Source organism: Vidua macroura, chromosome 5, assembly GCF_024509145.1.
Source record: "Vidua macroura isolate BioBank_ID:100142 chromosome 5, ASM2450914v1, whole genome shotgun sequence".
NCBI lineage: Eukaryota > Metazoa > Chordata > Aves > Passeriformes > Viduidae > Vidua > Vidua macroura.
The window spans coordinates 39,801,749-40,294,235 of record NC_071575.1 but is presented as its reverse complement, the minus strand read 5'-3'; the positions used below and the strand labels follow the sequence as shown (position 1 = coordinate 40,294,235).

General features: G+C 38.7%; 5 protein-coding genes across 6 annotated transcripts; 2 read left to right on the top strand and 3 right to left on the bottom strand.

Moving 5' to 3' along the window:
• Nucleotides 1–46,272: 46,272 nt before the first annotated feature.
• LLPH (LLP homolog, long-term synaptic facilitation factor) lies at nt 46,273–49,130 on the bottom strand. Its single transcript, XM_053977985.1, has 3 exons — nt 49,085–49,130; nt 48,834–49,017; nt 46,273–46,499 (listed from the first exon to the last, which is right to left on the bottom strand). Exons 2-3 carry the CDS (start codon nt 49,012–49,014, stop codon nt 46,336–46,338), a joined length of 345 nt encoding a protein of 114 aa, XP_053833960.1. The 5' UTR covers nt 49,015–49,017; nt 49,085–49,130; the 3' UTR covers nt 46,273–46,335.
• A 555-nt stretch (nt 49,131–49,685) lies between these two features.
• TMBIM4 (transmembrane BAX inhibitor motif containing 4) lies at nt 49,686–56,615 on the bottom strand. Its single transcript, XM_053977984.1, has 7 exons — nt 56,494–56,615; nt 55,336–55,444; nt 53,965–54,070; nt 52,858–52,891; nt 51,790–51,907; nt 51,229–51,274; nt 49,686–50,561 (listed from the first exon to the last, which is right to left on the bottom strand). Exons 1-7 carry the CDS (start codon nt 56,585–56,587, stop codon nt 50,355–50,357), a joined length of 714 nt encoding a protein of 237 aa, XP_053833959.1. The 5' UTR covers nt 56,588–56,615; the 3' UTR covers nt 49,686–50,354.
• A 32,476-nt stretch (nt 56,616–89,091) lies between these two features.
• On the top strand, nt 89,092–105,062 carry HELB (DNA helicase B). The gene is made up of 13 exons (XM_053978038.1): nt 89,092–89,896; nt 91,037–91,411; nt 93,704–93,912; nt 95,200–96,063; nt 97,098–97,269; nt 98,007–98,148; nt 99,101–99,231; nt 100,275–100,359; nt 101,251–101,310; nt 101,831–102,038; nt 102,679–102,813; nt 103,024–103,461; nt 103,948–105,062. The coding sequence occupies exons 1-13, from the start codon at nt 89,611–89,613 to the stop codon at nt 104,035–104,037; spliced, it is 3,195 nt and encodes a 1,064-aa protein (XP_053834013.1). The 5' UTR covers nt 89,092–89,610; the 3' UTR covers nt 104,038–105,062.
• Nucleotides 105,063–105,156: 94 nt separating this feature from the next.
• On the bottom strand, nt 105,157–414,139 carry GRIP1 (glutamate receptor interacting protein 1). Of its 2 annotated transcripts, none has more exons than XM_053978037.1 (25): nt 413,997–414,139; nt 207,036–207,116; nt 183,363–183,498; nt 182,285–182,430; nt 178,697–178,780; nt 177,789–177,864; nt 176,305–176,450; nt 153,630–153,777; nt 151,857–152,026; nt 146,467–146,622; nt 141,196–141,382; nt 139,702–139,847; nt 138,607–138,687; nt 131,097–131,166; nt 130,684–130,829; nt 125,883–126,027; nt 124,739–124,878; nt 124,383–124,571; nt 121,582–121,735; nt 119,619–119,819; nt 117,123–117,234; nt 116,934–116,978; nt 114,324–114,557; nt 107,794–107,940; nt 105,157–106,737 (listed from the first exon to the last, which is right to left on the bottom strand). In XM_053978037.1, the coding sequence occupies exons 1-25, from the start codon at nt 414,049–414,051 to the stop codon at nt 106,501–106,503; spliced, it is 3,432 nt and encodes a 1,143-aa protein (XP_053834012.1). In that variant the 5' UTR covers nt 414,052–414,139; the 3' UTR covers nt 105,157–106,500. The 2 variants fall into 2 exon arrangements, with proteins under 2 accessions (XP_053834012.1, XP_053834011.1); XM_053978036.1 differs by lacking the exons at nt 119,619–119,819; nt 413,997–414,139 and adding exons at nt 147,354–147,509; nt 319,916–320,048 and having other exon boundaries at nt 124,730–124,878.
• Nucleotides 414,140–458,286: 44,147 nt separating this feature from the next.
• Nucleotides 458,287–484,263, top strand: CAND1 (cullin associated and neddylation dissociated 1). The gene is made up of 15 exons (XM_053977408.1): nt 458,287–458,432; nt 462,608–462,751; nt 468,717–468,871; nt 470,695–470,818; nt 471,237–471,493; nt 471,576–471,681; nt 472,181–472,326; nt 473,382–473,674; nt 474,321–474,462; nt 475,088–476,581; nt 477,353–477,448; nt 479,157–479,326; nt 479,416–479,580; nt 479,809–479,916; nt 480,987–484,263. Exons 1-15 carry the CDS (start codon nt 458,365–458,367, stop codon nt 481,209–481,211), a joined length of 3,693 nt encoding a protein of 1,230 aa, XP_053833383.1. The 5' UTR covers nt 458,287–458,364; the 3' UTR covers nt 481,212–484,263.
• The last annotated feature ends 8,224 nt before the right edge of the window (nt 484,264–492,487 follow it).

The window sequence follows — 492,487 nt, the reverse complement described above, 5'->3', positions numbered from 1 at the left end:
TTAATTTCCAGACAAAGATTACGTAACTGCAGGGAACTCCAAAAACAGAGCTCTTTGTTTCATCCTATGGAGCCATTGCATGAGAAAGAGAAATATTTATTTTTAAAGGTTGTTTCCTTTCTTTCTTCATCCTCCTTTTGATGGTGCACCTTTCCTAGAATAGGTGCTTGTTTCTAGGCCAAGAGGACTTGTTTAGCACCTATATCCCCTAACCTGCATTAGGTATTGCAATCAAATGAAAACCTCACATCAGTTTCTCTAGTCAGCAGGAGCAGCCAAAGCCACAAGTGGGCAAGTGGGGAAGGCTGAGAACCAGCTTGCATAGCACCTGGTGAGATCCTCCCTGGACATACTGTGCCTCAGCTTTGAGACACCCGGGTCAAACCTTCATTCAAAGGCTCTAGTATAGGATAAAACTGAAGAAGTAAACACCCTCCTTGACTGAGTTCTCCTGTGGCCTTCCACACTGTCCAGTCTCTCTTTCTCCTGCATCTACAAAGAGAATTATCCCTCATGAAGCTTAAGTGTTAGAATACAAAAAGCACTTCAGATCTGTGCTGTAATGCACTGTGTTTTCATTATTGTTTTTATTCTATTTGCTTCTAGCAGAAAAAAAAGAGAAATTTTAAGGAAAATTATTAAAACAGCAGGGGGGAGAGAGAAAAAATATAAATACAGTGAACTTCTTCCAAGAATTTTATTTAGAAATTACAGTAACAGCAATTGAAGTGCTAATTATTGAGAAACAATCATTTTACTCTTAATTTTGTACCCCTGAGCACAGCACAAATCAGCACTGAAGAAAACCATTAGTTCCACATCAATCTGTGATTTGTGGAGACATGCAATAAAACTGTATTAATCTTAGATTACAGCTAATTGCTAACTCTCGCCCTCCCGTTCCATGGCTGGTTCCTGCCCTGGAATTACAGCAGCTGGGAACTTGTTTGTAGCCACAGGGTTCGTGCTTGTCTGAGCTGGGTTAGCGTTCAGAAAGACTTGCATAGACTTGCTGAAGCATTCCTGAAAGCTTTATAAGAATTGAACTAAATGAAATCACATTCATACTTCAAAAGGTCACAGTTTATAAAGTGTGGTACAAATGTAACCAAAATCAGAATAGACTCCTCTGTGTTAGAAAACATTGGGGGAGTGAATTTTTTTGTTCTAGTACTCGGCAAGTAAACTTCTCTTCTCAAGTGCTCCTAAAAGAGTTTTGCTACAGATCCACCGTATTTATTGATAAAGCTATAAGCCAAAAGTGTCTTTTTGTGAAGGTTTATGAGCTTTTTTTCAGAGAAGCACAAATCACAAAACAAAGACCAAAGCAACACACTGAAGAGAAAAATAAGTTAGTGGGGAAAGAAGAACAGCATGTTTTATGTGAGAAACCTTTTGAAAGCATTTTAGAAAAATGCTTTAATAAAAAATTAATTACTTTATCCCAATAGGCAGTGTGCATAAATATAAAAATTTCAGTTTCATTATAAATGCTGGTCTCTTAGTACTTTAGCAGTCACATCACAGAGCAGTTTGAAAGGAGGTGTAGGACTTCATACTAATGGTGAAACCCATCAATCAAGTGCTTTTAGAATAAAGAGTAAGTCTCTGAGTTTTGCCTGCCTGTAAATTCACTGGACCCAGGATTTTCTCCTTCCCTGCAGAGAATAGGGTACATATTACACCAGTGGGTTCTGAGTACTGACTGGATACAGAGTGAGTGGGGGAGCCTTTTTCATGGACGGAAGCAAGAGACATTGGGGAGTGCTGTAAGAAAGGGTGCTGGGATGAGTTGTTTTCCTAGGCTCCTTCCTGCTTCTATGCTAACAAACGCAGGAGAGGATTATCTGCTGCCCATCCCCAAAACACAGCCCCTCCACTCTGGCTGTGTATTGTTGCAACCATCCAGGTGATGGGAGCACATGTTAGTGGGGTCACCTGATTCTTCATGCCCATGGAGGGACCAGCTGGAGGCGGATCCACGCTGCTGGACCAAAGCACGAGGGCAGCAAGAATGGTCATGACAGCAGCAAGGTCCAAAGGGGGCAGTCATAGAAGCACAGAGTAGGATCGATGTTTTCTGATTTGCATTTCCCATAAAACACTAGTTCAGGAAACACATACAGTATCTCACATGTGGTGGGTTAGGATAAAGCTGTTGGATGCCTCCCCCAGATGATTTAGGTGCCCTGACTGCAGGAGAAAGGACTGATCTTTGTAATTTCCAGTCACTGCCAGTCTCTCACACAGCTCACACGCCCCGTCATAAGTCTTCTGCTGAGGATGAGTGGTGAGCTCAGTGACACTTAATCTTTCAGGGCAGGAGAAAAATCTTCCCTTTTCTCCTCACTCTCTGCAGGGTATCTGTCTCTACCCTGGGTCTGTTCTGGTGTGTCCTTGTGGATCTGCAGCAATGGATCACGCTGGAGGGACTTGAATCCACATCAGCAGGATTGTGGTGTGCGGGTTGTCACAGCTCAAGTGACAAGTACAGGTCTAAATAGATATGTCTAAAGACGACTGGGGTACCAAAGTTATGGTACTCACCTGTGTGGGGTAGGTTTGCATTCAGGTCCCTAGATGATTTCTGTTTTTTCTCTCATGACTCAGTACTTGGCACCTGTTCTGGACACTTTGCAAATCCTAATCTCGATATGCCTAAGCACTCACGCACCTTCCTGACATCATCTTCTGGGAGGGACCAGGGATGGACACTGAAAGAGTGGTGGTCTGACTCTCTTATGCCATTGGAATGGCACCACAAATGTGATTCATAAAGCAATTTCATATACAACTGTTTGATTGCTGAGTGTATCTGGACTGAATACATATTGAAACAGCTAGACCCATACCAAATATGGCCAAGAAATGCTTGATCATAAACAGATAAGTTGGGGAATAGTTTCATAACTGTGTGTGATCTTAAAGTTTTGAGGAGAGGAAGGCTATAGATGGGAAATTTAATCAGTTGTAAAGGAACTTCATTTCAACTAGTAATCAGAAAAATAAATCATGTTTCTGGTACTATAAAATTAAGATTTTAAAACAAAAATGGAGATGAGTATATTATGGGATGAGAAGAGGATGAGAAAACTTTTTTTTTTAAAAACTGGTTTTAAAACTTTTCTAACTGAAGCCACATATCACTGTCTTAACTTGGCAATATGTGCAGAAAATGGCTCCCACCAAGGACTAAAGGCTGGTTACAGTCTGCCAGCAAGCATGCTTGAAAGGATGTCAAGGTCTGGATAGTCACAGTTAATAACAGTTCATTCCAGCAGGGCTCAGAGATGCACCCAAACATGCCCCATATATCTTGGTCTCCATAAACCACTAAACTCCTGTGTCAGCCCTTTGGACTAGACAGCCCAAGGGTAGACGTTCATTGCCATAAGCCATCAGCATGATCATCGTGTGGCCCCTTAGCTCCAGTCCACAGAGTCTTTCTGGTGTTGCCTATGAGCTGAGCTAGTGGGACTACCCCTTGCAACCAGTGTCTTTACTGGAGACCACTATTTTTTAACATATTGTAACACTTGTAAAGCACTTTGCAACAATAAATCTTTTCATTATTTGTGACATTTCCCCCACCTGCTCTCACAGTGTGATAATGCACTTTAAAAATAAATATTATCAGTTTATACCTTTATTAAAACTCCATATATGCTCTTCTATGTCCCCAAGGCATTTGCTGAAGTCATGATTGCTACCAGTGCGTGATGTGAGAATTCAAGCTCATAAAACCCATTCATAGACACTTTGCAGCATATGCCATTTATTTGGGCTTCCATTAAAAGTATTATGTTGCCATACTTTGCAATCATAAAACAGTAAATAATTTCAAGGCATTTCTTGATAGGTGGTTTGTGTTTAAATGGACTTGGACTATGTGGGAAATTGCTGGGAAAAAATGTACCTAATTGAGCTATTGCTGTGCCTGTCCTCTTCACTCTTGCTTCAGCTCTGCAGGTACACTGCTCCCCTGCAGGGTGGTTTGACTGGGGTGGAGAAGGAAGCTCTTGGAGATGACAGTTGTCAATCCAGTCATCAGCAGAAGGCTGTCTACGTCCAAGGGTTTTCCACCAGACCCAGACTAGGGAAACAACAAGCCATGGGGAATGCTTGACTCACCATGCTAAGCACTAAAAAGACACAGGGCATACTGTTTCATTATTCTGACAGTTTTAGTTTTATTCATCATTATATTGCGACCAGAGATAAGCAGAAAACAGGTAGACCCACATGTAAGCACCAAACTATGTCCCTGATAAAAAGCAGAGCACGTTTACTATGACTTGGTCCATTTGCCATTTTTAGTCTGAGTATTTCTGAATATTATAAACCAGGAGTTTGATCTTGCCTTTCTGCTTCCTACCAAAGAAAGTCACAACACTGCAGACATTGAACTGAATAACAGAATGCATATGGATAATTCCACTGAATTCAATAGGATATGCACTTCTGGAGACTAATGTGTATTAAAAAAGCTTGCAAATGGAGGCTTACACTAACAGACTTATCTTTCAACAAGATTTAATAAATAGTATTGCTAATACTGTCACATAAAATCACATAATTTTTTCCCCTTCCCTGTTTTGGAATGAAAGTATGCATAGTAGAAACCAAACAGAATTGTGGTGCATCACTGCCCTTCTTTTGCCAGATTGCAGAAATGTTTATTGTAAGCCAACATTTTCCTCATTTGCCTTTGTTGCAAAGTGTAACAGATGAATTTTGTGGCACTAAATCATAAGAGAAAACAAACAGCATTGAATTAGAAACCCAACACTTATTGCTGGCACCAAACCCAGCATTTCAGCAGACAATTAGTACATTTGGTGTTTGCAGCTCCAGATATATTCTCACTAGAAACTGGCTCCAAACCAGCATGCCGCTCCAACAAAGGCAAGTTAGATACAAAGAGGACACAATTCTAGTCCTGTTGTAACTGCTGGCAAACTCCCACAGATTTCAATAATCAACTAGATTGAGTCCAAAATGCAGACATTAGATATACCATGAAAGAATGACTGTCTGGAATTTATTATGCAGCAGATATGCCACCAAACTGGAAATTTCACAGGAAGGAAAAAAAAAAAATCACATTGTGTATTTAGCTCGGATAGGTTGGAAATGATGTAATAGAAGCATTATGATTTATAACAAATTTATGAGCCATGCAGGCAAGCTGTTCTCTGGGGATATATGTGGTAAATGAAGAATACCAGTGGCAAATAGAATTTACATCAAAGCAGTCCTGCAAACCTCAAACACTTATTACTCTATTCATAACCTTTGTTAGTACACAGAAGTAGAATACAGCTTAGCATAATGTTAACATTTACATAAAATGAAACATTTCTGTTTAGACAATTACTGAAAATGCGATTAAAACTTTATGTAAGCTACACAACATGTATTTTTGACATTGTGCACCATTGTTTGAAAGCAAGTTGCTTTTAAAGGAAGATATAAGCTTATTGAATTGCTACACTTCAATGCAAGGTGTTGCTTATCTGATAAAATGTCTGTGGTGCACCTCACAGGGTACTAAGTGAAACATGTGTAATGTGATTGCAGGCTCAGGCACGTCTTCACCCCTGTTTTGCGGATGTTAGCCCACTTAGTAGAGAGTATCATGTCATTCCCAGCTAATGGCAAACTCCTGCAGAGACATGGATTTCTCTGTGCTGCTCCTGAAATTAAATAACTCCATGCCCCTAAAAGGGGAACAGCAGCAGTCTCAGGGTAGTTTCCAGGGAATTCTTTCCTGATATTCTGCAGGTTTTGTATCACCAGAACTGGTTTATGAAGAAATCTGTGTAGTAGAAAATACCGACAATCTCCAGGGTAACTCCCTGCACAGCACAGGCACACGAGGCAATAAGGATTTTGTACTGGTACTCAGCAATGAGGAGTGTGAAGGGAGAAAGAGGACTAGAGGGGTAAGGAGGCCTTGGCAGGGCCATGCAGAAGGTCACTCTCTCCTTTGGCTTGCACAGCTTTTCTGTGAGATAACCAGCAAAAATATTTATCACCTCACCTCTTTTCAGCAGGGCTAATTTATTAAAGTTCTCTGGGTGTTGCACCAACCCAGAGTGTCCAGGAGACCATGTCAGCTGCCAGGCTGGAGCGGTCCTGGCTGTGCTCCACCAACAGAAGTTTTGACCTTGTGCTGAACAATCAAAGGCCCTTCTTTTGCAGGTGATCGGTACTGCCCATCTTGTTTGCGCGGGCCAAGCTTTCCTCAGAAAATTCTAGGAATTCTGTTTTTTTTTCCCCTCCCTGATTAAGTATTCTAGATTAAGAGGTATGTCTTGCCAGCGATGCACTAGTTTGTCCAACTATCACTGGATCCAGGATATGCTCTTTTTCTAGGTATGATCAGGAGTTCGAAGTAGAAAACTGGATGCCTTTGAGAACACTAAAACACTGCAAACCCTGTAGATGATAAACTATGTCAAAAGGAACATGGTTGCAATAAATGCTTCCTTGTAATAAATGCACCCAGCATGATGCCAGCCAGCTGAGGCACTTCCCTTAGCACAGTGAGGTCACACGTGAAGCATTGGGTCAAGATCTGGGCTCCCAGTAAAAGACAGACGTGGACATACAGAAGAGAAGTTCAGCCAAGGGCCACAAAGATGATGAAGTGATAGGATCTTCTCTGTGGAAAGGCTCTGAGATGGGACTGTTCAGCCTAGGGAAGAGAAGGCTCCGAGGGGGGATATTATCAGTGTGTATAAACACCTGAAGAGAGGGTGATAAGGAAGACACCGTCAAGCTCTTTTCAGTGGCCCAGTTATGGGACCAAATTGAAACACAGGAGATTTCTCCCAAAAATTAGGAAACACTTATTCATTTTGAGGTTGACTGAACACTGGTATAGGTTATTCAGAGAGATTATGGAGTCTCCTCCCATCCTTTAAGATATTCAAAAGACACCTGGACACAGTTTTTGGCCACTCCTCTATGTGGCCCTGCTTGGGCAGGGGGTGGGTGGATAAGGTGTCATTCAGAGACCTTTCCAACCACAGCCATTCTGTGATTCAGTGATAAGCCCTAACAGTGTACCTCATTCAGTGACCCTGTCAGCATCTTGAGATTCTCAGTCTCTTTGAAAGCCCCTGGGGACTCACTGAGCTTCTAAAACACTGAGTCCTTTACATACCTACATATCTTAATGTCTCTTTCTCTTTATATTTGTGCATTGTATCTCTTTAAGCATAAGAAAAGCACTGTTGTATTCACTTTTAATTTTCACATTGAGAAGAGTGAATTGGAGTTGTGTCAAGTGATCCCAGACTTTTGATAGAAGTGAATATATTTTAAAAATATGGTTAGGTGTGATATTTCATAGAATCATAGAATGGTTGGAGTTGGAAGGCACTTTAAAATTAATCACCGAGTTCCAACACCATTGTCATAGGCAGGGACAACTTTCACTAAAACCAGGTTGCTCAGAGCCCCATCCAACCTGACTGTAGTAGGTTTTTCTCCTCCCTCACCAAAAATCAAGCTATTTAAAACCACCACATTGACCTTGAACACTTCCAGGGATGGGGCACTTGTGTCCATTGACATCAGAACTCAACTGTTTCTCAGCAGCTGGAACATAGTAAAGGATGTCTGCTAACTTACTGCAGCTGTTTTCCATGGAATAAAACTCTGACCTGCTGTGCCTTTCACATGGAAGTGGCAATATATGGTCAGAAAATCAGATGTTCCAACACAAAAAAGCAAGCAAAAACCAATGTATGTATTCCGTATTCTAAACTTCAAGTATTCCCCTGAAAACCATAAAAATGGAACATTGAAAACTACCTCATATCCATGTTTCTCTAAAACTTGAAATACATTCTGAGAGAGACTCACACATTTTTTAGCAGAACCTCCTTGATCACCTTTCACAGGAGACCAACGATTCATTTTGACCACACAAGTCAAATGAAACCAACTGTAGGAAGTTTTATTCATCTCAAAGTCCTACAGACCTGCTTCAGGCTGCAAATTCCTCCTCAGAGGAAGAGTTGGGTAGCAGTGAGAGTCATACAGTCAGCCAGTGTCTTCAGGAGCTGTGTGCACCACCCTAGGGCAAAGAAATGGAAGGAAACTAGATCCAAGCATTAAACCATGGTCCCTTAGTCCAAAGAGAAACTGTCCAAGTGTGTTATTCCACTAAGATCACTCCTGTCATTCTTTTAATATTCAGTCACCCAGCAGGAGACTGAATAGTTTTTATACACCATGAAAACAATGGTGTATTTATCTCTGACTTAATCAGCAAAGGCAAGGAAGGATGCTACAAGGGCAAGCTATTCAAACACAAGTGTAATGCTGGATGTCAAACAATAGCAATACTTTGAGCAATACCAAAAAGGGTTTAGTCCTATAGCAACATTTAGGAAAAACATATGATAACAATAAAAATTATTTCCACAACCTTTTCACCACTCATTCCATGTGGGAATGATAAGTGATACTCCTGCTTTACATTTTTAAAGAAATATTCCTTGCAAATTATACATTACAAGCTTTGTTCACTGAGCCTCTATTATGCGTGTGTTCTCAGTTATTACTTTTCTGAAACATGAATTGTATTATGAACATCAACGTGTAAACTCCACTCAGATTCATTTAAAGCCATTTCAAGGGCCTGCTTCTAGCCCTGAGATCTACCAGAACCAAGGGAACAGCTCACTTTTAGCCATCTTCTTCTAGTTGCCATTTGAGCACAAATATTCCAATGTGCTCTTTTCTAAATCAACACCGGATGGATCATTAAATAACATACATTCATTAAACAGATCGTGGTCATCTGCACCAAGGCACTGCCAAGAACATATATATGTGTAGTATTGCTCAGTTCTGTGCTCTGGCTTAGATTTTTAAGCCTGCGTCAATTCACAGCAATAGTTTTGCAGCCAGAAAAAAGTGGATGAGCAATGGATTTTGTTTTATTAAAGGATTCTTCCAGCAGCAAGACACATGGCTGTACCAGTAGGTTCAATAAGCAGAAATATTACAGCATCTTTCATTTCTATGCTTTTCATCAGTAGACCACAAAAGCTTTTGCAAACTTGGATTACGTCAGTCTTTGCTACAGCCTTTAAAAGAGGTAAAAGTGTATGATGGCTCTGGTACAGATGGCTAAACTGATACAAAGAATGCTCAAGGGCACGAATATATGAGCTGCAATCACACCTTTGATGGCAGCATGGACATAAAGACTTGCTCCAGCTCACCCAGTCAAACTATGGCAAAGCTTGACACAAAATCAACAGCAACTCCTTTGTTCTAGTCTGGCCTATTTGGGTTGGGTTTCATTATGCTGCTTTCCTCTCTTAAATACTGGACTAGATCAGGCAAGGAGATTTTTATGAAATATAAAGTCTTTTTCTCAACTCCCTAAATCATATTTAAAAGATGGCATGATGGTATCCTCTGTTACTAGCTTGCCCTCACATTTCAGTTGACAAGGCTGCTGTTTCCTTTTGCTTGTCCCTGTATTTCATGTTGCTGAAAATAGCTTTTAAATATCAGATTTTTGCTTGCACAAAAAGCAGCAATTTTAGAAGAGCAGAAAAGCATGGAGCAAAGAGGCATTTTTCTTCCTCTACTTTTCTCTTTACTGCTCTCAGTGTTAGACCCAAGTTTATCTGGATCTGGGAAGTGTAAGGGAGACGAGGCTTCATTGTTGTAACATTGCTTTCTATGTTCCCCTTTTTATTTAAGATTTTGAGCTTTAAATCAAAGCCATACATTTTCAAGTGGCCAAACCTAATTGCCGCTTAACCTTCCTAGCCTGAAGTAATCTGGCAAAAGGATCTTCTTCACACTATTTTTTTATGGTTTACATTTAAATTCAGAGTTGATAAGGTATCAATTTTTTTCTACTGTAAATCAAGATATCCTTGAATTTGGAATTAACTCCAAATTGTTGGTCTGAATGTGAACTTCACACTGATTCCCTCCTCTATCCTGGCTGACATTTTCCTATTAATTTCTTTTTCCATTTCATCATTCATTGGCTGATGAACTTATAAATACACTTCATCTGCTTTTACTTTGCTTTTAAAGCATAAACCAATACTGAACATGTTGACTTGATTATGTCCAGAGGCAAAAGAGTTGCATGCTTCTTAAGTCACAGCAATAGCTTGAAACTTGACTTTCTGCTCCTTTGGCCCATCAGGATAATCAGTGGGTCACCTCCTCCTACATGCAGAGTAAACAGTGTCATGCAGAAGAAATGCCATCTTTGAAAACCGATTAACACCATCACTGCTCATAGCCAAGTGGAACAGAGGGCAGAAGAGTGCAGGAAAGTGGTAAATAGTGACCAGGTGCTCCCTTGATCCCTTCCCTCCTGCATTTCACATGCTGAAGGATTTTCCCTCCCTGCCCTTCCCCAAAGACCTCTGCCCTCCCTGATTTCTACTGCTGTATAGCAATGTATTCTTTCTGGGAGGTGCTGTCAGTTTCACCCATAGCCTGTCTATGCACTGACACCCCCTACCTAAATTAACACTTCTTTCCTCTAACCTTATTTCCAGGTACCTTTCTTGAATAGAGCCACTTGGCTCAGCTCATGCAGAGGTTTAGAACCCCTGCAAGGATCTCAAGAGGATTTTTCACATCTAACTTTTCTCTGGTGGCAGAGGTTAGCCTTCTCAGTGATTTTTAAAAGGTGCACTTTGTCAGCATCTTTGACCTTTGCCTGGTGAAACCACCATGGGCTCAGCTTGAGCAACAGTCCTTGCACTGTCTACAGCTGTAGAGGCTTGCCAGTGAGCTCCAGAATGGACAGTGCTCTGTGTGGGCAACCCATGGCCAAGGGGCTCGGGGGGGTGCAAAGCATAAGGATGCGGCACTAAGGTCATTATCACTTGCAGGAAGAAGCTCCTACTTGGGCAGCATTCCCAAAACTGCTCCAGACAAAAACTCATACCAGCCAGCACCTGCAACTCAAAATTGCTCAATATGCTGAGCTAAGAAAAAGCTGCGTACCTCGGTCTGTTGAAGCTTCCCTCTGCAGGAGGGCAGCAATGAGCTGCAGGGGTCAGGCTGGAGAGGTAATTCCTTCTCCAGCCCAGCTACAGCCACACTAGAATGGCACACAGAGGTAAGCTGAATGTGGCAGGCTATGGGAACATAACACGTGTCCTGCAGTGTGTTATGACAAGGGCTTCTTCTTGCCTCTCTCCTGAAGCCTTTTTAAAAGGAGAATAATTTGAAAGTAGCTGTCCTAAAAGAAGAGTAGAATAATTTGAAAGTAGCTGTCCTAAAAGCTGTGGTACATTATTCTTAAGAATCTCGGATAAGAATCAGATTGTCAAAAGTGGTTCACTTCTGACATTGATTAAAATTACCTTTTGCATTTCACTTACATACGTTAAAATTACATTTTGCATTATCTTTACTTTCCCAGATCATTTAGAGAAGTTGTGTTAGCAAACATATAGCAAACATATTGCAACAACCTTGATTAAATGATAACTCCATATTAATGCAAGTGCCACAGCAAAAATAACATTCCTCCTATATCAGCAATTACAGACAGAGAAATTGATCCAAACCCCAGAGGAAGCACAGAAACTTTACCATTGGTGACAGGGTTTTGGATTAGGCACTCATTTTGTATCAATGCTGTGCAATGTATCTATCAGAACATATGATTATAGCTCTTTTCCAAATGATGTTTCTCAGGAAAAGCATCAATTCAGCCTCCATGATAACAGCAGTGCTGCGTCCTGCTCGAACAATCGGATGCAAAACATCCTCTTGAAAGCGTATGATTGCTCCTTCTCTGCTGTGAGTTTGGCAATGTATGTTGAAGCTGCTGCTGAGAGCTTTCCTGCAACTTTCATCAAAGAGGACACTGAGTCCTAGTTCAAGGAAAAAATCTAAATCAAGCCCCTTTTCAGATTAGAAAACTGTAGTTTGTTTAACTTAGTTTATATTTAGTTACATGATCGGTTGTATTCTGGTCATGAATGGTATTAAAATAATCTACCAGTAACAATATGCAAATAAATCAAAAGAGTGCAGAAAAATGAAAAATGGATCCAAACTTCTAGAATTCCCAGATGAAATGACAAATAAATCCCTTGTCCTGCCTTACAAGATTTTGCAGATTTCAACACAAAAGGCTGAGGCTCTGATAGGGAGCTTGTCCCCTCTTCCCACTGGCCTTCCCAGTACTGGAAGTTGTTTTTTTCCAGCTGCTTGTAAGTATCTGTAGCATAGTGGCTTCCTTGAAAAAAACTTTCAAAGGGAAGACGAATTAGATTTGTGCTATTTATCTATATTTTATTGTGTGTGAAGATTATTTAGAAAGCTCCATAGCTTCCATTGTTCCCTCCCATTCATGTGATCAATAAAAGTCAATACTTAACCCAATCCCAACAAAATGAAAGGGGCATTGATGTCTTTCCTAGATAACAACAGACCGGATGATTTGTCGTACCAAATGTTCACTCCCAGATTTCCACTCTGGCACCCTCTTCGCACAGCAAGGAAAACATGCTTTCACCATCACACTTGGGCATAGCTGCACCCCCACCCCCATCACCATGTAGGCAGTTCCTCAGTGAGAGGTCCCAAAAGGGACGTTCAGCTGTTTCTAGGACATTACTTTCATACAGTTGTTGTTTTCTACCCTCTTGCTCCTCTTCTTCCTCCTTCCCTATATATCCCTTCTGCACCTGCCCTCTTTTTCCTGCCCTATTCCCCAAAGCACTCTTTCTTTTCCACTCCCTTCCAAAGGGCAGACACCAGTGTGGCTTTTGCCATCATCCTTATCTGAGTAGATGGTGCTTGCAGATTGCACTGCATCTTGCTAGCCTGGGTGAGGTGTCAGTGTGAGTGCAATGCCTTGATGTGGTGGCACAGGGCTCTCTGAAACATGGGCTCTGATATCTCAACCACAGGCAGGGCTCTGGCTGCCAAGACAACCCATCAGCAACAGGGTGTAACGCTGGCTGCTGGTAGTACCATGGCCATGTCATGGCAGCAGGTTCTTGGACTTCCAAAAATGCATGATCGGAACAGGACTGTGCATGTGAAAGCAGATCAGCTTTGATTGCAGCACTCAAACAGCAACACAATTATGGCCACATGGTCCAGGATGCAACAGAGCATCCCCCTGGAAGAGCTCAGCTTGTGATTTAAGAGCATGTGTCTTACCCAACCCTATGGTTACCACTGTGTCCTCAAGGGAGACTTTTTGGCTTTAGTATATCTATAAAGCACTTGCATGCCAATACTGTGGCTTTACAACAGGGCTGCTCTCCAGCCATGCAATCCCAGGTTGTGAAATAGCATTAAAATCCTGTGCAGAGAGAGGGGCTGAGTGCATTCTCACAGTGACCAGAATGCAGCTGGCCTTGGAGGGTGGGTGGATGCCAACTCTGTGGAAAGATTAAAAACACAATGTACCCAGTATTGGTATGTTCTTTCAATATAAAAAGTGCAGCAGTATGTCACCCAGCCTGGCTGCTTCACGTTATTTATATCTGCCTACGTGGCTGATTCATGTCTCCTGTAAACTTATTGCCACAACCTGGTTTTGAAAGGAATGCAGTGTCCCACTCTCCCAGCAGCTCCTGCCGGACCTCTCCTTGTCTCATTTATTAATTCATTCCTTGCCAAGAACAGCATGGTGATGTAATAACGAAATGTGCTTTGAAATCAACATGATATAAAGGACTTCTGCAAGGCTTCAGGCCGGCAAAGCACTTAAACACACGCGTGACTTTAAGCATGTGAGCGGTAGTCCCGTTGATTTCAACAACACTACACATGTGCTTAAGTGCTTTGCTGGATTGGGGCCCACATCTGACAGACAACTCAGGTTATGCCTTAAACAAAGAACCTCTTTGACATAAGATTTTTCACAGAAAAACTTGGAGTTTTGTGCAACCCTTGGAAGAGTCAACACTGAGCCCACAGGAGCTGATAGAGGAACTTCTATCAGTTTTGGTAAGGTAGGGCTTTTGCTCTGTGATCTGGAGCTGGGTGGATGTTGGCTGTTCTGCCCTTCTGACTAGGTAAAAAAAAAAAAAATTACACCATTAGTTTTTGTCAAAAGATCACAAATAAAAATAGCTGACTTTTACTGTTTACAGGCCATGTATGTGGTAGCAGTGCAGATTTTAGACATGTTATTCTTGCAGGAAAGTCTAAAGAAATGATTATCTTGTCTACAAATATAGACCTGTCAAGGTTGAACAGTTATGTTCAATGTCATCGTAAGCAAAACTGACATTTTATTTACTCATTTGTACCACCAGAATGTCAGCTCAGCAGTGATTAAAGCTGTCAGTAGAATCAACAAATAGTGTAAAAACAGAGAGCTGCCAGTCCAAGTTTCTGTTTCACTGAACATGTTAGTTTGAGTGAAGTTTTGCCTGAATGTTTTGATGGTTTTGTAGCTTATTTTCACTAATTAATTTGCTTGTCTATTATCCTCTGGAGGAAAACAACATAACTGACAAATAAAATGGCTCTCAGTCAGTCAGTCAGTCAGTCAGTCAGTTAGTTCTCCAGAGGAAATCCTGTGCGACTGCTTGTGAATTTCCAGCTGATCTGTAATTTTGACCAGAGCAATTTTTTATGCTGTTCAGATTTCTGTCAAGGAGTGGAAAGTCACCTGTCTAAAGAAGAAATTAATCCAGGTTTAATCTCAGAAGATGACATGTTTGAAAGAAATGACCAGCACTGTTTACCTGTAGAGAGAGATATACACTGCAGAGTCTGTTGGAAGATTTGTCTTGTCTGTTTATTAAAAAGAAAGAGGAAAAAGGAGAAAAAACTACCCTGGCTTTTCAGATTTGTTTCAAAATCTCAAAGCTTAACTCAGGTTTTTATTGGTGTTTTTACACACAAAATTTAGTGCTGGAAGCCCTTAAAGTCAGGTTCATATATATTGTTCTTGTTGCCAATGAGAGAGAAGATTTTTCCTTTGATTGCCTGGACACAAAATGTAATACCAATAAATCCAAGATGCATGAAAAGGCAGATATGGGGACTATTGCTCAAAACCAGTTGCCAGTGTGGTGTTCCTAGACAAAGAAACATTGCATTCTATGCACTGTAACACAATAGCTGTGTGACGGGTTTTAGTTCACTCCTATGACAGACATTGACTTTTTGAGGAAGGTCTCCATTAATAGAACTAAAGCTATATGTGCTTTTTAATAGAATAAAAGGAAGGCACTTGCTGCACTAGGTTTATTGCAAAGTTATTCAGGCAGGCATCAAAGCAAGCAGCAAAGCGATTCCACATGCGTGCAGACAGGCCTGATCCTGCAGGAGAGTACCTGTGCCCAGAGGCACGGCTCAGTGGAACTGGCCTGGAAGGAGAGCTGCAGGACTGCTCTGGGACACCCCTGGCTGTTGGCAATTGTATTTCACTTCATGTGCCAACTTGTTGGCAGGACCTGCCCTTTTATCACAATGCTTACATTAGATCTGGTCAAAAATAGATCATGTAAGTATGTCACTGAATGTCTGATGTTCACAGGCTGGTTTCCACCATGGTAGCAGATAAGATTTTTGTGGCTTCAAGCAGTCATACCATAAGTACATAATGGCATTCAGAGTCAAAAGTTTATCTCATTCTTCTTAAAAACTCCAGAAGCCAGGGAGAACTTAATTTCTTTTAAAAAGTCATCTTAATGCTTTTTACTGTATAAAATCACTTGCAGTTATTACTTGACATGTTTATAAAATCTCCTGGAAAAAAAAAAACAAAAAACAAAACATCTGCACATCCTAAAACACCAGAAACGTCTCCTTTTACTTACAGAATTTTACATAAAATTACTGAAGAAGATTAAGTCTAAAAATTATTTCAAGTCTTCCAATTATGGAGCACTGTTTTAATTTTAATTTCTGTCCACAATCCTGCCTCACTTTTATTCTTGGACCACAAAAGTTGCAATAACATTTACAACATGTAAGCCACGTTTTTGTGTTTACAGCTGAGTATGTAAAAAACACCAAGGCGGGGTCACCCAAACTGTTTCCAAAGAAAATTTGGGTGAAGGTTGAGTATATTTTTTTCATTTAAGCTTCTCTTTTCCATGCAAAGTTTAAACCTTTTTCTCTGGGAAATTTTTTTTTACCGATAACAAAGATGACTTTTGCTGACCTGGTAAAATCTGATAACAGTCTGATAGTAGTACGCATTTGTACCAGATATCTACATGCTAATAAAATGCCAGGGGATGATGCCAGCAGTATATTTTATTCTCATTTGGGCGACTCTTCTATTTGGTTACAGGAACATTTCTAATTTTAACAAAAGAATGTCTTCTGAAGTTGCCTTTCAAAGCATACTGCAATCTCCTGTTCTCTTCATTTTGTCTGTCTCATGATTTTGTGTTACTGTTGCACTTATGGTCCAGCATGGTCTGTAGTGACATCGTTCAGCAGAAATCAAGTCTTCAACAGACTCCTTTGTGCCTCTATGCCTTCTCTCTTCAAGAGATCATGAGCACGGCCCTGCATTCCTCTCAGAAAACAACAGGATCCCATTCATAGTAAACAGCATTTCCCAGCACAGCTTTTTAAAATATTTTACTGCTATTTTTCTTAAAAAAAAAAAAAAATAAAAAAAAAAAAAAAAAAAAAAAAAGAGAGAGAAAAAAAACTCAAGAAATTATTTCGTCTGACAAATGCTCTAACAGGGCACACTTGGCTTTACCCTAGGTGACCACCTACTCGGTAGGTATGTAAGTATGGGAGGACAACATCTGGCAAAGGCTTGTGAATTACAATTTTCTTTTGCAAGTGGAAAACCATATCCTGCACAAAGTCTCAGTGGGGTTTAATGCTGTCAGAGCATACAAAGTTTGTTTTGATCTGTTATGGAGTAACACACATAGCTTTCAGTTCACACTAATAACATCCCCGTGTCTGGGGTATACACCAATCCAGGGGCTACTAATTAAAGGTTAGAATTAACCAAACACAGTTCCTCTACAAAACATATGAAACTTATTAAAAGTTAAAAGTGACGGCTGGTTCTCTGTATAAGCGAAGCAAAGAATGAAAGACTATTGGGGAGTGTTACTTAAGCACATTTTATTTCAGCATATTAAAAATTTCCTCTGTCTGTCAGTTCAGCACATAACATTTTAATGTTTCATGTGAAAACACAGCAAACTTTTAAAGAACTAATTATCAGTTCTGCATAACATAAAATAAACCCCATTTTCAGTATTATCCATAAAGCTTTTTACATTATTGTGATCTGAAAGAGGTTTTTTTGGAAGTTCACCCTTTTAAAGGCAGAACAGCACAGCAGTGTGCTGAGACACCTTATATTTATTTCACTTAATAGTTTGGCATTTTGGGACTAACCTCATCAAAAGGGGTACACAGGCAAATGTGGTGTGTGGCAGCTATTTCAAGTTTGTGATACAATTCCAATTATTAAGGCACTCCTGCACTGATAGGAATCGATCTACAAGCAGAACACCCCCTTGAAATAGGAGTGATGTACGTAACTTGTTAGCTTTTACTCTCTTTACTTCCATAAGCAAGAGCAGAGGGTGTGCTATGAGTGTTATGCAATTTATGTGCCCACTAGATCCTCCTATTTACATTTTAAAAATACTCTCTCATTAAGCCCTCCAACGTTATCTATGATCTTTGAAGTAAAAGCTTTTGTTGCAGATAGGCTAATCTCTGTTGGCAGAGCCTCCTTTCCTCAGCAGCGAGTGTCTTCAACATGTTGCAGCCTGTACCCTCAGCCTGGAAATGTCTTCGTGCAATGCTTAATGAACTCATTACCCTTAATGCTGCCGTAATAAGATAGCTTGTAAATGTATTTATTTTTAATTAGGTCTATTCAGCTGTGTGAGTTGATTTATATAAAACTAATTAACTAATGTAATTGAAAACCCTATAAGGATAGGGGTTTACAAACTTCTGTCAAATATTTCAGTTACCAGAATTAATTAAAAGAGATCGGGAAACAGCAACTGTGAAGCTGGTAGAAAAACTTAAAACCTGTTGAGTAAGAATAGTTTCTGTAAGAGTTTTTTCCATAACAGTGATTTTTCTCACTACTTAACTCAGTACAAAGAAAACAAAAGGTAAGACTTAAAATCTGCACTTGTAAGCTGTTTAAAATTGGGTTAGGGTCCTATAGCTTCTGATTAAAAGATAAGAGCTGAAATCACTGAATGTAGATGTATGTTATTAAACTGTGCATATGTTGGTTTACAGCCAACTCAAATCTTGCTCCCACAGGTTCCTTTTTTTTTTTTTTCCTCTTTTTACATTTAATCAAGCTGAAGTATTACAAAGACAACACCACCACATACTCATGCACCTCTGAGAACATCCAGGCTCTGCAGCAGAACCAAGCCTTTTGGGTGCTATTGGAAAACTACTAATCCCAGTTACAAATGCTCTGAAAACAGCAGCGAGTGCTACACCTCTGTTACCAGTGCTGACTTCTGGAGTACACAGCTATGGAGTCCTGAGACCACTGCACGAGGTTAAACAGAGCTTTATTTTACCAATTTGGCACAATTTAGGTGGTATTGAGTATGTACAATAATGCAGGCTGTGAGTTATCCTTGCTGTACTCCTTAAGAACATCTGTGTTTTTTTTTTTAAAGGTAATTATTTTGTTTGAAAACAAACCAACTATGATTAGTTACTGTGTGTTAACAAGAGAAGGAAAGGAGATCCATAGTTATATCTCTCCCCAATCCCACTACCACTTCAGCCTACAAGCACCTCATCACCTAAACTGATGTCATCTAGCTCTTCAGATCGAGCCCCTGGTCTCACCCTGGGTTATGGAATCAGTCAGACAATGGTATGCTCTATGCTCACACAGTCCCTTTGTTACCCAGAAGTAAATAGGGCCTGCATTGCCAGCTAATTCCTTGAGAATTCGGGATAGCTATCTGCCAGCTGGACCACAGGCAAATTGCTGTGCTATGAGGAGCAAGTTTCACCAATAAAAAGAAAGTGACAGTGTAAGAACCCATTTCCTTTAGGAACGTCCTTTAGGAATAAGCAGAGTGCTGAAGCTTTCTGCTTCTGCCTTTCACAGGGACACCCGTAGTGTATGCATCACATACCTACCATAAATATACTTCTATGCTATTATAGCTATTACCTATCACGCATTAGTATTGCCTGTAAGTACAGAAATGAATGCAGAGCTTTGATGGAAGAATTAATGTCTCCTGAGTCCATTCAACCTCTGAGATCCATGACTTCTTCAACCAGACAACAGACACTTCTTTAGGTTAGGAGCTATCAGGAGCTACCCATGACTACTGCAGCCTGGAGTACCACAGGGAGGAAAGCCTGGTTCCAGGATGAGCTGCTGCAGAGTGCTCACATTTAGCATGCTCTAAACCTGTAACAAAGTATTTGGCACGGGAATTTCTTGGGCATTGTGTGATAATGGTAGCTTTTGGTGGCTTTTCTGACCCACATGTCCAAATTAACAAAAATGATATATTGCAACCTGTCAGATTTATTTTTGTGGCATAGCATAAGGATGTATCCTATCACATCCTGTGAAGTTTGGTGGGAGTGTGCATCAAACACATTTGAGGGTTTGAGGTTCCTTTGATACCATTCATGTGGAGGAAGCTTTGGCTAAATAAATTCATCAAGGCTTGGATGGTTGAGAGCCTGACACAAAGTACGCACTAGAATTCAGCTCTGTATTCTGCCACTTTCCCACTTAATGATTTGTTATTCCTTTCCATATTAAAAACTGTCTTTGTGGGCCTTAGTATAGAATGTAAGGTTTGCTTTCTTTTCTGTCCTCAGCAAGGCAAAGACATGTTTAAAGCTGATGTCTTAGTTATTATATTGACATGTTTTTTCAATTCAGCAAATTTACCTCATAGAGGATAAACACTGTAATGCGTACTAAAACCTAAATGCCCAGTCAAGGTCTTTCTGGTGAAGAATCAGCCGACTTAATGTTCAGTGAGTTTCAGGGGGTTTTCTCCTTTTGAGATGTCAGTTATATATTGGGAAACAAGCAGAGGTGTGTGGTGATACATATGGGGTTTTTTGCGCCAAAAAACTAAACAAAGCAAAAAACCAACAAAACCAAACAACCCAAACTAAAGCATCTGGCCTCCTAGCCTAAAAGAAAAACAATTAAAAATCATTATGCAACAGCATTCCTAGACACCATAACACAAAGCAAACTACAAGGAAAGGTAACACTGCTTTGCTCATTTTCAATCAACGCTTTGTCTCTGCCAAGTATTCTAAATGTCGCAGGAATGTAGTTCATGTGTTTCACAGATTATGAGCTACTTTTCTCATTGCTTTGACCACCAGACACAGCAGCATCCAAACATAACACAAGAGTAATTCAAATAAGAATGCAGTTCCTATTACTTTATAGGTATAACACTAGAGTGGGAGAAAAAATAGATCCTGTACAGGTCCAAAATATGCCATAATTATTTCTACCATGCAGAAGAAAAGGTAGCAGAAATAAAGTGGTAAGATAAAGAGGTACACAGGGCTGAGCTGCAAATCCCTTTGATAGGTATTGCTTATCTTCAGGAAGAGCTCTACATGTCCAGCTGAGCACACAGTCTTCAGGTTGTCTATAATTTTGATTATTTTGCAAATGAGTATGCTAAAACCTTGCACAAAGTGCGTCTACAGAAAGGACGCTTCCAGCTGAAGCTGGCTTTACAGCACAAACTTTGTGCTATATCCTCTAAAAAAAAAAAACGAAAAGGGAAGAAAGTAGGCTACAGACACAGTTTTCCTGAAGACCTGAAGTACTCCACTTCTCCGGCTCTTCTAGCCACAGCCTTGGAAGAGCACACACATGAAGGCATACCTTATCATCACAGATAGTTCCAAAGATGTGAATTTCTTGCCTTTCTGTTTTCTTTGAAGAGAACTTCCAACCAGACCCTGAACTGCAAATACATAAAACTGTTTTTGTCAGAAAGCGCTTACCCAAATGTCTCTGGATTTACTGTAATCTTGCCTGCTTAACCCCTCAGAGGTCACGATGTTTTGTCATAACTAGATTTCACCACAAAGAGGACATCAGGTGGAATGGTGAGGACTTTGGGATAAATTCTGGAGGAAACCTGTGTAATGCCCAAGGGATTGGGAGAAAGAATTGAAAGAAGAGCCTGAGCATTTCCAGGATGAATTCTAAACTGGGCAGCACAATGACTCATACAATCTATATTCGAAACAATACTATAATAGCAGCTACTGGGAAGCACTGGATAATATCCAAATGCCTAAAAAAAGCTAAATTAAAGTCATGGAATGGAAAGCTCTTGCGGTCATTTTTCATAGGAAAGAGCTCCCATTTCAGTCTGTCTGAATTGCTGAGGTAACTGATACTGTGCAGAATATGTACCTGCTGACACACAGGGTTCAGGTGCTGCCCTTTGCTCACCCTGGACTGCTCCACACACTCCCACCATCCCCAGCTCACTGATGGTTCCATGCCAGAGCAATACCACTAAAGCCTTCGCGGACTCCTCTTCATTAATTTTTATTTTCTTTCATGTTTTCTTTTGCCTGCGTTTAATAGACATTGGGAAAATCTTTTCCAGCTGATTGTGTTCTTGAGAGATACTACACTGACCTATGCAGCAGAGCTGATGACACTTTCCACCTCTGATGACAAGCCAGAGATGAAGGTGAGAAATTAATCTCCATTTGAATTCAATACCTACCCCTCTGAGGTGCCCACAGTTAATATTTCACCATGATCTTTGCATGCTGTTACAGAGGTGAGCAAAGACCTTTTCTCCATTCCCAGGGAGACTGTATCGAGAGGAATTCTTCCTGAAGTATTCAAGGTAGTGCTGAACCCACTGTGAAGGTATTTCTCTCCTCACTGAGGTTGTCTGTGCCTCCTGTACCAATAGATGTTTTTTTGCTCAGTGGCTAGGGGCCAGTGCCAGGCTCAGATAAGTGGATGGGGTGCAGTGGGAGAGGTGGATGAAAGATGGTGTGTCCCAGGCACTGCATCCTGTGTGGGTTTTTTGTCTTTATCTACAGATTAAAATAAATTTATAAACAGGCTGGGAAACAGGGACCAGACCAAAAAGTTCCATTGCTCCCAGTAAAGGCCCTTCACTGTACAATTAGATATTAGGGCAATCCAGATTCCATGAGGTTTGCATATCTCTGTGCAGCTTCAGTGGGGTGCTTTCTTCTAGACTAGCCTAAGCCTGGTGGTCAAAGCACTCAGTTGGCTACAAAAGCTAAAGTTTCCAATCTCTTGAATCAAAGAGCACCTAGAGCACACATCTCCCTCCTTCCCAGGCAGGTCACCAGGCCACTTGGTCATTTGCAACAAGCAGCACCAATGTTCCAAGAGAAACCTATGGTTATTATGGTGCTTACCTCTAAAAATTGCTTTTATCAGCTGAACCTCACTTTTGCAGATGTAGTGTTCCCGACATCCATGATCAGCAGGTTCCTTGCTGAAGATCTGGCCTGGGCAGCCACAGCCTTCCTCTAACTCCTGCCTTATGTGGTGTTCACCCAGGGCTTCACCTACACTACTGCACTAACCTTCCAGCGTGATGCAAAACTGGCACCATCTCCAGCCATGTGCTGAAATCCCCAAACTAAGAGCATGCCAGAAAAATCTGGGTTCTTCAGTGTTCAATGGAGCTGATGAGGAGGGGGAGGAACTTCTTAAGTTGCTGACAGAGGTGTAATCTGCACTTCAGTTCGCAGACTCATCCCTTCTAACTTGAGGTGCTTACCTAAAATAAGTTATTAAAAGCCTGGTCACTTCATGGTCCCTTGACAGGCCCTGAAAGAAAGCAGGAGAAAGAGAACAGGGGGTTGTGGGGCTTGCGCTCCTTCTCCCAGCTGTTAAGGGAGCCATTCTGCTTCCAATTTTGGGGACTGCCACAGCCCCATTTAGGGAGGAGCATGACTCTGGCACTGAAACCCCTCCTAAGCCTGGCATCACTGATCCCAACCTCCTCCAGTACTACAGGCCCACAGACTCTTACCACAAAAATAATTTTTCTTTCTTCAAAAGAGGCCTTTCTTTGACATAACAGATGTCTCAATATAAGTAAAGTTGATCAAATTAAATTCCAGCAAGTAAGGGTCTGTCCTTGCTTGAGGAGCACAGGACTGTGTTCTTCCTGCCAACTCAAAGGTGCACAAACAGGCTTTCCTGCAAAACCCTGCTGCTCTGCAAAACCCTCCCTGAAGAGGACACAAACTTCCATCACCCACAACATTCAGATAATTATTCAGCGTTTTCACCAAGGCCCTACAGGGTGGTGGCCCACCACAATTTCATTTTTTACCCCTGCACATTTCCTTCCCAGGAAGCCTCCACCCACCATTAACTTCATTTTAGATAATGCCAAAAGAAACAAAGTTGTCTTTTTTATATATATATATATATAGAACATTCAAGCTTCCACCGCAGAAACAACCTGATGGCTCAATTTTCACTCTCCTTTAAAAAGCCAACAGATAACTCATGATAAATACAAAGGCAAAAAATACTGATTGCTACACTCAACAGGTGCAGAACCTGCAACTTTGCCTTAAATCGACTGGTTTCTGTCACTCTTATTTCCCAAAGAAAACATCACAGCACAGAGTAAACAGTTTTAAACAAGGGAGTTTTTGAGGGTGATAAAAATGTCAAGTGGAGGATGAGCCAGCTCCTCATGTCCTACCAGCTACTGGAAATAAGAAGAGCTTTCTCTGCTCCAGATTTGTGTGGGGAACGGATGTAGGTGTCAAACTGGGAGGGGAAGGAGTGTAATAACACGGAATGTATTAGTAATATGTACTTAGAAATCATAGTAAGGCTGAATCACAAGTTACTCAGCACTTTCCCCATTTATAATTTTGAAAGCTTGTTATGACTAATGCAACAGGCACTAACGTGGCTCAGCATATAGCTCTTTAAACAAACACAGACACTGCCGGGCCAAATCCCTGCGTGCCAGGACTTGCACTACCTAATTTGAGATGCCTGTTACAAGAACAGGAGTCTAGACTTTTTCCCTGGGTGCTGAGGTCCAGAAAATGGGGAGAGCTAGCGGTCTTTGGAGATGCTCCAAAACACCCACAGTGAGGAGAAAGATGGTTTAAGACGTGCATGCCACCACTCCCTCTCCTCTGAGCTCAGAGGCTAACCTCTTCCCTTCAAAAGCAGACCAAGCCTGCTTTTTAATGCCCTTAATACTAGCTGGGAGGGGCACCAATTTTTTTTTTTATACAGCAATGCAGGAGTGCTCATCTAGCATGTGGGAGACTGGAATTCATCTTCCCTGTTTGCTGCAGCGGCCTAGGCCACTGTCCTTCATGCAGGATAGAGAAGCCAGCAAGATGTGTAAGAAGATGCTGGAGCCTGTATTCCTCCCTCTTGAGGAGCACAAAGATGTACCAGCTCATTCTTCCTGATCAAGTATTTTCTATTTTTTTTTAAGCAACGGGATTTGCCCTGGCAAGGGCAGAGTACATGGAAAACTGGTCAGGGGATTGATTAGTCCCATCTCACATGCATGGCATACCCACAGGACAGGCAGCACACAGCAGCACATCACTCCCCCATCCTGCTGCTGCTGTTAGGCATAAAAGAGCTGTTTCTGGGTTAGTGAGCAACCTGGTTTTTTAGGCACATTATGCCTAAAAAGAAGGCATAAGAAAGGAGAAATGCCTCCTACAAAGGTTCCAGAAGACCTTCAACCCAAGGCAGATGCTGGCATGCCCAGGCCTCTCAGAGGCCACCTTCCCTGTGATCAGGGAGCTGAGCTACCCCTGCCCAGGGTTTGGAAATGGAAAACTAAAGAGCTTCCAGAGTTTCATCCCCTCTGGAGTGGAAGATTTTAGGCTCTCAGCCTTAGAATACCTTCCAAAATTCTTCCTGATTTCTGTTGGAAGTGCTTGGACTCCTCATGAACCTGAGCTTTAACAATTTACTGCTGCTTATGTCCATTACATGTTTGAACTCTTCCTGTGAAAATGAACAGTCACCACTCTATACATATACTAAGCAAATGAGTGAAGGTATTTTCCTCTTTGTCTTTGCAAATGGAGAAACCAAAGTTCATCAATTGGTGAAAAATTATTATTGAAAACTGGCAAAACTATAATTCTGTAATATAATATCCTCAGATTTTTTAACAAAGCTAAAGTTTTCCATTATCTGATCTATAGAAAAAAAAAAGGAAAGATAAGAAAAACACAGCATCCTCAATGGATTAGAAAGGGACTTTAGTATCTTTAGTATTTATCTGTCTGACTGATGAAGGTTAAGTGTTTTTTAAAAGTGTGGTATTCTGACATTAGTCTGACAACACTACACCTCTGAACTGTACTTAAAAAAAATAAATCCTTTCTTCTTTCATTATTCCATCATGATAACGTGACTAATGTGAACTACAAAAGCATTCTTCATGTTACAGGCTGCTTAGGAATGATGGAAATGAAGGGACTACATTTTAGCCTCTATTAATGGGCCTGTACTTTTTTTTTACCTTACCTAAAACGCAACCAAAATAAACCAGACACTAATACAGGTCTGCACAGCAGTGACAAACTTGCTTTGTCCCAGTGAGCAGATCGTGCTTACAGCACATTAGCTGCTCTGCTGCCCTGGTCAACATAAAATATACCCTAGAATATAAAGTATGGTCATTTTGGGTCCTCATGAAGCTCCATTCTCAAGGTGGCATTCTGCATTTTCTGCTAAAGATAGCTAAAAATTAGGTGCTCTCTTTTTTACTTGAATCCAAATTTACCCTGATAGAAAAGAGAGAAAAGTAAGAGGCTTTGAAGAAGGATATTATAGGCTATAAACTGGGAAATAGTGCAAGTCTAATTTGTAAATATGTGGGAAGATGTTCTAAAATTGCTAAGCACTTGCTTAAACTAAGTGAGAACTTAAATAGTTTGTGTTTATGGAAAAAACCCAACTTCTTACATTTTTCCATATTATAATATAATAAAGTACTGTAATTTTCATCTGGTTTAAAGCAATTTGCCCATATTTGCTCAGAAACTATTCTCTTCTAGTTGGGGGTCTCGGAGAAAATTTCAATGTTTAAATTTTACTTTGTATATATTTAAGAGCTAAAATGAATTTCAGTAGTCAACAAAGGAAGTAGAGTCTCAACTTGTTAGAACATATTAAGTGCAAACAAACAATACTTTAAAATATTCAATTTTTTTTCCAATTGGAACTGACCCATTCTATTTTATGTGATGATTCAATTATAGCTCAACAAAACATACAGGCAAATTGAGATTTTATTTTGAAATAGAATGGTCTCCACACCATACATTTAATAGCTTGATTTGAACTTTTTTCCTTCCCTTTCTTTGGCAATTCACTTGGAGTTTCTTAAAAAAACCTATTTAAACTCTTCACTGCATGAAAAGAAATAACCCAAAAGAATTGGTTATATCTTTAACATCAGGAAATGCGTGTAGTAAGAACATAAGAAGTAATAAAATCAGTGTTGATGGTAAAATAAATATAGCACTTTTGCTTGGGTAAAATGTCAGATGTAAGGAAGTGCTGAGCATCCTTATTTCCTATAGAATCACTCATCCTTCCTCTAGTGAGGCTGTTTCCAAAAAGGCTGCTATTAAGTCTGGGAAAGGATGTGGCAACAAAAGATGGTAAAACACTTGAACACATGTGCATTATAGACCTTTCTAGCATGAAAATAATTTAATTCACAAAGAGAGCAAATGCAATGTCCAATGAAGAAAACTAACTCACTGGTTTCCATAACTGTAGGAGGCCTTAGGTAATGCAGTATGCAGTGTTTGATTTAAAATTTTAAAATATTAAAAGAAGTTTTCTATAGCAGAGTGTTCCTATCAAAGTGGAATGACTCATAAGAATGCTAAATTCAAACCAGATGGGCATAAACATTCACTGAAAAAAATCAGATATTTAGAGGTCAGTATGGGTCTTCATAAAAATGAAGACATTGTCTGCATTACTGAAAAATGAACTTCAGTGATAATAAAAAAAACCAAGAGAAAGTATTAGTGATTTTATTTTAATTATACAAGCCACTGCCAATTAGGAGAACTAACATTTACAAAATTTACATTGCCATTTTAATTTGAAAAAGATGGCTGTGGCAGCCTTTAGACTTCAGACAAACAGCAGTGTGGTATCTCCCGCGCAGGGAGGGAATGAGGGACGGGGGAGTTCAGAAATGCCATGTTAACATTCTGAACAATCCCTGTGCTTCCCACCAAGAAGTAACCCCGGTAATGTATTTGTTTGGGACAGAAATCTTCTGACCCAGCTCAGTGGCATGATGCCTGTCTGCTGCCCCCTTTGAACCAGAGAACAGAAATGGGGGAAAAAAACTCTGGTTCCTGCCATCATACCAAAAAAGTTCATAACACCCAACATTGCTGCTGCTCTGTTGTTATTATGTGCATGTTGTTTTGTTTTTCTTTCTTTGTCTCATCCATTGCACTCTACCATTTACAGATTATCTGGAGAGTGTACTTATTTTAAACTTTTATGCCCTACCAGAAGAAAAATATGTGGGCTTAAAATTAATATTGTTTCTGAGTCATGGTTAAATTCCAGTAATGTTTAACTTGGATCACTAGACCTGTGCATTTTAGAGAGAGAAGAAAAGAATACTATTGGAGCTGAAATGGGTAATGGGAGTTTCCTACTGTTTTGTTGCTGAGATCTTGGACAAGAAAAAATATGAACATTTAACTTATTCCTTTTAAAACATACACACTAAGTGGAGAAAATAAGGGTGCTACCCATGCCATAAGCTATAAAGGCATATGTTTGTATCCCTCTTCCCTGATTAATTTGTTAACCGCCACCATTCAACATCCCGATAAAAAGTGATTGTTCAATATATATTACTGTCAATGATTTAACATTGCAAACCATAATCTCTTGGGCCGCAAGTCAGCAAAAGATGTGTGTGGCTTCCATCATGCAGAAGCCCATACAGTGCCACAAATAATGAGTTTTTCTGGGCTTCTGAGGCCTCTTGCAAGAGGGCCATAATTTTATTTTGCAGAAAATATTGCCTGTAATTTTGGCCTATGTGTTACTGCCATTAGTGGCACCCTAAGACTAAAGCCAAGGGGTGAAACTTGGCCCCCAGCAGTGCCACTCAAAGCTTTGCTGGTGGGGTTAGAGAAGCGAGCAGTGTGCAGCACGATGCTTTGCAGGGCAAGCTCCAGAGCTGTCATTACTGAAAGCTGCATAAGGCAAATATTATGCAACTTTCCTTTGGTGGCCCTTCATGATTGATTATTTGACTTGTTATAACTCAAAATATTGCTTGGCAATCAGACTCCTTTACCAGACAGTGCTGCACACATCTAATTATGGCATTCAGCTTTGAAATGCTTTGGGTCCCAACAGATCTCTTCAGACTGTAGACATGACTGTCACAGGTGGGATAATTGGAGCATTCTTTCTTTTAAAATGTTTCACTTTTTAAGACACTGAATACTGTTTGCATTCTCTCACTACAAAATTAGAGACAGTCCTTGTCCACCAACCTACACCACTACTATTACTCATTTATTTCCTATGGCTTGCTTTATCCTCATGCCGCTTAGATTTGAACATATTAGCCATTTATTATTATTATTATTATTATTATTATTATTATTATTATTATTATTATTATTATTATTATTTCTGTGGGTTAGAACAATTATTAGAAAATGCTTTCCTAGCCTCCAATCCAAAATTTCTTCTTTGTGCGCTCATGTCCAAACTATTGAAACCTCTACTTGTTAAAGGGTATAAAGTGTCAAAAAGACAACAAAAAAATGCCCATGCTGTGAGCAGCCATAGTGCTAAATGAAACCATAGCACTTCCAAAAAATCAAGCAGTGCATTCACTGTACCCCATTGCTGGCACCTGATCTAGCACAAGGAGCCCACATACACACATATACACATCTATATACATATGCACACATACATATGCACTCTTCTGTGATGAGCACTTCTCCTTCTGGACCCTCATGGATGGGCCCAAATATTTTAGAGAAAGCTCAGAAGAAAACGTGATGCTCAGGACCCTAATTTCTGCTTCCTTGAAAGAGCCCAGAGGTTTTTCAAAACACACAGGATAACCCAGGACAGGCATCACATGTAACTTTACAAAATTTGTACTTGGCTCTCTCTGAAGGGCAAGGAGGTGAGACTTCAAGTGCAGGGAAGTAGCTGCATGGGCAAAGAAAGATCTGAGATGATGGGGCAAGGACTCAGTGTGACAGCCAGGAAGAAAAGGCAACAACAGTGAGAGTTGGGGGAGAAATGCTAAAAACTTCTGGAGAAATAAAGAACCACTCTCAAGTTAACCTCAAAGTGAGTCTGCTCACCAGGTGTGACAGGGAGTTCGCACAGCACAGTGAGAAGTTTTCAGTGCATACAGTGACCAACAGCTATGGGAAAGTCCACTGCACCATGAAATCCCAAACCAGCCATGGGAAAAGGCTGGAAGAGCAGTCCCTGGTCATCAGGGAATATTTCTTCCATTTCTCTATGGAGGGAAGACAGGGGAGGGCATTCAGACAAGCACTGTGAGATGGAAGTTAAGGAATATTTTGTGTGATATGACATACTGGGCATTGCCAAGGATATGACATAATTGTTGCCCCAAATGAGAATCTGAGCCCACAAGGCAAAGTCTCCAAGGCACCCTAAAAGCCAGTGGAGTTAATCAAAGCAAAGCTGATCATAAACACATTCAAAAGCCTGAGGGTGAGGGAAGAGCATGATAGGGAAGAGGTGTCAAGCCCACCACAGCCTGGCCTTGCAGAACTGTCAGGAGATGTCAAGCACAGGCTCTGATAGACTGAAAAACCAAAGCACAACCCTCAAGGAGGGCAGGTCATGGGAGCAGTTGGAAAGACACAAAACTCAACAGTCAGACAAAGGAGTACTGAGATCATTGCACACTGAGGGGCTGCCAGGGGGCTGCTGGGGCAAGATGTGGGGAGACATACACCCATCCTTTCTGCCCCCAGAAATGACACAACAAAACAAACACCAACAAAGGAAAGATGCAACAATCTGGCAGAAAAAGGAAGGCTGTGGCAAGGAGGAGACATCAGGAAATCAGTCTTGCAGGTCAGCTGCACTGGCAGGATCTTCATAAATATTTCTGTTAATGCTGAAACAGGTTCATTTTATAAGCATGCAATCCTCTCATGTGGTTACTGAGCATGAATCAAAGACGTTGTGGCTCAGCACTGCTCTAATTTTAATTGTGCTTGCTTGAAATATCCTGGGATTGTACAGCCCCACCAAACACAGCAGGACTGGAGGCTGGGACCATTCCCCTCCTGCCCATGGGTGAAGGGGACCTGGGGGATGGGCAGCCTGGGGTCACAGAAATTCCTCAGAAAGGGAGATTTGAGGAGAAGTGTGAGGCCAGACCACTGAGGCGGGGGGTGCTGGTGGTAGAAATGGGCAGGAAAAGGTGCTGGAAAGCCACAGAACCTCCCTGAGCTGTGGTAACTCAGGAGCAGCAGCTGCTTTTCCATCCCCCTCTTCACCCAGCTGGTCCGGCACTGAGGTACAAGCCTTCTGCCTCACCTCAGTTGTCCTCTCATTTCTCTACTCCTTATGATCCCAAACCTCAGAAGCATCACTGCAGAAGGAAAGATAGCCAGAAGTAAAAGGCCAGCAAGGGCAGAGCATCCTCACAGGACAGTGGTAACAAAGTCTGAGCAAAGAGTGTCGACTGGGAAAAGCTGAGAACAGACAACATCTGCTCTGTCTGAAAATGAAGGAAAAATAATGAAAGCAGACCACTCATCTTTCTTATATATCTGTCTTGTTTCACTTTCTAGATTTTCTGCCACAATTTTTGAGCTACATCTAGTGGGTATTTTCCAATCCAAACTAAACAAGCAAACCAAACAGAGCAGCCCTGCAGGATTACTGGGATGGTGAGGGGGAGAGGCAGGTTTGTGAGCAGGGAAGAGGGAGACTGGAAGTGCAATGCTTTTATCTACTCTTTTGCTAGATGATTTTTCTTCTTTCTTGTCTTGTTTTGGTTTTTTTTGTTTGTTTGTTTTCTTTTGGTTTTTTTGCTTGTTTTTTTTTGTTTGTTTTTTGTTTTGTTTTTTTTTTTTTTTTGTGAGGATGAAAAATTAGTTAAAGTGTTTTGACTGGGGGTTATTATTTCTCAGTTCTGATTGATCAAATGAACCAAACCCTGGTTTCCCAATTACTCCAACCTGGCCCTGCTGAAACTAGTGGTAGGATTCCACTGGATATCAATCAGCCTAAGATTTCACCTAGCAGCTGAATATCAACACATTTTGCAAAACCAGACTTGCATAATGTCTTTGGGTGATTTCAGATCGCTTTTTCTCTGTTTTAGGAAAGTGATTTGCTTGCTTGCTGAAAAATGCCTGCACAAGTTTCACACTTTTTTTTTTTTTTAAATCATCTGTTGTTATTCATGGACTCTACAGATGGAAAAGACCCATTAAGTCCCCCAGCACTCCCTGCCAGCACAGGATTGTTCTCCAGCAAGCATTTATTATGGCCTTATTTATACTAGCTTCACATGCTCCAAACAACAAAGTTTCTGCCACTTCCCCAGGGATAGCAGCCAGCCAAGTTCATATTACTGACCGGCAGGAAGGCTTCTCCTCATTTTCTTCAGCCCCTATCTTCCCTCTTCATGTATGCTGGCTGGGTATGCTGCCAGTGTGGCCCCTAAACCACCCCCTATGAGTCCCCCACTACATGAATAAGCATCACTTCCCCCCAAGCTGTTCCCAAGCTGGTGCTCTCTCCAGTTTGTGCAATACTTTCTGTCAATCCCTACCCTGAGGTACAAAAATGACATTGCCTGTTCAGTTGTACAAGACAGAATTACTTTCTGCACTCCTCTGTATGCTGCGTCTTGAAACAAACCCAAATTGCAAAGAGAGGTAAGCCAACAGAAGGCACAAGAGATTCACATCCCATTTACTGCCAGTTACCTCCACAAAGTGTCCTCATCATGGTCTTGTTTCTGTACTTCTCCGGCCAGTGGAGTTTTTCCAACTCACTGCAATTTATAACTTTTACAGTTTCAAAATAAAAAGCAGGTTGTCTTGTAATTGTTTTCTCTTTTTGTTTCTCTTTAATTGTTTCACAAACAGTGAACTGGGAAGCAAATGTGCCCTACATAGATAAAACACATGGCATTATATATATTTATATTAATGGCAGGCACAACAGAGTAACTTCCTCTTTGGAAGAATATTTGGGGTTTGCCAACAGTAACAAATCAGACTGTAATAATAAAGTCATTCCAAGTCTCAAATTGTAGAGTTAGCCTTCTTCATTTATGTTATGGAAAGCAGCATGAGCTGTTGCATGAGAAAATTAAGTAGAAATAAGACTGTTAAGCGTTAAGCATTTCTCATCAAATCAAAATAAAAGTACAGAGTCAGTGCTAAATTATACATTGATTTGCATGAAACATATGTTCATACAAGAAAAACAAACAGAAAAATAACATAAAGAAATGGTCTTCTTTCTGTTTCACAACTGAGTGTGCAGAGCTCCCCAGTTTGCTAGCACCATTTATAAAGGAAAATGACACAAAGCCAAAGCCAGCAAATTCAAAATACAGGAAATCAAGACAAAGCTAGCTCAATAACCACAAATGGAAGGGATCATCTTGTCAATTGAGAAGAAACATGAGGAATATAAATACCATTTCTTTCCTTAAACTCTGGATGCTGATGGCTCCATCGTGCTTTAATTTTCTACCCCTACACGTCCTGCTCTGCAAACTTCCCACATACTTCCACTCAGTTTCAAAGTGGAGTCCCTCTCTGAAATGGCACTGTAAACATTTCATTGTGGGGTCTCATGTTTGACGTCTGTCAGCGATTTTCAAATCAAAACTGCTCAGCTAACAAGTAAAAAACAGATTTCTTTTTGTTTATTTCTCAGCATTGTAGTCTGTAGGCATTGTAATCTGTGGGCATGAAAACTAAACTCAGTTCTTTCCGATTCATGTATCAACCTCAATAAAAACAGGCATTTGCGGGAGAACACACCAATGGAAGAAGAGCTGGATTAGGCTAGAGCTGGTCTGTTTGTCTGCAACAGAGCTGGCATGGTTGAGAAGGGTAAAACACTTCCAGGGCAACCTCAGACAGTTGTTTGCAGTCTCTTTCCATGAGGTTATCATCTATGGAGCTTTGCTGGCAAAGCAGTGCTTTCAGCACTTGCTAATCCACTTTCCTGCAAAATCTACCAGGTTAGATTAAATGGTTTAAATTGAATTAGCCCTGCTGCTGTTGCCTAAAGTAAATTAGGAACTGAAAGACCTAGAAATCAGCCTGCAGTCTTAGCCTCTGGCATGTCAGAATGCAATATCCAGCTGAATGGCCCATCTCAACTTGTCTCCTTTTCTGCTTAACGCCACTGCTCTCCTTCACCTGGCCATTTAATAGCAACTGATAATGAGATACTGTGTAATGTGAAGCAGAAATTAAACATGAGGAACTGAAAAATGTACCTCTCTAAATAAGGAGTTTTGCTAGTAGTATTAAGGTAGATGCTTCCACCTAGTGACTTAGAGAAGTAGCTTATAGATTTTTACTTTAGAGGGCTGGATGGCAGCTGCAGCAGAAAACGAAACTACAGAAATTACAGAAAAACATCATTCACCATCTGTAGTTAAGAAGAGACACAGCATCTGCAGTCAAGAAGAGACACAAAAACTTACCTTACAAAGCAGGTCTATACATTCAGGCATCAGCAATACCCAGGGCACCCCTTCCACAGACAATGCTGGCCCAGTGCATGCACTCTGATTCACCTCTGGATAATCAGCCACCCCTCTGGATCTGGCTGTGCTGCTGATAATCCTGGCCCCTCCAAACCAACATATGGCAGAGCAGGAAGGACAACTCCCAGTGAGAGGGGGTGTTCCTGACATCCTTGCAGTAGGGAGGTCACCAGAATGGTGATTCCATCAAAGGTGTTGCCAGACTTGTCCTTCATCTTTAAAATTTGAAAGCTGTATTTATTTTTTTTTCTTTTGGTGCTCCTTAGTAGTGCAAAAGCACATGTGCTAGGTCTGGCCTGCTAGTTCATTTTAGCATCAGCCTCAGAGCCCAGTAGTGTCATCCTTCTCCTCTACACTATATTCCTTCTCTCAAACTCTTGAGAATTTATACACACCTGCACATGTGCAAAAGTTACTGATTTAAGCCCCTACAGCAACACTCAGCAAAACACATAAATGCAAAAAAAAGAGAAGTATTAAGCTCGGTATTAAGCTTCAAGATCACAGACTTCAGTTGAGATCCATAAACTTCCAAGCCTAATGTTTCTTTTTATGGGGAGCAATAAGTGGTTTTGCAGAAGGCTCAAGTGTGTTGAATGGGCAGCTGTCTAAAATCAATCTCATCCACTTCAAGATGTATTCTGAATTATGTTCCTCTCTGAAAGTGCCACATCCAGGCCTAACAGGAGATGTCTGCTCACAATCAATTCATAGAGAAGCTCTCTAGTGTGTTGGATGCTACTTACATCTTTCTACCCAAAATCTCAATAGTTTTGTTTTCTCAGATACTGCCCCACAAATGAAACAGTTTACAAGGCTGATGCAAGGCACAAATTCTGCTTGCAAGGAGTTAAGTTCTTCCTTCCTGTCACCCTGGGGCTTGAGCCACGAGATTGTGGGTTCTATTGGCTGGGAAGGCAGTGTGGGAGGAAAAGAGGAAATTTGGGAGAAAGATACTATGCATAGCATTGCTATGCTAAAGGTCTAATCCATGTAACTCACCCAAAGCTTTCACTTTGTAGTGAGTGGACAGAAGCAGGTAGAGGAAAACAGATTAGTATATGCAGAAATAGTAAAAAAAAAAAAAAATTGAGTTAAATATTCCCTTGAGCTGTCCCTTATTTCCTCCCATGATGGAAAATGTGGCTAAGGATAACCAGCTCTGATTAAAGTCTCTAAATAAAGAGAGTAAAGCTGGAGTAAATGAATGCTGCTCTGATTTCCCAACTGTGCTTAAGGATGCACTGTCAGTCTGCAACAGTTTTGGACATGATCAGAGATGCAATTATAGGCACTTAGTGAATGTGTGAACCCACATTGAACTCATGCAAATATAGGCACTGAGAGAAGAGCAGAGGAAGCTTTGGGATCAGCTCATGGCTCTTTTTGCTTCACAGTTTTAAAGTTAGGAGTCCTGTTTCTGCACATTTCCTCCTCTGTGTTCCTGGTTTCCACTGAATCTCATTTTTCCTTGTCTCTGGCTTTAATCCCTGTGGCATTAAGGAGTGACCTGCAAGGCAGTAAGCTATCTACTGTGAGCAGTTAAGTACCAAAATTATCTTGAATCCCATCGTTTATCCTTTTGAAGCAACTATCTGTCTGTTTAGCTGACTCGGGACTTGAGCCAGTAAATGCACAGCATTGACAGCAGAACTCAAGGACCTCAACTTCCCTGGGCAAGGAATCAGGAGACAGTGGCAAGAAAAACCACTTGAAAATTGTTAAAAAAATAAAATAACTGAAGATCAAATTTAGGGGTGTGCCCAAAAATATGACAATTCTTAAGAAAGAGATTTACTCCATTTGGTAGATGCTGTGTAAACTGCATGTAGCTTCACTTCTCATAAAATCATACAACAAACCTAATTCCCTTGTTAAAAGGCTTGGTGCTCTCCCATCATTTCAATGTGTCCCTATTTTCTTACTGTACAGCTGTGGCATTGTAGTGTTAATGGTTTGCTAGTGTGTTCTCTCTCATTTATGCTTTACTGAATGGACATGTATATATTAATCTTTCTCTAGTTAATGAACTCTTGTAGCTAGGATATGGCTCTAGATCCAGCTGTGGTCAGAAAGGAGGAAAAGTACATTATCACCTGGCAACTTCTAGCTATTTCTAGCTATTTCATGTAAAGGAATTGTTAACTGTACTCCAATAAGTGTGTAAAGGCATCTCAAAATGTAAAACATCCAAACACAGCACCATCAAGCGCAGGGAATTTGTCAAAATGGTATGTCATTAAAACCCTGGCTGATAATTTTAATTACAGCAGGGAAACATATGAAACAACCTTCTTCTATCAACTGTGTAGGCAAACAAGGGCTTTGGTAATCACATCCTCATCACCTTTAAAGGTCATGACCTTTAATAATCATAACCCTCTCAGCTGCTCACCAGTTGCAAAACCAAGCAGAACTGCACTGTTCATCCAATTAAAAGTGCATCAGGCCATTGAGTCAATTCTTGAAGAAAACATAAGGCACTTCTTGAACCTCTTGTTTTGATTTATACTGTACTCTACTTTTAACTACAGTCACTGAATTCTCTGTATTTTATTAAAGTAAAATATTTGGATTTAAAACATTTGAATATTTAAATGAATATTACCAAGTTAGTATACACACGTACATGCACTCACACATATGTAGGCATACGTATGTTAAGTTTTAATTTTTTTTCTATAATCTATAAAAGTACCATATAATTTATTTAAGTGCAGAAGATCTATTTTCCTTTCCCTTCTTCTGACAGTTTCTCTCTCGCCCACATGGTTTATATGAATGATATTTAAAACAGAGCTGTTTTGATCTGATAGAGCCTCAGTGAATTTACTGCTGTTTCTATACCACTGTAACTGAACCTGACAAGAACCAGAAGAACCCGCAGTTTTATTTTGGGCTTTATAGGTTTTTCCTCACTCCCTTTTCTCATGCCTGGATGGGGTCGGCAGCTAAAGGCGACCCACACATTCTGCAACAACAGATAGCTGTTAGGCTGCAGGAATTGCAGGATGAGATAAATTGCTCCTTTGATCAAAACCAGGGTCAATTTGCCCTGGCTAATAATTGGTTTGTTAAGGGAGAAAAAAAGAAAAAAAAAAAAAAAAGAAAAAAAAAAAAGAAAAAAAAAAAAGAAAAAAGAAAAAAGAAAAAAGTGAATTGAACAACAGGATTTTTACTTTATAAAAAGAAATGCAGTATTTCCCTGCATGTAATTAATAGTTGTAGTGTTCACAAATAACATAAGATGCATTCAACAATCAGCCTTACTATTCTAAACACACTACTGTATTTTCAAAGAATTTATAGGATTTTAAAAACGGATATGCATTTCCTCTTTGTTGAGACAAACATTTTTTTCTGGTCCTCTTCAGATTTTCTCCCTAACACTGCATATAAAAATGAAACTTGCCTAAGTGTTCTGGATGGTGCATAGGAAAGATAAATATGACTTAGATTTCATCCTACTATGGAGGAAAGGTATTCAAGCACTCACTCAATAATTAAAGTTTTATTTTTTGGTAAGCGTTTGGTAGCTACAACCAAATATAAAATTGCTTTTAATGGATGGTTTTATTTTGGATTTTGTCATAAGTGTTCTTACATAATAATAAATTTTTGCTGATCTCAAACGTAATTCTATTGCCAAAAACTTGCTGTAGAATAAAAAAAAAATACAAGAAGTCTTATGTCATGTTCTTTTTGTCAAGTTTTAAAGTACTTCAGCTTCCCTGAAGCGCATGAATGAAACTTCAAGAAACTGCACTCCCAGTAATTCATACTACAATCCAATACAAGCTTTTTTTCTTTTTTTTCAGAATGTATCCACATTTATTAGCAGTCACCAGATGGGATCCCAGTGTAACCTCAGGGAAAAAAAACTAATGGCTTTCCCATCAAGTCATATTTGGATATAATCCAGTCACTGTTAGCATATCCAAATTCATTAGGAACCACTGAATCCAAAACCTGTTTAATGCAAAAAGATACTTGGGAAAGATAATTTTGGAAATTATTTAATTTCCTTCCACAGCAAAACAATCTCTAAAGATGTCAGGGCAGACCAGAAGTTGAATTCATTGGTTTATACTTTTGTGTTAGTGGAGTTTCTGACAGAAATAAGACTTCAAAATGTAGAGTCTGTGAATGAAAGATAATGTAATAATTAAAAAAAAAAATTAAGTGTATTTAGAAGGTCAATTAATATTTGAAAAAATTTTGCAAAAACTTTTTTGTTTATTTTATTTTCAATGAAAGCTGAAATTTGAGCTCTGTTTTTTTGTTAGGTTTTTTTTTTTCCCAAGCTTTAACATTTGTTTCCCGACCAATGAATGGCAAAATTCTCATTCACTGGAATTAGTAGGTTTAGTTACAACATAAATTTATTTTACTTGTATAGATTTATGCAAATTAAATATATTTCAAACTTACTTTTTTTTTTCCCCAAGTATGACTTTATTTATACAAATTAAGCAACATTTATTTTCTGGCAATTTGAAAAATATTTTTCAGTGTAAAATATTATTCCATAAATTTGTTCAACTGTATCATTGTGTGTCTCTCTTAAATTTCTGTTTAGATAAAGAAACTTTGCTTTCTGTGTTTTTCTTACAGAGTGGATCTTGTATTCCCAAAATACTTTTCCCCTCTAATTTTATATTAATTTATATTGTTTTACATTTACTCCTGAAATGCTTAAGATTATTTATTCTCAGCTTCAATTATAATCGCAGGAATGGATACATTTGTTGTAACGGTGTTGTTGGTATAAAAACAAATATTTTTCCTGAGCATTCCTAAAAATAAAAACACTTTTTATTTTGTGAATGCATAGAAAATAGTTTTTGTAGTCTCAAAACTAATGCTACCCTAACACAAATTGTTATCCTTTTTGGTGTGTCTGAGGTTACTTTTAGAATTTTATAAATCTAATTCATTTTTAACCACGTGAAACTGCTGGTTTAAATCATTGCACATCATTACATTTGGACAATGAAAACAACACAGGCATTTTTACTTGTCTCTGGTCAACTTCACTTCTGGATTTCCCTGACACAGGACCTTAGCTGAAATCACCACGTGGAGATTTTAAAATACAAATAAAACAAGCAGAAATAAAACAACTCTCTTTCCACTGAGTTTCTGAAATTGTCATTAAAATGCTTCAGTTGATTGATAAGAGGCTTTTAAAGAGCCTTCCTTTTAAACACAAAACACTATGTATCAGAAAAAGTAATGGATCCCTTTGTACACTTCCCTGGAAAAAATGACATGTTTAAGGAGAAAAAAAAAATAGATTGGGGAAGCATTTTCATGAAGTAGCATTTTCAGTATAGTTTTAGAGAATAACTGCACTAAGTTATAAACATATCACCAGTAAAAACACCAGGTGGTTTTAGACATTTAAATGCCACTCCTTACTAGGACAGGGAATGTGACTATATTTCCAGCAGCTTTTCAGGCAGTTAGGAAAGCGTGGAGCCCAGGAGCACGGGGAATACCCACGGCAGAGCGAGCCCCCAGGCTACGGCACTGCTCTGTGACACACGGCACGACGCCTTTTCCCGGAATTACTGCATGCCCCGTGGGAAACGCAGCACAGTTCCTAAACGAAAGAATATGGCACAGGGTGTTGGCGCTGCGATTCCTCACAGGGCCCGTGAGCCCTGGCCGCTCCGGGAACACTCCCGGGCTGCTCCGGGGACACCCCGGGGCTGGCGCCCTTTGCCGGGCGGCCGCGCTCCCGCCGCCGCCGGCGCCGCCTGCCGGGCAGCGGCTGCCCCGGCAAAGGGCGGCTCCTGCCCGCCCAGCAGGGTCGCGCCGGGATCGCTCCTGCGGGAAGGCGCTTCCGCCTTTCTCCCAGCCCCCCAGAGGTGGGGCCGCTTAGCCGTGCCACCGATACACCTAGGGGGAAACGGACTGAAGCCACCAACTCATGGCACCAGTGCCACTGCTGAATCGGAGTGAAGACATGACATGGTAGAAGTTGTTGCCACTGAGCACGATGATGGATAACCCAGTCTCATCACCAGTGAATTTGGGTGATGTTGTGGACAGTGAAATGCTGAGATGGAAATACATTGTGTGACAGACTTTGCCCTTTGTCCTCCTCCCATCGCTGTTACAGGGAAATCACCAGTTGTGGAAATCCAGATTCACTTCCCACTGCTAAAGGTTTCTGTCAGGAGCTGGTTAAGGAGTTCAACAAAAACTTTTCTTCCATGGGGGGAAGGAACCCAAAAAATCTAAAACCCTACAATTTCCTTGAATTCCAATCTCTACAATTAGCAGGGGATGATATTTTGAAGTTTGATAGCATGTGTTAGGGACATGCATTGCCTGTCAAGATCTTTCCGGTTGCCTAAGAAAACAGAAATGCAAATTTTGATTTTTGGTTTTAAATTTTATAACAATATTTCTAAAATACTGGACACACAGAGGGTGTGTGTTTAGGGTGTGTGTATTCATTTTAAACAGCAAGCAAAATAACAAAAAACTCCACATGCAATCTTCTTCCCCAAGAGAAAAAGAGAAAGCCTAGTGCTTGACACTTTACCTATTTAAAAGCGATAGATAAAATCACAGACGCCTGTATATAAACACTCTGTACCTTACATTGAAGCAATAGTTCCTAAAGTTATTACATCAACAGACCAAACTGTAACCTCTCCCATGGATGATCTTACACCCTGGTCTTACACTCAAGGAATTAAACATTTTTTCTCTTCAACACAGTAGCAGCCAAGACACAGATGAGCAGTTCCAGCAGCCACAAGTATATGGATCACACTATAGCTGCATTTGCTCTAAAGTGTTGCCAATTTTTTGTTTTTTCCACAAGAATTCAGGCAGACTTAAAGACATTTAGGAGATAAAAAACAATCAAAGTGTCTGAGGGCGCCCGGCTGTGCTTTGGATGGGTCACTTTGTAGCTCCACCATCAGCTTTGCACATAACCTGGTGCACTTCAGTTCCCGGCTTCTTCCTGTACATCCTCTAACAATACCACATTTCAAGGGGGTACAACAACTTTAGAAAAAGCAATGTATCTTACCTTTCTTAGTTCTCACAAACAATTTAGTTTCAAATATCTTTTTGCACATATTAAGAGAACTAACTCAAATTTTGCATTTGCAGTGAGGCTATTCAATAGCAGCAGTGGTGATGAACTAAACCCAGGAGACTACAATCAAGATGGTGTTGTCACTGAGCCCTTCTAAGCTTTCATAGAAATGTTTTGTGTTCTGTTGCGAGACAAACTGCAGCTCTGATCTGCACCAAGTTCTGTCATATTTTGCAGAAGCAAGATGAGCAGAAGCACAACTGGTAGATCAAAAAAGTTCTTGTTTCAAACACAGACATGAGAATCCACCAAAGCTAAATTTACAGGACATCTATTGTCAAAGTAATTTAAAGACTCAAGGTAGCAAGCTGTACCATGAAATAGCTGTTGCACCTATACATTATGATTTGTCACCTTTCAAAAGAGAGATATGATACGTTTCACATAAAGTGAGTGTATGAATGGACCAGGTGGGCTGAGTCAGATAAGCCAGCCATCCTGAGACAACAAATGCACCTTTACTTCCTGAAATACTATCCACAAACCCAACTTCTGGTTAAAGGCAAAAGGTTAGAAATGCTGTGAAATCTGCATTCAGACTTTAAAATCCTTGCAAGAAAATTAACTGTAGTTAGAGAGAAAAATATACTAGGTAACAGTTTACCACACAAGAATGTAACTAACTTTCACAGCCTCATAATAGTTGACTAGATTGAAAACAGAGGAAGTCAGTTTACTCTGAATATACAAGTACTTCATAAGCAGTCCTCATGCTGCCTTGCACAGGGCCCTTGATACACAACCCTCTTCTGCCACACCAGGTACTGTCCCTAACATTTCAGACATTTTATATTGAATATGAGCATGAGAAAGATTAGAGACCTGAGGGAGCAGTGTTTAAATGACTGCAAATATCCCCTTCCCATTCTGCCTTCTCTTTTCTTTTAAATTCTGTCACTAATGATTAAGTAGAGATGAGAAAAATGTAGTAGTGTAGGAAGAATAAAATGACAGTGAAAATGGTGGGCTTGTCACAACTGTGCAGTGTTTATTAACAGAAGGAAGTTGTTAGTTCTTTTTCACTTTTAACTTGGAAAAAAAAAATCCCAATGACTGTTTCTTCTGAAGTAGGAAATTGTGAGTTGGACAATGCAGCTGGAGAAGGGAAAGGAAAAAGCTGAGAAGAACCTCTCCTGGCAGCAGTGAGCTCTCAGATGGCTCAGTCAGTCCTGCCCTGAAACTTCACTCCTAGGCAAGTTAAAATTGATGGCAAAACCATGGCCTTAAGAGAGTGATGCATAGCTCTTGCTTCAGCTTCTCATCCTCCCCACAAATGCTGCAGCTCAATTCAGACTCTGCTACCCTGAGCAGCAGATTGTTTTGCACCACTCAGATTTCTGCACACTACGGCTACAGTCTCGTAATGTCTGACACCAGACGTGCTCACACTACAGATCAGATATCCAGCTTCCATCAAAGTCAGAACCCACACAGCTGTTCAGGCAGCAGGAGGGAAAGGTAGAATAATAGAAACAGACATACTCTATAAAGCCTTTGTACAGGACTCCTGTTGTTTATGAAGTTGGGACCACTTATCAGGAAACCATTGTGTACCATGTGGCCATGACATTCTTCCTCCAGTACTAAGCAGCCCCAAACTATATTTAGCATCCTCTATAAGCAGTGTCAGCTTTAGGTAAGACTCCAATACTATGCCCTTCATTGAGAAAGACTTTCAAAACTCCCAATTCAATGCACTTGCTTGACCTGTCTCCAGAACTTCTCTCCATCTTCACAACGCTGTACTGCACAGTGGCCTCACCAAGAGGCACTAATGCCACAGGAGGAGATGTGACTCATGAACCAGAACAGCCTGACACAGTCGTGCCTTCACCAGCCTGGTCTTTCTTCCTGGTCTGGTACTGCCTCCTGCTGACGCTGCTTTTTGTACAATAAGGCTGTAAGACAATCCAGCTGAAAAAAAATGGGGAAAATAAGAATATTTTCAGTGTATCTTAGCTAACTGGTCCCCTAACAGACTTGACTACACAGTGCAGAAGTGCCCCAGGACAGGAATGAGTTACTAGAAAAGCCCAGGAACTGAACCATCAGTGCTGCCAGTTTTTTTAGGTATCTGAAATAATTCACTTTAAAAATCAAGTCCTACCCACTAGGTCAAAAAGGGCAGAAGACCTTGTCATCTTCCTAAAAAGTGCCAACAATCTGCAGACATTTAGCAATTTGCTAATGTAATTTTTATACTACATGAGTACATGCACATCTTATGCACATAAACATTTCAATAAAATTATAGAATTTAATTCTTTCAGTGCTGGCTTTTCTGCATGTAGTTCAAAAGTACCTGCATTATTTCCTCTGCCTTCTGTATGTAGGTCCAGGAAGTACAGTTACCAGAGCACTTTGCAGGTAGGTGGCAGAAAGCTGCAACTAAGCAGTTTCATAATAACACAATTATAGAATTAAAAAAACCCCAACCACCACAACTTTGACAATGCCATTTAAGTTATACAATTATAGACTTCTATCAGTTTGTTTAATCAACTATAACCTTTTCTCCCTCAGTCCCAACCTAAAGAACATTTTTTATGTAAAGACCAATGAATTATGATATTATTAGAATGCTGTTTAGAAGCAGATCAATTACTTCTTTGAAAATCCCTTTGTAGACTTTTAAAATAGGTATTTCAGTCAAAACCAATTATGTTTAAATTCATTTCTATTGGAAGGAAACATGGCTTTTTCCATCACCTCAAACAGAAACATGTTTCAGATTCAGCAGTATGAACCATATACTCAAAGGCAACTAAATAATTTGGTATTTCCATTCAAAAATTAGAGTTGGTCCAAACAAATTCCAAATACAAAATTACAGTATCCACATGCAGTATATACTCAGAGCCCAGAAAGAATATCCCTTCTGTATCCATGCATGACTCCACCTCTGGTTACATCCATGCTGCATGTTTAACCAGGTTCCTGCTGTCTGTCTACAAGCAAGCTTTTAAAGCCTGGATTACAGATCCCAAAACAGCTCTCAAAAATGTTTCCTGGCCCATAGAGACTCTGCCTTACCCGAGTGAGGTATGACATTGTACACAATACACTGGTACTAGACTAAGCTATATTCCAGTAAAGACCGCATTTATTCCTTCCTTATCCTCCATTTCACCTCAAAAATCAAACAGGATGTCTTAAAATATCTGTCGTTTAAGTGAACATGTTTGACTTTATCCTGGACACCATGAAGGAAATACCTCACACAGCCACTATTGTTATAGGAAGGAAGCAACTTCTAAATAAAACATCAGTGCAGCATCTGCTGTCTTTAACTTAAGATTCAAACTATTAATCTGGTGGCAAAAGCAGTTGACTAATAAATCTATACAACAAAGCTCAGGGTTAGGTCATAAAAGCACAAACAAGCAAGACTATTCAGTTATAAAGGTAATTTTCTCTTATAGAGGAAGCAGCAGAGGCAGCAGTGAAACAGCTCTGGAGAGATGACAGCGTAAGGCCAGCGCAGCAGTGGCAGGCTTGATGAAGATGAGGCAGATGATGGCTGTGCACCTAAAGAATAAACTGACTCTGAAGCTGTACATCTAAACAGGGGTACTTTGCCACTTTAATCATCTCCACTCAGGAAAAGCAGCCTGCTTTCCCATCGGGAGCTCCTTGAAAGTCATCTGATTTACAAACAACATGTCAAAAATAGCACTGTGCTTACTCTATAGAAAAAAACAATTATTTTTTCACACTTAAGCCGGAGAAGCTCCCCTCCTCAATTCCCCAAAGCATGTATTAAACAAAATAAAGCCTATGTCGTAACAATAGTAAATAAATACAATCTGACTGTTCATTGCATTCCATTCCTAGTTAAAGACATTCATAAACAGTTTCCTCCACATTAATCAAATTTAAAGTAGTCCTAATCTACATGCTAACATTTAGATAAATTTGATACCAAAATCTAGATCCATTTATCTAGTAAGACAAAAAAAAATTGATAGCAGCAGCTGTTTTTATCAACTAGCAGGGCTTTTATCAACTTAATGGAAATATTTTTGAAGTACAAATTTATTAATAGCATATAATTTGGTAATATGTGATCTATATCTTACCAAGCGATTAACTGTCAATTTATGTGAAAATAGAAGACACATTGGTTTTTTCTTTAACGTCGTCGTCGTTTTTTATGTACCTTTCCCCTAATAATACTAATAAACACATAGTATTTTTCTAGAAAAACTTAATTTTCTATCACACTGAGCTCTTCTTACCAGATTTTAGCATACTACAACCTAGTGTAATTAAAAAATAGACCTTCTTTCCTATGCCCAAGTTATAACAGATACAAATCATAATTTGTGTGTAATTACAGAACACCGATCTCATCTTGCATGAAGCTGGACAAAGGTTATGCCCTGTATCCATGCCTGGTACTTGAAAAGGCAACATACTGCCAGGGTTGGTACTGTAATTATTTCCATCCTTGAAATGAGAGACATTTTAAAAACACAAGCTTTCAGGGCAACTAACTCTTGCATCTGTCATCACATGTTATTGCCAAGTAATATGCACCCAAATGCAGCTAATCACATAAATGGCATCTGTTACACAATCATGCAATATTTTATCCTATGCACACATTGTAAAGCAGGATAGCTAAGTACCATTTTAAAAGGCATAAGAGGCTACTGAAAAGAACATACATATGGAAAGCAAAATTCTCATTTACTTTACTAAAACTTGGAAAAGATCTTAAATAAGACTATTTTATTTCCATTCTGTGCATTTGCATTCTCTCATTTTAATAATAAAAGAATCGGTTGTACTTTCACTTATTTAGTTCCTACAATATTTCTGTTGCAGACAGCAATGAAATATTTTGTTCTCTTTGTGAACTTATGCCAGGCTGACACTTTCTCTTTTTACTTGCAGAATTTTCATGAGGCCCTGGTGTTGTTTCAGCATAAAAATTTTTGAGTTACATATAAAAATGTACTTTTGTTAATTATCAGATGTTAAAAGCAACACAAGTCAGTGCAATAAATTTTACAGAAAGATTTAAAGGATACAGCGTGTTTACAGAATCCTTTGGTTATATTTACTAAAAGACAAGTTACACTGACAAAGACCACAGTACAAAAACATTTGGTTTAATTACTTTTAGGATTTCCTTTACTGTTTTTGGTGTTCACAGTATAAAAGATGAAGACCCTCACCCCCCAAGAAAACAGATAACCACAGGCAATTAGTCTATTCAAAGGCACTCAGCTTTTTAAGTTTGGCAGCTATTTCTGTCAACATTTGCTCGCCAAATAATCTCTTCAAAAATTCATTCAGCACAATAAATTATACTCAGTGACGAAGCACAAAATCTCATGAACTTATGTGGAAAATTTATTGTTAAATAAAATATTCATGATTTTTACAAAACTGATTTTACCAAACGAGGCCTTTGGCCAATTTTGATTTTTTTTTCCCTTTAACACGCTGAGCCTTAAGCTTCTTTTTTTGCCTGGAATTCATCCATATTGGGTACTGTCCATGCTGGTCTAGAAGAGTTTTTTTGTTTCGTTTATTATCCAGCTCCATTTTGCAGTCATCTGAAAATTAAAGGTATTTTTAGTAAGTAAAGTATCTGAATCAGCTTCATAGAAGCTCTTTTGTAACTAGATTCCCCCAAATGATAAAAATATCCCTAGACACAACACTATTTGCACATAGAGAACTGAAGGGTTTAAAAACTGAAAGCACTTTCCAAACCAATGCAACTGCAACCCAGGGATTTCAACAGTTGATAGTCAATGTGCAATATTTTTCCTAAAGGTCATGTCTGGTCAAAGCATCTTATTCTTTCATCTGCAATCTGTTCCAATCCTGTGTCTAAGAACATTGTATATTCCATCACAGAAACATGCATGAAGCCATAGGCTTACTGAAACATATGCACAATTACACACTTTTTAGGATGTAATGTTTAAGATCTGCTCTAAAAATTTATTCTGAATGGAAGATGAAGGCAAGTAAAAAGAATAGTATGGAGAAAAGGTGAAATACAATGACAGTAGGAAGTATCAGCCAGTGATGCCACACTTGCCTCAAGGAGTGAGCATGACATCAGGTCTAACACATTTACAGGCAGGAAGAGAGGATTAATCTTCAGGATGACGAAGACTGTCCATGACATGGTCAGTCCCAAGAACAGCATCCGCAGCTGCCTAACACCCCACAAACGTCATGTCTTGGTGACATAACAAAGTGCAAGAGGAACACCTTGCTAAGTACTGACTAGAAGTGTGCTCTGTGATTTCATCCCAACCTTGTTCCCAAACCATATGTGTGCAACTCAAGCCTTTACCAAAAGTTTTATAGAGAGGAAAAAAAGACTTGTAAGTTTGTGCTTGTCTGATGTTGGGAGACAAAGCTCACGAGGAAAAGGCCAACATGCTGCTTCAATAGTCGAGGCTGATAGTCTACAGGAATCTGCACCAGAGATGGGCTTATAGAGCCCTAAATTGGGGGGCTTACAAATGCTTGCAATCAGCAGATAATCAGCACGGGGGCCTGGTGGCAGAACCAAAAGCCTATCTAGCATGGCAGACCTTACATTTTTTTCTTAAGAGGCTGAAAAAAAAATCACAGTATGCTGTAAACAATACCCTAAGGTAACACAGTAAGATGTCTGTAATATATACCTATATACTTCCTTTGGCTGGAAAATTATTTATCTGTCTGCAGGAAGTACATATTATGGGTGAAGTTTTTATCTATTTCAGTTCTTGTAACACTTGGTGATGTGAACTCCTTTGTGTTCACAGTTAGTCCTGAAATGTCCTCTCAAAGAAGACACCATTATTTTCACAAAGCTTGTAACTGTTTTGTGAAATATATATATTTTCTTAGGTATTTCTGAGGCTGCTATCTCTCTGCAAAGCCAAGTGAAACTGGCCACCTGTAGAGAAGTTGCCAGCAGAGTTGGAAGGAGGTGCAAGAATGACAGCCATGCATTTACTTCAGAAACTAGGTTTAAGGCAATGATTTCTCCTTCAGCTTCAGCATCAGGAGTCTGACAACATTTCAAAACATTTTGGTAATTCAATTCTACCTATACCTTAGAGAGTAACTTTAACACGTGGTTTGTGGGACAAATCTGAACCATGGATAAAATTACAGATTATACTTGAAGCTAACCTTAATTGGTTAGCTTAAGTATTTTTTTATATACCATTCTATTTCCCTTTCCAGTATCAGAACTTTGTGCCATCTTAAGTGGCACAAATTAGAGAATCAAAATAAGACTATGATTTAGTTTGGATATCAGTTTTGGAAAGAGAAGCTGTCTTTCTGACTCCCATCTAGTATGCAGCTACTTAAAACCTTTGTTTCCTCTTCCTGGGTTACTTCCTTCACAGTTTACATTCGATTCCAGAAACAAGGAGGAAGATGGCATTATCTGTACACACCTAACACCACCCACTCCTGCACCATGTGCAATACAGCGCTAATTAGTATTCAGAAACTGGGCCCGTACTACTCCTACCCCAACTTCTGTACGTTTAGTAGCCTCCTCAAATTAGGACAGTTTGGCAGCAAACATAATGCTGTGATTGGAACACCTGCTAAGTTGTGAATCCGCATTCACCCGATGTCGTCAGAGATATCTCGCTACAAAATGCATGACATACTTTACATACTAAAAGCAAACGCTAATAACCTTGTTCCGCAAGTGACCGGATGCAATATGGATGGCAGCATTGCAAAACGACCAGATTCAGCGTTTTAGCTTTAAAACACAGGCTTTCCTACTTACTGTTCTCCGCCTGTAACAACCATACGGCTGATCCTGGCGGTGAAAGTCACAGGATCAGGAACAACACCGCAGGACATCCCGCACCTGGGTGACTGCAGCAGGGAAAACCAGCCAGAGCCCCACTCACCTCTCTGCTCCAGGACTTTCTCGGGGGGCAGCACGGTCGCCACCTCCTTGACCTCCTCCATGATGACATCTGCTTTGGTTCCCAGGATCTTCTTCAGCCTCTCCAGCTCCTTAGGCGCGTTCTTCTTCCTCTTCTCCGCCCGCATCTTCCTCCTCCATTTGCTCCTCAGGCTCTTCGCCATGTCCTGCGGGGAGGGAAGCGGGAGCGGTTGAGGGGGGGCTGCGCGCGCTCGGGGGCCCCGCCACGCTCACCTGCCGCGTGCGAGGCCGCCGCACACACTCGCTCAAGGCCGCGCTGCCCGCCCGCGCATGCGCTAACTGAGGCGCCCGGCCTCCCGCGGGGGTAGATGGGCTCTACCGTAACTCTCCGAGAGAGCGCGCAGCCGCCTTCCTGCTTCGCGCCCCGGCGGGGTTGTGCCCAGACGCCTCTGCGCGGCCGGGGCGAAGGGCAGGCATGAAAGGATAAACATGTGTTCCACCACAACATGAAACGCAAAGATTTATTCTTAGCTCCTGCCCCGCTGTTCTGAATGAAATCCTAAAGCAAAGGGAGAGATTACCACACTCGCTCAAACCCATTCGCAGTGGTACCTGGCCAGCCTCACGGAAAGCGCGCCCGGTCCCAGCGTGGGGCGGGCAGGACGCGCACCTTTCCCAAGCAGTGCATTCCTCGTCTCTCAGTAACAATCCCTTACTGAATAGGAAGGAAGCCTTTCAAAATCGATTTTACGCTCCCTGTTCCTCCAGCATCTCCACAGCGTGGGAAGCAGCCAGAGCCGAAGCACGTCTACCCTGCCAGCACCGACCCGTCTGCAGCGTTCATTCTCAGCATCCTGAAATTCTCCAGTCTCAGTTCCAAGAACAGTTCCAATTTTTATTGATATACACTGAGTTTTATTATACATAAGTTGATAAAATGCCATAATCAATCTCCAAATGATTTTTCAGAACAATGAAAGATAGGCAATAATACTAAAATGAAGAATATTCCCTTTAATTGTTTCAACACCCTCACAGCTTTCATAGCAACAGCCCTTAACTAGGACAGAGTATCTGTCAGAGACAGCATTTCATTTTACCAGACAAAAACAAAAAGAAAAAAACCAAACCAAACCAAAGCAAAAAATTTATCTTAGTAAAACATTGAACAATGGTAAACTCATGCTACCTGTATGTGATACATAAACAAATGATCAATCCCGAAGGAAACATTTTCAGCAGCTACAGAACAGCAGGGAAGCTTACTCTGAAGCAAACAGGAGTTGGCAAAATTTTAATCATTAATTACATTGCAAATGAAGTGATTAAAAAAGTGACTGTAATGATGACAGCATGTTACCTACATAATATACATGGTCTGGAGAAGAACTATAGCTATGTAAAAAGCCATTTTTCCCCCTAAGGAGAGACCAATATTCATGGAATGCAAACATAATAAAGATTCAGTCTTTAGAAGGCAGAACTACTGAGTTTGCAGACCATCCATAAACTTAACTTTAATTGTGCTGTAGTCCACTTTTGACTATTTTTTATTAAATGCCTCCAGAAAACGCAGCAGGTGTAAGAACAGATTTATGATGTCCAAGTAGAGATTGATTGCAGCCAGTATGTACTCTTCAGGGGACAACTTGTGCATCAGCAAATGAGTGTCATAAATAATAAATCCACAGAACAGAAGAGCTCCAGCAGCAGCAAACACCAACTCTATCGTCTCACTATAGAAAAACAGCTGAAGGCAGATAAAATATGAAAAAGATACTTGTGAATTTCATTTAAAAAAATATTAAAATCCCTGCATAATGATATGCCACACAGTCTTTCTAGTGTTATGTACACAAAACCACAGTATTATGGTGATATTTCAATGCTCTTATTCCATATACTCTCCAGTCACACAATCTCTGACTGAGTAAAAGTGCCTCCACTTAAGAGGGAGGAAGCTCTGGTCTCCAGAATACTAACAGCAGAACAACTAGGAAACCAAAATACAATTAAATCTCAAATCTGCTTCACATTCTCTTCATCAAGTAGTGCATCTCAATTGACAAATTTTGTCAATCAACCCAAATACCCCTTTTATGTTGGCAAGAACAGCAGCCAACAAACATCTAAATTGAAAATGTGTGGTTAAAAGATCACCACATGATGTAGAACAGCATGATCTAGAACAGTAATGGATCTGGTTAGGAATTTTCTTTCATTAAGCTATATTGGCTGATCCAAACCTTTCAGTTATACTAGAAGTTAGTAAAAGGTCTGAGCGACCTGATCTTAGTGGAAGGTGTCTCTGCTCATAGCAGGGAGGCTGGAACTAGATGATCTTTAAGGTCCCTCCCAACCCACACCATTTTGTGATTCTGTGATTATCTTTTAACTGTGAACACGAAGTATCTTACCCTCAAGAAACTTGAGAAGATTAAAATCCACAAACAAGCAAAGAGGCTGAAAGAAAAAAAATTACACTGTGACCAACAATATACTTTCTTTTAGACTTAACTTAAAATATCCTCCTTTCTTCTAAAACCTCTTCACAATATATTTGGCAAGTAAATGTCTGGAATTTTTAGATGCCAACTGGTCTCAGATGTTCACTCAGATGTTCATTTAGATGTTCACTGGTCTCAGCAGTAAAAGTTCACAAAGCTGTCAAAAGTTATGTTCTAACTTTAATTTTTTTAAAGATTTGACACATCTGCCTTCTCTCTCAGTGAAAAATCCAGGTAAACTATCTTTCTAATTATTTTAAGATTTTTTACCACTTAAAAGAATTTACCAAGGATCAGAACTGGGTAAAATGAATAATTTAAAATAAATAACCCTCACCATTTCCTTGAAGCAGGTTCTATTGCCCTGTATTCCTTATTATTCCTGCAAAGCTTGCTTTAAGAAAGAAAAAAACCCAAAGCCTTAACAGCAACAAAAAAATGTTTTAAAAAATCATCAGTATGGCAACATACCCTGCTCCAAATTTGCTGAAGTCTCTCTTTGACTGCAAGGTATATGCAGTCAATCCAAGGAATACAGCAGTAGTAAGAATAAAGGCTTGCAAGATGATGGAGACATCATAGAAACTCACTATAAACAGAAAAAGCAATCTGTCAATTAAAGAACTCTACACTATGTATTTGCTGAGTTATCTTTTGAGGAAACAGAAATTTAAACTTAACTGTGAACAAAATTAAGTAAATTATGCCTGAACTTGTCTTTGCATTTCAAATTCATGATCATAGCACTCAGGGATCTTGTACTAGCTAAGTTTGTCAGTTACTTTATATCTGTAGCTTCTTAAAAGGAAATAACAGGTTTTGCCTAGTCAGAATTATGAAAATACCAACAAAACAGAAGATTTTTAAGCACAGATAATAGAGATATTAAGGAAAAAAAACTATATTAATTTTTCACTATACTGAAACAAGGGGAAAAAATAAAAGAGTCCCCTATAAAGGCTCAAAGTTTTGATTAGGGGACAGGAGGGGAAAGATAGCAGAAACATGTACAACCTTTTTCATCCCTTCTTCCTGCTTTATCTTTCCTTTCCCAAATCAGGATGTCATAAGCCACAATGAAGAGGTTTCATCTTATGCTGTAAGGTATAGTTCAAGGTGATGCCATGATGTGACTGCATACTGCCTCATTTCAACCCTGACCATGAAGCACAGAATTCTCCAAACTCAGATTCCCTTTGAGGAAATTGAGGGGGCAGGTAGGACTATTTCAACTTGAAGATCAGCTCATCTGAGAGCTGAACATTATGAAATAAAACATTTTTAGCTATACTGAAAGAATGGATTCCCCAACTAATTTCTCACTTCAAGTTTATACAGTTTCATTTCTGAATCAGAATTCAGTTTTCTCCCTTGATTTCCTGGTTTTGCTAAACTCCTACCACTGTCATTGAAATTTACAAACAGGATTCATTATCATTTTAGTCACATCTAGAAAACCCTAATGGCAATTAGTACAATATAATGGATTAATTTTCCAAATTCTTTATAGAATCAAACAATAGGATGGCTACTATTTACCTGTAATGGCAACTGTCAGTGCTTCCAGTAGTGTCTACAAAAAGCAAACCCAAAAATACAGAAGGATAAGAAAAAATATCAAACCGTTAAACATTAGGGCTCCTGTTAAATCTTTGTGTATGAAAACATGTTGAATTTCCAACAAGAGAATGACAATCACACTTTCTTACTGGGCTGGAAGTTGTGTTGCATAAAAAGAGTACAATACAAAGTGAAAATGAGTGAGAGACCATCCCTATAGAAAAATGTCACTTACATTTTCTAATGTAAGTGCACGGCATTTATATGACACTTCTTACAAACTATTCAAGGGGCTATAAAAGTAATATATTTGTAGTATCTTGTTGGACAGCTGTCTAACATAGTGTCTGCATCAGTTTCCTTTCCACTCTTATCCTTTAAACAATCTGTTCACTTACACAGCAAAACTGTCTTTCTGTTTTATCACAAATACAATTTAGGCAACTCTTAAAACATCAAATTTTAATTGAGCTATTGTGACTTCTTTTCAGAAGACTGATTTGCTACATAACCCAAAATATCCAAGAGCAACTGTTAGCCTGGATCTACATATTCACAGCATCAGGCAGAAGACTGAAATTTGAGGACAGCTCTGACTGATCTGCCTGTGCTGGAAACATGTTGGGAATTCAGCATCAAAAAGACAACAGCTGGACGAATATATAACATGGCTGGTTTGGGTCTCTGCTGGAGGCCATCCGTTAAACAATTCAGGTAACAGGATTACTTCCTCCTTTCCTACTGAGCAGTTCCATACAAAAAATCCCTGACATCAACAGAACAATGAAAACAGATAGATTTCTACACACACACAAAAACCCTTGCTCAAACTGGTTCCAAGTTCTAACATTCTTTCTAAAAAGATGCTGAAAGAAACCTGAAGTGCCTGCTATCTGGGAACAACCTGTGGACAGAATCTCCAAAGAGTAACTCAGACCTTCATAAATATTAAGGATGTCTTTCAAGGAATACAAGAAAAACAAATGACATACCTCTAGTTTCAAGGAATTAATTACAATGCATGATATTCTAGGGACTATTACACTGAATTAATTAATTAATAATTTAACTTAACTAAACACTTACAAATCCAAACAGCAGGTATAAATTAACAGGGTGCTGGTGTCTGTAGAGGGTCAGTGCCACGATTACAGCCAGAGATCCAAACGCAGAAATTAAAAGCAAGGCAGGTCTGTAAAATTTCAAATTAAAAAAAAAAAAAAAAAGCAATAAAAATTAAATACCTGTAAGACTACAGAACAATTTATATAAAACTAAAATTTTAAGTGATCATCTAGGAAAAGATATCCATATAAACATATTACTACAGATAATCCATTAAAAATAGTACAGTCACAAGTAAAGGCAACTTTTTCATACTAAAGCTGAAGACTGCCCAGGAATCCATTACCTGGGAACGAACACATACAAAGAAGAAAATCCATCCATACAAAGTAAGAGTACATACATACATACATAAAAGTAAAAGTATATGTACTGTTTTGCCTCTTCTGAACTCCATATTCAGAGAGCTATTTTTCAAAAGCACCTGAGTGCAACAAACATGGGCACTAACTGCACCAAAGAAAATCAGTACTGACCAGTAAGTATTGATAAATCATTCAAGTAGTCCTCAGAGGAAAAACAAGACCAACGGGAAACAAAATCACAACAGTTTTAAGTGAGCATGACAATTTTAAATTATCAGATTTAAGCAGAAAACTGTAGTTTTACAACCACTGTTGTATACACTATAGGTTATACAGAAACTGAAAATTTCATGCGGTGTTTAATCCTCCTTTTTCATTTGGGCTTTAAAGTGAAAGTAAAAGTCCAAAAGTGCACTTGGAGGAAAACAGAAACTACACTCAGTGCTTTCCTCCTTTCCCAGCTGTTCTTTTCCCTGGCCTGTTCACCACAGCTTGCATTTTGAGACTTATTTTATCACGAAAATCTGAGAGGTAGAATGAAGCATGCCCACAGGAATTTAAGCAGACTAATTCTTTTGGGGGAGTGGGGAGGGGGTAAGGAGAAAAAGAAGATGGGAGAGGAAGGAAGAGGAATAAGACATGATTCTGCTTTTTGGGACAGGCACCTATAAACAACATCATTCTAAAGAGATTCTAAAGGTATTTAGATGGTAAAACAAGAAATTTCAGTAACTGAGATGTTCTGCAACTTATGTAAAAGTTTGCATAGCATAAATATTGAAATAAGCACTATTAATTAAGCACTGACTGAAATAAACAATATCACAACAAAAAAAAACCGTTTTCATAGAAAACCAAGAAGAAAAATGTCACAGAAAAAAAGTTACTCCCTAATCAAGGTAAAAGTATCTATTACAGCAATGAAACACAGGTTATAAAAAATATTAGGAAGATTGAAGTGTAGCAAAAAGTTACATAATTTATACCTAACACATGCTAAACAGCTGCATTTCACCTTAGAATTTACCTCTCATGAACAAATGCCTGCAATCCAGTAGAGTATAGGAAAATTGCAGATGTGACTGTGGTCAATAGAACTTGAACAGAAAGAATGCTGTAGACCTTTCGCAGAAACGCTGGAATAAGACAAATAAGAATGAAACCACTTTTGACTTACACTTTCAAAGTTCCACAGTAAATCAGATACAAGTTTTCATTTTCATAAGGAGCCATTATAATGTCATAGTGAAAAAGCACAGAACAAAGTTGTAAAAAGCCATTTTACTTAACCTGACACAGTATTACAGCAAAATTACATTTATTCCTGGACATCATTATTTAACTATTAACAATGATGACAAAAGAAAAATAAAAAACACTTGCAGGGAATTTAATTTGGACTAGTTTAAGACGTCTGTACACCCACTCTCACTATACTAACAGCATACCTTCTCCAGCCTGTTACTGGTGCCTAATGGACCTAACTGACAGGGGATTAACATGGAAGGCATGCCAAATGCTTCGGTGGAAGAAACAAAAGTTTTAACACCTCACAGAAGAAATTCAAATCCTTCAGTCTCATGGTTACACTACTGTAATTACGGTCACTAATTCTAGTATTTATGAATCACAGAACGAATACGTTGGAAAAGACCTGTCAGAGCACTGAGTCCAACCTATGGCCGAACAGCGCCGTGTCAGACAGACCACGGCACCAACTGCCACGTCCCGGCTCTCCTTCAACACCTCCGGGGAGGCGCGTCTCTGCAGGGACTACGCATCTCATGTGTCACGTCTGGACTTCATCACTGAACAAAATCAAGTCTGAATCTACACAGGGTACCTACCGGGTACACGGGGTAACTCCTCTCAGGAGAAGACCTACCACCTTCACGGCTAAACGACAAAGCCTTTGCCGGCCGCAGCCCCTCACCCTTGATGCCTAATCCGGACTAAATAGCGCCCTGGCTCCGCACTCACAACCTTTAGCCAGGTTAAAACACTGCGCGGAACCCGACTGCAGCTCAAGGCCAGAGGTGACCGGGGTATCACAGAAGCACCTGTCGGGAGCGAAGCGCAGCGTCCCATCACCGCCCCGCCAGGGGGGGCAACGGGGACCTCTCCGCAAGTGCCTGGGGGCCTGAGGCGAGGCCGTGCGGCTCTCCCACTCATCCGCAGTCCTTACCCATGCGGATGTGGACGCTGGCCGAGGCCACGTTGCTGCCATAGTTGAAGTCATCCTCGATGGAGCTCCGCGGGTAGCGCTGCTCCGCCGCCATGGCCGCCGCCCGCCGCCGCTTCCGGGGGGCGCGGCCGCGCTGCGCAGCGCCGAGCAGGGCGCCCCGCCGAGCCGCCGAGCGCGTCGATCGCGGGCGCCGCCTCGGTTGCGAACGCTGCGCGCTGCCCGTGTGTAACTGAGCTCTGAAGGGCCTGGGGAGGAACTTCCAGGGACTGGAAAAATCCAGCCCTTTGGGTGGTTTTCACCTCGGCTTCTCTCCGCCTGCTCTCCGGACGGTGCTGCAGCAGGCAGCGGCTGTGCACAGCTGCAGACACGTGCTGCATTCAGCGGTGCCTGATGGCAGCGGTGTCGGGGCTGATGCTCCGGTCCGCGTGTGTCCCACGGGGACGAGCTTCACTTCACCTTTAACGCAAAGCAGAATTTTACCTCGGCCTTATCCAGTTTCGTGTCCTGTCCTTCAAACTCAGTGTAATTGAACAGAAAGCAAAGATGCCCGGCGTTTCTCAGGCGTCACAAAGCACTTGGTGCAGTCGGACTTGATTGTAGCTCACATTGAGCAATCACAAAAGCTATGATTTCGGAATGTGGATGGGGGGAGCGCAGCACGTTATTTTTTTAACTGGTGAATATTATCTAAAGTGTGCCGAGAAACTGAAGCGACAGACACTTTAGAAATATATGTAATAGATTTGACTAGAAGTGCTTTTCAAAATCGGAAAATAGTGGCCTGAACTGTATTTCGCTTCTCAAGGGAGAAGCAAATCAATTCTATGATTTCGTGATGAAATAATCTTGAGCAGCTTTTCTACCGAGGTGACTTAAGATACTACATTTCACTTGCAGAGGCAAGAATTATGAGCATGACTTTATATTCTGGGAAGTATTTATTATTTTCTTATCATCATTTTGCATTTTTTAGTTGCTGCAGAGTAGGATCTTTCCATTTAAATCCTGAATTTGGAGCTTTTCGCGTTGTTCGCACTGCTGAATGGTAACTGTTTTGAAACAGTTGTGCTGTGTGCTTTCTTGCATCTGCCTCTGCAGAAGAACAACACTGATGTTCTCCCAGAAGAAGTATTTAGAGTTCTGGTAAAGCATCTGGTGTTGCCTTCTCCAAATTCATGCAGTGCTATTTTCTTTAAAATACCTGTTAGAGGCATTCTGTGTGAGAAACAGAAAATTTCAGAGCATTGCCGCAGAGTTGACTCCTGAAAATAGTTTGAGGCTTGAGATGATTGAAGGACAGATATAATAGTAGTCTTCAAATATTCTTTATAAGGCTGTCACAGTCCTCCAGCTGTGGAGAAAGTGTTACATAAGAGGTAGCATGGCTTAAACTGCACTAGGGAATATTCAGGGTGAAAACTTGAGTACTTTTAATTTTAAGAGTAATCAGGATAAAGCTGTGGAATAGTTAGCCTGGAGCTTAGGCACAGGCTGGGAGATAGGAGATGGTAGGAAGCAGGCATGCAGGACTTTGCACTCACACAGCCACCTCCTGTGTGGAAGATGTTGGTCTGATGGAAGCCACCAAGAATCATTAATCAGCTTATTTGGCAAGGCAAGAGACGAAGCAGCAAAATTGCCCAGTGACGCCACCGAGAAGCACAATCTGCCAAAGTTGCTGCAGATGGGAATGGAAAATTATTTACATCTGCAATGCTGATAAAGGCTGTGTTTTTCATGTCAAAAGACAGCATCATTCTTGTCTTAAGATCTTTCTTGTTACTTGCAGGCGCATACAGAATGTAGTTCTTTGGAGTGACTGTACTGAATGAACATTTAATGACAGTGAGTCTGCCTGAGCGCTTTCAATGTCTTAGCAATTTTCCATTCCTCACTTGGGAAAGTATACCTTATAAAATGCTAAATATGCCTTATAAAAAGGAAAGTGTGTTTTACATTGACTTTCTTTTCTGTATTTGATGTTTTCATAAACATACCTCCATCACACTATTTTTATTTGAAACCACGGCAGTCCCACAGTGATTCGCTCAGGGCTGGCTAGACGCTCGCACTCCGTGTGCGTGCAGGGGTGAAAGAGCTTTCTGTTCTCCCAGGTTCTGCTCTGGGCTCCGCTATGGGGAGAGGAAGCTCGCTGTCACTGGAGGCCTGGGTAAGGACCATGAACTCCTCTGTGCCTTTTGTCTGCGTTATGCATAATCGGTGGCTTTGCTGGAAAAAGTCCATCTGTTGCTCAGAGGTACTTGGGAAAGGTACTTGGAGTGTTGCCAGGATTCTGCTTCTTTCCAGCGGTTTGTTTTTAAATCATTGTGCCAGAGGCCCTTCGTTTGCTTTGAGCAGTGTTCCCAGAGTGACCCCTCTCAGCATTGCTTTGATATACATCTGTGTATCTTCACATCATCACGGCTGTTGTTGAGGCAGGACTAAATGGTCTCCTCTTCCCAGACTGCCAAGTCCATGACCTCTGCGTGGCTCCGTACAAATGCATAAGGCACAACTGCTGTAGTATTGCTGGAGTGTGGTTCCAGGAGTACAGGGTCACACATGGGGCCCTGTGGCTGCCTGCCAGCCTTTCCACAAGGAGGTAACATCCAGGCAATTTGTGCTCAGGACAGCACAGCACACATGGATACAAAGCAATGTGGGAAAAGAGAGAAGTTAGATTATGTAGGTGCATCCACATGGCCATTAACCATTAATTTATTCCCGGGTGAGCTTTGGTCTCTCAGTTTCAAAATAGCTGGCTAAGTTAAAGGAAACATTTAATCGTGTGATCCTGAGGAACCCTAATTTGAAGAAATGTGAGTTGTAGAAGCTTTCCAGTATTTAAGGGGGACCTACAAGAGAGCCAGAGATGTACTTTTTTTACAAGGCTGTGTAGTGATAGGGGTGACAGCTTTGAAAGGAAAGAGAGCAGTTTTTAATTAGATATTAAAAAGAAATTCTTTACTGTGAGGGTGGTGAGGTACTGGAACAGCTTGCCCAGAGAAGTTGTGGATGCCTCACCCCTGGAAATGTTCAAGGCCAGGCTGGATGGGGCTTTGAGCAACCTGGTCTAGTGGGTGGCATTGCTGCCCATGGCAGGGGGATTGGAACTAGATAATCTTTAAGGTCCCTTCCAACCCAACCCATTTCATGATTCCATGAGTTACTGTGAAATTATCCTCAGACTCAAAATTACAAGGTTTTCCATGGGAAGTGGAGACAATCACATAATTGTAAAGCTATTCCAAATTATATTTCAATGTGTACAATATGTAGGTGCAAAACCATCATGATGTTCTTACAGGGCAGGAAAATAACAAGGAAACTCAGAGACAGATGTGCCATCTGTTGCTGTAAAATCCCTGATGGTGAATTTTCAAATCCACTGATCAAGGGAAGAGTTTATCCCCTTTAGTACTTACAGTTTCATGAGAAAGACTCTGCCCTTTAGCAAGCAGGTCACAAAGCCAAGCCGTTCCAGGATGAAAAGCGTCTCTCAATGTTTCTTTGGTTTCCTACAGCCCACATCTTTGCCTAATGATGATATATTCTTTTTTCCTGTTAAATCCCATCTGCATTATATTTTTTTTCATTATATCTCACCCTATTGTAAATCAATTAGCTCCTTTTAAACATTTTTTTTAAACCATGTACATTTCTGGTAAGATATGACAGGTTAGTTTTGGATCTTATTCTCAGTGGAGTTCTAGCTGCAATAAGAAATGGGTTGTGCCTAGGAACAGAGCTATCTGGTGGCACTAAGCAGGAGTCAATCAGTGTGAGAGGTACAAGCTTACCTGCCAGAGAGCACAATGTGAAAGCCTGGACCTTTATTTTAAGGATTGTGAACAGCTCTTGAACAGAAGTGTTGGTTTGTTTCATCTGATTGGGTGAGACATTTTGAATGGGCTCAGGGTGAGTACAATTCCTTCTGAGAACAGGACTTCAGGATAAATATACCTCTGCAGTTAATAGGGTAGTACTGGTAGTTAATAATCCTAGCATTAAAAGTCTTCTTTCAAGGTTTTTGCCCATTTATACAAATCTCATGTCTTTCAGGGATGCCATCTTATTTTGACAAGCGGACAGATTTTATATTTTAAGGTCAGGATCAAACTGGAATCTATCTTTACTTATAATCACACCTTTGTTATTTCAGTAGCTGCTGAAGTTTTTAAAAAGAGCATTACCATTTTATTCCATGTGTAAGACTGAATCCTAGGAAAATATGAAATGCTACACTGACAGCCCAGATATAGGCAATTTTTCCTTTTTTTATGTAAAAAGGGGATTTTTTTCTTTTTCATGGAAGTAATGTTACAAACGAAACCAATTTAATAACTGTTACTACCTTGTGAAACAGAAGGCGGATTATTCTTCAGTTTGTTTCTCTGAACAAAACATCAAAGCATACTCTGCTCTGAATTTGCTATTATTTTTTCAGTTTCAATTTAGCAGTAAGAGCTGATTGAATATTGGGAGTGCAATATGGACTGTTTATAAAACCCTTAAGTACTCTTTCTGTACAAATTCCAGTGTGCTTTAATTGTCTTCAGTTTTCCTCATTGAACAGCCTACATCACCTGTAATGGCTAGTCATTCTGTCATCTAAAACCTGAGTGTACTCATATAAATTAGTTTATCTCAACATTTGAACTTAGTTTGTTATGATCAATTTTAATTCTGAATCTTTTATTTACTTGCATTTTGAAAAGTTGAGGTCAGATATGCTTATTTCTGTTTGAGTGTCTAATTCAATCCAATCCTGGTAAGAACTCCCATGTGTAACAACGTTAATAGCATGTATGCTACTAAAAGAAAAAAAATCCCAAATACTTAAAATAGCAGTGACTTTTCAAGTCATGGTAAGGTCTATCCTGAAGAGATTGAAGAGCAGGATTCAGCTCTAGATGAAAATAACTGCACTTAAGTGTCTATAAATAGGTATCTATATGTGTACAAAGTGCTTAAGCAACCATTACTGTCAGAGGAAATAAGGGTGGCGTGCAGATGCCTAAAGATGTCTGGTGCCATTTTATGGCTCTTAGGGTATCAATCTCAATTCCATTTGCTCCTCTGTGAAGACACTGAGCTTCTTTAAATTTTCTGTTATATCTGCAAAGCCAAGCAATACCTCGGGTACCTTGGAGCATCCTGAAAGGCACCAGATTCCAATGCGTAAGCAATGGCACCCTGCATATATGGAACATATGTCACATCTGGGCACATAGCAAGGGCAGGATAGAGGGAGGAGGAGCTGGCAGAAAACCCTGAAGGCATTGATTATTTCTGTGAAAGAAGAGACATGTGCGTGAAGGCTCATCCATAAAACCAAGCCAGCAAACCTGCTTCGATGTCGATGCAGTCTTGTCTCTGCTGGGAGAGCTTCATCAGCACAGAAGTGCCCACACAGATATGGCCCTCTTTATTTTGGGAGCGTACTGGTGCTAACAGAACTGGAAGGAGAGGAGGACACACTTCACCCTCAGGCACTGCTTGCGCCCAGGTTTTGTCTAGAGTGGCTTCAAAAGTTAAAAGGCATGGCTGAAATCACCTCATTTCCCCATGCTGCCATTACACACATGCTGACTCCAACATGCAGAGGCTGCATGCAATTCCTGCAATGTCCTGCACAGGGGCTGGGACAAGAAACTTGAGGTAACTGGTGTCTTTCACCATCTTCAGACAAAAATACCAAGGCCACTAAGGGGCCTCTGGGCCATAAAGTGCTGCACAGCCCTTAGTTTTCCCAGCTGAGTAGCTTTCAAGACACTTCCTGGAGCTTCACAGCACTGAAAAATATGGAGGGAAGGACGAAAGTGGTGTGAGATGTTTGTTGTGGTGCTGATGGAACAAGGCTGTAGTCAGCCTCAAGCAGGCTCTTTGGGAGGTGGGTCAGCAGCAAATCCTTTGCTTATTCATAAGGTTAATTATTTAGCTGTCTGAAGTCAGCTTCTTCAGCATTAAGTCTCAGGAGATATGTCAGATATGTTGTTGCTGCTCACTTTGCATAAGGCAGAAACGAAGCTCATGGCTCCAGACATAGCAAAGTACTTCCATGTCACTTCAAGGCACCTCTCTGGAACAGCAGTGAGAAAAGACTGCCACAGCTCCCTAAATACTACACTTAGTCCAGCAACAGAGAAAAGAGTTGAAGACAGAGCCTTCAACTGAGTGTTCTTAGTGTTAATAATTAAATACCATTCTTAAAACATTAATGAATCTTGTGTAATCTTGACATTCTCAGATACTAGCAGGAAGAACAGTGGTTCATTAGTAAGACAGAGATTTGGATAATCACAATTGAATTTTTAGCTAGATGTTCCTTTTAAAACTTGATTTTTACTTTGACAAGGAGAAGTATTATTTGGTGTGTGATACCTGTACAGAGACTATGAGCTGGACAATCATCTTTGTTGTATTCAGGATTTTTTTCCACACTGTTGTCAGCATCATCTGTGTTGAAAATGTTTGGAAAAACCTAAAAATGGCTCCTTTTAAATTTTTTTAAAGTGGATTTTGTTTAGAGGTTTTCATTGCTTTTAGAATTGAAAACTGGCAGCCTACTACCACTTGGGAAGAGAATACCCACCCACCTTGGTAATAACAGGGAGCTTTAGGATATGTGCTGGCTGAGTGGGCTGTAGCATATAGGGCCTGTCTTGGTCTTGTGTAAAGGTTCTCTGCTGAGACACCAGCTGTGCTGGAGCTCTTGCCCTCCAAAGAGTGACATACCTAAATTATGTAAACAAAGGGAAGGGGAAAATCCATGTTGAGACATAACCTTTTGCTTTTCAGGAAAGCAAAGCCATATCAAATTGATAGGTCAAATCCACTGATTAAATTTAAAGGATGCTGTTTTAACAGCAGTGTTTGCTTTTAAGGCTGTTTCAGAGATAGTTAATACTGAGCATGCAGAAAGGCAACCAGAATTACACAGTAATATTAGTTATGCTAAGAAATTGAATTTCTACTGTAAATCACTGCACTTGGCCTACTGTCATGTGTGAGATCTTGTTGAGCATTCTGCAGCATGCATCATTTGGAGCACACCTGCATTTGTTTGCATCTTAATCCAGTTATTCAATACTGATTTTGGTTTTTAGAGCTCCTTGCCTGAGAAAAATAGATTTTAAAATTATTTTCATAGATAGTTGACTCTGTATCTTAATGAATCAGCCATTAAAGTGATTGATTCTTTAAATCTAATACTTGGTGTTAGACATCTAATCTAATTAGAAACCTAATATCTCCACTAAAATATTAAACACATTCATTAATACCTGCCAAGAAAATAACTGTAATTGCAATTGAACCCTTTTAATGGTGTTTTTTGATTACTGGCCAAAACCCATAATTGTTCACCAACTGTTCTGCTGTTTCCTCAAAACACTGTGTCCAAAGATAGCAGCCATGTTTTAGATGCTACCACTTTGCTGAAAATCACAGCTGGGACAAGATTCTGTTTAATCATCTCTGTGAGGCTTCTGAAGAAAACAACAAATGTGACAAAGTATTAACATAGTTTTCTTTATGAGACTTCAACTTTATGATTTTTGGGAAACCTATCCCTTTATTAATTTATCCTTTTTTCAAGAATAACGGTCAAAAGGAGAGAGAAATCTGTCAACTAGTTTTTGGAGCAGCACTTCCAAAGTATTTTCTAGGTACTGGATCTCAGTCTGCGGACTCCTCTGCCCTAGTATAAAGCAAGACTGAGATACCTGATTTTACATGGCTGGGATGCAAGTAATTTCAGGTAAAGAGCCCAGAAAATCCTCCAAACTCAGAGTAAGCTTTTCTCACAAATTAAGGAAAAAAAAAATGAAATGCCCTACACCATGCCTCAGGATCTGTTTCTTCAATATGAGCAAATGCACACAGTAGAGGCTTTAACTCCTAGGGTTACTGAGGCAAACTGAATTTTCCAGGTCAGTGGAGAGCTCCTCCGTGGAAGTCTTCCTTGCCTAGCATGTGTCTCTTGCATTATAGCAGGGGAAATGTACCTCCCTTGCCCAGTAGTCACACTGCTGTTTTTCTGGAGTGCTTTGCAATACACATGGCTGCACCAATTATTTTGAAGATTTGTGTACTTTTTTGAGGGTGTGGAATAGGGCAGTATTTGAGATTGCTTGAGCTGGAAGTTCTTCCTCAAAAGGTGGGATTCACCGTCCCACTTTGATAGCCAACTTTAAGCAGTAATTTTAGCAGCTTGCATGGACTTGGGACTGACTTAGAACTTTAATATTGCCTAAATTGGTTTGCTTGTTTGATTTTTCTACAAAAAATTGTATAAAAACTGCATATTATCCTATATTGGAAGGAACGTGGATGGAAGTGCCGCAGCTCATGCTGAAGAATTTGAGGAGCAAACATTCCTAAAGATAAACTTTCACAGACAGTCGCATTTTCATATAACTCCATATATACTCCATTGAATAACTCAGTGTGTAGATCATAACCAGTATGAGCTGAACTCTGCGTGGGCTGCTGTTTGTGCTCACAAGAGGAAGGCAACGGGCACACGAGGGTGGTGGCAGCCTGCATTCCAGCAGCTTCAGCTAATTATGGAATCACAGTTTTAGTTAACATTTGACCCAACTATTTCCTTGTGGCTATCACATTCAAATGTTACTTGGAGCATAAATTAGTCCTTCAGTAGTGTTAAGGCTTGGGACAATATGATAAAATAACAGCAGGCTGGAGCTCTGTTACATATGAGGTACCGGTATAAAAGTGTGTGGCTCAATGTATGTGCCAGGACCAGCTGATGCCCAGCCATATTGTGGTGCCAAAAGTTTGAATATTTCTCTGCTAGTCTCAGAAATACATGTCTGGAATGATATTTCATATTGAGCTTCTTAGGACTTTTGCCCAGAGATGGAAATGCACCCTCAATCTCAAAATACTTTGAAAATTGCCATATCTGCATCTATGTCCTGAGTGGAATGGATGACAGAAGTTGTGTTATCTGTATGGTGAATGCTTCCTTAAACTTTTTTCAAAATCACATTGCTCATCTTTTCACATTTCTGTGAAATTTGTATGTTGCTGAGAGGTGCACTGCTGTGGTTACACTGTGGAAGCAGTGTAAGTTAAGAAGCAGCTGAAGGTGTCAGTCCTGTCAGATTTTATTATTTTTGGGGAATAAATCCCAAGCAGAGCTCATCCATCTAAAATGCACATCTGGAACATTTTCAAATGATATGATTTTATTGATGAGCTAAGAGGAACATAAATTTCTGACTTCATGGTGGTTTTATCTTTCTCGTACAAAACGGGTGTAAAATTTGCAGTGCTAGAAAATGTTACGTAGACATTCTTTGTATCCTGTGTTCCTAGGAAGTAGAGGGTATCATTCATCTAATTGAAGTTTGTGCTAATGGCATTTTAGGGCAATATTAGGGAACACTGTTGTGTCTGTTAAGCACTCTAGAAATAAAGTAACTGCATAAATGACCCAAATATTTTGTAGCTTTTTTTAAGAGAAATGTGTAGAAGCCGGACTTTGAGCACATAGACATTATGTTTGAGAGACCAGTTGTAGCAATTGTTGTGATGATCTGGCTGATGGTAGACAAGAGTTTTCCAGAGGTCAATTTGCAATGTAAATAAATATTCATCAGCTCATGTTTTTAATTGGCTGTGCTATGCTGAATTTTTCATAGACATTAATACACTAAGGTAAGCAATGAAATATATAAAACTCAGCAATTTCTTTCTTTCTTTCTTTCTTTCTTTCTTTCTTTCTTTCTTTCTTTCTTTCTTTCTTTCTTTCTTTCTTTCTTTCTTTCTTTCTTTCTTTCTTTCTTTCTTTCTTTCTTTCTTTCTTTCTTTCTTTCTTTCTTTCTTTCTTTCTTTCTTTCTTTCTTTCTTTCTTTCTTTCTTTCTTTCTTTCTTTCTTTCTTTCTTTCTTTCTTTCTTTCTTTCTTTCTTTCTTTCTTTCTTTCTTTCTTTCTTTCTTTCTTTCTTTCTTTCTTTCTTTCTTTCTTTCTTTCTTTCTTTCTTTCTTTCTTTCTTTCTTTCTTTCTTTCTTTCTTACTTTTTGGAAACAATTAGTGTATATGCATTCCTGAACCTCATCATTAAGACAGAAAATACTGAAATATGCTTTGATTGGCAGTTTCTAGCAGCACCGATGTGGGAAAAGATGCTTTTCATCAGCCCCATATATAATTGTAATTCTCATTGAAATTCTTTCTGTAAATAGGTTGATGCTGGGAATATAGTTTGGGAAACTCACAGGCTTTCCTGAAAGTTATGATTCCCATGATGGCAATAAATTACAAAACTCATGTTAAGTGCCTTTGAGTTCTCAGAATACAAATGCAGATTTTTCCTTCAGATGCTTAATTACAATCTGCATCTGCAAAGTTTGTTATTTCTGCACAGAACAGAAAGCAAATATAAAATTGCTGCATTTTTGTGATTTTATACATGTTTTAATTCAACAATCTACCAATATGTAGACATAATTTATAGTACATCGATGGTATTTCTGTATAACATCTATATGTACTTCTATATAGACTGACTTTAGCACAGTTCTATTTTGGAGTGAAACTGTAGTTTAATCTCTTTGGTTACATCAGCCTAAGCACTAGAATGCATACCACTATGCATACCAACTGACAGGACACAGCTTCCACCCTCCTGAGGTAACAAAGGATAAATCTTCTACTTTAGTTAGTAAAAATTAACTCTGGGACTATGTTTTCCTGTGACACTATTGTGTTTTATATGAAAAGCTCTTGATGACCAAAACCCCAATTAGGTTTCTGACAATATAGAAAGTGGGTTAATGTATCAAAATATGTATTGCTTTCAAATGTAAAATGTTTTAAAATTAATATTTTAAAATCACATTAATTTTAAATATCAAAAAAGGTAAATTTTTGTTTTTCCTGATAAGTCTATTACCAACTCAGCAACATCACTCGTGTGACACAAATGAAAAAGTAGGCTTTGTGAAGTACCATGGTTAAACACACAAAGGACAGAGAATCTGTCAGGTAATCTGCTGTACCTCTGTTGATATAAAAAAAATGAACATCAATAATGCTGGATTTCCATTGCTTTATTGCTTAGCATTTGGTTCTTCCTAAGAAATGCATTGCCACTGCATTCTTCTTATTACTAACTTTTATTACAAACCTTGTTTGGAGAGATTGAAGGAGTGGAGATACTGAAGAGCACCAAAATGTGGAGAATACAGAAGAGAAAGTTTCTCCAGCTACGTGTCTCCAGCTGGTTTCCTGCCTTCAGCAAAGGCACAGATGGTGTGTCCTTAGCACCTGCCAGCAGTGCTGGTGCTCCATCATGGCATCACTGCTCTGAGCTGTGGTATCTGGAGAGAGGGAAAATCCCATGGGAGAGAGGCACACTTTTCTCTCTGCTTCATAATTCCCGAGTTCACCTTCAGCATCCTTGTACCATTCCCTTTCATTTACTAGTTTTAATTCTGTGGACACAGCAGTGGAAAAAATACGTAATATTGGTGACAAAAAGGGGAAAAGAACCATGAAGCTGTTACTATTCTATTAATGGATGATAAATAATGCTCAGCTTTCTATATAAACCCCAACATGCCCAATATCTACTTAAATTCCACTCTCTGGGATAAATGTTTAGAATGGAACAATAGAAGGCAAAAATTACATTGCCTCTTGCTGTCAAGAATGTTATGAATAACTCATTGGCTAGTGTTATTGAGATATAAGAGGATAGGAAGTATCTGCACATGTTTTTATTTACTTTATGTACATAGAGAAATCCTGTAATAATTTCCTTGGGCTTTGTTAGGTGCTGTTGCCTTGCAATTTTACAGCCACGACTGAGAATCCAAGCTCCCTGCCATTGCAGCTGAAGAGGCAGGGGCTTTTTTGTGTGCTTGTTTTGGGGGGACTTGCTATCAGTCTTATTTCTGTTAAAGGTTGTTTAATTAAAATATAATTGCAGAGGAAAGTGTGCTAATTAGCATATATGTACTCCCACAAAGTGTAGCTTATTCCCATTCATTATGGACAAGAGTGTGAACTGGATCTCTTACAGCCGTCCTGGAAACACTCCCAGTGCAAGAGCTCTCCTGGGACCTTGTGCCCATCTGCAAGCAAAGGAAAAGAAAAAGTCTTTGTATCTTCTGTGGTATAGGTTTATTCTTATCTTTTAATCTGGCAAGCACACACGGTTCTTGCATGTTCCCTGTGGCCCAAGTATTGGGTGTCGGTGAGGTAAATGACTTTGCATTTTCCTTTTATGATAGAGGAGTTGCATCCCACATTAACATGACTTAAGTACATCTGTGCACTGTAAGTCACAGATTATATATGTTTCCTATTTATATATAGGCAAAACATATGAAGAAACAGTGGAAACTCTTTCATTCAGAAGTCAAAGCTTTGCAGTTGTAAGCTGATTTTGTTTTGGCTTTTCCTTTTCACATTAACTTCTTGCCAAGCTGCATGTAAAACTTCTTTGTCTAGAAAAATGCAACCTTTTCAAGAGTAAAATATTTCAGGGGTTAGCTGAAACCAGTCTTAACAGTGCTATTCTTCTGGCTTCGTGCCTATGGAAGTGATTAATGGTTGGAATTTATGTCACAGAGCACATAATAATTTCTTAGAAGAAACTGGATTCAGTCACAGCACAGGCATTTTTCTCTTCCTGTCATTATATTTTGTGAGGACTTACTTATTTCCTGCAGTCTCAGCCCATGTGAAGAAGAGAATGATAAAATTCCTGCATAATTTTTCTGAGAATACATTTATACTCCAGATGACCTTTGGAGTAAATTTGAACTATTAGATTTTCCCACATATTTATAGCTCTGACCATGCATCTTTGCCAGCAGATCTTATAGGCTTTATCCACCAAACATTTATTTATGGTTAAAAACCAATTTGCACTGGGTATGCTACAAAAAACGTTCAAAGCCATTACATTTGAATTTAAGTTTTCATTTATAGTATTTTTTTCCTGTATTGTCACCAGGCAGTGTTACATTCAAATTCATAACACATTCACTTAAGTGACTCTTTACTTCATTCAGTGCCTTTCCTGAGACCATGCTGGCAGATATAAAATACTGGTCCTTTCCTTCCTACTGAGCAATCAAGGATTCTAGAGGTAGCCAGTGCCTCAGTTTCTTCACCTAAGCTTACTTGAAATGGATGGATATTCTGATGGAATGAGCTGTTCTACTTTATATTAAGAAAAATAGCGCAGAAGCCTTAATTGGCAAATAAATATCAGCACTCCCATTTTGTGTCAGACTTTATAAAAATGTTTGCTCACATAATACGACGTATCCTAATGTTGAAATAGATTTCCAAAGACAAGAATGTTTGCTGGAGAGTGATTTTGGTTTGAGAATTTAATCTGGTTTTGTGTTTAGGATTTTCTGTTTCCATGTGTGGCTACGCAGTGCTCTGTGCATCTCGCCACCCCCGTGGACCAATGCCTGGATGTAGAGAGTCCTGGGACAGAGTACGCTGGGCAATGCAGCTGTGCTGCTGGTGTGAGGTGTGGAAGAAGTGCTGCTCCCCAAAGATTTACATTAACTCATGGTTTCCTGGAGCAATGACCATGAAAGCCTGTTAAGGCCCTAATTCACCAGTGCCATTAAGAAATGTTTCTTTTTAAACATACCTTTAAATCGGGTCTCAAAATATACATTATATACAATACAATATACATTGAGTGCTCTGCTGAACTGGGGATTAAGTGCAATACTTGTGTTATCTTATAGGTTGGATTTATATACCACAGGCATTGAAGAGGGTCAAATGGGAATTCTGATGTAAGAGAAGCAGCAGAGGCCAGACAGACAAAAAATTATTTAATTCTGCCATGTACAGAACAAAAGCATTTTCAGCACCTTTTCAATACATGTGATGGCACATAATCTCCCATGTCTCTGCCAATACTTTTATAATTGCACTGAAAATGGATTTTCCCTGTCAACATTAGCTGAGAAACCCTTGTTTCCAATAATTGAAACCTGCAATAGCAATAATTTTTTCTTAGGATTAAATGGAGTTTGAAAGCTTCCAGCGCAACTTGATGTAAAACACCTTATTACTGTTTGTGTTTATACCAATGAAAGCTCTTCAATGTGTGTTTTAAGCATTTCTATTTTGTAAAGGTAAGAAAAGAAGATATTAAGGGTCTTGATATGGCAAATACTTCTATATTTCTTTAGGAATAGTGTCATTATTTTCTACCGAAAAAGAGTAATATTATCTTCAACCCCTCTGAAAATGTTGAAAAGTTATTTCTTAATTTTGATGACAAAACTCAACTGGATGGCATTTAGTGAAGAAAAACAAATGGGACCATTCAGGTGGAGGTAATGTAGATTAATCTGTATATCAAAGCCCTTCAGTGAATATCCAGTCTACATTCAAAAGCAGAAGGATAGCAATTATCATATGGTGGGTTTTTTTCAGACTGCCATATTGTTGTGCTTTTCAAAGTGGAATTTTTGTCTTATACAGAGTACCTGCTTAGTTAATGCCTCTGGTTTTGCAATTATTATTTCTCTCTATACTGGCAAATTTGTTTGAATATATTAATAGGAGCAGCCAAAGTTTTTCAGCATTTGCATACTATCCAGATCTGCACTGTGATTTGTGACAGAACTGCAAGGTATGTCATAGAAATGACATTTTCATACATGCTGTGTATCATTCATACACAGACAGAGCAATAGGAACCAGCGTGGCATGACATGTATTTAGAAAGGAAAGGTTCTAAAGAACATAGCCATTTCATTCTCTTAAAAACTTTCTGGTTTAAAATGTTTGGATAATAAACTGCCTGACTGTTGTCCAGTTGCCTAGTTTTATGAAGAGCTCTTTGCAGAATGGAAGACATTCAAGTGGACCCCATTTCAGCTCAGCCTTTGGGACTGTCCCCATCGAAGTTGTAGGTGACCCTGTCCCCAGCCTTGTCCCATCCCTGCCTGGCTGTGGATCCTGTTCAGCCAGACTTTCAGACTTGCAAACTTTCCAGCTGGGCCCCAGACCTGTGTGTCACCACGAACACATCTGGCAGTGGGGCTGAAGGGTGCTCTGGCTGCTCCCCAGCCTGTCTGCTCCCCTGCCGGGCTGGTGGGATGGGCCCAGGCCTGTCCACCCTCATGGACATCCCTGGCTGGCAGTTCCGCATGGCTCCTTGTCCCTGGCAGGGACTGTGTGCACTCAGTCCTTCCCTAAACACCAGACAAGTGAAACTTTAATCCTCCTCAAATTTTTGTTGAGTTCAATGAACTCATGAGTGTGAGTGATGGTGCATCTGCAGAAGATCTGTTGTAAAATGAGAGGCTGAATTTTGCAATTTCAACCATGCTTGAAAATTCAAGGCTATTATCAGTTATATGAAAAAAAATGAGGTAGTGTTCATGGTAATCACTTCTGTCTTATCCACATAATGTGAATTCAGATAGATGGATTTTACAGGAACTAATATACAAAGATTGTCTTTTGCATGAGGCCAAGTATTTAGAATTTAAGGTTTAAAAGGAATTTGGTTTGGGAAGTTATGAACAGCTGAAGAGAGAATTTAAAATGGAAGTAACTATTACATTAGCCACGCACTACTACTAATAAATACCAAGCAGTGCAGTTGGGCTCTGGCCCAGTGTATGCTTATTTCAAACATCTGCTCATCTTGAAAATATTTAAGGAATCTCACTAGAAGTGATAGACTTCTTCTTCCAGCACATACATAAACAGAATTACTTCATTGGAGCTATAATCAACAATAAAATACTAATATAAGAAACAGGAAGAATTTGATGCATTAAGAAAATACAAGCATTGAATTTCCTTTGCCTGATTTTTCACCCTCCATCTCTTCTCTTCCTTCCCATATTTTTTTCATATGTAAATGATACATATACATCTATATACAATTCCAGTACAAACATAATTGTGGTTAACCCCATTCAAGCAAAATTGTCAGGTTTTTCTGTGTCATGCTTGAGATTCCAAGTGGTAGTTCATATTTGCACTGACAGTACAAATACAAATAAATTCTGGAGATAAACAGAAGTTATTGAAAAGGGCAAACCTTCTATAAAATGACATCTAAAGCTATGGAACTGCAAGTATCAACCTTTGTAAAGTCATAAAATCGTTTTCATTTCCTGAATTATCTGATCGCTAGGGGAGATGATCTTAATTTTTTTTTGCTTTATTTGATTTGACATTAAATGTTATGCAATGATTTTATCATTACAAGGAATTTAAGCAAGCAATAAATAATAAAATAATTAAAACACTATTAAAATATACTTAATAGCTATAGTTGGTTATTCAAAGTTTATTAATATTTTACAATTTCAAAAGTAATGTAGCTTTATTTTATACTATTTTAGGCCACAATGGAAGTTTTGTTCAGAACAGTATCTTGGTGAGACTCACAATTCAAAATGGCCCGCTATGTTTCTAATTTTTTTATTTTAAATGTAACTAGGTTATACTTTTTTCTAGCCAGAAAGATGTAATGGTGAACATGATGGAGAAAACTAGCTTTAAAATTCATGCCTTGCAAATGTCTGGTCAAGTAGGTCAATGTACTTCATGTGCAAAGCTGAGATCCACCATGGGAGAAGTTTTATGATCAAAATGGTGTTTTACAACAAATAGGAGAAATTCAGGAACAGGATCAAAAGCTGGGCACAAATGACAGTATGGTCTTTCCCAATTAAAATCAGATACCAACAACAGAAGTTGAGAAGATGATTAAATGTTTATAATTAATTTTTAATTTTTAAAAAAATATTTACTGGGCTTTTCAAAAACTCCACTCATTTTCTCTGTAACATGCTATATCAGGACTATATGGATTTGAGCACCAGTGCTGCTAACGTGCTGCTCAACACAGATGTCCATGTGTGGAGCGGGAAGAGGTCCCAGCCATGGTATAATACTCTGGAGCACTGCATGTGGACCCTGGCCTGTGCATGAATCGTCCAGGATGCTGGTTTTAAAGATTGCCAGTACCATAAAGGTGAAATGCCTTCACTTTTTCTGGTTACATTGTAATCCTTATAGGTCAAGGTAGCAGCAGATAAAAATATTTTTTGCATAGGAAGAAGTTGAAACATCGCACAGTTTAAAAAATCGTATGAAAACACAACTGTCTTAACGATCGTAGGATCACAGGACAAATCATCTGGCAGGGACCTCTGGAGATCACTAGTCCTTCTGCCCAGGCTGGCAAGGGCAGTGAGGAGGGCAGAGGCTGCCTCTTCTACCCCAATTTTTGTGCAACCCCTTCCACATAAGAGTTGTATTTCCAGAAGAAAACCTCAGGTGGCAGTAGCACCATAGCTTTTGGAACCAGTCCTGATCTTCAGCAGTTCTTCCCTCTTCCTGTCAGTCATTAGGGCTCGTTAACGCTTGTGCTTAACACCATTCGCCAGTCGTCAGCCGCTGGCAAAATGAGTCTTTTTTTCCTGACTGATTTAGGATGTGCAGATCTCATCTGGAGATCCATGTTTCATATATTCATACAAACGATGCATATTTTTATATACTCGTGTAAGCTGAATTTGGGTCACTTAGGGTTGATAATGTGTTTGATTTGATTTAAATCTCTCAGAGCACTCTCTGAAAGATTTCCTGTCTCCTTTAAGTTAGGTTGTCATCCACTTTCTATTTTCTTGTACATGACCACATGTGACCAAAAAGGAGGGAAGAAAGTAATAAAAGATCACTAAAAGGGCAGTAGGAAATATAGATGGGAGGAATCTGGGAGCAGAACAAGCAACAAGAAGTTGAAAGAAAACATGGTGAGGGAGGAAAAAGCTTGAGCCTGCTTGGAATAGAAGCTGTAGCTGACAACTCTGTTTTTGTGGGTCTTGAATACCTGCTTACTTGCTTGAACCCTTACTTACACTGATTCAAGACACAGTGTCACAGAGATCAGCTTTGGGATTTCCTGGTAGTCCCACTTGCAATGACTCTGTCTCTCCTTTTAATTGGGTTTTTTAGGCATTGGACACTAGAAAATTCTCCCTAGACTCTTAGATTCACTGCCAGTCAGCCATGATCTTTGAAGTCTTTCATACTGTTTAATCTTTCAGGCTCCTGCTCTCAAAACATACCTGCAGAAAACAGGAAACATCAGAACTTTCTGTTGCCTCCTCACAAAACAGAAAAGTGAACCAAGAGCATTCCTCTTGAGCACAGTGGTTCTGAAGTCACATTACTGCAACTGAACAGAAAAAGAAGACAGTTAGAGAATCAGCAGAAAAATTGCCACTAAAAGGATTGTGGTGATAGGCCATTTCTCCATTCTAACCCCTCAAAACTCCATGCTTCCTGATATCTCTGGGAGCATACAACCTTCTTTTACCTGGCTGCAGCACTAGAACAAGATCTTCACGGTCTTATGGGAGTGAATAATGGACACCAAATGGTACTACCTCCTTCTGCACTGGAAAATAATAGTCATTTTATTCAGTTTTAATGGACTCTGATGTATTTTTGATAAATCCACTACGTCTGACAGTTATTACAGCAGGGTCTTTGATACTAGAGTGACCTTCTGTTTATGTCACCTTGGCCTGGTTTTGACACAGGTTAAGTCATTATGTGGAGAACCACATGGTTGTGAAGGGAATGCTGCCAAGTGGGGATAATGCCACTAACCACTATAGTTTGCAAAATGCCTCCAGGAAGCATTGTTGGATTTTATTGATATTTGCGAGGAAAATGGTGAGAGTTCCCTGGATAACCTAATGAATATTTTGCATAAACTGATTGTCTGCCATTTTAAGGTTGCGTAACTTCTTCTAGTTTTGGAAGAAATAATTGTAAAGTTTCCAGTACAGCATGCATTCATTACTTGTCCATTTGTACATTTTAAAATTTGGGTTTCTTACAAGGTGGCCTGTCCTCCCATACAATATCTCTTGTCCTTGCATATTTTGAGGGAAGTTTCCATGAAGCATCAATGAAGTCACTGTAAAATAAAGCCATCTACATGGGCTTGAAGATAAGAAAGATGAACTAATTAGAAAGTAGAAAGGAGAAATATTTGAATTAATCTGGAATGTACAAAGTGACTAAAATTGGGATCTGGCATGTGTGTGGGGTTTTTCAGTTGCAGTGGGAGGACACTACAGAGTCATAAATGGATGTAAAAATAGGAGCCCCAGGCAAGCTCAGGCAGCCCCTTTGTTTCTCTGCAAAGTGTGATAGGGAAAATGAATGAGGAAGTCCAATGTAACCTGCATCCTCTGCAGTGAGAAGTTTTAGAGCTGTTTTAGCAATGTGTAAATAGTGTTGGTGCTCAAAATGGAGCAAACAGTGCTGCAGACAGGCTTTGGGTGCTTTTATGAGGTGATACTGAAACCTGTCCAAAACAGGTTCCCATGTTCAAGCACTTGCTCTGCTGCTGGGCTCTGCTGGGCAGGTGCAACAGTGGGAACTTCAAACAGGAAACATCAGAGCAAATTCTTGATGTCTGCTGCTGGGATCATGGGCCTTGAGACACTGAAGGAACTGCCAGGAATCTGTATATGATCAGCATACGTTTAAAACCACAACTGTGGTTCAAAGGTACCTTCAGACTAGTATGCTCCCAGGAACCATGTAGACAAGTCCAGGTATGTAATTACTTTCTCCAGCTTCAGCAAGACTTCTTAAATCCATGATATTTTGAACATGTTTAAAGCGTGAACCAGCATCACAAAACTGTGACAGCTTGACATCTCATGCATGAGTGGCTTGTGACAGAGGTGTCAGAATGGCCAAGGGCTTAAAAAGGCTCTGTTTTCCCATCATCTCTTCCCTGGTGAAAGAGGAAACTTCATTCTCCAGAAAGACCTTACCCCTACAACAAAATCTTCCCTCCAACAAAACCTCTCCATGAACGTGGCAGTTGGGATACATCGATCCCGACAGCCCCAAGAAAGAAGCTGGAGTAATTTTCTTTCTTGTGGCATCTTACACAAAACAAGATAAACAGGCATATATATTATTAAGAGACTGGAAGGCAGACATGGTGTTTGCCATGTTCCAGGGAGCTGATGCCTATTTAGCTTTGCCCAGCTGAGAGGGATTTCTATGGATTTGCTAATTGCCCAGAATAGTGATCATGCTGGGAGGGACAGAAAGGTGCCATTTCTAGTAACACTAATATAAATATTCCCTAGCTGAGGCTGGCTCACCACACAAGAGGGCAGTCCATGCTTCCCTTCCCCCTACCTTCTCCCCTCCCTCCTCGCATCTCTTCTAGCACAGCAGATTCCAATAATAAACCCATCACTGTGAAAGACAGGTGTCATCCAAAATCATTTGCTGCAGCATTTGATCTATCCTCTGCTTCAAGATATAGGTTTCAGAGTATTTTATGAGATGCACTTCACAGCTTTATCCCATACAAGACACTCTGCAGGATTTTATGAGCTGCATTTTATAAAATTTTATCAAACGTTACGTGGAATATTTTAGCCGTAAGCCCTTTTTTAGGGTATCAATTCCAACACAAGCTTGCATACATATGAAAGTGCACAGAGAAAATGTGAACATCCTCAAAACACTGTTAACATGTAACTTTCCAGAACATCTTTGCTGGGCTATTTATTTTGTAATGGAGCTTGCACACTTCACAGGGAAACTAAAATGGGATATAAAGCACAGCAACTGCTTTACAGTTTAGCTTTACAAAGCAGAGATGCCTCAGTTCTTTCACTGCAGAGGAGAGATGATGGGCTGAATAGCATCACCTTATTCCTCACGGAGCTCCCCTTGGCTTCCTAGAACAAGCAACATCTTTGTTTCCAGGTCTCATCAACAACTGACACAGCCTCTGTTTGGTGGTCTGACTGCTCAGGTGCATTTGCAGCTCTGACTCTTCTCACTGTGATTATTTGTCTCCTCCAGTGCTAGGCAGAGCATATCCTGTGCTGCCAGCCCCTGCACATCTGCGATCCACAGCCACCCCTCCATCTTTCAGACACACCGAAAGTACCACAGGAGCTCATTGCATCAGAGGTCTGGCCATCAACCAGTTAGTGTCACCCAGTGCTGGGAAGAAATTAAGTGGCACCTGAAAACTGTGGGAATCTCTTTTTTGTCATGGAAATGGAACACAAAACCCAGTCATTATCTGTTAATTTTCTCAGCTTGTATATAAACTCATGCACAGGTAAGATCCATCTCGGATTCTCTGCAGCCTAAGGAGGGAAGGGGAGGATATCTGAAGATCTTGCAGTTGCACAGACAGGGCCAGGTGCTTAGGAACAGCAGCACTTCTCCGGGCTTTTCCAAAGTCTGGGTTTCAGATCTTTGGTCCCCTGGTTTGGCCAGCTGAAAAAAGCCTTGCCTGGGACGTGTTGTGGTGCAGGACTTCCCGCACACCTGCAGATGGACATCTTGGACATGCACCTGCCACAAGGGGTCACTTTCTGTAGAGTTCTCTGGAAGAGACAGACCAGTCCCATTTAGCAAAGTCACTATGAAATATTCAACTTTGTGTTTAATTTTTTAAGTCTTTTCCCATTTGTTTAATGGAAGCTGAAACACTGCCATCACTGTCAAGCCCAGGAGCGGTGTTGCTTTGCCAGAGATTTTTGGGTTTACAGAAAATGGCAATATTCATACTTGCATTACAGCAGCACAAAGTAAAATTGAACATGGCATTTACATTTACAGCATGAAAATTCAGATCACTGAGTGCAACATGAGAGTTATTTAAGGTCCTGATATTCTATACATGCACACTGCTGGTCTTGTGTAATGCCAGTTGTTTTGAAGGATGTGCACTCTTTAGAGTTTCTGGAAAGGAAAGAAATGGTGACAAATAAAATCAACACACTCTGAAAGAAAACCAAACAAATCCAATGTTGAATAAGAAGATATTTGCAGTAAAATTTTCCTCCATCAATCAAGGAAAAAAAAAAAAAAACCTAAACAAAAAAATTCAGGGCTAGTTTTTGATAATTTATTCCCAAATTGCTTTCTGTCTGTTATTTTAAAAATCTCTGCATTAGTAACTTTCTTCCCAGACATTAATTGCTATTCATTACTTGCTCATGTCAATGAAAAAAATTCTTCTGTTGGAAGACGATAATGAATTTGATTGTCTTTAAAAATACTGTAGCAGAAGATCATGAAATATTTAAGAAGCACCTTATAATACAAATTGCACTACGTTAAATGTATAGTTTAAGTGGTTGTCTTGTTTCAAGCTGAGATCCGCTATGCTTACAGAGAATTGAGCCATTGTGAGCTTTCTTCATCATCACAAGCACTGTAAATTTTGGGAGAAATTGTTTCTAAGCTGGCAGAAATCTGAGAAAAGCATTTTGAAGAAAAGGGTCTCTCATTTATTGATATAACAAAGTGAATCAGATGGCTTAAATAAAAGCATAACTCTGGCAGCTGCTAAGCTCTTATAACTGCTGTTTTAAATCAAAGGGAAAGAAAAAACCCTATTTATAAACTATGTGACAAGCAGGAATCAGTAAAGTCAAGAAAGAGAAGAGAGTAAAAGAGGGACATGCAGCTATTGCAAAGGCAAGCAAGCAGGAACATGCTAGTAAGGCTTTTGCTGTTGATACTGTTCTCTATTTTATATGAATATTTAAGCCCAATTAGGCTTTTTGATTCTGTGCCAGTAGTCGCTGATGTAAAATGCAAGCACAGTATACTTCAGAAACATACCCTGATAGATCTGTTGATTAGTTAAGGGACTTAGGGAGGAACATGAGGGTTGGTCATCGAAAAAGTCAAACCCCTCAAAATTAGCAAGGTATTGAATTCTGTTCTGGACCTGGGTAATATTCCAGAGCTATGGGAAGTAAAAAAATGTAACTGTCATTCAGCGATTCAAAGATGAAAAACACATCTTAATCTTTTAAAAATGTTACATACAATAATTGGTTTAGACAGCTTTGAAGAGCCCTCTTGGCACACTACTACAGTTTTTGGCTTTCCAGACTCTGGTTTCAGCTCAGGAGAGACTCAGCTGCAGATGGAAGGCTTTGAGAACCCCAGACTCTTCTCCCACTCCAGGGACCAGACTGATGAGAGCTGGAGCTAGGCTCTGACACTCCAGATTTTGGGCACTGAAACTGACCTCAGAGCCCTGCCCTCGTTTCAAGGCAGATGGTGCTGCCAGGAATTGTATCAGGGCCATGTGTGTGGCTGAGAGCTCGAGGAGGGGGCCAGCAAGGAGCATCCAGCATGGTGCTTCGAGGTTTATGTGTGATCCAAAATCCTGACCATCTTGGGAGATGGGCACATACATCTTCTTGGAGCCTGCAGCTCAGGAGAGAGGCTTGAGGAGCTTATCTGGCATGAAAGAGCCACTGTAAATGTCCACAGAGACCCTGGGACCTCCCTGCCCTGGATCAGTGCTCAACATCTGGCTTTCATCTTGCTCCTTTTTTTTTACTTTCCACCCATGAATCTTTGATTTTACTAAGGCATTAGGCATCCAGGAGGGCTGCTGAAGCAGACCCCATGGGAAAGTTAGGAGGAAAAACACCCCAGCTCTGAATCCTCCCTGAGCTTTGGGCAGAGACATGGAAAGCTTTGAAGTAAATAAGCTGGGTATCCAGGGTGGTTCAATAATTCCAGAATGAGGGAATTACAGAATGAGGGGGCTCGAGTTGTAATTTTGGTTTTATGTGGCTGAGCTTTGCTTAAATTCAGGTGCCTTTGAAGACTTTAAATCTGACTCTAAATTGAAACACACTGCTACAGGTTCTTTCCGTGCTGTCAGCTGAAAAGCAACGGCTCTGGGAGGTTGTCTGGGGAAAGGTAAATCTATTCTATCACACTGAGCTACTGTGGATGCCAAATAGAATGAGGCAGCTTTAAAGGATTTTCCCAAGTCAGCTCAGAAAAAGTGATTATATAGGATTTATGAAGCAGCTTCTCATACATTTAATAATGACTCACCCTTTCCTCCACTTGCTAGATTGCTTAGCACTGACTTGGATGCTCTGATAGAGCAGCATGAGTAGGAAACCACATGATTTATCTTGAGATGGTATTTCATTCTCTGAAGATATTTCACATCTTTGATATCAGAATGAAGGAAAATAATGCTTGTGTATTAGAAGGTATATATATATGGTATGTTCAAGAAATACTTTTAACTGCTGTTCTCAGAGCTGTTTCAGACAAATCTGGATTTCTCCCCTTAACCCTGTGACAAGTCAAGAACAGAGCCAAAATGCCCTGAGCATAGGTAACTGATCAGAGAGTCTCTTTAAGGTACAAGAATTTAGGTAACGCTTCTAAACTCTCCTGTCTGCTTGCCTCATCGTGTTTAGCATGAATGCCCTTCACCCATGTAATTGGCAAAACTGGCCAGTTTAGGTTAAAATGCTTTGCAAGCTGCTAAAATAAACTGACCAGTACGGTGCAGGAGCAGATGAGTGCTGGGAGAGCTGGGTGTGTGGCTTCACCTGCGTGGAGGCTGGCAGAGCAGGAGAAACAAATGGGCTGTGATAACATCTGGTCCATCTGACCACAGCTTAGTCTCAGCTCCAACATTTACTTTCATGGCGACTGGCCAAAAGAGCGGCTCATCAGGAAGTAGAATAGCTAGATAAGCAATAAATCCACATATCAAGGTATTGATGGGAATAATCAAAAAATAGACTCATGATTGCTAGGAGAGAAGAAAAAACTTGTTCTGTTCCTGACCAGTGCTATGTTGGAAGGTGAATGTCCTGACTCTCATTAGGCTGGTCTTACAACCATTAAAAAACCCTTTTCCATAAAGACCTTCTTCTTTCAAGCTTGGTAGCAGTGGAGTACGTTGTCACAATTCAAAATGCACACATAAAATTTGAGTTCTATTGTGAAACACATTGTGGAAGAATGACCTGGCATATTTGCATACATGCTGTCTTTCATTAATTCAATATCAGATTCAATACATGCAGTCACTGACTGTCTTCATTAGTAATAAAAATACAGTCTGAATATAAGTGTCTGTTGGTATTGTGTTAAAAAATTCAGGGGGTCTCCTTCAAGAACTCTCAGCTGTGAACAAAATGAGTCAGAATGCAGCAAAATTCATTTTGTTAGAAACAAAATGACAAGTATGTTATCATGCAAGTATGCTTCATAGGAACAGCTCTCTTAAATTAAGAGCAAATATGTGAGAAGAGTTAAATTTCAAAATCTATCCCATTAATATAAACAAATTTGTATTATTTTCTGAATAGCTGTTACATGAGTAGACATACACAAAGGAGTAGAAAGACATTTATGTGTTAGAAAACCTTTGCCACGTGTCATGTCAAGAAATAATTTTCTCTGCTTTACATCTTAAAAGTAAGTTTTCAGGGATCATCTTATTATTAAACGCCTAATTTCTGATGCAGTTAGCTCACTGTATGGAACCTGTTCATTACCGCTGTTTGGGGCATTATGAACGATGTGTGAGTAGTGCTAATACAAAAGAGAAATCAGTGGATTCAGTCAATGTTTTGTCTCTCTCCCTGGAAAGCTGTAGGTGAAAGGAAACATGTTCATAATTACTAATCAAAATTCTAGCCAGGATCTGGTTTCTAAATAAGTTTAGTGGAGACAGCACTGCTTATTAAGTATTGGGCTTTTTCCTTGAGAAACACCTATGGAAAGTCTGCCTTTCTTTATTTTACATTAATTTTCTACTTTTTCCTCCTGCATCCTCAGAAAGGACCTCTTTTTCTTTTCCATGTTCACATCTTCCCCCATTCCTCCATAATCCAGCATTGTCTAAAATTTTTCAGCCTACAGTTCAAGGTAGCCCCCACATTTTCCTGTGTTTGCCCTCCACCCTTCCTCTCTGTGTGCTCTGTTGGCACTACTGCAGAGCGTTGCACAACTGGAGATGTGGGGAGAGACTCCTACACACCATGGCTACCACTGCAAACTCTTCCATCACTCATGAGAGAAATCTTGGCAAAATTGCAAATGTTAGAAGTCCACAATAGACTTGCCTTTCTAATTTATCTATTTGCTGTGTATTGTGTCAAATTTTATGCTTCAGAATAAATGAAAAGTTCATTGCAAAAACTGCACCAAACAAAAAAACTATGAAACTACAAAACCCAGACAACCCACACAACCCACTACCTGCTAAAACTGTCGTATATCAACAAAAGGGGAGCAAACATGTCAGTGAAGAAAACAGGTTCTGGTTTCACGGTCACAAAACAATTGCTATGTGCAATCAAGACTGAAAAATCTTTTTAAGTTTTGAAAAAAATCATCCTGTAATTTCTGAGAAATAACAAAGTCCTGGCCTGCAGTGATCACTTAAGGCCTAATACATTTCCAAAGGAAAAACATAATAGCTGCAGCACTTTATCAATCCCAAAACACAATGCGTTTCTATCAGCATCTGGCATTTTGGTCTGGAAAACTTAAATTTCACTCTATCTGAGGACCCCAAAGGGAGCTTTATTCTTTTTTTTACTATCCCTGCTATGCTAAAAAAGCCACATGGATCGGGCAATTCAGCTTTCACTGTGCATTTACTTTCCATGAGTGTCTTCTGATCCATACTAGATGTGTGACCCAGCACTGTGTTATGTGAGCATTTTAATTTTTTATTAAGTTCAGAGCTGCCATATCCCTCTTGTCATAACTACTTTCATTCTCCAGGTGGTTTATTTAGGATGGAAGCCATCCCAGAGTAAAGTGCATAGTGACATTAAATCACAGTGGATTTTAAATCCTCCCATCCTCTATACCCATTGCTGCTTGACAGCATCAATCAACAAGACACCACCACTCTTCCCAGTTTTTCTATTAACCACAAGTTCTTTGTATTAGAATGCCTTACACAAAAACAAAAGGCAGGGTTTACAGTCTGATACACTCTGTCCAGACCTGGAAGTAGTTGGGATGAATGGGAGGATTGTAAAGTTCTTTCCTGTAACACTCAACTCTACTAGTATCTCTCATCTGCTTCTTCTCCATCCCTTCTCCTCTGTAAATCCTTCTTGGAACCTTGCTTTTTCCAGCAGAACACCTATTGGGAGTGGCTGTTTGAGGAAAAAGAGACAAATCAAACTTAGTCAGATATTAATCTTTGTATTCATTGATTTTGTTACAAAAGAAGATGAACAGTTGCATTTAAGCTGGTTTTAGCTCTAATGCGAGCACTTCCACCTGCTCATTATGCTTATAAGACCACATGAAGAAAATTGCGTTAAATTCGTTACCAGAAAAGTATAGAAAATTGGGGGGAACAGCAACAAAGGAGGGTTAGTGCACAGACATGATTTATTTATGAAGAAAGATTAATAGCTAAACTCAGGAGCCCAACTGAAGGCAAATAATTGGAAGGGCTCTCAAAGGAACCTCTAGAAACAGGCTCAGACCTTAGACTGTGAAAGTGCTTACTCATTTTTATTTAGATCTTTTCAAGGAAAGCTCCAGATAAAAATTAAAGAGGGAGAAAGTGTCTACATATGTTTTCCAGATCTGGGTATCACAAAAAGCTTTATAGAGCTAATGGGAGCAGTGACCTTTAGTGGCAAACAGCTGCAAAGTAGAACTGGTAAATGACTTCTCTTGGGAAGCTTTAGTGGCTACCTCTGAACCAGAAAAGAAAATAGGATCTGTTCTTTGGTCCTGATTCTGACCTGTGAGAAGGGGAAGAAAAGCTCTCAGGGCCTGGGCATCATCTGAGACGGTGTTTGTTGACACAGGGCAAAATGTGCCAGAGTGCCTCAGCTGCCTCAGACAGTGTGGATGGTGGCACACCTCCACTTCAGGCCCTGCTCTGGCTCAGATTAGTTTGCAAATATAGACAAAAATTTGGCCCAGAATCACACCCCGACAATCACACAGTATGATACTGCTGGCAGCAGGGTGATCTTCTGCTTAGGAAAATTAAAAAACCCGTTCCATTAACCATAGAAAATACTAGTCTTCAGTCAAATCCTGAGGGAAATGTACACCCCACCTTCTTACCCCCCTCTGCCCCCTTTTTAGTCCTCCCTGTTATCAGAAAAATATTCTCAAAAAGCAAAGATGAGCGACTGCACAACAATACTTAAAACATATTTACTAATATCCTATTGTTTGACAATCTCAAAAGACAGAGAACTTTCCTTGTCTGAGACTTCTTTCTATTTAATTTTGAGTTTATTAACCAGATCTGTGCTGTGTGGTTCACCAGGAAGGTAGAGATGACACCATTACAGAACAGCATAGCTCTGTAAATTATAAACATAAAGAACAAGTCTTGGATTCTCTTGCAAAAATGCAGACGTATGCAGTTCATTTCTCCTCCAAACCATTAATTATGACAGGATGTTGGGGAAGAGGCTGAAGAAGGGCAGCCAGGGACAAGTGAACCAAAATATTATCACGGACAAGTGAACCAAAATATTATCACATGGTCATTAAAGTTACTCATACTTTCATTTACAAATAGAACTGGAGAATTTCAGGCATTTCTTAAGAAGGCTGCCTTTCAATTTCTGGGGGTTTGAGCTTTGGTTTGGTTGTTGTTGTTTCTGTTTTCTGTAGCCTTTTCATTACTGGAAGACATTGGGATAAACATAGGAGATTTTTTCTATAAGCCACCAAGATACAGACTGTTTCAGAAAAAGTCCTTCCAAGTATTACCTACTACGAAACAGTGTTAAGAGAGATTTTATGTGTTCCTGACGAATCAGATAACACTACTGGATTTCTCTCCTGAGATATACAAACCCACAAGTATGACATGAAGCCTGGTGAGTGAATGTAATATATTCCAGCAGAAATCTTTGTACACATACATCTAATTATAAAAATAGTAATTTGGGTGGGTTTTTGTTTTAGGCTGTAACAGCAGCCATTTTATCCAGATTTTTTCCCCCCTTGGATTTGCTTTTTCCTTCCTCAGGCACAGAAAATAATAACTTGTAAACCATTTTTAAAATGTCCTGCAACAGTATGGTTAAGTTCAAGTGACCCTGATCCCACATCTTGATGAGGTCACCATTCTGTAAGGGGAAATCCATGCCAGACGCTGCAAACATTCTGTGGGCTTGGGAAGAAAGGAGAATGAAAAGGTTGGCTTGGTTTTCTTCTGAAGCTTTTAATAAGGAGCAGTCCTGGGCCAGAACTTTGAATTAAATGCAAAGAATCTGCCTTGACTCCTTAAGCCCTGACAATACCAAGCATGTTTTTTAAGCAGACTTCAACATTATTGGTAATGTGCTGGTTTACATTGGCAGAGTTCCAAGTTAAATCACTATATCTGTCCTAACCAGGGGGCTCTATCTTACACCTATCAAGTTTTCAGAAAGCCCCTCTTCTAGACTATGATTAAGCATGCTGCTTATATGATGCTCTTATAACAACACTCACTTTAAAAAAAAATTCAATGTTTTAAGTCTCAAGTTCTATCAGTTTGATTTGTAATGAAGACTGTGAGATACATTTATCTCATTCATGGCATGTTTGACATTTTCTGAAATCTACTGTCTAGGGAAAAAGCAATGTCAGTGGAATTACCACTTTTCCCTCATCTATAGGAATGTCACCCAGCTGTGAAGAGATTGCACATGAGAAACTCTGGTAAGTAAAAGTGCTAATTAATCTGCAGTCATTTTACAACCCCTTTTCGCTAGCCACCACCCTCTGAAAGCTTCCATATGTTGACACCTGTTTATGGGATCCCTAGATCTCGAAAATGCCCACGCTCCACTATTAAGTCATGCTGGTGGTAGCTGACAACTTGTGGACCTTGTGCTCCAGCAGGCTCGTGGCTAGCAGTAAGGACAGCTCACTGCTGTTTGGGTCCAGCACTTCAGTGTAACATCTCAAAAGGCAGTTAGGCTGCATTGCTGCTGTCCAGAACTTCACTTCCTGAAAAGTATTTCTGTGGACGTGATTGCTCTATGACACCCTGAAAGACCACAGGGTAAAACCAAAACCTTTCCATCTCAAGAATGACAGTTTAACCCTTTCTCTGCCACTCCTGCCTCCTACTATAGATACATCACCTAATTTCACACTCTGAGGACTTCCAGTTGATGCTCAGAGATGGCAAACTCAGACTTACTGTTGGTTTTGGCAGACAGGGATGTCTTAAATCCCAGCACAGATCAGGAAGCAGTGAATATGCAGGCAAATTTGAGACTAGGGAATCCTCCCCTACTCCCAGTCCTACTCAGATTTGAATATGAACTGCTAATCATCCTGTGAAAGAGGGTGTCTGGTGTGGGGAAACACTAAAAAATGTAGCAAGTCTTATTCAAATCTGGAGGCTGACATCAATATGTCAGCCCTTCAGTGTTTAAATGGTACTTGTCAGAATGTTCTGAAAATTGTTTCAGGATTTCACACACCTATTTAAAAGAGGGAGATTTATATGGGCATACTTCTTATTAGATGAAAACTTGCTACTGTGGGACAAGACACAAAGCAGTAAGAGACAGCAAATTATCTCTCCTTGTTCACCATGACTTTGCTTTTCAGGGATTTGCATTTTTTTTTTCACTGAATGCACCAATATTTCGTTCAAATTTATAAACAGATTTTTTTTCTCCACAGACAGAAGAGTAACTAACTTCTGTAGTGGCACAACGGATTATACTTTAAGAATCATGAATTATCATGACAGCGATATCATGGTGCACTGGAAGGTAAAATCAAAGGACTATCAAAGTATGTTTCTGTTTACTGTACATTTTTGGATTTTAGGGTGGTATTTGAAGTGAGACATGATGGAGAATAAGCTAGTCCCCAAAGGCTATCTAAGATTTCCAAGTATTTTTCAAAGTATGATTTAAAATCTTCGTGACAGGAAAGGAAATGAAACCTTGAAATCAGAGAACAAAGTGTAATAAATACTCTAGAAAGGAGATATGATAAAATAAAATGCAATTAAAAAAAAAAAAAAAGAAAATTTGGAAATGGAGTGACTACAATAAAATGTACTGAGATTAAATGAGGTGCCGTGAACAGGACCAAAAGTCGCCAAAATTCTTCACACTGAAATCCCAAAATCAGGGAAGAAAGGTAAACAAAGACACGGGAGAAGAAATTGAAGAAACGAAATGCTATTAAAAAAAGGAAAAAATTCTGAAATTAAGTGAGAACAATAAAAGCGAATGGGATGACATGAAGTGCAAGGAAAAGGACTGAAGCTTGACCAGCTGATCCTCATTAAAATCACAAGCTTTCATTTCCTTTCCTGAAAGGAGCAAAACATTTAGTCTAAAGTATTCAAAAAAATAATCTAATCCTCACCTATCTCTAGAAAACCAATCTGACTTCACAAGAGTGGCAAATAGTCATATTTTTGAAAATCAAGCCTTACCTAATAAAGCTGGGCATGCATAAAGCCATTCATAATCAGGATGCATCCTACTGGATGATAAGGAGAAATGTAAATGTAAGGCATCATACAGAAATTCAGCATGTATGGTATGGATTGTAGAAAGACTAAGACATTCCAGTCAGCCTTGCTGAATATAGTATTAAATTTGTATTTTCAGAATAGACTGAGGCAGTCAGATATCCAGTTTCACTTAGACAAATACACAGTTAAATGTGAAATGATGTTTCATAAGGAAAAAAAGTATCTTAAAGCACTGATTGAAATGTATGACTGCCTAACACCATTAAACACTTCAGTAAGCTAATGCTTTAAATTTTTTAAATTAACATCAATCTTTCCATCCCCTCTTGTGTCTCCCTTTTATAGGCCATGTGTTTTCAGCCTGCCATGTAAAGCAGTTACTTTATTATCTGTGAATTAAGCTGGAGAAAGAACACCGATATTTATCACATAAGAACTGAAAACAACTATTTCAATATCCTTTTGTGTGCATGAGACTTGCAGCTGGGTTTTAACACAGTACGGCAGTATTTACAGGTCCCTGTCGTGTTATAGGTATTACTTTGACACAGTGATGTAGGTATTCCCAGAGATGGAGAAGTGGCACAGAACTGTGCCAGGACGGAGGGAGAGTCCCATGCTTCTGTGTGAGAGAGCCGAAGGCCCTTCAGTTTTGTAAAGAGGAAGGTGACAAAGAGGGGGACATTCTCTGTAGGGTAGTCCTGTGGCTGGAAGGCCTCTTGGATTATGCATGGGAAGGAGTCATGAAACAATGTGGAAAAGAATTGTGTTTCTTTTAGGTTAGACCAAAAGTAATTGTTGTATATTGATCTATTTTATTATACATCACTTGCTCTAAACACACATACCAACAACCTATGCTACTGTTCTGAAGAGTATGTCTGTGCGCTGACAGCTTTTCAGAAGCTGGGCAAATTATTTGCTGCATTCTATTTAGTGTAGTATTGGTGGAATTTCTGTGTTGCACTTTGGTCTTTTGGGGTGCAAAACCACCCAGTTATTTAATCTCAATTAGAAGAATCCACCAGCATCTGCTGCTTTTGCATCTCCTTTAATTTTCTTGCCAGTACTCTGATGCAGCAGTGGGACATCCACAGTGGCCTCCAGTGTACTGTGTGACAGTATAAAGCAAAACAAATAAGAAATTGGAAGAAAATAGTTAAAAAAAATAAAGACAGGACAAATAAAAATACAGGAGTCAGCAAAATGATTATTTTTTTAGAAAAATAAATCTCATGACTTTGATGAAAACATATGCTTGCTAGTGGTGTGAACATGCAAAAATACAACTGCAAAATTTTGCTGAAAAAACAGAGATATGTAACAACATGGCAAATATTAACCTGCTAACTACTAATCAGTAAAAATCAGTTTAAAACAGGTTATAGAAAGACTTGCTTTCATGACTGAATAGCAGGATTTCTGGGGGACTTCAGTGAGAGATCAATACTGAACATGAGAAGGCTTGGTGTATTTCATCAATGAGTTTACTTCATCAATAACGTTTCGGGAAAGGCAAGGATCCGGTGTTGAGCCAAAGTGAAGACGAAGCAGCAACTGCCAGGGTTACAGTGTAAGGAAGGAAAGGTGGTTTTCAATGAGGGCCTTCCGGAGAACAGTTTGCCAGTTATCCATTACATTAAACTACTCTGGGGGCAGCTGGGTGAAACATATCGGATATACTGGCAGTGCGATGTTATGATCTGATGGTTTTGTGGTAGGGGTCATGTAAAGACAGAGAATTATGTCCCGAAGTGTTAAAAATAAATAAATAAATAAAAAATGGACTCGTCGCTCCTGACTACCCCGGCCCTGCCGCGCCGCTCCGGGCCCGCCGTCCCGCCCTTCCGCGAGGGCGGGCAGATCTACGGCGGGGGCGGCATGGCGGAGGTCGGCGGGCAGCGGTGCGCGCCCCTGGAGCTGTGGGGCCACCTGCGGTCGCCGCGGTGGGAGGCGGCGGACGACGAGGAGGAGAGCGACGAGGACTTCGAGGAGCTGCTGGCGGAGGATGCGCTCCTGGAGGCCGCCGGGCGGGAGCTGTCGGCCGCGCTGCCCCCGCGCCGCGCCGGTGAGGGTCGGCGGGAGCGGGCCGGGCCGGGCGGGCTGCGGTGCCCTCCCTGCACGGGGGTCGGGCTCCGGGTAGGGCGCGGGGGAGGCGGGCGGGGGCCGGCGCTGCGGGAATGGCGGCGAGGGAGGCGGCGCTGGCCCCGGCCCGCCGGCCCGGCTCGGCCTTTGCCCGCTGCCGGAGTTGGTCACAAGAGAAGGGACCGGGAACTGAAGTTGGTGATGAATAGGTGGTGGAAGGGAAGCGTGATCTCTGCTTTTCTACGGGCACAGCATTGCAGCAGTAAGAAAACATAAGATTTTCCCATTCAAATTAACTTTACACAAAAAAAGCGCATTTTTTTTTTTATAACATATGAGAGCGTTGATGCTTGATGTTAATGATTTCCAACTTTCTGCTTAGAGCTTAGAAACGTACATGAAGTTGGTGCAACCTCTGCCTAAAAGGTATTTTATCTGCAAGTTGTTTTTAAAATAGCTGAACTGAGCTAAATAACCAGGGAGAAATGAATAAGTTATTACAGACCTAAGAGCTGTCCTGGTGAGGAAGAGGCCCTGCTAAAAATAGGTACCCACTTTGTTCTGATCATAGCAATCCGCAGTTGTTGATCAGGGAATATTGTGTTATTTTTTTTGAAGGCAAAGAGGAGTCAAACCAGGTCATACAAAATGTTAAGAATTTATTATATTGATTCCTTATAACTTTGGTGGTTCCAGTCACAGGAAATATTTGGTATACAAAGGTATCTGAAGATTATGCAGGCATTGTGATAGAATATTTTGTAATAAAACTGTTTAAAATTCAGTTGTAAACTTGAGGTGGAATAAATAGTAAACCATCATATTAAATCATAATATTATATTATATTATGTGTATTTAAGTAGCTTAATAAATTCATTATTAAGGCAAGATTTATTTCTCATGCTCCGAGAAGAAGTTTTAGTGCTTGTTTCTGAGTTTGGTTTCACTTTTTAAAAAATATTAGTGGAGAGACAGTCATCAGGAGTTTATGACTATTACTACTGCAACTTACAGAAAAGACAAAAAAAAGCATTGGACCAACAGTATTCCTAATCAACACAAACTTTTAATTTTTATGACTGTCAATTAACACTGGATTTGTTTTTCTTTTTAATGATCCAGTTATTATACAGGAATGTAGCACCAAAAAGGAGTATGAAGTGGTTGGACGTTTTCCATTAGTTGACCCTTGGTGGAAAGTTAATGTTAACGCTAAAAAAATGGGGTCAAAGTACTTTGTGCAAGGATATCCATCGTATTTTCTGCAGACTGATGTAGAAGAAAACAACCGACAAGTATTTTCACTCTTTCTTACGGAATGTCGTGTTCCTGAAGATTGGAAAGAAAAATTTTTTGCTTGGCTTCCTATGGAGTCTGTGCTGAGTTTTAGCAACCTTGAAGAAAAACTAAAACAGTTCCAAGTTTCACAGCTACAGACAAGAGGGATCCAAAGAGATACCAAGGATTATGACATCTTCTATTATGTCTCAAAATCATGTAGGTATATCCTGTGCTGTTCCAATTGTTTTATAAGCTAAGGAGTTCTATCTTACATACAACATTCAAAGTAACATATATTCATTTGAAATGTATATTAAAATGGTTCTTTTATTTCAAAATCTGTCAGGACAGTAGGACAGTTGATCAGTTAAAGATCTGAATACAGAAGGACTTTGCTGAATTCTGTAGGCTAAGTAGAATTGTCTGTGTTAGGGATGCTCCATCCCTGGAAGTGCCATGTTGGATGGGGCTCTGAGCAACCTGGTCTAGTGGAAGGTGTCCCTGCCAGTGGCAGGTGTTTGGAACTAGTTGATCTTTAAGGTCCAACCCAAACCATTTTATGCTTCTGTGATTCTACCATGCAAACACATTGGTGCCTCCTATAGTTTATTCAGCTGTAACAAGGCATATTGAAAAATGGGTTAATCGCTTAAAGCACTTAAGCACCGTGGCGATGGCTTTTTAGGGTTGGCACATGTTCAAAAGTTGTATAGGTAATACAGGGATCAGTGAAGGGAGTTCAGCCTAGTCCTAAGCAGCTGCACTAAATAGACTGTCTAGGTGTGTTTGAATCCTGCTTGTCAGCAGATTGGTATGGCTGGGAGCAGACTGTGGAAGCACTGGTGTGTCTCCACATGGAGATAGTTCAGACTTCTGAGGATGCTGTTGTGGGCAATGTTGGTGTGATTTACATGAGTGTGACTACCTGAGTGTTAGAGATTGGATCAGGAGTGTGCTTTTGAAGCAGACATGCCCCTTGTCCCTGCTGTGATGCAGTCTCTGAGAGTACTGACTGAGTATCCCTGCTGGGTGAAACCCAAACAATGTGTTCCACTTGCATTCCTAAGGTACTCCAGTCAATAAAGGGCATTCAGTCTGTGGGACCAGACTTAGCTGGTCTGAAGCAAAACACTGAAATACAGAGAAAGTCAGGATGTCTGAGGTGTGCCCTCAGCGTTAGAGCTCTTGTTTTGCTCTGATCTGTTTACATAACCTGTACAGACAGGTTGAGTCTATCTACTGTTATGTGTAAGCAAGCAAAGTTTTCCACTACCTGGCTTACTGGGCAGTGTCAGGTCAGATGATGGAGGTGATGCTTTTGGATGTCAAATTGTGTGTAACAGGAGAGTTCAGAGCCTCTGCTAGACTTGAACTAACTGTACTTCAAATCCCGTTTGTAAGGGGAGGAAAATGTTCTGTAGGGTTCCGGGCTTTTTGTTCTCATTTTGTAATGACAGAAAAGATTGCACAGTGTGCCTACGTACTCTCTTCACCTTTCTTGTAGTTGGTGATTTTTTTTCTAGTATCTACCTTAAATTAATTTGCTACATTTTAAGCTTTAATCTTTATCATTCAGTAATATAGACCGTTCCCCTCCCCCAGTTGCTACTATTAGGATTGTAAATTTTTTTAGTTGTCATTAATTGTTATGGGCTTGAGTAGTTTGTTCTTCAAGCCTTCATGGTATTTTTTTGTGTGTAGAAATAGTATGTATTGATGATTTACGTGTAAATTAAGTACTTGCTTAAAAGGGAAAAGGTTTTATCTTTGGCTTTATGAGGGTAAGAAAAAGTACTTAAGTGAGAAAAATTAGTGCTTTAAATTTTCCTTAACACTTAATTAAAAATAGCCTATTTTTTTTTCCAAGAGCTAAAGATTCTGAAAGTCTTTTTAAATTTGTTTAAATTTAAAAGATTCTTTTAAAATTTGTTTTTCTTTCTTCTGAAATTACTTTTTTAAAGCAAAATATAGAGCAAATCAGTTTCATTATTCCTCAGTCTCAGCCCATGACAGGTAAACAGGGAAAGTGATAGCTTATTTTTGGGGTCATTGAGAAAGCCAGTGGAGAGCACTTTTTTGGTAAGTTCCTTTACTGATCTTATACTACAAATTTAGAAGCCTCTTTTCTTGTTTTGCATTTGAAATGTTTTTCTGTACATCCGTATGAAAATTACTTTTAGGTAAGAGGCAGGCGTGGTGAGGGCTGAACTGACTTTCTACAAAATGCTGTTGAGTATGCATTTTAAACCAAGTGAATGATACATAATTTCCAAGTAAACACATTTCATTGCTGCTTTTATGTCATCTGTTTACATTGTTTATTTCTTAAAGCAGGGAAAACAGACTTTAAAAAATTTTGAAAAGGGTGATAAAAAGTAAGAAAATGAGAGAAATTTGTAATGTCTTGCATATAAGGGAGGCAGAAGGATGAAGCCAGAGTCAGTGTAAATTGCTTTGCAACAGTCTTTGTATATCACATAAAAATTCCTGTGTTTATGGTGTGTACAGTTGCAGGAAAGGCGGTATTGGGAGCGCTGGCTTTTCCAAGGATACTGGAGTACTTGCCAATTCTTCTGCCACGCCACTTTTGCTGTCTGTTAGATAAGATGTGTTGGGAAAGAAAGGCTGATCTGGATGGTGAGGAGGTAGCTGACGAGATGGCAACAAAACTGGATGAGATACTGAAGGATGAGCCATGGAAACTTGGATTCAGCAGGGTAACTAATGTTATGTATGGTAAAAATATGGTGTTTGCTGCATTTGAAGTGCATTAGACTACTGTTATAGTTGGGTTTGCTTGATTAAATGGGCATTTGTAGGGGCTAAGCATAGCTTATTTGGAAATGGATGATGTACTGGACTCAGTTTTAGCAAAGGGTTTTGTTTTTCCAGTTGGTATAGAATTAATTAATCTCAGAAGATTTTTGAAAGTGGTTTTGTTACAACCATTTGTTTAGTATTTTCCACAAGAGACAGAAAATAAAATGCTTGAGGTAATTGGGCCAAAATCCTCAACTGTTCACTTCAATTTTATACCAGTAAGTGAGACTTTTCTTCCAGATATATAGAACAATATCTATGCTTTCATAGTAAGGTTAAGTTTCTCTGTAAGAGATCATCTGGTCCAGTAGTTTGTTTTTTGCAATGGAATTTGCAGAGGTTGCTTACCTTCCTGTTTTCCTTTGCTGCGCTTGTCGTGAGCTTTGCTGCTGCGCCTCACCTTAGCACTCCTGTACCTCACATGAGAGATATAACTTTAGGTGTTCACAAATGTGGTTGGTTTTCCCTCTTCTTTAGGCCCCCAGTGCTTTTACTGATAGATGTTCTGACTTGCCTTTAAGAGCTCTAATTTCAGAGATTCAGCAGGGTAGCCAATATATTCCGGTGTTTCACATAATTTCCTTTAAAAAGATTTTCCTGGTGTCCAATTTGACTGTTCTTTATGCAGTATGGACTTGCTGCTCTCTTGCTTCAAGGACCTGCATTCTCACTGCAGTTTTTTATTGCTTGAAGACTCTCTTTAGCTCTTTCTCTTACGACTGAGCAAGTGTAATTAATTTTTCTTGCTCTCAATAGTTCATCTGTTTTGCACATCTTGATCTTTCACTGTTTTGTGGTAGTGTCTGTACAAGTGGTATATTTCTTGAACACGTTCAAAATTGGGTACAGTATTCTGGCTAATGGCTTTCCTGTGCTCTGTTTCTACAGTTTGTGTACCTTTACATGAAAATGTGTTACTTGGTGTGCACGAGTTCTCCCTAATACCCAATTTCTGTGCCAGGTTTTTTATTTTTAAAGTATCTGTTTCATACAGAAGGCTTACTAAGAGGAATTATCATTACAGCTTACTTTTAAGTACTTTGCTTTATGAAAAATAAGTAAATTTTTGCAAACTTCCACCTTCTGAATTGCAATTTGTATTTACTAGGAGGAATGTTGTTCAGCAAGAGGCTAACATCTTCTGAAATAAATCTATGTTTGCTTTTACTCTTTTTGGGGAGAAGATTATGTATAAGGAGATGAACATTCCTTACTGTGAGGCAACATGGGCTGCCTTCTGTCAGTGTGAACATCTCCTCTGGAAGATTCCTGACTTGCAGAAGAATGCATTAATTCTGTATGATCAGCTCAAGTCACGCTGTAGACAAATGGGACACACATACGAAGATCAAGATGAATTAGCTCGTTTGGTATCCAAACACATGTCCATTGAGCATGTTTGGCAATCTCTTGAATTTTTGAAAGATCAAAATGTAGTGATTAGGGAGAAAACGCTGGTGTTTCTGCCTCATCTTTACAGATCTGAAAAAGATATTGCAATGTATGTAGGTGACCTTCTGTCAAACCACACATGGAAACTGGATGTGGATGTGAAAAAGATACTTAACATTTCTGAGGCACCAAGAGAAAGTGCAGATAACAAAATGAATATTACCCAGGCACATGAAATAGAGGAAAATAATCCGGACAATCATAATGGTGAAAATCACTTCCCTGAAAAGGAGGTGGGCTCTGTGTCTGGTATCCAAAGTAAAGCAGAGGTAGACAAAGATCAGGTGATTGCTGTAAAAAAAATTTGTTCTAATCCTGTCACAATCATAAGTGGAAAAGGAGGCTGTGGGAAGAGTACAATAGTTAGCTGCCTTTTTCGTCATTTAAAGCAAATGGAAAAAGAAGTGGAAGCTGCTTCTAAGGACTTTGAAGGAGACTTGGATGCATCTGAGGAATGGAATACATTTGATCACCACTGGGAATCAGAGAATATGTGTGCAAAAAAATATTTGAATGTACTATTCACTGCACCTACAGGGAGGGCAACAAGTCTTTTGAGAGAAAAAACACAGCTTCCTGCATATACACTGCATCAGGTAAGGTTTGTTTTGGGTTTTGCTTCTTGGTGTTTTTTGTTTTTTTTTTTTATTAGGTTCTGAAACACCTTTTGGTACTGTCCATTCTTCTTTTGGAAAAAAAAAAGCAGCTTGTTATTGAACTTCCCTTAAGAAATGTGTAGCCTATTGTTATTAATGTTAATGCTTGGGTACAGCTTATCAGCATCTGAAAGTCAGCATTATGTTTTGGGGGAATCATAAACCAGTCATTTGAAATACATTTGAAACTTTGGTTTCTTTACTATTTATATAGATCTGAAACTTGTGCTTCTCTAGGGCATCTGTTTTTTTCAGCTTCTCAGTTCTGCATTTTATTTTAATGAAGACAAAAATAATTTCTAGGTGGTAGAGCTGTTTTCTAGGATCCTGTTGCCTAGCAATCATAGCAGCACATTCATGAAAAGATCAGTAGCCTGGAGTTGAATAATGAGAGAAATTTCATTTGCACAGAGTTTCCTTAATTAATGTTAGGTATTGTGAATTTTTTTTTTAGAAAAAAGTAGAAAGCAAACTCTGTTAATAAACTTAGGCCAAGTCTTGCCTTGTTCTAGGTAGCAAAGGAGCCAAGAAGACATTGGAGTTACAGAATAGCCCATATAAATAGAAATCATAATAACATAAAAAGTACTGTTGCCTTATTTTATCTTTGGGGACCGGATAGTTAGTTGCCTGTTCCCCTTCCCCATGCAATTTTGGGTATTATTAATGACAGCAGGTTGTAGTAGGAGGTGTTCTGTTACTGAGCAACCTTATTACTGACCTAGTGTCTTTAACAGTTCCTGCAGGAAAAAAGAGACTGTGCTTCTATGTAAGTCAGTGTTGCTAATCTTAGCTAGAAATGCGTTCACTGAGGAGGAAAATAAGACTGAATGGTTGAGTCTTCTGGGTCTTTACAGGTGTAAGTTGAGAATTTCGGATAATAGCTCTACATGCATTAGATGATACTGCACTGTCTACTTTTATAACATAGCTTGGAGTTGATTAGTGTCAGAGCTTGCTTTATTTGTTTCTAGATTATCTATAGTTTTAAATCATGGAGGCGGAGTGTCCAAGAACAGCCATGGAAATTTTCTGCAGTTACGGTTCTCATTGTGGATGAAGGAAGTTTGGTGTCTGTACACATTCTTAGTTTAGTTTTGAAACTCTTGTGTGAGCATGCTCAGCTTGCAAAACTTATTATTCTAGGTAAGTGAAACAGCAAATTTAGCATTGTACAATGTTTAATAATGCCCAATATACAGTGTAAGTATCAGAGCTCCCACTGAGTCTTTTAAAATGTTCAATTGTTCTGTACTTGGATACTTCTGCTATTTCTTAAGGTCAGATGAGGTAGACAATTTTCAAATTTGTTGGTATGAAAGTATCAGTATCTCCATTATCTGCTTAGCAGTGTTTTGTCTTATTCTGACTTCCAAGTGGTAGGTTATTACATCTTGCAAATGGAAAACTTTTCTGATTTCCTTAAATTGTTAGCATATGAATTGTATGTTAGAACGGACTTTTCAAGCCATTCTTAATGCTAGGATCATCTTGTTTTAATATAAAAAGGAAAGCAAAGAAATGTAAAGTCAATTTTTTATGCTTTCTTAGAGGTTTCCTTTTTGACAGGCCATTTATGGCATTTGTTTTAAAATACGTAGCTTTCAAAGTGTGTTTGAGTAAGATGTGATCACTGTCAGTGCTCATCAGGCAGAAGGATTTGCACTTGCTAGTAAAGCATTACTGGGTGAAGAGTATAAAAAAACTACACTACAACTTTATTCCCAAAGTTTTTCAGATTCTTGAAAGTTTGATTTCATGTGAATTGTATTAAGGATGGATGTTACTATGTAGAGGCTTGAGTGTATTTGTTTTTTTTAAGACAATTTTCAAGAGATGATATGTTATTCCTTCTCACAAAAACCAACATGCATTCTGTTTAGGTGATACTAGACAGCTACCAAGCATAGACCCAGGAAACATGTTAGCTGATATCTTTGAGGGTCTAAAACCGAGAGGCTTTTCAGTGGAACTGCGAACTAACCACAGAGCTGAATCGCAACTAATTGTAGATAATGCGTCAAGGTAGGATATCCTGATGTGTGTGTGAAAAATTCTTGTAATTCTTGTCTGGCCTTTTACCTGCAAATAGCAGTGCATCCAGATTTGACTCTGTAGTATTGCTTCTGTTAGTTTTTTTAGTCCAAATCCGTAACATTGGTTTTAAAAACAAACAAACCCCCAAAACAACAGCAGCAAAACCCTACAGATTTTTTCAGATGTATGTATTGGACAAAAAAATGTGTGCTGGAATGTTTTTGAATTTTATGGGATGTATTTCACTATTATGCTATCAGCTACTCTGTTGTTTTCAAATGAGTTGTAAATGCACAACTGACTTTATGCCTTCTAAAATGGCTTACAATTGCTCCTCCAAAAAGGAAGCTTTAAAGACATTGCTGATAAGTGTGACAAGAACTACAACAGACTGAATTGCTTGGAGTTTAGATGTCAAGGGCCATTACATCACAGGTTCTTTCTATTTTTTTCTCTATCAATATGTAAAGAGTCTAAATGTTTCCAGCATTTGCATTACTTTTGTTTTGGAAATTATCCTGTTTCCTATCAGTGCTTGATTTCTTTTTTAAACCTCTAAGAAGAAAATCTAGGTTTTGATGTTAATTGAATATGAGAATATTCTAAACATTTGCAAGATGTCCAGAACTACTAAGTGTTTTACCAACATTCTTACTTCTTTTTTGATAACACTTCCTGTTTCAGTCCATTTTGCTCCCATGGGAAGAACTATATGAGTAATACTAAGTATCTGCTGCAGTGATGGAGGGTTTAGAGAATAAACTACCATTTTTTTTCAGTGTGAAATCAAATTATGCTCTGAGAAAAGAGTTTTCAGGGCATGTAGTGTAGATGATAAAAGACTTCTAAGTGCTGAACTTCAGGCTGATGCAGATGATGATATGCTGGAATTCTTTAACTGAAAATAACTTTTCGGTTTCCCTCCAATACTCTGGTCCAGAATCTCTCACCGGCAGCTTCCTGAATTTGATGAGGTGCTGAAAGTTTCTGCTTGGAATGAGGAAATAACAATGCCAGTCCCGGAGAAGAAATTTATTTTTATTGCTTTGCCTGCTGGCGGGAATTGTGAGAGTATGTCAGTTTCTGATCTTGATTTTCCCTTTGGTAAAGCATAGACTATTGTCTGGAACAAAAATTTTGGAAAATTTTAGTCTGGCTGTTTGTGGCATAAATTTAAATGCTACATGCATAGTTTGTCTTTTGCCTTCTAAGTAAGTGCACACAGCAAGACCTCTAAGTGCAAAGAACGAGCCGTAGAGCTCCAGCTCACCAGTTAGACTTTGAAATGGGGGACAGCTTCCACCACTGTAATCGAATGTGGTTGTCTTTTTCTATTGTAGCTGGAGCTGTCAAACCTTAAGAGATTTTCAGAACTGATTCAGAGGTGAATCATTTGAGTAAAAAGTGACTGTAACAATATGGTGTGCTGGACAGGAATGTGTTCCCAGCTGTAGAATTGAGTTAGGGAAATTCTAAGAAGGGATGCCAGTATTTCTTTTAAAATGTATGGGGTCAGGGCTAGAGCCATTGTTTACCGAGGTTTTTTGACATTTATTGGGTATAAGTGGATTGAGTGGCCTCTCTTTTATATGCATCAAAACGCTTCAAGGGAAATGCAGAAAAAAAATAGTACAAACATTATCACCTTATCTTACTCTAGCAAAATGCTCAGCAAAGAGAATACTAAAAGTAGATTTCTTTTGTGAAATCCATGTGTATAGGTCTGTGGCTTGAAAATATTTATCTTTACCTCTTCAATGAGCTGTATCAAAACTTTATTTTGCATGAAATTTGCTTCATGCAGCTTTTGTTTAACACAGAAATAAGAATTTGTTTCTTTCCATCATACTCTTGTTGCTCAGATTTTAATAGTGGATTATTAGTGCATGATGTTTTCTTGAGTGTTTTATGGTGTATTTCTGTTTCTTTTAGGAGTGTGTCATTTTGTGTGGGAGTTTTTTGGGGTGGGTTTTGTTTCTTTTTTGTTTTGTTTTAAACAAGTTGAGATGTCATTAAAGCAAGAAATAAGCAAAGGCAATTTCATATTGAATTATATTTTTCTTTTTAAAATTATGAATATTTTAATGTCTTACTTTTTACATCTTTTAAAACAGATTTACAAACTGCAATAAAGATATTACTTAAAAAAGGGCCGGGATTGGAGGATGCCAAACAATCGCAATTCATTGCTTTCAGAAGGTAATGGAGTGTACAGGCAGACATTGAAAAAATCCTTGCCAGCAGCCACAATCTAAAAATAGATGAGTTGGAGAGATAGTGTTGAGTTGGAGAGACGAGTGGCAATAGTATAAAACTACTAGACACTTGAAATAGTCATCACTTAAGAAGGGTGGGATTTAGGGCTCTAACACACTTTGAAGAAAGATTGGAAGTTAGTAATCACAGGAGCATGAATAGTACGCATGGCTTTGCAGAAACACTGAAGGGATAAAAGGGATAATGTGCACTAGTACCAATAGTCCATAACCTTGAGTTCTGCACAAAAGGCTACTTAGGAAAAATCTCCTCCACCTTTAATGGTGAAGAACATTTTCTCAGTAAGTAAAAAACACCCACTATTTACAGGTTCCCAGTGAGCTAATAAGTGATTTGTGAATGCTGAGTAACTCTGGTATCAATTTTTTTCTCCAGTCTGCATTCAGGTACAATCCTGTTGTTAGTGATTTTTGTGTATGATTCTTCTAGACTATATTTATAGGTACTTAAGCTGAATTTAAATGTTAAAATTCCAAGTCTTTAAAAAGCAAATAGATCTTCTTGCTATTTTTAATATATCCACGGACAGAAAATAATCTGTCCAGGTTTTAGCTTTAGTTTTCTTCTTTATCTTAAAAACAAATCTAGCTAATCTAGGTGTACAGTGCAGAAACTTTCTGTGGTATTTAGACAAATACTGCTCTCTCTTCTAAACTCTGAATAAGTAATTGTTCTTAATAGGTGGTGGAAGATCATCAGAGACGAAAAAGGGCTTTTTCCATTATTTATAAATTAATGCTAATATGACATTGCTTGTAATTGTATGTTTTGTATATCATGACTTTGTTCATGTTCTTGTTTTGTGTGATTTAGGCAAGATTGTGATCTAATAAATGAACTTTGTTGCCAACACTATTCAAATCATTTAACAAGGTAAATGTTAAAAGTGTTTCGCATTTTTCCTGTGACCAATTTAATTTTGTTTTTAAAAGTGTTACAGCTGGGCCAATACCGTAAAATATTCCAATGTTCCATCTAGATCTGATTATGTTATAAATCATTCATATAATAAACTTTATTTGATGGATTCTTTAATCTCATTTTGAATAGTGGTAAACTGCTTTTAATTTAAATTCACTATGTGAATTCTGAGATTTTAAGTTACTATTGAATATTCAAAATTGATATAAAAAGCCCTCAAGGTTAATTTTTATTTTTGCTACTATATGATTTCTGAATAGATTCTGAAATATTTTTGTACTTCTCTATATTTCTGTTTTTTACCAAACTGTTTTACAAAAGTTCAAGACATAAATGCATTACCCTAACTATTTTAAATATTCTTAAAAGTTTTTAATCTGGGTCAAGTATAGAGAGTGGAAAGAGAAAAAATACTGAGATGGTAAATGTACACTTTGCAAATACATTTCCCCTTTTTCTTTCTCTGACCTAGAGACCATAAGAACAGACTTCTGTTTCAAACTGGGGACAAGATTGCCAGCACGCGCAATGTTTATCTCAAGGATCTGTTGGCAGCCTGTGGTGTCAGAGAGGGTTCTAATGGCCAGGAATGCAGAAGTGAAGAAGAAACCACACTCACTGCAGAGTCTGATGAGGAGGGCAAACGACTCTGCAATGGAGATATATTTTTCATAACAGAGGTAAATCCTTGCAGCAAGAACTTGCACAAAGAAAACCTGGTGGGAAATGATTCAGTGCTTGCTGAATCCCCATAACAACACAATTCACACTTTTAAAATTTGATCCATAATACATACTTAGTTCTGCTAAACAGTTGTGTAAAAGGCATGGAAGAGGCAAGGTACGGTAGAAAATTAACTTCAATTCTGGGCTTTTTCGTACAATGTGTTTTAGTTGGTCTGATTGTGTTCAGTGTAAATACAGTCTGTAAATACTCAAATGTATTGTAATTGAAAAAGATAACGTTTAATGTAGTCTGAAGTAATGTTACAGCTTAAGTTTTCCCTGGCAGAAAACCAAGCTGGCCTAAAAGTAACAGGTAACAAAACAAAAACCAGTAACAAAACTGGTTTTCTTGCTGGGTTCAGTGAGTTGAGCAGTGAAAGTATGAGTAGTTAGGGTAGGCTTTGAACAGTGAAAACTCTTTTCCTTCAAGGTGGTCAGTGAGACAGCAATTTATTTGGTTTACTGTCTTCTGAAACTTTGAGCTGGTTGACGTTGCAGCCGTTGTAATTTCAGGGCAAGCTAGAATGGGGAAGTATAGACATTGCTCCCGCTGCTGATCCAGGCTCACTGCTGAGTGTTGTGCTATTCCTTTAGGATGCAGAAATTGATAAGCAGCGCTTGCTGACCATCAGCAGCACGTACGGCTCCACGTACACTGTGAACTACAAGGCACTGAGGAAGCTGTGTCACATAAAGCATGCCTGGGCCAGAACTATTCACACGTTCCAGGTAAAAACACAGCAGCTCTGAGCTGAGCTAATGTACTCTATTCTCTCATGAAAGAACCAGAAACTTTTCTTGAAACTAGAATTCCTTGAATACAGGATAGAAAACATTCTCAGGAGTGTCCCCAGTTGCCTCCAACTTCATCACTCTTGTCTTTTTTTTTAACTATTTCCTGGAGATCAGCTTTTGAATTAGAGTTCTCCCACGTTTCAGGGCTCGGAGGAAAGGACCGTGGTGTATGTGGTTGGCAACGCCGGCCGGCAGCACTGGCAGCATGTGTACACAGCTGTGACCAGGGGACGCTGCCGTGTCTATGTCATAGCTGAGGAACTGCACCTCAGGAGAGCGGTAAAGAGCAAGCAGATCACCAGAAAAACGCGTTTGCAGAGATTTTTGAGAGAGGCAATTGCAGAAACAAACAACTGTCCCAAACAAACGCTCTCTCCCCTGACGAAGTGCTGGCAAAGTCAAGAGCTCGAGACTCTGTCTGTTTCTGTTACTCAAGGTGCTCCTGACCCACCTGAACTTCAAAGTGACCTCATGATACAGGAAGGGTCATCAGTTCTCAGTAAAGAGAAGATTGGCAGTTTGCAGCAAAGTCCATGTAAAAGACAAATCCCTGCATCTGAGGATGCTACAAAAATACCCCCGGTAAGTATCTCCATACTGAGGAAGTTTAAAACAAACTTCTGCACTCTCTTTCACCACTGCAAGTCACCAGGGCACTGTTACAATTGTTTTACTAACATTTATTTAATAATTTTCAAGTTGACCAGTAATTGGTGAAGCAGTCAAATTTGGCAGATGTTTTTGCAGAGTAATATATGACTAATACAGAAAAAAAAGATCAATAGTAGTAAGCGTATACATTTTTTACTCTCAGAGTGATCCGTTGGGCAGCTTAGCCTGTATCAGCTTATAGTGCACAAATGTCAGTGTTTAGGGGACATGCTGTGAGAGATGTATATAAAATTTAATAATTGAAATTGATTTTTATAAAGTCAAACCTGATAACAAATGCTTTTTTTTTCATTACGTCTAATTTCTGAGCTCATGGAGAAAGAGCCTGTTTTGAAGAAGCGAATGTGTTTTAGGTCAGTTTCAAACTTGGGTAATGTTTTTGTTTTGTTTTGACAGACAACAGTAGAAGAATCCCCACTTGGATCTTCCAGACTTAAGAATCTAACATTGGGACAGCAAATTCCTAGGAAGCTTTTCAAAAGCTAACAGACAATTATTAATTGGTCAAGGTATGAACCTTTACTGAACCTGTTGAAGATTTTTGGGATGGAGACGCTGAATATGGAAGTGCCTTTCAAAGGCTTTCTTGGTTTTGCATGTTCTATGAAGAAGAGTTTGTTTTATGCTGAACCTCTTAAATTTTCAGTGATCCATTTCTAGTAGATTCACTGGTGTACTGGTCATCAAAAATCATGTAATTCTTTTGTTTTGCTGAAGAATGAATTTACAGGTGTTTGAGGTTCCAGATGTTCCTTTTAAAAATACACAAGGATGTATTTTGGTTTAAAGACTCCTAGCTGTCCATACCACGATTTATCCATCTCCAAATGCTGCAGTATTGATGAGAAGCTCTTACCGATGTGCCAAAACGATAGATTCTTTGAGTAAAAAAAACAGTTTGCAAAGGGGTCTAGGTGTTTCTGATGTGACAGATTTGTGGCCATGAAGCTTTGATGGGATTATGGATTTTAATCTTGTTATAGACATAACAAGAAAGTTGCAATCAGTGACATAGAAAACTTTTTCTATGATGTAGAACTTGCCATTGCTGCTTTAGCTAATAATTGTATGCTGATGATGATCTTGGTAAGGAAAGCAAAACTCCAAATCAGAGTTCAAATAACATTCCACTTTCAGCTTTCTCATGCTCATGTATACTGTGGGACTTGCTGCATTACAATTTTGAGATTAATAAATCAAATGTTAAATCAAACATCAGACACATTGCACTAAAATGTGGACAACCTGCTTACCTTTAACAATCTTTTCATATAGGGTAGGAAAAAGTATATCACAAACATAAAAATGGTATTTTTTCTAAAACCATGGGGGAAAATCTGGGAAAAATACGAAGTAGAAAAACTCTACCTCATTTTTAATGTCTTCAAATCACTGTTTATTTCAATTTATACAGTTTTTCCATACAAATATTTGCAACAGTTTTAATTTCAAAAAACATAACATAGACGATAAATATCATGCTATTAAAGTATTAAATTTGTACAAAAATACTTTACAGTTTAATACTTATTTGTTACAAATAAAAATACATATTTAAGTGACTCATGAACCTTTTTGTTTTGTTTTGTTTTTATTTTTTTACATGATTCAGCCTGTAATGTCATTCTGACCTTTTCTGGCAGTGCTGAAATAGAAATCAGAGATACTTTGTGTGTGCAGGGCAAGTGAGCTTGTTTATGTATTGGAAACAGCAAGAGGGATACATTAAACAGTTTAAATAGACCAGAAACAACTCTGTAAGGTGATTGCTTAGATATGGAGACTCTACAAATGTACAAATCCAGTATCTTTATATTCACCAATAAGAATAATTACTAATAACAACTTGAATACCAGAATAAACCACTGCAGCTGCTGGTGAGCATGTAAAGCAACTGGCAGTATTTTATTGCTTGGGGGGAGAGGGGAGAGGAGACAATTTGTGTGATGTGTTTGCAAAATATATTTACAATTTTATATTCTAAAAATTTGTTGCAGGGGGTAATGTTTATTGTAAAGAAGGCTGAAAACAAAGCATATTAAATAGGACCTTTCTTCCTTCAAGAAACTGATTGACTTAAAAAGCTCATGTGTGACTATAAGTTTACAGGTTTACGGATCATTAAAGAGCTTTTGTATCAATCTCCACTGACATATTTTAAAAAAGCCATTTTCTTTTAAAAAGACATTTCTAATTTGTCTGAACTCATTTCAGTTTCGCTCTTTTCAGTAATCCCTTGTCAGAGGTTTTATCCCACTAAAAAAAAGTCTCTGCTTAAAAATCCCCACAGATTGCAGGACATACCATTAAATATTTATTTCATTGCATAGGGAATAACATATGGTTTGCTGAAGTGGTGAGCAATGTTCAATGCAAACTGCAACTTCCTGTAAGCATTTTGTTATAGCATCTAAACTCTGCTTTGTGTAATATGTGTACCCTTCTCGCCAGCGAATAAAGGTTTCCAAAATCAGAGATGTAGCCATTTCCCAGGAAAACCCAGTGCAGGAAACCACTCTGCCTTGTCCATCACACAGCAGCACCTTCCTCATAAAAGGATTTTTAAAAACAGCATAACCTGGACACTACTGTTTGTTAGCAGAGGTTAACTCCATGTTTTTCCCTCAAACAGCTGCTGTTGCTGAAGGGAGAAGAACATTTAGATCATGTTTAAAACATCTCCCCAGTTTCTTATTTGGGGAAAAAAAAGGCCCTTATGTATTTTTTTGTAACTAATCCTAGATTGTTTAGAATGGAAAATGACTTAATGAAGAATGAAACTATTTCCAAAGTAACTGTGGATTAAGAGAAGCCTTGAGACAGACCAACTGACCTCCTGTGCTTTTCAGTGCTGTACAACATCTGAGCCTCAATCTCAGAGAAATCTTGAATGGATTTAGCACCATAATTGTCTTTTGTTACCGAATGTCCTGCTCCAGTGGTTTCTGCTATAAGGTATTTGTAGGATCCCGTGTCTCCGTGCTAACATTGGTGTGTCCGCTCTGCTGAAGGAAGGCAGCATTCGGGTCGCTCCACTCCCCACTCCCTGAAGTGTGTTGTTCTGAGCTTCCTTTCTGAGATGCCAGTGGGTTTCTGCTAATGACCAGTTCCAGCTTATTGCCAGATTCTGCGATGAGGGGCACAACCAAACAGCAGTCAAAGTCTCTGGTGCGAACGTGGTTTACCTGATTGATGAGAAGATTGATTTTTGTTACTGTTTTATGGGAGAAAAAAAAAAAAAAGAGATCACAAGACAATCTGAAGCTTCATTTAGCTATTCCAAGTGCCCAGCATAAGACTGTTTAACTGTGATGTTTGGTCTGAAGACATCAATTAAGTTTTCTACTCACTTTTAAAGAGAATGAAGCAAAAGTGGGGATATTTACGCTGGTGCTGGCTGTTGCCAGCTTTCACAATGCTCACTCCAATAATGACATTTAACAGCACATAGATTTTCTGTCTTTCATGGTGTTTGTCAATTTAAATACAGAACACATCTGAAATTTCAATTCAGTTCAAGTCTTCTCTGGTTTTATCTAATATATAAAAATTTATGTAAAGTATTTTATTAGGCTAGTTGAGAAGTAATTTGGCTTTTCCATCATAGTCCAACTTGGCACTGTGGTAAGTGTGGTGCTGAGTAAGTATTACATTATTCCAACTCTGTCAGTCAATACTTGGATTAAACGCAGAAATAATTCTCAGGTCTGCATCAAGAAAAGCAAAAAATAAACACCTGTCTGAAAACGCTGTGGGAAATTGCAGCTTCCTAGTGACCATTTGTATGTCTCCTTTGGAGTTCAAAAATACCTAGCATTCTGAAAGGATTTGTTGCTATAAACCTGACTGCACAGAAAATCCAGTTTTAGTGCCACTGCATAAAAGTCCAAAGCTCCACGAAGTGCTGCCTTTTCTTGCCAAGAAAAGAAATCTAAGAAATCTACACAGCACAGCCTGTGGTGCAGAGCAATTATGGTCATTTGTCCTTCCTGGTCCCCCTACACACATCCCTTCCCAGCAGAAATACAGACAAACAGTGGTGCTCATTACTTAAAATATAATAAGCAATGTAGATTACAGGGCTGTTCCAAGTAACAAAACTGCAAAATTGTGGTTTTCTACAATTCCATCTCCAAAGACACATTCCCAAATACCACAAAGTGTGGTTAAAAACCTTTTTACAAAGTAATCTGTATGTCATGTCTCTTCTTGCTAAATCTGCACAGTGCCAGAAACATTACCTGCAGAAGTCTGTCATATGGTTTTAAACCTCCCAGATCACCAGGGCCTGCTGGTCGAATGTTTTTAACATACACTCCTTTTTCCAATAAACCATCTGAGACACTGAACCCAAAGTCCTCTCCATCAGAGTCTTTGTATAAAGTTACCTGTGGAGGAGAGGTGATGTGATGAGAAAGAAAAAAAAACTTTGTCCCCATTTCTACAAGCATGAGACAGGTTTTCTTCCTAGGATGGTTTTGGTGATTTTTTTTTTCACATTGAGAGATCACTTACCTACTATTTAGTACTTACAGTATTAAAGTTGTTGCCATTTTGACATTATGTTAATATTCTCAGAAGCCACCTTATTCTTCTGTAAATAAACACCCCTTTTCACTTCTACTTGTCAGCTGGAAATTTGTGGTATTTAGCCCACCTTTTCTGGTGTCACTTTTTCATTCTTAGTGTTTTGTCTCTCTATTCTCTAGCTGCCAGGATCTGAGTACAAGATAAGGCTTAGTTTGGCTTCAAGTATGAAGACCTGGCCTCACACAATTGGTGTTGTGTCTTGCAATCAAGGGAATAAAAACCATTGTCAGTTTAAGCTCTAGACTGCCTGGTTTTGGGCAGGCAGCAGTCCACCCTGTAAAGCCTAACCTCAGAAGTGCTCAGTATAAGAGTTATAATGCAATCTTTTAAGGAAGTACAAATAAGGCTCCTTCTGAAAGAGCTTGCAGGCAGTGTTCTTACAGTTACATAACCATAAGGTTATTAAAAAGCAGGAAACAGAAGGTAGTAAAACAGTTAGGAGAAGGTTTTTCAGGTATTCAGAAGACAAGTCCTCACAGATAGTTTTGTGAATTCAGCTATTTGACAGATAGAGACTTCTTTGTGGGTAAGTGGCATGCTTAGGTTTTTATTTTTTCTTGGTCCTCCCTCACACCAGGGGTGCTGACGCATGCAAGTAAATTGTGTGAGTGGTCTGCCACAGTGCACAGATACAGTTGCACAGTCAAACCTGTGTTTTTAGTGCTGTATATCATACCTTGGCTCATAAAAATGACATTAACTTTCCAAAATTTTATAGTGGCTTGGTACAAATAATGTTCCAAGGATGTGTTGCATCCTTGTGTGTGCACCAGCCATTGAATTCCTTCCTGATGTTTCTGAATTACAGAATCATTTGAATTGAAAGGGACTTTGGAAAGTCTCTAGTCCAGTGTCCTGTTCAAAGCAGGCTGAGGACTTGGTCAGTGTTTCACAGAAGGATGCCAAGGCACAGCAGTACTGTGGCACAGCACTGGTTGGTGCTGCCTTCAGAAAGCTGCTGAGCTCCTGTTTAAATTGCCAGTGTGAAAAGGTATGCCAGAAGGTTTTGAGACCAGGCTGTCTCGAAACAGGAATAAAGGATTTGGGTTTCTTTCCTGCTCTCTGCATTTTTCTTGACTTGGTTTTAGGGGTGTATCAGCCCTGCTTTGACCAGAATGAAATCACACACCCTAGTAGGTTTGGTAGCTGTCCTGGGCAGCAGCTGAGAGCAATTGGATACAAGGGCAGCGGCTGCAGCAGTAGCACCATTTTCTCTGTAGATGTGGCTGGTGCATTGTGGGGCTGCTGTGAAAACATCAGAGTCTTGTGCCATGGGGAGCACAAACACCCCGAAGTGGTGTTCGTCCCTTACTTTACCCCAGCTCATTCTCTTCCCTTGTTTTTCTCCCCCTGAACAGCACTGCAAAGCAGAAAGCCACACCTAAAGTCCCCTTAAGCTAAAGGTTTTCTTCCTGCCAGTGACTTTTTTGGGTGTGAGCTGTCATTTCATACTTTGCAGGGACTGTGGTGTTTTAAGTTTTTTGCCCTCTTTTCCTCCATCCTCCTCCAAGATAAATTCTAGCTGAACCTGTCATATGTCCTCCATCCCTGCATGAACTTTAGGAGTCAATAGTCATTTCAGCTACTGAAAAGCCTATCTACAAATTCACAATAATTAATCAAAAAATGATTTTAATTTGTATCAACAGAAGCTATTATCAGCAGGACTCTAGGGAAATTCTAGTAATTTGCTATGAACAGAGGCTTTTGTTTGTGATATCACAGCGTGTTTAACATGGCTTTAATGAAAAGTGTGTATGAAGCTGCTACAAAAGTGCTGTAAGACCACCATTCTGAAGACTAAAAAAAAAAAAACAAAACAGGGAGATATATTTTACTGACAGATTTTTGTGCACTTCCTGGCAGAAATGAAAAATAACTAGCTCTGGACCAAGACCCAAATTCTCTTCTAGCAAAGTAACTTTTTTATCCTCAGCATCACAAAGGACAGAAGTTCTTCAAGTTAACTGCTTCTTAAAGAAGCCTTGAAAAGTTTATGTAAAAATGGGTTATAATGCCTAAGAGAAGAAGACTTGAAATACTCTGTCCTGTTCTAGCATAGGTGGCACAATTTTTAAAAGGAACTTCCATTTTCCACTTACTCCTTTTCTTTTCCCCCTCTTCAGGCACTGGAATCAAATGGAACTGGATCCAGCCCCAGATGAACTACAAAAGCACATGAAACAGGGGACTCTCTGAAGTCATCTAGACTTTATTCTTGTCCTGAGACAGGATCAGCTGCACCTAAGCCATTTCAGAGATACATTTATCTACCCCACATTTTCAAATCTCTAGTAATCAAGATTCCATAGTCTATTAAAGTAATCCCTTCTAGTCCTTCAGATGTTTCCCTTGGGTCTAAACTAAATCACCCTTGCTGAGGCTTAAGCCTGTTGCTATCCACAGAGAACAAGATCACTTTATTCTGTCTTTCTCTGCAGTGATGTGAAATAAGGCTTGTTTTTCTCGGGACCCTGTCCATATGGTCAACATCTTTCTTTAAGTTTCAGATCCCAAACTGGACACTGTTACAGTCAAGACCTTCTCAAAGCCAAACTGGAGTGTAGAATAGCTCACCAGGGACAGTGTCCCATTCATATGTTCAATGACAGTGTTGCTTTTTCCCCTGTTTTCACTGAGCGATCTATCAGCAAACAGAACACGCACAAATTCGGCTCTAGACACCTACAGGAAGAGCCATTACACATTAGCGCACCTAAACCCGGATCTTGTCTGTAATAATGCACATGCTACTTCATGCCCACCTTGTGAGACAAAAAATGGAGCATTTCGAATTACAAAGGGCATGAAAGAGGCGTTTTGCTGTAGAGGAAAGTGGGAAGTTAGTGCAATGGAGGACACAGGGGACAGGGAGGGGCACAGACCTTGGGAATGATCATCCCAAGTCTGTTATCAATCACAACTTACACATTTCAAAGTATTTTCTGATGGTTGTGGTTCTTCAGATCTACAGATCCTAGATTTTTACAACCTGCTTCCCTTACGGCTATCTTCTCTTGACTTTTGCGGTGCTTAACAGGAGCTTGGAACTTAAAGAAACTGATGCTTACTTCAGGGATGAGGTAGCAATTTAACTTTGTTGCATGTTTGACAGCTGTCACATTTTTCAGATGGAAGTCAACTGCAGACAACTTTCTTTTGTATTAGAGGTTATAATTTTGGGGCTAATTCTTCCCGGGGCAACATATATTCTTCAAAGATAAAAAAGCCTTGCTACCTGAAATTTCTATTTAATAATGGGTATGGAAAAAGCCCTACCACAGGTTCCTCATCTTGACTTGCAGCAATCCTCTCTGAAAGGAATAAAACTGCAGACAATTCACATAACACCTAAATCATGCTGGTTTATCTACTGCTGATCACAACTCTTTAGAAGGTCTGATCTCAATAGCAAAATCTCCATTTGGGTGATTTGTTAGACTTTTAAATTTACATCAGGAGCCTAAGGGAAAAAGAAAGTGGATTTGGAAATTTAATTCCTATTTCATAAGCAATTAAATAGTTACAAATTTAAAACACAAGCTTATACATTTTGAGTCTGTGCCTATGCCTCTTCTCCCTCTCAAGTCTATGGGAAAATGCTTAATTTAAATTCATGCATCTTGCACAGATCAGCTATTGAGATATTTTAACTGACTGTAATTTTAGGTTAATGACTACTTGCAATAATAATATTGAAAAATTATCTGATCCTAGTGCATATTTTTGCTCTCAGAGGAAAGTGTGCTCTATGATACTTCTAAAAATGGTCTGCTATGATTTTTAGAAAAATATTAATCTGTATTATTACCTAAGTAGATAAAATCATTAAAGGCCTTCATTAAATTGGGGTACTGATATAGCAATACACTATCCAGCTAAATTAAATGTTATTAAACCATCTAGAACAAATGTTTGAAGAGATTTGTAGGACACTTATCTCAATCCTAGTTTCCTCAGGACACAAGACAGTTCAGGTGCACAACTGGTGAATGCAATGCAGAGAGAAGGAGCAGTGAAGAATTCAGGTTACTTTGCTAAAAAATTGAACTCTGACCTGTGGGCACACAGGCCCTGCCTCAGCAGGGATGCAGACTCATCACACTGACATAGGACAAAGGCACCTGCCCTGCCCTGCCCGTGAGGCTGGGAAAGCTCAGCAGCACGTAGCCAAGTACATGCTTGACAATCTGCCGAGGGGGGTCTTAGACAAGCTATGCCTTAGCTTGTATCTCAAAATGGCCCATACCATCACAGTTTTCCAAGTCTTCCTGTTTTTCAGTGGCCCATCTAATTAAGACATTTACCTCCAGAGGGCAGAACACATTGCCAGCAAGAGGATACATGAAAACTACTTCAACCAAGGTGTTTCCCTTACAGTCATTCCTGTGGCATTGCAGATCTTTTGGAAAACTCTGACTGAACAAGCTGTCCAAAGGAACAGGTTACTAGTGTTAAACTAGAAGTCTAATACAAAAATGAACATGAATACATGACAGAAAGTAGCAGGCACACTACTACACAAGAACCAGCAGGAAAACTAACAAGTAAGAACTTGCTCAGATAAAAAGCAGTCCATGCTGCCTCTGCTAACCTGCATGTGTCATAGGGGTACACCCTTACTTTGGGGAATCAGAGCATAAGATCCAGTCACTAGTTTCTATTTTTCTTGAATGACTGTAAGGATTTGGAAAATCCTCTGTACAGGTTAAATGTTTAGCTTTTTAGAGAGGAAATGACTCACTTTTCTGGATGACAGAACAGACAGTAAAAGCAAACTCAGCATTGCTTCAACAGACAGGGGAAACCTGCGTATATTGTCTGAACAAAATCTGGAAATTACTCCAAGGGAAGGTCAAAGCAATCTTAAAAATGGTCAGTGAAGCAAAAGAAAGCTCATGGACAGGTTATTTGTACTGCCCAGGACTCTAACAGCTAGTTACTATCACAGAATACCGCTGACTTATTAACAGAAGTCTCAGGACTCCTTTCCAGGTAACAATTTTTTTTAACATGGAAGGCTGGTTTTGTAATCCAGAACTGTGCCTTTGTTGAATGTGAGCACATCGTGAAATGCCTACTGGCATATTTTGGTTTTATATTTCATATTTTCACCACTCAGAAAAACTGAGCACAGTACCTAACTCCACTGATGACATCAAGCTGGAAACAGGAATAGCTTAAAACTATGACAACACATCCTTATTGATCATATACACTGGCAATGATTTAATTTACCATATACGAGATCAATTCTCTTCTACCTTCTATAAACATTCATTTAGCCCACACGCAGCAAGTCCTTACGTTACTGAACTCAACTGAACTACAGACTAAACTCAGGCAAATCCACAGGGATTAGAAACCAACCCAAATATCCTGAGAATGACCAGGTGACATATTAATGAAATTTCCCTGTATTCTGCCTCCTTTCTGGAAAGATCTCAGACCTTTAGAGGAAGATGGGTGCAGGAAATGGGATGCTCATTCCCATCAGGGAGAACAACATTATCATGTCCCTCAAACTGGTTGCTCTTATGGCCTCACTGGACTTGAGACCTGAAGTGGTGTTTGCTGTGCAAATCCAAACAAACTTTATCCAGTGCTACCTCCATATCACGGAGTGATTTCAACCATCTTGAGCAGTGAGAAGTTGCATAGTCTGAAGATTATTTATCCTTTTCAGAGCAAAGGAATTTTAAAGGGAAAAGAAGCAATACCTAATTTGAAATAACATTCTATATTATGTACATCCAATCTCTTGTATTTGATTCAAAATGAGTGCTAATTTAAAAAAGGACTTATGGGAGCCCCAAACCCTCCTGAGTAATTTCCTGAAGAAATCTGTTTTCTAGAAATTAAACTTTGCTTTCTTAATGAACACATTTTGCAGAAAAGAGTTATTGGTCCTGTCAATTCAAATTACCAGTGGATGCTCCTGTCAAAAGAGCAGTGCCTTTTGAGGATTTATTGTAAAATGAAATAGTAGACAAGGATGCATCTTATTCATTTGTTTTCCCCCACAAGGATCTATCATTAATGTGTTTGTAAGAACTAATATGCATGGCCCCCAAATTATGTCTGTGGAGTCATTATAAAAAGTGCTTACTGTGTTGCCATATAATTAGAGTTCCTGTGCTGAATATATTATTTCAAAGCTGTCAGAAGAAAAATTACAGACCTTGTGTAACTCCACAGGAGTTGGTGACATTATTTCTTTCATTTCTTGCTTAAATTTTCTCAGAACCATGGACTTTCTCCCCACATCTGATGGCAATGTGTTGCTACGAGTAGCTTGACTGTAATGTGGCCTTACAGAACTTCTTTCCTGGAAGCTGGCTTGTCTTCCCAGCTGGTTACGAGGTTGTGGGTTCTCATGATTCAAACTCATTGTACTTCCTGACATGATTGTGGCCTAGAGCATTAATGAACAGGTTAATTTGTAACAGAGAATGTGGGTTAAGTAAGTGGTTAATTCATAGCAGTCGGAAAAAACACCTCTATTCTTTGTTAGAACACAATCACTCAGGGCACAGCAAAAGGCAAGAGGATAGATGTTCAATCTGCTTGCAAGTCACTATAAAATAAAGGACCACAACAAAACACAATAACAATATATGAACCCTATGGGCAAAAGCTTTCAGATGGCATTTCAAACTAAAATACTGAGCACCAGAACTGCTGTGCTTGTAAGCCAGTCCCCTGGCAGACTGAAGAGTATGTAGTGTAATTGCTTATTTTAAAAATATTTTACACATAAATAAAACAACATCTAAGTTATGGCATAATTGCATTTGTTGGAACTGGAACTACAGGAAGGCATTTACAATTCAGACTGTGTGTGCAAGGTAAAAATATGTGAGCCAGCAGAATATGTAGGTAGCTCTAGAGCCAGCATGGGCAGAGTGCCTGGATACTACCCCAAGCTCAGGAAAAACTCAATGCAGGTGAGCTCACTGCCTGGAAAGAAACTTTGCATGACACGCACACTGCAGGAGTGGCTGCCTTAGCTCAGCACTAATACTGGCCCTGGTTTCATTGCTGGTTTTAATCTCAGTAAAAGCCTTTTGTTTTAGATGAAAGAATACATGAAATCATGAAAGATGATGATGGGGGTCACCTCACCCACTGGGTGGAACAGACTGAACCTGAAAAGCATCCATGCACAACAAGGAGCCTTCACCCTTAGGAAAGATTTTCTGCTCTGGGGAATGGGAGGCATATGCACTTTGGCACAGCCACTGCAGGGACAGGGTGTGCTGAATTTCCTATTTATTATCTCTTCTGATGGACAACTAGAAAGGGAAATTTAAAAACCATAACCTGAACTCTGACAGGTACTGGATGCAGACAGCCTGTTTGAATGGGAGAAGTAAAAAATAAGGGCAAAACAGACAAATAAATGTTTGCCTATAACTCTGGTGAGCATGTCTGTCACCCTTCCTTCTCACAGCTCCAGCACTACTTTCACTATAAGATAATGGATTGTAGCCATAACACTCTTTTGTGCTCAGTAATGACTGATACTATTGTCTGATGGAGCAAAAGCAGCCAGAGGACTTGGCAAACAACAGCCTTCTTTGCTCTTTGACTGAAGACCTTGAAATGAAAAATGATTAAGAAGTCCTTGACTATACCATGGCACTTCATAAAGTAGAGGCATGGCCACTCTCAGCATCCTGTCACACTGAATGAGTCTGGCTTTCTTTTCAGAGCTGGAGGTTGTGCAACGAGGCGGTGCTATAAATGGTACGTCTACAGTTCTGAATTTCACTTTTGTGAAAGGCTGAGGAAAATTCAGTGTGTTGAAGTAACTGAATTCTGGTCAGCATGGATGACCAATTTCCCTTTTGGAATTATCTATTTCCATATCCTTTTATTATGCTCTGAATACTGAAAACTGCAAGAGAAGCCTGGAGTATGAAACCATATCTAACTATAACATTTTCTCCTAATTTCTCTGGTTTTCAATAACAAATATATGAGAATCACATTTTTCTACCCAAACATGCAATACAAAAGCCATAAATCTGAGGAAGTAAATTAATCTGAACTGAAAAACTTTTACCCAGTTATGCCTCCTGGCTGCTAAAGGACTTTATATAACATAAAAATGAAAATGAGATTCTGCCAGTTTTGCAGCTCCAGGAATTTAAAAGAACATAAAAGAAAATATTTTAGGACCTTTCATTCTGTAGCTTTAACTGGCAGTATAGTGGCAATTGTTCTGATCAGATAACTTACAGAAAAGGTGATTAGACAATTAAAGATTCCTAAGTTACTCTGTCTCTGTTTTCTTCCCCCAGTGCCCTCAGCACAATCTAACACAAAGCATGGTTAGATTTGTAATAAACTTAAGGATGAAATACAAAAATTTGTGAAGAAATTTCTGTATAATGAACATTTCTCACAGTGGCAGCTTCTTTTCTTTCAGAGTGGTGTGATTATAGGTAAACATTTTGAGAAGCTGATTTTCTTTTATGTTCATTTTAATCAAAATAAGTTTCAATTTAAAAGACAACCTACAACATGCTAAGAAAAGCTGCATGAAGCATCTGTCAGTGAATGGAATGTATTGCTGCAGGAAGGTTATGCCCACTTAGAAGTTCTGTGCCATTGGCTGCCTGTACAGACAGCATCGATGGTTATGCACAGCAGAAGCTGCAAGTCAAAAGCACTGGGGTGAACATGTTTATAGAATTTTGGTTGCATTGCACAAAAGAAAACAGCTCTGGTTAGGGGCAGGGGAGGCAGCTGCACAAGCAAAAATATAAAGGTAAAGGGTAGGTACCAAGAGAGTCATGTTTCTCAAACACAGACGCCTGTCAGCCTTGTCCTGTGGAGAAGGGTTAAAGCTTTTAAATGAATTGGTGTGATTAGTGCAACTTAAAAGAAAAAAGGAGAAAATAAAATGAATGTAAACTAAACCAAAACCATTATATTTCTCTATAATTGGAAAGAAAGGTTAAGATTTTTCTACCTCTAGTTCCCTCAGAATTCCTGACTGGCCACAGGTCTCTAAATCCTCCAGAGCCTGAGACCAGAAATTTTCCTCCTGGTCAGCCTCGGTGTTATCATGGGTACCTGTGAAGCTAGATTTACAATGAAAAGTTAAAAAAATGTGGACTTTTTCCCCCCCTCTAAAAATATATATTACACACGTGCCTTGCCACAGACTGCAACTTGAATGACAGAACGTTATGCAGGAGAGTGGGGAAGAGTCGCTGACCAGGAGAGGCCGGATGGACATGCAGAGCACATGACAGACAAGCCTTCTCATAACCTGGCAGTCACTAGCAGCTGGCAGGATCTGAGCAGCGAGTTGTTCAGTAAGGAGATAAATGGATTCCAAGAACAATTCAATACACATTTTTACTGGATTGAAACCAGGACCTCCCTGTGAAAATTAATGAATCAACCAGTAGCTGTGTTCAGAGCTGCTCCGTGCAACAAATATTTGCAATAAAACCTTTCAACCTCACAGACTTCTCCCAGGCAATATGAAAAGAGTCCTCTTTTTTTGCAAAGATTTTGCAGAAGAGGCTTGGTGGTGCTTGTTACCTGATTCCTTCAGCCTAAACTGCTTTTATCAATTTAAGTCCAGCTGATCGCAATAATATAAACTGCTCCAATCATTTCATACATAAACACAGAGAAACTTTCAGGGATGCCACTGTCTTGCATGGAAAGTTAGGTCTCTGGTGTTTCATAAATGCACCAAAGCCTTATTAAAAGCACTCTTGAGCAGATGTTGGTGACAGTGATGCTTAGGGTAGTTGCTCAGCAAGTGAGGCCTGATAAAAACCACAACTCTGGGCTGCGGTGACACAGCACAAAGCAACATCTTTACAGTGTATGTGTGTATACAGGGAGGGAAGCAGGAGGTTTTTCTACCTTAGCAAGGGGAAGCAGCTCAGTAAAGGTTCACATAAGCATCAGAGCTGCTGCATGGGAGAGGGCTGATTATGTGAAAGGCACAGGGGAAGAAGGATGAGGAAGGAAAGTGACAATTCACCCTTTTGGTGGCAGCAAGCTGTTACTTTGGAGCAGCTGCCCATGGACTGCAGCTAGTGGTGCTTAACAGCACATAAACAGAGCAAACACTATTATGGAAGCATCTGAGGCCTTGCTTGACAAACAATGTATTACTGAGAATAGCATGAATGTAATTCTGTTTACAGAATGGCCTTTAAATAGGAGAATTGCCCAGCACAAGGGAGGACAGCTTGAATGCTTCACACACATGATACTCTGCCTCAGAGATGCTTTCTTACAGCTACAATCAGTCAAGCAGACAATGGTCAGCCATTTCAATCTCTTATTGCAATGATTCTCCACCTAGCATCAGTGTCTCTTCTAAGATATTGCAATAGATACAGCAATGGCAAGAATACCTACTCAGATCACAGATGCAATTCCTCCCAGGCAAGACAAGAAAGTATTTAAAACATGATTTTAGAAAGATCCTTGACTTCTGAAATGAGCTTTTTTCAATAATTCTATGTAGTTCTTTCAATAGCCAATGTTGAATGTAGATTAATTTATCCATTACAATATCTCTTGTTATATTGCATATTAATGATATCAAATGGATCTTAAGCTAATGAACAGGATAATTTGAGGCAATTGTCTGCGACAGAAAAACCTGGATTTCCTAGAACTGGAGGTCCATGTCTTCTCTGACTTCTGTGAAATAGAAAATCATGATACCTCTTTGTCTGGACTTCTTAGTGAAAACAATTTCTTTTTCAGCTCTCCTCTCCTCTTTTGCTCTTTCTCTGAGTCACGTCTCTTGGTGTGTGAAATCTCAACTTTTGCATCTTCATTATAGCCACATGAGTAATTTGTAGCTGAGCTACTACACCAAAAAAACAGAAGAGGTACCAAAATAATTTATCTAGACGTCTTTTTTATCTAAAACCTGAGGAACTGATTTTAAGTCATGAAATATTGTTTGATCCATAATGAACATATTTGGTTTTCTGATGCTTTTTTAAAGAGCCATCAGAAATTCAGATGCATAAAAAGTCTGAAGAAAAGGCAGTAGGACAGATAACGAAGACATGGGTATCTATGATTTGGTTCTTATTGCCATATGAGAGACAAAAATCTTTGTGTTTTTTAGTTTTTTTTAATGAGGAGGTTCTTGGATCTGGCAGACTCATTCCTGTAAGCATTGATGTTTTAATGTGTTAAACATTTTCTCAGGAGCAGGAACTATAACAGGCTTGTCCTACCTGCCAGTGACAGGTAGACACCAGGCTAGAGAGTGGTTTAAGCTCTCCGGTTTCATTTGCCTGCCCACTGAAACTTCTCTGTCAATCAACAGCAAGTTAATGCAGTGTTTTCTGCTTTTACCCTGTTTTTCTCATTTCAACTGTTTTTCCTTTCTTCCCTTGTCTTCTCACACCCCCTGCCCCTCACCTCTGCCTCAGCCCAGCTGGATCTCACTTTTGTGAACTTTTTGGTTTCCTACCTGGAAGTATTCCACTCTTCCAGCTGTCCCCCACCTTTCCTTTGCCCTCCAGAGGCACCTTTCCACATCTTTCCCTCTTTCTTGAGGCTCCTGATGCTCTCTCCACCTGATCTTTCTAGAGATGTTTGCTTTAAATGGTTTTCTTGATTCTCTCCCAATGTCTCAGTCTCCTTCTGTTGCCACATATTCTTGGAAGCTGTGCTACACAAAACAAAGGCAAGAAAAATTACTTTCTACAGCTAGAGAAGAAGAGAAGTTGTTTAGCTAGAACTACAAGAGAAGAGGTGCTTTTCTGAGGATTCCTGTAACAGGCTTGAAGAACAGACATAGCCTTCTCAAATCCTCCAGCACTAGGGATAGCAACACCATCAGATGTGGCACCATCCATTTTACAGATATAGCATTAAAGTAATCATTATTTTAATCTGTACTGTATCTCTCAGGTGTTAAGTCACATTGACAAGCAGAACAAGACTCTTTAACGTGTATACTTTCTGCTGGACAGTGCTTTAAAATGGTAATAGAACACATGCTTTTCATTTAGAAGATTCTTTATTTTACAATCCAGTTCCCTGATTCACTGCTCATCAACTTTTTCAGCCCATTACTTACATAGCTGCAAAACAGTAGGTGTTCTGGAATCCATGGCTGCATCTCATTTGAGAACAAAATATGGGCTGTAACTGTGGATAAAGACCCTATTAAACTAAAATACTAGGCTACCAAGAATGGGCAATATGAAGAAAATGATCTTATTTCCTTTATTAAACACCATCCACTACTAGCCTATGAAAACTGCCAGTGTGCTTCTGCAGTAGGGACCAAAGGAGCTGGACATGGACTGAGAATTCACACTTGCTCATATCTTAGCTGTCATCTTGCCAGGCTTGTCTCCAGACAAAATGCCACAAAGCCATGGGCTGTATCAGAGGGTTTGTCATTCGAATTCTGAAAGCAGCATCTAAACTTTGCCTTGATTTGTATTTCAAAGGTTACAGACTGGACCTCATGGATTGCCTTACCCAGTATGTTTATACAGGCACCAGGAAGGTTTTTTTTAACACTAAACTTGAATTTTTCACAAACTGAGATTTCAGGCTCACTGTGCTGGCACACCAAGAAAGTGTATTTCTCATGAAGGACATGCATGTCTGCAGGTCCTGAGGGTGGCTGCAAAGAGCACAGAAATCTCTTTTACTGTGATGCCTGTCTTGCCACGTCTGAGGGAGAACTGTTCATCGGCAGAAACTACCCAAGTCTCTGCAATGGATCCACTAACAAATCCAAAAGAAAAGAAACTTAGAATAGAAGATAGATTTTTAGGTCTTTCACTATGTCCAGGAATTGTGAAGTAATTTTTTTTTCCCTCAGGAAGTGCTTTTGTCTGCAAAGAAATTAACTGAAAATGAGATTTACTTCTCAGGAGAGGAGGAATAAATGCATGGCAAAATACCAATAGTTTGGACAAGACATTTGTACCTGGATCACTTTTTACTCCTACTGAATGTGAATGTCTCAAGCATTTATGGAAGAAGACTGTAATTTGTGCTTCTTGCCCAAACCAAAATGAATTTTCATAGAAGACAAAAGATTAACATACCAGTTGTCTTCAGCCACATTATCTCTAGGTTTATTTTTGTGGACTGAAAAACAGATCAGATTTTTTTCTGAAACTTGCCCAGGGAAATGCCCTAATTTTTTCATTTGTTTATTCCTAAGGGATAAATGCTGTGTTTTATAGGCAGAAGTAACTTGAAATAAATATATGTCTTGGTTTGGGCATCATAATCATCCATAAAGTTGTCCCAGTAAGTTTCATTAAATATACTGTGTATCATATTTAAAGGAAGAGCTGCTATAACTTCATTAGAAAAACATAATTTTGTTCAAGACAGCTAGTGTTCATTTTTGAGGCACTGCTGCAGCTGCAAACCAGAGAACAGAAACTTGTCTGGGAACTTACATGCTGGCTGCAGGTCGATCCCACTCGTCGTCACTCAGCCCTGGATCATGAAATGGGTGGTTCCGTGCTTTGCCTGGAGGGGACAAACTGCCCTGCTTGGGGCTCCTCCAGTCATAGGCATTGAAGTTGTATCCTGAAGCCTGATAGGTGTGTCCTAAAAAGATGAATTACTAATTTACAGCAATGCATATGCTGAAATGACAGGAAAGCACACCTCTAAAACTGGGTTGTCAAGAACTGTGGAATTTGTCATTGTTACCTAATTTTTTCCTGTAGCCGGATTATTTGACCTAGAATTATGTCTGGAATTAAGTATGTTGTAGAGTTTCTCTTGTGAAAGTCCACTGAAAGCAAAATCTTAAATATATCTAACACTGTTCTTGTACTGTTTAGTCCCAGCTGCTTCTATATTTAAGTTCTAGATACTGCCACAATTTATCAATTACCAATTTGACATCCTAGAGTGAACACAGTAAATAAATCACACATTATGGATGTGTTAAACATGGTCATATGCAACATGCCCAAAATTAAAGCTAAGTTATTAAGGAAAACTGCTTCAGATGTATTGAAAAAACTTTCCAAAGATGCAATAGAAATCCCATGAACTTGGCTTTTTCATGTGCCCTTTTCCTAGGGCTCTGAGAGCTCAGGAAAGGCCTGTCTCACAATGGGCACACATTCCCAAGACCAATGTACACCATCTCTATCACCCATTTCTAAGTGTCTCAATGCTGTGTAAGTGGCATCAGATGGCTTTTAGACCTGCAGAGTTTATATCTGTGTGTTTTTATCATATTAGCAAAGCAGGCATTACTTCATCAGTACTTCTTGTGGTACTGAAACCACATGTAATTTGAATTCCAAGTAGGAAGCAGTTTCCAAGTGATGTATCAAGAAGAACACACGGATCAATGTGTCACAAGCTGATGCTGATCTAGTAAGCAAAATCCATTATGGTAGAACTGATATATATAATATATACATATTTTACATATATATATATATGTGTGTGTGTGTGTGTGCAGGTATGTACATATATATATATATACACACACACCCCCACATATATATGTAATATACTGCACCTTGATATATTACTTTTTTAGCTCTATTGTTGGTGGTTTTTGATGTGCATATTGGGTTAGGAAGTGCCATTTTGTTGATGACTGTTACCACTGCTGCCACCCCTCTAAAGAGGGTAATTTGCTTCCATAAATCAGTTTAGACCTGTCTCCCTCAAATGCTGTGTACCTACAGAGCTGTGAGCATTTTCCAGCAAACTGGCAGATATTAACATAGCCCCAGATTCCAGGAAAGGTATTGGCTGGGAAATGTGACTACTGTGTGGTGAAGGCTCTGGGTTAGTAAAACAGACACATAAGACAAAGGTACAAAATGGGGTATTAATTCAAGGAGAGAAAAGACAGCTCACCAGCATTAAATTGGTAATTAATAGGATAAAGCATTATCTGGTGCTCCAGAAACATCCCCCAAACTCCTCAACTTGCTTAGTCTGTGCTTATTGCCAAGAAGGGTTTGGAGCAAAGCCAAACTCAGCTTGATGGGTCAAGACAGAATAAACTTTAATAGAAATGGGGGCCACCACGACACCAAGGGATAAAGGCACAAATCTGTTTGCACTCAGGCTGTTTAGCAGAGGTGCCATGTATCCAACCAAGTTTGGGCTGATTTCTTCAAGGGAGCTAAAAAAAAATCCGCCTTGAGATACTGGTTCAGCTTTGGCACAGAATCCAACTCATCAGGACTTTGGAAAGCATTCTGGGCCTCAATCCTTTCCACAGCTGAACAATTTGCTCCAAATACATTCAATTCATCCAGAAAATGAGAATTACCATTCCGGCACTTTTTCAGCAATACTTCTTCTTAGAACTTAAAAATATCAGAAGAAAATCTAATACAACTTATTTTGATAAACTGACCAACACAGTTAAGGAAAGGGGTCAAATTCATCCAAATTCCAACTCTAGCGAAAAAGTTATTTGAGGTAAGGATCTATCTGTCCAAATACCTGCCAGGTAATGGGAATACATGCTTCACTGTGGAAAGAAATATTTTTAAAAGAGTTAAATAAAACACTGAAGTTGGGTGTATGTTATTTTTCTTGTTACCTAGAATATTACAAGATGTAATATCCTGTACGATCCTTCACTGCCTAAATAAACATATGTTATAAGATGAAATTATTTGAAAATCCTATATAAAACAATAGTCAGAGAGAGGTGAAAAAATTATCATTATGGAAAATCATGTCTTTAAATGAAATGATTGTTTTTGACAGCTGAGAGTTAGGTGTTAGTACTGCAGGAATGCGAAAGAAGCAAAAGATTTACAAATCATAGGCAATGACTAATGTTGCCCTTGAGCAGTTTATAATAAATCTGTTGTCATTTAAAAATTAATGCATATGGGCATCAAACTCATGAACATCTCCAGAATGTTCTGTGCCTTGCATTGATCTTTATTTGAAGGATAAACTCATTTAGTTGTGGATGAGCTATGGACCAAACTATTCAGATGTCAGTAAAGCTAACAAAAGCCTGTTAATATATTGATAAATGCTTTGTAACACATCACTCCTCATGAAAGAATGAATCTGAGGCCAGCCAAGTGCAAGAAATCATGCTGCCTGCCGAGGTGTGTGGTCATAATGAGACAGCAGCACATTATAAAGTACAGGGTTAAAAAGTACAGATAGAAAGTTCTACTTAGGGCAACGGAAAGTCAACCATGAAGGCAATAATTCCTGCCTTAAATGTTGATTGTATTTTTGACAGTACCTTGATTTCCAAAGCTGGTATCAATACCGGAACCATCCCATGACTCTACTGCGCTGTCGACACTTGGGACAGTAGTGGAATAGATGTCCGAGAGCTTGCCAGATTTCTGTGCAGTAGAACTTTCATCTTCAGCATCGCTCAGCTCACTCACGTGACCCACAGGCACAGAAAATTTCTTGGGACTGGTAGCTGAATAGGATTATATAAAAAAAGCAGATGATCCTTGCTTTACTGCAGTTCTGAGAATCTGGTTTTTACTCCTGACACCAAGCTTTTCCATGGATGGGCTAAATGCTTGTTAATCTGCAGTAACACGTGCATTAAGGACCATGGACCGTACCCTTAGCCACACTCACCATCTGTTTGCTTCTTGATTTTTAAGGTGACAGTTTCTCCTGCCATCTGTAACAAATGAATGGCTTCACTCAGAGGTTTTCCTTTCAGACTGCTACTATTTATTGCTAGGATTCTGTCTCCTATGTGAATTGCCCCAGTCCTAAAATAAGAGAGAAGTAAAACATTGAGAAGAGAATGAAAAAGGCAAAAAAGGCAATTTCTTTGCATTTTGGAGCATTAAAGTCTCGTCTCCCTGTCTTTCTTTTATTTCGCTTTTATTGCCGTGTCACAGAGTAATTCTTTTGTAAGAAACACTTAAAGCAAGTCACCTTTGTTGTAGTGACAATAGCAGAGCTGAGGCATGATGTGGATTTCTGTGTTACTGTGACAGTTGAATTAATCACCTGTGGATGATATTCACTGCAGCCCACCTGCTCAAGAGCAATCTCAGACAGCTTGATAAGTTCTAAAATGAAGGACTCACAACATAAAAAAAAGCAGTGTAAGCAAGCAACCAGCTATTTCACAAACCTGGCCTTCAGGATGGGTCAATCAAGAAAAGAAAATAAATTATTTTTGTGCAAATGGTTCTGGCTGTGCACAGTATCATGTTTTGTGTGCTCTCTGAAACCACCACCAAAGGTGAAACCACCAATGACTCAGCCAATCTGAGAAGTAACAGATGACAAAAATCCTTGTAATTTCCATTATTTTCTATCACTTACCATGAGGAGCATTTCTGCTCCTCTGATAATGCTTCCTATGGTGTATGTAAGTGCACATACAGATGCAGTGGCAGAGAAGTGTATGATGAGTTCAGATAAACTTTACTTATTTACTTTCTTTACTTATTTGACTATACAATGCTATTGGTTTTAAAAGACTGCTGAAACGTTTCTGTGACTGAGCAGTTTGACTGATTAGGTTTTCCTTGGTGATCTATAATAAGGACCACAATCCTCTGCCTTTTATAGTATGTACATCCTGCTCATGCTCCTGGAGCTGGCAATGATCAAAAACAACAGCAAAAAGATTATGAACTCAGATTTGGAGAATTATAAAAAAATCAGTTGCTAACCCATGAAAATTAGGGTTTTTAGGTAAACAAAACTAATCTCTATCTTGACAGAGAGAACATTAAAAATAATTTTCTTTCCAACTTACCTTTCAGCTAATCCTCCTTTCGTAAGGCTGGAAATGATTATGGGATCAAAGGGCTCTTCAGTACCAGAGATTGTAATTCCAAGAGGCCCACCATAGCGCTTGAGCTCAACAGTATAAATAATTGCTCCAGAGCTCTCCTGTTCATCTGCAATAAATGCCAAGGGGATGCAATTGGTTTCTTACGAAAGAAGCAATGAAAAAAATAGCATATTCAGTCTAGTGACTGGTAATCAAACAACATTATCAAAGGATCACATTTCAGATACAATTCTTAATCATATTCTACCGGATTATTTTCTAAAAAAATTAATTACCTATTATGCAAAATTTTATTGCCAAAACCTGGACACAAGTTTGACAGAAAACTCCTCTCATTCTGTTAAGACTAAATTTTACTCTCTTTAAAATCTTAGATCTCCTTTCCTATTAAACTAAAACTTAAGGCTATTTTGTTACAGAATCACAGATTGATTGAAGTTGAAAAGGATCTCTGGATGCCACCTTGTCCAACCTCCTTGGACGAGCAAGGACAACTACAGCTGGTTTCCCAGGGTTGTGCCCAGCTGGCTCTTGAATATCTCCATGGGTAGAAACTCCACAACCTCTCTGTAGAACCTGTGCCAGCGTTTGGTCACTCTCAAAGTAGTGTTTGCTGACACTAACAGAACCTCATGTGTTTCAGTTTGTGTTCATTCCCTCAGGTCCTGACACTGGGCACCACTGAGGAGAGCCTGGCTCTGTCTGCTTTACACCCTAATAAGATTCCCCCTTTGAGCCTTCTCTTCTCCAGGCTGAATGGTCCTATCTCCCCCAGCCTTTTCTCAGAAGAGAGATGCTCTGGCCTCTTCATTACCTTTGTGACCCTTTGCTGGACCTCATCCACTGTATGTCCATGTCTGTCTTGTACTGGGGAGCCCATGGACTGGGCCCATGGAGCACTCCAGAAATCTTTCTCCAGTGCAGAGCAGGGGAGAAGGATTACCTCCTTTGACCTGCTGGGCAAGCTCTGCCTTTTGCAGACCAGGAGGCTGTTGTCCTTATTTGCCACAGTGTCACATTACTAGAGAAAAGGCAAGTTACTACTATGGTATAAATACTGATACTCATCTGTTTCTTGAACTGAATGGAAGATATTTAAAATTAAAGGTAATCCGAAAGTTCTGAACCCAAACGTTCTTAAAAGAATTCTGGGAAAAGTCAGAAGTCATTATAAGATGAGCAGCTGTATTCATAAAATAGTCCATGTTTTTGATGGACATGTTTTGAGCTTTTTGTAACAGAATCAAAAATGTCTTCTGTATACTGAATTATCAACTAAACTGAATAGTAAGTCCATTAGATATTATTACATTACGTAATTCGCATTATTTTGAAGTTTTATCTCACCAAACAACAATCAGAACTGTAAAAGAATCCATCACCTGAGTAAATTTAAATACAATGTATTTCCTTAAATAACACTCAATAGGTATTGTACCAACAAGAAATGTGCTTGTATTTATACAATGCTCTCTACATATTATTATAAATACCCCAACCGCAGCAAGAGAGCAATCAACTGCAGTATCTTTGAGTTGTAAAGTAATATTTTAAAATTTAAAATGCCAGAATTCTCCTCAAATCAAAATAAAAAATGCTTTATAGCTCATGTTCTGATATTGGAATTCAGCCAGGACGACTGGTCTGGTGGGCAAATTTTCTTAGATCTGTGGGTAATGACATTTTGAGCAGTTCAGTGAATGTGGAAAATGTAGTCTAGGATGCACATTCCATAAATGTTACTAAAACTAACCAAACCAACTTAGAAAATTCAAATGTTATAATTTCTGTTCCTGTAGATAGAAAACCTTAAAAAGGGAAAAAACCCCCAAACCTACACCACTAGTTGCCTCCTTCTAAGAGTTGCCTCCTTCTAATACTAAACATGGTACTTTAGGCAGAACTGGAGGAACACTGATATCTTTGAAGCTACTTTGTTTCTTCCCAATTTTCAGAAAATTTGCATCTTCAGCCCCTCACCTTCCCCTTCCACTCTCTTCTATTTCCTCCTTGCTATCCATGTACAGAAAATGCTACACACCGAGAATCAAAGGAGAGAAGAATTAGTGGTGTTCATTCAGCAAAGAATACAGGGGTTTTAGTGCCTACTTGGGGCATTGCCATCAGTGTTTTGGTACAGTTCACATCAACTGCACTTTATTTGACATGCTCTTTCCAGAAGCACCCAGCTCCCCAGACGCCACTGGAAGCCCCTGTCTGGCACACAGTGGGCTAGCATGCAAGCTGCCACTGCACAGCAGAACCCTGGCAGCTTTGCTTGCTTAAAGCATTTATGGAACAGCCACAAATCCCCTGGGATCTAATGCTGGTACTGTTCATGCAGCTGCGGCATGGCCATGGTACAAGACTTCAACTGAAAGGTGGAAAGTAATGCGCCAAGCTAACTGAAAATTAATAGCCAGCACTTGCTAAAGGGTGACACAACACTAACATTTCTCTGCTATAAACACAAAGTGAATAAAAAGTTACTAACAATCAGCAGCCCTTCCACATGAGAGCTGGAAGTCTATAGATCTCAGTGAATGACTGTAAAGAAGACTGGTCCATTATGTCTGTTTTCTGGTTAGCTGTAGGTCAGAAAACTATTGGCAGAATGTTATGCTGAGCAGAATGTTGGAGCTATTCAAGAAGAGGGCATACATGTGGCCTGAATTCACCAGGAAGGCCAGTTCTGCCATGTGAAAGCAAATAATGGTGATATTCAAGAAAGGGAGCTAGCCATTAGGGTAATCAGGATTTAAGATTGTCCTCAGTTTGGGAAGCTGGCAAGAAGAAAAGGAAAGAGAAAAATTGCTGGAAACATACCTCCATCTGGGTAGAAGACATAACTGAGGTTAGTACCTCATGGTTATGGGTCTCATGTTTTTGAGATTTTCCATCTTTCTTTTCTTGTGATGCAATTGTGGGTAATTCTTGGAAACCAGATTTAATGAAAGTAGATCCTCTGTGCTGCAGTGCCTCTGCTCTGCCCACTGGCCTCTTGCTCATCAAAATAACATCTGACCAATAAGTGACAAGGGCAAAGAGCAGCAGGATCTATATTGGGGAGCACCTGATATGCATCATCCTGCTGTGGCCTCAGCTGCACAGTGGCTCGGAGGAACACAGATCTGAGACCCCCACTCCCTGTCTCACCTTCCTCAAAAAAGCATGCAGTGAAAAATAAAAAGAAGTTTAAATCATAATCTTATTCTGTGTTTTACAAAACATTTTGGAGTGCTCCATGCCTACTTATCAATCAGCATCAGGCTTTTATTTTCTCAGGGAATTTATTATTTTCCTCTGTTGAGTTTGAGCAGCATGTTTTTCCTTTGTGAGAAAAAAAAAAAACTTCCATAAGTAAATTAATGGCAAATGCACAAAGAATTATTTTAACTGAGATATGCTTATAACACCTTTGCTACTGTTATGCCACTAAATATTTTTTCTTTAACACTTGAGGAGACACGCATTTTAAATTTCAAAGTACCTGAAATCTGCTATAAATACTTTCATTTACGCTTTGACACTTAGTCAGCTCTTACAAGAACAAGTTGAACAAAGAATTTTTTTTTCAGTAGCTTTCTGAGTAGCTGTCCAGTTACATTTGAATCTGTTCAGTTACACCAATAATGTCTGGAAAAAACATGGTAGTTGTGCGAGAATCTTGATATAGATATATATCAAGCAATGTGAGTGTGTAAAAGAAAACTGTGGTATAAGAATCCCACTGAGACTAAAATCTGTACCAGATATCATGGTGTGCAATACCTAAGAGAGCAAAGATCTTATTTTCCATGAGTGGAGACTGAAATCTCCATTTCAGTTACAACAACAATTTGCACAAGGTACTAAATGCAGCTGCCTTTGCTTTGTACGATAATACTGAGAAGATATTTTGCTTTCAAAATCGATTAGGAGGGGGAAAGAAAAAGGAAAAGAGTCTTCTAGTGCAATTCTAAACACCACTTCAACAGCTGCACTTAATTTCAAATAATCAAGTGTGGCAGCTTGTGCCTTTTTGCTGTGAGATTGTAAAGAGCTGAAGAGAAGTGAATCTCCAATTTGTGCTTTTGTGTAACACTGTAATATAAACACCAGTAGTAATAGTAGTTATAACTGTCTTACTTCCTTTGCACTGCAATGCATAACAACCCACCTGTTGTCTCTAGGTAGAAATTCTGTTGTCTCTAGGTAGAATCCACAGCGGGGAAAACACAAGACTATTAATAGGTGTAGGTGTAGAAAATTATGGCAGGTCCATTATTCCACTGGGCTGATCAGACATAGTTCCTCCATCAGATATCCAGCACAGTACTACTCACCTTTGAGCATGTGTACAGTTGTACCAAAGTCAAATTTTTAAGTTTATGGACAAAGCACACATTACACCACTTTGCTGGAGAATTGAAGCCTAGGGATTCATGTTTTACTAACCATGATTCCAATTTTAAAAGCAGAGAAAATTCCAATACTCTGGTAAGAAACAGATCAATTTTATATGGCTGCACCTGAGGGCCAACTGTCTTTTCAGTGGACTGAAGACCTAATTTTGCAGTGCAGCTCCTGGAAGCAACATAGGCAGTGAAAAAATTCAACACTTTATATACCATTAAAATTCTTTTTAGGTGGCATTTTCTGATTATCATTAGCATAAACCAGACATGTTCAGAAAAAACATTTCACTAAAATTTAAAAGACATCCCCTATGCTCTAGAAATCCTGAAAATACACACGAATCTGCAATAGTCATTGCTAATACCGGAATTATCTTCGTCTTTGCGGATCTTTAACTTTACAAGGTCCTCACAGTGCTGAAGGATCTGGACAGCATCTTCCATTGAGCAGTTGTCAAGTCGAATATTATCTATTGCCAGCAACTTATCACCCAGTTCGAGTGTCCCAGTTCTGCAAACAAGCAAACAAGCTTACATGAAACTCAAGTAACATTAAAAGAAAGGTATCTCGAAAGGTCTAAACATTATTATAGAAACAAGATAGATTTTTAGGACAATTATTTCTTAATATGCCTTCTATTTTCTAACTTTTCACAAAAGTTTTTAATAAAAAAAAAAAGCGCACAGTCTCTTCACAGTCTCTTACAAGCTCTCTGTTTAACTTGAATTTGGCTGGCTACACATAAACAGATTTTTATTGGGAGCTCTAATGTCTTACCTGTGAGCAACACTTCCTTTCTTGATATCAGAAATAACCAGAGGGTCCCCTGGTTTTCTACTTGATGGAGCTGTAATAAAGAATATATACAGACATTTGGTTTTGTTTCTAGATATGCAGATGGACTAATTTTGACCATAAACCAAAACTTCATACACATTCTTTACTTGCATTATATTCCTCTCCTACCCCTAAATTATCTGAACTTCAGGTAAAAACAAACACCAGCAGCATATTGGCAAGACTGAATACTCCTCAAACAGTAGAAAATTTCAGAATTGCAGCGACTGGTACAAGTGAACTTAGCCTGATATGTCTCAGTTCTGGTTTAGACCAGGACTGAGCCATGTGAAGACAGACATCACAGTACAGCTCCAGTGATCTGTCATAAAATTCTGTGGAGCTGCAACACATAAGGAAGACTTTCTATCATTACAATCTTTCAATGCAACTACTAATGATGATTTTTGCCAGAATAAATCCTGTAATACTGTATCCCTGACCAACAGAGCTGCTCTGAAAAAATACCTAGAGTGGGCTGGTCCACATTCTTTTCATCCACTTCTGTCCCATATAGTGCTTAAGGCAGAGAGGCATCCTGGGGGAGAAGGAGGAATCCACTTCCCGATAAAGGAGATGCTGTGGACAGTGGCCACACACCCCACTGGGCTGATACACTATTATCATGTTTGCACAGGTGTAGCTTACATCACACTGATGTTTGCTTCACTGTAACTCACTGCTTCCTCTGAAGCAACCTGGGCCTCTTTCAATGAGTAACCCTGCCCTTCTGTACTGCTGCTGGACCTTAAGAATTGTGGACTTTTCCCAACTTTGTACTGGGGATACCTACTAGAAGCCCTGCAATTCCAGTCAGTTTAGTAAAACTCCCACCACTCCTCTCCTTGCACACTTAATCTCTTTTTGGAAGAATCTGACATTAATGGTCAATTTTTCTATCTGTCCATCATGGTTAAAAATATGCTCTGCTCTTCAACACCAGGCATTGCAATTCTTTACCAACTTCTGCAAAAGTATTTGACAAGTTTCCCTTAGCCAGGAAATTTGCTCTGCAATTTTACTTGACCTTTAGTTGGCTAGGAAGCAGTTAAATACACCAGAGGAAGACAACAGTGATCACTATCTACTTCCAGATGACTGTTTCTTGAAGTGGCTTCACTGAATGCATTACTTTGGAGGGTTCATCCATTTGCTGACAGAAGACTGCACTGAAGATCTGATATGGCAAGCAGTTAGAATTTGAGGGTGATGAAGACACATTGTTAGACACCTGTGTGGCACATGCTGTCTACCTTTGGGAAGAATATCACCTACAGCTGCTCTGATGTGAACACAGACAGACTTTTGGGACTGTTGACAAGGAGTATGCTGATAATAAAAGATTGCCATGTGGTATAATGCTCTCAGCTCTCCTGAAAGCACTACTTAGTTTTACACATTTAGTGCTCTTCAACAGCCCCATACCATTCCTGCTCTGTGAACTGAGCCCTCTGCATTCTTTCACAGAAGGTACGTTTCCATCAGGCTCCCGTACCTGAACTGACAATCACCCAAAAAGCTGCCCATATTGGAGGATCACCTACAAAATCCTGATGTCAGTTACTTTAGCAGCTCATGAATCTTCTCTTTGATGCAAAATGACAGATCGTCACCTACAGCAACCACATGGTAAATTAGTAATGACATTCCCAACACAATATGCTAACAGGTCTTGTTAACCTTAGCTGCCCTGGCTGAGACAGCCTTTGAATGTCCAAAGGAACTGTTCAGAACTGCTAAACAGCCATATTTCAAATGCAGTGTGAAAGTCCAGAAGACAGACATACAAGGACTTTGAAGAATTTTTAGAAATTTGTCTAAACCAGCATGCTTTCAGGAAATGATTATGTTGCAATTTAGAGAATAGTAATTAACTTTTTGCAGGATATGTAATTTTCATAGCTTGTTTCTCACTTTTATGTCATGGGTCAAATATATTACAATTCCATAATGTACTTGAATCCTTTGGATTTGTTTTACCAATTAGTATCTTGTTAAAATTTTAGAGTATCACTTCAGTGATTTTTTTAATTCTATGTTTTTATTCTCTGGGTTACCTTACTCTGAGGTTATATGCTACCCACTGCAGGCTAGGATTTGAGTCTTGAAATACTTTTTATGAAAGTCTTACAAAATTACCTGAACTTAAGAAAACAGTCCATTATTGTTGTAAAAAGAAGAGAGGAGCAACCAAAATGAGGGAAAGAGCACAGCTCAAAGAGCAGAGCCACAAAGTACATGTGGATGCAAAGATTATGATGCTGCACACAGTTATCACTGTTTCAAACTGAGGAGGTGTGAACCAGCAGTATTTTAAGAGTTCTCCTGGGCTATTACTTGGTCTGCAGAATGAAAGCCTTTTTGTAGGCACCAAACACAGCTCTGTGTGAAATGAATCCCCCCACAATGAAAAGCAGATACACCACACTTTTTTGTTATTGTTCAATGCTCATGGCGTATTTCCTACAAATTATTCGTGTTGCAGAGATAAAATCATTAATTTCCTCCCGAACCTTTGTACCATTTTGTACCAATCTTACCATAGGCTAAGATTGCCTCCCAAGCACTGGTGAACAGATGCTGTCTCCAGCAAGAAGACTGAGGTCTATTACTCTGATTTTACAGATAAGTAAAGGAAATATAGGAAAATTTTGGTCAATGCATGACAATTTTCAGTGAGCAATTTGAGATATCCATGTCGTTACATCTCACAATAGTTTGTAGAATGTAACAGCTTCTATGTCTGAAATATAACTACTGGCATTTTCAGCAACAGCTGCAGATGAGTAGCATTTCCGTGAGTGCAACCCCATGATCTCAATATTTCTGCATAAAACCAAGCAGCCACCTGTGGAAAATCTCCACCCCAACTCCCAGAATGACATGTCTCAGCACAAGTATTTTGCAGAGAAAAGAAAAACCACCCTAATTTCTTCAGGGTAGCATTAAACCAGCTTGACCATGAGACTGCCGCCTTTGTCTTTCTGCAATCCTCCATCTCATTCATTATGCAGCCTCCATCCCCTTTTTTTACACACCGTTTCATCTCTCCCCAGAGAGCAGAGAAACCAGAGATCCAGAGGGAAAGCAGTATTTGACCAGTTAATATATCCACATCAAGCAATGCAAGCTTGAAGTGACACTGTACAGCTTCCAGTCTCCAGAATTATTTCTGGTTTTAAGAGGCCGTTAAAAATGAAATGAGTGTCTACCACTCACCCATCTCCAGCCTTCTTGTTCAAGTCCCAGCTGCTCCTAATCCTGATCACAGCTCAGTCTCTCCCCTCATTTGCTGCCTCTCTGTTACAGCTTTACACTTGTTTCCTCTCCTTGTCCAGTGAAGATCTCATCTTTTCTCCTCCCTGTTCCAGCTGTTAGTCTACCTAATGTTCAGCTTTTGTAGAGACCTTAGAGTCTGTATGAATAGCTACAAGTGGACTGAAGAGTGCATAAATTTGTACAGGTACTAAATTTAGTGTTGCAGCTAAACGTCTCCTCTTAAGCAAGTTGTTGCTTGTCTCTCTTTAAATTAATCTTTGATCCTGGGTCTCCATCTCTGGTCTCTATTCTACTACACTTACCCAGTTACTTGAAAGTAAGTTCAATGAAGTGTTGTCAGTTGTGTGTATCAGCTGTTCCATTACGTTTTAAAAAACCCTCAAACAATGCTCCTTTCTTATTTCACTGCTAACTCAAGCAAACCGCCCCCCCGCCAAGTGACTTCAACAGATTTTGGGGCGGACATCTCACTCACCACCCAGACAAAACTCACTACTTTCAGCCTGGCTTCAAACTTTGGAGTTTGATCAAGCTCTGAACAAACTGAACAAAGAAAGGAAAATGCTCATGTGGAAAAATACTTTTTATACAAAGTCAGTCCATTTATCCACAATGCTGGTTTTACAGCTACTAGACATTTTTAAGAATAGCATGATTAATAAATAGATGAAGGAGGTTTTTAAAACTGCACTGATGCAGCTCTTTTGTTCCTTAAGTATTGGTTCCTGTAGAGCAGCTGAGAAATCTGTTGATATTTTTCTGTCTTGAAAAGAACTGTAATGTTTCAAAATTAAGTAGAGCTTGCCAGGTGAAATACCAAAATATACAGAAGCATGCTTTAGAAAATAAATTCTCATAGTCAATGTATCTATAGGTATTTACAAAGCTTGTTTCTGATGAAATACAAAAACAATAAAGCAGACTACAGTATAGTTGCTAGTCAAAGTGACTCAGAGAAACTGATGATAGTTTGGGTGAGATTCTGATATTCTTACCAGTTTTACAGATTCTTATTCCTTGAGTAATCCCATTAGCTTCGGAGAGATTATTTATGAAGCAAGGTGCTGCAGTTCATTACCAATAAGGATATCAGAATCTTACATAAGACAAAAAAAAAGAAAAGGAAAGGAAAAGAAAGCTGTTAACTACAATTACCAGAATCCACTAGTAAGTCATTTTACTGGACATCATTCAATGTTCTTGACAAAAAAAAATAATTAGTCTATGATAAAGTAGCCAGTTGCCTCAAAACCTTTAAAAAGAACATCTGTATTCATTACACAGTTTAAAGTCAATGTCAATGTCAAATAAATTGAAAAAGCTTTGAGTACTACTAGCACTACTTGTAAATGTTCCTTCTTCTAGGGAATGATTCTGTCATAAAAGCATAATCACATGCATAGGAACACTCCTGTGTTTTATTTGGATTATATAATTTTAAGAACTGAGACCTTCTATTTGCTCTCATCAGGTAACTGGGTATGAAACTAGTGATATGTGAAGCATTAAATATATAGTCACGTGTAGTTCCAAAATATGAGAATATGAAATAAGGTCTTTATCGAATGTCATTGGTAATGTCTGTCATTGGTAAAATTAGACAGATATTGCAGAGGTAAGGGAGAAATGACAGGACTGCAGTGTGTGTATGAAGGCAACAATGGGCAAGACCACGATACTGGGAGATAACTGACACGAACTATCCAAAACTCAGAGCCCTGGATTAACATTAACAATGATGCTCATGAAACTAACTTTCTTCTGTCCTGCTTTTAAGGGGTTTTGTTACCTAAAGGGATTTTTAATGTTTTCTGTTATTTTTCTCTTGCATTAATAAATCTGAAACTAAGGAAAGTCTCTTCTCCTATTACAAGTCTTGTTTTTCAAAGACCATGAATTAGCTTAATTGTCTTTAGTGTTGTGTGTCACCTCAGACATACCTTCAATAAAGCACTTGGTTGTAACTCCATGCAAGCACTCTTGGTGTTCATTACCATGGAAAACAATTCCAAGAAAGAGAAAAAAATTCCTCTTCTATGATCTCTGACTCCTAACAACTGACCTAGAAGAGCTCTTGGACTTAAAAATAGACAAATGATTACAACCAGCCCAAAGTGAAGTTGTACTTCCCGTCTGACAACAAATGTCTGTCTTGTCTGTCAGATTAGGTAATTTCCTGACTTTCTCATACAAATCCCAAACTAAATGGGGGGATATGGAAAGCAAGAAAGGTGTTTCTCTGTAATGTTTTAATAGCACTTTCTCATTTATCATTAACTCCACTAACTTAAGAACGAAGAGGATGAAAGAGGTCTCTAGCACTTTTAAGAGATCAAGCCCACAAATGAATGAATCTGATTACTTCCATCCCCCCTGCTTAAGACATACCAACTCTGCCAAGTTTCCCTTAGTATTTGTTTCTTAAAAGAAATCATATAGCTTTCTGAAAATAACACTAATAAATGGCATGCTAATGTGCTAAAGTGTCCTGACAGAAATTTGACAAAATGAATACAAAATGCTTATATTCTTCAAATCATACTGCCTTATCTAGCAGGTAATTAGGTAAAACAGAGCACAACACTGAAAAGCAAGCGTGACATGCAGCAATTCAAGACTTCTACCAGTTATTAATATAAACCCTTTAAAACCATGTAAATAATTTATCCTAGAAAAATTTTATATGAATTAAATACTATTAATGAGATAACTATATATAAGAGATTATTTAAATTCAATATTAAAGATAATGCAGTATATTCACAAGAGCAGAGCTAAGACTAATCACATGTTACTCTAATTATATATAGCACTAATTTTATAAAGCACTAATTTTTGGAATTAAATTCCAGATCAGTAAGGCATGCAAAGTTTGGAAGAGGAGTGCTAAAAACTAAATTCCAAGAACATTAGCTTTCCATTAAAAGTTTATTCCTACAGACAAAAAAAAAGTAGATGTCTACATTCCAGAAAACAAAACAAATAAAATTACTAGGAAGATCATATTTTTTCAATAACCTTACAAACCTTTATCAATCTTATGAAAAACATTTAAATAGAACAGCTTTCGCTCCAGGTTTTCTCATTTCTCAATATTTTCATTTGCACAGATACATGTAGACCTATGATTTTGCTTCAAATACCACATCACATCTTACAGAGTCTAACAGTTACTCACTGAAGTGTGCAACACAAGCAAACAGGCCTGCAGTGTCTCCCATTTGCTCCTCAGATGTAATCCTTAGCACTGAGATCCCCGCTGTATGTTTTATTAACCAGATTCTACTGTGCTGGTAAAAGCTTCGAGAATACAAGGCAAAGCACAATCTTCCCCCAAGACACATGAAAAACTCCAAAGGAAGACTAATAGCCTAAGAAAGGCCACAGCCATAAAAGAATGTTAATTCTGATGACACCAGATTCTGCAGTGTCAAGCCCATTAACTTTGATATGGATTGTTTTTCCTTCCATCAAGAGCTGAATTCAGTATGCCGGAGTTTACCTGGTCAAAATCCAGTTCTAACACATTGTTTTACTGTCTCCTCACAAAGTAAGTATAGGAACACTTTTAATTTCAAACCACAGCAACAAATACTTTTTGAGCAACAGACTGATGCAGGCTCTTGTGGCCTTCTTCACCAATCTCCACAATCCCCAGTGAAAGGGGATTTCGCTGCGACCCACACATTCAGGACTGCCCAAAAGTTCTAGAGACTGAGGATGTACCTGGGTTCTGAAGCAGAAAATAACCCTATGTATGTGGATCCTCATGTCTGTGAGACCCTTCAGTGGGGTTCTGTCCAGAAGCCTGTGAGGGACCATGACAGACTTTGCTATAAACTTCACAGCTATGAAAATACTTTTGCATGGACCTAATTCTGCTGATTTATTTATTTTTTTTTAATAAATAACTTTATAAGAGTTAAATATGTACTCTGTATGAAGGAGTAAGTCAAACATTAGATTTGGCAAAATTCTGGCTTTGTTAACTACTTGAAGGGGAGTATAAATATATTACAGAACAGTATTTCAAAAGAGAAAAAGCAGTTAAAGAAGGTAGAAAAAGGAAAAATAAGTTTATACCAAAAGAAATGTTAGTCTGTAGCTACAAGATCTACTATCTGCAGATTATTCCATACACATGGTCTGAAAAATAAGCCCTTGCACTTACAACTTATGGTGATGCCAAGTTCCACATTATGCTTCTTTGGTAGTTTCACATGAAATGTTCCACTGCTTGGTATAACTGATTCTATAAAAAAATATTTAAAATGTTAGATAATTTATAAGGCACAGCAATTCCATGAGCATGGAACTATACATGTAAGTTGATGAAAGCACATCATAGTCACAAGGCAGGGATGAAACATGGGTGCTAAAATGAAGGAGGTATGATTTATAACTCTACTGGTAATTTCACGGTAACTCAATTTTTTTTAAGGTTTAACTGAATTTGTAGAGATTGCATGGGCCAGCAGCCAGCTGAGACTGCAGGTTTTTAGCTCATATGCAAATTCTGTGAGCACACGGGAAAATTTTACTGCTGGCAGACAGCTTTTAATTAAAAGCACAGGAGATTGAGTTGTAAGGATTTCTGACCTTTGTTGCTGCAGGACTAACACTTATTTTTAACTGTCCACTAAGGTAACTGCCATGAGTTTAACATCTAGTGGGAAGAAAATGAATCCAGTGGTGCACACACATAATGTGTACTTGATATACACAGTTTGTGATTTCATGGGTATATTCTATATGCTTAAACACATTACAGAATAAAGGAATGCCATTAGTAATACTCACCAGAAAAATTAACAATGATTCTTCTCGCCTTTACTAATTAATTTTCTATTATTTTATTTAGAGATACTGTAAGTGAAATACCTCAAGAGTTTTTTTGTTTATCCACCCTTTTTAATACTTTTCTGTCTTGTGAAACATTTCATTATTTGGCCTGCAGAGGATTTGTCTCTGTTTAGCAGAACATTTTTATCTCAGGCCAGAAAAACCTCTGGAAGTAATTCAGAGGAGAGACAGTTACCAGATCTTACTACAGGACATGTAATTTCTATGTGCTTTCAGAAGTAGACTGCAGGGTTGTGTGACATGAGAAAGCTGTACAAGAAACCACGTTTCAAATAAGTCACTTGAAAACTGAATGGTGTAGATGTGAGAAGAAAACCTCTATCTCAGATGCCTAACACTTACAATGTACTTGGGATTTATTCCTTCATTTTTCTTGCAAGACAGAATAACAGGACATTCATACCTGCAACATCAAATTCTATTTCCAAAGTGACCTTGTTGGTGATAGAGGAATCTCTGAGCAGTTGATTGGCCTCATCAAACGTGCTGTCTTCTGTTGGGATACCATTTATTGACACTATTCTGTCTCCTATTTGCAGCACCCCACACCTTGGTACAAAACGATACAAAACAATCATCAGATGTGCATGTTACCAGAACCAGCAGTATTATAGAATCACAGAATCATTTAGGTTGGGAAAATGCTTTAAGATCACTGAGTCCTACCATTAACCCAGCACTGACAAATCCACCCTTTCCATGTGGAATTGCCATATTTACATGTCTTTTAAATACCACTAGGAATTGAGTCTGAACTACTTCCCTGGGCAGTCTGGTCCAGTCCTTGACAACCTTTTTCACTGAAGAAATGTTTCCTAATATTCAATCTAAACCTCCCCTGGCACAACTTGAGGCCATTTCCTCTTGTCCTGTTGCGTGTTATCTGAGAGAAAAGACCAATCCCCACCTGGCTACATCCTGTTTTCAGATAGTTGTGCGGAGCTATAAGGTTCCCCTCGAGCTTTCTTTTCTCCAGATTAAACACGCCCAGCTCCCTCAGCTGCTTCTTGTTAAGAGTTGTTCTACTTCACCAGCTCCATTGCCTTTCTCTGGACACACTCCAGCAACTCAATGTCTTTCATATAAAGAGGGGCCCAGAACTGAACACAGCACTTGAGGTGTGGCCTTACCAGTGCCAAGTACAGGGAATTGATCACTGCCCTGGTCTGGCTGGCTATGCAGTTTCTGATATAACCCACCTGATCAAACACCTTCAACCAGACCTTGAAGGATAATTATGGCATAGCAGCTCAACAAGCTACCTAGGCACAGAAGCTGCTGCCCCTTTGCACCACTACACTATCTGGCACTCCCAGTATGGGTTGTGCCCTCTAAGTGCTGGGACCCAGGAAGAGGGGTCTTCATGCTTCTACCCCACCCACGGACATCATCTGTGCCTCTGACCCTGGGCTGCAGGTGAAATGGCATCTGGTGCTTGTCTGTGCAGCTGCTATCATTCTCATGACATGATTAAATACATATATAAGTGGGAAAATGTAATTGAAATAATTAGTAAGTCAAAATTCTGGTACTCCCTAAAATTTGATTCTGTACCAAAACTGAACAGAGCTGGATATAGCTTTCCCCCTGGCACATTCAATTATCACTATTTTGACTTCACTGATTTTTCTGATTGCTTTGTTTTGTTTTGTTTTGCATGAATATAGCTTCCAGTCTCCTTCTGGAGGACTCTGTATGGTCAGAACACTGGTGCTTGTCATTCTTTTATAGCTGATCAAGTGCATGAAACACCATTGTCAGAACAGAAAGTGTATTTCTTGCCCCAGTCCTTTGAGCAAAGCCCTGCAATTTGTCACAAACTGAAAGAAAGCAACAAGCCCGAAGTACCCGAGGAACGCTCACCAAATGTATTTAGCAGTTGATTAAAGAGCCTCACCTTTCCGCCGGACTGTCAGCCTCAATATAGGAAATGAGAGGTGGAGAGGACAAGGTCTCAGTAGCGAACACGCTACCCTGGAGCTGTATCCCAAACCCCACTATGGGGTCAGCTGTCAGCACTACTTCTGTGGTTTCTGTGTGGACGACCTGCCCAGCCAAACCAACAGTGCTAGAGGCTAAAGACACTATAAAACAGAGCAGACCAGGAGGAAAGACATTCATATACAGCAGAAGTTCCATTGCTTTTTGAGAAAATTGATCTTTACAATAAATCTAGTCAATGAAACGTCTCTTTAAAAGTCAATTTAGGCTAAAGTTTATAAATTACGTATAAACAGTTCTGGCATATAAGATAATAGAAAACAACTGGTTGTATGCTGGAATGCAAAAAGATAGTTCTTGTTCTGAGTAAAATAAGTGTGTTTGATAGCCCCACTCCAAAAATCTCAGGACATCCTTGAATTCTGTTTGCATTAGGTTGGAGACATGGATAAGCACAACTTTTAATAGGAACTAAGGCAATTGGAGGCATAAGCCCAGCTGTTATTCAGGCAGATTCCTCTTTTGAACATCTCACAGCAATTCATTGTTGTTAGCAACAAAGCACATGGATCAGGCTTGCTTGCAAGAAGTAAGGATGCCTTCTTCTTACATGTTTACTGTAAGAAAACTTACATGTTTACTGTAAGTCAGCAATTTGTCAGGCTAACTGGGTAATGTGAGGAAGTTGAACAAACCACTCTGTTTTGGCAACCAGTATATCTCAAGGGATTGTGAGAAAAAAAATTTCTGTGGGGTCTCTCAAAGCCACTGGGAGACCCTTCTAGGAGAAACTCAGGCAGCTACTTCAGTTCCCCTGCTTTATTCACACTTTTTCTGAAAGGCTGCAGTACAGAACAAATCAAGACAAAAACAACACTGGTATTCAATACAATTACCTGTGAAAGGAGAGGACTGCACCTTTGCCTCCCTGATCTCTGTCTAAACATCTATTGTATTATGGTTTGACTTCCCCCAGCGACAAATTTTGCCTTTCATTATGTCATACACAGAAAGCTGGAGTTTTTCAATTCCTGTTCAGTAATAATAATCCCTTCAATGACAAGGATTTGGAATGGTTTTGTGTTATAAATCTATGTCATTACCTCTTCACCTCTAATTTCCTTCAAAACCCTTTTCTGACTGCAGCAGCTGCTAAGAATTAGGTAAAATTTCACTGTTTATTTGAGGGATAGTTTACCTGTGCTTTTTATTTTTTTCTCTTAGATGTGGGAAAAAATTTTGACATTATAGATAATATTAGCACAACTGTAAAAAGATGTCAGAGGCTATATAAGTATTTTCCCACACTATGGGGCTACAAGCATTAGACTTGCTCTATATCAGTTAGTATAAATCTGATTGATGTGGCACAATTGGCAATGACAGTTCTTTGCAAAATTTTCACTTCCCAAAAACCTCACAAGTTTGTTTTCTCCCAGCAAAGCTCCTTCCCACTCTAAAACTGTCTCTTCCAAATAACTGTGAATTTTTCCTCATATCTTAAGTTTTCTTTCTAAGAATTGTGCATTATTTCAGATATTCAATAGCTTCCTTCTTACTGTTTCTTTTATCTGCACTCAATAAGATATGCTTATACACAAATGCAAATACTAAAAATCTGTTCTTAGAAACTTCCATCAGCTTTAGCATTTGCTGCATGTGAGAAATAGGTTTCTCCAGCCCTCATTGCTTCAAAGGCTAAAATATAATGAAAACAAATAAATTAATATAATACCTAAGACACCTTCCAGAAACATCTTAATTTAGGGCATCCAATCTCAGGAAAGTTCAATTTTCCCTTTCTTAAATGCCATATAACAACTACTTGTTAACTTCATCTCTATTTCTCATCACTTATATCTCTATTCCCTCCATGCAGCAGGTATCTAGTTGACTCTGTAACCTTCTTACTCTTTTTATAATTTCCTACCAGGAAATATAAATATCTCATAAAATTTATTTCAACTTTCAGGACAGTAAAAGTTTTAATTCACATTGGGAAATAAAGTCACTGGCTGTGGGATTTAAAACTCACTCTGATAAACATTTTGATGATGTCGACGCTTAAGTATGACAATTAGGAACTCCTTTCACTCCGAAAGAAAAGGAAAGAGAAACAGGAACAAAAAAGACCTTCAGAGATGAAAATTATCCTTTCCTAATCATGTAATAATAGCTATCTCCTAAGACTCTGTAAAATGTCACAGGTACCTAAATCCATGACTTAGAGCAGGTTGAGGTTTGTAATTCAACAGTAACTGTAGCAAGAAACACTGACATTTTTTGGCTCCTTGAGGAATTAGAATTTTTACAGGCCAGGAAGCAGCGCTGTTGATTTAAAAAGGGGACATGGATGTGTTTGTAGTTCCAGTGAACACTGGTTGCTATTGCTAGGGGTACATTCCAGCATAGTTGTAGAGTTCTCGTCTAACTCTTAGCAACATTCCTGGGGGCTGGTTTGCTATATGCTCTGCAGTTATGTAAATAATGATTGTGAATTTGAAGATTATGTACTTGGAACTTTTATGCCTGCAGTTATACAAGAAGCAGAACAAGATGTGCTTCAAGGTACATCTGTGGATTATTATGCCTCGAGTCTCCCACTCTGACCCACAAGAAATTGAAAAATATTTGCAATTCCTCCTGATAGCTGTTGAGAAAAGAGCACCCATGCATGTTTAAAACCTTCTCCAATTTCTACCAGATATGCAACCCTAGTAATATAAATTGGTATAAATGATGTCTTGTTTACAACAACTAATAGGGACCTATTACAAAAAACTTCAGGATTTAAACTTAAACAAAATAATAATCTAAGTGTTTCCACAATGAATCCCACACCTTAAACAGTTAAACAAACAAACAAAAGCAGAGGAAGAACAAAACCTGAAAACAAGTGGCATAAAAAAAGCTTGAGGCAGCAGGGCATGCCCTCAATTTTTACAGCCACATATTTAGAAAGATCTGCATAACTAATGCAATGATTGTTAAATCATGACCATAAAAGTCTTGTAACCCCTTGTACCATCACACTTCATCTTCATGAATTATGCCATGATCACATTATGTTGTGCAAGTATTCTTAAATAACTGGCAATGTAAACTTTCTAGCAACCTACATATTTTTATTCCCAAGTAACATTCTAAAAGATTTATTAAAATTTACCTTAATAAAATTCTCAAATGATCCAATTGGATTAAAGAAAAAAAAATCCTACTAAAATGGAGAGTGTGCTACTCCTTTCCATGAAAAGCACAGCAGTCAATCTACCTGGTTCTCATGAGTCTCCCACAAAGGGAGAGGTGTCCCAAGTCTTGTTGATGGATAGTGGAAAGGTACAGGACTGGACATTCTCTATCCTGGTCCATTGTAGGACATTCAGAGCAGTGTGGGTCTCTTAAGTTGGCTGTTACTGCTGTCACAAGTATGGCTATAATTCTACTAACAGAGTAAGGAACTCTGCATGGGCTGATAAGCAAACTCACAAAGAGAGCAAACAAGTCTGGCTGGCCAGCCAATTCCTCTGAAGCCAGTTCCAGTTCAGGGTTGTTGATGTAGTCACAGGTTGTAATGAGGCAGTGACTACTCAGTGATGGGGCCAGTTTCACATATTTTGTAATGCTCTGTATCAAGACCTCACAATGCGAATGGGTAATAAACTACTGCACAATGAAGCCTCGTCCTAACTTCTTCAATATAGAGATTTGTTTACTCATAGCAGCTTGTCATCCCCAGGGCCTTCTGACTTTAAAAATCTTTTAGGTGGGCTGCAGTACTTATCTGACTGTTCCACTTAAATGCCACATCACTGGCCTTGTTTTGAGTCTTTGCAAGACACCACAGACAGGGCTTCCTTGAAGGAAAAATATCTGAAAAATTTAATGAAGTTACAGCTGCGTCCAAGATCCATAACAGGATTAGCTTTGAGGATTTCATCTTTTGTTGAACAGCTAAAATGTAGCACAATTGATGAACGATTTTTTGCATTGATTTTACTATTCAAATCAATTACTACTAGTGTAACACTACTACTGTTTCTCATGTACAGAGAAGAACATGTAAGAGATGGACCTCTATTGATACCGTAGCATGACAGACACAGTATCCCCCTGTGACCCAAAAGAATGCATTAGAAGCTAACATGTCAATAGATGAACTGTGAAAAATGGCTGATCGGATTAAAAACAAAAAATGCACTTACAGGCAAATGTTATGCAAAAATATGTGCTTTACAGAAGAAATAAGAACAAGCAAGCAACAGAAACTGCAAGAAAGCAAAACCTCAGCTCCTCTCTAATGTATTCTCACAATTCCATAGTGACTGGCCTTGGAAGCTGCTGGTTTACTCTGGTTTTACTATGACCATGGGGAATCTTTAAAACACAGCAGCAGTGCTGTAATGTGCAGCAGCTCAGTTCTTTCAGAGTGGACTTCTGAGGATTGTTATCTAGAGCAAATGATTTACAGAGCAGTTCTCACCTCCCTGCTCTGAAGGAACTGAGCTGCTGTGGGGATCCCACAAAGATGGACAAGCCAAAAGAGAGGTGGTGCTCGCATGGAGTCTGGGAAAAAATGTACTGCCACAGCCACGCTCTTTCCAGCCCAGGGATGCTTAGCAATATGCAAAACAGAACAGCCTCAATAGATCTGTTCTGGCTTGGGAAATGACTGATGCACAGGCAATCCATGCTTTGAATCCCAAAGAGTGGTCAAATGAGGCTATTTAGTCTTCACTGTAACTTGTTGCTCTCCCTCCCCAAAATAACTGTACAGGTCATGGTGTAGATGTGAACATTAGAACTACCTAGGAGGTGCCGTGGTAAACTCTGCCTTCCCTAATGTGACAGCTGGTTGAGCTTACCAACAATCTGTTTTTGACCATTCAGCTATGAATTATATTCCCTAATGGACACTGGAAGAGTTAAAAAAGGAATTTGAAAATCACTTCATAATGGTATAACAAACTCTTCCAGCACTGTCTGAAGAAAACATTCCTTTATAAATTTCAGATGAGATAGTTATGCTGCATAGCATCTACTCATCTCATTTTAGCATTGAACAAATATTTTTACCCTTATGCTTCCCTACATCTACCAGAAACTCCCTCATCTGTTTAGAATATATGTGTATTAATTAAGCTACTGTGCAACTTTTTTTTCTGCATCTTCCCCCTCCTCCACCCGTTCATACACTGCACATTTTTGAGCAAATGCAGTTACCACCTACAGGAGCTTTTGAAGTCCTTCTTTTTCATCCTCCGCCTCATCATTGTCCCACGTGGGCTGGTGGAGTAGAGGCTGCGAGGCAAGGTCCCCATGTTCAGGGAACTCAGGCTGTATGCACTCATGGAGGTAGGAGAGAAGGATGAAGACACCAGAGCTGCTGTAAGAAATCAAACACTTGGCATACAGCACTCAGTCTTCACAGAAGAGCGCGGCACATGCCTGTAACTCATCAATGAATCAAACATTTTATGGATAGGCTGTGTATGATGCACAGGAATGGTTTGTGCATTTCCAATAACAAAGACATTAAACCACACAGGTGACCCTAAGAAAAAGTAAAGCCAGCATTTCATGACAACAGTTGCTGGAAGGTAACAAAGATAATGTAGACACAAAAGGTATATTCATAGTATACAACTTACTTTAAGCAAAGCATGTTAAATTAAATTTTTAAACACATATCCCCAAACTAATGCAAATTAATATATCTAGATACACTGATTTTAGAAATGCCTTTTTGTAGTAGGTAATTTTTGACAAAGATTTGCTAGCAATGCTTTGCATTCAAAAACCCTGCTTTATATACACTTCTCCAATCCAGTGGTCTACTCATACATAGAAGAAGAGATGATTCATTCAGAATTTTCAAGCCTTTTCCTGTCTACAAAGGCTGCTTTGTTACAGAGAGGAAAAGGTGTAAAATGTGAGAAATAACCTTGGCATGGCTATGAAAAAGTGTAGCATCCATAAACTGAAAAGGTTTTAGAGCCTGAAATGGGAAAAGTATGAGTGAAAGAAGAAGGAAGCGAGGAGGAGGAAGAGAGAGGAGGAGGAGGAAGTAGAAGAGGAAAAGAGAATATGTCAGCAGGAAAAGGTGTGGAACATTACGAAGGCTTTTTTGAGGAGGCGCTTTCTGGAATTTCAAGGCTGGCATCCTGCAATGGTCAGGGTGGTAGGTGTTATAATGGTGGTAGGTGAGGAGGCTGCTGTGGCTGTTGGCACACGAATCCCAGGTAAGTTGCCTGTTGCTTCTTTCAACCTTCACTGCCCGCATGAAGGGATGATGGAAAATCAGAAAACAAAAGGACCAGAGAAGAGGCAAAAGTAACTGAATTGCACAAACAAAACCAAAAGAACCCACAAATCAGAAGTGAAAGAAAGAAAACAAATTGAAAATAAAATTTAAAAAAACCAAAACCCCAAAAACAAACAAACAAACAAACAAAAACCTCAAAAAAAACCAACTTGGTCTTGTCTTCTTATCAGGTGGTTCTAACTTGAGGAGCAGAAATAATATTTTTTTCTCAGAAAAAAATGTTTCTGATTGAGTTTTTTTGCTTTTTTGTATTTGTTTCAAAAATTATGATTACTGAATCAATTTCTAATCTCTTTCTAGCTTAGGGGCTAAGACTGCAAACTTTCTCAGAAAATACTAAGAAACTACATATGACCAGGTTAATAACTCTCTGCTTGCATTAATCTATTTTAAAAAGACCAACCAGATACTTTACATGGCACTGCCTAAAATGGAGATGCTTCCCTGCCATTTCAATTTACTGTATTGACATTTTAATTTTGCCACAATCTATTGCTGGCATTATGCTATTCTGTGCAGTAAATGACTTCCCAATGTCAGCAGCAAGAAAACTCTAGAAACCTGGTTAATAAAGAAACGAGGTCTTATTGATTAGGTGGATTTGCAATTTTGTATTTTTGTTTTGTGGTTTTTGTTTTGTTTTGTTTTTTTTTAATTTGATCTTCAAAACTTTAAAATGATCCTTCACTGGATGAAATTTGAGACTATATTTGATTATTTAATTGTGGGTTCTGTGTGCCACAAGTGAAGACGGTATTTACTAAGAGAATAGGAAGCATTTTAGTTGTCAAATCTTAAAGGAAAGGGATTGAAGTCTCCCTTGATTAAATACAGTATATTCATCATTAAATTCAGCATGTCTGTATCCTTGCTGAACCATAAAGGCACAGTTCAAACTGGGAAATATTCACTGAATTTTTTGTCTTAATACACCAAGGGATTCACCCATACTACAGAATCATGAAATGGTTTGGGTTTGGAGGGACGTTAAAGACCATGTTGTTTGAACTCTGCTATCATGGGAAGGGACACCTTTCACTAGATCAGGTGGCTCAGGGTCCCATCCAACCTGGCCTTTAACACTTCCAGGGATGAGGCAGCCACAACTTCTCTGGGCAACCTGTCCCAGTGCCTCACCACCCTCACAGTGAAGAATTTTTTCCTAAAATCTAATCTAAACCTGTTTCTAAATCTGTTTATATAATATAATGTTTATATAATGGCTGCAGACTTGTCTGTCCCCATGCTGGCATTTAACAGGAGCCCAAAACCTTGAGCATTTAGGTTGGACCTACACCTTGTGTTCATATCTTATTCTATGAGATAAAATTAGGGGGGAAAAGGGCAGCCACCACAGCAAGCCCTGTGCCCTGGCAGAAGGAAAGCTGTCCTTTGGTTTCACTTTATATTACATGAGCCCTGATGTGCTGATTGCCTGATGGTACTACTCCTTCTGACTCAAAAGTGATGCCTCTCTCTACAGGGTGGATCTGTGGAATGCACACCAGGGAAGGGACAGGGAAAGGGGAGCACAGGGGCTCACCATGTCCCTGCAGCCTGGTGGAGTGGTGGAGACCCTGCAGGCCCTGGAGCTGCCTTATCTGGCTCTGTGTCTTCAGTCAGATTTCCCTGGAGTTGCATCCCTCCCTGAGAGCACACTCTGTGCCCTGGCATGTACTTGAATCAAAAGAATTATTTTTTTTCCCAAATAACAGATATCAAAAGTAAGGGAGAGGTGCAAAGTCAGCATCAGGCTGTGTCTGTGCCCCTGGGGTTCCTGACCCATTAGCACCACCACCCTCAGGGACTTTGGAAAATCTCATGTTAGACAGAAAAGTCCCAGAAACACCTGAAGCAGCCTGATATGGCCTTATGTGTCTTAGAGACTTAACATGTCTTCTCAGATGAAACCGTCTCTTCAATTACGTGCACAGACAGTGAGATTTCTTAACTATGGTGAAAAAATTAAAATCTGATAAGAACAATGTGGCCAGGTGGATTTTTATTATTTTCAAGCTACTGTGAGCCTTGTTTAATTAAAAAGACTGCTTCCAGCAGCAAATTATCTGTCAGTCCTTGAGATTTTTTCTTAATGTTTTATTTTCATGCTGAGAGTAGAGATAAAAATGTCCTACAAAGTGGGAAAGTACACAAATTCAGTTTGCTCAGCTTGTAGAAAGATAGTCCCAATTCAACAAAAGTTCTGTAAAAGAAAATCCTTTTGTGTGTAACCATAGTAATTTAGTGGTAATTTCAGCTTTTCCAGTACAGAGTTGTGTATAGTAAACATAAAACTAATGGGGCAGCAAGAGAAATGAATGTCAGCAGCACAGTATAAAGGAAAAAAAAAAACATGAAAAAGAATCCTATCTTTTATAGAGCTCTCCACTTTATTTTAGGGTTAAAATTTCAGTTTATTTTATATACTGACTTTCCTGCCTGTTTTAAATTCCTAACATATTCCCACAAGACTAATAACTGAGCTCAGCAGATACAGCCCTAATTACTCATCTTATTTCAGACATAGCAAGGGAGATTTTCACTCTCTGCAGCCTCTAGGTCATACCACACCTGATGAAAGGTTGTTTCTAAGAGGGAACTTGCTTCCATAAAGATTGTTATGTCTTAAATTGGTCATGATATTGTGGTAGCACCACCTGGTGAGGGGCTAGAACGGTCTGTAAACATCCTAGTTATTCTGCCTTACTGAAGAAAACAACTTTATTACTTTAGGGATACTTTCCCCCAAAAGATGCTCTTATATATCATCTTTTGTAGATCAGTTTGATATGATTTTGTAACAGACAGTTCTTAACTCTTGGCATAGCAAGAACATTGCTTTTTCCAAGCATCTACACTGGTTACTAGAACATTAACAGCATCAATCTGTTATAAATGTTGGTTAACAAACCGACTGCTTCAAGTAATACAATCATCTACACAAATCACTGCCCCCAGCATTTGTCTTCACCTAAAAAAACCAGTCTTCAAAATTCTTTCACCATTCAGAAATTAATTGCATGACATCTCTGCTTCCAAAATAGAGAACGATCTGTTTGCAATGTACTGTCACAACTGAAAGAAATGGAAGTACATTGCAAATTTGGCCTCCATCTCATTCTGCTTGTGCTAATGTTATCACCCTCTGCTCCTTGTGGCTCTAAGCGGCTTAAGTAGAAAAGGGAAAGAGCTGAGTACAGGGAGAACATGTAATTGCAAAGGTTACTTTTTGTTCACCCTGGTCTAGGAGAAACTAATGTCTCCTCTGTCACTAGTTCAGTATTCCCTACTCTGAGAAACTGTCTAGACCACCACTTATCAAGGGACAACCTGGATGTTGCATGATGTTCCAGAACATTTACCATCACTGACATTTCGAGACCTCAGAAATCTTGTCTTGGTCTAAAGGAGGCAGAAGCACAGTACCACAGGCTGAGAAAAACTATACCACTGGTTCATGCTGCAACACATGTACCTATTCTCTGTGTATTTGATAACCCTCGTTACTCTTTTGATGTCTATCAACATGTGCTATTTTAGACTGATTTTAGGGATTACTGTGAATTAGCCACTTTTTCACGATCAGTTAGTAGACAAGATAGGTGGCCTCCATCTTCAAATACTAAGACATTTTACAAACATTTGATTTGAGAACGGAAAGCCACTCTATTCAAGCATGTTGGTATGAAATAAATATCACAGTGAAAAGCTCTACAATCTAGGGAACTGTTTCCAAACAGTTTTCATAAGCACTGACAGTGAATCTGTGAAGCAATCACAGAAGCACTTTAAAAGAAGATGGCAATAAATAATAATGCCATTAACAAGAGAAAATACAGGAGGAATTTACATATTTAAGGGGAGAACATTTAAGGTTAACACCTGCTAACTACCTTAATTAAGTGACCATGACTATCAAGTCAATATGCTGAAAGTAAGTTGGCTGTGGTACTACTGCACTCTAAATTTAAGAATCAATGTAGAGATTAATTTACAGAAGTGTCTCGTAGCACCCCCAGCAATTGCAACAGTAGAGTCAACAGGTGTCTTTATGTGCATTTGCAAGTTTGTAGAGGTATTTCTTAGCAAAACATTTCCCTCTCTGGCCATAGAAATCTCAGACAGTTCATGAGACCAAGAAATCACAGAGCTGCTCAGACTGCAGAAACATAACATGGGGAGCTGAAACAACATTTACAGACAAAACTGCAGTGATAGCTTTGACCATTCAGCATGGGCAGGCAAAGCACAAGCAAGAAAGAGAAAGAGGTGTTTGGTGCTACAGATCCTCTTACCGTGCTCTGGGCCTTTCAGCGCTAGCCGTGTCTGGTGGTGGGGAAGGATCTCCAGTTTGACATTATCTGCTGCATTAGCCAAAAACTGCGTTGCTTCCGCCAGCGTACAGTACTCCATGCTGGTGCCATCAATGGACAGAATATGGTCTCCTACATGTAATGCACCACATCTATATAAAAGGGGAAAAACTTGGTATGATCAGGTGTGCTATTTGCTTGCACAATGAGTTTTTCTGCCTTCAAACTGGTCATGACAACTATGAACATGTTCTTTTTTTTCGAGAGACATTTGTGTTTTGTAGGCACTGTCACTGGTCAGACTTTATCTCTATTAGTACAAACCTTAAAAACAATTCCGTTAATACAGTATATGCCAAGACATCACTCACAGAACTGCAATGGGGTAGCTGACTCTAAAAATATGTGTGAATGGCAGCAGGATAAAATGAGAAGAGCTTAAGGAGACTCTAATAACTTGGTCACATATCCCTCACACAAGCACCCAGTTCATCATTTTTTGAGTTATAATTCAAACATTTATTAGAACAAAAGCTGTAAATGATGATGAAATTATGCAGTAGTCAAACAAATAATGAAACCAGGGCTAGCATGGTGACTCTAGGAGTGGGGTGGGAAGGGGCTATCTGCTAAATTTTGCTGCACTCAAGAGACTGGCTACTGGATGAGTTGAGAAATGCAAACACAGCAGTCAGCATCCCGACGTACCAGTCAAGTGGACAGCTCCTTTAATTGGTTACCCCCTGCGAAATGGGAAAAAACAGAGGGAGAAAATTAAAGCATCCTGCACCATTGAACTGGAGAACACCCCTGGATCAATGGCCGTCACTCTCAAAGTTTCTACTGTAGGGAAAAGCCCACAGAGGAGCTGTAGACTCACTGCTACAAGTGGGTGCTACCAGAAAGCACCGTTGCCAAAGAGGAGTTACAAGGTAGGGTGACTGGGGACATGCAGGAGGAGTTTGCTGCTGAAACATAATATTTAAAAAAAATTTAGATAGAGATATGAATATAAAAATATATTGTATATGTATAAACACACACATACACACACACACACGCACCCCAGAAAAGATCTGCAACAACTCTGTTGCAGAGGTTCAGACCACTGGGGAAGAATATCTAGCTATAATTTTAATGGTTTAAATGGTTTTATTTAAAGGTTTAAATGAAGTGGAAATATTACAGCAAAACAATTTAGAAATACAGAAGCCAGTCTTCCTTATACCTCACTTGTATTCTAAACTATCAGTAAAGAATCCAGACATAAGGAGTTCCATTTCACTGTGCCACAAGAATGAGTGATATATTCTAAAAGAACACTTTAAGGTTGCAAAGCCTCAAAATTTACTTCCCTTGACAGCTGTTCCAGATGGTGGGCTTACTTCAAGAATTCCAGTGGGTTACATTTCTTTTTTTTAAATACTGATCTCTGCCACAGTGTTACATTTAATAGCCAGAGCAGACCTTTTAACGGCTGTGTTGCATAGTGCAAGCAGCCAGTCACATATTACATGGGGGGTGGCTTATGTCACCAAATACTACCAGAATGAGCTAAAGTAGATGGAAGTCTTAGACTCGGCAGTCTGAAACAGCCATCTGACAAAGTGCTAATTTTAAGACATGCAACCTTGAGAGGACCTGGTTCTGTTGATTTTCTCAAAAAAGAGAAGGGTTCCTTTAAAACCAGACCAAACAGAAAAAGAAGTAAAATGGATGCATGGACCTGCAGTGTCAGTCCTCTATCACACTCACCTGTCTGCAATACTTGCAGATTTGATTTTGTCTATGACAATGACCTGTTTGTTGCAGCACATCGAGGTAGTTAGTGCAACCCCAAGAGCAGCACCAGGAGTTTTGGCAACTTCAACTAGCAGTGGCCCAGAAGCTGTTGCTACTGAATCTGTTAAAATTAGACAACAAAAGATCAGTATTATACCAATGTGGTATTCATGTCATTTTCATGTTTTCCCCACATAAAATCTCCATGGCTATTCTATTTCTCTGACCAGATAACATGCCACTTCAAGAAATACTGGAATAGCATCATTTAAGGTGTCAATAATCAGGACTTGATGCTGAAAATAATAAAAGCAAGAGGAAGTTTGTGAATCTGGGGTGTCCGAAAGTTTCAGAGTGTGTCAGAATCAGAGATGGACCAGATGAGGGAAACAGGATGTGTTAGTGAATCATTCTCTTGAACAACTGAAGATAAATATTACCTGGAATTTAAACAGACATGCTGAAAAAACAGAATTAATTTTACAAGTCGAAAATTATCTGAAAAAGATGAGTAAGTGAATAGGTTAGAGAAGGAAGCTAAATTAATTTTCACAAAAAAATATGAAGGTCTGTAGATAGCAGCTATAATAATCAAATGAAGAAGATAAAGAAAGGGTCTACAAGAAATCCTTCATAAAAGGAAGGACAAAATGGTGAAAGTGCAGGAGGTGTGACACCTAGAAGTAGTAGAAGTTAAAGCAAAATACATGTGAGGAGGTTCAGAAGATTCTTTTGACATCCTGCCACTGGATAAAATACTGCCTTACAACAGAACATAGACAGTAAATGATCAACACTGAATACAGAAAACAGAAAAGTAAGTTGGAGCAACAGTCATGATTGATGACTGTGGTGAGAAACTACCCCAGAGAACAACAAAGCAAAAAGAGCAGGCTTCTTCCTAAATGCCAATACAAAGCAGGCAATGATCAGGGTGAAGTATGTTCTGGAGACTGGCTGAGAACTCCTACTAACCAATATGCATTGATCAATAACTCAGTGCAGTAAGATACAGTAAGTGAAGATGTCCTTTAAGGCTATAAAAAGATTGAGACAAATAAAGTGCTATCAGAAGCCTTTGGAGGTGCTTACAATCAGAATAAGAAAAAACTGAATAAATGAAGACTTATGCTGGATCAAATTTACCAAATGTCCTACCAGCAAACAGGAGAGACTGGTATTCGTAATGTACTGGAACCAGCTGTGAGGAAACAAAGATCACATTCAATTGTGATGTGCCTCAGAAGACACTAAGATTGAAGCTGTGTAAGAACTGCAGCTGAGCTTCCAAGTATGGGGGAAAGGACAGATATAAGATACTCCACTCAGTCTTAAATCTAAAAAAATTAGTCAAAAAAAATGTAATACTGGCACAGAAGAGAGCAAAACTGTATTAGCATACAAAACTAACAATCTGTATAATAATACAAGAAATTGAAAGAGAGTGATGAGCACTCAATGAAGGTGCTCTTCCTCATTACAGTGTAATGTAGATAAACTGCATATGGAAATGGAGTGAAAAAAGGTTGGATGGAATAACATACAATACCAGAAAAGTGTCAGTTAATTATTATAGAACTCCTTTTCCCCCACAACTTGAAATAATTTTTAGATTCCTATGGATTTTCTTTTTTTATTCAAGTTCGAAATCTGAGGGTTTGAAGGCAAGATTCAGCAATTTTGAAAGTGGTTGTTAAATCTGAGTGAACAATTTCTGTACACAACTAGGGTTGAATTTTTAAAGGCTCAACCTTCATAGGCACTACAAAATAAGCTGCTCCACAAACCTGAACTGATCTTTAAATTCTGAGCCAAAAGAATAGAGTCCACCCAGTAGCATTTCTGCCTGGAGCTTCAAGCACTAAGTAAAGTAGCTTTAAAGCTGGATGAACTGCCCTCAGCAGCTACCTGTCTTTCTCTTAGTAACTAAAGAAGGAGTTTATCACAATGAAATTCCTGTCTTAGATGGCAGGTTAAAGGTCTAAGTAAGGCAGGATGCATGCAGTGCCTTGCAAACAGCCAAATAAGCATGTGCAGCAGAGCAAAATTTAAGTATTCCCTATTCCCATTCCTGCACTGAGAAATAATTATTTTCATCTTGAACATTCCAGTGGTTTCTGGAGCTACACACAAGTTTCACATTTACAAATATATGGGAAGAAGACTCAAACAATGTTTGTCATCAGTACCTTGACAAAGGTTTTAACTCATATTGATCCAGAAAATGGCAAAGCCCAACTTGCACAAGTTCTTTCTGCAATGGTTGCCTTGAGGAGAGGAAACTGAATGCAACTATCAGTTGAGAATGTGTAAATCTTTCAAGATGCTGGTCCTTTTTACTTGGGAAACTGCATAAGCACAAGCAGCTTATGCCTGAGTGTTATTTCCCAGGTGCCTGTTGAAATGCACTGGGAACACAAACCCAGGCAGACAGGATGAATAAATAAGATAACTACATTAGAGGAACCAGAAGAGAAGAAATGGAGTGTGTCTAACGGTGGAAAAAAAAGCACAAGGAAGAGAAAGAAGGCAATAATCAAGCACACATTCTCTGACAGAGAAGAATTAGTTTTTCATGTTGAAGTAAAGCGTGGATATGAAAAATGAATCATACAGGTATAAATTATTCATGTGTGAAGATGTTTCAGTCATTAAGATATTTACACCATGACTGAAGCACTTACACACTATGTTGATTTATTGACTATGTAATTACAAGATACACTGATGAATATTTGTGTGAAAGGCACTCTAGATTTTTGATTTTGTTAATAATTTTTCTTATTTTAGAGTATTGCATCTCAATCACTACAAGAGGCCTGATTAAAACCTCCCAGAGGAAGCAGCATTGCTTTCTGCATGCTAATATATTTCTTCAGCTAGATAGCAGCACATCTTTTTTATCTGACAGCCTAAATCACTGGAAACAAGGGGTTTTATTCTGGATATACTTTCATGAGATGTAAACATACTATTTTTAGTATAGTATAAATAGTATTTAGAATTTTTTTAAATAAAATGAGCAGTGCAACCTCCTTTGCCTCAAAAGATAATCACAAATTATTTTGAAAATTGAAAAATGTATTTTTAACCTGATAAAGACATCACATTATATGTGTTTCTTTATGTCCTCAAAAATGTATATATCTCTTAATCCTTACTGATCCTCATGGTATCTGAAATCCGGGTCAACAACTGGTGGGTGGTGGAGGACAAAAACCACTAGGATTCTCACAGTGGGGAAACCAAAAAGTGAGTTGCTTGTATTAGGCAGCAGAGGATCTACAGGTGAAACAGTACTTTTAAATGCCCTAGGTAGGGAAAAGCTTCAGTCATAGCTTGTGATCAATAATGACACTAAATCCACAGGAAATCAAACTTCTTTAGTCTATGATGTTTTTTTTTTTCCTTTCCACAGTCTTCCTATACTTAAAACTGGGAAGTACAGCTATTGAGCTTGTTCCTGTAGGAACACTGAGCTCTGTTGCTACTACCTGTGCTCTTCTCACTTCTCTAAATGCAAGGTTTGGGGTGCTCTTTTACTTTTTTCAAAGTCATGGCACAAGGGGTGGAACTGGATGATCTTTAAGGTCCTTTCCAACCTGAACCATTCTATGATTGACAGAATAATCAGTGGTGAGGACAGCACAGCAGATGTGGTTGTGCCAGTCCATTCAGAATCAGTGTGCTAGGGATTAGCCCCCCTGTTTTCTGTGTTAAGAGACAAGAGCTGAAATGTTAAAAGCTTTTTGCTTTTTGTAACAGAAATGGATCAATTTACCACAGACACCACCATGAGTTTTGAGTATTTGCCACTGCTTAGGGAAGCTAGATTGCTGAAATGCAAAAATCAAAGCTGACATATAGCTTACGTGGCACTTGATTTCCACAGCTAGCTGTACAAACTTGAGACCAGATAACCAACCCAAAGAATAGGCAGGACTTCTAACAGGCTTGATGAATTTAAATTCTAAATGTGTGGTTTTAGCAGTGACATTCTCCATTTTGCAAGATCCTTTACAGTACTGCTCAGCTGACAGCAGAGCAACGTAAAAGCACTCAGGGACTCCGTGTGCATTCACATCTGCTTTTCTTCATTCACCCACAGACTATTCATTACCGTCAGACAGTATCTTAAACTACACTTAATGAATCTTGTCATTCTCTGTGTGGTTTTTATATTCTTAAGGACTATTTCTTTTATGTGAATACCAGCCCAAACCCTGTATTTTTTTGGTGTCCATTTAAACATTTTCTCCTAAGACTGATACACTTAAAGTTGTCCCAGCTCCTCACAGTCCGGCACAAGATTGCATTCCTAGCTGTGCATTCATAGTCCTCTATCATGATGTGGCTCGCCTATTTCCCTTCTCACGTTTTTCTGAGATTGCCATAGAGATAGGCAGTCAACTTATCTGTCTTTTCCATGATCTCTTGCAAAACAAGAGCCACAACTAGAAATGTTTGTGCAAAAGAGAGATCTGCTGCAAGTAGGGAAGCTTTTATCTACTTTTCTCCTTCCTTTCTGCTTCAATTCATTTACACCTTTCTTTTATTTTTCCAGGTTTCACCAAGTCACAGATAAAAAGAGCTGACAAAACCCCACTTTCGCCCCTGTTCTTCATCTACATCATAAAGCACTTAGGCTACTTTGCTACAATTTAAAATTTCTTTTGTAGGGGCATTTTCCTTTACTCATTTTTTTACAGCAATTGGATGACCTACCAAGTCTCTCACAGAGAGCTGAGTGATGGCTATTTAAATACTGGCTTTTTTTGGGCAGAGGTGGGGCATGGGAGGTCGCTTATTTATGTAATACCCTTTCCCTGTACTGCAAAGATTATTTAATCTCTATTTTGCAAAGAAAGGATATAATTACATGTTTTTAAAGATGATATAATCAAGAAATTGAGATTGGGATCATGGGTCAATGGTTTCAAGAGGGAATGTAGCAGCAAAAGAGAGGCAGGAATAAGACTTCTGCAGTGTTTAAAGGGCACAGGAACAACATTAAAGATGCCCTACAGCTGGGTAGCACCATTATCACTCATTCAGAGTAATATTATTTAATTCCTCATACGTTTGTGACTAAAGGTCATAAATGAACCACACACAGAACATGATTCACGGTACTGGCTTTGGTATCCTGTTCTACTAATACTGCATAATGTTTGCACCCTGGCTTTGTTCATGCTTCATTTAGCAGAGTAACCTTTTACTCATCTCAGATCTTATGGGCAAAATAAAATCAATGACAGCTAGCAAGGGATTTCTGGAAAGCTAAGAAAGCTGTTAAACTCTTGGAGTAGGTCCAGTGGAGGGCCATGAAGCTGCTCAGAGTGCTGGAGCACCTTTCCTGAGAGGATGGGCTGAGAGAGCTGGGGAAGAGAAGGCTCTGGGAAGACCTCATTGCTGCTGCCTTTCAGTACTTGAAGGAAGCTTATAAAAAAGATGGAGAGTGACTTCTTACATGAGTAGATAGTGATAGGACAAGGGGAAACAGTTTTACACTGAAAGAGGAGAGATTTAGTTTAGCTGTTAGGAGGAAACTCTTTACCAGAAGGTGGTAAAGCATAGGTACAGGTTGCCTAGAGAAGCTGTGGATGCCCCATTCCTGGGGGCGTTCAAGGCCAGGTTTGATTGGGCCCTAGGCAACATGATCTAGTGGGTGGTATCCCTGCCCATGGGAGAGGGGTTGGAACTAGATGGTATTTAAGGTCTCTTCCAACCCAAACTATTCCATGATTCTATAAAATAGAGTACACTGACAATGTATTACAAATAATATTTGTAGAGAAAGGATAGCAGTTTTAATAATATAATCACTATTTAAAAATTAAATGTTGTTCTTGTTTGAAGTGTCAGTCTCCAAGGCTGGACTTACAATCTATCATACAATATATGTGGCTCCTTGCATTCCCTTGATTTTGGGGTATTGTGTGTTTCAGGCAGGCTGTAGAACGAGCAACAGCTGTTCTAATTTTACCTGAACTAGAATTAGAGGGGCAAAACCAGTACCAAATATAGATAAATAAAATAGTGTATTTTCCATTATCGCAAGTAACAGGACAACACCGGAACTGCTGGTCTACTGAAGGAAAGATCACAGAGTTCACAGGAAAAACCCATAAATTGCTGCTAAGGAAAAAAGACACCAATGGCTTTTTATACTCTCTCATCTTTAGAATAATCAAATTTCAAAAATGATAAAAAGGAATAATTCCAAGAGGATGCCAGCAGAATGAGTGATAGCAAAATCAGAGAGACCTCTCAACCTCAGAATGGAAAATGGAGACATTATTCTCTAAACAAATGTGCCACCTGTTATCCCCTCTAAACACAATCAATTTAATATTCTTGTCAACGGACTGGCACAGTCTTTCCATTTTCCTCTTGTTGCCTAATTCCTGCAGCTCATTTATACCTCTAATTTAGCCAAGTTCTTCAAATCAAAAGCTTAGGAGCTGCCTTTACCTAATTTCATACTTTGCAACCTTAGCCCCATCATCCTTCTCAGCTAAGAAATGTCACTAACTAGTTGAAGAACCATCTCTGCCTTCAAAATGCTCCCACAGTGTGCATGTGGATATATTCAAAATCAGTTTGGGACTTTCTCAGACTTTCTTTCATGTTCAAACCATAAAAACCTGCCTAAACAACTTCAGCTCAAAAGCCTTTCCCCAGTTCTCAGGATGCTGCTTCCTCCTATTAATTGTTTCAAGCTCACACCTTTAACTTTTACTAGGCCCCTTCCCTGCTCAAAAGCTGTATGAAATCACAATCTCTTAATTTATCTCTATTTTTCTTTTCATGTGCCTTGTTAATCTAAAACACAATCCGTCTACTGAACAATTTACAACACAAAAGCAACTTGGTAGATGATGCCTGTACAGAAAATCCTGTATCTCCTTCTCTGAGGATATTTTAAATATCTCTGAGTGCATTTTAAATAAGCCCAGGCCCTGCAACTTTATGCCTTTGTTACCTTGAGAAAGAATACCCCATATAAAATTCACCTGGCACTTAAAGAACTATTAAGAACTCAAAATCTCTACCCCTGATGGCAGCATATGGTTTCAGAACTTGGGAGTTTACAAGTACACCTTTATGCTTAGTTTGGCAATCTGAGCCTCAAATAGAACCTTTCCATTGAAGGATGGCTCCTGAAAACTGCCCTGAAACACTATATAGCATTAGTTTGATTGTGAAATGCTTGCAGAAGTCAGCAGCAATGGAATTCTTCCTGCATTTCATTCCAGGAATGGAACTTACAAATAATTATTTTTAAAAACTATCTTCCAAAATGAGACAGACCCCAAAAATGGTGCAAATAGTATGTCCTCTGCTGAGGCCCTGCAATACAAACCACTAATTTTTCTATGGCACTAAGCACAGATGAAATCAAAGAACCACTGAATCACAGAATTGTTTGAGTTGGGAGGGACCTTAAAAACCATTTAGTCCCAATCCCCTTCCATAAGCAGGGTCACTCTCCACTAGACCAAGTTGCTGAAAGCCCAATCCAATCTGGTCTTGCACACTTTCAGTTATGGAATATACGAAACTTCTCAGGGCCTGATAGACAGATACATGTGTCCAAAACAACTTCCCATACTTATTTTCTCCTCCAAGAAGGACAGAAAATAAAATGCACAAGAACTTTGGTATCTTCGAAACTCTCCATCTCTTGAATGATTCTGTGTCTGATTAATCACAACAAATAGAACAAATAAGGGCAACACAATCTGCATCTCAGCCTGCAAACTAAGATACAGCTGGTGTGCTGAATTTTACATCAGCCAACCTTGAAAGCATATCTGTAAATACACACTATAGATAATATAAAGAGCTGCAGTATCCATCAATTATTCCTATTTGACACAATTCCATCTAACAGGAACACTAATAATTAATATAGGATTGGATTATCTTTAAAAGTCTACAGAGAACAAAGCCCCTCACTGCTGTCACTTCAAGATGGGAACAAGCACTGCGAACACCCAAGCTCCCAAACTCTGCACTGAGCTGACAGTGCCCATCCGTCCAAGTCTCCACCAGACAGGACATCTCAGATAATGCCAAATGCTTCAGAGCAAAGGTGTGCCATGGATAGTTTGGACACCTGGATAAGAGAACAGTTAAGGCAAATAAGGACCAGTCAATGCTGTGTTAGTGAGACAGCTCAGCTTCCCCTGTCTCTCTATGCCACGGCGGTGGGAGCTGAGCAGCAGAGCCACATAAGCAAGATGCTGAGCCTGTGACAGCCACTCCTGCTTGTCAACAGGATGACTGACCCACGAACAGCCCCATTCCCACACGGCTGAGCTGCTTGGTGTACGCGAGCTGCACGACTGGACTTGCTCAGGGGTCCTCTGTACTGAAACATAACAACTTATACCTTCATGGTTACTTACTATTTACACGTGTTAGTGACCTCTGCACACAAGATAATTGCAGTCTCTGCCTTGGAAAGCTGACCTTGGGTGTGCTTCTGCTAACTTTGACATCAACTGATTTGGTTTGGTTGAACAGGCAGGAGTTTCAGACTAGTCTAAAACTCCTCTGCAAAGTCTATCAGGTAACTATGAACCAGAAGAAAAGAAAAATTAAACTGTACATTGTTGTTCAGAATGGATAATATGAATTTCTAATCCTACAAATGTGTACTATTGGTACCACTTTTCTCACCTGAAACTTTGGTCTCTTCAATAATCTGTGCTCTAGTACAGATAAAATTAAAAATAATTGATGCGTTGACACAGCCACATTATAAAAGGCTACCATGCAGAAGGTCGAGGCTGAGATCTGACCAGGAGGTTTTTGCACTGAGGTCAAGAGAGTTTTTCTGCTCTTAGAGGCTGCACAAACTTTGGCATGTTTGAGTCAGAAATAAATGAGTCAGAAAACAAGTTTATTAACTGCCTTCTCCTTCTGCTTTAGTACTGCCTCAGCAGCAGTTCAGCAAAAATATTTCAAAGAAACAGAGAAAGTAGTTTAGGTAAATTGCCCTTAAATCCAACACAGAAACCATGGTCCTAAACATAAACTCCTTCAACCCTCATTGCAAAAATAATCTAGGATTGCCTATATATTTCCAGCTTTTCCCTTCCCAGTACTTGTTCCAAAGAATACAGGAAGAGTACTTTAACAATACTAACAGTACTTAACAAAACTTAACAATAATACTGGGAGTATTCACACATTTAAAGCAAAAGAAAGCTTCTATATTCCCTGTTCTCTGCAGTATACATTTCCAGCAAAACCAGTTCCCCATATTTCTGCTCCCAAAATCCCAACTAAGCAATAACCTGTAGAAACTCAAGTGGCCCATAACTGTTATAGTCATAGCAATGAGAAGGGCATTCTATCATCTGCTACCTCAGCAGACAGCCTGCCAGCTTGCTGCCAGGGTCACCTTTGGCAAGGCTCCCATGTGGCTCCTCCTTTGCTGCAGGACAAGACATTTACCTCCTGCCAGAGCAGCTCCCACTGCCAGGTTTGGAGGGGCTCCAGATCCTCTCATGCCCCTGTCTGGTGACTTGTTTCTTTTTGAAGATGTTCCATTGCTCATATTTATAATTAAGCAATTAGTGAATTTATGTAAAGGAGAAACTGTGAAAAGCTTTTTTCATCTGTGTTTCTTTCCAGTCTGTTTGTTTGGTTTTTCTTTTTCTTTTACCAGTGAAATCCACACAAATTTACCTAAGGTCTTTGTAAAGACCTTGAAGAATTAGAGGTTATAGTGTTCAGAAAAAGGCTATTCCAAACAACACTGCAGAGCTGATAATAACAGAAAAACTGTGCTTATGCAAGGTGTAAAAAAACCCAAATGAGAAGTTGATTAAAATCTGCAGAATATCAGTATAAATCATCATTAAAATACATATACGCGAATAAAGATCAGAAGCGTCTGTTTACAAACAGAATGACATTAAAAGGAAAATATTACAGTCACCATGTGGGCACAAAGCACTTCAAACCTAATGATCCCCAGAATGAATATTGCCTAGATGTACTTATTTTTACCTTCCCTCTTTAATTAAATAAGTACATATACTTCCTTCTTCAAGAGCGTCATATGGAAGGTAGACAGTGAGTATTTAATGAGTAGGAACACTTCTCCTTTTTTTTTCCAAGCTCATGCCTTAATTACTAAACAGTATTCTCAATCTTCTCTGAGCATATGTGGTGTGGGAGAGCTGTTGTATGCTGCAGCCTCCGAGTATTCCCTACAACACATGTTTATTAATGATTTTCTCTTATAACCACACTTTAGAGCAGAGTGTTTTTTCCCCACTGTAGAGATAAACAAACATCAAAGAAATGAAGGCTGAAAGCATCCATTTGTCTGGAGAGGACATTTTAAGACACCTGTGTTGGGGTTCACTGCACCAAAATGCAGACCTCTGTAGGGCAGAACTGAAGTAGCTACACCTGAGCCTAAACTCTTTACAACCACCCAAGAAAACTGGCATTTGACAAATGTATTTCACCTGCCCCAGTTTAGGCATCTGCATCAAGATGAGATCAGCTTTTTTTAGAACATTTCTCTCACATGACTGTTTTTCAGATCATTTAGTACTATGCAGCAGGTAACTGTGGAAGGTAAAATGTATGCAATCATTCCAATTAAAATTTGTAATGTAACATATGCACCAAGGCATTTGAGTAAGGCTGCATGGGCATCTTAAATTCTTACATTTCTAATCCCTGAAGAGCTGAACTGAAAGGAACTTTGCAAAGACAAGAAAAACCTTCCCCCATATACACAATAAATCTTGAGTTTATCTTTAAAAATCTTTAAAATCTTGGGATCAACTGTGAGTCAGTTTATGAAAGTAGCCAAAAAGCCATTCCTCCAGCAAGGGAGATCTTAAAGAAGCACAGAAAGGACACACCCTTTCTTGTTTGCTTTCCCTTTGCAGCTGATTTCTAGTTTAAACATAGCAGCTGATGCTTCTCCCACATTCCATATCCAACTAAAGAATGACTGGAAGTACTGAGAAGACCAGCAGCATCAATACCTTGCCATGATTTATAAAATCAAATGCTGACATTTGAAATCTGGTCTGTTAGGTGAAAGACAAAAATTAAATAAAATTAAATGCAAGGTGACCGCTCATCCAACAGTTTCTCTGGCATGTTCAAGGGTACAGACTTCTGCTGTGATCTAGATCCAAAGTGAGATGACCTCTAAAACTTAGCACAGAATTGGCTATTTCATGTGTGTTCCCATGCTAATGCTAGGATACCAGAAGAGAAATACCTTAGCAAAGGGGTGAAGAGAAAATGGGCCTGGCATGTTCTTTTTTCATTAGTAGAAAGGAAAGGACTGAGTGGTAACTGGGTGTAATTAAACATTCTACACAGCGTAATTTTCAAGTAATCTGTATCAGTCAAGTCTTTGCAATACAAATCTTTTCTACACTTCAGATTTGAGTTGGCTGTAGAATCCCTAATCTTATGTTGACAAGAAAATACAACATTGACTTAGTGGTGTAAACAGTGCTTAATTAGCTTTTATGCTGGCAGAAGACATATTTGTTGGCATAAACCGGGTGTCCATTTGGTGAGAACTGGGGAGGGGAACAGAGAAACACAGGTTTTATTTCCCTTTAAGCAAAGCTTTTAAACATAGGACATGAGCTTTTTTTTTTGCCTTTAGTCCTATTTTAAATCCCAGCTGAAATCAGTTTAAGAAAGTCTTCTGACTGAGTCAAACACTCATTGTACAGATGAGCAACACCACTGGAAGTATAACGAGATCATGTTGTAAGATGTGGCAGTGGTGCAATTATCTTGAGGAACTATGCTGATTTCAAGATAAACCTGTTCACCTTTAATGTTGATTTTCCCCACTACCTACATTTACAGCTCATAGACCGTAGTAATGTCTTCTCTGAGCAGTATACATCTCCCAGGTGCTGAGTACTGGATGGTGTAGTCTCACAGGATGAGCTTCAGATCTCATTCACATGGGTTTTCCACTTCAACACCATTAACTGAGGTCATATTTAGGCAAAATATCTAAAAGTATTCATACTTTGAAATCCATCCCTTTTCAGCATAAATGTTCTGTGAAATGATTAATGAACCATTAACCTTACTGTAAAGGAACAAAAATCTGCATCCCATTTTAACCTCTTAGATTATGCCTGGTACAGGTGTTCAAGCAAATGACCTGAGGGACTCTTGGGTTTTTTTTCCCCTTGACCTAACCTGTCAGGCACAGTCTGGATGCATCAGACCCATGAAAAAAAGTCAAGAAGATTCCAGGTTTTTTAAAATGCCTCCCCTCAGGGAAAGTCTTGGGAGATATTTAGTGTATTCCTCTCCCTGGAATGGAGGCAGGATTGGTGCCTTTCTGCTGTTACTTCCTTAGAGATGGGCCCTTTTTAAAGACAGGTTCTGGGATTACAGCACAAATTCTCTCTAGTATAAAGAAAATCAGATCTGTCTCTTAGTCTCACAGATGACTGCAATGGCACTAACACAAATCTGGGGCTGTATTTTTTTTTAATTGGATTTTTTTTTCTGATTACAGAGTTTCTCTTGCTTTGAATTGCATGCCACATACAAAAGATCCTTTAATCTCCACAAAACTTAATTATCACCATTTCTGTAAAACTTTCACCTCTGCGCTCTGAATTTAAATACTGCAGCTACCTGCTTAATTTTTTTTCATACAAGCACAAGCCAGGATACCTCATTAGACTGTTATCATAGTCTCTGTTGAAAGGCATGCTAAGTAACTTACTGACCCACTTCCAGCTGACCAGAGCTATGAGCATGAGGTAGAGGTGCCAATTCTCTTTCACCCTGCATTTCATGGTGTACCTGGATAGCCCTCACGTGAAGTAGAAAGATTTGATCAATCCTTTATTTCCCATCTTTTACTAAGTGTCTGTGAGAGTTATTTGCTCCTTTGTTCTGCTTTCTTGAAGCCTGGATGGTGGACAGGAGAGATTACTACAAGAATCTTCTCCTTCCATCATTTGTCTTTAATTACTTATAAAAAGAAGCAAAATAGCATATTTTTAAGAGGTAGACACTGCTTCCATTTGAGGATCTAAGCCCCTGAATTAGCATCATGAGACCATGTGCTTTGTAAAGAGATACTAACACAGATTAGCAAGGGTCTTCTTTAATGAATGTCCATCATTAAATACATTTGATATTTCAGACTGATTTCTTGTAATTGTAGACTATTTACATTAACTGTGAACAAATACAGGTTTCACCTTCCTGACAAGTCTTCGAAGACAAATTTTTCCATTACTCTCAGAACTCAGTAAGTAAAACAGTATTTTCATACATGAAGTGGAACTCCTCCCCCTTCCTAGTTATTTATGACAATTAAATTGTACCCTTAATTTTCTGTTTCAGGGACATCTCATTTCACCTTTACAGTTTTTTTCCTCCCATACAAAGCAATGTTTATTAAGCTGCTTTTAATAAGGTCATAGCTTTAAAAGCACTTGAGATAAATTTTAATTAGACCTGTTAGAGTAATTTGTAACTTATATGGTTCAGCTAAACTCCTTTTATTTCTCTTTAAGGATGATCAAGAAGTTTGTAAAGAAAGAAATACCTGTAAGATTTATGAAATCCTTGTAAAAGATGACAACTCCTCCCTTCTGCAATCACCTACTAGCAAGATGGCTATTAAACTGCAGCAGCAAATCACAACCAGACAGAGAAAAGGTATCAGGCAAATAGACTTGAGAATCATGGAAATAATACTTTTCTGATTAAAACATCTTGGTTTTAACTGCTTGTAACTTACAACTTGACCACAGTACAAATATTTGTTGTGACTTTTTCTTATAATGGTTACTTTTCTCATACTGTACTTTTTTCTCTCCCCTTAGTTGTTTTAGCTGAAACAGTTCATTAGGAAACCCCAGAGTTTGCCTCACCTACCCTGCCCTTCCCCCTGAAAATTCTATAGGCTTTATATGGAAAATTCATGTTCCCTATATGTCTTCTCTACCTGACAGATCTGGCACTGAGAATCAAGAGCTAAGAGGAGAGAGAAGGACCTTTTGGGCAAGAAGGGGAGGAACTGATGTGAGCAGGTTATTGATCCATAAAGAAGCTGCAGAACAAGAAACTTGGGAATGGTTTGCTAAGAGATGGGGACAAGAGAAAGGGCTAAAGAAGGACAGGCATGTAAACTGCAAAAGGCCTTTAAAAGAGAGAAATCAGCAGTGTGAGAGAAATGTATTGGAAAATTACTTAAGCCTTACTTGGCAAAAGACAGCAGAAAAAACTGGGCTGTAAGGAGAGGGAATAGCATATTGGGGATTTAGGACCTTCTAGAAAAGACGACTCAAACTAGGTCAGTAGAGAAAGGAAAAATCAAGCAGCTCCTGGGAAAAAGACAATAAAGCCGCCCAGAACCAGGATAAGAACAAAGAATGGAGGAAAGAAGCATCATGCCTCCATTAAATAGATAGGAAGGAACGTGGGATCCAGAACTGTTGCGGTTGTTCTCCACTTTCAGCAAACGCCTTCGAAACTCTGTGGTCATGTGTGTGTATCAAGACTTTTCTGGTCTCCAGGAATCAATCACATGTGCACTGTGCTGGACAGCTGGTCTGATAATGCTCCTAACAAAGAGCAGGCTGGTGGGCTTAGTGACTCTCACTCTTTTCAGGAACTATTCTGGTATGGGCGTCAGAAACTTGAAGATTTTCTGACAGAGAAACCCAGGTAATGGTACATAAAAATGTGTCAACGCTGTTAAGGATGTAAGCTTACACAGGTACTGGTAAATGACAAACTGAGAGTTGCTTATGCAACCCAGAGGTACCATTCACTGGAAAGAAAAATCTCTTTTCTTACAAGGCCCTGTTCCACACCTCTTTCACTACTCAGCAGTCCTCACAATGAAATGTGAGCAGTCCTCACAAATGTGCTACCCATAGGTGAAAGCACCACAAGTTTTGAGGAGCTAACAGTGAATGAGTTGGGTAGGAGGTGTGCAAGGCATAACTAAAAGGTAAAGAAGGTTACTTAACATGGAGGGAACACCTGACTGCTGCTTTTAAGTATCAGATTATATCACAAATTCTGTAAACGCTGAAAGGTACCAACAGCATTGGTCAACAATTGCAAGCATTTTTTAATTTCTTTCTATTCTTGATCACACGAAAAACTGATCAATCAAGAACTGGTTTTTGAATTTCAATTTGAACTTGAATCCAGCCCCAAAAGGTGGATTTTTTAAACCATAATGCCTATTTACCTTAGGTTTCCATGTTACCCCATTTATCTCAAGAGGTGTTAAAAAAGGTATTTATATTTCCTTTAGAGAAGATAAGTAGATTGAAGCAGCTAAGGAAGCAGGAACTTAAAACAAACTGATCAGTATAAATCATCTTACAGGGTCATGATAAGACTAAGTGAAGTCTGCACAACATATTTAGCATGAGAGACAAAGGATTAAAAGGAATTCTTCCTATTGTAAAAGAGCAAAAAGTTCTGAAAGGCAGAAAACTGGATAGCAGAAAAAAATGACAAGCCTCGGGCTTCTCATGCCAAGGGTAAATGATATCCCACACTAGATGAAATCACAGGATCATAGAACGGCTTGGGTTGGAAAGGACTTTAAAGATCATCTAGTTCCAACCCACCTGCAGGAATTCCTTCCACTAGATCAGGTTGCTCAGAGTTCCATCCATCCCGGTCTTGGACACTTTCAGGGATGGAGCATCTACAACTTCTCGGGGCTACTTGTTCCAGTGCCTCAGGATTTCTTCCTTATATCCAAACCTACTTTCTTCCAATTTGAAGCCATTATGCTTTGTCCTGTCACTACAAGTCCTTGTAACAAGACTCTCTCCATCTTTCTTGTGGGCTCCCTTCAGGTACTGGAAGGCCACAATTAGGTCACCCCAAAACCTTCTCTTTTTCAGGCTGAACAAACCCAACTCTCTGAGCCTTCCCTCACAGGAGAGGTGCTCCATCCCTCTGTCATCTTGGTGGCCTCCTCTGCACTTGATCCAACATGTCCATGTCCTTCCTGTGCTGGGGACCCCAGAGCTGGATGCAGTACTCCAGGTTGGGTCTCACCAGAGCAGAGCAGAGGGGCAGAATCCCCCCCCGGCCCTGCTGCCCACGCTGCTTTGCATGCAGCCCAGGACACGTTTGGCTCTCTGTGCTGTGAGTGCCCATGGCTGGGTCATGTCCAGCCTCTCCTCCCCCTGCACCCCCGAGTCCTTCTCAGCAGGGCTGCCCTCGATCTGTTCATCCCCAGCCTGTGCTGATACCAGGGTTTGCCCCAGCCCAAGTGCAGCACCTCATACTTGATCTTGTTAAACCTCATGAAATTTCCTCAGGCCCATTTCTTGAGTTTGTCCAGGTCCCTCTTGATAGCATCCTGTCCTTCAGGTATGTCAACTGCACCACTCAGCTCAGCTCAGTGTTACCTGCCAGTTTACTGAGGATGCACTCAATCCCTTCATCTGTGTCATTAATGAAGATATTAAATAACACTGGTCCTCTGAGGGACACCACTTGTCACTGATGCCCATTGGGACTCTGAGCCAATAACCACTATCCTCTGGATGTGACTGTCCAATTTCTTATCCATCTAACAACAGTACACTCACTGAATCCATATCTCTCCAGTTTAGAGCTAAAGATGTTGTGGGAGACTGTATCAAAAGCTTTACAGAAGTCCAGAGATATGACATCTGCAGCCCTTCCCCTGTCCACTGATATAGTTACTTCATCATAGAAGCCAATAGTTTGGTCAGGCAGGACCTGCCCTCGGTGAAGCTGTGCTGGCTGTCTTGAACCACCTCCCTGTGCCTTAGCACAGCTTGCTAGCACTAGAGAGAGAAAAGGTATTTATTGTATATTTCCATGGCTGACTGTTAGTTTATACTGGTATCCCTGATGCAGGCATCTGGCACCAACAGCAGAACATATCATGTGTTTGATAAACAAGTAAACTGCACAGTAAGATGAGACTAATGTGCCATAGCATGCAGATTGAAGTATCTGCTCAGTGAATGTGAATCACTCGTTAGCCTCCACGAGAGACAGAAAAATCCCATGTGTTTTACCTAGTGACACATCTGTGAGTGGATATTTCTGGAACTGTTAGAGTTATGTCTGTGTTATCTTTTGCAGTAAGAAAGATCCAATACACATGGAATGACCTTGGGACTCAGTTTTTCTCCTTGAGATCTGCATATTGCCTGAAGCACTCAAACTGTGGCTGGATTAGGGCCTCAGGAAAAACACCAGGAAATTAATAACTTTGCATTTAGACAAGGATCTGGGCAGTGGCTTCTATAAGCCTGTGGTTACACACTGAAGACAGAAATAAAATTCAAAATGAATAGCTGCATAAAAAGGTTATTATCTCTCCTGTGGCTCTTGTGACTATACTGCATGCACACCTCTCTGGACAGTGGCTGAGCAGACAGTCTCACTTTTGACATTTCCCAAGTGGAACACTCAACATTTGACTTGCAGCATTGTCTTGTAACATAACTTGTGTATGTGTTTGTGTAGCAGTATTTAAAGTAATGTTTCAATTAACACAGCTATTATGACCTTTGTTTTGCACATTAATTTTCATTCTATCTGTCTCTGTCACAAGAAAACCTCTTCAAAGTTTTAAGCAACTAATTCATACTTAGAATTTCAAGGGATCTAAATCTATCACCCTGAGATAACCAGGAAACATGAAGTTGCAGTCAAATGCTAGAGTATGTTAACCTATCTGTTCCGTAAAAACCCAATATGAGACAAAAGAAATGTAAATTTTAAGTTTGTAAAGCAACAGAAAGAAAAAGGCAGTGTGGAATCCTACAGGGTTCCTGACTTTTACTTCAACTTTCAAGGTCTTGCAACATTTGTAAGACTTATGAAGACCTTAAGTCAGTCCTTGGAGTCTCTGGGGCTTCTGTTCCTTTGGGCTTGTAAAATCTCTAGCTTCTAAGGGTCTCCACAGCTCTGGATGCACTTGAGTGATATTGCTTTATGAAACTTAAGGGTCAGCCCATAAATTCTTTTTTCTCCTCTGTTTCTTGCCTTCTGCAAATTACTGAAAGTCTACACTAGACTGCAGATTATCTCACCTGATCTTTAAACTGTGCAAATTTTCTATCCCTAGTGCTCTTCAGGGAGAATTGCTAAAATGTGAGGCAGGTTTCTTTAAATACACATTCATAAGATCATTACAGTACTAATTAATTAATTAGGTTATTTTAATGGGTGACCTTGAAGAGGCAAAAGCCTTGGATGAGGCTAGCAAAATTATTTACTAGCAAATGTCTACATCAATAATCCCCTTTCTAGAAAGTTCTATCAGTGTTAAACATTGAGTTCAGAAAATAGAGTGCTTTGCTCTAGTTAAAATCAAGCAGTTCTGTGTTAGGGTGACTCTGGTAGATTTGCATCAGAAAACAAGCTGACTATTTCTGTTTGTAGAGAAAGTTTACAGGGTGCCACATTCCAGCAAATCTATTCTGGCTCAAATAAGAGCAAGAACTGTTAAAGAAGCCAGGGAAACATATAGAATTTGAAAGTGCAATATGTTCCCTGAACACCATAGAGTGGCTTGAACTCTATGAACAAACACCCATTGAAGAGATAAGAGAGAAAGATGTTGTGTCTCACAAGTACAAACAACTAAAAAAAAAACTTCTTTTGTGCCAAAGTTCTGGCAAAAGCTATTAGTTTTGTTTAACTACAGTATCCTTGATTCAAAGATTGACCCAGCATAAGCATCCAAGACTTAAAAAGTAGGTTGCTCAAAGGATCATCAACAGCCATTTATGAACTAGAGTTACATAAAAATTGCCAATATTTAAACTCAAGGTAGTCATTACCTTTGAACTTGTCTGATTGCTCCCTTTCAGAGAAAATATGGAAGGTTACCCAAGCAGATGCAACCCCAACTATAGAGACAACACAGAGCCCAGTGGCATCTTGGCAGATCTTTGAAAACCTGAAGGGAAACTGCATCTCCTCAGCTTCAATTTACTGATAAACTTTTATTTCTTGTTTCAGACAAAGGCACTGTGAATCTTTGTTTGTAGCTTGTTATTATTTTAACTCTCACTCTCACTGTAACTCTAGCTGTGAGCAGTTAATTATGATACTTCATCTGACCACTGCATAACAGTGAGAATTTCAGTCTCCCCAACCTAACTTTATAGCTTGGAATTAATATTTTTTATTTGATTGCCACAGGAGAGGATTCAGGTTGTAAAATTATCTTGACAGTGGCAGCAAGTCACTGCCAGCTATCATCTTGCCTCTACTTCTTCCTCCTCAAAATGTGGGCTCAGGTCTAATCATAGGGCACAGAGAGCTGCACTACACAGACCTCTCCCACCACTAGATGAAAATAGGTGATCCACATGACCAGAAAGTTTGGACACTTAAGGTGTAAGGATTACAGAGAAAACTAATAAAGCCCATAAAGATCATGTTAATTCTACACAGTTTTGTGTAGAGTGAGTCACCATATACATGTTCTTTGCAAACACCAAAGTGCAGCATTATTAAAGCATCACAAGTTAAAAAACACAGGCAGTTTCCTCTAAGATCAACAAGAAAGGTAAGCAATGATAGTGCTTCAACACTGGACAACGTGTTTTGGAAAAGACAAAGACATTTGGAAGACTGCATGCTCCACAACTTCAAATGTAACTTTTATCACATTATAAAATACTTTCTCAGAAATTAGGCAAATTTCCCAGTTTTCTTCAGGGATTATCTTGGTATTTTCAAACTCCTACTATGACAAAGTCTCTTTGAAACTACACAGCAGTACACTCCACATAACAACCTGGAAATATTTTCAGAAGAGTCTAAAAAAAAATTCTCTTCCAAGAAGCTGAATTGACAAGTTTATTTCCTAGGACCCAGCAGAGCACAAGACTTCAGGATGTACTTAAGCAAGCACAGGTATAACCCCAGAGTTCAACAGGAACAGCCACATGTCTTGCATTATATACACACTTGATTACCCTGCACAGAATCCCTTGATGCTTTTTTTACTCGTTTGTCTAGGGTCCAGAAACAATAAAATGTACAAGCTTCCCAAGTGACCTCTTGAAGACTTCAGCTGGGAGAACTAAACTTTGAGAAACACAGCACCTTTGAAACAGCTTATGCTTACAGGAGTAAGAAAAGTCAGTTACACACTACAGGACTGTAGTTGAAAAATAGTTCAGGATTATTTTCTTCATCTAGTAAAACCATTTCAAATCAACTTCCAATTTCATGCCATCAGAATGTATTTTGTGGCTCTTTCCAGTTCTGGCCACACAGAATGCTACTTTACAGGATATTACCATCACTAACAGAAGAGAAGATATTAAAGCAAAAACTGCTACAATTATATCTCTAGGAGTACTATATTCTACTGAAAGCTTATACCATGAGGACCCTACAGAATACACTAGACTTCTGTGTAACTTTTGGATTGTTTCTGCCCCCTTCAACAGGCTAACCTACTAATCAAGCATCAGTTATTGATAAGTCACCTTACCCAATACTCTTCCTTTGTTTTAGCCTATTTTCAAATTCTCATCAACCCTTAGACAGCATTACAAACAGTTTATGGGTAACGTAAGAGTTGAGAAAAAAGACTAACATTTCTATAATTTTAAAATTTCTCTTCATGACTCATGTTCTCCCCTTCACGTTACTCCCAACTTTGACTTTCCTGCTCTTGAGCAGAACTAAGAGAAAATTCAAATCAGAAAAGGTTTCCTGGGTCAGGATTCAATGGATTAGGATGAATGATTTTCATTGATTTTCCTGCCTTTGCACCATGGTCATAAAATAGCTGCACAAGAGAGCTTCCCAACAAAATTTTTTGTTCACACCACTGCTAAAATACTATGTAGGGCACGCAAACTGGAAAAAAATTCAAAATCTCCTGGGGGCTAGGTAATATCACAATGCATTAGAAGGCAGTCTACTGGTTCCCTCCTTATTTCTTCTTGCAGACTGTGCTGGACCACCAGTGTTTGATTTCCTTTTCCTTCTTTCCTTCTGACTCCACAAGTCTCAGGTTCTTCTACCTCCTTTAATTTCTGTTGGATAATACACTCATTGCCAGGAAGGCAGGAATGGTAAATCCAGATTTGGTGCTGAGAACAAAAAGGAGTTTATTCACAGAGAAAATGACACAAAGAGACTGATTGCTAGGTGCTGCCTATAGAGTTACAAGCCTGAAATTTCCATTAAGTTCTGTATCCTCCTGAACTGAGCTTTATCCGGATAGTACTGAAAAGAAGGTTTCTGCCTTGAACAAGCTGCAACTTAGGACACAACAGAGTATTTCATCATGTGGTCTCCTCCTTACACAAACCTCCAAAGATGTCCAAAAGATCCTCAGTGAAATGGAGGCTTACTCTCCCCCTGGGGTATACAAGGAAAATGGGCATGGGAGGTTTCTCTGAAATGAAAGTTTGCTGGGAACTTTGTCTACAGCCAAGGGTTCATTTTAGAAAAAGTGGAGTAGAAAGAATATTGATATAACTGTGATGATAGACAGGATTTGGTCATCTATCGTCTTTCGAAGAAAAAGAAGAAACAAATGAAAATACCTAAATTCTAGTTCTCCTCAGAAGATAGAGCTCATCTGAGCCGTCTCCAGCTTTCTGGACATGAATCTGTACAACTGTCCATCAGGCCTGCCAGACACTACAAAACCTGCCACTTCAATTCTTGACAGTTAAGTAAACAGAGACATATATTGTAATAAAAAAAGAGAAATCTGTTTCTCAGAGAAGAATAAAGAGGGCTGTTCCAGAATAAGCAAATATCCAACATTATTCTTTTCAGTATTAATCTTTTCCAAGGCTTTGAAGTTTGACAGTACTGTTTCACAAATCCCTAGGAGGCTACTTTACTGCTAGGCTAGAAACCTGACTGTGGAACTGAGCAGAAAAAGAAGTGAAAAATCTCCAAACAGACAAGAAATATTTCAGTCCGACTAGTGAGTATTTCTGTTTCTTGCTGCTATGAATTTTCTGTCTCTTGAAAAAAATTGAGGGGATGTGACAATTTCCAAAACAAATGGAAACAAATAAATTCAAAATATCTTGTTAAAAATCATCTGGTCTACTTGACTTCCCAAAAAAGCCTCCCATATTTTCAGTGAGTTCAATCAAAGTTTGTGTAACATGTAAGCTCATTTTTCAAGCCATGATTTGCCACCTCTGTATTTCTTAAGAAAATTTCTTTTCCCTATTCTTTTCTCTGTGGCAGTCTTGTGACTTTTTAATTATGTCTTGTCCAACTAGCAGCACTGGCAAAAGGCAAAAGAATTCTTGTTAGATCAAGTATTCTCCTCCTTCATGTGACAGAAATGCTTACACTTCATTAACCTTTATTATAAACTAGTCACTGGAAAAGTTACTTTGCTAGAATCCACACTATGGTTTCAGCCTACAAACCACGGAATTGTCAGAATGCTAAATTACAGTAAAATACTGCTCACCTCCTTATGAACCCAAGATTAATGATACAATGCAGAAGGGAATAGCAGTGCTATTAGGAGCATAACAGGTCACAATCATTTCTAAAATAGCTCATGGAGAACAGGCAGCAAAATATCACGGATGGCTCCCAGTATTACAGCCCCACTTCCTATCCCACAACCTACCCATCACTGAGACATCGTATTCAACCAGCAGAGTCGCCTCCTGCCCGCACTGTTTGAGAATACTCATGGCTTCAGCATGTGTTGTTCCCAGCAGTCGGATCCCATCAACACTCAGCAGCCTGTCCCCAGGTTTGATTGTGCCCTCTCTGAAGGGAGAAAAAAGGAGTGATCTTTGTCAGTGTAAGGTAAATTGATTTGGAGATAATACCATTTTTATGCAAAGCAATTCTCTTGAACCCTCCCTGACATCCATCCCTCTTGCCTTAACACTTAACATTTACTTTGACAGCGAGAATGATCAGAGGGCGCAGTGGAAAGGAAATTGCTTTAATTGGAAAGTCAGTGACTGGAAAACAGCTTACCACACAGTGAAATAATCAAGTCACGTTAAATTGCATCTAAGTATAGCTTCTGCTCAACATATGCTTTCTTTCTACCTTGTCCACACAACTCTGTTTTCATACATACATAAACACATCCTCCTCCAATATTTTCCTAAAAATAAACATAAGGTGCAAACACATGGGTGCTGAAACAGATTGCAAAATATGAATGTCCATTTATGGATTTTCTTTAAAAATATCTTTTACTTGCATAATTCCATTGTTCCTTTCTTCCTCCCTAGAGGTGATTCAGCTCTAAACCTAAAATGCTGTCTCCTAAGCATATCTCATAACCTATTCAGAATTATAATAGAAAATTAAATACTAACACTGTCAGCTTAAGAATCATGGAGAAAAAAAAAGGAAACCAGGGGATGAGGGAGAGAAAAAAGTGTGGGAACAGAAGAAACGCTCTCTTGAAACATTTTCTTCTTAGTTTCCAAGGTCAAAAATGTCAGCATAGGCCACAGGTATCAATTTGCTTTAAAGAAACTGCCCTTTGAGTTTCTTTAATGGTTTAAGGACACAAATGCCATTTTTGAAAATACAGTTTGTACATAAAAATAAAGTGAATATTCTTTCTTTATATATATATATATACGCAAAATAGTATTATATACAAAGATAGCCAAAACATAAATCTGTACTCAGAAGTTTTCTAGGTAAAGTTATGAGTGACCTCACAGATATGTACAAACATCTTAATAGAATAATACAACACTAAAACTGGTCACAGTATTATTCTGAACCACAAGAGAAAAAGACTGTGGTGTTAAGAGTATAAAAAGCATAATTAAGAGCTACATCAGATTGGAAAAAAAATGTGCCCTGACCTATTGCAGGAATTTATTCTAATTATTTTAGGTGCAAGATTCTAAATTAAAGTACACACACACCATAATGTGCCAAGCCTCTGTGGTTGCCCATTACTATTGCTGCAGTTGTTATTATTTCTATTACGACAATTAAAGACAAACCCATGAATTTCAAAAGACTGTATTTAAATGCATCTATTTCACTCAAAATCTTAACTTCTGTCCCAAATAGTTCACCTTTCTCTATTTCTCTTTCACATGAATTCCAGAGAAAGATGAATTGTACCTGTCAGCAGGCCCTCCAGGTCTGACACATGTTACTACTACAGGACGAGATTTATTTCTGTCATCATGTGCTCCACCTAGAAAGGAAAAAGTCAGAGAAACTGTACCTTCATTTTATGCTTTTTATGAAAGCTCATTTCCAAAAGGCAAGCCTACATCTTGTTGCATGCACCTTCACAGATGGGCTAAAAAAATCAAAAAATGGCCAAGCCATTAATATGACCCTCCACTGAATTTTACATAAATAAAATAAACTTACCCTATGTATAGATGAATCTTTAAAAAGATTTCTATGGGGGAATTCTTACTAAATGAATTTTTTTTTCTTAGAACCTTCACTCTGAAAATGTGATCTCAGTGTGAACACATTGTTCTGCAATGTTTGCAGCACAGAGAAAAAAAATCTGTACTTTATGTATACTCAGAATAATGAGTGACCACTAATAATTTATGTATTAAATAAAAAAGACATTTTCCCTGAAGAAAATAATAATTCATTATTGGAGTATATTAATTAATAGCCGCATCTTTTTTTCTGTTCTCCAAGTCAATGATATTTTAGTTGTACAATTCAGACTACCAGCAGTATTAATCAAATTTCACGCCTAATATATAAATTTTTTTTTTTAAGAACGATGAGCTTCCTGGTGATTTCAGTGGTAGCAAAATCTGGTGTTATGTGACCAGAGTTTGTCATGTTTCCTTGACTTTAAGTTGATTACTTAAAATTCTTCCATAAACAAAAATTAGAGCAGCTCATAAAAGCAACACATGAGGGTATGAAAAATGCAATGTATTGATTTTTACAAACTGTAAGCCATAAATCTTGACGTATTTCTGAGTGCTTCAAAAACTTATCACTTTTATTTAAACAAGAAAATACAGAGTTCAAACTCAGCAATAACTCACCTCTTATTACAAATCCAAAAGTGTTCCCCTCTTTATGTAAAGTAACTTCCACAGTTCTAAAGATGAGACCTGATCCTTGTACAGCTAAAAGAAAAAGAATCCAAACCGTAATGGTTATTATTTTTCTAATTATACACAAGATTCACACCTTTTCTAACTTTAGATAGATATTGAGTCACACAATTGGAAAGACTCAATTACAGAACACTCAGACTGAAAACCTGTAATTAAACAGAACTCATCCCCTTTTTGAGAGAATTCTGGGCTAGATATTTTGCAGAGTGACAATGGTTTGGAAAAAAGACACAGATGCATATAACAGTTGAGGAATTTGAGTCTTACTGTTTAAATTATGGCATAATTTTGCTTTTCTTATAGTTACAGAAGAGTGCTAGAAAACATGGAAATACACAGTGAGACAAAAATGACACTAAATTGTTAAGAGTACCTATTAAGCTTCTTGTTTAGCTATGAAAACATTTGTTTTTGTCACTTAGAGAGAAGACAATTGAGATTCTTAGGGTGTTTCTCTGATCTTAGGTTACTAGATTACAATGCATAATGCATTTTATTATCATAAGGACTTTTTATTCTTTTTTTTTAATGTAGCACGCTCCCTTATAATTGGTGAATTAGTAAAAAAGTTCTCTGGCTTCTAGTTGAGTCAGTATTTTCTCTGCAAGTACTGAAGAACTGGTGTACAGCTGGACTAGAAGGTGAGAAGCTTAATGCACAGACCAATGCATTTGGATGTGATAATCCACTTTACAGAATTTGAAACCACTGCTGTTAAGAGACCAGCAGACAGTTTGCTATTAGCTTTTGCAGGAAAAACTTTGGCAGGGTCTAAGAACTCTATTTTCCAATGGGAAAAGGACTCTGTGCAAAATCACATGCACTCACACTTTCCACCTTCCAGTCAAATACTGCAAACAGTACAAACATACATAAAATTAAAAAAAAATCAAAACCAAACCAGCCCAGCTCTATAAAATACATACTCTGTGAGCAGCGGAACTAATGAAAACTTGTGCCATTTAATGTTCCTGCCCGCAATAACCAGAGTTACCCTGTCAGGATACCCTGAGGGGGCAATGGATGCCACAGGCTACCCTGTGTGTGCTGCCAATCATGAGGCATCAGGAAGAGCAGAGGGCACTCAGTGCTCTGTGTCCCTGTCTCTGAGGACTCCCTGGCTCCCGACTCACTCAGGTGCTTATTTCCAGGAGATATACTGTATGTAATGTACTTTTTTGGGAGTTTTTCAGTCCCTATTAAAAAAGTTACTGTAGGGAACCAGGAGAACCACCCAGTGAAATTACGCAAATCTCATTTTTGTCAAGAAAACAGGTGAAAGACAGCCCTCCAGAGCACTGCTGTGTGCTGCAGTAATTCCTGCTACATCTTGAAGATCACCACTGTGTTATTGAGTCCATGTGGTTGTTTTCTTTTCAGTTAGAAACATTTTACTGAGTAAAAAAAAATTAATTATGAGGAGAAGACAACTGTTGTCTTCATTCCTCTTGACAGAAAGTGGCCTTGCATATAGTTCATGATGAATCCACACTTCCCCATTTGTTTGGTGTGTCCTGTAACTTCCACTGGGGAGAGGTGAAACTCACAGTTCAGCAGGGAGGAATGGCAGCAGTGTCCTTCCACTTGGGAACAGCCACTCAGGTGGCTGTCCTTGCACCCCAGCCTCAGCCTGCTCTGGGAAAAAACTCCCTAATCCTTAACCCTTGCCAAGAGTGAAAGGCAGCCGCAGGACAGGTACTGCTCACCTTCCAGTTTTAAACACTGAGGTGGCTCGTGCTGAAAATAGCAGCTGGATGCTCCTGCTGTGAACACTTCAGAAATGGAAGGAAGCACTACAGAGTGGGATTACCAGTGCTCAGCCAAATTTAATCCATCATTATTAAATGACTGACATTTTCTGGCTCTGAAACTATGACCATCCTCTCTCTGAGGGAACAAGCATGGGAACAACAGAATTTCATTATGTATGGGGCCGGGAAGGAAGTGCCAGGGCTTCTCCACATGACTTACTGGAAAACTTACATATTTAACAAAAGCAGCTTGCTCACAAGTAGTTCATGGAAACAACTAATTATCTCCATCTATGCTTGTATGAAGAGGCTGGAAATGGCAAGGACTTAAAGTTACAAATGCTGCTTTAATCTAGCTTGTCAAAATCCAGTCTCAGTGAACAAGAGTGGTTCTTGTTCTATGCTCTTCTATGCTAGAAGAGGATGAAAACCAAAGAAAGCCCAATTGAATAAATGCAATACAAATAATGCTGGTGAAACAACTACATTTGCAGCAAAGTAACTGAACGCAGCTGATTAATTCAGATACTGTGCTTCAGAACATAAAGTTCCCTCAGCACAAGCAAACACTAATCAACAGAGAACATTCAACATTTTTTAATGTGCTTGCCAGGAGGTCCTAAAAAAACCCAAATACATAACTAGACTAACCCTCCAGCTGTTAGAAAGCAGTGGGGAAGTTCATCAGCTTCTGAGCACTGAGGACAGTGATGGATTTTTTTTGGATTCTATTGCAAGTAAACTATTTAAGGAGACAAGAGCTTCCCAGTTGGTACCTGTGATTCTTCTGGCCAGACACCAGGAAACCATATCTGCCCTCCAGTGAGCAGTATGAATGAGCATACACTCTTTCAAGGGTGTACGTGGTGCAGCCCCTTGGTGGCAGTCAGCCACCAGACACTCCTTCACATTAGGTCCCAGGTGTTCAACTCACTGTTTTTCTGGCTTTCACTTCATACATGACAGACTCAATTCACACTGATTTGGTCCTACAGACACACCATTACAGACACAAGCACATAAAGACAGAGCAAAGGAGAGGCAAGGAAAACATTTAGTAGCACTCTGTAACTTTGATGTTAGCATAAACTTGTGTTTTGAAGAAAATCCTGCTCCGTGAAAGCCCTTGTTTCAATTACACATTTCTTGCAAGTTCATGTATCCTTATGGCCGACCCCACTGTGTCTTCTGCTCTAGAAATGAAATTTTGCCTAAATGTGGTGTCAGAAAAGACTAGAAGAATCCCAAAGGATGATGTTTTACCTAGGAGAAAGGGATGATGCTGCAAATGGAGAGAAGAAAGGAAAAAGCAGAGGCAGAACTAGCAAATACTCACTGGTCTCATCTCAGAGGATCTTACTGTAAAAAGGATTTACTTGCCCTGGAATCTACTTAATCTAGTTTCCAGTATTTAAAACTGCAAAAAAGCAAACAAAAAATCCCCAAACAAAACCAAACTAAGCAACCAAAACCAACCAACCCTCATCCCTAGAAAACAAATCAAGAAAAAGCAGAGATTGATAACTCTGCTCTGTTGGTGGTGCCATTTCTGCTTCTAAAACATCTGAAAGCATCCCTCTGTATTGCCAGTTCTTCTGTACTCCGTCAATGCCCTGTCATAAGCCACAGGAAAAAACAGAATTAAGACTAGAAAATTAAAAAACAACCACTACAATAATGACTATTACCAACCATTCCCATCTCACTGTTGGCTATGTCTGCTATTCTGCATAGGTTTTCAGTTTGCTCTGCAAATACTTACAGACTGGAGGCAGCTCATACTCCACTTCTAACACAACCCTTTCACCAACGTTCTTGAGCAGGCTGATGATCTCATCATGGCGAAATTTGGTCAGGTTGATTCCATTCACAGATTTGATGTAGTCCCCTATATCCAGCTGGTCACTCCTACGGAAAAGTACATGTTCCTTTTGTGAAAGACAGATCTGATGAACAAAACGAAATCCTTTAAATTACTGTTTAGTGATTGTAAGAATTTTTTTTCCCATGAATCTAGATTTAAATGAGTTGATTTTTGTAACAGAAAGTGGCATTTTAAGATCTTAATCTACTCTAGCTTGTTAAATATTAAAATAAGGACATTGTTGCATTATTCATTCCTGAGGTACAAAACCAGCTGTACAATAAAGGAGTTGGATGATTTGACTGGTTTGGGCATAGGATCTGGGAAGTCATCTTCTTCATGTCCCCATCCTTGTCTCTCTCTTTGGGAAATGTCCAAAATGAATTTGGACATTGCCTTCACAGCTTCACATCATATCAACAGGAGATGGTCAAGGCTAAAAGCATATGTTCTACTCAGTTACTTGGGATGATTTAGCTGAACCCTTATCTTTTGACTTGTCTCACTCATGACTGAAAGCTTGTTTTCTTTCCACTGTAGTAGTAATCAAGGTACCTATGATTTTAGAGTCTTTTCAATCTCTAAGCTATCTAATGAAGAATTTAAAAAAGAATAAAATTATGGTAGCACTATCATTCTTTTTTTTCCATTTTGTTGTTTTTTCCCCTCAGTATGTTATGCTAATTGTATTGAATTTTTGTTCAAAGACAAAAAAAATACAGAAATAGAACATATATAATTTAGAAGAAATACTATGAGTCTTATGACAACTTTGAAAGATTTCCAGTTTTTATCAAAGTAGCCTTGAGCAAAAAGAAGGACCAGCTGTTGCCATTTCCCTCGGAGGTTCTCCAGTGTGATAGGCTGCCATTATACATGCATCAATCACATATTTTTAGGTGACCTTTCTGATGCAGCATGTATTTCTGAAGCAATCACATATTATAATGCATTTTGTAGCTTGAGATGTGGTTACCTAGCAGCGATTCCTCCTTGACGAAGGTTAGATACTCTTGGTTTCCCATCCTTGTCGATACCACCCGATACTGTGAGCCCTAGGGTGGTGCCTTCTTTTTTCATTAATTCAACTATTGTTGAGCCCTTGAATTCCTCTGTTGAAAGAAAATTATTCACACTATTATCATTTAAGTAGTAACACAGATGTTGCCTTTCCAATATGTCACCTTCTTCCCAAGAAAATAATTCTGTGTTAGTAAGAAATAACATGCACATCTGGAGATTTTTTTATGTTAAAATTTACAAGTTCTGTCCACAAGGCTCTGCATATAGATAAATCTTGAGCCATATGTTCTGTAAAAGGTTATTAAAAACGACACCAACGTGCTAGTATACTACTATACAGAGCCCACAAATATGAAGTCTGGGAACACTTATAACTAAAGATAGTTGTTTCACATTTTAAAAAAGCTATCTTTTCTCATTTTCTGCTCTCTTCCTCTGAACTCTGTGTTTTATAATGCACTTCAACTGATTAAATAGAAGGGTAAACCACACAATGATATAACAGAACTATAATTTTAGGTTCAGACTCACTTTCAGGCCACTAGCAGATGTCAGTGTTAATAGAACAATTGAATATAGCAAAAACCCAGACAGAGATACATCACATCTTAACAGTTTTATTCCTTATTTTTACATAAATACAGTTCCACTGTAACTCTCTGCAATTTCTGCAGAACAGGTAAATAGTAAGTGAAGGGCTTTCATAGTGATTAAGTGTATATAAATTTTCCCTCACATACTCAAATACCTTCTTCTGCAGTTTCTTCATTCTTGGAAAATGGTAAGTTAATTCTACAGACAACAAAGGCAGGCCACATGCAGCAAAAAGCCTCAAACTTCAAAAAGAGATGTCCTTATTGCACAAGGGTGGACAAGGTAACCTACATATGCAGTTTCAGCAAGACTGCAACTCTTTGGAAAGCCACATGTCCACTATATGCAGTCAGGGAAGACCTAGTAAAACCACCAGCTGCCCAGGTATCCTGGAAAAATACATGAAATCCTAAAGAACCTGGAAGAATCCTGAGAGGATCATCCATCTTGGGATCATCCATCTCAGGATCCTCCTTTTCAGTACTAATACGCAGCTTTTAGGTGAATTGATCAGCTACAAACATCATATACTCACTGTAAACAAACAGTATGTCTGCACTGCATTTAATGATGAAAAGATTTAAAGATGAAAAGCCTCCCAAAAACCAAGCAAGGTCCTTGTATATATTCAAATGTTCACCAGTAAGTGTAGAAGTAGCACTATACAAATAGCAACAAGGCTCTATCAAGATCATTCCACATAACTGAGGAGATGACGTAACACATTCTCACCTTATGATGAAGAACTGCTGCCCTGAACAAGAATTGCCAAACCAGCACCGTTACCTCTGTATTTGAGGAAATGGTGGCAGATAGAGGAAGTCATTCAGAAGAGACTTCAGTCCTAGTGCAGAGGCTTGTAATCCTTGGTAGTACTTCTATTAGGATTACTGCTGAATCTTCTTCTGATGTGGCATCAGCCTGTGCTCCTGCTCATTTCTAGGTGGCTGACAGGCACTTCTATCTATTCCAACTGATGATGACCTCACTTCAGTTATTCACATTTTTACCATTATACAGCATGACTTACATGCTTAGACAAGAATTCCTCTGTACTTACAAAAGCTTCTACTACAACAAAATTCTGCAATGCATTCAGCAACACAGGTTGTCAGAAGCAGACAGTAGCATAGCTAACTGTGCATTCTCCAACTTGGCTGACACCAAACCACCATTTGGTACCATCTGGAAGCTGTTGAGCTTCCATAATGTTTGCTCACATCTGGCCTTTTTGACAGTTCAGAAAGAACAGATGTGACTACCTGCTTCTGAACATGTAGACATGTTGCATAGCTGTAGAGATGCTGTGGACCAAAATGCTGCTTTCACTTTTATAAAAACCTGTAAGTATTCATAATGAATACAAGAGTTAGTCATGGTACTAAGGGCAACTGGCCATTAGTGGTACTAATAACAACATTGGCACCCATGATGCAACCTCAAGTGCTCTGCCAGTGCGTGACACGTTTATTCAGGGTTTACTCAACCACGAGATCTGGAGTAAAAAGGAAAATTCCCCTCTCTTCCCACCTCCCAGACTGAATCCTTCCTTTTAATTCTCAGTAGTACAATCTGGATTTCAGCAACCATCAAAATTTTTTTTAAAAACAAATACTTTGCCACAATGCATATACAGGACATAAACAATGCACTGCACCGCAATGCAATACCTAATCTTTCGCCATAGCATAATACTGTCATGTGTTTTGATCTCTTACATAGGTTCTGAGTTTGCAATCCAATGCTGGGCAATACTCTGCTGCCCAAAGTACATGTGGAACAGATGATCCAAGCAGTATTTTAAGCAGGCTAACAATTATATAATTCCCTTCAACTACTGGCACAGAAAGTGATGACCAGGCTCGTTCCTTCTCACCATCTATTATGACAAATTTCTGTTTACCTCTGCCAACAGAACACTGACTTCTAGGCACTCTTCCTTGGTAGGCAGGAGGGAAAGATGCACCAGCACTGTAAGGGAGGGGTGGTGTGAAGTGTTCATTGCACACTGATAAATAAGGTCATCTAGGCGTGCACAGTAGTTTCATTAGGTTTGCTGCTCTGGAGGATTTTGTAGCTTTTGTTGTACATAATCATATCAAGAAGAAATTAAACTACCTAAGCTGGTTTTGCTTATAAGAGACTGTTATCCCTGCAAGTGCTCTGAACCAGGCCCATTTGATACTCTCATCATTCTATTTTTCATCTTCGCTTTCTTAAATCGCACATGATTACTGTTCTTATAATGCTATGTATGACATGCTTACTCATCTGCATTGCTTTGGCATTATTATTACAGACTAATCCCACTGGAGTATTATTGAAATGCTCAATATCAAAACAACCCTGGGACTTCATTTCCAATCCAACACGCAACTGGAATCTGTACATGCTATTCCCCAACTAATGCAAGGTCAGCCTCTGTTTCCTAGTTAAGACAATGCTATGTTACAATCTGAGGGTAAAAAATCAAACTACTTCATGCATACCTCACTCATAATTCATTACTTATGCCAACCAGCAAACTCCTAATTAGTTAGAAGTCTCTGGAGTCTGTTCTTTCCTACATGTACTCCCACACAGGTAATAATATTAGCATAGTCAGCATCCGAAGGGAAAGCACAGAAGTTAGTTCCAGACTTCTTATGAATTCACACTTGGACTTGCCTTCCCTCAGCCTATGGAGGGGAGGGTCTTGGGACTGGCTCAGGACTTCCATTGCTTCCTGCTGTTGCAATCCTGGGTACATGACTGTCCATGCTGCACCAGCCACTCTACAGCTTTCTTGGCATCCACCTACCTCTGGTAGGGGGTTCAGGAATCCCGCTGCATCATGGCAAGGGGAGCACAAACATGCACACTTTTATGCACAAGCGGATATAATATGAAAAAGAAAGGTTTCTGCTCCAAAGAGCTTCCTCTAGATCTCCAGTTTTGTAAGCAGGAGCATACACAGCAGCTGAATTCTAAAGAAAACATTACATTGCTGCTGTTTTCTCATTTGCTGGTCTGGATGCTTTTCTCAGGCTTGCTGTTCCAATACCATGACTGTGTGTGCCTGACTTGCAGCTGGATCAGATGGTGCATTAACACTGTGATCTGCCCTGCAGCCTGGAGGACTACAGGGATACTCAATGTAGCACAAGAAAGCTTCAAAGATAAAGCAGATACTCAAATTCAAGACTGGCTAAACCTTACTGTGAGAGAATGAATACATGAAACAACTTGCAGGTAAGTAAAATTGAAGAAATACCATGACCAATTTTTCTTCAAGAATAACAGAAACATAGTAAAGCTTCTAGTATTTTATACATTAGTAGACTCCTTGTCCTTTTCTACTCTTTGGTGTATATAAGTAATATCTTTCAATAAATAAGCAGCATGGAAAATAAATTCTAATGAGACTTATGAACCTGGAATATATTCACTTCTTCAAAAATAAAACAATACTAAATGATAGAAGAGATTTTTTCATAGAAAAATATTTGAAAGCTGAGTAAAAATATTGAACTCTTAGTCAAAATTTGTATCATTTTATCAATTTTTCTCATTTATTTTCTTAATTACTACAATTTTACATCTTAATGTACATATTAAAGTAAAACTCAAAAATATTTGCCTTCATTTCAGATATTGAGGCCCTTCTGTGAAAATTTCATTTTAAAACCCCAAAAAATGTCTAAAATCTACACAATCATGTCAAGTGCTTGCTTCTATTCTCCACCTAGTGAATGAGTTTGTTAAGTGCAGCTGGAACAGGGCATAAATAGGACTGAACATAAAAGTAAAAAAACAACAAACTTGCTGTTATTGACATTTTTCTACCAAAACCATATATAATTAAAGAGTAAGTAATTGGTGAGTTTGCTGAAAATATAGTGAATGCTGTCCTTGAATGGATTTTCCCTTGTATGTCAGCAGAAATTCTGCAGAGAAAACATTTGCTTTACATCCCAGTAGGCATCTCATAGCTTAATAAGAAATCACATAAAGATAAAGTCAATTCTTTGGGAACAGACAGCAGTTTGTTATAGTGGAGACATCACATTTATTCAGTGTTTCAAGTCCTGTGGGCATGTGTATTTCTCTTAGAGTTACAAGAGGGATGTCAAGAGATGATGAACAGTCCATTCCTTGTTGCCCTTTTCCTGACTGGCTGTCACTAACTTGTAAACCACCTAAATTTCTATCAAAAACAAACAAAACCACATCACTGAGGAGAGTCTGAAGACATGGAGCTGGTCACAACCTACCCTGTGGCCTTCCCTCCAGCCTGTGGAGGGAAATCCCCAAACCAGTCCTAGCTCAGAAGCAAGCAACCCACAGTGGAAGACAAACTGGTACAAGCTGTGGCAGAGCACATCTACGAGGCACAACACACCACAGTTACCAACAACACTGTGATTTAAAACACTGCCAGTGCAGGCTGCCTTGGGTCAGCAACCAGGTTAACATCTCTAAAAGTACAGGTGAAATGTTGTACCATTTTCAGTGAAAGCAAAGGATATAGGTAAGGCTAAGACACCTGCAAAAAACTGTCTAAAACATATTCAGTTTACACTGACACCTGTTCTGGTTGTGTACAAGGCATTAGATTATCTCCTTTTTATCTTTTTTTTTTTTTTTTTTTCCCAGCTATAAGAGCATCTACAAGATGACTTTGGCATTGCAAAAATATTACCTAAAATCCAAATACCTTCCACCAGAGCTTATAGACTAGAAAAAGTCTGCCTAGCCTAGGCATGATGCATAAAAGGAAATAAGGGTATTTTATGATCCATCACAAGCAGTGATATACAGGACATGATCACATAATTCACTGAAAACACCAGGCCTGCAGGACAGAGCAGCACAGTTCACACCTGGGTTCATTGGTTGCCTGTCTAAAATGAGCTTAGCTCTTGTGCTATTTGGTTTTGGGTACATTTTTCATATTCACTGAATCCTTGGCAGCCGACACTCTCTAAATCCCAACTGAGGCATTCAACGAAAGTGGTCTTCAATTTAACCACAAATGTAAGCATTATATTTGAAATTCTGTTTTTAACTAAAATATCAGAATTTAATACAAATATCTCAAGCCTGAAAACCAAATAACCACCAGAAAGCCAGCTGCAGACAAAAAAAAAAAAGGCTCTTAATTATTAATGAAAGAACCTCACCAATTTCTTAACAGAAGAGTACTGAAAGAAACATATATGACACAGTTATCAATGCACACTACAATAACTTCAGTAATTACATTACAGGAGTGAATAATGACTGGAGTAAACCATTATTACCTCCCCAGGACTTAACATTTGTATCCCACAGCCTACAGTGCAGCCCCAATGCTTCTCCAGCAGCAGCACAGCCATGCTACCAATGGCACGTGCTCCAAGTACCACATCCTGCTTGCTTGCATCTGATTCCACTCCTTGTAGACAGGAATAGTAGAGAACATTTGCCAGAAAATGAAAAAAAAGTGTGGCATGGCGTAAAATCAGTTTTCACAGTAAGCAGCTTCACACAGAAAAGACAAGAATTATCTCTGTGAAGTCAAATTACAAAGGATGGCTTCATATGAGAGTGCAAAAAAAAAAACAACTGCTTTGAACTTAGAGGAAAAGGTGGCCCAGGACAGCAGCTGTGTAAGAAGCAGAGAGGTTTCTCCAGGCTAACTGTGGCAGATATGGAGACTAAAACAAGAGATGGATGGCCACATGTCTAGATGCTTTGTCAAGCCAGATAAGTGCTGGTGAGGGAACAACAACAGGCTTTTTGGTCCACTGGATAGTGCTGCTTGCAAAAATTCCACACTGAAAGCGTTTTCAAGCATGTTTTTTCTGTTTTGCTTTTTTTCCTCTTGTATTCACAATTGAATTACACAATGGTGCAAGAAAACAAAATGAAAACAGATGTTGATACTCCAAATCCTCCCAAATATTCCAAGTACTATCAGCCTAAAATTATTCACGACATTACTTTGACAGATATTGTGCAAAGAGATCAACTTTATTTATCTTGATACAAATGATGGCATCTGATTCTTCTAAGAGCTGAGTCTATTAGGAATTTTTGTCAGTGAACACTTGGGAATTCTTGTCTCTGTATTTTTTCTTTTACTCTACATCAGAGATTGGAAAAATCAGGCTAAACACAATCATTCCCAATTTATAATGCCTGAGCAGAAAAATTCAACTGGAGGAAAAATTATTTTAAAAAATTATAAAACATTAAAACATTTAGCTTCAGCAAATACAAGACTATCCAGATTTAGTTAAGTCACAACAACAAAACCTCTTTGTTTATTATTATCTATAAGAAAAAAAAAAAAATTATCCCTACAACTTTCTCAGTGATGTAGTCTAGTGAAAGCACATTTATTCCTTAAGCTAGCTGGGAAGTTCTAGTGTTTTCATCAAGGGTTTTCTTTTAGAGTGTATCTACACTATCCATTGATCATTTGAAAATCTGCAACCATCAACTTCTTTATCTTCAGATGAGGACCAGTTCTACCTTGAGGCACTTGCTATGTTTCAGTAAGTTCAAGCATTTTTTTGCTTCCTCATTATCTATGATGGCAGTCAAATTCCTGAACATCTGCTGGGTCCAGAGCAGCTCACTAAACTGTGAAGGTGGAGCTTTATGAAGCAAAGACATTGGAAGGTAAAAATGAGCACAGTGATGAACGACTTGATGGTCTCAACCTTCACCTCTCCAGGAGATATTGCAGGGCTTTCCAGAGCTCAAACTTCCTTGCTTCCACACCATATCATTGCTAGCTTGGGTGGGGAAGGGGTAGTAGAAGGTACTTTTGAGCTGAAGGTTATACCCATAGTTATCTCAAATTTGTATCTCCCACATGAAACAAGCATCTCCTTTTGAAAATTTTGATCATGCGATAAGCAACAAAATCTTAAACTCAAGAATGGCTTGTGCATCAGCAGTGAGACCCTGATTTCCTCTGCTTGTCTCTGACAAGCAGTGATGAAGACAGGATAGAGATCCGTGACATTAGTCTTTTCTACATTTCTGTCTGAATGGGATAAAGGCTTCATTACCCCTCCTTTGCTAGTAGAAACCCTACTGTGCAGAACAGCACAGAACTCAGACACTAATTTAGATTTATAAAACTTCTTCCCATAATTCTAATGAATTCACCTCCAACTTCCTCTTAATTTCTTTTTAATGAGAAATTAACACCAAGAGAACTCTTGATAATTTGTGTTTCTTTACACTGATGTGTCACTGCTCACAAAAACACAGCCTAACTTGCAGTTTCTCTGCTTTCTACAGTTACCAAAATGGATCAGGCAGGATTGATTACAGGACTGATTGCATTTGTGCATTTCAAAGCAGGAAAGAACCACTGAAAACAATTCTCGCCCTCATCACCTGAGTGACACAAGCAGAGGAACTTGATATGGCGGTATCTCCACCTATAGATTACCTTTTAGAAAGATATCCAGCGTGGCTTTGAAAGCTTTGAAAGTGATGAAAACTCTGCTACGTGTGTAGATAATGTCTATCTGATTTGGGAGTAGAAAAGCCTTCAAGACAAAGATCTCATTACAGTACCATTATTACCTTCAGGATATCCCATCGATGCAGGACTGATCAAATTACCTCTTTATCTTTTTTCCCTTTCAGATTAAGAACTGTCTGAACTGCTTCAGTTTTTGTGATTTAAGATATAGTTTGCCACAATGTTTTAACATTCTGTTGCTACCAGGTAAATTTTAGCAAGAGTGTCATTAAATTACATATCTCCATTTGAGCTGTCATTTATTTTTCCTGACATACCTTGCATTGCCTCTCATGACCTACAGTTTCTATATAATGTAATGTTTTAATTAACACAGGACAGTGGTTTTCCTTTTTATGACATGGAGCTAGATCACTAGTGTCATGGCAAAACCAAAGCAGTAAGGATAAGAAAAGGATATAGTAATGGTGTCACTTCTTTTTAGAAAAACTATCGTTCATGTATTCAAATAGTGGGTAGTGAATTTTCAAATATTTGAAATTTGGAGGAATGGGACTGCGTAACTTTTCATAGTACATAGATTAAGGAATAGATATTTAAGTTTTTAGCGGTCATATACATAAATGATTGTAGAACGAATACACCTGAATTATATGCATACCCTGTCCTTCCACTTGGCAGTATTGAAGGAGACTCAGCATGACAAAAGGGTTTATCAAAGTCTTTGTGCAGAAGATTAGGCTATCCTTGAGAAAATGAGATATGGATGAGAAAAATGAGAAATATGGAAAATGCGAGTGAATGCTTCCCACATATTTTACCTTTTGTCCTTTGTGCTCAGTGACCGCTGATATCTTTATGGTTTGCTTACTCTTCACCTTTGTGGAAAACCCCAACCCAGAAATGCTGACCTCTGGAAGATGGTAGTTCAAAATCAGGCTGGATGAATGCATTGCTACAAATGGTTTAAAAAGTGATCTGTCAATGACTCATTCTTTTTGCATACTTCAATCTGATATAAAACTAAAGTTACAAGGATGGCTTAGGGGGCAATTTAATATGCAATCCAACAAACAGAATGTACTGATTTTTACTAGGTTTCTATAGGGGGAAAAAAAGTGCCTGTGACAAAAAGATCATTAACTTACTCAATATTCAAGATGAAGAAAAAACACAGTTAAAGCCAATGGAAAAGGAGGGTTAAAGACTGCAAAATAAGCTACAGGTTTATATTAAAATTTACCAAATCACAGAAATAGTGATGACTTTAGATATTAATTAGCATTTAAGATCCACAAGAATTTACTATTCCTGTCAAGTCAGCGTGCCAACATGGGGGGAAAAGGCGGAAAAAAAGAAAAGGAGTAATTCAGGCATTTCTGGGCTGCTAACCTGTGCTCTGGAACTCTCTAATCAATCTCTGTACTTATTCCCTGAAGTTTAATGTATGCATAATGAACTAATGGCAAAGAGGGATGAAGACAGATGCCTTCATTTGCATGAACTAGCTTATTAGATAGTCAAGCTTCCTGAACAAATCACTGCAGCAAAACAGTAAAATACCCAGCTGCAAGAATCTACCTACATGATTTCTTTTTTTCATCTAAATTGTCACCATATCCCATTAAATTAGCACAGAGACGGAGATGGCATCGTATCAGCACATAGTGACATTGCACACACTAGCCTGTGAGACAATAGGAACATTTCACATCTTCAGGTCACTTCAAGAAGGTGTTTGCAGGTTTTTGCAAAAATCTGAATGTGACAGCAACATAAGAGTCTTATATTATCCCAGAGCATCCTCATTATTATATATAGGAAGAAGACTTTCCTCTGTCAAACTTCAAAATATGAAGTTTTCATAGAAAAGATTTTGGCTTTTTTTTTTTTTCAACATTTACTCTTATTCTCCAGAAACTTTGCGTGAAAAGTAACAAAGATTACACTTACCTTCCTCTCCAAAAACATTAAGACCTGCTAACTGTATATTCTGGTTCACCTCTACTTCAAAAACACATCTTGTCTGTTGGGTCTATTGCAACGTCCTTCTCTTCTTTCAGTGACCAAGAAGTTAAAACAGACAGGAAAATGTTTATATGGATTGAAGAAATAGCTAAAATCTTCAAATAGACTGAAACAGATAAAGATTCAGCTAAATAGTATTACCTGGAGGCTTTAATGACATCTTTCATTCCAAGCACAGTGCATTGTACAGAATCTCAACAAGGATGCAAATGAGGAAACTGCTAACGCAACTCAAAGCATCTTGTTGAAAATACTTCTTTTAAAGTAAGATTGTCTGTGAAAAAGAGCTGACTCTTAATAAAGGCTGTGCTTAAACAGAAGGAAACTGCAGCATGAGAGCACTAAGAGTTGCTGACTCCATGCAAACAATTCACAAGATGTGTTTGTCTCTGTTTTTTTTTTCTCCTCTGCTTTTAAAGGATATACTGCTAGCATTTAAAAAAAAAAAAATCTAAATTATTTTAAATGTACAAAAATCACTTAAGGAACTTAGCAGGCCTTTCTCAATACAGAGGCTTCAGCACAGAGATCTTCCACTATCACTGAGAATAAAATTTGTTAATCAGACCTAGAGAAAAAGTTATGGAATTTTTACATTTCATATGGTTCCAGGTTGGTACAAAACTTTGCTAAGTTACACAAACAAGTGCATTCTTGGTTTTTTTCCTCTCCACATAAATTTTTTTCCTCTCCACATAAACCAATTATGTGGTGTTTTTGAAATAAACAAACTTCTGCTCCCCGTGGTCTTACAAAATGTCTGTAAGGGAGTCCTTGCTCCAGATTTTCTTTCCCTTCTTCATTTGCCTAAGGTTGTAACAGGTCAGCACATTCATAATATTTTCCTTAGTGAAGACCCAGAGCTTATGATGGAGACAGAGATAATTAGCCTAATGTTAGCTGCTACAATCTTATAAGAATGTTTGGTATGGATTTGAGTTCATAATGCTTAATTTTAAGTATATATGCATTTGAAAAATACAAGATGATGCCCTGACATCTTCTGATTCCCATGTTTTGACTACTGGTCAATGATATTTTTATAGAGTAGTAGATATATTAAAATTTGCAGTGGATCAGCAAATAAAATATTCTAGTCCCTACTCCAATTTTATACACAGAGAAAACTAGGACAATAAAATGTATTTACAACTTGACAAAAATACTCCAATTTCCCCAATACCCTTAACTCACGCGATGAAAAGCACATCTTACCACACATTATAATCATATCCAGCTACCATCCTCCTTGGCTAGCACTTAAACTAGACTGACTTAAACAGCTTTCCTCTTATTTTCTGTGGTGTGCGATTAAGTAAGTCAAGCTTTGAGATTGGATAGATGTTCCCATCCACTATATGCTCTCTATTGCACCATTACCTTTTGTTAGTGGCTAAGGAAAAAGCCCTTGGCTTTTAATGGCCTCATCAGTTATGCACCATCCTTATAATTAAATTGCATAAGTTCCTTACTAGGTATCTAGGTTTGTAGCTACAAGTTTGTAATGACTTTCAAATATATTTGCTAAACTTTCAATTCCAGAAATAAATCTGAAATCTTTCTGAAAGAGAACACTTTTAGTCCCATGTGAATATGTTAAATACAAGTTTTTTAGAAATTATTAACTGTACCGTAGCCTTTTTATTCTTGATAGATTTGGTCCATTTTGTTGCAGTCTTGGCATAATGGCATGATTTCCCTGTACAACCTCTATAAATTTTTACTCCTCACTTTCTTCTACAGGAGCAATATTTCGGGGTTCAACAGTCACATTGTGTTATCAGGTACGATCACTCATCATTCGGCAGTGATATCTAAAATTCAGCTCTAACACGTCTCATTTTTCTATGACATTGTGTCTTTAGTATCTCAAAGGTCAATGCTCATTTTCTATATCATTTATCCAAAAAGTATTCAGGGTCACAGTGTCATCTAATACAGGAAGAAGGTCTTGGCAGAATCTTGCCTCACAGTTATATATTAAGCTGGGCTCGTTTTGCTTCAATTAGCATTGAAAACTGACATTTGTTCCTGCTTGGATTGCTATTCACAGTGTCCTTCTACCAATGTTTTCTGTGAATAAAAGCAATGAAATCTCCTGACTTTGGCCTTGTTGCTATTTTCCCCTATTAAAATACTCATTGTTTTGATTCCTTGTACTCTTTTCAGGTTGGTAATAAGGGAGACTTTACTGAAGAGCCTTCTTTATGTGTTTATTCACATAACATCAGTGGATTCCCCAAACTACACTGACATAAAGTGAGACAGATACCTGCAATCTGGACAAGGACAATAAATTAAAAAAAAAATACTATCTGCATTCTCCTAGCCTGTATATCACCTACAAAGTTAAAAAAGTACCTTACTCTACCAATGTAAAAGATGTCAATGGATGTGTGTACCTATAAATGAAAAAACCCAACAGGTGCCCAGTAAATTAATTACAAAATTAAATTTGCCCAGAAGTTACTTGGGAACCCTTGCAGGTGATCAAACCTCTCACTGCCCAGGATAATTAATATAAACCATGAATAGATAAAGAAGACAGTTTAACACAGCAGTACTTAGCATACCTTTGTGTTAGTGGAGTAGTGACTGTCACTCAGATGCTTTTTCTCCTTCTTTTGACACAATTCCCCAAGATTATTAGTAACAAAAGAGAGGACAGGAAAGTCATGAAAGAGTTTTCACAGTAGTTAAAGAAAAATACCTGGGAGGAAAGACCCCTGAAGCACAACTTGATTACTTTAACAATGGGAAGATTAAATGGTGATTTTATAGTGAAGTGACTATAAAGGATGAGGTGAATTTTGATGAAAAACAACTCTTTCTTACAAATGAGGTGAACCTGAACCTGCACATACTCAAACTAAAAATAAATGCAGTGAGTCTAACCACAAAAGGTTGTGATGGGTTTTGCATCACTGGCAACCACAAATAGATTGAATGTCCTTCTAAAATATAATTCAAATACCAGCTGAGATACAAATAAATTCCAGGAAGCTGTATGTTTAGTTCAGACAGTCGCAAATACCTCTTTTGTCCCCATAAATTAATAATAAATACATCGAAACTTGAACAGACTTTGTTCTTACCATTGCACTTTTAAACAGCAAGGAAACAAAAGCTAGTTTGCACTGATGTTATAATAACTGATATTATAGAAACTTCTGGTCTTTCAGATCCTGCACAAATCAAACCACTTCTTTTATTCTGCACTATGAGGCATGCCATTACATCTCTGTCTGCCCCATGCACCACGAATGTGATGTGGAAGACAAACGAGCACCAGAATCTCTTTTCCTCTTTTGATTGTAAGAAATGAATAGAAAGCATGAAAATGCTGTAAGGCAAACAAGCAAAGAAACCTTTTCTCCATTCTCCATACAAAATACTTTGAGCCTTTTCATACTGGCAAAATGGACATAGAATTTTATAGCAACAAAAAAAAATTAAGATTTTTGTGTACAAATCAGAGTGTAGAGTGAGAATGAGCAGCTTTGATCCACTGATACAATTGAAAAGAAGAGGCGAACTACTATCCAGATCTGGGGTAGCATATTTTGGTGTTACCTTAGTAGATGGTATATTATTTCCTTACTATTTTCATGCCCTGAAATGATAATCACTGAAGAAACTGAAAGAGATATTAAAAAACCCCTGAACAGATGGAAATCATGCATTAAGTCCTTTAAAGAGGTATTAGAAAATATATTAGGAACATTAAAAACATCAAGTTAATTATCTATAAGATAAAAATATATTAAGTGCAAAAAGACTCAAGCAGGCAAATTATTAAAAAATTATCCCAAACTTCTCAGAGGAGCAAATTTCCCAGACCTTAAAGGAACGAGTCCAGGTTTTGTTTGCTAGTCATATGCTTCTGTCTACAGATTGTACAACACAAGACTTTTGAAAGAAAGCAATGCCCTCCTGAGTCAGATCAACACTCCATCTAATCCTCCTCCATCTTGGAAAGCAAGAAAATGAGGCTGAGTGACAGCATGAGAGCCAGTCTACTTTGCCCAGTCTGGTCCTGCCACAGTTCCTCGACATCCAGTAGCGTCACAATAGAGACTACAATGCTTCTCAGTCTTTTTAATATTTATATATGAAGCTCTTGGCAATTAACTTATCCAGTCTCTTCTGAATGCACTGACACAGTCTGTATACACAGATTTACTGCTTGGTCTTCCTCTCTAGAGATACTAGATCCATGAATATCTCAACATAATGATGCAGAAATAATTTTGCTGTTGAATACACATTTTTCCTCCAATACTGGACTGAAAGCAGTATAGAAAAGAACGTTGAAATAGATTTCAACTCAGAGAAAAATATATTGCTGGAAAAATTTGTAATACATTTCCTTACTTCTGAACAGACCAGGGAACCTGAGCATTCCCCGTGGGTCTTCTCAGGTACTATCTATTTTTCTGAAGATAGCCCCTCTTCTTGCCCCAAGAAAGCCCAGCTGTGCTATCCTGTGAAAATGCAGTCATTTTTCAAGAGGACAATACTAAACTTTAGCTTCTCAGTCACCCAGAAGAACCTCTAGTAGCTGTAATAGGTTGCTGTATTCCACAAGGGACAGTCAGTCCGATTCCACAAAGTTTTACAACTTGTAGACAGCAGTAACTGTTTGGATTGGCAAGTTTTATGTTCAGCCAGTTGCACAATCCCCAGGTTACAAATCTCCCTCTGCTTGGCACCTCCTTCCATGACTGTTTAGCAGCATACGGTTTTCCTCCCTCTTTCCAAGCTCACCCAGATAGTCCAGTGTCTCTTTCAGAGACTGTCTTCATGCTCCTATTTCAAGCCTAGTCTTGACCGTCTTTCTTTTTTTCCTTGTTTCCCTCTCCTCACATGTCCACTACACCATGCTACCTCTTCTAACTGAAACCTTTAAAGGAGAATAAATTTTTCAAAGACATCACCAATGCTTTGATAAAAACGAACAAAACCAACCATCACAAGGGTAACTTCCCTTTGTGGAGCTTAGAGAGCACGCCAGAATTGTAGAGGAAAACAATTGTCCTGGAAGATGGGACCCCCAACCTCAGGAGATGCACTGATGCTTCCCAGCCTATCTTCAGGTTCCAGGCTCCACTGAAAAATCCTGTGCTATCACCGTGACTGAAGGCAGGCGCTAGGGACTCGTGCTTCAAACTAGCAAATGACCAGAGGAGTACATGCACGTGTAACACACTGCAAGCACATTTGCTGAGTATACAACAATTTGCTCAGAACTGCCGATCCCTGCCCCAAAATGTGTATGCAACAGCTAAACTGCTGAGACAGTTTTTTTAATGATGTTATAGATGCTATATGGTATATCATCCTATACTACATATAGCTAAACTGATTTTTCTGGAAAAAAAAATGCAGCTGCAATAAATTAATACATTTTACTTTGAAAGACTAAAGGTAGGCAAAACTATATGCAATTAAATCCAAATACACATAAATGAAGGAGTTTGGTACCATCAGCAACAAAACCTGTTCCTGGCTGTGTGAACAGTGAAAATAATTTCAAGTCAGTTATATTTTCAGACCTTGAATCAGCTGGGTATTTGAAAAAGTGCATGTTCCTTGTGTATAGTATTGCCCTTAACACATTTCCTCCTTCATAGTAAAAGGAGTCAAATGAGATTGCTCTCTATTCTAATCCTTTTCAGTACTGAGAAACACCAGCATGTAGCAGACACGTAAAGAATATGTATAAATAATCAGCAATCTCAACTGGGTAAGAACTCAGTGACCTTTGTTAATTTCCTACAAGACACAAATTTCTTTCATGTTTATCTGTGTATGAAACATGAATGACATATGAAGTCCTTCCAACAAAGTTATTTTGATGAAAAGGAGGAAGGACAAGAAAGAAATCTTCAGTAATGAACATGAGAAAGCAAATTCAGACATTTTCAATGTCAGTGGGAAGGAAAAGACATATAGCTCTGCAGCTGCTTCACAGACCATTTGGTAAACCTCCAGCAGGTTAAACAAACACACAGGGAAGCCTGTAAATGATACAGCAACTGTAGCCTCTCATCAAACATGAAAATCAGCAAATGACTTTGCAGATATAATAAACACCTCAAGTGCAGAAAAGCTTACTAGCCTGTGATCTGCATTTCACAGGTCAGAACACTTGCTTCTGCTCAGAAATCACCCAAGATCGTAACCATAATAACTGTGACTGCAGAGGTTACAGCTAAATGCTTAAAATCTCTTCAGTGGCATTTTGTGCTGATTTTTAAAAGTACATAGTGAAAGTGTCTATGAGAAAAATGCAAATTGAGGGAAAGAAGTGCTTTTGCAGACACATACTTGAATTTCCTAACCCAGCTTTTACTAATACACGTTTTATTTTCAAGTCTTCTGTGATGAATTTTTTTTCTCACCATGAGAACTATGAAAAAGGTTGAGGATGATTTTGCAGGTTTTCTCAGGCAAATCATGCTCTTACTCTGCAAAACCAGTAAGTCAATGAAGTCTATTTCACATTTTGATGGGGGATGAAGGATTAGGTAACACAGTGCTGCATCTGTGACATCAGAGTGCTTCTGAAATCTGAGGGAAGCTGAAGTTAAAGGCAAAGCATGTTTCTTTTGACAAGGATGGAAAAAGTGACTGAGGACTGCACAAGTCAGGCAACATTGCTTGAGAAGGTGGCTCCACTGTGGCAAATAATGCAAGGGGGCCTGCTGATGTTAGGAGCACTGCCAAAAAATAATGGGATTGTTTAAATCTTCTGCAGTTTTATTCAGCAGAAGAGCCTGAAGGAATTCGACCAAGTTAACTGTGGCATGAGAACAGCTGCTTTTGAACACTCACTGTCCTGCCAATGCCATATTAATCACCAAGAAAAACAAAACTGGCTCTGGAGCTGTGTTTGCACATAGGCAAACACGCACCCACAGGGATGCATCGTCCGTCTGCCACGTCTGTCAGTCACCAGGAACCTAGCTCAGATGTTAAGAGCAGAGCTACAGGAATAACCTGGGAGGCATCTTCCCTCCTGAGCAGTGTCACTTAATGGAACTTAGATCCCAGGATCACTTCAGAAGTCTAATTTTTTTTCAATCAATGTGGACTTTTTTTTTTTAGAAACCCTTTTATCTCTCCATCTTACTTTCCAGATTTCTCATTTTTTTTCTGAGATTATCTTGCAACAGAAAATTAACGCGCTCCATCTATTCTACTATTACAATATGCAGTACAGAACTTTTCCTCGTTTAAATCGAGGCACAGCACACAGGATTCTAAATTCAGCTAATGCAATTCTATATTGGCAATTCAATGACATCGTAACTGGATCACATGTTCTGGCTTTAATTTAGATTGGATTCTGGAATTTTTGTATTTTTATATATATACACACATATGGAGATATATAAAAATTCAATTACTTTCATATTTCTTCAAAACCTATGCTTGCTTCCTGATAGTAATTTTCTGATAGTACTTTTATTTAAACAGACGTTTCCAGATGTTACAAAAGCCCAGGAATCATAGTGAAGAAAGAAGAAGGGTCTTGAAAATTCTTCAGCTTCCACCTGACCTACATTTGAGTTCATCAGCTGTGGGCAGTAGACAAACCCCTCAGGAAAGCCAGATTTGATGCAGCTTGAGAGAGAATATGAGCACTTGCTGCTGTGGGCCAGGGAAGGGAAAAAAAGGAATATCTCTGTATTTTTGTAAACAGCTCCTCTATGTGTTCAGAGCCAAAGACCAGATGAAAACTGCCTTACTGCCTTCTAATGACATTTACATTGTGTATTTAAATATTTCAGAGCCTGAAAATTCCCAGGATGTTAATTATTTGTTTTATTACAATAATTTAGTATTTCATAGCTTCTCTTAGGAATATTTTGTGTCCTAAGCAATTACTGATGACACTACATCATACAGCAATTACTTTTTTAGTATCAGCTCTGTAAATATTATCTTTTCAAGGCATTTTAAGCTTCTTTGATTTGCATGTGCTCCCTTCTAGCTAAGCAGTTCAAAATTCAGCCTACCCTAAAATTATGTTTGTTTAACATTTCATTTTTGCATTAAAATCCTGTTACCAAGCTCCCCCCAAACAAAGCTGCAAAACATCTACTAACAGCAATTCCAGATCTTGAGCCAATGCAGAGGATGTGCTCAGGGCTGTACATTCACTCTATTTTCTCTCCAGTTTGATGGCTACCCTTGTTTTTGAGATCAAACACTGTGCTGAAATACAAAACCTGTATTACAGCATGCTTCAAAGAATCAGGTAGTGTGGAAAGAAAGTGCAGTATTTACACATGTACAAAGGAATTGAAAAATCTAGTTGCTTTAATTTCAGACTTTAAAGTCGTGACAATTTTCCTTCAGAGCACAGTGACCTATTTTAATAACTGACCTGTTAGTACCTCCCTGCAGCTGGGTACAAAACTTGCAGATGACAAATAAAAAACTGGTTAGAGAGAAAAAGAGGCTCCTGTTGGTGGAGAAGACCTCAAAAGAATGATTTATCACATCTAGTTTGGTCTTTTCCTGCTTGTCTTTGCAAAGGTTGGCATGCACTCTCACCATAAATGCAGATACTTTGCCTGTTCAGCAGATCCGTTATCACTGTGGACTAGAAGGTGGCTGGAATGACACTTGGGAAGGCTCCTGTGGGTCCCAGAGGCAGACAGAGCTGGAGCACAAGGGTTCCATGGGAGGCGAAACAACAGTGGCTTGGACAACATGGTGAGGACAAGACTTCAAGAGCCTTCTGCTAGGTGTGTTGAGCAGGGCAGAAGGCAGGCAGCTATGTTATTCTTCTGTCCCAAACAACAGGAAGACGCCTCTCTTTTAGGGAATATTTCCACTACTCTTTGTTATTTGGTGTCCGTTTCTTGAACAAGAATTTACTTAGGAAAGAGACAGCTCACAACTGCAATTGTCCTAAGCTAAACAAAATCTCTGAATTCACAGATGCTTCAAATTGCTCTCCCAGTGTATAGTTCACACTACATTTCTTCTGAGTCCTTGACTACTTCAGGCAACAAGACTTTACATAGTCAGAAGTTTGAGACAGTGCACATGTCTCTCAGTAGACAGAAGAAGGAAGAAGTATGGATTTAATTTTTTTTTAAATTTAATGCCAACTAGATTGAGCACAGATTCACTTTTCCCAAAGACACAAATAAAAATGAAGCACTGAGAAGCTGAAACATTTCACCTCAAAAAAACTGTGGTGTTTTTTTACTATTTTTTTTTTTAGTAATGGTAAGTTTTAAGACTCAATAAAAAATATGGAGTAAAAGCAAAACAAAACTTTTGTTTCAGATTCTATGAAATATTTTAATCGGTCTTAAATTTATGGTGTCTTATTCTCACTTCACAAAGCAATAATTTTTATTCTTGTCTCAGGTCACTGCATTTCCCTCCATGCCCCCAGTTTTCAGTATGTGAATTGCAAACAAAGAAACAGATGTATAAAGTGAACAGTTTGCACATCATTACTGTTGACTGATTTACCCATGTTGTTTAAACAGATAAGGGGGCATTGGATTTTAGTTTGGAAATCATGGGAACAGCTATTCAGCCTGCCCATATTCAGGACGGCACAGGAACACGCTTATATTGAAGTAAATGTTAAGGTCTCCTTGACTTCAAAGTGCCTCTTGAACAGTGCCATCAGCTCTTGACATTGTATCAGTGCCACAGGAAGAGTTGATGTCCTTTTTAAAGCTCCTGCAGGAATAAGCAATCCCAGGAATTACACCTTTGGCTCACCTGCTACGGACCTAACACTTGCCCTTGAGCTGGGCATTGCCTGGACTCACGGCAAATCAGGAAACCTCAGTCCAGAACTCAAGGGAGCTATGTCCATCTAAACCTGGGGATTCAAGAGGCTGCCTATCAAATACCCTTATTTTAAATTACAGTTGTTTTTAACTGCATCTATGATTGTGAGGGAAGGGTCTAACCCACAACTTCTGAAACACATTGTTTTCACTGATGTGCCTTAACACTAGTCCTGACAGTTTTTTCAGTGGAGCACAAAATACTCACTCCCTTGGCTTCCATAAGGACAGGGTAGCAATAAGGGTTCATTATATTCTGCTTGACAGTCTAAATTTAAATATTTAGAGGGGAAAGTCTGTTTGTTTCTGACTGCAAGCTGCTTCTCATACTAGCATTACCTCAAGCCTTACTTTTAAGTTAAGAAATTCTGACTGTGAAGCTAAGTAACATTTAAAACAATCATGTATATATAACTGCAACTAAACACCTACACATATGCAAAATAAAGTCCATGTTTCAAACTGCATTATATTAATGCATATAATTTGAATTAACTATTATTTCAGCAATTCTGTAAATCCCTTTGAAAGGGTCCGTTGCTTGTTGATTTTGCACCATGTGAAGACACGGAAAATATGACATGTAGTTTCATTACATGAATAATGCATTCTGCATCTCAAATAAGCAGACTCTGCTCCAGGGAGATGCTTAATCCATTCCTTCCTTCTGGGGATGAAAGAAATTAAACTCAGTGCACTGATCTCACAGTATGTGCTCATCTGACTTTAATTATAATAATAATTTCAACATTTTTTCCTGTAAAATAAACCAAGCCTGAGCTCCATGTAACCTCTACAGAATTACACTACTTCTCTGTGCACTCAGTCAGTGCTCATCAATACTGCTCTTTCAATACAGTTTCACATGGAAGGATAAAACCCACCTCTAGAGGTTTGCAGCTGGTATAGTAGTTTGAGGCCTCACAGCAACAAAAACTTGCCTTTTTGATAGTTGCCAAGAGGATGGAGCAGTGAAATCCTTTAAAGTGAATTCAAATGTCATGAGAAGGGACTTTCACCAGACATGGCGAGATGCCGCAATCCCATTACCAAGCTGGAAGATTTACATCTCACATCCTGTGTATTTTTTTTCACAGACTGTTCAAACCTGTGCAAAACTCTGTATACAATCAATTATCTTGTTAAAACCCAGAAGTTTTCTCTTGGCTAATTCAATAGGCAGAGCATTCCTTGGGAATAGAACATCTGCTGTTCCATGTCTTAGGAATGACAGAGCATCAAGTGGAATAGACAGCTGTACTGTCAAAGGTACTCCCATGCTTGAAGCTTGAAAAACTAGCAGTTCAGAAATGTGATGTCTTATCAGGTATACCATCTGGGGGGGATAGAAATGAATGCTTCCCATATAGGATAAGATCTCCATGTGAGGATTACTGACAGTAACTCCAACTGACATGTTCCCAACCAGGTCCAGCAGAATTTACTGGGTTCACTGCACAACACCTTCCAATTCAAAAGCTATTTGGAGCTGACCTACATACTGTCAGAAGGGTGATCCTGCTCCCGAGCAAAAGCAGCTGTTCTGCTTCTGGTCTTGTACTAATTAACGTTACTACTTAATAGTGAACCTCCTATTGCCAAACGAAGCTGGCTAGCTGGGATGCTAATTCATAATGTGAATTAAATGCTCACAAACAAGCGAGAACAGAAGCTATTTACAAGGTACAAAACATTGTGTCAAGTGATATAAATGTTTATAGATCATTTTCAGAAACTTCAGTCAACTCCTAAATGTTCAAGTTAATTCTCAAAATAATGCTTAGTTTTGCAAAGCCTTTTATGTATATAAACCCATAACATCCATTATGCTACAATGTGAATTTGCTAGGGCATGAAGAATTTTAATTATGATTTTTTAAAATATCCAACCAGCTCAATCTTATTTATCCTTTGAGGCTCCTAAGGTCTGGAAATGGAACAAGGCATTCAGATAAATGCCATCACTATATTAAAAGATGAAGAATATATATAAGCTTAGATCAGCTGTTTTCAGAACACCTGAAATACAACAAAGCACATCTCACCGAATACTTGTATTATCTCTCCGAATAAACTGTGACTTATGCAGAACACACAGTAAAAATTTATCTGCAATGCTCTCAAAAAATCCAGAATGTGCATCAAAATTGTAAAAAAAAATCAAAATAAATGGTAATTAGTCATGATGACTATTACTCAACACTTGAAATTCCTAATCCTATTAGATGCTCAGAAAAAAAATTGTACTAGTACATTTTTATCCAACTTTCTCTTTAAAGAACGCAAATGAAAATCATCAGTTCTCAAAATGTCAAGTGAAACCACAAACTTCAGTCTGTTCTCAGACCTTAGCTTAAGTGTTTTATAAATACAGTAACAACACTATAAATGATAACTACGAAGATCACAGCAAAAAAAAATCAAAAGGTTGAATACTTTCAAGGCCATAAATATTTTTGACCTATGAGCTACAGCATTACCTGAAAAGTACCCTATAGAGGTTTTCCTTCACTCTGAAGAACAATGAATATCGATTTGTATTGACTTGGATAAAAAAGACCTAGTTGATGTTTGTATAATTAAAATTTTTCTTAGAAGATTAACTGCACACTGGATGCTGTACTTTGTCTTTTCACAATGGTTATGATCTTCATGATTCTACCATAAAAATAACAATTTTTAAATCACTACGATATTTTCAAGAATGAACATGAATGTTCATTATAAACAATACTAAGAGAGAGAGCAGCTCGCTCTCTCTCATGCATAGAAACGTGCACATGAAGCATCCACAAAATGTGCTTTGGCTATTCACCAAAGCTGTTGGGATGAAATCTGAGCCTAGCAGTGGCAAAGGTCTGAGCTCCATCCCCCACCCACAGACTCTGTGGGTTGTGCGTCTTTGTTCAATAATAAAGCCACTTAGCACAGGCACTATTAACCATTAGAAGGTGGGTGACATGACCTCACAGCTTCTGATTTCTATTGCAATGCAAACTCCCTTTGAGTCAGAGGTTACTGTGCTTGAGGTGAGAACGGCAACCTCAGTAATTCTACCAGAGTGCAACCTTTGTCAGTGTTCATTTGTTTCCATTAAAAGGTCTCCAAAATATTACTTGAGGTGAAAATCCCTTTAGATTGCTGCATAATATGTATGTCAAACTTGTACGTGTATCAGACTTCTCTGAAGTCATTAAAAGAGACACAGGTTGAAAGATCACTTATTTTAACTAACTATTGATCTAATGGTCCAGCTTTGTGAGATGCAATGAGACAAAAGACAAGGATGGACAAGTGATTCTGCATGTGGCAGAAAATGACATGAAGACAAGAACTCCGGCAGAGTGTTTCTCTGTTGGACTTCTGAGCCTGCCTGATGAGTAGTGGAAAATATGAGCCAATCTCCGTCTGTTATCAAAGAACATATTTCAGAGGGCCTGAAAATATATGAGCCTCTGATGAAGAGGTGGTTGTGTTCAGTATCTCAAATCTGCTGTGAAAGACAGAGATACAGAGGTTCTTCACAGCAAAAGCTTGAGGCAACCTAACTGTGGAAACTTCTTACAGCTCTCTTGGAACTCTCCTTATAAAGCTGCTTGATAGCAACTTTAATACATTTGCTTTTTATAACTAGTTGAATTTTGATTAGTATTACCTTGCTGTTCAAAAACAAGTTAGGTGTTACAAAAAGCGAAGCAAGTCTTACCTGGAATACTCTGTCTCCTCACAGACAGTGCTCCATCAGGTGCCTTTGCCTGGTTTGCAGATTTTGTATAAGGACTCTCATCTAAACAGAAACAAGCAACACCTTCAGTTACTGTTAAATATAATGCTTAAAACAACATTTTTTAAAATCCAGATACTGTATGAACTAGCAGAGCAGATCACAAGAGTGAGCCAGATGAGGATGGGTATTTCTAAATGCTAATTCAATGCTCAATGTCATGTTTAGACTTGATGACAAAGGCTCTGAATAGGAGAGCTGAAAAGGATGTGCTAGAACTCAAATTGGAGGCCTGATATACAAAGGCTTTTTCAAGTTTAACATACTGATAGAAATTGTCCTTTTTTCACGTTTAGAAGCTTCGTGTGTCAAAGACTTGAATGACAGAGGCACAGTCCCTGTTCAGGAGTAAAAGGCTTCCAGAGGCTTTTGAATATTCTGGCTGGGAAGATGCACTCCTTTTCCTTTAGGATCTGTCAGTGGGTGATTCCTTTTCCTTTGTAACGACTGATTGGGGAAAACATCAGAAAGCTGTTGCCAAACAGGCCAGGCACATTTGTGCCTCAAGAACAGCATTGTGCCTGTCTATGTCTAAATAGGAAGCTGTGTGGAATACCTACTGATCAACTTCAGTGCATAAAAGACCACTGATGGTGGGATGAGCAGATGAGTCACCAGTTAGAGGCAGCATTAGACAGAAAGGTAGTCCTCTACATCCCTCTTAAGAGCAGAACGATGGTAAGGAAAAAAATCAACTATATTGTAGCTTTGGAAAGGACAAGCTATGAGTGCAGGAAAGAAATGTGAATGAAAGAGAAGAAATAGTATATGCATTTTATTATTTCAATAAAAAGAAAGGAATCAGAAGAAATAAAGCTTCTCCCTTTAACTGAGTACTCAAAGACTTTGAAGTGTCACAAATCTTTCTGTTTGCATATTTTTCTTCAGATTGCAAATGACTGATGCATTTATAGTATGTGCATGAATACATGCTTAAATAGTAATCTGTTATAGCATCCTCAGATCAAACAGAACCATATAAACTTTTTCTGGAGGACCATCTTTTCAGCTGACATTCTTGACAGTATAATCCTTCTTTGCTGATTACACTCTTTACATCTGGCGAGGTCTCAAAACTCCTTTAGAAACTTGCATCAAAGACAGCAGTCCATTTTTATACCAGTGAGATAAGGATTTGGTCAGCATAATTTAATTTAAAATCAGGTCTCAAAGAAGTGACTGAAAGAGTTGGTTATCCTTTAGAACCAGAACTTCTGTAATGAAGTCTGCTGCTGTTAGGCAGTTGCAAAACCAAAAAACTTAAATTAATTAAAAAGGGAAAAAAGGAAAAGGCAAAATAATTATTTATAGCCATGAACCTTGATAAAAATACAGCAACTAGTGAAGAACATGTATTGGTAAAATAACACAACAGCCATTATAATTGTGTTTTCTACAGTAAAATGAACTGCAATTGTTTTAGGACTACAATGTTACAAGCAGAAGAGTAACAGGCTTGCTTATACTACACACTAGTACAAATGCCAAGAAAATAAAGCTGCCAGCTATAGGAAATAGAGAAGCATGGAAAAAATATTAACATGGATCTAGGTACATAATTTAAGAAAAAGATATGTAAAGCCTTATACTTCCATTTGAGGTAAGTCGATAAGCTAATATTATTGCATATGTAGAATATACACCCCCTCATTAAAGAAAAAAAAATACAGTAAGACTGAACTAAAGCATCTGAAAGAAGTAGCATTTATCTTTTATTCTTTCCCAGAAGAAGCACCACTGAGCTTGAACTCAAGGCTCAAGACAAAGAAACGGAACACGTGGCTTATATGTCCCATCCATTACTATTTAGTTGCAGTTGCTGAACAGAACGGCAGATAGTGTGAGACACACATTTTTCTATTAAAAAGTGGGCAGGAAACATCATACAATTTCTTTATTACTGATGGATAGCAATAACTTCTGGGGCCTATTTGACTGTATGCTCTACCTAGGAAAAATCTATCAATTTACAGAACAAAACAGTCCTCTCCAAGTCAGACTTCTTACATACAAATTATTGTCATCAGATTGAGGGAGAGGAAAAAAAGGAAAGAAGAATTTTTACAACTAGACCTTTTCCACTAAATCTTTGTCATGGACCAAATCAGTAAATCATCTCCACTCTCATGCTGGAAGAAGATTTTCCCAATATTGCACTGGACTAGGAGTACCTGTGGTTACTCTGAGTTCAGAACACAGGACAAGTCTGCAAACCTTTCTGGTTAACAACACCAGTGAGGGGAGGGGACTGCACATTCAAATACTTACTAGGGAGCTTGAGCAAAAATGTTTTCTACATAATAACTGGCAGATGTGAAAGTAACTAAGACTGCACAGGTGAGTAAGCTAGTATTTTAATTTAAGCCTTTTATAACTGAAAGCTTATATGGGTTGCGTACTGTAGGCATGAAATTGCATTACATTTCTTAATCAGTTCACAGATTCTCATAGCAAAACAAAGGGCCCAAAAAGTTTCTTCATAAACTTCTGAAACCCCATAAATGCAAAATATACCCTATTATTATTGGGAAAGAACAATGAACCATTGGTGGACTGGTAAGCTGTTCTCAGAACCGGAAAGAATTTTCTTCCAATGCCCTTTTAACAGTAAAATCAGACTGCAACATAACTAGAAATAGGTATGAAGGACTCCAAGCAGCAAAGGAAAACAAGCATGACCAACTGTACAAAGAGTTGCTATTGAGTCTTACGGAGATGCTTAACTGAGACAGGAAAGCAAAATAAAGATCAGACAGATGCAGATATGTCACCCTAAAGAAGCTAGAGAGACAAGGAAGTCCTGAGAGCCCTGAAATGTCAGACACCATTCATGGTGCCCCAAATGAAAAAAATCTGTTTGTACATACTAACAAAGTTGCATGAGCAGCCACAAGAATTTATCACCAAATTAAAATTTCTTGATGCCTTTATCCACTCTGTAGTTAGCAGGGAGGGTGTTAAAAATGCAAAAATGTCTTATGACAGCAGTGCCTAGGGGGATTTGTAGCAGAGTTTTGTATTATCAGCAATGATAGACTTGGAGATGAAACTCAATTCAGCAAGCCAACACAGAAAAAGCAAAGAAGCAAAAGGATATGAAGCATTCTCCCTCCAAACAGGACATATAATAACTGAGTATCAGGAAAAACTGTAATATATTTTAAGACGCTACACATACAAAGTAGAGAGAGAAACAGGCTAGATTCAGAAATATAAATTTCACCTGTTTACACCCCTAATAGTAGCATATCATCAGCAGGGAGTAAGCCACAGTCCATAAGGAACTCACAGGCCAAACTGCATGGCCCCAAAGCACAGAAATGCCTTCACCTGGACACACAGCTGCAAACCCTGCCACTCGGAGCACGGATTGCTCCACAGGTGGCCACATTCCCTACCAGCTTAGCTACAGCCATCCACTTGTGCAGCTGCTTTTGATAGACCACTGGCTTTTTCTCCTCTCATAATTCCCTCTGGCTAAAAAAATCAGACAGCTCAGAGTAAACAATTTCAGCTAGTCAGTAGGTCATATAAAGGTGTCAGCTATGCCAGCAGATCTCAGTGATTACAGGAAACTAACCCTCTCATGCTGTTAAGAGGCAGGGGTCATTTCCACCAAATTCACACTTTGCATGTTTCTTACAGTTGTAAATGCACAATAGTGAAAGATGTACACTGTGTTAAGTCACTCCTTCTTGGCAGAACACAAGTGATAATCTCAGAGTTGACACCTTGCAGATTATTTGGATTCTTAACCAGCAGAGCAAAATTACCTTTTTGTCTTCTCCTTTTACTTGTCCTCATGAAACAGCCCCGAACACCAGTAAAAGCAGCTTACAAATCATCTTTTCAAAGCCCTCCATACCATTAGAGACTACAAAGATAATAATCAAGTGGACAGGCAAGTACTCCTACTGCTTACAGCTATTACTGTAGGTTTATTGCCCTTTGCTTGTGTGGTAGATAAACAGCTTTTTTTGCACTTTCCTTCCTATTTTTAACCTGATGGCATCTCTATCCTCTAACTGAATGATTCATTCTTTGAGTTAGCGACCATGCTGTGACCCATTTATATCATTCTGCATTGCTCTTACTATACAGGTGTGGGGCATCTGTCCAAGACTAACAGCTCTAAAGACTGTAAGAAAGAATAGTAATGTAACCCCAGAAAGATTATACATGAGACAATGTGTACAGATACATATCTGAAGTGCCTGGTACTGTGTCAGCAAAATGACCATATGCAATCATTAGATATTTGCTGTATTTAGTTTAATATCCTTTGAAGGATATCAGCTGGGGGCATGTAAGTGGGAATAAAAGGAAGGCCTAAAGATACTTCCTCAACAGTCAAGTCTAGACATTGAATGTTTCAGGCAGTTTATGACACTGAACCATTCTCGTGTCTCTCTTGGGGGCTGTGAAAGCTATTGACACAAGAATGTTGTTTACAGATGTGGTAAAGGCTAAGGGCACTCCCTCCTTCAAGTCTTCAAAAGGGGTTAGAGGATGTTTCCTTCACTGCTGCTGCCACACATGCGCATGCGATAACTGCTGAACCCAGTAAATGCATCCAAATCCTGTGCAGCACCAGGTGGCCCCAGGAGGTGACTAAGCACAGCTACATCCTATTTCATAAGAAGGGGAAGCTTCTTCCTACCCCACTGGGAACAGCTCCTGAACAACTCTGTGACTGCCCGTCCTACATGGAGAGGAAATGTGAAGATGCTTCACTTGTTCTCAGCTCTATGTCAGCATTTGTACCTGCTTTTCTACTGCAAAACTTGCATTAGAGGGAGCAGGGGAATAATGTGGCATCAAATTTGTACATGAGGAATTTCAAACATAGGAATTTTCTAATATTTAGGAGCTTGAAAGCTGTACTAAATTTTTTCAACAGTAAATGTGAAAGTATTATGAAGGAGAACAGAGTTTCCATCTTTCAGTTCTTAATTTTCCATTATTTGATGGCTTTACTTATGTCTTACCACAGAACAAGCCATTCTTTGGCCAAAGAAAAACTGAATTTAAATAATTTTAGGGCTTAACCATGTAGGTCCCAAGTAGACTTCACAACCCAAACAAGTGAAATCTGAGGTGTTCTCAAATGTTTCCCACTGTGAAGAATCTCCAACCAGAGTCCCAAGACTCCTCAAAGAAGCACATTAAATTTTCAGCTGGCTAACCTCCAGCTGTCTCAGTGTACAGGAGTAAGATCAACTACACTGTTTGCACCATGTGGGACAGCATGCACCTCACACAAATAGAGAATCACATATCTCTACAGACAGAGAGACTGGCAACACCACAAATTGTCAAGAGGATTGGTTGCAACTGAGAGAACATCCCTAAAAACATTCCTCAAAAATTAAAAGCACCAGAGCCCCAGTTGTGACTTCACACATTCCTAGATCTGTAATATTCCATCCACTGAAATTTGTTGTTCCTTAACTTTATAAAGAAGAGCATTTTTCACTAAAAACATCAAATTTTTATGAATCCTGCCAGTACAGCACAAAATGCAATAGGTTCTTATACTTCCTATATCTGAAACTTCTCTTGAATTTTATCTTTAAATGGCATAAAGCTCAATATTATCTAAACGTCTATTTTCTTTGCACAATATCATACCAGTGATGGTAAATCCCAAGCTACAGCATTCTTCATTATCTCCGATGCTTGCAGCTAGAGGCTTTTACAGATAAAAATAAACATTTATCCACTGATGCCTGAGATTTATAGAAGCTCTGAAGTTGTGGAAGGCTTACAAAGAGTCTTGGTAGAACTTTTAGGATCATTCCTGCAGCAACTGACTCTCTTCTAAACTCAGACCTTTTTTTAAAGATCTTCCCTTCTGTGAGAAAGCTGAAACACTGTTTGGAGCAGGGACTTGAAGCCCAGTCTCACATTCACAGAGAGTACCCAAACTGCTAGCTACACAATCATTTAGTCTTGCTAGCTCACTCTAACAAAAGTAACGAAAAAATATCTCAAGAGAATGTACTTTTCCTGGGAAAGTAGATTATTTTTGTAAGATTTCCTTTTAAATAATGCAAAAGTCTAGAGAAAAATTAACATCCTGGAACATTCATAGTTACTACAATGTCACTACAGCTGTGTCAGAGCATAAGGGACTATAAACTATTGAAAAAGAGACAAAATTATCTTAGCCTTTTTCACCAGATGTATAATGTACAGATTTTGAATGTATATGATTCAGGAAACAACAGAATGTCAACAAGTTGCCCATATGCTAACCCTTTCAGATGTGTCATGGGAGCGCCAACCATGAAATAAAGCATTAATTTCTCCTACTGGTACAGAGGAATAATAACTTTTCAAGTTCATTTTAGAGCTGTGGCTTCAGTCACATCCAATGAGACTTGATTTTTGAAATGGCAGTGCTGCTCTTCGAAGTAGTGCTTAGCTATATCTAAAATTTTTAAGCTTTGCATATAAAGTAGTCATTAATGGACTACACTCCAAGTAGGACAAATATGGATGTATTTAATCTTAATCCTTTCTTATCAAATTGTGTGCTCAGTGCTCTCAAGAGCAGTCTTTGTTAAGAAAACATAGGGTTTCAAATGCTTCCATAAGTAACATTTGTTGGTGTGTGTGACATGGAAAAATTATGAGAAGAAAGAGTTAGAATAGCTCCTCTGGTAATTTTCTTTTCCACATTTAGCAGATATGTCTCTGTTTTTTTCAGAAACTTAATTTTAACAGTTATACTACCAATAAATTGCTGTGTTGTCTCTCTAAAGTGAAAATTTATTCAATTTTATTATACTTTATGTAAATTTAATTCTCTTTTTTCTGAATTATATGGTTACTTATTACAGTAGCAGCTCAGTTTTAATCTAGAAGCAAGAGAAGTAGGGTACTGTAATTATGCATAACTGTGAATCCATTTCATATTGATATTTACAATACCTCAGCAAGCTTGACTGTTTGAAAAATGATCTGAATATCCTCCAAGTTTGCTTGTGCAAAGTTAATTTCCTATGCCTGTGCTTAGGTACCTGAATGGCAATGCTTGGTTTCCTAAATGACTAAGTATGCTGATCTCCTCCCAAAGCTATTTTGCTCATGAAAATTCAGAATTTTCTATGACCATTTAAAACATGCAGGATCTGCAGAAAGCTCAAAATGTGTCTCGAGAGATATTAGCATATGGTGAAATTCACTTCAGTGGATTATCTAATAAAGAAGTAATCCTATTTAAATAATACCCCAACCACAAACTACTTCAAATCTGATAAATATGTCTTTTTGTTTATACAGCATCAAGCATTAGGCACTAATGCCATAAACCAGAATCATCACTGAATTGTTACATAATTTTAGAATTCAACTTGAGTTTCACTTTATTGTCTTGAGCTGCTGTTTATTATTTACGGAAATAATACAGGCATCACATAAGTGATATGTGTGAGGATTACCCAGAACAGCTAGAAACTGAAGAGGCTGGTGCATGAAAATGCTTGACGAAACTGGGGACGTAAACTATTTTCTGTGACAGTCTTAGGATTTTTCTGTACATACAACTTCTGCAGAAAGCCTTATCCTAGAGAATGGGGCTATAAGCCTTTCCACTTAAAAGGAAATTCCTAAGTGACACAGATATCACTAACAGGAAGCATTTCCAGATATTCAAGCTTCAATTTTATTCTGAACACCTTGGTCCATAGGAAGGTTTTGTTGTCCTCCTTGCATGCTGGCATTGTATGAAAGTGCCACACATTAGCTTTTGGGGGGAAAATATATTGAAAACTGTTTTCTTTACAAAGTTCTAATAATTAGTAAATTCAATTACTTTAACACTCATACATGCTAAATCAGCATCCCTCAAGAATATTTGAGCATTAATGCCACGCTTCATGGAAAAACATTTTTATGAATAGCTATTAACTTTGATACCTTAGCATTACCTTTAATTCTCAAGCCTTGCTTCAGCTACCCATTCCCAGATGGGCTGGGAAGACAGTGATAGCTGATAGGGAGAAAAGGGGCCAAGCCATATCCCTTGGCTCCTGGACGACGCCTGAAGCTACAGCACCACGTCCTGACTGCTGTGGCTGCCCATCACTGTGCCTCCTTTGGACAAAAGGCAATTGGCTTCCTGGCTAACAGCATTCCACTGTAAGGAATGTACTACACTGTACCACAATGTGTGGTATGGTCTGTTGTTACATTTGTGGTTAAAATGCAACAGCAGAAATATATGCCGGTCATCTGAGTTCTGCATTGGCACCTCTACTGTTCCAGCAGATCTTAACAGCCATGTCTTTGTGCATCAACTGCGCCTGTGCTCTTTCAGCCCAGTCTCAGTAGAGGTTTTCCCTACAGTCTGACTGCTTGAAAGTTAGGAAGTAGAAGAGAGGAAGAGACATACCATCTTCTACGAGTGCAGAGCACAACACAAAGCATATCAGGACCATCTGCCCAGGTTGCTGACATTACAGCTGGCAGGGACTGGGGGAAGAGAGGATGTCAACTAGGAACTTCTCTAGTGCATGTCAAGGAAAGCAGAAGCTAGTTGCATGTGTGCAGGGGGAAGCCAGTGATATAGGTTAATAACTCAGTCAGTGAGACTGTCATTCAAGTTGCATAAAAAATAAGTAAAACATGTTAAACTGTTTAGAAAACAGGTGTTTAGTTTGCTTCATGGAAAATAGCAATAAGCAAAGTCACACCACTATCTTCAAGGAAAAGAAGTTAGAAATGGTAATTTTTTCTTTAGTTTAGTTATCCCGTCTCAATTCTGGTGCCGTACTAATGGTATTTTCAGTCAATTATATAATGTGTTTTTCAGCCTATTTGTGTCTGTAAGTGTCTCTGGTGATGACATCTTCATCACCTTCTTCTGGAAGCTGCTCCACAGGATGCATCAGGTCTCACAGCTGGAAAATAGTTCCCTCCATCAATCTGCAATTTTCTTTCCTTGCTTTAACTGTCATTCTATTATTCCTAATAACATTCTTCCACTGTTCAGAAGACCTTATTAAGAATGTCTTTCATGTATTCTATTCGTTCCAGAAACCACACAGTTTACTGAGCCTACTGCTTTAGGCTCAGATCCCACCAGTTTTTCTTACTGGGCATGACCTAGCACAAACCCTGGCTGATTTTGTCACCAAAGCACAGTGTACACACTGACTAGGATATTCATTTGGTGGATGCCATTTAATTTTAAAGCAAGAATTTCCACAAGTTTAACTCTAGTGTGGACACCATTAAGAGAAAAGCATACTTTTCCATCTTTGTAATGTATACATTTGCAGCATTATAGTTTTTGCTTTTTTTTTTTAATCCCACTAACAAGCTTTATTTGACTCACAGAATAATTCTAACCTGCCACTAGGAGCTGCATAAACATTATACTAGTACCAGTGTATTTATCCTGGCATGCCAGTGGGATTGCCCCTCTTATTTATAGTCCAAATTGGCATGGCTCAGTCTTAGTGAAAAACAGACCTTTCAGACTGCTCTTCTTTCAAAAGTCAGGCCATAAACCTGGCACCTTCCTCATGGCCTTGTGAAATACTGTCCTACTTTCAGCCCCTACCCTGGAAGAGTTTACTCAATATATCCACAGAGACTGCGCAATAATTTAGACTAACTTTACTTGTCAGCAAAACTTCATTGTTTTTGGAAGATGTGACAAGTTTGAACACAGTGCAGAGTAAGATTCCTTCTAAATAAAGTGCTGTGTCCTTTTAGAAGAGGGAACAAAGCATAGCAACAAAAGAGACGTCAAGTTGACAAAAGAAGATATACATATTTGTCTTACTTAAAGCTCACATAAAGCCTAGGCCACCTTCTGTGCTCCAGACAGCATCTATCCATGCATGTAGTTCCTTATAGCAAGGCTTTTAACCTGTCAAACAATCTTTATTTGCCAGTGTCTCCTGGGTCCTATTTAATCTCAAAGCTTATTTAGGGCAAGCAGTTCACTGTCTGTAGTATTCCTGAAATTCTGCAAAATTATTAGATCTGCTTGCCCACATCTTTGCCTACATGAAACTTAGTCCATGTGTGGATCAGCTTTTTGCAATCCTGAGGAAAAGACAGCAATAAAGAAATAGATAAAAATGAATGTATGGCATACATGAAAAATTATACCCCCATAACCTTCAAGAATGCAGATAATAACTTTTAATCTTTCTATGCACAAATCTTCCAAGCCTTTCAAGTAGGATCCCTTCTCTTTCAGGAATTCACAGCTGTGCCTTCACAAAGCCTTTGGCTCTGAATCTCTGAGAAACAACAACAGCCTTAACTTATTGCTGGCCACAACTGCAGGAAGAATAAATATGGATTTAGTTTTTTCATACTGTGAAAATTCTATTTAAACTTTTTTCTCTCAACACTACAGTAATGGTGATGCAATTGTTACATCTTTCTCTGTATTACCAGCACATTGCCAGCAATTTCAGATCTATCACAATACGTGTATGTGTGTGTGCATGCACATTTCATTTTAACAATGCATTTACTAAATTCATAAAATAATTTCAAAATAGACATCAGAAAGCAACCAAAAATAACAATAAATATCACATATTAAAAATAAGTTAAATCAACCTGATGCTGCTAAAGGACTCATTCGGCATGATGTTTAAGGCAAAAGTTCAGACCTTCCAGACTGGCCATATAATGAAGGTCAAATAAGCCCTTGTTTTGGGAGACCAACAGCATGATGAATGCCAGAGTCCAGATCACTCTACCATGGCTAGCCTGTGCCTTGTCCAGGTTTTTATAATGAAAGACTGAGGGAAACCAAGCTGATTTTAGGAGCCAGAGTAGACTATAACTATTAATAAGACATTGTATGTAAGACTTCAGACCCAATGAAGTACTGAATATATTAACATCTGCACACTGTTCAGGCTGTGGAATACATCTGTACTAAACCTCTGAAAAAAAGAAAGCTGAGAAAAATAGATCACATCATTATTTCACAGAGACACTATTTCCTATTTCCTTCATGATCTGAATACAGTACACATTAATGTAAACTGCCACTGAGAAGGGAGAAACATTCCTATGCATGCAAGGAGCAAAACACTTTCAATTACTTGCTGCAGCTTAGCAATCCAGGCAACAACAATATCTTATTAACCACGCCAGGAAGCAGCACCACCCCTATCAAGCAGGAAATACAACCGCAGGCACAGCTGGAATTTTATTGACCAAATCAACAAGAAAACACAGAAGACAGTATCTATACCAGGGCACAATGTCTTACAGATGACAGCACAAGTTTGATCTTTCAGGTATTTCAAGAAATAACTGGTATTTAAAAAAAAAAATCAATTAATTCAAGCTATGATTTCCGTATTGCACAAAGCAAGTGGTTTGCTGCTAAGAGGTCAGTTGAACACACTCATTTAGACTGTGAGAAGAGCAAAAGCAAGCTACTGAGACTCATAAGAATTGTTGATTAAGGCAGTGGCTTTTAACCTTTGTCTGTCAAGCCCTAAAAGATCACACACTACTGTGACACATCTCTTGGAAGCCCTTAAGAATAAATTATTCCTTTACTGCAATCTAGTTCTTAAGGTGTACAACACAACTAAGTATCTAAAAAGAGAAAAATAAAGCCTTAAAGACTAAAAGGCACCATCATCTGCTCTGAGAGCATGAACCAAACAAGTTTCTGCCCTCCATAGCCAACACATTCTGACTTCCAACTTTTACAAAAGCTCAAAGATATGCATTGGTTTTAGCTGGCTAGAAATGTAAATGCTTCTGAAAACATTTCCAAACAGAGGTTAGGACTGCGGAACAAGTACTGTTAATTCCTCTGATGGACAGTGCCAGCTCAATGTGCTTTCAGCTTCTGTGGTACATTTCTTGAGAGGAAAGCATCGGGGAGAGAGGCAGACCCATGGAGGAGACTTCTGTCAGAGTGCATAAGTATTTAAGGGGGTGGCAGGGCAGGGTGTAGAGGATGGAAGACTACAGAAAGTACAGGCTGGTAACAAGAACCAGTGGTGAACATGCTGTATGAGCATCAAATAGAAGGAGGAGAAGCCGCATCAGAGTTTGCAATAAACAAATAAACAGAACCTGTTTTGTCCAAAATTCTTGCGGGGAGTGGGGGGCAGGGGTGGGAGGGAAAGAAGGGTGGGGTTGGGAGGAGGAGGGGAAGATTGCTTGCTCTAAGTTAAATGTCTAGCAGATGTACTTTAAAAATAACCTGGGTTCCCATCAATCACTCTGAAAAACAAACACATAAAAACCCACCTGAAGTGGTCTACCAGCAAAACCCCTGCCATTCACTATGCATAATACAGGAGTCAAATTGTCCTTTGTGAGGCTTATGAAACATCTTGCTAATACTTTCCCCTTGTCTCTCATACTCCACAAAAATTCCATAACTATTTCTGTCTTCTTGCCTTAAGAGAATAAATAATAATAGTCTCATTTTCTATGAGTTTTATGGGTGTTCAAAGCTGCCAGTCACCTGCCATTTCCATGTAAAGTACAAACACAACCAGACTTGTCATTGAGGGAGTTGTAGGGCAGCTGAGCTGGTGGTATTGACCCTAGGCTTTCTGAACCTTTCTGTCCCAGAGTTTATAATAAAAATGTTGTTTTCTCTCTGTCAAAAGACGCTTCCACCGAACAGCTCTGTGAAAGCAGCTCCCATGCTTCATATTTCCGTGTAAGGTCAGACCAGAGGCAAGGGATGCTGAACAAGGCCATGCTTTCGCATGTTCCACAGCAGCATTCCTTTTGCCTGCTTGTTTGAGTCCACACTTCTTTCCTTTGAAGGGTCAATACATTTTAACAGTGTATTCAGAATAGAAAGAATCAAAAACGAGATGAGGTTTGAAAACGTAACAGAAAATAAATATATGCAATGCATAGGATGCTGTGAGTCAAGTAAGGAAGCGGGAGAGAAGAGCAAAACCAAACTATGTTGGATTGAAGAGGAAAAGGAAAGGAAGTGACACTATGGGAGAGGATGAATGGGAAGAGACTAACCCCACTTCTCACTTCTTTCTTGACTGCCCCCCAAACTCCTCTAACAAGTTATATTTCCTCTGCTAACTACACAGTACAACTGAAGCACACACAGATGTTAAAAGTCCTTGGCTTTGAGTTCCTACTCCTAATAGCAAAAGGCTAATGGAGAATCCACTGGACAAGCTGATTTGGCAAGAAACACCCAAGACACCAGTATCACAGCAGGAACTAATACTTTGCTGCTTCCCTTCCCAAACTGTCTCCTCTTCTTTAGGCTAATGTTTCTCCTAGTGAGACACAAATGAACAAGTGAGAGCTGTATTTACATGCTGTCACCATCACCAGCTCAAGGAACCTGAGTGGGAACTGAAAACAAGCAATGAAGTTCAGGAAACAAAACTCTTAATACTTTTGCAACCATGCATGAATTTTTAGTTCAGATAATTTCTTTAATATTCTGCTTAGCAGAGAAGCACACATAACAATGATAGTGCTACTGCTGTCATTATATGGATGAAATAAAAATATAGAAGTGTCAATGACAAAGACAAAACAAAGTGAACACAGGGTCCTGGCATAGAAATTATTTATTTAAGCACCACTCTTTTGTACACATTTTTCTCTCTAGCATGGTTTTTAAGGGACTGTGTTAGCCTCAGAATTGCTCCCGTTGCTTCCAGTATGAAAGTCTATTGAGATTTGCATGGAAAAAGTTAATTAGAAGTTGAATAAAATTACAACAGAGATCAAAGAATGCCTATTCCCTGAGTTCATGCCAAGATCCATATATATGTGAAGTTTCATACAAGTAATAAAAGTTATTTCAAGATGTTCTTTTCAATAAAGAATATGATAAAGAATAAAGTGTTTCTATTATTCTTTTCTAATGGATTTATTCAAATTAAATCAGAATTTAAAACAAGAAAGTTAAACACAAAAGGATTACTCTTTCATTGATATTGCCAGGATATCTTTGGTTTAGTCAGACTGGCTACTACAGCAATAGTAAAAGCAATAATTTTCCTTAAGACCCTGCTCTGAAAAGTATGTCAGTTTAAGGGAACATTTGTTCTTATTAAAGCCAAATAAAAAGGCAGTGGTATTTTAAAGTTAGCAGACTGCTTTAGACTCAAACACAAGCTGGATGCTGTTATGATTTGGGATGCCCACCTGCTCTGGTTTTGCAGCTATTCAGGCACATGCAGGGCTTTTTGCTAAGTGCCTTGAGAAATTAAAGACATGTATATTTATATAAAACATACAATAATACATTTTTCTGTGTGGTGATATTGTATAATGTAAGAAAAAGTAAGCAAAAATCCATCACAAATCTACACACCATCATTTCTACAAGCATTTCTAAAATATGGCACGTAATATCACATTCCCAATTGCAGCTATAACAGAACAGGCCACTACTGTAGCAGCTTCCTGCTGAATACCCTGGCAAACTGCATTGAGTATGGCTATCTGCAAGTCTGATACACAATTTCTATGTAAGAATAAAAAAATGGATATTGGAAGTCATACATTGATCATTTTAGTCTCTTCAAAAAAAAAATATTGCAATGTTTATTCTCATAAAGCTCATAAAAATAAATGTTTCCAACACAGTAATTTACTATACAAAACAATAGCATTTTCAGAATAACAGCACTTCAAAATAAAAAGGCTATAAAAGATTGTCCAGAATTTTTTTAATAAACACACAATTTTGAAGTTCCCAGATGTGTGGGCTACCATCCCTTTCTTCATAGATTTTTTGTGTGTTCATACACACTTTAAAATATACAGAAGTTTATTAAAGTGCATCAAAGTGCTGAAAGAGAAAAGGCTGCCAGTCCATTCATGCATACTGACACTAATCTACAAACATCACCACTATAGTGGCTTTCCATTTAAAAAAAGCCCAACTTTATTACCTTAATTTTGCTTCAATTCACTAATTACTATTTCAAGACTTCAGAATCCTTCGTGCATCATTTGCAATTAAACTCCTGTCACACAAATTTTAGTCTTTTCCACTGTACAACAGAAACAATGATTTCTATGTGAGCAGGTAAGTGATAAAGGAGAAGTGTGGGTTTGTAAAGGTATGGGTGCTGATTTGACTGACCCAGTTCCCTTATGAAAACCTGCCTAAAGGAACAGAGAAAAGCCATTTTGGATTATGATTATAGTTACAGCTCTCCTGGACAATATTTGTGAATCATCATTTCTTCATGTTGATGTTTTAGCTTGCCAAAAAGTAACTCCAGCCTGGTAATTTGCTAGCTCCCCATACAACTTAGAATATCGCCAGTCCATGGTAATTTTTTCTTCCTCTGCCTTCTTCAGTACACTGAAAATCCTCATGACAACCCAGAGAGGACAGTGCATTACACCTAACAGTGACACTGGCAAAGATCAAGGATGGAGAAGAAAATGTGAATTTAGTTGATGGATTCAGCAGGCAGAAATTAGGCAGATGTCACACATTATGCATATATGTGCTCCTATTTCTATCAGCCTTTTACCAAATAATTTAGGCCAATCATCCAAACCCATAAAGCACCATGGAGTAAGGCACAGCAGTCAACTCATCCACAAGATAGGTTGATTAGCACTTAGAATGCAACTCTGTGAACCTCTGTCATTATTTTAATGACACTTTATGTGCTAATTTTAAATACAACAGCTGCTTCTCTCAAGTTCTTGCTACCAGATTTTGCTAAAGATCACCTTTAACATTACAACACAAATTCAGTGAGATCATACATAAATAGAAAACATTCATTACCACCTCAGTGAACAGTAAGATTTGGGAGTTTTGAGATTTGCCTTTAAGACATTCTATACAAACTGGCTAAAATCAGAAAACAAATAGTGGTATCAATACTAGCAGAAAAGCCAAATAAGCATGAAGTCAAGGCATTTAAATTATTAAAAAGTCTATAAACCTATTCTCACACTTAAAATCCACATTTTTTCCCTAGAAAAGGACTGTACAATTGATTCCATTTATGAGACACTACACTTAAAAAAGAAGCGATAAAGACCCTAGATAAAATACATCTTCACTTTAGTTGACCTCAGAAATGCCCCCCAAATAAAGTATCATCTGACCTGTCACTAGAGTTTTACGAAACAACCATTATTCTCTTCTTTCTTCAGGAACATTGTGCAAGGAAAATAAATTTATTTCTGTAAAATATAATTTACGTTTGATATTATCTACTATTTATCAAGTAAGTCAAGTTTATCAAGAACTTAACAAGGGAAAACTACTCTGGAGAAACTAAATCTTAAGGAGAGATCTTCATGAAGTTCACTTTATGATAATTTCCAGCTCTTGCAAAAAAACATTCTGTTAATCTAGGTTCAATTCACCATGGCCTGATGGTCAGCACTGGCCTGGCTCCACTTGTCATGGAGCATTTCCCTACTGTCACACACAGCTGCTGGAAGCAGTCAGCAAGAAGGAGAAATGATCCTGCAGGCAATTACATGTGTCCTCCCAGACCAGTTTCAAACAGGAGAGGGATTTTGAACTGAGCCCATGCAGAACAAAGCACAGCTACGTAGTGACCAATGCTTCATCTGGACTGCTAAGTTTGATGCTAAATGGAGACTATAGTTTTTTTTTCGACGTGTGCAGCCACATAAACCTACACAGGAGATCAGGTTCATGGCTTACTGGGACTAGAATTGTAACTCCCACCCAGTAGCACTGTTTTTCCACCACAGCAGGTGACAACATCCTCCCCAGACGCACTGCAGGCAAATCTTCTATTGCAGCCATCTGAAACATTCACTAAAACTGGCAGATATTTTCAAAGTTGCAGCAGCAAGTTGACAAGCTGAAAACAGATGATTTCTGCTGCTAAAACACTTAAAGGAGGAAAAAAAAAATGGCATGCTAATATTACCAGGGATAACTATAGCTCTGACTTCTCCCTGGTATCCTCAAATCCTCATTAGCCTGCCTTCACCTTTGGTGTCTAACTACCATCTCTCCCTAGGAATGAGAGCCTGAAGGAGAGAGCTGTGCTCTCTCGGTCAGTTTTGAACACTGTTCCCCAGCTAACCATGCTGACCACTATTCACTCTAGACCAACAAAGCCATAAAATCAAATTTTAGTAACTGCTGTAAAGTAAGGTTCAACAGGATATTGCCACCTCTGGTCCTGCAGAGTGTCCTTTATGCTTTTGGAAAATTTCCACACTGATCTAGCTTAGAACTAAGGCTACTTTATTTTCAAGTATGAAAAATAAATGGTCAAAAGGTGTGCAGATGTGGCACTTGGGGACATGGTTTAGTGGTAAAAAAGGTGGTGCTGGGCTAAGGGCTAGACTCAATAATCTTAAGAGTCTTTTCCAGTCTTAATGACTGTATCATTCTAACAAGGATTGTATTTGTAGATCTGTATTATTACATCCTTTATCCACCATCATTTTGTCCACTACAACCTTTCCAGCAAGCGAGTCCAGCCTGAACACAGACCCAGTGAACTGGTGCGTGTATCAGTGTGCAGGCTGGCTACAAATTTAGAAACTTGACCAATACAGCTCACCTTTGAAAACAAAAAAACATACCATGAACCTCTCAGCTCTCTGCTGATGTGACCTTGCTAGGACAGGCCATGAGCATCATACTGAGCACTATACTTGGTGCTGCTCATTGGATCTACAACTGGGGAAGGATCTGAGCCAAAGTCCTCTGAATGTGGGACCAAGGGTTTGGGAGGCAAAAAAAGCAGAAGAAACATGATAGCACTGGCTTCAGACAAGAAGACTTCATTCCTCAGATCATTCTATCCTTCATTTGAGGTAAAATGCAAAAGTGAAGGTACTAGAAGATGATTTGTGGCATTAAAATCAACCTCTTATTTCCCCTATTACTTTTTTACAAAACTCTTAAGTTTAAAGCTTCTGCTTGCTTTGACACCAGGGTCCAAACAAATATTTCCACGGTTAAGTGAAAAAGAGGTCTGAGGTTTATTTGGAACAATAACAACAAAAACCACCAAACAAAACAAAACAAAACAAGAAAGCCTGAAGCTACTTACTCTTTTACTGACAGTCTCTTCTCTCTTTTTTGGGCTTCCTGTCGTTTCTTTTGTGCAGCCGTCTACACAACTTCAACCTTATCCCCTCACCCTAAAGCACTGTCACTACAGATTTAATTTTTTCACAACTGTAATACACCAGGCAAGGAGTAGTATAAAGGGAGAAACTTTTTTTTATATGAAAATAAATTAATTAACCCCAATTGCATTCTCTGATGCAAAAAGTGACTGGACAAGAGGAAATGGTCTCAAGTTGTGCCAGGAGAGGTTTAGATTAGACATCAGGAAAAATTTCTTCATGGAAACGGTTGTCAAGCATTGGAACAGGCTTCCCAAGAAAGTGATTGAGTCACCAGCACTGTCTAAAAGACATTTAGATATGGCACTGTCTAAAAGACATTTAGATATGGCACTTAGGGACACAATTTAGTGGTGGACTTGGCGGTGCTGAGTTAACATTTGGACTCGAGGATCTTAGAGGTCCTTTCCAACCTAAACTGCTCTGTGATTCTGAATTCACTGTTCCTGAGTGCTTGGAAGTTGCCAGACTCAAAATTAACTCAGATCCAGGAGGAAAGAGCATCCTTTTGAAAAGATACAGCTTGTTCTGCACGCTGTTGGACAGCTCCATACCCTGCAGTGCACACCCTGACCCCCCTGTACTTGGGCCCTCGCACGCTCCGAGCATACTGAGCCCTGGTGCTGTCACCACCCTGAGCACTACAGGGGCAGCAGCAGCACAGGCTGATACTTATCTTTCTCTTGTTCTCCCTTGCCCTGTTTACCTTTGCAGCCCTGTATCTAGTCGGGTTACTCTCAGCTCTGCCAGCCAAGGACTGTGTCTCCCAGAGCTCTCTCTAGGCCATCCTCCCCTTGTCGCCCCGTTTGGCCGCACTGCCCTTGCCTACAGCAGGAAGGCACACAGAGCGCTCACTGGCAACTCTTCCATCATGGCATGCAAGACCCCCTAAAATGGGAAATTACAAAGGAAACACATTATTTGCTTGAGAGGAAAGCATGGCAGATAGAGGACTACTTTTTTGGTGGCGCTCCTCTCTAGGAGAGAAGAAAAACTTCTCAAAGGCTGCACAGCTGCAGAATTTGTAATGATCAGGGAATTTCAGTGAAATTCCCTGCAGCTGGGAAATACTACCCACTCACAAGCAATGCAGCCCTCCATACAAGAGCTTATCACTGCTGTGCAAAATGCTGTGCTACTGAAGCAAAGGTGGTTTGTGCAAACCAAAGCTCATGAACTGACAGCTAAGCTCCAGCCTGCCCATTCTGGGTACAGCCTGTACAAAATGCACTGGTCAGCCATTCTGATTTGTGCCTAGGATGAAATGACTGAAGCTGTTGATGTCCACAGGGCAATGGGCAATGACAGAGAGCCTGCGCCTGGCTGCCTTTCCCCACCACTGCTCCCACAGGCATGCCCGGAGAGGTCTGGGCTGTGATGTGATGTGATATGTATGATATGTGTGATAGCACACATCTCTGGTGTGATGAGATATGTCACTTCTCATAGGAGCCCAGTGGTTTTTCATCCCTGCTTAGACAAATGTCTGGCATCTGGATAAAAGCCAGCTGGTGTGGGTCCAACTCAGATAAACTGGAACTGTTGGCCAGCACAGGGATGCACTGGGATAAATATCCGGATGCAACATCTGTTCCCTATTGCACATCCTCCCAAATCGCCATTGATCGCCAAACATTAGGCTCCCCTTTGTTCCAAGATTAACCCAGCAAACAGATGTGTTAGCAACCCTCAAAGACAGAAGGGCTTGTCTCTATGGGACATGGCCATCTTCTTAAGGAAAAAGGCTGACAACCTAGGTGCCCTCCAACGCAGCAGGGAGTCAACCTCGTAAGAAATAGGTCAATCAGGCTGACAAAACTAATACCAAAAAGGAGAATGGCTGGAGAGGATGGCTAGAGAGAACAAATTAATATTCATCCAGCATTAAAAAAAAAAAAAAAAAAAATCAAGGTTTGGGAAACTAATTTATTTGAAATTACTAAAGATGGGAAGTAGGAAGAGAAGATAATTGTGTCTGTATCAGAAATAGAAACCTGTGTGCTAGACAGGAGATATCAGAACAATTAATGTATAGGGGAAAAATTTAAGCTGAAAATAATAAAAGTACTGGGGTGAGAAGAAAAGCAAAATTAGATAATTAAAATGTATAATTAAGACTTGTTGAAAAAGGAGTATGGCTGAGAACAGGTTAGAGTTCTTATCATGCAGAAATGCTGTTCCTAGTTTACAAGTTACTAATATTTCATTGATATGAGAGAAATCATAAGTAGATGGTTCTGCACAGAAATCACAAACTATCAGCTGTAGAGATTTACTATAAAGGTTTTGAGGCTTCAAGAAAAAAAATCTGTGTTTGGCAAAATTAAAACCCTACAAAATCTCTGTGCAGTATTTTTAGGAAGAAGAATCACAACTGTCAAAAAACAATGGATTACATAACTTATCATGACAATAACAGTGTATTTCTCATTCAAGAATAATTTAGAATGATGTTCAGTGATGGCAAGGTAGGCAGCCCACTATCAGCACGTCTGCATGACTTTGATTCAACAGCTAAGCCAAAAAGCTCTTGGATCATTAATACTGATTTTCAGTAACACTTCTGCAATAGTGTTCATTTTTCATTACTAAACATTTTTTTAAATTAAGATCAATATTTATCTAAAGGCTGCTCAAATTTAAATAGGATTAATTCCTAAATTTATGGAAATCAAAGACTTGTATTACACAAGTCATTCTACAGAATCACTGCAGATATTTTTCAAGTATTTGACTGGCATATTTAAGATAACCAGAGCAAACGGTGATAAACAGGAAGAGGCATAAGGGAGCTTATTCCAGAGATACAGACTGTGTATTTAAAGTAATTAAAAGGTACACAAAGGTAACCATTACTGCTGAACTGCACTGCTGTCAAAGCCACCAACACACAATGGTGCCCTACAGGAATTCTCCAAGGCTCCAGAACAGATGCTGAAGAGCTGAGAAAGTCACCTGAAGATGGGCAGGAGGCCTGATGCACTGGCCAACAGGCCAGCTGCACCATGGAGTGATGAAAGTGGCATAGCCCTGGTCCTGAGCCCAGGCCAAAGGAGCAAGAGAGGCTCCAGTGTCTCTTCATTAACCCCAGACCAGCACCAAAGGGACACCATCAGCAGCACTCATACTCTCAGGCTGGACAGAGAGGAGCCAGTCTCCTACATGGTACCAGACTAGCCATATGTAAATCACAAGATTTAGCCAAAACAGTGTTGGGGAGTTATCATGAGTTTACCAGATACCTACCTGAAAGGAATAGGCACCTCAGTTTGGAAAAGCATGGACTGCATGGTCAGCAAGAAACACTCAAATTAGACTGGATATTAGGAAAAATTTCTTCAGGAAAAGAGTTGTAAAGCATTGACACAGGCTGCTCAGAGAAGCAGTTGAGTCACCATACCCAGATGTACTTAAAACACGTGGAGATGTGACACGTTGGGTCATGTTTTAGTGGTGGACTTGGTAGTGCTGTTTTAATGGCTGGACTAAGTATATACTAAAGGCCTTTTCCAACCAAAATGATTCTGTGATGCTATGATTCTATAAAGGTGTTAAGTAGGTGCGAAGAGTACCACAGATGGAGCACTACAAAGCCCTTTCCTACTCTCCCCCCTCCTACCATCTCTCGAAACCTCTATAAAATTCCAAATTAATTGTGGGAGAAAACTCATCCTAAAACAGTTCACATTTAAGGACAGGAAACTTCAAAACTAGAAGTCATTCCTGCACTGTCCTGGAAGGCAGACATGTGATTAAGAAACTGGCACTGATTTCACTATCTATGCCATGTTTACCTCTGTACAAAGCAAATGCAGGGCTGTGCTGGCCTGCTCAGTGTGTGCATAATCCTCACACAATACATAAATGAACTGCCAGTGTCTTTCCCTAAGAACCAGCAAATAAGGGAGGGAGAGCCACAACTAAGAACAAAGCAGAGAGAGAGGCTGGAAGAAGCACATTTCACCTCTGAAAACAAGTGGGAATGGGTCCATAAGAAGCCACTGCTGGAAACTGGCAGACAAAAACCATGGCTGTAGTCATTGGCAAACCGATGCAAATGCTTTCTTTGAAAACACAGTTATCCACTTCCCTTAGCCTGCCCTAAGCATAGAGGGGGAGGATATCTCCTCCTGCAGCCTTCAGGGCAAGGCAGCAACCCCATCTTTTCCTGTGCTTGGAAATGACTAAGAGTTTCTGTGAACAGGGTTGCACAACCCACTGTGTGTGCAGGAGTATGTTTATCTTCTGTTACAAAACTGAACAACTGCTGGTACCGCTGTTCTTGGAGATGCCACTGCACAACAATTCTGGTTTTTTTTTTTTTTTTTCCCCCCAGACTCTCTCAGCCATTTCAGCTTCTAGCAAAATTGTCTGAAGTTGCCCAAGTCCAGGCACATAGAACACAGATACATAGAAGAGGCATGGACAAAAAAATCCTATGCATTAAAGCCTGATGCACAACTGTTTCTGCTCCAGGAAATTTAATTCTGCAGATGGTAGGAGTTTCCTAGTGCTCTTAGTAACAGCATGAAGTATTTAGTACACTTTACTTCCCTTAACTGCAAAAAATAAACAATCCATGCCAACTTGCAGAGTTGCACTACCTTCTTGTCATAATGTAAAGTCAATAATGAAGACTAGAAGCTTTAAACATGGTTTTTGCATCCTGGGACATGAGGTGGCAGATGAAAAGCACAAATGGGTAAGAACACGAATAACATTGCCCACTAAGGTGACTCACCAGCATTCCCCAAACACAAGCTGGCACACAGTCACTTGGCACATACTCAATTGATATGCATTGATATAGCGTTTTGTTTCCTAAATTAAAAGCTTTCCTGTGTTCTCAGTTGCAGAGTACTCGACCTGACAATCACATGCAGGCACAAAAGATTACATGAGACAACATGGAAACAGAATAGGCAACAAATGTACCAAATAGCAGCACCATTTGCCTGTTCCCCAGGGAAATCTGAACTGTTTTCTGTGCAAAGGCTGTTAAACAGGTAATTATTTATTGGGAAGTTAACATAGCATTGTTAGAAACATTCCACGCAAGCTGACTAGGAACACCACAATGTCTGCTTACCAGAAGAGAAACTGCATCCACAGAATCAAATACTGGAATAAAACCTAGTTGTTTCAGCAGGAAGAGTGAAGGGGTTAAGCAAGGCAAACAATCGCTGCCTTAGGCACAGAAGCTCCAGGACCCCCTTGCAAGCCAGACAAGCTCCAGTGAAGCCAGAGAAGGAAGCACCTGCTTCAGCATCTCTGCATCAAAAACCCACTCAGCAACACAATGAAGTTACATTCACCACCCACTGCACAGACCTGTATAAAGAAAGGGTCCCTCTTCTTTCACAGACTCTCTGATCAGAAGGGATATAATAGAAACTGATATTCCATATGATCATTTTAACATTCAAAATTGGTACACAACTGAATGAATACAGACAGATCTGCAGCACATCACAGCAATTACTCTGGCTTTCATTCTTGATGGCTATGGTCAATTCCCATCTTCCACAGGGCTGTAGAGACCAAGACATCTCTCTGAACCCCCACTACTGCATCATCCTGGCTCAGCTGCTAGTCTTGCATCAGAAAAGGGATTGAATACACCACCTCAGAAGGCAGAGTCTATACCTTCTGAAAATACAAGACTCCAAGTGGGAACCACCAGTTCTTGGCTTGCAACTCCCTCCAGGAAACTGGAGGAAGCAATCTATCTGCTCTCATATGTGATTATTATAGAACATGTTTGTAAAGCTGCTAACATACACCAGCTGTTTGGTAAAGTGTGATGTTCTAATAATATACTCTGAGGCCATTGTCTGGTTTATATGGAGATATTGTATTTACTCTGAAACATAAATTACATCCATTTTACTGGAAACTTTCAAGTGATTTTTCATACAAACTCTAGATTAGAACTGAACTGATGACAGTTTTAAACATGAAAAGTAAACAAACAAAGGGGGGAAGAGTTTGAATTTACAGAAACAGATAAAGATGAAAAATAATACAGTAATAAATGACTTTTTGGGTCAACCCAACCTATTATCTTTGATCCAAAATGCAATGCTTACTTTCTTTTTAAAGTTATTTGATCCTTAAAAACATATTTTCTTTAAGGAAAAAAAAATACAGTAAAAAGCTCCAAAATATTTTGAAAGGAAAGAGGACAGATCTAATTTTGAAAATGCTGAAATAAGACACTGCAGCATCTGGGGAAATCATCTTTCTTTTTCAGTCAAAATTACTGGCAGTAATCATCCTTGAAAATGCACATATTTCTGATCTCTACCTACCTTTTGCTTCTCAGCAAATTCATGACTTGTCAAAAAAGACTTTTCCAAGCTTTATTCATAAAGACGGAGGTAATTATCACTTTCTCAGCCTATGTAAGAGTGAATGTGTTGCTAATCAAGCTGGTGGGAATTAGAGGAGATACAAAGCAGTTTGCACAACTCTCACAATTATTCTGGTGAATTGTAAATTATATTAGAGTATCACTTTCAGTAGTAGTAATATAATCCCTCCCCAAAACTAAATGGAACAAGAAATCACACAGGACATGAGAATTGTCAAAGAGAAAATGCAACAAAACACCTTTCTTCACTAACAGACAAAAGGGCCATATCCTGCAATCCCATTAGAAATCTGACAGCACGCTATCCTAATCCACGCTACAGATGACATGGTATGTGTAAATGCTGGTTTAGTTTTGTCATTTCATGTCTGTTTCCAAGCAATCTGACCTCATCCATTTAAATGCTATAGTTGGCTATGTTGGTATTTTCCAATGTCTGTAGTTATACCCAGATGACTAATTTAAAATGACTGTTACTAATATGTGCACCAGAGGCATTGCTTTCTATAAATGTCAAGTATCGGTGATGCCCAATAAAACAAGCTACAAGCACTTAATGCTGTGTAGAATAGGTTGATTAATACTCTCAGAGAGTATTCTATACCCAAAAAGGAATTTATCAACTCTGAAAGGTGCAAAAGTACTACTATTACTTAGAAAACATAATTTCACTTCTCTCAATTCATGATTGCTACAACTGATAGCTGATTTTTCAACTAAGATAAAACACATTCCATTTGGTAAATACAAAGCACATATATAGCCTTTTCTTTTCACTGGGTTTGAGTTTATTACAGTATTTTGGCATTCTTATTAGGAATTAGTCCTGTTCAGAAATGTACACGTGGTAGATGGTTCCGCATTAATAATGGAAAGCCAGGTAACACATACTGGATTCTGAGACTCCCATGTTGAGCCAGGTGCACTGGGAAAAACACATCCCACTGCTGTTCAAATAATACTGGGATTGCTTTAATGGTCTTTGCCTTTGTTCCATCTATTTGTGGATACTAAGAGGTCAAGGAAACAATTTTGCACCAGGAATGCATGCATTGTACTGGGGTACATGACTTAGTACTACTTTTATTTTCTTATACAGGACATTTGGGCTTGTCCTCTCTTGATATTACAGTATAGCAATAAAATATATCACAGTCAAAATTGTAACTGTCTAATCATAACTAATCTGTCCAACACTTAAAAGAAATTAGAGAACAATGAGGTACAAAAAGCTTCAAGAAAACTAAGTTCCCTTTTCCACTGAAATATCTCACAATCTACCAAAACCATAAAACTACACAGGTAATATTTCCAAATAAACTAGTTGAGGAGCTTAATAATTCAGCACTGTACTTAAAACCAAATGAGATTTAAGCAAGCCTATAAAGTTCAGTTGTGTGCACTTAAATGCTATCCTGAGTTGGAGTGTGTTGTCTCAATCCAGTACCTAAATATTAATTGTAATACATTACAGGGAAAACCTTGCAAAAACTTCATACTGCTATGCTTCATTATGCAAATATAGATAGTCAGGAATGTCTTGCAGGGACTCTTAAATTGGCAAGGATACAATTTCCATTATACCCTATCCCAGACAGCTGAATGTTAGCAGATAAATTTCCACACAACATTTAAGATGAAGAAAAACAACAACAAACTTCAAACTTTTGAGAGATGCAGTTTCTATCTGCCACATTCTATAAAGACAAATGCTAGTGAAAACCACATTTGTTTTTATTGTACCACAGAAAGTGAAATATCAGCAATGAGATTCAAGACAGCTTGAAGGATAGATTCAGTGTTGATGCTGTATACCTACATGGAAACTTCATAATGGCTTTTAGGTCTCCAGATTCTGATAATGTAACCCTAAAAATCCTTGCTCTGTGCCACCAGACTCTGAAGGCATGTAATTCTCTATAGAGAGAGCAAACCACAATTTCCATGTAAAGTAAGGTTCCATAATACCTGAAAAAGCAGTCTCTGTATCTGTATCTTGTTTTTTACAGGATGAAGCAGCTGGAAGCATTTGCTTGTTACTCAGAAATTTTAGGTTACCCTCTGCCTAAATAAGTCTATCATCCTTGAGATTATTCTGAGGTTTTTTGTTTTGGTGGAGTTTTTTTTTGTTTATTTTGGTGAGGGTCTTTTTTTTGGGGGGGGGGGGGTTGTGTTGGTTGTTTTGGGGGTTATTTTGGTGGTTTTTGTTTTGTTTTGTTTTTGGTTTTTTTTGTTTTTGGTTTTTTTTTTTTGGTTTGTTTTTGTTGGTTTTTTGTTGGTTTTTTTGTTTGTTTTTTTTTGTTTCTTTTTTTTTTTGGTTTTTTTTTTTTTTTTGGGGTTTTTTTGGTTTTTTTTGTGGGTTTTTTTTGCCTGGAAGTTTAATTAAATCAGATCTTAAAGGATTTTATGAAGACCATTTGTCATTGGCTGGATAAACTGCCTAATAAACAAAATGTGACCCACTGTTCAGGTGGCCTTTCAGAAGGATACAAATTTGGTTTTATCTGCAATATCTTTCATGTGGAACAGTGAAATATTTCCAGAAGGAGAAGTCAAAAAGACCCTTCCCCAGGAAGGCCAAGTTTCTGTAAGATTCAAGGGTTCAATTTCTCTTTTGCTTTCTCACATCTTTGTCCAAAACTTTGTCAGTAAAATTCCATTACTGTGTACCATGACAAGAAAAAGTCACAACCATTGCAGTGTTGTGACTCAGGGACCTCTTTTGTCATGTGCAGGTGGAAGGTATAGTTTTGAATTCTGCAGGACTAAAGAGTGGAACCTAAGTTCCCACATACTGACAAAATGGAAAATCACACAGGAGTTGCCCAGATTTTTAAAGGAGTGGCTTCTTCCACTCTCTGTCTCTCTTGAGTTTGTTAAGAAAGGGTACATATGGCCATGCACCTTCAGAAGAGAAAGGCACAGGCTGGAGAGCCGGCCTGGAAAATTTGATCTTTCTGTGGACTCAAGAGAACCCCCAGCTTACTGCACTCTCAGAATTACCTGCTGGCTAATTCAAGCTAAATGCAAGTGGTGTGCCAGCAACACACGAGCTCTTGCTTTCACCTTTGTCCAGCTGAGCTCCCACCTTGATGGCCAATTCTCCTGTACACTGCATAGGGAACTTGGGTATCTAGCAGGAGGTCTGTGAGTTCAGGATCTAGCATAGTAGAGATGCACCTACTATCTCAGCATCAAGGTGCAGATCTAGCCCAAAAAGTACAAAACTAACATTTTCAAAAGTAATGTGTGTACTTATGCCTCTATATCTCAGTGGAAAACCCTGTTACATTTCACCTGCTGGCTTTTCCACACTTCTTGTTGAAAGAATTTATTGGTTAAGTTAATTTTCCCTATCATTTGTCATACTTGACGTAGTAGCTCCTCCAGAGACTTTTTAAAGAACCTGAACTTTTTTGTTCAGAAATATTAGATGTAGAACTGCTAAAACATTATCAGCTGCATTTCTAAATCTTACACATGCTATGGATTTCTACAATTATATTTATTAGTCCTAATTATTTCATATACAGGTAAAAGATGCCTCAAGTTATTCCCTCAAGTACATCCTTATTTTAATAACAGGCAAATACCTAAAGGCTGTAAAAATGTATTTATTAATTAAACATACTATGGAATACAGAAAGAGTTTCATCACTGCCAATTTATTCAGCACTGGAATTTCCAGAGTGTTGCACCAAGAAAGACTTCAAGACAGAGCACAGGCTCAAAGGCCTATTGCTTTTGCAAACAATCTTCCTCTCTGGAAGCTAAACTTTATAGAAGTCTGAATCACCAGGAAAATTACAAATATTCTTATACGTGACTTGAAAATAAAATAGATAATGAAATCACAACAATGTTAAAGAAGCGGACAGGCCAAAGTGCCTTTGGTTGGTCAGCTGGTTGGTTTTTTTTGTGGTTTTTTTTTTTTTTTTTTTTTTTTTTTGTGTTTTTTTTGGGGTTTTTTTTTTTTTTTGGTTTTTTTTTTTTTGTTTTTTTGTTTTTTTTTTTTTTTTTTTGTATACTCTGAACTGTTAATTTCAAATTAAAGCAAGGTGAAATCTGAGGTACATGTCCTAGCCTCCTAAAGCTCTGCAGAGGAAACACAAGTGTGAAATTGGAGCTCTTTTGAGGAAGTTTTGAAAACCTGAATTGATAAAACTTACACTAAAAATCCTACTATTTGTTTCAAAGGGGATTTGGTTCAACAACGTAGGAAAAACTAAACCCAGAATATTTGCAAGTTGAAAGACGACTTGCTGGCTTGTTTGCTTTTGCTTATTAGTTAGTTTAGCTAGGCAGTCCAATTTTTACCCTGGACTGTTTCTTTTTTCCCTTCCCTTTCCCTTTCCTGAATATCATCTGAACCTGCTCTGGACCTGGACTTGGGAAACATCAAGAAACACCGAGAGTCTGCATTTTATGACCTGCAGCAGCCATCCCCAGCGCCGGAGACTGATGGCTGGGCGACCACTCCCAGGAGAGACTTTCTGAATTTGTCATCTCTTCAGAACGGTGAAAGGGTTTTGTCATCTGGTGTTGTTTTTCTTTTTTTTTTTTGTATTGGGGAGTGTTTTTACTTATTAAATAAACAGGTTTTTTTCCATTTCTCTCTGAGGAAATCCTTCCCGAACCAGGTGGGGGAGGGGCCGTGGGGGGTTTGCTTTCTGGGGGCTCCTTCCGGAGGTCTTCTCCCAAATTTTGCCCTCAACTAGGACAGCTTATAACAAGTTTCATATCTCTCAGAATGTGCAAAAAGACAAAGCATAATGTATATGCATGCCATATGTGCTTTCCTGTATGCATATAAATCCATATCCATCCAAATGTCTCACCTACTAATACATGCTTACTGTCTCAACAGCTGCATAAATATGGTACACAGTTTTTTAACAAATACCAAAAATGGTCATAGTAATGTACAAGTATAATGCACATTATAATATAAAGTATATATAAAGTATAATCCACCAAAAAGACAAAAGCAGAATGCATAATGAAGGGCTGCTTCTTCCTGCCAGTAATTACATTTGCATAAGAGCAACTCCAACCACTATCATTTATCATTTCTGGGGGAAGAAATCTATGACTTTATGTTACATACTCTATCCAATTAAGAACCCTTCTGCAGCATTAGGAATGTTTGTTTAGCATGTACAATATCCTTGAAAAGTTTTCAAGAAATACAGAAAACATACAGCTACATCTCTTGCAGTACCAAGCATGGTAAGTTTGAAAGGTAATAACAATGCAACTGGCTGCTAGCCTAATCTCCCTAATGACCTGCATTTCACAGTTGTTAACACAGTTATCAGAGTCACACTATCACTACAATTCTGATGAAATGAAGTGGGAATGATAGCAAAATGCTTCTCAATACTCATTTTAATGTGATTTTTTCCAACGAGTTCTATCTACTATTTCTATTCAGAAGAAAGCTGCAGCAGTATTTTCACTGGTGTGCAAGTTTTCAAATACTTATGGAGATGCTTGGAGAACCAAACCCTACAAGACTAATTAATGTGCACAAAATTCAGATAAAATTATTCATATATAAATAACTTTTGAAGGAATTAACACATGCAAACATACTGGATGGCTCAGGCTAATACACAGAAGATAATTAAAACATAGTCTTATGAAGTCAAACTCATTAAGAACCAGATATAAAACAGAATGTGATCTTGTTTGAAATCTTTCATCTCAATCTTTGAAAATCTTCCTCATCCCAAGGAATTTAGCTTCTTACTAAGGCTGGGAATAATTTAACCCCCAATCAGAACTTCACCTGAATGCTTTATATACAGCACTCCTCTATCTGTGGCACAATAAACATCCCTGTATTAAAATTGCTACCAAGTAAAATGTCCAAATTTTATACTTTATGGTTTAATAATTTCCTTCAAAATTAGTCCAATACTTAATCTGTGCGCAAGCACTACTTCTGCATGTACAATAAGTATTTGTAATTTTTTTAAGTCCTTGCAAATTTGTGTGTCACAGAAATGCAGAAGGTCTTCCAATATTAACAGCTATGTTAAGCTCCAGCCTGGAAGAAAGACTGAGCCACTTAGTACTTCACCCACTGTACTGTTTATTCTGAAGCTAAAGCTGAGTAGGGTATAAAATGAGTTTTTCCAAGGTTCCTTCATGGCCCTTGGGACTCATTCTGCCTTTAACAACTTTTAAAACCCTCATGATGCTCAGAATCACACAACAGATTCTTTCATGGAAACCTGTATCAAACTGCACTTGTATCCAGCTTAATATTTCTCCTTTACCCTTGGTGCCTACACCAAGCAATTATGGGAGGTCATGAAAAACTCTCAAAGACATGGTGACTTGCCAGTCATCTTTCAGCCAAAATTCTATGATTCTCTCTCCACCTCACTAGCTGTTTTTAAAGTAACAAAAGAAAGGTCACTGTAACCTCCAAATAAAATACACAAGCATCCATTAATATATACTTCCCAACTTTCAGATTTTATACAAATATGATTGATGTTTCCCACTGTGTATAATTCCTTGTGGAATCCTATTTTTCAACATTGAAAAACAGAATTATTTCAGTGAAAAGCTGGTGATTAATCACAATCAACTGACACAACTAATTTAATTCTATGAAAAGCTTTTCTATACAATCCAAGTAAAGATACACATTTTAATGTGCAGGTGAAGAAAGCAATAGCATACTTAAAGTACTTTTTTTTTTCCCCACTGAGAAAGTAGATTCCCCAGCTTTAGAATACTAAACTATTGCTTCTTTCTACAAAGTTATTTACAACTCTACATGAAATACAAATATATTTGGCATTATTTTTTCAAGTGCTTTCATTTATTGGTATTTCTTTTATATGAGTCCTATTAGTTTACAGGACAACATTTAAGTGTTTCAACTGAGAGGATGCATCGTTGGGAAGAACTCACCATATCTGTTTTCCCTCAGTATAGAACACATCAGACCCTATAAAACAGCTGAGCTTCCTTCAAAACTGGGGGAAAAAAACAGCTTTGTGCCTTGGAAGAAGGAGTTTTCTGTGCATTCTTAATACATTTCAGAAAAAAAAAAAGATGAATGGACAAATTGAGAGAAGTCACTGTAGCACTACAACAATGTGATTGGTACAAAAGGTAGAAAGAACTGCAGAATAACTCTGTCCATTCAGCTGGTACAGCTGCCTATACTTACAGCAACGGTAAAACTACTAACATGGTGTAATTTAATGCAGTGTGTCTTTTCTATCATCCTAATTTATAGTTATATCCCTTTTCATATCCATCCTTAACAAGATTATTAAGGCAATTTGTTAGTTGTCATCACTATACTTTCAACTCTTGGCTTAAGTACACCATATAATTCACAATGCTAGGATGTGGTAAGGGCCATGCACTGATCAGAAAGCTAGAACCAGCAAATAAAAGAAATCCACAGTTTTAAGTTTTGGGATGACACAAGGAAAACCACCTCTATCCCCCAGGAAATGAAAGCTATTATCAAATACTTGACTGCTTCATAGAATTGTCCACTTTTACCGTAATTGGAACGAAAGCCCTGAAAGTCCATACCAGTACTTAATGATGCATTTAGGAAAATAACATTGCATTAGTAGTTTGAAATGTTGCATGTTTGGAACAGTTGAATGCCTGCAGGTCTACCCTCAGCCTCAGAAAAGATGAAACTGGATATGTAATTCTCCTGATTGATATATGCCTCCATAGATAGAACTTTGAAATTTCTATACATAACATGAATTATTCAATGTATGTACGAAAATGGCATTATTTTACACTGGGGGACATGTGGATATTCAATGGCTATTTCCAACTGCAGCAAGACTTCCATTTCTGAAACTTAATTTATCTTTCACAAATACCTAATGCAAAACAACAAAGATATCTAGTGAAAAGATACAACTTGAGGGAGATCAAAACCAAATTCAATGGCAAAGAAGTATTTCAATAGAGACATGTTTCCTCGCTGTTTAACCAAAAACTCACAGTCTGGAGATACTGAAGCCTTCTCAGGTAACATCTGTCACTCGGAGTCCCTCTCCTTACAGCTGTTTCTGGAAAGCTCTTTTGCTTTCTTACATGTCAGTGTCAGGACCCAGAGTCAAGGTCAGGGATTACATGTCTTTCCTTGGCTCCAAAATTTTAAACAGGAAGTGTGGCCAGGTAACATGAGGATCTGCTCATCCCCATCAGATCCATCCTCACAGAGTTTGTTTCCTGTGGTGGCCTAAATCCAGACAGCCCCACAGGCAGTGAAGGAGAATTAAAGCACAGAAGCCTCACAGTCCTGAGGTGAAATCATAGCACCCTGGCTCAAAAGCAAACTACCACAAACCAGGATAATATTTCCAACCTTACCTTTAGAAGGCTTTAAGAAAAAAAAAACATGAAAGGACAAGCATCAAGTGATTTTTGCCACATCATGGAGTTGTATCACCATCTTTGGCTAATATCCCTTGACGGAGGATAAAAAGAGACTGGAGACTCACTGAGAGCCCATGGGAACTGCTGAATATAAAGAGGGGACTTGATTGGACCACACCTGTTAATAATGCTTTCCTTGTATTTTATCCAAGACACATGGCTTCACAGTTTGTGTATGCAAATAGGAGCCACTCCTGCTCCTGAAGTCAGGGCTGTTTTCAGAAAGGAGAAAACAACTACAGGAAAAACATGTGAATGTAGGGTACACAGAAACTGTTACCATGTAACTTCTTTAATGTATAACCACAATTGCCTTAAGGTACAAATATCAATCACATTCACACTATAAAAATAGTATCTGATAATTTGAGTTATTTTATGCACAGCAAACTAGGAGACAAAATTCTGGCATCTTATAAAAAATCAAAGAAAACTCCTATTTTACATTAATTACTGCCATCACATTACTGTAGGGTTTGCCAAATCAGTTAAAGGACATATTTTACTCTGAAGAGGCTCTCTCAAGTAACAAAAGAATAGGCAAGTAAAAAAAAAAAAAATTCTTACAAAACTGAATAGAGGTGATCTCAGACACAGACAGCAAACAAGGAAACACAAATGTTTAGTGCTAGGAACTTAAAAAAAATCCCAGCACCTCTCTGCCAAATTACTGATGCGGAATATAGAGCAGCAGTGAGAGGTGTTTGGCAAGCATGATACCACACGACCATGAGGAATTAAAAGTATTTCCAGACAAAACAGAAAATTCTTGACCATCCTTGGAATGAAATACTGTCACCACCCTCTTAATTGTTTCTCTCTTAAAATGAAGAACTGTAATTATGTACACTCACAAAGTCTAACCTCCACAATTCTCTCACCATTCTCCACTCAAGAGTGTGTTTCATTTTGGTTTATAAATACAAACACCAGTTAAAAAAAGACAAAACAAAAAATTCTATTACAGAATATAACAGTGATTTAAACTATTTTTTAAGAGATTTGCAAAATCAAGTTTGAAAAGAATATATAGTTAACTCAATAGAGCATCAAAAACATGGTTCTCAATCTGACCAAAAAGTAAAGCTACCAATTTTTTATAATCTGAGAGTTTCAGGTATTACTTCAGCCAAAATCTTCATGATAACAGAAGGCTAACTATGTATAACTTCAAAGCAATGATTACCAATTCTCAATGGTCTCCAAACTACTGCCTTGTGAAAACATTAACAATCCAAAATACAGCTACCTCGAAGTGCTGTAAGATGTTCTGAATAAAACTATATGAAATGGTATAACTGCTAAGGTTTGAATACTGACAGTTTTAAGAGTTCAGTCAGAAAGGCACTTGATTTGTACAGAGTGAAAAATACATTTATATATCTATATAAATACATAGATATAAAAATATTATCCCAGGTAGGTAGCAGCAGTGTGAACTGCCTGCATTTTGTCTGACAGCATCTTCCACTCCTGAGAATATTGTACTACAGTGGTATTAAGACGGTTGCTTGAGAAATGGTTGAAACAAGCCATCATTTGCTAGAATATAAACCCAGAAATTAAATTACAGCAAACATTTCTCAAACTGGTAGTGTTTTAGACAATTTTATAAAACAGCCAAGTTGTACTACTGACAGATACCTTTCACATCAGTAAAACAGAGTTTCCAAGCATTATAAGCCATTATTATAAAGAAACTTTCTGACTCTTGATCAATGCACCTTTGCAGCAACAACTTTTTAAAATACACACTATAAATTTATTATGCCTTAATAAATTACATCCAGATATAGCTGTGACTTTTAGCAACATGAAATGCTGGAGAACAGAGACATTTAAAGACTAAGGACTTTAAATCCTTAGGGAAAGGACCTTAGGATAAGGACTTTAGGGGTCCAAGGATCACTTAAAGAATGATGACTACTGAATGCTATATAAAAGCTAAGCTTATGTGATGAGCCCTCATGTCTACAAGGTACTGTTCCTGCAGCATTATAGCTGGAAATAATCTAGGGATCATCCGAAAAGTCTGCCAATTACCACCCCTCAAAATTCCAAGCTGTGATTTCTTACCTATCCTGAGTGTGACAGATTTGACAGAGTTGCAGAAATGCTCTCCAAACATTAACTATCACATAGCTCTGCTCGATCCTCAGTCTAGCACAGCCATGCTGCTCATCAAATACAAAGCATCTGTACATATCTCATACATATGGTTGTATAATACAACTATATATCTATCTAAACTTTCACAATCAGATCCTGGCCAGCTTTTCCTTACTAATAGGATCTCTTTCTTCTCATATCTGACACCTGGGGCTAGAGCACAGTATGCATTCAGATTTTCAGCGTTTATACCTACAAGTTTGCTTCTCCAAACTTTGTTGGAACAGCTACAGAGAATGCTTTCAAAACCAAATCTGAACCAGTAAGATTAGAAACAGAGAAATAGATTTGTATGTGCTCATTGGCACAGACATCACGAAAGAAGAAGCTGAAGAGAAGGAGGCCAAGAACAAAACCTGAATGTAATTCATGATTCAAGGAGGTGGAATTAGATGAGCAAATGCTTCAGCAATATGCTGAATCCATTAGCAACTTCAAATCAGACAGACAGTCCCCATGGATTCATGTCACAAAACCTACATTGACAGGAAGACTATTCCTCTTTGCAGGAAAGGCTTACCACGTATAAAAGCCCTTGTAATGAAAACCAGCAAAGAGAATAAATTACCATGCATTCTTTGCATTTCAGCAGCTCAGATAAAAATATATGAGCTTCATGCTCTCTGCATGAGAACATTCCTGGATATCCCAATGACACCCTGACTGCACACAAGGATGAAGAAGCTTTAATCCAAGCACATTCCCTCTTGTTTTGCTTACATAATCTGTGTTTGCTGTTCTTCCTATTAAAGACAAAGTTGATCTGGAAATAGGGGAGGTCTGATTTTGTTCATCTTAACTCTTAATTAAAATTTTAAACACCTTAACAGTGCAGACATGTTTCCCCCTCCACATCTGCAGGAGAATATGAGATCCATGTCATAAAGTATGTAGCAGGTATGTCTTCCAGAAAGTCCTCCTAAGGAAGAAGGATTAGCTACCATGTTTCAAGCTTTATGATGTTTATGTAGTGACCAGAATTTTATAAATCTTGTTAAATGCTGTAAAGCTACTATGTTTTAATTATTTTATACTTATCATCCAAATTGGAAGACCAGTGGTTATCTCTTAGCTCTCATAACTTCAGCTCTCAAAGAATTATGAATTTGGAACTGACTATTGAAATGTCCTGCAACACTCTTTCTCATATTATTATTTTATACTCTGGATTAATCGATTAAAAAATCATCTTTACAGATTCAGCAAATGTCAACCTTTTTGCTTGCAAATATACAATAGTAATGCGACAGTTGCAGCGAACATGACTGTTGTAGAATTATCTCACTATTCTAAGGAAATTAAAATTTAGAATTATTCCTTCCTACATTGTTCAAATCTTTCATTGCAGTTATCTGGGATTTGAACTGTTAGCTATAACATCTGGCCTCAGCAGTAAGATAGCTGTTGTATGTATGTGGCCACATATGTGTGTATATGTAAACATCTGTATATTTACACAAACACATATATGCTCCATTTTTTATGATTTTCAGTTGTTTTAGTACTTTCCATAACAGTGAAAATTAAATGCAGAACAGAAGTTTGCTTTTCTTGATTTCATTTGCAGACCCCTTGAAAATAGTGCATGGACTGTGAATAGCTCATGGGCCCCTCACTGAATTTTTCTGCTGTCACTGCCCATTATGCTGCCCATTAAGTTTTGTCAGAATTATATAGAGATTTTTTTCCTGAGTTTGTAAATTGTTCATGGTAACTTTGCAAGAGTCACTTGGTCTGTTATCTTCAGCTTTGTAATCAACACTAACCAACCTTGAAGTTTGTTTCTGAACAGTAATTGCCTCCTCTATCCTTCTGCTATTCACCACAATTTCTGACATCTTCAAGTATTCCTCTGCCTCCATCTGTAAAGGCACAGGCTTCACATATCACTGTATTTGATGTCTCGAAGATAAGCAGTATAGATATACAACACATTAAATGGATCTTTTGCTCTTGGATAAGAAACACAATGATTTTAGTTTAAATCACTGTTTATCCTCTTTCTTCACGTTCAGTCACAATGAACCACAAATGTTAACAGAATTAAACCAATAAAATCAAATCACATTCTGATTCTCAAACTTGGGCTTATAGTGAAATCTTAACAAAATATCTGAAAATGTCATTTTAAACAGCTTAAGAAAACAAGTAGAAAACCAGATTAATAAAAAGAACCTGAAAATTCTTTCTGCTAACCATAAACCACTCAAATGTCTGAAAATACAGTGTTTCAAACAGGTTACTCAGCTCCACCTCTTCTAGTATCTTTTGGTATGACAAAGATGTCACTGTGGGACAGGCTGGGAAACTTATGGGGAACCAACACAAACACAAGCCAGTTGTTCTTTCCAACATCATCTCTCTGCTCTTTTCTTTTTATGGTAACATGGATAGTAGAATTTGCTGTGAAAAGATCACAGGAAATGTCACTTACTTCATTACTCTATGACTAATTATGATTAAATAGATGGTGGGGAGCTCATTACAGTAATTTTATGGCTCCTGCATAATTCCTGAGCAATACTTGAAGGAGAGAAACTTATCACGCTGTGAATGAGCATCTGAGTGGATGCACAATGGTGCTGAATGCTACCTTCAGTGGGACACTATGCTGCAAATGTCAACTCAGGTCCTAATTTCTTCTAAGGCAGCTATCCATAATATTTCATCAGTATCAAGACGATATTGCTTAAAATTCTCTACTGAAGATGCCATCAAAGTAACTTCAAAGTTTCCTATACAGAGTTGGTATCTCACGGATGTATTTTAAAATATCTATTATAATATGCTACCCATGGCATTACTTGAACCCCTGACAAACTGAATAATTGTCTCAGCATGTTGGCCTAGAGTTTTCAAAATGCATTGGATGTACAGACACAACATGCAAACCCCTTCAAAATGGTTCACGTGGCCAATGCCCACTCAAGAATGTCCAACCTTCCCAACTGTCCAATGGCAGAAATCACGAAAATGTTTGGAAGTTTTTTCCCTATTCTCTTGGAAACCATGAAAACAAAACAGCCTGAATTCAGTACTACCTTTGAGATCTCCTCTACCCAGCTACCTATTTGCAAAGGTAAAGGCACTTTTTTTGACAGTCAGGTAAAAAAACCACCACCAAAACACATAGTACACTGTAGCAACACAGAAGGTCTGAAATATGTGTTGAAAGTCAAACTGACTTGTCTAGAACTGTTAATGAACATTTCAATTATGGCTACACTGAGATCTGAAATCTTGGAGACAGCTGAAAAGCTCAGTACTGGGCACATGCCAGCCCAACCACTCCAAGTTCTCAGTCTGGATAAATTGTGAGGATGTGAATCTGATGAAAAATAAGGGCAGAGTTTATACTCACATTCCTGCAGGGAGTAAGTGATGAAGATTTTCTGTTACACTGGACAAAGGAGATCTCCACACTGCGCTACTGCCACAGACGCAGCAAAAGAGAAGTCAGCCTTACTCCCTGGGGCTACAGCTCCTACCTCAGTGCAGCTGTTTGCCAACACCGAGCAGCTGCTCTTCAATATTACATAGCGTATGTGCATAGAAGTGGTCCTCACATGGGCGTCTGCAGGAACTGCTGCTGCTGCTGGTTTGGTGGCCTTGCCTGAACCATGCCGACAAGGTCCGTAACAGCAGCATTGAAGAGGAAACTGTATTCTTCTACAAAGGGAACTCAAGCGCTTCCTAAGGCATGACCTACCTTCCAGTTGTGCATCAGGACAGGCTCCTGCTACCTTGGAAGCTGTGGAACATTGAGTAAAAGTGGCCTTTGGGTACATTTATCACTGCATTACACAGCTCCAGGATGAAAACAGAGACAAAATGTAACTAGACAATTTTCTGGACTGCTGAAATTCCCAAGGAACTCCTTCACCAACCCTGCACTTTCCTGCTTTTTTTTTTAAAGTAGTAAAACAAAACCAAAACTAGAATCCCCATTTTCTCTGTTCCTTCTCATTCTTTGAGGAAACAGCTATTAAATAAAAAGTTTTTATGTCTGTTTCTTTTTGAAGAATGTAATTTCTTTTTACTTTCAAGCTTTGTGGAGGTTTTTGGTTTGGGGTTTTTTTTTGTGCAGTACGAAAGAACTGTTTATATTACATATTAGCTCAGGCTGACAGGTTTTATCTCACTTCCTAACTCCTTTTAGCTCAATGAAACAAAATCTTCAATAAGTTTATGCTCAGGTTCAGCAAAATGGATTCCTGACCCACAGGTGATATAACAATATCACATTATCTTAGGGTCTACAGGAATTTATGTGTATAAGCATGTCAGTAAAGGAAAAAAAACATATAAACCCTGTCACTGGAAAGCTTAGAAAACTCAAAGGTGCGCTCCTTTTGGACTGCTGGGGAGAAGGAAATGATATATCAAAACTTAAGCCTCCTGTCACGGTAGGAAATTTCATCTTTGTTATTCATCACTGGCCTGTGATACAGCGGAGAATAACATGCCCACAGTATATTTGCAAATCTGCACTGGTCTCTAAGAGGTCACAATACATACTGGATGCCCAGAAAAACAAAACTAAACAAAACAAAAGCCAACCAAAACTAAATGCCAGAAACAATTTCTTCTGCCAGACAGAGCTGTCAAATTCTAGTTCACTAAAAGAATAAATGTTTCCTTAAAAGCAGTGTGGATTTAAACTGTGCTTTATTGGTGACATTTACCAATGCACTATGGTAATGCAGTCACTGGAATAGCTGGTATTTCCTTGCTTAACATCTTTCTCTATTCACTGTTGAGAAGCTAAGGCAGAATAAGCCTGTTAGATGTGACACTATTTCCAGTAACACATTTTCCCCCACAAAACTATGTCTAGTGTTTGTCTTTTTGTGATCAGTCCAATCTAGGGCAATTTTTCTGCCCCAATACACTTTTAGGGAAGCCTCCTTTTCTAATAACAACATAATTCCCAACAGCATTAATAAAAATTGCACATGAGAGTTCAAGGGATAAGATTGAAGTTGCAGTGGAGACTTACATAATACTCTTCTGTGGCAAGCACATTTCTCTCTCTCTCAGGATTTTTTATTGAGGTGCACAGAGAGAAATGAAAGAGGAAACAATTTCTATTTCTGCTCTATGTTTTTCTCTTGTGGAATGTGTTTGGAGAATTGTTTACCTGGAGTGAGCTCTTGGTTGGATCATGGTGGATTGTTTGGGCCTGAGAGCCAATCGGATCCACCTGTGTCTGGGCTCTGGAGAACAGGGTCACGAGTTGTGAGTGAGTTAGATATGATAGTTAGAGAAAGTAGCATGTAGTATTTAGTATCCTCTTTTATATAGCATATTAATGTATTATAACATAATTATAATAAAGCAATCATTCAGCCTTCTGAAATGGAATTAGACATCATCATTCTTCCCATTGGGTTCGCCGACATCTACAACACTCTTCCTTTTTCTGTAATAACAATATTCTGGGCTGAAGCTTTCTTTTAACTTTTGCCTAGAGTCTTAAAAGGTTCCTAAATATTAGAGAAGTGCTGCTTTAAAGCAAACGCCCAAAAGAAGAATAGAGGCATAAAGGATGAGTATCTTTAGAAGTTCATGCATTTACAAGATGCCAGCAGGACTTGGCCTGCAGTTTCTGAAATATCAGAAACTGTGTGGTCAGCAGGACCAGAGCAGTGATCATTCCCCTGTACTCAGCACTGGTGAGGCCACACCTTGAATTCTGTGTTCAGTTCTGGGCCCCTCACTACAGCACAGACCAGGAGGTGCTGGAGTGTTGCCCTGTTCTTTTAAAAGTTTTTAAGTTCTTTTAAAAGTTTTCTATGCCTTCTGATGTTTACATATTTCTACTAGAGTTTCTCACACACTGGTCACGTAAATAATGATTGTTTTGCATTCTCCTTTGTAAGAAGAGAGAATTGATAAACTGTTAGTTTGACCAGTGTGGTTGGAGAGGTGGCAATTTCACCCTCCAATCCTCTGTCACTTTTAGAATTCTATAAATTATGAGATCAGAAATAAAACTTCCTCTTTTCCTTCTTTTACATCTTAAGTAAATGTGTGAGTTATTTTGTGTCGTAGTGCGACACTGGAGCATGTCCAGAGAAGGGCAATGGAGCTGGTGAAGGGTCTGGGGCACAAGTCTTGTGAGGAGCGTCTGAGGGAGCTGGGGGTGTTTAGCCTGGAGAAAAGAAGCTCATCGCTCTCTCCAATTACCTGAAAATACACAGGTAGAGGTTGGTCTCTTCTCCCAAGTAAAAAGTGATGGGATGGGGGGAATGGGAGGAAATGGCTGCAAATTGTGCTGGGAGAGACTTAGATTGGATAATACAAAAAAATCCTTCATGGAATAGGTTGTCAGGCACTGGAACAGGCTGCCCAGGGAAATGTTTAAAAGATGTGTAGGTGTGGCATTTAGGGACATGTTTTAATGGTGGACTTGGCAGGGCTGGGTCAATGGTTGTACTCAGTGATCTTAGAGGTCTTTTTCAATCTAAATGATCCTAAATGATTCCTTGAGAGTGAGGGAATGACATAGTGGTTGTGGTAACACTGAGGTAAATCAGTTTTGATGCAGAAGGTTCCATTAATTTATATAATTAATGAATTTTTTAAAATTTAATATAATTTCTTTTCCTTGAGGTAAAAAAGAACATGTTATGAACCACTCTCTTTTTGCTTGCAACTTGCTAAAACTTGGCCCTATGTGATATTCTCCAACCAGGGCAGTCCCCCCTGCATGCCCCGCTGAGCAGCCATCTCCCCAGGCCAGTAGAACTCCTGCAGGGAATGCAGATAGGGCAGAAGAAATGAGATTACCCTTTGCTGATTTACTGACAGCTGCTTGTAGAGGTGCTGTAACCTATGCTGACAGAGACAGACTCGCCTGCTTAGGGGCCATGCCTAGAGCAGGACCTTCCCATGGCAGAAGCACATCAGCAGCACCACAATATGAAATGCAGATGGGGCACTACTAAGCAGAGCCATGCTGGGAGACAGATTAAGATGCGGAAATCTGCCTTAGAAGGCAGGTATACTCTCCCCCTAGTGCACAGTGTTTCTCAGACTCAGCAGACCCCCAGACTAAGATTATATAAATCTCATGAGAGAGTGAGTCCATTCTTCACACAAGGAACCAGAGCCCATTTCCACCTGGAGCCTCAGCTTGCAATATATTCCTAAAACACCTAGGTAGTACTACACATGCTAGAAAAAACACTTCCCATGTTTTCCATGTGTAACTGATATCAGAGCAACCACATCAATACCAGCTGGTAATATCTGATAGATAAAAGATAACTAATAGCCACTTACCATCTCTTGATTTGACTTCAGCTTTCTCTTCACACCTTACAGATGCCTGCATGCAATTATATCTGTTTATCTAAACTAAAAAATTTCTCTGCAGAACTCCAGTCATAAACACACCCTCAGACCATAAGGACTGCAGCAGTGCTCCTACTTTAACTAGTACATGCTAGATTTGGAAAGTATTTTTATGTCTTTCTTTTTTGTCAAAGCATCACACGGATTGGTTAGTATGCTGCTGTGCTTCAGATCATCCTGAATAATTAATAGAGTTTGCCAGTTCTTGAATATATTAGTGGTGAAGAAATATTGCTTGAACTTGTGAACTGTGATTGGCTTGCTCTAGAAGAGAAAATCCTTTCTCCTTTCATTACTTTTTACAACAATAAGTTCAAAGAATTCTTTTGAACAAAAAGACAATATTGTGAACTAATAATGCTCATTAAATATAATAAATCTGCCTCTTTTGTTCTTCACATACTCAGGGCTGAAAAGCCTAAATACCAATTACAGAAGGAACATCTTAACAAAAATTCATCTCTCTCCCCCTCCTTTGGCAATCATAATGCAGGCACTTACAATTTCAAAGCAATCCTAAAACAATCCTGGCCAAAGGCATTCTTAAGTGCAAATAAAAAAGTCAAAATGGGTGAAAAATCTAGAAGGGAAAAAGTCATGCAGTGTCTTCTCTGCTCTCTCACAGTCTTTGCCAACTTCAGTAACTGCTCCTAACCAGCAATGAACAAATGGGAATAGGAGGACAGGGCTGTCCCCAAGACTAGCATAGATCAACTGAGTGACATAAAACAGGTCGTGGCCACTCTTTACCTTCATTTTCTTATCTGACAAACAAGTCTTGCAAAAAAAATTTTTTTTTTAAAGAAAACAAAACAAAAAAATCCAAGTAGTACCAAGGAATGCTTTTGTTTTGTTTTGGTTGTTTTTTAAATTGTATTTACTACATCACAAGCACTAAGAGCAATGTCAGAACTTCCCTTACTGACAGATGTCCACAGCTCTCCCCTGTGGACTCTCTCCTGTCTTCTCACGAAGTACCCCTAATGGCTAAGGAAGGGCTGCAACTCTGGAGGTGGCCCTGAAGTTCCCACATGCTAGCGGAAAAGAAAGTTTCCAGATTTTGCTTCTACTTTTTATTCTTTCACTGTAGTTTGTTTACTAAATCAGAAGAAGCACAGAAGTCACTTTCAGAAATAAAATGTAAGAAAACTTGGAGATATGGACAACTTGGATAAACAGGTGTTGAGTATGAGAAACCTCGAAGTGTATTTCTGAAACCCCAACCAAATGCATAAAGCCAACAAATCCTTACTGACTGCCTATTTATAGAACTTACCAGACACTTAGGAGTTTTCTGAATCTTCAGAACTAATTTTAGAAAGACAGGGAACCAACCTATGTTTAAAAGTCCCTAGAGATATTGTTACTTGTGATTTTTACTTCACTCAAAGCAAGCTGTTGACTCAGTTCTAGTAGTTAAGCTTGTATTTTTATAAGCAATATATTGGCAAAAAGAGACCACATAATCAGAATTCCTATTAAAATAATTTAAAGGCTGGTGACCTGGGATGAGTCTCTGAAACACTAGCAAGTTTGTAATAAGATACTATATAGCCTCAATGTCAAGTCTTAAACACCATTTTAATTCCATACTTAAAAAAAAAAAAAATCTGGCTTTGTCCATGTTGTAGTTGCTTGTGCGCAAAGCAAAGTATAACCTACGTCCAGCTACATTCAGAATTCATCCTTTGATTCTTTAGGCCCCAGTCCAATTTCTAGATAACTGATCATCTTGTAAAATGGAGTGCAGCATCTTGCCTTTAAAGCTTGCTTTATCTCGCTGTATTGAAAACATACTGGGAGAATAAAAATATACGTCTGCAGAAAGGATCTGTATGCACAGTAGGTGATAAATTATCCTGAAGATAGGCTATAAAGCTTTGATGGGTGAGAGGCATTCCACTCAGCTCCTCACGCTCTGCCCTGTGTAACAACAGTTGACATCTTTATCAGAGTGCTCCTATTCTGTTTCCATTATAATAAAATCCAGAATAACTTCACTGATCTGTGTATGTGCAAAACTGCATTCCTGACTGTAATGAAGAGACCCATTTCTGTGAGCAACTTTATAGTACAGACACAGCTTCCTAAAAGTGCTTTCTTTTGGCTAATAAAGGGAAAACACAAACGCGTCCATACATCAATTAACCACAGCCAAGGCTTTGCAATGCACTACTTGAAATGCAATTTTTAAACTATAAAGTGGTTAATTTACCTGTAAACCTGACTAGCCTACACATTTCAGCAATTTTTCACTATTGTATGCTATATATGTATATTGCTCACTGTTGTACTTAACATAATAACTGTAAATTTAATTTAGCATACATATGCAATGTAAGGGATTACCACAGGTTCTTTGGTATGCACGGCATACTGCTCAATGCCCAAGGTCTTATATGAATAAACTGGGGGGGAAAAACCCTAGTGTTTCTCCACTGCACAAAAAAATAATCCTACAACACAAGCAGCTGTACGAAGTGCAGATTTGTGGTTGCTCTTACAACTACAAATGTGCCCTTTCCTTATATTCACTTTGTCCAAATGTAAGCTACCATTCCCTTTGAGCCTGGTACTTCTCATAGTGAAAACTATAAAAACAGCTACTACTTCAGATTCTTAATGTAGCTTTTGGCTTACCATGCTCTTTTGGGCTAGAAAGGAGATAAAAAATTAAAGTAATATATAAAAATTACAAAACTCTCTTCTCAGTGCAAATTTTAGTACCTAATATGGTAAGAAGATACTTTTTCTCTTTTCAGAACCTTTTAACTACTTCCTACATTGCTTAAAGAGATGCAAATACATCTAGATAATCACAATAAAAAGAGATTGAGCCAGCAATATTTCAGCTCAAAAGTAAAAGTATGAAAGATTTATTAATGAACGAAACCGGGTAATTACAGCACAAACTCCCATCCACAATAAACATTTTAGCAGCTATTAAAAAATGAATAATGGAAAAATAGCATAGAAATAACAGACTGGTGTAGAAACAACACAACCAGATTTTTTTTTTTTTTTGTTCTTAACTAGATAGACTAGATCTAAATTCAAATCATGTCTCCACAGCTATGAGGAAAGTCTCACACAGCATCATTCTTGCAAATTGCATAATCAAATAACATAATACTTTTCTTTCATGGTTGCTTGTTAATGGACACAAATATGAAGCTTCATCTGACCTTGGTAACATCATTTCATTACTGAAAATGTATTGATCTCCAAAATAAAGACTCACCAAACTGAAGTGTAATACACATTAAGGGACCTAATCTCACAGTCTTCTAAATTTCCTGCATGAATAATTATTGGGCACTTCTTGTTTGCCACATCTTTTGCTTTAAGAGGGGGTGGTTGGTACAGTGGAAATATAGAAGAAGACTTCTGTACAGCAGCTGCAGCAGCCACTGTAGCACTCGTACCCACAAAGGCAATATGGCACAAAAGGAGTGCATGGGCAGGGGCAGCAGTGAAGCAGGACTGAGGAGCAGGGGTCTGGACTGGAAGATGTCTGAAGATCCTTTCCAACCCAACAAACCATTCCATGATTATATAACTGTGCCTGTCTCCTATGAATGGTGTAAGTTTGAAGGCAGAGAACAAAGAAGATGACTAATGCTCCCAACTGAAGATGACCATGGAGGTGGGGTCAAGAGAGGTAAGAGTTATCTGTTGTAGGCTCTGACTCACAACTATGGTAAGGAGTGGGTACTGACTGGGTTTTGGAGAGTATTCCCACTACTAAATGATACTGTTGCCTTGAAATTAGCTCACAACACTTCTCTGATTGAAATTTGCCTTGAAATTAGCTCACAACACTTCTGAAGATTTTCCTGCCAGAATTTTTTTCAATTACAAAGTAAGTACAATGCAAAGAAACACAAAAATAACCTCTCCTTTTTGCTTTGAAAGGTTAAGGTGTAGTACAAGAAGAGGGGAGTACAATTGTTATAAAATAAAACATAGCCTGAACACCTCCCTACTGGAAAGAATTTCTTTTAGAGAGTCTTCAGTTGCCCAGATGAGGCATTTCTGTTTATCTGAAAGATAACTGGAAATGAAGCTACAAGCTTTCTTTGTCAAGACAGGCATGAAAAATGACACAACATGCATAAAGCAGGTATTTCCACATTTTGATGCATAGTTAACCGCACATCTTTGATTAAAAACACAAGACACTATTCTAGTGTCCAGCACACTTGTATCTTTTCACCACAATAGGGCCTGAAAGACAGTAAAGAAATTATTTTGGGGAACTGCACAAAGCTACAGGATTAGTGCAGAAGAAAAAGACCCTAGCAGAGACAGGCTGGGGGCAAGTACTAAAGCAAGGAAAACTGCTTTTGGAGCAAAGGAACTCAATGAATGTGCAAAACCCCATGCCTAGCAGGTTAGAAGGAAAGGAGATATATTCCAGCTGATACAGCAGCAGGAGTTTGCCAACTGTTGGCAAGAATCCTGTCCACAGTAATAATGTGAAGGCCCATCCCTTTTCTCAGTTTGGCTGTGTTAAGCACTCCATAACTGTTGTCTGAGACGCAAATGCCAAGGCCAAAAACCCCAGAGAATTAGATAAAAAACAAAAGACTTCACTCAAAACAGTGACAATTCAGGAACCTGTCAATTAGGAGAGCAACGCCAGTCCAGTGTGCATATGGCTTACAGGAGAATATATGAACATACCTCTAAACTGTCTTTTTCTTTTTCAACCAGAGACAAGCATAAGGCACACTAATGCAAAAAATCAATAGTATCATGCCAGTTCCTATTGGGAGGGAGTGGGAGGAGCAGAGTCTCAATGGTAGTTAAGATTATTTCAGAGGAGAAAAAACCCACTAGCCTGAGTTCTGTTGAATGATGGAAGCGTGAAATAATTAAGATGGCTATGATGTATTAGACTATTGATTATTCACAGGGAAACTGAACTTAAGTGGAACAAGCACTCTCATCAGTGAGTAACTAAATTACTGCCCAGATATGTCTGATAAAGAGATCAGCAGACAAAAAGGTTGCTCTGCTCACACACAGAAAAAGAGAATACACTGACTTTCAGCGTGATAAACATGTATCAATAGAAACATTTTACACAAATGAGAAAAACAGGCATTACCCAGCACAGATTTGAAAGAGAAGCAAATCTACTGAGAGGATGATTAATAAATATTTATGTTCCTGTTTTGAAGAACGTGACCCCACTGAGCAATCTAAATAAAAGGAAAATGCTTATATAAGTTTGATTGCAGTATTCTTCTCTTTTCCTATTACTGATCTCATTGTACTAGCATGCTACCTTTTCATGCTTCTGCAAAATAAAACACTAATTGACTTTGAGCTATACTGACTAATAATCAAAGATATCTGATTTTTCAAGCTAAGCTGATAAAAATAGTTTCATTCACACACTGATGTATATCCAGCTGCACAGTAACAGCCATGAAATACTTCACAGCACCCAAGATAAAAAATAGAAGCTTCTTATTTGCAGACACGTAATGCTATTACAATGTTGGAAGTTTCCATCAAAACATCAGGCTAAAATCCCAAATCAAACCTTTTTACACAGAGAAGGAAAAAATTACCAAACATAACAGATTTTTAAAAAAATAAAAGTTATTTTTAGAAAATATGGTATGTTCATTCCTGAACAGGGAAGGTGTCTTAGGCAGGTTTTCACATATCTACTTTAACAATCACACAGGACTCAGGGTAGTATTTTAAAGTTCTGAGCAAAACGAGAGACTGCAAAGATTTACAGTAAGATAAAATGTATACTGCTCTAACAGGCAAATTAACTTCAAAAGTGTGACATGAGAGTGCAGCCCAAAAAACCACACACTGCTATCCCTACTTCATCACACACAACAGCCTTCAGCATCTAAAGCACAGGTAAAAATAGCTCACAAAGGACATGAAACAACAGAAATTCATCCTGGATACAGGTCCAGGACAGCAGTGTCAGTTGTTCCTAGTAAGGCAGAGCATGCACTGACCCAGGAGGGATGCCTCTCAGCAATTAGCAGAAAGACAACACAATAACACCCCACAATAACTTTAGCACTTCACTTGGGAAAAAAAAAATCCTCCTTCTAGCAATAACAACCCCCCCCCCCAAAAAAAAAAACAAAACAAAACAAAACAAAAAAAACACCCCCTCCCAAAAAAAAAAACCCAAAAAAAAAAAAAAAACCAACCCCCCCCAAAAAAAACAAAACAAAACAAAACAAAAAAAAACCCTCAAAGCCCAGAATCTGTCTTCCTAGCAAGACCACAGCCTGGGACATGTAGGAATGTTAATTGAAAGAGCTCCTACACCCTCCTGTATCAGCAATTCTTTGTTGCCTGACAGTACATTGGAAGGATGGTCATATTTAAAAGTAAAAAAATCAGGCTGTGTCTCTGAAAGGATGCAAGGGAGCCCCTGGATGAGTAAGAAGGAAAGCTCATTACCTTTAGCAAGTCTCCTCAGGATCTGACAGCGGCATTTAAAAGAGACAGCTATCATTCTGGCTGCCTGCCTCCCCTGGCAAAGCACGCTCGGGGCTCTGCTTGGGTGAATGCAGCAGCAGCCTGTGAATTCCTCCTCCCGCACATACCAGGCAAAAGGTAGCCCCGGCGGGGAGTGACAAAGCTTAATTCCTCTTGGCTGATGCAGAGATCAGCTCCGTGTCATCTGGCAAAGCTGTGTCATTCACTACTAGCGCCGTCACCACCACCTGCATCAGGAGATGCAGGACTTAAAAAGCCATATTTCTTTACAAGCTAGAAAGCATCTAGCTGCACACACAGACACGGATATTAGAGGGACACATCCCCCAGCCTCTCGCGTTCCCTGACCCTGCAGGGAGTGATGGTAGCTGTGCCAGGCAAAGGGCCCCACATTTCAACAAGACATGGTGATTTTTCTCCTCCTTCCTTGTATCTATCCTTTCCCTTAGTGTTTCCTCTGGATAAATAGGGCAAAACCACCAGGAATCCTACTGGGAGAGAAGGAGCCCATTTCAAATGGAAATATTCTAATCAAAGCATATTAAAGATTTAATCCTACTGATCTATAAGGAAGAAAAAAGAAAAAGCCTGATTTGATAACCAGGACAGCTTTTTGACAATTGTAGACAAGTACAGCCAGTGGAGCACAGACCACAGGGGGAGGGAGAGAGTGGAGGGAATTGATGGATTGTTGTGTGTGGGCAGGACCACCAAGCATTTGATCACACAAAAATAAAATTATGATGAATAGAAAACACACAACGAATCGAGTTTTCTGTGTTCACTAAAGGGAGAAGAGAGCAGATTTTAGAGCAGCTGAACCGGCCAAACATTGCACCATTTGTAAGATTTCCTCAGCTCACAAAGAGTTTTATGCCCTCTCATGCCTATTCAAACAGCAAATTAACCTGCTTTTACTATCCAGTCAGAAAATTATGAAGTAGAGCATAGCACTTAAACTAGAGTTCCATACCACCTTTATGGACAAAACTCCGTACCCATTCTAAAAACCAAGCAAGCAAATCAAAATATTCCATATAGAGTTTTTCACATCAAATCTATGGACAAACCCCAAGTCCTGCACCAGACACTCTCCTTTAAGACAACAGAAAATTATTTTTTTCTCAAGATTTATGCTTCACTTGAACAATATATTGTAAACTGTCTTCATATATTCTGTCCCATTCACATGCTTTGATTACAAAATTGCTTTGTTTATCTTCTGCCATCTTTTATCCATCACTGTATTTAATGTTATGGTCCAGTGTCATTGTGCACATCTTCTACCACCAGACAGAGAAAGCCAGGAGGAAGCACAGACAGCTTTCACACTCTGAGCCGTTTCTCTCTCCCTGCCTGCTCTTCACTGAATCCGCAGCTCTGTCCTTCCCACAGTCCAACTCAAACTACTATTACAGTGATTGTTTTTCTTATTTTTGTTTTATTGGTTAGAGCAACAGCCATATGTCCAAGGGTAAGGTGAAACATTCCATCAGCACCACTGTAATTGCCTAGACAGACCTGGTCAAAACTGATTTTATTTCATTGTCATTAAAACCAGATAGGGGTAATCGAGTCATCTGTTCACCAACCTTGTTATTGCTTCTTGTAGCTGCTCTTGTACCAGAGAGCCACAAAACCCAACCAGTGGAACAGCAGATGAACCTGAAGGCGTGAACTGATGGCTCCATCCTTGGAAGCACAGACTTCTGGCCAAGGATGGACAGGGCATACTTGCTGCTCTCTTTTTGCAGACTGGCATCCAGAATCTTTATTACTGCCTTTTCATCTGCCAGATGCCTGACCTCGATGCCATAAACCTTGCTGGACCCAGGCAGACCAGTTTGAACACTTGCCCTTAACTCACAGGTAACCAAAAGATACTGCCAAGATGATTGTTTGGCGGCCCTAACATTTGTTCTTTGATTCTTCTCAGTCAGCTGTAGGGTCAGCATTGTCTACTCCAGGCAGTAAGGTCTCCACTCCCACCTCTTTGCATGTGGACCATGCCACCACCTGCCAGCATCAGTGCTGGGTGAGCCTGTGGTGCTCCTTCTGCCCTTCAAAAGAAGATGATTTTGGTGAGCAGGACTCAAATCAAGAGTCCACTTTTGTGCAATATTAACATCATTGAAGACTTCTGCTGGGCAGAGAATGGCAAGAGGTTGTATCTACACCATGAGGACGAACTGCCTGCTGCTTGCCTTTGTGATCTGACTTCATGACTTACCCTGGTTCAGCCCCTTTGGGAGAGGGTGCAAAACAGAGGACAGTTACAGAGCTAAGAAGCTGCAAAAGACAGACTTCAGACACTGGAGAAAAATCAAGCCTTTAGGTAAGGAAATGCTGAGTCCCAATGGGATTAAGTAGAAATGTGTAAAACTGTAATAACTGTACAGAAACTGTGATATATATGAAAAACCTGCAGCAGACTTGGTCAGATAAAGCTTTACTAACAACTAAAGGATACATTCATTCCTTGACCCAAAAAGCTTATTGTATTGTTTACTACTTCTAGATTACTTGTGCATATGTTAAACAGTCTCTGAAGCAACAGTCACTTCCAACCAAGTCAATAGGATAATTTTTTGCTTTTGTTTCTTCAGACAATTTTTCTGTCAAACCATGACACTTTGCCAAGGGAGGTCATGTACGGATTTGAATTTCTCAAAAAGGTTTCAGAAGACAAAGAATTCATACTTCAAATCCAGCATGGAACATAATGATCTATTTTATGTACTCCATATTTTTTCCTCATTTTTGCTAGGTCTATAAAAGATCCAGTTATTGGAACAATTTCTAAAATATTCACTCATGATAGACATAGTTTTATTACCTTCTTTCAGGATAACAATCTTGAGGACTAACACAACTGTTCTTGTCCAAAGTCCCACTCCCAAAATTAATTTAACTATACCTCATGTGTTAATATGTATTTTTTCACCAAATTAAGTATTTTGTGGTTTTTAAATGTTTCAACATTCCAAGGACAGCCATAATTTTCTGAAGTGTCATTCATTCAACTCTGCAGCTGGAATCAGCTGGTTTCAGGAGGAAAAATGGGAGAGGAGATAAAAACAAAAAGGTATCTAATAGTATTAGAAGATCAAAAACCCTCAGACATACAAAAAATTATTTATAGTCTATATAACACAGCTTAAACTCTTAGTAATTATATTTCTTCCTTTCTTATTAACTCAGTTACATATTTAGTGACAATTTTCTCTGGAATCATCTGTAAAAATCTTTTTCATTGTGATCCTTTCGGGCAGCAGCATTAATTTTTATCACTTTTATTGCTGCACTCACTCCTTTTTTCAGGAGTCTGAAAGATTATTTTTAAATCTAGAATATATATATAACACACAAATACTTTATCAACTGAATTTTTATTCCTAAGTACTCAGTAGAAGGTGACTAGATGAAAGAAGTTTATATTTTCATATGATAAGACAGGCAATGTAATATATGTATCCTATTTAACACAAACTTCTGGTTAATCTTATCAGATCACATTAGCTGAAATAAATTAATCAAAAAATGTTACTATCTCTTACACTTCTCTGTAGGATAAAAAAAAAGTAATGAAATTTCTCTAAATTAAATTGAAGATTACAATCTTTATACAGTGTGACATTCAGATACAATGAGGAAATTTCTGTAAAGAACCAGTATTCAATGAAGAATACAAATTCTGCAAAATATGAAATTATCTTTGGGGGAAAAAAAAAGAGTTTTCAAAAAATGAACTTCTTATGTAGAATACACACCCTTCTGTTTCACAGGAATATACACACCCAGTAGGTATAATTCTACTCATGCTCTATCTAACATTTCCTTTCATACAGTGACTGAACAACACCTTAAAACCAGTTCCACACCATCCCCTCTTTCACTTGTCAGGGGATTTGTCCACATGAGCTGCTGTAATTGGTTTTGGATGTCACGTGGTCCTAATTTTCTTTACACCCTACGTTTGTGTGTGACCACATGGAAGCAGATGCACCACAGAGCACTCATTTAGTCACAGTGATGTTCACCACAGACCCAGACCTTTAAAGAAAGCCAACCCATGGGGTTCAGTGAGGACAGAGATGTATTTGAACAACAGTATCAGTAAAACATTAAGGCAACAAGAAAGACATGCAGGTATCGAGTGCCTCATGTGTCAGGAAGACACAGTGATATCTGCTGGATCTACCTGCATTAGAAAATTGAAATGAAGTATTATGAAATCTGAACACATAAGGATTTTGTAAAAGTCAGTATTTTGTTTCATGATTTTACAAGTTACCCTGGCATCTACCACATTAGTCAAATGGAAAGTCAGATTTTTAAGGATCAAAAAGACTTAATTTAGCTCTGAAAATAACAAATTGCTATATGGATACTTCTGGTTTGAAAAGTGAAACACTTTCATTATAGTGTTTGATACAACCTTATAACAATACCAGGAATGCCTATCTGAACAAAATTTTTCATCCCAAATAGAAGAGCTGATTCCCATTCAGCAGCAGGCTCAGTCAGTCCAGCATTTTGCAATGAATACTGCTCTATTAGGAAGATTCCCCTTCACTAGAGGGAGAAGGAATAAAAAGGCGCATGAAATAAAGATACCCTGTTATTCCCCAGTGCTCAAATTATCTAAAAAGACAACTTGTCAGCTTTGCATAATTTGGAGGATCTTGTAAATTTACATTTTTATTAAATCAACTACAGCAGCTATTTTCTAGCTTTATAACCACCTCTGCAACACTGATGGGTAATTTCACTCAGACATTGCAGCAGAATGCTTTACAGGTCATTAAGAGTCATAAAAGCTGCTCTGGCTTCAGAAGATCCTCACTGGAGGAGGTGCAGCATGTTGAAAAGCAAGGACGTGTGTGTTGCAAGTGGCTAACAGATGACAAGAATACATCTGTTAAAGATCTACGTTGATGCCAAAACACTGTTGCATAGCACCACACAAGTATTTTAGCTTCATTGCCTAGGAAGAAATTAGGAAGAATAATTTAGGGGCCTTATAAGTTAAAAAACAGCAAAATCTTCATTTATTGACTCCAAGCAATGTTAACCTTTTTGAATCAGTAGGTATTAAATAAGTGGTGATAAAATCAGTCAATATTAACACATTTTGTGATGGCTTTTTGTTGAAGTGTTTTACTACACAGCAGATTCACATTTTAATTTACTTTTTTTAATGTCTGATTTAACAATATATTTTTTAAAAATTATAATACACTATTAAAGGAGAGAGAAGACATACATCTTTTCTGCATGAAAATAACTCTCCACTGAACATTACTCTTTAGCACAACTTAAGGAACAGCATTGCCTACATTACCTTTTACAAGAATACCGCACCAGAGCTTTACAAAACAATCTTTATCTTACCAGTCTGTTTCAATTGCTGGCAAAAATTAAACCTGTCCTTTTCACTGAAATTGCGTTGATATACAAAGGTTAAGAGATGTTTCTTACCAGAAAAATAGCTTAAAAAACCTTTGAGTACAACTTTGACTTTCAACTTCATTTCAGCTACTGGCAAACACACTGGTCACCTTTTCCCACACTTTCTTAACCACAAATATTTGTTTCAAAATAATTATGGACTTAAAAGATTTGGAAAATATGAAGATGCCGCATGCACTATGAAAATTAGAAACTTCAGCAGCACAAGTACGTTGTAGTCTCTCAAAGGTAACTTCAAGCATAGTCACAACTAACTGAGATTTGTTTCAGAAACAAGTCATCATCATAACCTTTGCATCGTTTGGGTTGACACAGGCCTTAAACATCATCTAGTTTCAATCTCCCTGCCACCCACTAGAACCAGGTTGCTCAGAGCCCCATCCAGCCTGGCCTTGAACACTTCCAGGGATGAGGCATCCAAAACTTCTCTGGGCATCCTGTTTCAGTGTCTCACAGCCCTCACTGTAACAAATTCCTTTCTAAGATCTAACTTAAATCCCTCCTCTCTTAGGTTAAAAATGTTCCCCCTAATCCCATCACTATCTGTCCATGCAAAAAAATGCCATCTCTCTATTTTTAAGCTCCCTTTAATTACTGGAAGTTGCTCTAAGGTCTCCCTGAAGCCTTCTCTTCTCCAGGCTGAATAACCTGAGGTCTTTCACCCGTGTCTTCACAGAAGAGGTACTCCAGACCTTGGGCTATCTTTATGGGCTTCTGGACTTGCTCCAGGTCCATGTACTTCTTACACTGAGTGCCCCGGTGCCCCAGTGCAGTAGAGTCTCACCAGAGCAGAGCAGAGGGGCAGAATCCCCTCCCTCGCCCTGCTGGCCCCACTGCTTTGGATGCAGCCCAGGAAGTGGTTGGCCTTCTGGGCTGCGAGCTCACATTGCTGGGTCATGTTGGGCTTCTCATCAACCAGCATGTCCAAGTCCTTCTCAGCAAGGCTGCTCGCAATCCCTTCTCTGCCCAGCCTGTACTTGTGCTCAGGATTGCCTCAACCCATGCGCACCTTGCATCAAATCTCTTCACAAAATCAAGAGCTTATGAATCAGTTACCGCTGCATTTCTAGTTCGGACACATGTCTGTACCCTTTCTTTAGTTTGGTTTACAATGAAGAGAGTGCTCAATTCCTGGAGCATTACTAATAATTTGACCTTGCATCTTCGGAACTGACAGTAAAAAACTTGAAATCTGTCAAAATAAAATTAAATACAAAGTAGTCTGTCTGCCCTGTCAGCAGAAGCAGCAGTGAAAGCACTAGGTACTGTGCTTTCCAGGATGCTTGTAGGTCCCACAGAGAGAAACAGCAAGTAATGACCCTGTTCCTTGAACACAATCAGCCCAGCATGGGCTCCTGCCAGCCACATGCATATAATTACAGGCTTGGGGATTTAACGTAATCTCAAAACTAAAGGATGACTCTGTCTTACAAGTAGCTTCCACATGCTGCACTACATGGTTAAAGACTCCTGTAATTACAATTTCTGCAAGGCTTTGTACTTTGTAGAGGTTTTTTTTTAATTAATTAAAATGATGACCTTTCAACTACTACATCAGTCTCTAACAAAACAAAGCTAAGCATTCCCTCAAAAGTACCATACTGGAAAAGGAGACTCTCTCTTTGCAGAAACTTAGCAGAAAACAGCTGCTTCTACTCTCATTAAAAAACAAAAAAAACAAAAAAAACAAAAAAAAAAAAAAAAAAAAAAAAAAAACACAAAAAAAAAAATTCTGCTAAAATCACTTGAACAAAGTGGAATAACTGTACCTTTCTCTAACTATACTGCTTTGTTCCCATATTCTTATCAACCTATTAAGCAGCCATGAAATTGGAATATCACACTAGAAAATAAAATATGTATTTGGAGGTATGAATCTAGAATATGAAGTCATTTAATCTACTACAAGAGATTTTTTAGGAATTAACTCTGCAAGTTTTTATGTGCAAGTCTTTATATTCAAGATATGGTCAAAAGGATGGCTGCAGGAAGACATGGCAGCAGCTGCTTTACCAGAACAGAATGGATTTCTATACTGAAATTGGGTGCACACTGGATGTTTGCCTGCAGCTTGAGAACTGGCACCAACCACTGCACTTTCCCAGGCCACATGGACTATTCCATCCCAGAAGTAGAACTGGTACTGGGAGAACCAGGGAGTGTATCCCAGAATATGACTATAAAAACAACTGAGCAGATCATTTCAAGATAAGCCAACAACTTGCAACTGTGGCAAGAGGTTTAATGCAATAATTGCTTGTATAACTGGGGGCAGACTGAGAACAAGAATAGAAAAGATCGCTACCTGCCTTGTGTACAGAGACCTACACTAGAACCTGATATTCAGCTCTGCCAAGTATAATGGGATTTGCTGGCTTTAGATTTGTTTTTAAAAGTCTGAAAAGCTGGACAGGCTGCAGAGAAGAGTATCAAGTGTGATTTGACTGATAAAAAAGTCTTGTGCAGTGCCAGACTCAAAAAGCATAATATCAGATTGGGAGAGTTAGGACAGTGACTTGATTAGACAATGCCTAAGAGCTGTCATGGGATGGACATACTGAGTGCTCAAGAACTTCTACATCACTTGCTAGACAAGTGTTAAAATTCAAACAAATCACTTGCTGATTGGAAGATCTACTGACACATAAAACTACCAAAATAGTTCTGGAATATGCATTTTTGCAAAGCATCAGTTATTGGACCTGCTGTAATAGTAACAGGCTGGATGTCACAATCCGCTTAAACATCTTACGTGTCCTCTCTTATCTGAGAAAGCAAATGAAGCAAGATACGAGATTTTTAATGGCCTCCTACTGTCTGTAACTGCTGCTTTGACTAAGAAAAATGGACACCATTAAAAAATGGACTGGAACAGTTTTTAGGCTATTTTCATCCTTAAAATACTCATCAGGTTTGCACATGGAATGTTGTACAAATAAGAGACTGGACTATACATAGATTAACATAATGTTTTATCAAATATATAATTAACACTAATATAAAAATCTTTTTAAAACCAGGATCCTTAATGTGCTAGAAAAAGTGCCCTATTACACACCACAATTACTCCCCATTCTCAAAATGCTAACATTTCAAAAGCAAGGAAACCCTTTTGTGCACCATCCTCAGCCACACACATCCTCTTCCTTTTGCTGTAAAAGAAGGGACAGGATCCACAGCAAGAGGCAGAAAACACACATGAGCAAAGTAACACAAAGCATGTTATTTACATCAGGAAAATTCATATATGTTATACATATATAGCGTGTATGACTCATAGGAAATTATCACCATGCTTTCCTCCCAAGTCACCAAAACAAACAAAGGGAATGTTCCTATGCATAGGGTTGAAATATTTGTAATGTAGGTCTCAAAAGTGAAAGGTTGATAGCCTCAAGCTTGTTTTAGTGTTATTCCTCCATGGATCATTAATGCTTTAGTGGTGTCCCACTGCTATTCATCACACCTTTAATAGTTCCTTTTAAAATACTCTTCAAAAAAGTAGCTTGGCCAGATAACATCAACACTTAAAAGTCTGTATACAATATTTATCTCTTTATTATTTATCAGTTTTCTTTCCTCTCGTTTTTTTTTTTTTTTTTAAATCATAGGAATCCTACAATCTCTGAAGGTAAATATGGTACTGTATACAAAAATGATCAATAAAAAACTGGGGACAAGAACAAAACAGTGCATTCCAGAACAGCCCAACATAAAACTAAAATATGCCAATCAGCAAAGCAAATGTTACCTTTGCAAAATTAAAAGTGTGACTGAAAAAAAAGCACTGGTCTTCCTGTATTATTGTGGATGTATCACTTATAAATTATCAACTAGTCACAAATCCCTGTTTTAATTAGTTTTCTAATACTCCGACATTTTTATAGAAAAACCCTCTCACACATTTCTTTTGCACTGTCAGGTATGAAATTAGAGCTTATCAATGAACACCAAACTTCAAGTTCTGTATTACATCCTCTTTAACCAACTAGTAATTTTGAACTTGCGTATCTTCTTTAAAATCACAAACAATACCATCCTGAATTCCTGATGAGTTCAAAGGTCTCAGACTGGCTTCAGGGTCTTGAGAAGAGTTCCAGCTTGGACTCTTCTCAATGTCTCAGCCAGTTGCCCACACATGGGCTGTACCAGCCACAGCACAGCCCTGCCATCCACAATGCTTTGAAAGCTGCTACCTTGCTCTTTTCCTGTCACACAGTAAAAAAATCTTTTTTTTCTATCATGTTTCACATGACTCAGTAAGTATCAGTGAAAATTCCTTAACAATAATTTTATTTTTCCCCTTACTTTTCTGTAACAATTGTGACCTTTCAAATCTTCCCTTAGAACTTTCCTCTCTCCATAGTTATCTGGGTTCTTCTAATAATCATTGTATACAAATATTCTATACACACAAATTTTTAGCTTTTGCAACAAGTCAGGCATGAAATCCATCTGCTTTTTACTGAACCTTTCTGTTCACGCCTGTGTTTCAATATGAAAAGCAGCCACAATTACATTTAACAGCTTTGGTGCAGTCCAACAGACACCTGAGTAAGTAAAGGGCACTTATTTTCCTATGCCTGCGACATGACCTTTCTTAGTACAGCATTAGTTACTCCCTTTTGCAAGTATTGCTGCTATTAGTGATTAGCAACCCTAACTGCTATTTCTCCACATGTGCTGGTCCCTCTAAGCACTGCTGCTTTCCCAGTATTTCATTCATAGTATATTATCATATCTTGGATTACTTCCCCATAGACACATTTACTTGCCAAGTCATATGATATTCTTCTGCATATTACACATTTCTAGTTGTTTTAAAGACTAGTTAAAGACATCTCCATTCTTATAACTATGTAGGTCTCCTGATCTAATTTCATCTGCTAATTTTATCAACAGTTAACGAGGGCGTAAAATCACTGCTGCTGTCTTTATCCTTGAGTCAGCTCCTGGGGGTGTTTCTCAACCAACTCATCTTGAGGTATTTTCCCTTTTTAGATCATGAGCATTTAAAATACACCAAATGTTTTAAAAGATGCAAAAACGTCTTGCAGAGTTGCATCAAGCAACAGTACTTCTTCCATTAATTTTGTATTATATCCCAAACTGTGACAGAGTTCATTATTTACAAATCTATACTGCTTATTAAATATTGTTCACATTACCTTCAAGACCTGAAATCCTTTCCCTCTTTAATGTTTAGTCAATATTTATTTCATTACTTAAATTTTATAGACACCTGCACTAAATCAAGGAGAAGATCATGGCCAAAACTTCTTTCTTTCTTCTTTCTTCAAAACTTGTCCTTTTTTCCCCTCTCCTCTTTTTAAGTGCACATATTAGTGTTTTTTGTGGCACGTCACTAGCTTTCCATTCAAACAGAATATCAAACTCTACCTGCATGAACACAAACAGGTTACATCTAGAGATACCAAAGATCAGTGTGTTCACAGCCAGAGACAGAAAGTGGCAAACAATGTAGAATTAAATTTCTTTGTATTTGTTCATGTGTTTTATGTGCTTTATGAAAACTGGCTCATACAGCAATTGTTGTAAAGCACTTATTTTTTTCCCCCAGCGCACTTTCTCCTGATATACTTACTATTTTTCCCAACATACATTTTAGTTTGCATCACGCCAGCTGCTGCACTTCAACAATGAAAATAAACTTGGTACCCCAAAGAGATTGCTGTGTACAGATTCTCTCTATGAACTTACTTGGAAGGAGCTACATGAACTTAATTGATCAAAAGGGAGTCACAAAATGATGAAATATTTTGCAGAGGCATATGCTAATGGTACTGCACCAACTTCCAAGGCCTGCTGCCTTACTGGAAAGGTCCGTAAAACTGTTGAGGTGATGGAAATACTCCCAAGCTGCTGCCTGGAATGCAGAAACGGAATGGTAACTGCGCCATTTATTTATTTATTTTAAAGCAAGGCAAGGAGAAAGGGGCCTGGACATTTTAACAGGAAATTAGAAAGCTAGCTGATATAAATTCACCACCTATCCAAGTTTTAAACGCCCAAGTTACCCTCCCCCTGTTCCCCATTCCCAATTTCTCGTCTGCATCTGAATGCTCACAGTGCTGCTAATGGATAAAAATGGAAACAAATGTATGCAACAAATCACAGTTTGCTCCTGTGCCAGCTACCCCTTCTGATTCATCAGATCCAGATCTCCATACTGCTGCTACGTATTAAAATCAATGCTCTGACTCTTCATTATTGTCATTATTTCTCTTTCACTTCAGAAGTTTCCTTTCCTTCAGATTGCTGCCTGACCAGCTTGTCAGGACATATTTAAATCAATATTTTGTGCATACACGTTTGTGTCATGCATCTGGATGCCACCTCATTACCATCCGAATTCCCATCATTTCTGCCAAGGCACAAAAACATGGGGGTAAAAATCATGTCAAATGACAGAAGATTACAGCCATCTATCTCCATCGTTTAAAAATATGAAGTAACTGCAGATTTTGCCATCAGCTTGTTTCATACCTGCTATGAAAATCTAAATAAAGATTGAATGCAGCACTTTCTGTGATGCATGAAAACGCAATGCAGCTCAAGTAGAAGGCATTAAAGATTCATCCTGTACTTGGCCACAATAGGGACTTCAGGCTGCTTATGTGAGCTTTGCCTGCTGTACCTGGGGCTCACCTTCCAGGTCATGGAGGAGAACCCTAATGGTGCAGCCTGTTAACAAAGAAACAAGACATTCACAGTCAGGTGGATGGTGAAGTTCCTCTTTGTGGGGCAGAAGCACTACCGAGAGCAAATGCAACCAAGAGCCCCATGCTCGCACAGCCACTGGTTGAGCTGGTTGAGCTCCAGGAGAGAGAGCTCTGCTGGTGCTGTGCTCCAGCAATAAGGGTGCTGGCTCCTGCAGGAATGCCAAACACACACTGGGGGAAACGGGTGAGGCTGCAGGAAGTCAAGATACACACTCTTCATGTAGTACAAACAAAAAGTAGTATAAATGTATGTATATATATAAATAGTAAATCTATGCTTGCTTTCATTGGGACATGCAAAGCCTTCAAAAGAGGAAGCGTCTTCCTTAAGTTGGTTAAAAAACAGGGATCCACTGCACTCCCTCATGTAACAACATGTCTCTGCTTTCATTTTTTTTTAATTAGAAGCACAGCATACTCCTTAAAGAGGTGTTTCATTTATGTCAATTCACATCTTACTAACATGAAGATGAGCTTACAGCTACTGTCATATTCACATGAGGCTTCAGTACAGATGCTTTGGTTTTTTCCAAAACAAGTATAACAAAAAGCCTCACCTAAAAATAATAATCCACATTTACACACTATCCACTCAGAGAGGCAGCACATTTTCCACTAACATGCTCATTTCAGGCTGTGCATTTTAAGTTTGCAAATCTATGAAAAGGCGATGACCAAGGGCTCTTCACCTGGGTGATCTCCAAGTGACACAGCTGTAACAGCCTTTTGCTGGATGCATGATGCTGCACCACCCACTGGCCTCTTCCCAGGTATTTTAAATTGACATATTTGAGCTGTGCCTGCATCTGAGGGGTAGACAGATCTTTCCCCTGCCTTTTGCACAAAGTTATGCAGGTATTAGAAAGACTACTTGGAATCTTGAAAATATTGAATTTACTACTACCAGATGTTATCACCAAAAACAATGACGAAAAGTAAGTAATTTTCATAAATTTTGAAGTACTTCATTTATATTCATTCCGTGTGTTCTTTCCTAGTCCATTTTCCCCTACTCTGATAAGCACTTATAAATCTCAAGGGCAAAATACAAACCCATTTAAATAAAGTATCTGGATCCCCTAGCAACAATGAATATTGATTTCACCACTGCCCCCTCCCCCCATCCCCAATATAAGGCCTGGAAACAAACCCTACACAGATGATATCCCTTTAAGGTCTGAGAAGAGGTAAACTCAAGTTCCTCTCTCTACTTGCTTTCACAGAACTACTGGCCCTTATCTTTGATGTAAAATCTGGAAGCCTACAGGAATAAACATATTCCCTGATATTTTCCCTTAAAGAGTTGAGTTTTGGAACTACAGCTATAATGCAATAAGCTTCAGCACTGATACGATCAGAGGCACAACAGATGTCTCATCCAGAATTTGTGGCTGTGAATCCAGTCCTTGGCACGATTCAGTCCCTAAAGTCCCTTGTTCTCTCTTTTAGCTCTTTAAGCCAAAGAGGAATGGGAAGAGGGGTAGAATCAATTTGAAATGCCTACACTGTGTGAAGTTCAACTGCACAGAGAGCCACAAACCAGGAGAAGACTACCCACTCCCTCTGAGAAGAAAGGAAGAAGAGAAAATGGCAGATATTCGTCTTCTTATCAGTGCCATTAATATTCAGTTTATTCCACCTGAAACATTGTTTTAAGGGACTGAATCACTTAGAAGATTGACTTTGATTTTGGGAGGCTTTCATTTGTAAGCTGTCAGTTTGGATCCAGCTGAGGGAGGTACTGATGGATGGTTTCTAATACCTAAGAGTTGCTTAGTGGCATATGACAAATGACAAAGAAGTTGCAGGGTGAGTTATACAGTGAGTCAGCAGTCCTTTCCCAGAAGGTTCAATACTAATTAAGAGGCAACTTGACACCCTTTGCATAAGGCTGCTTGGAAACTTATGCCCAGATACCAGAAACAAATCACAAGTACCTAATACCTTGAGCTTCAGCATGGAAATAAATAACAGCCCTACAGTTATATCATAGTACATCCCTCAATACCCCCATCATGGTTTTATTTGAGCAGCACACTTAGTGTACTGCTTATATGATGGCTGACAAATAAAAATCTACTTTTTGTTCACTCAAAAAACTGCCAGCATTGCAATGCTTGCCTTTTATTTAAAACCACACATTGGTGAACAGGCTCTTTCTCAATCCTCCAAATCCACTAAGTGCAGTCATACATTAATCAGAATGAAGGATGAGGCCCTGCAGAAAGGCACTGAGTTATGGCTGGTGTACAGCTCACCTCCACTTGGCTCCCTGAACAACACAGCTCCTGCTGGGAGCAGCCCTGTCTTTGGCTCTGGAAGGAAACTCTGCCATTAGCAATGGATTTGAATGATCAGTTCTACCACATTGCCTCCTCTCTGTTTAATTCTCTGTCAAGATTAACAAGCTCATTTCAGTTTGGTTTCACAGAGAGAGACTGACAAAACACTAAGCGGTGAGTAGGAAAGACAGATACCCACAACCCACCCTCAAAAGTCTTTCACAGATAATTTTCTTCTACTTTTAATCCATACTAGAACTGCCCCAGCCACAGTAAACTTGCCTCAAGTGCTTCAAGTACTGCAAAATTCAGCCTTGGGATCTTTTTCTGATCTTTTTCTGATCCTAGTTTTTTATCAAACACAAAAGTCCCATGAAAATAATCATGTAAAACTTGTGCATTTACCAGCACAAGGAAAATTGCATTTCAGGGATGGGGCATACCTAATTGTAAGGAAATTAGCTACAGCAAAATGGCAGTATGAACCAGGGTAAGAAAAGACAGCCTCAATTAAAAGTTACAAGAACAATGCAAGGGAAAATACAATATGATGCACATTGTGAGCCTGTTCAAAATCTCAGCACAGAGTGGCGTTAGACACAGGAAGTCATCTTCCAAAGAAGCTAATGAATCATTTTGTTAACACGGAAAGGCCATGTCTTTGATCAGTGGGGTCCAGGAATTATAATTAAGCAGAAGACCCACATCATATACTCATCACAAAAGGCTACTGTATTTTAGAAAACTGGTCTAGTTTGGTTTTGTTCTGTTGTTTGTCAGAGGTTTTAGTACTATGAAAAGGGGTTTGGGGCTTGCTTATTAGTGGTTTTATTTTTACAGCCAGTGTTTCTTTTGTTCCATTCGTCATCTATAAATTATTATATTTTACATATAATATGTAAATATTATATGTAATATAATATGTTGTATGTTACATATATGTTATACATAGATATATGTAATATATAACACATAATAATTATATGTAATATTATATGTATATAATACGTCACCCTGGCATGGATGACAAAATCTACAATTCTGTCTTTCCTTTCCTTCTCCAATTGCTTCTGAACCATGTGATGTTCCATTTGTGAGTGAAGATATGATTTAAGTCAATAATGAACCAGCTCAGTAAGACCAAACAAGAAACTTAGCAAAACCCAATTAAGAACTTAAAAAAAAAAAAAAAAAGAAAAAGAAAAAAACATGCAAAAGAACCTCTTGTAAATTTTATTATACTAAAAATAAGTCACTCACTACTTTTTAAACTTGGCCACAAATACTTCTTTTCTTTTTCTAAAACTGAAAGCATACTTTTTTTCAGTGTTTTATACCAGGTCTCTATTGGACACCTATAAGAGTTCACATCAGAAGAAAAAGCAATTTAATGGATTGTTACATTTGTCACCACATAAATCCTCTTCATGGCATTTTTCCCAAGTTGATTTTTAAGGTTAAGAGCTGTTTCCCATACTCCTCTGCTATGTTAGATTATTAAACAGGTGTCATAAAATAAGGTTTTGATTTTGTAAGAGATCAAAAGTAAGTTTCCCTTCATACCTTTGTGCTACAGAATATATACTCAACATTAGAGCACTGGTGAACCTGCTGCAAATCCTTGATGATGCAGAAGCTTCCTTTGCTCTATGCAGGGTGAAAGAAACAGGCTTTCAGGGAAGGCAGCTGCATTTTATTTTGTGCTTTGCAATCAGCTTTTGGGGAACATCTATTCATTTCACAGTTAGTCAAGTGCTTTTTTTCAGCATCTTTTGGATGCTTCTTAAATGAAGCTTTCTTACTCCTCCTCTTCACTTTAAGGTTGTTGAAGCAACACCAGAAGAAAACGCACCTGGTCATTTCTGAACTGAACATTTGGTGGTAAGACAAAACTGAAACCCCAAGTTTGCTCCGTATTTGAAAAAGGAAACAGAGAAGGCTGGAATTGTTTTAAATCCTCTGCAAGTATGAACCAACTTCCAAAACTGCCTTGGAGGGGGCTCTGTCACTGTCACACATTGCAGTCTCCTGCCTCAGACTGATTCCTTACACTGTAAGGAGAGTAACGAGACCTTGTGCTACCTCCCTCAGGCCTGGGACACAGCATGCCCTGTGACTGCACTACAGGATTGGAAGTGACACATGCCACCAGATGCCAGAGCAGTGACTGGCAGTGACCGAGTGACCAGCACACAAAACCCCACTGGTTTGGATTATGTAATGATAAACGGGAATATTTTCTTATAAAACATAATGAAGACTGTTTTATGTATGCCAAAGCAGCAATTAGGGGCTGTTTTTGAAATGAGACAGTTTGTTTCCAAACACCTCAGGAAATCCCACCACAACCATCAAAAAAAGACAATCCAGGAGACAAAGTCACCATGTGCAACAACTGCAACCTTTCAGCTGATAAGAGGACCATGCTCCTCTCTCAATCAGATGGTGGAGTGGAGATGATGGTTACTGTGGATTTAAAGCCAGATCCACTCGGCAGATGGGGAACAGCAGTCTCCTGCCACTGTTCAATTAGAGAAAAATATTCCACTTTCAAAGCAAGAGATGCTCAATCTAGGTGTTAGAAATCAGTAAGATGTGACAGAAAGACCTGGGTCCCAGAATTTTTTTTTTTTTTTTTTTTTTGCTTTGGTCAAAACACTTCCTCGTGCACTGAGCAGCCACCATCTTAAATCTGTCCTTCCCCTACAGTCTGGAAAGCACAAAAATGGCATCACTGGGTGCAGCAGCTCTTCATCTGCCAGGGAATGCTCCCCCGTAATCAGTCCTTTGTAGCTGCTTCCTTTCTTGCCTTTTCCTCCTACCAAAGCTACAGAACCATGGGGATGGAGCTGCCTCCAGCCCTCTGATGCCAAGATTTAAAAAGATTCTCTGTGAACAGAGTTGAATAACAAAGAAAGAAAGACCCTCTTTTGCTAAATGGTTAGATACTATCAAAATTACAATAAAATGGTAAAAACAGTCATCTCGTCTGATATGTCTGCAAGAATGTGATAATTATTTTAACTTTCATCCCTCCTATTTAAAAGTGAAATGTGGTAACACTGATGCATTTATTCACCTTTTTTGATCCATAAGCACAAATATTTATCAAGATTTTCCTAATAAAACAGACTGAAGCATACAGAAATTTGAGTATGTCTGCACACATAGCAGAGCACACACCACTCCAAGCACCCCTGCACACAGATGTGGAGTCCCAGATCAGTGTCCATCGACTCCCTCTGCTGGCAAGAGCTGCCACTTTCCTCTTGCAAAAAATACCTCTATTTTTGCTGGCGATGCACAACGTGAACATTGCAGTACACTGCGCCAAATCTTACTCAGTGCTGGTGGTCAGATGCTTTGCAGTGCGCATCTGCAAGATAACTTGCACAAAGAATCTAAGCAGCTTCCTAGCAAATTCCAGATAAGCATCAAATAAGTGTGCAGTATTGATGTTAATTACAGTGTGCACAGTAATGTTCATAGATATGAAACTAGGTTCTGTTTGCCTTTCACTCCACACAAACTTTCAGATTTCATTATTATAGCAGGCTTAAAATAAATAATGCAAGATTCATGAAACAGAATGTTCCGTTTCATTTAAAATATTTATGGAATTCTTTAAAAAAGAAAATCACTGCTTGCATTTTCCTCTGAAATTTGAAATGCAAGAGGCTGGATATGCATGAGGGAGCCTGACGAGCTGCAAAGCTACCCCACCCTACCATCCACATGCGTTTACCTTCCCTTGTACCTAAGGGACCTGGTAGGGGTGACCAGCCTGCTATATTTTTGGCTCAATGAATTACAGGGACAAGCCCATTACTTACTCTGCCTCTCATTTCAAACCTATGAATTGTTGATCTCTTGCATTTTTTTTTTTTTTGCCTGATATCACATTTCATGGAAATGCTGTATTCTGCTAAAGTCACACACTCCTTCCATAAATGTGAGCATTCAACCAACTCATTATAAACAAGTTTAGAAATTAATATCATTAAGATAGTAAGAGAAATAGATTTTATGGCTCTTTTCAGTAAGCTGTTTTAAAGCTCTCTGTTTCTCAAAACATCATTCTAAAAAATTTATTTTGTATGATGAAATAATCATAAGGTTGACACAACTCCACAAGCCTCTACTAAACACACACAGAACTTTTGCCTTACATTGCCTATATAACATCCTTCATACCTACACAAACACCTATCTGTACACTTGGTTGATTTGGTGTTTTGCACACATCGTAAAAATGGGATACAGATACAAACATTATCAACTTCTTCAAATCGTAAGTAAGACTGACATTACAACCACCTTTTAAATAATCATAAAAAACCATTATTTTTTGCTTTACTACTTTAGTTCTAGACACATAGTTCATTTTTTATTTAAACTCTCTGAACACCACATGCTTCTTCAGAAAGGCCTTTATCAGAAAAATCAGAAAATAACTAGAACCAGAATATTCCTGTTATCCCAGAAGGCTTCATATATAAAATAAAAAGTGGGAGTGCTGGTACGATGATCCTTTAGGCAACATGGCACCCATGCACCACTATTAACAGCCTCTACAGGCACAAACCTGCCTTTTTTTTTTTTTAATCTTTTGCGAGAGGGGGGAGAATATCATAACCAAAAGATGATTCTCCTCATAGAAAGCATGGCTGTAATAATTCATCACATGATTAGCAAAGAGTAACAATACAGGTCACCCTAAAAGCTGGGATGTTTAAAAATTCTGCAAAGAAGCTCTTCTAATGGGAGGGAGTTCCTAAGATTCCCCCAAGGGAAAAATGCGAGTTTTGCAGTGACAGGTGACAGGCTGAGAGGAGAAGCAAAATGTATTTCCCGAATTCCACAAGCAGAGGGCAGCAGGCTCCAGCCGGCAGCGCTGTCTCGGGGCTTCCTGCTGGTTAATTTGACATCTCCCTCTCACCAAGAGCATCATCTTTGTGTAACTGTGACTGAAACCACAGGATACTTAAGTCATTTAAAAAGAAAGCTGACTACATACATGTTCACTATTTCAAAAAAGTGCTTTTTATTACAGGTGGCACCTCTGTGTAGCATAAATGAACCTAGGTGGTGGTCCTAGTAAATGTTAATCTTCTTAAGTTAATAAAAACTCTGACCTGAAGTGTTACTGCAGCTTTGCATAAGGAACACACAGCAGTGATGAAAACTGAAGTATGGGGAAAACAGAACATGCATTATAAATGACAGCTTGTCTCCTCAAGCTCAGCCATCTCTTAAAGCCAACAAATATAGTACCAAAGTGATTCTTATTTGTAGAACAGAAAAAGTCTGAAAAATCTAATCTGAAACAGATAATTTTTTTAATTGGCTCTATAAGGCTGTCTGCAAGAATTTGACATTTGCATATAATGATAATGCATATTAGACAGTAATTACATGGACTTTTCTTTAATTATAACTGATACTGCAAATAAATCCTATGTTCCCAACTGAAGAATGCAATTAAATCTGAGTAGTTCGGGAAGAAAGGGAAGAGGCAAAACCATTGATTTTAAAATCAGGAGAATGGCACACTATACACAAATTCCCTTCCTCTTCCCACTCACATCAAAGAGCATTAAAAAATCCATCTTCTCTAAAGAAAATGAAACTATCAACTCACTGCCTTGCCCTGTTTACTAATGATACAAAATGTTTTCTTACACAACTTCATTTGCAAACTCCTCTGCACAAAGAAGAGATACTGTTTTTCTTTTTGAACATTACTGCAGTGAAATCTCTAACAAATGTGAGCAACCCCAGGGAAATGAAGGATTGTTAATGAATAAGGAAAAGCAACTTGAGGACTGGAACCAATGACAAGGGAGACTGAAGGTGGAGGTGAGAGCATCTGAGATCCAAAAACCAATCCAAGTCTAGTTTAAGGAGGTAATTGAATAAGTATAAACTATCCCAAATTTCATTATTAGAACCCAGTAATTTAAAAATACACATGGCAAAAGCTGTCACTTTTAACAGATAGGCAAGTCTAGCCTTGGAAGCAACTCCAGTGACTACAATTATGTCTAAGTCCAAGAATAAATTTTACAGGCACTGACATGAAATGTTGGATTGACAACACAGCCCACAAACACCTCAAGGCAATCCCTGGGATGTAGCCAGCTTGGCCACAAGGACTTGAAAGAAATTCACTTATCTTTTCAAACAGTCAGCAGCAAGAAACTCTGACATTAAAATGGAAAAAAAAAAAAAAAAGAAAAGTTCTGCAAAGGCAGCATGAAGTGAACTTTCAACATTTCAGGCCATGCCATTCCCTGTGGGACTGACTAAAGCTGACAATCCATCAGCTTGACCTTCCCTGCACAAGCACTCCCTGAGAATTGCATTTTGAAAGTTCAAGCTTTACATTTCCTACCAGCTAGTACAAAACAGCCCCAGCAGGAAAAGTTCACCATCTCCACTGAGGCTTTGTTCTGCTGGGCTTGTGGCCACAACCTCTTCCAAGGATGCAGAGAAAGCCAAAGGTGATCATACCAAAGTCACTCACCTTCCAAGCACGTCAGTACATCTAGAGAAGCCGAGAGGAGACTGGCTGTCTTGTAGAAGGGAGAAGATTCCTAAGGGAAGAATTTGCATGGAAGTCTCAACTTTGAGATTAAAAGACAGCAGTCCTAAACTTACAATTCCTTCAACAGAGCCTCTGCCTGATTTGGCTCTTTCTGCATCAAAGAATCATCAGACATCCTGCAGAAAAAAGTATTTTCTCTGCACAGTGGACAACTCTGATCGATGTCAGCTTCAGTTCAGCTATGCCTGAACTATGATGCTGAGGGACAGACCCTTCTCAATTAAGTATTTGAGAGTATCATAGTTTGACTCCAGCCAGCAGCTAAGCACCACACTCCCAATTCCTCGTTTCCCCCTCCTCCTCCCCTCCCCTCCACAGTGAGATGGGGAAGACTCAAAAGAGTAAAGTGAGAGAACTCATGAGCTGCAGTAAAGACAGTTTAATGGAACAGAACAGGAAGAAACTAATAATAATGACAGTAATTATAAAGGAAGTAAAATATACAAAACTAGTGATATACAAGGCAGGTGCTGACCACTCGCCAAGTGATGTCCAGCCAGTCCCTGTGCAGCACCCCTTGACCAACTTTGCCCTCAGCTGATATACTGAGCATGATGTATGGTCTGGAATATATCCCTTTGGCCAGCTGGGGTCACCAACTGTGGGGCTGTGTCCCCTTGCAACCTTCTGGCATCCCTCCAGCCTTCTCACTGGCAGGAAAGTCCTTGACTTACTGTAGATACCACTTAGCAACAAGGAAAACATCAGTGTAATATCAACATTAAACTCATACTTAATCGAAAACACAACACTGAATAGTTACTAGGAAGAAAATTAACTTTGTCCCATACAGAACCAGGACAGGAATAAAGACCTGTATTCAGACAATTAGCTCATATGAAAATAGGACTGCAGCTTTGCACATGATAATTTAAAGAAATCTGATCTACAAGTGAAAAAGATAATTCTGCATAACACTACAGTTGGGTATTTTTGTTGTTCGCTTGTTTATTTTTATGATTTATTTTTCGCTTTTATGATTTTATTTTTCGCTTGTTTATTTTTATGATTTATTTTTAGAAAAATATCTGCATTGGCATTAGCTATAATAAACTACCATGGGTAAACTGTCATCACTCAAGGGCAGCTTTAGCAGCAGAATGTATTGGTCAAATGAGATTCAATATAAGCTTGTACTCAGAATTGGACTAGTAAAATGGCACCAACAGACAGAAACATTTATTGTTTCTCCATTTTTATCTCAAAATAATAACTTTCCTTTGTTTTCCAGGTGCAGGTACCATGCTTATCCCCTTCTTTCCTGCCCTATGCAGTTTATAGGAAGATGCCTAAGTGCACATGAAGTGACGCTCAACTTCTCTGCAGCAGGAGGCCTTGCAGCTCTTCCTGGCTCTGACAGAGCGCACAACTGCACTGTCACCATGTAGAACTGTCTTATATTGGCTTATCAGTGTTTCCAAAAATTTCAAAAGAAACCAAGCTCTTTTCTGACTGAAAACAAGGGGACCTATACAGCCTGGCAGGCAGACCTGCTGTGTAAGGAAATGCACCTGCACTTTCATTCTGTATGTGGCCAAATGCCACCTGCCTGAAAAGGCCAAAAAAGTACCAGCTTGAAAACCTCTCTCTACTCCCATAACCCCTCCTCACTGACTGTGTCAAGCTCCTGAAACGAACTGTCCTTCACCACCTGGAATGCAGCACCAAACAATTTTCCCCCACAGACCACAGAAACTCCTGTGGGACATCCCTCACATCATTAACTCACACAACAGCAGGCTGTACAGCTGCATCCTGCCACCAACCCTGAGATTAAGGGAAAGATAACTAAGCCTATAGGCTATGAAAGAAAAGGGGATGCTTAGAGCAAGCAATAAAAAAAGCCTCCCTTGTGGTTTTTCCTCCCCTCTCATATACGTTGCACAGAGTTAAAGGAGAACTTTCTGCTTCCACTCCCCCTGCCTCAGCATCAGGAGATTTCTTACTGCTATGCATTCTGTGTGCATCAGCAACATCAAGTTTTGAACTAAACCCCAATGCACTGTCAGGTGAAAGGAATACCTTTTTTTTTAGAAGCACAATTCCAGTGACTTCAGCCACATCCAGTTCTAAAGCCCCTCTTTAGTCTGATGAACAGGTATTTAAAATATTCACCCTTGTCCTCTGTTACAGAATATAACTGTTTGTAACTAGTTTGTAGTCATTTCAGGACTACAGAATATGCCAGAGGTATTTCATACACAGAAAGGCATTTTTTTGAACAGAATAAGAAATTCTGCCAATAGAGCAAATACTGAAGTCCTAGACTTTATACTGAATACCCTGGGAAAATCTGCATAGATGTTATATGGTACACAGATTCTCACTCTGTCTTTATAAAACATTAGTCATTCCAGTTCTTTCTGGCTAGATGTATTCATAGCTTTTTCCCTCTGCACATTCTTCGCTTTATTAATAATTACTGTAATGCATCATAATGCCATACAGAAATTTCAACACAATAGACTACTACAACTACTGTTCCAGTGTCAGAGGGAAAGGTCTTCTGAGACACGAGACCCAACAGAATTAAATCCCTTAAGAAGCTGCCATAATCCATAACCAGTTAATATCAACAAAGGCCCAACAATTACCAGGTGACAGTATTCCTTGCGTCTCATAGCAAAACTGAAGTGCAGAAAGCTGCTGAGCTTGCAATGCTGCTCTGCAAGGTGGGGATTGAAAGCAGATGTCGGGTAGACACTTTCCACCAGCAAGTGGAAGCACTTTCTACAGCAAGAGAGATGATCTGACAGACTGACCAGCGGTAAAGGTGGCAGTTTGCTGACCTCACCTTCACAGCTGTGGCCCATTACTCTGGGAGATGACACCGAAGTCTTCCAAGCAAACCAGAGAATGTAAAGAAGGAACGCTGTCAACCATAAAAGTGCATCAGGGGCAACATAAGAGCATAGAAAACTTCTCAGTGACCAAGTTGTTCTAAAGAACATGAGCAAAATGGCAATTTTGGGGAATCTGAGTTGTCATTTTCCCTAAAAGAAGGAGGAAAAATACCTAAGAGTAGTTTGAATGAAGTAGGTGTCTGAAGAAAGTATAACTGGCAAGGCAATGACTTGGACAGTCTCCTTTACAAGAAGAGGAAAAGGCAGCATGGCATCAAGTTGTGGGAGAGCCTGGAAGGCAAACTCACTGGCATCCTAATTAGGGGTTGTTTAAAAAGTAATGTTATGTGCAGTACTATTAATTCCAGTGGGGGATAAGCAGTAGGAGTGACAGGGTTGAATTAAGAATTCAAATTCTCTTTGCTAAGAAAACAGTCAAACCCCAAAGCTCCTCAAAGTTTTTCCATGAATTGTACACTTCTCTGAAGTGTTTTTCATTTCAACTTCATAGTCTCCAATTTCAGATGGTGCTATTTCCTGCTTCTTCTTTTATCTAGTCCAGTGGATCTGAAAGTGCTGTATTATTCTTAGAGTAATGGGATGTTTGGTAAATTGAAAAGCCCAGAAAAACAGAGTATTCCTAAATTCAAGTTAAAAAGTCTTAGTTCTTCATCCCTCTCTCACATCATGGTTTCTAAAACAATCCTCCCTCCCATTCCATATTCAGTTTGCATATTCCTTTCCTTGTGTGATACCCAAATACAGCAGACACCAACCACAACAGCTTCACACGAGACACACAGTCTTTATAAAACTTATATAGAGCAAGACTCTTGCTCTTTGCAATGGTATCACACCACTAAGCTGCTTAATTTATCACCCACTAAAAATGAACACTGATTCTGCTCTGCAGCACAGCTGCTTCGCTCCTTATTTCCTGTTTTACATTTGATTTTTCCTTCCCAGCTGTGGCTTCCAATGAATAACATCTTACTTATTTCAGACCCTTATCCTAATTTATCCAGAATATTTTGAAGTCTGTCCTGTCTGCAAAATATTCATAACCCCTTTCAGTTGAGCACTATGCACAATTTTCGTAAGTATTTTCAAATTCATTACACAAATCATAAAAAAGATGCTGGAGGTAACAGGGCACATGACAAAGCCCTTGAGAAAATGAATTCCCACCCCTTGGACTATCAGGTCACTGAAAACCAAACCTTTGCTGCAGTTTTTCAACCACTGCAGAAGTCACTTTAGAGATACCTCATTTGAATTACTTCCCTAGTTTGCATAGTACAATGTCAAATGAAATAGTGTCAAAAGCCTTACTAAAGTCAGAATGGATCACATCTGATACTTCTTTCTTAGACTTTCTGCCAGTTCATCTGTCAACACTGGAATTTGGACTAGCTCAACATAATTTGTTCTTGACAAATCCATTTGGGTATTCTCTTGCTACTTGCTAAGTACTTGCAAATTATTTAATAATTTATTCAATTTTTTGCAACACCTGTTTTATAGTTACCAATAACTTCTCTTTCTGTGTTAGAGAAGGCACCCATCTCTGTCCCTTCCTAATCCTCTCAAAGTGCATTTCTCTCCTTCCATGGCTTCTTAAAAACCCTAATGACTTGAAGATTTTTAGCTGATTTCTATGTACTCTGAAGTAAACTCCAACAGACAACCCTGATTTGGAACAACCTAAACCTTTAGTCTCCTCTTCTACATTCTTTCCCTCACTTTCAGTTTCCTTCCTAGACAGCCCTGAGCACTGACCACATAAGCTTCTCCCTTCCACTTCTCTCCTTCCTGCCCCAGTATCCCTTTTTCCTCAAGTAAAAAGCTTTTCATTGGAGATAGGTTGTGAGGTTGTGTCTTACCATAACCTCTAGTTTTCTTAAAAAAAAAAAACCCAACATTACAGCTGGGCATGGCTGCTGATACACTCTAGCTTGCTAAATTTTGATTGACACATTTTTTGGCAATTCCACAAAGACACATCAATGGGGTAGAAAGGTTTAGGTTTTTTTAGAAGGTTTTCTATGGAGTTGGCTGGAGCTAGCCATTCTAGAAGGGGAGTTCTTTGTGAAATAGCAGTGATGACAATACCCCTGCCCATGGGAAGCGCGGAGGGGACAGGCAGCCCTAAGTTCTGAATCAGCACATCATCCATATCCCTGACAAAGCAATGTCTGTGTGCTTCTGGAATGGCCTCAAGGGCTGCATCTGGGCCCTGGATGCACAAACTCAGCACGGAGGTGCCAACAGAAACAACAGTGATGTTTTAAAAACAATGTTACCGGCTGAGCACAGTGCCCTCTTTGCTTTTAAATCGGCATCAAGATCATGGGAAAACCAACTTGCATTCCCTTTTGGTGTATGCTAGTGAGAGTCAGGAGAATGTGGCAACTGGAGCTACAGCCATGTGAAATTGGTGCACATGACTGAAGAACTGACCCAGCAGCCTCATACATACAGTCCATGTGCTGCCAGCATCACACTGCTGTGGTGAATCCCATTCTGCAAATCATTTCAAGCTGTAGAAAATCAAATGCCAGTCTAACATTGCTGGCCACTGATTTTCACAAAAGCCAGTTGAAACAGGAAATTGCATATTGTTTCAGTTCATTTGTTCAGGAATACGGGACATATGAATGCTCAGACTGCTGAACAAGGGAGAGATGCAGCTTCCTCTCAAGTGAGAGAGAATGAGAGATTGAAATAAAAGAAAAATGTATATTCAATTGTATATGCTCCAATGGAGACACATTCTAGTGCCCAGCATACAAGGCTCTTTATAATTTGAGCTAAGCAACAATTTTAACTCTTCAGCAGCTGCAGAAAGCTGTTTCACCAAGGAGCATTTCTGAAGAGATTGGAGGAGCTGCTGCCTGTTGCCTGAAGTGGCAATGAAGCAGGAGTAGAGCTAAATGTGAAAAAGCTTCACTTACATAAAATATTCCTATAAGGGGACCACCTGCTGTTTATGCCTGGCAAAGAGCAAAAAGCTGTGCTGCAGGTGCAGCAAGATGACACCGATTTGTAACAAACCTGCAAGAGCCACTGGAAAGCCACAGCACAGTAGCGTGAGCTTTAGCAGCTCTTTGGACACAAGACAAAGAAAAGCATGAGGTGATGACCTACACACCAGCTCAAGAGCAATTAGCCTGGGAACTGCAGCACATTCACCATTATAGTTAAGTGCACTGGAGGATGCTCATACAAAATAGAATTCTGCTTGTTAAGTACTCTCAGACTGGGAGGAAGAGTGGGAAAAAGGAAGAAGAGGAGGGAATTACAAAACTGATATGAATGGGAAATTATTATTCAACACTAAGATCCTAAGACATAATGCAGTAAAATGTCTCATGTCTTTGAAGCATATTCTCATTACCATGCCCTACACTGTATCAGCATTTTCATTTGTATCCATTTCCAGGCATTTATAACCAAACTCTACAAATGTGTTTGTGGTGAAAACCTCACAAGCCTCAGCTTGGAAGAAGCTTTTAATTATTGTAAAATATTTTATTTGTCTGAACAAAACAGGAATAATAAAAAATTATAAAATTTAGAGCTCCTAACCTGTACTCTCTCTGTTTAAGGCCTTAAATTGAATTGCAGCACATTGCTGTGACCAATTTAACTTTTTCTTTTTGTAATTAAACATTTTTGGTGCTTTATTACTTTCCTCCTATCTCCCCCCTGCATGTTTCCTTTCTTTTCATGCCCCATCTTTTCCTCTGTGAATTCAGCAAGTACTTCTCTCCATCAAGTTCACTTACCACCAAAACACAACTTGTTTCCCTCCCTCAAACCATCCCATCTAATGCTGCACAGACCTGTTTCCTAAATCTATCCTGTGCCTCTCTCATGATAGTGAAACTAAAACCAAGACACAGAGGCAAAATAGCCCTTATAGCATTGATGGCAAGAAGGGAATATCCTGTCACTGAAGAGGAACTGCTCCCCTCCATCTTTCTTGACATATGAAGATGATGGAGAAGAAGAGCATCGCATAAGTTGCAATAGCTCTGTCACTGTGCCCAGCATGCCTCAAACACAAGAGCATTTCTCAATTTTTTGAAAAGATAAGATAGGGAAAGGGTAAGTTAAAAATTGTATCTGATTTGAGATTTCATGACTGACTTTATTAGTGTAGCAAAACTGAAGCACTATACCTCAAACCAAAAAGGCTTTTGAAGCCTTTAGACAGGCTACCCTCTCAAGTGTTTCTGCTACTTCTTACCTCAGTAGTGCCCTTAAACCCCTGCACCTATTCATGGCTTTAGACACTACTCCATTATAGCATATTGAAAAATTACTAATGCAGACACTGGACCTGTAAGTTGGCACTGCTTTTCTTTGGGGATGTTTCTCTTTTAATACTCATTTAAAAAACTTGGCAGTGTTAGGATGTGGGACTTGAAACGGGAAACACAACTCTTACAGCATCCCTGTAAGAATGACACAAGAGATTGGTCAGAGGTCATTTTGGGAAGCTAACTGCCTGCCTTAAAAAACTGTAACAGTTGAGTATTTAATTTCTAAGCACTAAGAACCATAAAACCAGATCTTCTAGTTAAACAACACCCTCCCCCAAACAACAACAACAAAAACCTCACTACATAAAAAACCCCAAGAAAACATAATTCTTAGGAGTAACGTCCCAGAACACCTCAGCTATCTGTCATACTGCTGTCAGAGCGCACAGTCTATTTACTTCCTTGCAAGCTTGGTGGATAACCAGCATGGCTCACAGTGCATCATGTAGATTGAAACTATTGCCACACATCATAAACAAAATCTTATCCTACTGGAAGGCTTTAGAACAAACAGTATTTCTCCTCCAGTCACACATTTGCTGAAATACGCAGACTGTGGATACATTTCTACTTCTGAGACAGCCTGTATTTATTGTTGTCATTCTGCTCAAAATCTGATGCACAGCAGCTTTCAGGTGACTCTGGGGATGGTGCAATCTGAAATGACAGGTTGTCACTAACAGCACACACAAATTGTTCTTAGGTCTCCATTTACAATGATTTTACTAATGCAGTGTCCCCATTGCAAAAGATGTTGACTTTCTGAAGTACAATTCAAATGCCCCTGACTGCTCCAGCCATTGTGGCCTCTGGAGGCCACATTCTGACTCCACAGTACTTGTCCCACACTTGTCTCTGATTGATGCAGCTTCTCCATCCTTTCTGCATGTCTCCTCTCTCTCAAGACATACCACTCCTATACCAGCCAGCCCACATTTATCTCATCCTCCCCTCTCCTAATTCCTGAAGCTTGTTTTAATTGTCTGTTACTTCTACATGTTAAAGGCAAATTAGTAAGATTCTCCAGCTGATACAGAACTGAGCTTCATTCCTGCATCCTTTACAGCTGTGTGACCCTTCTCAAATCCCCCAGGCAGAGCCCCAAGGCATAATGATATAGTATGTATAGAAAAATCACACCCACTAGACAGCTGCATTCCTGGTGGGCCCTGCCCACAATCCCACGATGTGCTCACCAACTGGTGAAAGAAGGTTCTGGTGGCATACACCCAGCCTGACTCATACACTCCAGAGTACTCTGAGCACTGCCAAACAATTTCTCAGAACCAAGAGCTGAGATTCACACCATGGTCACTTCTGGGAAGCCATAAGTAAAGGCTGAGTATACCTGAGGAAACTGCACTCTTACACCATTTGAAATCATTGATGATTGATAACTCTAAGAGTTAAAAAGCCAAATTATTTTTCCAAACACAATTTGAAACAGTGTGGCTCACAGCGTGTGTAAGCCCCAAAGAGCCTACTGTGCTGGACAGGCTGGATGGACAGGGACAGATGGGCAGAAAGGGCAAGGAGCCAATCCAACAACTCCCGTCCAAGCCTGTCCACATTCCAAACACATCGGAAAGCTCACTAAAAACCAAACCATCACACCACAGGTGCTGAAATACAACAAGGTTTTAGGTTTTATACCACATTTCTATTGGTTTTTTAATAAGATATTATTTTATAATAAGATATAGGTAAATAATTTAAGCACTTGTTGAGACAAATAATAAATACAATTTAAAAACTACTCCACAGGTCTGGATAGGATACATTTCTACAGGCAAATTTTTCCAGCTTTCTGCACCTCTGTAGAAGTGTATCCATTGTTGTCTTCTTATGTTTTCTCATGAATCTGTGTAGTGCTTATTAGACAGCAAATACTTCTTACAAAGGCAGTTAAATTTTTCATACGTCTACATTTGAGCACAATTAACTTACCAAATATCCATTTCTTTAAGCTCTAGTTTTTACATTTTTTCTTCTCTGTGACTTACCAGCTTACTTTTGCAAAGAGGGATGAAAAATCAATTAAAGCTTTATTTACAATGACCACATTTTTTACTCTGAAAAACTGAAACTACATTTAGACATTGGCAATTATAATGAAAAAACACCCCAACCAGATGGTTTGAAAAATGAACTGATTTAATTCCACTGTAAAATACAGCACAGACAGATCTCCAACAGTGTTTGCAATGAAAACTTAATTTTTAGGGTTGAAAAGCACAATAATATGCCTAGTTAGTTTTCCCAATTTGATAGAGAAATAAAACCCAGCAAAGTTGTATTTTTTGAATGGACTGACACAATAATAAAAAAATAAATTTAAGCATTTCATCAAAATGGCAACCATGGGATCTGGAAAACAGGGTGCATTTGGAATAAAGCAAGTACATTACAAGGGACTGCAAGAGGGAGCTGGGACAGTTCAGCCTCAAAAAGAGACAGCTGACAGGGGACCTCACCAATGCCTATAATTATCTGAAGGGAGAATGTCAAGAGGATGGAGCTGGGCTCTTCTTGGTGGTACCCAGCAACAGGACAAGAGGCAACAGGCAGAGACTGATGCACAGGAAGTTCCACCCGAACATGAGGAAGAATTCTTTACTGTGCAGTGACCACACACTTGAAGAGATTGTCCAGAGAGGTTGTGGAGTCTCCCTCTCTGGAGATACTCAAAAAGTGTCTGGATGCTATCCTATGCCATGTGCTCTGAGATGACCCTGGGATGAGCAGGGAGATTGGACCAGATGAGCCACTGTGTCCCTTCCAACCTTGCCCATTTGTGATTCTGTGAAGAAAGCCATGTTATGTGAAGAGTAAACAAGAAAGATTTATCTTTTTGTGACAACTGTGAAAAAGGATCAAAATTAGGAATATGCATTATCATGAATCTAGGTAAAGTCTCCAACTGTCGAAGTTCAGTAAGAGGGAAAATTTCAAAGAAATTTTAAGTCTCAAAATTATGAAGCACACAAACTTGAATTAAATTCTTTGTGAACAATATTAGATGCATGAATTAAAAAAAAAAAAAATCCTGTATAAGAGTCCAGTTAAGGGAGTGAGGGAGGAAGGGGGACAGGGTAGTATACAGCAATGACAGAAATCAAAATTTGTTGAATTAGACTAGGCAAATACACAATTGTATTAATGTTACAGGATAGTCTGTAAAAAATGTATGCAATACCTAGTCTGTGCTTATATAATTGGCACTGAAGCAGTAACAGTTTTCAAACTAAAACTCTTTAAAATGTGAGGAAGGGACAAAAAATGAAAACTTGGGGTTTAAAAAATATTTGACTTGAGTTGAATCAAGAAACATGAGGAAAGGATTCATCAGCTACAGAGATAAAGAAGTTATCACAAATGAAGCATGTTATTTTCCTTTTTTAATTTTCCTTTTGTCCTGGTAGTAAAGATTATTTGCTATTAATAAAACCAATACAATAAAACCTTCAAATTGGTGAGCACAAGCAATGCAAAAGGAAGGGTCTGGAAAAGCTTGTGTTGACCAAGGAAAACTAAGAACTGGGAGTACAGTGGAAACCGAAGAAATGTGCAGGGTAAAACATGCTAGATTTTCTATTTATTTTTTAAAGTCATTTTCCAAAATAGAGACATTTCCAAATACTTTTGCTTGTCAAGCCAGACTTGAATGCAAGCTATTCTCTGGACACAGCGATGTCCCATGACAACTTTTCCATGCAGCATCAGTAAAGAACTAGAACGCCTAAGCCAATGGCTGTTGCGTGATCCAAACCAAGGGAATTCATTAAAATGGAAAGGACTATGTTTTGAATAATTAATTAACACAACAGTAAAAATAATTATAAATGCATTCTAGCATAGCGAAATACCAAATAGTATGAAAAATAAGCTGTAAGGCCAAGCACAGGCTTAGTGCAATGAGCACAACACTTGATGTGATTATAGAAACAAATTAATTTATTTCAAGTCTGAATTTAGTGTCTACATAACAAATGAAGCATGTTTTTTTTTCTTTTTTTCTTTCTTGGAGAAATAAATAACATGAACACTATTCCAAGAATTTTGAGACATTCAAATTTGAAATGAACTATGACATTTTGACATTTATATCACATTGAATATGAAAAACAACAAAGAATAGGGACAGTAAAGTATAATTCATATTTGAAACAGCAGACTAGGAAAGGAACAGTGATAAAACAAAACAAAACCTGCCAATGTCTTCAATATTACCCAATCTTCATTGTATTTTTGAAGCTTCAGTGAAACCATCAGTGCAAAACTGTATATAACCAAACATCCCAAATTATTGTCAATTTTGTAAGCTGAATTTCTTTTGTGCCTCTCTGAAAGCTTTTTTAAATTAGTTTAATTGTTAAGGACAGTTATTCTTCAGTAAAATGAAGCTTTTAAATACTTTATCATTTGTCTCAATATGTTGCTAAGCCTAAAATGATTTTCAGTTGCTTTGATTAAAATATTTTCTACTGTGCTGAAAACCAACAAAATAAAATGCCTTATCACTGTGGAATTTTTATAATTGCTTCAGAAAAATAAGCTTTGTGTTAAAGCCATGCTTAACTTTGCTTTATGCACAACAGACCTGTGATTGCTCTGTGATTGCTCTTGGTTGTGGTTTAACCCCAGATAGCAGCCAAGAACACCTGAGGAACTCACTGCCAAAGGACGCTGTTGCTGCTTAATGTTTTTCAAGAAGAAAATGGATGACAACATAAAACAAAGATATGCTGATGGTTATTAACTACAAAGCCACTTCTTCAAGTGGTTTCAGAATCAGAAAAAATAATTGCGGCTATGAAAGGAGTACTGTCTATGTTTGCACACTGGTTTGGCTACTCCACAGGCAGCTGTTTACAGATGGAGACAGTACAGTAAGACATTATGGCTATTCTTATGGAAGCTCCAGTCTTCCAAATATTCCCCTAATTTTTCTAGAGTTCATGGTCTCTTCCCTGCCTTGCATATTGTTTCTTGGGCAATGGTCAAGCACCCCACAGCCACGGTGCCTCCTGACAGGGGAGGTATTTCTCCTGTCCAGACTGCTGAATGGTGATGGTGACCTTCAACTCAAACACAGACCCAAGCCATGACAGCCACACACCTCCATGTCCTGATACAGCAGTCAAAGAGCACTGCAAGCCTCTGCTCAAGCAGCACTGCCTATCACCCTGGTCTGTATCTCCTCACGTGAGCACAGAGTCCCAGCAGGGAAACTGCTGCCATACTCATCTTCAAAGCTCTTCAGCTTTCTGCATAGTGCAAAGCCAACCAAGGCCAAACTGAGCTCTCTGCCCAGTGCCTGGAATGCTCTTCTTGAAGGAGCTTTCCTGTCACCCCCAGTTTTGCACACCTCCTACCCCACTCAACCTGGACCCTCAAATAAGGAACCTACCCAGGCAGGCAATACTGGATGTTTCAAAAACCTGCTGGATTGCTCCCCGTGCCGCTGTTCATCCTGACTGTGTTTGGCTTTGCCAAACTCTATCTTTGTAGTGCCATGGCTTGATATTGCCTTGTGAACCAGGTTCAGTCCACAGACCAATTCTGGCCATTAATGGCTTGCACAACTGAAGGTTGGTGCACATGAAGGAATCACCAACCACATAGAAGTTTATCTTATCAGCAACAATCCCTTTATTCTCTTCCAAGAGAAAGCTGGGGAAAATGTGCCGTTCAGCAGAAGCAATACATAAGAGGTGCAGCAGAGCCAACAACTTAGTCAGCAAGGACAGAGGGGCAGAGACAGCCTATTCATTTTATACAATGGAAGAAATAGGGCAGAGGGGAATACTGTGCCAAGGAAAGGTTTAACTTTATTATCAATTCACACCAAAATAATTTCATTCCTCAAAAGTGGGTAGAGATTTGGGTGAAAAAATACAGTCTGGGTTGTATGCTTTGGGTGACTAAAGTTGGGGTACTAAATCTAATGCCAAAGCCCAAGTGACCTGAATTTCAAAGACACAGAGATCAGTTATCATTGGAGTAGGCTGGGAAGCTGAGCACCAGATTTTACAGCAATGAGAAATATTGCTTTGGAGAAAGTATTTATTTAAGAGGAACATATTTCCTATTACCATTATCAAGAGCTGGATCATAAATGGCATCAGTCAGAAAGCTGACTAACTGCAAACCTCTCAGCTGTGGAAATCTCAGGCTGCTTGAGTGGCTTTATAAGAATTTGCTCAATAGTTTTTCTAAAAAAATGAAAGATTTTATGAAGATTGATAATTGGTACAATTTTAACTAATTATAAATAAGGTCGCTGGCAGCCTTCAAAAGCAGTTCTACAAGATGTATCCTCATGAAAGTATGCAGTGATAGCTGGAAATTCAGCCCTCAAAACCAGTCAGCCATGAACTGTACAAGCACAGATGAAAACTTTAGACCGTACAACTCCATGAGAACAGTGCAACAGTGGTTCTTTGTCATCCTCCTTTTGTTTTTTGTCCATCTGTGCCACAAGCTGTATCAAGGATCTCTCTAGGGCAGGAATTGTATTTTAATTACATACACAAGGCTTATCGTTGCAGGTCCCTTGTCTTGCTTGGAGCTACATGTTCCTCTAACACATACTAGAAACAGGAGAGGCAACAGCGTCTGTCTGGATTTGTGACCAGGCTTTCCCACACAGATACCCTCTTATCGACATCGGTCTAAGGTGACAGGTTGAGCACGTCCAGGACCACCGCACTGTGCATCCATCCTACATGGATGCACATCAACCAAGCTGTGTACAACATGGGCATCCAACTACTCTCCATGCAGTGGACCAACTGCATGGGACCTTGTCCTGAAGAACTTGCAGAAATTCTTTTCAATCATTCAAAGTTTATCTTGCAAGGCCTCTCACCTTCTTCTTCCTAAGAGGAGACTTACTTTTTTTCTTGTTTTGCTTGTTTCTTATTTACTACTCAAAATGACTGTCTAATGTATTGCTTTATGTGCATTTACATGACAGTGGACTGATACATTTTACCTTTCATGAGGAAAAACCCCCAGTATAATCCCTACTTCTGGCAATATGTTCAGAACCAGAATGTCTGTACACATTGAGAACAACGGCAAGTAACTACGGTCTGCTATGATCTTTGGCAACAACAGCATTTTTCCTACTAAAAGATAGAAAACACACAGATGAATGGTCCTGTGAGCTATTCATCTTGTATAAAAAACATGTGGAATGATTTTTAAGGCAATTGGTTAAAATGGCAACAATACCAAAAGCTGCATTTTCATTTAGAGGATATAACATTATTTTCTACATTGTAGCTCATAATACCCAATTCTCCATGCAGCACAGAGTCTGTTCTTGTTTGCATGTGGCTATCAAGGGTATTTTGCAGGGGAAGGTTTTGATGGATCCATTCTACACAATGGCAATGTGTAGAATGTGTTTCTCACACCGTACAAAGCTACTGAGTAGGTATTTTCAGGAACTATTGCTATTCCACTAACTGCTCATGCCTTCAAGATATCCAATTATTGTTCCAATGAAGCAAAACGCTACTGATAAAAGGTATGTAAAAGTAGTAATGACTGTGATAAATGTTGTCAAGCAAAGACACCAGTAAATGAGGTTATGCAGTAACATAAAGAGATACCATACTGGTGTGACAACCCCAAAGTCAATAGGGCTTTGCCAAAATGAGTATCACCCTGTATCTCCACTCGTAAGCAATCACACCATAAAGAGGTGTTTATCACTATTTTAAAGCAGCCACATAAATTCAGAACTGCAGACACATTAAAGAGTGCTGCATAGTTTAACACGCGGATGAACAAGTGATTAGACTTGTTTGTTTGTGGATTAAATGCCTATTAAAAAAAAGGCTTTTGTTCAGTGTGAGAAAAGGGAAAAAAAACCCCACAACAGTTTTCTCACATTTGCACTTTATGCTGCAAAAAATTAAAGGACAATGAGATTATGCTTTAATTTTCAGTACAGCCATGCCTGCAGGATTTTGGAGAGCCTTACTAGAGAATAGCAAAATGCAGTGCATCAAAACAAGAATTTTCAGGACTCTCTTGAAATCTGGGAAAACATACACATCATTTAAATTTTCAGGTTCTTCAGTGAAAAGAATATAGTCACATTCTAAAGAGGTTTATCACATTCTAGCTGCAACATCTCTTCCTTGCCAGGTCATGTGAATATACTAATGAATAAAGCAAGGGATACTCCAATTCCTTGTCTTCTTTTCTTGAAGGAGAGAAAAAGACGATCTGAGTCTGTATAAGCTAGAACTAATCCACCACCACAAATACTTTGTCCCTACCCCCAGACTTTTATCCTCACCAATGGAACACATTGCCCTCAATGACGGTTCAGTTTCATGGACTCTGAGACTCCTTTTTTAAATTTCATTAAGCAATGGGTAACATTTCCAGCAACATCATAAAGAGTGAGAATTTTTTTTTCTCACAAAATAAGTATCCATAACAAAAGTGAATTAGTCGTATGTGAAGATGGAGACTTTATATAATGGGGAATAAATTCCAAGTATTATAATGGAGGCAATAAGGGGAAAGGAATGATACATGGCAGACTAGAAAGAAAGGCAAACCCCCTAATTTAACCTTTCACTTTTTAATATTGATACACTTATTTTATATGGCTACTGTGCATATATTATCTTCCTCAAATACATGTATTTAATCAAAAGAGGAGGAGGATAAAGAACATGAGCAGAAAGAAAAGTGGAGATACTCAGGTGAAACTTCCATCCTCCATTTACATTTCATATCACGGGTTTTATCATATTGATAGTACAGTCAGATATGTAAGGTTGAATATTGTGTTTTCATAGAAAATCCCAAAAAAGATTCTGAGACAGAACAAAGATCTTAATAGATAAAGTATATATGTGTAAGTGTAGGAAAAAATTAAGTGTAGGGAAAAAAGCCGGGAAACCAAGATGACAACAGAAGAAAACAGTACACCTACACCACTGCACTAGCCAGGATGTGCCACAGCACAGTGGACCCAAAGTTTCCTCAGTAGTCTGACAAGACTCATTAGCATCTCATAATAAAGCAAAGAGTATCAGAGGTTCTGGAAGAACACCATTTGAATGGTTTCAAATGAGTGAGTCATTTTATCAGCTCGCATTCTGAAAGTAATGAGGCTATTTCAGTCCAGCTAAAAGTGAATAAATCTGTAGCTGCCCCCAAAAATCTATCATGCTTCCAGAATAAACTGCAGAGGGGATTTAAGTGTTCCTGTCAAGAATATAAAGCCTCTGTGGCTGCACCCTTTCTAGAGACATTTAATTAAGTATTTTTCAATTGCACAACTTGATTTTTCCTGCCTGCCCACCAGTGAGGAAAGCACATCACAGCCTGGCAAGGAGGAGGCAAGATGAGAGGAGCTGCTTCCCCCGCACTCAGTGTTACTTGGTTCTCCCTAGATCCCTCTGCTATCCTTTTCCTTTGTGTTAAGAGGACAACTTCAGAAAGCCCGACAACATAATAAAGCTCGGGAAAGACAAGCCCACTATTACCACTGTAGAAAATAAAACACAGATTAATGTCACTAAGGCATATGTCAGAAGAGATAATAATGATGCGTACAAATGAATCTTCTCATCAGGAGAAAAGAATGTAAGCACCACCAAAAACTGAATAATAATTACATACAAATCAAAAATTACATTGCCAGCTGCTAAGTACACATTATTCTCCCAGATTACCGAAGGGTTTGTTTTCCACTTTTTCCCTTAAAACTTGCTAAGTCTTCCTTTTCTATTCAAGTGACAGAAATTATAAAGTAGAGAAACAGGTGCTTGCACTCCCTAGGAAGACAAATGCTACCACCATCGGATAGCTTGCTGCTTACAGCTCTAACTACCCATTGTGCCACGATGATCTTCATTGCAGATGTGCAATGAAGGCTTTTTTCTTGTTTCAGAAAATGGTTTTTCTGAGTCAAAACACAGAAAATAGTTATAATTTGTGATAAACACTCAGTTTCCACTTTCTGAAGCATTTACTAATAATGTGCCACACACTTTTTATGTCCCTCTCTTACTTCTTAAGATTTGCATTTCTGCATGCTCTAACTACTGATGTTATAGTAAGACTCAAACACAGAGCAGTCACATTCCATAAATACAGTCATGCCCTCCCCATCTCAGTCAATGAGAGTTTGGCATATTAAATCATACTTTGGTTGTATTTCTCTGATTGCAATCTTCCAAAGACAGAATACAAGATCAAGTACCACAATCACACACTTCTTGAACTAATAGTTTATTTTACTGTTCTTTTTTAACTCGACTTCATATCCTGAAGATATAACTGAAGACAAGCATCAGAGAGCTTCTAAGCAATTTTACTAAAGGCACGTAATTAAAAATATTCCATCAAGAAGACAAGATCTAACATAACATATAAAGAATCAAGAAATGTTAACTTTTACTGATATTACATTTTATCCAGAAATTGATTATCTGCATCCTGTCTGTCAGCTGGATAAGACAAGATTGTATTACGGAAATAACACAGTAAGAGTTTGCATTAAGTAGTCAAGATGCTAGAAAAAGTTAGACCATTTATGACATGGACTAGAGAATTGCTTTTTCCTTTACATCTCATATTAGAAATCACTATAATCCTTTTAGGAGTCTGTAGGTATGGAGGCACATAAATCTTTCCTCTTTACATTTTACTGCATATGACCTATGAATTATTTCCTCTGTCCCATAAATATTACAATCTTCCCATCTATATTATTATACCATTCTAATTCTAAAGTACATATATGTTATTTAATAGAAAGGATTATAGTAAACAAGAATAATCACCACAAATAAAAGCTAAGTAATAATTAGGGTAACAAATACATCTGTAAAGTTTATAAGACAGCCTGACTAAAAACAGCACTTCTGGATGAATGTTAGTATGCCTTTTTTGCCAGCAACACACAGAAGCATGAGGTATTTTCATTTATTTCCTTCACAAGAGTGCTGAATTTTAAATTCTTCCTAACAGTACTTAGGATGCAATCATGCCTTTTTTGACAAACTGCTAAAATCATGACAGCGTTCTTAGCAGAAATTGGCAAAACAACAAAATGAAAAAGAATCAACTCATTTTCTGCTGAACATTTATTTTCAGTTGGTCTGTAAAGCCAAGATCAATTTGCTACTTACAATGATTAATAACTTCCTTGTCCTTGACTAGGCACTCTGTAAATTGTTACAGGCAGAGCAGTACATACAATACTGTTAATGTGTCTACTTACTGTGTATTTGTTAATATTTTATTGTCGCTATCTCTCATTTTACACTTGTGAGACATTTTTCTTATTTTCAATTGGATTTTCTCCTATTTGTTCCTGTTGACCTTTGCCCTGACATCAGTGGTGGCTGATAGCACCACTGAGAAGAGCCATCCTCTTTACTCACTCTCATCAAATGCTTTGTTAAGAGTCCGTTGAGCTTTCTCTTACCCAGGTGGAACAGCCCCAGCTCTTACCTTCCCCCTCCCAATGTCAGGTGCTACAAGCCTGTAATCATCTCATGGCCCTTCCCCCGACCTACCATGTCTGTCCATGTCTCCCTCACACTGGGGAGCTCGGGACTGGATGCGGCACTCCAGGTGTGTCTCAACCAGGACGGGCAGAAGGGAAGCCCCCGCCCGGCTGGCAGGGCTGTGCCTGATGCAGCCCAGGAGGCTGTTGGCCTTCTTGGCCACCAGGGCACATTGCTGCCTCCTGCTCAGCTTGGTGTCCATCAGCACACACAGGAACTTTTCTACCAAGCTGCTTTCCAGCTGGTCAGACCCCAGAATAGAACAGTACACTTCTCCCCACATGCAGGACTTTGCATTTACCTCTGCTGAACTTCATGGGATTCCTGTTTGCCCATTTCTCCAGCCTGTCAAGGTCCCTTGGAAAGGAGCACAACCATGTGTTGTATCCATCACTCCTCCCAGTGTCACCTGCAAACATGCTGAGGGTGCACTCTGTCCCATCATCCAGGTCATTAAAGATGTTAAACAGTGCTCGTGCCAGTATCAGACCGTGGGGTATGCAACCTATGGCTGACCACCAGCTGGACTTGGTGGTGCTGATTACAATCCTGTAAGTCTCACAGTTCAGTCATTTTTCAGCCCAGCTCACAGACCACTTATCTAGTCCATACTTCAATAGCCTGTGAGGACGATACAGAGGACAGTGTCAAAAGTCAAGATAAGGAACATCCACTGTTCTCTGCTCATCCATTCAGCTGTCATCTCATTGTAGAAAACTATCAAGGTTGGTGAGGAATGATTTCATCTTCTTAAACTCATGTAGACTGCTCCAAATCACCTTCTTGCCCATAGGATTCTTGGAAATGCTTTCCAGGATTGTTTGCTCCATCACATTCCCACAGACTGATGTGAAGTTAAACAGCCTGTGACTCCCTGGATCCTCCTCATGAGCTCCTTGCAGGCCTCCTATCACAGAAGCCTGCTCTCCTGAGGTCCAGGGTTGTGACCCTGCTACTTGTCTTGTTCCTTCCTTGTAAGATCTTGAATTCTTCCTTCTTATGGAAACTGTGGCCATGACTGTTCAATCTTCACATGCCTGCCCAATTCTTTGTCACTGGTAAATGTGAGGTCAAGGAAAGCACCTCCACTCATGAGCTTATTGATCACATGTGTTAGGAAGTTATTATCATCAGTCCACTCCACAAACATTCTGGATTACTTATGCACTGCTGTGTTATTCTTTCAATAAATATCAAGGTGGCTAAAGTCCCCCTGAGGACCAGGACCAACCTCCTGCAAATACGAGGCTTCTTCCAGCTGCCTGAAGGCATCATGCACTGCTTCTTCTTGATGGAACAGTCTGTAGCAAACACCCATCACAATGTCACCTACACCGGTCTGCGTGCTTTGCCTGACCCATAAGCTTTCAGTTGTTGAACCATGCATCCCTGCTGCCCTCTCACATGGAAAGCTGAGCAGCCCCTCCTCACCTTCCCAGAATATCATAATTTGTAATTGCCTAAGCAATTTCTCTTGAGACAAATTCATCCATAAAGTATTTAATCTAGAGTGCTTACTGAATTAGCAATTCTTAAGGACCTGTGTGGTGCTGGTAAATCTTCAGTATTCATAATCAAATCATATCTAATACCTATAATGGGCTGCAAGAGCTCTTCAGCAATAGGTGAGAAAAAGGTAAATTTAACCAAAGACAGGTGTAACTTGCCTTCCTTCTCAGGAAAGAAAACAAGGCAGCAAGTGTTACCTGGAAATAACAATTTGGGGAATTCAAAGCAGTTCCAGTACCTGAACCAACAGGTGTTCTAATTATTTCCTGTTCCTCCTTACGTGAAAGTCAGGAGAGCAGATTTTAATTTGCGTCACAAATAAGACATTCTTGACATGAAGGAGGATATTACCTGTTTCCAGTCATCTTTGAGCAAAAATATGTGACAAGTGGCCTCCTATATACAAAATCATTCTTTTATTTCTCCATCAGCCTCAGTTTTCAATATTTAATAATTTAAGTAATTATTTTTAGTAATTTAGTACTTTTAAGTAATGTATTTGGATCTTATGGGCAATACACTACAATAAGACACTGTCTATGGACAACTGTTCTTGCGGCAATGAGGAAAAAAGATTGGTTTGCTCTCCATTTCAAACAGACCATTTCTGTGTTAGGGGGCAATTCCATTTCTGATACTGACTTCTCTAGCTTAATGTATTTCCAACCCATGTTCTTGGTAAAGTGTTTGCGAAAAGTTAGTTACTGAGATGGCTGGGAGAGTCCTAAAAAGATGAGGGTCTTTTTCCACTTGCAGCTTCCAGCTAAAATGTCCCATAAGAACAATGCAGATAATACAGTATACATACATTTTGCTTTTCTGGAGAAGGCTTTTGGACAGAGACAAGCTTGGGCCCTTTCTCACCAAAAATATTACCAAAAATATTCAAAACACTCTGAACCTCTTAATGGTTGGGGAAGATAGAAATTGATCATGCTTTTAGGACTGACACTGATATGACACTTGAAACATTGCAGATTACAGTGTAATTTGCCACAACTCATCATTTGCCAACTGGCTACACATATTTCTTCAGTATAATCCATCCTCCACTGTGTCCAGCAACTAGAAAGAGCATTTATGTAGGGCACTGCCAGAGTAGAAGTCCATAGTGCTCCATCTTTGCAGGCACAGATCTGAACACAGGTAAATGAGTATTTTGACTAAAAATGGACCTGCTGCAACTGAATAAAAGCTTACACGCTTTCTTACTTCAGCTCTCTCAATCACAATAATAATTTCATGCTGTCTCTGACACACACCTTAAATGCCACATCATACAAACTATCTCCTGAAGTTTACATATAATCTTATCTTCTTTTTTGCTTGGATTTAGCTAAGACTTCTAGGGTTGCTTTAAGGAAATTTTCTTTAGTAGATTAATTTAAGAGCTGAAATTCCACTGGGTTGCAAAAGCTTTGTCTTTGAATTTAATGTGCATGGACAGCAAATCTGCAGGAGTTTCTCTCAACAATAGCAGGCTTATTACTTTCACTGTATTTCTGAACATCACACAAGAAGATGATAGGGAAAGCACAGACTCACATACTGCATCCTGGAATACACAGCATCTATTAGACTCTCATTTGGGGATCTTCTATTCCAAAATCTCCTGATTTCAACCACATATCAGTCCACCATTTGTCTAACCAACTATTTCATGGCTCAAACAGTTTGGGTCCCACATATAGAGTATGAAGGTCATTTCAACACACTAAATGAGTGCTCTGTTTAAGAAGCTCATCTATGCTAACCGTGCAAGATGCAACCAGGCAGCCTGTTCCCAGGCCTGCAGCCACACTGGGAGCTACATGCACAGTAGGTTTCTTTCAAAAATACACCTAGAAAATCCTTTGACATTCGTGTATCACAATACCATTTGTTCTGATTCTCAGTGTCAACTCAAATTCTCAAGATTTCTTTTGATTTGGAGTACACAACTACTTGAATATTTTCTCACAACACCTTGTCAAAGCACTGGCTTACAATACTTCCCAAAAATAAGACTTACCATCATTTCAGCTGATAATTTTCTCATCTTTTACCCTTGCAGGCTCATCTTCAATGTTAGCAGAGCTGAGTGTTCAGCTTATGGACCGTTCCTCTACCTGAAGATAACTATAGTGATCTCCTTTGTGGGTGCTGCTGTTAAAACCAGCCTAAAAGAAACAACTGCAACTCATTAGGGAGTACTTTGCAGTCCACTAGAACTACTGGGATGCATCTTCTGCAATACCCAGCTATGCACTGTCTTGAAGGGTGGTCATGGTCATTTAGCTGTTCCTCATAGGTTGACGCTTGTTAATGATGGGAACAGCACTGAAAAGTAGGTCAAGAACAACAAAACTGAGGAGAAGAAGGATATTCAAGAGGGAATTCTGTTCTCCTAAGCATATGCAAATGAGGGTGTTAGCAGCTGTGGCATCCAAAGACTATAGTGTGGGGAAAACCAAGAAAAACCAAAAAGTAATCTTCCGGCTGTAGCCACAAAGGAATTTATCTGTGTTATTCTCTACTATCTGCATTTTACAAGCAATCACACAACTTCAGTGCTACTGTTCCTACCTTCATTATTAAAAGCATGTGTATTTTATCAAAAATTGGTTCTCTAAAACAGACTTCTCTCTATGACCTGAAGAACAATTCACTGACTGCTATGAGCCCAGCTCTGGGATACACAACTGAGTTAAAACATTGAGAGCAAAGACAAAAACACAGTTTCTAACCTTTATGGGGAGTACTTGGAAAACAATTTTAGCTGTCCAGAGATCTGAAAGTTAGTTTACATACCTACACTGTGTGTGTGTTTGTGTGTGTATATATATATATATCTCCATCTCATGTCCACTCTGCTTACTTGGGGGGACAGGCACAGATTGCTCCCCCATAAAAGTAGTTTTGGGCATCAGCTATGCTTCCAGAAATACATAGCACAAGGGAACAACCACTTCTGGAAGCATCTTTCCCATTTGGACCATTTCTAAAACTGCTACTCATCAGGGCTAGAATGAAATCAGGTGAACATTTAGGAAGATCTTCAAGGAGATGAGGACAAAAAGGGTGTCTGTTGGCTTCTCACACAAAGTAGAAAAGGAGAGTGGGATGGAAACTTACTTTGGTTTATAGGTTTACTGCACAGTTTGACCTGGCAAATGCAGAACATGACCCTGTGGAGCTGGGGCAGCTCCCATGTGCTGTGGGGAGGAAGTTTTTTCTAGAGCACCAGTTAATATGATGCTCTCCTGTAGCTTAATCAGCTCTGGTGACTCATCTCCCCTCTCAGTTCCTGTATCTGAAATTTGGGAAGCAGGGACAAAGGTGACTAAAAGGAAAAATGCTCTGAGGAAATGAAATTAATCCCAGAGGATTTCCTGACATAAGAGTCTTTCAAGGCACTCTGACATGCTCTCGGGGCAAAATGACTGTCACGCCTGGCAGTCAAGGCTCAAGCAATGCCTTGGCGATGCTTCACGCTCCAGTGGAACGCATGGCTGCGCTTCGCGGGGCCTGGGCATGCAGCTGGCACAGCTCCAGCTCTGCCTGCTCCCTCTCCTCACAGGGAGGAAGGGGACATGCTGCCTTCTGATGTATTTATATTTCCTACCTATTTTACATACATATGTGTTGATAATATCTAGATATATGCCATTTATACAATTATATATGTAAGAAGGAAAACTAACAATTAAGGGTCAGACTTCAGGGGAAACCCAGGGTACAGCTGCATGAATGAGAGCAAACAGACCCAAGCTCACCTTGCTCTGCTCTATTTGCTATAGAGGATAGAACTTCCTTTTTATGTCAATTTTCACAGTATTTTGAACTCTCTCCTAATTTTACAGCAAAGGTTGATAAAAACAATGACAACTAATGAAGTGGTTATAAAAGAAAACTATATAAAGTAAGTTATGAGTGAAAATAAAAATAGCGAACAATGATCTTCAGTGTTTTAATCCCTGTTTTACTACTCTGACAATCTCATACAAACATGAAAATGTTTACAAACATGGATGTTATTGCCAAATTTCAGCAGAGCAAAATAAAAATATTTTGAGCATCTTTGCATTATCGGAAATTCTAGCAGAGTAAGGCTTAAAAGAAATTCCATTTTTCCTGCAATTTCCATTTTAGGCTTTTTAAACAGGCATATTGCAACACTTAATTGCTTCCTTTCTTAATGCTCAGTGTTACATCCAGAGTTGAGACATTTTCCAGTAAATGAAAAAGAACATTTCCCATAGCCACAAAATGCTTTCAAAGCCTCCAGTGACAGCACAGTTTCAGTGATAAAACAATATGGTTTTGTAGCACACAACTGCCTTTATTGCACTCTATTAATTCTTGCCCACTGACAATACAATCACCCTGCATTGTTTGGATCTACCAGCAGGTGATGAGCACATATTGAATGGAAGAGCAGTCACCAGCTACCCCAGAAAAGGGAAGTGGTGGGAGCTCAGTGTTACAGCTGGAACAAAAAACATCTCTGTATTTGAATTACATTTAATAAAATATACAAAATAATCTCTAACTTAGTTTTAATTTGAAACTTTCTGAAGCTCTGGGAAAACAATGTTGTGTATAAAACTCATGGTGTGACAGGATGCATGCAGCTGTAGGGTAAAAAGAATTCTTTAATTACTTTGGTATGTTGACTACCAAGATTAACTATGATCTTTGCAGAAGCAAATACCATATCGCTTACTTACTTCAAAGGCCTCCTATTCAGGCCATGTTTCCTTTGCACACTACTAATATAAGATTATGGGCAATGATGTTTCTAAAGAACCATACAGACTCTGAGAGAGAAAAATTTTGCTCTGAAAGAATCATAGCCCCCACAAACCTACTGCCTTATAATATGCCTTTTCAAGGCCAGTGTCTTTTTTGATGCTGGACTTCTGATTATTTTGATCATTTAGAAGTACAGCCTCTCATTTTTCCCCCCAAGACTTTTCAAGCTGTGCAATTCGACTGTCACTTCTCACAAGAGAAGCTGTGGGAAATACCTAAAGAATACAGCCTGGCAGCTTACCTTGAGTGACTCGAGTCCTCAAGGAACCAATGCTGTCTATTCACTGGGAGCCCTAGTAGCCCTCTTTAGACTATTACAACCCAAATCCTCTCAATACAGCATCCCCACTGCCCAGAACACCTTCCCTCAAGCACCAGCTTGAGCCACAAGCTTTTGAAAAGCCCACTACCAAACCTTATGTTCCAGAGTCCTTTCTGACCTGTATACCCCATGATTATATGGCAACTACATTACCCAATATTCACTACTAATGTGACTTCTTTATCATAATGCATCAACTGTGTGCCTCTCTTGAATGCAGGATTATTATAAAGAAGCTGGAGTAAGTGTTCAGTGATTCAATGTTGTTCTAGAGAACACTGTAAGACACTTTAGACAGTACCCTGTTCCGCATATAAATGGTTTTTAAATCACCTGAGTGATTTCTTTCCTCCCAGAAGGCTAGAAGGCTTTTCTTGAACTATTTCAAATATGTGCATGTGTACAGCCACACACTGTCATCCACTGCAGTACAGGACTACCAACAACAGCACACAACCACAAGAGAGATCTCTGCTTATGCACAAGATTTGCTGCTTTTCCATGACCACAGTCATGGAAAAACATGCTACAAGTTGCAATTTCAGTTAATTTGCATCACATATAGCTGCTATTGCAAATTTCTTGCACTACCATGTCTGAGGCCTTGAATGATCTATGCGCACTTGCACATGTGAGTAAAATGAGACATTCTATCATTTTAATCCTCCTTCACAGGACAAGCACACCTTGAATGACCACATGAACAGTTAAATGTGCAACTAGATACAAGAAATACACAGAAACCAGCAAGGCAAATTCTGTGATCCAATCTCCCTGTGCTAAATGCACCTCTCTGCAACTCTGGCATCTTCCTTGCAACATCTGCTATTCCAGTAGAGCAGCACAGAGAAGCCAGGGCGGAATGACAGTGGGAATTAAAGAGCCAGCCCTGTATCTTTGGGCTCAACTCTGAAAAGAAGAAAAGCAACCTCTAAGAAAGATGTGGGTGTGGGTTAACTCATCAAAAACACTCCTTTTATCCACTGCTTGTAAAAAGTCCAAGATGAAGAATTTGCAATAAGAAGGTTCAAGAGGTAATGTGCCTTCTGGAGCACCAGCACTACTGCTACATTACAGATCCCACTGTGTTAATCATTAAGAGCCTGGAAACTCATGTTGAGAGAGAGGTATGACAGCAACACATAGATATAGTCACTGACATTTAATACAGTCACTTTGATTAATTATTAAATCTCTAAAATGAACTTGGTGCTTGAAATGGCATCTCAAAGGATCCAATGTTCCCATTAGCAAATTAACTTCACTCTCAACAATTGGCATTAGTTGCTTGGAAACAATTATTTTAGACATCTAAGTACACTTCACTTAATCTATACACCCCCAGTCTGGCTTCCCCACAACCCTGCTCAACAGATTTACATATATTTGGTATTCCCTACATAGCTTGACATTCAATTTTTAAAAATAGTATCTTTGCAGTCACTGAACCTACACTTAACTTCATTCATTATGCCCAGCCATTTTCCAAGTCGAAAGCATGAAGATTGCTCAGAAAGATAATTAAAATTGTATACATTTTATATACATATAAATACATATAAATACATTAGTAAGTATTTCTCACATACACAGAATTTTTACTTGGGATCAAATATATGATGAGGAAAATAAAATATTCAGGCTAGGCAGTCAGTACAGGAAAAGGCTGTACATCAAAACACCAAGTACATCTAAGGCGAAAGTTCAATAATTGCAAAGCATTTTTGTTTCCCTTAATAGGTGTCTTTGAAAAAAAAAATATACACACAGTCAATATTTAGCCAGTATTAACTAGACAAGCAAAAATTCACCACTACAAGCATTTTACAATTATAAACAAAGAGTAAATACATCTTGCTGACAAGAAGAATTAACTATTCTTTGTTTTCTTCCCCACTGTTTTCAGAAAGACCTTATTTCTCCTATAAATGATTTAAATGCTTTGCAGGAAAGTACCAGTTAGATGAGTAAGTGTGGGATCTGATTTGGCCCAAAAAAAGCTAAAACCAGGAGCAGCTGCATCACTGGTGTCCACCTACGAAGAGGGCTTTCAGGAGAGGTGGCGAGGGAGAACTGGGGCTGGGATGCAGCCTTCAGCCTACACTTCATGAGCAGCGCCAGAAGCCCCACAAGCCCAAGTATCCACCTGACCTGAACAGCGACAGACCAGCTTAATGCCAGAGCTCTTGAATCTGGGCTTCCAGCAGCATTTAAAGCCAAGAAAAAACCCAGTAGATCCCACATAGCCCCTTAATAGACAAACAGAGGAGGTGGCTGATACATTGGAAAGAATCTCTGGCCTTCTACTGTATACTGTTCCTGTCTGATATGCCAGTGCTCTAAACATGGTATTTCATTTATAACACTCATCAGTCTCACTCGAGGGTGTATGTGAGCCAGTCAGATTCGTTTTTCTAGAAATAAATCTCATTCCCTCACATTTTTTGAGACTGGTTTCAAATTAAATGAAGTGAGGAAGTGAAAACAAGTCTTCAATACTTTACAAGAGTGGTGATCCCATAGGTGGCTTAGTAAAAACAACTTTTACAACACAGAAACACTGATGCAATATTTTCAGGCAACTTTAGTCTTAGAATACTTGAAAAACAAGTTGTGGACAGTCTGACATTTTAAAATAATTTTGTAACTTTGCATCTCTGAATGGCTCCCAGAGTTAAAGGTTATCCAAAAGTCACAAACCCTTTTCCCAGAACAGACTCACAATCTCGAGATTGACACACACTGTTCTGTACAGAAAAAAAAATACATTGGGGGGGGGCTATCTATTTGTTTCCATTTGCACATTTAATAAAATCCTATTTAGACAAAACTGTTCTTAGCCTTCACATTCATCACCATGTCAAGATAAACTGAAGCTCACATAGAAATCACACATTATTTTGTCTTCAGTAGGACTGTGTATGATGTACCCAAGGCGAAGGCAGACTAAGGCCGGACTTGGTGCTAGAGGTATGTCTAGGAAGAAAGTACTTTTACCTGCTATGGAGCAGATATGAGCATGGGCAACGTTTAAATTACATATCAGGATATCTTTCTTCACTGACACTGTGAAGCATTGGAACAAGCTGCCCAAGGAAGTGGTGAAATCACCATCCCTGGAAGTTTTTGGAAAGCCATCTAAATATGGCCCTTGGGGGCATGGCTCAGTGGTGAGCTTGGTAGTGTTAGGTTAACATTTGGACTCGATTATCTTAGAGGTCTTTTCCAACCTTAATGAAATGGAGACGGACACTGTCCTGTCTCTGGCACCTCCTCACCCAGCACCTCTGCTCCCACCTGAAACTGAACTATATAGACTATCAGTGAAGTAAAAAAAAAGATGACACAAAGTTTTTCCTACATTTCAATCATTCTTCAAGAAATGACAGGGTAAGATTTAATTCACAATTAATCACCAAAAAATAGAAAATATCAGGAAAAGAAACTGCTGGTGTCTTCACATGCCAAGTGCTGTCCATCAGATCCTGAGCAGCATGGAAGTATCAAGCCCAGGGAACAGCCAGGCAGCCTGCAGACAAGCCTGGGAAAGAGGTATCCCCAACACACTCAATACAAAAAAAAGTCTTCATGTCGAATAAATACTTACTTCCTTATATCCTATGGCAAAATACAGAGTCAAGAAAATAATTTTCAGATAAAAACCCAAATATGTTTGAAGTGGTTTTGGAAATGTTTGAACTCTTGAGGATACAGGAACTTTGCCTGTTAGGGAGATGGCCAATTTTTCCCCCTCCACAATTCAAACAGGCTCACTGAATAGAAATGCAGCGTTATCTACACTTAAGGAGCAGCGTAAGGGAATTTTGTACATGCTGCTCTTGAAGTAAGTGCAGAAAAGCGAAAAAGTAATTCAAAAATCAAATCATGATTCCTGAAACATATATATGCACACACACACACACACAGACAGAAATATCTGAGTTGAAATATCTGAGTTAGATATCTGAGTTGAAATTTCAGCATCAAGGGTTTTTTCCCCTAATAGCTGCTCTCCCAGGAGAAGCTCAGAAGAAGTAATGCCCATGCCTGTTCCCCCCTGCCCCATGGATGCCAACAGGACTCTTATACAGCAAGGGCACTCACACAGTTCTGCATTAGACTTAATGTCTAACTGCAGACACAGAGACCAAAGCTTTGTACCTTTGTTCTCCTGCTGTAACCCTAAGTTCCAGATGTAAATTATTTATTCTACAGTGACTGCACCTCAAAAGTTTGCTTTGCTGCAAATTCTTCAGCTCCTTCTTTTCACACATCAGAAGAAACAACACTGAGCAAAGAGATCAATATAAACACACAGCTCATCTTTTGACATTTCCAATCTTTCATAACCTACCAAAGAACCTCAAGCTGTCACTTACCCACCCCATGTGAATTTTCTATGTGCACATACAGAAGTGCTTAGCTCCTGTCCAAAAATCAGTCTATGACTACAGCATCCCCACTGGCCTCCCTACTAAAGGAGGGAGGCCATTCATTTGCTTGCATTCTGTAACAGCAATTTGCTTTCATGCAGTAAAGAGCAGCAGTCATATCTTCTATGAAACTCCATATAAATCCATTTTTCACTCAGAGTGAATAAAAACAAAATAAATAAAAAATCACTGTACTTGGCAGGCAATTTAACACATTTAATATTTACTACAATACATCTATCTACTTCAAGTTTTGCTCCAATGGAAGAGCATTTTAGGGTCAGCATCAAGTAAGTTTCACTTTTTGTCTTTCTTTTCCTTCTTTCCCCACCTCCTGCCCTCCAGCAAGCATTACACAGTTTAAAATGATAATATTATTTTAGGTTACAATTTTAAATTCTAAGTGAAGGCTCATGTATAAAAGATATTGGCAAGAAAAAATGGCTTTTCCAAAGAAAAGAAATCAGCAATAAAGTGTATTAATCAATGATTATTGAATTCTGTGCTCCAGGCTAGTGGTTTCTGGTAACACTGGTCCTTCAGAACCAAGTTCTCCTCTTCAGCTTTAATGAACAAGGTTGAAATAATGCGCTGAAATAAAATAATGTAGAACTAATCAACAGACTTTGTTTTTGAAGTCTGAGCAATTTCCTTGAGAACCAAAATGAAATAGAACCACCATGCTTACAAATTCTCTTAGAGGAAACAATACAGATATACTGATCTCTCAGTTAAAAGATGTTTTATCTCTGTCAGAAATAAGTAGAGAGTATAGAAACACAAGACAGACATCAAACACTGTGAAATAACCATTAGAATTACTATTTTGTTCTACCCACACACACCACTTTCTTTCAGGTTCCCAACTACAGACTTATATTGAACCTGTACCAGTGGGACTACTCAAACTAGTGGAGTTAGATGCCCGGCACTTGCAGGACCAAGTGTTTGGTTGGCCTACAGCAAGGCACAGCTGAGACAATACAAAACCTCAAAAAAAACCTCCCACTGTCAGCTTTGCAAATCTGCTTGACAAAATAAACACCAAGCAGAAAAAGTGCAATTACTGCGAACAGATTTTTGAGAGCTTTGTTTTCCATGCAGCAGCTATAAACAAACAAATAAATCTCCCCATGCATTTTAAGCTGCACAGGAAAACACATTAAAACCCAAGACCAGAACCTCTGACTAAAACAGCTGAATTTGCAGATGCAAAGGCTATTTGAACTTCACTTCCTCTGCTTCTTTCCCAGACAGCTTCCTATTCACATTTTTTTGACCTAGCCTTAAGTTAAGGCATCCCCAGCGGCCTTGGGTCAAGCCTAAAGGCAGGACACATGCATCTTGAGCTCTAGACTATGCTGTCACATTTAACAGCTGACTGTCCCCCGGCTTGCTGAGCAGCACACACCAGTCTGTTCAAATAAGTAAGCAGAAAGAGCAGCTGGCAGCCAGAATACAAGTAACTTATGCTTTTTAAAAGTAAACCATGTACTGTAGACCACGAGCAGGCATTTTCCCTTTTGCATTGATAAGACACACACCTCTGCATACACCCTTTCCTGCCTGAATATGATAGAAAGCCTTCCTTGCCTGAGGGTTTAAATGACTGCAAATGACATGAGTTGGCTTTCTCCCCTTTGCAACAATGGTTTGATTTTTATGACAAAACTGCAAGAAAAATCTTTATTAGACTGCAAATTCAGGAGGTACTGTGTGCTATTAACTTTATTTTTTAAGTACTTTTAAGGACTTCAGGATACACAAGGAGAAAGGTGTTCCATGTATGCAATTCAGAAAATACATAGAATTTCCACTTTGGGGGAAAAAAAAAAAAAAAAAAAAAGAGATCAGGAAACAGGGTCACTCAATTGCCCAGGGCCCAGCTGAAGAAAGAACTATATGCATCAGCAGAGAGAAAGGGGGTTGGGGGAAGATAAAAAAAAAAAAAAAAAAGCCGCCAAAGTAGTACACAGTGGGCTGTATCTAATGCCAATATGTGTGTGCTCTCATATCACCTAATCCTTCTCTCCATACCATGGTCCTTGTTATAATATTAGACTGAACTTCAAAACTGGACAAATTTTCCAGATTCCACAAGCTGAATTTAGAAGCCTATAGACAGATAAACCATTCAGTGATCTTCTGGGAAGCACTGATCATTTTCTAACAGTACAATAATCAAGTGAAAAACTCAGGAAAATTCACCTCTTGAACTATTATAGATTTTATTATATTATACTATTATAATATTTTTTAAATATTGTTTGAATCTCAGAGTCTTTTTAAATGCATTTAGCTATGCATTTAAAAAATATAACTTGTGACTAAGAAAATATTACCAGTAATTTCAAGAACAATTTTAACTATTTAGAGAATAGTTAAAAAACTATTTAGAGAATAGTTAAAATGAGAAGTGATCATAAGTGGTTATTAATCACCTTCTGTAGGTTACTCAAAATCAAGTTACATTTTTCTCCTTATTTGTACATGTCCCTATCAGTTGGTGGTAGTTTACATAAAACTAAGGCATAAAGCTGTTGCTATTAACTATCCATTAATTAATCATATAAGACATACTTACCAAGTCATCAAAACTTAAGATACTTTATCACAAAATAAGAGCTCCCTCACCAAAACTACAGTTTCCTTACCTGAGAATCCACCAACATTTTACTAGTGCATGGAATGCAAACATATTAAAGCTGTGTACGAATTAATTCCAATCAATTGCTTTAATAGAATTTTAAAAATTGTCTTAATTGCAATTTTGTGAGAAAGACAGAAGATTTGAGCATTTTCTATATATTAAATCTATTTTCATCCAATAGAGCAGTGTGTTACCTTGGCCTGCTCCTCTACTCACACTGATGTAACCTCCTTAATAATTATGCCATGAGCAACATTTTTGTAAGAGACTTAAATCAACAGCTAATAAACTTCTTTCACTAACTAAAAGGAAGAAAACAACCTCTTGTGAATGGACATGTGGCTGTAGAAAGCTCAATTATCTGCATAAGACAAAGGACCACAAACTCCAGGCTGTAACTAGAACAGCCTTCAACAGTTTTGCTCAGTCTGTGGAAACAATTTGCATGACACAATCTGCCCTATAAAAGCCACAGCCTTTCATATTGTTATAATAGCTTGAGTTCAAAGGAGTAGTGAAGAAAAAAAAAGATACCAAAAACCCCAAAATAAACTAGAAAGGAGCACTACTTTCTACCCACCCAAGAACAATACACGAACACTGTACGAACATTTGCAGCACATAAGTACCAGTTACAAAACAAAACTGTTCAGTGCATTCTCCATCCCTTGTGATATGCTTGGGAGTGGCAGCATTTTAAAAGGGATGGTTGTGCTCTTCCAGCAGACAAACTTTGTCCTCTCTGTTCTCTTGTAGCATAGGGCTGAGTATTCCCTGTCTGAAGCAAACACATATAACAGCTGGGAGAGCAGCCGATTGTTTTCAAAACCTACCACATTCATAAATACACTTCTATTTTTGTGAGATGTTTAGTGTAAACCAAGAAAAGCATAGGTAAATCATAATTAACCTAAGCTTCAGAAGACTTCTCTCTTTTTTCCTGCCAGGGTATGGCAGAAGTGAATGCCAACAGATTTAGAAGTGCTGGGGATGTCTGTGTAACCCCTCTGCAGATCTGTGAAGCCCAGGTGAAATACGGGTCAAGCTACAGAGGGAGCATTTCAGAGACTACCAAAATGTCATTAAATTCATGGAGATTTCAGAGTTCCACCACCACGCTGCACTCTATTTAGTTACTGATGGACAGCTATAACCACCAGCCTGAACAGCTTTGGTTTCTTCACTTCAGAATTTATTCTGGTCTCCTTTTAGCAATGAAAGGGAGCGTAGCATTTTCATGACAAGCCACGTGACGTTCTACCACCACGCAATGGAAAATCCGCGTTCCTACCTTCCAAACTGTAAATGCCACCAGACGTATTTAGATTTACTGACAAGTGACCTGAGCCCTGCTGCTGCTTCTGGCAGTGCTCTGCCATAGATCCAGGCTCTCTCCCAACTTTCCTTCACAAGCATTTTCTCATTTTCCCTAAACTGGGCTGTCAGATGCAACGTCCCTATCAGACAGTGTGGCAAACATCCCTTTTGATTTCCGAGCATTTGGCGCTAATACAGCTGGCACCGCAGCCTGCAGCTACTGCTGCGACTCGTCCCCTGATGACCACACAACTTAAGTGGGCTCCTAAAAACAGAGTGCAGGTAGGAGATCATCAGGGCTTTAAAGTATTTCCTACTCTAACCTACAGAAAGCAAGGGCAAAAAGTGTATATGTCTCTGAATTTAATATATGTTTGCATACCATTCATTTTTTACTGCATTTATTTGTAATACATTGTGAATAGTTTCTTTTCTCTTTTAATAGAGATGCTACCAGCTGACAGAATAGTAACAGAGTGCATTGTTAAGTGAGGAGTTTTACCCTTCTGGGAGAGGGACAATGTTATCAAAATAAAATAGACCTGAGCAGCCACAGAGCTTGTTAAACACATCCAGAGGAAGCATTTGCAAACAGACTTGAAAACAATTTACAGAGTTAATACTTCACATCCTTACTGTGTACTTTTGATTTCACTTTCTTTTTCACGGTTTCATTCAAACAGTATTTCCCCCAGAGCGCTCTTAAATCTTTCTCCTTTCTGCTTTCCAAAGTTTGGCTCTTCTCATGGTAATCTTTCCAAAGATAGGTCACCTCAAGTGTTTCTTATCATCTGTTCCAAGAACCCAGAGACAGACAAAATATAAATCTGGTTCCTCCCTCCTGTGTCCCACAGCTGCCCACAATGTTCCCTCACAGTGTCAGCACAGGGACTGTTACTACAGAATGCACTGAAGCAATACACATGTGATCAGATCCTATGGCCACTCATCGAAATTTACTTCTGCATCTTAACTTCAAGGAGATTTTGGTTCATTGATAGCAAATATTATATCCATAACATGTTGTTATGAAATTTCCATAGCATGCTAAACCCCAAGGAACTGTTGGCTCCATGCTCTCTACTGCATGCATGTGCACACAGACAAACCATTAAAAAAGCAAACTGCAAGTTCCAGATTTAAAAATTTCTCAACATGGCCTCCTTTTGCATATGCATTACAACACAATCTTTAATTACCTGATCTACTTCTTGCATGAGATCTCATTTCATTTAATGCCCAAAAGAAATTATTTTAACTACCTGATGAATTGTTTCAGACCTTGCTTTCCCCTCATTGCTCAAAGTGTAATTCCATACCTTAATTCCCACCCACTATTCAAGCCCTTCTCTCTGGGCATTCATTACTCCCCAAGTTCTTCTGTGGTGCTCATCACAGCATTTGCTAACTCATCAAACACCAATTTATTTCCACAGCATATCTGTGAAGTAAAGGTATCATTAACCCCATCTCATAGGCAGAGAACCAGAGGACAGGGAGATTATTATCATCAAAGGTATGCAAGAATTGTAAGGCTGAAGCCTGAGATGCCTTATGGCTGGATTTTAAGACTACTGAAGCTTATGTAATTTCTGTATAAACAAACCAAACCTCCCTTGGCTACAGCAACTGGTGCCAGACATCTGCAAGTTCATGCTCTTAAGTGATGAAAACGAGGAATGAACCCTGACAGGATTTGGTGCAGCCTCTGCCACACCAGCACTACAGCAAAAGTGATCAGATTCTTCATTAAGGACTCAATTTTATTGAGAGGCCAAATGAAGGTCCTAGAAGGACCCTTAGTTCTGCTGCTTTTTCAATCTGGACTATGAGTCCTCAGAATGCTGATTTGCGTATCATTTCCTGGGTTTCAGAAGGTAACTAGAAAACCCTCTGAACACAATTAGTAGCATTAAGGTGCCTGGGTTATCAGCAGTGTGGTCATCATGGGCCCCAGTACTCAGTCACAGCACAACCCCTGTGCTTTTCTGCTGAAAAACATTACAAAAAGTTGCCTAATAATTTCTTTACACAGATGAGTACCACCATATTTGTCTTACAGAAATAAGACAAACAGTAAGCAGGTGTGTTTATACTCATGACGATGATTAATGACAGCTCCTGTCACGCCCTGCTAACAAAACATAGCAATAGTCAATAAATGTTTATAATCTCATCAGCAGGGGACTTATATTGTTTCTTTCTTCATTCTACTAATTGTTTCAAGACTTCCATTGGAACTGAAGGCCAATATTAAAACTGACACCTCAGTAGTTGCTTCTACCTCTCTCTTTAATCTTAGTTCGTAAAACCTGGTATTTCATTCACATCACAATATCCAAGGGGAAAAATAATCACAGCACTACATGTTCATGACGTTAACCGGCAAAGCCATGATTAAAACTAAGGACTTACACATCATTTCAGGAGTAGGAAGCCCAGATCTCTTTGAATTTCTTTGTCTGAATGTGAACATCTATATTCTAGACACACTAAAATATAAAAGGATGCCAAATTCTCTAAAACACGGAAGTACAACCTTATAACAGCAGCCACTATAAGAAGAGGAAGACCTAGAAGGACTAAATTTCTTCAGCAGGGACAATCAGAATCTTTTCAGCAGGGACAATCAGAATCTTTAGTTATTCAGTCAAGAATAGGACTGGAAAGTAAATGAAAGAAAAGTAGCACAGAAATTGTATGCTCGTGATTGCTAGCAGGGAGAAGTGTTTCCACTTCATGCAAAGAATTATATAACTAAGGTCTCATTATTTCAGTGCCTTCAAATAAATAAGCTGTTTTCCCTCAAGTACTCCAAAGTAATGCTTTACTATACATGCTCTGTGCTGCCCCAGGAGCCTAAGGGCCATGTGTAGAAGAGCCACAAAGGATCATTTTAAAAAAGCAATCCTATTACTAAAAAACTTAAGACTGGCTGTTGCATGACAGTTTTAAGGAAAAAATAAAATTCGGCTTTTGTGGCCTCTTTCACAAATAATGAAAATGTTTCACCAAAACCAGCACACACCCACCTGGCAACAAGAGATGCATTGCTCCAGTCCTGCAGGGAACGCCACAGCCTCAGGTTTAGGTGCCACACTAACAGATCGTGTAGCTGGGGTTCACGCTACCGCAGCACAAGGAGCAACACCAATTTATTATATTTTAATTATATAAACAACATAATGCAGCTACAGCTACTACTCAAATAGACTAAACAACTACAAACACAAGACTCATCCCAAGACTTACATGTTTTAACTAATATAAACCAGAAAAGGGGTAAAATAAGATTTTAATATATGTGTACTTCTTATCAGCTTAAAAAAACATAAATAATATCATGGGAGGCTAAAGAGCTGCTATCAGTCTTGTTTTTTTACCTACTCCTACTAGCTTGCTTGTCTATAAAATGAGGATCGTATATAATTCTTCTCCTCCACTTGGGTTCCACTGGAAAGAACATTTTCACTAGCCACCATGACGAGCAAGATGGTAGATAAATGGGATCATCTCCAAAACACACACATACCTCTCCAGAAATCAAGCCATTCTCTGCAAGAGGATGGTTGTCATGAACCATAAAACTGCACTAGATACAATGACCAATTGTTTAAAAAAAACCCAACAGTTTTTTAAGAATTTTAACACCTATGTGTGTTGAAGAAGATGAAAAAGCAAGAGAAACAGCAGGTGGGTAGACCCTTATCTAACGACAGTGTGAATTTTATCCAAAATGGAAAATATTACTCTTGTCACATGGGAAGTCTTAGCAGTGGAAGCAGAAACAACATCACTTGCTAGCACTTTTGTTTCATTCAGAAAACCCTGAATGGGGAAGTTGACATAGCCTGTCCCAGCAATAAAGCTCAAACACAGCAGCTTCCTTTATCACAGTGGCTGGCTTGCAAACTGACACAGGGTGGTAGCCCTGTGATGACAGTCTGTCTGGACATGGCCATCACACCCATGATGAACTTGAGGCACTGGGGCTATCCAGATCTCAGGAAAAGAGTGGAAAACAGAAAGACTTGTGTAAAACAGAAATACTCAAGATCTGTAGTCCATTAATGAAAATCTCCAGATTCCAACAACCATAAAACAGTTATTAAGATGAAGGAAATAAAAAGTTTTAATAAATTTTAGTTATTTCTTTCAAATATTATTTTAATTGTGTTTTCAAAGCCTGCAATATCCTCTACTCAGGTTACCAAGCCTTTTTTTCTTGTAGGCTTCAACAAATACTTTAGTTTCTATGAAAGGTGAGCTTTTACTGTACTGACATGACAAGATCTGTGATAGGTGAACAACAATCCCCACACACATGCACATCCAGTTAAACTGTAAACTAGCAACACACAATCATTGTAAAATAAAAAGCAGTTGTCCTGCATTCCTCATCCTCAGGATCAATTAACATCTTTACAGCTTGAGCAAGAGATACTCAATTACCTTGTCACCGCATGACTCATAAAATCATTAACTCTTCTGCAACCCCAATCAAATCTGTGAGATTGCTGCAAACAAGAACTATTTTTACCCATTTACAAAATGGAGAAAATCTTGACAAGAGTGATGTTGCTACTGACCACATCATTAAGAAACCACTGTCATGTCACTCCCCTTGGCGTTTTGTCTTATGCATTTAATACAGCTTCAAAACCACCTCAGATATGAAATGCAAAGACATTTACTCCTAACATTTTGGCAGCTATGGTGTGGGAGTTCCTGCACCATAACATTAAGCTGTGTTGGAGAATAACACCCAAGAGGAGTTTTTCTGCTAATACCATCCCGAGAAGGGTATCATATATACAATTTTAATTTTAATAATTCCCAGATTTCATTCAACAAAGAGGACATTTCCAATTCTGAGTCATATAAAACCTTCAGTTTTTCATTTTTTACCTTGTTTGCTAGCCTAGGAGTCAAATACCTTCCTTTCACTTTCCAGTGATGACACAGGGAGGGAGAAGTGCAAATCAGTGGAAAGACCATCACATGTATTTAGAGAACGAATTTGAAGAGGTTGATGGTCCTAAACTGAGGAACCAGATGATTCTAAACCAGAACTGTGAAATAATTAATAAATGGCATCAGAGAGCAAAATGATATATGACTTCACCGCAGATGTAGCCTATCAATGCTCTTGGTTGAAATGTTAGACAACATATACTAGGCCTTGACAAAGGATAGAAGAAAGTTATTCATTGGACCTTGGTGACTAAATGGAACATTTCAAGGTCAAGGTTAAAATCATGAGACCTTTCAGGTTAGTGGGTACTTACTAGCAGAATTCTTCAGACACTGCTTTTTGTGATGATTACTTAATATTGTCATTGTATCTACACAGAAAGTAAAATCTTTATGCCAACAGACTATGCTGTGAACCATGTTAAGAAGAACATCATAAGAAGAACCACCAATGAGAAAAAAAAGATCTTTCAGGATATGGATGACAGACACCAGAAGTACCATAAATAAGGCAAAATTTAACAAGATGCATTCACCCTCCAGACCTGCATGTTTCATGAAACCTGTGGAGTTCTAAAATGAGTTGAAAGAAACCAAATCCTTCCAAGTATTTTGAAAAATAAAGACTTAGTGCTGACATTATTTTAGGGTGTGTGAAGTGTTTGTTTTGGTCAGAGGTGACCAAGTTGGGCTGGGTCCTAAAACCACACTCCCACTCAAGATTAGGCTGAAACTCAAAGGTCATGGCACAACACCCTGACTTCAGCAATTGGAATTATGTAATTTCTGGGAGCATTCCAGGAAGTTCTGCTACACAGCATTCCTGATGGTTTGCAAACAGTCTTTGAAATAATGTAACAAAGGCCTTTTTCATGCAAAGCCTTGTTATAAGGAACAGGTTGAATGGCAGTGCTCTAATGCTACTCAAGGTAAGTATGATGCTTTTTAAAGTCTTTTATGCAAGAAGCACCAACTTGTCTGAGTAGGTTGGGTAGCAATTTCATCATCCATTATGTTCATACTGCAAAGTCTCACTGAAATGAGTATCATGTCTGCACTACTACTGTCAATATGTCAAATTATTACTTTGTTTTGTATAGCATTACATAGCACAGACACTTCAGAAAGATAGGAGAGCTGGTGTTGCGTGTCAAAATAAGGTCATCCATTAACTGAACGCAAGTGGGTGAAACATCCAAGAAAAAAACATATCTGCCCCAGGAGCCGGGTGTCTTTTTTTATTCAGGGAACTTTAGGCAGCATTGCACGTTCCCTTCATCCACCTGTGTCCCAGTATCACAGCTAATATGGTCTTCCATGGCCAAGCTTTGGAGGAATAAAGACAGTATACCCAACAGTGGGAGTGACAATATCCCAGTATCCAGGCACAGCTGGGCTGAGGACAAACTAAAGTCACCTTTTTCCTGTGATTCCCAGAGGCCTATTCTGTTTTTAACTTGTTGTCTTTGTTTGATCCTGCGGTTATTCTAATACAGTTTTCTGCATTTTTCCATTAATTCTGCCTCCCCGTACAACACATCTGCCTCCCTGTTCCCCCCCATTACAAATGGGGGAAGAAGATAGAGAGTAACAAGCTCATAAAGTTATTGCCTCAGACAATCTTCAAATGCACTGGCTGATTGGATATATAACTCATAAATGATGATGGAGAAGGGATGCCTAACAACATAGCAAAAGGAAACTAAATCTAAAAAAGCTCCAGCTCTGTTCAGTTGAATGAACAATAGGCATTTAAGTTCATTAGCTCTGATATTCTAAAAATTGTAGCAATAAATACAATCTTTCCTGCAAGCACACATTTCTTCTAAGCAAATGACTGCAGAAGGAATGGCTATTAAAAGCTCTGCAATTACTCTAAATTTGTACTGTAAACAGTGTAACACCAGACCATAATTAAATTAAATATGAAACATTTCATTGTCCCAAACACATGAAATTCCATTTGACGAGTGCATTTGTAGTAGCACCAGCAGCATCTTTTCAGATTTTACACATCACTTTAAGTAACACCTACCCAACCAAAACACTGACACATAAAGCACATGGAAAGACCAGACAAAAGCACTTGAGGAGGCATTGTGCTTGAGACAGTATCTCTATAAAGACTGCATGCTCAAATCTCCTGTGACTGTTTGGTTTAAGTAACTGTGAGAAGTAGCTAACTCCTTGTGCATCCAGCTCCATAGGGCTGTGTGCTATTTTGAGTTCAATTCAATCTGAGTACTTGAACACTGTTGTAAATATCACTTCAAAATCTGACACACATTTCATCCAGTCTGAAATACTTCTGACCTCCACAAGCTGAAGTATATACTATTATTTTCTAAGTAGAGTAAAAGAAAAAACCTATTTGGCTCAATCCTAGAGCCATACATTAAGTTAGGAGTTAATAATTTATTAATCGTCAGTCAAGAAATCCTTATTACATTTGACAGTTTTTGGAGGGGCTTTGCTTTCTTCTTTAAAGGACCTTCAACAACAACAATCAGCTAGGGAAATATTTTGACATACAGCTTTGACATGCTCTTTTGATTTACATATTAAAGCAAGGAGAAGTTACATGTTTGCACTAACATATATCACTTTCAAATTTTTCAGTGCTAAACAGATTTATATTTTTTTATTCTTGTGTAGTAGATTTTGTGCAGCAGACTTCATGTCACTACGTTACCCTTTATTACTGCATTGCCTGCCAAATAGGTCTTTTTCTTGCAAGAACTCCCTCTTAACAACATAGAAAAGCCATATAGTTTTATATTATCAGCACAGTAAGTTTTCTTAAAAATGGAAAGCAAACAAAATTGTATCAAGAAGAAGCCCAGTAAACAACCAAGTACCCTACATTAATTGTCTTTAGGAGATAGGCAAGCATGGCGCACTGGGAGAAAGCCAATAAGAACAACTCTTGTTTCCTAATTTTCCACAAGACAGCAATTCTCTGGTGCTGTAAGGCACAATGACATTTATCACTCTATCTTAGAACAACTGTAAAGTCCTTATGATTTATTTCAGCAAAGTGGAAATGAAGAAAAAAATATACTGACAATCACTCACATGGTACAGAACAACAAAAAAGTGCATCAAACTTCAGCAGTTCAACAAGGCACAGCTTCACTGCAAAGGTCCCAAACCAGTGGCCAAAACAGCAGAAACAGGCAATTTCTGCTCATGGCTGAATTATGCTCATACTGCTACCACCTCACCCTAACAGTGCCACACAAGAACCCAGACAGGGGCTGTGTGTGGCTTCCCTCCTTCCCACCCTCCCTGTGGGCACCTCTGGGCACATCCTCTTCTCCAGAAGACCATAGCAGACCGGCAGCTCTGAAACCTGACAGGCTCAGCGGACAAACTCTAAGAAGCTGCAGGGTCCAGCATATAGTTTGCACAGGGATTTCTGAGCAGGTGGTTTATTTTGGTTTTGACAGAGCTGCTGAGTGCCATCACATGAGTGCCAGCAAAAAAAAAAATCCCCACTTAATTCTCCACAAGTGGTCCTGGACCTGCAGCGAGGAACCAGCCCACTCAATTTACTCACTACTGAAAAGACCAGGTCACAGCAGAGGCTTAGTAAACTGACTCTCCCTCAATACCAAACATTATTCATCAACTTCAACTTACAAATGAGTGCTCACTGCCTCTGTAGTGCTTTAAAAATATCCACACAGCCTTCCAAAGGCACTCTACAAGGGCTACCGCCACACTACTCACTTCTCAACAGAGTGTTTTAACAAAAGGTTTCCAGCAGTCAGACTGGATTAACTGCATCTGAAATCTCACCAGGTCTCTGCAGGCAGACCCTCTTTACTTTGAGAGCTTCTGTGCCACTTCAGATGCTTTGTATTGTTCATTGGCGGCAGAGCCAGAAAGAGCTCTCACAGGAGCTGGCTTTTAATACATACATGAGACTCAGGTCCTAGCAAAGGAGGAATATTGCTTGCATTTTTGGAGTTTAAACATCTTAAGAACATAACATTTATCACAGCCAAAGGAAAATGAGATTATGCAAAATACTTACTTCGAAAATGTTCTGAGGCATAATAGTAGACATCCTCATAGCCCTCGTGGTAATCCTCCTCAGGTCGGTACTTTTTGCCTTTTCTTCTTCTTGATCTTCTGATCTGCTTGACAAAGCCCAAGAAGCGTTCCATCTCCTTCCTCACTCACGGCCCCAGCCGGCAGCCCCCTTCGCCCTCTGCTTCACAAAGAGCTGTCCCAGCATGAATCAACCGCAAGCGCTGGAGCAGAGCTGCAGCTCCCACCAGCCACTCCGCTACCATTTAACAACCCCTCCCTTATCTCAGCTGTGACCAGGAAGCATATTGTTTTCCCTTTTTTTTTAAAAAAAAGGGACACACACACAGACACACTTTATCAAATCTAATGACTGGAATATTTCAACCTGAAAATAAGTAAAGGAGGAAAGCATTGAAGCAAAAGGAGAATTTCAGGATTTCAAGCTATTATTAAGCAGCAGAGGACAAAGTTGAAGAGACCTGCTTGCCAGCAATGGGAAGCTCAACACTGCGAGCTCCCTATCCTGTATCTCCATCATTTGAAGAGGGGCTGGGAGGCGGGGATAGATGTTAGTCAATGGACTGAACCATCTCTCACGGCAAAACAGCTTTCTATTCGCCAGTTAAATGCTGCCCTCATATCTACCCAGGCAAAGGCTCAGGAGCACGTTTGATTTCGTTTGTTGTAAGAACAGGAAACACGCTAATCCATTTCTGGCATCTCATACACTGGATGAATAAATAGCAAAGTGGTTTAATCCATACACACAGCCCACTCAGCGGCAAGTGTGCGCCGAATGTGTTAATTGGAGCAGCAGGGAGACAGCTCGGCAGCTGTTAAAAAATGACACATATACCCACTGGGCATTAGTGTATTCTAATCACTGCTAGATCTAAACATTAAAAGGCACTCCAGACAGGTCTCCTACAGAGCTGGCCAGGGTATATGGCAATAGGCAAACAAAGGAAGCAACATCACAAGCACACTATGATAATACTCATTTCAAATCCCAGCAGAGTTCAAAAAACTTTAAAATTAAGGTGCGGCAGAATATCCTTTGCACAGGGTGAGAGAAGCAGAAAGCCTGAGAAGGCGCTGGCTCTCTTCTCTTGCTGCATGCCTGAAACCCACATGCGTTCCCTAAGATAAGGCTGGAATTTTATCCGTGTTTCTGATGAAGTTTCCCTGCCGCACAAAAACACAAAAACAAAAACAGTGACTGCTCGAATCCTATCACGCTGACATCTGTCAGGGGCTTTTTACTGTAATCACGTTCCTGCAAGCCCAGGGAAGTCTGTAGTCCAGCAGGACTTCTTCTGTCTGTTGGAACAAGTCAGGGATCAAGCAGTCACCTCAGTCAAACTATGTGCTGAACATGGTCACTTGCATCCTGACTCCCAAGATATATAATTTTGCACTTAGGAGCAGGAAGAAGTCAGAAAGTCTTCCTGTAAAAGAGATTTTACAGGTTCATCGTCTGCAAAAGGAAGAGCATGCAGAGCAGGGATTAGTTTCTGGTGATGCAGACATTTCAGTGAGTCATTCTGCAAAGAGTAAACCAGGGCAATGTTTTTGAAAGAAGAAAAGATGAAGTAAAGCAAAAACCAGGACTGTAACTTACCAATTCTGTTTCAAAAGAAATATGCAGAGATTAGTCAGTATTAAGTTGGGATTTTCTAGTTTTGAAACATGTGAAAGTTATAAGTAGAGGTCAGCTAGACCTGATACCTGAGGATCCTAAAACACACACACACACTCTGAAAGATGGAACTGGAATTCTTTTGGGCTTGTTCCAGTTTTCCAGGAATTTTAAAACAATATTGTCACAAACCCACACTCATTTTATCCATAAAAGCTCAAAAATCCCTGAATGCTCCTGCCAAGCTCCCCACAGGAATACAAACTCATCCTCCTTGACCTCACCAGCCCTGCTTTCCCGCTGTGAAAATGCAGTCGCTGTCGCTAGCTGATGAACACCCCCAGGGCACCACCAGAACTATTTTTAGTGAAACTTCTTTAAGGAGGTTATGTTTCATTACAAGCCTGTTTTTATCACACAGGTTTCAAATTTCAAATGGTAAAGACCTTAGAGGAGTATTACAGGCATATTACCGAAATTAAAAAAGCCAGTAAAACTTCACCTATGGACTTTAGGAAGGGATCGCTGTATGTTTTGAAGGTTTCAACTTGCATCTCTTCTGTGCTCTGCCACCAAGCAGCAAAAACATTATTGTCATGAAACATGAAAACCAAAGATGTAGCCTACAGCAGAGGCAGGACTTGCTCTTTTCAGAGAGGAAAATGTTGGTTGTTGAGGACTCTCCCTGACAGATGTGAAAAAGGTATTTGTAGGTGTCAGAAACAGTCAAGTCAGAAGTCTTCCAGCCATCACTGCTCCATGAAGTTAAATTATTAATTTCAATTAAAAATTACAAAGCTTTTAAAGAAGGAGAAAATGTAAAACTTTCTGGCTTTTTAACTGTCTTCTAAATGGAAGCTGAAAAGTGGAATAAGCAGACACACTTGGCTTTTACTAAGTAAATACAACCTTTTCCAGTGCCTCTGTTGCTCAACATGCTGCAGCAGAAGCAGCTTCCCTAGTCCTCAGCACACCCCAGGGAGACTTTAGGCCTTTCCACAACAAGACAAATACAGCAAATAAGCAGATAAGGGAGCAACCCAATGATCTGAAGTAGCAGCATAAGGAGCAGGTGCAGGACATCAACTGCCTGACCACTGTCTAGAGAGAACTGATGTAAGACTGGGCAAATTTTGAGCTTTGGAAAGTACATTACTACCTTGTGCACTGGACTTCTCCTCTCTCATACTCATGAGGTGGATCACACAGCTATAGTAAACCAAAAAACAATGCTCCAAAAGGTATTACTGGCCAGTGCTCATGGTAATAGCTCCCACCTATGTTGTGTGTAAAGTATGAAGGGGTTGCAGGGGACACAAGCTCTCCTCAGATAAGCAGAGGGGGCTCAAGCTCTGCTGCACTTCACGCTATCCCACCACCTACTACGCTCTACACAGACCAGGCTCCATCTCCTACGTTAAAGATGCAGAAGCAGGCCTGCAGTTTCTAACACACAAGCTGACAATCCTGCCAGCATGTAAATCATACACCCCCTTCCTTTTACATGAATGCAAACAGCAGACACATATAATATCAGAATTTTTACATATTTTTTAAGAAAACATAGAGCAAGCTAAGCTTTTGATTGGAGTTTCTCTGATCTAAAATACTGTGGTATTTGGGGCAATTTAAAGAGAAGGAAATACCTTAACTAAGGACATTGTTGTTATATATTAATACGAGTTGGAGCATTAAGTGCTTTACTATACTAGTAAGATTTCTCAACAAAACATTTGTTTCATATGCATTATATACTACTGCTACTGTTTGCTGAAAATACTGGAGACATTCATTAGCTACTCCTCATGCCATACCTGTAAATATTTTATCATAGTCCTACTTTCAAAGGTATACACAGAGAACTCAGTTTCATAAACACAGTAGTTAGAAAAAAACCCTAAATAAACAGCTTAACTACTGCTTCCCCCATTGCTCAGGATTCACCCTTCTGCAGCTTCTTGTGGAGAAGAACTTATTTCTAAATGAACATGAACATGGTTCTTGCAACCTTCTGCTTGAAAAGAAATAAAAAAGCAGAAACTAATAGAGGCATATGGCAGTTTCAGAAAGGTATATTGATTGTACAGGACAAGCAGAGAAAGAAACAAACACTTGCTTTCACATTTTTAAAATGCAAAACATCAGAGATGATGAAGAGTTTCATCCTTAATGACAAAGAGAATAGGATAATTATGCCCAGAGGGCATAAAATTACATGCTGGTTTATATTCTGAAGCTGTCTCTGAACTAGAATTTGGAGAATCAATTTTCTGGTGTTTTAATGCCACAACAGAAAGTTGCAATGTAAGTATGTCTGAAGCTCTTTGGCTCATCCTTTCTGCCTACTCCAATCAAAGCAAGTATTCGATCGCCATTCCCAAAGGGACTCCTTAGAAGAAGCAAGGATTGTCATGCTGTCTCCAGCATGACTGGCATAACAAAAATTTTGCCAAGTGGCACTGATTAGATAATATTTGCATACTCCATTCTGATAATTAAATTGTTTAAGTTAAGGAGAAGCTCCATCAAACTGGATCACTCACAGTGACTTACTGGAAAAGACCTCATAGCAATAATAAAACATACATAAATAAGACAGTCCTTTTTGAAAAGCTGAGCTGAAGCATAAATGCTTTTGCAGCCATGGATAATTTTCTAGAAGACAGATGTCAGCATTTAAGCTTTAACTCGTCTTTATATCCTACACAGAGCAAAGATTAGGTTTCTCATAATGTAAAATATCTGCATTTAACATTTTATTTGCACAAAATTAGCTACACAGTTATCAAGGTAAACTTTCATAAGTCACATTAAGTTATTTTCTACAGCACTTTTCCCAGTATTTGGGAAAAGCAGCAGGAAAAGCATCTTGGTATCCAAGGATAAACCACTAAGGTAGTAAATATTTAACAAGTATTTCCATTTGAGTGGACTTGCAAACATGATGCCTTGAAATCAGAGCCTGCGTATGAACCAAGATTCTGTAATGTGTTGCATCATAAACACAGAATGGAATGGGCACCAAATATTAACACTTTGGGGCAGGTATTTTGCACCCTGTTAATCAGGATGTTTCAGTGTTTAAAAAAAGAATAGTTTAGACAGGTGAACCCTCCTACCCTCCTGTAGCTCTCTCTGCTTCTCTGGGCAGCCCCTAAAAGTCTTCTGCTGGGGGAAGGAATGCCCCTCATTGGGAGGCAACTATGGAAGAGAGCACACAATGGCAGTTGCAGAGATCTACCTGCTTCAGGTTACTCTTTTGGAAAAAAACCCCAGAATTATACATGGTCAATACAAAAATTAAGATTAATATAAACAGCTCTTGGAAGCTGGCTGAATAGAGGAAACAGGTTTTTCCCACCTCCCTCAAACCTGTAAGTATAAAGGCACAGTAAACCTCAAAGGGAAGAAACAATAATTTCTTCTCTGCTTTTCCTTCAACTGAGGGATGTCTTTGATAACCTGCTGTCACTGTTTTTGAAGACCAGCAATAACTAACAAAGGAACTATTCCCTTTATTTATCTTACAGTATCATCTTGTCTGACTTTCTAGTTTTTCAAGTGATGTTTGTTCACACACGACAATTGCTCATGTCAAGGCTCCAATTTTCCACTCTTTGCCCTAAATATCTTGGTGCAAAATGTGAGCTTATCAATTTGAAAATTATAAAATGCCTGTAATCAACAATCTATTACACTCTGTAAGAACATATGGCCCATATATGCAGAAGCAGTTGCTGTGCTCAAAGCCAACATTGTGTGTGAGGTGTACCTAGCAGCAGCTCACTGGCCCCTGAGGTACCACTTCCCCACCAAAAACCCCTCTGTCAAACCAGATTCTGAACACAAGTTTTGTTCTCTTCCTAAAGACATCTGAAAAGGGCACTGAAGGCATGAGATATACTAAATATTACACTGCATATCTCTCCCACTTGACAGTTTATATACACACAGGATAACCAGTGCACTATCTCTAGAATGTTGCAGCAGGAGAACTGGATGGTGATAAAATACTGCTGATCTGTACTGCTATTTTTAAGATCTGATACTTGTTATACACTGTTAAATTATCAGTTTGCTCTGATTTTAATGCATTACATTCAGTTTCACAAGTCATACATTCTTGTTATTAATTACTCACACAGAATCATAGACCATTTTTGTCCTCTGCTCCTAAATTAATTGCAAGGCTTGAGAGTTGGAGTTCAGCTTTTGCGTCACCCAGTTGTAAATTAAATTGACTGCCAAATATTTTTCATTTTCCCTCTTTTTTCCTTTTTTTTTTTTGCAAGTGAACACACATTTCAATACTTTGAAATAAATAAAATAAAGAACTTGAGTTCTTTATTGTAGTTTATCATATATGTTATTTTGTATTAACATCCCCAGTAGTTTTGCTTTTTTGCAGAATTTTCCCACATAAAAGTGTGCACATAAATGTGAATGTCAACACAGGGATGAGGGTAAAATAGAATACAAAGGACAAAGGAAGAGGGAACTTTCATTTAGAGGGAACTGGGGGACTGCTTGTGTGTACAATACAAGAATGCTGCCTCTGGAATATGGAGAACGCCGAGAAATCTTTGTGGCACTGTTTTGAAAGGGTCACTTGTCAAGTTGAATTTCATGAAGAATTTATGCTTCAGGGGAAAAAACACTTCCCCCCCCCCCCCCTTCAATTCAGCTAAAGCCATTTGCATACATTCTATTTTTTCTTGTCTTTCTAGCTTATTTGGCTTTAAGTAAGTGGCTAATTAGACTACACAAATATGCATTAACAAATGTTAACCTTACCACCACCAAGGAAGTACTGCTCAGGTAAAATTAAGTACAAAAAAAGTCTGAATTTCCTTAATGTGACACCAATAATCATTCTACAAGAAAAACTAAGCAGAGAACTATTCCAACCATATGTAAAACCCCTTCAGGGTTAAAGCAGTAGACTGAAATTTTAAAATACTAAAACTAGAACACAGCTCTTTGGAAAGTCTGAATTAAAGGTGTTTTCATCTTTTTAACGAAATGCAGCAAATGGCTAGAGGGAACACTACCAAGATTTTGCATCACGTGTCTGTTTTATGCACAAAGGATATCTCAAATCAACTATGAAATACATATGAAGAAATGGTTTAGAATATGGATATGGTTTTTAGTCGTCCCTGAGTAAAAAAAACATTATATTTCCCTAATTTTCAATTCTTCAACAACTGCACATTTCAACTCTAACAATAATTAAAATGCACACAGATCTCTGGAAAGAATGAATAATTAATTTATGAAATTACAGCTGGCCAGAGCAAAAATACCTAGCTAATACATTAAATGAAGTTCTTAAAACAAAAGCATCAAAATATTTTCTTAGGCTGCAGACCACAGGAGCTATAGTGTGCCATCAAACAAGGCTGCAGAAGGTGGGATTTCACAGTTAATTGATAGGGGAAGACCTCTTTGAATATGCTGTGTGAGGTAAGTCATATGCTTTAAGTTAAGTCATGGGAGAATCACAGAATCACAGAATGACAGAATAATGAGGTTGGAAGAGACCTCCAAGATCATCAAGTCCAACCTATGCCTTAACACCTCAACTAGACTATAGCACCAAGTGCCATGTCCAGTATTTTTTTAAACACATCCAGAGATGGTGATTCTACCACCTCCCTGGGAAGACAATTCCAGTACTTTATTATTCTTTCGGTGAAAAATTCCTTCCTAATATCCAACCTGTACCTTCCCTGACATAGCTTGAGACTGTGTCCTCTGGTGCTGTCAGTTGCTGCCCAGTGGAAGAGACCGACCCCCACCTGTCTACAACCTCCCTTCAGGGAGAATCAACTATTCAACATCTCTTTACATGTAAGAGTTCATGCAAGAAACTTTTTGCTGTGTGTTCTCCCTCTTCCTATTACCAACAGTTAGTTGTGAAGAGCAGTAAAAACCTTGTTATGTTTCATTATTGAAAACATCCACCAGTCATATATTTTGCATTTCTCTAATGAACCGATTATTGCAACAAGAAACTTCTGTAATTTGTTTAATAAACTGAAAGAGAAGTTAGAAGTAATAAAAAATGGGCAACAGGAAAGAAATCTGAAGGGAAAAATACAAAAAATCTGGAGGCAACTATGAAATTGAAGTAATGGAGAAGCACCTCTGGGAAAAAAACACAGGCAAAAAGGAAGCTGAGCTGTATCCTGAGCTCCATGTCTTATCAGGGTCAAGATGCAGTAGATAAATAGAAGATTTTATGACAAGAAAATTCTGCTCAACTGTCAAAAAAGTCTACTACAGAGAAATTCCTCATTATGATCACATGAATTTACAATAAAAGACTATATAAATATATATGCAAATTAAACCATCCATCTGGACTCCACTGCCCTAGAGGCACAGGCCAACATGATGGCAATGAAGAATTCAGTTGCTCAGATGGATTAACCCTTCTCCTTCTCTCTCAATACCCTCCAACATCCAGTTTCAAGTAATTCCTAGTTTTTTTACACAGTCTGAAACTGCAAAGCATACAAAGTAAAAAAGACTTGAAAGGCAAAAAGGACAACTTCACATGTAACCTCACAGTAATGAGGCCCAAGTTCATGTCCACAGCACTGAAGGATGGAGGTTTCCATCCACCAGCTCTCAGTAGCAAGGCCCATTGAACATTAGTGTGGTACTTCATCTCTCTTGTGCCAAAAAGCAGTTTGGGAAATGAGAGCTGCTAACACCCCATTATGTATGAGGTTTCACTTCCCTTCTGTCCCCATTCCAAGGGCACAGAACAGGTTCTGCTGCTCAGTTTGTAATTTGTTTCCTAGCTCAAGTCCACTTTTTCCATCCAGGGGAACAGAAAAAGGAAAATTTAAAACAAAACAAAACAAAACAAAACAAAACAAAACAAAACAAAAAAAAGAGAGAGAAAATCTGCTTAATGCTGCTGCTAAGATGTTAACAAAGGAAATACAGACAAAGCAAATGCAAAGACTTCAAAATTGTCTGCTCTGTCCTCCATGAGAACAGCATTCCTGTGTTTGAATGTTAAGAGGCACACCAAAGGTTGGAAAACAAAAGCATCACATCCCAAGCTTCTGAATCTCATTTACTTCTGCTATAAAGTTTGACTTTTTTGGCTGTAAATTCACTCTTACAATAACAACTTTGCCATAAAAAATTGTGAGACTGAATATAATCACTTGTTCAATGTTGCACTCTTTACATGGTAATAATAAAGGCTATAACAAAGAATTCTGATTTTACTTGTAAAGACTGTGAGATCCTTGACCTCAGCATACATTTCAGAAGCAACAGAATAGATGAGGTTTCTTCTCTTTGAAATCTGATAGTTCCCAAACGAAAAGTTACTTGGAATTTACATTCTGTGACACTCAAAAAAGACAAAGTAAGTCTGATGTTTCAAACTTCTCTTTAGAGCTGCTTTGTACACAAGGATTTACTTAATTCCTCTTCTGTGACACTCCTCATCCATGGTAATTACAAATGCTTTTCAAGCTGTTCTCAAGAAGTCATCCCTAACACACCCACTTTACAACACTTACTAACAATGATTTTCATCCTCACACTCTGCCCTGTGCTCTTCAGTAAGATCCATACCTCCAGGTATTGCTTCTGTCTTGGTATACAGGTTATAATGTAGGAATTCACAACTCCTGGAGTTTTTGTACTGTATGATGTATTTAGTCACATGACTAAAAATGTGCATTTCAAGAAATACATAGCATTTCTCTTTGTTAATTATTAAAGTCACAGAAAATGAATATACTGCTCAAAGAGCAAATTCCTTATTTCCTAACACATACATGAAGTGCCAGAGCTTGTAAGTAATCACCTCAAGACTCAAGAGACCAAGATACTGAGAGACCTCAGTTTTCACCCACACTAACAAAATGATAAAAGAAAATACTACAGAAATTTTATACCAGACCAATTAATGTCATCATCAGTTAGTGTGCAAAGCTGTCACAGCTAAAACTTCACAATCCCAAAGAATTTCAAAACTATTGCAGATATCCCAAAAAACCTTCTCAGTCTTTTAGATGCTCAGAACATATCAATAGTTCTAAAAGGTGCAAATTCAGACAGAATGTGTATTTTACAAACTAACTTGTGAATTATTGATATTTGGATTATCTAACCATTAACATTTTGCTCAGAAGCACTAAAGCAATTCTGTAGACATGCTCATGCATTCTCCCTGCTTTTATACAATTCTGTGCTGAGTATCATGTGGCATTGACTGACAATTAAGATTCTTTAATAAACTATTCTGTAATTCTTCTTTCTCCTTAAAAATATCCCCTTAGGTCTGAGTTCAAGCCTTTAAAAAAAGTGTCTCAGGTATTTACAACTGACCATCCTAATCTCCACTCTTAGAGTTGTCTTTCCTGCAAATTGCTTCATGCACTACTTATTCAGGTGTAGATGATACAATTTTTGTCCTGCTATGATAGAGGATGTCAGTCTAGAAATCTTTTAAGGGCTTAACCTCACTCACTGTCCATCTGAGCTGAACATGATGCCTGGTGGTAGCAAGGACTAGGATAATAAACAGCTGCTGCATCAGATGTCCCCAGCTGTGGTGGTATTGGCACATCCTAACTTCAGATGCAGTCATACCACAGGTTTTGTTTTGCTTAAGAAATACATTTTAAAAAATTATTGTCACACTTATTTGAAGAGGAAAAGTTTACAAAGTGAACTTTCCTGCTGGGCCTAAAGATCACATCCTGGAAGCCAAGAGTGATAACTTGACACTTCATTTTCCAAGAAGTCTAAACAACCACAATAAATTTACAAATGTAGGCATGCTGCACTGTTAAATTTCATTTCACGCTTAGTAAGCAAACATTATCAAACTATAAGTACTGTCATCATCTGTCTTTTTAGTTAGAAATCTTGTAGCCAATAAAGGTGTGACCTTGAAATATTCCACAGATGGATGAAGTCGCTTTGCTAGTCCCTTTGTTACATATTTTGCAGAATTGCAAAGTTAGGTCACACTTACTCTAACTTCACTTTACAAAAACTTTACAAACTGCTTTATCATTAAGAGTCACTACAAGTGCATTAATGAACTATGTGTCTGAACTGTCATGAAAAATTCAGTTTTGAAATTAAAAATGCTGAGACAATGCAGAAGCTAATTTTTTAAATATAGTAGTACTCCTATTTTTACTGCCAAAACATAAAAAGTAAACCTGTATGCTATTTTTCTAATACATTGTTAAAACCAAAAGTTTTTTGTTTAAGAAGCTAGTGAAAACATATGTCCTTGTGTGAGAGGATGATGAAATGTTACAGAACACAGACGTAAATTCATCGGGATTTGTCATGTGGGCTGAATCTACTCTGGTATTTATTTTAAAGGGAAACCTAAAGGAAAAATTCCAATGCTGTTTTCTTAAGGAATAGCTATTGTTTTCTGATACTTTTACTGCATGCGATATACTGCACCAGATGTAGTATACAAACAACCAAATATATACAATGATAAACCTTTTTTAATGATTTAGTTACCTAAAAAAATCCTGTTCAGTTACAAGACATAATGATTCGTTACCACTTCAAATCTTATTGAATACATCAAATCACTTTTTTTTCAGTCTAATTACCAAACAAGAAGACTAACTGAGTAAGAATTGCAAAACTCATGAAATGGATTTAGGATCTCAAATGAGTTGTAAACTACTGTAAATAAACAAAGAAGTTGAAATATAAGCATTCTGCATCTTGAAAGAAAAAAGAAAATAAAAATCAAACAGAAGTTAATTTGAAGTACTGTTTGGTTGCTTCTAAGTATGTTCTTTTTTTTAATCTCAAATTATTCCTTTCTGAAAGATCCACCATCTCCACCCCACCAACACGTATCCCAATAACTGATTCCTCACAGGGATAGAGCTAATTTGAAATCAGAAAGACTCTGAAAAGAATAAGCTCAAGCTCCACACCTCCACATCTGGAAACAGACATAGCTTCCATCTAAATTGTACATGGTTTGGTTTTGGAGTTAAAATTTATCTTGACTGGATTCTCTCTTGGTCACTATGTTAATTTTTTTATTTTGGTTACTCTTTACTTTTCAAAACACCTTCTCTCAATACCATCTACTGAGGCCAGTGGGAAAAACTTCCACTGTCTGAAGTGGATGCCCTATCCCTGCAAATGTTCAAGGCTGGATGAGACTCTGAGAAACCTTATCTAGGGGATGACATTCCTGCCCATGCTTGGGGGTTGGAACTAGATAATCTTTAAGGTTCCTTCCAATCCAAACTATTCAATGATTTTATGACCTAGAAGGAGGGGTTTTTGTCAGATTCTGGTTTCAAGCTTTAGTGGTTACTTTATGACAATCAAAAGGAAATGGTAGCATGAAAGGACAGGTGGGGAATGACCCTGTCTTTTGCAGCTCACATCCTTGATATCATCAACTGTTACTCCTGAGTCCAAAAGCTAAGACTTGGCAGGTATCTGCAAAATCAAAGCCTGCAAGAGTTGGAAGAAAAAATCCAGCTTGCATACCTGGCTTTAAGATATATCAGTCCTTTTACACAGTGTATTTGCACACAGAACTGATGCCTGCTACACTGTGTCTTTTTTTTTTTTTTTTTTTTTGCAAAATTAACATAGGAATGGAAGAATTTCTGTCGCTATACTAATGGGAACACGATTTATTTATGAATATTTGTGTCCTTTATTTTACTTCGTGTATTCAATAACCTCTTAAGGGAAAGATAAAAAATTCTGAATCACATTTAAGCAAGGGTTTAAATTCCATTTAATGAGATGAGTTCTATCTGCCAATACAGACAATCTTCCCAGAATCCCCCCTGATGCCACTTCCAAGAGGTGAAAGGGAAAATGTGACACTGAATATTACATTGGCAGCACTGTTTCTGAAAACTACGTTGTTGAAGGTATTGTGTGCCTATTAATATATCATAAGCTGCTTTTAAACTAGCTGCTGGACTAAAGTAAATGAGAATTTCAACTTGTAGTTCAAATACAACTTGAAAGCAGACAAGATTTAAGAGATAATCTTGAAAATGTAATTTAAACACATTCTTCAAGTCAAAAGAAAAAACCACAAATAAAATCAGACCCTTCCCTACTAACTCTTTGAATTTACCCTTCTCCTTATTTTCCCCCCTATTATGTTCAATATTTTGAAGTCCTGTGTTGGCAATATTGTTCACCTGATCAAGTTCAGAATCTTTTCATCTTTGTGCAATGAGAAGCTAACCCACAGAGTGGACTAACATTCCCAAAAAATCTGTATTTCTAAACAAAGGGAGGAGAAAACCACAAAAAAACCAAAACACAAGCCCATTTACAAAATACAAGGTGAAAAAGCATGCCATGTTTCTGTGAGACATCAGCTCATGACTGAGGTAGTAGGACTTGCCCTTTCACTCTGGGTAGAGCACCGCTGACTTGGAGCCAAGCTGACTTTGAGCCAACCACCTCCAAGAAGACCTCACTGCTGCCTTCCAGGATTAAAGTGGGCCCATAAGAAAGATGCAGAGAGACTTTTCAGCACAGCCTGTTGCAATAAGACAACGGATAATGTTTTTAACTAAAAGAGGGTCGATTTAGATTAGATATATGGAGGAAGTTTTTTACAATGCCTGTGGTGAAGCATCAAGCATCGGCACAGGTTGCCCAAAGAGGTGGTGGATGCCCCATCCCTGGAAACATTAAAGGTCCACTGGACAGAGCTCTGAGCAATGTCATCTAGTTGAAAATGTTCCTGCCCGTGGCAGAGATAGGGGCAGGGTGGACTAGATGTCCTTTAAGATTTCTTTCAACTCAAATTATTCTATGATCACAGTGATTTATAGAATTACAAAGGGTAAAAGCACCTTGAAACAATGAAATAATGCATATGGGTTAATCACTGGCTCATCCTACCAATATCTTTCCTTTTCTCACTCATCCATACTCTTTTGCACCTGCAATGGCAGTCTGAGCTCAAAGGGCCAAATACCACAATACCACAAACTCCAGGAGTTACACGTGGACTGACAATTATTCACCAAATGAAAACATTTTTGAGGATTTTTTTACACTCTCAGCAAGTTAGTAGATAGTGAATGTGCCAGCAGATAAAGGCACAATACTTGAAACAGTATTAAACTGGCAGCATGGAGTTGCAGGGGGTTGTTTAGAAACAGGGTTATGCTAATGTCTGTGTACATTTGCTTAAAAATTTATGCCAAACAATGTTTAAATTATACAAATAGCCTGACCACAAGAGAAGAAATGCAATATTCAAGCTACATGAAGACCTTCTTTCAAACTCATGTGTATTTATTTTTAACAGGCACATCAACATCCATTAAGCACAAAGAGAATTAATTTCTTCTTCCCAGTCACAATTATGGTCAATATGAGTCAGACTCTTCCAGTAGTTTCAAAGTGGATCTAAAATAAAGGATCAGTCATCTGTGATTATTTAAAGAGCCCATGGCACTTTCATGTAAGACATGTGACTACTGGACAAAATCTCAGCAACTGCTGGTAATTCCTCTACATTTGCATGAGGTAGATTTTCCTCAGTATTGCAACTGGAGCAGTAGCTGGGCTTGTTCTAATTCTAGAGTCTCAAAGCCACTAGTTGTCATCTTTGAGAACTCATGGAGATACAAGGCTAGAAAAGGTCAACTTCAATCTAAAAGCAGATGGAGGGTGGGAGTGGAAGATCTTTATATGATTTGTATTAAACTTCCACTCAAGAAAATACTGAGATTAAAAAAATTAAACAGAACATTTAAACAATAAATCAACAAACAACGTCTGGGAAAAAAACCAAACAGCCAACCTGGATCTCTCATAATTAAATAATGTCAAATTAGCAGCAAGACAGCAAACCATGTAGACAGAGCACAACAGATGTCATATGTGCTAACTAAATATTCTCACAAGTATGCAGTATATGTCACTCTCTTAAAGAAAGTTTGCCTATGTCAGGAAGAATGCAAAACTGACTGGAAAGCTATATTGAATCCAAACAGAAAAGAAATAATTTGGAAGATGTGGATCCACTGCTACTCAAATTTTACTTTCTATACATTATGCATATGCAATCCTTTATGTGCAATTTCCATTTTTATCTATTTAGGTCACACATAAATCCCAAGACATCATCAATCTTAGACCAAATGCAAGCACTCTGGATGAGCAAATTAGAATAGAAAATAAACAGACTGAAGTAATCATCTGAAAGGAGCAAGATGTCTTTCAATAAGGAGAAATGCCAGATAGTCCAATAAGCAGGAATGTGCAACTATATAACCTCGGGATCAAGAACAAGTGATTAGGTATGGACTACCCTGGAAAGCATCTGGTTACCACAGTCATTCAGTAGTTAAACCCAGCTCCACAACACCCACTATGGTAAACTACTCAATCATAGAGATATATTTAGTAGCATTATAGCACACACAATTATTTCTTTGCTCTTCTACACTGGTAAGGTCTGAACTGGATGCTTCTGTCCACATTTAAGATGTCAGAGTTTTTAGAAAAAATAAGTGTGCATAGATTAAAGATCTGTAAAATTTAATCAGAATAAGAAATAAAAGAGAAGCAGAGAGGACTGAAGTGGAAACAGAATACACAGCAACATCAAAGACCATGAAAAAGAAATAAAATTTATTTTCCATTTTCTACAGAGACGTCTGGAAGATTCAAGTGGAACATAAAATAAAACATTCAACAGGTAAGGGTAGTGGAATGATCTGACAGAAAGCCCAAGAAATTCAACTAAAGAAAACACAGCATAGGCACCAGCTGGAAAGAAAAGCAGCTCTACTGAAAAGGACTGGGGGGTCCTGGCTGACAGCACATACCACATCAGCCTGCAGTGCATCCTCGTAGAAATGAAGACCAGCTCCGTACTGGGCTGAATCAGTAACAGCACAGACAGCAGGTAAAGTGGTGTGGTCCTTCAGCACAATTCAGCACTTGTGAGACAGCATGTGCAGCATTTTGTCTCATCTGGAGCAGTCCAGGATAGAAACATTCTAAAGCCAGCCCAGTGGAGTGCCATGGCAGTGATGAAGGGCTGGAGCATGCAGTGTATGGAGAGAGGCTGAGGGGCTGGAGTCTGTTTAGTTTCTAACCTTTAGAAAAAAGATTAAGGGAAATTCAACTGCTGTTTTCAAGATTCTGGAGAAGAGTGAGCCAGGCTCTTCTCAGAGATTCACGGTGGAGGGACAGAAGACAACAGACATAAGTTACAGAAAGTGAAACTCAAATTACTCTAATTAGATAGAACGGAGGAAAAAATCATGAAGGCATGGTAAAATTTTAGAGCATGTTTCTCAGAGAAGACTTATCATCCTTAAAGTTATTCAAAATTCAGCTGAATAGGGCCCTAAGGAACTTGACCCAGCTTCAAAGGTGGCCCTGCCTTGAACAGCAGGCTGGACCAGGCAACCTCCACAAGTTCCTTCCTACCCAAACTTTTAATTCTTCTACAGTGTCTGTGAGGAATGACAAAGATAGTGCCTTGGGCTAGGAGACCAACTATACAATCTCCAGAGGTTCATTCCAGCTATTTTTTCCTGCAGTCCTGAAGACTGAAAGGCACTAATAAATATTCAGCCAGAACATGAGTTTTCTCCCTTTTGCGTGAACAGTGCTTCATTCATTTTAGGTAATGGGTTATAAATATAAACAAATATTGTATATTACATACCTAGAAATTTGATAGCAATAATATTCAGAATTCAATCTTAAATACCAAACTGCATGGAAAACAAGGGGAAAAATCATAGGGGAGAATGTTATAGCAGGCAGCATATAAAACAGTATTTTCAAATACTTCCTTATCCCATCTGCAATTCCCAGAGAGGCTCTCAGGCACTTCGCTGACAGTCAAAACTGGAACCTTCTCTGAGTGCTGGGCTGACAGTCTGTAGTAAGAGAGGAATGGTGCACAATCACTTTTAAAAAGCCCTTTTCAACTTTCAAGGCCTTTACAGCACAAAAGATAAAGGGAGATTGGTTGTATCACATAGGGAATTTACCTGGATAATCCAAAAATATTCAAGGCAGGAACAAAGATCCTTCAGCTGATCACCTATAAGCTTTCTAAAACTAATTTTACACTGGAAGGATGATCATACAGCCCTATTTTCTGTATCTCACAGAGTTTAGAGAGCAGTGATGATGTATGCAGTCCACTGACGAGAACTAAACCTTAAGCTGATACCATCTGACAAAAGAACTAAAGATGTTATTTAATCAAAATTCTGTAATTTCCTCTCTAAAACCTGGAGATCATTCTGAATGTGCAAATGCAAAATAAAGATGCTTTATTAAAACTTTACACCAATACAAATTTCCTTTAAGGTGCAGACATAGTGTTTTGTCCTCACTATAAAAATGCTGTTTATAAATTAAAGAGCTTGGTTGGACTGGCTTACATTAATCCACTAGTAGCAAGAGAGACCACAGGATTAGCAATTACTTCATGTGACTGATTTTGTCAGCTTAAAAGAATAAATATTGCTTGCATTATCAAGATCTATAGTTTTGGACATATTTTATGTGAGAAACATGAAATATTGGCCAGCAGACTATTTTTTCATAACTCTTTTAAAAGGCAAGATTGCCCTTCCTCCAATTAAAGCTGTAAAAGTCTTTCAATATTATAGCTCAAAGAATATTCCAGACAGTTCCCAAACTTTGTGAAGGAAGCTCTTTAGATGTATCTCACAGGATGGCAAAAAAAAAAAAAAAAGTCTGATTTTCATATAGGCAGAAAACAACAGAACACTTACTTTCTGGAAAGCCTGAAATATCGACCTGCATATAAACATTTATTTTTATAACTATATATACATATTTCCTTTTAGAGTTATTCTTAGTATTTTTGGTGATTCAGCTACATAAAGTATGCATATATACGTATCACCCGCAGAGAATAAAGGCAGATCTTTGAACTTGAAAGTGTGTAGATATAACATGAAATAAATTAGCAATTCTGCTACAATTTAATCAAGTATATATGCTTTTATCTTCCAGAACCTATATACATATTTGTAAAGGCATGCACACACAGATGTTTGACTGAAGTATGAAATTTAGATTTTAAAATATTAAGATCTAGTAAGATTTTGATAGCTCCATATTTATCTGAGATTAGCTTTTCTTACTTCTGCCATGGTAAAAATCTGAGTTTGTAAAACATGCTGTTACCCAGGAAACAAGGACAAATGCATGTGCAATAGGAATAAAAATTCAAAAACCTTGGATGAAACTATACATCCTAGAAGTGAGTAATTTTTCTCTCACTTCCCTACATCCAAGCTAAAGATTTCATTATTACTATAATCAATGTATGCGTGACTTCAATAATAATTTAATGTAAGAAATATGAAGAAGGATTAACCCTCCTAAATAATAGGAAAATTGGAAAAACAAATTTTATAATTTTATACTCTGTACTTTTTCAGCAATCGCTGCTGAAAGCTTTATCCTTCAAAACCAACTGGCACCCTGTTAGAAAAATTTTAAACTAATGGTACAAGAGAACAACACAACTCTCAGGGATTCAGAGAAAATTACATTATTCCCAACATGTCAAATTGAGAAAAGTGCCAAAATGTTTGACAGAGGCTCTCTCCAGTACAAATGGTTACCTACAAGAAAAGAAATTTCTGCTTCAACTTACAAGGCTAACCTACTGTTTGCAGGTGCAAATTTCCAGGGCTAGGATTTTTATGGTACTGTGTATCTTCTGGGAAAAGCAGAAATTGTCACAACATTTTATGTGCTATCTGAACATGACATTTAGGTCCTGACAGAACAAGGCACACAGACAGCAGTCTTTGTCAATAATGATACTTCTCACGTAAACACTGTTTGATTGGGTGGGGACCTTTTGAAGGTTTTATACACTTGTAAATTTGTGCAGTTGACAAAAATAAAAACTCCTTTTTTTTACATTCTAATCAAATTAGTTTGCTTACCAGTTTGCTGCAAATGGGTAATACCAATGACTTGCTTAATTTTTAAAATATATTCCTTAGCAAACAAGAAACTCAAGATAATTGCTACCAGAAAAATTGGTGTAACCTGATCCCATCACATACTGTATTTAAGAGACATGCTAGAGAGGATTCTGATACACTGACTTAGGAAAGGGATTAGGTTAATACCACTTCTCTTCTGAACACTGCATTTAACACACTTAACTATAGATCTTTGTTAACTTATGAGTTCTCATGTCTGGGCTAAACTTGTTACTAGACCAGGAGAGAGACAAAAACAGGAGTTGGATTAAATTAAACGCTGTAAAACTTAGGTGGATTACTTAGAGGTAGAAAATTTCAAGAAGCTGCACAGACTACTAACTAGACATTCTAAGGGTAAAACCAGAAGTGTCACCAGACAGAAGTGTTTGTGGCAAGCGCTGCATTGCAGAGGTAGGAAACACATCAGAGGGTTTGTTGTTCTCATTTCTCAAACATAAGAATCTTGATCCATCAGTTTTTATATTCTGCAGTGCTATTCTAACAACTTCAAACACTTGCAAGTTCAAAATCACTGAAAGGTATATTTAAACAACCCAGAACGTGTCGAATTCTTTTCCATGGAAAATAATGAAGGGTCCTGAATAACATCAAAATAAATGCCTAGCCATTTGGTGTATTCCAAAGGCAAGAAAAATTAAAAGTTACCCAAAAAGCTAGAAAAAATAAAGCACTAAAAGTAACCCTATTAGTTGCAATCACTCTCAAACATAAAGAGCAACTTCATGTGTTGGAAAATGTGTTTTTGTCAAGTTTAGAAAACTTATTTGAATTACCATAGTCTCCAGTGGTCTTTCTAACCACCATTCCAATAATTTTATATAACTTTTTATATATGAAATCTCTCTGTGCTGCTTAGTGCTGTTTATCCCACTTGTCTTTTCCTTGACTTACGGATGACTTCTCCTGCACTCTTGCCTTTTTTCTTTCTCCGTTCTCCTCTTTATCTTTTCCTTATCCTCCAAAAATCTTTCTTCCGTTCCAAAATCAATTTTAATCCTGTAGTTACCCATCCTGTTTTCAATAGCTGCTTTTCTTTCCCATGGAAGTTAAATATCCCAGCAGAAACCAGCAGAAATGGAGAAGAGCTGGTGAACATTTTACTTTGCTTCTACAGAGGAAAGAAGCCCAAGGTTCTTTCAGACACATGGTGTTTCAGCAACCTCCTTCAGCACTTGTTCTTCCTTCCTGCTCCCCTTTCACTCCCAGCTCCCCTGTCTTTCTTTCTGTTGTGTCTTTGACTACCTATACTCTCCACTGCCTCTGATTTCTGCTTTCTATCTCATGTGTGTATTTTCCCCTAATCCCAATATTCAGATTTTAAAATATATATACACATACACACATATGTGTACTAACATATAACTTTGAAACAAGAAAAAGCGTCTTCCTTTCCTTATTACCTTAACTTTGTTTTTGCATGAATTTTTTTCCTCAAGAAGACTCATGGTAGATCATTCACAAGAAGCACAAACTAAGTTTACTTCTCTTATGAGCGAGTTAATTTTACACAACCCAATTCTAATATCTCTGCAAATAGTCCAGATATTGCAACAACTGTGACCAGTAAGAGAACATTGCTTCTGAAATAGTAATTCTCTATTTTCTATTTTTTTTTGAAACAGCTGCTTGGAGTCCAAGAAAACTGCATCTCCGGCACAAAGTCTTCTGATCCCTTTCATGACACAGAGTGAGAGACAGCTGTGCTTTTATTTTCGAGTTAAAGGTTAGGCATGCTAATAAAAACCCAGCAGGGACTGGTGATGAGCACCCCATCTCTCCTTGGCACAAGACAGCAGCTCCCGACTCCTGAAGGACCAAGCCTCCTGACATGCTCCTGCCAGTGTCAAGGTCAGGGCAAGCAGCCTCATCTCTCTCTCCCTCTCCCACGCAGCCTCTACAGCTCCTGTCCCACCACCTCTACACTGCTCCTTTTGCTGACCTGGGAGAGTATTGGGGTTGGGTTGGTAAGACTTTAATAGTGTGAAAGTCTTTTTTTTTTTTTTTTTTTTTTAGTTTGGTAGTTAAAGAAAAGGTTTGGAAAGTGTGAAGTTGAGTTTTTAAGGTTATTTCTTTGTATTTAAAAGATTTTTTTTTTACTTGTTGAGGTCTGGTTAATATAGAAGTTATGGTAGTTTGTTCTGAGCTTTGGGCATCTCCCACATTATATACTTAAAATTATGTGTAGTATGTTTACAGTTTTCGTATTAATACTTAAAATTTATGTTGTACAGTGTGTTCTTATTTTAGACTAATAGAAAAGTGTCACTATTACATTGAGATATGGAGGATAAGAAGGAAGAAAAGGTTAGGGTACACTTAGATTTTTTTATATTGTATCTTTGAGTTACATTTTTAAAAAATTTAAAATTTTATTTTTTTACTTTGTGCTAATTCTCTTATTACACTACTTGAGCCTTTTTGGCTTGTAATTCTTCATATAAGGTTGGTAGCCTCTCCCATGGGCTAAAATTGAAGCTATAGGTGTTTTTGATTTGTTGTTAAGATTCTTGAGCCTTTTGTTAGAGTCTCGAGACATTTAGAGTAGCTAAAGGGATGTTTTGGACTCCGACAGGAGAGCTGTCCAGGACATCAAGCTGCGAACCAAGTCAGGGAGCAGATCTAAGTTAAAAATAAGCTTTCCTAGGAGGGTCTAGGACCCACGCTATAAGCAGCTGTCCGCTCTTCATGTGTGCCTTATAGAAATTCCAAAATGATGGCACAGCTGTAGCTTCAATGCGGCCATCTGCCACTTGAAAAGACATTCTCTATCATTAGACTGTACTTATTTTGGAAGGAACATTGAAACCTACAATATTAAATTGATTTTCTCTTATTTTTCTCCGTTGCAGCTGACGTATGCAATTCAACCTACTCTTTGCAAGAAGGGTCCATTTCCACATCCTCTTGAGCAAACTCTTTTCTTCCTAAAGCTCCATCAAGGCTGCCCAATGTAGATCTCTCAAGTAATTTTCACTGCTGTTTTTAAAGCAAGTTAATTTTCCTTTCTTCCCCAATTCCTGCTCTGTAAGAACAGCTTCAGGTAAAACCAGGAGGAAATTCACACAAATGAAGAAAGCACCATCACGAGCAATGCTCATCACAATGAGTAAACAGGGCAGGCTTCATCACCTGTGCTGAGCTACACCATAGGCAGCAGGGCAGCACTAGTTTGTGCCAGACCAAGCCCCAGGTAATAAATGGATTTTAATCACAGGAACTAGGTCTGTCTGAGCTTCCTCAGTGAAGGACAGACTATTCAATAATAATCTTCAGGCATCTGTCATTTTTGGACACATCTCAGAGAAACAGAGGAGTGCTTAACTTTCCAACTTGAGGTATTGCTGAGACGGATACTTGGAAGGTTTTTTTAATTATTTGGCTTTGACCAGGATCTGAATGAAGAACACTTATAACTAATCTGAATCTGGAGTCTCTATAAATGAGCCTCTGTCCTTCCTAACTGTTTACATTTTGGTCCTGCTTTTCATGTCTGATACATGCCAGGAGAAGACTTCTAGCCCCTGCTATCTTAGAAAAGGACAGTGATGCTCTATTGAGCTGTTACTGCACCTGGCAATCAGCTATAGGACGTTCTAGAGGATGGAGACACTGGGACGCTGGGGACTAGCAGACCTGTGATGACACTGCCTACATGAAATATAGTGCTGTGCTGCTGGCACTGGAAAACAAATTCTGTACTTTCATCTTGCGGAGATTATTCCTGTGCTTTCAGCTTTCCACTGAACACCCTCCCCTGACAAGACCTCTCTAACCATACAGTGCATGAGGCAGAAGTGAACACAAGCAGAGGTCAGGGAAGGACCTTACCTCTTTCATCTTAGACTTTTCAGTTAAAAACTATATCCTGTGAGCAAAACTGTGACAAAATAAGTCTAAATAAATATCAATCAAGCCAATATATGAGATCAACCAAGTCAATAGATAAGATTTTTTTTTTCTATTAGGAATTTGAATATTTTACACATCTCTAAAGAAAATATTCCAACCTTTTTTTAAAAATCATAAAATTGCAATGTGAGAGGTACGAGTTTTGGAGTAGGGCTCTTGGCTATGTATTCCCAAAGACAGGAATACCTTTCAGGGAGTCTAGGTCCTGCAACCATTTCTTCAAGAAACAACAACAAGAAACACTAACTCATGGCTTGGTTAGGACTGGATAAAAAAATTTTCCTCACTCACTAAAGCAAGGTGTGAATAAAGCTAAAAATACCATCTGAGCAGAGCAACAGTATCAGAGAAACTGTAACATGAATTCATGAAACAGCTTCAGTGTCTGCCTTGGAGACACTTGCTCACTTGCCAAGTCTGTCAGAAAGAATTAACTTCTCAGCGAAAAAAAGGGTATAGTATATGAAAAAATATTTTTGAAAGTTATACTGCAATTTTTCATCCTTCCACAGACTATTTCAAGCTTTCAGGCATGATTTGCTGTTTTTCATCTTGTTAACGGTAATGCTATCACATGGGCACATCCATCCTGTCCTTGAAGCTTATGTAACAACACCCCCAAAAGAGAAGAGATTAAAAAAAGGAATACTTTGCAACTTTCTTGATGGGTAAGAACAGGAAAAGGATTATATTAAAAGCATCTTGAATTTGGGGATAGAACTTTCAGATTAAGGATCTGTTAAGAATAAAGAAATCTGTCTGAAGCAAAAGCTAAAGAAGCCATGACCTGAACAACAGAATTACAGTCCAGGTTTCAGAGCCAGGGGCCATCGTGATTGCTCCCCAACACAGCCCCAAGTGTCAGGACAAAATATTTGATTATGAGCTATTCAGGATTGATTTAGGAAAAACAATGTACAGAGGTACAATGTACAATGATGCACTAGGTTCATCCTTACAAGTCAAACAGATATCTTACCAATTAAGATGCACATCAATCAGAACTTCCATAAAATAGGTTTACATGCAGCTTCCAATGGGAAAGGCTCATCAACCTGGCCCAAGCTAAAGCCCTGTACTGTGAAATGCAGCATATGTACCAACAAAAAGAGTCTTCTGACAGGGAACATACAAACCCACACTACTTACTCACCGTTTGAAGCATTTTCTGCTGCATAGAAGGAATTTGTAAACCAAATTTTTTTTTTTTTTTTCTGGTTGACAGTCCTGTCCAGGAATACATTGTTTAACCTAACACAGAACTGACCAGCCACTATTAAACATGGCATCTGCTATCCACAGCCAGGTCTGAACAACCCACAGCCCTCTGCCCTGACCAGCACAGTGAACAGGCCCTGTCAACCTACACACTGGTATCTCCACAAACATCAGTAAAAGGGATCAAGCAGAAAACACTGAGCCATGAAACTTTTACTGCTTTTGAATTTTCTTTTCACACTATTAATTATGAAATGGAGAAGGAATGCAGCCTTATAAATCTCATCAGAATTAGCAGGGGCCTAAAGTCATGGCAACATGAAAGCATTTACTCATGTGGGGCTCCTGCAGAACTGCTGCTCACAGAGGACAGCTCTTCTCACAGACAGCAAGCCTACCTGAGGTAGTGAAGGAGCCAGCACAGTCCTGCTCCAACACCACCACCTACCAGCCAGAAGGTGTCCACATCTTTGTCGCTTTCTGATGTTTATGGTTTGAAAACACAAAGTGAAAAAGTTCTGATAAATGCTTTGAGTTTAGGTATGATACGAAGAAAAACTAGAAGAGTTCAAGAAACAGGGGTAAAAGGACAAGATACACCTAATAGCATGAAATAATCTGCTCTAGCAAGGAGCAGGAGACAATATTAATGGGAGTAATAGGAGACAATAATAATGTCTTATATATTAATATTATTAGTGTAATATTAGTATTAATGTCATCTTGGTATTATTAATATCATGTTGGTATTATTTTCACTTAATATCATTGTCTTCAGAAATGATACTAAAGCAATTAACAATTACATAGTCCTGTAATATGTTTTCAATAACATCACCCTCATTCTTTCATAGATATCAAGGATATAAGTAGCAATGATGACCTCCAGAACCAAGTGAAAAACACTTGCAGCCAAAACCAATCCAAGAAACTTGTGCTTTAAACCAAAAAAGGTGACTCACAGGTAGAAATCTAGTTTTTAGAAGACTGAGCAAGTGGGACCATGCTACAGATTTACTAAAATGGGAAATTACAGCTTTACTGGCCACAACTAACTTCCAATGTCTAGTTATAATTCATTAAACATAAATGAACTGAAAATCTGATGCTATTTCTTTTTGGTATAAACATGACAGCTTTAGACTCCAAATGTACACATGCAAACACATGCTTTCCTGTAAATATGCAGAAAAATTCCAGTAATGCCGTAAAATAGCACCAACACAGCTGAAGAAAAGGCTTTTCTGCTGCTGAATTAGCAGCTCCCTTCTTTCTGCCACATGGACACCTGCTCCCTGAGCCTTCCCTGGTTTGGCAAAGGTGGTCTCCTAGTTCACTTGGCTTCAGTGGTGCTCTTAGCAGCTATGCCTCAAGTGTTTTGTTTGCCAATTTGACTCAGAGACACTCCTGGGGATTGCGTGAATTTTCAAGACAACAAGATGTTAACAGAAATGTAAGGAAAAAGTCAGAGACTTTTCACTGACAAAACCAGGGTCAGAGCCCAGCTGAGGTTTCAGGAATGAAGAAAAGGTGGTAAATGGGGCTGGGATGGCACACATGGATCTATAAGAAGCAAGGACTATGATTAAAATTACAGCCTAGCCTGCATCACATTAATTGCATTCTGTGCAAAACTGTAACATGGTGAATATTTTCTCCCTACTCCTTTCACTCTGTTCACCCCTGAGACCCAGCTGTGCTGTCTGGTGTGCCTCATGAATGGTAAAATGTGCTGCTTGTGGCAAACCTGACACAAGTGTTAGTAGCTGATTGCCAATTCCCATTTTGTCAGTGCTGAGAAATCACTCGCCCAGCAGCCAAAGGAGCCACGCAGCGTCACCACGGCCCCATCAGGACAGCAAGCAGGTGGACAAGGCAGGGAGTTGTGCAAGTTAATTTTTTCATTAGCTTCTCTGTGATAGGAATTGTTATTCAGAGCATTTCTGGTGGGCTGCCGCTGCCTTACATAATAGCATTCAGCAGTTCATACACTCTTTGCCTCTGGTTTGCACTTGCCAAAAGCCCTCGGCCAGGATTGCACAAAGGACTTTAAGTGCAGCATCAAGGAAAGTCACAGCATCTGGCTCAAATATAATAAATAGAAGCCCTGTCACTGCAAAAGGCCTTTGCAAGCAGACAAGAGCTTGTGCCTTGTTGGTTGCCAGTGCCCTTCTGGACTCAGGCACTTTCTTCACTTACATCATCAGCAGAAAAAAAAAATAGAACAGGGAGAGTAAAGACAGAAGAGGAAGCATAAAGTCCACATCCAGAGGTCCACTGCTACCCAAGAGTAAGAATGCACATCTGCTCAAGGACTGGGGGGAGCAAGCCATGCAGGGAGGAGAGAAAGTGCATTTGGGAGAGCACAGGAACTGGACAAAATATGTTAAAGGATGCAACTGATATGAGGGAGAATACATACAAAAGAGCTGCGAGAAGAAACCAAATGCTGGGAACAATAGGCTGAAGGTTTTCCTAAGAAAATTTCATCACAACTCACCAATCTAACAGATAAAGCCTCCTGTGCACCACTGCAAAGCCATAAGAAACAATTGAGTTTACTGAGTTGAACAATACCAATAATGCCTTATTTTTCACTCTCTAAGCCTATTCATGTCATTTCCATTAAATTTCATAGATGAAAAAATCAGTAATCCCACATTCTGTTTTTAAGCTTCCCAGGCAAAAAAAAAAAAAAAAAAAAAAAAAAAAAAAAAAAAAAAAAAAGGTATTATTGTTTTGTTTGTATTGTTTTGAATGAAGAAAAAGAAAACATGATACAAACAAAACTGTGATCCCTAGAAAAGATTCACCTACTCAGGTCTAAATTATTTACTTATTATTGTATACTTCCAAACCACCAAACCCAGAAACAGTTGTTCCTGTTGACCCAAAGCCCACTTCCTGTGACACCAGTCCTGCAACTACAGCTGTAAGTCACACAGAAAAGTTGCTCTTAACCTCCTTGATGCAGAGGAATGATGGCTAAGATGCATTAAATACACTGTTTTTTGAGAACTCTGTGAGCATCCCAGTGGGAAAAGACCTCTGTGCCATCATTTTCTGGTAAGCTGGGGGAAAATATTGATACCAAAGCAGTTTATTCACATCTAAACCTACTCAGAAATCTTCCAGTTAATACATTTGGGAGAGACATATGAAAGACAAACTAGTATGTGATCAGAAGTGAAAATTATTCAAGAAGGATACTTGGTGGCAGGAATAGCAATCAGTGCGCTATGTTTTAATGAAACTTTTTGCAAACAAGTAATAGTAAGGCATCTGTGAAGCACCAGTCAGTACACATGAATCTCCTCGTGAAAGCCAAGGGGATCAGCAGCGGAACTGAGCCTCTGGAACCTGTCACCTTCCAGTAATTAAAGCTGAAATCATTATACAGCTTGGCTGGTGGGATTCTCAGCAGAGAGACTGGTGGCAGCCTTTTCCCTGCAGACAGTAAGAAGCTTGCTGAAGAGTGTCCCAGGATGCTTTCCCCTGTGCTATCCAGCATATCATTACAGGACATCTGCTTAACAAAGACCTCTGGGCTGTGGGATGGGGATCTAAGGTGAAGGATGTGATGCAGAAGCAGCACAACATTACGTTATCAGTTTGTCAAAAACCTGATTTTTGGTGTATATCCAGTCTCTGCAGGACTCCTCAAACAGGGAAGCCCTCAGAAATGGATCATGTGCCCTGGCTCCCTGAAGGATCTCTTTTGTTTCATGAGGGGACGCAGAGACTACTTACAAGAAAAGGTATATTGGTATCAGAAGCTGACAAATTACTGGTGCAGGTAGTGATGTTATGAAGTTTTAAGGGAACCCAGTTACATCACTTTCATTGCTCACCGCATGGCATAAAGGTCAAACACACACACACACACACACTTAGATTTCTCTTTACAGGCCCTGCTGTTTTTTCTCCTCTCTTCCCTCACACAGATTTACGTGAAGAATCAAAGGGCTTTTTCTCTATCCCTGTGGCAATAATATCACAGCTGATGTCTTGCCCACCCCCTTAAATGCCTAATATTTATGTTTAATAGCTATATATATAATATCTAGTTCAATGGCTTCTAGAGTCACCTCAAAAAAAGATGTTTTATTTGAATACCACTGAATTCTGTAAACAGAAGAAAATTCAATAGCTGCATAAGGGCTTATAAATCTAATTTTTTTCTGAAAAGCCTGATCTGCACTAATAAGCAGGGACTCAAAGTCCTTAGCTTGCCTGCAGGTGTATTCAACACCTTCAATCTGTCTGCTGAGCCTAATGGGGCGAAGTAGAAACAAAAGAGTCTGCTTGCAGGTGTGAGGATCCCAGGGCACAGCTGATCAACATCTGTTGATCAAACCCTGATTCCAAATCCTCTTTTCTCCCAGAGCAGCACCTGGGACAGACAACAATCCTGTACACGAAGTCCGCAGCACACAAGGAGCTAAGAAGGTCCAGGGCTGACAGCTCAGAGCATATGGTGGATGCAGATCATTGCAGACATATTGAGTCCTACAGTAGTGATGGAATAAATGGTGTAACTCAAAAAAATGCCTGTTATATGGGAAATCAGAGTGAATTATCTGAATAATTCTGCCCAGAGACATAAACAAGCTGCTGCAAACTAGCATCAACTGTAGCAAAATTAAGGTGTTTATTCTCAAAAGCAGCTTATTTCCAATGAAAGACTGATTATTTCTGTTTGAGCAAGAACTACATAATTGGAAATGTATTTTTTGGAAATACATAATTGGAAAAGTACACTTTTGATAAGAGCACCACAAACCTTTAAGGAAAACCTGTGTGCACAAGGCTAAGCAAACGTTATGGCATGGCCCTTAGGTCTACAATACATCAAAATGAAATGCTAAACAGCACAGCTTTCAGGGACTTTGTCTGGGATCTTAGTATTCTCGCCCCAAGGTATGTATAGCTTCAGGACACAGTTTCTTGATATTGTATTCTCTTTTGGAAATACTTTTTATACCCTTGTTTTACATTGCTTTCCCGACCAACTGCTGAACTGACACAATTACGAAGTCTGATTAATAAAATTATTATCTTATGCTACAATGATCTTTCAAAAACTGTCTTGGTCTTGAGATGAAAAACATTCAGAGGATGTGACTTATTGTTCTTAATTTAACCTTCATTCATCAGCTAATTTTTTTTCTTTCAATCTTAAGAAATTGTTTCTAAGTTTAGAGTCAATGTCTATTCATGAAATACTGAGCAAAACTTCACCTGACAGCTATAACTGCTAATAAAGTATAAAAGAACATCAAAAGCTTACTTATTAAAGACCATGCTCTGGGACTGGCAAGTTTTGCCTCCATTCTAAACAATCATTACAAATTAAAGTATTATTAAATTCTGAGTTTTGTCATTGTTGTTCTCCCTTTCCTGCAAATTTACTACTTTTCGGAATTCTGAAAGATTTCTCTCAAGGAGAAAAAAGTGAAAATATGTTTTTCTCAAGAAATGATCTTACAGAAACCTTTTTGAAAAAGAAGTAGATTTTGACTGTCTTTAACTGACCTCTAGGTGAACAGTTTCTTCAGCTACAAGAATGGCCTCATGAAAATTCTACATTTGTGAAGCACAGAAGTTGGGACTAGGCATGGCACTTCAAAAACATAAATGCAATTATTTTTCTAGTCACATTTCAAAAACAGTCTTCACATTTCAAAAACAGTTCTTTGTATAATTTTGGGGCTGATTAGAAATAAACTCTCTTTTCTGCCAGTTGCATTTTCTGGGCAGAATGTTAGCTTGACTATAAAATTCACAGTTGCCACACTGCCACAGCAGAGCAAAAGGACTTCAGGCTGTTCCCAGGATCTCAGAAGGTGAGTGGATACAACAAGAAGAGGCAGTAGCAAGACCAGATTATTAATTTTTACTAGGAGGCAATAGATTCAAGAAACTTAAGTTACAGAAAGGGATGCCATTCCATCTTAGGCTTTAGCTTCACAACCACAGTGATTATCTTCACTTCAGATAGGACCAATTTAGATAAAACCTGTATTTACCTCTTTTTAACCTAATACTAAGCAGGGATTGGGGAGGAAAAAAATGATAGTTCTAGCTATGAATTGTTCCATGTCTTTGTTCTGAGGAACATCAATCTCTAGAGGCACTTCTTATTAATGGACTCCTATGACATTTTATTTGTCATGGAAGAGAAGCAGTAAAACATGCAGGTTATGGATTCAGATATAGAACATTCCTGCTTTCCTAGTTTAAGGGGCTTATTTCTTATTAAGTAATTATTTAATCACAAAACAGATGTTTTAAAATCTTCCTCATTTTTCAGATATTGTTAATTTAAGGTAAGGAGATGATTTGTGGAATACAAACTAAAAAAATAATTTCAATTCATGTAAGAACCATTAGGTCATTCAACCCAGTCTGAATAAAGAGTACCCTTCAACATACTAAAAAGGCTTTTGCACTCATCCATAAGCCACGAATCACTCAAGGAGCTCCAATGATGTGATGGCTGTGCCTCAGAGGATCCAAGCACTGCAGCCCAGCCCCTGTGCAAAGCCCTCGGATGGAAATGGAGACCCCAGATGGGCAAGACCCCTCCTCATTCCCTCAGGGCTGCAGACACGGTCAGACAGCAGCACCTGTTCACAGCCCACACCTTCACCAGCACCACAGATGAGCACCACATCAGCCCAAAGGGATGATCTGAATTCACAAGGCTTAACTGGAAATTTAACTAACCAAACTGCAGTGGAGCTTAGCAGTTGCCACATTAAACATCCAGGCAGGATGATCCTTTGTCAGGCAGACACCAGAGCTCATCCAGGATATCTTCTACATGAGGTAAATCCTCTGCAGTCTGGTAAACATGGAAACCAAATCTGTAAACACCTCTCATGGACAGACGTTTGGACCCCACTTGGCAAATTTTACCATCTTATTTATTTATTTAACAGCCTCATTTCTTTAGTTATTAACAATAACAGATGGACAGGAAGAGTTTTTTGCTTTGCTGGGGGGTTGGAAGCCAATTCTTTTTTTTTCCCCCCCTCTGGGTTATGTAGGGTGACACACAGAAGAGCTTTCCGTCAAGAAAAGTAGCACTACGTGCACCACGCACTCAAAACTGCCAGCACAGTAACCCTTTTAAAAGATACTTCATACATTACCTCTTAGAAAAATGGTTTACCCCAGGGACATATACGCATCTTTGAGAAGCTGGAGATTTTTGAGCATCTGCAGGGACAGCTGGCATGATGGTTACAGCAGCTGTCGCACTTGAATTATGAAATTGTGCATCGCCCAAGGAAAGGATCAATGTCATGCAAATCTCACAAACCTGAACTCAAGTCACAAAGAAAATTAAGGTGGGAGAGATAACTGTTCTGATGATACAAGCCAGACTTGTTTGTATCACTTCATAATTTCAAATAATACATTACATACTATGTGCTGTAATACATACTGCATCTCTAAGGCTTCCATCTGAACAGTCATTTTAATTTGAAGTGTCTACTAAAATTTTATTAAAATCTTTGGGGGTAAAAAACAGCACTGAGGAAGCAAGAAGGCTGTGGAGTTTTTAAATCAAACTTCAAAAAAAAAACATTTATTTTTTTGACTCAAACCAAGCAGGAGATGTCAGTTCTTCAGTGAGGTTTTCCTGCTTGAGAAAATTATGCCTTGGTTCACAGTCGATTAGTTATGTGACTGACCTGATTTATTATGTATCAATGCTACTTCAAAAGAGGAGCAGCCTGAACAAAGAAGCAAAAGATATATCAGTATTAATGACTTGCCTCTATTAAGTGGCTAGCAGAAATAATTACATTTACTATTTTTTAATTTGCTGTTCAATATTTACTGCTTTGTATGAAAGAAAATAATTTTAATTAAATTAATGAAGGTAATTAATGAAGGTAATTCATATAAATAACAGCTGAGGTTGTCTGCTCACACATGGCACAAATGAGCAGAGGGCATGTAAGAAAGCCTTCTTCCCAAGACTCAGCTTTGCTTTTGAGAGATTCCCACAAACCCAGGGAGTCCTTGAGATCCTCAAGTGGTCATAGCCAGTGCTCAAAATAGGGTAACACCCCACAGCTGGGTCTGGCCCTTTTTATAGCATAGCTACATCAGACTTCTAAGGAATACAAAAATCATACTATTTTGTTCCTCAGGAAAACAGGTTGGAAGGTTTAGAAGAAAACAGACCAAGGAGTGACAGTTGACAGGTACTTTTTTTTAAACATCCATTTTTATGCACTTTTTATTTTCCCCAAGTAATTTCCATAGACCAAAGGTCTCACACAGTTTTGAGTTCTCCATTTCAGTAAGTCATCAGCTCCCCCAAGCTCAGGACATTCAGACCTTACTGAGGATAGGGTTTATGGATACCATCAGTGGAAATGCACATCCTTAAAAAAATGCTGGAAAATCTTCTATACTTTGCATTTACATAAACATACACTGAAGATCATCTTTTTAAATAATCTAGAACATTCACAGACAAAATCAGTACTACTTTACATCCCACAAGTCAATTTCAGTAGAGGACAAAAATATCATCCTTTACTTTACCCTACACAGTCTGAACACTAATAGTAAAGACAACGTAACTAGAAACTGATCACAGAATAAAGATTTGTTTTTCCTCAATCAGAGCTCCCCTCGATTCAAATGAGGAAAAAATGTCAAATTAACATCTCATACTTACATTACTTAGTGACTTTTCTGTAAGTTTTCTCCCCTGTCCATATTTGTAAAACAAGAAAAAGAATTAAAACAATTGTTTCTGCAAAATTATTTACTTATTGCAATATCCTGAGTGCTACAACTGAAATACATACTACAATGCACAAGTGAGTATAAAATCCATCTGATTTCAGTTCATGATGGTTTACTTAATCATCAATAAAATGTGACCTTTAGCTGAATATACATTAATTTTGTTACTTTAAAAAGTGAACTAATTCATAATTTTAAATCTGAAGCTACTGTAAATGAAGACAAGTCCACTATTAAAATACTGCACACTGGCAGTGCTAGCAGTACATTTACATTCCCTTCTCTAGAGAATTATGTCCCCCTTGCAAAAGGGAATCACCTTCAGTTATTGCTACAAATCCAGCGTGGACAAGAATGCTGAGCTAGCAAAATGTTATTTAACTACTACGATGACAAATTGGCAAGTAGCAGAAATCAAAGAAACATATTCAGAAGAACCCTCAATAATCAAAGCAATGAGCAGCAAACCAATGAAGCATTTTAGTGTCCTTTCTCAGGATCACACAGTTGATTAATTTACTATCAGATTTACACATAAGTAGTTACCCATGAATATCGCTGTCAATTTTTAACGGAGGGCTCTCAGAAGTGCCTCATGATTAACATCACACTCCAGTTAAACAAGAAAAGCCATTAAACTTACTGTAAATACATCTTGATTTAATCTTTTTGAAGCACACCAGCATGCATAAAATAAAATTTTCTTAAGCATTACTTGTCCAGGCTTAGAGGACCTTATGTACACCACACCATGATTGTTGACAACAAAACATCATTCCTTGCATTCACCACATTCTTGGTCATATTCCCATTTCAAACTGCTGTTCCTGATAACATTGAGGCAGCAAAGCAAATTGATCTTTAAGTATATTTTTTAATTCCTATATAATTAAATGTATGAGAATCAAGCACCTTCCACTGACTTAAAATTCTGCTAAGTTGGTATGCTAAGAAATATGAATTGCTACTTTAAAGATGATTTAAGAACTACAGACACCTAGGACATGATGAAGCATGGTAAGTAGTATACTATTACAGTCCTCCACAGAAAATTATTTCTAAATTAGCTATAACCATGAGGCATGTTCCTCACCAACCAAAAGGACATGGACTGGTAAATTTACCAGCATGCAGACTAGCTGATTATTTTTCCTTCAGGTCTATCAGTTCTGAAAAGGCTGATGTCTCCTCTTTTATTTCAGTTTTACTCCCTAAGACATGGCTCTGGTCATGACTTGACCCTAAGTCCACTTAGGAAGCAGAAGAACCAGGCTGCAGCTAAGTAACACCACCAAGCATCACAAGAAGGGGCTACTGGCTGTAGCTTAATGTTTGGAGAGATGGTGCCCATTTTCAGAAGGGACCAACAAGGCATCATGTTGAAATCATCCTACGGTTCCTAACCCTTTCATTTCCCTTTTTTTTTTTTTTTTTTTTTTTGAATAAAATTCCCATAATATTGGCCCAATTTCCCAAATTTTAAGCCATGAATGACAAAACTTGCATCCACTAAGCCTCCTAGATCCTTCACAAGGAATCTAGTGCTACAGAGCACAAAATGCTGTCAACTCAACTCACTACAAGAGGTAGTCAGGTCTACGTTTAGTTAAGGGGCAAATTCCAATGAGGTGACAGAAACACAGTGACACTGAGTAATTTTTTTACTCTTCCCATTGAAAAGCTATCAGCTTTGTGAAGCCTTTTCCATATGCACATGTAAGTGGTGCAAATGTGGAACAGCCTGTCTGAGCGCTGCCATTCCTTTCATGTGTCACTCACGTCTGAACAGAGCAATGAAGTCAATGTTCTTACAGGTGCCAGAGGTATGGGAAGAAGAGGAGCAAAGGGAAGATGGCAGCACCTACACAGAACGTTCTCCTTCCTCATAGCTGCATTTGTTTCTCAACTGTTGATAAAACTCATGCTGAAAATTCCTATCTAGTTGAAGAATCTCCTGGAGAAATATCTTCTGAAAAACTTCTACACAACTTCTTGATCTGCTGTCCTGCAGCTGAAGAAAGCTTGGTGTTGCCTGTCTTTACTTTCAGTGTTTCTCAGTAAAACCTAAGCTCTTCGGTATTTAGCAGTAGAGCTTCACTAAAAGATGAAAAATCATTGGAAACAGCACTGACCATCTTAGTAAAGAATCATGAAAGCTTTACTTGACATGTATCTTACACAAGTTCACATAATTCTGCTTTAAAACACATGGGCCTTCTGATTTCTATTACTGTTTACAAGAAAATACAAATTCCGTACACAGGGACAAAACCCTAAATGAACACGTTTATTCTACCCAAACCTCTCGTTCTACAGTTACAGTGCAGTGCCATCTGCTGTACATTTATGTACAATTCTTCCAACCATCAATATGACAAAGAAAACCTCATGATGGTTATTTCAAAGCTTTGAACATCAGCAGTCAACATGCAATTTTGTCACTAGCATTTTAAACCAAAATAAGAATATTCTATTCTGCAAGTATACAAAAGGCTACACAGATGTATGCTAACATAAGGGTGGCTGCTGAATAAAGAAATCAAATGAGACCATAGGGAACCACTGCTTTTATTTCTCTCAGAAAAAAGCACCAATTTTTATGGTCACAGCTGGGGTTTACATGAATCTCCTTCAATTAAATATTAATATGCATTTAAACTGCATTCCCTCATTAACAACCAGTGATGCCACAGACAGCAAAGAAAGCTGCCAATTTTCAGAGTTTACTTTGCTCCAGCTTACAGTGTCTGTCATAAACCTTTTTTTTTTTTTTTTTTTAATATAGTTTAGGGTAATACAGGAAGCAAAAAAAAAGCATGATCCTGGAGACAGCCAATGAAATGTTCACAGCAAATCTCTGGGTTAATGTATCAGCATAATTACTTCATCGGAGTCTGCACTGAAATAAATAAATTGAGAAGCACTTATCTGTAGATATTCTTACTCCATTCTTATCAATTGGATCACTCTCAAGGTCTCCCTTCCTTATCCATTAAGAATTTTCTTTCCTCAGAGACCCTAAACAGACCTGCTTTTCAAGTGGCTGAAAGTTCACTTTGACCTAGAAAACAGATGTATTTGCTCTGCCTTTGCCACTAAATGGTAACATGAGCTGCCAATACAGGAAGAAACCCACCCTGTAAGTAGCACTCACTCCTACAAGCACACATTAACAATACCTGAGGTCTCAGAGCACTTCAACCTCTCTCCCCATGACTTACTACTGTGCAAGGGCCAGGAAAGACAGCCAGTGTCTCCAGTCTCCAGCAGTGGCTCACCACAGTCCCAGGGAGTTCCCTGCATTCACAAGGAGGGATGCATGCACAGCAGCCGGAGGTGTTCAGCACCCTGCAGGCATGAGGTGCTGCTGATGCGCTGCTGTACCACTGAGATGTTTTGGAAACGCTGGTCCGTATTTCTCTTCCTCCAATACATTCTTATTCATGCAACTAAGTACCACAGCAGTGTGTTTATATTTTAAACTAGACATATAAACCTATTTTCAGGAGCATCTGTTATCCTCAAAACTAATTCCTACTACAAATGTAATATCTTCCATTAAATAATAAACAATTCAATCTTCTACTTCACACTCTTTCAGTTTCTTCATTACATGGAATGAAATGTGCTGCATGTATGGACACTTCATGGAAGTTATCCCAGGAGGGATATCTTGAATACTATTCATAATTTCATAATGAGCAAACTTCTTATCAGATCAGGTGACTGTCAAGTTTTCATTTTCACAGTCATAAAAATGCTGGAGAACATTGTGTTAAGAAACAGGAAAATAAACTTCAAAAAAATTAATTTTACACTGTCATTTTTCAAATGCTTAGGTTTGACAACACTGCAGGCGGTTAGTAACACTGCAACTGAACTCTTTTGACTACCTCAATAATGGCAAGTGCATCTAGTCTCAGTTTTAGAAGGAGGAGGAAGCTGGAGCTCTCCAGTCTCTACAGCAATAGCAGCAGGCATGGAAAAACACAGATTTTGAGGTGATGAAAGTTGCTGCTGTCATATGAAATGTATCCGATTTACCCACTGTGATATTTCATCAATTACAAAATGAACATGCAGAGAACTAACTATAGAAGGTACAAATATTTCTCTGGAGTCACACCAGCCCTGCCAACCGTGAAATGTATGCTGCTAAATTACTGATGCTGCTTGCAAATTAATGTTCTCTACTGAGAGAATTTTAGAGCAGCAAAACATTCTGAATAGCTAATTTGCATGTTAAACAAGGAAAATAGATAAACCTAAGTTATTCTGATGAAAAAATATCAGTTAGGTCTTGAAAGTCTAGCTGTGTATTATCTTAACAAGAAGCAAAGGTTTCCATGCCTCTTTCCAGCCAGCATCCACAGAATTTACATGGACAAATGCCAGCCTCAACAGGAAACTAAATCCCAGTTCTGAAGACAGCCACCAGAAACAACTAACACTCCACAGAACGCAGCATACTTTCTTTGCTCTAAAATAAAACGTAAATGAAAAATATAAAGACAAAAGATACTTTTACAGAGTTATACCCTGATATCTCCTTTGGACTTCGGAAGCATAAACTGGAAATTAAACTGATTTTTGTAAAATAAATATCTCAATCAACACATCGCAGCCCATTTGAGAAGACAGCTTTTCAAGTAATCTGTTGAGGAAGTATTGCTGTGTTCATCCAGAAGACAAGGCTTCTGCTAATTAAAGCCCTGTTTTAATTAAAATGATAAATATAATTATGTCCTGTTTCTATTGTTCTTATTTCTGTAATACAGCTACAGATATATAACGCACAGGTGACTGATTTCCTCCTGCATTTCTCTAAAGCCACTGGCTGCAGCAGAGCTCATAAGCACAAGACACAGATTCCCAAAAATTATTGTACACGACACTTTGCTCAGCTCTACCTACCCCTACTTTCAGCCAAAGTCAGTTTCTGGGAGTTCCAAAGGTGAAAGTAATAAAGATTGATTCTTTAACAGCACAGCTCATGTATGCTCTCCATTAGCTTTTCTGTGTTCCCACTGATTTTTACAGGAAAACAAAACTAAGCATTATTGGTCTGGCAAGACTAATTGAATAGTAGTAGGGCTTGAGCACAAGCAAGTCATCATGACTCCCAAGCTCTTGAAGAAGGCAGATTATTTCAATCAATAACTTGACATGTCAAAATCTCTCTAAAATTGTGAAAATTATATAGCATGGCAGGTGTAAAACAGATTCTCTGTAAAATAGATTCACCTCAAAGCAACACATTTCTTCAGCAATCTGAACTCATAGCTTGTACATAATAATTAATCATTGGTGTTCATAAATTATTTTACTTCTTGAACTCTAGCAACAGAAGAATCTGCCAATAAATGCTGTTGGCAGTCTGTTTAGGAAGTGTGTCTCTCAGATCCTTTGTACAGTAGGTTAATCCCACACCTCATTCATCCAGTGAACATACTAATAATAAATGTAAAACTCTCAAGCAGTTTTACATGATAACTGTTTCCACTCAGGCGTGACTACAAAACACCCAAGAAAGCTCTTGAGCTTTCTCAGTGTAACAGCAGCTGAATTATGTTTTTTTAAGGTTCTCATGTGAACCTTCATTGATCCTTTTGGGGAAAAAAAAAGGATATTCACAGGATCTGCTTTTTATTCTGTACATTTAATTTTCCTAAGCTCTCCTATATGATCTGTTTCTCCCTAATGAAATTAAAGGAGTCAACATAGTACAGACAACTAATTCTATTCAGATCATTAGCAACTGCAGCAGGAAGCACACAGTAAAGTTTATCTAAAAAAAAAAAAAAAAAAAAAAACCGAAAACCAAAAACAAACCAAAAAGACAGTCTGTATTGTACAGGAAAAAACTATGGGGGACAACAAAGCACCTTCAGTCAAACTATCACAACATTAGTTGAGATGTTGCTTTGATTCTCTACTCTTAACAGCCCTGTGCTTGAGGATCTTTAAAAACGGCCAAAACAGAAGAGATGTGATTCTTCACTGTACACAATATTATTTGCTGAAGTCTCTTGGTTTTAAAGAGGACTGCTAAGGAAAAATAAAGAAATGGACAAATTCCCTTGATCAAACCTAAAGAAATCAGATAAAACAGAGGACTGGCTGGTTTTGAGTTCAGCATTTTGCATTTGGTTTGGGGGCTTTTGTTGGGATTTTTGTTTGGTTTTGGGCTTTTTCTTCAGTTTGTTTGGGTTTTCTTCTAAAGAGAAAATTTGTCAACTCCCTAGTTTAATTTCAATCTACCAAGTTGATTATTCTTTTAGCAGTGTGCTTAAATGACAACAGATTGGACAGGTCCTTTTTTTTTCGGTCAAAATCAACACGAACTTTGGGGGAATTTATTTAGGCATGTTCACAAAATGCAATTATAACAAGAGTAACTTTTCAGAGTAGTAGGGAAACAAAGCTGGTATGAATTTGACAGTTATGGCCTGTCTCTGAGGCTTAGCCTTCAGAAACAAACTTTCCTGGGACATTGGTGCTGTGTCTCCTTGCACTGCAGATGGCCATGGCTGCTCATCCACCCTTCAAGGCAAGAATATAAACCTGCAAAGGACAGTTACAATGCAGCCTCAGGGCCTGACAGAGGTCTGGGACTGAACTACAGGCCACCTGTAAGGTCTTCACGTAAAACTGATTCATTCTGGCTTTCTCTAAGAGGGAATAAAATTCACTCTTCAGAAAACCTGTTCAGTACTGTCAAAAACTCTTTTGTCTCAAAAATATAACTTTTTTTTCTTTTCCATAAAACTTACTAAACCAGAGTCTATGAATAAATAGATTTCTCTAAATCAGGTCTATCAGTAATCCAGTGGCAGTAACACCCTGCATGCTAAGTAGTAAGCTGGCTTTATTTACATGCATTTTTTTTTAATGGGGTTGCCCAGGCTTAAATTTTATTGACAAATGAAAGAAAAAACAGTAATTTGTACTCAGAAATAAGCAAAGTGCAACTTTACCATTTGAAATGGACACTGTAAACTGTTTTTACTTTCACAAGTGATATTTAAACATACTTTATTTACTCTAGCTCATTTCCAAAAGGCTACTGTTTTAAATGTGAAGGTATGTTTTAAGACAGCACATACTGTATCTTTTGTTCTTAGGAAAACTTCCTTTCACATAGATATTGAAGAATTTTAAGTTTAATGAAATACCAGGTTCACTTCACCACTAGGGGAAACAGTCACTCTAAAGAGAGTATTCGAGAGCAAAAGCAAAGCCACAATATTACACATTTAGTACAGAAGTATTCCTGACTGATAGCTTAGAGTTATAAAAAGTTACTTAGCTGTAAGTTAAAACTACATACACCAATGACATGAAGACTTTGTAACTGTATCTTCATTTTTTTCAGACTGGAATGAGGAGCTCACAGCCCTCTGGGGTAACAACAGTGTAATGGATTTGTACTTGCCTATCTCCAACTGTTTCTGATACCTATTTTGTACAGACAGACCAGAGCTGATGCAAAACCAAACATTCTTTTAGCAGAGAATCATCCAAAACGTTTATTTTACTTTTCATTTGGGCAACAGCTAAAAATCTTCTTGTCTTGTAAATCACATAATTTTGCCAAAGATGTCTGTTTCTTTTAATGATTAAGCATTTCATTATTATTTTGATCAGCCTCAAAGACTACCACTGTAACCTGCAATAGCATCAAAAATATGAGTTTACATTTGGAAGACTTACAGCATTTTTTTTGCTCACTCTCCAAAACACTAAGATCTACAGCTGGAAGTGAATTTCTTTCCTTTATAAACCTTATAAAAATATCTCCAAGAAAAATATATGCACATTCATCATCCTATCATACCTGGTTTGTTTTGGGTTTATTGATGGTTTTACATAATCAGACAATCAGGAGGCTGACAGTTTCTATTTTCAGTCCTGTCAGACTCCAATGTGAGAAAAAGGCATTTGAATTACCGATAACCCAGTAGTGTCTTCTGACAAGTTAAATCCTAGTTCCCCAAAGACCATTCTTGTTTTTCCCAGTACAGTTACTAAGAAAACATCATTGCTTTGAAATGTGATGGCAGCCTACCCTCTGCTACTGAGTGCAACAGAAACTGGAATGCACAGAATAAACTATGTAAGTTTGACACAAAATGGTGCAAGTTGTGTTGTATGAGCATGTTTTCATCCTTAAGGAGCACTGTAACAGGAATTGTGAAAAGAGTGACAGCTTTAGGAAGCAGAGAAAAGAGCAAGGCAGCAGTGCTGAACAGGGCAACCTGCAAGTCCATGCAGAGGTCAGCTTTGTCCTTCACTCATCCCAGCATAGGGAGCCAAGAGCTGGTTGCTCTCTAAGAAAAAATTAAAATCCTGTTTCATCATTTTTGCCCTCTGCACAGTCAATTGTTGTCTCCTATTCTCTGCAACTGGAATGTTTTTACTCTGATTGATAGAGCAGCACTCTCTTTTTGAGCCAAAACTGAATGGATGGATGTTGTTGTGATACACATTATCCACACAACTAACTTATTTGTAAGACTAAATTCCACATTAATTATTAGAACTAATACAATTTCAATGAACACATTTAAATATTACTGCTGCACAAATGCAGTTCAGTTTGCAATTATACTGTATCATCCAGAACTGCTTATCCTGACTTTCACATGTCACTTTGAATTTGCCAAGAGCATCCCAAACTGTGTAACTAGCCATGGAAGTCAATCTAAGTCAGGTGACAAGGTGTCTAAAGCTGTGAAGACTCCAAGCACCCATGAGCTTATTGTAATATTTGATTTCTTAACCTAGGAGACCTGGGGAAAATATTTTTCTTATAATTAAATAATTTTTTTTTCTTTCTATGTAATAGGAAAAGGGTGGAAGAGAGAGACTATCAAAGCACCAAAGTCACCCTGATTACAGACATCCATTTCACGCTAATTTTCTCAGACTGGCTGAGACTCACACAGAGCCAAACATCCAACACACTGAAAGTCCAACTAGATTATATTTGGACAGTGACTGTTCTATTCCCCACAGGTTATGGAGAAAGGGTTGGCCCATTATTATTTTTCATGTGTATACAGTTTACTCTCTGCTTTTCCATCAGTGCTAAAGACTGCCTGACTTCCATTCTGAACCAAGGCCCATTGTCCATACACATTCCAATTCCTTGTCACATTGTGAAAGCATCACAATTAGATGTTTGCTAACACTCTGCTTTTCCTGGGGATACTTGTCAGCAGATGCAAGTAGAGCAAACATAAAATGGGAGAATACCTTCCAAAGTAAACAGAATGCCAGAGTTTTCTGGGGAAATTTTTTTGTCTAAAACAAAAAATTGTGACAATTTTATTATATAAGCATTAATATGATTGCACAGTAGATGCATAGGTCTGTTCAGTAGTTCTGATGGGTTGATTCTGCAAAAATGTTAAAACAAATTGCCAAGCACCTTCACGTCCTGGTTTACCAGAATTAAAGACAGATCATAATTATTTTCAAAAAACATTGCTTCACCCTCCAGAGCAAGGTTTCCAGAAAGACACACAAGCAGTGATGCTGTGGTAAAGCTGCTTCTTCAGCAAGAAACTCATTAGACCAGACTCTCTGAAGCCTGTTTAAAAGCCCAATAGAAGAAACAGGACCCCTGCCATTTAATGGTAGAGGAGTTTTAACAGAGGACTGGACTAGATCCCCCACACTGTGGAGGTATAACACTCTTAAGAGCCTTGCTCCAATAGGAGCAAATCTGCAGCATTGTAGTGTATGTCTTTGCTTCCAAAGCAGCACACAAGATGAACCTGGAGACTCAGCATGTCGGCCACAGGATCCAACAAATGCCAGGTGAGCTGGGTACTCTGCCCACACTCAGGACAGCGTGACGTATGAAGCTGCTCCCATCCCTGGGGTTAGGGTTCCTCTGCAGCCTTCAGTCAAACATCCACATGCACCTGGGCTACAGGACTTCACATCCTTCCTGATTTCAGCTGCTCTAGTCTCTTTTGCAGGCTTGGAGTAATTTTTTTTTATTCTGTTTGGATTTCTTAAAATAAATCTTATAAATTTAAATACATTTTATTACACTTTATTATATTTAAATACATTTATTATATTTTGCAAGACATACATCAACCTCCATTTCAGCAGTCCAGCATACCAGAAGAGGGTTGTGACCACCAAGACAGGAAGAACAGAAAGAAGGTGGGAAGATGGGACTGGAAGCAAAGCAAAAGAGGCAAGACACTAGTCTTTCAGATCCACTTGGAAAAACACTGAATTTATGAAGCCACAAAAAGAAAACACAAAGCAATTTGTATCTTAGCGACAGGAGCACTCTGCTGAAAGAGGGAATACCTGAGACAGTTCCTGACACTGTTTACACATTTTACCTAACTGCCACTTAAAATCAAATAAATGAAGCCCAGGCTTCCAGAAGCAGAGACTTTTCTCCTCCAGAGGAATACTCTAAAACACTGGATTAGAGGAGCTATGCTATTCCACATATATGCTTTCTCCTGCTCCATGAAGAAGTTCTTCCTGCACATCTTCACTATCAGGAGATAAGAATGACCCAGTAACAATTGAGCCATATGGCAAAATCTCTTTTGTGAGTCCCTCATATTGACAAAGGCACTGAATCAAAGTCAATTCTTTCAAAACAAGCATTCCAATTGTTACAGTGTATAAATATCTTGCATAATGTGATCTATACAAAAATAAGGACCTACCAACACTTAAGTTTTCAATGAAAAGAGGTACAGCTGTCATGTTGCATGCTGAGGCTGTCAGACGCTGAGAAAATGAACCCAACTACTTCAAGCCCCTGAAGAGACCAGCACAAGGCCAGCCATCACACAGCTCAGCTTGGTCACACAGGTACTGGAAAGATTTTGATTAAACCCTCTGTAATCAAAGCAGGTGACAAATCAGATTAATTAATGCAACACTGTCACTGAATCTCATATAGAAAAACAAGATAAATATTAAGCAGCCCATTGACACTTCCATCCCCTTCCACTTCAGCATTTAATTTCTTACCTCAGAATTACCAGATTTTCGAGCTTGAAATAAAACATAAAATATGTCTTCGAAATTATGATCATTAAAAAGCTGAAGAAAACATCAATTATAAGAAGTCATTCCTCACCATTAGAGTTTCAGAAACCTGTAATTTTTGCTGATGTTTTTGAAAGACACACAATCACGATCACCTGTTTGCTGTCATGCATAAAATATCAACTGCAAGCGAAAAGTTAAGCATGAGCCAGATGTCTGACATATATCAATTTTACAGTTTGTTTCACAAATCAAAGTACATAGATTTATGTGCTTTAGGGAAAAAAGTTATGAATTTATTACAAAATAAACATCTGTCCTGACTTTTATTATTATTCCGACACTAGAACTGCTATTTGCATTTTTAAAGTCGGTAGGTATCACTGCTCTTCTATACCTGACAAGACATAGCTTACATTAAGAACTCTCAGCGTTGGACTTTCACATTGATTGCAGAAAGATAACCACAAGAGGTACATACCACTTCATCCCTTCCCCCTCCTCAACACCCAGAGAGGGCCTATTTCATTAGCTGTGTGTTTTATGATAAATAAAAGCCAACCAACCACCAACTAAACACTAACAACTATAAATAATCCTCATGAATACTAAAACTCTGTGTTAGTCTGCATAATAAAATTGCTATTTCATTTTTTAAGTCATAATTCCCTGAAATTCCCATCCCAAAAAATCAGCCAAGTATCAACAACACTTTCACAGTAATCAAGGGATTTTGTGTCAAATTTGCTTAGCTCGGTACAAAACTTCAATTAGTGCACATATAATTATTCTTGAGTCATCTTGAGACCTGAGTTTTCCTTGTTTGGTCTCTCTTGGCAACACTTTTGTTTTCTCTTTTGCAGTGGCTCCAAGTGTCAAAAATTAAATTTAATAATTTTAAAAATCCAGAAATGTTTTTACTGGGTTAGTTTATTCTTTTGATTCAGTATCATTCTCCTTGAAGTCACATAGATTGTATTGAATTTTAATGAAGAAAGATTCCTATGAAGCATTTTCATAATTCTAAAATATTCTTTTAACAGAAGTATTTCTCTTAATCTGATTGCTACAAAGCCATGATATCCCAACATCTCTATAGGTTGTCAGTCACAAAACCTTTGATTCTCTATGTGTGTCACCTATGAAACAAGAATTGTGGTGAAATGCTGGAAGTCTCAACATGTTTTATGATTTTTCTGCTTTATCTATTATGAGGATGCCCTGACATTTCATGTGAATGAATTTAATTTCATTAGAAACAGACAGAAACGGAATACAGTTGTTACTTTTGTCATGCCCAAATTCTATCCAGTCACCACTGTCATATTCAGTAATGCATATCAATAAAGGAATTATTAAATTAGCTGTAAAAACATTATTTTCAAACAAGTATCAGCGTACAATATTTTTCCATTAATCAATCATAATATGCCTTCTGCTAAAGGCATTTTAAAACGTATATAACTTCACAGCTGCATCTTAAAAACCTGTTAACCTTTGCAGTCCTGTAGTACAACATAACCAGTTTCAGAGCTAGCTGCTGACACATTATTGGTTTTGACAAAGTCATGAAAGCTTACATTAAACTTCTATTAAAACTTACAGTTTATGACAGATTTGTCAGTTTTCATTTATTTCTAGCTTAGCTGTATCAAATTATCCCAATTTGAGACTTTATTATATGATTTCTACCAAGGGAAAACATATTATCTGGTAACAAATGTTGTAAATTTCTGTGATTCAGTTTAGAGAAAATGTCATCCAATAGAATTTACTATCAGAGGCAAATATGCATACATACTTTTTTCACTTGGAATGCCTTTATTCATTTAAAAAATAAATTCCCACATATTCTACATACATTTTAAACATTATGAAGTTAAGCACATTAATTTCCCTCTGTATTTGTAAGTGCATTATACAGATTTCTTTAGGTCAGAGATCTCGTCTCCCATCAATTCTGTTTTACTTGCACTGCCACTAATGAGTATTACAAAATACAGAAGATCCTTCATAAAAAAATTGCTAAGAAGAAAACAATACAGCAAAACAAAAATGGTGTAACCCAGCACTGGATGAGATTCACAAGATTTTCTTACATCCTCTCTCTGAAGGATGCCCATCTTCTTTTCAGCACAGATCTGAGATCAAATGCCTCACCTCCCCAGACACAGATGACACTTTCTCAATTATTTTAGGAAAAATATGTGAAGGAGAGTAACATAGATAACAAAACCTCTATATTCTACCTTTTTTTTTTTTTTTTTTAACACCACTACTGTTCACTTGCACCACAGACAAAGCATTTTTGCTCCTCTGTGAAAGACCTGTGCTCGCCCAATACTTTGTGTCAGGAGTCCGTAGGGTGCTCACTGTCCTTAAGGGAACATCAAGATGAAGGGGCAGCTCCTGGGCTGAGATGTTCAAATGCCCCCAGAGGAAGGGCAGCAAAGTCTCTTCTTCCAACCAGTCCACCTGGGAGTCCCTTTCCCCCCTCATCATCATGGAAGACTAAGAAGAAGGGGTGGCAAGGCAATGTGAGCACAGGTGTGGTTTCAAAAACAGAGGGTCTCTCTGGGCAGCAGAGCAGCAGGAACTACCACAGGACCTAGTGTCATATGCAGAAGTCCCTCTTCTCAGGCAGCACCAGCAGGGCCAGGAAGCAGTGGGGTTTTCTGGGATCAGGAGGTCTGCTCAAAGAAAGGAAGCCCACAGGCTTCCCTCTTCTAAAGTAAAACCCTTTTAGCAAAGCACAAAAAGCAGCAGGAGCGAAATCTGACCCGCAGTAGACCCAGAGACAGAGGGCACCAGCTGGAGATGAGGTGCAGGTGGCTGTCCTCCCAAAGTGAGGACAGCCACAGGCCAGACCTGGAGATGTAGTTTTGTAGAGGTATCAGTTCTGGCTTTTTCCACCTTTTTTGTTCTTACACATCACAACACACACAAGTCTGCCAAAATGCTTAACTCAGGATTTTATGTCTACACCAGTGTACTGGGTTTGCATTGCCAGGTTTTGCTAGTGGCAGGGGACTACAGAGTTGGCAACTGCTGTGAGAAGCTGCCAGAAGCTTCCCCGATGTCTGACAGACCCAATACCAGACAGCTCCAGGACAGACCCACTCCTGGCCAAGGCCAAGCATGCCAGTCAGAGATGATAGTAATGACCTGGAATAACATATTTAAGAAGGAAAAAGAAGCTATTGTGAAGAACACCTCTGCAGACAGCAAGGTCAGAGGAGAAGGAGGGGCAAGAGGTGCTTGCACATTTACCCCTTGCACATATGTGTATTGCAGTAAATCATTATAAGCAAGGCTCACTGCTTCTAATATTCTGATTTGCCCTAATTAGTTATATGGTCACCCCATCTACTTACTAATAACTGTTATAACTGTTAACACACACCACCTCAGATTATGGTCATGAATTACACAAAGCAAAATGAATGATTAGGCAGATGCACACAACTTATTACAAGGAAGCAAGAAAAATCCCACTGTAAGTAAGATTTATAGCATAGTATTTGAATCTGATTACTTCCAGCATTTTCTCTGTCAGTTTATGTTAATCTTTACTGCTGTACAGAATCACGAACTATGGTATGGCCATCTGATGCTTCCTGACCATTAAGACAAAAAGTGAATGCAGTCCTCCATAAAGCAGATTTAACAGGCCAGCACAGGCCTGCCTCAACAACACTGGAGTGTATGGATTTTCCTGAAGTTTAGGTGATAATTGAGAAAGTGACATTGGACATTATGTACTACCCTGCAGAACAAAGAGCAGTCAAGTTGGGCACACTTCCTGTATGTCAAAATTTAACATATTAAATGGCAAAAGAATGCCACTGAATTTACAAAGGATCCAAGAAGATATGAAGGGAAAAGAGGCAAGGTTTTTGAGGCAAAAACTAGCAAAAGGCCATAAAATAAAGGATCCTGGAAAACTAGAGTAAAATATTTAGCCCTTTACAACTTCCCACTCCTTACTTTTATATATATATATATACTTGGCAAGGTGGCATCACTTACATTCAAAAAAGTGTTTGTGCAGATTAGACTTTAAGAGGAAAAAAAACCCAAATGAAAAACCAAAGCAAACATAAAAAACACAACAAAAACCAACCAACCAAAACCCCCAAACCAACAAAACACACACACAGGAGGAACTGGTAAGCTTAGGCAAAAGCCTGGAAGATGACTAGATGTTCATTAGCTGTAACAAATTTCTAGGTACCCACCAAAGCATGGATAATGGCTTGCCATGCAGACTCAGAAACTGTAGCTCCTTTTCACACATTTCTAGTTTTTCCAAACATTTACAGTTTCGGTTACAGATCAAACTGTTCTCTTGGCAGAACCGAAGGGAAGTTTCAGGTGTTTTTATTTATTTAAAGAAAGCTGCTGAGCTGCAGTTCAGCAATGCAACTAACAGGGAAGAAGCTGGCTTTCCCCAGGGGCAGCGGATGTACAGCCGCAGCAATCAGTGTGTGGTGAAGCATCAGCAGCTTTGCCAGCCACAGCAAGAGAAATGCCTGACTCAATGTGTGAGTCTGTGTGAGCAGCAGTAAAACACAACGAAAGAGCAGGGAGTATCTGTTGTGCCAGGATGTCATAAAAAACAAGCAATGACTTTGTGAAATAGATGCTTCTCTTCACCCATTTTAAATTTACAGGAAAGCACTTTAATTCAAAATAATCTTGAACACAGCTCAAGTTCTGCCTAATGGAAAATTAGACTCTCTAAGAGAAAACTAACTTTTGCTTAAAATGTAACAAAAATACTGAACAAAACATTATGTCTCTACTAGAAACACTAAATGGTGTCACTGTGTTCTCATGCTTGACCAGAGACACATCCTTAAAGAACTGAATAAACTCAGACTCCACCATGTTGCAGTAGCTAATTAAGTTTTAGCCTCCTTTTCATTTCTGTTCAGCTTAGTTGCTCAAAGGGAACATTCAGAGAAAAGCCTTTCTATGAAAATCCTGAATATTTTGTTTTATTGCTGTCTGTACTTTTTGTTACCTTTGATTCTATGACAATAACCCTAACACCTAGATCTGACTGCAAATCAGCAAAATGCTAACAATATTACCTTCTTTTTTTCCAAAGAGAACATCAGACAGGATATTAAAACACATTTCATCCCTGAATATGTAATTATCATATATTTAATATATGACATGCAGCATTAATACTCATAAAAAAGCATCAAAGCAGAATTTAATGGTAATTTATGCCATGCTGCAGAATGCTCTCGCACTCTCCCATGCCTCTTCTCTGGGTACATGGTACCTGATGAGAAAACAAGCATTGTTCATTATTCCCAGCGCATTGTGAACCACTATTAGCTCATTTGAATGCAATACTGAGAAGCTCCGCTTCGCCTTGAAATTATGTCACTTCACAAAAGCTTTTTAAAAGTGGTTCTGCTACCAGGCCAACAAACCAAACACTAGGATCCATGGATGTATCTCCAACCCAAGTGACCTGAAAGACAGTACCGGGTGGGCTTTTGGCTCAACACTATCTTTAAACTGTTTTGAATTTCCCAAATTCCTTTACCAAATTAAGTCACAGTTATACAAACACAATCAGAATTTTATTTTTGAGGTACTAGAGTCTACAAAAAAGAATTTTAAAGAAAATTTCTTATGCTTCTATGTATTTAAACTCTCATGATCAACAATTTCAAAATCCTGCATGGCTTTGTCTGGGACCACATGAAAACAGGAATTTTGCAGGTGAACTACTCATAACTACTCATTTTCTCAGACAGCTCTAGCAATTCTGCAAGTGTTACCTCTGCACACTAAACACTCTCTAGGAGAGGTACAGAAGCCCACACCTGCTTTGCAGGAACCAGCATGTGCTTTATAGGAAGCCAAAGTGCACACGGCCCCAGCAAGAGGTTACAAAATTCCATCCTTTGTTGAGGCGGCAGCCAAACACACGATCCTGCAAAGCCCAGTCAAATGATAAACCGGAGTTTTCTACAACCCAAAAGGAAAATAAAGTTTGAAGCAGGTCAAACATCTCTAAAATGTCTTAATCACAAATATGTTATTTAGATGACAACTGAAATAATGTGCACAGTGTGCCATCCAAAGTGTCGGTAAGAAATACTGAACAAATGAAATCACAGACCCACCAAACCCACACCACACTTCAATCTGATCACATCAACTCTTATGAGATTATGAGGAGAGTTATTCCTCATGAAAGATAGAAGAAATGCTCAAGGGGCAGATATGGACAGACTCTCAGTAAAGGAGAGTCTTTATGTCCTTGCTTTTGCTGACTTGAAGTTTTGCAAGGAGGGCTTGTGGAGGGCTTGTGGAGGGCTTGTCCACTAAACAAGCAGAGCTGATACGAGGACCACACACCGCTGCCCGCCAGGCTCCGAGCCCCCATCCTGGCCGCGGGTGCAGCCGGCCCCATGTGCGGTGCACAGCACCCCTGAGGGCTGCAGCTCCAGGCAGCCCCGGGGACAGAGGACACAGCCTACACAAGTGTCAGGAGGCCACTGTTCCACACCAGTGCCGCAGACCTGCTCAGTGGCAAAGCAGCTTCCTGACCCGTGTTGTTATGGCATGGACAGGAACAGCTTCACTGCTGCAGAGCCAATCACTTTAAAAGACAGGGATAGCTCCCAAATGACACAGGACACTATCCTTAGGCAAACCAGGAGCAATTTTCCCATGCTCTCATTCAAGCACCGTCCTTTCAATAAGCAGCCTGGCTTTTTCCAGTGTTTAAAATGTCATGGCCTAAATATCTGCATGCAGCTGCTACAGCATCAACTGCTCCAGCTCTGCCTCTCAAGTGCTGCTGCCCTGAGTAAGTGTTGATAGCCTTCGCCCACAATGCAGTGATGCATACCCAGAAAACATAGTGCAACTAGCTAAAATCACTATTACACTTCAGCTTCACACCATACCTGTAAAATCAGAACCCCTGTATGGGGGGGCAATCTTACATAGGACAAAAGTAAAAGACAAAAGGCACTCTTCTCCTCGGGACTAAAATCTTTAGTGCAATACAACACATACCCTACTTGCACTAGCATTCTTATAGGCCAATAAATGCTAAGCTTGATACCCCAATACTGCTAGGGTGACTTTACTCAACCAGAAGATAGGGGCACATCTGGTGTATTTGTCCTGTGTAGTCCATAAACACATTTTGCTCCCCTTCAACTACAGTTTCTATTTGGCTGTTTACGTAAGTTTCCAGAAGCTGACTTCATGTCCCAGGAGATGAAAACTGCTTTACCCTCAAGAAAGAAAGCAATAACAAGTGAGGCTGACTTGCCCAACAGGCATATAAGGTCAAAATAAAGTGTCATATACTAACAGCAGTCCCTATTCAAAAAGCAAGGCTTCCTATGGCATCTTGTCCACACTATCAAAGCAAACATAGACCGTAAGTATCTCAGGGCACAGAAAGTCCAAAATACATTAATGCTACAGCTACAAAAAACAACCTAGTATGAACAGAGTGTGATCTGCAACCTATGATACATATCACCACAAGTACACATACCATGGGACAAGTCCATTCACTTCGGCATCTATTTATTACACCATAGCCACAAGGCTACAGGAAGCACCCACCAAGGGAAGCCATACCTTAACAGAAAAGAGCAAATCAGCAGCATGAGCTTGGAAAATAAATAATGACATAACAATCTGCATGCTGCAACTCTTAATCTGCATGGCAGTAGGACTGGAACTAGATGATCTTTAAGGTCCCTCCTAATACATAACATTCTATGATTCTATGATATGCAGATACTAATCAAAAAAATTGGGTTTCTTGGTTGTTTTAGGGGAGGTTGGGAGGTGTGGCTCTATGAAACAGAATATAGGTAAGAAGACAGCTGTATGGAAAACAAGCAATTTATATTTGACCCTTAGTACTAAACTAGAAAACATAATTCTTGTGATTACTGAACTGAGCAAACCAGGATGCTGAGGATATTTTAGAGGATAAATATACATTAAATCAAAAAAATTTTTTTGTCTGTCTGGCTGTTTTTACAAAACAACTTCCACTGGGGAAGCACGTTCATTGTGGCTGACTACTTTTAGTTGATGAAAGGAAGGTTATGTCATTTTCTATCAAACTATCAGACAGAGAACAGAAATGTTACAGAAGATTTTTTCTCCTTCTGAAGCTTCAGTTACATAGATCTTCAAGGTTTCCACCCCAGCCTGTTTCTGAGGCTTTCAGAATTCTGCCATCAGATATGATGTCTGCATCTAGCACTAGGATTTATATCTGATGATAAAGTATAGACAAAACTCTCAAATACACACTAGCTACAGAAATATGTTTAAAGGTTACCTATTTTTTTACCCTCATATATGAGGTCATTCCCAGCAGCAGTGTCAGGTATCTGTCTATTCTAGACCAGCAATGATACTATTAAGAAGGATGAAATCACACCTACTTAGGAAGCAAAACTCTCATGTTAGGGACAATTCTTCATACGCCCATTGAGTTAGGATCTCAAAGTACTATGAAGTTTTCCTGTCACTCTGGAATAAATTGAATTACTCAATTTAAGAACATCATATAAAAACTTTTTTTTAAATTATCCATATGGTTTCTGAAGGAATTCAGCTTATTTTACCATATTATCTGCCTACGCACTCTCTAAGCCTGTTGGCTGATTCTAGTTTAATTCTACAAGGGACAAAAACCCTTCAAAATAATTATGCTCCTATAAATTTAACAACAGTCAGCTGCTGGAAAGTGTCAGTACCTGCAACCTCCACAGAACAGTGGAGGAGCTGCAGCACAACCCGTTAAGTGCTGGCAGCATCTGATTGCCAGACAGTCACTGGCTGCTGCACCTGCCAGCTCTCGTAAAAGGGACAGGTTTCAGGATGCAGCTGGGAGAAGAGTTTTTGCCCTATTCTGGACAGGAGTTTGGCAAGGGAAGAAAGGGGCCCAACAGTTAATGTGCCAACAATTAATGAAATCAGGCTTCATTAGTGTTTATGCTCAGTGACCCAACTGCTATACCTCATTATTTTTATTTGCTTTTCAGAATCACAGAATGGGTCAGATTGGAAGGGACCACAGTGGATCGTCTGGTCCAACCTCCCTGCTCAGGCAGGGTCATCCCAGAGCACACTGCACAGGTGTGCGTTCAGCCAGTTCTTGAATATCTCCAGCGAGAGAAACTCCACAACCTCTCTGGGCAACCTGTTCCAGTGCACAGTCACTAGCACAGTAAATAATTTCTTCTTCATGTTTAGGTGGAACTTCCTGTGCATCAGTCTCTACCCATTGCCTCTTGCCCTGTTGCTGGGTACCACTGAGAAGAGCCTGGACTCATCTTCTTGACACTCTCCCTTCAAATATTTGTAAACATTGATCAAGACCCCTTTCAGTCATGTCAGAACAAGAACAGGCCCAGCTCCTTCAGCCCTTCCTTGTAAGAGAGATGCTCTCATTTGTTGGCTTTTTCATTCAGGAGCCTTTTAGCTATGACAAGACAGCATCACTGAAACAGGAGGTCAGTAAATCCTACCACATAGATTCTGACATGCTTAAAATCTCATCCCGTGCTGAATAATGGAGTGATGAGATTGACACAAGTTTTTTTTTCCTCCAGTGCTTCCAGCAGCTGACAGAATAGAGCACACTGGCAATCTGCCAGAAGCAAAGCCAGGATTTATTTGATGGTGTTAAGATGTTCCTATATGAAAGATGTGAAGAAGAGAGAGATGAAACTTGGGTAGTGGAGAAAGGAGGGGAACCATACATAATACAGAACAGCCACATTAAATTTGCAGGTCAAAATTTCTGGGCACACAACAAATTTGATCTAGAATGCTCAGAAACTATGTATATAAAAATTGAATAAAAGCTGTAAAGACACACAGTAACTATGTATTCCTTTTCCTGGGGAAAAAAATTTTTTTTTTGCACAAAATGTTTACTTCTGTAGATCAGAAACAGCTTCTGTATGTCCATCAGTAAACACAGTCTATTAAGTAAAAACAAAATGTTTGAAAGTTTTTAAAATGATACAACAGTGTCCAAGATCATCACTGCTCCTGGAGAGGGATATATGATACCACAACTATTTGTCCTACAGTACTGAGACAGTAGAAGGGACAAGCCTTGTGCTCAGGACAGTACCAAGGAAAGGAAGTTATCCCATTTAATCTGAACCACAAAAACATTTCCAACCAGGGTTTTGTACTGCAGTCTATTTAGCATCATCTTAATCCAGATACGTCAGTAGACTTTCCCATAATTTAAGAAGATTTCATTAATCTGAAACTGTGAGAAAACAAAGGCATTCTAGCACTTGGAGAACAGTACCCACCTCTGCATGGACCAGCAAAATCTGCGTCCTCAAATTGAGGATGAAAGGAATTAGACAAAAAAGCTGCCAGACTTAGTAGTAGAAATATGTGATTTATTAGAAGCTGAGAACTGGAGAAGAAAAAAATTTTCAGAATTAAAAATAAAATAAAATATTAAATAAAATCAGCAAGCACCTTCTAAGAGCCCAGACTGACGGTATTGCTAAGGTTTGCAGGAAATCAAATGTTTTGAGGAAATCATGGCAATACAAATTCAACTGTCAGTTGAATTCAAAAGTCAGTTTTCTCAATCTATTATTTCTTTACTGTGCATGCTGTGAGCTCTGAAAGAAGACATATTTATTTATTTAAGAGAAATGGTATGGGCTTGCCTAACTTGCATATTCCACAGGAAACAGAAGAACTATGTACCAAAGCCTGCTGAGTCAGCCAGAATAACAGTACTAGAGACCAAGCAGAAGCTTCTCTGATCTGCTAGAACCACACCAATCTGTCAGATGTGTGGTGAAATCCATCAGGTTTTCCATTGGAGGGACTGGTACAGGAGCAGTGGAGAGGGGCAACAGCCTTTCCTTCCCACTGAACCCAGGGTTGCAGGATCTGTAATGCACCCTCCTCTAGTGGTGATTTAGGAGATTTTGGTAACAGTCCCCATAAAATCACTTCAACCTAACTGCAAAATCAGGACAAAAGAGCTCCGTGGGCTCTTGAAACTGGGCTAGAAAAACTACCTCCAGAAAAAACTGCTTTTCTTTCTTTTTTAAGCCAAGGTTTGTGATCCAATGCACATTAGACCAGTAGCAAATGTGTCAAATAAAGAAGAAATAGTGCACACACGGTACTACTGCAACTGGGACAAAATATGGCAGGGTTCTGCTTCTTCATAATAAGCATTTTTCATTAAAAAAATCCAGAGGTTATCAAGATCTGTAACAGGACACATGTTTAACCAAATAATAAACTTGCAAAATACTCAATTCATTTTCATTCTTTTTGTTTTTTGTTACAGGAGTTTCCCATTAAAAAAAGCATGTATAGCCTTATTTTCTGAAGTAGCAAATTTTACCAAAGAAAGCTTCAAGAATACCAGTAAGTGGCACTTGGAAAAGCAAGCAAAAAACAAAGCTGAAACATTAATTGATGCACAAAATAAAACTATATTTTAAATTTTTTCATTTGAAATACAAATATGTTATTTTTTTAAACAAACATTTAAATAGCCTGTAAAGAAAAATAAGCTTCTATTTAGTGCTTACTACAAAATGAGGGATTACAGTTACTAATTCTAACTCTAAATGAGACTTGATATTGCTAGTTTATGTAAACAGATACCCAAAGACAAATATTCCATAATCCAAAAGATGGAAACTATATAGCCAAAAAGGAATGAAAAATACAAGGTAATTATACTGGTTCATAATTATCCTGGATCACCTATAAAAGACAGAGGGGAAAGTGTGTGGTAGTGGCAGGAAGAAGAGGCTGGGATGAGTGTGAAGAAGCTGCTCTTAAAGGTGCCTGGCAGGAGAGGGATTTTAGACAGGTTTTATAAACAGAGAGCTACAAGAGACACCACTGGAAACTTCTCCTTGAGGAAGAAAGCTCTTGAATTCTGCCTGTCTTTTAAGCATCGTACACATCACTGCATGTCTTTCAAAAGTTTCCATAATGTAAATTGTAATATTTTTAAGAGACTGAGTAATTTTCCAGCCTATAATTTTTTTCAGCAAAAACCCTAACAATTTTGGGTGGAAAGTAGTTGGGTTTTATAAAATAAAAACTGGAGATGAAACACCTATAAAGCAAACACACTACATTTTAGCTTCTCAGTACTATATAAAAAGTGAAAACTATTTTGCAAGTAAATCAAACATGAATTCAAGAGAAAGCATTTACTACAGTGAAACACCATGTTATATTTAATTTAGACTGGGTTTATTATTTCTAAGTGAACTATTAATCAACAGTAACATTTAGAAAGCTGTTTTTGCTAGTGCATTCAAGAGGAGAAGCAGTCTAAGTTTCCAGGTAACTACCTCTCTCTCAAGGAATTCTAAGTTATTTAATCAATAACTCCATAAACAGCAAATTAAATCTATCAGGCACAGCGTGATAAGGCAAGTATTGACTCCAAAGTTTTTAAGAAAGCCGATTACTTCTCACATTCAATTATAAACAGCAACACCATATACATAGATCACATGACAAATGTGCTGCAAAACCTAGTCCTGTAATTAAGCAGAAGACTAATTATTTATAAAAAGCATTTGCTCATTTACTAGATACAATCTAAACTTCATGGTCCATGAAGCATGATAGTATTCAATTGAATATGCAGGCAATAAAATTTCAGGTCCTGCCTGAATTCCAACTGACAAAGGGCCACCTCAATATTAAAAAAAAAAAATATAGAATGTAAACAGATAATTCAACTGCATAGACAATAATGAAAGATTTGTCATTCCAGGTAAAACTTGGAATTCCTACTTCCTACACTTGACTCTATCTTAAAAGTGCAATAATTTTCAGAGTTATACAGCGATTAAGTATATTTTCAATCCATTACATAAGGCAAAACCAAATCACTGGTAGACACTGTACTCATCAATTACACATTCCTGCCCTCCTTGTGCTCCGTACCAACCATGCTGGCTGGTGCAGCTGACCTGCTCCAACACACCATGCCAAAGAGCCAAGGTTTTAATTCCTGTGGCATTGCTGCACCCCGGTAGGACAGCTTCCACCCCCTATGCCCCTCACGAGAGGGGATTTGCAGCACAGCCAGGACTGGGATGCAAGGCCATAGGACAGAGTTTATAAAAGCAACAGCCTTGGGGGAATGGCAGCAGGGTGGCTGCAGTGAATTTTTTTTTCCTCTGGGATTCAGGATGGAACAGGGGATAAGGGCATGGGGGAGGGATAATGAGCAGGAAGATGAAGGGGATTGGATATGGAGAGTATGGACAAAAATGTTGCTAAGAGGGCTTCCCAAGATGCCAGAAGGAACTGAGCTGGCTGTCCTCAGAAAGGCTTCCTGCTTTTGGGACAATCAAATTTCCCCTTAACTTCATAGCAAAAATTCTGTTTTCCGTATAAAGCGACAGGATGGCACATCTGTGATTGGTGCTTAGAGGCAGAGCTCAGTTAAAGTTGTGTGATGCCACAGGCAAACTGTTCTGCATCCCTCAGAGGACAACCTGCACTGCAAACCATAATTCAGAGAATTAATGGCCCTCTTAGTTTCTCTACTTGACAAGAGAGGCACTCAGCTGCAACAGGCCTGTACGGCTGCAGCGTACTGCCCTCCCAGCACAGCCCCAGAGCATGGCTGGGGAAAATGAAGACCACAGCCTTTTGCTATGAAGATACCAAACAAGCCCCCCATGCTCAGGCTAGGTTTCCACATTCTGAAATACACAGCAAATCTGTTCAATTCTTCAAAACTTAAATCTTTAATGATACTTATTTTCAAAATTAAATTTGTCTTTAAACCTCTTGCAGCCATGCAGACAACTTTTGAGCAGCTAAACTTATCTGGTTTTCACATTCAAGTTTTAGAATGTCCAGTCTAGGTTATAATTTTAAACTTGAAAACTCTTTACATCATTAATTACAAGAACCTTTTAGCATTTCTGCCAAATTCAGGTCCCCCTAAAAAATTCTTCATCCTGTAAGCTCAAGGTTGTAACATTTTAGAGAACACATTTACTGTAGTTAGAAACACCCCCTGACCACTGCCTGAGAACAGTGTCTCTCCTTGGCTCAGCAGCTTCCTGGCATAAGGCTCCATCTGAGGCAACGTTTCTGCAGCACACCTCGGCCAATACAGACTCTGCCGCAGCCATGTCCCACAGGACAAGGCTCTTCCTCCATGACAGAAAAGCACAGGGGAAGGGAAAGAATAAAGAGATTTCCCTCTTCAGAAGAAAGGATTATTGTGCAAAGAAAAAAAAAAAAGGTTAAAATGTTTCAATGTTTTTATTTTCTAATAAAGGTAAACTAACAATTAACTAAAACACTGCCCTACTGCATGCAGAATGCAGTAGGGTGTACATTTAGTTTTTTAACTCCCACCAGCAGAGTCATGAAAGACAGTTTTGGGATGGAAACAAGGCTGTTCCTAGTCCTGCAGTGTTGCCATGACTGCAAGAGAAGAAAAGCTGCAGGAGACTAAAGAGGAAATTCCCCCTGAGGGTCTACGAGCATGATGGAGACTCAAATCCCTCCTTCCGTCCCACACAGTGTCCACTGTATCAAGTATTACTGACCATGGAGGCAGCTTGGGAAGAGATGCAGGGATGCTAGGACGATCCAAGCTGCACCCAAACTGACATGTTCCTACAGTCAAAACAGATGCAACAGGGAGGGAACTACTATATCATTAATATCTGTCTTAGACATTTCAGAGTCAAAATTATACAGTTGTTACAGGCTACCTTTTACTCTAAATGGAAGTAGTACAAAAGTTTTCAGGACTTAATGACACATAGAAGTACTGATTTCACCTTATGAATCATTCTATCTGACAGCACAGTAAGTACCATAAAGCAGGATTTAGTAATCGTGATAAAATGTTTGGGTTTTATATAGATATACATAAGGCAAAAATATCTCGAGGGAAATCTGCACCAAATCGCAAACCACAAGAGGGACATGGAGATTAAAATTCTGGAAGCATTGTGTATTAAACGAGCAGTCTACTATTAAAAAAAAAAAAAAATCAATTGAAGTAAATTCAGTACTTCTACAATTATTATAGCACAATAACTGTCATTTTGAAGGATGAAGGTTGGTTATTTCGAAGGTTTCTATACAGCACTTCCCTGCCTCTTTGAAATGTAGTATTTTTAAACTGCAGTATCAGCCAGCCAAATAAATGTATCAGACACCTTCGAGCAATGCACTTAAATGAGAGAATATTCATAAAGGATTTAGAAAGACATCTCAATTCACTGACCTAAATATTACAAAGCAAATCACCAGAATGTCTTCTACATGCAACCATGTTGGAAAATTTCAATTACTTCTTATCTTATAATTAAACTACTGGCTGAATACTTTGTATTTCTATGGTACCTTTCACCCAGGGAGCTTAACGTGCTTTACAAACATTATCAGCTTTTACAGTTAGCTGGCTTTTGTGATGAGACACTATATTGCAGACTTCCAGTCTGAGGTTTTATGTTAATTACATACAAGCAAAAGAAGGATCTTGAGTCATACCAGGTAACATAAAGTTCATCCAAATAAACTGAGTTACTGTGAATTCATTAATGAGATAGTCAACTCAGAAAAGCAAGGAGGAAGAGCACACCACAAAACATATCTTCTTTGGATATTTTGCTGCATCACTGCTGCCATTTTTTAAATAGTATTTCTACAGACATGAAATGATTTTAAAATCTTTTAGAAATTCTGTACTAAACAAAGCTGAAAAAATTGACATGTTAATATGTTTGCATATACCATTCCTTCACTTTGTAAGATATGAAGACATGGATGGCTTTGGGGAATGATAGATTTCATGAGTGGACTGTTAGATGGATTAGAAATTGGTTGGAGAGTCACATCCAGAGGATAATGTTCAATGCCTCAGAGTCTCAATGGGCAAGTGGTACTCCTCAGGGGTCCATTATCAGGACCAGTGTTATTTAATACCTTCATTAATGACACAGACAAAAGGATTGACTGCGCCCTCAGCATATTTGCAGACAACACTGAGCTGAGTAGTGCAGTTGACACACCTGAAGGGCTGGATGCCATGAGAGGGACTTGGACAAGTTCAAGAAATGTGCCTGAGGGGATCTCATGAGGTTTAACAAGACCAAGTGCAAGGTGCTGCACCTGGGTTGGCTAGCAGGGCCAGGGAGGGGATTCTGCCCCTCTGCTCTGCTCTGGTGACACCCCACCTGGAGAGCTGCATCCAGCTCTGGAGTCCCCAGCACAGGAAGGACATCAGCCTGTTGGAGAGAGTCCAGAGGAGGCCACCAAGATGACAGAGGGATGGAGCACCTCCCCTGTAAGGGAAGGCTGAGAGAGTTTGGTTTGTTCAACCTGAAAAATAGAAGGTTTTGGAGCAAGTCACCTAATTATGGACTTCCAGTACCTGAAGGGAGCCCACAAGAAAGACGGAGAAAGAAAATTTACAAGAGCATGTTGTGACAGGACAAGGAAGAATGGTTTGAACCTGAAAAGGATTAGATTAAGTATTAGGAAGATATTCTTCAGTGTGAGGGTGGTGAGACAAGGGAACAGGCAGCCCAGAGAAGCTGTGGATGCGCAATTCCTAGAAGTGTCCAAGCCCAGGTCAGAGAGGGCTTGGAGCAACCTGGTCTAGCAGAAGGTGTCCCAGCCCATGGCAGGTGGGGGGGAACTGGATGATTTTCAAGGTCCCTTCCAATCCAACCCAAGCCATTCTATGATTCTGTGATTTCAACATTACACAACCAATACTTCTTTACTGGGTATACTGAATCAACTTTTTAAGATTTCATTGCTCCAATAGCACTGTTAAAATCCATGTACTCCAAGATATAAATTACCCTTAAATCACTTTGCTTAAAAGTGTTTAAAATATTAGAAACTGCCATACCACAGCAACCCACAGAACTCTTCAAATTTCATCTCAAACAACCTGCAGCAATAAGTACCACTACTTCCACTACTTGTGCTCAGGCCATGAAGGGCAGAACATAAGTACAGAATTCAAAGCTCAGCACTTTTAAGAACATAAAATATTTAAACAAATATTTTAAAGTAATAAAAAATATATACATACAACTCACTGCTGCAAAACGATGCATCCTTACAGGACAAAATGAAAATAGTTATAAAATTACAGATTCAGAAAAAAGCAGAGAATGAATGGTTAAGTACCAAGTGCAGACTTTCTACAACTATACAACCTCAATGTCCACATGAGGTATGGAATTCAACTTACCTGTATCCTGATTAGAAGGGAAAAAAGATCTTTAGTGTCCAGCAGGCCACATATTCTACAGACACCACATACTTTTTACTGAAAAACTACTTAAGCAATTGTTTGCAGAGCTTTTAATATTTCATTAGGACCATTTATTTTCTCCTTCCACCTGGAAAGCACAGCACTTCATTCTGCTATATGTTCAATACTTACCAGGATTCATGAGAAAAGAAAATTAGAGCTAATACCTTTTTAAAACCTTTTAGAATATTCTAAAACAACTTTTCTGAGTACAAAAGCTGTGGTATTTCATATCCAAGACTTAGACTCTCGAGTAAAGTCAAATACTGCATCCCAGAAAAAAATTAATATTACCTGCCTTTCCTGAGATATAAAATTATAAGCTTTTGCCATTTAAGACCACAAGATACAAGACTCTACACCAAAAGAACCCCAAAAAACAAACAAAAAATCCAAAAAACTAAATAAACAAAAACACAAACAAACAAACAAAAAACCACATACAAGGCCTATCGAAGGAAAAAAAATCCTAGTGGAGGAATTGATTTTGGAAAACGATTTCACAATCTGTGGTGAAGAACATTTCCCTTTCAGATTGACATTACAAAGATAATACAAATGAATGAAGGCATAAAGTGAAAGAAAAACAAGCAGCATTCAAAGCTGCATGACAAATAAATATACAGCATGTAATTCTACAAGTCAATATACAGATCTTTTTCTGCTTCACTTTCCTTCCTTCCCATCTGCATTTCACCGTCATTAAATTGCATCATGGCACTTCTCCTGTACCTGATAAAGCATGTACACAAGGATGCTAAAAGGACTGTAGTGACTTTTTTGGACACAACCACAGTACTACAGCTCCTGCTCCAAAAGGCAACCAATTCCCAGTACACCCCTGCATCATCCACACCCTCCATTTACAAGACCTGCAAAGATGCAATACTTCCTCATACCAACAAAACATTTCACTTTTTGTAATCTATTAATTTGAAGAATTAGTGAGTTTTAAAAATGCTGAGGTCATTATTATGGTTTTGAATAACAGCAGGTTAAAAAATCAGGTATTTGCAGTCTACCTGAAACCTTGTGACTACAAAACCTCTTCTTATGGTCTACAAACCTGTTACATGAACCAATTATGATGTGCATATGCTGAACTAATTCAAGTAGAACTATGCTGGAAAACGTAGATATGAAGACAGGTAAGAGCAGTGCTTGCACCAGCCACCACAAAGCAGTCCCTGCCTGGTGTAAGGGAACTGAAAAAGAATAACAGATTTGACAGAGACTGTTAGGGAAAAAGAACAAGCATGATGGCAAACTCCAGCCTTCTCACTTTGACATGCTTTGTCCCTATGGCTAAAGATCACACCACACTTCCAAAGAGCAAAGCAAATCTAAGCAAGCTATTCTGCATCACCATGCTCACTCCTGATGCCAAGTCCTTGGGAGCGCAGCACACACAGTGCTGAGTCCCACAGGGCTGACAGGTGGGCAGAGCTCAGGACAGGACCCAGACCCCCACATCCACTGCCTCCTGCCTAAGGAAAGATGTCACCAGGCAGGAGAGTGAGCAATGATGTGCTCAAAGCAAGAGAAGGGGCAGCCATGTAGCACAGCGGGCAGACTGTGTCATTTTAAACTATTTCATATCTGCTGACTTCTATTTCCTATGCTACTATAACTGAAGGTTAGGCAATTCTTTTTTCTTGTGGTTAGGTCAAACACATCATCAAAAAGCTTCAAGTAGTTTATATTAAATCCCTTAAATTGCACTGCTGCAAATGATGAGGTTATATGTGGCCTGAAGCAATCATTTAAAAAAAATTCTCTTTCAGGTTGAGTGCAAATATATGACTCGTTAAACCAGGGCAAAATCAGTTATGGCCTGGAGATGAAACTTCCCTTTTGTCTGAATAAAACTGACATTTCTGTTCCACACTACAGGTTCAACAAATAAAAGTTAATTAATTTAGGACAGCAATTCTTTTAATGCTTTTGGCAACATCTTAAACCAGTGAATACAAACTTAAGTATTCATGACGTTCTGAAGCCTCAGAAGAGTGTGGCAGCTGAGCAATTCAGGACACTAAAAGTAATGCCAACAGTTGGGTCATGGTCTATACAGTATTCAGGTTGTTATACCATCAGTCATTTGCCAAATGCCATTTGCAACTAGGTATTTCTTCTTTTCCAGCTAAGTGATTCATACTGCTGCTTGCTTCCTTAAATTGTTACTGCTGGAAGGATCAGTTAAATTTTTAACTGATGCTCATTTGTTACTTGTGAATTATACCAGTATGTTTATAACCTCAAATCACCACATGCATTTCATATGCACACATATTAAAGACACAGAGAGAGATAATACAGTAGAAAAACAATAATGTGTCGTAACATTTACCAGTCATTCGCTAGAATCAGTTCCTGATGAGATGAGTGGACTAATTTCCCCAGAGACAGATCATAATTCATTCTGCATGGCTGCAGGCTTACTGCCCTGAGAACAGCTTCTCCACCAAGCCTAGAGATGTGAAATAACACCTCCAGCTCTAAGCTGGCCTGTAACAAGTGTTTGTGTTCAGTAAAAGTGGTTAGCACCACTGTAGCTAATTCTATGCAAAATATTTCTTAAATGAGATGCATGAAATTTAGCATCTCATTTAGTTGTTTTTTACATTCCAGTAACAGCTTCAACTTTTAGTGAAACGGTAGTCTGATTTTATTTTTTGCAATAATGGAGTCAGATGAAAATCTGGGGTTACAATTCAGTCATGTCTACCATGCCAAATATTTGGGCTTAATCCTCTGCCCTCCTATGAGCTCCCAATCTAAAGTTACATAGTGTTAAGTCACCCTTAGCTTCAATTACTTTTAAAAAGGGTAGAATACAGCTTCTTCTTCCCTACTCTGACCTGTTCCAGTTCCTTAGCACAGGCTCTTGTATATGAAGCACTTGTTAGCACAGAAAGAGCTTGGTCTTGTTCACAGCTTCCAAGCAGTAAATGCCATGCTAGCACGTGTTTCTCACCAGAAACACAAGGAGACCGACCATCAGAACCATTCACCCCCGCATTCACCGGCTCCGCACTCCCTACAGACACAGCTGCAAGCTGACAGAAGCTGCCCAGGCCCACGAAGTCACTTATGAGGGGACCCTGTAGGAAATCCACTTCCAGGTCTGCGAAACATTTCCATTTTAGCAAATCCCATTTGATTCCAAAATCCTTCTTTATTTACAACAACAAACTTCCAACCTCCCATATTTTAGAACAGAGCTCCAAAAGAACTGCAGACAAACACATGATATTTCAAAGAAGCTAAGCTGAGGCAGAGAAGTTTGGTTCTGAATGCTCCATAATGGCAGAAAGAAATGCTGGTGCTTATAAAAACAAAAAATAGCAATTCTGAGGGACTGGTGATCAGAGATGGAGAAGTCTTCGTATCTGAAGATTTCTACCTGCCATACACAACACAGCACACACAGCACCAGGGCATGCTATTCCTTTCAGCCTAATGCACACTGGAACTTCAGTAACCAAACCAGAGGGGCATAAACAAAGTTTATGTCTGTTAAAATGACAGATACTCAGTCACCCTACCAGAACCAGTACACTAAGTTTCATCAGCAATTATTTCCAAAGCCCCAGGCAGAACATTATAGAATTCCTATACCAGAATATGTGAATGTCCCAGCTCAATTCTGCCAAAAAGCATGCATTTCCCACCACATCTCCAATGACAAAAATTCCACACAGGAACAGATCACTATAGCTTGGGGATAGGAAAAAAGAGAAATCTCCTCAATGAATGTTATTTGTGCAAAGGACTTTGCATAAGCACATTAGCCCATGAGGTGATTCACTGCCCTGCTGTAGTTGCCACAGCAGAGTTTGAAGGAAGGTCTGACTAGAAGCTGCACTGCAGAACATTACAGAAATACAAAAATCTTGACAAACAACATTCTTAAAGCTGAAAAAAATAAAGTCAAATGACTAGAAATATGTAATGATCAAGAAAGGCATATTTAATTATAGATTCAATGAAAACAACAGTTCTGCAAAGAATTCAGGAAAAATATCAGAACTGGGTATGCTCATGTAGGAGAAAATGATAAGACAAAGCCTATTTTTTTTTTTATTGTAGAAACTGTCAAGAATAAAAAAAAAAATTTACTGTGGTAAAGGTAACTAGGGAAGAATACATGAATTCTTTATTTGTATAGCTACTGTGCTTACTAAAATAATTTTCTAAAAAAAAAAAAGCAATGCCTTTTCATGATTATTGTAGTATGACAGCAATTTTTTTCCCAAAGTAAAACATGGGCAAGTATTACTTTTTTTAAAAAATTCATACATTTTTTTAAAATGTAAAAAAATATTGAGTATTGGTTAAATATGTATTTTTATATTTAACCATTATTTAACATATTTAAACCAATACTCAAATCAAAGTTTTTTAATAGGGCACTTCAGACTTGACCAAAAACTAGAGTGGGTCAGTGCGTAATATTCCTGCAAATAGGAAAGAATAGGGCAGATGGAACAAGATACTCAGTTCTGCTGGATCATGGGGAAAAGTCCTGAGGACCTGAGAAGTGAGAGAAGTACTGAATTTATAAGGAAAATTTAGGAAAGCTGAATATATTTAGCTGCTTAACAAAGGTGTATAGGAACCTCATCACACTGAAGGATGATAGGACTAATTCAGAAAATTTCAAGAGCTGGGGAAATTATTATGAATGACAGAATGAAATTGTTGAGTACATAAATTCTGACAAAGAAGCGCTATTTGATTATGAAATAATTTCCAAAAGAAAATGACAGAAGCATCATTTCCAATGACAAGCCTACTACTACACCAGAAAAAACTTGAAAATAAAGATACCTCCTTTGTTTGCTAGACAGAAATAGTACCTTATTGATTCTTGTATAGATAAGTTTTCAAAATCAGAAAAGATGATGATCTGGAGGGAAGCCATCAGTCATTTGGCAGAGCTGCATTAAGATCTATGCTACTCAGTATATTCTTAATACAACTAGGGAAAAAAAAGGTGAATACTAAGGTGCAAGATTTGTTGACAATATTTAAATTATCCAGGAAAGTAAAAATATGGCTTGATTGCAAAAAAAAAAAAAGTTTAGACGTTACATTTAAAAAAGGCTGTGCACTCAGAAAACAGTCAAACTTCATGTCACAGATAAAGTAATGGCCTCTGATCCTACTCAACTTGGAAGTATAATTCAAAAATATTATTTCATCTACACAAATAATGCATCTCCAGACTACTCCCAGGCCCATCCAAATCCCACCTCAACAAATGTAGAGGAACAGTGGAAGAGAAGCAGGCGGGACCTCAAAGCAAGACTCCAGGTGAGTAACACCCTGTCTGTCCCAGGAGAATCTCAGCCACAGTGTCCAGGCATGGAACCCAGCAAAATGAGTTGCAGGAAGCAGCTACCCCTCATCACCTTTCCAACTAAGGAGTGTTGCAGCCTCGGGGTGTAGGGCACATAATGGGATGAAAGGGTAGGGGCATTTTGGGATTGCATAATGTTTATGAGCATGTGAGTGCTAACAAAGACCAAGCTAGAGAGCAGAAGAGGCTGGGAGCAAGGGGTTATAGTGGGTCTCTGAGGGCCACCTGTGAGTTTGAGAATACCTACATGTCTCTACAGACGAAAGCATCTGGGGTGGTGGCTGCGGGACCAGGAGCTCATACATCCAGGTGCCAGCAACTGAGGACACCAGGACAGCCTCTGAGCAGACCCAGCATCTGAGCTCAGCCGCTGGCAGGCTCCTCCAACCTGCATATACACATAGCCCCAGTCCCAGAGCTCCCCCCTGCTCAAACAGAACTGTCTCAGTGCTCTCTCTGCCTGCCTTATCCCTGGCATACACACACAGTGCACACCCATGCCTGCTGGGGATACATTTTGGCCTCAACACCGGTGGGCCCTGAGGCATGAAGCAGCAGCTGCCTTGCTTCTCTAGGGATGTTGGACCCAGCACGATGCATTTTCCTCCAGGACAAAATAGATGCTTTCAGGCAACCATGAGCTAAATGCTTATCAGCCACGACAAAACAGCAGGTTATTAAAAGCTATGCAGAGGAGAGCACCAAACAGAGACAAGCTTAACACTGCCATTAAACCCATTGTGGCCTGCACCTTGAATGATGCTTCCAGTTTGAGTCCTCTTCTCACATAATCAATGGCTGAGCAGCCCACTGCCTGGAAAGGGGACAAAGGCGCCAGAATATGAGTGGCTAAAACAATTCACAGGTGGCATAGCCTGCATGAGAGTTGTACCTCTTGTGACACAAGAGCTAGGGACCAACAGAAGCAACGGAAGTAGTATTCACACAGCTTTGATCTAAGTCATGGGACTCTGCCACAAGATACTGTGGCTACTAAAACCCTACAGCTTTATGGAGAGGCCAAACATCTAGAAAAAGAAGTGCAGTAACAGACAATATCCACATGGAAATCACCCCTACATCAGAAAAATATCCTGAGTCACATACCACTGAAGGGTGGGAGAAGACAGATGGTGGGGTCATTACCTTGTTGCTGTAATCTTTTCAAGCTTTTCATTTTTGGCCACTGTCAGAAAGGATATGGGGTTAGACAGACTTTGGGTCTGACTCAATATGAGTAATTCCTACATTCTGTTCTTATTTTGATTTTCTAAAATACTAAAAATAGCAATGACACAGAGGACATCTCCACAAAGTGCTGATACTTTTCTTATAATGTAGATAGATCAGTTCAAAGCTCCTTCCCTTTTTTCAGTGTGAAGTTCCTTTCTTAACCTGGATTGTTTTATAGATCAAAGTTAGAGAAAGAACCTACAGAATAGGTTCTGCCACATCAAGGAAAACCAACATCCTTCTCTGGGGAAATGGAAAGAGGCAGCTGGACAAAAGAGAAATGGGAAAACAATGCCAGTTTAGACAGATCTGCTATTGACAGAAGCACTCCTTGCCCTGCTAAAAGGATACAGCTGATATGAGCAAGCAAGGTTAAGGCACAATTGCATGGAAATGCTCCCACACCCCATTTACATAGCACAGCTATGGGACCAGCTCCTATAACCCTTTAGCAGCAATCCCACATGTAACAGCCTAGACTTTTTCAGTCAGGGACTTGCAACCTCAGGCTGCCTACAGTTGTTGCAGTACAGAGTCTACTGGACAACAAAAGTTAACACTATAAACCTCTGAATGAATACCACCTGACTCTGACAGTGAAACCAAAAAACCATGATTCATTAATTCCACCCATCTGATGTAGCCCCTGTGTAACATAAGAGGTCCAATTCATACCTACTCACATCACACTTCAGGAGACACAAGTCTTCTCCAAGCAATATATCCACCTTGGAGAAACACAATGACACAAAGTACATCTGTTCCAAAAAATATTTAGAACTCCAGTCATGCACCATTATGTCATTAGCAAAGCAGAGAAGGGAGAGATGGGTTTTCAATCCATTCATTTTCAAGCAGTTCTCAGTTTACGCAAAAAGCACAAACTACAAACAATTATCTAAAATGTTACAATTACACGGAGCCACCTCAGGCAAAGCTTTCGGAAGCAGCAGAGACTATTTTCCCACACTGGAGACAGCAACACAGTCATCGTGACAGCACTTCGTTACTGTTATTTAAAAGGACAGTCTAGACCGAAGACACAGAATCAGCAACTTCAAACTCAAGTTCAATGAAGTCAGGCAATTCAAATGCCTGCAAGTAAATAAGCAATAAAGGAATGGGGACAAAAAAAGTGAAACAGCAAACATGCATTCACAAAACTCATTGCCAATACTGCTAGTATTTCAAAGTGCAAATCTACAAGACAATGGCCACTGATTGACAACAGCTTTCAATGAACAGACATCCTATCTGGTCAAGCAGGAGCTCTAGTGAATGAGAAGACAACAAACATACATAAAAAGAGACCATTAATCCATTACCACTAGCAAAAGTTAAAGGCAAAATAGAATTAAAATATATTTAAAACAAGGATATTCTTCATAAAACTTTTCCTGAATATTATTTATTTATTTATTTATTTTTAAATAAAGTACCAAAAATGCTGTGTTCTAAATCCCAGCTGAAGAAAAACCCTCTGATATAAACTTAAGCTCACCCTGCTTAGGGGACAACTGGGAAAAATTAATTTCCCAAAGAGGCCCACCCAGATCCTCCACAGCTCCATACAAGTAGAATTCTTTACATGTATAGACCTTGAATCTACCTGTGAGACAAATCATCTTCTAAAGTTCTCCCATGCAAACACAGAAAAACAGAATTACTATGAACCATTAGCAGAGACACAGAAACCCAAAATGGGATAAACAGTAACCTGTAATCCTGCAATGACAGACAGGATTTCAGCATGATGGAGCAGAACATAAAGACCTGAACACTGCTTCTGGTTTGTACACTTGCAACATTAACTTCATCCCCACTTGCACTTTATTCTCAGATGGTTAGTAAGAGCAGGTCATCTGTAAAAGCTTAAACAAAAGATGCAAGAGCAGCAGAATTTTTTTGCAGGTGGTTGCAGACAACTAAGTATTTACTTCATCCAAACTAGCAGTGAAGATACTCATTGCTTTACAACATACACAGGGGAAGGACTGGGGAAAAAGACCATGTAGTACCTCAAAACAGAGCATAGGAAGCCCTGGAAATGCAACTAGTTAGTAGTGAGACTCAGCTAATAAATGTCATTGAAAGCACTTGGCACCACACCATTCCTTTAAGACACACATGCATGATGTTCACATCATCCAAAAATACAAACACAGCTTGCTGATACTGAATTTCCAATTGAATTTTGTTTCCAGCTTGAAAAAAAAGCAACTGGTATGTGGCAGGGAAGGAGGGTTGCCAGTATCTTCTGTATGCACTTAGACATATTTCTGGGTGGGTGGTTGGGTTTTATCAAAAATAAATACGTAAAAAATTAAAAATATACAAAGCAACCAAGTACTGACAAGAAGTGGGAACCCATGGTATTAAAACATCCAAACATTTCATTTGCAGTCTCTAGCATTTAGTGTGATGATAGAGAAAGCTAGGAATTAATGAACCATTTTAACATTGAAATTAGGTTAGTATCCATAAATGGCTAGGAGTTGATTTCAGAATAAGTAAGGATAAATCTCACCAATGTGTAGCACTAGCTACTGTTTTAATAAGCCCTTACTTTCAGATGGGACTCCTGATAAATCCTATGTGCAAAGCAGAATGGCATCCCTTCCCAAAGGTATCACCCACACCTCCTCTTTCCAAACAAGATACATATTGCACTCCCAAACCAAATAGAAAGCATGCAGCAGCAACGTGATTTACATGACCAGAACTAAAACAAATTCAATTTACTCAACCAGTATAGAGATTAGAACACAAAGTAATTGTCTGTTAATTAGACATGTTCCTGCCTCTCATTTCCACAAAATATTCTATATGAACTTTTGCCACAATGCTAGCAGTTGAAGCCAGTCAAATAGAAGCATGACTCGAAATACATCCACTCTAGCACAACTGTGTTTAAAAACTTGAACTCTGTTCTTTTCTTTTTAAGTGGCATACAGATTATGTTTATTTGCTTAAAATGGACACTATTTTCTGTAGTGTTGTCATTACTAGCACAATGGAAATTACAGAAACTAAAGTTGGTTAAAAACATTCAGTTCATTAGAGCTATTTTTTCCTGAAGGAAGGGAGAAGAATCAAAAACTTGAATTTTTGAAGCATATCTCAGTAGAAGCTGGGACTGGCTACACTGTCAGTGCATGGTGGTGAATGTTAGCCCAGCTGAAGAACAGATAAAAGTATTTGAAAAAGAAGAATAGAAGAAAACCTGCTCAAAGGAGAGATCTAAATGTAAGAATCTGTCATTTAGCCACTACAAGAAACAACCTAATACAGTCAAGTGTGCTCCATAAAGTTGCACAAGCAGGACCGTGCCAGTCCAAGAGCACAGCGCTCCTGCTGCAGTCTATAAATGCAAACCCAAGTCTAGCTGAGTTTGCAGCTTGTCTAGGCTTAAACAACCAGCAGTAAGCAAGGATGACAGCCAAAGCTAAAGCCAGCAGACAGCTCTCATATAAAAATACTGTGCACAGTCCAAACTAGCTGCTTTCCTGAGCAGCACCTTCCCCCAGGATTGTAACAATGTTCAATATTAACAGGTAGAAGCACTTACAGTATTCTTGAGGAAATTAAAGACAGATAAGGTCTACAATGCTTGCTATGTAAGCAAATAATACATGCTTAAATTGCTTAAAACATTATGAAATTATGACAATCTGTCCTGAGTCCTTAACTCACTATACCTGTTAATGGAAAAGTTATTAAATACAGAACATGTCTGATGTCACCAGGCTCATGTTTTTCTAAGTGCTTGATTTTCTAAATATTTAAAACTATACATTTCAGAAATGCTAAATCAGTTTGTTTTTTTTACAGCAGCACAGTCTTTTTTTCTTTTTTTCATCTAATTATTTAAAATATTTTTTCCAAAATCAGGTAGGAGTTGTACAACAAGATTTTTTTCTTTTGCACCTTTCCCAATTTCTGAATGCTGGTTTTGAGAGAATTCTGTTCATCAAATAATACACTGCACAAAACAAAGCAATAACCAAGCTAAACAAATGAGCCACCACGTACAGCCTTTAAAATCCAAAACATGACTTTAACAAGGAGGTTTTTCTGAAGATTCATAGCACTGTGCAATTTGTCCTCTATGAGGTCAGACTGCCTAATCATCCTACATCACTACAGCACACGCAAAGGGCACCCTGGGATGTTATGCTTTGTAGTATTATAAAACACTTTCAAATAATAGTTAGGATGAAAATACTACGGAAAACCAAAACAGATGTTTTCATTACCCCAGGTTTCATTCATTATCAAGCCCTTCTTTGTTTCCATTTCTCAGCAGACACTTGAGTCTCTAGAGAATCTGAAGGATCATTTCCCTAAAAAGCACTCTGAAATGATTGCATCAGGTCAACATATACTAGCCTCAAATACAATTCATATTATATTGTCAAGAACACTACCAGAACCTGTGCAATAAGCATTCTGCAAGTTCTACTAATGATGACGTAAAAAGAAATATCCTATTTGCTCATTTATTTCCTGAGAAATGACACACCAACTTTAGCTCAGCTCTCCCTCTAGGAACCAGGACTGATGTAATGAGTAACAGGAGAAGTCAATCCACTCTTAGCCAGACTAAAACCTTTCCAATTTTAAGATAAAGATATATTCTATATTAAGATAAAGATATATTTATTCTAGCCGATTTCAGTGTCAATGATTGAAGCTGACACAGCTTTTATGTGCCTCTTGCTTGGCTGATTTTAACTGGCGAGCTGAAATTTCTCGTGGTATGTTCAGATTTAAATGACAAATACTTTCCATTTTTATGTTTAATAGACATTCTGAGAAAAGATGAATCCTTTCTATAACAGTAACTTTCTTTTCGGGCAACATTTTCTTTTGAAAGCTTTAGATACTTCCTTTTCAGCTCAGGGCACTTGGATCACTGGCAGAGAAGGCTCTATACTAGAGATTGCATAGACTTTCCAGAGAAACCCTACAAAATCACAGAATGGGTGAGACTGGAACGGACCACCATGGGTCATCTGGTCCAACTTCCCTGCTCAAGTAGGGTCATCCTAGAGCCTGAATTGCACAGGCTTGCACAGCAATGGCTGACAGACAGACCTCGCTTAGATCTTAAATAGTATACGTATGTTAAAGCTCTTACAGAGTTCAAAAATCAGTATCTTTGCAGAGTCCATTCATTCAGGGAAATTCGTCCATGGATCCACTATTCGTAGGCAAATCTGTTGAGGGAACCCAAGCCTGGAATAGGCCACCCATTCCCATGAGCATGGGACTACAAAGACAAAGGCAGAAAATGTCTGCAGCAGCAGGAGATAATGGATCAGGAGCTAAAAGGGACATAGGGAGACCCATTCTGTCCATGACACAACTGATGCCATAACAAAATCCAAACATAGAAATTGTAGCACAGTGCTCAAGAGCACAGCAGGAGCAAAAGCTCAGAAAATAGAAGGAGAACCACTGAAACAGGAGCCAGTATAAATCATCAGCATCTAAAAGGAGAGGGCTGAAGGCTACAGGAGTCAGGACTTCAGAACAACTACTCATGCACTGGTCCTCCTGCAACACTGCCTTCAAGGTAAGCCTTCATTTACCCCCAAAAAATCCCTGCACCTCAGTTTCAAGACAGACTGACCCTATCCTAGCCAGTCTTTTTCCTCCTTTTCCCAAAGCTTGAAAATAGCTGCCTGCAGGGATTCCCTGTACGCTGCCAAAGCCTGAATCAACCTGCAACTGAGGCAAGGGAAGACGTGAAGAAACCTTTACCTAATGCTGCTATCAGATTAGAAGACTGGAGGAGCATGCCAGCAGTGGCCAAAAAATTAGCAGATCGTTTTGATACACAGGAATATATACCCTACTTATCCAGAGTTACTAAGGAATGTTTGTAACAGATGCACTCAGTGCAGTCTGACTAATGCCTTTTTCTAAGGCAATCTTGACTTCACTCCCTTCATAAAATTTTGAATAATAAATGCAACACAATAGTCTGAATTCGCTCCTTGTTTTCAAAGGGCACCTAAATTTAAAAACATTTTGGAGAAGAAAAAGAAAAAGAAAGAGACCAAAATTGAAACAGGAAAGTTGTCTTACTCCTAGAGACCTGTGATAAAGGCAGAATCTGCCTCTGTAAATGCAGAAAGTACAACTGACAGTGGGCTGATAACTGTAGGACATAACACAATCAATTTTACCAGCAGCAGCACAACCATGAACTCGCTTCCCCACTGATGAAGCCCCCTCCTTGAATTCCACATACTCTCCTCTGCCCCTTTCATCATTATGAACATTCTTACACACTCAAAATTCCTCTCCACATCCCTTTTAACATCCCTACCAGGGCAGGTTAGTGCATGTTATGACAAACTCAGAGCTACATGCATGCTTGACTGCCAGGCCACACATGCCAGGTATCAGCTCATCAAATGAAACATGTAATTTTAATGACTACCTTAAAGATGTATTAATTTGTACATCTCTGCTCTACTCAGCCTCCACTATGTATGAAATTTGATGATGCTTCTCTAGTATTTCCACCTCCCTCTGAAAGCACGGTTATAAACTGAAGGTTTTAAAAAATTTAGTCTCAGTTGAGCCTGTATCAAGATTCAGCCTCTTGTGTTGATGCACTTTCACTGCCAGTGGACACTGCTACATGCTGAGACTGAGCCATGACATCTGTCCTGCTCCCTTCACGTCCAAGAACGGAAATGAACACACACATTTACACAGCAGTGATTTGTGAAGCCCACTCAAACACTACCAGTACTGCCGATACGCAGCCATTCAGGTAGGCTGTGGGTTTGGTCTTCAGGCTAGGAGCCCTGAAAAACACATGCAGAATCTACTGCGGCCTGGAGCATAGCTGATATCCCATCATTACTCCTGAGAACTCCCACTTATTTATCTATTTATTTCCTAGGTCAAATCTCCCCCTTCATGCAGTTGGTATAAGAGCATCTTTTGTGAGCAAAGCCTCTCCTCCATTACTTTGTTGAAATGAATATAAAATAGGTTTTTCTTCCTCAGACCTGTAAGGTTTCACACATTGCCTGTTTTATTCAGAAGTTCCTATTCTATTTTAATTATACCCTCCCAAAGCAGAGTGTATGTTAGTGTCAGGGTCCTTTGCAAGTCCAATGGGAAAATATTTATTAAAGTGTTATCAGTACCTGTTCATTCTGGATGACAGAAATTTTAACTAGAGTTTTGGCCTTTATCAGAAAATATTTTTTGGATTAGATAACTCTCACCTTGTAAGGTTAAAAGCAAGAACACCTGGATTCGTTCATGATGTTTTTTTAATATTGTTGAATTCCTCTTCTTAGAAGAGGGAGGTTGAATTGTATTCCTTCCTACATAGGATGAAAAACTAGACAGTAGAATTCGTACCAGATGACCTCTTTCTTTATGATACCTCTTCAATACAGTGAAAATCAGCTTCTGGTAACTCTGCAGGAACTACTTTCTCCTGCAATGCTTTCATTATTAGTACTGCCTATTATTACTGTTGCTACTTATTCACAACATAGGACTGCTGTAGGTATCTGTTTCTTTGCCAAATCTTAACTGCACTGAAATCTGTGCTAATTAACTGCCTCTAGGTGATTGTTGCTCCTACTGTTCTTCCTTCAACCAACTGGGTCAGAGAGTTAGAAGGATTTTATCATACTTGAAATAAGTGAATATACTTGAAGTCTTATTTTCCAAAATAGCCAGTGCTTTTTCTTTAGAATATCTTCCCATTTACACACTTTAGGCTAAGAATTTCAAACTTGCATCATATATGTAGCATGGAAAATTACCTGAATTTACCTACAGTACAAAACCAATCACAAAACAAGGCACTTAGACTTGATCACTAGAAATAATTTGTCATTTTAATTTCTCAGATTTCTGATGCATGCCCATAAGAAAGAATTAGCCGCGATCTCATTAAGCATACTATCTTCCAAGCCTACAATGACAAAACCGAACTTTTCCTCCAAGGATTACTGTGATTACTGCCAGAAGTTTTACAATCAGATACAGAATGTATCTGATTGTAAAATACATCTAAAATACAGTGATCCTTATGACCACTATACTACCAGCAGCTTGAAAGCAAACATGAATTATATAGGACAACAACTTAGGGAGGTGGGAAGCAAGGTAGGGAAAAATGTATTAGCCACATATGTATAGGAGATCACAAACAAAACTTGTAAAACTTGAGATTATGGAACCAGGAGGTCTGGAGCTATTCTACTAATAGACAGGATAGACCTATAACTCACTGCAGAAATAGATCTGGACTGCAAGCCAGAGACAGTGACTTAAGCAAGGAAAGTGTGAGGTTTAACTAAGTATTGTTATCACAATAGATCTTGAATAAGTTCAGAACTGGACAGCAATTAACATTTTAATGAGGCCTGTACAGCCAGGCTGGGAGCCATCTGCTGACTGTGCCTGCCCATGTACTCATACACAATCCTGCTGAGTGCATGGGAGCGTGTGCGTGCCTGAGGCATGCTGCAGTTGTTTCAAGGACCATTATATAGCAATTCATGGACCACCAGTGATTCATGAACCACAGGCTGAATAACGCTAGACAAAACTACCTTTACAGTACCTTTTTAGCATTTTGCCTCTTGATTCTATGCAGCAGTTTGCCCATATATTACTGTTGTACTGGTGGGCAAAAGTGTCGTAAGTTATGCTGAGGTAACAAGCATTCACCTTATTCAGCTTGTCTTCACCCTTAGTATAGCACAACTTATTTATAATGCATGTCTAAAGAAGTAACTCAAGAAAGACCTGCAGAAACAATGATAAAAGATGGCAGAAAATGGGAAAAAAGAAGAGTGACAGAGAAAGAAAAAAGGAGAATAGGTGAGATTCAATAGGGGAAGCAGTTCAGAGATCCTCTGCTATTAGGGAGCTAGAAGAAGAAAACAAGGAAAAAGATCCAGAATGACAAATCACATGCACAGAATTTCAAGTGGAAAAAGCTTTCTAACGCCTCAAGTAAATCAACAGTTGAAACAGTTAAGCTTTGTAGGTATTCCTTGAAATTGCTCCTCTTGCTGGGTGTAAACTACAGCAATCAGTGCCTATCAACTTGCTAAAACAGACGGTACTGCCCAGTATTGCCGGGTTGCTTGTTCATGCTACAAACCAGGCCAGAGACAAAGCCAGATGCAGAGTAAAATCAAAAAACAGACAAGCTAGTACATTGATTTATTATTTATTTTCATGAATAATTACTCACAAAAAATCTTAAACTTTTAATACCATGGCTGCCACTGTACTCACACCCTGCTGGTCCAAAGCAATCAGTGAAGCAGGAATGCTGCTAGAGCAGCTCAGTTCTGCCCAGTGTTGAACATACACCTTCTCAGGAGCAATTAACCTCCAATTAAAGACAAGAGACAAAAGTGGCTTTGCAAGAGCCATGCTCACTTCTGCTCCACCACTCACAACACGTGCAGATGGACTGACAGCGTGAGGAAGTCAGTAGAAGGCATATCAAATCATCTATCCTACTTCCAGAAAGACAACCACAGGCAATACCAAGCAGGCAACCCCAACTATTCCAAGTTATATAGTCTTTGATACTTAGTCATCTTCCTAGAAGTTACCTCTTTCATCATCAGTATGGTACACTTTTCAGATATGATCAGATGACAATTTTCTTCATTACATTCTCTCTAAAGTGCCACTGAACTTAATGCTTCTGAAGTCAAACAGGAAAGTTGGCATCCCACCAGTCATATTAACTTTATTTTTTATCGATCCTTACAATGATAATTAAATTTTTTCCAATTACTGATCTGTCAAAATAAATGCTTCAAGGAAAAAAAAAGAAACAACATAACCTCAACATACAGAACATTTCATTAAAAATCCAGACACACATGAATTCTGGTAATTCCCATGTTGAGCTACTGGATACACGGCTTTAGGATATTCCAAATGCAGAGAGCCTAGCGACAGAGGGCTCCAGAGCTCCTGCTTTACATTTTGAAATTATCTGAGCTTTCAGGGCTTCCCTATTGCCAAACGCAGAGCTCAGAAACCCACAGTGCAAGTTGTAAGCGGAGCTGGAATCTATTCCAGCTAAACAGCAAGGAATCTGGAACCGAGAGCTCTCAATCAGAGGACCCAGGTTTTCCAAGCTCTCCTATACATAGGCAGAAATACATATCCTCTTCTCCTAAACAGTCAAGTTAACTGACTGATACATAAATTAAAATTATATCTATTCATATGTTTATATATCATGCAGAAGGCAAATTCAAACATTTAGCCCACACAATCAAAAAAATCTTACGTCAGCAAAGTATACATAAGCAGATATATTCAACTCAGTTAAAAAAAATATATATATGATCAACCTTATTAGTGGTTTAACTGACTTCAGAGAAATGTTAATGGATGAGTTCTGACTTTTCTTAATTCTGTGACTCCTGCTAGATTTTTTTCCATCAATTAATGTGGACCAGGAAGGATTAGGAATGTGTTTAAACTAAGAAGATAAGATCTTTGAAAAACGAAAGAAAACAGAAAAACATTGACACCCAACATGAGAGAGGGATAACTGACGAGATTAATAATTCTTGCATAATCAGCACAGACTTCTAATGATAATGAAGAGATGAGCAGTCTGTGAGCAATGTCAGGGTATCTGAGGAAAATGAGTAAAGGGTAACCCAATAGCAGAGGATCAATGGACAATCCAGTCATGAGCTCTCCTCAAAGCACAACACTGGCTCTAAAAGCAGGGAGAAGGATGGATTTTTGGATTTTCAAGGCTGTAGTACAGGAAATCTGTATCCAGTATCCGGATGTGGACCTTGGTGTCGGGCTCCAGTCTTCCAGATTCAGAAGAAGTGACCAATGACACAGGCATGAAGGAGAGACAAGCAATGTGCAGGCCAGCTGTAGCAGGCCTCTACCACAAAGAACACGGACAGCAGTGACAAAGGACAGGGACACAATGATCACGAAAAACAGTGTTCCTGTCTGAACATTATTTCCCCACCCCTTTTCTATCTGTTAAAACAAAAATCAGCCAAAACTGAAAAAAACAAATGTATTGCAAGAACTGAGGATTGTTAAAGGAAACAAACAATTAAACATTATGAAACCATACAAAAATACCAAAATACACTAACATGAAGACAGAAAGGCTAATAGAGGAAATGGAAAACAAAATTACTAGATAAACTAGGGGCTTAGGCAAGGTTATGGGGATTACTGGAAAACAATTTCTTGGTTTTCCTTTTAAGAAATAGCTCATTTTAGTATAACTTAATAAAATATTAAACAACATTTTGTTTATGTTCATTAAACACTTCACCATAAAAGAAATGAAAACATTTGTGGAATTACATGAGCCATAATTAAGACAGTTTCAAACAATTTCATCCCATTTTTTTTTGCTCATTCCTTAGTTTATATATCCTAATTTGACTTTTAATGAATAAAAATTAGAAATGCTTTTTCAAACAAATCATATTCTGAATCTCAAATTATGCTTACACTCTATACTGTATGCAAAGAAGGACAATAAGGAACCACTAGACCTTTAAGCTGCTTTCTAATAAAAGTGACATTTTGTTACTATTTCCTTGAATGGGTAAATAATAGTTCACATCTTTGAACACCACAGCACTGTCCCTACTTGCTGAATAAGATTTTGTGATTTTTACTTTTTTCTTTTTTAATAAAACATCTTATGAAGAAGTAGTAATCAATTTGGCATTATCATCACTACCAATTTAATAAGGTTTCCATAGCAATATATTCTACCTGTTTGCCTATAGGTGTTTATAAGTATTTTTCACTGCACCTGCCTTGAAGATCCAAATTCTTCCCATAACTGCCTTAATTCATTGCAACCTTGAAATATCACAAAAAGGATGAATTACATAAAACTGCATTCCAAACTCAGTTTCAGAAAGAAGCAGAACATGATGCTGATAGCTGAATGCAGAACCTAATGCAAAAACTGCTTACAGCTCTCTACTATACCAGATGATGTTCAGATCTTAGAAGAAGCGAAAGGGTGGTCGTGAGGAAAGAGAACAGTACCTGCTCAGTCAGACAGAAAACAAATGGCAAATGCTGTGTTACACAGTATGGGGGAAGCAGCTCAGGTATTTAAGTCCATCACCATCAAAAAGACAACTCTAGAAGCTCAGTAAAGAAGCAAAACCTAAAGGTGTATGAGACTAAAGCTGTCTCCAGCATAGCCCAAATTACTGGGACATCAGGAGGAAGAATGAAGATTAAGAGCTGTATCAGTCTCTTAGAGATGAACTTAGAATCATATAATCATTTAGGTTGGAAAAGACCCTTAAGATGATTAAGTCCATCCATAAACCTAGCACTGACAACTCTAACTTGGTACAATTCTTCTGTACATACTTAGGCACCTTGGTGTTCACATCTTAGTATTGGCAGAGCAGATTTTTCACAAGATCGAATGTAAATCCTTGGGTTTACATGTGAAGGAAAAAATTGCTTCCTCTCTTCTGTGCAACTGGACTCATAGATTATCAGCTCCCAAACTCTGCAATGACAGATCATAAACTTGCCCTTGGAAGATCAAACAAGCAAAAGTGCTTTTATTCTTTTATGCAGCACCTCATTTCAAGGGGAAAGATGACGTTTTCATTACGAAAATAGAGCCCCTCTCTCCCCTGATTAAACAGGTATGTTCAAATTATGTCCCCTTAAGACTTTTTCTCAAGGAAATCTTCAATAAACACACTGAGATGCACCAGCAGAATAGGAAACAAGCATATATAAATAAAAATCCATTAGGTTTAATGACTTACACACCAATTTTCTTTAACATAGCAATACTCAAATCTATTTAAAGACATATGAGTATCGTATGTTAACAGAGAATATATTTAATTTTTTAACTGACTGGAAAGCTACAGAGCACTAGAAGAGTTTTATGGCAATGTCATACTGCAGAATAATCTTGGGTTCATTCAGCTTTTTTATTATTATTCAGCTTACTTCATGGATGATCCACTTGACATTGGATCATGCTTTTAAGGGTGAGCATGTGGATTTACAATCTCTCCTACATACTGTATTCACACAAGTACATGTGGTTTGTTGTCTGGAAAAAAAAAAAAGGTGCCTCTTTTCTTCTATTTGTATTTTCTAACCAACTATTACAGAGAAATCTTTACAATTCCTTCATAAAGGAAAGACTAGAGACTAGTGTTTCACTGACTGAAAAACAAGACATGAGTGTTCCACCTGCAAAGCAATCTTTACCATGACCTTGCAACAACCACATATCTGCCCCATTTTTTTTAAATCACAAAATAATACCTACCTTGCTTTAAAGAAGGGAAGCTTAAGGTTTTAAACCACCGCTGAAGATGAAACAAACTAATGAACTCAAAGTCCTCTTTTCTGATTGACAAAGCAGAAGACATTTAGACTTGTCTAGAAGCATTTTTAAGTTTCTTTGGAAATTCTAATGTTTCTATTATTACTTAATTTCATTAACACCTCCTGGGTGTCAAAGCATTTTCAAAGTACTGACATCAGCAGTTCACAAAAACAGGAAGACTGGAATATAAAATCAAAGTAGAAAGGAATATCCAGAAGTATATGTATTTTAAACTACCTGGGAATTAAGGAACAAGGCACAAAAACAGCATGACTAGCTTTCAGCCTTTCAATGCCAATTCACAGCAACAGCCCCAGAGTGTTTAATCTCTCTCAACAGGTAATCCTATCATTCCATTCAATGCCATACTCCAGCTTTCAAAAAAAAACTAACCCAAATTTTCAGCTTTCCCAACTGGCAACAGCTCAGGTATCCTGCTTTCAACAAATTCAACCAAAAATTCTTACTGATTTCAACCAAGATGCCAGCCTATTTTGTACAGTGATAACTTATGTTTCAGTGCTATTACAGTCAAATATACAGTAGGGAAAAGTTCATGGGTTTTAGACTCCACATGACAGAAAAATTTGAAAAAAAATGTAAAAAACCCAACTCTCTCAATATTTCCACTTTGACAAAGACTGTTCCTTCTACTGTGATATAGAATTATTAGCCTCTTTGTGATAATAAATCAGGTAACTCTGAAAACACAGTGGGATCTCCAGCCTGTTTGGTAAATGGTATGTGCTTCTTCTGGTGATAAAACTGCCAACTCTGATTATACATGTTTTGCACATTACTTACATTCATGATGCAACACCTTTCAATGACTACAAAAGAAGTTTTTCCAGCAGAAAAAAGGAATGTCAAACACCCTGCAGTTAAACACATTTAACTTCTCTTCCAAAAAGGAATATGAGGAATAAACAGAGAATTACCACCAAATAAAAACATATTTTACATGTTCTCTGGGGAAAAAACACCCAATATTTTAATAAAAACACACGGGAAAAAATTACAGTATTTAAAATCCTTTATACTGGCTTTCTCTCCCCCTGCCCCCCACCCCAAAACAGGTATTAGCACGTATCATGAAAACGACCTTTAATTAAAGAAAATAAATCGTTTCTTTTTAGAAATACCCTTTGATTAACTTAAACATAGAAGTTATAGGCTTAAGTTTAAGCACACTGACTTCAGATGGATTATTCATTCTCCATATCTGCATCAAAAGGAGCATGGCCAGCAGCTCAAGGGAGGTGATTCTCCCCCTCTGCTCTCCTGAGATCCCACCTGGAGTACTGTGTACAGTTCTGGTGCCCTTGACATAGGAGAGGGAGCTGCTAGAGCAAGTCCAGAGGGCCACAAGGTTGGCAAGGGGACTAGAGCACCTCTCCTATGAAGCCAGGATGGGAGAGTTGGGACTGCTCAGCCTGGAGAAGGCTGTGTGGAGAGCCCAGAGCAGCCTTCCAGTATCTAGAAGGAAGGCAGAGAGGGATTCTCTCTCTCCATCAGGAACTGCAGTGACAGGACAAGTGGGAATGGCTTCAAACTGAAAGAGAGTATGATTCAATTAGGTATCAGGAACAAGTTCTTTGCTGAAAGGGTGGTGAGGCACTGGAGTAGGTTGCCCAGGGAAGTTGTGGCTGCCCTACCTCTGGCACTGTTAAAGACCAGGTTGCATGGGGCTCTGAGCAACCTGGTCTAGTAGGAGGTATCCCTTGTCATGGCACAGGGGTTCAAACAAGCTGACCTTTAAGGTATCTTCCAATCCAAATCATTCTATGATTTTATCTGTACACTTAAGCAGCAAAGGTTTCAGTGACCTTGACCCTTGACTTAGAGAACTTTTTCAGATTAGCACCAATGAACTGGGACCAGATGCATCATCCATTCATTCTGCTAGAGTCTAGCTGACACTAGTGTCATGTTCTGATCCAGAAAAACATGCATATTTTTAAATGCTTTGCTGGATTCCATGCAGGACAGTTTGCTGGCTTAAGTCTTTCATGTGCACCTTCTGCTGACAGACAGATCTTTTGGACATATTGTCAATTCATGACAAGTTTTTGTTTTTCTTTTAATCCTTAGTGTGCTATCGATTATTAACTGGAATCCACATGCCAATATGGTAATTTATGTGTTTGAACTTAAAAGACAGAGATTCATTACATTAGGCTAAAAACTGTTCTATTTAAAGGATACTGTCACAAACAATGACTTCAGAACAATCCCAGGAAAATACTCTTCAATATCATGAAAATGCTTACCTTTAACCTTGCAAACCCTCAAATGTATGTAACTACAATCCTCAGTATCTCAATTATGTAGGAAACACTCTATAATTGAGCATCAGCTTCCCAAAAAATTATAATGCATTCACATAACTGCATAAAATATTCTGTCAATTAGAACATTTGCAAGTTTCATATAAACAAACAATTTTCATTTTAATAACTGAAAGCAAAACCACACAAATTTAAAAAGACATTTTATATAATTTATATAATTTAATAATTTATATAATTATTTCAGGCAACTACCACTAAAGAAATAATAAGCAACACTTGAAACAAGTCAGTTAAAGGCTACTTTTCTACAAAGTAGCAGCCTAAACACCAGACAGTTGTTCATTTTCAATGAACATACCAATCAAGTTACATTTCATTTTTATGCTGACTTCTTTCTTTGTAGTTAAAGAGGAACTAAATATGCCTAGTTACAAAAAGGGGTCAGAAAAAAAAAATACCACCAACCCTGGTAAGATCAGAAAATAAAAGGAGTGAGGGAAAAGGATAAATGTCAAAACTAGCCGGATGTTTATTATAAGGTGGCAAAGAAAAAAATATTCAAGACTAGCTTTTCAAATGACAGGGGACTCCATAACTCACCTACACAGATGCTTCCTATATTTAAACCTGAGGAAGACATCATAAAATTCTTAAAAGTTGTGTTTTTTAAAATTACTTCAATCACTTCACGAAAAAGAAACATATGTATAGGAACATGGCTTAAGGCACTACTTACCTACTACCCATCTTTGATGAAAGCAGAAAATAGAATACAGACCCAGGAGCTGAATCTTCTTTTTTTTGGTTTGAAAAATATATCTTTACTGGCAGAGGGAAAGTTATCTGAAAATTAAAGCCCTTTTCATAATAAAGCATTCTGAAAAGCAAGAATCAGTTCACATTAAATATTTAAACAAAGAGCAGTGAATGTATCTAAACGGAATGAGGAACTACTACAATATAGCATTCTTGATCTTTTTGGTTTGTTTTTTAAACAAATACATAAATATAGGTACCAGTGCATGCCTAAATCTGTTGACATGTGAAAGAAATGCCTTAGGCAGATAGGAAATGTCAAAAACTTTAGGATTAGTGCACTCAAGACACAGGCAAAAAGAGAGACCATAGGAAAAGCCTGAGTTAGTGTATCATTTTTGTCAGTGACTGTAATAACAGGAAAGCTTGGGAATACTAAAGCCCTATAATATTCAAATCAAGATAATAAGAAACTTAAATCACAAGATGTGTTTTCTTAGCAAGATGAATACATAAAAAACATCAGCCATGTTTTAACATTTTGTGCTTGAGGCCCAAAGTTTTCACTACTACTAACATCCCTGAATTATTGACTCACAAAAGCTACAAGTATAAAGATACTGAATTATCTTTATGTATTGTCCATTTCATTCTTTCTCTCCTCCCTCCACAGAGCTGCCCACACCCCAGCTGAAACCATTTCTGCTTAACTTTTGATGTGAAAATCCTGCAGGTTTATCTGGCTCCTGAACATTTTGCCAACAGTCCTAGTAAGAGATGACGTTAGAAGCACTACAAATTGTAATTTCAAAACACATTTCTGTAAGAGAGGAGACATTTCTTTGGTTCTTCAAATCATGATGCACATAGAATATTTAACAACACCGTTAATTTAAAGCCCACATCTTGCATATATCATTTGGTTTGGGAAAGTTCAATATTAGACTAAAAAAATTAAAGTAAATTACAGGTATATTCCTCACAAATTTGGAAGCTTTATCTAATATATAAGGTGTTTTCGAAAAGGCTCAGGCTCAAAATTTCTCAGTGCATTCAATAACATTGTGGCATTTACAAATATGATCCATAAAATGTAAAAATACAGAAGAATAAAACTGGCAAATATACATTAAGGAGGCAATGTATTTTTGGCAACAGTCTTCTCTGACTTTTCCAAAGAGAACCTGGACTAAGAAACAGCTTCCACTAACAGGTACAAGGGCTCAGTAAATTTGCTGTCACAAGTGAATTTACCTTCAGAATCCAGCAGAATTGCATCCATTTACCAAGCAGTGAATTTTACTCCTCAGAGTATTTGCTCTGTGGCTACCACTCTACTTCCTGCCCAGGTGTTTCGTAAATCCATTCCTAACACAAAAACAACTAAATACTTCACTGAAAATGCCACTGAGATTAAACTTTTGTCAGAGTAGTAAAACAATATTGTTATTCCACAACTGCCTCCTCTCAAACTCAGGTCTCAACCCTGTTGTGAGAAGCATGGGTACAAGTTACCAATGCTTTAAAGAGATTTCAAGAAAGCATAGCAGGGAGCTTGATTCAACTGACTTCTTGGAACCATCCTGACTTTGCTCAGATGCCAGTAAAACTTCTTAGGTGAGAGGCAGCATCTGCCAGCACCAAGTTGTTACTCACCTTTAGGAAAGGGGAGCTGGTAATCAAGCTGAAAGACAAGCAGGGGAAGCTGTTCTTTGCAACAGAAATACATAGGACTTAGTATCTTGTCCACAGAGACAATAATCCAAATAAAAAAAGAATAAAATAAGTCAAATACTCCACAAGTCTGTTATTTCTATCCCAATAACAATTTCCTATAACCTTGTTTCTTCCTGCCTCTGCAGAACACATTTATCACAAAGATATTTTTGACTGCTGAATTTGGTGTCATGTCATCTGTTATTACAGCCCCCCAAAAGTGGCTGCTATTGTTCTTATTTTTTTGCCTACGAAAATTGTTCTGATGAATACTGTCCCGCTGTAGAAGCTGCTAAACTGACAAACAGGTGCTGGACTGCAGAACACCTGTCTCCGTGTCAGGCAATTGTAGAAAAGCTGGCATTACTTCTGTGTCGCTGATAACCACAGAAACAAAACAACGTCTGGTTCACTTACACACCAGTCACCGATATGTTCGTCTTCATTTTGTTGATTAAATGTAAATGTCTTGGTTTTATTTCGCACACTGCAGTGTGGGACAGAGAGACTGTGTCCCACATTCACCAACTGGAAAACTACTTCAGGAAGAAAGTGCTAACTACATAGAGTGGCTTAGTAAACAAAAATAGTTATTTTAAATTCTCCTACCTTCCTAGGAAAGACGGTTACTGAGAAGACACATTCTGACAATACTTTACAACATTCAAAACACCATTTCTTCATAAGGAAACATTTGTATTCAGTTATACAACATGAAATTACTAGCCCACAAAACAGTGGCATTAAAACTTCAGTCTCACCCCACTGGTAAAAAAAAAAACAAAATCTTTAAGTTTCACTGACAGTTACTTGTAACTGTCATCATTGCATCTCTATCTTTATATTTCAGGGAATAATTTCTCTTATTTTGAGAGAAGATTTAAACTTGCATGAGGAAACTGTGGAACTTCCTAAATATCTGTGGGATTCCAGTGTATACAGAAGATGGTAAAACTATTAAAATACTCTCTGCAGTTTTCCTTCACAGTAGCAGAATCTTCCCAGTGGTGATTTTTGCTAATAACAAGAAATTAAGGCACAAAAAAAGACAGAGATTGAGTCAGTCATGCCAGGCATTCTCAATTCCTGCAGCGATTTCCAAGGAGAAAAGACAACAAAATTCCTTGTGGAATACATATTGGTACCAAAACTGTCACCCCTTGCTTACCTGTCTTATCTACTTGTATGTTCTTGTTAAACTATTTCAACATTAAGCAAAGAACGCTGCTTCTAATCTGTGATGCAGAACCAGTGACACACACAACTTGCACTGATAATGACATTAAAAAAAAAAAAACCAGACATTAGACCATCAGTATCATTCAGAACCATAAAAAACCTGGCCACCTCATACCAGAGGACACACCAGAAGAGTTTATGAGTTTGTGTTCCCCAGCCACCCAGCACAGTCTGTGCCAGCAGAAAGAGGAAAAGGGAAAAAAAAAAATCAACCAAACAAACCAGTAGGGTGATACAGTAATCAAGATTACTTCTATCTGACATAAATGTTACTATTTTACCCTGAATTTTGCAGGGTCTCACACTCATCTTGCCCAAATGAAACGCTGAGCAGGTGATCATCTTGTCCCCATCCACACAGGATACTGACACATCTCATTAGTCTGTTTTTCCATACGTCAGGATGGATGGTACTCTTGACATTTCAGTGTGCATAAATGCAAAACACTTAGATAAAACATTCAAACATATCCGAATTTCACAGCCACAATCACCAGACCCTTACAGATACCTGCTGACTTGGTGCATCTTTTTTCAAAAGCATTAGCATAACTAAAGAGGACTAAAATACAAGCAGTGGGGAGAAGGTGCAGCATCAAGCCTTACCTCCTGCAACCACTTAGAGCAACATGGTCGTCACAGCTCTTCAGGGAGAACCTTGAGCTGTGGCAGCTTAGATAACCTTGAATAACAGAAAAACAATCCATAGTAGGGATATAATTATGCACCAAGATTCAAGAGAAGTTGTCTACATGTAAATTGCTGAAGGATCTAACACTCTAGCTTCTGTATTTCCTGTTATGTGTGTCTCTAATGTTTCAGTGTACAAGAAACTCTGATCAAAAACTTGTCGTTCAGAATTTATACCCTTTATAGCTCCCAGATACCCACAAAAAAGCAACTTGTGCCTGTCAGTGGCAAATATTGTTACTGCTTCAAATTCTACATGCTGCTGCTCTTTGAGGCAAGCTGGAGTGTTTGCTGCCATCACTCACTGCTGACAAATCTAACTGCATTTCTGACAAACATGAACAAAAACTGCTTTTGCCTCTGCAAAAAACAGAAACCATTTATTTGCACTTATCTCACACTTTCTTTCTACAAGATGGGGAAAAAACCTTGGTTATGACCCAGACACAGGAGACAATCATCTCTCAGCTGTCAGTGAAGACCATACTTTCATGAAGATACCACAAGATTTACCAAATTCTTTTAATACCATAGCTCGTAAAATGCTGTTAACTTGGCTATGCATATCACAAGAGATGTAGACAATTTTTGCCTGCTCTCAGTTCCTTTCGTGTTAAAAGGGCACTACGGAACAACTGTTGCCTCTTTTCCATCCTTAGAATCTTCCCCATCCCAGCTAGTTTTAAGAGAAAGAATGAAAAAACTGACACAGCGTGCCTGTGCCCTTTGCATGCTGCTGAAAACCAGCTCTAGAGTGTCAACTTATCCCACCTGGCAAATGATCTTCACCAACGTTCAGTGTAGCAAATGGAGAAAGACCAATGTCCAAGACACAGTTCAATCAAGACTGAGGTGAAAAGAGACAGAAGTCCCAACAAGAACAAAATATATACTGTTTGTAATCAGTATTTTGCTATTAATCTATCTCCTAGTATTAGGGTTTTGCAATCTGAGATTCAGTGGTTGTTTCAGATGCTTCTGGAGGAGGGGAATGAAGCTAGTCAAGTCAGCCTCTTGTGCCAGCAGCTGAAACTGATATTTCCTTCAATTTCTGTCCTTATCACTTCTTCACCTTAAATGTAAGCAACTACAGTGCACTTCACATACCACAACTGACCAAATGTCCCAACAGTTCATGTATTAGGTATCTGCACCCCACACTAAGCCTAGGCAATGCCTTCCCTGTGGTAAAAGATGATCTTCCACGCATCTATCTCCAAGCATTCATTCCCAACACCCAGTCCTGATTCTCAGGGCTGCCACTGTGAACACATCCTCTCCTCACAAAAGTTTTCTACCATCCAGGTTATACTTTAACTTTTCAGGAGGCACATGACACGCATGAGAAAACAGATAAAGACAGACAGAAAGTCTCTGTACAAGGTTTCTAATCCTAGGTCTGCAGCTCTCTTCAGTTTCCAAAAACCCATGTAAGCTCAAGAAGAATAAGATTCCTCTTGCCTTACTAGGTGAAAGATTGAAATACAAAGAACATTCACTCTCAGCCTTCAGTTGAAAATAATCTGATTTTTAACATGTACCTGGCAAGAGCATGAAGCATATCCACTGTGAAGTGGCCTCATTTGATCAGATGCAAATTGCTAACCCACAATAACATGATTAAATTCAGTAACATATCATTCCCTTATCTGAGAAACTGATTCTCTTCCGGCTTAAGATGAGCAGACAAGCTCACACAGCAGTAACCTCAGGGATAGATGCTTGTTGTCAGCACATCTTCCATGAGAACATGCTCCTTTTGTATTTGAGGCAGGATTCACAAAATACCCGTGTGGTTTTTTATCCTTGAGTCCTGCAGTTTAAAACATTTCCTAATGTTTCCTTTAAAATGTTTCCTTGAAGTTTACCCGATTTCCCTGTCAAGTGTGAACATGGATAGAGAAGCAGAAAATAAAAATCCAGTATTTCCTTCTTCCTTGACCTAACTGGTCTATTTAACAGAGGAAAAACAACGGTGGAATGAATACTACTTAAAAAATAAAATCAAGACCAAAGCATGACTTAGATGCTTTAATTTCTAAAATTAACATGCATGTACATTAAGGGACCCCAAGCAATCCTACAGCAAGCATACAAGATGTAGAAGTAGTATTTTCTGTACTCCTGGCAAACTTGATCAGCTATGAAGTTGAAACAGGAGTTCCATTAAACACCTTCATTTAACTTGATTGGAAGGAATACTGAACAAAATGAATTCCAGTAACATTTTTCTTCTTAAAGTAGCTACAGAGATGTCACCTCAGAAAGTGTTTTAGGTGGTTTACAACAAAATCTGCTTTATGTCTTAGGCAGAAAACTGGGGAGGAGAGAAGTGCACCCTGAATTTTAAAGGCACTGTCTTACACTAGCACATCTTCACACGTCATTTTTGAAATGCATCAGGTATACTATTAGGTATATATTTATATATAGGTATACTATATATATGTGTATACCTATATACTATTAGGTATACTATCAGGTATATTATTACAAATATTTTACTTAACACAGAGCACAATTTCTTTCCTCTAAAGGACAGGACTTCTTGTGATAATTGTGGCAGTAAAAGCCAGAAGCAGCACAGCCATTGCAGAGTACTGTTCAATTACAGAGTAGGCAGCAGAATACCAGGAGCTGCGCTGCAGTACACACAGAAAAGCAGCTCTCCACTTCATATCTTAAATATGGTTTTAGTCACTGAAAACCAGCACAATATGATTTTTTTTAAGTTGACATAAGTATCCCATATAATTTCCACAGTCAAGACATCTAAAAATACTTGTTGAAATACCACTGATTGCCATCCCTCAGAAGAGAATCTTCTCCACCACAAAGCACTCTCACAAATGTTAAACTCTATATGCAAATACACGCTCTGATGCTTGAAACATTATCCCAGGTTATCTTCCTTTACTCAGAGTATCAATTGTTGCCAAGGTGAGCCAACAGCATTGACCACGTCTCTGCTACTTCATTTCAGTAAGACTGGCCAATCTCCATTAGCAAAATTCTGATTTTATCGAGTTTTTGGATAACCTCCATTTCAGCGCATGACTTGTAGGAACAACGATCACAGGCTGCGCTAAGGACTTTCTGCAGTAGATGTTCAATACAGAAGGGGGTGTCTGAAGCAAGGAAGGTGCAAACAAGGATACCAATACATTAAAATAACTCCACTTGGAGCAAACTCAGTAGGTCTGCACAAGGTTATCACCGTTTGCCATATCCCAAGAGTTCCTCACATCAAAACAACGCAGTTCTTTGGAGACTTTGTAAGTTGATTCCTTGCACCAGAACAAGCTGTGGTATGCACTGCAGTGTGGCAGCACTGCCATCCAGTTCCTGACACCCTAGATGAGCTGAGCATCAAGGGAAATACAACATCCTTGAAGTGCTTCCCAAAGCAATGCTGCATTGGTCTGGAGCGAGAAAGAGTATTGGTACCCAGTGAACCTTCTATGCTGCAGTGCCTTGAGGACACAGCCCCCACATCCTCTCTAACAAATCCACCCACCCCTCAAGCCTCACATCCTAGTGCCCACAACTTTCTTCCTCCCACTGCTGAGGACCTAAGAGCCCGCTGAGCTCCCTACACATGCATGCAGAAGACGCAGAGCTCTCAAGAAAGCCTGTAACATTTGAGGTGAAAAAGAGTCTGGTACAAACCACTCATAGTTCACCACAGGGAAATCTTTGCCTTCCCAGTTTTCCCAGCACCTCCGGAGCTGACTTTTTCCAGTTGAAATCTGCTGCTACATCTAGACTTGAAATTAAGCTGCACAGTACCTGTTTATTATGACAGAGAAGGGGGGTATGGACTGTGGATATAATAAAGCCAGCAGGAGAGGCTTTCCTGAAGGGGAAAGTCAGCAGGAGGCACAAGGATAAACTGGCATTATTTACCTGCTCACTTCCTTTTTGAGATCTTGTTTGATTTGTGGTTGTAGGGTACTTTTCTGGTTTGGATGGGTTGTTTAATCCCTTTTCATTTTGTAGTTTGTTTTACAAGTGATCACCACCAAAAAACTTCAGCACCAAATTAACTTAGCAGGTCTGTGTTGTTATACAGGAAATTTACTACTAGTCAGTCCTACCAGCGTTCATAGGGTTGAATAAAGACTAGCTCCTCTCACAGGAACAAAACACTGATTAAAACAATCAGATTACAGGAACATAAAATCAAAGGAAATACACAAGCATTAAAATGTTTTTTATTCTTATATTCTGTATGAGTATTCTTATCCTATATACACAAGCATTTGGGATGGATAAATGGATATTTTATATCCTATATAAAGGCATACTTGTATATGCGACGTAAATACAGTTTATATTACTAAATATTTCACATCCAGTATTACTCCATATCTAAATCACAGAAAGCTATCAGCTACACTGTTAGTTTAAAATATCAGTATTTACATTCACAAAAGTCTTCTGATAGCACAACGTACATAAAACGTTCTGCAGACTAACTGAATGGAAATATTTTCTAGAAACAGAAGAGGGGGATGTTAGCATAACTGGCTCTGAACCAGAATTTAACTGTATTTGTAATTGCCTTTTACTCAATGCCATGCTAAACTCCTACATTAGTTAAAGATGCCCCTTCATTTCATTACTGCACTAGCCGTTTTTCTGTCTAGCTTGAAAGCTTTATTTCATCTATTCTTCATACTCAAGAACTATTAAATCCAATACTGATTAAATATTTTGACCATTTAATATTTTTCCAAGTCTAAATCACGAAAGTTCCAGTGACACTGGAATCCTGCTAAATTATTAGCTGAAACTTAAGCACTATACAATGCAACATACTTCAGAAGGCAAAAATTTACTTCAGGCAGAATAGAGATTTTTTTTTTTTTTACACAATTGAAATACAATAAAGAAAAGCATCAGTGGTAAGACTATTAACATATAAATCTATTCGGCTTCATAATGAAGATGAAAGAGGTTAAACAGAAATAGGAATAAACAAGAACTGTTAACAAATCAGTATTCTGACATTAAACCCATCAGAGCAAAACCACCACCATTGTTTACTCTGAATAAAGACAAGTCTGCATGTTACAGCTCATGACACAACCTTTATGCAGAATGAAATGAGAAAACCTTTCCAGTTTCTGACACAGCCAGATTAGACCCTTTCTAAAGTTCCCTCATCTGTAAATGCATCTGATATATTTTGACAACTGTCATCCATCCTATTTCTGTGATTCCTCTGCTACACAGATTTGTGACATACAGAAATATGACCACAGATTTTAGTAATGATGTATTTACTAAGAGTAAAGACTCAAAAGCTCACTTTTCACAGCTGAAACACCTTGTGCTCATTTCAGCAACTATTTTCATGACGTCATATATTTGTGATGAACTTCCCATTAGGGATAGGATTTACTAGTCAGAAGGGCAGCAGTTCTGCAAAAGACCTCCACCTCCAATGCAAGGGAACAAGACTTCTTCTACACAGCAAACAGAACCTCCTCCTTCTGAATACTCGGTGAATTGTTGTTCCTAGGAGGAGAGCCAGCTATTCAACACGGCAGCAACCAAACCCAAATGTCCTGCCTCAGGACTCCACATTCTGCCACGGAACTAACCTGTAAATCAAAGACATGTTTCGACGGGCATACCTGAGAGTAACTGGTGTCCCAGCCTTTTTGTCTTTGACTCACAGGCTGAAGACAGAGCAAGGGCCACGACACCCACCCATGACAGAAGCCCTCTCTGAGGAAGGGGCAAAGACACCTTTTTATTGTAACAAACAAATAGTTTATTCTTAAAACTGACCAGAAACCCTCTCACTTCTGACATCACCGACCCGAACGGCGGGGTTTGGGGACCGGAGGCCATCCCGGGACCGCTGCCGGGACCGGGGGCAGCTACTGCGGGCACTGCTCGCCGCCGAGGCGCGATCGCTGCCGGTTCACCGACGCCCACCGGGAGGGACGGAATAGGTCCAGCAGCTGCCCGGCGCAGAGCCACATGCAAAGAAGTTTCGCGAAGTCACTTCGAAACTACCTTCCCACCCCTCCGGCTCACGCCCCCCCCCCCCCCCCAACCCCCCCGGCTATAGAAGCCCGGCCCGGGGCAGCGCTGGCGGCAGCACCGCAGAGAAAAGTTAAGTTGCTGCGGAGGCGGCGGGGGCCGGCCCGGTGTGTCCCCCGGCCCAGTGCGGGTGCCGCCCCCCGCAGCCCCCGCTCCTGCCGCGGCGGCGGAGCAAGATGGAAGGCGCGGGGTCGGTCGCCCGTCCCACCGCGGGGCGGCTGCGGCCGTGCCCGGGCATGGGCTACGGAGGGGGCACCCGGCGGCGCCGCAGACCCCGGCCCGTCCCCCCCACTCCCGCCTGCCTTCCCTGGCGGCGGGCGGCTGGCGCCCCCGGGGCTCCACGCTCACCTCGCTCCGACTCGGCTTGCAGGCAGATGGGGATGTTCTTCTTCCAGCCCGGCATGGCTCCGCGCTCCCCGCTCAGCGCTGCTGCGGCGGCGACGGGGGACGGCTCATGGCAGGGCGAGGCGGCGGCGACCCGCGCTCAAGGGGAAGTCGGCGGCTCCGGCGGGCAGCGGCGGAGGGGCGGCGGCCGCGCGGTGGGAGGGAGAGAGAGGGCGGGGGAGGGGAGGCGGCGGAGCTCCGCCAGCCGGGGGACGGGAGGGAGGCAGGCGGGGAAGGAAGGCGCGGGCTCGCCCCGGTTCAGCCGGGGACCGGAGAGGGTGGGCGGGGGGATTGTGGGCGGCAGAGGAGGCGCGGAGCTGTGCCCGGACCCAGCCCGGCCCTGGCGCCGCCGGCAGGTGGCCCGAGCCGGCGGCCGCACAATGGAGAGCGCGGGGCGGCCCCGCTCGGGCACGGCGGGCCCAGGTGGGGCGGGCGGGGCGCGCCGCCTCTCGTCCGCCAGGTGCGGGCCGGGGCGCGGAGCTGCCCCGCGCCGCGGGGAGCGGCCGTGGCTCTCGCGTTCGCGGGGTGTGAAACTCCGCACCGGTGCAAGGGTCTGAGTTTCGGCCCCCGCGTGGCGACCGGCGCGGCCATCCCGCGGATCACTCGCCTCGCAGCACTGACAAAGGCTCGTCCCTTTCCCTCCGCAATTCCTGACTGGCCGGTTTCCCTGCACCCAGGTGTGCGAAAGCTGGGCTATAAGGAGTTAAAACAGAGGCAAGCTCCCACGAAGGGCAGGGACAGCCCCCGATCAAATAAACCCGAATTTGCACCATAAAGAGTCCAGGACCCAGTTGTGACAGGTCAAATTTCTGTCTGTATTACAGGCAGTTCCTTACGACCTTTTGACTAAAAGGCCTTAAATCTCACCACTAAAATTACTTCTGACACAGCCATGTTCTAACAGGAGACTAATGCTGTGGTGATTAAATATTCCTTTTATTTTTTACAGAAAAGAAATTCAAAGTGGCAGGTTTGAATGTCATTTGAAAATAATGATAACAATACAGAGGATGCTTTTTAATTTTCTGAGGCACTTCTGAGGGTGCTCTCCTATAAGAGCTTCATCCTGCCTAACAATTATGTTGTGATCATTTTTATATTGTCTGTAACATCCTCGCGTTTATAGAAATTATGTAATTCTATGTAATCAAACAACTCCACATGAACCCTTTATTCAGAGGAAAATTTGAAGGATTGTATTTCGGCTGTAAATTTCATGACAGTTTCCTGACACAGCATTCTTCTATGTTGACTTTGTGCCAGCATGTCAAGCAGAATATGTCTTGGTGCTCATGAAAACCCCTTGTTTAAAATCCCATTGATGAAAGCTGCAGCTCCTGGCTTTTCCTTGATTGCACTTGGGCTGCAGTCCTGTCATCGTAATGCTGCAGGATCACTGAGCAGTACCAGTGATCCAAACAGAGTAGGCATATCCTGGATTTCAGTTGAATTAAGAGTATGCAATGACAAGTTCCTTTCGTTGACAACACTCTTGCAGCCTGTGAGAGGACAGGTGATACCTGATCTAGAACAAAACCCAACAATGTGCTGTCAACAAACCAAAAACATTTTACCAAGTTACAAGTATCAGACTGGATTTATGTCAGCTTTGAATCATGTGACTATTGATATTTTTGTTTCATTCCTGGGGACACTTAATTTGGATTTCCTGCATATTTGAACCCCAGTCTTGGCTCTTTTCTTTTAGAAGAGACATATTTATGCTAATATTCTCCTTCCTGTCATAATCCTTTTACTTAAATAATGTTGGGGGGGTGTTATTGGTATTTCTAAAGAAAAATGTGAGTGTGCATGTGAATTTCTAAGCATTATAAAATAAAGATTTCCAGCTAGATTCTTTGCTCACAGGGCAAAAGTTCCACACAATGCCTTTGAGGTGTTCAGGCAAAGAAAATGGAGAGAGTAAGACTGCAGCTCTTCAGCCCAGAAGGCACCAGTACAAGGAACTCTTTCCCAAGAGTTCCTGGAGAATACACAGCCAGGAACAGGTTTAAAGGCAATAAAGTGTATAGAAGTGTATAGAAATGTAACTACTTTAAAAAGAAAATTACTTTCGCATTTACCTCTGCCCTTTCTTAAAAGACACCTGGACTTCCATGCCATAGAATGAAATAAAACTTCAGATGATTGTGTCATCCATGTCCTAAATCTTACATACTACCTCTGATATCCACCTTTTACTCCTGACATTTACATAACAAATGATAAAAATATAAACAATGAGCCTTAACATTGTAGTTCTGATCCTCCAGTTGTTTTTGGTTTGGTTTTTTTTTTTTTTTTTTTTTTGCCAGCACCAGAGTTCTGCAAAATTGCAGGTCAGAGGAATAAAGAGGTAGATTGTCCTACTCTTCAGTCCACAATAAGCCATTTTCTAGCTATTTTTTATGTCATCACTTTGAATGTGAGTAAGAATTCCTTAGGACTGAATATGGGATTTTTCAGGATCCTGCAGGAGTCATAAAATCCCAGCTGCTGGTTTGGATTTGCTCCAGAAATATGTTTCAAAATGAGGGATAAGTCCTACTTTTTCTAAGTATCACTGGCTTCTCAGGAACAAATATACTACATATGAAATAGTTCACAACATTTGCATCATTAAATGGAATATGTATGCTTCTCTCTGTCTTATGCAGTACTTTACAAATAAATCCTTTAAGGCAATGACAGTCTATAATTCCACATTTATTTGCCACAGAAGTTTGTATGGATGCCTGGCTCAAGTTAATTTAATTGCTTTCTCTAACTCACATGAGCTGTTTTACACTGAACAACTGCTTCTGCATATCCCAATGCTACTAATGGAATAAAGCAGCCACCTGATTTAGATGTGCATTTTATGGTGAATATATCACACATGTAGCTATAAACTTCCTGACAGTTCTTTTCTGTCTACAGTTTTTTACCCAGAGAATTTTAAATTAATCAAATCTTGATTTTCAAGGAAGCACCCTTTATTCTTACTTGATACTGCAACATGCAGGTCATCTGAAGCATGTACAACCCTAGAATTAATCAGAAGCAAAATAGGTATCATCAAGAAAAGGTCTTATTCTGTGAGCATTCTAAAGAAGAGATTATTTTTTTTTAATTTCCTGTTCTTATGCATTTCCTAAAAGTTAGGTAGGAGAAATATGAAGATAGTCAGGCAGAGGGTTCAGTTGCTGGAGGACTATAATGTTTCTCAGTAAATGGAGATTTGCAGCATAAATTACCTCTAAGCTAGGAAAAATGCCTTAGCTTTTAAGTCTTCTAAACTTTTAGCTTTTTTTTCTTTTTTTTTACTAAGTAACTGACATGTTTACATACACATTTTTGACTACAAAGAGCTTTAAAAGGTATGAAGGAAAATCTCTTCTGCAAATAAAATTCAAAAATTACCTAAAATAACTTTTACAATATTAAGATGTTGCAACTACTATGGGTTTCTGGATCAGAACTTCCATATCATTCTGATAAAAATACTTGAGCATACCACATTGCTCTTGATGGCTCTGTATTATTTGGCTGTGCCATCTGTGGAGAAGGGTAGGTTCTGATTCTTTTAGGTGGACTGGTCACCAGTGTGAGCCTGAGGCTGTGTTACTGTATTCTTACTAAGTGTTACATAAATGTGTGCAAGTCATATTAAAATGTGATTTCATTAAAAAACTGATACCAGTCCTGTCAGAACTGAGCACTAGGCAGACCAGAGATGAACTCTATACAGCATCTTCTCTACCCACTGCTCTTCTATTTTATCATTCTATATTTTCCTTTTATTAAAAAAGTGTCTTATCTTGAAAGCTATTGTCACATTGCTGAACAACAGGTCAAAAAGTTCACAGACGAGACATAAGTAGTATACCAACAATTGATTTTTTTTTAGACATAGTTTTGGACTTTTCTTAACAAATGTGAAGAAAAAATAGTTGGACATCCTGCCACAGAGTGTTAGCCAGTCATTGTCAGTCTCAATGGGGAATTTCCACCTTAGGCCAGTGCAGGAGACATGGTCCCTTTGGCTTGCTCTGTTCATGGTACTGTGAATCTCTCGCACTGGCTAACTGGGGAGTTTCACAGAAGAGGATGTCTGAACCTGTCTGTGGAAGTGAGCCCATCAAGAAGTTAAAACCCAAGTTACCTGGTCTGTCAGTTCCAAAAAGATTTAGGAATCAGACAAAACATGAGCACCATTAGTTTAGGGAAGTTGGCTACAGCCTTCAAATAAGCAAAAGGGGAAGTTGGGAGTTTTATGGACTGTGTTTGTGTGTTCAGGAACCTGCAATCCACCTGCTGCCTGTGTTATGTACCTATGTGACTTTGGATTTAGCCATCTGATGCTTTAAGGAGGCAGGAAGAGTTTCTCTATTTCCTTTAAAAGAAAACATTTTTAAGGCTTTATCTCAGACCCTTGAACTACAGCAAACAAGCTTAGAATTAGCAGAAGATGTAGATTCTTGGTCATGACAGCATCCTTGTGTCAAACACACACATATCCCACTAGACAGCAGACTTCTTGGGACTACCTACTTGCCTTTTCCTCTTCTGTAACCTACTCCAAGACAGAGACACCATTTCCCTGTGTGCTCAGGCTTTAAGCTCTGAAGAGATATAGACACCCAAAATCAAAATTTTGGGGATTGTGCACTGCTAAAATAAAATACTCTAATTAGTGCTTATAACTGTTTGCACAAAAATGTGTTGTGTAAATCAGCTGCAAAGGGGTACACAATTACCAATGTAATGAAAAAAGGAAATTATGCAAATATTTAATACCCTGACTTATTGCTGCCTTTTTGTACTGATATTGAATTATAAATAAAATAGAGCATTAACTGATCACAGCCCTCTGTGTTCTTGTTCTTGTAGCTTGGTCCTACTCAGGAGCACCAAGCTCCATGATAGCCGTCACTCAGGGCTCTGCCACCTGCCTGAAGGAAGGCTCCACAATTCTGCTTAATTTCTGTGGTCAGCATAGGAAAGGCTTTCATTTAAATGCTTGGTTCTCAACATGGTCAAGCTGACTTTTACAGGAAAAAGATAAAGCCTATAGCAGAAAAGGAATGCAGTTTTGGGAACAACTCTTGTTGGGTTGTCAAAAGCTCAGGATCAGCCTGCAGAAAAGAATGGGCCATGAAGCATTCTAGGATTAGGAATGCTTAGGGAAAAGACTGAAGAAAACCTGGAGGAAACAAATCCAGGCCCTGTTAACTGCCATTCATGGTGTTTCTACTGCAGGCATTATGGACAATGATTTCTGATTTCATTGTGACTAATGAGATTGTTATTGTCAAGGAAACTGCCTGTAGTGAAATGGGATTTTGCTTCAGATTTGAGAACAGTTCACGTGTTACCTTTTTCTTCCTCAGTCTTTCATGATCCAAGGCAGATTTCATGGAAGGACAGGGAAAATAAGAGAGCGAGCAGACAAATAACTGACAATTTTTCCTTAAAAAGTTAAGACTAGCAGGTAACCTGTGTGGTCAACTTAAAAAGCTATTTTTCCTGGGGTCCTGGTTCTGCCTGTTCTCAGCATGCTGCCTGGGTGAGGGCACAGGGGTGCCAGTTAGAGGGTGCCAATTTTGCTTTCAGCTCTCCTAAGCTCCTTGTTCAGCAGCCTCTCAGGGTTCACCTTGGTGTCTCTAGAAGACACAGTACTAGAGAACAGACCATGCAAAACAATCTCTATTTGCCCCCTCAGATTCCCAAGGTGCTTATGTTTTCTTCATGTGCCTTTCCTGCATATTTCATTGTGGTGCTAGTCAGTGTTGAATTTTGATGAATGTATTTACTTACTTTTTCTGGCAAGCAACCTGCAGCCATGAATACTGTTAATGACACTCAGCACACATTGGGAAGTCCATTATCAGAAAGCCAGCCACTATTTCAGGCACATTAGTTATACCATTATCCACACACAGGCCGTATGATTGATTGTCTCATGAATCCTTACAAGCCCAGGAATAATGACAGGCCAGTGCTGACCCAGTCATGAACTTAGAGCTGCGAGGGGTAACCACCTCTATTGTGCAACTGTTTCCACTTCAGAGCAAAAGTGTCCCATTTCTGGTGACCTAGGGCAAGTTCCTGAAATCTATCTGCCTCCAGGGATGGAGAATCCAGAGACACTGCTTGTCACCCTTGTGCTCCATACTGATACGATCCTACTCCTCCTGAATCCACTTTATAACTGAAGAGCTAATCTGTTCAGGATCCAGCATCTCACAGAACATCTGCCTGTTGTACACACACTTGGCAAGCATAAAAGGAAGCTGGAATGAACAGCAGCAAGGTGGAAGGAAGGAAAACAACCAGTGTGCTATCTCAAGAGTGCCTCAAGTAAGAGCTAAGTTAAAACCATCGACATTTTACAGGGACAAAAAAGATGGACTTAGTGTTACTCAGTAACCTAAGAAATACCTGCAGGTTTTGAGATGCTATGGGCCCCATCATCCCTAGCACCAAATCTTCATAACTGTAGGGTGAGGGAGGAGTAGCCCCCAAAAGCGATGAGCAGAGTCTGCACTGTGGGTGTCAGAGACTTGAAGTTGTGCCAGAAGCAGATGAATTGGATCATGAAAGCACATGGCAATGTAGGTGTACTCCAACTGCCTTTCAAGACTGGGACCTCAGCTACCTAGATGCATTTGCTTTCCATTTACACTTCATTTCCAAGTTTTATCCTAAATCTTAAAGAAAAGGCTTCTATTTTCTATCTGCTTTGACAAACAGCCATAAAGCTGATGCTTAGCTACTGTGCCTATCAGAAAAATATTGGTCATGCTTTTTCATTTTTTGAAATGTAGATTAAATTTAGTCTTTTAAGGAAATTCAGTATCCTTAATGCAAATTTATGTGAATAACTCTATTATCTGTATCTCCTACAATACACAGAACATTGAGTTGATCAGAGGGAAGCTTTTTAAAGGTACTTGAGATAATGTAATGATCTTAAAGAGTGTGTTTGTAAGCCTTACACCAGAAAAGGAAGAAAACCTGCAATTATACTTTCCATCAGGAAAAAAACTGTTACAGAAATTGTTTAAAACATTGAAAAAGCATTAAGACTAGAGAGGCATAATAAGTATTTTATCATTAATTTTCTACAAAGAAGACATAGTGTTTAGTATCAATTCCTAGTCCTATTCAATGCTAGCAGCCCTGATTCAGAGGAGGATGCACATATGACAAGCTATAACTTTAATGATACTTCTGCTAACAGAGTGAAAGGAGCTTTCCTGGATCAAGCAATCCAGCAGGTTCTGTGCAAATCAATATACACAGTGGCAGGTATAGATTCATACTCTCACTTTAAAACAAATAGAGGAAGGCGTGGTATAGAATAAACTGTATATCTGAATAAACTGAAATATCTGTATGTCTATTACGTATGTTCCTCTTGTGGGAAGGTGTCGTTTCTTGATAATAAGTACAATCCAATTATAAATCTTTTTATTCTCCATCAGCCATTAGTACATATCTTGCCTTAACCATCCTGCATAAAGCAGTGGCACTTCAGAGCTAAAACTAGCAGCATATTTCAATTTAACTGTAAAGTCTCAGTACTACTAGGTAGTAGAATAGTAGAGTTTTCTCCAACTTAAAAAGTTTTAAAAAAGATCAAAACAGTTTCCTTTTTTATATTAAGTCATTGCACCTTTTTATATCTGTACATTGTCCTGTTCCCTTATAAATATATGCAAGTTGAATAAATATTTATAATAATCAGTTGGTAATCAGAATTTGAGTAGAACTGTTTATTTTTTAATAAAACACCCATTAAGGTCCTGTGTATTGCTTATGTAGGCAAAAGACTTGCATGCACTTTTTTCATTAAATTTATTTGACTGATTTACTTGCTAATCAGACTACTCTAAAAAGGAATGTAGGATTTCTGCATCAGAATTAAGTCTCCTTATTTTGACCAAGGTAAGAAATCATCCAAATGCACTCGGGAAGTACTGAGTGGTACTTTCCACATTCTATTGTGGAATCCACTACATTTTACTTCCAGCACTCTTCAAAAACACTAGCAATAATGACAGTAGTAACCATTAATTGTGGTACATTTGTTAATAGTTACATTTAAGGATCTTTAATGTCCTTTCCCTTAGCCCTGTCTTGGGCAATAAAATGTTCAGCTGTTAATATCAAGAATTTGTACATTCAGTTATTCAATCCGCTTTGCACTCATGCACTGGAAAAAATTGGACCATTGATTGCCCCTGTTATGATACAATTATTTTTAGCTTACTTCTTGATTTTTAAATATGTACTGGGAATACTAATTTTGCTACTTACCCTCTACTTGTCATCCCCCTTCCAAAAAAACTACAACATGTATTGTACATACTTTATATTTGCCTTTATCTTATAGTTTTAGGTGCCTCTTCATAATTAATAGCAATCAATATAGTAATTTCCATTTGCATAGAGAATCCAAAGCAGATCACAAACAATTGGTATAGCTATTTATAGTTAATAAAAGTTTAAAATACTAAATTTTACATTTACGGGGAATAAATTGAAACTACCATGTTTTCTTAAATGAAGGATGGGAAAACAACTTTAGAACTACAAGCAGCTGTTGCCATGACACAGGCTAAATATTTAGGGGGGAAAATACCAGGAAAATTAAAATAGTAGCATGTTTTTGAGAATCGTGAACTGTTGGGGCAGAAACTTGATCATTTCTTTTAATGGAGACCAAGTCCTGGAAGTTCTCTCTGTGAAAGAGCAGGAGAATATTTCCTAGCCTGCTGCTGAACGGAACTTTCCATGCTGGAGACCTTATTAAGAGTTGGACTATTAGAAAATTAAGAAATGTGAGAAAATGATAATTGAGTAACAGATGTCTGACAGAGAAAATGGCACCTCTATGGCAGACAATGCAAACATGTCACTTAACCTTTTCTCATATAATGTAATAAGCTGATTGATAGAAAATATTTTAATAAAAGACCCTAGCTAGTAATTTTCACTGTGATGCTGCCTGATGTTAGAGTGATATTATGCTACTTGGGAAAGAGCTTTTTATTTTTCAGCCTATTATTGCTTTGTCTCCTGTAAATTTCCTGTACAAAAATACCAGAAACTTTCTCAAAGCCTTCATAACGATGAAGACTGACTCAAAAAAAAAAAAAAAAAAGAAAAAGAAAAAAGTCCTTTGATGCCCGTTTTGGACCCACAGAACAGATTACAGACACCAAGACAGTGTGATGGCAAGGTCTCAACAGCAAAGTAAAGCACTTGAAACAACACATAAAAAACGGGGTCTGCTGTCCTATAATGTAATAAAGTGTCTCATTATATAAAATCTAATAGAACCAGCTTTGAAATTGCAGCTAACCTTTTGTGTAGATCAACAAATTAGCTATTACAAGTAATTCAAATGCAATGTTTCAATCTACTCTAGTGGCTTAAAATGGATATTTACACTGATGTTTTCTCTGGGATAATATCCCAGTATAGCTTTACCAAAACCATAGCCTCTGAGGCCTCTGAAAGAAATCCAATATCACACTTCTCCACACAAGAGTTCCTAGGGAAGGAATGAGGGAGGAAGGAATCCAAGGGAGCATTTCTCCCAGCCTTTCACCCACTGCTGTCTTCCTTCTTAAGCCCTGTCCTTCAGGTCCCAGCAGGTAGAGATCCAGACTGGGGCATAGTGCTGCCACTCCTGATTCACCTCCTGGGGCTGCCGCAGCCTGTAGCTGGTGGGGTCATTGCTTTCACACCCAGCCCTTACCTAAAGCTGGCCTGACAAGAGCTGGAATATCTTTCAAGATACCTCCCAGTGTTCATAGGTAGTACATGCCATTTACTTGGACAGCAGTCTTTGAATTCAAACTACGTTAAGTGCAGACATGTGCTTGTGTTCATGTAAACACTCACATAAGCCATGATACTGCCATGCTTTTTGCTCTAAAACATAAAATTCGCAGGGGCAGCAGCAAGAAACAGCTACCATGTAGATGATCCTGGTCTGCTTACATGTCACCTTCTTGTTCCTCACAATCCAGCAAGACTCTCAGATGCTTCCTTAGCGTCTGAAGAGGGAAGACTTGAAGCTCCCTCACACCTCCAAGGTAAAAAAAAAAAGCTTGAGTCAGTGGAAGTTATTATTAACAGAGTGAAACCACAGTAATGCTCCTACTGTAGAAGGAAGGTCAAGCACTTTGGTGCCATTGCTGGCTGTGTCATCCCCCACTGAACTGGGCACATGCTGAGGATACCAAACCTAGCCCAGGGCTGCGAGGTTAGTGAACCACCCTGGAATAGCAGCTAACACCAGGACCAGATGACAGTAATTAGTAGCACACATTTGTTTCACACAGGATCAAAACCTACAGAAAAGTACGCACTGAGCATAAGGGAATTCTTGTGTTCCCCCTGCCTCTCCCCAAATATCTCTGCCAGTGATATTTGGACATCAGTTTTCAAGTTTGAACATCTCAGTCCAACTCTTGCACAGCAGTTACTGTTCAAAGACACTTATGGAGCATTTGTGGTCAGTGAGTAAATAATCACTGCTGAAATTTAAATATAGAATGTTCCAAAGTATATTGCTGCCTATGTTTAAAAACAGAGCACACAAGCTCACTGTAACTTTTCAGAGGCTTTGCCAAGATGAAGTTCTTGGATTTGCTTTACCCCAACTGAAACAGTGAATCTTTAAGGTGCTGCTGTAAAAGCACTAGTGACAACTGCTAGTTCACACAGGAACTGTAATTGCATGGAAGCAAAAAAGTAATGGAAAAAATAAACAAGTCAAGCATCATAAAGAAGTTCAGTATGGTAAGGGTTTGGAGTACCCCTTTTATTCCATCTTCTTTTCTACATGCATTATTTTTCTTTGTGGTAGCCTATACCAGTTGTGGATTTTGGTTTCAAATAAAAGTCAGCTGGCAAAAAGTAAATGCCTATTTTGTAAATGTGTAATTCCAATTGTTCTCGTACAATGACCATACTACTGGACTTGTTTCAAGATATTTTATGTTTTATTTTGCTCACACCACTGGCCTCTCCTTTTAACATTGTGCACAAGGGTGCCAAGAAAGGCTTCTGCTCACCATATCCTGCCAGCAGTGCACTGGTTTCAGTGTGTGCTGCTCCCTTCACAGGGAGATGAGCTTCCCTTTTCCTTAAGGCAATGAAATACTTACTGGAGGGGAGGCTTCAAGAGCACATCAAGAGAGAGGATGTAGGGGAGCCAGCTAAGCCTGCATGCCCACCAAAACTTTGTGGGCTTGGGAAGCAGGTCCCTAAGGGATCCAGGCCTTGGAGGTTACAAAAGCAAAGACTTCTAGGGTCCAGAGGAGATTTTAAAGGTTTCCTTACAGCCCAGGATGTCTTTTCTGGACCAAAAGCAAGCCTGAAGAAAAAGTCTCACATTACAAAAAGATATTTCACAGGGAAACTATTCACAGACCCCTGCACCAACATTATGTCTTAGCCAACAACTTGATATTTGAAAAAATGTTTACAGCTTCTGCTCAAACAAAACACTACATTTAAAAGCCAAAGCCCATTTTTGTGCATTTGGATATTGACTTTCAAGACAAAATGAAGACAGACCCACCTTGGACTTCTGACTACTTTGGAGTCCTATTAAACTGCAAAGGAAACTCAGATACCTAGAAGTTCTGTAAAAAGTAGTATACCTATTGAAATAGATAATGAAATAAAATAAATTAGAAAATAAGATGCAAAACATCTTGGAAAACTGTTGTTGCTGGAATTTTAGTTCTGAAGGTTTGATTTCCATACTGCAGTAAAGTTTCTTTCAGAGTATTTCATCCTCAGGTCAAACTTGCAAAGTCTGGTTTCTGAGAAAGAAAAACAAGTTGTATTAAAGTTTGTGGATAGGTATATAATGTCATTGAACAGCTTGAAGGCAATAAAAATGATAATTTATCTATGTCAGTGCATGAATATACAGAATTCTTCTCCACAGACTGCTGAAATACCAAGAGTACATAATCACACTGGGAAATTTTTCTCGCATGCTCTGCATGAACTGTTGACATGTTTTCTCCCTGCCAGAAAATGTTACAGAGACAGAGCAAATGTAGAACATGCACGGGGAAATTATTTTGCATTTTGTAAAATGGCAGGAAAGATATTCCTTCTGCATTGCTTTAACAATAGGAAACATCCATTAGAAAATCTTGAAAATTATTAGTCATTTCATTTCATAAATGTCAAAACAAGCATATTTTACATATTAGGCCTCTTCTACAAATATCATTTAATTATATGAAAGATAGATAAATGAATACATTCTCTATAACTGTATGCATACATGAATTTTCCTAAAAAAAAAGAAAATACTTCATTTTAAATGTAAGTTCTTTAAAATATATCTACCTTCTCCTTAATGAACAATTGACTGCATGTCAGGAGTATAGAGTTGAGATGTTTCAGAGCCTACTATATTAAGGTGTGAGCTTATCCTGCAATAGTTGAACATATTTCCATTTCCATTTCATGTGGAAAACAAATTTTATGTCTTTTAACAGGAAAGGCAAAAGCATGTGGATTAATAAGAGTTGCCTCTCAGTAAGTATGGTAACTAACTTTGTAAGAGAAAAGGGGCTATTCTAGAGTGCTAAAGAATTCTAGGGTGTTTAGAAGTGTAATTCTGCCCTTCCACTTTTTCGCATCCTCCCTTCTCCCATCCTTCTCTCCAAGGATGCCCTTCCCCACCCCTGTGCACCTCTGTCCTGTTCTGCCTTGCCTGCTGCAGGGAGCAGTGTTCCTGTTGCTAACAGTCCTCAGCGGCCTGAGGGCTGGCAAAGGCGCCTCACAAGCTGAAAAGGGATGAGAAGGAGCAGAAGGGGGCAGAGAAACCTGGGAGAGGCTACTTTAGTCTTCCCTCTCCTACTACACAAAACTTACCCTTCTCCATAGGCTTGGCTCTGATGCTCAGGACAACGTTGGTGCACTGGAGGCACTGGTGAAGGCTTCATTCAGCGTGACTGGGTGAAGCAGGCAGCAAGCACACAGGTGTTCACCATGCCCAGGAGGTGTGTTTCATTCTCTTCATAGTCTGCCAGAAGAAATTGAAGGCCCCCCAAAAGCCTCCTTGTAGACCTCTGTGACTGTAGTAGATGAGCAACCATAAATATAAATTTTTATTTAATTTATAATCTTCCATAAATTCCACTACATCAAAGAAATATTAGCACTTGGGCTCTGCCTTTTTTCCTTTGGAAATAATTTGACTAGGTTTAATATGGCCTGGATTTGTCAAAGCCTGACTTCTGTTCCTTGCTCTTGTGTAGATGTAAATTAAGCACAGTGTAAATCAAACACAATGTAAATTAAATACAAAGCTGCTGAATTCAAGTTTGCAGATAGGGAATTATGCAATAGGGATTATAAAGCAAAATGAGTCTGTAAGGAAAAAAAGTGTGGAATATTTACTTTCTTTTAAAACAAGAAGGTTAACTGTTGTTTAGTTATTCTTAAATCTCACATTGTTGTATGACGGCTTCACTTGCAGACAGCTTGACTGGAGTTCTTTCTGATCCACACTGAGATTATGGGAATGCTTTTGGATTAACAACTCCATCAGGCATCTGAATACTGAATTACTGATTTTAGTACTCAGAATGGAAGAAAATATGGTTGAAATTTGGGGTGAAAATATGGCTGAAATTTGGGGTAAAAATATGTCAAGGAGTACTTAATTAATACCTCTTAAAACTTTTACATTACTAGACACACCACATGATATTTTGAAAATGGAATTTGACTTATTTTAAAATTGTTTATGGCTTCTTTTTGTTTCTCAGTTACAATTTGCAATTCCAAATACAACGATAACTTTGTAAGCAAGGCATGCCCTTAATTCATGTACACTGTTAGTGGATAGTTCTCTGAATAGCAAAGCATGAATTTGCCTCTGAGGTTGCTTCTTTCAGAAGCTGTATCACATCTGATACCAGCAACATGATTTGCCACTCCAAAGGCAGAAAATGAATGCTCAGAATATACCAATCTCTCTTGGCTGAGAGCCACACTTTCAATTTATCAGGCATGCTTTTCAGTAATGGGTTAACCCTTATAGACAGTTAATGTTCACTCTGCTTTTGCTGGAATATATTTAAGATAAAATATTTTTATCTTTCCAGTGGAATAAGCATAAGAAAGGCAGAATTGTTCAAAATAATGGTCTAAAAGAGAAGTAAAAAAGAGAGCCCAAAGTAGGCTAATAAAATTCTTCTCAAATATGCAGATATCCCAGAGGAAAAAAATGAGGATTTTTTTATATCTGACATTGATACGAAGGAAGATTTGGTATCACTGGTCAGCAACAAGCTAGAAAATGTTGACAAGTACAAAGTGACTCATGAGGCTCTGAATGGATTTAAAAGGGTAGATCATGCTTAGTAAAGTGGACTTCGTAAGGAGGAGGCACAAAAGTGTGTTTGTGAGTATGTGTGCTTGTGTGCATATGTATATGCAGCTTAAAAAATAAAGTTACTTTTAGCCTAATTTTCCTGGTAAAAGTATTCAGAAGAACTCTTGACATTTTCATATGTAATCACATGGAGGAACAGGACAGACTCACAGAGTATGGGGCTGCACTCAGGGAATGCTCATTGGAGAGTGATAAAAAAGTCTGAAGATCCCAAATACTCACAATAGCCACCTCATCATGATTCCCTGCCATTAAAAGACAAAATGTGTGACAGTCTCCATTAGCTACCCAGGTGTAAAATTAGTTGATACAGATTGCACATGTGCCCAGAGCCATTTCCTCAAAGAAATTTGAGTAAAAACAGGAGTTTCTCTTGTAATGTAAAACTGGCAAAAGTCTTCAACATGAATAAAATTGTCTGTAGTCCTACCCTGCCCTGTGACGGGCACCACTTCCAACAAAGGGGCATCCACAGTTTCTCTGGGCAACCTGTTCTAGTGTCTCACCACTCAAACTGAAGTCTCAATAAATAATTTAGTCTTAATGTAGCTTCCCTTTCCATTCAGGCTCAAGCCTGTAGGATAAATGCAAGTGGAAAAGGGGATGGTCTTACCCTGGACAAAGCTGGATCTTCCTCATAAATTTATACCTGTAAAAAAGAGAAAGCCTGCTCCCACATGTGGCTCATCATTGCAGATCATTGCTCCTGCAGTTTAGGGACTCACACCACTGTCCAGGCTTTGATGACAACTCTTCTCTGCAAGAAGAAGCCCCATAATCAGGATATCCCAGTAGCACACTACAGTGCAAGCAAATACCAGGGACAGGTGATTGCTTTCAGATTCTATCATTCTCAGTTTCTGCTATGAAGTTCAACTACAGTTTCTGTGGGCAACCTGTTCTCATGCCTTACCACCAAAAATTAGGGTCTCAACACATTTGGGCTTAATGTGCCTTGCACTGTTAATGGTTTCCAATTTACCACGTGTCCAAAAGAAGGAAGTTCTTCTAACCTTTTCTCCATTGAGCTTTTGTTAGGTCAAAAGAGAGAAACCAGTAAAAGACCTCCTGAAGACAAAACAAACACTACATAGGAGGTGGATAGGCAGACAAAACAGGTAGTTGGAGAGCTATATGTAGCTCAGGCAAGATCCTCTTTTTCTAAAGTCCTAGTTGCTTCTGCAAAATACGCTTTGATCTTCTAACTGAATAGATGCAACAATATGACTAATATAAAATCTAAAGTTTTATTGAAAAATAAAGCTATACAATTCCCAAGACTAAGGGAACTAAGTGGAGACACTGGAAAAAGTTCCTCTAAGCCCCTTTAGCAACATCATCAAAACAAAAGCATTAACCTAAAGGGTAGCCATATGTTAACCAACACTTCTCTGCCTCCTTAAAAAAAAAAAAAAAAAGAAAAAGAAAGAAATCTGAAAGAATAAGCAAGAATGGGATTTTGTGGCCTTCTTTTTGATGCTGGTTAGCTTTTGGAGGATTTTGTCATCTAACTGGAAAGATAAGAATGGAACAGTGGGAGAGAGAATAGTGGAAGTGCAGTAGCATGTCTAATATAAGGTAAAGTAATTAAGTTAATAGCAATTACTGTGTATGCCCCAATCTGTGATCTAATCAGCTATCGCAACCTAAGCAGGATTGGGCTGTATTGGTACTTAAGGGAGAAATCCCATATGCTATTGAAAACATAGCTGATGATTCAATAGCTGTTAAGTCTCTTCTGATTCACTTAGGAAAACAGATCACACCAAGGGTTTAGACGGAACCTTATATTTACTACCAATTAGAATAATAGTATTAATATTAAAAAGGATACTTGTTTTCTTCTTGTCTACTACACTGCTTTCATAATGTAGTAGTTTCATAGAAATATGGAATATATCTTCAAATTTCTACAGCAGTTTAGAGGTACTAAATAGCAGTTGTATTTTATGTCAGAAGTGGTTTCTACTTTAGGGCTGGACAAAGTGATTCTCACATAAAAGCCATGAGCTTTATACACTTAACACACTTAAATAGTACTATTTAAAATTTATAAGACTCCTATGAGACAGCAGCAAGTTCTTACCCAGAGTTCATCCAACCAGAATGAAAATCTCCTAAGCAGACGCTGAACAGCTGGGCCATGCTTCAATAAATCACATGTAAAATATGTATTGCTTTGGCTGGCAAATGAGCTGCATGGGAATGAGTTTCACCCTCAGATTCTAATGTCCTTTGGGAACCAGTTCAATAAAGTTTTAATATTAACATATACTTTTAATACTATTAGAACAATACAAATGACCAGTTAGTGAATAAGTGTTATTAGAGACACCCAGACATCATGGAAGAACATTTTGTGGGAATACAGACTACATATTTTGGGTCTTCTGTGGAGCATAATGTGCTGTTACACTGGAGAAGAGGTAATAATTCATTTTACATACTGGAGATAATGTGCTGAAGGGGGAATAAATGGACCACAAAGGTTAAGTCTGCTACACAATGTAAGGAATTTTTAAAACCATGTGTCTTTGCTGAGAGCTAAAGCTCTCCTGGAATAAGTGCCACAACAGAAGATGAAATCTGGATGTAGCAAAGAAATTTTATTTAAAGCACTAATGACATGCATTGCATAGTTTAATGTGAATGTGAGTTAATCAGTCTTTTGGGTATCCAGATATTAGACTGGCAGCAAGTATTTGTGGCTTAGAATGACTTAAGCAATCAGAGAATATGTAAAAGTTTGTAGTATGGTTCTAGAGCAATCTATCTTGATTGCTTGAATCTATCAAGTCTATCTTGCATAGATGTATTATTAGAGTCCCTCTAAGATGAGATGAAGAAAAGAGGGATAGCTCATATTTGAAATTTTTTACCTATTTATTCTTAGACATGAAGGCCAAATTTCTGGTGTATAATGAAGTTAGGGTTTCTGGTGTATAATGAAGCACCTGAGTTAGAGCAAACCTGAGCCAGCAGGTCCCTGTGCCATAGCCTGGCACTATACAGAACCAACAGTTCAAAGCCCAGAGAAGTTCAGATGTGTTTGTAGAGCATAAATGCTCAGGGCAGTGCCATGCCAATGCAGCTACACATTTCCAGATCTAAACAGCTTCTGTGTGTTTCTGCTCAATAGACTCTTGTATTCCTCAATAGATTAACTCCAGGAATGCCAGTCTGGTGTCAATATAGCCAGAAATCTCAGTTTTGTTACAACATGAGCCTTGCTGCTATTTCTTACCAATTTCTCTGACAGCGAGTTTTGTGAAAGAGAAATGTAAATATATTGTCAAATGTGTTTTTTAAGGTATTCAATATGTACTTTCCAATGCATTTTAATTTAGGATACAGTCTTTTAAATATACTGGGCAGTAGAGATTAGTATTACATTTGTTTTTTCTAACCATCAGACAAGTTAGGCAGCGCTGTGCTTTCAGTTATAAGATTCACTGAAGAATAATAATCCAATCTTTGGATCCTGCAATCTATACTTGGTACAGGATCTGAGGAGTCATATGGCAAAAAACAAAACAAAACAAAACAAAACAAAAAAAAAAAAAAAACAAACAAAAAAAAAAAACACAACCAGTCAAAAGTGGCTTATCAGTTCCAATAAATATTTAGGACCAACTTGCCTTAGGGACAGCTCTAACTTGCATTAGCCAGTGCCCTGTCTGTGTACATTTGCCCATACCCTGTGTATGCTCAGTTGCCTTAAGGCCTGATTGTATTCCAGTGCATGTACTCCGGGTGCTCTAAATCTGCATATTTCACAAGCTCCTTGACTGCATATTTCCAGTCTTCTTGAAGAATGCAGTGCCTTGTTGTGACACCTACTCCAGGAGCTCTCCAGAACCTGGTGGTGTAATCCTGGTATGGTACAAAGCAATAAAAGTGAGGGCCTAGCAATAAGTCTTGTGGAGAAATTCAGCTCCAGATTATGAAACCTAAAGACAGATGCCTATTTGTGATTGTCTACAGGCAAGCCATGTGTTTAAGCTGACATGACAAATCAGTGGAGTCAGACACTTGTGAGAGGGAAATTCAACTCCTTTCAGAGCAGAGGACTAGGGAGCTGCTACAGACAAGCAGTTGGTGCTGAGACACACTAGCACCTCCCTCCTGACCTTCCACTGCTGCTTTGGGAGGATGTGGACCTCCTGGAGGTTCTGTCTCATGTCTGCCATCATGGTGCGAATACCTCAGTTACAGCTCAGATAGCACAACACAGTTTGGTATGGGCATCCCATTTGAGTCTCCCAGCATGGGCCAGCTGCAATGTTCTGCAGAGTCCTGCACTGTCTAGATCTTCACTGCCTGTAACAAGCTCTTCAAACTCACATGCCAACATCCATGTATAGACACCTACAATCAGGTTTATTAATTAATGTATAATATCCCCAGTGGCTTCTGCATAAAAAGGATTTAGTGCACAAATACTGAAGCAGTTATTCATGAAACGCTTGAAGTCCCTGATACAGAAAAGGTGCTTGGTCTTGCTGAACTAAACAAATGTGGCAACTATTTCCCCAGCAGGGGTTAGCTGCTGAGTTGTTTTAAATCCAGAAGTCATTGGCAAATAAACACTTATTTTTATTTCTCTCTCTTCACCCAGAAGATGTGGTGCAGCCAGGTCCTTAAAATAGAGCGGAGCTGGAAAGGATTTGGGGCAGCTGGAGAAACTGTTGGTGACGGGATGGCTGTACAAGCAAATGCCTCAAAACTGAAATTCATATGAGCTAAGGCTACAATAAATGAAAGAGATTCACAGAAAGTGTGAGCATTGTCAGCATGTTTCTTCCTCTTCCCTATCCTTTGAAGCCAGCCAATATCGAGGAAAGCAGACAGAGCGGAAAAGGAAGCAGTCTGTATTTATAAGCATAACAAGCAAGCATAAGACTTTGGGACTTATTTAAGAGAATGATGGGGTAAAATCGTGCCAAATCCAGTTCTCAGCAACTTCACAGCATGACTTCTTTCAGAAACTGGAAGTTTCGTCTTTCTGCTTGGTGTGGAAATAAGGATATCAGTGAAACACAGAGCTTTACAGGCATGTGGATATCATGGCCACCATCATCCTTTTCTCCCTCTATTGGAAAGCAGCTATTTTATCTTGGTAATATATTCAGAGGTGATATTGCTTTTTCTCACATCAGCCTCTGAGCAGATAAGAGTTAGTTTCCATGTGGTACAGAGAATTCCACAAAGGCCTAAAAATAATGAGCTGATATTTTTTTCCGTTTTAAGTACTAAAGTTCATAAAATGAACTACCAGTCTTCTGCAGATTTGGGTGAGGTTTTGCTGGAACATAATTACAACAGAAGAGGGGGTGTACGAAATGGAATTTTTGGATTCAGCCTAAATACAGAATAGTAACTTTTGTTTTGAAGTACTAATACTTCTCCTTTAAGTAAATACTGCCATTTCATGCCTTTAAACTAATAGGAATTTCCTAATAAAAACACATATAAGTATGTATAGGCAAAAAAAGAGAAAAAATAATATGTATGAAGTTGGCAGGAGTATTAACTTTGGTAACTTTGAGATACAATGTGGAGAATCTACAGGCAACAATTCCATCTTGGATAAATTTAATAGCAAGTAACAGTCATTCAGATTAGAATTTACAGAGAACAAGGATGCAGTATCTACTAAGGAAGAAGTTAAAAGGCTTTTTAAGTGGTCAGTAGTTCAAAAACCTTTATCCAGAAATTCAGACTATATAAACACATCTTTGATTTCCTGAAATTGAATCCTGTATGAAAAGGAAAGCTGGTTTTATATAATGCCACATTTCAGAATGCAGAAGTGGAAATGACAGGTAATTACATCTAATGAAACTTTATTAGGATGCACATAGAAAAGGAGTGAATGTTATATTTGTTTGGATTACTTCATTTTTGGTGAAGATATTTAAAATCAATTATTATTTATTTTGCCACTAAAAATTCTCTTTATACTCATAAAAATGAGAGAAACCACTCATTTTTCAATTACTACAATTAATTAAAATGCTTCAGAAAATGTTATGTTTTGTTTTAATATACTTTTAAAGGACAATTTTTTTTTTATTTCAGAGGGGCCTGGAATCCGCAGGATTTAAGATATTTTGCAATAAAATGTGAAAAGTTAAGCAAAGGGTGGGTTTTCTATGGACTTCTTGGTCATTTGCACACTTTTTTGAGGAAGGCAAGAATAATGTGTAAACTAGGAAAGTGTGTCAAAAAATATTCTCCAAAAGTCCAGTCGTGTAGTACACAATGAATTTAAAGCACAGTTGCAGTAGCATTTTCAGTAATTAATAGTACATTCTATATTAAGGGAGAATACTTGTTTATTAAGATGGAAGACATTTTCCATTTGATTACCATTCAGTTCTGATCAGTTGAAGAGAACTTTGAAATTCTCTCATGTCATTACTGTACCAGCTATTGTCTTATGCAAGGATATATTTTATATTTAGCTTTTCTTTTTCTGGGTTTTTTTTTTCTTTTTTTTTTCTTTTTTTTTCTTTTTTTTTTTTTTTTTGGTTGGTTGGTTGGTTGTTTTTTTTTTTGTGGTGTTTTTCAGTTTGTTTTTTTTTTTTTTTTTGCTTTGCCATTATGTTCTTCAAAAAGTGATTTTCTTATTGGCTTCTTACTGATAAGGAATGAATTAATTCAGATGAAAGAATTATTTTTAAAAGGAAAAAGTAAAAAAATAATTCCCAGGGTAGATCACTTCTACTACATATTTCTGTTATTAGTTGAGAGTGTTCCACCTGTTAGTCATTTGTAGGCAATCTCATGCAAAATTATTTACCAGTAAAACACACTGACCTAGTGGGTCAGTGCTAAGAAACACATTGGGGCAACCCCTGGGTCTGTCCACTTCACACAGCTATTCACACAGCAGCAGAGTGAGCATAACTGCTGTCATTCCAAAATGCAGCTATTTTTAATGGGTATTAGTTGCTGATAAAAATCACATTTAGAGCTTAAACTACCGGCCAAAATAGATGTCTACTGACGCTGATGCTTTTCCTGATTATCATAAGGTGAGAAAATGCAATATTCAGTTTCCATCACTTGATTGATCCACCATAGAAAATCTGACCAAGTCAGGATTCACCTTATCAACTAAATGATCAAACAGCAAATTGAGCCAACAGCCTGATCAGTTATTCTGCAACCTTAAGAGATTGCAGTTGAGAAAAGACTTTGTTTATTGCATCTGTAAGTAATATATAAACTATATCACTGGCCTCTAGAGAAAAGGAGTTTTTCAAGATCTCTGGGTGAGGTTCTTTCAGAGAAAAACACATTCAGATATCAAATGACCAGGAGGAAGAAAGCATAAAAAAAGCATGAAATCTGTTCAAGGAGAAACAAAGTACAGTGCTCCTGTAACCACCGTTTGTCATAAAGCTGACAGGGACCCCTTCTTTTGTTTCTCTAAGGTGATAATCTCACAGAGGAAAAAGAAAAGCAGTGGTCACCTGCAAACAAATAATATCCTCCTAAGAAGCAAATACCACACTGATAGAAGTTAATGAAACATCTACTGTCAATTTGGAGTCTTTATTTTTCTGTACTTTTGTGTTCTGAGAAAACATGGATGGCCTGGACCACAGGTAGTGGTATATGCAGATCCTTCACCTTGAACTCTGCTTCCAACACCAACCACTAGTCACTAGTGGGCAAGGACTGCCAACCCCTGAAGACTGACTACCCTTTGACCTGTACTGGATGAGTTGAGTGCTCTCAGCCCAGCACCCAGGCAAGAAATGCAAGTACCACGTGCTTGATGCTGGTCACAAACGCCAGCAGAACATTTGGCTATGAAGCCAAGAATTTGTCATGGTATGACAGTATTTTCTGACTGCTTTCCAGATAAGTTTTGAGACAAGGCAGCATATGGAAACTTACTTGGTTGCAGCAGCCTCTGCCTGCTCTGTGAATCTCTGCCAACTGACTGAGATTGCATGTCTATCACCAGCTCTAAAATTCACATAACACCAAATGTATATTGTCTATTTCACCTACTGCAGAGCTGGAGCCTCCATCTTCTGGGAGATCAAATATCATCAGCCTTCCCTTTCCACGCAGAGTAAACAACCTTTTTTTTTTTTCCGACATTGCTTTCAAATGCTGTGACTATATCCAGCTACGGCATTTCATTAAGGCATCATCTTTGATGTATTACTAATACCAATTCAATGATATATTAAGACAAAATGACCTCGTCTTGGCTAGCAGAAGACATGCACAGTGAGAAGTAGGAACTGGAAGTGCTTAGACTATTTGCAGTGGCTCCATCTGGAGATGTGATGAGTTACGTATCTCAAAATAAAAGACTCTCCATTCAACCTCAATTAACAAGATAAAAGAATACACTGTTTAAAGCAAGAGCAAATATCAAAGAAGTCACAAAATTAGCATCTCTAAAGAAAGATGTAGTCTCAATCTTTCATATTACCTTAAATGAAATAATTTGAGCTCTCTAGTCAGCAAGTCTTTTTTATTAATACATATGGTCATTCTGATTTTCCCCTCATTACTTTTCAGAAATATAGTAATGATCATAAGAACTCTCCATACTTGTTACCAGTTATTATCACCTGTCCTTCAGCACTGTCTAAAGATCTAGCATGAGATGAAGAACAACTCTGGCAAAAGCTGCTGTACACAAAAGCAGTAAAATATAATTTCCATGCCAAATATCTGCAATAGGGATAGACAGGGATGTCACAAATGAAATAATCTTGTTATGTCCATTCAATAGTACTGGTATTTTCAGTATGCTCTTGGTATTGCTCTTCCCCTTTTCCGTATTTATTTCTGTTAAATAAATAAGAAAAAACTTAGTATTGTGTCCCTTCACTGTTCCTTGTGTACTGCCTTTTCATTCCAGATATTTACTCATCTCTGACTCAGGAAGAAATACTTCTTCAGGCGAAGTTTAGGGATAATGATTGCATGCTATGTGCAATCTTTAGAAAAAGAGATATGTCATTATGTGCATTAAAGCCTTCTTGAACTGGGGCCTTATGAGTTAATGGTCAGGAGCACTGAGCACAGGAATACTGCTCAAGGTCTGTTGTGTAAGGGAAAGACTTACAGAGAGCAGGGGCTCGCCAGGCACTCTGATTCCTGATAGCACACTGCAGAGGGATGAGTGTTCTCGTAGGTAAAGGCTTCTGACAGCATGGACATTTTCCTGGCTTTGGAAAGAGAAAAGGCCATGTAATTAATAGAGAAAAATATAGCAATGCCTAATCAGTCAGCAGAACTGCAGTGCCTCAGATTTTGCGGCTGACGAGGCAAATTCCCCCCCTGCGTCCTCAGGCCCAAGTGCCCTCTGGTAGCACCCTGATCTGGCAGGAGCTACTGTTCAGACATGTTGCTAAACTACCACCATCCTCATTTCTTATAAAAATAGAAGAAAAAAAGGAAAATGCACTACCATATAATATGTAAAGAAAAAAATCTTTTAGGGGGAAGGAGGGAAGGCAGGGATGAAGCAGTTGGCAGGTGCACCACAGTGCCTGGCTGCTCCTTGCACCTTGCCTGTCTGCATAGAAACTGTCACTATCCCAGTCTGAGAGGAGAAATACTCACTGGTTTCTGGCTTCTCTGAACATGACCGAAAGCTTCTGCACTTCTCTGTGCAGAAATTCTATGTGCTTTAGGAAGATATTTAGTGTAGGATCTGAGCTTTAAAGCAGTTGGAAAATCCTTTTAAAATCTCTGCACAGGTTTTTTTTTCTTTTTGGCCCGCAGGCATTTCTAATAGTAGAACATCACTTTCCTGCCAAGACAAATTCTACCTCTTGCTTTTATTTTCCCATGCCACTTCCTGTGCCAATCAGGCTTTCAATTCTCCTGCAAATCCTGCTAGAAAAGCACTTCTGCTTCTCTTTTCATCACTGATTTCTTCTTTAGTACAGTATCCTACTGTACATAGATTATAGCCTCCTTCTTAAATTATTAACTTTGGTTGCCTGTTGATAAAGATGGTATACACTGCTAAAACATGGGTGCTGCTAAAGAATGGCAGAGAAACATTTCCCCAAAATGTTTCTGTTTCTGTGCATTGCTCTCATATGGCTCATCATGTGACAAGCTCATAGATTATTCCTTTGCACATTCCACTGCATGTTATTGTACTTTCCCTTTTCTCCTTATTTTTAAGGAATGAGTACAGTGGAAGTTCAAATGCATGTTTGAACAGGGTAATGCACAAAAGGAGAAGGAACTGTATCCATAAAGGATCTGGTTGTGGCCCCTTTAATTCTGTGACTATAAATGCTTCTTGCAATCAGCTCTGAGGCTTCAGTGAAGAGCAGCTCACAGATATTTTTCCACCAGGACTGAGTACACCACCAGTATCATGTTTCAATAGAACAGCTGGTGCTTAAAAGGATGGTAATTACAATTTTATTCAAAAAATCAGAACTGGTGGAGCTAAGATCACTGATTCAGATGGATGACCTTGAAAGGCAGATTGCAATGAACTTGTTGAACTTCTGAAAAAGTAAAAAAAAAATTAAATAAAAATAGATCTCTCTACAACATTTCTGGTACTTTTTGGTAATATGCTACAATCTTCAATTTCCCCCCAAATACTGTCATTATGAAAATTGACTGGAAAAAAATGTAGTCTGAAAAGCCTCATTATTTTACTATTCCTTCCAAGGGTAGGATGACGTTCTAAAAGCTCTGCTTCCCTGTAATTAAAAGCTCTGCAAAATTTTAGGTTTGAAACAGTAGATCATGCTGATGGTGTGTTTTATAGAAATAAAAAGACAAAAAGAGCTGTACTGGTTTGGGAAATGGACAGTCAGTCCTCAACTCATACAGCGGCCATAAGCAGCTGCACGAGGAAGAATATGAGATTATAGCAAGCCTACATTAGTATTTCCTCTGAACATTTTCCATTCTCCATGTGTTTGGGGTCCAGACCCAAAACATCAGTGCATTTCCCTTTGGTGACCCTGGCTATCATCTGAAACCTACATTGACACCCACAGTGTCTGCAGCATCCTGCAGCAAAGTTGTACAGCTTTGCTATGAGTTGTGTGAAACACAGGATCCCTGGGTAATTCAGGCTGGAAGGGACCTCAAGATGGCTGTAGTCCAGCCTCCTGCTCAAAACAGAGTCGGCTATGAGATCAGATTAAGTTGTTCAGGGCTCTATCCAGCTAGACATTGAAAACCTCCATGGGTAGAAACTGAACAATCTCCTTGTTCCAATATTTTTTTTAGTCTCATCGACAAAATATTTTCCTTCATACCCAGTCATATCTGTCATTCAGCTCTTCATGGCCATTGTCCTTTGTCTTGCTGCCGTGCACTGCCAGGAGGACCCTGTTCCAGCTTCTCAGTAAGGCACGGGTGCTCTTTGGTAACTGCTAGTTAGTACTAGTTAGTAGGTACTGCTGTAAGGTTCCCCCAGAGCCATGCCTTTCCCAAACTGAAGATTCATTCCCTGGTGCCTTGGTATCTCCTTTAAGGGCAAGTGCCCGAGATTTGTCCATCAAGGGTAGCCCTTCACTGCATTCACTCCAGTTTATTGATGTCCTTCTTGTACTGCAGGACCCAAAACTGGATGCAGAATTCCTGCTGTGCTCTAATGAGTGCTGAGAGACGGGTGATAATCTCTTGGTCATGGTGCTCCTACTGACACAGCTGGGCGTGTTCCCAGCCATCTCCACTACACATGGCATGATGTTGTGCACACAAGGCAGTTTTTCATGGTTGTGCTTCAAATAATTACAACAGGGAGGCTGAAAGCTGAAACTCAAAAACAAACGAAACCAGAGGAGTCAGTAATGTCCCATAAAGTCTAACTACTGTGAAACAGCCAATGGGCTTCTGCTTGCCCCATCCCATTGTGTGGCTCTAACCCTTTAGAACCATAATGCATGTCAGATAACAAGTCGAGGAAAAAACTTTTGTCTTGCACTTAATTTTCAGAAAAATGAATAAATATCACAAGGGATAAAGGGCATTCTCTCAGCATAAACTCTTAACATAAATGATCTGATTTGGGAGACTATATTGGTGGTGCCACGGCATTTTAGTTTCACCCCCAGTGTGCATGTTGACACTGTTACATAGGTCTTGAGACACTGCAGTCTTCTGCAGTCTTTCCGCTGTATGCCATTTCCAGAAGTCCAATCTCTAGCAATGCACAGTGGCTTGAGTAGCAGCAATGTGGTGATGCTGTGCATGATGAGTAATTACGGAGCTCTACCGCAGTTCTACCTCCTGTTCCCTCTTTAAATGATACGGATTACCCAGGCAAGTTTTGGCAAATTGCTGCAATTAGCCTGTGCATCAAGAAAACGCTGTTCCAACAGGGAGTATCAATGAATGGACCTTGTCAGGTTTTATTGATACCTCATTTACGTGAATGCAAACACACATACATTCATATCTACATCCATGCATGCATTTTAACAAGTTGTATAACTTCTCTTCGAAGCTGTTGGTGCTGGAAGGCTAGACAACCATTCCATGCTGCCCATCAAGCCACTACACGGTTATCATGCTAATCAAAGCCCTCTTTGAAATGCTGTTTAGCTTCATTACCATCACAAAAGAGCAGCTAAAGGACGTCGAAGGCGGGAGGGGGAAGCGGGGAGGTGGATTCGAGGGGATGTGAACGCTCTGAGACACTATAATCTATTTGAACAGCCATGTTTATTGGGAACAGGAGGGGAAATTGTTTAGCATAAGCTGGTATCAATCACTGAATGGATTCTGTTCCCTGTTATTAGTGCGCAGGCAGCCAGGCAGGGAAGAATGGGCTCTGTGGAAAGACAGACATCTCCCCACTAAAGGGGGAAAGGACTGGTACACACACCACACCCCTCCCAACCAGATGGACTCCTGCAATCTACCATCAAGACTGGGTTTTTTCCCAGACTAGGACAGAGAAATTATAACAACTCAATGCCTGAATAATCCTTTGTTATTTTGGAAAGTTTTGTGCCCTCTTTGTATACACAAATGGAATCCTTTATGAGGATCTCCTCCATAAAGAACCCTCCATCCAGTAGAGCAGCAGACTCTATTACAATATAATTAAGTAATATTGCCTGGCTAACTATGCTTACTTGCCTCTTTGTAGGTGTAAATGTTTTAATGTCTTATTGCATGGTTGTCTCTTGGTTTATTAAAGAAACACACCCTTTGTCTTAAAAACAATATTGTCTTAATAGTTTGCTGGATTTATCTGTTTTGACTTAGGGTTAGCAAAGTAAAAGTGAACATTCATTTCAGAGGAATTAAACCAAATATAATGCAGTTGTCATTCTGCAATAGATCATACATGTGGAGGCTACAAACTCTTGTGGTGCTTTAAAACTGCTGGTAAGCACAATGCAGGCAAGGGCGTCAAGTACTTTGATGCAACAAGTATATCCACACCAAAGCTTTCCCAGGCTCTCTCATTTTGGCTCGAAGCATCATTATGGAGCCACAGTTGTGTATATTCATGGTAGATGCTGAAGGATGCTTTTCATTACATTTACCCTTCAAGTGTAAAGCAAACAAGAGTTTCCTGTTATGTCAGTTAGATTGAAGAAGTTACACATTACTTACACATGCAAATAAATCTAAAAAATAACACAGCTTCAAAACTGATCCTCACTGCTTTCCTATTAAGAGCATCAGTGTACCTTTTCATAATGAATTAAAATGCATGCTCAGGGTTGGATGTTTGCAATACGAAGTGGATATGTTTTCTTCTGCTGAGTTCTGAAATATTCCAAATCATAACCACCAGTCTGCAGTCACATCAGATCTCACAAGCTAAATGAGCTTTGATTAGGTCAATACTTGGTTGGAAACACATAGCAGGTGAATCAGGAAGGAAACATTCACTAATAGGTAGCAGCAGCTCTTCTGTATGAGCCTTATACTCATACATGTATGAGTATACTCATACTCTGTATGAGTATTTGAAAGGGTGCTATTGCCACCACAAGTCTCCAGGTCAACATAGAGAGCTAAGATCTACGTGACTATTGAGTTTGTGTGGCAAGGTTTTGGTAGCAGAGGGGCTACAGGGGCGACTTCTGTAAGAAGTCTGCCACCATGTCCAACAGACAATGGCAGACAGCTCCAGGATGGACCCTCTGCTGGTCAAGGCTGAGCCCATCAGTGACAGTGGCAAGTGCCTCTGGAATAACAGATTTAGGAAGGGGGAACAAAACCTGCACAGATGCAGTTGGAAGAGAGGAGTGAGAATATGTGAGAGCAACAGCTTTGCAGACACCAAGGTCAGTGCAGTAGCTGCAGGAGGTGCTGCAGGTGCTGGAGCAGAGATTCCTCTGCAACTTGTAGTGCAGACTATAGTGAGACAGGCTGTCCCTCTTCAGCCCATCGAGGTCCACAGGGATCCACCTGCAGCCCATGGAGGACTCCATGCCAGAGCAGGGGGATGCTGGAAGGAAGCTGTGACCTTGTGGGAAGCCCATACTGGAGCAGGGCCCAGGCCCCATAGAGAGAGGCTTGCTGGCAGGTCTTGTAATCCTATGGGAGACCAGTGTTAGAACAGTCTGTGAAGGACAGCAACCCATAGAAGGGACCCATGCTTGAGCCGTTTGTGAAGAACTGCAGCCTGTGGGAAGGACTCACATTGAAGAAGACTGTGGAAGACTGTCTCATGTGGGGAGGACCCACACTGGAGCAGGGGAAGAATGTAAGGTGTCCTCCCCCTGAGAAGGAAGCAGCAACAGAGACAAGATATGGTGAACTGACCACAGCCCCCGTACCTCTTTCTGCCATGCTGCTTCAGGGGAGGAATAGAAAATGTGTGAGTAAACTTGAGTCTGGAAAAAGGGAGAGGGAGGTGTGGAAGGTATTTTAAGATTAGGTTTTATTTATCATTATCCTACTTGAATTTGATTGGCAACAAATCAGACTGATGTCTTCAAGTTTAGTCTGTATTGCCTGTCACAGTAACTGGTGAGCGATCTCTCCCTGTTCTTATCTCAACCAGACAGACTTTCCTAACATTTTCTCTCCCCTGCCCAGCTGAGAAGGGGCATGATAGAGTGGCTTTGGTGGGCACCTAGCATCCAGCCAGGGACAACCCATCAAAATGGATTTTTAGAGGTTCAAGGGCATTAAAACTGACACAACTATACTCTGCTACCTGCCCATCTTAAAGGGATCTATGAACTTGGGTCCTCATCTCAGCTTTTTCTTTCTTAGTATTGCTTAATAAACTGGTCCCAAAATCCTTTGACATGATGAATCATAAATGCACTGAGTTTTCTATTCAGTTTCTTACGGAATGGCTGACCATAAAAAGTGACAATTGAAAGCAAGGTTTACACAGGAGAAGCAATCTTGGATAACTGCAGTATGAATTGGAGTGCAGTGTAACTTCAGGGAGAAGAGCAACAGACTAAAGCATGCAAATACTAGAAAGAAATCAAGCCTTGAAATCTGAGGGGAGGGGGTGTGTTCTCTTTTCCAGACATTCTTCTTCTTTTCGGTTATCCAGCACTATTTTCAAATCTTTTCTCTGAAGTGTCAGAAGAACCAGAGAAAGTTGATAATTATTCCTACAAAACTGGTAATGCTTGTGCATATTCTTGCCCATACATAAATGGACTGAAACACTTCAAGCTCAAAGGGCTGCCAAAATGGTGAGACATTTTGGATCCTGCTTAGTTCATGATCAGAGGTGTTCAAATCCTTGCCCTCAATGTCTCATTCAGAATGAGCTTTTTTTTACTAATCATCTCTTTCTGATTTACAAATGTTTATAAGATTTACAAATCTTACAAAAGATTTGTAAAAGATTTATAAATCTTTACAAAAGATTTACAAATCTTTTCCTTTTTTCAGATATGAACTGATTGATAAGGGTTCTGCATTTGCTGGCCTAGTGATTGTGCTTGAAATAACACTTTCTTTTTGGAACACAGAATCTATGCTCCTGCAAACAGAAAAGTAAAGCTTCTATTAAAATAGGTATGGAAAACAAGCAGAGAAGACCTCTGTAGATCTCAATCACTCAATCAGGGATTCTTTGAATAGGAAATTGCATTTATGCTAACTCGTGACACTTGGGCTTTGTAATAAGAATAGGACACATGGACAGGTCCCTCAAAACACACCGTGCTCAATAATGAAATGAGGTTTTGATTTTAGAAACACCTGATATACTGCAGGATATTCCAGTAACTGTCTACTTACAGGTTTGATTTTATGCTTAATACAAAGATAGACTGAAGAAATAGAGAGCACCCCAGGTGGAACCTTCACTGGAACAATATCACTGATTAAGTTTCATTTGATGCAGTTGACATCACTTTCAGTCATCTCTGAATGGTAAACAGTTCAAATTATAAATTCTTTGCCACTAAATTGTCTGCTGCTAATTGCTCTTTTGCATATAATTATCAGTCAGGATATAATAAGTATGGAAATACTATTACATGCCAAAAAGTAAAAATAAAATGGGAAATAGCAGACTTAAAGAATGTCTGGCAGACAAACTCTTTAATTAATCCTGGAACAACATATTGGCTGGCGTCTCTCTCAGTGAACATCTCTGGCAGAGAGATGATGAGGTTTTATAATCCTTCAAGAAAAACAAGTATACATTTGCTTCTAAGCTAGAGAGGTTTTGGCCTCTGCCTACAGGTTATACATTGGAAAAGAACATCAATATGGGTGAGAACAAGACTGAACACATCAAAGGAAACATAGGAAATCTAAACATAACTTCAGAATAGCAACTTCTGTCCACCAATTCCAATGAGAGAGAGGCAAAACCCAGGAGGGGGCTTGAACTGTCACTATGCTTTCAGGAATAGCTCTAGCTTCTGCTTTCTTCTTATGATTTGTGTTATAAACATGTCATGTGCCTTTTGGTGCAGGTAAAATATGGGGGATGTGGATGAAAACTTTAAATTATTCTCTCAAGGATTTTCATCTTGTTTCTGATTAGAAAAAAAAAAGATCAAGATGACCAAATAACTTTGGTTATTAACATTTGCCTACTGTCAAATGGTGGTGGAAGTTGAAACATCCTTGAAATATCCTACCAGTAATAACAGTCATTAGATAATACTGATCTGAATATAATCAGACTCAGCAGATAAAAAGACTGTACACAGACATACAGACCCAAATCTAGATCCCACGTAGTTAACAGCTAAACTACTGTTTGCCACTGTGAAAGAAAAACCCCAGTTCATGCATTCCTGTAAACTATCAAAGAAAATGAAGTGGAAGAAAGATTTGGTATTTTCACTACATTTCTCTAAAGGGAAAACATCTAAATTTAGGGTTGTTAAGCAGGTTAATGACCTGTTGCACAAGACTAAAGAATAAATTACTACTGAGAGAGAATGAGTAGAATGCAAATCTGAAATGCGTTTTCCCCAGTGAAAAAAAAAAAGTTGCTTTAACTTCCTTAGTTGCTGTTGGTTATTTTTCTAGCTGTCATTTAGTGGTTCAATGTAGACCTGAAAATGCCTTTCATGAAGAATTTTGAAACAAAATTGACCAAGTTTGGCTAAGCATAATGCTGGTACTAGAAGATGTAGGTGGGAAGCGTTACAAGATTTCTTTTGCTGTTCCTGGCTCAATTCCTCAATGCAAATCTGTTGCCCAAAGGGGAACAACCTACAGAACTAGTGAGAATTTTGTTCTTCCTGCCTGCTTCAGTCTATTTTATTTCTTTCTCTGAGGATTAAGAGGGCAACAATTTATCATGAAACATTTTGTATGTGATTAATACCAATTTACCAGGAACTCTGACCAATTCCCTTAGAGCAGATAGGGCAACAGAATTCACCATCTTCCTTTATTTTAGGATTTGAATTTCCACCCTAGATACAAAGGAGAACAATTGTAAGCGCACTGAGCCTTCTAGATCATCACACTTGGTTGTATTATTAGTAGCAGAAAAAGACATCACACTTCAGTACCTTTGTATTTGGCTAAATAAACTCTGAAGACATTCTGGTACACTCTACTTATATTAGCAAGATTTTTTTGACAGTTCTTTAGGCGTAGGTTTCCTTACTATGATTAGAGAGAACTATCTCAGTCTGGGAGCCGTTGTTTTAATTCATGTATGAAATGAAAGTGAATTTTCCAGACTTCTTTCTTTTTGTGGGTTCATTATAAATTTCTCTGGAATATCATTACTGAAGCTCTAAAATGACAATAACACCACCACGTTAGATTTGATGTCTATCTTCCCTGCAAGATTTATGCATTTCATATGTGACTGATTTTGTGATAAGGTAACTCTCTGGAGGACATAGCTTTAGTTTTCAGATCAGTTTTTTTGCTTTCTAAACTAGAACAGGAAAAGAAGAAACCCTGCCTGATTGGATCGCCTCAGCAGCATATTTCTTTAGGACTTTTGCATCAGAGCAAATTAGATCATTCTGCACTGATGTGATATATAATTCTCATATCTTCAGTGTCATCAGCTCCTTGGGTTTGGTTTGAAGGGAAAAGAATTAAGCTGCAGAATTTGAGTGAAACTGTTTTTATTATTGGAATCGGGTTTTTTTTATAGCCAAGAGAAAATCTACCATGACTGCCACACAGTGTGACTCAATCTTAAATATCAGGAACCTTAATTTTGTCAGCATCAATTGGACCTGAAACACATCCACTGCTTTATTTTTACTTTTATGTAGCTCTATTAGCAAAAAGAAATTATTTCCTTTTTGTGATTCAGTGCACACTGGTTTTATTATTTCCTTCAATTCTTCCTCATGTTTAAGTCACTGTGTATCAAATAATCTTGCAGTATTTCCTTTCTGAGTGTGTTTTGGTGCATCAGTTGAGCACAGCTAAGCCAAAGACTGGATCTGCTGCTTGAAAACTTTCATGATGGCAAGTAATGAAGAGGTAATGACAGCTGAAACAATAACTGCCTATAGAAATCTGACTTCAGTTACTGTTGAACTTGTTGATCTTTAGCGAAAAATGTAATATGAACTTTAAAGGACTATCACTCTCACTGTATCTTCCATCATCACATTATAGGTTGTGATTACCACATTTTTCTCCCCCTACTGTAAAATGACTCTTTGGATAAAAGGGGCTGATTGCTTCATTAGTTCTTGATATCATTCAGCACTTAGGACAACATGCATTTCTTTTGCACTTCATTTGCATTCCTTAATCACTGCTAAAACCCTGGACAATCTTATACCACTTGATAACCCAACCAGAGAGTATTTTTTTTGCTGAAGCTCTTATTTTGCTCCAATTCCTAGAAATACAGTCTTGCTCTTTAGGCATTTACATTGAGCATAAATGATGATAACTCTTAAGATGAGATGTGGACAATGGTAAATACATTTTAAACCTCTTAAACTAGTTTGTCCTGGGAACTGTTGGTAAACAAAATAAATAGGCATGAGGTAGATTTCAATTGGAAGTAACTATGAATGTATACCAACACTACAAGATCTACGAGCATAGAAAATGGAATTACTAGCTTCCATTTTGTATCATCACCTGATTCTGTTTACATAGAAATTTTAATTCCTGACTGGAAAAGGGATGAAAACCTGGGGTTTACATGACTGTATGGGCCACAAACTGTATGTGCCAAAAGAGGCAGCTTGAGTAAATGATCTTGGCAAAAGAGAAAGCAACATTTAGGGGGCAACACGGAGGGAGTGAACAATTCATACCACTTTGTTAAAAACAGTGGTGTATTTTCAGCCATTTCTCCTCTGCTTCTTTGTCAAGTGCTAACTATTCAGCTTTTCTATATTAAAAACAATGAATGTAGATAATCGTAGTTTACTAATGTTGATTGCTACTGAGCTTGTGTACATAAAGAAGTCATTCTAGAATAGCTGCACAAAGACCTGTGCAAAGATAAAGAACTATAGCTGTCATCAAATAACTTTTCTGGATGAATATTACTTTACATTAGGACTAACCACATTATAAGCTTTCTGCAAAAATTCTTTAAGACTATATGGTGGGAACATCTCCATACATAAAGCTTATTTTTTTAAGTAACAGACACTGCTCTTACTTTCTTATTGCTCTTATGCCATATTCTGCACACATCAAGAAGGATGCTGAATTGGTGCTTGGCATAAAGATTACTTTGACAACAATGTCATTCAAAGGTGTGAGGATGGCATGGAGGATAGTACTTACAAGAGATGACAGTGAAAGAATCAAGTAATTAATAATGAAAATCTATAACTTTTTGGGGTACCTGAGTGGTTTTTGGATGTGTATAGAATTATTTTTGCAACTGAAATATTAATAATACAGATATATTACTGTAGAGAAATCCAGGAAGAATTGACATCCTTTTTTCTTTTATTTCCTGCTATAAAACTGAGAGCTTTAGTGTTTTCACTGTCTCAAAACAAATATTTTATGAAGAAGATCCACTGTAAAACTCAAAATGAAGAGCAAGATTTCCTAATTCAGGAGCCCTGGCTGCACAAATAAATAAAAAATATTGTTTGATAACATATTTGACCCCAAATGGCAGTTCTCAACAGACGCATTTTAATCTTTGAACAGCAGGTGCAAAAGTTATCTTAAGGCAGAAACCTCAAACAGGACAATTTTACAGGAGATGTTTTAGTTGGTGGGAAATGCAGAAATAATTGTGACATGTAGCTCTTTTTCCTTTTGTCTTCCAACAGTGGATCATACATGACCCAGTGCTTTATCTTGAAAAAGATAGATGATAGGTAGATAGATAGATAGATAGATAGATAGATAGATAGATAGATAGACAGACAGACAGACTTCTATACCTCTCCCAGACTAGAACATGGCTCAGCATCATTATTTGTCCCTTTGGTCAGTGTTTAGCAATTGATGTGAAAATGGATTTTCATTCCAGTTGTTTACAATCACTCAAAGGAACACATTTGTTCTGAATTACCTATCTGGACACCTAGGTGATTGCTAATGGAAGAGAATCCAGTAGATTTAATGCTGCCTTCAATTACTTTCCACAGTACTGGAAATGTTTTTGCTATCTCAGACTTCACTGGTTTTGCAAATGTGTCAGGGTTTTATGCTGCTTGATGCTGAAAATGGGATTCACGTTGTAAAGTGCTAACTTGAGCTAAGAACTTTGACAAGCTGGGTATTCATTAAGGAAATTACAAAATCTATTTTTTTTCTTGACACCTGAAGCACATGATTTAAATACAGCAACTAAAGAGTGACTTCAGTCTCAGAACTTATATTATGATAAAGATTTTTTTCCCTGCTTGATACACCTGCCATACACAGTAACATCTTTTTTCCCAACACAGTGCATAAGCAGATGTGAAGCCATAAGACACCACTCTGGTTTAAAATTCAGCAATGTGCTTAAGTGCTCCGTTCTGTTTAAACCAGCCTTGAATCAACCAAGATGGCTCACAGAAGCCAACCATGTTCCATAATTCACTAAAGCCTGAAATACCATGGACCACTGCCAACCTCCTCTGACTGCCTTGCAGGGGCACTACTGCACCACCACATGAATCATCTCAAAGAAATATAATTTTGGAGTTGACTTCTTGAAACAAAAAACCCTTTGCATCAGTTGTGGACAAATAGTTCTGAACAGAAAAAAAAATTACTCCTGTAAGTATTCTTCTTCTAGTAAGGTCTTGCTCATGAACATTGACTAAAATGGGATCTTTCAAATGAAATAAAATACCTGTATTTACAAACTGACCTTGAAACGTACAAACTATTCCTTCAGGATGGTATCATAGCTTCTCAGCTAGATGCCTCAGACTATACACTGTTCAGGGGTAATGAAAATTCTCTTTCTGCCCTAGGTGCTCATGCTGTGTAAATTTAACATACTACAAATCTCACATGGTTCTCAGCCTTTGATGAGTTCTCAGAATGACCCTGTCAACACCACATAGAAAAGCAGAGTGGTCAAGAAAGAAAGCAACACATGTCAAGGATCTGAGAACAATGAGTTTATGTGGTTTATTCGTGGAATAAATCTGTATCTCACAAGAAAAAAACTTGGCCATACACAAGAATGGCAGAATAAAGTAAGTGTTTTTCCATCTAGTTCTCTGGACTTTGGCAGCATAGGTTTCTAGAGAGAGTTGAGGGACACTAGATCCACTGGTCTGACAGTAGCTCTATCTGGGCACACACTTTGATCACCTCCTGATGGAAGATAAGGCTGCAAAACTGCACCTTCTCTCCACCCATGCCCATCACAACTGCACAGGGTGTCACTACTCATAGCAGGGCAAAGTGACTGTAAAATGCCATCAGAGCAGCTTTTTCACACTGACTACATGCTGGCGTAAATGATGACATCAGGTAAGGGAAAACAAAGAAAGAAGCTTATTTATTTCTATTGTTACAGAAAGCACTGCCTCCAGAAACACTGTAGCAATGGACTTCAAGGGCATTCTTACAAATCGTTGGGAGACAAAATCATTTTCATCTTGCAATATGTGAGCAGACAATTGTCTCTCTGTATCTCATCCTTCCAAATGACATTGCTTCTACAATATATTTGTTCCAGTCTCTCTGAAGCACTGGCTAGTAATGCAAAAATCTTAGAAAAATGACTAATTTTGGCCTCTACAAGATGATAACAGAACAAAGCCCAGATCTAGTACCATTATAGCTGAATACAGAGATAAAATGACATCCTTACACTGCCAATATCACAAACGTGGTAAAAAAATCAAAAATCATATAAGTCACCTTGACTGTGACAGGCAAGCATATGTTATGTTTCTAGCATAAGTAGTATGACTCAATTTCCAATGAATGAAAAGACTAAGAAGTTTTGGAAAACTATTTTTGTTTTGAAAATAACATTCGTCTGCATCAGAGTGCACCATGTGGGTTGACTTTTGTGATGGAAGTTATTAAAAAATACCAGATCTCTCAGTGAGAGCTACTGGCATCATTAACCCCCCAAGAGATAACAAAATATTGGAAGGCATTTCTTAAGCCTGTTTTGAAATTTAATCATGTTGTTTAAAATTGATTGTTAAAAATTGAAATATGTTTTTCTTCCTGGCATGTAAAGATTTCAAAAGAATTATAACTAATTGTAGATGTTTTTGTTTGGGAGTCCCCTCTTGCTTGAATAATGCACATGAGATATATCAGATTCTTGACTTGTATTCTTGCTTCTTTTGATTCTTTGTTTCATATTTGCCTCTCAGATACATAAATTCACAAATAAGCCACCTATATTTGGCAGTCCTCAGTTTAATACATATTTATTATGAAGAGAAATTTTACAAACCCAGAGGGCTTAAAAATTCTAATGGTGACTCTGACATGTTCAAAAACATATGCAATAGCATAGATCTCCTAAACTTAGACTACACCTTGCTATCTAGGTTACTAATCCTAGAATTATATGAATAGGCTAATAATATATATATGTAAACAACTTTTACACTTATGAATCCATGTTAACTAATTTTAGCAAACAAACATGTGGTTAATGATTTACAGGAATGAACAAAATCTTTAAGCCCCAGAGTTCACTGTTGAACTCTAAGACCCAGAGTTCAACAGGTTATGGTGGGACTTTTCTGCAATATAAATTAATTCTTGTTTCTGTTGAAATGGTAGTTGACACCCACAAAGACCTTCAGTGCTGAGCTGAAGAGACCAGTTGTTGGTCATCCCTAATTTGGTGCCACCACCTCCCTGCAAGACAGCCAGAAAATTGAAAGACCCCAGAGACCCCAGCCCCTTCAGCAGTCCTGCCTCCTGGGAAAAGTGTAAAAAAGGTCTTGGCATAAATGAGCAATGAGTTAGCTATGTTCAGGTAAAACTTTAATGTGGACAAGGAGTTACCAGACCTTTTTCACATATTAGCAGATTCATAAATTCTGGGGGTTGGATCTTGACTTCTGTCTTTTGTAAGGTTTCAATTCAAAGCACTTAAAGATTTGGAAGGGAGAAATGGCAGTTCTGCCAGTACAAACAGCAAAAGCAATCCTACTGCAGCTTTCTAGTCTGTTTCTGTGCATAGTACTGTTCTCTTTGCAAAACTAAGTAACAAGAGCAAAATAGACACACTCTAATCAGTACTTGAATTTATTACTCCTCTGACAAGGTTTTGTGCATAATAAACGCTTACTATGTGTCAAAAATACTTCACTAAAAAAAAACAAAAAAAAAGAAATCAAAGAACTTTTGAGCTGATTGAATGTAGAGTTCTCAGTCCCAGCAGAGTCTCTAATAAAGACCAGCAAGTGTGTTCCTGCTCAAGATGACCTGAGCACTACAGGTATTACATGGCAGGTCCAATGTGCCAGCAGTTCTCTGGCCACAGAGAGCAACACACAACTTTCCCAGGCATTAACCTGGAGAAGGCTGTGAGAAGATCAGAGAAAAGAATGATAAACAATTCTTATATTCACTTGCTGCACCTATTGTTGTGAACATGTGGAATGTGTTATGGAGATTTATTTACCAGAGAGTGGTTTCTTAATTGGCCAATGGTGATAGTGTTTAGATTGAAGGACCAATTGGGTCCACCTGTACCATGACTGTCTGTAAGAGTGAAGAGTTTCTTAATAAGTATAGTATAATAAAGTGATTGATCAGCCTTCTGAGAATCATGGAGTCAATGGCAATTATTACCCCTTTGGGGACGCCCTGCGACAACAGTCTAAAAACTGCAGTCAATTACATAGGGATGCCTGGAGCAGCATCTCCTGCAGAGCATATTTATAAAATAACCCTCCTGCCTGAGAAAGTGGATGACAGTGTATATTGAGTAATTACTGTGAATTTATTTCTCAAATAGCAAATTTAAAAGAAAAGTATACATCATATATTAAGAGCCATTCAGCTTCAACATATGAGTTAAACATTAATAAAGCCCTTCAGCAGAACAGTCACAGAGTATGGAAAAGATCAAAACATGAGTCAGTTTGTGGCAGCCAACAGGGACATATCTTGACAGGCAGTGGACTGTGTTTCTTGTTCAAGTCATGGTAAACTGACAACAGGCATCACTTGCTCCAAGAGTACTCACTGAGTTACTTTACCTTGGACGATCCTGCAAATGAGTCAATTTTGCTCCAAGAAATCAGACTCTGCAAAGTGACACTCTATTCCCTCGATTCATTAATTCCAATTTAATTTTAGCCCTCTCTGTTCACACGGATGCATGGCAGAATAATTGTATTTGTATTTTTTCAACTTTACAATTACTGAGTCTCATAAGTGCCCGAGATAGCACATTCTGTGGCCTGAAGTGAAGCATTTCTAAGGCAAGAATCAACAGAATTCAGTTGTTGTGTAAGGAAAACAAAACAGATTAGCCCTTATGTCTACTTTGACAAACACTGACTCATATTGTAATTAGCCAATGTACTAACACTGAAATGCCTAAATTGCAGGTATGATCAAGGCTTTCTTGAAATGTGGGATCCAGAATAAAGAAAATCCATAGTACAGTTACCTCTGATTCTAATAAGCCTAAATAGTGCAAACACTTAATTGGTATTTTTACAACTTCTGAAACACAGAGAATACTGTTCAACAACAGAAGTTCCAATTAAACAAGTGCTTTTAAGTTTATTGAAGACAAGTGTCTTGAGTACAAGCATTGCTGAGATCATTATATAAACAAATTTGGGTATGCTGACATAAAGGGAAACATAATTGGCTCTGAAGGAATTATAAATTTCAAGTTGTGATAAGGCATGAAAATGCAAATGGTCAAGCAAAAAGAAAATCAACCTGGACTGATTTTCAGGTTAGTTACTGAAGGAGAAAAAACCCTTTTGCTCTGTAAACCAAGTTCATTTGGCATGAAAATAATACAATGATAAAAATAATTGAATCTAAATTTCTGGGTCATATTTCAAATCAAATTTCATTTGAAAGACTGATCATTTTTATTTTTGGGTTGTTGCGGTAAGTATTTGAAAATGACTACACATGCTGCAAAAAGCTGTGCAGTGCTAAGCAATAAGAAGGGAAATTTCTTTTAGCATAATTGTAGAAGTTTTAAATTTTGTAACCTTTTAATTAAAACACTGTTATATTTTTTCCTTTAAGATATTATGTTTCCTGAAACTTAATCTTATGATGAGGGTGCCATTGGAACTCTGTCTTTTAGAGAGACAATTTGAGCTCATGTGACAGTTGTTTCGGTTCATTACTTACCCAGATGAATACATTCTTTTCAGCACTGTTTTCCTATCTTTCTCCTTTTAAAGCTGATGGAACCAGATACTCAAACACTTTGTCTTGCTTTGCTTTTCAGAAGTGGATTATCTAGCTGAGGAAGGCAGTTCACAGCTCTAGATATTGTTTATTCTTCTTAGTAAGTGTGTAGAAATATCTCCTATGAAGCCAACAGTACCTTCAATTGTCCATAAATGAAACAATCTTAAGTGAAAATCAGTAGATTAGCACCATTTGGAAAGATGCTTTGGACTCCTGCACATCAACAAATTTTCTGTTTTAGGAAGAAATAAAACTTTAACTAAAGCTTTGGTTTATGAGGTTAAAGGCAGCCAATGATTTATTTAGTTCTAAATGTGTCCTACTTTAGAAATTGCTATCATTTGCTATGAAATACCATCTAACTTGACAAAACAGAAAGGAAGGGGAGGGGGGAAAGACCCACCCATGGCAGAGTATGGTTAGGATTAAGATTCCAAAGCCAAGATTAAAGTTCTACAGTTAATTCACCTTCATGTCTTGGAACATGAGAGTTTATATAATGCAATATAATAATAGCCTTAATGTCTTGGAACACACATTTACCTATGAGACCATTCCAGTGTAGATTATGATATGATTATTATATGATATGATTCCAGTGTAGATTATGATTTATACTATTCCTTTTTATTTCTTTAATATTTAAATCTAGATCACAACTTTAAAACCATCTGTGGTTTGTTAATAAAACCAGTCAATAAATTTGTAAAACTCTCTTTCCAGGCATCTTTGTGAAAATTCAGAGTTCATATGTTCAAAGTCAGCCATGTATCTAAGTGATAAACCACAACTTTAAGGTTCTCTGGTTCAAATATCTGCTTGCAGCAGTGAGCAGCTTTTGAATTAGAGCAGCAATTTTCCTTTTATTACCCCAAAACCAGCTGTAAAAAATGATAACCAGCTTTAACTTGTCATCCAAAAGGATTGCCTTTAAGTTGAGTACAGCTGTGTGGTACAACTCTTTCCACAGTGGGACTGAGACTGAGATGCAGCACATTCCCGATACTCTGTCCATCAGTGGCCTCACAGCTCCCCTGTGAAGCGAGACAAATTCTAGGGCTGCAAATGCATCTCTAACTCCCTCTTCTTCAACATTTGGGGAATGTTATTTGCAAGTGTAAAGAAGATAAATCCTTTCAGGTTCCAGCATTTAATTAAGCTTTCAGCTATCTTTGTGAATGAACTGAAGAGCATCTAATATGCATGTCTACAGGGAGCAGAGCAGGAGTACCACTCCTTCTGTGAAGTTGTTTGCTATCAGCTGGAAAAAATCTCAACTCAATTAGTCTCTCTCTGTGTTTAACTTCATTTGGAACATTACATCTCCTATAGCTGAATCCCAATCATAATAAATATACTTGAACAAAAAAATACTTTCTTCTTCTCCGATGGCCTGTGTTTCTGGCAGTAATTGGGTTTGAGCAGTGGCATGATAAAGTGGCTGTGGTATGGGAACTAGCAAGGGAGGATGATGTCAGAGGATTTAAGAAAAATTTTAAAAGTGTTCAAGGTTGTCTAGCAGACCAGAGCAGAATTGTTCTGATTTTTTTTCCTCTTCTACAATCTCTTATTAAAAGTAGATGCATGTAGGATACCCAAAGAGGGAAACAACTTGGTTTAGTGTGTAATTGAAAATGGTAAGGATTTAAAAAGGTAAATCCCAACAGTGGTTCACAGGGACCACTGGCAAATGCTTTATTCTACGAGAGCAATCAACAAAACAACCCTAACTGCCATGAAGGATTTTCTTTTGTCTGGCTGGTTTTAGCATGCTTCTGTAGTTTAGTGGTAACCATGCTTGTGCAGCATGGTAACCATGTGGGCAGAATGTTTTTGGAACAGATGATCTTTCACCACCCAAGCCCCATTTAGTACCAAAGTCATGAATGCAAATAATCCAGGTTACAACATTCTTTTCCTGCACTATGTGTCAACTCTGGGACACTAATGTCCCAGAAACAAGTTGTAAGATGCTCAAAAGTCACAGTCACCAAAATGTTTTAGAATAGTGCTATCCTTGCCATGGCAAAATACGAATCAGTGTGACAAATGTCAGACATTTGTACTTCAACTTTTCATGCCTCAGTACATCGAAGAGGAGCTACACAGTTTTCCTGTGTGTAAAATATCATTCACAAACCATTTTCAGCTGTCACAACCAAGTCAAGATTGAGTCTATCTTCACCTGTACTGTTCCAGCTGGCTTCATTAAATATCAAACACAAGCATTCAAGCAAAATGAAGTAAAGAATTTCCCTCTCTAAAAGGTAACCACTAAATTAAGTATTGCAAATTCAAAGGAGTGAATGGCCTATTTGAAAATAGCGCAGCCACCAGAAAATCAGCAGCATGAGCATCTTCCAAGACAGCTGTCTGTATACTGGGGCAGGGCGACAGGCTGTGGTGGTGACACAGTTTACCAACTGAGTAAAGAGCACATTTTCCATTAGCCACTGCGCAAGGCTGCCTGCAAGCTGCAGTAATAAATGCCTAAAGAAATTATCTTTCTAGGTCAACTCTTTATTTTTAATAATAGGCTCAAAAGCCACTTCTTCAGTTTTGCTGTACACACATGTAACTGAGGATTAAGGCTATTTATTTATGCCCTTGAACTTTTAATATGAACCTTGAGGAAGATGTAATGTGCAACTATTTCCCCCGTTCTCCTAATGCTCCACATCATTTACCTATGCATGGACAAATCATAAATTAGGCCCAGGAAAGTAATGAGACTGACATGAACAGTAATGATGTACACAAAAAGCCCCATTCTGTGAAACGTCCTTTGGCTTCCAAGGCCTCTGAAAGCACTCACATTTTCAAACTGCTTTCAGCAAACCACGACCAATGGAAGCATGCCATTATCTACCAAGAAAATTATTTTTCACAGGACATTATTTTTCACGGTATTTTCAGCTCTCATCTGACATTTTTCTGAGCGTGCTCAGCTTCGACGAGACCCACTGTACACCTCTAAGGGGGCCTGCCAGGAGCTGCGGCCCCTGTAACATTAGCGTATGTGGCGGGCTTGTAACGGGCACGCAGAGCGCTGCAAAGCAGCCCCACCGCAGCCGCACGCTCTCGATGCGGACAGCACCGAGGCCGCCGGGGCTGGCTGCCAGCCCCACCCCAGCCCGCTCTCCCTCAGGAACGCCCGCCTCCCCGCCGCCTCCTCCGCGCCACAACCAGGCTCCGCATCCCGGCAGCCACCGCGGCGCGGGACACCCGCCACACTCCAAACTACACGTCCCGACGTGCACCGCCAGTCGTCCCGGCTGGGCGCGAGCGCGGTGCACGCTGGGACACGCAGTCCTGGCCGGCCTCACCGGCACCCCCCTTCCCGCCACTCTCCCGCCGCGCCTGAACTTCCCGCGCAGGCTCTGCGCCACGTACGCTCTGACGTCACATGGTGTCACAGGGCTGCACGCGCCTCCCGCCCGCCCGCGGACCCAATCAACAGCGCCGGCCTTCGACCCGGCGCCGAGCGCGAGCGGCCGCGCGCGCCTCCCCGCCCCTCCCGCCGCGTCCGCCGCAGCTGCCGCCCCCGCCCCGCCGCCCCCGGCCCGGCCCGGCCCGGCCCGGCCCCTGCAGCCGCGGGCGAAGTGGAGCCGGCGAGGCCGGGAAGACGCCGCCGCCGCCTTCTGCTCTCCTCCTCTCCCTTCCCCCCGCGCCCCGGCCGGGTCCGTCAACATGGCGAGCGCCTCGTACCACATCTCCAACCTGCTGGAGAAAATGACATCCAGCGACAAGGACTTCAGGTGAGATCCGCCGCCGCCGCCCCTCCGCGTCCTCCGCCGGCCCCGCGCCCGCGCTACCCCTGCGGCCATCTGCGCGCCGGCCCCGGGCCTGGAGCCGCGGCGGCCCGGGCGGGGGCAGGTGCCCGGCGGCGGGGCCGGTGCCGCGGGCCCGGGCTGTCCGCGCCGCTGCTAAGGGGCTGGGCGCGAATCTGCTGGTGCTACCCCGGGAAGAAAGTTCCTGTGAAGAGAGGCCCTCTCCTCTCTGCCCGTGAAAGACGGGCCGCGGCGGTGCGGGCATCGCCGCGGCCTCCACGCATCGTGGGCAGAGATCTCCAGCAGCCGGGAGAAGCCGAGCGGCCGCCAGGCTTGCTGGCTCGCGTGGGGACAGGTGAGGGTGGAGGTCTGAATTCCTGACCTCGCAGATGCTCGGAAGCCGAAGGGACGAAACCCTGAGCAGCTAGCTGTCGCTGACCCTGCCTTGAGCAGCAGAGGTCGGATGAGGTGACCTCCCTCGTCTCTTCCCAGCTTCAAAAAACATGGATGCTGTGATTCTATGACTAGAAGCAGGAAGGGATAGCCAGGACGGCAGACTCAGGAGGGTGCAGTGGAGGGCCACGATGATAAAGGGACTGGAGCATCCCCCTTATGAGGAGGGACTGAGGGAGCTGGGTGTGTTTAGTCTAGAGAAGAGAGGAGGCCTCATTAATGCATATCGTTATTTCAAAGGTGGGTGCCAAGAGGATGGTGCCAGACGCTTTTCAGGGGTGCCTACTGACAGGATTCAGAGGAATGGCCATAAAGTAAACCACAATAAGCTTCGTCTCAACGTCAGGAAGATCTTTGTTACACTGAGGGTGGCAGAGCACTGGAACAGGCTGCCCAGGGAGGTCATGGGGTCTCCCTCTGTAGAGTCTTTCAGACCCCACCTGGACATGTTCCTGTGTCACCTGCCCTAGGTGACCCTGTCTTCACAGAGGGGTTGGACTGGATGACCTGCAGAGCTCCCTTCCAACACAAATGATTCTGTGATCCTAAGGTCACATCCTTCTGGATGCTGCATCTTTTAGACAGTGGGGTTTTGTGCTCCTCATGTAGTTTGGTACTGCCCCTGTGCATCCAGAGAGAGAAGTCCAGTTAAGTCTTACAGGAATTTAATTTTGAGTTCAGGATCTGTCACAGGAGCACTACTTTTCATTGGATCATTTCCTTGCTTTGTAATAAATTAATAGCAGATAAAATGTAAAATATCAGAAAATGAAATAATACAAGTAAACTGTTAAAAGCCAGCAGAGATAATACATTTACACAGTACCTCTGGCAAAGCATTAGGTTTAAAAGAATTACATTGTTTTGGTACTGAGTGCAACCAGGAATGTTGGAAGGCTTTACCTGTCAATGAGAATTTATCAATACTGACAGGGAAAAGGCATAAAATACACTTGTTTTTTGTTGCTTTGCAGCAGCATCACAGTGCTTAGTTTAAAGGAAAACAGAGGTGGTGATATATGGAGTTGGGTTTTGAATAATCTTGTTAGGTTTTGACAAAGTGTTTTAGTATTGGATACAAATTTGATATGGAATTTTTGTGTCAATTTCTTTCAGATTTTAATAGAATTATATTACCTGGAGAGTTCAGACTAGAAATTTTGGAAATAAAAAAATACTGATTAATCTAAAAAGAGACAAAGTAAAGTTGCCCGATTTCTTTAAATTGTTCTGAAACTAGACTGAAACATTTTTTCTTCTAAATGTTACAAGATTTTTTACTGTTTTCATACTAATTTGTTTCTGTGATTAAGTGAAATTTCCATTTTGTACTTATGGGGAGGATGACTTACAGTAAGTTCCAGTGGATTTGTAAGAATTACTGATTTTTATGAGTTAAAAACTGTCTGTATAGAAGGGGTAGGTTATACCTGTCTAGTGCAATTGTAGCAAACACTTTTTTTTCCTCCCAGGTGTGTGTAATTAAAACTTCTTGTGTAGTTCCTTTAATAGAGTACATTTCAGAAATTCTGTTCTAGGAGCTTTGAACAACTTTGAAATTCTCCAAAAAAAAAAGGTCTTAACATAGATTAAAATCTAATGTTACAAACATAAAAAATGAGTGATGATAGACCTTTACCAATTGGCTGTTATGGAGTAACATTTTATGAAACTTTATGTGTATTGTGTATTTGCATAATGGATAAAATAGTATTTCGTTCCAGTAATTGTAAGTGCATTTGTTCTTAGATCACAACTGTTTGAATAGGGACAATGTAATTATCTTGTTGATATCAGGGAGCAGAGTGTAAAGCAACTGTTCCAGTAAGCAGTCTACTGTAAAAAGTAATCCCTTATTTTTTGGATAAACTGACCTGTCTGATGCAGAGCTGGAATGTGATTGTCCACACAGAAGCTTGGGCTTAAGTTCTAAAATGGGTAGTCAGGTAAGGTGGCAGGTTACAGTCTGGCTGTGGGAGAAGGAGTGTCCTCACTGCAGCAGGAGAATGACTGCTCTGAGTACAGCTGCCTGCTTTGCAGCAGGTAAAGATTGATGTGCAGGCGAGGGGAGTTGTGACTAGGTGTTTGGCTTGGTTTGCTTGTTTCAGTGGAGGAGTCTACCAGGAGACTGTTATAGTTGAGTGCAGAGGCTGCTGGTGCACCAAGGATGTGCATGCTCTGCTTAGTTTAGGAACTGACAAGTAGGTGATTAGTGGACATGATCTTCTAAGGCTAGGAAATAGGAGCTATTGGCCAAGGAAGTGAGAGGAGGCTATTCAGTTTTTAGGAAAAGGAGGTAAATGCAGCAGTAACTTGGAGACAGTTTTTGAGTGTTCTAGTGCTGTGTGACTTCATGTATATCCTTAAGTTAGGTCTTATCTGTTACCTTTACTTACCAAGTAGCCTTTTTCATTACTGTGCTTAAAAGCTGATGCTTTGCATCCACAGCCTGTTTTTGTGCACATCTGATTTCTGTCAGACTGCAGGCTTGCTTCAGTGGGACTGTTGGAGTGAATGAAAACGGGGTGCGGTCTTACCTTAGAAACACCTTGAGACCATTAGACTGGAATTATTAAAAGACAGGACAAGTTGAGGTCCATTATGTGAGGTTAGGCATATGGCATTTGTGATGCATATTAAGATTATGCAGAGTCTTGGCTTTCATTTTCAGTAAAAAGTAGTATCTGGCATGTCAAGCTGCAGAGATAACCTTCCAAGCATAGCCTGAGCTAAAGTGATGTCTGCTCGAGGCTGATGTGCCTTAATGTCACCCTTAGCTGTTTAACTACAAACCCTTGTTTGGAGTTTTGAATGGGGGTTGGTGTCAGTACCAAAGCCCGTGGGATTTGTAATTGAGTAATACATCTGTATTGCTGCTTCTGAGAAGAGATGGTACTTACAAAAGAAAAATGGATTGTGAAACAGACTTCAGAAGGAAAAGAAACAGAAAGCATAAAGGCAATATTTTTGGAAAGTAATTTTTCAGTATGTTCTTCTATATGACTGTTACTAAATAGTAAATTAATTGATATGAAAGATGATTTTATTTGCTTGATCTCTCAGTAATTAATTTTGTTCTTTACTGTGGCACCCTGTATTGAGGGCTGGATAACTGATCAGCTCTGTTTTCTGGGCTGTAAACAGGCTAGTCTGTACAAGGCAAGAAAATGAAAAGCACATGGAACATAAGCTTAAATTTTATTTCTCCCTTCATTAATTAAAGTTAGGCTTTTGTGAATTTTGTGAATTGGGAGGATGTTTGAGAAACTACATTTTTCTTCTTGCTTAAAACTTGTTTTAAAATAATTTAAGAGCAGAGATAATTTTTTTAACAACGTTAAAAAAAAACAACAACTTGTTTTTTACTGCATCAGCATAGCTTATGGAAGGACTATTTAAAATCTGTGAAAGTGTCAGTTTTTCTTTGTGGAGATTATGGAAGTCATGTGGAATATAATGTAAATGCTGGAAGTAAAATATGTAGCTGTTCTCAGAAAGGTGATGCCTAACTCATTTATTATCCTTTTCAAACACAGTTTTTCTTCCTTTCTGTTTTATAAATGCTACTTGCATCATAAAACAGACAACAATAACTCAATGTTAAATGTGATCTGTTTGATAACAAATTATGGAAACTGAGACTCTTGAATCCTGAGCACTGTGAATAACCCATATCCCTTTAGCAATAATTATCTCACATCTTTTGTCAGGTTTATGGCTACTAATGACTTGATGACAGAACTACAGAAAGATTCTATCAAGCTGGATGATGACAGTGAAAGAAAGGTGGTGAAGATGATTTTGAAATTATTGGAAGATAAAAATGGTGAGGTGCAAAACTTAGCTGTCAAATGGTAGGTATTCCTTTTCTATGATGTAAAGAATTGTATAATGACTGAACAATATAAAGCACTTTCAAAAACTCAAATGACCACTGCTACACAGAATAATTTTGAAATTGATGTCCCCAAAGGAACACTTATTCTTGTAGACTACTCGCTTTAATTGTTGCAAAAAACTGTATTTTGTTGACATTGGGGATTAATATTTGGGGTTTCAAGCACCAAGTAGCACATGCAGTCCTTGCTGGAAGTATTTGAGTGATGCACTTGTTCTTTGGTGATAACTCTTGATTGCTAAATAGATATAAAAAGCTTCTAATTCAGTGGTAGTTTCCACATTGATACTTGATGGTTAGACCTTAGATGATGTGCAGGGGAAAAATTGTAGTATTAGAATTGTTTTCAAGCAGACGTGAAAAGATGAAATGGTAAGGATATGGCCTTGGTTATCAAACGTGGAACTTACCTCCTCAGTAACATTCAGAATACTGAGTTAATGGTTTTACAAGCTTTACAGGAACTGTAAATGTTTTATGGGATCAGGGTGTGTTTACTTGCATTGCAGAAACTTCTGTTGCTTCACTGCCCTCTCTTCCTCACTTTATTGAGTTTTACATATGGTATGACTTTTCCAGAGCACCCTATGAAGAGGTGGTACATTTCTTACGACTTTTTGTTCTTGGCCATTCTGACTTTTTGTGTGCTTTAAAGAGGGCCTCTCTTAAGAGGCATATAGTGTTACTGAGAATGTTTCTTGTTTGTGAGCTTAGGGTTTTTTTTTAATACTCCGTATACACTACTTATATTCCATGAGGTATGGATTGAAGTAAACTTGGTATGCAAGAGCTTGAGAAGTTTCACATTGTGACTAGCCAGGTTTGTTTTAGCTTGTTATTCTTTGTAGTTTGCCCTGTCAGACTAGCAAAGCAGAAAAAGCCTGTGTGTACCTCTGCTTATGTACTTACAAGCAGTGTTTGCTTCAGCTTCTGAAGTGTTGTAAGTGATGGTAACCAAAACCTTGTACAGACAAATTGGTGTAGGAACGTCAAATTTCAAGCCAGATATTAGCAATATGAGATGTATTAGCACTATAATTGTCACTACTTTTTCCCTGCTGTCACTAGGGATGCAGTGTTGTTAAAATGTCTTACTCATCTCCTTTTCATAACAACACAAAATATCCTGTTTCTTTTTAATTCAAACTTCTGGAATGTCTGAGTTCCTTATGGTTTCATGTCTTTGAAACAGATTGCTTATACTCCATCAGAAGAGCATATTGTTGTGAAGCTTGGCTCAGGCTTAGAATTGTCTTTGTGTGCAATAGCATTTTGTGGAAAAGTTACATTTTAGCATACATGCAATACTAATTTCTAATGTACATCCTAAAGTTGTTGTGAAGTTTAGATTAATGTACATAGACACATATATCACAATCTTTAATGGCAGTGTTAAAATTTAGGATCTAAAGTACAAGTAATGCTTACTAAAACATTAAAGATTGCAAAGGAGAGAGAATGAGAAAATAGATGACTTCTGTGTGTGCACATGTCCTCTTCCTATTAACAGTTCTTCAATTTTTAAAGTTTACTTTGGTATATTGGTGGAACTCTTGGATTTAACTAATGTGACTGAATCTCTTTCAAGTTTGGAGTTAGATTTTTCCTTGAGGAAGGGAGAAAAGTTTTGCAGTTTGTTAGGGGACCTTCTTCTACAGGTAGATCAAAAGAAATGCTCTGAATAAAACTCTTGCATAAGAGTCACTCTTTGAAGATTTGATTCTCGAGGTCATTGAACACAGCAGATTTGAAACAACTCGGAGCAACTGTAAAACAGTATTTATTTTTAGGCAAGTATAGCAACAAGTGAGCAGTGTTCCTGGGTTTGCCTTATCCGCTTTTGCACTTGAGTAAGAGGAGCTCTATTGCTTAAAATGCTGATGAACATTTTTCTTATTATCTCTACAGAGCACACTGGTGATTTTGTTCTTGCTCCTTTCAATTACAGTATGCTGGTTTGGGGCAGGATAAACCATGTAAAAGCAAAGCAGAAGTCAGTTTTTGGGTTCGTGGCTATTTGGGTAGCTACCTTGCAAAATGGTTGTCCAGTTCATTTCTGAATAAAAATGAAAATTAATGAGCTGCATTAGTAGTCTTGAAGTAAAAGTTGGCCTGCTGTAATCTTTGACCCTACAGAAGGGAACTGAGTTTTATTTGTTAAGTTTTTTACTACAGGTAGTAGATGAAACCTATGTCAGTAACAACAGGTTGTTTACCTTGTTTTTCTTAACTGCATGCAAAATATTAAATGTCTTTTTGTTGTCTCCATTTTTTTGAAGGAATGGTTTATGATTTACCTGATAGTCATAGGCTGTTTTACCATCAGCCAGTGTGGAAGAGGCTATTCTTACAGCATATCCTTAGTTTATAGCTTTAAGTGTAGTCCAGCATGGTATCCTGTGCACCTTATGGCAGCAGTAGTTGCACTGCCTGTGGCTTGATTAAGATTATGTGCATCAGGTGTAGTCAAGCAGTGTGATTTGTCTAAGCGTAGGTATTGTGTTGGTATTACTTGTTCCTCATTGCTGATAATCTTGGTAGTGCTCTTTTGGCACAAATTGCACATTGTTTCATGTGTTCAGTGTTGCAGTTTAAGGATGAACTGTTTCTTATTTTGAAGACTTTGATATTCTGCCATTTAAACCTACACATAGAAATTTTTATTAATTCACACTGTGAAATCTTTCCTGAAACCAGTAAGAAGCCCAACATACTCAAATCTATCTAGAGTGAAAAAAAATAGATGGGATTAAAGTAAGCACTTTCAGTGATTCCTCCCTGTGGTACTGTAGTTTCTCTGCATTTATCAGCCAACTTCTCTGGGCAGTAGTTCAATGTAGGGAGCTCTCCCTGACGCTGTGAGTCTGAGTCATTAGTGTGAACAGGATGGGCATGTATTGGCTGCTGTGTGGCTGATCCAGTTCAGCAGCTTTAAAGCATTTTGTATGCTTTGGTAATACACTACTGCACATCATGCTATACTAGTGATTATACAACAAATCAAGTTGTGAATAATGTGGGGGTTTTTTTTAATTTGTGAATTTTAATTCTTCCTTGTAAATAAATGTGCTTATTCCATAGCTGTTAAAATATGCCAGTTGGAGATTATAATTGATTATTTGTTGGTGTTCAGCTTCCTAATATGGAGCTATGCTATGAACACCTTTATTTCCAAATGTGTGTAACTTAAAGGATATAGTGTGTTGCTGTTTATTTCCATAGGCAGCTGAATGAGCTTTTTACTTTGAGAGAACCTAGACACAAATTATTGGCTAGTGAAAGGGAAAAGATCGAAGAGCACTTAAAACTATCCAAAATGGCCTTCAAGTGTGTAAAATACATGCTTAATTGCAAAAGCTTTGTAGTCAGAACTGATTTGATGCAAGAAGGTTATAGTTTATTTTCACTTTCTGATAAGATTGGTTTGTAATCTGGGACTAATAATAAGGTCTATAAGTGATATTTACTGATTCTGAAGACCAGAAAAGCTTGAGATAATATTTCGTAAAATTTACTTCACAATTGTTATGTCTGCTTTGCTGAATAAATAGGACTGAAGATGCTGATTCAGGTAAAATCTGGCTTAATACTTTCCAGAAACTGTAATTTATAGTGTTTGTTAATATCAATCCAGTAGTTTGGTCATCTTTAAAACATTAACAAAAAAGTGTTTCCGATTCTTAGCTGAGATGAATCTGATTGACTGGTCTTTGCTGTTATTATTATAATTACTCAGAGGTTGCATTTGAAAAATAAGCATATTTAAATCAAAATAATTCAGTAGTTGTTCAACAGTTCAGGTTTAAAACAAGGGGTTTTTAACCTTGTGTACTGTAGTCTGTTGACTGAAACGCACAGGGAATATAATTTCTCTGGACTACCATGGCATCATTGTACCTTGGAATCCTGTTGGTTTCTGTTCGCGTTGATTTGTGCTTGTGTTGCTCGCAAAACAATTTACTATGCACCAAAAGTAGATGCATCCAACAGTGCCGTGAGTAGCCACTGACTGGCAGTGGTGTGTATTTGAAGAGAAACTCTATATATAGATGTGTCAATGAATCACGGTGAAGGAAGCTTGACTGAAGAGTCAAATCAAGTTGTGAAGAAAACTGTGAGCTTTTCCAGCAACTGGAGAAAATGTTTCAGCTGCAGCCAGGGATGGCTTGCTGTATTTGTGTCTCAGATAATTATTGTAATAATCTGTGTTTGCAGATGTTTGTGTACAGATTTATCAGGAGGAGTTTTTAAGTTAGAGGCAAAAAGTCTTTACCAGTATTAGTGTTCAGAAATTATTTTAATAATGCATTATTAATTTAACATAATTGAAGCAGTAAAATTACCAGATTAGATTGTGGATATGGTCCTCTAAACCCCTCCCTAGTCTCAGGGGTTTAGTGGCTGTAGAGATAGTTTAATTGAATCTAAAGAATCCAGTACAGTGCCCTTTCCCTAAATTAAAGGGCAATGTCAGGTTAGGGCATGAAGTCTGACTGCTTTTAAGGAAGGGGTCTCTGTCAGAACTGTTAATTTCTGCAGAAGCTGCTGAAGCAAGTGAGAAACCATCCATTACGTCTTCATTTCTGGGCACTTAAAGGGCTTCTTTTTATGCCTTTGATCAGATACCAGTCAATATCTCAATTAACAGTTCTCTTGAGATTATCCGTATGCTGTATTTTCTAAAAACGTAACCCCAAAGTTGATCTTGTGTATTTATTTAAAGCTTATATGTAAATCTCCATTAAATACTCCACAAATTGAATAAATTGCAATCTTTCTGAATTTGTGGCATTGATGTGATTATAAAGCATCAGTTTCAGATGTTTGTGCCCTAGTTTGATTAATCTCAAATTAGTTCCAAGTTCTGTGTATTAACAAAATGGAGTTAGTTGCAAGTGATTCTTCAGTGTCTGTTTTTGGCAAATATGTTTTGCCTTTGCTGCCTCTCCACCCACCCTTCCCCTGCCTGCACCCCCCACATGTATTTTCAGGTTTTACCACATGAGTACACACATGAGGGGGAAGGAGAGAAAGAAACCAAGCAGGTTATGGTTTGTGAAGGAAGGCATGGAAAGTGCTAGGTGTGATTGCCATGGGAATTGCATATTCCTGGGTGTTAATCTAAGTGTTGTGCCTCAAGTGCAAACACTGTTCTGAGTTCATGGGAGGTAAGGCGTTGTGAGCATAGCCATCAAAAGAGAAGCTCCAGGATTGCCTAACATGGTGACAGACCACTGATGCCAAAACTTTGAACCTTACTCTGGTTACTATCGTGCAGTAAGTCACACATAGTGCTTGAGTGCAAGGGCTTGCTTGTCTATGTCCTCCTCCTCTTTGCTCTTGGTTTGTGCCTTTTGCTTCTGCTGGGCATTTTTTTATAATAATTAGGTCTTACCCCTGTAAATTCTTGGATGTGGGAAAAAAGAGTAGCAGCAGTGGGGTAGATAAAACAGATTTCGGGATGGAAGATGTGTTTTGGATTTGTTTGTTTTTGTTTCATAGAGCTGTGACTGAATCCAAATGTTGTATAGAATAAAGATGCAGTAATTAAGAATATTGTTTACTTGTCTGTGAATTACGCAGACACTGATGGTCAAGCTTGTAAACTGATAGCTCTGGCTAAGTTAATTTTTGTTATAAATCTTACTGTGAATTGAAAAGTAAGAAGGACTGTGGTTTTGAGACTGAAGCAGAACAGCCATACAAAACGAATTTCCAGCTCCAAATAAAAAAGATGTACTAAGCGAGTGTTTTGTTACTAGATTTATGGAGGTAAGTTATCAGTCCAACCAGATGAAGGTTTTCAGTTTTTAAAATTCTGCTTTGTGTTGCTACCAAAACCGACCTGAAGCTTATGACTTGAATGCAAAATACTGAAATAATATTTTTGCCAATTTAATACTCTTCTCTTGTTTATACAGCCTGGGACCTCTGGTGAGTAAAGTGAAGGAGTATCAAGTGGAGACCATTGTAGATACCCTTTGTACAAACATGCTTTCAGATAAAGAACAGTTACGTGACATTTCAAGCATTGGTCTTAAAACAGTGATTGGAGAACTTCCCCCAGCTTCCAGTGGTAAGGCATTTTGTACTAAAGACTTTATGTAGTTTTATCATTTACTAATTAAAAAAAAATAAAGTTGTGAGTTTTAGGGAAGAGGATTCAGTTAATTTAGCATTGGAACTAGTTTCAGTTAGGGTAAAAACATGGCACAAATACCCTTTCAGTTTCTCTGACTATATTGCCAAATTTTACTAGTTGAACAATTTTTTTTTTTTTTTTTTTTTTTTTTTTAACTGAAGGATTGCATTAATGTGGAATACAAACTTAAGAGAATATGAACTTCAGTATAACAAGTTGTAAAAGCTTCTATTTTAATAATTGCCTGGTGGAGCACATCTAGGTTGCAGTAATAGCTAAATCTCATCTTGGTCTTTGGTTGATAATACACTTTAAAATTGATTACAACTCCTGTATTTTTCTTTAACCATCTGATTTCTTGTCTCTTTCTAGAAATTGTTTTGGGAAGTACCTTGTATTTCTGACAGTTGCCTGTTAAATTAGTGAAAATCTTACCTGCAGGTTTAAATGAAGACAGTCTTTCCTCTAAAAGAGACACTAATGTTGAACAGCTCAGTTAATAGCATTACTTTTTTACTCAAGTGCTTTTCACATATCATAGTGTAGGATATGAATGAGACTAGATAGTAATTAAAAAGGCTTTGGAAATTACATTTTTAGAGAGTGAGGTCCCTTGAATTAAAAAAAAACCCTGATTTTAATATCCTGTTTGAAAATTGACATGTAAATCTTGCTTCTATCAAGCAGCAGTGACATGCATAAGCCTTACATAAATAACTAATTTTAAGTAAGTTGTTTTAAGCTTTTACTCCTTTGTTTGCTTACACAAAACAAAAGAAGATTTTTGGGTGGAGGTAAAGCTCAAACAAAAATGTAGGCAAGTCTTTCAATATAATTAATATTCCTAATATAAAAATAATCAACATGTTATTTCTTGCTCCCAACTCAAACACAGATTCTTCTCTTTTTCTTAGCCTCCATGATAACACATTAGACTGTCCACTTGTTATATTTTAATTGTAATTGTACTTAAGAATGAGCCATTATATATATATATATATATATATATATATATAAAAACTAGATTTACTATAGGTTGGAATGGTATTAATTTCACATTGAAATTTGTAAAATGTGACTCAAAGAATTTCATGCAGGTGTACATGAGTACTAACTACTGGGCAGTCATTACCATGACAGGAGTTCCTTCTCATAATTACTTGAAACAATGTTAGACAATTAGAGGAAAGGGGAACTATGAAGTTGTAATAAAGACATTTTTACTTCTGTTGTAAAATACTTCAAATAGAAGTATTTTAAGTATTAGAAGATAGAAATTTTACTTCCTTTCTCAAATGTTTCACTAGTATTTCTGCTACTTAGTTTTTAAGTAGCCTCTTGTGCAAAATAATTTTATTTTGCTTTTTTTGCCATTAGGAGTAGCTCCATCTGCTTCTGTGCTTTTCCTTACCATATGGTTTATACATTTATTTTTACCTATAGTCCTTTCATTTATTGCTGTAGACTTGTGGCTTTCACTTTTCCATTGCTTGCTCTTCCAAAAGCAGTGTTCTGTTGTGTATTCCTTCTGGGACAAGAATCCCTCCTGCTTAGTATATTTGTACATAGTCTTTACAGCTCTAATGCAGAGCATACATGACATCAGTGGAGTGGCTGCTTAAGCTTGTTTTGTTGGTTGGAAAAATCTTCTTTTTGTAGATTCGGTTGCTTTCTGTCGTCACAAACATTATCTCTGGTTTTAAAAGCTGTATTCTTTTTAATATTATGGAAATGCTGAGGTTTTGTTGTGCTTTCAGGTTCTGCCTTAGCAGCTAATGTTTGCAAAAAGATCACAGGGCGTCTCACTAGTGCTATAGCCAAGCAGGAAGATGTGTCTGTTCAACTGGAGGCACTGGATATCATGGCTGATATGCTGAGCAGGTAAACATCCCTCTTTTAATATATTGATGAATGCTCATAAATACTACTTAAAGCTTGGACTTCAGTTTTCCAAATGTTAAAATTACGTTATTCAAAGTGATATGAAATAATATGGTAATATTACATGTACATGAAACTTAATTTAGAAAAAAAAAGTGAATATATTGAAGATAATTGGTTGATCAGTTACTATTTAATTTTCTGAGAACTGTAGTTTTAAGCTTATTTTAGTGCTTATTGTTTTGAAGGTATATTTTAAACTCATTTCTTCTTTTAACAAATTCTAAAACATGAAATTTTAAAGATTTGATTGGAATCTTTGTGATGTTTGGGGAATATTTGAAGGATTATTTTACAGTATATGAACAAAATTATCTAGATTCAATTGGTTTTGAGTTTGTGTTTTGTCTGTTTTAAGGCAAGGAGGACTGCTTGTTAACTTCCATCCTTCAATTCTGACCTGTCTGCTCCCCCAGCTGACCAGCCCAAGACTTGCTGTGAGGAAAAGAACCATCATTGCTCTTGGTCACCTGGTTATGAGTTGTGGCAATATGGTTTTTGTTGACCTCATTGAACATCTGTTGACAGAGCTGTCTAAAAATGATTCCATGTCAACAACTAGGACCTATATACAGTGTATTGCTGCTATCAGTAGGCAAGCAGGTCATAGAATAGGTAAGAAAAAAATATAAATTATCTTTTACTTTGAAGTTTTTCTGTGAGAGTAATTACTTAGCTATTTTTTTTCTCTTACCAGGCGAATATCTTGAGAAAATAATTCCTTTGGTTGTAAAGTTTTGTAATGTAGATGATGATGAACTACGAGAATACTGCATTCAAGCCTTTGAATCTTTTGTTAGGAGGTTAGTCATTCATGGGTACCTATTTCAGGCTTTCTTAAGATCTAACTGTGTCATTTGGTTGTAAGCTGTCAAGAGACAGCCTCCTTCACACAAAATACTCTTGCAAGCTTTGAGCTGGAACAGTTTCTATAACTCTGTCTTGTAACTTAACTCTTAAGCACTGTGTTATGTCTGTACTCTACAAACTTTCTACTGTGCCATTGCTACTTGTGCAAACAAGAGGTGGGAAGCATTCTAGTAATACTTGTCTCCAATAGTGGTGGTAAAAAATTGGTATCCAAAGGCATAAAAGTCCTTTGCAACCTTCCAAACTTGTAGATCCTGTTACAAAATGGCATTGCCCTTTCTAACCTTCCCTTTGAATTTCTATAGTTCAGAGGTATGCCTTGATGTTGTCTTGGCTACTCTCTCCAAAGTACAGTATGCAACATGAAATCTTTTAAGAATATTTTAGTACTTCAAAGTAATTTGACAGTGATTGTATTTTTATATTACACAGGTGTCCTAAAGAAGTTTATCCTCATGTATCTACTATTATAAACATTTGTCTTAAATATCTTACTTATGATCCTAATTACAATTATGATGATGAAGATGAAGATGAAAATGCTATGGATGCTGATGGTGGTGATGATGATGATCAAGGTATTTTCCCTTTTTGGTTTGGGGGAGAGGATGAGCTTTTGATCCTGCACCCATCTGAGAAAATTGGTATGGGTGGTAATACTCCTGAGTACCAGCATTTGAATGACTTGTGTACTTTCATTCAAATTTTGTACTTCTTTTAAACATGGCTAATGAACTCACTTCCTAGAATAAAAGTATAGGATGTTGATCACTAATTCTGAGAATGAACATAAAATACAAGACAAATATTTTAAAATACTTGAAAGGTGGAAAAAGGCAGAAGCATGTTGCATGACATAACTAAACTGAGAACATCAGTTAATGAATTGATAATACATATACAGCATGGGAAAGGCTTCTCACTACTTTCCACTATAATATATTGGTACGTAATGCATAAAATCAGGATAGATTGAAAATGACTCAGTATTTTTCGGTAGGATAGAAGTGTTTCAGACTGAAAGGCATAAGGTATTTTATTGTTAATATGGTGGCAAGCATTGCCAGATGCAAGCTTTGTGAAAACTTGGACACACAAGTAATCTGAACTGAGGGCGTAAAATTCTCATTACTTAAGGAAGGAGTGAGCCGCATAATTGCTTTAAGACCTGAAAAATCTATATTGCTTATTTTATACTTTTTGGGTTTTTTGGGGGAGGCTGTATAGTTTGATTTACTTCTAGAAAGAAGCAGACAGAATAATTTATTGAATCTTGATCAGCTAGTATTCACTGTTGCTTTGTTGTTTATGTCATGAATAAAGAAGAATATGCTTTAAATCAGTAGTCAGGCTGGAAATATGATGGGGAGCTCCTTTTCCTATTTTCAATTTAAATTAATATGTGTGGGAAACTAGTGTGAAAAAATTGGCTGAGAATTACAAGTTGAGCTGTTTAGAAGGCTTTTTATATGAATGGTTTTTAACGTAATTCTGAACCTATTTCTTCCTCTGTCTTATGCAAAGAACCCAACTTTTTAATTGTTTAAAAAGTGTGTTCTTTTTGATTGTTTAAAATAAAAGTTGATGCTTTGCTTGTCTAGATTTGAACATGTGCATAATTTATTTTTTCAAGGGAGTGATGATGAATATAGTGATGATGATGACATGAGCTGGAAAGTGAGGCGTGCAGCTGCTAAATGTCTGGATGCTGTGGTTAGCACACGACACGAAATGCTTCCAGAATTCTACAAAACTGTATCTCCTGCTTTAATAGCCAGATTCAAAGAACGTGAAGAGAATGTTAAAGCAGATGTTTTTCATGCATATCTTTCTCTTTTAAAACAAACTCGACCTGTGCAAAGTTGGCTTTGTGATCCTGATGCAATGGAACAAGGAGAGACACCTTTGACAATGCTTCAGAGTCAGGTTATTTGTAAAGATTTTTGTTATCTTTGAGAAGACATGTTGAAATTGCACCCTGTTCATAAGGATAGTTCATTCAATGTGCTTTATCATGCTTTCTTCATACACAGGTTACAGTTTATTCCTGTAGTACTAACATAGAGGGCAAGCTGGGTAAACTGGCCGAAAAAAATGCAGCAGTCTTAAAAACTGAAATTGATTCATTCATTTAATTTCAGTTGTTTACTCACCTGTAAAAGTTGCATGTCCTATGGCATTTAGCCAAATTGCCAAAGCAAAAGTTACTTTGTGCGTTCTGTATCCAGACATAAGCACTAATGATCAAGATAAAACTTGATCTGCTGCAACATATTTTATTTGCAGAATAGAAAGGATAATGCCGATAAACTTAATCAAAGTGAATTATTTAGGTGACTTTTCAGCTGTTGCTCTCTATAGTTTTATTAATGCAAATCACCTTTCAAAGCGAAATAATTTTTTTTTGTAAAGCAGTTATTTTGAATCTTCATTTCCCAATGTTTCTACAACTTCTCTAGTTCTGTAGAGAAATCGGTGTTAGGATGCACATATTTCTTTATATCCCCCCAGTGATCAATAACGAAAGAAATGCCAGCTATTGAATCAATTAACAGATTTGTGATGATTACAGGTTCCCAACATAGTTAAAGCCTTGCACAAACAGATGAAGGAGAAAAGTGTTAAGACTCGTCAGTGCTGCTTTAACATGCTGACTGAGCTAGTAAATGTGTTACCTGGAGCCCTAACACAGCATGTTCCTGTACTTGTACCAGGTATGAGAAACACAGCATTAACTTAAATACTTACTAATAAATGGTATGGGAAGTTCTGAAACATCAAAATATTGAAGTCCTGACGGTGCTTCTTGCAAAAGCTTTGAAGTATGGCTTCTGTTGAAATAAAATAGCAAAATAATCAGCTATTATGTATATCCATATAAATATTTTAGTCATATATTTACATTAATTTTGAAAAGAAGATTAAAGGTTTTTTCTTTTTTATTAAACAAAATAAGTTGATTTGATTCTTAATTACAAAATCAAACTGCCTTCTTTTCCATCTGAACAGAGAAAAATATTTTCCATAGTTTAGCTTTTAAAACTTAAAATGTTGAAATTTGAAGTATGGTGAAAAGTAAGGCTGGAAGTGTTAAAGGTTCAGAATTTCTTTATAATTAAGAAAATACATCATAAACCATTGAATGTCCCATGTCTTTTGATGGAGGAAGCTTAAAAGCTAATTGGTTGAATAAAGTCATGAAAGGAGTTTGGGAGCATTCAGAAAGATGGGGAGCCAGAAGGCGTAAATTCAGTATAGCTGCCTTCCTTTGGAAATTTTGAAGTGTTCTAGCAGACTATAAATACCTGCCCTAAAAATACATTTTTTGGTTTCTTCCAGGAATAATCTTTTCACTGAATGACAAATCAAGTTCTTCAAATCTGAAGATAGATGCTTTGTCCTGTTTGTATGTGATCCTCTGCAATCATTCTCCCCAAGTCTTTCATCCTCATGTTCAAGCATTGGTACCTCCAGTTGTAGCTTGTGTTGGTGACCCATTTTACAAGATAACATCAGAGGCACTTTTGGTTACCCAACAACTTGTAAAGGTTATTCGTCCTTTAGACCAGCCTACTTCCTTTGATGCTACTCCTTACATCAAAGATTTGTTTACTTGTACAATCAAGAGATTAAAGGCTGCTGACATTGATCAGGAGGTGAAAGAAAGAGCAATATCTTGCATGGGTCAAATAATTTGTAGCCTTGGTGACAGTCTAGGCACTGACCTGCCTAGTACACTTCAGATCTTTCTAGAGAGACTGAAGAATGAGATCACTCGGTTAACTACTGTGAAGGCAATGACATTGATTGCTGGTTCTCCTTTGAAGATAGATTTGAGACCAATCCTTGGGGAAGGAGTTCCTATTCTTGCTTCTTTTTTGAGAAAGAACCAGCGAGCTTTGAAGTTGGGCACTCTTTCTGCGCTAGATATTTTAATTAAGAATTACAGTGACAGCTTGACAGCTGCCATGATTGATGCAGTCCTGGATGAGCTTCCGCCTCTGATTAGTGAAAGTGACATGCATGTATCACAAATGGCCATCAGTTTTCTGACAACGCTGGCTAAAGTATATCCTTCCTCTCTGTCAAAGATTAGTGGCTCCATTCTCAATGAACTTATTGGGCTGGTAAGATCACCCCTACTTCAGGGTGGAGCACTTAGTGCCATGCTAGAATTTTTCCAAGCTTTGGTTGTGACTGGTACAAACAATTTAGGCTATATGGATTTACTGCGCATGTTAACAGGTCCAGTGTACTCACAGAGCACAGCACTTACTCACAAGCAGTCTTACTATTCTATTGCCAAATGTGTCGCTGCCCTTACTCGAGCCTGCCCTAAGGAAGGACCAGCTGTTGTAGGTCAGTTCATTCAAGATGTTAAGAACTCGAGGTCCACCGATTCCATTCGCCTTTTGGCTTTGCTTTCTCTTGGGGAAGTTGGGCATCACATTGACTTAAGTGGACAAATCGAGCTGAAGTCTGTAATACTGGAAGCATTCTCTTCTCCTAGTGAAGAAGTCAAGTCAGCGGCATCATACGCCTTAGGCAGTATTAGTGTTGGCAATCTTCCCGAGTATCTGCCATTTGTCCTACAAGAAATAACCAGTCAGCCTAAGAGGCAATACCTTCTTCTGCATTCCTTGAAAGAAATAATTAGCTCTGCATCAGTGATTGGTCTCAAACCATATGTTGAGAACATCTGGGCCTTACTCCTGAAACACTGTGAATGTGCAGAAGAGGGTACAAGGAATGTTGTTGCTGAATGCTTGGGCAAGCTTACGTTGATAGACCCAGAGACTCTGCTTCCACGACTCAAGGGGTACTTGGCATCAGGTGAGGAGTCGTAACGCATGTATGTGTTGAAGCAGATGGTTTTATGATACCTGTTAATAAATGGATCTAGTTTTTCAAATTACTTGCTTAAATGTTGTGTCTTGAAGTTTTGCTCCCCTCCTCCAACAATGGAAGGTTAAGGTTTTTTGTGTTTACTAGAAGTTGTTAGCCATACACAACAAGAATTACTTGTGTTCTGCTTTCAGAAATTATATTTCAGATGTTATGTTTTATGTTTAAGACAGAGCTATAAACTTGAAGGGGAAGGAGCATGGGCGACTAAGGGACAAATTAACAAACCAATTGCAACATTTTGATCTTTTGGTGTAAATTACTATAATCCTAATTTTCAAATAAGGATTCTGAAGTTTTTAAGAATTAGGAAAGATCTTTGTGGATAATTCAAAAATCAGTCTCATATCAAGAACTGTATTCAATGTGTTTTCTTCACGTGCTGCTGCTGTAAAGGGGAGAATTTTTTTTGTAGACCGATGTGTGATCATAAATAATCTGTTTTAATAGGCTTATTGCTCACATTATAAGGAGATAACATTACATGCTTATTACAATGTTATGGTATGTTTCCCCTATTTAAAATGTTCTATCCGTAGGCTTGAGTTACATATTGCATTGCTAGCAATAATGCAACAAGCGTTTCTTGTTTGCTGTTCTTAAGAGTATTAGATGTCTAAGAGGAATGAGTAGCATTGAGCATGATTTAGATTCTGTTGTTGTTCTATCTTGCATGTTCACACTTTTGTTTCATATTAGGGTCCTCATATGCTCGAAGCTCAGTGGTTACTGCTGTTAAGTTCACTATTTCTGATCATCCTCAACCCATAGACCCACTCTTGAAGAATTGCATAGGTAAGTACTCCACTTATACTGACAGCTTCTATGTTTTCAGGCAAGAGAGTTACATTTAAAATTTGTTCCTTGTGTTACCAGAAATAAATATTTTGAAGATACTAGAATTATCTGCTAATGATAACTGTTGGAAGAGTTACAGGATATTTCCATAGTATCCCATTATTTCTATTAACACTAATTTATTTGAATTCTGACCAGTAAAAATTGTGTCATTAAAAATTCTATGTATTGACTTTGTGATGGGCAATACAAGAAGCTATTGTTTTTAGTAGGATGGGATCCAAAAGCTGATTTCCTTTCCCATGTTTTTGCCAAATTATATCATTTTAATGTAGTAAGATGTACTATATTTACCAAGAAGTGTGGTCTTGGAAATATTTCACATTCAGTCACTTAAAACCTGTATGTTTGTGTGAATTATTCTGAGTATTACCACGTTTTGAATTGTAAATATAGGTTGTTATGATTATGTAATGCTTGTAGTCTGAAAGCATTTGGAATTTTATGTATTTTTATACAGGAATAAGGTAATCAGCACATTCAGTGTAACATCAGTATGACAAAGACTTTTTCAATGCTGTAGCTTTTTTAAATTTCATATTTGTATAATAAAGTATTGTAGATTTTTTTTAAGATGATATGTATGTTTTATGCTTGGTTAATTACGCGTCTAAAGATCTGCAAAAATTGTCTATGCTTCTTAACCTAATAGGAGGGGAAAGATTTATGTTTAAAAGCATGAAGTTTTGTAAAGAGCAAGGTTTTTATTTATAGGGAAATGAAGTCAGTTTACTGTGTGTTATTTTCATCACTAAGCTTTTTTGGTTTTTAAGTAATATATTCAAGAATGATGCTTGTAGGCTTTTCCCCCCTCCCACTGAAGCTGCCTTGCCCCTTTGGTTTCTGGAAATATTTCTTGATTATTCAATCAAAAAGCTATCAGAACCTAGTACTTTAAAAATCTCAGTCATTTTGAGTGTTGTTACCCAGTTTTTTGGTGGGTGTAAGAGTCACTTTGTTTTTATACCTTGTTGGTTTTCTCCTTAGAAAATGTTCATTCCTCATGGAAGTTGCTGCAACAACTTCACAAACATTGAGGATATTTTCATGCAGTCATTTATTTTAACAAGGTTGTGTTTTAGAAGTATAGAAAAATGTAATTTAAAAATGCCCAAAGGTAGGGGGCCATGGGAGAGGTGGTGCTATGTTAATATATACTGAGTAGGCCAATTTTATAGTAATTTAGGTATTTTCAGAATATGCCAATTTGAGGGTTAAAAAATCAGTATGTCGGTAGTTTCCTTAAGAGGTGTTCTGGAACTCCTGACCTGCAGAAATTGAAATTGGTTTACTAGTGCATATTTTGAGAGAATTTTAATAAATGGAGAAAATGAAAGGTTAAATGTAATTGTCATTAATTTATATGAAAAGAAAGTTTATATGTCATTGTGATGGCTGTTTATTTTGATGGTGATACTGTTTCATTATATGAAGTACTATATAACAATTATATTAATACTTTTCTTATGATGATAATTAATCCTCTATTTCTGTAATCATGTTGAAATAGCAGGTGTCTGTTACATTAAAATAACTCCTGCACTAAATTTGTCATTTTGAAAGTTTAAAACTAAGCAAAAATATTTTAAAAATTGCAAATGTAAAAGATCCTCATAGGTTGCTTTCTTTCTGTATGTGATTGCAGGTGATTTTCTGAAAACTTTGGAGGACCCAGATCTCAATGTCAGGAGAGTAGCCCTAGTGACATTTAATTCAGCTGCCCACAATAAACCATCTTTGATAAGGGACCTCTTAGATACTGTGCTTCCTCATCTTTACAATGAAACAAAAGTCAGAAAGGAATTAATTAGGGAGGTAAGTGAACTGAGAAGACAATGCTAAATGTGTAAGTAGGTTATTTTTAAAAAGAAGTGTATCAACTTTTTTTTTTTATTCACTGACAGGTGGAAATGGGACCATTTAAGCACACAGTTGATGATGGGTTGGACATAAGGAAGGCAGCTTTTGAGTGCATGTATACTCTATTGGATAGCTGTTTGGATAGACTAGATATATTTGAATTCTTAAACCATGTTGAAGATGGTCTGAAGGATCACTATGATATCAAGGTTAGCTGTCATTTTTCTCTGTGAAAGCAGTGACTTCGTTAAAATATTTCAAATGGTGAATAGACTGAAATGGTAAAAATATTACTTCATATGCTTAAGTACTTCACTATATTTGCCATTTTCATTAAAGTGTGACTGTTCAAAAGGTTACACAGTATGGTGGGAAATATATCTCCATATATGTGCCAGGCATAACTGTTGTTGAATTGGGTTTTTTCCTCATCTTAGATGCTGACCTTTTTAATGCTGGTGAGACTGTCTACCCTTTGTCCGAGCGCGGTGCTGCAGAGATTGGACAGGCTTGTTGAACCTTTGCGTGCTACATGTACAACTAAGGTATTTCAGCTTATTTAAGTTCACTATTTTGTGTTTTCTTATAGAAATATGAATGAACTTCTGTTTAAAGAATACCTCTGTCCTGCTGCAGTGTTTCCTGAGTTACAGTTGATAAGCTGTAGTAGGCAGGATAATTAGATCAGAAATGAATGGATCTTTGTACGAGTGTTAAATTTATTTAAATTACAGATGGAGAGGTAGATTTTTAAGCTTCTTTTTAAAAATCCTCTGATCTTTGATGCATTTTCTTTTGTTCCTTAAAAATTCAGCTGGCACTTGGGCAATTTGTAAATCTCACTTCATTATAAATAGTGAAACTGGAATACTGAGAGTTTTTCTGACTTCTGATGATGATGTTGTTTCAGAGAAGCATTTGGCTGATGAAGGCAGTGCAAAGTAGTCCTTGTTTTGTTAGACTTTTTGTCTAGACTTCTGTTAGTTTTTGTCATTTACCCTACCTCTTCTTCATTTATATTAGAGGATTATTGGATCTTTGTAGTTTAGTCTCCTTCCATTCCTGCTTGGTCTTGATTCACCTGCATGCTCTTAAAGTCATTTATTGCCTGATTTACCTTGCTTTTCCATTACTCTAGTCTGTTATATTTCACATCATGAAAATTGACTGCCTTTAATTATAATTTATGTTTGTAGCACTGAAATATCATTGAGAATAATAACAGAAGGTTAAGCAGTTATTCCAATGAAGGTCAGCTTCTTCAAAAAGTTCTGTTCTCTGGAAGATGGGAGTACTGTGATATTAGTAGTTTAAAGTCATTTATTGACCTTGCTAGCTAAAGGTTGGCAGCTGTAGTTGCTTTGATTTGGTGATTGACTTGGCAGCTTACAACTTTTTTCTGCTTACCTTGCCGTGTTGAAGCTTCAATCCATTTGTAAACTGCTGGTAAAAATTCTGCTAAAAAGATATTTGGGGGTATTTTTTGTTTGGCTGTTTTTTTTAAAAGCGTAGATAATTTTGAGAGGAAATAGGTTTTTTTAAAGGTACTTCTTTAAAGATTGCTATAGAGGGAGAGTTGAGTAAAATTTCAAACATATTTTCATTTTTTCCGTAGGTAAAGGCAAACTCAGTGAAACAGGAGTTTGAAAAGCAAGATGAACTAAAACGATCTGCTATGAGAGCTGTAGCAGCACTTCTAACCATTCCAGAAGCAGAGAAGAGTCCATTAATGAGTGAATTTCAGTCACAGATAAGCTCTAACCCTGAGCTGGCAGCCATCTTTGAAAGTATCCAAAAGGATTCATCATCCACTAACTTGGAATCAATGGACACTAGTTAGATGTTTGTCTAATGGGGACCATTATGTTGAACCATATGATGCACTGAATTGACAGGTTATGAGTAAGAAACAGAAAAAGTATCTAATCTACACATTGTTCCACTTCATTTACCTTTATGGAGACAGTTGGCTTTTCCCATAATTGCTTTTCTAGCATTTATTCCAGAAATGTATTTCCATAGTCCAGAGTTTAACCACTCTTGTTTTAGTGGATTTGGCCACATTTGGGAATTAAAAAGTTGACTCATGGTGTATGGAAATAAATTCCAACATCCATTTGCCCTGTAATGTTTAGGATTAAAATGTCGAAATTTTGTGACCATGATTTTTTTTTCTTTTAGTCATTCTTTCTACTTGTAAACAAAATGGGGGGAGGTGGGAATCAAGTGTCCAGGTGCACCATGTTTTTTGTATAACTTTTTATTCTTTTTTTGTTTCAGCTTCATAAATTGGTTTGGCTGGCAGATTAATTATGTGTAAGATTTATTACATTAAAAAGAGAGTTTGGGCACAGTTCAAAAAGAGCAGACATAAATGTCATTTTTACAGATGTGGGGATTAGAAAACCAATATCCCTGTTGTGCACACTAATTTTGCATGAGCAAGTTTACAAATATATATTGTCTGTAAAACAGCATGTGCAGTTTATTCGTAATGCAAGTTAAAATAAGTTCTACTGTATCAGTGCAGTTTTCAGGTATTTTGACATACAGGCCATTCATACAGGAAGGGATGAATGAATGTTTATTGTCGTAACCTGGCTTTTTAAAATGCCAGTAATATGACCCTGCAGATACTATTACAGTAAACATCATGATTTCTGCAGTTTTCATGGGTTTTCATTACCAAAGACTGAATCCACTGGAATTAAGGGGGACAAACCATAAAATTGGAAGGAAACAAGATAGAGGTAAAATAAGCAGAGAAAACAAGAGTTGCTCAGTGGTTCCTGAACTCAGCACTCAACTTTGCTTTTATTATAAAAGTGTGAAAGAAGTTTCTTCAGTGAATTCTTTCTCCTATTCTTCACCTGACAGCTTTTGTTAAGGCACTAATGTACGGTGTTGCCTAGACAGGTGTTGCCAGACCATCATTTTGTTCTGGCATGTGGCACCACCAGGAGGCTGCAATACTTCAAGTGCCATACAGTATTCTGGTGAGACAGGAAATGGCCAAAAGGCTGGAGAGAGATAGAGATCAAACAGAAGAAACCATTCTTCTGTGGGTATGCTGAGGTAATTTAGAAATGGACCAGAAGTGGATAGCTGGCAGTCCCACAATGAACTGGATTTGGGAATTTAATAACAAAAAGATCAGGGACCACTGCCTCATTTCTTGTTTAATGCAACTGCTTAGTTGTCTTTTTTTTTTCTGAAGTCAGATATGAATTTGAATTTTTTTAGTTAACTGGTCTTTTTTAGCTAGTTTGATATTTTGGAAACCTGTTACGTGGGTACGTGGCATAAGCTCCTACGGGACTGAAAAAGCATTCATTTTTATGACCTTAGAGACAGTTTCCTGTGAGCATTGGGGCTTGGGGGCAAAATCTTCACCTTACATGCTTGCAGCTTGGGAAAAGCAAAGGAGATATTGGTACATTTTACTTTAATAGAAGGACCTGAACAAAGAAGTCTTATGAACTCATTCAATAGTAACAATTCTAATGCTGTAGAAATTTTTGAAAATGTAGCTTTCTCTGTCTCCAAAGTCTTCATACTAATGTAACAATTGTCTTCTAGAAGTAGAAATAAATGAGATTAAACATACCAACATATCTAAATGTCATGAAAAGGATTGGGATGACTAGAGAGAAACCATACAGTAGAAGAAGCACTGTGAATTAGGTATATGTTATCTTACTGTATAAATCATCTACTTTAATTGGAGCAATATACAGGCCTCCTAATTAAGAATCTGTTGTTCTAATTAGTTGTCATACTAATCTTTGAACTTTTTGCATTAACTTTTCAAAGTATATTAAAATATTTTATAGATCTAAAGTTAGATGTGAGAATGGTATGATAAACATGAACTGTGAGGCTAAAATAGGAAAAGGGAGTAGGTGACAATGGTAAGTGAACAGAATATTTGTAGTTGAGAGATCTGTGTGTGCTTATGCACTACCATAACAAACACCTGATGTGGTGGAGGCAGATCATCTTCACTTTGTTTTACAGTACTTTACAGTGGATCAAGCTTAAGGACAGAAGGGAAAGTTGAGCTCTGTTACATTGTGAATGCTTTCTTGCAGAAGAGTAATCTTCATTTTGACCACTGACAAAGCAGGTGGGAACATAAGAACTAAGTCTTCCCTGTAAATTGCAAAAATTCTGAGTGTGATTGTCTCCATGTAGCAATTAGTTATTTTGGTGATGTGGGAAGACTAACTCATAAAGATTGTAGCTACACCATAATTACTGAGATAATTTATCCGTGTACCAAAATCTAGCCATGTTAGGTTTTGAAATTCCACTCAATTTCACTGGATCACTAGATTGAAGGTTTTCTTTTGTTTTCCGTCTGTATATCCAAGTACTGGTATAAATCTGGTGTGTTTATGCTTTTAGATCAATTACATTCATGTAATTCTGTTAAAGAAGATGTCAGGAATACCTGTAGCTGTTTTTTAAATGCTAAGTATTTGAAACTGAAATAGGAAATTTCTCTCACTAAAACAAAACCAGCATTCTGAAAGGCTGCTCATAGGATGTTTGGTAAAATTAGAACTTTCTCTAGTATTTTTCATCACTTTGCACACAGACAATTGAGACCAATTAACAAGCTTGTGCATAATAGAAAAATGGTTGGCCAGTCCTCACATTGTAGGTTTTTGGGTTAAAATATTTTTGTATCTCAAAAATACTTCATGCTCTGTTTTTCCGTGAAAGAACTCGCCATCCTTATAAGAGTTTTTTTCTAAAATTATAAATTGAAACCTACGAATACTTCAAGAATGCTGCACTTCAATCATGTAAATTTATTTTTTATATGATTTTCCTTCAAAGTATGGCATCTAATATAGCAGTTGACAAAATAAAGAGAGCTGTACTACTTCCAGTTGTATTTTTATAAGGTGTACAAAGCAGCACATAGCCATGTAAACAGCATTGCTTCCCTCAAATGAAGGATTATATTTAAATTTCATCAACTCGAAGATAGGAATTAAAAATCCATATCTGCTTCTGTTGTATTTGCTTTAACAGATGTTCTCAATAATGAGGCTGGAACAAGTTCACCCTGCACTGGTGGACTTAGTAGTAGGAATTTAGCAACTGTTCTCATACTTACTGGTACTTCTTGTCCATTACCTCCACTTTTAAAAGCAAAGTAACATGTGGCCTTGGATGTGTGTGTGTGAGTTGTTTTTATTTTGTGAGTCCTGATCATTCTGACTGAAATAATATTTGTTTCTGCCAAACAGTTAAACTTGCAGCCTCTGGGTTTTATTTCCCTGTTGCTCTAAACTTCAGATAAAATGTCTATTTTGTTGTTGCTGTTCTTAAAATTAATTCTGAAAAAATGAAAAATACTAGTCAGTTTATTACTTTTTTTTTTCCCCCCTCTTTGATTCCTCCTTGCTATGAGATGGGAAGATTTGAGTGCTGCACTACTGAACATGAGCAGGTAGAAATTCTGGCAGAAAGTGTTGCTCCCTGCCCTAGAAGATCTCTTGGGTATATAACTCTCACATTAAAATCCACCTTCTTCATCAGTATCCATTTATAATTTTTCATTGTATTTGAGTTTGGGGAGAGAGTTCTTAAGAGTAATGAAGTAAATTAATCTTCCATGAGCAGTGAAAATGCTTAACACTATCTAGGGACAAAACAAAATTAGGTATTCCACAGAATTCCATGGAATGTGGCTTCATGGAAATCTTTCTCCTGCCCTTCAGTTTCAAAATGCTCACACTGTATTGAATGATCTAAAGCTCTAGCCCAGCTTGCCAGTAAGGTGTTTTGAATTGTAACAGCTGAATTCTGCCTACTGATGGAATGTATGGTAGGGGCTACTTCGATTCTTTTCTCTCCACAGCTGGCAATTTTGAAGTGTTAGTCACATTTGACAGAAGGGGAAAAAAAATTTGGATTTCCCATCATCAACTCCTTTTCAAAGTCTAAGAACATTACCATATTTTTTTTCCAAATATGGAGATGATCAAATGAATCTCTTTAAAGAGGAATATTCTAAACTAAAGTTACTGAGTTCTACGGAGTTCTTGTTTGTCCTAATACAGTAGGCTGAAAATCCATGACTCTGGTTTGAAATGTGACTTGTTTGCAAAAACCATCTTATCATCAAAATTAAAGTGAGGAACAGAAGATGCAGATGGACAGCAATGGTTGATTTTAATACCTTGGCAGGGGGCAGCCAAAATGAAATACGAAACTCTGCTGCTTTTGCTTTTGGTACCAGTTTGGGCATATGAAGTGGGTTGAATTCAACTCTAATAAAATCGTAGAATATGTGTATCTCCAGGTAGCCAATATAAAGATTAAAAAGGCATTTGACATGGAAGGTTATACACTGTTCTGACAGTGACCTTGCCTTAGCTGTAGGTAATTTTCTAGGGAGATGACTAATTATTTTTTCAGTTCTTCACTCCGAACTTTTGAAAAAAAGAGAAAAAAACCCACAATTGTGTAATTTTGTAGTGGTGTTGGTATTTGATTTCTGAATGTGAATTCATTTGAGTGGCTTTCAGCCTGGTGTATCCAGTCATTCTGTGGTTGTACCAGATAAATAGAGAGGTTATTTCTACATGGAGAAAACATTTGAATGGTTTGAACACTTGTATTAAAGTTGAAACAGTTGGATTCATGAAGGGCCATGTAAAGACAAAAAATTTTCTGAAATAGTAAAAATTTCTGATTGTCTATGAATTACTTTTTTCAGGCCTGTTAGGTGGCTGAACATGGCTGGTTCAGGAAACTTAAAATGAGGATGAAGGCAGGCTATTACATAAAAAGGTGAATCTGCATTCTAGTGCTGTTTGGCAAATGTTTTGTATTTGTTGGTCTATTTTTCTTAATACTGGTGTCACTAGGCATTTATTGTTGCAAAACTGCATAGCTTAGCTGTCAACACAATAATTGACATGTAACCCAAGTTGTCTTTGTCACAGGGATTGGAAAGAGTGCAAAAAAAGTTTGGCAACAGGCTGGGATTTTTTTGTTGTATGTCAGCACATGGAAGGGTGAGAAAATAAAAGGTCCATTGGCAGGTTCAGGTACTTCTATAGATGGAGTTCAAGAAGAGCACTGCAGAGTATAATGAGCATTCTTTGGTCAAAGTATTCTTCGTTTGCTGTCCTGAAGTGCATACCAGGAACAAACAAATTCTAATATGACTGGCCAAATAGACCTGGTAATATCCTGCACATCTGTGAGATAAGACCTCCCAGCTGAGAGAACAAATGTCTCCTGGAAACTCACAGAAGAGAATCAGACCTGTTGGAAAGAATCCCCAAAGGTTGCCATTGCAATATGGATGTTATTTCATATGCTTTTAGCTACATCATGTAGGAGAGGTATGTTCTGTACTGCAGAAGGAAGAGAACTTGGGAGCTTATTTCACAATGTGCTTCCGAGCCCAGGTGCAGTGAGGGCCCATAGTTGTGTGTAGTGTGAATGCTGAGCAGAATATGCTGTTGTGAAATGGGGATGATGTGGTGGAGAAAAAGTCTGTCATGTCATCATTCAGTTCATATTTCAATGGGTCATTAAGTGGAAGTACAGAAGCTTTGTTTTGCTTGAGGTAGCAGAGTAATGCTCATTTGCAGGTCTGTCCAGTTCGTTGCAAGGGTGCAATACTCTACTTTTTACATGTATTTTTAATTGTAATTTTATTAAGTGCACAATTGCATTCCAAGAGAAGGTTTGTCCTAAAAATTAGCTTAATGGATCTTCTTTTGGAGAATTCACCTCATTATAATTTTTAAAAATTCCTCTGGCAGCAATTAGTAGCTGAAACTAGGATTGAATATTTTTAATAATTCAAATAAATCTATTTCCAAGGAGGAACCTTAAAATGCTGCTATAGCATCTAATGAAGTAAAGCAAACAACCATAATGCACAGTTTTCAGGGTCAGCTGAAAGATTCTGCAGTAATCAAGTCAGATTTTCTTCCTATCTCCCGCCTTCAGAAGTGCTGAAGAGAAAGTGGGAGAGTATTTGTCTATGTTCATCTCCTTTATTTGAGTTTCAGCATGGTCTAGTGAATAAATATTATTTTAAATCAAGAATGCTTATACTGCTTTTTTAAAATAAAAAATACACTATTTGCAGACTTACTTAGCAACCTGTTTCAGTTAGCTTCAAAGGACACCACTTCTCTCATTTCAGAAAGTTACCTGCCAGTTTTTTAAAGTACAGCAATGCTTGGAACTTATCAAGGAGCAATCTTTCTGGATAGTGCTTTGAAAAAGCAAAAAATATAATACAAGATTTAAGTATTCATTTGCAGAGTTAGCCTTAAATGTCACAATGTTTTTTCTGAGCTTCTGTACTGTTTGTTTACAAGAGAAATGTTCCAACACATGCACTTTAGGATTGTAAACAGATTATGTCTCTTATTGTCAATGTTTGTTTGCTTTAGGTCACTACAAAACCCAGTGTTGCTTGCCTTGTTTAAATCTTGCATACTTTTCTGCAGTTTTGTTCAGATTTCAGCCTATAGCAATAAAAACACATTCTACCATGAACAGATGTTAGAGAAACACAGAAGCCCTAGGAAATGTCTGAGGTCTGCATGCAGAATAGTATGTTTGACTACAAAGATGTCATATGTAATGCACTCCATTTTGAAGACCAGCTATTTCTTTGACAAAGTAGTGGAAATAGGTTTATTAAAAGTACAGTATCTGAGAACAACATCAGACGCTTCTTTGATAAATCTGTTCTTACAGCTGCTTGATCGTGTGGCTGAAGAAAAGGCTATTCACTGTGAAGGCTGTCTGCACAGCTCATCAGTGGCCTTTGCCAAAGGAAGATCCAGCTGTTTCTGCCTGCCTGCGCCAGTAAATATGCTATCCTATGCTGATGAATGCAGCACAGTGCTGTAGATTTTTTTTGTGCTCAAAAGCAAGATGATGTGTTGTGTATAGGGTATTCCTGTAACCCCAAGTTACCCTTTTGACTGGGGTTTTTGAATAAAATTTAAGTGCACTGGTATTTTTCTGCAGGGAGCCATGATGCCCAAGAATATTGTATTACATTGCTTAGATCATAAAAATCACTATATTTTTTTCTTTTTGCATTTTTTCATAAAGAGTTTTAAATATCAAGCCCTGAAGCCTTTTAATGAAAGAAAAGTGTTTTAAGTAACTAAGAGGTTTTTTTGTTTCTTCTGTCCTGGAAACAACTATTATTTCTTCTTGATAATGCCAGTAGTAACCCCAGGCTGATAAAGTATATGCTTTATGCCCTATAACGACGTTTTCAGAAGCTCCATTAATATAGCAGAGTGCCTAAGACTATTAATAGCGCTTATAGCTGCAAGATTAAAATACCTGCTTGCTAGTAATTCTTGATTAATGTCTTCTGTTTGTTCAAGTGGCTCTCTAACACTTTAAAATCTCCACTAAGTATCTGTGCATATGTGTGCACATATATCTGAGAATGAATGAGTCTTTCTGGGGGTTCCATCTTTCAGTGTTTTAATTTTTTGAAGTTACTGTTCCCCCCAGAAGATCAGCATTGCATTTGTAGAAATTACATCAATCATCTGATTAAAAGGACAATTATTTGGTATTTTTCCAATGCTAAGTGTTAAACCATTTAGTAATGTTTTATTTTTTTAAAAAGCTAAAATTAACTCTGACAATGGCCTTTTTTTATGTGAAAGTGGTTTTATTGGTAATAGTTTCGCAGTGTTTTTGCAAAGCAGTGAAACACAAATCTAAAAAAAAAAAATGTTGGAGGTATTTTGATTTCATCATGGGGTGTTATTAAACTTTTGGACCTTGGATTTTATGCCCTCTGACCAAAAGGCATATGTACCTCTTGGACCAGAAACCCTTTCATTTTTATTTGAACCAGTGAATGGCCAGATCTGTTTGAGCAGGCTTGTGCTCTTCTAGTGCTGATTCTATAAGAATAAATCTCGTGTTGCCTCTTAAAAGGTGAGTATGAGCTAAAATCAACCTCTCCATTCCTTCCCAGTGCTCATTATTGCAGTATAGCTACTAAGAAAAAAAAAGGTCAGCAGTTCCTTGTTTTGCCTATCCAGTTGCTTCAGGTAGGCGCACTGGCAGAATCTATTGTGTAAGCTGGTTCTGTGGGCACAGTGAAATGGAAGATTTCAGGAGCAGTTGCAACAAGTTGTGTTCTTCCAGGAGATGGCGCTGTAACCTCATTAACAAACACCAATCAATCGGGGAGAACCAGCGAGATTTCTTCACAGATGAAAAATTGCAGGTATTTGAAGAATGGATTTGAAATGGATCTAGTGAATTTTATTTTTTTTGACAAGCTACTGAAGCTTTCTGAGCCGTTAAGACTGGCTTGCTTCAAAGTTCAGTCCTTTGCAAGCTATTTCTAAGGTTCAGTTCTGTAGTGTAAATTTTGTCAAAGTTTGTGCAGGTGTATGGCCACCAGGCAATGCTCCTGTAGCCTGATGTTTGCTGGTGGTCCAGACTGGATAGCTGGCTACTGCTGCAAGGAGTGCAGTAAATCCCTGGGCCCCTCTAGCTGAGTTACATGGCTGAAAAAGCAGATTTCGTAGCATGGTTCCATATTTTCTTTCTACCTTGCTAATGATTTCCCTTCTTACAGGCTTTCAGCAGTCAGCTGTAATGGAATGGTGACTCTCAACATGAGCAACCTCACAAAACTAGGTTTTGGATTCTGGTGAGCAGATGGATGTGTCAGTAGTGATTGCCTTCCCCTGAATGAGTGCATTCACTTCTTAAGTGGTAAAATTTAAGTGTTTGGGCAACAGCACACTGACTTACTTTGCACATCTGGAGTTGAAAAAAGAGAGGATTTTTAATTTATATTTCTAATCTAAGTTGCCCTGGTAACCAAAACCTTTTTTTTTTTTTTTTTTTGTAATTTTTAAATTTTCAATTTTTTTTAAATTAAATTTTAAAATACTGTTTTACAATTTGACCATAAATGAAACAAAATATGCAACAAGACCCCAATTCCAAAGGTAATATTTTTTTAGAATACTGAACTGGGGTTTCTGTTTCGGAAAAACTGACCAAAAGGGAGGAAAACTAGTAATCTAGTACCAACTATATGTGATTCTAATGAACCACAACTTGTACCATAATTGTAAGAAAAGCTGGGGAAGGTAACTGCCCAGCAGTTGTTCCTGGAGTTGTCTGTGCAAGCCCACAGCAGCTTCAGGACCTCGCAAACTCTTTTGAGGTGGTTTTGGCAGACCTGCACTTCATGCTGCAAGTCCTGAAATAAATGCTGCTGTATCAGATGCTCTTAGGGATAGGATTCTACAAAAGTCAAAACATAAAATTATTTTATTTGAAATATACAAATACAAATGTGTGGATAAAAAAAACCAAACAAAAATCTGATAGAACCTATAAATCTCTGTACTTGGTGCTGAGCACTGAAAAGGAAGTGATTAGTGTTTTAAATGATCTGTCCATACTGCAGTAACTGAGCAGAAATTACTGAAGATGGAGGCTTGCTTTCTGCTCCAGGCAGCAGTAGAGGCAGAAAGAAAGCTGTCAAATCCAGTGAGCACAAACACTGACCAAAACACATCCTTGCAGGTGTTCTTCTCAGCCACTGCTATGAGAGATAGCAGAATTTGGATGTCTAGCTGGCACTCGTTTTATCTCACTTGTAACCATTTTTGTATTTTCAGTGTTGCAGGGGGTTTTGTTTTATTTGTTTACTTTTAATTTCAGCCATTATCCTGGTCCTCAAGCCCTCAGAGCAGAGCTTTTCTCTTAGGTGCCTACTGCTCACACCAGCACCAGACCAATTAAAAATCCTGGATGCCTTTATTGTCTCACTGAGGAGTATGTTTTGTCCAAGGATAGTACAATGTCTATCATCACACTGCATTGGTGTTGTAAAGGACTTCTGGTTAGGGTCCTGTTAATGGGGAAAAAAGGCAGAGTATTGGGCATTGAACTCAGCTGTCAGGGAAAACTGCAGAGACATGGCTGTGGACTCACTTCTCACTGCCTATTCCCAGCTAGGGTCCTGAGTACATTTTGCCCCTTCCCATCACAGTTTCATTGTTAGTTTCCAAGTATCTTGAAGGAGTTCGTTCCTTCTCAGTCAAGGAGCTCTTGAGAGAGAAGGTCTCATACCAAAAAGGACTCGTTTGGTGAGTTGAAGTAGATTCTGATTTTCTAACTCATCCAGCTCTCCTTGCTATTTTGCACACTTGCTTAAGCTCAACAAGCCTGTGCTCCTCCATGGCTTCCCCCGTGATGCTCAGAGCATACAATATGCCATCAGCCTCCTGGTTTTGTTTGGAACTTCCTGTTCAGTTCAGCACTGTTTGTTCACAGCTGTTCCCCTGCAGAGGGATTCCTTCCCTCAGCAGGATCTAAATTCGTCACTCTTCTGCTGACTCAGTCTCTTTGAGCCCAGAACTGTCGCTGGTATTCCTTTACAATGTTCTAAGCAGAAGTACATGGTGTCTTGGCCTCTGTGGCAGATCAGCAGAGTTTCCTCATCTGATAGGATGTGTCTCTGATCTACCTAGTTTTTCTGAATTTCACCTAAATTGAGGGTTTCATTCACTGAGTGGTTTCTCCTGCCAAGTACAATGCAGGGAGCAACTTCAATTTCTGTCTCTGAAAAACAGCTTCAGAATGAAACTGAAACAAAATTTGTGAAGATTTTGAAGATGATACAGTTAAAAATTTGTTTATTCTCATGTGTATGGAAACCAGGCTCTGTGTGTTTGCTTAGGGACTAAATGTAATAAAACTCAGTGCTAATCTGCCCAAACACTACAGCTGAAAAACTGCTGAAGAAAATGGCAGCTTGGGTACCTGAGGGAAAAAAAGGAAAGGAAAACTAGCTTTTGTATGCATTTCAAAACTCAAGTTATAAATACACTCTTAAGTTGACCTGCTGCCTGGATGTGCTAATGCTCCAATTGTTTAAGCTGCCCTCAGAACTTGCTGGTTTTTCCAGAACCTAGTTTCAACTACAAGTTTTGCCTTACAGGAACAGCCTGGATTTAAAGCATCAAAATTATATGAATTTACTAAGATGGTGACAATTCTTTTTGTATTAACACCTTGTCAAGGATGACTCTTACAGTGCTCTCAGAGTAAAAAATA

What these genes read in the sequence shown, in the direction of transcription:
- LLPH (XM_053977985.1), bottom strand. Translation starts at nt 49,014, where the DNA reads ATGGCGAAGAGCCTGAGGAGCAAATGGAGGAGGAAGATGCGGGCGGAG. An exon ending in GAAAGTCCTGGAGCAGAGAG is followed by an intron (nt 46,500 to 48,833) that starts GTGAGTGGGGCT and finishes TTTAATTTTCAG; the next exon opens with ATGACTGCAAAATGGAGCTG.
- TMBIM4 (XM_053977984.1), bottom strand. Translation starts at nt 56,587, where the DNA reads ATGGCGGCGGAGCAGCGCTACCCGCGGAGCTCCATCGAGGATGACTTC. An exon ending in TATACCTGCTGTTTGGATTT is followed by an intron (nt 52,892 to 53,964) that starts GTAAGTGTTTAG and finishes TGCTTTTTGTAG; the next exon opens with ACACTACTGGAAGCACTGAC. An exon ending in TCTTCTCAAGTTTCTTGAGG is followed by an intron (nt 50,562 to 51,228) that starts GTAAGATACTTC and finishes ATCTGCCTTCAG; the next exon opens with CTGTTTTTCTATAGTGAGAC.
- HELB (XM_053978038.1), top strand. Translation starts at nt 89,611, where the DNA reads ATGGACTCGTCGCTCCTGACTACCCCGGCCCTGCCGCGCCGCTCCGGG. An exon ending in ATTGTAGATAATGCGTCAAG is followed by an intron (nt 98,149 to 99,100) that starts GTAGGATATCCT and finishes ACTCTGGTCCAG; the next exon opens with AATCTCTCACCGGCAGCTTC. An exon ending in CAATTCATTGCTTTCAGAAG is followed by an intron (nt 100,360 to 101,250) that starts GTAATGGAGTGT and finishes TGTGTGATTTAG; the next exon opens with GCAAGATTGTGATCTAATAA.
- GRIP1 (XM_053978036.1), bottom strand. Translation starts at nt 320,048, where the DNA reads ATGGAACGCTTCTTGGGCTTTGTCAAGCAGATCAGAAGATCAAGAAGA. An exon ending in GAGGAGACAGAGTATTCCAG is followed by an intron (nt 183,499 to 207,035) that starts GTAAGACTTGCT and finishes TTCTTTCAACAG; the next exon opens with AGGAATTCAAGGGCTCAACA. An exon ending in CTCCTGTGGAGTTACACAAG is followed by an intron (nt 107,941 to 114,323) that starts GTCTGTAATTTT and finishes TCTCCTCCACAG; the next exon opens with GTAACTTTATACAAAGACTC.
- CAND1 (XM_053977408.1), top strand. Translation starts at nt 458,365, where the DNA reads ATGGCGAGCGCCTCGTACCACATCTCCAACCTGCTGGAGAAAATGACA. An exon ending in TTTGAATCTTTTGTTAGGAG is followed by an intron (nt 471,682 to 472,180) that starts GTTAGTCATTCA and finishes TATATTACACAG; the next exon opens with GTGTCCTAAAGAAGTTTATC. An exon ending in TGGTGATGATGATGATCAAG is followed by an intron (nt 472,327 to 473,381) that starts GTATTTTCCCTT and finishes TATTTTTTCAAG; the next exon opens with GGAGTGATGATGAATATAGT.